This window comes from Corvus hawaiiensis, chromosome 19, assembly GCF_020740725.1.
Source record: "Corvus hawaiiensis isolate bCorHaw1 chromosome 19, bCorHaw1.pri.cur, whole genome shotgun sequence".
Classification (NCBI taxonomy): domain Eukaryota; kingdom Metazoa; phylum Chordata; class Aves; order Passeriformes; family Corvidae; genus Corvus; species Corvus hawaiiensis.
This window is the reverse complement of record NC_063231.1, coordinates 11,581,102-12,125,055: the sequence shown is the minus strand read 5'-3', so window position 1 is coordinate 12,125,055 and position 543,954 is coordinate 11,581,102. Positions and strand designations below refer to the sequence as shown.

General features: G+C 55.3%; 14 protein-coding genes across 36 annotated transcripts; 6 read left to right on the top strand and 8 right to left on the bottom strand.

Annotated features, from left to right (window-relative positions):
- The first annotated feature begins 11,725 nt into the window (after positions 1–11,725).
- ARHGAP44 (Rho GTPase activating protein 44) lies at positions 11,726–27,614 on the top strand. The gene is made up of 19 exons (XM_048323530.1): positions 11,726–13,313; positions 14,670–14,709; positions 15,272–15,376; positions 15,484–15,560; positions 16,473–16,584; positions 17,292–17,368; positions 18,051–18,168; positions 18,781–18,849; positions 18,921–19,002; positions 20,009–20,136; positions 20,276–20,387; positions 21,217–21,298; positions 21,630–21,710; positions 21,794–21,907; positions 22,311–22,402; positions 22,660–22,840; positions 23,412–23,429; positions 23,712–23,933; positions 27,503–27,614. Exons 1-19 carry the CDS (start codon positions 13,147–13,149, stop codon positions 27,516–27,518), a joined length of 1,893 nt encoding a protein of 630 aa, XP_048179487.1. The 5' UTR covers positions 11,726–13,146; the 3' UTR covers positions 27,519–27,614.
- Positions 27,615–29,985: 2,371 nt separating this feature from the next.
- Positions 29,986–40,989, bottom strand: USP43 (ubiquitin specific peptidase 43). Its single transcript, XM_048324164.1, has 15 exons — positions 40,952–40,989; positions 40,382–40,799; positions 39,128–39,268; positions 36,598–36,698; positions 35,238–35,330; positions 34,878–35,013; positions 34,680–34,803; positions 33,603–33,765; positions 33,406–33,517; positions 32,530–32,633; positions 32,071–32,148; positions 31,866–31,995; positions 31,354–31,702; positions 30,987–31,127; positions 29,986–30,626 (listed from the first exon to the last, which is right to left on the bottom strand). Exons 1-15 carry the CDS (start codon positions 40,987–40,989, stop codon positions 29,986–29,988), a joined length of 2,769 nt encoding a protein of 922 aa, XP_048180121.1.
- Positions 40,990–56,548: 15,559 nt separating this feature from the next.
- LOC125335998 (TBC1 domain family member 24-like) lies at positions 56,549–63,722 on the bottom strand. The gene is made up of 7 exons (XM_048324068.1): positions 63,511–63,722; positions 60,867–61,902; positions 60,429–60,587; positions 60,000–60,063; positions 58,936–59,031; positions 58,463–58,739; positions 56,549–57,657 (listed from the first exon to the last, which is right to left on the bottom strand). The coding sequence occupies exons 1-7, from the start codon at positions 63,611–63,613 to the stop codon at positions 57,512–57,514; spliced, it is 1,881 nt and encodes a 626-aa protein (XP_048180025.1). The 5' UTR covers positions 63,614–63,722; the 3' UTR covers positions 56,549–57,511.
- Positions 63,723–70,173: 6,451 nt separating this feature from the next.
- Positions 70,174–74,101, top strand: CCDC42 (coiled-coil domain containing 42). Its single transcript, XM_048324163.1, has 7 exons — positions 70,174–70,238; positions 70,542–70,647; positions 70,774–70,878; positions 71,510–71,707; positions 72,363–72,584; positions 73,102–73,260; positions 74,033–74,101. The coding sequence occupies exons 1-7, from the start codon at positions 70,174–70,176 to the stop codon at positions 74,099–74,101; spliced, it is 924 nt and encodes a 307-aa protein (XP_048180120.1).
- Positions 74,102–74,826: 725 nt separating this feature from the next.
- Positions 74,827–84,965, bottom strand: LOC125335993 (bMERB domain-containing protein 1-like). The gene is made up of 7 exons (XM_048324064.1): positions 84,557–84,965; positions 79,981–80,101; positions 78,436–78,509; positions 77,020–77,134; positions 76,816–76,889; positions 76,148–76,300; positions 74,827–75,400 (listed from the first exon to the last, which is right to left on the bottom strand). The coding sequence occupies exons 1-6, from the start codon at positions 84,948–84,950 to the stop codon at positions 76,182–76,184; spliced, it is 897 nt and encodes a 298-aa protein (XP_048180021.1). The 5' UTR covers positions 84,951–84,965; the 3' UTR covers positions 74,827–75,400; positions 76,148–76,181.
- Positions 84,966–88,273: 3,308 nt separating this feature from the next.
- Positions 88,274–90,906, bottom strand: MFSD6L (major facilitator superfamily domain containing 6 like). The gene has a single exon (XM_048324072.1). It carries the CDS (start codon positions 90,746–90,748, stop codon positions 88,760–88,762), a length of 1,989 nt encoding a protein of 662 aa, XP_048180029.1. The 5' UTR covers positions 90,749–90,906; the 3' UTR covers positions 88,274–88,759.
- Positions 90,907–91,667: 761 nt separating this feature from the next.
- Positions 91,668–121,630, bottom strand: PIK3R6 (phosphoinositide-3-kinase regulatory subunit 6). Of its 4 annotated transcripts, none has more exons than XM_048324006.1 (20): positions 121,199–121,630; positions 110,485–110,581; positions 109,797–109,880; positions 108,695–108,786; positions 106,552–106,620; positions 105,870–106,002; positions 104,445–104,514; positions 103,890–104,073; positions 103,064–103,211; positions 102,046–102,132; positions 101,010–101,463; positions 100,706–100,805; positions 99,829–99,945; positions 99,287–99,397; positions 97,678–97,768; positions 97,280–97,350; positions 96,958–97,048; positions 96,472–96,542; positions 95,370–95,482; positions 91,668–94,713 (listed from the first exon to the last, which is right to left on the bottom strand). In XM_048324006.1, exons 2-20 carry the CDS (start codon positions 110,495–110,497, stop codon positions 94,557–94,559), a joined length of 2,256 nt encoding a protein of 751 aa, XP_048179963.1. In that variant the 5' UTR covers positions 110,498–110,581; positions 121,199–121,630; the 3' UTR covers positions 91,668–94,556. The 4 variants fall into 4 exon arrangements, with proteins under 4 accessions (XP_048179963.1, XP_048179960.1, XP_048179962.1 ...); XM_048324003.1 differs by lacking the exon at positions 121,199–121,630 and adding an exon at positions 118,321–118,588; XM_048324005.1 differs by lacking the exon at positions 121,199–121,630 and adding an exon at positions 114,258–114,343.
- Positions 121,631–122,540: 910 nt separating this feature from the next.
- Positions 122,541–172,696, bottom strand: PIK3R5 (phosphoinositide-3-kinase regulatory subunit 5). Of its 9 annotated transcripts, XM_048323905.1 has the most exons (20): positions 172,615–172,678; positions 152,738–152,878; positions 149,196–149,305; positions 140,436–140,536; positions 139,043–139,111; positions 138,240–138,378; positions 135,489–135,558; positions 134,703–134,877; positions 134,047–134,200; positions 133,510–133,593; positions 132,165–132,933; positions 131,941–132,091; positions 131,704–131,829; positions 131,363–131,488; positions 130,486–130,579; positions 129,130–129,206; positions 128,629–128,722; positions 127,228–127,310; positions 126,920–127,032; positions 122,541–124,363 (listed from the first exon to the last, which is right to left on the bottom strand). In XM_048323905.1, exons 3-20 carry the CDS (start codon positions 149,290–149,292, stop codon positions 124,225–124,227), a joined length of 2,661 nt encoding a protein of 886 aa, XP_048179862.1. In that variant the 5' UTR covers positions 149,293–149,305; positions 152,738–152,878; positions 172,615–172,678; the 3' UTR covers positions 122,541–124,224. The 9 variants fall into 9 exon arrangements, with proteins under 9 accessions (XP_048179862.1, XP_048179861.1, XP_048179870.1 ...); XM_048323904.1 differs by lacking the exon at positions 152,738–152,878 and having other exon boundaries at positions 172,615–172,696; XM_048323913.1 differs by lacking the exon at positions 152,738–152,878 and having other exon boundaries at positions 126,920–127,029; positions 172,615–172,696.
- Positions 172,697–187,490: 14,794 nt separating this feature from the next.
- On the top strand, positions 187,491–275,399 carry NTN1 (netrin 1). The gene is made up of 6 exons (XM_048323956.1): positions 187,491–188,750; positions 238,406–238,594; positions 251,116–251,265; positions 253,664–253,717; positions 265,237–265,311; positions 271,665–275,399. Exons 1-6 carry the CDS (start codon positions 187,727–187,729, stop codon positions 271,991–271,993), a joined length of 1,821 nt encoding a protein of 606 aa, XP_048179913.1. The 5' UTR covers positions 187,491–187,726; the 3' UTR covers positions 271,994–275,399.
- A 2,581-nt stretch (positions 275,400–277,980) lies between these two features.
- On the bottom strand, positions 277,981–366,350 carry STX8 (syntaxin 8). Of its 3 annotated transcripts, XM_048323689.1 has the most exons (9): positions 366,279–366,350; positions 365,772–365,871; positions 362,284–362,378; positions 360,645–360,755; positions 354,626–354,750; positions 353,193–353,285; positions 311,362–311,463; positions 308,162–308,286; positions 278,997–279,042 (listed from the first exon to the last, which is right to left on the bottom strand). In XM_048323689.1, the coding sequence occupies exons 1-8, from the start codon at positions 366,293–366,295 to the stop codon at positions 308,198–308,200; spliced, it is 732 nt and encodes a 243-aa protein (XP_048179646.1). In that variant the 5' UTR covers positions 366,296–366,350; the 3' UTR covers positions 278,997–279,042; positions 308,162–308,197. The 3 variants fall into 3 exon arrangements, with proteins under 3 accessions (XP_048179647.1, XP_048179646.1, XP_048179645.1); XM_048323690.1 differs by lacking the exon at positions 308,162–308,286 and having other exon boundaries at positions 277,981–279,042; XM_048323688.1 differs by lacking the exons at positions 278,997–279,042; positions 308,162–308,286 and adding an exon at positions 305,477–305,894.
- Positions 366,351–369,455: 3,105 nt separating this feature from the next.
- LOC125335989 (TBC1 domain family member 24-like) lies at positions 369,456–376,813 on the top strand. Its single transcript, XM_048324060.1, has 7 exons — positions 369,456–369,613; positions 371,224–372,259; positions 372,539–372,697; positions 373,063–373,126; positions 374,100–374,195; positions 374,392–374,668; positions 375,395–376,813. Exons 1-7 carry the CDS (start codon positions 369,511–369,513, stop codon positions 375,538–375,540), a joined length of 1,881 nt encoding a protein of 626 aa, XP_048180017.1. The 5' UTR covers positions 369,456–369,510; the 3' UTR covers positions 375,541–376,813.
- Positions 376,814–410,295: 33,482 nt separating this feature from the next.
- Positions 410,296–502,004, top strand: MYH10 (myosin heavy chain 10). Of its 4 annotated transcripts, XM_048323836.1 has the most exons (43): positions 410,296–410,336; positions 412,778–413,155; positions 424,688–424,844; positions 443,246–443,273; positions 452,953–453,055; positions 458,362–458,391; positions 462,016–462,108; positions 465,516–465,579; positions 467,343–467,441; positions 468,328–468,471; positions 468,769–468,864; positions 472,319–472,437; positions 472,865–473,017; positions 473,394–473,567; positions 474,842–475,015; positions 475,790–475,904; positions 476,929–476,991; positions 479,328–479,521; positions 479,765–479,886; positions 480,218–480,287; positions 480,385–480,545; positions 481,111–481,219; positions 481,311–481,442; positions 482,262–482,468; positions 483,596–483,733; positions 484,196–484,319; positions 486,625–486,796; positions 487,579–487,791; positions 487,885–488,029; positions 489,126–489,332; positions 490,326–490,430; positions 491,459–491,611; positions 491,936–492,184; positions 492,736–492,948; positions 493,655–493,867; positions 495,078–495,239; positions 495,862–495,990; positions 497,136–497,224; positions 497,527–497,650; positions 497,735–497,943; positions 498,696–498,804; positions 499,097–499,269; positions 500,360–502,004. In XM_048323836.1, exons 2-43 carry the CDS (start codon positions 412,811–412,813, stop codon positions 500,502–500,504), a joined length of 6,024 nt encoding a protein of 2,007 aa, XP_048179793.1. In that variant the 5' UTR covers positions 410,296–410,336; positions 412,778–412,810; the 3' UTR covers positions 500,505–502,004. The 4 variants fall into 4 exon arrangements, with proteins under 4 accessions (XP_048179793.1, XP_048179794.1, XP_048179795.1 ...); XM_048323837.1 differs by lacking the exons at positions 410,296–410,336; positions 458,362–458,391; XM_048323838.1 differs by lacking the exons at positions 410,296–410,336; positions 476,929–476,991.
- A 1,246-nt stretch (positions 502,005–503,250) lies between these two features.
- On the bottom strand, positions 503,251–527,683 carry NDEL1 (nudE neurodevelopment protein 1 like 1). 7 transcript variants are annotated; one of them, XM_048323845.1, is made up of 11 exons: positions 522,674–523,168; positions 519,319–519,374; positions 519,078–519,175; positions 517,485–517,638; positions 516,155–516,303; positions 515,006–515,142; positions 512,833–513,006; positions 511,985–512,076; positions 509,757–509,908; positions 507,015–507,049; positions 504,949–505,875 (listed from the first exon to the last, which is right to left on the bottom strand). In XM_048323845.1, the coding sequence occupies exons 3-11, from the start codon at positions 519,161–519,163 to the stop codon at positions 505,808–505,810; spliced, it is 1,047 nt and encodes a 348-aa protein (XP_048179802.1). In that variant the 5' UTR covers positions 519,164–519,175; positions 519,319–519,374; positions 522,674–523,168; the 3' UTR covers positions 504,949–505,807. The 7 variants fall into 7 exon arrangements, with proteins under 7 accessions (XP_048179800.1, XP_048179798.1, XP_048179802.1 ...); XM_048323844.1 differs by lacking the exons at positions 519,319–519,374; positions 522,674–523,168 and adding an exon at positions 527,584–527,683; XM_048323847.1 differs by lacking the exons at positions 519,319–519,374; positions 522,674–523,168 and adding an exon at positions 526,351–527,139.
- Positions 527,684–536,715: 9,032 nt separating this feature from the next.
- Positions 536,716–540,053, top strand: RNF222 (ring finger protein 222). The gene is made up of 2 exons (XM_048324172.1): positions 536,716–536,892; positions 538,299–540,053. The coding sequence occupies exon 2, from the start codon at positions 538,330–538,332 to the stop codon at positions 538,975–538,977; it is 648 nt and encodes a 215-aa protein (XP_048180129.1). The 5' UTR covers positions 536,716–536,892; positions 538,299–538,329; the 3' UTR covers positions 538,978–540,053.
- The last annotated feature ends 3,901 nt before the right edge of the window (positions 540,054–543,954 follow it).

Sequence of the window (543,954 nt, the reverse complement as noted above, 5' to 3'; positions counted from 1 at the left end):
CAGTCTGTGGAACGGAGGACGTGTGAACACCTCTGCAGCACATTCCAGTCTGTCCCCTCTCCCCTCTGCCAGCCCAGGCCGAGGCAGCCCCGGCAGCCACTCACCGTGAGGCCCAGAGCAGTTAATGACTGAGCTGGGAGTATTTTTGGTTGCTCTCAATAATGCAACAGCACTGGCTGAGCGGAGCCTGGCTGTAATTACAAGGCCACTGTCATTTGTCATCACTGTCACCCCGCTCGCGGTGAGGGAGCGCCATGGCAGCACGATGCCAACGCCCCTGTCACAGCCCTGGTGTCGTTTCTGGGGTTTGCTCTGGGCTGCCTCCAGAAAATCCAGTTGTGTGCACTGTTAACCAACCCCTGGGGTGAGGGACAGGCACAGTGTGATTTGTCCCTGCAATAAAGTGTGGTTTGCGTGGTCCCAGGGCTTTCTCCTGGTGGGACACAGGGCATCCTCGGTGGCCAGTGAGGAGCCAGAAGCCAGCAGGGGATAAACAGTGGCCACCTCAGGGCGAACAGAGACCAGTGTGACATCAAGAGTGCCATGGTGGCAGAGTGCTGGAGCCGTGCTGGGTGCTGGCTGGAGATGGACCCCACAGGAGCGTTGTGGTCCCAGCCCTGGTGACAGCCCTGGCAGTGTGGGCACCGAGCAGGCTCCGGGCTCTGGTACCTGCAGGTCCAACACTGCACCCTCGGGGGGCTCAGCACAGCAGCACTGGTCCCTTCCTTCATCCATCTCCACGTCCCAGCTAAACCAAGCCGACAGCCTGGCCAGGCTTTCCAAAGCCTGCTCATCCCACGAGCAGCACGAGGCTTTCCCCAGTGCCAACATATTTCTCCTGGTTCATGAAACATCTCAAAGGTCTCTGGGAGCCCTGTGGGACACCAGGGGTGTGTCCTGCTGTGGGTGTGAGAGGCAGCCGGGTGGTTCTGTGTCTGCTCTGCCCAAGCAGGAAGACGTAATTCAAGAGGAAGGTGAAGCAATCCTCACTTTGCCTCAATAAATGTCATCAAACACCTGCTTTTGGTGTACTCTGGTTTTAATTGTAATGGAGCAGCAGCAGCAGGTGATCTGTACAGGGATGGCAGAGCAGAGCAGAGCACAATCCTGGCATTGGGAACAGCCGTGGGAAGGGCAATGGTTAATCGGGGACTGCCAGCCTTCATTTGGATCCTTCCGTGGCTGGAAAATGAGAGCCAGACGCTCTGCCCGTTAATCAGAGTCTGCACAGAAGGCAGAGGAAGGCCGGCTCTGGCTGCAGTGCCTGCGGGATCCATCCCGCTCCAGAGCCATGCACATCCAGGGCAGGATGCCCCGAGGTCGCTGGGCCCCGGTGTGAGGACAGCCGGATCCCAGAGATCCGATAACGCTTGGGAATGCGCCAGTGGAGCGGGTCCTGCTCTGCAGGCACAGCCCTGCTGCCTCTCTGTGCACCAGAGCAGGGAACCACAGCGATGGAAATCCAGCAGCAGCACAGGGAATCATCAGCGCCGCGTCTGGGGTGACAAATGACGATGAGCTGGTGAAACTTTCCAATGGCATTTTAATTTCCAATCCCCCTCTGCTTTCCCTGCTGCCCATCCGAGGGGTGTTGAGTGTGAGGAGTGAGGGGTGGCTCTGGGGGTTTGCAGCCGCACCAGGCACTGCCCATAGAGCCTGCAGTAATTAATTGCTTAATTACCCAGCATTCATTCATTTACCCGTCCTGTAATTCCCTGGAGAGCAAGGCTGGCTGCAGCAGGGGTTTTGTGGTGGGTCTGGATTATGGGTGCAATTCCATCGGTCCAGGAAAGGAGCCTGCAGCTCTCCCTCAACCCTCCCTCCTCACAGGACTTCTCCATAAATGTGGCTCTGTTCCCGAGCAATGTCTGGAGAGGGCGAATCTTGCACTGTGCTCATGGAGAGTGAGTGGAGCCTTGCCATGCTCCCTTTTCCCTGGTGCTGAGGTGGATCCCAGCAGGATGTCAGGGAGCTATGGGGAAAATCATCCAAAGGATGTGAAACACATGGGATTTCTGAGAACAGCTGCACTGCCCTGAAACCTTCCTGTCCTGCTGTTCCCCTTCCTGCAATAATTACGGAGAGGAGAAAAAATCCCTCCCTTCTCTGCTGCCTTGCAAACACCCCACGTCCTTACCCCGGACACGGCGCTCCTCTGCTCCCCGTTTGTGTATCTATCACATCAATAAACCTCATTGAAATGTGTTCATTCCAGTGAGAGGAGAAAGCAGCCCTCGACACAGTGGAGGGTGGTGCTCACACCCTCCCGAGCAGCTCCGGGACAGAGGCGCCCGGCCCGTGCCAGGCTGGTGACCTGGCACCGGCACCGTGTCCCTGCCCATGGGACACGTTCCCCGGGGATCGGGAGTTCCTCCGCTGGAGAACTTCCAGCTGGAAGTGCAACACCTTCCTCTGCATTTCTGTAATTGGTGCCAGCTCTGGGGTTTGGGCTTGGAGCCCCCGAAGAGCAGAGCGGGACTCGGTGCGCCTTGTGCGTCCCTACCACCGACCCTTAGGGCTTTGCGCCGGGGACGAGAGGCTCTGGCCGCCTCTGCCCCTCCTCCACATCGCCAGGTCCCCTCTCCCGGAGGATTTAACGCCTAGGCTCTGTGCGGCAGGGAGGGATCCCAGCGGAGAGGGAGCGGGAGGGAGCCGGACCCTCCGCGGGAGCCGCGGGCACAGCCCCGAGCAGCAGCGTCAGCGCTGTCCCGGCCAAAAGGGGCAGCTCCGGTGCCATATGTCACCCGCTGGCACGGGCACCGCCGGGCCAGGTGACAGATGGCAGGTGGAGCAGGGCTGCTCTTGCCGGCGGCACAGCCCCGTGGCAGGCACAGCGGCCAATTCCAGTCGGGAGAGGGGAGCAGAGGGGGCTGCAGGCCCCGGGCGGCGAGCCCTGCTTCCCGGGAATTCGCTCCTGGTCAATGCCCCAAGGGTTATTGACATTGCACAGGGACTGACGTACCGAGTGCAGAGCCTGGTGCCTCCTGGGGCTTGGGAATGGGGGATGGGATGGGATGGGATGGGATGGGATGGGATGGGATGGGATGGGATGGGATGGGATGGGATGGGATGGGATGGGATCCTGCAGAGGTTGAAGGCTCGTGCTCCAGCACAGCTCAGCCAGGACAGAGCAGGGCTTTGGTGGAGGTCACTTGACCCCACCAGCCCAGGGATAAGGGGTGGCACCAGCTCCCGGCTGCCCCCGCTGCTCCCTCCTCCCTTTCCCGCTGTTTTCCTGCTGCAGGGATTGCACAGACGCTGCTTCCAGCCCGCCCTTCATTATCTCTGCCTCCTGGAACAGCAAACAGGGAAATGTGATTAAAGGCCTCTCGCAGGGAACTTATCAGCCTGTGGGAAGGCCAGGAGCTCCCTTCTCCCGGGAGAGCACCTCCGGTGCTCCCGGGTTGTCAGCAGCACAGCAGGGCTGTGGCTCCTGCTGCCTTCACCCCACGGTGCCCATCACAGCCCGAGGAGAGGCAGGGTGGATGTGACATCGGCTGGTGGCGTGTCTGGGGAGCAGGCGGGGGCAGGAGGGCGGGATGTGGGTCAGGAGGAGCCTGCGCTGCACCTGCGGGTGGGGCCGGTGGGGCCAGCGCCGGGCTCCCTTCAGCGCCGCTCTGTCAGTGGTTTGCACTGAAATGGGCTGCTCTGACGGTAATTGGCTTTGACCCATCTGGGCCGACGCCATCAGATCTTGGAGGTTCAACGGCCCCGAGACCCTGGGGGTGGAGGGGAGGGACGGCCCTGTCACCGTGTGAAGCAGGCAGGATTAGAGCCAGCGGCAGCCGGCGCTCAGAGTGACCTTATTGGCACCACTGCGCTGGTGAAGGCGAAGAGAATCCACCCTGACAGGGTGTTTGGAGCTGCCTCTGGGCCAGGAGGAGCTGGGCACCGTTACTGTGTCCTACAGGGGTTTTCACGGTGTTGTCCATGAGTGTCACCCTTTCTGTGCCTATGGAAGGAGCCTTTTGCTGGCACCATCTCAAAGATCGCATGGTGGGAGCTCAGCTCTGCGCCGTGAAGCTCCCTGTCCCTCTTCAAAAGAGCCAAAATTCCCTATCTCCACCCCCAGACACCACATAAAATATCTGCTTTTTCCATCCTGCAGTAATGGTGCAATTTAGAATGGAAAAACGGGGAGAGGAAGTGCTGAGCCTGCACCAGCTGATGCCAGGGGAGATGCCAGGAGCTGCCTGGCTGTAAAACATCCCCAGATCCTGAGAGAGGCTGTGGGCTGTGGTGCAGCAGCAGCACCACAGGGAGGAAAAGGCCCCCTGGGCGCCATCCCGGGGAAAGACCCCAGACTGGGCATCAGCAGAGGCTTTGGGTTCCTGCAGCAGGAGCCCCGATCCCTCACCCCCATCCTGCTGGATTGAGCTGAGCGGAGCTGGAGCTGTTGCTGGGATTGCTCCTGGTGTGCCCCAGCCCAGCCAGGGAACTCAACCCCCTTCCCCTCCATCAGAGAGCCCGTGGTACCCGATCCCAGCCCCCTGAGGCAGCGGCTGAATTCAGTGGCAGAGGCTCTGGAGTCCCCTGGCTGATGATCCCAGCGTCCCCAGCCCAGACAGCGCCCAGCAGCCAAGGCCCCCCCACCAGCCCAACGTGAGCCCCAAAACAGGGATGTTCCCCCTCAGTCCTTGCCCTCTCACACCGGGGAGCATCATCCTGGAGCTGGCAGAGCAAGGCTCTTTCAGGGCTTGTTTGGACTGACTGGAATAGCAGCAGCAACATCCCATCGTCTTTTTCAGGAGGGATGATGGACAACCCATGGGAACTGCTGGCTTCTGGAAAATCCCCTTAGTCGCTCCTAAAAGAGGCTGTAAAATCCCGGGGCACCTTTCCAGTCCATTTTTCAGATGGAAAGACAGAACAAGGGCTGCGGGGCTGCGGAGGAGCAGAAGCTTTGCGGGATCCGACAGCGGCCGCGGCTCTCCTGACCCCGCTCTGGCGGGGTGAAACACGGACAGGTGGAGAAGGGCTGGGAGCCGCGGGATGTCCGGTCAGAACTCCCAGTCCAGGGCGGGGAACGCCCTGGTGCTTCTCCTGCCCGTGGCAAACAGTGGCCACCCACAGCCCTGCCTGTGTGGGACCGCGTCCCCGAGGGTCGGGTCCAGATCCAGGACAGGGAAACCGGGGTGGGGAAGACGCAGCTGCCCTCAGGGAGCGTCACGGCTGCGTTCCCTAAGCAGGTCTCACATCCTCAGGAGGATCAGTAGATTCTGTTTATTCCGCACCAAGGAGCTCCAGAGCAATTAAATCAATCGAGTGCCCTTCAAACCCGAGCGGGGAGAGCTGCCCTTTGGGGGCTCAGCGCCCTGGGCAGGGGAGCAACATCCCCCCAGCTCCTCCCCGGGCTCTGCAGAGCTTGGGGGGCACAGAGCAGCCGGGCAGAGGGGTCCTCCAGCCGGGACAGGCTCCTGCTGTGCTGCCCAGGGCTGCAGCACGGTCCTGGTCCGGCTCACCCCGGCTCCGCCCGAGCTGTTCAAAGTGCCCCGGTCCCGAGAGTCCCGAATCCCAGGCGCCGGGACGGCAGCGATGGGGGTGCCGGGGTGGGAGCCGGGGGCTGGCAGGGAGCGGGGCTGGGGCCGTGGGAGTTCTGGGGAGGTGCCAAAGGATGCCAGGAGATCCTGGGGGAGCTGGGGCCATGCCACGGGGCGCCGAGGTGATGTCGGGGGGATGCCAGGGATGCTGGAGCGATGCTGAGGCCGTGTCACGGGACCCGAGGGGATGCCAGGTGACGCCGGGCGTGCCAGAGGGATGCCGGGGGGACGCCAGGTGATGCCGAGGCCATGTCCAGGGACGCCGAGGGATGCCGGGGGGATGCCGGGGCCACGCCCAGGGATGCCGGGGGGAAGTCAGGGGATGCCGGGGGGGATGTCCGGCTCCAGGCTCCCTCCATGACCCCCCCCCGGCTCGGAGAGCCCGCCGGGGCGGGCGGCCCCGGACTACATTTCCCATGGCCGCCGCGGCCGGGGGCGGTGCGGGGCGGCGCGGGGGGCGCGGAGCGCAGGCGGAGGCGCGGAGAGGCGCAGGGGCGGCGGGGCCCGCTCGGCCCGGCTCGGCTCGGCTCGGCCCGGCCCGGCTCGGCGCCGGGCGGGGATGCGGGAGGGGCGGCCCGCGGCCCCCGGCCCCGCTGCCCGCCCGCACCGCCCGCACCGCCCGCGCCGCCGCCACCATGAAGAAGCAATTCAACCGCATGCGCCAGCTCGCCAACCAGACCGTGGGCAGGTAGGGACGGGATGGGATGGGATGCGATGGGATGCGATGGGATGTGATGGGAGGAGGGTGGGGACCCACCCTGCCCAACCCAGCTCTGCCCACAGCCCCCATCCCGCACCCTGCTTGCTCCCGCCCGCCCCGCTGCACCCCCACCTGCCCGTTCCCAGCTCTCTGCCCGTCCCCTGCCTGCCCCATCGCCCCAATCCCATGTGTCCTGCCTGCCCCACTGCCCTGGTTCTGCCCCTTCCCTGCCTGCCCCACTGCCCCGACTCCCTGCCTGCACTCTGGCAGCCTCGCTGCCCTCATCCCACAACCTGCCTGCATCCTGCCTGCTCCCTGTCCACTCCCTGCCTGCCCCTCCGCCCTTGCTCCTGCCTGCCCCACTGCCGCTCCTCAAGGCCACTCCCTGCCTGCCCCACTGCTCCTGCTCCGTGCCTGCTTCCTTGCCTGAGCCCTGCTTGCCCCACTGGCCCTAATCCCATTCCCTGCCTGCTCCCTGCCTACCCCAGGCTCTCAGGGAGATGCTCTTCCTGCTCCCTGTGTGCACCTTGCCCTGCTCCCTGCCGCACCCTGACACCCTCTGTCCTCACCGTGCTCTACTCCCTACCCCTCTCCCTGCCCCTCTCTCTGCCCCACTCCCTCCTCCCTGCCCGCTCCCCTGCCTGTTAACCCCTGTCTGTCCGCTGCCCCACTCCCTGCCCCCTTTACCCACTACTCCCTGCCTGCCCCTGCCCTCCCCTTGCCTGTCCCCCTCCCCTGCCCATCCCCTCTGTCCCAGGGCTGCAGGGACACTCCCCTGGCCCCCCAGCCCCGATGCTGTGGGGTGCCCCACTGCCCTGCCCCCCCGGCACCCCTGGCTGGCCCTGGCTGGCCATGGAGCCAGGGGCACTCTGGGGCTCTGGAGCAAGAGCCGTGCCCACGGGAATGCCCACGGGAATGCCCACGGGAATGCCGTGTGCACCGGTGCACGGCCAGGCCTGGGTTTGATGGTGGCTGTTGTGTAATTCCTGGAGATTTTGCATCGGGGGGGGGGCGGGAAGAGGATTTATTTATTTTCCCTTCCCATCGCGGCACTGGGGCACTGGCACAGCTGGAGCGGCGGCTCCGCATCCCCTCGGCATCCCCAGGGCTTCTGCTGGCACCCCCCGTGTGCCCCCCGTGTCCCCCATGGCACCGGGGGCACGTCCGGCTGGCCCGGGCTCCCTGGCCGGGCTGGAGCTGCCGCCCCACGGCCCGCAGCGGGCACGGGCTGGGGTGGCAGCGGCTGCGGTGTGGGGCTGTGGGAATGCTGGGCAGGGACGGGAGAGTGGGGGGAACGTGGCTTGGGAGCTCCAGGAGTCTGGTGTGGGAATCCCTCACAGGAGTGGTGTGGGAACGCTGTGCGGGAGCACAGCGTGGGAATGCGGTGTGGGAGCGTGGTCTGAGTGTGGTGCCAGAGCGTGGTGTGGGATCATGGCACAGGAACGTGGCACAGGGAATGTGCGGGAGCACGGTGCTGGAGCGTGCTGTGGGGTCGTGGCACAGGGACTGTGGTGCCAGGAGCGTGCTGTGGGGTCGTGGCACAGGGAATGTGGTGCCAGGAGCGTGCTGTGGGATCGTGCTGTGGGATTGTGGCACAGGGAATGTGGCACGCAGATCGTGCTGTGGGAATGCGGTGCGGGAGCGCTGGGAGCCCGGCAGTGCCTCCTGTGGGGGAGCGGCAAGGAGAGGCTGTTTTGGGGACATTTTCCCGTGGCATCTGCACCAGGCCAGGTTCCCTCTCCAGACCCTCCGAGGGGGCTGGACACATCCCCACCCTCTGGGAATGGGAGCTGCACGGGGGGGTGTCCCCAGGTCCCCCAGCTCGGCGTGGGAGACGTGAGCGGGGCACTGCTCCCATCCCTGGCTCCAAAATGGTGCCTCTGACAGGGCCAGGAGCATCCTCCTCCCACATCCCGCCGGAGCACCCTGTTGTGCCCTCCCGCAGCCCCGGGAATGGGGTCGGGGGCTCGGATAAACCCCTAATAATCCTCTTAGGGGATGTGCTGGGCAGCTGGGAGGCTCCGGAGGTACCCAGGGACAGAGGGGGGATGTGGCCCCTCTTTCCTGGGATGGGGCACCTGGAGCATCCTCAGGGCTTGGCTGGAGCTTGGGGAGCATCCCTGTCCTCATGCCAGCTCTGCTGGTCCCCACCTCATCCATGGGCTGATGTTTATCCCTCTTCCCACTGGAGTCCTGAGCGGTCCTCTCCAGACAGCCAGGAATCAGGAATAATAGATGGGATTAAGGAATAATAGATGAAAATAGGGAATAATAGATGAAAACAGGGAATCATAGATGGAAATAAGGAATAATAGATGAAAATAGGGAAAAATAAAAGGAAGTAGGAAATAATATGTGGAAATGTGGAATAATGCATGGAAATGAGGGAAGATTAATGGAACTGAGGAATAATTAATGGAAATAAGGAATAAGAGTACAACCCTGGTGTTTTGTCTCCCTGGAAGAGGCTCTCTGGGGGACAAGCCCCACAGCCTTTGGGGCTCTGAGGGCTGTCCCCTCCTCCTTGTCACCAAACCCCAGTGGGGTCCCCTTGCAGTGCCAGCGCCCCCAAGTCTGGGAATGGGGACCACCGGGATGGATCCTGTCCTGGGCTGAGCGCTGTGCTCACGTGGGGGTTGTCTCTCGGGGGCATTGCTGCATTCCAGGAAAACAGGGACAGCAGGGACAGCAGGGACAGCAGGGACAGCAGGGACATCTGCCCAGCCACCCTACAGGGTGTGCAGAGAGGTGTCCCAGCCCCTGGTGGCTTTTCCTGCTTTAGGTGGTGTGGTTTCCATTAAAAAAAGGAAGGAGAGAGGGGACTGAAGAGAAACCCGTCTCCGTGGGTCGGCAGGAGCCAGAGGGAGCAGCCACGAGGGACCGAGGGTGAGGAGGAGACTCAGGGCTTGGGTCAGGATTAGGGCCAGGGTCAAGGTCAGTGTTAGGGCCAGGGCTAAGGTCAGGGTCAGGGTTGTAGTTAGGGTTAAAGTGAGGCTTAGGGTCAGGATTAGGGTTAAGGTCAAGGTTAAGGCCAGGATCAGTGCAGGATAAGGATCAGAACTGGGGAATTACTGGGTCAGGGTAGGATCAAGATCAGGGTTAGGGTCAGGTCATGTGAGGAAGTGACTGTGTCCTTTCCAAATCCGGTCTGGAGCTCCGTGTCCCGGGTGCCCCCACGTTCCTTCCTGGCTCCACTTGGATGCTGGGAGCCAGCCCAGAGCTCCTGTTCCCACTGGGGAGAGCAGCAGCTCCCACAGGAGCTCGGGTGCCCAGTCTGGGAGTGAGAGGGACCAGTCAAAACCTCAGCTGGGTCCTGAGCATGGGGTTTATTTTATTTTAGTTTAATTTAGTTTTGTATTTAATTTTTTATTTTGAATTTATTTATTTTATTTACTTTGGCTTTTGGGGTTTTTTTGGTCATTTCACTTGACAGAAGGAACTGGGGATGCTCAGCCCAGCCCAGTCCGCACCTGGTACTCAACCCTGGAAAGAATTCCTGTGCCAGTCCGTGAGGAATATTAATCTCCGTGGTATGGAAAAGGGGAAGGGAAACCAATGAGTGGCTGTAGAACATTCTGAGGAGCTTTCCTGCAAAGCGCTTTTATCTTTGTTTGCGTTTGTCCGTCCCATCGGGAGGTCCCGCCCTGGCTCCAGGCAGTGGGACAATGCCACCAGGGTGTCACCTCAGCCGCTCCAGCGGCCCGAACAGCCCTGGGAGTTGCCCAGAATCGTCTCCATAGGGATTTTTTCCCATGGGGATTACACCGGGCACTTGCAGCCGCTGGCAGAGTGACACGGCTGGGTTCCCAAAGGGCACAGAGGGAATGGAGGACACGGGGAATGGTGGCGGAAGCTCGGAGGGGTTGGATTTTTCCCCCTCGACCTTTCTGAGCATCCCACGCTGTGTCCCCCATCCCGGGGGCAGTGGTGGCACTTGAGGCTGGATGTCACCTCGGTGGCTCTCAGGGAGATGCTTTTCCAAGCACCAGGACATCCACACAAAGCCTTTAAACACCGGGGTTATTCCTGGTGCAGCAGGAGCATCCGGTGAGGAATAAGGACATTTTCTTCTGCTTGCACTGAATAGAGACAGAGGGAAATAAAAGCATCACCCGGGATTTTTCCAACGGGATTTGCAGGCGGGAACAACATCCCGTAAATAGCTGGGTTCCCCATCTGCACTTCGGGGTGCCAGGGACTCGCTGTCAGCAGAACCCCCTGGGATTTCGGCTCTGGATCGGCAGATCCCGGCAGCCCCGGGGATATTTTTATCCTCCTCGCAAGGAGGCAGCGCTGACAACCTGGAACATTCATGGAGCAGGCTGAGGATTTTGTCTCTGCTCCAGCAGCCTCAGGGCTCTGCAGGGGCTTCTCCACGATTTCTAAATCGGGATGGAAGTGTGGTCGGGATGCGACCCCGGGGAGGGAAGCGCCAGGAGCAAAGGGCCCCGAGCATCCCGAGCCAAAGGGACGCCAGCACCGAGCTCGCCGCCGGGAAGGGGGCAGGAGATGAGGACAAGAGGCTTCTCTGCCTTTCAGCCTCTGTCCCCCATTTTGCTTTGCTTCATTCGCTTTTCCCAGCTGTGGGCAGGATGGAGGGAAGCTGCTCCGGCCCTCCCTGCCTGTTCCTCCCGCTGTTCCAGCCTGGCTCCGCTGCCGAGGGCTGAGCGCCGGCCCTGGGCCCGCGGGGTGGGCGCAGCTCCCCTCACCGCAGGTGCGGGACCGGGGCTGTCGCACCGTGTCACCGCGGGCAGGACGCGCCGGAGGAGGCGCCGGCGGGGCCGTGTCCCCGCGTCGCGCTGGATGTCGCAGTCGGAGCCGTTTCCCGGCAGAGCTGAGCAGCGATTTGAGGATATCAATATTTGATGTTTTGCTTCTTGCCTGCTAAAAAGGCGCCGGGAAAAATCCGCGGCTCCGCTGGAGCTCGGCGGGTGCAGGGTTGGAGCCGTCGGGATCTGTGTCCCCGGGGAGGCGGTGGCCAGGAGAGCTCAGGTGGCGGCAGGTGGGGACAGCGCGGTCGTGGATCAGAATCTGGCCTGGATCACGGAGCCCGGCGCTTCCAGGGGTGTGGATGGCACTCAGGGGCTTCCTCCTCCCTCTGGCAAACGCAGAGGGTGCCCGGTGCTTTAGCCAGGACTGGGGATGAACCTCACTCCCCAGCCTCCCTTCTGGGCTTTGGGGGCTCGAGCACCTGGGATTTTCCCGCAGGCATCGGAGGCAGATGCGGCAGGGCGGGGATGGAGCCGGGCACTGTCCCTGTGTCCATGTGGGATGTGGGACAGACCCTCCCCTGGGAATCAGCGCTGCCGGCACGGGACGGCCTTGGCTGGGTGTTTGTGCCTCCCTCTCCAGCAGTGCAGCTATTTTTAGGCTGGAGCAAGGAGAAATTAGGGAATCAGCATTGGTCATTAAATAGTGATTAAATATTTATGGACAGGCTGCAGCGAGGGCTGGCTGGGGCTGGGGTCAAAGGGGAGTTTGGGCAGGAGATGCAGGTGAGGGGCTTTTTGCAGCACCATGGACATGCTCTGCCTCTGGAGATGCATCCCTGCTCCTGCTGTCCCCACACCAGTGTGATGCTTTTCCCGTTCAGAGATAAATTACCATGAAATCCTTGCCATGCTCGGAGTTTTGCTGGCTCGGGGTCAGATGCAAGGCTCCCTGTCATGGGTGGCCAGAGCTCCAGAGGGGGACGGTGGCAGGGGACAGTGATGGATGGTCCAGCCAGGCACAGGTGGCTGGCACGAGGAGATGCTCCAGGGAAGCACCGGCTCTGCTGCACCTCCCCAGGTCAAGGCTGTGGACACTCATGTATTTATTTGGGAATCAACATAATTTGCTTGATTGGTGTTGATTTCTGCTGGCAGCAATTAACTCGTGCACAGCAAATGCCCGAGCATGCTGTGACTGCATCCCCACTTGTTGGCTTTGGCTCTCCATGGTCATTGTCCCTTTCCCCAGCTGCCTGCAGGGATGGAGTCCGGCTGCTGCCTGAGCAGGGCCCGGGTTTGTGCTGGGAAAAACAGCTCGGGATGGAAATCTGGAGGGGAGGGGGAGGAGCAGGATTTTATTTACCGGAAGGAAAGAGGAAAGAAAGCGTTGGGAGCTGGGAGTGCTGGCTGCCTCTCCAAGGGACGCTCCCACGGGATGCGTGTAACTCATGGAATGAAGTTTTGGGGGATTGGAGACCAGCCAGGGAAATTGGGTACCCCTCTCTTGGGAGGCACAGGAACCATCACCCGTCCCTACGTGGGATTGGTTGGAGCACACCATGGGAGGGAGAGGGGAGCCCAAAGCAGGGAGGTTTGGGGAGGGGCTGATGGAGATGTTCAGGGCTGAGCCCACTGGAAATGCTTTGCCAAAATCCCTGGCGAGATGCTGCCATCCTGCTGCTCCAGAAAAGGCAGTGGGATAATCTTTCATCCCCACTGGATGCCCCGGGGAAATTCCTGGGTACTGGGGAGACGCCGCTAGGGTCTCTTTGAGCACCTCAAAGCATCTCTTTGAACACCTTTGAGTGCCAACAAGGGCTCAGCACCCAAGAAATCCCAGGATGTGCAGGGCTGGCACAGGGGAATGCTCTCTGGTGAAAGCACTGGGTTTTAAATGCTGAGGATGTGCTTAAACACAGATCAGGGCCACATTTCTGTTATTCTCTTTGAAACGTTGTTTTCTGCTCCTCAAACACTCCTCAGAGCATAGCACGGCTTGGGATGTGGCTGCTGGGAGAGACACCTGCCCACGGGACCTGGGATGTGCAAATCCCACCCACCACCCGGCTGGGAGAGCAGAAAACACAGGAAAAAAATCCCTTTTGCTGTTCAAGTGAGGAAGTGACTCCTGGGGAGTGAGCAGCAGGGATGTGCCAGCGGTGCCTCACTCCCTACCACCTCCCACTCCTTCAGGATGCTAAAAATATCCCGAGCTGAGGACGGACGTTGTGTCTGTGCCCGTGGATATTTGCTGCTTTTTTCCCTGTTTGTGCTAATTCTGTGTCACTTCCAATCCTGTGTAAATGAGAGTGAAGGTGATTCCCAGAGCAGGAGGAGGAGCTGCTCAGCCCTTGCTCCCAGGTGGGCAGTGCTCCTTAGAGATGTTCTAATCTGTTCATTTCAATAACTTATCTTAAAAATTAAAATAAACAGGATTTATTTAATTTATTTTTTTAAAATTTATTTTTAAATCACCTTAAATCAGGTGCTGGGACATCTTTCATGTGCAAAGCAGATTTAATGCAGTTCATTTGGGGATGCCCTGGCACAGTTTTCCCACAGGGACATGGCTGACCCATCCCTGGAAGTGTCCAAGGCCAGGTTGGATGGGATTTGGAGCAGCCTGGGGTAGTGGAAGGTGTCCCTGCCATGGCAGGGGGCTGGAATGATGAGCTCTAAGGTCCCTTCCAGCCCAAACCTTTCCATGATTCTGTGATTTGCACTTTCTGCAAGGCTTTGGATGGGATGTGTTTGTGGGTGAGCCGCTCCCGTGCCACGCTCACTGTCTGAACCTTGCTCTGTGTTTGCTCCTTATTTCCACTATTCCAACACTTCCCTCCCTCTCTCCAAGCTGAGAATCCAGCTTGGATGGCAGGAAGGGACCAGACTCAGGAAATAAAGGTGTTTTTTTCAGGATGACAGCACCAATCTCTCGCTGTCCCTTGACGAACCTTTAGGGACTGATTGGCTGAATCACAGCTCTGCCCCAGCTCACATTGACAGAGCTCATCTCTGACAGAGCTTTTTCCAAGTGAAAGGATGCACTGAAGTCGTTGAAAACCCTGGGAAAAGGAATAAATGATCCGGATGTGATGGTTTAAATGAGCCTGAGCAGCTGTGGTGCAGGGCCCTGAGCTCGATGCTGCGGGTCCACGGGCCGAGGACAGCGGGTTTGTGTCTCCTCCTGCATCCCGGTGCTCCTCCCTCGGGAAGGCAGCGGCTGCCACGGGCTCTGGAGCGCTAAATCCGTCTCCAGTGAGCAGCAGGAAGGGCTCTGGCGAGGCCCCGGGCAGCAGCTGCCACCTCACATCCCGTGGCTGCCTCCGTGTGAGGAGGCCCAGCCATGCGGACGCGCTGTCCTTGGGATCCGGAGGGAGCCCAGCGAGCCGCGCTCCTGTGCAGACACAGCGCCCCTCTCCGCAGCACTGCCCGCTTCCTTCTGGGAATTTCGCATCCCTATTTTCCTGGGGATCATGGAAAAATAAGGGGGAGATCAGATGCAGGCCCTGGATTGGTGTGGAACCTGGCAGTGAGCCATGGAGATGCTCCATCCTTTCCTTCTTTAGGAGACAAGGCAAAGGCTGGTGGGAGCAGAGATCCTTAAATCCCCCCTGCATCCTGATGGAAAAGCACATCCTGGGGTCTGTGGTGTGCACAGGGCGCTGCTGCACGGCCCAGACCCTTCCCCGATGGGTTCTCTCCTCTTCTGTCTTGCAGAGCCGAGAAGACCGAGGTTTTGAGCGAAGATCTGCTGCAGGTGAGGTTCCCTCGGAGCCACCCCAGGGTGTCCCGTGGGGGCTGCAGCCATCAGCAGCTCCCTCTTGGTGCTGCAGCGTCCCAGGGCAGTGGAGGGGCTGGAGGGAGGAGGAGGAGGGACTGGGAGCATGGGAAGCGACACTGCCTCCCTCCCACGAGCCTCCCAGCCCTTTCCCAGCCCGGGCTCCAGGTCAGCAGGAATCGGATCCAGGGATGGCAGCCTGATCCAGCTGGCCGGACTGCAGCTCCATGTCCAGCCCCGGGCAAGGGACGTGTGACAGCAGGGGACAGTGCCCAGGGCTGCTGGGTTGGGGGATTTCAGCAGAACAGCCTGAGCCAAAAGCCACACGTGGGGCTTGGAGCATCCAGGGATCACACGGCTGTGATGCTCAGCTGGCGTCCCTCAGGGACATCTCATCCTGGTGCTCTTTGCCCCTAGAGCAGGGAATCCTGGTGATGGGATCCCGGGGTGGTGGGTGATGGGATCCCGGGGTGGTGGGTGATGAGATCCCGGGGTGGTGGGTGATGGGATACTCCGGTGATGGGCTCCATTGCTCCCACAGGTGGAGAAGCGGCTGGAGCTGGTGAAGCAGGTGTCCCACAGCACCCACAAGAAGCTGACAGCCTGTCTGCAGGGCCAGCAGGGCCTGGACGCCGACAAGCGCTCGGTGAGGGCGGCGGGGCCAGGGGGTCCGGGATCCAGGGGATTCGGGGATCCAGGGGGATCCAGGGGGATCCAGGGGTCCGGGTGGGAACGCAGCCCCTCTCTTTGCAGAAGAAGCTGCCGCTGACGACGCTGGCGCAGTGTCTGATGGAGGGATCGGCCGTGCTGGGGGACGACTCCCTGCTGGGGTAAGGGCGGCTGGGGTTGCCCCGGGGGGACACTGCCAGGGGGGCCGGGGGCTGGGACAGTGCCAGGAGTGCTGCTGGCAATGTGCTGGCAATGTGCTGGCAATGTGCTGGGAATGCTGCTCCTCCTTGGCTCTGATGCCAGGTAACAGGGATTCACTGCTGTGTTGGAGGGGCTGGGGGGATCTCGGTGGTTTATTCTTCTCCTCCTTGTATGGGCTGGGATCCTGTGATCGTCCAATGTAAACTGCATTTATAGACTTTTATATTCATATATTCATATCGATGTTTTTATGTATTATATATCGATATATGAGCTATTACTGTTTATATACTTATATATGATTTATCATTATCTATATATATATATTTGTACATTTTATATATTTCTCTATTTCTATATTACTTATTATTCATATATTTACAAATATTTTACAAATATTTAAATGTTTACATGTGATTTATTATTTATATATATTATATATATATTTTATATATAAACATATATTATATATATTTATATATATAAAAATATATATATATATTATTTTTATATATTATATATTTTTTTATTTATATAGATATTTGAAGTCCACACAGTTTTAGACTGGCCTAATAATAATATATAACATCATACTAATACATAATATAATAGTAATATATAACATAATTATATAGCTAATAATACATCATAATATAATAATCTAGTATTTTAATTATTATTATTATATCATTAGAAGTGCAATTCTTAAGGAATGAGCTTTCCTGGCATCCTGGCTGCCACCCTCCCTCCACCCTCTGCCAGGGAGGGGCTGCCCTGTGCCACTCCCGGAGCCCCGGGGCTGCTGGGTGTCCCCTGTCCCCGCAGTGGCTGCAGGACCGTGTCCCCAGCCCCAGCCGTGCCTGTCCCTGCAGGAAGATGCTGCGGCTCTGCGGGGAGGCCGAGGACAAACTGGCGCAGGAGCTCATCCACTTCGAGCTGCAGGTGGAGAGAGACGTCATCGAGCCGCTCTTCGTGCTGGCTGAGGTGAGCTGGGGGTGCCTGGGGGTCCCTGGGGTGTCACCGTGCCGGGGAAGGGAAGGGTCTCCCTGCTTCGGCCGCTTGTTTGATTCCTGGCCCCTGGAGCCGTGTCCTGCTGGCTCCTTCCTCTGCTCCCACTGCTCTTCCTCCTTTCCCAAACACAGGGGGTTCACACTCCTATTTCTGATCCATTTTTCCAAGCCCCAAACACTTCCCGTTGTTGTTGGGGTTTTTCCCTCTCCTTTTCCCCTCTGCTGCTGAATTTGTTTTTCAATTTTTCCCGATGCTTTTCCCCTCCTTTTGCACCCAGCAAAACTTCCTGGGCTGGGCTCGGATTTTGTCCCCCCCGCACAAACGGGAGCTTTGGGTGCTGCTGGTCCAGGGCTCCCAGCCGTTCCCAAATCGCTTTGGTGCCTGTGCATGGGGCCTTTGCACTGCCATCTCCAGGACCCTTTTCCTGCCCTCATCCAGCTCCCCAGGAAACTTTGACCCCCCAGGGCTGCTGCTCTCGGGTTCTGGAGCTGTCGAGGTGTGGCACATTCCGAGTGGGACGCGCAGGAGGGATCAGCTGGGCCGTCTCCCTGAGGATGTTAAATTACGGAGCTGCGTCCTGACCCACCCAGCTTGCCCCAGCCCAAACCCCCAGGCTGTGACCCACCCCTGGACGCCTCTCCAGGGGTGTTCATCTCCTCCCACTCCATGTGTTGCTGCAGGTGGAAATCCCAAATATCCAAAAGCAGAGGAAGCACTTGGCGAAGCTCGTGCTGGACATGGACTCCTCCAGGACGAGGTAGGAAATGCCTTCAGGTGCTTTTTAAGGAATAAAAATTCCCAAGCCCTGGGTAGGTCCAGGGAGAGCAGCTCCTGGGCCCCTGGCACTGCAGTTCCCTTGGGACAAGAGGTCCTGGCTGTGTCTCTGTGGGCCGTGAGTTCAGTTTTGCAATGAGCCATGATTACTGCTCCTGTCCACAGAATCCATGGACCCCTTTTCCTTGGCTGCCCTCTGCAGCAAAAGTGTATTTTTTTCTGGCAGAAAGGGTTATTTGTACTTTTTCCGTGTCCTGGTGAGTTCTGATGCAGAGCCAGGTGCTCCTGCCCCTGCAGAGGGGCACTGAGGGGAGCTGGGATGACTCGGGATTGTCCCATGCCACCGTTGAGTTGTCCAAGCCCCCACTCCAGCACATCCTGGGAGAAGTTTGAGAGATGTCCACAGTCCCCAGCATCATGTCCAGGCTCTCCCATCCCCTTCCTCTCTCCTCCCACCTGGATAAGGCTCCTTATCCTGCAGGAAAGAATTCCTTGGAGCGCAGTGTGTGCAGTGCTGCGGGGATGGGGACAGCTGGGGGTGGGAGTGGGTGCTGAATTCCAGCTGGACTGGGATCATCTCCTGCTGCTCAGCCCTGGGACCATGGTGGCCACCCAGGGCCGCTGGGGTGTGGTCACTGCTCCGCACCGGTCCCTGTCCCCCGCAGGTGGCAGCAGTCGGTGAAGTCCTCGGGCCTGGCCAGCAACCTGCAGCCGTCGGGAGCCAAAGCCGACGCTCTCAGGGAGGAGATGGAGGAGGCAGCCAACAGAGTGGAGATCTGCAGGGTACCAGGGCCACTCCTGGCCGAGGGGGGACTGGGGGCTCCCAGACTCTGGGGAGAGCTGCATCCTCTCCTCTCACCCTGCTCTGCATCTTCCCTTTCCCCTGCCTGTGCTGAACCCTCCTCTGGCTGCTCCCCAAACGCAGTGCGGTGGCATCGGGTGATGCTTCCCAGCCAAATGAGACATCCCCAGCTCCTCTGTCCCCATTCTCCACATCCCACTGGAGCTGGAGAGCCTCCCATTCCCTGGGAACCCATCCTGGCAGAGCTCAGCACTGGGTACATCCAGCCCTGGCCCTGTTAAAGACAATTCTCCACCTTCTCTGTGCTGGGTTTATTTCCCATCATTTTCAAGCACTAAGAGGGACTTCGACTCCCTTTCCATGGGATAAGAGGGACTCCAACCTCCCTTCTTTGTGCACTTTGAGGGGACCTGGACCCTGATCAGGCTGCAGTGGGGGGGGCTCCCGAACCTCCCTGACACCCTAACCCTAACCCTGTGCCACCCTGGCTCCTGCTGGGACCAAGCTGGTCCCTCCTGGTGGCTCCGGAAGGGCCGTGGTGGTGGCACTGGGGCAGCAGGGGAGGGACGGTGACGGATGCTCTGCCCCTGCAGGACCAGCTCTCGGCTGACATGTACAATTTTGTGGCCAAAGAAGTCGACTATGCAAATTATTTTCAAACTGTAAGTGCCACCCACCCCCTGGCTGTGCCTGTCCTCGGTGGCGCGGTGACCCCGGTGCCGCGTCCCCGCAGCTGATCGAGGTGCAGGCCGAGTACCACCGCAAATCCCTGGCGCTCCTGCAGAACTTCCTGCCCCAGATCAAAGCCCAGCAGGGTGAGTGCCCACAGCTCTGTCCCACTCCCACCTGTGGCACCGAGGGCCTGTGACAGGCTCTGTGTGACCCCGCAGGGACAGCTGAGCACCCTCCTGCTGCTTGTCCTGCCTGCATCCTGCCTGTCCCGGTGCTGGGAGGGGATCCCATCCCCATCCCCGTTGGCTGGGGGGGCAGGATCCGTCTGCACGGAGAGGGGGAAACCTGCCCCAGTGTGTTGAGGGTGGGCAGGCCCTGGCACAGGGTGCCCAGAGCAGCTGTGGCTGCCCCTGGATCCCTGGCAGTGCCCAAGGCCAGGCTGGACATTGGGGCTTGGAGCAGCCTGGGACAGTGGGAGGTGTCCCTGCCATGGCAGGGGTGGGAATGGATGGGCTTTGAGGTCCCTTCCAACCCAAACCATTCTGGGATTCTGTGGAAATCCCCATCGAGTGCAGCTGGAATCCCAGCACTGAGGGGGGGTTTGGGGGTCTCTCTGGGGGTGCAGCATCCAGAGGGTCTGGGCTGGGAGCCTGAGGTCAGGGTGAGCCCCAGGCAATGGCCCCAAAAGCAGCTCCTTCCCAGGTCAGGGCTCCTGGTGCTGCTGTCGCTGCAGTGGGGCAGGGAGGGATTTGTATTTCATTTTGTTCTCTATCCCACAAAATATTCCTTCCTTAAACTGTGATGGAAGAAGGGGAGAATATTGCAAAGGTTTGCCTGTTGTTACCCCTGTGGAAAATGCAATCCAGCTCCTTTGAAATCCTGGGATGACTGGAAAACATTTTGTTGTTGTTACCCCTGTGGAAAATGCAATCCAGCTCCTTTGAAATCCTGAGATGACTGGAAAACATTTTGTTGGATTTCACCTTTCAAAAGCACTTCACGAGCTGCCAGAGGTGCAGGGCCCTGTTCTTCTAACAACACCCAAACAGAGTATTTTACTGCCAAAACTGTGATCCAAGGGCCTTTTGGGGAGGGGATGCTGGATCTGGCACCATCCTCCCTCTCCTCTGCCCCCTCTGCCCGTCACAGAGGCGTGGATGGAGAAGCCCTCCTTCGGGAAGCCCCTGGAGGAGCACCTGGCCGTCAGCGGGCGGGAGATCGCCTTCCCTGTGGAGGCCTGCGTGACCATGCTGCTGGAATGTGGGATGCAGGAGGAGGTGGGTACTGGGTCCCACCCTCGCTGGGCATGATGGAAGGGGCCATGGGGGTCCCCAGGGCCAGGGCAAGGAACTGGAGGGGTCCAGGGACATCCCCAGCCCCAAGTCCTGTCCGACACTCCCCGTGTCCTCTGCCCAGGGTCTCTTCCGCGTGGCTCCCTCGGCCTCCAAGCTGAAGAAGCTCAAGGCTGCCCTGGACTGCTGCGTGGTGGACGTGCAGGAGTACTCAGCTGATCCCCACGCCATCGCAGGTGGGGCTCCTCGGGGCGGGGCACCCCCCAAGGGCACCCTGAGTGGGATAAGTGGCACCAAGTCCAGCTGGAGGCCAGGAACCAGTGCTGCAGTCCAGGGGTTGATGCTGGGTCTGATTCTGTTCAATGCCATCATTCATTAACGGCCTGGCAGATGGGGCAGGTGGCACAACCTGGGGACAGTGGCTGCCCCAAGAGGTGCTGCCATCCAGAGGGACCTGGACAGGCTGGAGGTGAAGAAAATAGGGATACAACCATCATCCAGTCACACTAATGAGGGTGGCCCTAACGAGGGTGACACTGATTAGGTGATCTCTGCAGGAGCAGGGAGTGGTTGGGAAGACTCACGTTAACATCAGACTTCCCATCTTCTGTCACCTCTTCTGGGGGAATTGCCTCCCCAAGCACAGATCCGAGCCCATGGGGCTGCTCTGGAGCATTGGCTGGGGTTCCATGGCATCCCTGCTCCCCTCTGGGAATGGGGGCTCCGGCAGGCACAGGATTGAACCCTGGCTTCCCAACGGGAGCCTGTTCCCAGCACAGGCAGCTGGGAATGTCCCAGGCAAAAACAAGTGATGGAGACCTGGGAAAACACCTGCAGGAGGGAACTGGGAAGGTGCCAAGAGGGACTGGGGGGTGGCAAGGTGGGTGCTGGGGGCTGGGGGTGCCACAGGCTGCTCCAAGTCAGGGAGACCAGCGGGTGCTCCGGGGTGCAGTGGGGGGGAGGTTGGGGGGGATGGGAGTCCAGTGCCCAGGAGCAAAACCGCTTTGGTGCCCGACAGCCGGTGCCACCCGCAGTGCCAATCCCTGTGTCCCCTGTGTGCCACAGGAGCCCTCAAGTCCTACCTGCGAGAGCTGCCCGAGCCCCTCATGACGTTCGAGCTGTACGAGGAGTGGATCCAGGCCTCCAAGTGAGTCTGGGACATCCCCCCGTTCCTCCTTGGCACGGGCGGGGACAGCCTGGGTCCCCGTGCATGGTTTGGGTTGTTTGTGGCACAGCTCACAGAGTTTGGGGTGTTTCCTCTGGGCTCTGAGAGCCAGGAGGTGGTGAGAAGTTCAACATCCAATGTCTGCCGAAGGGATTCCTTCTCCTTTTGACTGGGTTTTGGGGATTAATTTACTTATATAATGTTGGTGGCAGCCTGAGGGTCTTGCAGAGTCCCCGAGGGCAGGGCTGGTGGGGTCCACAGCCCCCGGGCAGGGTGGGAATGGGGGATAACGCCCTCTCCCCCCTCCCTGCAGCATCCCAGAGCAGGAGAAACGGCTGCAGGCTCTCTGGAATGCCTGCGAGAAGCTGCCCAAAGCCAACTACAACAACATCAGGTGAGCCTGGGGCCAGCAGGACATGGGGAGGGGACACACAGGGTGTGACCCGTGCACTGACCCGTTTGGGATCGGCTGTCCAGGTACGTGATTAAATTCCTGGCCAAGCTGACCGAGTACCAGGATATGAACAAAATGACCCCGAGCAACGTGGCCATCGTGCTGGGGCCCAACCTGCTGTGGCCGCAGGCCGAGGGGTGAGCGCTGGGGGAGGCGGGGATCCTGCTGGGAATCCTGCTGGGAATCCTGCTGGGAATCCTGCTGGGAGCCCCGCTGGGAATCCTGCTGGGAATCCTGCTGGGAATCCTGCTGGGAGCCCTGCTGGGAGCCCTGCTGGGAATCCTGCTGGGAATCCTGCTGGGAGCCCTGCTGGGAATCCTGCTGGGAATCCTGCTGGGAGCCCTGCTGGGAGCCCTGCTGGGAATCCTGCTGGGAATCCTGCTGGGAGCCCTGCTGGGAGCTCTGCTGGGAATCCTGCTGGGAATCCTGCTGGGAGCCCCGCTGGGAATCCTGCTGGGAGCCCTGCTGGGAATCCTGCTGGGAATCCTGCTGGGAGCCCCGCTGGCCTGCAGGGGTTGCTGAGCTGCCGCCCCCGTGCAGGAACATGACGGAGATGATGACGACGCTGTCGCTGCAGATCGTGGGCATCATCGAGCCGCTCATCCAGCACGCGGACTGGTTCTTCCCGGGAGGTAGGGTGTGTCCCATGGTCGTAGGGACAGCTGGGCTTCCTGGCACCTCCTGGGAGGGGGCTCAGAGCTCCCAGGTTTGTTTTTGCCAGCTGCCTTGGCTCGCTGGAGCTCAGGCAGGGCTCTGGCCAGGCTCAGCACAGCACTGAGCCCAACCCTGCTGCTCCAGCCCGCCCTGAGCGCCCCTGCAGTGCCAGCACCCCAATCCTTCCCCTCCCTGAGGACACTCCTCCCACCACCATCCTTCATCCCTCCCCCAGACATCGAATTCAACGTGACGGGGAACTACGGCAGCCCCCTGCACGTGAACCACAACGCCAACTACAGCTCCATGCCCTCGCCGGACATGGACCACGGCGAGCGCCGGCAGCACGACCAGGCCCGGCGGCCCCTCAGCGTGGCCACCGACAACATGATGCTGGAGTTCTACAAGAAGGATGGGTAGGGTCACTGCCAGGGTTTGGGCACAGGGAAGGGGTGGCTTTGCCACCACCTTGGGGTGGGTGGCACTGAGCTGGTGGAGGTTGGGTGGTCCCAGGGTGCAGGGACCCCCTGCTTTCCATGCCAGGGTCTTGGGGGTGTTCAGGTGAACTCACACCTGCCCACTGCAGATGGGAGTGGGGTGGCCCATGGGGTGACACCAAGGCTGTGCCACGCCAGATACAGGTGTCCTGGTGTCCTCAAGGTCTGCAGGATTTGCTCCAGGGGAAAGCTTCCCATTCCCACCCCATGCATGTCCCCTGTCCATGACATGTCACAGGGACCTCAAATGGTCGAGTTGGCTCCAGAACACACCCAGAATTCTCCCCATCCCAAAAATGCCCCCATTTCCAGAAGATATCCCAAGCTGTCCCACCACCGGCATAGCCCGGTCCCTCCTGAGCCCCCCCTGCCCCCACTCTCGAAGCCCCTCAGCCTCGCAGCTCCTTTCCCCAGCAGTGACCTCTCACCCTGTGCACTGTCCAGTTTAGGGGGTTTTCACACTAATAACCATTTGTTTCTGCCCATGCAGCCTTAGGAAAATCCAAAGGTACCGTATCCTCTGCAGTGGTGCTGGGAATCTGCAGGGAGGGTGCAGGGAGGGTGCTGGGAGGGTGCTGGTGCCTGCTGATTCTTGGGGGAAGGGAGAGGTGGCCGATGGGTGACACAAACCTGTCCCACGCTGCCACCCCTGCCCTATTGTCCTGTAGTTTCACTCCCAGCAGTTTCCCGGTGGAAGAGGCGTTTTTAGGGACCCCAAAGGAGTGGTGAGGGGGTGGCTGGAGGTGCCCTCCCACCGGGTGGGTGCTGACCCCCGTCTCTGTGTCCCCAGCATGGGCGTCAGGGTGATGGACACCTCGTGGGTGGCTCGCCGAGGCACCTCAGCGGGGCGCAAGGCGACCTCGGCCCCCCCGGCCGCGCAGCCCCCGGCCCCGCCCGCCGAGCTCCCCCCCACGCCCCACTCGCCCATTCCCGAGCAGTCGCCGGAGATTTCAGCAACGCCCTCCCCGCCTCCCACCAGCTTCGGCTTCCCCCCGGCAGCCGAGCGGACAAGGTAAGGCCACCGGCACCCCGTGTCCCCGAGCCGGGCATCGTCCCCGCGAGTGAGGCCAGCAGCGACACAACCTCTCGGTGCGGGAGAGGACGCTCAGCATCCTCGGGAGAGGAGCAGCATCTTTAGGGCAGAGGGAGGAGAGGATGCTCTGCATCCCTGCAGCCACTACCACACCCCCATCCTGCCATTCCCATGAGAACCGTGCTGCCTTCAGGGATTTTCCTGAGGGCCCCTTGCCCGGGTGTTCCTGGGCTGTAGCGGAATTTGGGCTGGAGGTGCCAGGAAGGTGCAGGGAAAACCCCTCGGGGAGCCCAGCGGCCCCTGAGACCTTCGTCTGCCCGGGGTCTGAGTCCGGCTTTAATTGCACAGCTCATGTGGGAGAAATCCCACTTTTCTGCCCCAAAAGGGAAGCAGAGCCGGGCCGGGTGCTCACACTAGGCAGGGGGCAGCCCCGGGAGGGTTCGGCACCACGGGGGCTCCCCCGCCGCTCCCCGCTCCCCGCCAGCGCTTCTGCTCTTTTACGAATTTCCCCTCCCTTTTGTGTGACTTCTGCCGGTTTTTACGGTGCTTCTGTACTTTTGCAGCAGGGCTGACCCGGCAGCCGCCCGGCGCAGCGGCGGCCCCAGCGCCCCCCGCCCCGGGGACCCCCCGAGCCCCCGCTCCCCGCCCTGGGCGCGGCCCCTGTGGCCCGCCCCGCTGCCCGCCCGCCCCCGCTCCCCGCGCTGGCCCCCGCTGGCCCCGTGGCACTGTCCCCGCCTGTCCCCCTGGCCCTGCCTCCCCGCCGCGGTTCCCCCCGCGCCCCCCCTGCCCCGGGGCGGCCGCCCGCCCGCCCTCGCCGCAGGACTCGGCCCCCCGAGGTAACCGCGGGACCGGGGCGGGCTGGGGGCGTCACCGCCGGCCGGAGGGACCCTGGGGCCCGGGGGAGGGTGGCCACGAGCGGCGGGGGCGGAGGAATCCCGGGGGGGGCGGCGGGAGGGGGCACCGGGTGCTGAGTGCTGGGTGCGGGAAGGAGCTCACGGCTCTCCCTCTTCTTCTTCTTCTGCTGTTTATTTCCAATTTTCTTTTTTATTGTTATGACTCATGTTTTACATTTTCCTTTTATTTTTGGCTTTCTTTTTGTTTTATTTTTTAATTATATTTTTCATGATTTTTTGAGTTTTCTTTGTTAATTTTTCATTTGCCTTTATTAATTAATTCTCTTGCATTTTCTGGTTTTAATTTTATTTCTAATTCTTTGAATGTTTAATTTCTGCGTTCTGTTACTTTATTTCTATTTTTCATTTATTTTCATTTTATTTCATTTTTAATTTTACTTTTATTTATTATTCTTTGCCTTTTTATGCTTGATACTTTTACTTTCCCTTTCGGGTTTTCTTTTCTACTTTCCTTCCCTTCCCTTCCCTTCCCTTCCCTTCCCTTCCCTTCCCTTCCCTTCCCTTCCCTTCCCTTCCCTTCCCTTCCCTTTCTTACTCCTTTTCTTTCCTTTCTCTTTCTTACTCCTTTTCTTTTTCCTTTTTCCTTTTCTATATTTTGCGTCTTTTTTCCTTTTTCTTCCATTTCTCTTTTCCCTTTTTTCCCCTTTCCCTGTTTCCTCTTTCCTTCCCTTGCCCGTTCTGTGCTCCGTGCCCGCCCCAGCACTTTCAAGCCCCCGGAGCTGTCCCCGGGGCCGCCCCCCGCGCCCGCCCCCGCGGCCGAGCAGAGCCCGCACTCGCTGCGCAAAGGTAGGAGCGGGTCGGGGCGGGCCGGGGCGGGGCCGCGGGGGGGTCCCCGCGGGGTGACCCGGCCCTGACCCGTCCCTGTCGCTGTGTCTGTCCCGCAGGGGCCAAGAAGCTGGCGCCCATCCCGCCCCGGGCGGCGGGGGAGGCGGGCGGCGGGCAGCCGTCCCCGGCCAGCTTGTCCCCGACCCCCCCCAGCACCCCGTCCCCGTACGGCCCCCTCGGAGCCCCCCCCGGAGCCCCCCCCGGAGCCTCCCCCGGGGCCGGGCCGCCCCCGCTGCTGCCGTCCCCCGCCGCCGCCGCCCCCCGGGCCCGGGCCGCCCCCAAAGCGCAGCCGCGCCCCGCGCTGCCCCCCCCCGCCGCAGCCGCCCCCGGCCGCCCCCGCACCCCCCCAGCCCCCGGAGCCGCCCCGCCTGGACACCGCGGGCCCCGGGGACGGCGCGCTCACAGGTAACCCCGGCGGGGGGGGCTCTCGGGGGGGTGGCAGAGTCCCCCAGGACGGGGACAATGGCCCTGGGAACACAGGACCGAGCCCTCGAAGGTGGTGATGTCCCCAGGAAGGTGGCACCCTCCCCGGAAAGGTGGAAGTGTCCCTTGGAAGGCAAAACGGTGCCCCGGAAGGTGGCAGCGTTCCCCAGGAAGGTGACAAGTGCTTGGAAAGGCAGAACTGTCCCTAGGAAGTTGGTGATGTCCCCAGGAAGGTGACAATGCATTCTAGGAAATGGCAATGTCCCTGGGAAGGTGGAGATGTCCCCAGGAAGGTGACAATAGCAGAGGCAAGGTAGAACTGGCCCCAGCGAGGTGGTGCTGGCCCAGGAGGGTGCCAACATCCCCCTGAGGGTGGCCAGGTACTCAGGAAGGTGGTGATGGCCCCGGAAAAGAGGAACTGTCCCCAGGACGGTGGTGATGAGCCCAGGGAGGTGCCAATGCAATCGGGAAGTTGGCTGTGTCCCTTGGGCAGTGGCAGTGTCACCAGGAATGCGATGTCCCGGGAAAGCCCCGGGAGCTGTGCTGCTGCCCCTGCCGCTCTGCCCTCCCTGGCCCTGGGCTGTGTTGGTGCCGTGCCTCCCCGGGGTCCCTGTGCTGCTGGAGGGGGACGGCCAGGGGGATGCTTTGGAAGTGCCAGGTGACACTGGGGACCCCAGGGGACACAGAGGCTGGGGGAGTGTCCCAGTGTCCCTCCCATGGGGTCCGGCAGGGCACAGGGATCTGTTCCCTGTGTGCCCGTCCTGCCTGTGAGGGCGTGAGCGGCAGAAAGTCCCGGGCACGCTCTGGGGCTGGTCAGTGTCCCCAGGGGCTGCCACCTGCCTTTGGGTGGCATTGGCATATGGCTGTGGCTCTGCCAAGGCATTGCTGTGGGCCTGGCATGGCACCCTGGCATGGACGCAGCCCTGACATCACACCCTGGCATCACTCCTGGCCTTAGCTGCAGCTTCACTGTCCCACTCTGGGACAACAAAGTCCCTGAGCCACATCCTGAGCAACGTCCCTGGGAATGTCCCTGGGCAGTGTCCCTGGGCCAGGCAGCTGTGGCAGAGGTGCTTTTTCTACCTGAGGGGGTTGCTCTGCTCTCAGCAAGGGACACGGTGACACTGCCTGCCTGTGCCTGTGCTCACCCTGTCACTTCACAGGTGCAGCCTCACCCTGCGGGTCCCCTGGGAGAGGGGACAGAGGTGTCACCCACGCTCAGGGGGACAGAGCTTCGTGGGACACGGGCAGTGTGTGGGGACAGCTGGTGTCACCGCCCTGGCTCGGGTGGGGTCCACAGAGCAGAGGGCGGCGGTGACAGCCCTGGGGGTGGCACTAACACGGTGCCAGCCCCGGTGGGTGCCCCATCACTGTGCCCTCCCGCAGGTCTGCTCCGTTTTGAGGTCCCCTCCCTCCACGTGTCCCCGGACGCCGCCCTGTGCCGGGACCCGCCGGAGGCAGCGCAGAGACTCTCGGGGCCGAGCCTGAGCCCGCGGCAGGAGGAGGAGGAGGAATCGGAGAGCACAGCCCTATGACAGTGTCCCTGTCCCCAAGCTCATCCGTGCGGCACCCAGGGGCCAGCACCGGCCACCGGCACCGAGGGCCACGGGCCAGTTTTGGGTGGCAAAGCGTCCGGTTTGGGGGCGGCCGCTGTTCTTTAGTTCATTTTTGTTCGCCTTATCCAGACTTTGCCTTTGAACCGGGTGCCTGCACCCCCTGCCCCGCAGCACCCACGACCCTGGGGTGATGCCTCCACGTCCTCCATACCCCGAGGCGGGTGCCACTGGGTGCTGGCCAGGTGACAAGGAGCTCGCCGGCGCTTTGCAGTGGGATTTCCTTTCTTCGGCTTCTTCCCCCTCCGCTTGTTTGGGAGCAGGATGGGACCTGACCAGCAATAACCTGGGGACGCAGGATGTGCCCCCCGGCTCTCGGGGTGCTAGCGGAGGAGGTGCACGTCCCTCGGCACCCGCTGTCCCTGGGGGTTGGTGGCTTTGGTCGTGCATGCACAGACAAATTAACCTTTTATCCTTTCCAGAGAGAGAAGATCTATATATATATATATATCAGCAGAGATATATATATATTCTATATTTGTATAGAGAGAGAGAAACTATAGAGAGATTTGTTTTATCTGGAGCCATTCCCGCCCGGCCGGTGCGAGAGGGAGGATGGAAATGGCAGCGCTTCGCCCCCACCCTGCTCGTGCCGTGCCCCCCGCCCCAGGTGGGCACCGGGGGGCACCAGCACCCCAAAGCAATCAATAAATCCAATAAATCCGTGTGCCACTCTCTGAGAACTGCCCGGCGGCACCGGCCTTTGCTTCCTGCCCCAGCCTTGGAGGGAGGACTTGGGAGTGCAGAGGGTTTGGGTGATAAAATGGTGGTTTGGGATTCTATAGGGGCTGTCATGGATCTGGTGCCATGGGATGGGGCAGTGTCAGGCATGGGAGTCACATTGGGGCTCCCACCCTCTCCAGCTGCAGCTGTGGCATGCAGAGCAGCGGAGGGGTCCTGTCCTTGTCACTGCCAGCACGCCTGGGCACCCCAGGGAAGCTGCCACAGCCAGGGCTGCCGAGTGCCTGGGTGACAACAAGTGACAAACCCACGTGTCCCCTGCTGCAAAGCAGGGCCACAGCCATGGCAGCAGCAGTGGCACCGCAGGGGCCTTGGCCTGGAGCAGCCTCCAGCAAGGGATGGTCTCCTCTACCTTCCTGCTCATGTACTTCCACCTAATCCTGTTTCCATCTCCACCTTTGCCCATCCCTTCCATCCCCTCCATCCCACCTCATCCACCCCGACCTCCTCCATTTCCACCCCAATCCCACCTCCTCCACATCCATCTCTGTCTCCACGCTGATCCCACCTCCATGTCTACCAGCCCTCCTTTCCTCCTCCACCCTTGTGTCCATCTCCTCCATCTCCTCCCTGATCCCACCATCTTCACCTCCATCCCTCGCTGTGGCTGCACCAAGTTTCCCCAGACATCCTGCTCATGCCTGGGTGGGCTCAGCTCCAGGATTCCGGCACTCCTGGTGCTGCCACCCTGCTCCCAGGCCTCACTCAGGCACAGCCACCCCACACAGCAGGATCCAGCCAGGACTGACCCCTGGCCCTGGGCTGATCCCCACTGCAGTACCAGGACCACTCCTAAGGAACACAGAGCCCTTTTCCCCTCAGACACGTCCCCTGGGATGGACACTGGGCTTGTTTCACGTGTCTTTAATAGAAACCGCCGGCGGTGGGGCAGAGCCCCGTACAAAAGCTGGCTGCAGGAATCGGGGATTGCATAGACCGAGGTGTGGGGGACTCCCCACCCCCAAATAGTCGCCTTTTAGAAAACAAAAAGCGTCTCTAAATAAAACTCTCCTGGTACAATAAATACTCTGGTGCTGCAGAGCTGGAGACCCTGCACCCACCTGCCCCGTTTGGGATAGCCCCGTGCTGGGAGACCCCTGGGTTCAGAGCCACCACTTTGGGATGAGCCGAGGTCTGAAACCCTCAGCTAGGGATGGTCCCAGTTTGGAATGCTCCTGGATCAGGATCTGGGAGCTTCTGGGTCAAGATACCCTGGTTTGGCTTTCCCCTGGGTCAGAAGTCCCTGGGTTGGGAGCCAATAGGTTGGGATGCCCTGATTTGTGAGCTCCTGATTTGGGATGGTCCCCAGTTTGTGATGGCCCTGGGCTGGGATGGCCCAGCTTCGGGGTACCTGACTGCCCCCAGCTGGATTGGGAGCCCCTAGATCGGGATGCCCCTGGTTTGGGATCCCTGTTTCAGGCACCCTTGGGCTGGGACACCCCAGCTGGGGAGCTCCCTGATCCGTTCAGGACCTGCTGTACAGCTGCTGGGGGGTGATGCCCCCGCACCCATGGCTCAGAAGCTGGACTCGGGCACGGCCGGGGGGCGCAGGGGCCCGGGGGGCTGCCGGCCCCGCTGCAGGGTGGCCCCGGGGGGACCCCGGGCGGCCAGGGGCGGCACCCCCGCGGCCCTGCCCAGCGAGGCGGATCTGCGCAGCCCCCCCTCGGGCCGGGGGGGGAGGCTGGCCGAGCTCCGCGACCGCCCCAGCGCCGAGGGGCCGGGGGGGCAGCGGCCCGGGGGGACACCCGCGTCCCCGTGCGGCACCGCGGCCCCGGGGCTGCCGGGGCCCGGGGGCGGCCGGCGCGGGGTCCCCTCGGCGCTGGCGGCCCGGCGGAGCCGGCGGGGGGCGCGGGGGGGGCCCGGCTCTCCCTGCCCCGGGGGTCCGGCGGGGGCGGTCCGGACGCTGAGGCTGCGACCCTGCAGCCCCTGCAGCCCCTGCAGCCCCCGCACCGCGGGCCGCGCCTCGAACCCGCCTGCGGGGGAAGCACGGTCAGGGCGGGCGGGGGGCGCGGGGGGCACCGGGGGCCGAGCATCCTGAGCCTCACCGTTCTCCGGGGCGGCGGCGGAGCCCGAGGGGTCGGGGTCGCTGCGGGGGTCGGCGCGGGGCTCGGAGGCGGCCAGGCGGAACAGCCAGTGCCCCGCGGCGGCGGCGGAGCCTGCGGGCAGCGGCGGCCGTGGGCCGGGGGCAGCGATCGGGGGGTCTCGCCGGGCCTCAGCGCGGGGAGCGGGGACGATGGGCCGGGGTTGCACACGGGCGGGTCGGGGGTGTGCACACGCACGTACATGTAAGGGGTGAGCACACCCGCAGGGATGGGGCGGCAGGTCTGTGTGCACATCCGTGCAGGGGTCACGGGCAGGCGTGCGCACAGGTGTGGGTCACACGTAGGGCTGTGTGCACAACTGCAGGGGGGTGTGACCACACGGCTGTGCCCCGCGAGCCAGGGGCAGTGTTGGGGTGCTGTGGGCAGGGATTTGGGGCTCACTCGAGTCAGGGTGTGCAGGGACTTGGGGCTCACCCGTGCCGGGGCCGGCGGCGTGGCGGCGCTGGTAGAACAGGATGTAGGCGCTGCGGGTGCTCACCTCGGCCTCACGCACCCCCTCCACCCGGCTGTCGTCGTAGCTGTACCAGCGCCCGTCCAGGGCGTTGCAGCAGAACGCTGGGGACGAGGGGTGGGGGTGAGGGGCGACGGGGGTCTGTCTCTTTCTCTGCCATTCCCCGCAGCACCCCAGCCACACCCCTAAACCCCACGCTGTGCCCCACAGCACAGCCCTTGAGATGCCCTCGCACGCCGCGCCTCGCCCCGTGGCACAGCGCAGTGTATGCCCCATGCCCCAGCCCCCGGCACCCCCACGGCACCCCCTGTCCCCAGTGTCCCCTCTCACCGGTGTAGTGGCCGCCCTGCATGCTGCCGTGGTGGTTGCAGACCGCGTACAGGTCGTACAGGTGGTCGCGGGGGCAGCCCGGGGGCAGGCGCAGGGGGGGCTGCCAGGGCGCCCAGCGCCCCAGGAGCTGCCCCCCGGGCTGGCCCCGCTGTGCCACGTGCGGGGCCATGTCCAGCCCCCGCAGCGGGAACCTCACCAGCGTGGTCAGCTTGTGCCGCTGCTCGGCCACCTGCCGGAAGCGCTTCAGGTGGATGATGAGGATGTCGGGCAGCGTCCACAGGCTGAGCTTCACCGTGCCCTGCTGGGGCACCTTGCAGTGCGGGCAGCGCCAGGCATCGTCCGGAGCCAGCTGGGGACACCATGTCATGGCCACCTTCGTCCCTGTCCGCCCCCTGCCACCTCCACAGCCACCCCCAGCACCGGAAGCACCAACAGCCGCTGTGCCAGGAGAGGGCTGGGTCCCCCATGGCGGGGGCTGTGCCAGGGTGGGCAGTGCCCGGGGGTGCCCGTACCTGCTCCTCCTTGGTGTAGAGCTGGAAGCATTCATCCAAAGTGCAGCTGTGCTGCTGCCCGTGCGCCTGCTGCTGCCGCCACACGCTCTCCGCATCCTGCACCACCTCCTCCTGGAGGCTGCCGAACAGCCTGGGGGGGACGCGTCACCAGGGAGGGTGACCCGAGTGCCGGGGTGTCCCCCCAGCCCGGGCACAGGGGACTCACCGCTCTTTGGTGCTCATGTCCCACTCCACTGTCAGCTTCACGTGGGGAGGGCCCCCGGGCCCGCTCAGCTGCAGGGCCCTGAGGGGAGCACAGGGTGAGACACCCCCAAAACCCCCTGTCCCCGTGGGGACACCTCCTTGCCAGCCCGTGGTGGCAGGCAGGGACAGCCACCACCTCCCCATACACCACCCACAGTGGGGACGCCGGGGGCAGTGCTGGGGCCCCAGTGCTGGGGGAGCAAGGAGACCACCACTGTGGCTATCCGTGGTGTCACCACTGGCCACCCATACTGACACTGGCCAGCCACAGGAACACCTTTGGCCACCCATGGTGACAGCCACACACAGGGACACCACGACCACCAACAGGGACACTGTGCTCACTCATGGTGATGCCACTGGCCACCCCTAGGGATTGAGGGGACGTCCTGGGGACAGTCCTGTCCCTGCAGCCCCTTACCTGTCGATGGCAGGGTGGCAGAGAGGACGGGGATCCTGAGGGGACAGGTAGGTGCAGGGGGCCGCGCCCCCGGCCAGGCGGATCCGGAAAAGGGCTCCTGTGCCCTGTGAGGGGAGAGGGGACTGTGGGGCCACTGGGGGACAGGGACCCCCTACCCTGCAGCAGCACCTGGGTGAGCCCAGCTTTGGGACACGGGGCAAAATAAGCCCCACAAATCTGATGGCTTTGGTCCCCATGGCTGGGCTGGCAGGGGACACCTGTGGGGACAGGTATGTGGGGCTGGGAGATGACCTGTCCCCATGGCTGTGCTGCAGCTGGAGGGCAAAGGGGCAGCACAGGGACACCAGCACCTGTAGGATGGTGGCACCTGGGGGCTGGGGAGGGCAGCTGGGCTGGGGTGGCCCTGCCATGGAGGCTGGGTGGCACTGCGGCCACCCATGGTGATGCTGTAGCCACACGTGGTGACACCACTGGCCACCTGTAGTGACCACAAAGACAACCCCCAGGGGACACCACAGCAACCCACAGGTACAGCAAGGCACCCACAGCGACCACCAGCCACCAGTGTCCACAGCACAACCACTCCTAGGGCCACCACAGCCACCCACGGTGACACCCCTGGTATCCCTGCAGCCAAGCACAGCTCTACCATGGTCACCCATAGTGTCACCACAGCCTGTGATGGTGCTGCCACAGGCACGCACAGCTGCAGCATGGCCACCCATGGAGACCCCACAGCCACCCAAATCTCCATCATGGCCACCCAAATCTCCATCATGGCCACCCACAGCTCCATCCCCACCATGACCATGGTCTCAGCAGATGCCAGCAGCTGCGTGTGCACTGGGAGAGGACAGGGTTGTTCCCTGAGCTCACCTGTGGCCGCACCTCTCCCCGCAGAACCCCCCTCATCTGGGCCAGAATGCTCTGCTGGAGCTGCTCCCAGGAGACGCCGCGCTCCTCCCGCAGCACCAGCGGTGGCCCAAACCTGGGGACAGGCAGCGGGGACACGTGGCTGGGTGTCACACGGGCGGTGAGTGGGCAGGGCAGGGTGACAAGCAGGTGACAGGTACCTGGCTAGCTGCGGCCCCGTGCCCGCCGTGTTGCAGAGCAGCAGCAGGATGCGGCCGCCGGGCGCGCGGTGCAGGCAGTCGGAGGAGCGCGCAGTGCTGGGCAGCAGGCGCGGCCCCTCTGGCCGCGGCACCGAGGGGGACGTGGGGAGGCTGCGGGGACACCCTGCGGGGCGGGAAAATGAGGGGCTCTCGTTAGCACTGGGTTAATTAGTGCCGTGGCTCTGCCCACCAGCACCCTTCCCACCAATCACAGGGCAGCACGCCTGCTCCCACCAATCCCAGTGAGGGATCCACTGCCTTCCACCAATCGCAGTGAGGGATCCACTGCCTCCCGCCAATCCCAGTGAGGGATTCACTGCCTCCCGCCAACCATCGTGAGGAATCCACTGCCTCCCACCAATCCCAGTGAGGGATCCACGGCCTTGCGCCAATCCCAGTGAGGGATCCACTGCCTTCCGCCAATCACAGCGAGGGATCTACTGCCTCCTGCCAATCCCAGTGAGGGATCCACTGCCTCCCGCCAACCATCGTGAGGAATCCACTGCCTCCCACCAATCCCAGTGAGGGATCCACGGCCTTGCGCCAATCCCAGTGAGGGATCCACTGCCTCCCGCCAATCCCAGTGAGGGATCCACTGCTCCCCGCCAATCCCAGTGAGGGATCCACTGCCTCCCGCCAACCATCGTGAGGAATCCACTGCCTTCCACCAATCACAGCGAGGGATCTACTGCCTCCCGCCAACCCCAGTGAGGGATCCACTGCCTTCCACCAATCACAGTGAAGGATCTACTGCCTCCCGCCAACCCCAGTGAGGGATCCACTGGCTTCCACCAATCACAGCGAGGGATCCACTGCTTCCCGCCAATCCCAGTGAGGGATCCACTGCCTTCCACCAATCACAGCGAGGGATCTACTGCCTCCCGCCAATCCCAGTGAGGGATCCACGGCCTTGCGCCAATCCCGGGGCCGTTCCCGCCCCCCCGCCCAGCACCAATCCCAGCGCAGCCCAGGCGCTCGCAGCCAATCAGCGCGGGCGGGCTGGCAGCCGCAGCCAATCAGCGCGGGCGGGGGCGGTACCTGCGCGGCGGGCGGGGGGCGGCTGGAAGGCGTAGACGGGCCCGGCTTCCCCGGCCGCCCCCAGCGCTTCGGGGTCGGAGAGCGAGCGCAGGAAGCCCCGCGGGGACACCTCGGCCAGGATCACCTGCGGAACATCCCCGGCACCCTCAGCATCCCGCGGGCGCCTCCCGCGTCCCCCGCCCGCCGTGCCGCCGTTACCTGCTCCGGGGGGATGCGGCCCTCCCGCGCCACCATCTCCCGCAGGTCGGCCACGGTGCCCAGCAGCGGCACGGCCAGGCCCACCCGCACGAAGCGCCAGCGCTCGCACTGCAGCACCAGCGTGACGTTCAGAGCCCTGGGGACAGCACGGGGACACCGCTCAGCCGCGGGAGGCACCGCCGGTGGATCCGTGTGCCGGCGCGGCAGCTCCGGGATGGCAAACACCTGATGGACACAGCTCCTGCGGCTGTCACCTGTCCCCAGTGCTGCCGCCACCTCCCGTGTTCATTATTTACCCCAAAATACGTAGATTGCTCTGGTTGGAGCTGCCGTCCCGCCGGGGGTGGATATGGGGCTCACCTGGTCTGGCGCAGCGGGATGGGCAGGGAGATGCACAGGAAGGGGTCGAAGGTGTTGCTCTGCTTCAGGCAGTGAGGACACGTCAGGGAGGACCTGGGAAATGGATGGGGAGCGTCATCGGAGCGGGCACGGCCCCCCGCGTGCCCATCCTGGGGCTGCAGCGCCTTGGCACTGGTGCAGCATCCCGGGTGCCACATCCTGGGTACCACTCCCTGGGTACTGCACCTCACAGCATCCCACGGGATCTGCACGACCTCCTGGCAGAGTGGGCCCCCCCCGGCTGTTCCTGCCTGCCCCTGCCTGCCCAGCCCAAGGGTCTGTTCACTCTGAGCCCAAACAGGGCCTCCCGCAGTGCCGGGGAAGCCGGAGTGAAATCTCAGGACTGGGAATCTCCCACTCTCATTCCTCAGGGTGGCCTCCAAACCCTCCCAAGTCCTGCTCCCCCTCCCAAGGGCTGGCAGAGCCTGAGGCAGCTCCTGGAGGTTTTGAGGTGACCCCAGCCCGCCTGGGTGGGGTTAAGCAGGGACAACGCCCCGGGGTGCTGGGGGGGAACAGGACCCCCCTGAGCAGCAGGGCCATGGCTGGGCTGCAGGAGGAGCAGAGAAGGACGGCAGGAGGACATCTGCCTGTGAGTGACCCCAGGGTGGCCCTGGGCAGGCACTGCTGGTCCCCTGCCCAACCTGGCACCAACAGCCACCTGCTGCTGATTCTTCTTAATTCTGGGGGGTTTTAAATTTCTTCCCCCCCCCCCCCCACCTTTTTGTTCAACAAAAAAATGGAAAACATAAATTAAAATCCAAGACAAAATCCTGAGTCCTTGTTATTTGTCACCTTGAAGAGCCACTGAGCTCCCTGGGAAGCAGTCACACAAATTAATAAATCCTTTAGCACAGAGACGGCTCTGGCACATGGAACAGGGATAATTAAAGTGCCTTTTTTCATATATAGGGCGAGGGATTGAGAGAGGAGGGAGGGCTTGTGATGCCAGATGCATCCTCTGCTGCCTGCAGTGCCATGGCTCGGGGACAGGGTGGCCTGAGCGTCCCATGAGTCCCAGCCAGATGAATATGTGGGGTGTCCCAAACAGGGGCACCCTCGTGCTGGACTGCTGGGACAGTCCCGCGCCCTGTGACAGAACCACAGGTGGTTTGGGTTGTGAGGGACCTTCAAAGACCACCCTGTCCAGCGCCCCTGCCATGGCAGGGACACTGCCACTGGACCAGACCACTCCAAGCCCTGTCCACCCTGGCCTTGGACACTCTGAAGTGCTTGTAGAGGAAGGAGTGAAGGCTCACAGTGCCCATGCAGGGCTCACAGAAGGGCAAAGCCTCTGCCGGGCAGGATCCATCCCCCCACTCACCTATACTGGGCCTGGAAGTGGCTCTGCACAAAGCTCTGCCCACGGGGGTGCTGGGTGCCTGGGGGGGACCTGCTGGCACCGCTGCTCCCGTCCTTGCCAGGCTGCAGGGGCAAGAGACAAGTGGTGAGTGAGGTGACCGGGTGAGGGACGTGTCCTTCAGTGGGCCAGGGACACGTCCTAGTGAGCCAAGCCCAGCTTTGGTGTCCCCATGGCACGAGCATGGGCTGAAGGTGATGCCAAAGAGCCCCTGGCACCTGCCTGCCTGGCACTGCTGTGCCTCCAGTCTGCCCACACACCTTCTCCAGGGGAACCTTTGGGGTACATCCCATCCCCCAGCCAGCCTGGGGCACGAAGGGTTAATGAAGGGTCTGCAGTGGTGAGACCCCCTCCAAGGCAGCCCCAGTGTCCAGAGCTCCGGGACACCAAGGAACAGGAGCTGGGAATGCATTCAAGCCTGGAGAAATGCTCCAGGAGGGGATCCTGGGTGAGGCGGCTCAGTGGCCATGGCAGCATCCCGGTGGGGGGAAGCTGGTCCCCCCCACGTCCCCCCGAGGAGCCCCAGTGCCCACGGGCACATCCTGGGTCAACAGCCCCGGCAGGCGGGTGCCCACCTCACCCTGGCTCCCACTGTGCCAAGCAAACATCCATCGGCACCGGAGCTGAGCGTGGGTGGGTGGGATGGTGGGACACTGCAGGGAGCAGGAGTCCGTGTGTCCATGTGTGTGTCTGTGTGTCCGTGTGTCTGGGATGAGCTCCTGGAGCGGACGTGCACATTCCTGTGCGTGTCCCCGCCCCAGGGAAACACGGCTGGGTGCGAATTCACCGCGCCCAGGAGGTGCGAACAGCCCCGGCTGGCGCGGTGCCCTCCTGGGCAGGTGGTGCCCAGACCCGGCCGTGTCCCTGCGTGTTCCCCCAGCATCTGCACCGGCAGCAGGCCCGGGCACAGCTCCCGCTGCCCCGAGCCCCAGCGCAGCTCCCAGCGCGGCACCTGCACATCGAACCCGGGCACAGCACCCGGCAAACCCGGGCACAGCACCCGGCAAACCCGGGCACAGCACCCGGCACAGTGAGCCCAGCCGAGGCACCCAGCCCCGCAGCCCGGCCCTGGCACGGTGCCTCGCTGACAGGTGAGATGTGCCCCAGGGACCCCAAGAGCAGCCAGGTCTCCTGCTCCAGTCCTTTGGGAACAGGGACACTGGGATGTGACTGTGTGACACAGCCAAACCTGCCCGGTTAGGGGACATCTCCCTGCCTGCCCGCTGCCCTGGGACCTGCCACGAGCCCCTGTGCCCATGCTGGGGACAGGAGCTTCACCCCTGGAGCCTGATGGCAGAAGAGATGCTGCAGAAAGGAGTGTCAGTGAGCTGTTTTGAGGTGAGACAGTGAGTTTCTGGTGTCTCGATGAGTAAGATTGAAAATCACTGAGGATTTTGGCCAGGAGGTGGATTTTCCTCAATGCCATCTGCTGGCACCAGGTCCTGCTGAGCCTGACGTGTCCTTACGGTCTGCCTGGCACTGGGGTCCATCTGGTGTGGCTGAGAGGGGACCTGGATGGTATCTGTGCCCTATAGGGCCCCCAAAATTCCCCAAAAATCCAAGGGGATGCTTCCTTCTCAAGCCCTCCTGGCAGCCAAGTCTCGGTCCCCACTTTGGTGGCCCCACAGCCCATTGGGTGCCACAGCAAGCACCTCGTGGGCACCCATCCTGCAGCCAGGAGGGAATTCCCACCCCTCCTGCCCAGCTCCAGCCTCCTCCTTTTCTGCTTCCCACACTTGAGCTGCCCAGTCCCTGAGCCTTGGCACGGGCTTGACCAGGAGCATCATCAGAGTGGGACAGCACACAGAACGGGGACAGCACAGTGGTGAGCCGGGTGTCACCACTAAAGAGGGGACAGCAAACAGCCGGGCTGAGCCCACGAGTCAAATGCCAACAGCTCAAATCCATCCCCTGCAACAGGCAGCGCCCGGCGGGCAGCAGCGGGCGGGGAGGGAGCGGGGAAGGAGAGGGGAGGGAGCGGGCAGGAGGAGGCAGGAGGAGGCAGGAGGAGGCAGGAGGAGGCAGGAGGAGGCAGGAGGAGGCAGGGAGGGCCGGGGCCAGGGCAATGCCTGAGAGCAGATGGCTTGAAGAAGACTTAATTACTCATTTTGCCAACAGCAAAGCCGCCGAGCTGTAATTACAGCGAGCTTAGCTGGAGGCAGGGAGGGACGGGGGGGCTGCGTCTCCTCCTCACCAAGGACCAGGATGCCCCCCAGAGCCGGGATGCTCGGCTGGATGGGCTCCTGCCGACACCTCTCACTCTCCCAGCACTCCACCCCCTGCCCAGCCCCGCAGCACTCGGCTCCCACCATCCTTTCACCCGCGCACCGACCAAACCACGGCATCCCCATCCCCACCGGGGCGGGGCCAACTCCATCCCACCGCCTCGCAGCGCATCCCGGTGTCCCTGCTCCCAGACCTGGCCCGAACGCCTCCCTGCGAGCCAGGGCGTGCGGCCACCCCGCGGGGCCACCCACCTGCGGGGGCCACCCACCTGCGCGGGGCCGCGGCTCTGCTGGGCGGGGGAGGCGGCGCCCAGGTCCTCGTGCATTCGGTCCAGCAGCCAGAGCAGGAACTCGAGCGCGTCGTGCTGAGCGTTGCCCCGGAACTGCGAGCTGTGCTTGGAGACGATGTTCTGCAAGACACGGGCGCGGCGGGCGCTGATGAACGGGTTCTTCCTCAGCACCCACCCCAAACCCATCCCTGCAACAGCCTCTGCTCTCGTCCTGCCTCTGCAGGGACATCGTGGCCACCCCAGGGCCAGCAGAGCAGTGGGGACACCAAGCACACGCAGCTGAGACAGAGGCTCTGTGGTGTCCCAGCTTCCAGCGGCCGGGATGAGGCCAAGAGGGAACACAGGGCACACCACAACCAAGTCCAGATGGGCAAGTTCAGCCACGGGGACCCACAGGTCCCACCTGCCCCGTGCACTCCGATGGCATCAACTCAATGTAACTCATCCCAGGGCAGGGCTCGGCTTCCCGGGAGCTGCCCCGGGCACTTTGCAAAGTTCAATGGCAGCAGCAGCAGTTTATTGGCCGCACCGGCTCCCCGAGGAAATGTCACTCGGACAGGGGACACGTGTCCCTGAGCGTGGGGAGCTACGATGCCAGGCTGGACATGCTGTGCTGCCCGTGACGCCCTGTCCTTGTCCCCAGCCAGGCTCAGGCCCCAGCACGCTGGTGTGTGCCTGGCAGAGGTGTGACACACGCTCAGTGACAGAGCCTGAGGCCACTGAATTGGGCTCCCGGGACAATATCCTGCCTTACCTACGGTCACAGCCAGCACTTGCTCACCCCTCAGGGCTCTGTGGTATGGCCAGCGCTGGGAACTCACCCACCCGCGGGAGCTCAGGTGACAGAAACCAGGCCAGAGGGAGGTGACAGCAGCAGGGCTGGGGATGTCTGGCAGGGCAGGGTCCATGGGGAGGATGAGGCAGGGGATTGGGTGATGTGAGCGGGGGCTGCTGGTGAGTGCTGGCACTAGGGCATGTGGGGAGTGGGGGGATGCTGGTGGGAGCTGGGAAGGGTGGTAAGAGTAGGGGGATGCTAGGAGCAGGAGATGCTGGTGGGTGCTGCGAGCTGGGAAGGGTGTCAGCGGGTTCCGGGGGAGCTGGAGGGAGCTGCGAGCCGGGTGTGCCGGGTGGTGGGTGCTGCGTGCCGGCTGTGCCGCTGCGAGCCGGGGATGCCGCTGGGGGCCGGGGTCAGCCGGGGCCGCGCGGGGGCCGCGGGGCGGGGCCGCTCGGTACCTTGAACTCCGCGGAGAGCTGCGGGGTGTAGTCGCGGGTCCAGAGCGCGCGGACCAGGGCCGCCAGCCGGTGCGTGACCTCGCCGCGGGCGCCGCGGGCGCGGTACCGGCCCAGCGCCAGGCGCTCGGCCAGCGGCGCCGTGTTGCTCAGGCACTGCACCACGGCGTTCATGAAGCAGGTGTTGCCGTGGTTCCGCAGCCCCTGCGCGCCCGGCGGCCGCTCCCCGCCGCCCGCTCCCGCATCGCCCCCCGCACCGCCCCCCGCCGCCGCCGCCGGGGCCGGGGTCGCCCCGCCGACCCGCCGCCGCGACTCCCCCCGGAACCCGCCCTCGTCATCCTCGGGGACGGCGCGGCGCCCCCCGTGCCCCCCGCGCCCCCCGGCCAGGCGCGCCCAGGTGCGGAGCAGCCGCCCGGCCAGGCTGCCCAGCGAGCGCAGCGCCCGCCGCCGCCGCCCGCCCCCCGCCCGCGGCCGCCCCGCAGGGCTCGCCCCGCCGCCCCCCGCCCGCCGCCGCCGCCCGGGGCCGCCGCCCGGCCCCGCCGCGCTCATGGCCGCGGGCGGCCGCCGCCCTGCCCCGGCCCCGCCGGCCCCGGCCCCGCCGCGGCGCGCATGGCCCCGGGCGGGCGCTGGGCGCCGCCGGTGCCGGTGCCGGTGCGGGGCCCGGAGGGGCCGGGCGGGAGGTTTTGTGCGCGGCCGGCTCCTCCCCCGGCCGGGCTGGCTCGGGAGAGGGAGACGGGAGGAGGAGGAAGAGGGAGCGGAGAGGAGGAGGGGGGGAGCGGGGAGGTGCCGCTGGCGGCTCGGGCGGCCGTGCCCCGCCTGCCCCGGTGTCCCCAGCGTCACCCCGGGTACCGCAGCCCTCCGCCCCCAGCTCCACACGGCTAACCCAGCCCTCCCCACCCCGTATCACCCGGGGTGATCCATCCCTCTATCCCAACACCAGCCCGGGGTGCCCCAGCCCACCCTCATCATCACCCGGGCTGAGCCATCCCTCTGTCCCCTCCACGGCGCCGCGGCTTTCCCGGCAGTCCCATCCCTGCTCCACGAGTGCTGCCCTGCTGCCCCCAGCAGCACCTCAGGGTGTCACGGCATCGCTGTGAGATGCCCCAATTCTGCCACCTCTGGGCGCTCGGAGCTGGAACAGTGGGACAATGGTCACCTCTGCACCCTCCACACTGAGGTTTGGGGGCATAATGACAGTTCCTTCGCACAGAGTCACAAACGGGACCCAGTGCTGGCAGAGTCCAGAGCCTTTGCCACCTCCTGCCCACCCCACACTGTTGGGCACCACACCCTGGTGCGTGTTTGGGGGCAGGCAGAGCCTGTCTGGGAGGGGATGGTGTCTCCTGAGCCCTCCCTGTGAGATGGGGAGGTTCAGGACGTCCGAGCCACCAGCTCAGCTCCCTGCTCTCCACCTGCAGCACCTTCAGCAGAGGAAGCCCACTGTGGGTTTTACAGGCGATTTTCAGGATTGGTGCCCTGGTCCAGCCGGATTTGTCCCACGGCACCACGCTGGCACAAGGATGGGGACAGCAGTGGCCTCCCCTCCACCCAGCCCCAGCGCAGTGGCAGCACCATTGTTCTTCCAGCAGCTGTGGGGGGCTCGAACCCCCCGGCCCAGTTCGGCCACACGGGGCTGGGAGCCGCGCTCCTGTGCCAGCAGCCCCGGGCGAGCTCTCACCCAGGAATGCTCTGACGGCTGCCACCAAGCCGCTGGAAGCACGGCCCGGAGCGGAGCTGGGAGGCGGCAGGGCTGCCCTGTGCCAAGGAACTGGCACATCCCGGCCGCTGCTGTCCCTGTCCAGGGAGGCACAGGCTGGGAAGGAGGCTCCTTTGCCAGGCAGGAGTGCCGCTGCGTCACCTTGCTGCAGGGCCGGGGGTGGCAGTGCCTGGGCCGGGTGCGAGCTCAGGGGGAGGTGACAGGATGGTGACTTCCCTGAGGGATGCCAGGCTGGCAGCCAGCGCTGTGGCGGGCACGGACAGGGCACAGGGCCGTGTGCTGCCCCTGGAGTGATGTCAGGCTAAATCCATCTCGCGCTGCCGCTGCTGAGCAGATGGAGGGGGATCAGCCGCCCGGGGATCCCCAGGGACGGTTCCACCGCGAGTGGCCCCGGGCTCAGGAGCTGCTTATCCAGAGAGGAGAGAGGATTGAGCCCAGCCCAAGTTTCCTCCCGCCCGCAGCCAGCCCTGATTGGCACGGGATGTCCCCTGAGAGCCTGGCTGGGGTCACTCCCTGCCCCCCAAAGGAGCAGCCGCCTTGCAGGGACTGTGCAGATCCCACCCTGGGCACTCAGCCTTTCCCCCTGGGGCGGTGGGAATGGCGATGCGGAGCAGCCCTGGCGGGGGGGAGGGCGGTCCCCACCCTGCTGTGCCCGGGGAGCAGCTCTGGGCTGGGGATGCAGTGCAGGGGCTCCGTGCAGCCCCTGGCCCTGCAGAGTCCCCCCAGCACCGCGGCGGCTCCCAGCGCCCAGCCTGCCCAAGGAAAGCTGCTGGCACTGTGAGGCTCTCGTTGGCCCAGGCACTCAGGGCAGTCAGCGCTGAGCTGAGACTCAGCTACAAACACCCCCAGGCTCAGAGGTTTGGCTCCTGACCTGGCTCTGCACCCACTGCTGAAGTTCATTTCTCAGCATCCTCCTGGCCAGAGCTGTGCAATCCATCATTACAAAGCCAACGGATAAAACGCTCCTTTGGGAAAGACATCCTTAGTACCAGGCTCCCTTCTCCTATCCAAAGGTCACAACCCATAACGCAGAGTCCTGAGTGTTCCCTGGGACCCCTGGCAGATTCCTGGCCCTGCTCCCAGCACCACCCACTGCAAACCCCGCTGCAGACCCCGAGGAGATGGAAACTGGGATCCACCGGAGCGTTTGTGTGAGGATATGGGGCTTTTCTCTCTGAACTCTCTAACAAGGGCAGGTTGTGCTTCATGCAGTGTGGGAAGAATGGGTTTATCTAGAGCAGCTCCCGGCTCACTGAAGAGAAAAGCCCTTGTTGTTTCTCACTGGCTGCTTTTGGCTGGACACCCGAGCCCGGAGCATCCCACGCGAGCCAGAGCTGCAGGGGAGGGAGGGAGAGAGGGAACCCGGGCAGGCCTCGTGCTGAGCTGAGTGGAACCAAAATTCCAAAGCAGCTCGCTAAGGGAAGTGAGGAAAAGCCTAAAGAAAAGCGAGAGGAATGGAGAGTCCAGAGGCAGGAGCTGAGCTGAGAGGTGGATCAGAACTGGTGTTCATTAGAGGGGGATGGATGGGAAGGGAGAGCTGACAAACACAGCCAAGGAAAATGGTCTGAAATGAGGCAGTGAAACTCAGTCATGTCAAAACCCCCAAACCTACCAGAATTAGGAAGTACTGGGTAGTGAAAGTGTTTTCCTGGGATCCTGTCCCCCTGCAATGCCAGTGCAGGAATTCTGAGAGCACACATCAGCCAACGACTGAAATCTGTATCAGTGCCTTTCCAAGCACAGGCGGAGGCATCCCACCCGGCCCAGAGCAGGCAGAGGAGCCTTTCCCACAGGTAGCTCCAGTTTATTCCAGTTTAAGGCAATCTGCACACCGGAGTGAGCTCCAGGAATGCTCCCTGTGTGGATCTGCCTTTCAGTGACACTGTATTTGTCATCTTCCCTCTTGTTCAGATCATTCTGAACGTGATGCCTTCCTATTCAGGCAAAATCAAATATTTATCAACGCTGCAGCATCCGGCACTGCTGGGTTGCGTCAGCACTTACTCCCTAAAATGCCTTTTTTGGGATCTCCTGGCTCTCTCCAGCTCCTGCCTCCCAAGCTGCCGTTTCCTGAGTACCAGGGTTGGGCTTTGGAGCAAAGGTGGGGTGGGCAAAATGTGAGTGTCAAATACAAGGAAAGGAGGGAAACGCTTGGTCACTACGATGGAAAATTCCTTGTTTTCATGGCATGAACTGCCCAGGACAGCAGACAGCCAGGATGGATATAAAAACACGGATGGTTTGGGTTGGATTAGGGAGCCACGGGGACAGGGCAGCACCAGAAATGTTCCCTGTGGCTGGGCGTGAGTCTCTGTGCCAGGGAGACACTTGGATTTTGGGGTGAAACCCTGAATAGATCTGAGCTGAACTGACTCAGGCCCGAGAGAAATCCATTTCCACTCTGCCAAATTGTCGTGATAATAATAACAACAAAAAAAGAGAAACCTTCCTCCCTGCTCGCTGCGCTCTGCCATGGGACAATGTTTGCTTTCTTTGAGCCTCTCCCGCTCTCTTGGCACGGGCTGGGAACATCTGTGCTGTGGAGTGGAAATGTGCTTTCAACAGCCCCATCCTGCTGCCGGCCTGGGGGCAGCTGGGGGAGCCCGGGTGGGGCTGGGAGATCCGGCCTGGGCTGGCACTGCCCCCTTCCTGCCCTTTCCCTGCCTGCAGCAGTTTTAGGGCCCCAGGCAGGCAGAGAAATCTCCCCCCTGGAAACCCCTCCCTCCTCAGCCTCTCCAGCTCGGATTAAATTATAGATAGCAGAGTGAGTTATTTAGTGCCCCATGAAAGATGCATGGGGCCTGCCTTTTTTTGGGAGTCTGTTTGAGGAGGGACAGCATCGGGGCAGGGAAATTCTGCTTTTCCAGGGCTCTGGGCTCGCCCTGATGAATAGAACTGGCCATGCTCCATCGGTTCGGAATGGGAAGGCAGCGGATAACCCCGAGCTGCAGGAACTCCTGCTCTTTGCAGCAATTTCACTCGGGTTTTAATGCATCTGCTCCATCCCTGGCTGCTTCACTGAGCAGGTGTCTCCAGGCTCTTTCCACCCATTATCCCTGCGAACTGAGACGATGTGATCCCCTCAGCAGGAGCTGAACCCGGCCATGGGGAGGGGGAGCTGAGCAGGGCTTGTGCCTGGAAACTGCCCCAGCCTTCCCCGGGGGCTCAGCCAGGCTGGGGGAGCTCAGAGGCCTCGGCTTGGCACCAGCCTCACACCTCGGGTGTCTCAGGGATGCTGGGCTTGTCCGGAGGGATCCATGCGGGTCAGAGCCCTTTGCACCGCCCCGGGGGCTCTCAGCGCTTGGGAGATGGGACCTGTGCCGGCAGGGACAAGGATGTGCTGGGGAACAGGTCCTGCCTCAGAGCTGAGCATGAGCCTGAAAGGTCTCAGAGCCACTCACAGCCACAGCCTGGGGGGTTATGGCCTCTGTTTCCTATAGGAACGTGGGAATGTGCCCCAAACCACCGGTCCCTGCAGCAGCAGGGGTGTGGGGCACGGCCTTGCACACGGACACTGGGCTGGGGGCTAAAGGGACACAGGGTGTGCTGTGCCATGGGACACAGGAGCTGCTGGGCTGCTGCTGCTGCTGCCAGCGCTGCTGTGACCTACATTGGCTCCTACAGGTGAATTCAGCCACTGTCTGTGCTTAAAATTGGGGCTGGTTTCAGCAAGCGATGCTGCTTCCCACTGAAGAGCAGGATGGGCACGACAGGGCTCCTCCAGGGAACCTGAGCTCTCACTTTTCCAATCTGGAGGGCAGCAGGCCCAGGGCAGAGCCAGCTGGCTGCTGTCACAGACAGAAGGTGAGGTTCAGCAGCCACAGCTCCCGCCCTCCGCAGAGCCAGGGGGGTGGCAGTGGCCAGGGGGTGGCAGTGGCCAGAGGGTGGCACTGGCCAGAGGGTGGCAGAGTCAGGAACATTTGTCTCACTTTGCTGCCTCCCGGGCATGAAGAACCAGCTGGGGCAGGAGGAGAGTGCAGGGCTCTGGTCTTTCCATCCTGGGAGCAGCCACACCACACAGGACTCTGGCTCTCCAGTGGGTCCTTGGATCCTCCCCCTCCTGCAGTGACAGGTTTGGGGTGACCCCTGGGGACAGAATGGCTCTGCTGAGGTGGGGCTGTGCCGGGCAGACTCCTGATCTCCAAACCCTGCCCCACGGGGACCTGGTGGTGCTCCTTGGGACCCCTGGGTGGCTCTCACAGGCCCCACTGCCCTCCTGATTCCCCTGCACAAGCACAGAGGTTTTGCTGGCCTGTCCCACATTCCAGCGGTTGGATCCTGCATCCCAAGCCCAGCGAGCCCAGCTGCAGAGCCTGTGGAACCTGCTGGAGCGTTTAGGCTCAGAGCTCCAGGGACTCCAAAGGGAGAGGGGATGGAATGACTGAATTCCTGTGCTAAAGGCTCCAGTAGTGAGAGCAGGGGATTTCCAGGCAGAGGGAAGATGATTTGTTCAGTGTTTGATGGACAAGAGAGGGGCACAGTCCGAAAGGATCCACCTTTGCTGTGCTGTGAGCAGGAAGCGTTTTTAGTGGCACACGAGGAAAAATAAGCAATGATACCTTTAAATGCCTGTCCCCCAGTGCCTACCAGAACTGTCAGTGCAGGTGTGAGAGATAAATCATCTCCATTAACTAAAACATCTGAGATCCCCAGCAATGAGGGCTGCAGCGTTCTGCTGCATTTTAATTGATGATGGAATTCTCCCAGGCCTCCAATGCCTGCAAGAGAAATTCTCCCTTCGCTTGCAACACTCCCAGGCTGCTGCCTGCTCTGATCTTTACACAAACAGTACTTGAGAGCTGTTTCTTTTAATCCTAGATGTGATACTGAGTTAGTAATAAGCACTTCTTCCATGGAAATTTGGAGCCTGTTTGAAGAATTAGGCCAGCGCCCGGGAATCTGAGTGTGTCTGGCTGGAAACACCCAGGCATTTTCAGCAGGGACTGCACTCTCACTCCCCAGAACCAGGTCCCTGAAGAGACCTTTAAATTGGACACTGCAAAAGAAGCAGCCCCAACATCCCTGAATTCCTTTGAGAACGTGGGGTTAAGAGCTTGGCTCAAAAGAGCTTCCCAGTAAATGCCAGGAGTTGGAGCTGAGGGCTTGGTCCTTAATCAGGACCAGACAAATTAAAATAAACACAGAAGACTGAATTTACACAACAAGTCATTCATTAAAGGGAGGGCAGAAGGGGGGAGGGAAGAGAGAGGAGCAAAAGCGAGAGAGCCTCCAAAACGGAGCAGATCGGAGCCAGGAGCCTCTCGGGAAAGGTGGCAGCAACAACATGGAAGTGTTATAGCAACAGCCAAGATGATTCTCAGAAGTGAGGAATCCTTCACGCCAATCTGGAAGGAGCAGCAGACTCCTGGTCCTCCTGAAAGAGTCAGACCCATTTCTTCAGTGCTGTGGAGGCCGTTGGGGGGATCTGGTAAATGCCTGACAGGAAATATAAAAATAGAGTCTCCTCTAATTGTAAAAATGCTTTAAAGTGACCTCAGCTGTAAGAAAAGGATCACCTGGACTGGCTGAGGAAGCAGCAGCCCCACAGCTCCTGCTCCAGCTGCGTGTGCAAGTCTGGGGAATTCCAGGCTGGCAACACCCAGAATCCCAGAATCCCAGAATGGTTTGGGTTGGAAGGGACCTCAAAGCCCATCCAGTTCCACCCCTGCCATGGGAAGGGACACCTCCCACTGTCCCAGGCTGCTCCAAGCTCTGTCCAGCCTGGCCTTGGACACTGCCAGGGATGGAGAGTCCACGCCTCTCTGTGCCAGGGCCTCATCAGCCCTGGAGTAAAGAATTTCTTCCAACATCCAATCTAAACCTTCCCTCTTCTGCTTAAGGCCCTTTCCCATGTCCCCTCACGGCAGGGGAATACTCAGATACCCCTTTGATTTCGGCAGGGTGGGATAATCACCGGGGGAATTGTGACAATTAGTCCTTTTCAGCTGAAGCAGAGTTGGTGCCCAGCAGAGTTCAGGGCCTGCACCAGCAGATCCCAGGGAGCTGTGGCAGAAGCTGGGCCAGTAACACAAAGGGCCTGCAAAAGGCTCTTACCCAGCATCCATTCCCCAGGTTAAGCTACAAGAACCGACAGCACATCCAGGGATTTAGCTACAGGCAATGCACACGGAGCCATGGCTCCCCTGTGCCTGGGGAGCTCCCAGAGGAGATGTCACAGAAGTGGGAACATGAGAGCCCGGGGCTGCCTGCAGCCTGCAGTCATTCCCACTTGTCCCTGGAGCCTGCCAGCATCCTGGAGGAGGGCACTGGAACACAGCTCTTGAGTGCAGGAGAGCACGGCGGGGCCAAACCAGGGAACAGCTCAACAAGTCACAAAATCCTGGAAAACAGGGCTAAACTCAGGAAATCACCTGCTCCACCCCTTGGCCAAGCAGGATCCAATAGAAAACAACTTGAGATAAATGTTTGTCAAACTTTTCTGAAACATTTCTAGCATTGGAGGTTCTTTATGGTAACTTCTCTTTCCAAATGCTCTTTTCCCCTCCTCCTCACTGTAAGTTGTCCCAAACAGGTCACAGTGACCCAACAGAGACTTTCCCAGCACTTTAAATCCTTTGGAATCCTCATCTGTCTCTCTCACGAGATCCCAGATGCTGCACATTCCACCAGGGCTGTTGTGGCACACTGGATTGTCCTTCCTCATCTGCACACAGGACACAGTGAAGGCTCCTGCAGAACTCTCTGCAGTTTGTGGCTCTTCCCACCAACCTGCCAGACCCTCAGCTGGAAATCAGCAACATTGCCCTGCCCTTGTCCCTCCTGGTCCTGGCTGAGCTCAGCCCAAGGCTGTTCTGAACTCTTCTTTCTCCCTAGAACACAAACAGCAGCTCAGTCTCCACGAGTGCCTTTGTTTTCCGGGGGTTGTTCACAAATCTGCCTCATTCCACTTCTCTGAGTCCTTGAGGCCACTCCACTTTGGCTCACAAATTCCTGGCCATTGACCCCAGCCCTTGTCGGCCGTGTTCCCACTCTGTCGTGCTTCACTTTACTCATTCCTCGATTAGGAAAGAGCCTCCAGTCCATGAGGCATTTCCAGTGGTGCTTTAAAGAGCAGAGAGCAGAGCTGCTGAAATGGAATATGAAGAGGCTGCTGCTGTTTGTGCTGCACACGATTCCAGTCAGTAAACACAAACCTGCCTTGAAATCTCTGATGTGAGATCCGGGCCCCAAAGCACCTCTTTTCCCAGGGGTGGTAACAGCAAAAATCCTTTTGCTCTGAGGACTTAATCTCTCACACCTTTCATTTGCTGTCCCACTAGTGCCAACTTCATTCATTTTTACGTTCCAGTGAGGTCAAATCCTAGGGGAAATGGAGAAATGCAGGCACTGCCAGCAGAAGCAGAGGGAGCTGATTGTCCCCATTTCCCAGCCCGATGCTTTGCTAACCCCAGGATCAGGATCCAGCTCCCCCTACAGAAATGATCAGAGCATCCAGGTCCTTTACAGGCCCCTGGAAGTGGCAGCTTTCAGGGACTGATTTGGACAGAACCACGGGTGTTTCAGAAGAGCTTTTTTGTGTTCCCAGTGAAGGCTGCAAGTGGTCCCCTGCAGTTCTCATTTCTATTTAACCAACCTTTCGGTGTAATTCGGTCTCAGCTGCCTTTGTCGATTCTGGGATGAAGTGAGCAGAGCCTGAGCCAGTCTCTGTGTGGGAAACAGGATCCAGGGCCTCATCCAGCGTTAATCAGCCGAGCACTTCACCATGCTGTTCCCAGGAAGGGCTGGAGTGGCTCATCCTCCTTCCTGCCTTTGCTCAGGGAGAGGAGGCACTGCAGTTACTGCTCGAACGAGGGGTGCAGAGTGACTCAGAACGATGCTCCAGTGGCTGGGACATCAGCCTGAGCTTTGGAAGCCACTTCCTCACTCCTCCAGCCTCCCCGTGCCCTCTCCAGCACAGCTCCGAGCCCTTCAGCTCAGGGCACACAGACAAAGCACAGGGAGATAAATTTCAGTTAAATCCATCACAATTCAGTGTCTGCCTCTCACCAGAAGCAGGGAGGAAGCCCAAAGCAAGGCAAGCATTTGAACAGGAGCCTTCCAAGCCCAATTATTTATTTTGAATATAAATAATCCCCTGTGTTAGAATTATTTAAACATTAGGAGAGGAGTGTCACTTCACTGGCTGAGAAGAGCCACTGCTCTGTGAAGCAGCCAAAGTACACAGGGTTTGTTTTGTATGGCTGGAGAAATGAGGCTGGATGCTGATGCCTACGAGATGGTTTTTATTTTTATTGTTATTTGGATTGGAATGTTTCCATATTGTATCGGAAATGGAGTTGTTATTGTTAGAGTCTCATCAACAGCCACCTCAACCAGGGAGTGCCATCCCACGGAATTGGGAACTCGCCCCACAGACAGTGCAGAGATATAAAACGAGCTCTGTGCTGTGAAATGAATGCAAACAGGTCACTGTGGACGGGACAAGGAGCTGTGCAGCTCTGACAGAGAGGAAGTCTCAGCTGGAGCACAGATGGAGCCTTGGAAGATGTGACTGAAGCAGGTGAGGCAAATCCAGGGGAGAGACAAATGGACAGTGACAATGAGGAGCAGATTCTGCACCTCGACGATTTCCTGAGGCTGAAGAAATCAGGGCATTGTTTCACATCCTGCCCTGAGGTTTGCAACTGCCAAAGCCAGGGGTTTGAGCTCAGACCTTGCTGAAGTGGAAAATAAGAACAGCTCACCCCGACTGAGCAGGCACTGATCATTCTGTGGTAAGAGCACAGAGCTGCCCCAGGGTTTAAGCAAGAATTTCCTGCCCTTCACCTGCTCCACTAATGATCCATTTCCAGGCACTGGTAGCAGCATCTCCTGCCACTCCCAAGCCATGGGCACTGTCAGTCACACTGGCTGTCCTTCAAGGCATGGAATTCCCTGCCATTCCAACCTAAAGGCCATAACGACACAGATTACCCAGGCCCACAGACTGTCCTCATATTACTGCCTCTTCTTCTTTTCCCAATGAACCCTTTTTTAATTAAGTTTTTTTAATTAAGCTTTTATAAGGCCGCACCTGGTAGGCCAGCAGTGTACACATGAAAACCTCTGTTCTGCAGAGGAGACCACAGAGTCCCAAATAAACCATTCCATTTAATTCCCTTTTTATTCTGGCCAGGGAGAAATGAATCCGGTGGGTTCCACTTTCTGGAAGCTGTGAATGCATTTCCCATATTCAATGCGTTTCCCACATTCAATGCATTTCCCACATTGAATGCATTTTTCCCCCACTGGATGCATTTCCCATATTGAATGCATTTCCCATATTGAATGCATTTTTCCCCCACTGGATGCCTTTCCCGTATCCAATCTCCAAGCCCCTCCCGTGCTGTTATGACGGACAATGACAGACGCAGTGGGTGTGGAGGTGCTGCCCGCCCAGCTTTAGCCCCGGCGATGCGCGGCAGCCCCGCATTGTGAAGGTGTCGTTTTGTTTCTCTGTCCCTGGCTGGTTCCTGTTCAGCATCGCTGAGGGCAGTGGGAGGATGGCAGGAGCCTGTTTGTGACACACTTGTTCTACTTGGTGGAACAAAGAGCGAACTGCCACGGGGCTGATGATTTCAGATCAGCTCCAAAGCACACAAATCCAGGGATATGACAGGAAGGGAAATGTAGAAAGAACCTCAGGCTTTTGTTCAACGTCCCCTAAATGCCGCAAAGATGAACCAGGGCAGGGAAAAGTGGCACAACAAAAGGGGGGCCCCTTTCAAGCCCAGCTCGTGAGGTGCTTTGTAAAGCAGGAGAACGGCAGCAATTCGAGTCTCCTGAAATGAGCCAGAACTGGGAAACTGAGGCTGCATTTCCCTGTCAGTGGTGTGCTCTGTTCAGGAGCAGCTAACAGGTTAAAAATGAACCCTCAGTGCAATGTGGTCCTTACAATTATCCCCAAACCCAGCCCCTGCAGGGAGCTCTGGGGCAAGGATGCACCAGTCAGGGATGCTGGCATCAGATTAACCCAAAGCTGCAAACGGTTCCCTCATTGCTTTGGAAAGACGTGGATTTTCAGGCTGTGCCAAGCGGGGAGAGCCTCCTGCACTGCCGGATCTTGGTGAGGTTTGAGCCTTTGTGCCACGCCAGGAAGGGATCAATAACAACAAATAATAAAATTAAAGCAATAAAAACTTTGGCTGGGGACAAACTCTTTTCCAAGGCTGGGTTGGACAGGGCTCTGAACAACCTGGTCCAGTGAAGGGGCCCTGCCCACGGCAGGGGGCTGGAATGGGATGATCCCTAAGGTCCCTTCCCACCCAAACCAGCTCCAGGGCTGTTTAACACAGGAATCGAATTAATGAGGATGGTAGAAACAAATATTGAAAGAAAGTAATTCCTGATTTGTGATTTCCTTGCACGGGATTTGTTCCTTGGTCTGTCTCCAGCACTTCCATGGTCTCCTGTAATGCCAAGATCAATCCCTGTGGAAAGCAGAACCCCCAGTAGGGTTTTCCTGCCTCACTGCCCCACCAGGAGCAGCCAGGGAGCAGCTTCAGGCAGATGCTCTGAGCAACAGCAGGAGATCAAAGGGATTCCTTTGATCAGGAACGTGATCCACCAACAAACCCTTCCTGAACAATGTCTTAAAAAATCTCCTATGAGGTGTTGGCAGCACTTTGGGAGTCCTCAGTTATCACAGCCCCATCAGCTGCTTTTGATCTGGAGCTTTGCAGTTTTCCCTGGAAAAGGCTTCCCCCTGCCATGACCTTTGGGTTTGGCCTTGGGGCAGGTGCTGGGATTAGAAATCAAACCCTTGGCTATGGAATGTCTCTGATGAAAGCTCCGTGCTCCTGCTGATACATCAGAGGGTTTGCAGCACTGCCAAGGCTGCTTTGATTTTTCCAAGGAATTCTCTTCAGTTCTTCATGTTGTGAGGGAATAGGGGATTAATAAGACAGAAAAAAACCACATTGAAGTGGACAGGATTCAATGCCAGGCTCATGAAATCATGGAATCCCAGAATGGGTTGGGTTGGAAGGGACCTCAAAGCCCATCCAGTTCCAAACTCCTTCTGTGGGCAGGGACACCTTCCCCTATCCCAGGCTGCTCCCAGCCCCAATGTCCAGCCTGGCCTTGGGCACTGCCAGGGATCCAGGGGCAGCCCCAGCTGCTCTGGGCACCCTGTGCCAGGGCCTGCCCACCCTCCCAGGGAACAATTCCTTCCCAATATCCCATCCAGCCCTGCCCTCTGGCAGTGGGAGCCATTCCCTGTGTCCTGTGTCTCCATTCTTTGTCCAAGGTCCCTCCTGGAGCCCCTTTAGGCCCTGGAAGGGGCTCTGAGCTCTCCCTGGAGCCTTGTCTTCCCCAGGTGAGCACCCCCAGCTCTCCCAGCCTGCCCCCACAGAGTTCACCAGGGTTTGATCTCCACATTAACTCTGTAATTGTTCTTCTCTCCTGCCCAGGCTGTGCTTTGGGTCCCCTGGAGTAAACAGAGATCTTTGAGTTGCTCTCGTTATCCCAGCAGCCAGGCAGCTCCATTAATGCTGCCAGACCTCTCGTGGATGAAACACGGAGTCTGTGTAGGAGGTTAAAAATATCCCCATTCATTATTTACTCCTTACAGCAAGAGCCCAATGCTTTGAAGTGTGATTATAAATAAAAACACCATCAGAAACCCTGCCTGCCCACCCCTTCCCCTGCAGGAATATTTGCTCTTTGTCCTGCTCTGATCTCCTGTGAACTCTTCCAGCTCACCTCCTTTAAATATATATATATATTTTTTTTTTTTAGAGTGCAAATGAACCCTTTCTGGAAATACATTTCCATGGTGCATCCCCCTTTGTCTCGGCAGCCTTGGAGCTGCTCAGCTGTGACAGGGATCAAAATGAATTTGGCTGTTTATCCCAGCATTTACAGACCTCCCAGAAATGCACGTACAGATAATTCCACGTAGGTGGAAAACAAGGAGCAGCAGCATCATCATCCCACTGAAGAGTTCTGCCACTCCTCCTCAAAACACAAACAAAGGAATCTTCAGATCACACCCAGGGAATAAACACGTTCTCCTCTATCTAAAGGCAGAATTCCTTTAAGGTTGACCCAACTTATTTTCATAAACATCTTCCCCTCCCCCAGCAGATCTAAACCCTTTCTTTAAAGACAAACTCCTCGTGGGGGGCTGTGGATTCCAGGTTTGGAGTTTCATGGGGTGCCAGGGGCTCCTAATTCCCAGTGTGAGCAAGGTTTCCAGGATAAAGGGTGATGGTTGTTCACTGAAACACATCTTTTGTATGCCCCTGGATCCCTGGCAGTGTCCAAGGCCAGGCTGGACATTGGGGCTTGGAGCAGCCTGGGACAGTGGGAGGTGTCCCTGCCCATGGCAGGGGTGGCACTGGATGGGCTTTAAGGTCCTTCCAACCCAAACCAGGCTGGGATTGTATTTTTCAGATAAATTGCAACAACGTGCTGAAAACAATCCCCCAGGGAGGGAGGGAGGGAGGGACAGCTCCACCAGGGGCGACTGCCTGGCCCAGCTCCCCTCCAGGGAGGGAAATTCCCTCTTGGGCCAGGCAGTGCCCATCCCCAAACTGCCTTCGGAGCAGCCCAGCTGCTGACAGCACAGCTCCCTGCTGAGCCCAGGGCAGCTCCTCTCCATCAAAGGGGGGAATTTTCCATAGAAGTGCCAATATCTGCTGCATTTCCAAGGAAAAGTACAAAGATGCCTGGTGAAATCACCCAGCTCTGCAGGGGGGAAATAAAATCAACCCTTCTCCCAGGGTTAGCAATTCCAGGGACTAAATTGTGCGGAAACAAGGATGGAAACACATTTGTTTTGATAAATGCTGTGGGTTTGACTGGAAAAAACATCTTCAAAGTCCCTCCTGTGGCACTGAAGGCTCTGCTGCAGCTGGAAATTTCTGCTGTGAGACGTTAAATGTGTGTTCCACGAGGAGCTGGTGACAGTGTGGTGACAAGGAATTGTTTGTGTGTGCAGCAGGTGGGTGGGAGGGGAATCACTGCACGGAGCTGGGAAAGGAAAATGGGAAGGATGAAAATGGATCTGACAGTGGTGGGAGATAAAAATGTACCAGGACCTTCTCCCTGACTGCAAGAACAAGCTGGGCCTGATGAATTTCCCATTTCAGGCCTTTGGAAGCTGCATTTGGTAGGAGTGGGGGAAGAGGGCAGGGAGGAAGGAAGGGAGAGGAGAAGGGGTGAAGGTGAGCCTGTGTCTGCTCCAAAATCCTTGCTTTGAACAGAAACGTCTGGTTTAGGCAGCAGGGAAGGAGGAGGTTGGAGGCTCTGCCTGTTCCTCCCACCCCATGTGTCTCTTCTCTCCCTTCACCCCAAATGATCAGTGAGTTCTTTTCTCAGAGACAGCCCCTGTGGGAATCAGTTCTGGAATGAGAAGGGAGTGCTTTGGGACACTTGGAAGCATTTCCTTACAAGGTAACTGCACCACAGCAGAACCTCCTGCGCTGCCCCCCTTGTTTAAAGCGCTAAAATTGCCGAGCCCAGCACTCGGAAGGACAAGGGCACCCTTGCCGCCCCAGCTCGCCAGGGAACTCAGGTCTGAATGTCACGAAACGTGCCTTTTGTAGCAATTTGTGTTACAGGACAGTGGCCAATTGTCCCTCGCTCCTCGTGGGGGCGGGGGATGATCCAGACCTGCAGGATGGGATTGTTCCTTCGTTAGTTCTCCGTTGTTCCGAGCCACCCCTGGGCTGCCCTCCTTGTGCCAACACCGGCAGCTCCGTGTTCCAGACGAGCCCCAAGTCCTGCTCAGGGAACAGGAGTGACCCAGGCGGGTCCCTTGTGCTGCTCTGAGAACACTTCTGTGTGGACAAGGAGCAGAAATGCCTTAAAAGGATGAGCTGAGGGATATTCCGGCTCCTGTTGGAGCACACAGGGGCTGAAGTTTCCTTGGATTTCAGTAAAGGCTCTGGGTCAAGGGAAATGGGTTAAGGGGTGGCAGGGCAGGGCTGCTGTGGGGCCACGGGGTGAGGGGCTGGGATGCTGTGAGGCTGTAGGGTGAGGGTTTGAGGTGCTGTGGGGCTGTAGGGTGAGGGGTTAGGATGCCCTGGGGACACAGGGTGAGGGGCTGAAGTGCTGTGGGGCCGTAGGGTGAGGGTTTGGGGTGCTGACCCTCTGCAGGGAAGTGAGAGCAGGACACAGATCTCTTTATACCCTATCACACATTCCCTCTGCCTCCCGGCCCCGCTGCTCCCCCACCGTGTCTTTGTGCTGGATTTTTTTTTTAATTCTCCAAGAGTTTTGAACTTTATTCAGCAATGGAATAAGGAGCAGGAAGAAAGAATCCCTTTCAGGGTCCCTTTCAGCACAGCAAAGGCTCAGCAGAGCTCGGGCAGGGACTGCTGTGAACACTGACAGCTCTGACCAGGGGCAGCACTGGGCACATGGAAATCATGGAATCACGGAATGGTTTGGGACACCTTCCACTGTCCCAGGCTGCTCCAAGCCCCAGTGTCCAGCCTGGCCTTGGACACTGCCAGGGATCCAGGGGCAGCCACAGCTCCTGCCCCGAGTGGCTGCAGAGCTGGGATGGGTGGGATGGGAGGTGACCCCACTGGGAAAGTGTGTTTGGGGTGGGAGAGGTTCTCCTGCTGCAGCCAGAGCGTTCCCCGTGGCCTCCACTCCTCCTGTGCCTCACAGAGCGACACCAAATGTTCCCATTCCTCGTTAGAATGGCCCATCCTGGTGATCCCATTGGGGAATCTCCTCCGTGGCCAGCCCTGCAGCCCCACGCCCGCCTGGGCTCAGCACAGAGCAAAGGGCTCAGCCCCAAACGTGGGGTCCCCCCGGGGCTGTCGCTGCCCTGCAAACTCCGGGCAGGGCTTTGCCATCCCCGGGCAGCACTTCCAGCCAGGGACAGGAAGAGTCTCTCCCGGTGCTGGTGGATCCCGGGCAGTCCTGGATACCCACGGAGGCTGCAGAGCTCCGTGGATGCTTGGAGGGTTGTGCTGGGCTTGGGGCCAGGGGGAAGCGGATCTGAGAGTGTTTCTGGTGAGCTTTGGAGCTCGGTGTTGGGTTTCGCCCGGGCTCAGAATTCCCACAGAATCTGCCCGTGCTGCCACTGGTTTGCTGAGCCTCACACTGCAGACAGGCCAGGAGGGTGTGAGAAACTCCAGACTGGCTGGCCTCCCCTCCAGCACCCCAAACTGGGACAGACTGGGTGCAGTGGGCCGGGTTTAAACTGCGGGAGGGGACCTCGAATGTCCCCAGGGGCAGCGCCCGCAGTCCCGGTCCTGGCACTGCCTCGCCCTCTCTCCACGGCACCGGGAGCGCTGATCTGATCTGATCTGATGTGATCTGATGTGATCGGAGCGCAGAGGGGACGATGGAGAGTGGAGCTGCCGCAGAGGTGGCCACAGCCCGGCCGGGAGTGGCCAGCGCGGGGAGGGGTCCCCGTGCCCGTGGGCGGCACACGAGGGGTGTCCCCACGGGAACTACGCGCTCTGGAAGCCCCACACTTCCAAGAGCTGCACCTGGAAGTTCTCCTGGCAGAGCGGGGGGTTGTCGAAGGTCTCGCAGTGCTCCGTGTGTCCCCGGAGCAGGCTGGCGTCCAGGGACAGGGCTTGGCCTCCCCCTCCACCTGCAAGGGCGAGCGCAGGGTCGGAAGGAGCTCCCTGGCTGCAGGAAGAGGGGGCTGTCCTCTCCTCCCCGACTTTAACCCGATATCCCGAACCGGGAGCTCTGTGCCTCTGGAGGCAGCTCGGGGTTTAACCCGGAGCGGGGCCTTTCCAGCGGGGCAGCGGCGGGCGGTGGGTGCCACCCTGGGGAGTCACCGATACCGATCCCTTTAACGATAAGGGCCCTGTTACTGATAGCGAGCCCCCTTACCGATAACGATCCTTTAACGATACCGATACCGATCCCTTTAACGATATCGATCCCCCCTTACCGATACCGATCCCCCTTACCGATAACGATCCCCCCTTACCGATACTGATTCCCCCTTACCGATACCGATCCCCCCTTACCGATATCGATCCCCCCTTACCGATAACGATTCCCCCTTACCGATACCGATTCCCCCTTACCGATAACGATCCCCCCTTACCGATACTGATCCCCCTTTACTGATACCGATCCCCCGTTACCGATACCGATCCCCCCTTACCGATATCGATTCCCCCTTACCGATAACGATCCCCCCTTACTGATACCGATCCCCCCTTACCGATACTGATTCCTCCTTACCGATATCGATTCCCCCTTACCGATATCGATCCCCCCTTACCGATAACGATCCTTTAACGATACCGATCCCCCCTTACCGATACCGATCCCCCCTTACCGATACCGATCCCCCCTTACCGATACCGATTCCCCCTTACCGATACCGATCCCCCCTTACCGATACCGATCCCCCCCTACCGATACCGATCCCCCCCTACCGATAACGATCCCGTCCCGGGAGCCGGACATGAACATGGAGGCAGTTTTGGAGGGCAGGAGGAAGTGCCTGATGGCCAGGAACGGGGACAGGCGGCCTCTCCTCTGCGGCGAGGGCACGGCGAGGTGGTTGGGGCTGGAGCTGCGGCTGTCCCGGGAGGAGCCGAGCCGGGATTCGGGAGCGGGGGAAGGCGAGCGCTGCCGGGAGCGCGGCACGGCCTTGGCCAGCTCCGGCTTCTTGATGAGCACCCACTCGTACCTCTCTGCCTCGGGGCGCACCTGGGCAGCGGGACACACCCGGTGAGCCCTGTCCCTGTCCCTGGGCACCTCGCCACCGCTGCGGGAAGGTGCTGCTGCTGCTCAGGGGGCTGGGGCCAAGTGCTGCGTCCGGGTCTGGGCCTGGGGCAGGGAAGGGACAGGGCGTCCTGGCAGGACAGTAGTGAAGGGACAGAGCCAGACATAAACCGTGACTTACAGTGAACACAAAGCACTCCCCTGTCCCAAAAAAGCCCGATGTGGCACCGCTCTTCTTCCTTTCGCTCCAGTCGGAGGAGAGAAACGCCCCACACACCTTGGGAGAGAGCACAGGGAGCCGTCAGGGGATGGGCCGGGGGCAGAGGCAGCCCCGGGAGCGCCGGGCATGGCCCCGGGCTCAGCAGGGCAGGGGCTCTGCCCCTTCCCCCGGGAATCAGAGCCAAGTCCTGCTGTGCCAGCTCCATCCTGCCCATCCCTGGTGCCCTGCACTGAGCCCACCCAGCCCAGTGCCCAAGGCTGACCCTGCTGCGGACACCCCTGACCTGACCATGGCTGGAGGGGCCCTGCCGAGGGCTGGGAACTCCTGCCTGTCCTTGGCACAGCCGAGGGATAACAGGAGCTAAAACCTGTAGCAAACAAGGTTTTCTAGGGACCTTCCCTTGCCTGCACGAGGCCCTGGGGGTGGCAGGTGTTTATCTCCACACCACTGAAGTGTCAGGCCTGGGACATCAGCACTGTTGGTCAGTAAATCTTTGGGAGGCCTGAACAATTCACAGAATTTTCCTCCACTGTGGGATGAAGAGTGGAGAGATAAATTAGGGGTTTATGAGGCACTCAGAGTCCCGGGGAAGAGCCCTGGCTCAGGGGCCTTTGCAGTTACCTCAGTAGGAACTGTCCTTATTTCTCCTCCATTTCCCTTGTGCGGCTGCTCGTGCAGTCAGGGAGAGAACCTTGCCTTTAGTGCTCTGAAAGCAAGTCCTGGCTCAGACAAAGCATCTGCTGACTTCAGGAGAGTCAGCTCAGCAAGGATTCATGAATCAGTCTGTATTTGCAATTAAAGTCTCACTCGGGGCCTCTCTCCCTCTCACCCACTCCTCCCGTTTGCCCCGGCACCCCGGCTGAGGTGTGTCCTGGGGGCCAGAGGTGCAGTTTGTTCTGTCCTGGGAGCTGGGACAGACCCGGGGCAGGGCAGGACAGGGACCACACAGCCCGTGGCTGCTCCAAGAGGGGCCAGTAGGGTCACCCACCCCGTCCCCTTCCCAGCCCTGCCTGGGACATGCTCACCTCCCCCTCGGTGGTTTTGATGAGCAGCACCGTGGGTTCGTAGCCTTCACAGCACGTGTAGAACCTGCAGAGATGGACACGGGGGTCAGGCTGGGGGCAGCTGGAGCCCTGGGCAGGGTGTGCTGGCTGTCCCTGGGCGCTCACAGCGTGCCTGGCACAGTGTGGCACACGGGGACATCCCTGCGTGGCACATCCACGGCCCCGTGTGCCCCGGGCGGTGCCCAGGTGTCGGTGGCCATCTGGCCCAGCCTCTGCCCTCTCCCCTAAGCCCCACTCAGGACCCTGAATCGAGCCCGGGAGGGTCCCCAGCAGCCCCTGGATGTGCCCTGGTCACTGTGTTTGCTGCTGTCTCCAGCACCAAGCCCTGCCCGGCTTTCCCCGCACGCCCGACCCGCCCGGCCCGGCCCCGTGGGGCAGCGGAGGCTTCACCTCTGCAGGCTGCAGCCGTGCTCGGAGGTGGAGAAGAGCAGCAGCGGGGGGAAGAGGGAGAAGCGCTCGGGGATCCAGGACCAGACGAGGCGCATCTCCTGCGCCGTGACAGTGCTGGAGCTGAAGTTCTGCATGTCCACGGCCAGGTGGAAGGACGGCCTGCGAGGGGAGGGACATCAGGCCGGGCTGGGGCCCCTCTGCTCTTCGGGGCACAGCCCCTGCAGCGGGGCTTGTCCTGCTCTTTGCACCGCGAGCTCTCTGCCGACATCCCCGGCTCCGGCTGTGCCGTGACCCCTGACAGGGTCCCCCGAGGGGCTGGGAGGGCCCAGCACAGCCACAGCTGCGGGAGGTGCCTGGAGCTCCCCCCGGGTGTTCTCCACGGGGGCTCACATTTTGTCAGCTCAGCCCCAGGGCCGGGGAACGCAGAGCTCTCCTCACCTGCTCTGCACCACGGTGATGCCCCTCTCCATCAGCGCCTTCCTGTTGGCCATCTGGAGAAGCCAGATCTCCTTGCGGGAGAACAGCCGGATGCCAAAGGCTCTCTCCAGGAGTTTGTCGACGGTCACGTGCTTGGCGATGTTCCTGACGAAAGCCTGCAGTTCTGCCTTGATGTCGGAGCCCTGCAGCCCGGCCGGGGTCACCGAGAGCCGGAACTGCTTCAGCAGGGCCAGGGCGATGCGGTACAGGACCTTCTGGCCCTCCAGCAGGAACACGTCCAGCACCCGCACGGCGTAGCCGAAGGGCAGCCCGGGAAAGAGCCACGACAGCCACTCCGAGTAGACCTCGAGGACGTTCTCGGCGGCGCCGGCTATGAGCTTGTGAGCTGCCGGGCAGTGCTTGTTGGCCAGGTCCCCGAAGGTCATGCAGGAGGCCTGGTGGGCCAGGAAGGACTGGTCGATGTAGCCGGCGTGGGGAGCGTTGCTGGCGATGAGGCGCGAGACGCTCTCGAAGCACTGGGCCTCGTCCTCGCTGTAGTGCAGCAGCAGCGCCGCCAGGGCCGGCAGGAGGGGGCTGTGGGTGATGTCGGGGAACAGGGCGCCCACACAGATGAGGATCTTCTTCAGGGCGGTGACCCCGTGCGGGCTGAGGCAGTAGGTGGGCATGGGGCAGCCCTCCAGGAACTCGGGCAGAGGGTGGGAGCTCACGCTGGGCTTCCCGAAGAGCCGGCCGGCCACGTCCCTGTACACGAGCGCGTCGGGGGTGACGAGGCGGCAGGAGACCTGCTGGATGAGCCGGGGGTAGAGCCGGGCCCGGCCCGCGTGGCTCCCGGCCCAGCAGCCTTCCCTCGCCAGCCTCTTCAGCTCCTTCGGGGGCCTGCTCAGGACGTCCCGCGGGATCTGCGCCGGCTGCTGCGGCTCCGGCATCTTGTCCCAATCCACGAACTGCCCACAGCCCAGGCAGGACGAGGTGTCGATGTCCCAGGTGTCAGCCTCGGACGTGACCACGATGGTGACTGGGCACGAGCCCGGCGCCTCTGTAGGACAAAGACCTTTTATTGAACACCTTTCACCGCCCCACCAACAGCGTTTCACCCTGGCTGAGGGCGCTCTGAAGTCTCACGGCCACGTCCTGGATTTCTTTATTCTCCCCTGCAAAGGGAAGGGTTCTGGGCTTTGCCCGCTCCCGTCAGCTCAGGGCCCTGGTGGAGTGTGGGGCCAGGTCCCAAACGGGTGTCAGGGTTTCTTCTCACACTGTGAGGGGCTTTTCACCCCTCCCAAAGCTACGGACTTCCCAGCCTGTGACCTGCCGAGAGGGAGGTGCAGAGGGCAGGGACACGGTCCCTGTGCCCCAGGGATGACCGTGGGACATTGTCACACCTCCGAGGAGGACGAGCAGCCCTGTCCCAGCCCAGCTCTGCAGGGATGAGGAGGGACCCCACGGGCAGGGGGGTCCCAAGCGATGCTGAGGCTGAGAGGGACCATTTCCATCGTGTCCCCTCCTAAGGACAGCACGGGGCAGGAGGGTCCTGTCCGCGTCTGGCAGCCCAGAGCAGGCTGCTCTGAGCCCAGCAGAGCGGGCAAAGCCGCCCTCGGGTGTTTGCCCTCCTCTTGTGCCTCCTGCCGAAGTCTCCCGGCCCCTCCGGCCCCTCGGGTGTCAGAGGAGGAGGGAGCAGAAGCTGCTGCAGCCGAGGGGCTCGCCGGGGGTGCGGGGCCGGTCTGTGGGGGCAGAGGGTCCCCGTTCCCCACGTGCCCCCGTGCACTGGAGGGACCCTGTCCGGGAACCGCAGCGGGGGCTGCTGAGCCCCTTAAAGCCCCCTGGGGACAGCAGGGGACCCTCGGGGGAGGCTCCCGCTCACAGCCCCGTGGCGGGGCTCGGGCAGCCGCCAGCCCGGCGCTCGGAAGAGCAGGGTCTGAGCTCCTCCTAGAGAGACGGGAGCGGCATTTCCCCGGGGCTGCCGGAGAGCTCCATCCAAACCCTGCAGGGACACGGGAGCCGTCCCCGCGTGGGGGAGCTCTGCTGGGCACAGATTATCGGGCAGGGATAAAGGCAATTAGCGCACTCATTAACTCTGGGATGTTTTTATCGTGGATGCGCTCAGTTGCCGGGGGAGCCAAGGATGGATTCGCACTGAGCCAAGGGGACACGGGGGGACAGCACGCGGTGCCGCATCGGGACGGTCCTGACGCCCGGGCTGGCTCCGGCTCCGGCTCTCGCTCTCCAGCTCACTTGGGCGCTTGCCCAAGGTCAGCAGGATCGGGCTCAGTCTGGCTCAGGGCAGGAGCTGTTGGATCCGGGGCTGCTCGGCCCCATTCCCTGCCCTGGGCACAGCCTGACCCGAGCACGGTCACGGGGGCTCCTGGCCACAGAACCAACACCGGGGGTGTCAGGGGCTGTTTGCACCCCACGATCCCCAAATTCACCTCGTCCCCTCCCCAGGGTGCTGCCCTGCCCGGGTACCGAGGAGCATCAGCCCGAGCCCGCCCGACCGCCGGCGCCCCGGCCCCGGGTGCTGAATGGAGGCTCCCGCTCTGCCCGCCCCGGGACGAGCCGGGGGGCTCGGGGCAGGAATTTGGGTCTGCCCCAGCCCCTCCGCTCTGCCGGCCGGGTCCCGGCACGGGCGGGTCCCGCTCGGCGCACTCACCTCGCCCGGTGCCCGCGTCCTCGCCCGCGGCCGGCTCGGCCATGGGGAAGGCGCCGGCCGCGCCCCCGGGGCAGCGGGGCAGGCTGAGCCCCACCTGCAGCATGTGCCAGCTCGGCCACCCCTGCCGGGCCCCCTCCGGCCCCGCCACCTGCCCGCGCTTTTAAGGTGAGGGCACTGGGCTTTGTTTGGGGTAAATACAGCGAGGGGTGGAGCAGCTCCGCGCCCGCATCGCCCCTTCCTGCCCCAATTCCGCTCCGAGCCCGGGCGGGGGGGGGGCTGTAAACACCCCGTGGGCTGCGATACCATCAAACAGCAGCACGAGCACTGAATGAATCCTTTCTTTTCCCGAGGATAACCTTCACGTTCCCGCCCCGGGGCTCGCTCCCTTCGCAGCGCCCGGGGCAGGAGCTGCTGCGGGGCTCCGGCCATGGCCCGTCCTTGAGCAGGGAACCCCCGGCACAGCGAGCGGGGCTGGCACCGCTTCCCGCTGGGGGGCCCGGGGAGCCGGGAGAGGAGCTGGGAGCGGCAGGGCCGGGAGCCGGGGCCAGGCGGACACCGGGGCCGCGGGGAGCAGCGACCCCCGGCTGCCCCCGCCGTGTGCGCCCTCGGGCGCTGCCCGGCGCCGGGGCCGCGGCTGCTCCAGCACAACCGCGGGGAAATTCGGGGCGATGCGGCCCCGCGGCCCCGGCTGCCGGCGGAGCTCAGGCTGCGGCTGCTGCGGGCACGGCCGTGGGGCTCCGGCGTTCCCAGCCTGCCCCAGGGAATGGTTGGTATCGACTGATTTTAGCCTCCAAACGCGCTGCAGAGCTGCAAACCGAGCGTTGTGTTCACGGGCAGAAGAGCCGAGCTGGAGGAAAAGCAGCCTCCAGCAGCCGGGAGAGGCTCCCAGGCCGGCGGCCCGGACCGACGCTGCTGCCGCAGAGCTCTCAGCTCAGGCTGCGCTCAGCGGGCATTTTTATAGGCACCGAAACGTGTGGAAGGATTTTTATTTGCCTTTGAAAGTCGGATTGTTTCTGTTGTGATAAGAGCAGCTGCAGGTTGTTCCTGACCGGCCTCCCTGCCCGCAGGCCCGTCTGCCCCGCAGCACATCCCTGAGCATCCGCTGGCACCGCGGGCCTGGGGCATCTCCCAGCAAGTCTCCCTGCGGACCCTTTCCTCTTCCTCACCTTCTCCGTGTGTGCCAGGATTCCTTGGGGGTAGCTCGGCTGTCCCGGCGCCCCTCCCTGCCTTTGGTCCTGGCAAGCTGGGAGCCCAGGGAGTGGGGGCGAGGGGCTGTGTCAGCAAAGACCCCCGGGGCTGTGCCGGGTGGGAGGGAGGCGAGGGGGTCTCCCACTGGGAATTATCCTTATCCTTATCTCCTTATCCGCCCCCGGAGCCCGCCGGGGCGCCTGATGGGCGGCTCTGCTCCACAGGCTGCTCCCGAAGGGGCAGTGATGGCCCCAGCCCCGCTCCTGGGGCCCGCGGGTCCCCGCTCCGCACCCCGCTCTGCTTCCCGGTGCCAAGGGGCCTCTCCTTCTCTCTCCAGCTCCCACCCTTTGCCCAGCTCTGCCAGCAGCGGCTCCCGCTGCCTTTCCCCGGCCCCTGGCAGCCGCCTTATCCTCGTTTGCCTTTTCCAGGACAGCGGACGCCTCTTCCTGCCCGTCCGACGCAGCTCTGAAACCTCCGGCAGCCGCTCCGGAGATGGGAGATGGGAGATGGAAGCGAATTAGGGACAGGGCGAAAGGAAATGTCGCTTCATGCGTTTTTGATGGCGTAAAAATGAAATATGTAGAGGCCGTGGGGCTCCGGCTGAGCAGCGCAGCCAAGGCCATGAATGTTTGATGGCCGCGGCTGCGGGAGCATCTCCGGGTGTGCGGAGAGCCGGGCCGGGGGGACAGAGCCCACCCCGGGGGGCTGCCGGGGCCGGGGGGCGGCTCCGAGCCCCTCAGGGCACTGCTGGCACTGGGTCCTCGTGGGCAGGAGCGGGACGTGTCCCTGCTGCCCACCCCAGCGTGTCCCCAGCCCTGCCCAGCCTGCGGGACAGCGGACGGGACCCGAGGGGTGCCTGGGGTGCTCAGCGCCTCCCCAGAGCCGCCCCAGCGTTGGCGACTGGATCGGGGCTGGTCCCCAGCGCTCGTGGGGCTCCTCTCGCTCCGCGCTCGGCAGCCCCGGGCCCGGGGCACCGCCGGGAGCACCGCGGGGATCGGTCCCCGGCAACGGGAACGTGCTGACGAGGATGCGCTCGTTGTCGTTATCATTATCGTTATCACTGTTGTTTTGATTGTCGTTATCAATATCGTTATCACTATTGTTATTATTGCCCTTATCAATATCGTTATCACTATTGTTTTGATTGTCGTTATCAATATCGTTATCACTATTGTTATTATTGCCCTTATCAATATCGTTATCACTATTGTTTTGATTGTCGTTATCAATATCGTTATCACTATGGTTATCATTGTGCCCCGGGCAGGGAGGGGGTTCAGCGGGCTTTTGGGCTGGGGTTTTGGGGGTCTCAGGAGACCCAAATCAGTGGGATTTGAGGGCAGTGTTTTCTCTGGCTTTGGGGTGTTTGGAGGTGCAGATTAAACTCCTGCTTTCAGGATGGTGAAGTATCCGAAATTGTACAGATACACCTGAACGACAGCAGACCAATAAAAAGATTGCTGCTCAATCTGTCGGTATTTATAGAGGGCAAAGTTCTCTGTTGGCATCAGTGCCACCTCTGACGAGTCCAAAGCCCCAATGAAACGCGGTGCTGGTGTTGTTGGGAACCTTTCTGGGGCTGGAGCTCTCCGGGGTTGTGTTTTATGGAAACATTGCACGGCTGACTGACTTCTCCATAAAATCATTTGTTCCATGCCCTGTGTTTTCCAGTTTCCTTTAATCCACTAACAGGTAAAGAGGAATATTTGGCAGTGTTTGATTCTACTCTAAACAAGTTTCCAACAACGAGAGAGGTGTTTTCATAACAGAAATGCCTGTTGAGAAATCCACGGCTGAGCAGTCGCGTGTCCTGTGCCTCCTGAGTGTTGTAATGCAGGAAAATGTCTTTGTCCAGTGTTGGCCTGTTGGGGAGAGTGTAAACAGGGTTTTATTTTTGTAGTATTTTGCCATTAGCATGGATGACAAACTTCTTGCTTGTTGCTGAGACAAAAATAGAGCATAAAATCTAAAATAGAACACCAAACCCTGTGAGGAAAGATTAGAATCCAGCACTTACCATCTGTGAACTCTGCTCTGCTGAGCTGGTCCTAAAGCTTCCCCTGGTTTCTTTTTTTTCTGTAATGGAAGTGAAATCTTTTGTTCTCCCCCTGCAGTGGGAGCCAGCAGTGGGGTCTGTGTCCAGTGACTTTCTTGGCTGTGTTCCCTTTGTGCCCTTCTGGGTCAGTTAAATGCAGCGTTCTCCACGTGGACATTTTTGGGAATGGTGGGAGCCACACAGGTGCTGTGTCCATAACAAACGACGTTGGGTATAGACTTGGAATGACTCTCTTTTTCCTTCCACGTGTTTAAAGTGCCCAAAGAATTAAGTCCTGGAGGAGAGAGAGGAGGAAAGGGGTAACAAAAACCCAGCCTCGTTCCTCAGCTGGTAGCCAGGCCATGGGCAGCAAAATGACTCTGCCATTTCCTCCTGAGGTGTGAACTCCCACCCCTTCCCTATTGTCCGTGTGGGTCTGGTTTTCAGGGGTGCAGGCAGAGACAGCTCAGGGCCTGAATCTTGTGCCAGTGAATCCAACTTCCCTCTCTTGCCTGAGCCTGGGCTCTGTGGGTCTGTAGGGAAAGGGGCTTGGAGGGAGCTTGGAGGGACCTTGGAGGGACCTTGGAGGGAGCTTGGAGGGATCTCGGCAGGAGCTTGGCAGGGGCTGGTCTCAGGCCCGGAGCCCCCAGGGTCTGTAGGGCTCAGCTGCCATTCCCAGCTCGGGGTCCCTCTGGAATCCTTGCAGAGTCCTGGCCCAGCTTTGGGATTCCGGAGGTGGCAGAGCCCACCCTGGAATGTGCCTGGAGCTGACACTCAGCTTTTCCTGCATTAGAAAAATCGGCGCCTGGAGTTTGATGAAGCTGAGCAGTGACACTTCCCTGGTTTGTGCTGCTTTTCCATATCTAATCCAGCCCTGATGTGACAGCCCACGTCGGCCAGGTCCTGTTCTTGCAGCAGCCCTTCCTTTCATTAACCTTCCTGCACCACTGATCACAGATTTATTGTCCCAGGGCCTGAGGCTGGGAGGGTTTCCCTGGAATTAATCTGGTTTACGTTTGGTCACCACTCAGTGAGTTTCACCTCCTTTGAAAGCTGCTCTGAAGCCGTTTCTGGGGCGCAGGGCTGTGGTTTAATGCTCTCAGGGTTGATCCCAAGTGACAACTGCGGGCAGGACGCTCCGTGGCTTGGGGACGGCATTCCTGCCCCTTCCGGCCCCTTCCGGCCTTAATTAAGATGCCGCTGGAATTTTCCAGGGAAAGGTTGTGCTGTTTGCGTGACTCCCCGTGAGCAGGGCCAGTCAAATTTCCTTTAATTGGGTTTTAATCACAATTTCAGCATCTTCTGCCCCCTTTTCTCCTTGGGAGAGATCTGTGCGGGTTGTGAGGGCCGTTAATGGGGCAGGATTCCCAGGGTTCCACTCCATTCCAAAGGCAGGGGTGGAAAAGCAGCCAGGAATGCTGACTTTCTGGATATCACTCACATTTGTGAGGAATCTTGCATAGAAACCAGGAGAGGTGTGGAAAGAAGACATCGCTATTTGATAGACGGATTAATCAGCTGGAAATGCTGATTGTGGTGTATATTTAGAGAGGTTGAATAGGAAGGTCAGACTTGTGAAATAAAATGTGGCCAGGAGCGCCAGGCAGGCTCTGCTTTGGTGTTCAGGGTGCTTAAGGGAGATGTTGTGATTTAAAACAAGTGGGTTTTAGTCACTTTCAGAAAAGACTCTTTTTTTTCTATTTTTCTTTCAGACGAGTGTGCTCCCTTGAGCTGGAATCCAGTGGCCGTGTCCCAGTGTCCGGGGAGAGGAGGAGCTGCAGAGCTCTCTGTGCGGGGATTTTCCGGCCGTGCTGCTCCATCCCACGGCCAGGAGATGTCCCCAGCTCCCCAGAATTCCTGCCGGAGCTCCGGCCCGAGCTCGGGGCTGTGCTTGGACACCCTTCAGCGTCAGCAGGGCCCTGACCCCTCCTGGCCCCGCTGTCCTTGTGCAGAGTGACCTCCTGCCCCGGGGCTTTGGCCACAGAGGGATGCCCAGCAGATGTGGGCACTGGGCAGCATCAGAGCATCTCCTGGAGAACAGCTCGATTGAAAACTCGATTAAAAACACCAAAACCACTGCAACATGCAAATTTGGGTCTTGGTGTAATTAAAAAACATCGAGAATTTAAGAGATTCTAGAGTCCTCTCAGTTCTTCTGTTTGGGGAAGTGCGTTGGGAAAGAGCAGGGAAAAGTTTTATAAATTCAGCAAATCTACCTCTTTAGACGTTTTTATACTATACATTGTATTTTATATTTTTTATGTGTTGTCTATAAAGCTGTATCATATATAATCTATTGTATATTATTATATATTCAAATAAATCGATATTTTTGTATATTTTAGCATTAGTGTTTGTTATATCAATATTACAATATTCCTGAAGGGGGAATATTGAAAATGCATTTTGGGAGGGTTTTTATATTTTCACTGTTTCAAGGCCTGTGTTGGTTGTTCTTTGAACAGAGACCGTGCACAGGAGGTGCTGTGAAGAATCCAGGAACTGACCCTGGTGGGAGGAGAAGCAGAAGGGACAGGGACAGTCACAAAAGTGGCTTTTGTGGCTTCGTACCCAAAAATGCTCTGTGCAGGTGCCGAGGGGCCTGGACCACCCTAATCCCTCTGTTGCAGCTGCTGATGTGGCCCCTGTGCCCTGTTCTGAGCTCACAGAGCTGCTCTGGGTTCAGCCAGGGGGAAGCCAGGACTGGCAGTGAGCAGGAGAGGAGCAATCCCCTGGGAAGCATCTGTGGGCTCCCCCAGCTGGCCCCTGAGCCCCACCCCTTTGCTTTGGGTGGTCCTGGGTCACGGGCCCTCTTTTGAGGGGGAAACGAAATCAGTTAAAAACCAATCAGCTGACTTTGGGAAATGGGAAAGCTCAGTCTGAGCAGAGCAGTGCTCAGCCATGCCTGAGGATGGGCCTGGGCTGCATTCCCAGCTGGGCTGTGGGAAAGGAGCCTGGGAGTGCTGGGACAGGGGGATGTGGCTGCCAGAGGCCCCGACAGAGCCCCCAGGGCAGCTGAGGGCACACGGCACAAGGGCCAGATCTGGGCAGAGGAGGAAGCAGAGAAGATGAATGAAGAAGAGAAGGGAATGAAAAAATTCCTGGTCCTGGACACAGTGGTCAGTCCCTGTGGTGCCAGGGAGTTCACAGGAGTTGTCACAGTGCTGGGAGTAGCCCCTGGCTCTGCCACAGTGCTTGGAGTAACTACAGGAGCTGTCACAATGGCTGGAGGAGCCACTGGAGCTCTCACAATGGCTGGAGGAGCCACTGGACCTGTCACAATGGTTGGAGGAGTCACAGGGCCTCTCTCTGGGAGTGAGAGTAGCCCCAGACCTTGTCCTGGTGGAGTGGAGTAGCCCCAGGGCTTGTTGCAGGTGTTGCAGTGCCCTCGGGCTGCCCAGGGGCCAGGGCAGGGCCAGCGGCTGGACGTGGCCGCAGCGATGGCACACGAGGACGTGCGCTATTACAGGGGGCAGTACAAGGAGAGACTCCTGCCCCTGCTCAGGTGAGGGGCTCCTCTGCCCTCATCTCTTGTTTCCCCATCCCTCCTTCCCCTGCCGTGGCAAACTCCCATCCCTTCTCTGTTCCTCCTGTGCCTCCCTTTCCCAGCCCCATCATTCCCTGGAGCCCCGCTGGCTGCGCTGGAGGGTCCCTGCAGGGGAGGGCTGGGGAGGCCACGCTGCCGGAGGGGTTCTGAACTGGGGTTGGGCTCCTGTCACCACACCTGGGACACAGTCCAGCTCCCAGAGCAATCCAGCATCCTGCCAGGAACGGGATCCAGAGTGTAACCTGAGGAAATCTGTGTCAGGGAATTCCGGGTGAGAGAGGAGGACTCCACAAACTCGTTTATCTGCCTCCTGAAGAAGATGAAAGAAGTGCGATTGATGGAGAAGGTTGTGGAAGAGAAAGAGGAGGTGAGGAAGGTGGGAGGGTGCTGGGACATGGCTGGGAGGGCTGGTGGGGCTTTGGAGGGTGGCAGGAGCAGGCAGGGAGTGGCTCTGGCTGTGGCAGCTGTGTCACCCTCGCCCTGGTGCTGCCAGGCCTTCATGGAGAGGATGGAGGCCCTTGCTGAGCAGTGGAGGCACCTGCACGCCAGGAGGGCCCAGCTGAAAGCCCACGTGGTGAGGTCTGGGAGCACTGTAAAGGTACGAGTGGCACACCTGGAACACCTGGCACGCCTGGCACGCCTGGCACTCCTCATACACCTGGCACACTTGGCACACTTCTCATACACCTGGCACTTCTCATACACCTGGCACTCCTCATACACCTGGCACACCTGGAACACCTGGCACACCTGGCACACCTGGAACACTGCCCCTGCTCAGCCACAGCACCAACTCCTCTCCCTTGGGAAGAACCTTGGGTCAGCACTCCCGGCCAAGCCTCCCCTGAGGCCAGAGCTGTGAGGAGCAGGGATTTGTACCCTGGGTAGGAGACAGCTTGTCCTGTGCCCTGTGACCTCCTGAGGACCCCAAATGTCCCCAGGGAAGGGTCTCAGCCTTGTCCCCACTGTGGACCCCCAGCAATGTTCCAGGGACAGGGACCAGGAGGTCTGAAGGGCACAGCCCCATCCCAGGTGCTGCCCCCAGGCCAAAGAGGCAGTGCAAGAGGGGTGGCCCTGGGCAACAGGGGGGGAAATGGTCCCAGGGTGCTGCAGTGCCAGGGGCTCCTCTCTGGAGGTGTCTCCTTCCAGTGCCCCTGAGTGACCCAGCTCCACCTTCCCTTGCCTTCCTTCCTCTCTGGCTGTGTGTGGTGGTGGGAAAACCTCACCAGGAGAACGAAAGGCTGCGGACCCAAGCTCTGAAGAAAGCCAGAGAAGAGAAAGAGCAGAACACAAAAAAGGAGAGTGAGCTCTTGGGGGCTAAGAGGGAACTGGAAGCCCTCACAAAACAGCACCAGAAACTCTCCAAAAAATTGGTGAAGTACTCCCTGTTCAAGCGGTACCTGGAGAATGTGGTGGAGAATTCACAGGTGAGCTTGGACGTGGCTCAGGGAGGGCCCTACCTGCGTGTTAAACTAGAGGAGAGGCCAGGGAAATCAACACTTGATCAGACCCAGAGACTTCGAGGGGATGGGAAGGGCTCCTTTGCAGCCAAGGTGAGCCACAGGGAGCAGGGTCAGGAGAGGAGAACCAGAACAGATGAAGGATTGAGAAAACTGAACAAAAACCATGGGAATGGGGGAAGCTTAGGGCTGAGGGGAACAGGGCCCCCTTGGTGTCACCTTTCCAGGTCACACTGATGGTTTGGGAGAGGTGAGAACTGCCCAGGAGTGGGACCCAGGCAGTGTCAGGAAAGCTGTGCCTTCCCCCCAGGGTGATGGGACACCTCTCCATGATCCCTGGCGCTCCTGCTGCCTCCCAGGGCCCGGGGACATGGAGTTGTTGTGCTTCATCCCAGCACTGCTCCCCTGGGGCAGAGCTGTGCCAGTGGCCCTGTGGCAGTGCCAGTTCCAGGCCTGGCACTGTGGATGTCATGGCCCAGGGAATGTGGCCATGCTCAGGGACCAGCAGGGACGATGGAAAAGGGAAGATCTGCCAGCTGGGGAGGCCTTGGCCCTGGCGAGGGCAGGGGATCCCAGTGAGAGGAGGGCAGGGGGGCACTGACGCCAGGGTCCTGTGCTGCAGTTTCGGGACATCGAGGACATCATTTCCTTCTACAAGGCGCTGGTGAGGACACGCAAGGATGTGGTGCAGTCCCAGTGGGGACACAGACAGCTGACGGAGCAGGCCACGGTGCTGCTGCAGCAGCTCAGGGCGGAAAGGGAAGCTGAGGCGCTGCAGGGCAGGAATGAGCTGGTGCAGCTCCAAGAATCTCTTGACCGTGCTCGGAGTGACATCCTGCAGTGGGTAAGGAGCTGTGGGGTGGGCAGGGGGCTCTCCCAGGCCTGGCTGGGGCAGGACCGGCTGCTGGCTCCTCCTGCTGCCGGGGGCTCGTGGCAGGGCCCAGCAGCAGAGTTTGTGGTGGGCGGAGATGCCTGATCCCATCCCTCCACGGGGCCGCAGGAGGAGGAGTGAGGGCCCAGGTGTGGGGCAGGTTTGTCATCAGAAGAGCTGGGAAGCAGCAGCTCTGGGAGGGCGACAGTGGCAGTGCTGCTGCAGGGGATCCATCCCTGCGGCAGGGAGGGGATGGGGACAGCAGGGAGGACGTGCCAGGGTGGCACTGCAGGGGCTGGCAAACAGCGGGGCTGGCAAACAGCGGGGCTGGTTCCTGGATCTGCTCCCACCACGTCAGGCTGAACGAGCTCCAGCCCAGCCCTGGGCACATCTGGCTTCTTCCCATCCTGGATGAGAGTGGAACTTGGGGTGTCCAAGCCGGGGTCCTGTGCTGAAGCAGCTTTTCTGGGACGTGTCTCGTGTCCCCCAGGAGGGTCGCTGGGCCGAGCTCCAGGACAGGGCTGCTCGGAAAGCCGTGGAGCTGAAGTCCCTCAGCATGGCCATCCACAGCCTCTTCCAGGCCGCCAGCACACAGCTCCAGCCAAAGGGCAAGGTGGCAGCTGGTGACAGCCACAGGCAGCTGGACATGGTAAAGGCAGAGCCCGCTCCCTGCCCAGGAAAAGCAGCAGGAATGGTTCTCCCTAAGAGAGGGGACAGCCCAACAGAGCCTCCCTTCTCCCCTGGGGTTCCTGGGCATGGGGAATGGTGGGGACACTAGGGAAATCTGTCCCTTCCCAGGAGGTGGGGCAGGGAGTGGGGCCTCGTGGGGGCGGAAGGGGTGGGAGCCGGGCAGGGACAGGGGGTGCAGGGACAGGGGGTGCAGGGACAAAGGGGTGCAGGGACAGGGGGTACAGGGACAGGGGTGCAGGGACAGGGGTGCAGGGACAAAGGGGTGCAGGGACAAAGGGGTGCAGGGACAGGGGGTGCAGGGACAAAGGGGTGCAGGGACAAAGGGGTGCAGGGACAGGGGGTACAGGGACAGGGGTGCAGGGACAAAGGGGTGCAGGGACAAAGGGGTGCAGGGACAGGGGGTGCAGGGACAGGGGGTGCAGGGACAAAGGGGTGCAGGGACAAAGGGGTGCAGGGACAGGGGGTGCAGGGACAGGGGGTGCAGGGACAAAGGGGTGCAGGGACAGGGGGTGCAGGGACAGGGGTGCAGGGATGTGGGGATGCAGATCCAGCCATGGCCAGGGTTTGGTTTCATTCCCCCACAGAGGCCCATTGTGGTGCTGCAGACCCAGCAAGGCCCTATTGTCCTGTCATTCAGCCTGGGGACATCTGCCCTCCAAGAGGGACAGGCTCCCCTCTGCCTCCTGTTCCCAGTCCTGCCCTGGCCCTGCCATCTCCCTTTCCCACCCTAGATCCAGCAGTTTATCCACGACCTCCATGACTTCACGGAGGACATGAAGAGCCGCAGCCAACCTCAGTGAGGCCCTGCCCCTGCCAGGGGAAGGAGAGGACAAGAGAACCCCGCAGATACTGCAGACTAAAAATATAGCAAATATTTTAAGGCATTCTTCATTTCCTGCAGACCTTCCCTGCTCTTCTGCGAGCCCAAATACTCAGCAGCAGAAGAGACAGAAAAGCAAGCAGGAGAGAGTGAGCCCTGCGTGGCCCTCAGGGGTCCCAGGGGCCTCACAGAGACACTGATGGTGCCACCAAGAGGTGCTGCCTGCTCTGGAGAAGTCAGCTCCTGACTCATCCCAGAGCACAGAGGATGCTGTGCCTTTGTGCCCTCACATCTCATCTCAGCTGTGACATTTCACACCCCTCCTGAGAGGTGACTCAGCTGTCCTCTCCCCGGCCACCCACGGCCACCCCATCACCCACTTGGATGCCTCTCAGTGGTGGCAGGTGGCAGGAGCTCATGGGACAGGAGCAGCTCTGCCCCTGCCCTGTGAGGGACGGCTGGGGACACGGCTGTCCCCAGGGGCTGGTGCAGGACACTGAGGGACCAAAAGTGCAGTGTGGGTCAGAACCAGAAATGGAAGGGTTGGGGACCTTGCTGCAGCAGCAGGTGCTGCTCTGGGCTTTCCAGGGAACTCCAAAGTCCAGCCTGACTCTTTAGGATCAGGTTTCTGTTCCTCTTTACCCGCCCCGCTGGGACGCAGCTGAGCCACCTCCTAAAAAGGTCTCAGGTGGGAACACAGCTACGGAGCTTCCAACAGACATTTATTGGTTTGGGTCGAGATCAATGCACATGAACCGGTGTCACGCCCATGGGCTGGGCACCTTTTCCAGCAGTTCCAGCAGTTCCATGTGCCCAGGGGAGCAGCCTGAGCCCTTCTCCAGGAGCAGCCACAGGGACACAGCTGGGACACACAGACATTCCCCACCAGGAGTCCTCAGGAACCGTCCCATGGGCACTCCCAGGGTGGGGCAAGGGTGAGGAGGAGATCATCAGCAGTGGCCGCAGCGTGTTCTGGGTGCTGGAGCAGGATGTTCTCCCAACAGCAGCTCCAGGTGCTTTTTATCCCTGGGTCTGGGTGTAGGATGCTCCAGTGCTGTGCCGTGGGCTCCCCGCTGCTGTCACAGCTCCCAGGCTGAGCCGGGGTGGGCCGTGGTGTCTGTGCTGCCATGGAGGACGTGGGGCCACCAGGACCTGTGCCAGCAGCCAGACCTGCCCAGCCAGCCTGGGAGCCTCGGTGGTGCTGCTGCGGGGAAATTGTGGACAATGATGGATGCTGGGTCTCTCGGAGGAGAGCAGGGAGTGGACTCTGGCTGCAGACCTGGGGAGCGAGGGCAGGAGGTGGGAAATCAGGAATTACAGCCATGGGATCGCCTTGTGCTCCTTTCTCCAGTGGCCATGGAGCCAGCCCTGCTTTACAGAGCACCCACTGCCCCTGGGGGAACTCCTGCTGCCACTGGCCCCAGTGAAATCTCCTCTGGGGTGAGATGAATCCTCCCACAGAGCCACAACCCCCTGGACCTCTGTCCCCATCACCCTCCCCTCACACAGAGCTTGTCCCACGTGGCGTCAGTCGGGTGCTGCAGCTCTGTTCCCGTCACCCTCTGGGGAAGGCCCACTCCAAGCTGTTTAGGCCTTGCTGGCCTTGTCTGCAGCCCCAAACCCCAATTTTGGCAGCAGTGCTGTGGGGCAGAGCCATCCACAGGGCGGGGAGGCAGCCGGAGCCAGGCACAGCCGCTCCAGTGGGGATCCCACCCCCATCTCTGTCAGGGCACTGCAGCTCCTCCTGGGATGAGCTGGGAAGCCCACTCCAGCACTGGCAAGCAGCACCTCTGTGGGTCTGCCATTCCCACAGAATTTGAGATGACTTCTGTCCTGACCCACTGGCAGGTGGATGGGAACTGCCTGGTTGGCTCAGCAGCCACAGGACTGTCCTGTGCCACTGACACAGCCCCCTGGGCAATCCCTGTTCCCAGAATCATGGCACATCCCTGTAGGGTTGCCCAGGAAGGCCCAGCTCCAAGGAAGCCCCTCCTGCCTGTCCCAGATTCCTGGGAATTGCCCCTACCACGGCGTGTCCTGTGCCAGGGGCTGGCAGTGCCCTACATGATGGAGCAGGTGAAGCCACAGCACTCCTTGAGCAGGGTCAGGCCTGTCTTGGTCACGTAGGGAGTGGAGGTTTGCTGTCCCCTCGACGTCATCTTCTTCTCTCGGACAGGAGCTGCGGGCAGAGGAATCGGGGTCTGCCCACAGCACAGGGCACAGCCCAGGGCTGGTGCTCAGAGCTCCTCTGGGGCTGCTGCTGACCCCCTCAGAGCCACAGCCCCTGCACCATGAGGACACTGCCGTGGCTGCTCTGGGGTGTCCCCAGGGCTGGGAATGCTTCCCATGGCCCTGGGGAGGTAACAGAGCACAGGGTGGCTCTCATCAGAGGATGTGGTGTCCATCCTGCACCCACCTGAGGTGTGAGGCAATATTAAAGGGTCAGAGGAAGTCTGTCAGCTCTAAAATAACCTATCCCATTCTCCTAGGCTGGGAAATGGATTCCTAACACCTCTTCCAATTCCAGATGTTCCCACAATGTGATCTTAAGAACCAGCATCCCCTAGTTCCACTTCCCCACCCTCCTCCAGGTAAGCCAGTCCCAGGCAGTCAAATCTTGGAGACAGAGTGCTTGGGAAAGGGGAGAAATGCCAGGGAGGTTCAGTGCCAGGAATGAACCCTGTCAGCACCTACCTGCTCTCTGGAGGTAGCTTTTGGAGAGCTTGCTCTGCAGGAACTCGGCCATTTCCTTGTCTTCTTCCCTTTCCCTGTGACAAAGAACTCGGTTTCTGCTCAGGAAAGGAGCAATGAGGCCCCCGGGAGCTCTGGCAAGGCAGGACACGGCTCAGGGGGTGGATTGCACTGTCCCCAGCGCAAGGAACGAGTGACAGCAGCTACCTGAGCCTCTCAAACTCCACGTCATCCACTAGGAAATCCCGCGTTTCCACCAGCTTGTGGATCTGCTGCACCAGCTCCTCTTCCCTCTGCTTCTCCTCGTTGGACTTCTGGTTCTCTGCAGCACAGGGAGCACAGTTCACCCCCACAGGGGCCAGCCCCTCCTGCCAGGCCAGCCCTGCTCTGTTCTGCCCAGCTCTGAGACTGGGGGCAAAGCCAACCCAAAGGAAGCAGCTGGATCCAGGCTCTGGCTGCTCAGTGAGCAGCAAGTGAAGGCTGGGAGGGCTCTCCCATCACTAAGAATGCCTGTCCTGTGTGAATTGGTATGGAATGGGATACAGTGGGATACACAGAGACGACAGCCAGGAGTGGGAAACATCAATGGGGAACCACCCGAGGTGGGAACTCTGGCTGTTTGTACTGCTTAACGCCACGTCTGAATTCTCCAGCCAGCTCCAAAACCAGCCCAGCCCAGACTGGATCAACCACGAGTCTTCCTTCAGCTAAATAAAAACACAGCAAAATTTGCAGGATGGAGCCAGCCAGGTCTCAGCAGCTCCCAAACCAAGGATTGATTTGTAGTTGGGAGATTGATCCAGGTGCTGCCTCAGACCCATCCTGTTGTAAAACGTCCCCAGCAAGTGAAGGGTTTTCTTGTGGTGTCGTGCAGAGAATGAATTCCCTGGCACGGGGAGCTGCTCTGGCCTGGGCTGGGCTCTCCCACCCCCTGAATTAAGGCAGAGTCACCTGGGCACTGTCTCTGAGCAGCCCCCACCTGCCTGCGGGGGACACGAGCACTTCAAGTGGCATTTGGCTGCCACACGTCAGGCTGTGCCCAAGCCCCGGCTATTTGGGGTTAATTAACAACGGCCACTTGCAGTTAATTAACAACCTGCAGTCATGAGGAAGAACCTGTCAGAGTTAAGGTCCCACGGGACAAACGCAGTCCCTCTCTCTCCCCTGGCTGATGTCAGAGCCCATCATGACCACGGTGATGATCTGAATCATTAAAGGCACCTTGACTGGGGACATTTCAAGCCCCAGCCCTGGCTGGGCTCTGAGTAAGCACTGACGTGTTCCAGTCTTTATCCAAACCCAAGGCTGCCGTGGCTGTCTCACAAGAACAGGGATGTGCAGGATTTTTCCAGATCAGACTGGTCTGAGTCAACTTACAAAGGAGACAAAGAGAGCAGAATTTCTGCTCTCAGCTGAGTCTGGGAGTGCTGAAAAGGCAAGAAATGAAAGCCCAAAGCAGGAAGGAAAGCCAGGCTCGTTTCTCCAGTAACAGAGAAGACCAGTTTATCTCTGCTCTGAGGCATGGTTTAGGGAAAGTCCTGGTTTATGGACTGGAAGGTGTTGGCATTAAAAGCCCCCACGAGGCAGCAGGATGGGGCTCTCCGAAGCTCCCCAAAGCCTTACCGGGCAGGGACAGGAGTTTCTGGAGTTCTGTTTTCAGCCAGCTGATTTCCTTACAAAGCTGGATGTCATCCATCCTGTGGAGACACAAACGGAACCTCTGAGGGGGAAAACTGGGAGAGCAGAGGTTCCAAACCCCCGGAGCAACACCCAGCCAGTGCCTGTGGTGGGGATCCCAGATTTCCCTTTGTTTTCCATGCGCAAGACAACGGAGAAGCCAAACAAGAGCTGTGAGCTTCGACGGCACCGGAGAGCATCGGGTACTGTTGCTATGGAAAGCCTTTAAGAAGTATACTTTTGATGATTTCCAAAAATCCTTTTCAACAACGAGTTCAGGGAGAACTGTGCCTCCGAGGGGCTCCAAATGCGAGCCTCTGAAGCAGCTCCCAGCTTCCACTCACGCTGGGTTTACCCAGGGATTCCCAGGCTGTGGGGTCCCTCAGTGCAGGGACCAGTGGGGACCCAGTCAAGTCCCAAAGGCAGCACAGGAAGTGCCACAGCCCAGAAAGTGTCACCTTTGCCAAAATCCCCGTTGGTGCTGGGCTGGCAGGGTGGGATCTGAGGACTGGGCTGACTACGGCCCTTTAGTGATATTGAAAAGCCTAATCAACCCAGACTCTGGATGTTGGTCAGGTCTTCTCCTCCAAACACATAAAATCTCCCAATAGACCAATGGAAAATGTCCTTTATCCCCCCAAGTGCTGGTGGGCACCACTGCAACCTGGGGGCTGTTTTATTGCCTTAGATCTGAAAACCCTGGAGAATTTTATTCCAAAACTTCTTTGATTATTGAGATGGACCCTGGAGAAAATCCTCCCCTCCTCACCAGGCTGCAAAGGCTGTGCTGGGAGTGGAGAGTGGGATGCAGGGAGGCGATGCAGGGATGGGATGCTCCATCCCAGCTAATCCAGCACTCCCGGGATGCGCTGGGGACAGGGAACTGCAGCAGAGCCAGGCTGTGGGAAAACATTCCAGGCACTGGTGCCAGGCCAATTCCAGCATGTCTTGGTGGCCCCAGGGCATGGAGGAGGAAAAGGGGAGGTGGGAGGATGAGCAATACTTCAAACCCGGGAGAGCAGACTGTGGTTGTGTGGCTGCTCAGCAGCTGCAGATCCTGGTGCTGGGACAAAGCCGGATCTTCCTGCTGGGGCAAATCTCCAGAGAGCAGCCCCAAAGCACCAAACCCCAGGTCCCTTCCCAAGCCCAGCCCAAGAGCCTCACACTGAGGAAGAGCATGGACCGGCTGGGAACACCTGGAGCCGGTGGGATGTGGGCACACTTGAGGGGTCAAACCTGTGTGATGAACTCTGCTTGCACAGAATTCAGCTGGCTCAGAGCTCCCCAGCCACAGTGGCGGCTTCGTAAGAGGGACCCATTCAGGAGAGCAAGGCCAGAGCGTGCGAGAGGCTGCACTTCCAGCTGGGAAACAAGGTGGGAAGCAGCCGCAGCCCTGCTCATCCCTGGGGCTGGGCTGTGCTTGGCTGGGCAGGAGGAGGTGCTGGGGTGTCCCTGGGAGGGAGCAGAGCAGGAGGGGGCACAGGGACTCACATGTAGCGCAGCTCCGACTCCCTGCGCACCAGGATCTCCCGGATCCGCTCGATCCTGAAGAGCTCTCCCTCGATGTCATCGATGGTGGTGGTGGAGTCGGCCATGGACACAACCTCATCCTCTGGAAAAGGAATGGGAGCCACCTTAGGCAGCAGGAGACCAGCAGGGACCTCAGGGCAGCCTTGGGCCCAGCAGCACTTCCCCTGCTCCCGGCCCCTGTGCCGGGCTCTGTGCTGGGACAAAACCCTGCATCCCCAGGGGTCTCCCCCTCTCCCAACAGCAGGAGGCCAAGGGAGCTGGAAACTGCAGGAGGGAAGAGTGGGAATGTCCCTTTCTTTTTCCAGAGCTAGGTCCAGCACAGAGAGCTGAGCCTGCCCAGCAGCCTCCTTCTGCATGGCCAGGAGCAAATCCTGGGCACACAAAGCTCAGAGCTGAGGGGTCACGGGGATGAAATTCCCTCTGCTGCTCCCCCTCCCTCACACGCTGGATGAACACCGCCCATCCTTCCCAGCTCTCTGGGGAGAAGCCCCCCTGAGACCCAGCAGGGCAGCTCAGCTCAGCTCCCGCACCCTCTGCAGTGCTGAGGATCACATCCATCCCCACCCGGGGAAACTGAGGCAGGGAAAGGGGGGTCACCTGCTCAGGGCAAGGGGCAGGGGCTTCCCAGCAAAATGTGGGATAAAGGGGCTGTAATTTGTATTTTGGAGGGACGGACAGGATGAAAGCCCGTCCACCCCTGTCCGTGGCTCTGACCAGCAGCTCTTCCTCGCCCTCCGTGACTCACACACACAGATCCCACTCCTTTGCCCCAGACCGTCCCGCGGATTTACTCGTGGGTGCTGTGTGGATCCCACAGTGGCTCCCAGCCAGTTTTATGGGAAGAGCTGAGGATTTGCTCCAAGCCAGCTCCCAGCCCAGTCTGGCTCTCTGCCACGACACTGAGCCTGTGACCAGTGCCAGGCAGCAGCACCTTCATCACATCCTGGCTAATCCCGGGATGTGCTGGGGACAGGGGGCTGCAGCAGAGCCAGGCTGTGGGAAAACATTCCAAACCCTTCCAAATACCACATCAGGGCAAAGTCTGCTTCCTTTGAGCCTTCACAGGGCACCTCTCTCCTCTGAGGTTTTGCCTTCCTGCAGCCCTGGGACTTTCCCCATGCAGGGAGAGGGGAAAGCACAGCCCTGTTACGGCTCCAGGAGCAGGATTTTCCAGGCAGGGATGATGGGAGATGTCAGGATATGGGGTCTGGGCATTCAAATGGGATCCAGGCCAGTGCTGAGGGTTACAGGCAGGAAGAGACAAACTCTAAGGCCCAAGACTGAACACTCTGCACTCCCTGTCCTCTCCCCATCACAGAACACTGCCCGGGAAATCATTCCCAGAGTGGGACATATTTCCAAGACTTCCAGCAGGGAAGCTTTATTGTGGAAATCTGATAGTTTGGATTCCTGTGAGTGGCTTGGAGAAGAAATTTCTGCTGTTTCTGGCTGAGAAGCTCATGAGGATTTCTCGGAGATTGTCTCCCTCTCCCCCAGGCACGAAGGCTCAGCTGATGCCAGGGTGTGACTCCTCACTCATTCCCGGCTCAGAGCCCTCGGGATACTGCCAGGAGCCAGTGCTTGATCAGGACAGACAAATCCCTGGGCTGGGCAGGGTGTGAGGCTGGATGAGCCCTCCAGCAGCTCCTGCCCCGGGCTCTGCACAGCCCCCTCCCTCTGCCTCGTTTCCTGACGGGGTTGCCAAGGGACCGGCCTGTGGCTGCTACAGCATCAGCATGCGGTTGCTAAGGGACCAGAGTGCGGTTGCTAGGGGACCGGGATGCTGAGGTCCCTCATCCTGAGCATCCTGGGGCTCTGCCACCCCGAAGCTCCTCTGGCCTGGGATATTTGGCTGCAGCTGCACCCAGCTGAGCAGCTGGGGATGGCCCAGGGACCCGTGGCAGATGCTGGCAGATGTGCAGGTGCCAGCACAGCTGGAGGCGCAGGTGGCACAGCTGGATGTGCCTGTGGGCAGCCGCTCCCTGGGGCTGTACCTCAGCTCAGCTCCAGAGCTGTCATGAAAAGCTGCATTGCTGTGTCCCCTCTGTGCCCAGGCAGAGGTGACAAGGCTGGTGGCTGCCCAGGTGTGCCAATGAACACGGAGACAGATAAACCCGGAGCTTCCTGCAGCCTCCATCCAAGGGCACACCGACCAGCCCCGGGAGCACAGGGGCGGGGCTGGGCAGGGGGACCGTCACTCCTGGCCTGCCCGGGTGGGGAATAACCCAGAATGTCACCTATCCCTGCTGGCAGAGTCATCTGGCTGAGGTTCCCAGCCAGGTATTTCCCGGGAGGAGCGCCAGGGTTTGGAACAGCTGTCAGCATCCCTTCTTCTCCCTCTCATCCCAGAATGTCGTCAGCACATCCATTCCAGGTGGGAGAGGTGAATCCTCGCCTGTGCAGGCAGAGGGATGAGGTGGCAGTGCTGGGAGGGGAGGCGGTGGAAGAGCTGAGTTGCTTTCCCCCACCTGCAGCAGGAGGCTGGGCTGTAATTCCAGCCTGAGGCTCAGCTCTGGGATGGTTCCCATCAGGTGTGGCTGGCACCACCCTGCCCTCACACATACCTTGAAGTCACCTTCCTGGACACTGCCCAGGTCAGGAGTGTGCTGGGACGTGGGGACAGTGAGAAGGTTGCAGCACAGCCCAGCCAGGGCCTCAGGGCTCAGCTGGAGGGTGCCAGCCCTTGGCTGTGCCTTCAGGTGCTGTGGTCAGGTCCTGACACTCTGCATCCCTCAGGAATCCCAGGGAACTGCTCCCCTAAGCAGCCAGTGCTGGACAAGAAGTTCTGGCAGGACCTTCGTGTCCCTGGAGCTGCTGAATTCAGGGCAGAAGCAGAGGGAGGGCAGTGCCAGGAGAAAACTCCTGGAAAATGAAGCCCATGAACCCTGGGAGGGAGCACCTGGAGAAGGAGACACCCTAGGCAGGGTGTTCATTAAAGCTGTGATCAAGCTCACAATCCAAATCTCCCTTTGGGGACAGACAGGGATGGCCCCAGGTGTGGCCACACTGTCCAGGGGTCCCTTTGCTCCCACAGCGCTCCCACAGCAGCACAGCCACACACAGAAACCTACAGACACAGAAACCCCCACACAGAAACCCCCAGTGCCCGAGCCAAAGGGATCCCACCCGGCACCACTTCAACGTGGCCAACCAAGGAGGGGGAGAAAGCTTTGACTGAAATTTGGAGATGCTCTGATAACACCCAGCCCAGGGTGTGTGTTACACACGAGGAGTGTAATGGCCAGAGACTTCCACTCCAGAAGGTTTGGGGAAAACATTTGGACAGTCAGCAGCGAGCCTGGGATGAGTCACGGCAGCCAACAGTGCAGGGTGAGTTTCAAGCAATTTTCTTCATGATTAAAGTTGGGAAATCGATTGACAGCCCCCTGTGGAGGGGTCAGAGCTCTTTATGGGGGCACCATCCCAAATGGCCTCTAACTCAGCCGTGTGCTTTCCTGTGCTCCAGAGAGCAGCAGGGACAGGGCACATTCAGCCTGAACAGCAGCAGGACAAGAGGCTCCAGGAGCTCAGGGCTCCACAGGCTTGGCCTGAGCTGTCCTGGCTGGGAGCAAGCAGCAGAGCAGCATCCAAACAGCAGGCAGGGCTTGTTGCAGTGTCCTCACCCATCCCAAGGTTCTCACCCATCCCAAGGTCCCCAGGAGCTGGGAGTTCACACAACTGCACCGAATCAACAAAATCGCAGCCACTACAGTCCTGCTTACAGACACCCACGGGGGATGTCCAGGCCATACCCAGCACCCTGAGTCCAGCCCCTGCGCCACCCCGATGTCACCCGGCTGCTGGAGCAGAGGACCCGGGTGATGAAGGTGCTCAGACCCCCACGGGGGTTGTAGGGGAGAATACACCCTGCCCTAACGGATCAAAACTTCCCACAGCTCACTCAGGAGCTGAGCAGCTTCGTGGGCACCACACACCCCCCAGGCAGCACCCAGCAGGGTGCTGGAGTTGGCTCCATCCCTCCTCCCCTGCCTCTCCAGCTGCCTGTCGCTGCCCCACTGTGCGCAAGGGGCGAAGGGGGAGCAGAGAGGGACGGGAAGGGGAGAGGTCGGAGGGGCAGCAGAGCAGAGGGATCGCAGGCGCCTCCCCTCCGCACAGCCCAGCACTGCGACCCTTCCTCCCAGCCCAAGGTCGAGGGCTCTGCTCAAGGCAATTCCCCTGCTTGGCATCCCCCGCTCCTCTCACCCCGGGTCCTGCTGGAGGAACTGGTCAGAGAGGGGCGAAGGCGGTGACGGACAGGGCGAGCCCTCCAGGCCCCCGTCACAGCCGTGCCCACGGCCGGGCATGGCAGCGCAGCGGCGCCGTGTCCAGCTGGGCAGCAGCGGCCAGATGTGACCCTGCTCCCCCGGTGTGTCCCTCCAGACATCCCCCCCTCCTCCCGCCCAGCCCCTTCTCCGCGTCCTTTTTCTCCCTCAGCCACTCCATCCATCCATCCATCCATCCATCCATCCATCCACCCATCCCCGGGGGAAGTTGGGTTCGGGCGGTGCCGGTCCCGTCCCGGTCCCGCCGCGCTCACCTGGCCCCGCGCCGGCCGGCGGCCACCGGGTGGATTCCATGGATCCGTACCGGGGAGAAGCGCGGCTGCCCTCCATCCGCAGCCCAGCGCGCTGTGCTCCGCCGGGGCGGGGGCTCCCGCCGCTCCCTCCGCGCTGCTCCCGCCGCTCCGCCGGGGCGGGGGCTCGCACTGATCCCACCGCTCCGACCCCACGGCTCCGCCGGGGCGGGGGCTCCCGCCGCTCCCTTTCCTCCTCTCCCACTACTCCCGTCGCTCCCACCGCTCCGATCCCGCCGCTCCGCCTGGGCGGGGGCTCGCACTGTTCCCACCGCTCCGCTGCCTCCGATCCCACCGCTCCCTGCGCTCCGAGTCCTCCGCCTGCAGGCCCCGGCCCCCGCAGTTTCCCCCGGGGCATTCCCCGGACCCTTTCTGGCCGTTTCACGCCCCCAAATCTCAGCAGCGGCACCGACAGCGAGGCCCGGGCACTGAAGGCACCCAGGCTCTGCGGGACACGGGGATGGGACACGGGGATGGGACACGGGGATGGGACACGGGGTGAGGCAGAGCACCCAAGAGCCCCCCCCAAAACTGCTGCAAGGTGCGGAGCCAGGGCAGCTGCGTTTTCCAGTAGAAGCAACTTTTCTCCATGGAAAAACCCAACAGCGAGAGTTTGACAATGCTCCAAGGGCTGAAATCCAGCATGGTGGTGGCACCCACCTCAGCAGGACCCGGACGGTTTCTCCTCTCTCTGGCCAGCACAGCACTGACCCCTGCCACTGTCCTGAAGGCTGGGCCCAGCAAAGCGACAAGGGAAGGTGGGGATGGGCAAACCCTGCTGCTCACAGGGCTTTGTGCTCCCAGAGCACCTGGCTGGGGATTCCCAGCTGTGGAAGGACACACCTCAACACCCCCTGCCCCAAAGCACACGGAGGGGTCCTCTGCTGGGACACTGCTCTGCTAGGAGGTGCCTGTAGGTGACACTGATGTCCCCACGCACAGGTCCAGGGGCTCAGGGACACCCAGCCTGGCAACGTGGCTCAGGGACATTTTGGGAAGTGCCACTGGGCTGGAGAGCAGGGACACAGCAACACAAGGGAGGGGTCTGGGGGTCAGCGCCTGCCCAGAACCAGCCCGTGGGCTCTGCTCGCAGCAGCCTCACCTCCAGCCAGTGAAACACAAACCTGAGCAAGATCTGGGAATTCCCATCTCCAGCAGCCAAAGAGGAGCTCTCGACTTTTGGTCCAGTCAAGTGATTTAAAGCAGAACACAGGCCAGAGGGATGGTGTTCCATTCTTTGAGGAGAACTGTGCAATATAAACACAATGAGGAGGCAAAAATTAAGAGTCTCTGTGTAAAAACGGGGGAAAGACAGGACATAGGAGCTGCTGCTCTGGGCTGGCAGTGCAGCAGCAGCACCTTGCTCCAGAACTCCTCTGAAAATGCTCCCAGGAGCAGCAGCACAAAGCCACGAGGCCGTGGGCTGTGAGCTGGAACGGTGATCCGTGACAAACAGGGAGCTCCAATATTCCAGTGAATTGCTCAGGAGTGCCCTGGGTTTGTAAGGAACTGCTGGGCTCCCAGCTGAGGGCCGCCCCGGATTGGTTTGGGCGTTTGGATGTGGGAGGAAGGAGAGCCATGAAGTGGCTGTTTCTCAGCTCATTAATGATGGACACCCACCAGCCCTGGAACCAGCGGGGCTGCAGTGACTCACCTTGTTTTGGTCACTCCACAGTGCAGAGAAAATGAACCTGTAAATATTTTAATTAGTTCTTCAGGCAAATACTCTCCAGGATGACTTTCACTGTGAGCAGCCAGATCTGCTGGGGGCTGAACTTGAGTTTAATGCATTTTATAGGCTCACTTAATCCCTAGTAAAAGCACGGGAGTAAATCAGACAGTCCAGAGGCACCCACGGGGTCAGGACACAATTCACACACCATTGGATCTGCTGGATTGGATGGAATCGTCCTGGGCAAATCCACTGTGCACAGGGAAGTGCAAATCAGGGACGGGAGCAGCGTGTGCCCTACACCTGACAGGACCCTGGGCTTCTTCCCTCACCCAGGTCCTGGAATCCTGGGGCTGAGGAGTTTCAATGGGATCTTTCCCTGCTCCTTCTTAGGGAGATGTGCTCGTGCTGTTGGCAGGCAGGATTTAAGGGAATGCCCAAAACGGGGTGTCAGTGTAATAACCTTGCACAATAAGGTGATTTTTTAAAGATCTATAATCCATTAAACACATTTGGTGCTGATTCGGGGGAGTTGCCCCTCCACAGCTCCAGGATGGACAGGCACCTGTCATTCCAAGGCTTCTCTCTGCCAAACTGGAATCCAGCAGCTGCCGTTGTGCTGAGGCAGATGAAAAGGGCACAGCTCACGCAGGTAATAGGCTTCTAACGAGGGCAGAGCTGGCAGCTGAAGCTGCAGCTGCATTTCAAACCATTCCAGCTCTTTCTGTGCCTCTCACAAAGGCTCTGGATGTGCTGCGTGTGGGGATGAGCCTGACTGCAGGCAGATCCCCCACTAACCAGCTTTGTTCCTCAGGTATTACATGATAATAAGGCCGGGAGAGATTCTTGACACTAAAATTGCTCTCCGCTCGTGTTTGAATTCCTGGGAGAAGGTAACATCTTAATAAAAAGTTCCAGCTATTCTTGGCACGGGGACAATTCTATCTATAGAGCCGTTGCAGCGGAGCGCTCTGCTGGCACAGAGCATCGGTGCCAGGAAGAGAGGGAGCTAATTACCCTGAAAGCATCTGATGTACAGATAATGCGGGATCGGTGCATATAGAGAAAGGAATTATCTCCAAGGAGTCCTTTCCTTGTCTCCAGCGCTTCCTGCCGAGCCCACAACACGGCAGGGTGACACATTTGCATATGCCACATTAAATATGCGTTTCCATAAATATTCTGCTTTTTGCAGCTGCCTGTCTCGGGGTTGTGAGCCACTCACACAGATGTTATTGAAATCCATCCCTCTGCTCAGCAATGATGCAATTCCTTGACCAAGGAATACCTGATAAACTGACAGCAGCCTTTGCTGTGGCTGAAGGGACTCCAAAGCTCATTTAAACCCCATTTAAGATCTTTTAATGAGACCAGACCACCGATTTCTCATTGAAAAGCAAAACTTACCTCCCAGAGAGGGGCTGAAATCTGTGCCTTGGAGGTGAAAGCAGGGCAGGTAAGGCAGGTTTAACCCAGGAATGGGTTAAAAAGGGAGGGCTGGATATCAGTGACCTCCAGCTGGGAGTAACCTGGGGTAACTCGGTGTGAAGGAGATCCTCTGGCACGGACTGAGTGCTGCTCTCCGCCTGTGTACCTGTGCCCAGGTGTTGCTTTGGGGGTCCCCTGGGTAGTGAGGGAACAGAAATAAATTCCCCTTTCTGTCTGTGGGGTTGTGGCTGTCCCTGCCCAGCTATCCCTGCCCGGCTGCCTCACACAGCAGCTGGAGGATCCCTGCTCAGGATCCAGGCAGCATCAGCAGCTTCCAGCAGTGCCAAGCTGGATGGATCCCATCCCGCCCTCCGGTAATTCCCAGCCCACAGAAGTGCCACCAGTCGGGAGGCCCGGCTGCTTCCTGTCACCTGCAATGCCGGGGACGCCTTAAGTCGCCACCAGGAAGTGCCCAGGAGGGCTGGGCCAGCCACGGGCACTGCCTCTGAGCACACCTGGAGATTTTTCCCAGCAGATTCCAAGCAGGGGCACCCTGAAATCACGAAACGCGACAAGGCAGATGGTCTGCAGCAAAACCTTCTTTTACAAATGAACCAGGTTTTTATTCACAGCCCTTACAGAGTGCAAAGAGTTTACAGCCGCCTTGGAAGGGTTCCGTGTGCTGTCAGCACGTCAGTCATTTCCATCTGATTGTGTCACAGCCCAGGTCACAGCTGTCACTCACAGCCTCGGCTGCAGCACTGGCAGCAACGATCCAAGTTTGTTTTTCGTCTAAAAACTCATCCACATTCATTTCAGCCAATGTACACCTGAAACATCCTTTTGGGATTTTGGCAGCAAAATCATCAAGTTAAAAAGGAAAAATTACAAAAAAAAAGGAAGAAGCCTATAAAGTAAGAAAATAAGATTTATAATTTTTTTTAAAAAATAAAAATCTCTCCCGTCAGACACAGCCTGTATATAGTTAGCACTTTAGAATTAACAGTGATTCCTGGATATTATCATTATACCAGGTTCCCATGCCACCCCGCAGATTTAGGTACAGATTAGTTGACCCCGTGCTGCTGTATCCAATTTCTGTTAAAGCTCTCATCCTTCATGGCCTTTACCAGCCAGTCCTTCTCGTTCTCCTCCTCAGAGTCGCTCATTTCACTGGAATCAGCAGCCAGGAGTCGGGAATAATTAATTTTCCTCTGCCGGGGCAGTCTGGATTGGACAATTATGAAGAAGAGGATCCAGAGCCCGAGCCCCACGCAGCTGGCCTGGAACAGCACTGCCAGCCCCAAGTGCTGCACCACAAACCCGCCCCCAAAGCTGCCCAGGCTGGCTCCTCCCGCCCAGAGCCCCCCGAGCAGGGCGTGCAGGGCGCGCTCCGTGCCCGGCCTGGCGATGTCCCCCACTGTCCCCTCCAGCTGCCAGCGCAGGGCCCCGCTGCTGAGGGCGGACAGCGCCTGCACGGGGAGCGCTGCCCACGGAGCCCGGAGCAGGGAGTAGCTGAGGAGCTGCGCTGCCAGCACGCCCAGGCTCAGCACCACCATCCTGGCGCCCGGCAGTGCCCGCAGCAGCTGCCCCTTGAGGGGGTGAAGGCCCAGCTCTGCCAGAGGCCCCAGGGCCACCCAGAGCCCCATGAGGAGCTCGCTGCTGCCCTGGTCCTGCAGCTGCCACAGGAGGAAGTTGTGCCCGGCAGAGCTGGCAGCACCCACGAGGAACATGGTGCCCGCGAACAGCAGCGCCCGGCCGTCCCCCCACAGCAGGGCCAGCGCTTTGGCCAGCCTGGGAGCACGGGCGCTCTTCCTGGGAATGTGGCCGGGAAAGAAGGCGCTGACAAGCAGTGAGAGCATTGCCAGGACAGCGTAGCTGTAGAAGTGCACGGCGAGGCGGGGGATGGAGCGGCCGAGGGAGCAATCCAGCTGATCCACCAGCACGGACACACCGCAGGCTCCGGCGGCCGCGCCCGCAGAACTCCACAGCCAGAGCCGCCCGAACCTGTCCGTGGCGTCCACAAAGTCCAGGTACTCGTAGACACTCTCATCCATGGTCCATTCCAGGGAAGTGGCCAACAGCTCCCAAAGCACCACAGCGCCCAGGACCATGAGAAAAACTTGATACTCTCTGTCCTGGAAGATGCTTTGCACTGCCTTGAACTTGACATCTCGAGACTCCAAAAGGTTTTCAGACACGTAGGCATTTCCAACAGCTGTTGGAAAAGCTGTTTTAAACAAAGCTGGCTCATTACTCTCAGTAGCATTTAGGCTTTCCTCAGCATCAACAGCAAGATCTGTTGCAGCAGAACCCGGAGTTTCCTCCTGGAGTCCGGGGGAGGGAGGTCCGGAGGAAGCCGGCCTTTCTGGCTCCTGTGTCCGCTGATCAATGGCTCTCACTGTCCAGCCAGAGAGACCGTCCAAGGAGCCATCTCCCTTCGGATCGCCTTCCCCAAGTCCTCTGCCGTTTTCCTGAAGTGCACCTGGTGTGCCCAACAACCCCTGGAAGGTTGAAATGCCCAGAGCGGGCTTCCTGCTCGCTGCCAACACGTCAGCAGCTGCTCTCCCCGTTCCCTTTGGCACAGCTCTCGTGTCCGTCACAGCACTCGAGCTTAACGCTGTGTAACTGCTTGTGCCGGGGCTGGGCACTGGGCTGGTCATCGGGCTGGGCACTGTGGTGGGCACCGGGACGAGCAGAGTGGAAGGGAGAGCGGAGGGCAGGGAGCCGGGCAGGCCGAGCTGCCCGCTGCGGTCGCAGCCCGTGTCCCCCGCGGGCGGGATGAGGGTGAGCGCCAGGCTGGCCCCGGCCGAGCCCAGCACCGACCCCGCCAGCAGCAGCCGCCGGCCGGCGCGGCCCCGCGGGCAGCACAGGGGCACGGCGAGCGCCGCCAGGTGCCGGGCCCCGGCCGCGGCCCCCACGAGCGGCGCGGGCAGCCCGAGCAGCCGCAGGTACAGCGGCACGAAGGGCGCGGCGCAGCCCCGGCCCGCGCCCTGCAGCAGCCGGAACAGCGCGGCCAGCGCCAGGGCCCGGCCCACGTCCCACCGCTCGCTCATGGCCCCCGCCGCATGTCCTCACCCGCTGCCGCCGCTCCCCGCCGGCCCCGCTCCGGGCCCAGTGACCGCTCCGGGCCCAGTGACCGCTCCGGCGGCTCCGGACCCAGTGACCGCTCCGGGCCCAGTGATCGCTCCGGCGGCTCCGGCCCGGCCGCACCTGCCCCGCCCCGGGGGGATGGCGGGGGCGCAGCGCCGTCTGCCGACCGGGACCGGGACGGGAACGGGGACGGGAACGGCCCGACACAGGAACGGGAACGGCACCAGCACGAGAATGGCCCGGCACGGGAATGGGAACGGCACCGGCACGGGAACGGCCCGGCACCGGCACGGGAACAGCCCGGTACCGGCACGGGAACGGCCCGGCACCGGCACGGGAACGGCCCGGTACCGGCACGGGAACGGCCCGGTACCGGCACGGGAACGGCCCGGCACTGGCAAGGGAACAGCCCGGTACCGGCACGGGAACGGCCCGGCACCGGCACGGGAACGGCCCGGTACCGGCAAGGGAACGGCCCGGCACCGGCACGGGAACGGCCCGGCACTGGCACGGGAATGGCCCGGCACTGGCAAGGGAACGGCCCGGTACCGGCACGGGAACGGCCCGGTACCGGCACGGGAACGGCCCGGCACCGGCACGGGAACAGCCCGGTACCGGCACGGGAATGGCCCGGCACTGGCACGGGAACAGCCCGGTACCGGCACGGGAACGGCCCGGCACCGGCACGGGAACGGCCCGGCACTGGCAAGGGAACAGCCCGGTACCGGCACGGGAACAGCCCGGTACCGGCACGGGAACGGCCCGGCACCGGCACGGGAACAGCCCGGTACCGGCACGGGAATGGCCCGGCACTGGCACGGGAACAGCCCGGCGCGTCCCCGTCCCGCAGGACCCCGGGATGGCTCGGGCTGGAAGGGGCCGCAGCGATCACCCAGCCCAGGTGCCCCGCGCAAGCCGGGGAGCGGCGGCTGCTGTTCCGTGGGCTCAGAGGGACCAGCCCGGGGCTCGCCCTCATCCCGGCCGGCCGGGGCGCGGGGGACGCGGACGGGAGCCACATGGCCCGGGATTGTGTCCAACTGGTTCTGGAATGTCCCCAGTGAGGGGAACTCCACACCCTCTCTGGACAGTCTGTTCAGGGCTCGGTCACTGCACAGGGAAGAAATCGTACCTCGTGTTCAGGTGGAACTGTGGGGCGTCCTTCCCCAGCCGCGTGCAAACACACAACAACAACCAACTGGCAGTTTCAGCTTGGGTTGGTCTTAATTCCTTTCAATCGGCATCAAAAGGATTGCACCCTGTGGTACAGATCATCCAGGACACCTATACAAATAATTTATCATCCATCTACATAATTTACAGCTGTACAGAACAAACTCTGGACACACAGCCCACACTCCAGCCCAGCCCAAAGCCTCTTGGCTTTTTGAGCATTTTCTTTTTGTGTACAAAACCCACAGTGAAGCCCTGAAGAGGCAGAGGGTGCAGAGCCACTGGTCACCCCTAAAGCCCCACATTACCCCAACAACAACAGCTGCTTGTGCAGGGCATTCCTGACTCGTCTGTGAGCCTCCTGCCTCCCCTCAGCTCCCTTCAGGGACAGAGTGTTTGCTGCCCCAGGCTGGCACAGGGGAGCACAATGTTTGGGTCGTGAGGTGAAAACTGGAGAACCGAATTCTGCTGCTGAGATATTGCAGAGTTGTGACTCCTGTGGGGGATTTTAAGGCTTGAGGGCTGTGCTTGGCTCTGCAGAGAGCGAGGGGCTGCATCCGCCAGCATTCCAATGGGGATTCCTTGGGAAATGGCCATGTTGTGCCCAGCGTGGTCTTCCAGGTGTTGGTGCAGCTTTGGGGTTAAACATTTCATGAGACCTGGAGGATTTCACACTGCTGAAGATCCTGCTGGCAGCTCTAGAGCTGCTGTGCCCCAGGAGTGGGTCAGGGGTTGTTTTGGGTGGCATTTGGAGTGGGAATGAATAAACCTTTGACTTGGGAACAGGAAGGGACAATTCCTGCTGTGCCAGGAGCAGGAATAGGGCTGCCCTGTGCTGGCTGACAAAGATTGAGACCAGGGAAGTCTGAGGGCTGAACCCCAAAGCCTTGGGCATGTGTTAGAAACAGAGGTGGCCCAAGCAGCCAAGAAAAGCCACAAGCTCAGGGCAGCTCTGCTGAGGGGAAACTGCTCCAGGACCCCAGACTGGGATAACTGGGGCGGGCTCTTTGTTCCAGGTGGACAAACAGAAGGGATTTTCCAGAGGTGCCGCTCCCCAGAGCTGGGCAGGCCTGGCACAGACACGGCAGAGGGAAGGGTTTGTCCTCAGCCATGGGGCTAAGGAAGGATTTGCCAGTGCCACTGCAGCACCTGTGGCACATCTCCAGGGATTCCCCAGTGTCAGCCAGAGGTGACTGGGAATAGCTGCTAAAGGACACTTCCTTTGGGCTGATGAGCCAACAATCACTCCTGAGTGAAGGCAGCCCAGGGAACGAGTTACCTGGGAGCCAGGACAGTACAGAAATCCTAGTGTCATAGAAGGGATGTCCCCGAAAGTGTCCCTGGAGACACTCCAGAAAACACAGATCACATTCTGGAGGTTCATAACACGCATCCTATTTCATCCATTATTCCAGTCAGCCACAAACTGGGATGAGGACAGAGTCCTCCTCATGCCTATCCTGAGCCCTGGGTCGCTCCGAGCTGGTGGAAGCAGGAGCTGTGTTGTCACTGTCACTGCCCAGCCTGGCCCCTCTGCAAACCAGGGTGAGGTTTCTACACCGTGGGAGCAGCAGAGGAAAGGAACAGGGAAGCCTTTGAGGCCTCCTGCCCGCCCATCAACCCCCACTCTGCTGCATCTCTCACCTGCACAGCCCGAACCAGGACTGTGGGGCAGGCTGGGACACAGGGGCACTGCTGGCTGAGCTCACAGGGGAGGCCCAGTCCTGCTGGGGCTGTAGGGGCTGTTCCTGGGATGTACAACCACAGCAATGCCACCAGTGCTCGTGAGGCTCCGGATGAGATGTCCAGAGGCTGTGCAGTGAAGCCACAGAGAAATCCCAGGTGGTCTCCAAGGCACAGCTCAGGTGTGGCAGAGCTGCTGTGCAGCCTCATTATCTGCTCCGTGGAGGGCTCTTCTTCCAGCAGAACCATCCACAGCCAAACACATCCCACAGTCTGGGCAGCCTGAGCAGTTCTCGCCCTGCCAAACACCGCACCACATTTCCCTGTTTCACACCATCCATCGTTATCCGCGTTCCCTTTGAACCAGCAGCAGGTTTTCACTGCCTTTTACGGAAGCTGCACTGAGCACCGGTGTTCTTCCTTGAGGGCAGGGATACCACGAGCTGTCCTAAACCAGGCTGGGGAATTCGGGCTGCTTTGCCCAGATGTGACACCCTGTGCCAGAATGAGTTTTCCGTGCAGAACCCGACGGTCAGGCCCTGATCCCTGCTGGGCTGTGAGACATCTCCAAAATAAATATTGCTGCTGCCAACTGCCCTGGGATCACCAGCACAGCCAGCACCACCTCACAGGGATTTCCTTGGTCTTCCTGAATGGAGGAGCTCAAAGCTTTTCCCTGATTTGTGCAAAAGGTTAAAGCTCAGTCCTGCAGCATGGCTGTGCCCTTGGCTGTCAGCCGTGGTCACACTGTCACCAGCAGGGCATGGCTGTCCCCTCGGAGGTTACCCACCTCTGCTGGGGCAGCTTTTCACACCACTGCCTTTTAAAGTCACCACTGGTGGCTTTTAGTGTGTTTTCTTTCCCCGCATCCTCTCATAACCCCGTGTCATAACTCACACCACCTTTTTCCCCTTTCCTTCACTGGATGACTCCCGCAAAAGTGTTGATGGGCAGCAGCAGAGACTTGGGCAGGTATTTCACAAGCCCCACATCTTCTGTTTCGTGAGGGCTGCATTTCATGGTCCTTGTCTTCTGCAGGCAGTAGCTGGGCTCGAGGCAGGGAGACACCTCCAGGCTGGAAGAGCACAAGAACACATTTACTGCGTGTTCAAACCTCAGCTCTCTGCACTGCCTGCTGAGGGAGGGCTCTCACACTGCCGGCTGCAGCTGCTCTCATGCTCCTTTCAGCTGGGTTTGGCTGCAGAGATGAGCTGCTGCGTGTTAGTGTTTGACACAAACCCAGTGTCCTGAGCCTGGCCCAGTGTGAAGCTCAGGAATTCACAGTTTGTGTTGGCTGGACCTCGAAGCATCAGCACATCCCATGTCACTGTTCCAGGCACACTAATCCCTGCCATCCCACAGGGCTGGATCCTCTCTCCCCTGCCTGCATGTGCTGGAGACCCCCAGGTGAGGGATGCAGCCCGTGAAGAGAGCAGCAGCATCGTGAGATAATTCATAATTCAGGAGAGCCAAGCCTTGTTTGTCCCTGGAGGTTTGTCCCTGGTTTTCTGCTGTCTCACTGAGAGCACCTTTTGTGTAAAGAACCATTTTGTTCCTCACACCGTCACCCAAAAACACAAATGTGGGAGAGCCCTGCTGTGCCCTGCTTTCCCTGCAGAAGGAACGGGTTTGCCTGTGGGGTTTTTATTATGTATGAGGGTCAGGACTCCCTGGAAAACAGGAGGAGATGCAGGGGAGGTGTGCAGAGCTAGGCACCCGGGGGGTTCTCACCCGATCACGTCCCTGTAGGTTCTCCTGCTGTCCTTGTCCAGCCGCACGGTGAAGGGTCTCTGCTCTGGGCTCCTGATCTTGATATTCCGTGTTTTGAACCTGTTTGCCACAGCCTGGATGGGGAGAGGAGGGAGAGCCTGCTGAGGGTGTCCCTCCCCTCCCTGGGCTGGTGTGAAAGGGACAGAAAATGACATTTCTCTGGTTTTATTCTTTAACCCCAGATGTGACACAAAGCAAATCCTTTCTCTGTATTCACACCCTGGCCATGTTTTGTAAGGACAAACATTCCAAACTGGCAGTCCCTGCACAGGCTGTGAGTTTGGGGTGTCTGCTGTGGGGCAAGGTCTGTGCTCCGTGGCCATGGAGGGTCTCTGTGGGCAGTGGGGCTGCAGCACCTCGGTGTTCCCAAAAGCCAGGCAAGAATGGGCAAAATGTGCTGGTTAAAAACACCAGCGGGGAGCCAGAGGGTCCAGGGCCCAAGTGACCAAGGCACAGCAATGTTTAGTGCCACCCAAACTGCAGTGACACATTACCATGGGCAGCATTTCCTCTGGGGTGTGCTGAAACTCTCAAGCGAAACAAAAAGGACAGAAGTCAAAATTTCAATCCCCTCTCTTATAAATCCATCTCTCCGAGCTGATAAACAGATTCAGTGAAGTTCCTGCTCCTCGTTTATGCTTTGTTGAATTATTTTTTGTGATCTCTTTTGGGGGGATTAACACAGGGGGGCACCGCAGCTGAAGGTGTGGAGCTGATGGAGCTGATGGCAGAACTGCAGACCCTGCCCTGGACCCAAGTGGGGCCAAGATTTATTCCTCCACTTTGTCCCTGTGGTCACGGAGTAACCCCAGCAGCAGCTCAGGCATTCAGGAGCTCCTGAGACAGGATTCAGTGTGGCACTGACCAGCAGGGAGGCCACTGACCAGCAGGGAGGGCATCTGGGCCTTTGGCTCAAACATCCAGATTTTTCCATGGAAAATAATTGCGAAACACCCTGTGAGGAGGGTGGCCCCAAAGCCTTCTCCTCTCCCCAGGGTTGCCCTTTCCCTGCTGTTGTAGGGGATTTGGCCCTGCAGGGCCTGGGGACCCCACGGGTACTCACTGAGAAGGACCGTCCTGCCAGGTTGTTGATCCTGACGATCTCGGTGATGGTCACGCTCAGACAGCCCCGCCCTGTGACAGAAGCAGAGGGTTGGTCTGGGGCCGTGGCACAACCTCGGCTCAGCTTTCTGGGGACCCCTGCCCCACGTTTGGGTGCACTGGCTGTGGGCACACGGGACAGCAGGAAAGGGCGCTCCAGCAGCTCCATGGGCAAAGGAACTGCGTGGGACCACGCTTGGGGCGGAAAGCTCAGAGGCTGTGCTGAGGGCAGGGTGAAAGAGGAAGGCTGGAGCAGAGGGAAGACGCTTAAATCGTGTGTGAGCCTCAGACATGGCATTCCTGAGAAAAACCCCAACCAGACCATGGGGACACCGATATTCCTGTCACTGCTTCCACCCCCACAGCCCAGACACAGCTGGCACCAAGGACCATGGCCAGATTTACCCCAGTGAGCACCAGGAACCTCAGCAAAGCGGGAAGAACCCACCTGCAGCCTCGTCAGCGGGGATGGCTTTCATCAGCAGGCCCGTGGAGCGCAGGGCCAGGGCCAGCTCCTTCTCCCGGTCACTGAGCACAACCTGCGGGCAGGACCGGACCCTGTCAGTGCCCCTGGCAGAGGGGCTGGGCGTGGGGAGGGCTGGGGACAGCTTTTCACAGAGGTGACCTGACAGGGTCACCACAACCTCTCTGTCCTTGCCTGGAGAGCAATTCCAGGGAAAGAGGGAGGGTCAGTCTCCTTTTAGGAGAGCCATGCCCTGCTGGGCATCCCTGGGAGCAGAGACGTTTGGGGTGCCGGGAGCCCCACTCACCTTCCTGTAGGTCACTGTGAGGTCGATGCCAGGGCCATCCAGGGTGGTTTTCCTCTTGGTTGTGCTCAGCTCTGCAAGGAGGGAATGAGGTGGGACTGAATTTCCCTCATCCCACCTGTCTGTGGTCAGCAGAGAGGGATCCTCCCGTGGGATGAGCCACCCTAGCGTCACACACTGTCCCTTCTGTCCCTGCCTCAGGAGCTGAGGCTCTGTGCCGGAGGGATGGACTCACTGCAGCGTCTGTGCCCAACCTCAGGGACAAATACCAGGCATTTCGGGAAGTCAGGAACAAGGAGTATTGCCCATGGCCTGGAGCTGTGCAGGCTGAGGGATGGGGTGGGTGGGCTCTGGGGATGGCAGGAGCCCTGTGCAGGCTGGGGCTGGTGGGACACACCCACCTCTGTGGGAAGGGCTGTCCTGCACCTGCGTCAGCAGCTCCGTGAGGAACACGTCCTCGGCCGGCTCCTGCGCCGGGTCCCGGAACAGGACCTGAAAGAGAGGAGCACCCCTGAGAGGAGCATCCCTGAGGATCCCTCTGTCACCCTGGGGTGTCACACGGGGCTTGTGGCACAGACTGCTCCTCCAGAGCACCCAAGGGGGAGCTGGGATCTCATCATGGCACTCAGGGTTCCTGTGGGATGGGGGAACTGCCCTGGCTCTGCTCCCCGAGCTCCAGGAGCGTGGCAGGCCTTGCCAGAAGCCCCGAGGACCTGGCCAGCAGAGCCACGGGCAGTGTCCCCTGCCACTGGATGTCACTGTGCCCTCAGAGCTGAGTCAGCTCCCAGCCACACACCCACATCACCGGGAGCACTGCCCCGGTGCTCAGCCAGGCTGAGGTGTTGCTGAGCTTCAAGAGACGCAATTTCTCTCTGATCCAACCCAAATCACCAGGTCACTCCAGCCCTATGGACTCTTTTCTTTTCGTGGGCTTGTATTGGGCAAGATGTGCAGAGCAGGTCCTGGAGAACCTCTCCCAGCCACTGCTGGTCCCACATCCAGCTCCTGTGGGGCTTGGCTCACACCTCTGGGCAGCTTCCTGCAGCCAGAGAGGAACAGTGGGGTCCTAACCCCAAAGGGAAACAGGGGCAGTGCTTGCCGCCGAGGCAGCCTCACGCCCTGGGTGCCAGGAGAGCAGCTCAGGGGCCTCTGTCTGGAAACCACATCTGGAGCCAGTTCCTCGTCCCCTGCTTGAATCTCCCACACTCTCACTGGCGGGTGTTATCTTGGAGGAGAAAAGAGCGGAAGAAAATTCCACCAGAAAATCAAAATGCCCAGCCACAAACCGAGGCCCAGGTGCTCCAAGGACTGGCAGGCCATGGGTTTTTAGGGAAGTCCTGGGGATGCTCCACCAGGAATTATCGAAGCTCTTTGCAAGCCTCGTGCCAGTTTGCCCAGGCTGGGGCTCCTCCTGTGCTGCAATAGGTGCCACAGTGCCTGTGAGCAGATAAATGGAGGTCTCTGCATCATCCTGAGCTTTGGGGGAGCTGCCAGAGGAGCAGGGAGGGGAGGGTTAATTTCATGTGCCCAAATTTAGCTCTTCTTTGCTCTCCTATCGAATGCCAGGCCTCGCTCTGACACCGTTTCACAGCAAAGCTGGCAGGAAATCAATCAAATGCGCTGCAGGAAACCCTGCAGAGCCCCTGCAAGGTGCAGGGAGGTTTTGGCAAAGCTGCTCAGCAAAGCCCCGCTTGCTCCCAGCATCTAAAGCAGCAGGAGGTACCAGGGCTCCCCCGAACCCAGCAGCGCAGGAAATCTGCATCCCTGTGGGTTGCTGAGCTGAGATCCTGAAATGGCCTTGCCAGGATCATTGGCTCCAGTGGAGCTGGGCTCCAGAGTCACTGGGAGCTGGCAGGGAGGGACAGGCTGGGGGGAACGGGGATCCAGGCTTGGATCTGCTGGAAGCCCCCAGCCCCTTCTGGCTCTGCTGGCTCTACACAGCTCTGCCAGCCCTTGCAGGGCCGCTGGAGGCCCAGGGGCTGTGCCAGCTGTGCCAGCTGTGCCACCCACCTTGACAGCGTGCACCTGGAAGCAGACGGGCTGGGTGCCCATGCGGGCGTAGTAGGCGATGACATCGGTGAGGAACAGGTCGGTCACCAGGGCCCTGCTCGGCGACGATGGCTGGGGGGGCAAATCACAGGCTGGGTCAGCCCCTGCCACTTCTCAAAAACCCTGCCACAAAATGTCACACCTTCCTGGGCACAGGCTGAGCAATGAGCTGTCCTCTGCCCTCGCCACTCACAGGGAACGGGAGCTGCACCCGCCTCTCAGCCCTGTTTCTGTCACTGGTGGCTCAAACTGCCGGGAAATGAGAGCTGGGGGGATTTCAGCAAAAGTTTTCTTTCTTGAAATCTGCCATTTCCTGTCCCTTGGTCAAAAAAACCCCTCACAGCAAATGGCTCTTGTGGGCTGGGGCAGTGGCAGCCACAGGCAGGGCCCTGGGGAGGGTTTGCAGGAGGAAATCTCTGCCTGGGCATGGAGAGCCCTGCAGGGCACAGGCCCCTCCTCAGGCGCTGCAGGTTGTTTGGGAAATGGGAAGGCTTTCCTCGTACCATGGTGGCCAGCTTGGGGATCATGTGGCACAGGGTGTTGATGTTGCTCTCGTACCAGGGGTCGGCTCTGCCCAGGTACCCGGCCACCTCACACAGCTCCTCGGGGCCAGCGTGGTCCTGGGGGAGAAACACAGCTCAGACTCACTCCAGCCTAGGGATTGTTTGCTTTTCCTGGGCTTGCATTGAGCAAAATGTGAGGAGAACTTGGAGAACCTCTCCCAGCCACTTCCAGCCCTAAATCCAGCTCCTGTGGGATTTGGCTCACGCTCCTGGGAAGCTTCCTGCAGCCAAAGAGGAACAGCAGGGTTCACCATATCAGGAGCCATAAGGAGATGGAGAGATTTGTGACATTTCCCCATCCCTCCCCTTTCCCTGCTCAGTCCAGAGAAGTTGGCAAACTCATTTAGCAGGTGCTCAAGAACAAAAATGCCATGAGGAATGAAAAGAAGAAATACTGATTTTTATATTGGCCTGTTGGTCAGGGGTCACAGCCAGCTGAGCTTAAAAGATCCTAAATGCAACTGTTTATTTCTCTCTGTCTCAGGCTGTCAGAGGGGAGGGGATGTGTCCAACATAAACTGCAAGTAGTGACTCACAGACCTAAACCGGGGCCATGGCCAAGGAGGTGAAGCCCTCAACAAGCAGCAACTGCTTCCCCTCAGCACTGGGGAGGTGGGAAAAGCAGCAATCCTTGGCTAAACCTCATGGATCCTCCTGCATCAGGGGCCTGGAAGCAGAACTGAAGCAGCTGTGACTCCAAACCGAGCCCAGCAGCTCCGTGTTGGCTCCCACCCTCCTTGCTTTGGGAAGGTGGGAATTCCTGGATCCCCCTGCTCTTCCCCCAGATGCCCATCCCCGGCCGCTGTCAGGCACTCACCGCAGCAGCCGAGGGGTGCGGCTGCCCCGGCACCACGGGGATGTGGTAGAACTGCAGGTTCAGCCTGGGCGTCAGGAACACTCGCCGGGTTTCCCGTTTCCTGAAACGAAAAATAGAATGTCCCGAGGGAAAGGGGCAGAACGCGGCTCCTGGCCAAGGCTGGACAGTGCCAGGACACTGCAGCTGCTCTGCCACCTGCCCCCGTCACTGCCCCCGTCCCCAGCCACCCCGGCTGCTCCAACAGCCTGAAGGGCAAAGCAGCCGCCCTGTCCTGCTGTCCCCCGAGCCCGGCTGGCCCCGGTACCTGAGGGAGTGGTAGGCTTGTGCCAGGCGCCCCAGGATGCGGTCGTCCCCCAGCAGCACCACGCGGGCGGTGTGCAGCCTCTGCAGCGGGGCCGCGGGCTCCGGGGGCATTCCCGACCTCCTGGGCAGCTTCCCGGGGGACTTCCCCCCGGGGCCACCGCTGCCAGCCTGCAGGAAGGCCACGCTGTCCAGCGGGGACAGCTTTTTCTTGATGCCCCCCTTCCTGTGGAGCCGGGAGTGCTCGGTGTCCGCGGCGCAGGGAGCGCACGGCTCCTCCTGGGCGGGCAGGTCCCGCTCGATGCCGCTGTCGGTGGACAGCACGGAGAAGCGGCTCTGCCCGCAGCAGGCACAGTCCGGGAGGATGTCCTGGATCTCGATGGGGTCCAGGTCCTGCCCGAGGCAGTCGGGCTCGCAGCTCTGCGACAGCGGGCGGAGGAACAGCACCAGCTCCTTCCCTGCGGGCACAGAGCGGCCTCAGCAAGGACAGCCGGCCACTGCCAGCCTCAGCCCCGTCCTGCCCCCGCTGCCCTCTCCCCAGGCCAGCTGCCGAGCAGAGATCTCCAGCAGCAGGCCCAAGGGCAGTCAGCCTTTCCGTCCCATTTCCCACTGAGAGAGCTCAGCACCGTTCCAATCCCAGAATCCCAGACTGGTTTGGGTTGGAAGGGACCTTGAAGATCATCTTGTTCCCACCCCCTGCCATGGGCAGGGACACCTTCCACCAGACCAGGGTGCTCAGAGCCCCATCCAGCCTGGCCTTGGACACTGCCAGGGACAACAACAAAAACAGGCCACAACAAAATCAGGTCCTCTGGGCACATCCTGCTGCAGCCCCAGCTCCTTCACCCCTTCGCTCCCCAAATCCCCTGACCTGATCCCAGGAAGGAAGGCTGGAGCAGTCAGCACGAATCTCCACAAGCCTGGCCTTGGGACAATGGTTCCAAAACTCCCTGCCCAAGGGTCAGGGCTAAGTGACCCCTTTGGGACAGGACCCCCAGGCTCAGGCCCCACCCAGCTCCCCCCAGCCCCGGGGCACTCACAGAGCTGCTCATCTTCTGTCCACAGGTGGAAGCTGATGTTGGGGTTGGGCAGAGGGGTCCCCTGCAGCCCTTCCTGGGGAGCATTCCCTGGGAAAACAAGGATGCTTGGAGCACGCGGGAGCATTTCCCCACACAGGAGCACGAACCCCCCGGTGCTGAGCACCGGCTGAGGCAGCCCCGGGGCTCTCTCAGCCAGATGTGAGGCTGTGAGGCCTCTGCTCTCACAAACGGAGCCATCACAAAGTGTCCACAACGTTGGTGGGAAGGAGAAATGAAAATGGGGAAACTGAGGCAGGGGTGAAGGACCTCGCCTTGCAGCCAGCAGAGGGACTGCAGAGTAAATGAACACTCCTCTGGCACTGGGCCTCCAGTGCTCGTGGTGATCTGAACCCTCTGATCCCACCAGCACCGACCCTTTAAATCCAGGAGAGCTCTGGGACAGCAGTGGGACACTTTAACACTCACTGCCCCCAAAAGGTGATGGTCCCACACCCCTCACTGCCCCCAAAAGGTGATGGTCCTGCTCCCCCCTGGCACCAACCGGCTGCTCCTCCCCATATCCTGCACTGGGACAGTCTCCAGCTCTTCTGGGGAGGGGTTGGGACACAGGGAGCAGCCAGGAGAGGAACCATGACCCCATTTCCCTCTGGCTACCCCAGATCTGTGTGAGGAGCTGTGGTGGATGGGGAATTTGTTACAGTCTGTGTGTCCTGAGTGGCACCGGGCTGGAACAGAGCATGGCAGGGATGGCAGGAGATGGCAGTGCCACCGTCCAGCACACCACAGAAAGGTTTGGGCAGGAAGGGGCCTTAAAGCCCATCCAGTCCCGCGCTGAAGCAGCAGCAGGAATTCCCATTGTCCCTCTCCTCAGTGACAAATCTGCTCGCCAGGGCCAGCTCTCCCTGCTGGCCACGGGGTCACTGCAAGGAGCCTGATCCTGCTGCTAAAGGGGATGGCGGGGACACAGCGGGGACACGAGGGCTCCGTGCCCCGGTGGGAATGTCTGGCTGGGGCTCACCTGCGGGCAGGGAGCCCAGGAGGCCGTGGTAGATCCTCTCCAGCCTGGCTGTGTGCTGGCCCCGCTCCGAGCCCCCCTCGCTCCCCGCACACTCCACGGCCGCCACCACCTGCTGGAACCAGTGCTCCACGTCCCCCGGGGGCAGGGCCTGTTGGGAGAGGGGCTGTGAACACCTGGGAACAGGGAGTGCTCCATGGCCAGGGCGGCGGGAGGGGCAGAAAGAGCAAACAAGTCCTGCAAAAATAATTTCCCAGCAGGACACAAACGTCCTCTTGTCCCCAGGAGGGACGCTGGCTGTGCTGGCTGCTCGAAGCTCCTTTTCTGGCAGCTTTGCAGCTGATGGGCACTGTGTCCCTTGGGGCATCTCAGCAGTGCTGGCACTTCAGGTGGCTCTCAGGAGATGGGGACAGCAGGCACACAAAGTGTCCTTGGGGTGGGAATCGCCGAGAGCTCCTGCAAAGTTTCGGAGCCGGACATCTGCGCTACTGCGGCCCCACAGCTCCTTCCAGGAGGTTTTGGAGAACACTGATGGAAACGTTTCCCCTGAGAGGTTCCTGCAGTGCCCAGGGGCTCTCAGAGGAGCTGTTTCAGTGGCAAAGCCAACACTCAGACTAAAGATTCCAGACTCTGGCTCTGCTGCAGCCGCTGCTTTCCATTTGAAGGGTGTTTGAGTTCAACCCCAGCCCAGCACTGGGGCTGCCAGGGCTGGAGACCAGCGCTGAGGAGCTGAGGGGGTTTCTCCACTTGCCAAAACACCTTTTGCCCCTCCAAGGTGTCCAGCCAGAGCAGGACCATTGGAAAAGCTCCGGAGGAGCTGCTGCACTACCTGGAGTCGAGCCCTGAGGCCGTGGATGTCGCAGGTGTCACCCAGGGCCGCCTGCAGGGCGTGGGTGACCACGCAGCTCATGCAGCCCCGGGGGCTCTGGGACACCCGGGCCGCCTCGGTGTCGGTGACCAGGGCGGTGCAGATGGCCTCGGGCAGCAGCTCTGGGTCAGCAAAGATGAAAATCCTGTGGGGACAGGAGGGTGGGGAAAGAGGGAGCTGCAGATCCACTGTCACTGACACCAGGGCTGGCAGGAGCAGCTCACATCTCTCTTTTTTGATTATTGCTGTCGATATTCCCCTTCTCCACCCTGTCTCCCCTCCAAGGGCAGCTCCCTGCCTCCCAAAATAATTGGGGACACAGGAGGAATGTGCCTCTCCCCGTGCAAAGTTTTAGCGAGGTACTGGACGTCACCCAGTCGTGTCCCCCAAAACCACGTGGTTTAGGCCCAGCTTGTCTGTTCCAGCGGAGATTAATTCAGAGTGCCGGGAAAGGACAGGTTTCCCTAAGAGGCCACAAAATAGAAGCCGCAGCCCCTGCAGAGAGGCAGCACCCACCTCTCCTGGTAGGGGTACGGGGCGCTGCGCAGGCTTTGCTCGGAGATGACCATCCTTTGGTACAAGGTTCCTGGGAAGGGGATAAACACTCGGGGTCAGAGCAGCAGGAGCAGCGCAGCTCCTGGAGCAGCCAGGGCTGCTCCCAGGTGTAGGGGCTGAGGTGGCTCTGCCAAGTCAGGGAACACCCACCGAGATGAGGCTAAACAGCCCAGAACTGGGCCAGAGCTAAAAATAGCCAAGGACAAAGATAGGCCAGGCTCCAGAAAAAGAAACCCCCTTCTATTCTGGGACAATTTCCTGTGTTTCCCTTCCTTTGTTTAGGGTATCATGAGCTTGGGAGCGGAGCTGGAAGCAGGAGGAAGAGCTCTACTGCTGGCCTGGTGTTTGGGGGCATCTGAGGAGCACCAGGGATCTCCGGATCAGGAGAGAGGCACTTCCCCCTCCCCCTGCTCAGGGGTGAGGATCCCTCCTCCTGCCCTGGCTCAGGGACAATGACCCTGTGAGCCCTGTGGTGCTCTGAGGGGGGAGATCCCCTCTCTCCACACTGAACCGTTCCTCTACCAAAAGTCAGGGGAGATAAAGGTGCCCCATGGAGCTCCAGCCAGAGCAGCGCTGGGGAGGAGTGGTTGGGGTGACGGGGGTGGGCTGAGCCTCCCCAAAATGGCACCAAAATTCCCCACCAGGTTTCTCCTGTTTCACCTCCCCCTCACAGGGTGTCTGCACCTTGCTCTGCTTTAAAGGATTGCTTTGGAAGGCTCCTGTTAAAGAGAACTTTAACGAGAAGGACTTTAATAAGAACAGAGGAAAAGAACACAGCCAAAAAGGAAACCAGGTGTTCTTGGGCTTGCTTCGCTCACGGGGCTGTTCCTGCAGCCACCGCTGACGTCTCAGTGGCCACAGCCTGGCGGAGAGCCCACGTGGGTCTGAGCCGCAATCCCAGATGGAAAATTCCCTTTGCAGGAAGGAGACACCTCAAAATGTACGGGGATGTCCAGGCTGGGAGCAGAACAGCTCGTTTCCCACAAAGAGGATGTCTGTGTATATAAACATCTATTGATATCTCTGGCATTAGGTGGGCTGGACTTGGCTCAGCTGTGCCTACACTGAGAGCAGGATGATCCCAAGTTTCTCTGATGGTAACAGAGGCTCAGCAGGCTGAGACCAGGAGAGGGGAACCCTCCCACCCAAACACATTCCCAAAACCCCAAATGTTTGTCCAGTCCCACAGGAATCCCAGCCATGGCTCAATGCATCAGGCAAAGCTCTTCAGGTGTGGAAATCCCCCAAAACTCCCCAAAATGAGCTGGGTTTGGCCAGGTTTTGATCTGGTTTGGGCTGGTTTAGAGCTGATTTTCTTCACACCACCCCTCGAGGGCCCAGCCCTCCCCTGTGCTGGGCAGGGATGGGGCAGGGGCACCCCCTTACCTGGGGCTGTCCTCTCCACCTTCAGCCTGCTGGCATAGGCCAGCCCAATGGTGCAGAAGGGCTTGGGCAGGGTCAGCAGCCTCTTGCAGAAGTCATAAACCCTGGCACAGAGCTCGTCAGGGATGCAGGGAGCCTGCAGAGGGACAGGGAGTGATCCCTAAATCTGCTCCCACACAGCCCTCGGGCTGGGAGGGCACCAAGTTCACTGCCCCAAACTCACCACGGGTTTAAATGCAAAGCATGGAGCAGGATCAGGCCCTGCAGTGGCTTGGGAACCTCCAGCAATACCCACTGGAGCTTGGGGACATTTTTTTTGGCCAGGTTGGGGCTTCCTGTGCCACCAGGCACTGAAAGGCCTCCAGAAAAGGGGTCAGGTGGAAGGACCTGGCACTGCCCGTGGCACAGGGACATGGGAAATGCACAGCTGAGCCCACCCGGGGCAGTACCAGAGCTTCGCTGGCTCTGAGTGGCTGTTCCAGGTTCTGAGTGGCTTCAGGTGGCCCCTGCTGTGACTCCTGATGTCCCTGGATGCTGCCCCAGTGAGGCCCAGGGTAGGTTCCTGTATCAATGTGTAGGTTCCCTTTACCAAGGGGTAGGTTCCCTGTATCCAGGTGTACACTCCCTTATCAAGGTGCAGGCTCCCTTATCAAGGCACGGGCTCCCTTATCAAGGCGCAGCTCACCTGTATCAAGGTGTACATCAGCGTGTGCAGCAGGGGGATGATGTAGTGCCGGAGGTCCCCTCGCTCTGCCTGTGGGAGCAGAGGGCACAGTCAGGTCCTGGCAGGGCGCTGGGTTGGGCAGAGCTGCCCCAGAGCCCCCAGCGCATGCCAGGCTCTGTCTCTGAGCCCGGGAATTCATCCTGGCTTAGGGGGGATCCCTGGGTCAGGGTGGGGTTTGGGATCCCTCCACAGGCTTTTAGGGTGGGCAGGATGTCCCTGGGGAGGTGCACAGGGGAGGATGGGAGAGGGCGAGCAAAGGTTTCCAACTGAGCTCATTGGGGAGCTCCTTTCCGCTCCTGCATGAACACAAAACCTCTGGGAAAAGCCTGGCCTGGGTTTGGTGGGGTGGGAGCAGAGGGAACAGGGAGGTGTTCCCGTCCTGGGTCCCCATCCCGGCCCATGGGAATCCAAGGGATGCTCCAGCCCCACCCTGCAGCCTGGTCTGGCTCTAACAACAGCTCCAGCATTGAGAATGCCCCTGGATAACCCTGGGAAAGAATTCCCACCCCTAAGATAACTCTGGCCCCTTTCCCCAGGGCCGCTGTGCTGGTGGAGCCGAGCTAACCAGAGCCGGTGGCAGCAGAGCCGGAGAAAACCTCAATAAACGAATAGCAGGGAACTGCTGAGTTGGGACCGGCCCTGGAGGAACTCAGGCATGAAATTGCTAAATTATCATCCCTGCCTGGTGCTGATGGCTCAGAGCTGCTGAGGAGTGAGAAAACCCACAAAAGCCCCAAGTGACAGGGATTTCCTGGAAGAGCTTCAGGGAGATGAAGGGAATTACAGAGCAAGAGGGCTGACACCCTCCTGGGCAAGGGAAGATAAGAGTGACAGAGTGATAACAGCTAGAGGGGAGGACTGGCCTGGCTTCTGCAGAGGAAAGCAGCCCTCAAATCCTCAGGGACAATCCCTGAATCCACAGCCAAGGCTGATGTGGATGTTCCTGTCTGGATTTGTGAAAGCCCCTGGATAAAATCCCTCTCCAGGGCACTGATGGAAGCTGAACTGCCTCAACACGAGACAGAGAGCCTGCAAACAACCCCAGAGCTGCTTCGGAGCAAGGAAACTGGGACTGGGGTTGGGATCAGGGCTGGGCTGGGAACTGGGATTGGGGTTGGGATCACTGCTGGATGTTCACAGTGCTGGGTGTGTGCACAGGGACCTGGGCTGGGCTGGCACCGGGGGGACACGGCAGTGCTGAGGGAGGTGACAGCTCCGCAGGGCTGCTCCAGCCTCCCAGGTCAAAGGAGAAGTAGCAGAGATGCAGAGAAAATGGCCCAGGGAGGTTTCTGGATGGGGGACAAGGAGCGGGGGCTCATCTGTGGGGTGAGGAGGAGGAGGAGGGGAACGAGGGCCCTGGGTAAACTGAGGCAGGCTCAGAAGATGACACGTCCCCAGACCACGGACGCGGTCACACCAGGATGCAGAGGCTGCTGAAGGTTCGAACAGACCAGAAGATGAGGTAAGAAATCGATGAAACCAAAAGCCCGCGCAGGTTTCCACCGGCGGCTCCAGGGCAGGGCACGGACTTGGGAGGGGTGGAAACGAGAGATGTGGGGGAGGAACTTCCGCTCTACCTGAGGGCACGGAGGGAGGGGTGGGGGAAGTTTGGGGTGGCTGGGAGGGTTTATCAGCGTAAGGGCTGCCTGCCTCGGGCTGCTGTGGCAGGGAGGAGCCTGAGGGGGCTCCTGGCTCTGCCGCGGCTCAGTGACACTGTAGGGACAAAGCATCAGCTGGGACAAGCCCTGGTGTCCCTCAGGGGTTTTCACTCTGTGCTGAGCCCCAGTGCCCAGCCAGGCCTCAAAGCCCTGAAACCCCTGTTTGAGGTGGAGCTGAGCCCCATCGCTCTGCCTCCCCCAGCGCACAACAACTGATGGCACAGCTCATGGCACAGCTCATGGCACAGCTCATGGCACAGCGGGGGCAGCCCTGCACTCAGGACACCTCTCCGAGGTGGCATTCCCCTCTCGGAGGTGGCACTCCCCTCTCCGAGGCGGCACTCCCCTCTCGGAGGTGGCATTCCCCTCTCTGATGTGGCATCCCCCTCTCCGAGGCGGCATCCCCCTCTCGGAGGTGGCATCCCCCTCTTGGAGGTGGCACTCACCCTTTCCAGCTCCTTCACCAGGATCCTGACCAGGACACAGCTGGTGCTGGGATTCTGGTCGATTTTCTTGTGCAGGGTCCATCGCAGCATTCCTGAGGAGTGAGAGCCAGGAAAGGTCGCCAATGGAGGGATCAGGGTGAGGTTTCACAGGGGAATCAGGGACCTGAGCACTGGAGCTGCAAAAATCCCCCCTGGGACGCTGCTCAGGCATCACTGAGAGCTAAACCAGGCTCCTCTTCCCTCTGCCTCCACCTCTGAGCCTCTGCAAGGGCCAGGCCAGCCCCTGCCCTGGGCCTGGGTGCAGCACTGATGTATTGGATCTAATTCTGGGAAACCCTTGGGAATGGCTCCTAGAGATCCTAGGGCTGGAGAAAAGCAGGGATGTGGAGTTTGCTTCCTGTTCCTCTGTTGCTCTGTTCGTGCCCAGCTGCTTTCCCCACCTGCCCCAAGGAATTTGGGATCCTACTGGTCCCAGCACAAGCCCCTGGCTGCCAACAGCTCACCCTCAGAGCGGGGACCACAAAACCTCTCAGCCCTGAGGATGCCAAGGCTCATTCCAGGCAAAATCGAATTTAATTAACTGTAAAATATTCTGTGTGCTCCAAGCAAACTCAATTTCTCAAACTTCGTTACGTTTCCCCAGGCTGTAACAGCTTCATCCTCCAAACCCATAACGCAGGGAAATAACCGAGTCCTCAGGGAGGCGCTGGGCAGGGCACGGCAAAGGAACATCCCCGAGGAGAGGGACAGCGGGACCGCAGCTCGGAGCTCGGAGAGCTGGACAGGGCTGTGGGAGGGGTCGGTGTCACAGCTGGGGGCTCTGCACTTATGTCGCAGCTTAATGCTGGCCCCGGGCGAGTGAGGGGCGTGCAGGGGGGGACAGAGGCTGCTGGGGCTGTGCAGGGGGGGACAGCCACACGGTGGTGACCGAGGCTGCTGGGGCACGGATGCAGCTCAGCAAGGATTTGGCACCTCCGGGAGAGGGTCAGGAAGGGCAAATGAGTGAAGCCACCGTATCCCCCTGCTGGCACTGAGAGGGGAATGGGGGGTGTTGGGGCCAGGCAGTGCCCAGCGGACCCCGGGCCGTGCCAGCCCCTCTCACCTCGGTCGCTCTGGCAGGACGGGTGGTGCCCGTCCAGCTCCCGCAGCAGCGCCCGCACCCGCCGCAGGATGTCCGACTCCACCTCTGCAAGGGACAACGGGGACGTGAGCCAGGCCAGCACCCCGGAGGGGACAGAACCCTCCCCACAGCCCTCAGAGCCCGGGTGAGCCGCGATGGAATCAACAGAGCTGTCCCCAAGGCCACTGGAGCGGCTCGGGAATGCCACCCCACGGACTGGTGGCCCTGGAGCCCAACTGGAGAGCGAGGTGCCCCTGCAGGGATGTGTGGCACAGAAGCTCTGCCGAGGACAGCTCACGCCTGAGCCGTGCAGAGCCCTCCTCTCCCCCCGGTCAATAAAACCCCTCACATCAGATATAGAAACCACCAAAACGAACCCAGAACGGGGCACTGGGGAGGAGCAGAAGCCCCTCAGCATTGGGCACTGCCCGGACTGAGCTGCTCTAAAACTCAAAAGTGTTTTGTCGGATCGGAGCGCTCCCCACTCAGCAAAGCTTTCGGCTGCCCCTGCAGTGCTTTGTGCCTCGTTTCCCATCTTCCAGCAGCACCTGCCAACGCCTTGGAAAGCACCCAGGTGCTTGAACAGAGGGAAATCGAGGTGTGAGAGGTCGGCAAGGGTTCATTCATCAGGACCCCCTCCCCAGCCCCCCGGGGGTTCAGCATCACCCACCTGGGCTCTCCATGGCCAGGCTGAGGCTGCAGCACGTGGGGGCACTGCACAGAGCTCCTCACTCCACACGGGCATGGCCTCACATCCGGGATCGTGCCTGCAGAAAATGAGGACACACTTGGCTTAGGTGGGGCTGGAGATCAGGGAGAGCACAAAGTCACCAGGACCCCGTGGGACCTCCCGTGGGGCAGAGGCAGAGCCCTAGGGGTGAGCACAGGCTGTGTTTGGGGCAGAAACCTCCAGCTCCAAGCTGATCCCAGTGGAATATTTGGCCCCCAAAGCATCTTGCAGCAAGGAGCTCCCCAGGGATGAGCAGCAGCATCCCTGAGAAGGGCAGGATCGGGATCCTCATCCTCCCAGGGTTTAAGAAATGTTCAATTTAAGCCAAACTGAGTCTGAAATGCAAGGTTCATCTAGGAATAAAAAGGAGGAGGGAAAGCCCGAATTCCCTTTATTTAAGATGTTTTTCTATTTAATTTGAAGAATTAGGGCCAAACTCCACCCAGGTAGTTCCTAAATCTGTAAATCTCCATCACCAAATCCAACAGTCTGCAGCTGCAGGAGGAGGACGGACACGTGTGGGAGTGTCCCTGCCATGCACCACTCGAGCCCCTGAGCATCCCGCTCACAGCAGCTCCCAGACACTCCTCAGAGGTTTCCTTTAACAGCCAGGACCGGGATGTGCCCGCTGGAATGTCAGTCTGGGGCACAGGAGAACATCAGTTAACCCTCCTCGTTTCCAAACCCACAGATCTCCCCTAGAATCCCAGGCTGCAGAAGGACAGGGAATGGTTCTCCCAATCCCTCCCGTGCACGAGGCACCAAACGCCAACAGCAGCGTGACACAGGGAGGAGCTGCTGGCACTGCCATTCCCAGGATTAAAGCTCTGCTGGAAAAGCACCGCGCTCCCGAAGCCGCGGGAGACCCCCGGGCTCTGCCCCCGAGGGCTGCGCCCCGGGCTCCTCTCGGCTCTGCTGCCGGAGGAAGCAGCAGCTGAATGTGGCTAAAGGTGTCGGTGGCTCCCCACATCCGCATCCTCCTGGCAGTGCGGGGGTGGGCGCTGCTGGCCACGGCCCGGCAGAGCTTCCAAATTTAGCAAAGACCAGCGCGAGCTCCTCCCGCCCGAGAAACTTTGGTTCTCGGTTCACCTGTCTGCTTCAAAAGGGCTCCTCTTCCTCCCTGGCAGCAAAGAGTGGCTGAGGCTGAGCCCGCGGTGCCTGTGCTTGCTCCCAGTGCTTGGGCCTCCCGCGAAAATTCAACATAAAGTGACAAAAACTGGTCCCCAGCACATTCAGAACCAGCCACGCTGTCCAGGGGAGGACAGGCAGGGGTCAGGGGAGAAGAGGATGAAAGCACACGCCCAGGAACAGGCTCTGAGGAAGGCTGGGGTCAGGCAGGGTCGTGCCAAGCTCTGGCCGCTGCTTCTCCCTCGGTTGTCAGCAGCACAGGAACCCACACGAGCGGAAAATCCCCCTTTTCCCTGGGAATGTTTTCTACCTGCTGTGCTCCCCGAGGGTGAGGGTGCCAGACCCTGAGCACTGACCGTGCCCCATCCCGACCCCCGCACGGCAGGCGGGGATGCTGCCGGCCCAGAGGGAGGGGAGCAGCGGCCTCCAGGCAGCCTCTCTGCCTGCCACAGCTCTCCTGAGAGGATCCCTGGCACGAGGAAGGGAAATCGTCCCCATTTCTGGGGATGGACCCTGCACTGGTCCCAGTGCCTGCTGGACTCAGCCCCTTTATCCGGGAACCCGTCGCTGCTCCCCAGAAGCCTGGGAAGGTTCCCTGATCCACACCGGGAGGGTTTCTCTGCTCTGTCCCCCTCCTCCCCCTGGGTCTCCTCCCTCCCCTGCGGCAGACACGAGGCACAGCTCATCCCAAAGCCGGGTGTTTTGCTGTCTGCCAGCTCAGCAAGACCAGAGCCTTCTCTGCATTCATCCCACTTCTTTGCAGAGCTGCAAATCTCCACTTCCTCTCCGCAATTCTTAAAATACCCGTGGCATCAGCTGGATTTTATGCCTTTTGCAGGAAAAAAATGAAACAGGAAGGGCAAGAAGAGAAGTGCCATTTCTCCCTTCAGGTTTCAATAATTCTGAGATTCGTAGTGCAAAAGCCCTTAGTGACCTAAAAGCCACCTTTCCCAAGAGTTTGGGGCAGTTGTGGGGAACATCTGGGTCTATTCTTAGAAGTGAAGGGCTTGGCAGTGAAAGTGCAGCTCACCCTGGACAGGGGCAGATAAACCCGTGGGTTAAGGGGAACTGCAGGCTTAAAGGGAATCCTCCTGTTCCAAGCTGCAGGTGCTGGAGACAGCAAGAGCAGGACCTGGCTGAGCACCCCGCAAGCGCCTCCTCAGCCCCTCCTCTGCAGGGCAGAGGGGGCCCAGGGTGGGGAGCAGTTTGTACGGCTGCTCTGTCTCAGCCCAGCTAATCCAAGGTGAAGTTCTGTCCCATTTTGGGATCCTCCAGCCTCTGCCTCCCTCCCACTTCTCCATCCTCCCCCTACTCATCCCTCTGAAGCTCCTTCCTCCCAAGCAGGGATCTCCGTTTGCTCAGGCCTGGGTGTGCACAAGGAAGCTGTCACCTCCCTCCAGGGTTGTCCCTTCCCTAATCCTTACAGGCAGGGAGGAACACTGGGGACAGCACCCCGAGTGCTGGGGACACCACCCCGAGTGCCGGGGGCACCGCCCCGAGTGCCCTCCCCCTTCTCTGAGGGCTGATCATGAGCAGGACAGGCACCAAGGCCATTGTCACCAGGTGGATTCCAGCAGATCAAACAACACTTCTGGGTGTGTCTGGAGGGTCCTGGGCACCAGCAGGTACAGCCAGCAGGTCACTGTCCCGGTAGGGTCATCGGTCCCCACACACAGCCCAGGCTGGGCTGCTCCTTGTCCTCCTTGAAGGAGGATCCACGTTCACTCACCCTTGTCAGGAACCACGGGAGGAACAGCTCATCCCTGGCCCCACAAAAAGGTATTTCCCTCTCAGCCCCGTGGCAGGGGTTGAAGCTCAGCCCTTTGTGAGGCCACTGGTATGAGATTGGAAATCCCACACAGAGGGACGGGGGTGTGTCCATCCAGGTGAGTCACTTCAGCCCCACCGTGAAGTGACTCAGGCTGTCCCCTGGAAATGTGGGGCTGCACAGCCCCCCAAAGCCCTCCTGCTCTGCCTCACAGGCTATCAGCACCGGCGGAAACACCAAACCCCAAACCCCCCGACCAGCTGAAGCACGAGAGGCACAGAAATAGCTGAAGCGAGGCAGAAATAGCTGAAGCCACGAAAGAAAACCCCAAACCCTGCGGTGGTGGGAGCCGGGCTGGCAGCAAACCAGGCTCCCCTGGGAAGCTCCAGCGTGTCCAGGGATCCTCTCTGCTCCCGGCACGCCCTGCCGTGGATCCCAAATGCCACCACCTGGAGCTGGGCTGGCACAGCAGCCTGGGGATGTCCCTGTCCCCCCTCCCCGTCTGCCCGAGGGCAGCGGTGCCACAGCGGCACACGGAGCACATCCCCTCGCGTTCTCCCGGTTATATTTATCCGCCCCAAAGCCATCTCCCCGCGCCTCTGCAGCCCGGGTTTAGCTACAAACTCACCGCCCGGGCACGGCTGAGCTTTCCCGGGGCTCTTTATCAGCTCCGCCACAGAGAGAGAGAAACGCGCGCCTCGCACCGGCACGGGAGAGCGGCTCTGCCTTCTCCCCATCCCACCGCAGTCACCGCCCCGATCCCAGCCCTTCCCACCCTGCCGCAGCCGCCCGGAGCAAGGAAGGATCTCACAAATACCATTGGCAGCGAGGGGCGAGGGCTCAGCGCCGGAGCGTCCCGCGGGAGCCGTGGGGAGCGCTCAGCCCGAGGGGACACACGAGCACACGGGCTCAGGGAGTGTCGTCATGGGATGACAAATGTCCTGGGGACAGCCCAAATTCGCCACCCCCTCGTGCCGCCCTCCCCCGTCTGCCCGCGGCTCCCCCGGGCGAGGCTGGTTCTGAAAGCGGCGCATCAGAGCCCGGCACGGCCCCGGGCACCCGCCCAGCGGGGCTGCCTCCTGCAGCTGGCACGGCTGGGGCACGGGGATGGGATGGGAGCGGAGGGGATGTGGGAGCTGAAGGGCCGCGTCCCCCAGGGCACGCTGGGGATCTGGCACTGCATCCTCTGGGCTGCTCTGAACTGCAGCTGGCAGCTCCCGAACACCGAGAAACAGCTCCAGCAGCATCCCTGACACCCCTTAACCCCTCACCTCCTCACCCCAGACCGGGCTGGAGCTGCAGGGGACCCCACCAGAGGCAGGTGGTGCATCCTGTTTGCTCTCTCCTCTTAGACCCTGTCCGTCTGCCAGTGCAGCATCCACTATTTCTGGCCTGGATCCCGACCGCCAGCACAGCTGCACAGGTAGGAAAGCAGGACAAAGGCAGCTTTCCAGCCTCCAGCCCTCCTGGCTGTGCAGGCAGCGGCAGCTCCAGGCTCCCTGAGGACCCTGGGCAAGGATAAACAGCGAGGGCAGGGTCTGCTCCTCGCCCTTCCATCAGCTGCCCCAGCACAAGGGGCCTCAGTTCAAATGAAAACCGGGCAAAACTTTGGGTATGAGGCTCAAACCCCACAGAAAGGACCCCTGCCTCATTTCTGGCCCCTTTGGACACGCTGCTGGAGAGGACAGACCCGCAGGAGAGCTGGGAGCCCCACGTGTGCTGGGGCCCAGCCTGAGCCCCCTCCTGCTCTGGTTTCCAGTTTGAACTCCAGCCCGGGCAGGGCTCTGGTTCCACACAGCTCTGAGATGAAAGCAGCTGCTCTCCCTTGGGCTCTTACAGCCAAGGAAGAGCATCTCGAGCCCCGACTCTGCTTTCCAGCACCTCTTTGAGGCTCCATTTGCCTGCTGGCTGCTCTGGGAAGGCATGGCCGTGCCAGGGGAGCCCTGCCCATGGAGGGGAGAGCAAGGGCGGCTCTTGGGGCCGTTTCAGTAACAAAACCCCTTCACGGGCCCTGCAGCGAGTGTTCCTCAGCCTCTCAGCTCTGCATGAGCCCCCAGGCATCTGCTGAAGCTGTGGAAGTCCAGCAGCTTCCTGGACACCACCGACTGTTTGGAGGCTTCCTTGCCAATGTCACATTTCATTCTTCCTAAGGAAAGGAATGAGTTTTCCGGAAACAGCAGCTTTTCAGATTTAGCATCTCTTTCCATCCCCAGAGCCGACTTTGGAAAAACAATCAGAGGGGAAAAATGCGTGTGATTTGAAATTCACTGCCAGGACTGTGCTCACAAACAGCCCAGGAGAGCACTGCCCACCTGAGGGGAGAGAAAAGCAGGGAGAGCTCAAACTCCCAAATGTGGCCAACCTGGGAGAGGCCAGGCTGCTTTCCTGGGGTGGGAGGGGCTGGGAGCTGGCACAGCTGTTCCCAGCCTCCCTCCAGACCCATTCCCTGGGCATTCCCTCCCTTGGACAGGACTGGCACCAGCACAGTCCCTGGGACAGCCCTGCACTGTCACAGACATCTCTGTCACCAGCTGGGAGAGAACAGCTCTGTGCTAGCAGCAAATCCTTACGGAATCACAGAATGGTTTGGGTTGGGAGGGACCCCAAAGCCCATCCAGTGCCACCCCTGCCATGGGCAGGGACACCTCCCACTGTCCCAGGCTGCTCCAAGTCCTGTCCAGCCCTCTCTTGGCACTGTGGGGACAGAGTGATGTGACAGGTGCTGGCAGGGAGGGCACACAGAAGCAGCCTAGAAAGGAAGGGACGAGGGTTTAGGGTTGCACCAGGACAACGAGGTCAATAAGAGGATTTGATTACAGGGCACAGGCACCAACAGCCCCCTCTGCTTTCAGCAGCACCCTGAAACTCCAGTCCGGCCTGGAGAATCACAGCAGGGACTCGCCCTCGATCAAACCCATCCAGCACAGATCTCTCAGACAGCAGCTCCCCTGTCCCAGTCACGCTTGGTGGCTGGTGCTGCCTTGAGGCGTGTCACACCTCAGAACGGAGGTGTGACTCAGCCTCCAGAGCAGCCAGGAACAGCAGCACCGCTCAGCAAAGCCAGAAGGTGGCAGGGAAAGGAACTCCTGAGAGCCCCAGGGGTGGGTGGGAGCTGCGCCAGCCTGAGGAAGGCTGGACATGACCAGAGCAAGGCCCCTCCGGGGTCAGCACTGTCCCAAGCACTCGGAGCAGAGGAGCCCAAGGGAAAATCAGAGTTTGGGTGCTGGGGAGGGGTCCTGCCCTCGTCCCACCACACCCAGTGGATGAAAGGTCACTGTGGCCCTGTCACAGCCGCAGCTGTGCCCACCCCAGCTGTCACAGGGTGGGGGGAGGTGGGAACCTGAATCCACCTGAGCTGGGGCACAGGGCCCTGCCAGGGGCCACGCACAGGCTGTACATGTCCCTGTCACCTGGGCAGTGACACCGCGTCCCAGCAGGGCTGCTCGGAGCTCACAGGAGCCCAGGGGGAGCCCTCTGAACACAACAGAGAACAGGGAAGTTGCTCCAGAGGGGATGTGCAGGTTGGGGCCTGGGCAGGAGCAGTCATGGCCCTCCCATGAGCAGAGATTCCCTCATTTCGAGGCAAAATAAGGAAGCAGAGTTTGTGTCACAGAACAACCTGGACACACAGTCCCACAAGGTCCAGGGAACTCCGATAAAACCCCTGCTGGCTGCCTGGGCCGTCTCACCAGGGCCGAGACACCCCTGTGTGATACTCAGAGATGATAACGCGGTCCTGGAAGCCCAGGGAAATTTGTTCCTGTGCTCAGGCTTAGCCAAGAGAAAGAATCCCAGAATCGTTTAGGTTGGAAAAGACCTCCAGGATCACCAAGCCAAAGCTTTAAGTGAAAGACAGAAAAGAAAAAGAGCTGCTGAGCTGCAAGGACGCTTGGAGAGCTCCCATGGGAGGGAACAGCATCCCGGGGAGGTGAATGGTCACGGTGAGATGGCTCTGACCAGCCAGAGGATGCCGAGGGAAGCGCTCAGGGCAGAAGGACGAAGCCCTGCTCGCTGCAGAGCTGGCTCATGTGCATTTGTTTGCAGCTTGGGCCCGAGCACGCAGCTTTTTGCTTCCTTTCTGGACGGGGCCCTGCTCTCTGCTCGTTATCGCCGCTGCCATTGCTCTTTATTGCCCTGTCACCGCTGCTCGGGGCCCCAGGGAGCAGCCGGGGCGCCGGGCCAAGGGCAGGGGAGCCGGGCAGCCATACGACCGCACAAACAGCGGGTGCCGGAACGTGCATCACCCCGGCCGTGCCAAAATCCCCGGCACAGCCCCCCGGGAACCGGGAGCCGGGACAGGGAGCCCCGGGGGTGGCCGGGGGTGGCCCGGGGCAGGTGACTGTCCCTTGCAGCTGGCAGTTGTTCCACACAGAACAAAGGGAGCCAGCACGGGCTGGTGCTGCAGCAGCCCCGGGATGGGGTGGAACAGCCCCAGCCGGGCTGTCCGTGGGGTGTGCGGGGGTGGCCGAGGGCCTGGGACGGGACCAAAGCCGCCCGTGTCCTCTCCGGGGCATGGGCAGCAAAGCCCCCACGCTCCTGCCTGGGCCAGGCTCCAGGGCAAAGCCATGGCCCAGCAGGATCCCGCTCGCTGCCAGCGGAGCTGGCACAAATATCCCTTTAGCAGCACATTCCTGATCTCCAGCACCATCGCTGCTCCCTCCCCCGATTCTTCCTGGGAAAAGGCATCGCTGCCCGCATCCACGGCTTTCCGGGCGCTTTCCCCCACGGCACTCAGCGCTCGTGCACACGGTGCCAGCCCCTAAACAAAGCCCTCCCCGGTGACAGAGCAGCCTGGGGAGCAGCGGCGGAGACGGGAGAGGCTGAGCCGCAGGATTCCCCACGCCCGGAGCCGGGAGCACCGCGCCCTCCGGGGCTCTTACCTTCCTCAGGGCGGGCACGGGGGGCCCAGGGAGTCACAGCCCCCTCCGAGGTCCCGGCCAGCGCGGGGGACACAGCAGGGTCCCGCAGGGGACATCGCGGGTCCGCCCTGCCCGGGGAGGGGTCGCGGGTGCCGGCGGAGCCCCCGCGGCTCCCGGGCTCTGCAGCCGCTTCAGAGCGTGCGGAGCAGAAAGGGAAGCGCGAGTTATTTCGAGACAACTTCCTCTTACACAGGGAGGTCCCGCAGTGACAGAGCTGTCCCCGTGTGGGTCTCCGGCGCCCGGCGCGCTCCGGACGGGCGGGAGCAGGGAAGGAGGCTCAGCACTGCCCTGGATCCAATCCCCTCAAACCAGCCCCGCCAGTCGGGCTGCTCTGGGACCGGCCTGTGAGCCCTGGCACCGCCCCTGGCACCGGCCCTGGCACTGCTGCCAACCATCCCAAACAGGGGCAATCCCTGCGCTGCTGCCGCCCAGCGAGGCAGAGCGAGCCCGGATCCTCGCACCTCCCAACAAACCGCGTTGCTCCGGGAGACCAGGAGTCCGTCCAAAGGCACTTCTGCAGCCGCCCGTTCCAGGCACGGTGTTTGTGCCTCTGCCAGCGCCTGCCGCCCGGAGCATCTCCCACGTCTGCTTTTGCTCAGAGCCCCTGCGGCTGCCCCGGCAGCTCCTGCCTGCTGCCAGCTCGGGATGCAGCCCGGGCAGGGATGCCCGGCCCCTCTGCAATGCGTTCACGGAGCAGTTTGACTCTGCCCTGACAGAGCCTGGAGCAGGTCTGGCCGTGCTCAGCAGGGTGTCATTGTCACCGCGTGTGACTCCGAGTCAGGAGAGCCGGGATGAGACCCACGGGCCCCAGGGGTGGCTGCTCGGGGCTGCCGGGCTCCGGCGGTGCCCTGACCCTCAGTCTGGATTGGGATCTGTTTGCAGGCTGGCACAATCTCGGGTGGCACAGGGCAGCGGTGAGGGGACGCAGCAGACCCAGCCCAAATGTGGAGATGAGCGCTGCTCCCTGTGGGGTGTGGGGCAGGGTGGGATGAGCCTGGGCAGCTGCTGGAGCCCTGCGTGCCCCTCGTGTGTGCCCCAGGCTCTGCTGGGCACAGAGCCCAGGACAGCCTCAGCCCAGGGCCCAACCTCTCCGGCCAGAACTGTCCCCACCCGTGGCCAGGGCCATGCTGGATCAGGCCCTCTCCCCAAATGGCACCTAGAGCAGGGTCTGAGGTGCCGAGCTTTGCTGGGGAAGTAGACGGGGGAAGAAAATCCCTCTGGAGGGAGCATGGGAGCTGCAGCTGACGCTGCATCACTTCCCATTTCTTTTGCATGAGGAAAAGCCTTAGGTACCGCTCCGTACCTGGGCCCCAGGTCAAAAATAACCTCCTTCCTTCCTGAGCGGGACAGAAAGGCAGCAGGAGGCAGCTCAGGCTGTCAGCGTCCCTCGCCGCCAATTCCCTCTCGCTGCGCTGGTGCCAAGTCCCGCATCCCCTTCCCCAGCCCCGCCCGAGCCGCCCCGCGGGCAGGAAGGCTCCGGGAAGCAGCAGCAGCAATGAAAACATCCTCGTTTCCCCCGGCCCGCGTTCATTCACGGGCGCTCCCATTCATCAGAGACACGGACACGCGGCCCGGCCCCGCGGGCACCCCCGGCCAACCCCGCGGGCAGGTGGGCACGGATCTCCCACTTGCTCCCGGATATTTTCACTCCTCCCCTCCCAGCTGGTCACTGCGGGCCCCGAGCCTTCACCATTCCCTAATTTTCCCTAGAACTGGACTCTGTCCCCCTGCACAGAGAAGGGAGAGGCCAGAGAGCTCCCTCGGACAGTGTCTAAATGTCCAAGTGTCCATAGCACACACCCAGCACCCGCTCACGGCCACCAAGGGATCCCAACCCAGAAATCCATTTCACTAAAGCGTCCTGCTGGGACCCTTTAGCCTCACCCTACCCCTTCCCCTCCTGCCTTTTCCATCTCTGCCACAGCAGCAGCATTAACCCTCTCCTGCCATGGGGCCACATTTCCTTGTGTCAGCCCCTGGAAGGGGGAGGAGAGGGTTGGTTCCCAGTGTTTTCTGATGTCATTGAACACCGAAACACAGCTGACAGAAACCCTCAGAACAGCCCAGGGAACTGCCAAATCCCCCCAGATGACATCAGCTCCTGGCCACAGAGAGAGGAAGAGCCAGGTATGACCCTGCTCACACAAAGCCTTCAGTCAGAAGACTGAAAAAAAAAAGGGAAGAACCAAACTGAAGCAGAGAAAGAACCTCTTGTGTGGCAGGCCAGGGACAAAGCAGCTCTTTGTCCCTGCAAATGCTGTGCTCTGGGATTTACAGGTATTTTAGAGCCCTGCCTGGTCACTTCTGTGCATGGATGGGGTGCAGAGAGGTCTTGAAGCAGTCAGGATTTTCCTCACATGGAAAAACTCTGTCTCCTGAAATGATCTCCTGATACTCCAGGGCTGGAGCCCCTCTGCTCTGAAGCCAGCCTGGGAGATCTGGGGGTGCTCACCTGGAGAGGAGAAGGCTCCAGGGAGAGCTCAGAGCCCCTCACAGGGCCTAAAGGAGCTCCAGGAGAGCTGGAGAGGGACTGGGGACAAGGGATGGAGGGACAGGACACAGGGAATGGTTTCCCAGTGTCAGAGGGCAGGGCTGCATGGGATACTGGGAAGGAATTGTTCTCTGGGAGGGTGGGCAGGCCCTGGCACAGGGTGCCCAGAGCAGCTGGGGCTGCCCCTGGATCCCTGGCAGTGCCCAAGGCCAGGCTGGACACTGGGGCTGGGAGCAGCCTGGGACAGTGGGAGGTGTCCCTGCCCATGGCAGGGGTGGCACTGGATGGGCTTTGGGATCCCTCCCAACCCAAACCATCCTGGGATTCAATGAAACAGAAAAAGCTCACCTGAAGCGCTAAATCCAGAGGGGGTTCCCAGCCTGGAGAGGACCTTGCTGCCCAGGCAGGGGCTGTCCTGCCATGGGAGCACCCACAGCTCTCTTTGCTCTGGAGATCCCGCTGCCACTTGAACCCGTGCCGGCACTGGCAGCTCCTCGCCGAGGTCACACCGCTGCGACACCAACACGGGGCTGGCTCCTCCTGGTGCTCACACTCCGGCCCGTCAGAGCCCCTCACAGCCCTTCGGTTGCCACTAGCCCCCCCAGGGCTGTCAGGGTGGTGGTGCCGGGGTGAAGGTGGCAGTGTCAGGGTAGCGGTGGCAGTGCTGGGGTGAAGGTGGCAGTGTCAGGGTAGCGGTGGCAGTGTCAGGGCGGCGGTGCCGGGGGAGCAGTGCCAGGGTAGCGGTGGCAGTGTCAGGGCGGCGGTGCCGGGGTGGCAGCGAGCGGAGCCGGCGCTGTTTCTCCTCCCCATCCTGCGCTGACGTTTGGTTCCTATTTCGGCCACTGCCCCGCACCCTCCCCGGCCAGGGGAGCTCGGACAGCTCCGTCCCGCCCTGGCTGCTATTCAGGGATGCTTTGCTTTCCCCCGCTTTAATTCCCGTCATTCTGTGGCTGCTGTAATGACGAAGCTCACAGGCAGCCGCGGGTCCGGAGGTGTTTGGCCAAAGCAAACGGAGCTGTCCGAGCTCCTCTCCCGTCCTGCAGGGAAAGCTCCCCTGGCAGGCGGCCAAGCCCAGCCCTAGGTGATTTCCTTACAGTTTGTGAGGGAACAGGTCACAAACCAAACACTGCTTTGATGCTGCAGCTCTATTTTCTACCCTGGCCTCCAGCCCAGATCTATTTTTACTCCAGCTCCAGCAAATATAGAAGATGAGGGGAGCTGGGCACAGGGAAAGCCAAGGTGACAGCCAGAACTGAAGTTGCCTTTTTCGTTTCTCTAAACTGAGTCACCTCCAACCCTTCTTTTTTTTCTTTTTTCTTTTCTTTTTTTTTTTTTTTTTTTGTATTGAAAAAATCAAAATAAGGAGATAAAAGATAATAAAAATAAACCATGGAGTGTTCAGGTCTGGGCAGCGTCTCAGGATGTCCTGTGAGGGTGGAAAATACCATTTATTTGATAAAGACCGTGCAGGTTCTACCTGCAGGTTAATCCCAGGTCACCCACCTGTGAACAGGAGACTTGGGAGCACCTGAAGGAAAAAATCCCAGTGCTGTGGTGGGCGCTGGAATTGTCTCATGCCAGTGACTTGCTGAGCCTTTTCTGCTCCCAGGTCAGCTCCTCTGCAGAGATTTGGAGCCTCCTCCCGTGCCTCCCACCCACCCAGGAACTCCTTGACCCAATACTGCTCCTGTACTGGAAATAAATCAACTTTTAATATTTTACAATTACTTTAAAAGTTCTCTGCACAGTATTTTACAGATCAGCACGGGCTTTACACAGATTTGCTGAGGCTACACAAATGTACACAACTGACCCCAAAGAACCCTGGAATTATTTCCAGAAAGCATCAGAGGTCAAAACCTTCGCCAGGATTATGAGTCCCTGCAGTTTGTGCTTGGTTTTCTCTATGGGACGGAAATTCTCTTGTCCAGGATTTCTGTAGGGCCAACTGAACCCAGAGGGATTGATGTCCTGGCAGGAATTTAGCCAAGGATATCAAATCCCAAAGAGCAACGTTTGACAGGATAAGGTGCTATTTCAAAGGCCTGAACAAAAATAACCACCTGCCAAATTCCAGCCCCACTGGGGACAGTGCTAAGAGCTCGCCAGGTCCTGTTTGCTGTTTTCTGGAAGATCAAGGGACTCCCTGGACTGACCCCACTGTGGCTGAGCCCTGCAGCCTCCGGACACATCCAGGGAACACAGAACCTTGGGATCAAGCTGCTTTGAGCCTGCAGCAGGCAATTAGCTCTTGTGCTGTCAGCACTGGTACCATCCCCAAAAAACCCAGAAACAGCCTGAGGCTTTTCCAGTCTTATTTCTTTGCTCATGGGGTCAGACTACCCCTAAATATCCTCAAATATTGCACCTTTCTGTACCTACAGCCTTGCAGGGAGAGGGAAGAGGTTGGAATGTTTGTGAGGAGGAGGATCTCAAATCCTGTTGTCACCTGCAGGTGTCACTCGGTGGGTTTGGCGCTGGGTCCTTCCCCAGCAGATGTGTCCCTGCAGGTGGGCTGGAGGCAACCCTAGTGCTTTCCCCAGTGCTTCCCTCCCTGCTGGGAGTCCAGCACGGCTCCTGATGGATTTCCAGCAGCTACTGAGGGTTCAGCCCTGGGCTGGCTCACAGTGCTGGGAGCAGGACGCAAGCCCAGGGGCTGGACAGGGAGGACAGCTCGGTGCTGGAATCCTGCAGGGATGAGGAATTCCTCTTCCGGATGTACAGGAAATACACGAATCCATCACCAGCTGTCCTTGCCCTGGGATGGCCTATTGCACTCCACGCTGCAGGGTCCCTGCTCTGCTCTGCTTCCCTGCAGGACACCCAACCTCCAGGATGGAAGGGAAGCCTTGAGAGACCTGTTCCCATCCCAAAAAAACTGTCCTGAGCACCCTTGACCGGTACAGGTGAAATACCACCAGGACACGGTGAAATACCATCAGGACATGGGTTGGGTGACCTGCAACTCCCATGTGCTGACAGATGCCTGACCCCACTGAGCCAAGGACATTCCTTTTCCCAAATATCCCCCCAGGAGCTCACCCTTCCCCCCTGGTCCCACCTGCGCCGTTTTCTGGCAGCGAATACCCCTGTCCTTGCCCTGCCCTCCCCACACAGGCACTGGCATCTGCTGATCCACAGGGGGATATCCAGGAACCACCTTCCCCCCTTGCTGAGGAACCCCGAGAGACACCAGAGCACAACGATCCCATTTCCCACTGAGCCTGGAGCAGGAGCAGCTCAGCCACCACACGGACACCGCAGTGACTCCCCAGCTGCAGGAGGTCTTGGACAAGCAGGGCTGGGCATCCTTTTCCTTCTCCTGAGCCTGGATTGGTGTGGGATGGAGTCTGGTCTGAAAGGACACGGCTCCCCTACGGCAGGGCCCCACTGAAGGTGGCAATGGGCAAACACAGCAGGGAGTGGAACTCGGAGTCCTGGGCAGGCCCAGGGGACCCTCGCAGGGCCAGGGGGTCGCTGTCCCTGGGCTTGTAGCACACGGAGATCTCACACCTGTAGGGGGACACAAGGAAACAACCCCTGAGGGAGCTGTGGGCTGAGAGCCCTCAGGGGCAGCGGGAATGGAGCTGCAAACGCAGCGGGGATGGGAATGGGGCTGCAGGCACAGCGGGGATGGGAATGGGGCTGCGAACCCAGAGGGGATGGGAATGGGGCTGCGAACCCAGAGGGGATGGGAATGGGGCTGCAGGCACAGCGGGGATGGGAATGGGGCTGCGAACGCAGCAGGGATGGGAATGGGGCTGCAGGCACAGCGGGGATGGGAATGGGGCTGCGAACGCAGCAGGGATGGGAATGGGGCTGCAGGCACAGCGGGGATGGGAATGGGGCTGCGAACGCAGCAGGGATGGGAATGGGGCTGCGAACCCAGCAGGGATGGGAATGGGGCTGCAAACCCAGCAGGGATGGGAATGGGGCTGCAAACCCAGCGGGAATCAGCCCAGTCTTTAACAGGAATGGAGGCTGAGCACTGAGTTCAGGACTTTCAGCTGGCTCAGACTGGGACCTCGAGCAGCATCACCCACCTGGGGCATTTGCAGAAATTCACCAGGGAAAATGAGAACTTCTGCATCCCCCAAGTTTCGGGAAGAGGGAAGGAGCTCCTTTAGCATTTCATGAACTCCACCAACCCCCTAAGTTTCACAACAAACAAGTTGACCACTTCTCTTTGGGGTTACTAAAGATATAAGACGCCAAATATTTTTCTGTTGGAGGCAGCATCACTTTGCAGAGTTCTGCTCAATCTGAGGGTGGAATTACAATGGTTGTACATTTTTTAAATCTGTGAGTTTGATCTCCTGTACTCATGGAAACTCTGTCACCTGGGGAGCCAGGTTGGTGCCCTGGGGACACCACAGATGGGTGAACAGTCCAATGAACAATTCCTGCTTTAGCCCAGACTCTCCCATCAGGATTGTGAGTTCCCTCTGCAATGGGGATACCAAAGGAGGGGACAGCCCAAAGGGGGTTTAGAAGGTGAAGGCTCTGCTCATGCACCCAGAGCTCTTCCAACACCTCCTTTATCTCCCACAACCTCTGGCTCACGACTGCTCCTGCTAGAAGAGGAGTCTTTGGGGATGAGGAGTTGTCATAGGTTAGCAAGCATAGTCCCGGAAGGGACGTCCTTGCTAAGGGGTGCTTACAGTTTCCTCTGGGAACTGATAGAGCCTATCAGCGGCCAGTTTGAATATGGACAATTCTCTAAGCCACTTAAAGTTGTGATCACCTCTGTGATCCACATTTAAGAATAGGCAAACTCCCCCTCCAAGCTCTCTCTCGTTTCCGGCGCTGGCACAGGTGGCTGCGGGCCCCGTGTGGGGCCCAGCAGGCCCGGCCAGGCCCTGCTTGGGCCAGGCTGGGCCGGGTCACGGCCATCCTGAAGCCATGGACCTGTTCCACCTGTGGAACCCCCCCCACTGCCTTGCCGTGGGCAGCCGGAGCGGCTCGGCTCTCCCCCCTCTCCACTGCGATAAGAAAAATTCAACATTCCAGCTGCAAAGCTGCAAGGCCGAGGTGAGATTAACCCTTTTTATTGCTGTGAAGAGCTGAAAACCTGAGGGAAGAGAGAGAGGAGATGCTTAAAGCTGAAATTCTGTTGTGAAGCTATGATATATCAGAGTATCCTGTGGTAATTTCATGAAGATACGGGGGGTGGAGTGTTCAACTCGTAAGCAAAAGCACCCGCGCTGAGATAGGCAGATGCTGACGCAGCTGTAATTTCATGAGAAGTTTGGACAGGGAGAGATAAACCAGATGAGGACTTTTGCTCCAAATGGGAAAGGAGAAAACCTCAGTTCCTAGAGATGCTCCCAGAGATAGTCCTGAAGATGAAGATGATGAAGACCCTTTGCTCCCAGGGAAGGAGAAGGGCCTCTGTTTTTGTTCCTGAACGGCTCAACCTTAAAATTGTACCCCAAAAAACTTCAAGAGTGGACCCTCGAAAGCAGTTGCGGGAAAAGCTGCAAGTCGGGGGAAAGGACTCACACGCAGGCAGAGAGACTCCTCTTCCTAAATGGACTGAACAATATTTGGAAGTGGGCGGCTGTCTCGTTGTGATAATGTTTTCATAGCATGAGCAAGAAGAGACTTCTCTTTCTAAATGGACTGAACAAGGTTATTATGGAAGTGGTAAACAGACTGAACATCTTAAGGGTTGTCTTTGAACATTGTCAGTGGGAGAAGGGAGGAAGGTGGGGGGAGGAGGAGAGTTCTGAAGGTGGTATAATATTTTTTTCTTCTTTTAGGTCTGTTAATAAACGTCTTTATATTCTTTCAAGTTTGGTGCCTGTTTTGCATTTCTCCTAATTCTTATCTCACAGCAGATAAACAGTAATGAGTATTTTGGACCAAACCACTACAGGAGTGGACAGGGGATCACCCTTCAGACTGTGGGACTTCCTGAAGGTAAACTCCTGCTGGGATCTGAGCAGGAGCACCCACCCCAGCTGAGCTCGGGGCACAGAGCCCCCCTGGGGCAGGACCCCATTCCCAGCCACGGCTCAGGGACAGGTCAGGATGCACCACTCCAGCAGCTCTGGCCGCAGTTCCCACCTGGTTACGCTCTGCAGGATCTTCTGCTCATCCTGGTCCAGGCACACGGCGAAGGACGACTGGACCCCGATGATCTGCGCCTTGTCCACTTTGATCTGGGACACGCTGATCTGCTGAGAGGAAAGGCTGGAGTGAGGGAGCTGCTGCCTCAGCGCATTCCCGGGGCTGGGCAGGGGAGCTGGGGGCAGGACTGGGGCCAGCAGCAAAGGGATGCCCCAAGGAGCTGCTCTGTCCAGCCCTGCTCCCCTCCCAGCTGGGCCAGGCCAACCTTGTCCCCCCAAATATAAAAGATCCAGGACTGGAGTTACCTGATTGAAACTTTTCTTGGATTTGGAGTTCTGCCTCTTGACCACCTCGGTCATGGTTAGGTTGAGACATTCTGTCTTCGAGGCTGCAGCAGAAGGAAACTGCCATGAGCTGGGGCTCTGCAGGGAACGCAAGGGGTCCCTGCGCCTCTCAGAGCATCCCAGAACTGGGGCTCCAGCAGGATCCCACTGCTGGGGGGATGCAGTGCAGTCCAAATTCCCTCCCCTCGTGCTCAATGCATGGAAAGCACTGGGGACACAGAGAAACGTCCTCTGGGATTCCAGCTGCTTTCCAAACACGGCAGGAGAGGAGATTTAACCACCTTGGGCTGCAAACAGGGGAAAACCATTGCCCATCATCGTGAGGAAAGCCTGGCTGTCCCAGCGTGGCCTCTCCTGAGCCCACCTGGAGACGCCTCCTCACGCCTGGAATTGCAGTGACATCCTGTGGTCAAACGGGAGAACCAACGGAGCCAAGCCCGGGGATCAGATTCCTCTTGGAAGGAAGGACATTCATGGCGAGGTTTCTCCCCAGAGAGGAGCTGATGCAAACCCTGAACCGGAGCAGGAACACCCAACTCAACATTTAGAGGGGGTGAGAAACCAATTCCTGATGCTTTTCTCTCAGGACCAGCTCCATGGACGGGCAGGGACAGGAGGGAGCTCCATGGAGCATGCAGGGACGCCTCCTGCGGGGTACACCACCATTCCCCTGATCATCCTGCTGACAAACACCTGCCAGGCACACGAGGAAAAAGGAACCAAACCCCCTCAGTCTCCTCAGAACCGGATGTGCCTGGTGGCCAAAGCAGCAGCTCTTACACGAGAACGAACCAAATACACACAGGGACCAAGAGCCTTGGAGCTTTTCAGAGGCTCAAAGCTTGATTAATTGGAAACCTGGTTAGGAAAAAGGCTCCTGAGGCCAAGGCAGGTGGCTGGAAGCTGTGTCTGAGCTGCAGGAAGGGAACCAAGCTGGAGCAGCAGCTCAGGAAGGGGCTGCTGCCATCCTGCTCGGCTGCAGGACAGGCACCTGGCCCTTGGTCCTGCTTCATTTAGCAACAGCTTCACCTGTTGCTCCTCCTTGCTAAATAAGGGTTGCTCTGGAAAGCATCCCTCTCCAGTGACCATCCCGGTGTTTGGGCCATCCCAGACCCATCCCTAGTGGATGTTTTTCCAGCTGGAAGCTTTAGGACAGTGGGACACGACACGTCCTTTGTCCCTGATGTGGTCCTAAGGACAGCCAAGGACTGCAGAACAGCCCAGGGGACATCAGGCACCTCCCACGTGCCTCCTGCACTCACACCTCCCTCACTTGCTCCAGCCAGAATTCCACACTGTTCCCATGCTCCACCAGTGCCTCCCCCCTTCCCCGGGCACAACCCCCAGGACCCCGGTACCCACCGAGCTCCTCGTGCTTCCTGCAGGCCTTGCTGAGGTTGACGGACGTGCAGACCTTCTCCACGTCATTCCAGTGGCTCCTGCCGCTGGCAGCCGTCTGCAGGGAGCAGCCAGAGCCCAGGGGAGAGAAGCACAGAACCATTCAAGCTTGGGAAAGACCTTTAAGGTCAAGTCTAACCCTAAATCTAACCCTGCCAAGTCCTTAAACACCGCATCTACATCTTTTAAGCACCCCCAGGAATGGTGACTCCACCACTGCCCTGGACAGCGGTGCCAGGGCTGGAAAACCCTTTTGGTGAATATTCTCTAATATCCAACCTAACCTTGCTGTGGTGCAGCTCGAGGCCGTTCCCTCTCCTCCTGTCCCTGTTCCCTGGGCTGCTCCTGGTGCTCCAGCCCCTTCTCCTTCCCTGGACACGCTCCAGCCCATCAGTGTCCTCCTTGCCATGAATGTCCCAGAGCTGTCCCCAGCACTGGAGGCGCCCCAGCAGTGCCAGCACACACCTTGCTGTACGCAATCTGTAGTGTCAGTGGGATTGCTTCCCTGTCTCCATCTATTCCCAGCCTTTTGCTGCCTGGACCTGCAGGGAACAAGGAGCAAATGTCACACAGGGCCTTTTTATCCCCAGCCTTCCCTGGCTGCTGGTACAGCAGTGCACCCAGGACCTGCAGAAAGGGGGGAAGGGGTTTGCTGAGCACAGCTGCGGCGAAAAAAGGAAAAAAAAAAAAAGATAAAAGGTGGCTTAAAAGCTGCAGAAAGCAAAGAATCCAGAGTGGAATTACAACACAAAACCAGTCTGCAGAACTGAGAGTGGCTCTGGCTGAGCCGGTGCAGAGGGGTCAGAGCTCCAGGAAAACACAGAGCAACCACGAGGCCACAGTGCTCTCCCTGCTCCTGTTTGTTCAGGCAGACTTCTGCCCACGTTAAATTAGCCCTGGAACACCGGGCCTGGCACTTCCTAACTGGTTTCTTCCCCCCCAGATAATTTTTTATTGTGAAATGGTGCCAGAGGAGCCAAGGGGAAAACATTGGAGTCAGCACTGGCAGCTTCATGAGCTGGAGGGAAGAGCTCTTTGCCCGAGCCTGATTTTGGGGGAGTGGGGTGGGGACACTTCACACGGGGGTGTTTTGTGGGCTCTGTTTAGAAGGACAAGGCGAGCTCACACCAAAGCTGAAGAACGTGCTCGGGTGCAGTAGTGGGGGTTGGCCATGAGGTGTCTGTGTGAGCCGCACTTCAGAGCATCCTGCCCCGGGTACCCACGAGGAACTGCAGCCAGATGTTCCTGCCACTGCTTCTGCTCTCTGAATATCACTAATGTTATAAATTTGTAATGTAAAAGTACATAAGCTGCACGCAGAGGGCTCCAAGAACACACACAAACCTGGCTTTGCCCAGCAGACTGAAGAAATGGAATGAGGGGTTTTATAAATGACACTTTTGGACAAAGCACAAAGAGAAAGCAGCAAAAAGGAAGGATAAAGAGCTGCATTTGGCAGGTGCTGATGAGAGGAAGGAAACAGGCTTGAAGGTGTTTCATTGTAAATCCATTCTAGAGTTAAGAGCAGTGCAATCAATCAGGCATTGCCATGGCTTTGCTCCGAAGGGAATACAGAACTGGGATGTTTCGCTCCCAAACCAGTGAGGAGCTGCCTGGATCCTCGCTCAGCCTGGCCCAGACCCCTCCTGCAGTCCAGGCTCTGCCAGCCCCTCCTTCCCTTCCCTTCCCTTCCCTTCCCTTCCCTTCCCTTCCCTTCCCTTCCCTTCCCTTCCCTGCCCTGCCCTGCCCTGCCCTCCCCTCCCCTCCCAGCTGCGGTTTCAGACCCTGAGCAGGTCAGGGGGTGCAGAAGCAGCTACAGACCTGAGGCCTTGATGGCCCTGGTGGCTGCTGAGTGCCCCAGCTCCAGGGAGTGGATGAAGACCTCGGTCCTCTTCTCTCCCCCAATGAAGGTGAGCTGCCAGGGGGACAAGAGGGGGGACATTTGGGGGTGAGGGGCCCAGCCATGCCAGGCAGCCTTCATCCCTCTCACTCCCTCCCACAGGACATGGGTCAGTTTGGGAAAATCCTTCCATGTTTTCAAAGCACCTTTCAGCAGCTGCTTGGGGTGGCACCTGCCAGATTGTTTGAACAGGCCCCCAAAACAACCCAAACCCCTCATGTTCACTTACAACTCCACAGCCCACCGGAAAAAACCCCACAGTAAGCCAACAGCAGGGTCTGGGAATTGCTTTGGGAGCACAAATCCCTGGAAGAGCAGCAGCTCTGCTCACCAAGTCCTGCTGCAGCTGTCCTGAGCCACAGCCCCAAAGGAGGGGTTGCAGCCCCAAACTCAACCTTCCCCACCACATCTGCTCCAGGCTCACAGCGGGGTGTGGAAATCTCGCCCCATGGAGGGGCTCAGTTTGGGAAGCAGAGCTCTGGAGCGATCCCAGCAACATGAACAACCTGGCAGCACTGACAGGCACTGCCTTGTGCCACGGGGAAGGCTACTGGGCTGGAAAACGGCTCGTGGCACTTCACGGTCTGGGCAGCACCTGGATGCCCTCAGTCCCTGAGCCAGGAGCATCAGCCAGGGCACCACGGACAGCCAGGGGACGAGAGGGGACCGAGCTCTGCCTCAGCAGCACGTGGTGGCTGTGCCACACCCCCCGGGCTTCACAGGCAGCTCCTAACAGGTGGCACAGGCAGAGTCATCCCCCTTGTCCCTCGCCAGGCTGGGGCTGAGCCCTGTGCCCACCTCGGTCTGGTAGAGCTGCAGCAGCACGGGGCGCGTGGCGAAGCGGCAGTAGTACAGGATCATGTCTGCCAGGATGGGCAGCTGCTCCTGGGAGTCCTCCTGGGGCTCAGCCTCGGGCTTGGCACACTGTGGTGGCAGAACGGGTCAGAAACGTGACGGGGCAGGTGGCACCTCCAGCCACAACTGCCCACCCCACCCCACTGGGGATGGAAACCTCCTGCTGACCACCAGGAGCCCCATCGCCATCCTGTGTCCATGTAGCATGGCAGAAGGTTCTCCAAAGAGCTCCCCGGTTCCCTGGGGATGGGGCACACCCCGCCCTGCCCCTGGCACACACGCACCTGGCACAGGACGTCCATGGGCAGGTTCATCAGCCCCAAGACGTTGCGCTCGTACCAGGGGTCCAGCAGGCCGATGTAGTGGGAGATGTCGTTGGTGCTGCTCTCCATCCCAGCCAGGGAAGGGTCCTGAAACCAGACACTGGGGTCACCTCGGGGTCCACCTCAGCCTGCCCCACCTCACACAGCACCCCCGGGCCAAGCTAAGCCCCGGTGACACCGCAGGGAGGGGACACCCACCTGTGCCCGGGGCGAGGGGTCCCCCAGGGACGGCGAGGGGTGATGATGCATCTGTGGGGTCGATGGAGCCACGCAGCTCCTCTTCACGGGGACGTAGAAAAACTGCAGCCTGAAGTACCGTGTCAGGGAGGGGCAGGAGCTCTCCTTGAGCCTGCGGAGGTGCAGAGGCTGAGCAGAGCATCCCGGCGGGGCGAGGCACCCGCGGCCAGCCCGCCCCGGCTCACCTGAGGTCGCTGTAGGCGCGGGCCACCTTGCCCGAGATGCGGTCGGAGCCGAACACCACGACGCGGAGCGTGGCCACCTTGGCCTCCTCGTCGTAGCTGAGGAAGGGGCGGCGGGGCAGCCCGAGGGGCCGGGGGGCGAGCGGGGCGGGCCCGCTCTGGCCCGGGCCGTGCTGCGGCAGCGAGAGCGCGCGGCGGGAGCGCGCGGGGACGCGCGGCTGCGCCGGGGACGCGCACAGGCTCTCGGCGCGCCGCAGCGGCAGCGGCAGCGACAGCGAGCACGGCCCCGGGCAGTGCCGCAGCTCCCGCCGCAGCACCAGCTGGCTCTTGCTCTTGAACAGTTTGTAGAGCCTGTTGGTCAGCGACTGCCGGCACCTGGGGGCCTTGTCCGCCTTCGGCTCCGTCCTGCCCGCCGTGTCCAGGGAGCTCTCATCGCTGTCCTCGGCGTAGCCGCTGTCCATGCAGTCCTTCAGGCTGGACACGAACGACTTCAGGGACTTCCTGGAGACCACGGTCAGCTCCGAGATGGAGTCCTTGGATGAAGTGAAGAGGGACACCCGCGAGGGCCTGGAGCCCTCCTCGGACAGCACCGAGTACACAGAGTCACTGGAGATGGCACAGAGCGGGGCCAGCAGCGAGTCCTGCTCGGGGGAGCCGCCGTCGGTCTCCACATCCTCCACATCCTCCTCCTCATCCTCATCCTCCTCCTCATTCTCCGAGGCCAGGGGCTCAGCAGTGCTGCACTCCTTGCTGAGGACATCGTTGAGGATGTCTAAAAGCAACCAGAGGGAGAAGGTGTCTCCAGCAGAGCCACTGCAAACGTGGTGACCCCAGACCCCACCACCACTCCTTGTGGCCAAAGCTCTCCTCCCTCCTGGTGTCAAACAAGGAGCTGGAAACCTCCTCCCCAATGTTTTTAGGTTTCCACAAAAGGCTCAGGTGCAGTGCAAAGCAAGGTGTGTTTCTCTCCCCGAGGTTCTGGTTGGGTTCTCCAAAGGCAAACTCCAGCTGGGCTTTTGCTTCCTTCCCCCCCAGCTTTCACCACACCCGCACGTCTGATCCAGGTTTAACTAGAGGGCAGGAGCAAAGCCAAGCCTATGGCTGATCAAACCCCAAACTGAGCCACCCTGGCTTCCTTTTAGGGCTGGAATTCACTGCAAAGCCTGAGCCAGAGCTCTGCTCCTGCTTGCTGGGGCCAGCAGGGAACGAACACAGAGCCCACCCAGGAGCAGACAAGGTTCTTCCAGGAATGGGGAAGAGGGAGACACCAGCTCAGCACAAGGGGAACCTTCTACTTCTCCAAAACTCCTGGGCCCAGCCGAGAGCTCAGCAGAGGCCCCCGACTCACCGAAGTTGTCCTGGTCCCAGCTGTAGGTGTAGCAGCGAGCGGGGGGGATGGGGATGGGGTGGAGCTTGCGGGGCTGGGCCTCGCCTGGGGAGAGAGGAGGGACAGGAGTTGGTTTGCAGTCCCCCTGTGCCACCCCTGCCAGCTCTCCTGGCCTGGGAGGTGCCACCCACCCCCTGCGTGTTTTGGGCAGCCCAGGCCATGCTGAGCTCCGATGGGGCTGTCCTTAGCCCCAAACACGTGCGGTTGGGCGGAGGGGACACTTCACACCTTTAGGAGCCACCAGATGCCACAGCTACCATCTGATCTAACGCTCTCATCTCACCCTAAGTTGTTCAAAGGCTGGACAATTCGCTTTGTTGCTGTTTTACTGAAACCCTTTGTAGCTCACGGTGTGGTTACTGACCAGGACCTGGGGCGGTGCTTTTTTATTGCAGCTGTTGCCCTTGGCTGAGACTGCAAAACCGCTCTCCACTGCTGCTGCTGCGGGGCTGAGCTGGCAGCAAACCCTGGGGAAGGGAAGGATGGGGGGATCCTCACCTGTGATGGCAGGAAAGGAGGCGGCCCCGGCGATGTCGCGCAGCACAGCCTGGAGCCGCTCCCGGGCCAGCGCGGGGTCACTGCTGGCGGCCGCCGCCTCCTGCGCATCGGCAGCGCTGGCGTAGAGCTCCAGGAGCTCCTCCAGGGGCTTGGACTGCGGAGCAGAGCCAGGGGGAGACATTCAGGGGGTCCCTCCGCTGAGGCAGCACACGGGCAGCATCACTAACGGGGTGACTCTCTCCCCTCCACTACCCCCATCCCCTTAAGCCCCCCCAGACTTTTCCAAAGAAAATCAAAATGTTGTTGAAAACACCCCAGGGGGTTCCTTCATTAGTTTTTGCCTCTGCCCCAAGTGTTTCTCTGGTCAAACAAACACTTTTGCTGATTTTCAAGTCTGGGGGCCCTTCCTCTCTCCTCTTCAGGATGGGAAAGGAGTGACGGGGTGAAAGGGGAGTGAGCCCCCTGCACACACTTCACCAAACACCTCAGATCTCAGATTTAACCTGAGAAGGGAAAGATGTTTATTTTTCCTCCCAGAAGCATTATCAAAACTCTTTTCCTTTGCCAAGCCAGCCCTGTTTTGGGTACAAAATCCAGCAACCAAGTACCCTGAACTGCTCCTGTGGCACCCCAGGGTGGGCACTGCCCCAGCCCACCTTGAGGAGGGGGTGCAGCCTGTCCAGGTCGCAGCGGGTGCCGAAGTTGGCCTGGTAGAGGTGCTCGAGGAGCAGCACCAGCGTGGAGTGCTGGGGGGGCTCGCTGGAGCTCAGCTTCTCGGCGATGGACAGGAACTCGCTCTGCACCTCCGAGCGGTTCAGCAGCAGCACCGTCCTGGGGACAGGGACACCAGTCAGGCCAGGACACCGAGCCCAGGCAGGGCTCCAGCCCAGCAGCCACTTGGCCTCACTGGACACGAGTGACACCGCAACATCTCCCTCCTGAGGGTGCAGCTCAGAGGAGGAGCTTTAAGGATGGCACAGGTCTGTTTCCCAGCCTCATTTCCCTATTTACAAATGAGGATGGCGGGGAAAGGTTCAGCCCTCGAGTGAGGTGCAAAGTCTGACTGCTCAGAGCTGCAAGACTTTCCCTCCTCGCTGCTCTGGGGCTGGGATGGACTCGCTCCTGGCTCCTGTCGGGGTGGTGGCTCCCAAATTCATGGATCACGGCATCTCCCAGCTGTTCTCCAACATGTGCTGAGATCAGCAGCTCCCTGGGGAGGAGACTTTGCCTTCCCCACATCTCAGCCCTGCAGGGTCACCGGCACAGGGAGCCCACAGACCCCATCCCAAGCCTCTGGAAATGCCCCAGCCGCTCTCCTCACCCTTCCCACAGCTCAGCCCGGCTTTCCAGCCCTCCTCCCCAGCCCCTGGGACATGCTGCAGCAGTGCCAGCCCGTGGGGATGCCACAGGGAGCCCCCAGCAATGCCCGTGGCCACACTTACACTGTGGAGCTCTGGTAGTTCTTCACAGGCAGCCCCTGCTCCGTCCTCACCAGCCTCTGGAAAGTGATCCCTGGGGAGAGAGCAGAGGAGTGAGGCTCAGAGTCCCCGAGGGCTGCTCGGCTCAGCAGCACTGAGCTGGCTCTGCCCCCAGGGCAGTCCTGAGCTGGCAGAGCCCTTGCCTGCAGTGGGAATGGCAGCACCAAGAGTCCTCCAAGAGTGGGGACAAGGCACAGCCACCCAGTGAGGGGGCCAGTCCAGGAGCGGGGGAGCTCGGGAGGGAAAGGGTAAAATCCCAGAGTGATGGGAAATCACGCACAGGATGGGACAGGAAAGCTGCTCCAGCCCCAGTTCCTCCTGCTCCACTGCTTGAGTGGGACGGGAATTCCATGGATGACATTTACCAGCTTCTCCCACTTGCTTTAGCCCCACACAGCCTGGATGTCACACAGGGCCGGCAGGGCACTGCCACCTCCCCTCCCGCAGGGCTGGGGCCCAGGCTGATCCAGCAGGAGGGAGGCTGCTGTGGGCAGCCATGCCCTGGATGCCTCGCTGGGACTGTCCCCAGGACACCAGCTGACATCAGATGGATCTGGGCTGGGTGGCAACAGCAGAGCCCTGTCACCCCAACCAGCAGGGCAGGGCCACAACTTGGGAAAACCTTACAGCATCAGCAGGATCCAGCCCCCTTATCCATGCAGGCAGCCACATCCCACCCAGCTCGGCACCCTCAGGGGGCCCAGCACCCATGGGGGCCCACCCCGACCCACAGAGTCAGGGCAGCAGTGACCCCTCCTGCAGAGGCACAGCCCCTGCGTGCAGATCAAAGCCTTGGCACTCCAGGCAAATATTGACAGCGGCTCATTCTCCCTCAACCTTTACCCTCATCCCAATAAAAAGCTTTGGCCTCAGCCCCCAGCAGGGCAGGGGGCTGTGCAGCAAGCCTAGAACAGCCTGGAAGGTCCTGGCAGCTGAGCAGCAGGGACACAGCCTCACTGGTTCTGGAGAGGGATTCCCAAACCCCGCAGCCAATGCCTCCCACACGGTGCCTTTGGCAGGAGGAGGAAATCCACTCTGCTGTGGGAGGGGAAAAGCTTTGGGACCAAAGCCCCCCCCTCACACAGCCTGGGGCACGGGGCATGGCACAAGAACGGGGTGCAGCAACCCCCAGCCAGCACTGGAGCTCTCCAGAGCGTGTGAAGCACAGCCCTGAGCAGGGGCACAACAACAAATGACCAGGAGGGAGCTGGGGAGCCCCACAAGTGTCCCCAAGTCTCCGTGGCCCTGCAGCTCTGAGCTGGACACAGCAGGAGCCCAGCCAGACGCTGTGTGGTGGCCGTGGCCATTTGTGCTGGGGGTGAAGCAGCCAGCCCAGAGCTCCCACTGCACAGGTGGGAGTGTTCCCATCTTTTTGTTCCTTTGAAAGCACCTTCCATCCCATCTCCAAGCTCTCATCTCCCAGGGATCGCTGCCCTGACAGAGACCCTGCATTTCACATCCTCCAGGGCTCCCCAAAGCAGCTTCCCAGCTTGAGGAGGTGGGGAACACCCCCAGCCTCAGCCACATCCCCCTCCCAGGCCTCCCAAGCCCTGCCCAGGATTAAACACGGGCTGCAATGTGCTCTGTGTGATAACAGCTCTTCAAAAGCCCCCAAAAGGCAGGGAGATTACGAAAAAGGGCTTTGAGAAATAATTGGAAGAGCTGCTCCATTGGGAACCACAGGACATCTGCAAGGAGTCCTTAATTAAGAGGAGCACTGGTGCTGCCCCTGGATGTGCCCAGAGCTGGGTCACAAGGAGCATCTGGGCTGGAAAGAACAACCCAGGGAGTCCCTCAGCCCCATGGAAATCTCCATGGAAGAGCAGGCTCAGAGGCTCCAGCCACCCTGATGCCCATGAATGGCCCCACTGTTGTCCCCCCACTGCACCACTGAGCACCTCAGACAAAGGCCAGGCTGGGGGAGCAGCCAGCACGTGCTCTGCTGGGGAAAAGACCCTCCAGGCTGAAAGCCAGCCAGGAAATCTTGACCCGGCTGGCTAATTGCCTCTGATCAGGCTGGGAGGGCCCGGGATGCTCCGTGCACTCAGGGCACCCACCAAACGCCATCCTGCCCTGCTCCTGCAGAGGAATCCGGTCTCACCCTGTGCTGGAGCACCCGGGAACACCATCCTGAGGGAGGATGGAGGGCAGGCTCCTGACCCCCTGGAAAAGCTGAGGTTTGGGATGGACACTGTACTCCCAGGATTCAGGAAGCAAGGGGAGAACAAGACTGGAGCAGCAGGGGGACAAACCCTGGGGCAGGGCTGGGTTTGGGGTTGGCAAACCCTGGGGCAGGGCTGGGTTTGGGTGCCTGCAGACCCCGGGGCAGGGCTGGGTTTGGGGTTGGCAAACCCTGGGGCAGGGCTGGGTTTGGGTGCCTGCAGACCCCAGGGCAGGGCTGGGTTTGGGGTTGGCAAACCCTGGGGCAGGGCTGGGTTTGGGTGCCTGCAGACCCCAGGGCAGGGCTGGGTTTGGGGTTGGCAAACCCTGGGGCAGGGCTGGGTTTGGGTGCCTGCAGACCCCGGGGCAGGGCCGGGTTTGGGTGCCTGCAGACCCCGGGGCAGGGCCGGGTTTGGGTGCCTGCAGACCCCAGGGCAGGGCTGGGTTTGGGTGCCTGCAGACCCCGGGGCAGGGCCGGGTTTGGGTGCCTGCAGACCCCAGGGCAGGGCCGGGTTTGGGTGCCTGCAGACCCCGGGGCAGGGCAGGGCCGCTCACCTGGTGCCTTCAGCTCGTTGCTGATGAAGGTGAGCAGCTCCCGGAAGGTGTCACAGTAGGGCACGGGCCAGGTCAGGAAGCTGTGGTAGACCCTGGCAGCTTTCAGGAGCAGCTCAGAGCCGGGTGGGAGGTGAGGAGCCTGCAGGGACAGGGACAGGAGGTCAGAGAGGAGCAAAGACCCCGAGTGCTGTGTGAGAACTGCAGGGCTTAGGCTGGAAGTGGCAGCAGGAGGAGCAAAGCAGAGGTCCCCCTGTGCCACCCCATCTCCTCCCACGGAAGGGCCACAGGATCCCCGCTGGGCACAGCTCCAAGGATCTCCTTCCCAACCTCGGCTCACGTGCCCAAGCCCAAGCAGAAATTCCTTTTTCAGCCCCACAAGCCGTCCGGATGAGTTGCACACAGCCTGCGCTTGTGCGGGATCTGGCAGCAATGATTTCCTCAGGATAACAACGCATTGTGCTGGTAATAATAATAATAATAAAAGTATTTCCTGGGAAGGCTCTGCTCCTTTCCATTCACGTTGCCCATGTATTTTGCCCAACTATAAAGGGCAATGAAAAAAATTCCCCTTCATTGTCCGTCTCCCTTTCTGATTAGCCCAGACTTAAAAAAATAGCTTCAAACCCCTGAAGTTCATTTTCTTTGTCTCTCAACTTGTGCAATGATCCTGATCCCTATGGGTTCCTACGGAATCTTTCTTTCTGGGATGAAGTGATGAAAGCAGACTGGGATGTTCCAGCCAAAGCCCCCCCGATTCTGGTTCTGCCCCAGGCTGGGATCGGTGCAGCAGCCTCAGCACTTACATAGAGCACGGCGGAGTAGAAAAGCAGGGCCAGGGGCGTCACCAGGTCGTAGTCACACCTCTCCTGCACCTGCGGGAACAGCCCGAGGGCACAGGGGTGAGCTGCCGGCCAGGAGCACCGCCCAAAATATCCCCGGAGGTGCCAGGAGACTCCAGCCCCCAGCCCCCCTCATCCCATCAACACGGCCGAGAGATTCCCTCATCTCCACGGGAAAGATTCCCTCACCTCCACGGGAAAACCGCCCCCAAAGCCCCCCTGACCCCCAGCGTGGGACAGGCAGAGCAGCACAACCTCCTGCTCTGTCTTCTCCCGGCTCTGGCCAAGCACCCAACCCTTTGATGCTCCTGATCCTTGAAATTCCATGGAAGTGGCTCAGAGCTGCAGGCAGCTGGGGAAGCTGGGCAGCACGGTGGAATCCAGGGGATGGAATCCCAGCCTTTATTCCAGGGAACAGCCAGCAGAACGCTCTCTCTGAGGGCTCAAGGAGACACTTGCAGATGATCTCCCCTTTGAGCTCAGCCCAAAGTGCAATAAAGCCTCACTTTACTAAACCCTCCTGTACCAAACCCCTCTCTGCACCCAGAGCAGTTCCAGCCAGTAAAAGAATATAAACATGAATAACCTCCACTGCTCTCAGCTCCACAGCCTCTTTCCCAAGAAATGGAAGCCAGAATTTGCCCTCTCGCATGAATCCCAGCACTGGGGATTTGGGAAACACACCCCCATTTCCTGCCACAGCAAGGGATTCCTCCAAGGCCCTCCTGGCTGCAGCCCAGGATGACCCTGCTTGACCAGTGATGCCTCGAGCTCCCCCGGCACACGATGGGACCGTGGCAGGTCCATCTGATTGTCCCTGCTCTGCTTTGTCCCCTCGCTGTGACCCCACTGCCACCTGCCAGGCTGCTGTGCAGTGCAGATCCTGCCCGTGGTCGCCAGCGTCCCAGCCCCGCAGGAAACCCGGCAGAGCCCCAGCGATGTTTCCACCAAAAACAACAGGAAATTTTCCATTTGCTCGGCTGTGGAGCCAGGAGAGGGCTGAGGAAGGCTGGAGGATCTGCACAGCCCCTGCACAGGGCCGAGCAGCGCTTTGGGGGATCAAAACCCATCCCTGGGGATCTGCAGGGCTGCCCAAACAATGGATACGGGCTTTTCATCACGGGACCTGCGCCCACCAGAGCTCTGGAGCTGCTGACCCAGCCCCACCCGACCCCAAGCACTGGGCCCAGCAATATCTGGAGCTGCTCACCCAGCCCCACCTGACCCCAAGCACTGGGCCCAGCAATATCTTATGACCCAAAATCCCCCACCCAGCGTTGCCAAAGCCCATCCTGAGCAAGCCCCGGAGCTGCCGATGCCTCAGGGGCTGCAGCTGCCCCCAACAGCCCCCACTGACCTCTTTGGTCTTGCTCAGGATCTTCTCCACCAGGATGAGGTAGTTACCGGCGTCCCGGCTCACCAGCTCCTGCAGGCTCCAGCAGTTCAGGCACAGCCCGGCTGTGGGGACAGAGCCGCGGTCACTCACAGAGCAGTGGTCACTCACAGAGCCGCGGGCACTCACAGAGCAGCGGGCACTCACAGAGCCGCGGGCACTCACAGAGCCGCGGGCACTCACAGAGCAGTGGTCACTCACAGAGCTGCGGTCACTCACAGAGCAGCGGGCACTCACAGAGCAGCGGGCACTCACAGAGCAGCGGGCACTCACAGAGCTGCGGGCACTCACAGAGCTGCGGTCACTCACAGAGCCGCGGGCACTCACAGAGCCGCGGGCACTCACAGAGCCGCGGGCACTCAAAGAGCTGCGGGCACTCACAGAGCAGTGGGCACTCACAGAGCCGCGGGCACTCACAGAGCCGCGGGCACTCACAGAGCCGCGGTCACTCACAGAGCAGTGGGCACTCACAGAGCAGCGGGCACTCACAGAGCCGCGGGCACTCACAGAGCAGTGGGCACTCACAGAGCAGTGGGCACTCACAGAGCTGCGGGCACTCACAGAGCAGCGGGCACTCACAGAGCCGCGGGCACTCACAGAGCAGTGGTCACTCACAGAGCAGCGGGCACTCACAGAGCAGTGGTCACTCACAGAGCCGCGGGCACTCACAGAGCAGTGGGCACTCACAGAGCAGTGGGCACTCACAGAGCCGCGGGCACTCACAGAGCAGTGGGCACTCACAGAGCAGTGGGCACTCACAGAGCAGCGGGCACTCACAGAGCCGCGGGCACTCAAAGAGCTGCGGGCACTCACAGAGCAGTGGGCACTCACAGAGCAGTGGGCACTCACAGAGCCGCGGGCACTCACAGAGCTGCGGTCACTCACAGAGCAGTGGGCACTCACAGAGCCGCGGTCACTCACAGAGCAGTGGGCACTCACAGAGCCGCGGGCACTCACAGAGCCGCGGGCACTCACAGAGCAGTGGGCACTCACAGAGCTGCAGTCACTCACAGAGCAGCGGGCACTCACAGAGCCGCGGGCACTCACAGAGCAGTGGTCACTCACAGAGCAGTGGTCACTCACAGAGCAGTGGGCACTCACAGAGCCGCGGGCACTCACAGAGCAGTGGGCACTCACAGAGCAGTGGGCACTCACAGAGCCGCGGGCACTCACAGAGCTGCGGTCACTCACAGAGCCGCGGGCACTCACAGAGCAGTGGGCACTCACAGAGCAGTGGGCACTCACAGAGCCGCGGGCACTCACAGAGCTGCAGTCACTCACAGAGCAGTGGGCACTCACAGAGCAGTGGGCACTCACAGAGCCGCGGGCACTCACAGAGCTGCGGTCACTCACAGAGCCGCGGGCACTCACAGAGCCGCGGGCACTCACAGAGCAGTTGTCACTCACAGAGCAGTGGTCACTCACAGAGCAGTGGGCACTCACAGAGCAGTGGGCACTCACAGAGCCGCGGGCACTCACAGAGCAGTGGGCACTCACAGAGCAGTGGGCACTCACAGAGCCGCGGGCACTCACAGAGCAGTGGGCACTCACAGAGCTGCGGTCACTCACAGAGCAGCGGGCACTCACAGAGCAGTGGGCACTCACAGAGCAGTGGGCACTCACAGAGCAGCGGGCACTCACAGAGCCGCGGGCACTCACAGAGCCGCGGGCACTCACAGAGCAGTGGGCACTCACAGAGCTGCGGTCACTCACAGAGCAGCGGGCACTCACAGAGCCGCGGGCACTCACAGAGCAGTGGGCACTCACAGAGCCGCGGGCACTCACAGAGCTGCGGTCACTCACAGAGCCGCGGGCACTCACAGAGCAGTGGGCACTCACAGAGCCGCGGGCACTCACAGAGCTGCGGTCACTCACAGAGCAGTGGGCACTCACAGAGCAGTGGGCACTCACAGAGCCGCGGGCACTCACAGAGCTGCGGTCACTCACAGAGCCGCGGGCACTCACAGAGCTGCGGTCACTCACAGAGCAGTGGGCACTCACAGAGCTGCGGTCACTCACAGAGCAGTGGGCACTCACAGAGCAGTGGGCACTCACAGAGCTGCGGTCACTCACAGAGCAGCGGGCACTCACAGAGCCGCGGGCACTCACAGAGCTGCGGTCACTCACAGAGCAGTGGGCACTCACAGAGCAGTGGGCACTCACAGAGCTGCGGTCACTCACAGAGCAGCGGGCACTCACAGAGCCGCGGGCACTCACTTCCCGCTCAGGAAGGTCAGAGGGGGTTGAACACCGGGAAGGGGTCACGGGGAGGTGGTGACTGCAGGTATCAGATCAGGGAGGAAGGACAAGCCCCACACCCTCCCTGGAGCCGGGTCTAACCCCGAACACCGCGGTTTATCCCAGTGGCACCACAGGGCACCTGAGCACCTTCCCCTTCTCAGCCCAACACACCCGGCTGGAGGCCTCTGCCCAGGTGCCAGGTGAGTGTCCAAGATGCCCGATGTCCAAGAGCCAGGTGTGGGCAGAGGCCAAAGGGGGGCACCTGGCCAGGGTGAGACCCCCCCCTTCCTCCTGCCCCAGCACAGAACCCACCCATGTGACCCCTACCCTAACCCCAGCTCAAATCCCAGATGTTATCCCAGCTCCAAACTCACTCAAATCCTGCCAAATCCAGCTCCCTGCCAGGCAGGAACCCACCCCCCTCTGGCTGCATCACACCCAGCTCCTCACAGTGGGAGATGCCCCAAGGCAGCAGCACCAGCATCGCTGCCAGGCCTGCCCAGCGCTCAGTCCATCTCTCAGCACCCTCACATTCTCATTAAATCTATCAAAACCCCACCAAACCATTACCCTGAGAGAGGGGCACTGCCATGCCAAGGGTCGGAGAGTGCCCCTGCCCCAAAGAGCTGCCTCTGGCTGCAGGGTCCCGGCCGGTGACAACAACCGAGGTGCTTCCGAGGCCGTGGCTCTCCTTGGCACTCGGGGCCAGCTCGCAGCTGGTGCTGGAGGAAACGCTCCGATGTGTGAAAGCTGCCAGGAGCCTCCTTCAGCCCAGCGCCGCATCCCAGGGGAGAGGCAGAGCTCGCGGCATCCGCAGCCCGAGGAGGGAGCAGCAGCTCCTCTCCCCTTCCACCTCCTCCTCCTCCTCCCCAGGGACCCGGGCACCGCCACAGCCCCTGGGGAAAATTACGGGGAAATTGCAAGCAAACAGCCCCACAAATATCCGGGAAAGGTCCACACTGGCAGCTCCCGGTCCTGCTCTGCCACGGATCATTTCAGCAGCAGAGGAGGCAGTGCAGACACCCAGGGCACAGCTCAGGAGGCACCGGGGCTCTGCCAGTCTCAGCCCGAAGGCAAAGCCAAGAGAAACAGAGCATTCCTCTCTGCAGAAATGAGGGGCTAAAGATCAGAGAGGAAAAATATAAATCCAGCTGGGTTTCACTCACCCTAAAAGCAGCACAGGACACAAACACCAGTGCAGGGGTGTTCGTTGGCAGGGGACATTCATCACAAACCCACAGGGCTCTCTGCCTCTCCCTCAAAGGTTCTTTCAGCTGCAGAGGCTACAGATCCATCAAACACCCAGAAATGCCACATAAACACCTTTACACCCCATCCAGGTGCTAAGGAAGGTGAATTTAAACTGCTGGAGAGATCTGCCGTGGCCCGGGGGGAAAGGCCAATGGCAAGACAAGCAAAACCGAGGCAGAGGTTGCAAAGCCACACTGGTCCCCCAGCAGGGACAAGCATTTGCTCAGTGGGACACTTGCCGTGGCTTTCTGCCAGGCTTGCAGCTGAATCAGCAGGGAAAGCCCCCTGCTGCCACACGACTTTTTACTTTCAATGAATCAACATTTTCCAGCGGAGAAAGATCCTCCTGGAGAGGTTCCAAGTGGCTCCGATGCACTCGCTGGTAATTACAGATGCAATTCTTAATTTGACTCTGCTCTGCTGCCATCCACCAAGATCCTGGGGTATTTGTCAGAGAGGAGCAGCCACGACCATGCAGGAATTCTGTGGAGCTCCAGTTTTCCTGTGAGCCACTTCCACATGACAGCGCGATGGCACAAAGCCACGGGAGGACTCCAGCAGACTGATCAAATTAATCGATATTGCCCCAGAGTGTGGCATCCTCCAGGGAAAGCCCCAGCTCCTGGGAGGTACTCAGGGAAGAAGTGGCCCAGCAGGAGCTGGTCAGAGCTGCTGGGAGCTTTGCTGACCCCATCAAGAAGCTGCTGGACCCACACGGTCCTTGAAAATCCCATCCTGCTCCAGCTGGGAGGAGGATTTATCTTCAAGCCCCTTCCAGTGGCTCCAGGGGCTCTGGGAGAGCTGGAGAGGGACTTGGGACAGGGAATGGAGTGACAGGACAAGGGGGAAGCTGAAGGAAGGTAGATTTAGATGAGATATTGAGAAAAAAATCCTCCCTGTGAGGGTGGGCAGGCCCTGGCACAGGGTGCCCAGAGCAGCTGTGGCTGCCCCTGGATCCCTGGCAGTGTCCAAGGCCAGGCTGGACATTGGGGCTTGGAGCAGCCTGGGACAGTGGGAGGTGTCCCTGCCACGGCAGGGGTGGGAATGGATGGGCTTTGAGGTCCCCTCCAACCCAAAACATTCCAGGATTCTCTCACCTCTGAGAGCCTGGCTGTGGGCAGCGGGATCCCCGGGAGCTGTGAGGAGCAGAGAGGAGAGCAGTCCATGGCTCTGCAGGGGCCAAGATCACCATTAGAGATGCACCTTGTACAGAACTTCCCTTTCTAGTTCCTAAATCCAAGGAATTTGCCCCAAGAGGCCCAGGAGACTCCCAGCAGGGCGGTGGAAGCCCCACACTGAGGAGCTGCTGCCCTCAGTGCTCATCCATCGGGCTGTGCTCCACCAAAGCAGCCACCCAGCGCCAGTTATTTTTCCTTAAGATAGAGAACGAGTCAGGTTTATCTGCCAGCAGCACAGGCAGCCCAGGGAACACCCTGTCCCCAGCTGGGGGACATGTGGGGCTGGGGCAAAGGCAGGACTACGCTGAGCTTATCCCAGCACCCCATAGAGAACGACTCGACTGAACCCAGCATGACAGTGACCCACAGAAACCCCTCCTTCGGGAGGGCAAAGCCCCAGCAAAGCCTCTGCCGAGCCAAAGGAAAACCCCCCTTTGGGAGCAGAACACAGCAAAGCCCTGAGCAGGCAGCGGGTGCCGGGCACAGGGAGCCTGGGCTCGGCTTCGATCGTTATCAGCACCAAAGATGCCAAGACCGGGCACAGCAGCCCCGTGGGCGGCCTCGGAAGGATGAGGCTTTGCCATTTCTTTTCTGAGAAGTGCCCCAAGATGCCTTCTTCCTCCTCCTCCTCCCACACCAGCTCCTTCCTGGCCTCAGGGGGTGGCATTTCCCCTCAGAGCGGGCAGCTGTCAAGTCGGAAATCCAGCAGCGCTGGAGCAGAAACGGCACCTCCTGAGCTGCCCTCGCCCACGGCGCTGAGCCGCGCACGGGCTCCTGGTGCCGTCAGAGTGACACAGCCCGGGGTGGGTGGAAAGCAGAAGGCTCCGCTTCCACCTCCCCCAGACCTGCTGCCACCACTTCCTCACAGAGGGAGGTGGTTCCTCCCAGGGACTGCCCAGAGGAAGGGCCAGCTCGGGGCAGTTGGCACAGAGGGGCCGGGGGTGCCCAAGGACAGGGACAGCCCAAGCCTGGCAGCCACAGCATCCCTTGGGAAGCACAGCAATCCATGAGACAGGGAAGGTGGGTAGGGATGTCCAGCACAGGGCACCTCCCGGCACTTCCACCCAGCCTGGGCAGAGATTTCAGCAGGAAAACCCAGCACAAGCCTGGAGAAAGCAGCAGAAAGGGTAAAATCTGCCAGATTTAGTAACCAGGAACCTTGTGCATGTTGTGCACCCAGAGCTGCAGGACCCTGAGCTCAGCTGGTCAGAGCCAAAACCATCCAGGCTGTGCTTCAATCCCTGTGGGAGCCATTCACTGAGGAGCTGGACTGGCTGGTCCTGGTGGGTCCCTTCCAACTCGGAATATGCTGGGATTCCGGGAAGAGTTTCAGACATTGCTCAGTGACTAAGCCAGAAGGGCCCCACACCAGATCCTGCTCCTTCCCTGGGAGGGTGTTTAGAGGACTGCCAGGACCTTGAGCTTCTCTTCACCAGAGCTGAGCAGAGTCAACCCCTGGGCCCCAGGTGGGACTGGCCATGGGCCGCTGCTCCTCCAGATCACCTGTGACCTTCACCACCCTCCCTCACCAGCATCCTCCATCCTCTCTGATCCCTGTGGGAGAGACACAGCGTCTCCTTCCACCCCTGGGACATTCCAGGCACTGGGTGCCCTCCACTCCACCCCTGGGACATTCCAGGCGCTGGGTGCCCTCCAGCCTCTCCAGCAGCTCCCATCCACCAGGATCCTCAGGCCCCTCTCCCACCTCTGACTCCACAGCATGGCATCCCCAGCACCACCAGAGCCAAGCCCAGGGCTCTCCTTCACCAAAAACTCCTCTTTTTGTTTTTCTGCTCCCCAGCAAGAAATAAAACATTTTTCTTGCTTTTCACACTCTAATTTGCCCACGGTCTCTCTCCTGCAGCTCAAAGCAAGGCCAGCCCTGAGGAGGTTCCTTCGCTTTTATTTGGTTCCTCCAATAAATTCTGCAGAAAGGTTTTCTATTTACCCCCCAGAGCTGGCCAGGGCCTCATCCAGGGTGTAATTCCGGGATGGCCAAACCCTCACAGCTCCTCCTTGCTGACTTCATAGCCCTCAGCTCCTCATCCCTTACGCAGGGGGGAGCAACACGTCAGAAATGATTACTCACCTTCTCTGGAGCAACCTCGTGTGAAGTCAGCACAGACAAATAAAGCTTTAAATAATTTAAGAATGAACAAAATTCAGCAAGGTCTCAGCCTAAAAAGCTGTGAGTGGTGTGTGTTATCTTGGTGCATGGAAAGGGTAAAAGAGGAGGGGAAAGCAAAGAAACTGGGAAATAGAAGTGAAAAACGAGGAAGGTGAAGGTTCCAGCCCAGCCAAGAGCACGATGAAAGGATTCACTGACTTGTGAGGATCAGCCCTGCCACAAACAACAGCCTGGGCCTGACACAGGACAGCAATAATGAAACTGTCACTTGTGGCTTGGGGGGGATGCAGCAACATCTCTGCTCTGGTTTTGAAAGGCAGGAGGGGGCAGCTCTGGGCTGTGGGCACTGTGCTCTGCTCTCCCTGCATCCCTCGTGTCACCACAGCCACCAAACACTCCCCACTCTGGCAGCACGGGGCACGATGGGGAGAGCAGCTCCTCAGAGCCAGCAGGGGAAAGGAGGGACAGCCCCTGGGGAGGGCACTGGGGGGGTCCCTGGGGGTCCCCAGCAGCAGCACCTGGGCTGGGGCACAGCAAAGCCACCAACACCCACCCAGGGCACGCTGGACATTCCTGGCGGCAGCACAAACCCTTTGGATGAAAGGGAGACTTTTGAGGTGCAAAACGCCCGAAATTCTCCCAGGAACGCCAGGTCCCTCTGCCAAAGCCCACGAGAGCCACAGGAAGGGGCCTGGGAGCCAGAGGGAATCACTGGGGATGGGATGGGACTCACTGGGACTCAGCACAGCTGCCCCCAGCAGAGCCCCCAGCCCCGACCCCTGCCCTGCACACCCCAATCTTTGCTAATGAGCCAGAAAAATGATGAAGTCGTTGTTTAAAGGCTTCCCCATCCCAAAGAGCAGCGCTGAGGGGCTGGGATTAGAGCTGTGAGTGACACGGGAACTGATTGCTGGTAATTGCAGGAGAGGTGAGCTCTGGGCACACAGTGACCTGCTTGGCCACAGGGGCTCCTCTGGCCACGCGCTGTCACCGTGCCAAGCACGAGGCCGCGCTTCCAGGAACCAGGAATGTGGGTCACACTTCAGGGCCCGCTTCCCAGAGCGGGCAAGAAGAAAAGGACACAGGAACCTTGGGCAGAACTGCCCGAACCAAGCCCTGAGGTGATGCTACAGCGTGGAGGTGGCATCGCTCCGGTGCGTGAGGGCATGGCAAAGGGACTCCTCTGGGATTTGGCAGCAGGTGGGACCCTGTCTGCCACTCTTTGTTGACTTGTAGGGAAAAAGAAAAGCAGGAAGGTTTGAAAGAACTGACAGACAAAAAAGGGATCAGAGTCTGACAGCCCCCAATTCCTTCATCCACAAGAGGGTTTGGCAGGGATTCAGTCACAGCTCACAGACACAGCTATGAGGCAGAAAGGTCAAAACGACATTCAAAAATTATTTCTGCTCGTTGCTGCTCTGCCCTCACCACGTCAGCCCCAATCCCTTCACAGCCCCCTGACCAAGGCTCAGCTCTTTATGGCCAGCACAGTATCTGAGCCAGGGTTAAACTGATAACAACATCTCTGTGCCGTGTGTGACAATGCAGCACAGAGCACACCCCTGGCCTGGGGGCCCGAGCATCGAGGCAGGGCTGGCTGATTGCACAAAGGAGCCTCTCCTCTGTTGAACAAAGCCTTCTCCGCTCCCAGCTCACTCAGGGACAGCTGGCAGCACACTCACGACTGCCCTGCTGAGTCCTTACACGGGTCAGACCTGACATGACCTGTTTGGGGTCTTGGGACATCTTCCTATTCCAGCAAAATGTCCGGGAAGACCGACCAGGTTGGAGGCTACCTGTGACTCTGTAAAGCCTCCAGCAGCACCAGCAGTTCCCTCTTACCCAGAGAGAGTCCTGGGTGGGACACCCTACCAGGGGCCCTGGTGGATCACAGAGAGAGAAGTCCGTGGTTAACAGGTCACCTACCAGCCCATCTGCTGGACACAGCGTCCCTGCTAAGCCCGTGGAGACACCTTTCCAGTGCGTGGTAGATCCTGTCCTCCGTGCACGTGGTGTGCTGCATTTTAATTCATCTCCTGAATCAAAGAGGAAAGAAGGAGGAGAGTCAATAAAGGATTGCCCTTGATGGCTCCAATGTCCACTGGTGATGGTCACAAACCCACCCCAAGTGGCCAGGGAAGGCTCCAGAACTGTCCCCTTGCTGCCACACAGCCGACACAAAGGAAAGGTCCACGTGCCCCTGTGGCAATGGTGGGAAACACCGAGGGGACGTGAGCCCAGCGAGGACATTGTGAAATTGTGATTGCAGCTCTGTCACATCCCACCTCTCCTACAGGGCCCAGGGTGCAACCTGAACCTTGGCTGGCAGAGCCCGGGCAGGGGAGGAAGGGTTTATCCCACCCAACCCGTATCCATCTGCCTGGGACAGCAGGAACATTAGAGCTGCTTCCCAGGGTCACTGCTCCGCTGTTCCTGATCTGAGCAATCAGAGGTGACCAGGTGGACATTCCCTCCTCCCCTGCAGTCCTGGGGCAGCTGTCCCCCTGTCCCAAAGCACAGGCGTGGGTCCATCCCACAGACTCTTTGCCTCTCATTTAGAAGCAACACAAATGCACAAAAACGATCCAGGAAGAAGCAATAAAAGCTGCCAATGGTACAAAACCACCTGCGAGGCAGCCTTTGCTTTCACCCTGCACAGCACCTCTGCCACACACCCACATAATTCCCAAAGCCACCCCAGAATGCTCAGTTCTCTGCTCACTTGGCCAACATTTGGCGCCAGCACCCAGCAGTGGCTGTGCCCATCACAGCCCCACCCACCCACAGCAGGAGCCGCTGTGACTCCGGCAGAGGCTCCACAGCCCTCCCTGCCATGGCACTCAGCACAGCCACCTCCACCCACCCTGCATTGCCAGCAACTCCCCCAGAAGGGCTCAGGAGTGCTGTGCCTGGCTGCTGGAGCTCCCTGAGAACACAGGGAGCCACCTCCAGCCCTGCCCCTGCACTGGATCCACCAGCAGCTCCCCGGAGGTGACAGCAAACACGCCCTGAGCACCACTGACCTGCTCGGTGCACGCGCTCCCCTTCACCCCAGAGAGGCTCATGGGCTCCTCCTCTCGTGGGCCCCTGCCAAAGCCTGGAATTGGGCTCTGCACCAGGACTTTCATCTGAGGAACGCGAGGAACGTTCTGGAGCCGCGCGAAGGAGCGGGGAAATCGCAGCCCAGCACCTCAGTCGTGCTTGTGGCAGGAGAAAGGGGTGAGCAAGAGCCCAGAGTGACTCACAGGCACCTTTGCAACACTCAGCTCAAAAAACAGCTCGGTTTCGGCACAGCTTGGTCCTCAGAGGGGAACGGGCTCCTCACCCCACACCAAGCCCACCATCCCTTCCCCCGTGTCTCAGCACACAACAGGCAGGGAGTTTAAAATAAAATACACCCAAGATATCACCATAACTTTCAGACCACAAAACGTGCTCTTTGGGTGGTTTTTTCCTGCTGTGCCATGGACCACACGTGAACCTAAACCTCCTCTCCCAGGGCAGTGCTTATGGAAGCATTTTCCGTGGGAAAGGCCTCTCTTTGTCCACCACAGCCGAGCAGAAACCCTGCAACCTTTCCTGCTGCGTCTTCCCCCAGCTGTCCCCTGTCCTTGCCACCCACGCTGAGCACGATGACAGGGCAGGGGACAGTTCTGGAGAACATAATCTGACCTTCAGGAGCCCTTGTTAAGCATCTCGAGAACACCAAGGAAAACAAGTGCTGAGGTCAAGGGTTTGGAAAATGCTGTGTTTTTTATGAGGGTGCTGAGCACCTTCACGTGACATCGCCCCAGTGGTGGCACAGCTCTCTCCACAGAGCAGGGACAACAGCTGGTTTTAAGAGCCCCATGTCCTGAGAGAAACCCAAAGCCTCAAGGTTTTGTCCCATTTTCAACAGATGCCCAACAATTCCCAATGTCAGGGCTCGGGGCAAGGTTGAACCCATCCCCTCTGAAGTTGTGAGTGCCCAAAAGGGCAATTTACAATAATTAATTTATAATCATTTTCCAAAAAAGCACTGATTAAAGTGAGCGAGAAAAGGCCCAGCACACCAAAGCTCAGCTTGGGAAGTATCCTAAGATCATTTGTGCAACTGTCCTTGCACGGGTGCCAGATCCCTGGGGAATTTCCATCCAAGATTGCTTAGTTAAACCTCATTCATCTCTGTGGGTCACAGTCACAAAGGTGATCAGACGAATTAAATATTTCTGTTAATTAACACCAAACTGGTAAACATTTACCCCTTGGTGGGAAGTGGGAACTTGCTGATCACTGGTTTTACATTTTCCCTTGTTGTGCTTGAGGCAAAAAGTTTGTGTAAAAAAAAAAAAAAGTTTTTAAATAGTATGAAAAAAAGTTACCAACAAAAACACGTCTTTTCCTGCTGAGCTGGGAAGGCACCGGAGGTCACGGGAAGCCCTTGGGGTACCACAGCTCCCTGACGGGGACTTTCCACTCCGCTGGGACCCACTGGGGTTCCCCCAGCTGCCCTCAGTGCCCTGGAACCCTTCCCTCCCAGGGCTTTTCTCCTGCTCAGGATCTGCTCCACGCCCAGGAGCAGAAGGTCCCTCAGCAGCCAAGGTGACATCAGCAGCTCTGACACGCCTGGGACAGGGCTCAGAGCTGCCTTTCCAGCAAGGAAAAACCCTGTGCTTGTATTGAGGTGCACCTGAGTCCCATCCTCAACACTCAAAGGACTTCTCGGAGCTCCTTCTGCAGTGCTGGAGCCCAGGACAGCCCCCGGGAGGTTGGAACAGAGGGAAGGGCTCCAAGATCAAGTCCAAAGTGGGTGTTCCGAAATCAAGGGGTGAAGAGGCTCAGACCCCCCTCCCAGGACACCTCCCACCCCCCCTGGAGCAAATCCCTGGAGCCTGGGGGGCTCCACCACGATGCCCTGGGGAGGCACCACCCCAGGCAGCAAACGCTCCAAAATCCACTCCTCCAGGTGAGCAAACCCAGGCAGACCTGAAACAAGCTGAGATTTCTCCTCCCAGGACAGCAAATCCCAGCAACATCTCCCTGAGATGCCGGGGGCAGGAAAGGACCTGGCAAAGACCTTTCCAGGGGGGATCCTGCAGCGGGGAAGCAGCCACCGCTCCACCGGCGCTGGGGGAAGCCCCCAGGTACCCTCGGGGATGGGACAACGCCCTTTCCTGCCCTGATTGTTCTGAGGCTGAGCATTCTGGGCAGGAAACAGCAGAGGAAAAACAAGGCCCTTGGCCCTCAGGAGCAGCTCTGAACGCACTGCCCAGGTTTGGGGACAGCGGCAGCGGGTGGAGGGACAGAGATGCCTCAACTGGGTTGGTGCCAGGACGCGGCTCAGCACCTGGATCGATGCTGCTGGAGGGCTTTGGGCACTGGGGGGATCAGAACGAGAGGCCTGATGAGGCTGAAGGAAACAGGAGCTTGGGCTGATGCTGCGCCAGAAGGAAAATCCCTAAATTTGGTTTAAAGCAAAAGGATCCTACCCAGAGCTCTTTTCAAGGCGAGATCCTCACACGAGCTCCCCAGCAGGGTCATCACCTCCTTCGAGCTCCACCTCAGCTTCCTGCCTCCTCCAGTTCATCCTCCAAAGGGGCAGCAGAGGAGCTTTGGGAGATGCGTCCTCGCTGCAGAGGAAGAGCTGGATTCGGAGCTGTGCCAGGCAGTGGAGCAGCACACGCCTGGTACCTGCTCCTCCAGTGAAACCACGTTTTTCTTAGACTACAGAGGAAAATCTTGGGTTTCAACTCTTTGCTTGCAAGATTTTACTGCCTCCCCTGCACCTCCACCTCATACAGGAACCAAAGATAGAAACCCGGAGCGAGGGAGGGAGCAGCTGGAGGAAGACTTTGTAGAACACGGGGCAGTGCGGGGAGAAAGCTGCGATTTTCAAGAAAATCTTCAGCCTCGGGGTGTTTATCAGCCGAGTGAGAGCTCTGCACAGAGCGGGAGATGAGGGCGATAAGGTGCTCGCTCAAACCACACCAAGGCAGGGTATCAGATGATCCAGGAGCAGCTGGTTTGACAAACATCCTCCCGGGGTGCCTGCAGAGGAGGCTGTGCCATGCCAACCCCCAGCACCGCACGGCTCCTTATAGGGCCGGGTTCCTGTCCCGCTGAGCGGGGGCAGAGGCTGCTGTGACGCTGCGGATAAGGACGCACCGAGCCATAGCAGGGACCGGGAGGGACAGCCTCTCCTTGGGTTGCAAACCCTCACCCCCAGGGAGTCCCCACGCCCTGAGCCAACAGGGAGGAGGCAGCAGAGAAGGAACGCAGAAAGTCACTCCCAAAACCCAGACCAAGCCCTGAATCCTGACCAGGGACAAACTGACTGAAAGCAGCCCCTGACGAGGCCACAGAGGGGAACACAAGGGAAATCCACGGATGTGTCACCGCTCCCACCTCTGCAGATCCACCTGCACCCACCTCACCTATCCAAGCAGCGTTGGCTTGCTGGGAGCATCACTCCTGCTCCCAGGTGGTGACAGACACCCAAGAGCAAGGACTAGGACAGAAAAAATTGTCCCAAGGTCTGATTTCTTCGGGAGTCAATCAGAGCAGTGCCTGGACACCCCATGGGACTTCCCCTTTGCTTGTCCATAAAGTGAGGAGCCAAATGACTTGGACAGCTCTGAAAGGAAGATTTTCACAGCAATTGGTCCCCAACTCTGGGACAGCTTGACATGCACATGTAGAAAGCTGTGATGGAATAGATGAGCAACAAGGCGAGATATGAACCTTATGAATCATATATATGATATAAATACATATATCAACCTTAAAACTGCTCTGAGATTGGCACATAATGCAGGATTCTGAGCAAACTGCCGTGCTTGGAAGGGAAATGGGAAAGAGAGGTTTAGGCACTGATTTCATCTCACAGCAGAAGCTAAAAGTCCTGGCACAAGAAGAAAATCTGCTTCTGGAAGAACAAGAGCACCTGTGCCTGTGGGATAACGGTGCTGAGGGGCAGGAATGACACAGGACATCCCACTGCTCACAGGAGGAACCTAAATCCTCATTTATGAGTGGGAAATGGCGTTTTGGGAAGAGGAGAGGTACCAGCCTGGCAGCTCCCAGAGAGAAAGAACAGGACCAAGCCCTGCCCCAGCAGCCCTTCTGAGCTGCAAAGCCTCATTTACACCAAAAATGCGAGAATTGAGAGATCTCAAAGAGCCACAAGTGCAGAGCTCCCTCAGAGCCAGAGATCCCTCCCTGTTCTCGCTGGCTCTGAGAACTGGGCTGGAGGAGAGGCTCCCAGCACGGGGCAGGGAAAGCACCCAACGTGCAAGAGCAGTTTCGGAGTCCTGTGAGTGTCAAACAGCTCTTCCAGAACGTGACTCAACAGGGGCCAAGCAGCACCCAGGTTTTACACCCAGAGTTGGATTCCTGCTCCCCCAGGTGCCAGCTGGGCACGCACAGTGCCCAACCCCTGGGGCTGGGGCTGTCCTTGGCAGCAGTGCAGGAAGGGGGGCAGAGCGCAGCCCGAGGAACTGAAAGGTGAGCTGTGATTCATCCAAACTGCCACCAGCTACAGTCACACAGCTCTGTGAGCCACGGACCTGGGGCTGCTCAGCCCCTGTGGGGGATACCCACCATGGGCACTGTGCCCTGCCTGTCCTTCTCCACCAAATGCAACATCCCCAACATCCCCCAGCTCGTGGCAGAGCTGCAGTGGAGGAGCCCAGCCACAGATCTAAGCCCTGAGATGCTGCTTTGCACAAAGAAGCCCAAATTAGCTCAGAGTTCCCATGCCCAGAAGCAGATGGCTCTGTGGGAAGGCACAACGGTGGCCACGGTCAGTCCACGGCCAGGGCACGGCCAGATCCCTGTCAGACAGCAGGGAAGTGAAGCCTGACCTAACAACTGCACGTCTGGGTGGTCAGTTCTGTGCTGCTCCGGCTGTCGAGCTGACCACGGCCACAGAGCACCAGGATGTGGCAGAAAGAAAGATCTGCAGTCAGACGGGGAAGGTCTCCAGCTTAGGAAGGAGCTTAAAAACACTCTGCAAGAGAAGGATGGAGCATCATCTAAGCAAAGGGGAAAATAACATCCAGGAGAGGCAGAAATAAGGGAAGTGCTCTGCCGTCTGCCTGAAATGAGCGGCCTCTGGTCATCAGCTGTGTCCAATCCTTTGTCTTCACCAGCAAACCCAGCCCTGAGGGATCAAACCCCAGCTAAAACCTGGAGGTGGGGACAGCTGTGTGCCCTGGGTGCCAGGCAGAGGCAAGATCCCAAATCCAGACACAGCCTCTCCCCAGACCAGGCAGGACTGGTTTTTCTTGCTCAGGGTCCCTCCGGTTCTTCGCTCGCAGGGGAGGGCGAGCCCAGCGAGATCTGAGGCAGCAAGACCCGGGGAGGGGACGGAGAGAGGGACAAAACAACCGCACGTGTGACACCGGCAGCGCTCAGCATCGCGTAACCCCGAGCAACGCCACCCAAAACCGCCCAAATCCCCCGCCCTGAGCACAGCCAGGGGAGGGGTGGCCCTGGTGTGGGACCGCCCTGAGCTGCGACCCCTCTGCGGAGCCGCAGCCGGGACAGGCTCCGGGGCTCAGCAGCGAACCCGCGGTGGGAGGGCAGCGGAGCCCGCGGCGGCAGCGCTCTGCTCGCCAACCACGAGTGGTTTTATCGCCCCAGCCCCTCCCGGCACAGCCTGGCCCCGCTCAGCCGGCTCCGAGCAGCGCCGGCTCCGGGATCAGAGCAGGAAACCCGCAGGAGGCTCAGAAAAGCCTAAGACAAGTCAGCCCCACTCTAAGCCTTCCATCCAAGCCCTGGTGTCGCTGCAAAGGGGAGTTATTTAATGGGATTTCCCAAGTCCCAGCCCCAAGATTACCTGCATTAGCAGCCGGAGCTTAAGGCTGGGCTCGGGAGGTGAAGGCTCTGTGAATGCCAAAAAAATAAACCCAAGACGGGCAAGCAAACATCAACAGCTCCAAAGTGTAACCGCCTTTGTTTGGGAGATTTGGAGATAAAGGCTCCACTGAAAGAAAAAAATGCAACATGTCAGGAGCAGGGTCCCAGCACTGCCCACCTCAGCTGTCCTTCGCTCAGGGATCTGCTGTCCCCGAGCTGATAAGTCACAGAGATGTTGCTGTAGCGTCAGCAGCAGCACTCGCAGCACTCCCAGGGTGAAACGAGCCCGTGGGGGCTCCCAGCATCACGGACCAGCTGCCAAGGGGCCACCTTTGCCACGTCCCTCCTGCAGGTCAGCACAGGAGGCAGCCTCAGGAGCAGCCTTGATGATAATGGAGATGCTTGACCTGAAATTTAGGATTAAGTTGTCCCCAGGGTTCAACCAAAGCAGCAAACTGAATCACAGGAGGAGCAAAACCAGGGCTGCAAGAGACTCAGCAAAAAGAACAAAATAACAGAAACTGCTCTGAGGTGAGGGAATTCCTCAGTGGATGGAGAGGATTCCAACAAGATGCATCTGCCCAGAGGGTGCACAAGGAGAGACCTGGAGAGAGGGGGTTTCAAGGACTCAGAACAAAACCTTGCAACTCATCATTTCAAAACAGCGTTTGCCGTCACCTGACTGTGATTCAAAAAGCAAAAATCAAGCCAGAAAAAAATGAAACTTCTCATTCCTGATCAAAGGAGACATTTTGCTCCTCACACTAGTTTGGATTCCCACGGCAAAGAGCAAGCCCCCAGCTGGCCAGCTCTCCCTGGGACCAGTGGTACCCGCGTGGGAAGCTGCCCCCAAGGATGCTCCTGTGCTGGTTTGCCCTCCTGCAGCATCCCTGAGACAGCCAAAGCCCCAGACTCTGACTGTGCTCCTGTGTCTCCAGGACTCCCCAGTCACTACCACTCATTTCTGCTCCCTATGGAAACACTGGGGGCTTCCTGGGATCGGGAACAAGGCTTTAACCCCATGTAAGGGCAGGTGAAACACCTGGGTCAGAGGGGGGACCTTCCCAGCAATTCCCCTGCACACGAGGCAGAACTTCTGCCCCAGGCAGTGCCCAGCCCTGAGCAGAGACCAGAGAGGGCTGGAGTGTCCTCCCGGGGGATATTCCAGAGCTGCCTGGACACCATCCTGTGCCCTGAGCTCTGGGATGGCCCTGCTGGAGCTGGGCCCCTGGGATCCCTTCCAGCCTGGCCCATCCTGGGATTCTGTGATCCCGAGGGCACCCTAAACGCTGAGCATTTCCCCCTCAGAGCTGCTGTAAAATCCAGTCACCACAATTATCCTGTGCTTTTCTCAGCTTCTCCACCTTTTCTATTTCAACCTGCAGCACTCACAGCTCAGGTCACACCTGGGTTCAGCTGCACACTCGGGGATATTTCTGTGCCTGGACTGTCTTTCTTTAATTTTCTAAAAGTAGAAACAGCACAGGTTGAGCCAGGTGAGATCACTCTGCCAGCACAGAGGGAGGCTCGGGACAGATCCCGACTTCCCACCTCAGCGCTCCCGGGCTGGCAGCAACTTATTCCCCTTCTCACTTACCTCCGGGGAGACCTCAAGTTATTTCCGTGCTTTTAAACTCCAAAATGTTCACTCCAAATAGCTGCGGGGTTATTTGCCGGAGTTCAGGCTGGCGGCTCCCAGCCGCAGCTCCCGGCTCGCCCCCGGCAGGGATCAAAAGACGCCGTGAGCTGATGGGGGGTCCCCTCCCGGGAAGCCCAGCTCCCTCCGGGAATATCCCGCACTCTCCAAATTAACAGAGGAGGTATAAAGACCCGGCTAATTAAGCGGCCTGGCCCCTGTGCCTTTCGGCGCAGCCAATTAGCGGCAGCTCGCCTGTGCCGGCGGTGGGTCCGCGGCGGAGGAGCAGCCGCTGCTGCTCGGGGAGGGCACCTCTCACGGGGGTGAAGTGCAAAGTGCTTCTGGTCACAGCTCTGTGACATCTCGCAGATACCTCAGCTCTCCTCCCCCAGCTCTGCGCCTGCAAAACTCCTTCCAGGAACTGCGGCAGCTCTGTCTCCGCACACCCTGACGGGCGGTGTTCGAGCTCCTCGTGTGCGAGGCACTTTGGTGGCATAAACGCCTAAAACCGAAATTAGGGACTTGCCCGCGGTTGGCTGGGCTCGTGCAGCAGCCTGGTGTTCTCCCAGCTTGGGGGGTATCCTAAAGCTCCCTGTTTCACAGAGTCTGTTGGGGATTTTCCCTTCCCCAGCTCGAGCTGGAACCCAGCAGCACCAGGAGCATCCCCAGGGTGTCCCAGGGGGTGACAAGGCCCCAACACTCGTCACCCTCCCAGACTGCTCAGCCCCCAGGCAAACCCAACACAAGCTGGTGGTGTCCAGTGCTTCCAGCCACGAGTCCACAATCAAAGCCCAGAGTTTGGTGAGACCTCTCCGTGCCTCAGTTTCCCCTCCAACAGGAGGGGCAGAGGCTCCTGCTCAGCACAGTCCCTCAGGTAAAGCTGAACCAGAATTTTCTTCCATCCTCTCACTTTTATCTCCTACTGTAACCTTCCCAATCCCATTTATAAACCTGGCATGCAAAGCTGGCAGAGCAGGACATGCTGAAAAGCATTTTTATAACAGATAAAAACATCCCAATACTTCACCGAGGTTATTTCTAACCCACAAGAACCACTTGCCTTAACCAAGACATCCTGCCACGGGCACCCAACACAGGACCCAGCCACCCGTCCTCAAACTTTCTGGGCAGCAAAACAATGACACACAGCCAGAAGTGCCCATGCAGCAGCAAATTGCAGAAATAAAGCTGCACACGAGAAAACCACGTGTTCCCAGCAGCAGTGCAAGCAGGGGAGCTGTGGATTTGGCCACTGGGACCAGAACTGCATTGGAAGTGCGTTTTTTTTTTAGACCCCAAATTTCTAAGAAACAAAATACAGAACTGCCTTGTCCAGACTCTTGCTGCTGCAGCGAGCACTCAGCTCAGTAAATCTAATTAATGAGCCAGGAAAAGTGTCACTCGTTTGCTAACTACTGCACCCAGGGCTGCCAAACAGACAGATAAAGGATTTAGCTGGGGCCTATTCCAGCCAAAGGAGCTGGGAACCTGGCAGGGAGAGCAGGAGATTAGAGGGGGCTGAAAAGAAAAAGAGAGGAGGGGGAAAGAAAAAAAAAATCCCACTAGATTAGCACTTTGCAAATGCAAGCATGTAAATCAGCTTAGGTCTGATATAATGCCACCCTTGTGAGCATCTGGGCACAGCAGCGCACAGGGCCCGGCTGAGCCCGGCTTTATTTGGGCTCGGGACTCTCACGCCAGCAGCTCCCTCACAAAACCAGCAGTTTTGTTTTTACCAGCTCTGGAAGTTTGCACAGGAAGCCAATTAGGGGAGACCTGGGAACAGAGGAAGATTCATAATTGCAATTAAGGCTTCAAAGTGCTTATCCCAAGCGCGGCGGTTACAGCTCGAGCTGGGGAAGGGAAAAAATCCCCAACAAACTCTTTGAAACACAGGGCTTTAGGATACCCCCCAAGCCGGAGGAGCTCCTCACCCCCAGAGCAAGGCATCACCTGGCAGAGAAGGACCCGGCTCTGAGGGGCCCACGTTGGACCAGTCCCACCAGTCCCCACTGGCACCCAGCCCACGGTGCCTTGGCAGGGCTGCTCGGGGCTGCAGGAGGCAGGGACAGCTCTGAGCGCATTCACCCCCTGCCTTTGGCTTGGGAAGGGGGTTCAGTCCTGTGTAGAAGGCCAGAATGGCTTTGCCTGCTGGGACCCAAGAGATCTGGGGTTAAGTCTGCATCAAAGGATCCAGCATTTGTCCCTGGGTGCTACAGACCATGAGCCCCCATCCCATCCCAATGAAGGCATCATCTTACAAGTTCAGCAGTTCCAGCAGCAACCTGGACACAAGAAGCGGTGTCCAGGCAGTGCAAGAACTGTGTGACACCATGGCAGAGCTGCTCTGCCTGTGTGGGACCAAACGTGCTCCAAGCAGCCCGACACAAACACTGGGGACACTGGGAGCTGGAGATGCGGCCCTGCAGCAGCACTGCCACGGCCTCCGCTGTCACACAGGATGGAGGGGGCACTTGTGGCTTTGCCTTGACTTCCAGACCCCTCAGTTCCAGGTGAGGCATCCCCAGAGAGGTGCTCTCCATGCTGAACCTCTCAGACACGAAGCTGCAGAATCTGAGAGCCTCAGAGGCTGAGCCACAGCTTCTCACACCAGAAACCCCAAAGCAAAGCCTGAAAATACTCCAAAATCCCCCAAATCAAACATGTCCATCCCCTGGGCTTGGCCACTTCAGCTGAGTGGAGCAGAGCAGCCGCTGATCTGAATCATGGCCCTCTGCATGCTGGGGGGTGTCAGTGACACCCACAGGACTGGCCAGAGGCTCCTGACCAGGGCCACCAACCCCTCACCTCTGGGGATTGTATGGGTGTGGATATTCCATGGTTTGGTATCCAGTCCTCCTGCAGGAAAGCTCAAGCAGGAAAAGCCCAATTCCCAGGAACACCAGCTCTGCACTGGGACACCTGGCAGCCCAGACTGTCATTTATGGATTGTCCCCCCTTCCTATCCCTCCTCGGCAGAATTGGGGTGGCAGCCTCTGCTCTGGACCCAGCCATGGGCCTGCTGCTCCACTGTGCCCTTGGCAGGAGAAAGGGATGGGAAAAGCTGAGAGGAGAAAAGGAAACTCACCCAAGGTGTCAGGGCCACCCCCTGAGATGTGGGGAGAGCACAAGAGGGGCTGCAGCAGCTCTTGTGCCACCCAGGACGGCTCCAGTCCGTCCGTCCCCACTGCCAACCTTCACAGACACTTCCCTGTGGTGGCACCTCCTCTCCTCACACACTCCCAGCTTTCCCTCCAGCCCCTCCCAGCATCTCCCTCTCTGAACAGCTGGAGAACAGCTGGAAGCAGAGCTGGGGGGTTTGGGCTGCTCCCCTCACTGGGGATGCTCCTTCTTCCTTCCCCCAGACCCCAAAGCCCCGGCAGCTGCAGCAGGAGCCCTGTGCCGTGCCCAGCCCAGCCCGGAGGGGAGGTGCTGCTGTGGGACCCCAGAGCCCACGGGGACGAGGTGACCCCCCCCTCATCCATCTCCATCCACAGCATGTCCCAAACTGCTCCTCCTCTCCCCCCTCAGCTGCCCTGGGAGTTGTTCCCAGGCTCGGGGTCTGTGGTGTGACCTTGGGAAGTCCTTTGTGTCTCTGGAAATGCACTGGCTCTGGGTGCTTTTGCATAAGCTGCTTTCCCTGGGATGTTTTGCCCTAGTGCTGAGCACGTAGGGCTCGGTAATCAAATGAGGTCAAAGAAAATTCCAGCCAAAACCCTGGAGGCCTCGGTCCCGCCCCGGCAGCTCCCAGGGACCAGCCAGGAGCATCCCCACGAGCACAGCTCGGGTTTGAGCGAGGGCTCTCCCTCTCTGGCAGCGCAGGAGAATCATCACAAAGCGGGAATAATCCTGTGGAAATCGGCAGCATTCCACAACACCTAAAACAACCCGTGGGCGAGCAAGGACATGGGATGGCGGTTCCCAAGGGTGGAAGGATGGGAGAAGGCACCTCCCCGGAGCGAGGCCTGCAGCCCCCCATCCATCCCCTGGCTCTCCTGGCATTCCAACACTTCCCGGCTGAGGAGGGAGCCCCAGGCCCGGAGCCGAATCCATCCCCACACAAATCCCCTCCCGAGGCCGTGGCTCTGCCCAGGGACAGGTTTCCAAGAGCAACCCACACTTCCGCAATTTCAGAGATCTTCTTACTCCACCTTCCGTGTGCTGTGCCAAAAGGAGAAGTGCTCGGAGCCGGGGGGAAGTTGTGGCACCCTTTCCTATTCTGAGGAGGATTTCAGGCTCCTGCCACATCCGAGGGACACGCACGGCGCCGGCCACGCTGCGCAACGGGGCTGGGGCTGCCCAGGGCCCTGCTTTGGGGTGAGCAGTTCCAGGAACCCCAACAGTCATGAGCAAGAAAATACAGAAATAAAGCCCACACGCAGATGATCTGGTCAGAAATAACCAGGCTGTCCCTGGTGCTCGCTGGGCTGTCAGACACCCCAGCAGGGCTGGGCGAGGAGAGACACCCGAGGGCAGCTCCAGGGCCAAGCAAGGACTCTGTGCCCCCTAAATGATGGCACACGTGGGTAAGCTGGGCTCAGGCAATCCTGGGGCCCCCTCTCTCCTTGTCTGAGGGGTCAGTTCCCCTTCAGGCAGCACCGTCTGGTGCTGAGGAACAGCAGAGCCAGAGGAGCCAAGAGATCCACTCCTCCCTGTGTGTTCATGGAGCTGGGTCTTCCCACCTGGATGCTGCAAGAACAGCTCCATCCTGACCAACTGCTGCCAAAAACTGAAGGGAAGGCTCTTCCCACCATCCATCGCCAGGGTTTGCTCCATCTGCTCAGCATGAGGGCTGTTTTCCAGTCTGGATGAGACCCAAGCATCACTCCTTTCCTTGCAGCCCTAAAAGCCTGGATTTCTGCTGCCACGATGGAAATCTCATCCCCATTTAGAGGGAAAGATCTCCTGCCTCCCTTCTCCAAGGGGGCTTGACAAGCCCCATCACCAGAAGCTTTCTCTAGCACAGCTCAAGAGTGGCTCAGGCCTTATCACATTCACTTCTTACAAGTCCTTCTGTAGCTCATCACCAGAGAGACACCTCAAGGTATTTTTAGAGGGAATATCCATGAGCACCGGAATTACAGGTGCATTAATTAGCAGGGAGAGCATCCCAACAGTCACAAGGTCAGAACACAACATCCAGAATTCACACCTCGCTGAGAGTCACTGAGGGAACAACACACAGGAGCTGCCATCTCTGAGGGCTTCCATCCCCCCAGCAAATGAGGAAAATTGATTTTCTCAGAGGGACCAAGTCCTCAAGGACAGCACAACTCACTGGGGGCTCTACAGGCAGGTGGAGAAGGAAACTCAAGGCCCTCGTCCACCCTGATGGTTTGGGGGGAAAAAGAAACAAGGGATGGTGAACATTTGCTCTTCTGGGATAAACCACAAAGAGAATTTGGCTGCATTTGGTGCCAGTGGCCACTGATTCTCCTCAACCGACAATGCAGCCTCAGCCTTTCAGATGGGGTAACTTGAATCGGAGGGCTGGAGCTGCCTGTGTGAAAGGCTTGGTAAGATCAGAGAGGTTTAAGCTGGTTGCTCACACAGATGGGCAGATTCACCTTCTGAGCCATTCCGGTCTTCCCTCAGGCAGCTCATACCCTGGCCCCACCCTGAGCAGCCTCTCCTCTCCCCCTGGGTACAAATCACTGCCAAGGAAGCGTCCAGCAGCTCGGGCTGGGACAGGCCTTCCCACACTTCCCACTGCACCCACGGCAACAGCGAGCTGCGAGCCCAGAGCAATGGCCCAAGAGAAGGCATCACTCGGGTTCCACCACTGCTGAGCAGGACAACCCCACCAGAGGAGTGGAATAAGCAGGAAAACGCAGTTCCCCTCCAAAAACTCCCCAAAGTGCAGCTGCTCAGAGAGGAGAAAACCACTGGGGGACTAAAGTCCACGCTCAACACCAGCTAAAGGAAACTGCCATTGCTGGCCTACGAGATACTGATCTTGACAAGGATTTGATTGAGTTAAATTGTCCAGAGCTGGCTGTGGAGGGCTGTGCTCCACAAGGAGCTTGTTCATAGAATCGTGGAATGGTTTGGGTTGGAAGGGACCTTGTCCAGCCCTGAAACCTTTGTGAGCTTCTGCCCAGCCAACACCACGCAAGGCAAAGCAGCCCACACTCCTGGTGTCTTGTTCCTTACCACTGTGCCAGTAAGGCCAGAAACTTCAGGATTATCATCCTGAGCCCCGAAAAACGATGGAGTCCAAGCCACAAAGTAAAATGAAAAAAAAAAAATCATGCAGTGCTTTGGAGCACCCCATGAGCTTTTTGCTCTGCTGTAGAGCTCCGTGGTCACTCTGGGTCTATCCAGGGACAGGAGTCATTGCCTCCAACTTTACCTATGCAAAACTGAGGTGATTAAACAAATTAACATCTCCAGACACAGAGCACCTGCTGTGGAGGGCAGCTCACCCCACCCAGCTGGAACCCCTCTTCAGGGCAGCCTAAGTTGAATTTTTTAGGCCTCTTTCAGGCCATCCTTAAGCAAGACAACTCCCATCCTTGTTCTCCTGAGCTGCTTCCCACGTGCACAACAGGAATAATCCCACTTCCTTCCTTCCCCAGCAGTTGCACAACCAAATGTTTCAAAGCCTGTAAGAAGCTCAGATAATGCAATAATGGGAACATGGAAATTGCAGGCAGAGCTTAGCTTTTAATTCTTTCATGCCCAAGTTCAATTCTTACCAAACAAAGCAGAACCCAACATTTTTACAGGTCATTTTGTCTGCTGAAGACCCCCGGGATTCCTTGCTAGAGTTCCACCTCTGGGAAGCCAGATGTAAAATCTGCGTGCCAGAGGCTGGAATGAGCAGCTCTCCATAAACCACCAGGCCAAGAAGGTCCAACGATCGCCACTTTAAAACCTCTGCTCCAAGTTATTCCCACCTTTGAAGGTGAAGTGGGCACTTTAAACCTTCTTAAGGTCAGTTTTGGGGGACTATTTCACTGATGAACTACATTAGAGCACTGATAATGCAGAAAACACAAATTAGAGAAAATAAAGGCATCGTTATTTAGTTATTGGAGCATGTGAAGGCTGGGAACAAACACCAGGGACACCAACAGCCTGGGACGTGTGGGACAGGGCAGCACAGGTCTCATTTCCACACCAAGGTTGCATTGGCTCTTCAGCCAGGAGCAAAATCCCCATCAACTCTTGCAGGACCAGGCACAAAACCTCACCCGAGGTTATTCTGGGATCAACTGCCCTGTGCCTCTGACCAAGCACCTCCCACCCTCCTGGAGGGAGATTCATCTCTCACCCACCCCACCAAGGCTCCTTCAGGAGCAGCTCCAGGACACTCAACAGTTGTGTTCAAGCAGGAGTTGGAGCGATGCAGAGGAACGGAGAGGCCACCCAGGACATCACCAACCCCACCCCACCCCTGCCCACTCACAAGGCTCTGTGAGTTTGGCAAAACTCAGCCAGAGTAAGAGCAGCCTGTCTTTTCCTCCTCAAAAACCCCAAGGCCAACAGAAATGACACCGATCTGGTGTGAGTAAGAGCAGCCCAGTTTTACGCGCTCGGTTTTCAGAGAGGAAATGCTCTTTCTGTTCCTGGCAGCAATTCTGAAAACCCCTGGCCACATGATGCAAGAGTTAATTTTAGCCTCTACCAGTCATTGTCACCACAGCAAGGCTGAAGTTCCACTCAACATCACAGGCAATTCCAGGCTCCACGTGAGATCCCAAGAGGGTTTAGGCTGGGGACAGCCGTGGTGTGGTCTCAGCCTGGGAGGAGCTGGGTGTCACCAGCGGGATGCGGTGGAAATGCCAGGGCTGCTCCTTAGGGAAGGTGGAAGCTCAGCACAGGAGTTCCTGTGTGTCACAGGAGAGACGGGGGAAAAAATAAAAAATTCAGCAAGTGCATAATTTAGAGAGGAAAAAAAGGTGTTTCCCAAAGTCCAGCAGCCACCCCAGCTGTTCCTGCTGAGAAGGAAGTGAAGGACACCACAGCGTCCAGGGATTCCTCCCAACACCCCCAGGAACAGGACGCAAGGGGACATCCCTGCTGTGTGGGTTCATGGCCGCTCACCTGGGGTGGAGGTGGTAAAACCCCAGGTGTTTCCATGCTCGGCAGGAAACCCTCCCAAAGCCTGTGGGACACCTAGGATCGGGGTCCATGCCCACACGGAGCAGGTGCTGAGCTCCCTCCCATGAACTCCTGGCAGCTGAAGATGCTCCAAGGAAGTGTCTGGATCAGGAGGGAGCTCAGCACGGACCTGGGTCCCGCATTTCCTACAGCAGCTGCTGGCACGTGGGGCTTCCTTGGCCGTGGTCCCTGGGGAAAATCCCTTTTCAGTGTGCCAGGTCACGTGTGGGTGGCACGGTCACATTCAGGACAGCATCAAACGCGAGGGAAACACCAACACTGCGATACCAGGAAAACTTCTCATCACCCATTCTGTGTTCCACTGAGCCAGCGCTTCTCTGTGCCTCCCCAAACCCTTCCCGAGACTTCCTGCCCCCAAATGTCATGTGGCTCCTTACTCTGCTACCCTGGCTCACAGGGAGGGTTGTTTGGGGTTTGGGTTTTGCTGGGGTATGGGTTTGTTGGGGTTTTTCTGTTGCAAAAACATCTCCCGGCCTGAACAGGGTCAGGGACCATCCCAGCAAGGTGGCACAGAGCACAAGGGTCCCTCCCAGAGGGGACCCCAATCCCTGCCCCACTGCCCTCCCCCTGCAGCTCCCTGGTGATGAGGGAGGGGAGAGCTGATCCTAATTCCTTCTGGCTATTTGGAAAAACAAGTTTACACGTGAGATTTCAATTGGCTCTGCCTCTGCTTAACTCCTCCAGCTGTGAAACAAAGTAAGTGAGAGACAAAGCCCTACAAACGAGCAGCGTGACCATTTCTGAGGACTTTTTGTGAGCTCCAATGCCAAACCCACTAAATAGATTAACTTCCCGCATAAACAAGCAAGTAAATCTTTCCCCCAAGGCCCTGTGTATCCAAAGGAAGCTTTAGAAGTTGCTTCCTGCCATTGTGGAGGCCCTGCTGGGAACCCAGGAGCCTTTTCAGTCCCTGGCTTGGTTGCCCAAACCCTTCAGTTTAGTCCCAGCACCGCTGGCTGCGACACCACAAAGGACAGATGATGGCAGGGACGTTTTTGGCTGGTCCCCATTGCCCTCAGGCCAAGGGCAATCGGGGCTGGGATTCCCAAATCTGACAGGAGGGTGTGAGCCCCACTCTGCGTGGTACAACCACAGAATCCCCATCACAGTGAGGGGAAGGAAGGAAGTCTCCAAATGGGGAGACAGCCCAAGGAGAGGGACTGTATCTGAAGGTGACACCAAGAGCAACCCAGCTCTGAAGAGCCTCTGGCCAGGCTGGCACAGCCCTGACCTCAGAGCAAGTCCCACATCCCCCAGGCAGGCACCCATCACAGGAGCAGGGAGTGCAGCACATGAACTTGCAGCCCCCAGGTCCTCCCAGGATGGGCTGGAGCATCCCAGCACAGGAGCCTTTATCCCAAAAGGAGCAGTCCTTCATCCCAGCCACACTCCTGGGAGCTGAGCTGACAGTGACTGTAAAAACTCAATTTCCAGAGGCTGTTCCCTTCATCCTAAAACATCCCCTCATGGTGATGCTCTGGTTGGAGCCCACATGGAGCAGGGGATGCTGTTTAACACTCGCTATCCTCCATCACTTCTAAACCCAGCACCGGGATCTGGCAGCTCAGGGCCACGGGGTTCCCAGGCTCTGGGTGTTCTCTGTGCCATAAAAGTGGATTTGCAACCGTTCCTCCTCACCCTGGAGCTCCCTAAGGGATTAGCACACCCTGGCATCGAGACCAGATCGACCTATGGACAATTTCCAGTTAATGAGCAGCCCTCTGGGAACACTGACCTCGCTGGCTTTGATTGCAACCCAGCTAATTGATCCAGGGAAGCCTCAGGCAGGATTCCCACAGCTGGATGAAGAGCAGCAGGGATCTCTCCCGGGCTGGAATTCCCTGAGTCCCACTGCAAAGCCTCCACACCTGAGAGATGCTGTGACTCCCCCGGGCAGCTGCACACTCGGTGTGTGCCCATTTACGAGCTCTATCAACACAAAGACACCGAGAATGAAGAACCATTTGTGGAGTTTCACATGTACAGACTGCCAGAAACAATGAGAAAAGGGAAATGCCACCTGAAAGGATGGGAGCTTGTTTGCCGAGAAGCCTCTGGGCTGGGGGTTTAAATAGCCACAGAGCGATGGGGGAAGCAGCTGAAAGGGGAAGCGTTTCATCCTAATTTGAGACAACAAAGAATGGGCCTTCGTGGAAGGGATGGAAAACACTTCTGCAGGCTCAGGGCAGCGGCGCCTCTCCCAAAGCGTGCACGCAGCAGCCGTGCCCCGTCCCCGCAGCGCTGCGCTGGAACGGGCACACACGGGAGCGAAAACCTCCCGAAGCGGCCCGCAAACCTTCCGACGCAGGATACAACCATGAAAAATTCCCTCCCCCGGCAGCTGCTTGGGGCAGTCACAAGATCGGGGCGAAGCCGAGCTCTTCCTGCTCAGACAAAGCAGCGTCGGGCAGCCGCGAGCGGCGTGACCGGGAACGGTGCCCCGTGTCCTCCGTGCCCATGACATGGGCTGCTCATGCCAGCCCTGCTCGCTTCTGCTTCAGCCCACCCCAAAATAAGCACCGGCAGCGTTTTGGGAGCACCCAAGCTGCTCTCAGCCCAAGCACTGGGGGGATTTTGAGCAATGAAAGAGAGCATTTGAGGGGAAGCCAAGGCCCAGCCGCGTCTCTTACAAATACAAACAGTGCCCCTGCGGCACCCAGAGTCATTGATAATTGTCAGTGATGATTGTCACTGGTGATTGTCACAGCGCCACGGCACCACCCCAGCCAGCCAGGGAGCGCTTTCCTACTCCCCTTTTAACTCAGCCAGCGGCTCACGCTCGCATCTGCTGGCTGAAAACACGCGCGGAGCTTTTCCCTGCCCGGCACAGGTGGGGAGGCAGCCCCGGAGCCGTGCCCGGGCACCCCGAGGGCTCCAGCCCCGTTCCGGGAAGGGGCAGCCCAGGTGGGAGCGCTGAGCCACAGCTGCCCCGGCAGGTCCGGCCTCCAGGCTCGGCTTTACCAGCCGGAGACTGAACCTGGGCGAGCTTTCAGCCCCTGCAGGTTCAACACAGTGAGGGGAACACGGCTGAGGTGGAACTCCAAACTCCAAACCCCCCGCGCTGCTCCCACCCAAACCACGCTCCCGGAGCATCGCTCTGCTCCGGCTCCACAACCCAGCTCCCTTCCAGCCGCACATCTGCCATCCCGGCCGAGCACTCCCGCTGCGCCAGCCGCCAGGGAGCCCATCAGCCGCAAGCTGAAGTTGCTTTATTTTATTTTTTTTTCCAGTGGCAGAGCTTGAAATCAGAGATGAACAAGTCTGAAGGAGCTCCTGCCTGGCCTCTCATGTATTCCAGATGCACATGCTCCAATCGCCGCTTGCCAAACAGGATACGAGGCGCAAGGAAATAAAGCATTTTATCTCCAAGCTTTTCCAAGAGGGTATTAGAAACAATGGGGAGGAAATACAAAATTAACACTAGAGAAGAGCAATTGGCAGTGCCCTTGCGAGGCTGTTCTTCATGACAAGGCTGCCTATTCAGTGGCTTTCATTAGGAAAATCACATCGCAGAGCCATTCCCAACAGTGTCCCTATTTCCTAATTAGGCTTCGCCAAAGAGCTGCATCTCTCAGTTCCCGCCCGGCGCACAATCACAACAATTAACATTTCATTGCACCCGGCCGCCGAAAACACCGCAATTAAAGCATCTGAGGAGTCACACGGGCGCGTCAGCAGGGAGACAAGTTCTCACGTCGTGCTAATTGGCGGCCAAAGACCGATCAGAAGGACGGGAACGGCGGGGTTTGGTCTCCGTGCTGGGAAAGGCGCTCGGGGGCTGCGGCCGCTCCCCGGGCTCCCACCCAGGAGGCCGCGGACGGGGCTCGGTGCCAGCAGGGAGCACTGGTGACAGGTCCTGTCCGCCCCTCCGGGCTGCGGCACAGGGAGCTGCTCTCTGGGTCCCCGGGAATATCACTGGATCACACCCCCGTCACCAAACAGCCCGGACCCAACACCAGGTGGGCGCAGAGGTCACCTGGAGCCCCCGGTGATGGCTTTCGATGGGTAGGACCCTGTCCTCACACCCGACATGAGAGACAGGGCAAGGATGGGGGGTCCTGAGGCTCTGAGGAAAGCGGAAGGAAGTCTTGGAGAGAGGAGGAAAAGAGCTGCAGCCGCGGAGCCCGGATTGCATCCTCCAAGGAAGGACATTTCCAGCCCGAACCAGCAGTGCAGAGAGCTGCAATGAGGGAGACCTGCCGGGCGGCAGTACAATGCCCACGGAGTTGGGGGACAGAGCTTGCATAACAACCTCATCCTCCCACCTGGAAGTTCAAACCGCTGCTGGGAGCAGAGCTCAGACACAAAAGGAGCTTCTCACTGCTCGAAACCACCTGGGGGACTCACCTGAGCACTTTCCCCTGACACCCTCAGGCACAACCTTCCACTTGCAGGATAATAATGCAAAAATGGGCAGCCCCGCCGTGCTCAGCGTGCACCCCGAAAAGAGAAGTTGAAACTCCTCCAGGGTGAGCTGCAACATGGCAAGGTCCCCATGCCACGCTGGGGTGTCCCTGGTCCCCAGCAGAGCCAGAGCGCTGAAGTTGGCATCCCTCAGCCCTGGGGCTGCTGCAGCACGGGCAGCTCGCCCTGCCAGCGCTCATCCCGCTGGAGCAGCCGCTGCTCCTCTCTGCCAGCACCTCCCACTGCACTCAGTTCTTCTTTCTTAGTGCAAAATCCACATCTTCATTTCCACATTCAGCAAAAAGGCACGCGGGGCCAGTTTTGTTTGGTTTCTGTCCCGGCTGGATGCCCTGATCTCCATGGGGAGGAGGGAAAAGGCAGCGGCACCATCCTACAGCCCCAGAGATGTGGGGCTGCCCCTCACCCAACCAACGCACACCAGAACTCCCCTTTCTCCCTCTGTATAAGCACCCCCAACACTTCTCATCCCCTTTCCTCTGCCCTGAGCAGGCTGCAGAACTGCCGGCAGCAGGACAGGGGTGGCCACACAGAGCCAGGGAGAGCAGAGCACTGAGCTCCCCCCACTTCAATTCAGCAGGACCACACCGCGAGGCTGCAGCTGCCCTCGGACCGCGCTCACATCCCCGCTGCGCAGCTGCTTCCTTCAGAAACCCGTGGAGCATCCCCAGCATCACCCGAGCCCTCCGGCCTCACGCAGTCACCGTGACTGAGGGATGGAACCGCTGCCACCACCACAGCCGGGCTCTGTTATCTTCTCACCTTTCTGCATTTGAGCTCTAATCTGAGCAGCACCCAGAGCTCCAAACCACTTTGCAACCAGGTTTCGGAAACACTTTGCAACTCCATCCGAGTTCGTGCTTTGAACAAGAGAAAAAAGCCCGAACACAAAACCAGACCTTTCTGACACCCAGGAAAATTAAAGCCTCGACATCCTGCATACCCCTGGATTTTACACCAAACCAAGATTTAGAAAATTGATCTAAATGGGAAAACGAAATAAATTGCAGCTGTTCAGCATCAGGGCAAGCAGCAGGAGCAGCACCAGCCTGCAGCTGCCCGAGCAGTTTCGCTGCAGCGGGAGCAGCACAGCCCCGAAACCAGCCCCTAGCAAAGCTAACGGCGCTGGGTGACAGCAACCAGATTGTCACAAACATGACAACAAAGGGCTGAAAGCTCTTTTCTCCCGCTTTCGTTAGCGATTTGAATCAGCAGAGCCTTTTCCTCCCTCAGGGCTCTCACCTCCAAAGCAGCTCAACATCCTCTGGGAGGCCGGTGCGGGAGGGAGCGTGGCCCGAGGCCAGGCTGGGCACTGACTGGGTGACGCTGGCGACACGGGGAGGCCACAGAAGCACCTGATGGAAGATGCTCCTTGGCAGGCCCGACGATCAGCACGGGCTGCTGCAAGAGGCAGCGCGGGGACAGCTCGGGGCTGGTGCGTGTCCAGCCCCCGGTGCTTGGAGGGGTGACGCTGCTGAGCTTGTCACATCCCAAACCACATCCTGTTGCCAAAGCAGAGCCTTCCCTGGGTCTGCACCTCAGCTCCCTCGGGCTGCGGAGACCCAGCTGAGGGAGCAACAGGCGACTTGTGACCTTTGGGTCCCTTCGGGGCAGGGCTGCTGCTGCAGTGACCCGCGTGAGTCACTGCCACGCTGCCGGCAGCCCTGCCAAAACTCCAGACGGGGACTGGAGAGCCCCCGGGACTTCCCGGGGACCCCGCCACGGCAGGGTGGTCCCCTGGGGCGGGCACAGCCCCACACCTGGCCCCGAGCAGCAGCTCCGTGGGGCCGCGCGGAGGAAAACAAACACAGAGTCCCGAAATGAGTCACAACAGCCGGGCCGTCCCCGCCCGCGGGGTGACACCGGCTCCTCCTGGCCAGGCACGGACCGCCCTGGGCTGCAAGGGCACCCCGAGGGAGACGCGGTGCGGGGGCCCCTTCCAAAGGTGCGAGGGAAACCCCCGCCCCCGGGTAGTGACACCCCGCTGGTGGGCTTAAGAGGAAGCCCCCAGCTACGTGGGACCCCCGCATTACACCGGTTTCTGTCCCCCTCCTTGTTACCCCATTTACAGCGAGCCCCCCGCGAAGGACACAGCCCCCTCCGGGCACGGCGGTGCCCTGGGCACCAACGCCCCAACCCACGGCTTACACGGACACCCCGGGAAGACAAGGAAACCCCCGCTCTACCTACACGTGCACGGGGTGCACGGAGCCCCCCGCCCCGGTTACCCCGGGCTCAGTGCCCGCACGGTCCCCCCCCGCCCCGGTCACAGTGTGTGCACGGCCCCCCTCCCCTGCCGCACGGTCCTCCCGGCTCTCCCACCTGCGGGGCGGCTGCCGCCGGGGCTCCGTGCCCATCCTCGGCCGGCCCCGCCGGGCTGTCGCCGGGCTGGGCTGCGCTCCGCGCCGGGCGGCACCGGCGGCACCGGGCGGGCGGGGCTGGCGGCGGGTCCGCCCCGCACATGTGCGCGGCCCGCCCCGCCCCGGCCTTGCCCCGGCACCTGCCCCCCGCTTCCTCCGCCCAGCCGGCCCTCAGGCCTTCCCTCCCTTCGTACAGCCATCCCTCTCTTACTCCCTCGCTGCTCCCACCCTGCCGGTCACCCAACTGGTTATCCCCTCGTCCATCCATCCATGGATCCATCCATCCTGACACCACCACCACTTTCTCTTCCGCCCTTCACTCTTCCATTCACCCACCCCTCCATCTATCCCTTGCTCCTGCCATTCTGCCCCCCACCCATCCATGCATTCGTCCACCATCCTGCTCTTCATCCATCTGCCCTTCCCTCCATCAATCTCTCCTTCTTTTCATCTATCCATGCACCTTTTCCACTTTTCCACCTTCACCTGCCATCCATCCTTCCATCCATCCATCCATCCATCCATCCACCCATCCATCCATCCATCCATCCATCCATCCATCCTTCCCTCCAGCCATCTACCTCTCCGTTCCTCCCTCCCTCTCTCTGTTCCTTCAGCCTGTGCATGATGTGAGTTTGTTTTCCTTCCCTCCCTGCACTGCCCTGTACCTCACCTTTGCTGGGCAAACCCTCAGTCCCTCCGTGACAGTGCCAAGCCCACACTGGTGGCACCAGGCTGGGGACGTGCTGCCGGTGACTGTTCTGGTGGCACCTGGGAGTGGCCTTTCCTGTTGCCTTCACGGCTGCTCCTGAGCAAAGGCCCGTCGCATCTCGATTTCTAGCCCACACCTGTCCCCGGGCCCGCCTGCTCACGGGGCTTGTGGCCGGATCCTGCCCAGCTGGTGCTGTGGGCAGGGGCAGGAATCTGAGCAGGTTTCTCTGCGGATTTTGGTTTGCTGAAGAGAGTGACCGCTGCCACTGCGGCTCCGAGACTCGAAACCTGCTCGGGGGCCAAAATAGCTGTGGGTTCTGCAGTGAAATTCCAGTGAATTTTAAAAAAAGCAAACCCAGTCAGAGCCGAAATCCCCTTTCATTGGCGACCCATAGAGACAAACGCCCGCTGTGCAAAGCGCGTGGGACGAGAGCCCCGGGTGCCTGTGTCACCTGTGCCAGGTGAAACCCCTGCAGGGGGACATGGGCTCGGCCTTCACCAGCTGAGCGGCCACCAGCAGTTCAGCAGAAATCCTGAGGCAGCAAAAATAGCCGGACAGGGAAGGTCTGGTGTCGATGTCACGGTGCCACCTGCCCCAAGGCGCTGCCCTGGGAAACAGCCGAGTGCTCGGGGCAGCTTTGTGTCCCAGCTCCTCTTGGCCGGAGCTCTTCGCCAGATGCCAACCTGGGATGCTAATCTGATCTTTCCCACCCCTTCTGCCCCATTCCCACCTCCTCATTTCAGACCCAGCTTTTCAGGCAGATCCCTGAACTGGAGGAACTGGGAGGTGTCTGAACGGCCAAAGCTGCGGAGGCCAAACTCCTCTGGCTGCTGGGGCTGCAGTGTGTCCCCTCCTGTCCCCCTCCCTCCCTGTCTGAGGCACTAGGAGCTCCTTGTTGTGCTCCTGGGGGCCTGGAGCAGCTGAGGAAGTTACCAAACATGGGCTGGGGGGGCTCGTGGTGGCGGAAGGAAGCGGAGGAGGGCAGGGAGGGGCCGTGCCAGGGCTGCAGCAGTGACAAACAGCAGCGTGGGGCCACCAGGCTGACACAGCCAGCTCGGGGAAAGGGCTCTGGAGCAGGGGCACCTCCAAGGGATGTCGACACCAGCATGTTCCTGGGAGCTCCTGGAGCAGGGAGCTGTGCTCCTCCTTATTGCTCAGCTGGTCTGAGTTCAGGGGATCCTGGGGATGCCGGTGCCACACCAAGGTGACAGCAGGCAGCGGGAGGTGGCTTTTAGGGGCCACAGGTGGCTTTTAGGGGTCACACAGAGAGCAGGAATGGCATCCCCGGTGGCTCCCACCCACGAGGAGGAGTTGCATCAAGTGTGGCTGTGGTGACACCAACAGCGATGCCGAAGCTGCTGGAGCTGCAGCTGGAGCAGGGCCACGGAGCACCGGCAGCTCCGGCACATCCCAGCTCAGTTCCTGCCCCTGGAGCTGCCGACCAGCCCCAGCAGGAGGAGAAAGCTGAGGGTGTGCTCTGATGAGCTCGTTTAGACCTTTGGGTTCTCTGTGAACACCCCAGGGCACAGGAGGTGAAACACTGACCTGGGGGCAGCTCCCTGTGCCAGGGGAGCAGCTGCACGCCAGGGATGCTGGGCTGGGAGCACTGCTCTTCCTCTGTGCTCACCTGAGCTGCTTTGTCCCTCACAGCTGATGGGGCAAGGGAAAAACACCCAAATATCAAAGTGTGAGTTCCAGCCCACTGCACAGAAACAGCCACATCGGTGCAAATTCAGAGATCCGGCCACATCCCTGCTTCCAGTGCCCAAGGGACACCACCTCTGCTCCAGGGATGCTCAACAGCCAGTGCAGGGATAGAGAGCAAGCCATTAACTATAAAAGTCATTTTTCCACAAGCAACTCCAAAGCAACTCATGGGAAGCCTTGGCTGGGAGCAGAGCAATCTGTGCACAAAGCCCCTGTGGTGCTGGAAAGGGATCTCCGTAGAGAGCATCTCCAAGCAAATCATATTTCCCACGTATGCAAAGGGGTGGCTGGGGGAGGCAGCTGTGAACGTGTCCTGTGACAGCAATCAAATCCTGCGTTCCCAGGAATGGCAACTCACAAACACAAATCTCCTTTCCTTGGCTTCTACTTTGACTCCTTTTCCTCCAAATCAGCACAAAGGCACCTCTTGGGTGGCTGCTGAAAAATGGGACTTACCCTGAATTCAAAGAGGTGCTCAGAAGTTCACAGCATTACGGATTTGTAGAGTCAAAAAATGGGTTGGGTTGGAAAGGACCTTAAAGATCACCTTGTCCCAAGCCCCTGCCCCCGTGGGGAAGGGACACCTTTAACTGAAAAGGTTGCTCCAAGTCCCTCCAACCTGGCCTTGGACACCGAAGTTCACCTTACAGTGAAGTTTAGTTCATCACGGTCTCATTCCCATTCCTGTCTGCTCCACACCCAGACACACTCCCTGACACAGCAACCCCAACCCAGCCCCACAGTGGGAATCGAGCAGCTCACCCCCCCAAAATGCCATGAAGTCAGCAGCTGTACACTCAGGCCAGGCTCTGCAGAGCGCAGCCGGCATGTCTCCCTGGGGTGCTGCTGCTCGTGCCCAGACTGAGGGTTTGCACAGCTTTGGGATGGCTGACCCTGGCCTCACGCAGCCCCCGAGGCTGCTGCTGCTGCTGGGGCTGCGCAGGCTCCAGGTGAGCCCATTCCCTCCCTCTCCCTGAGTTCCCACAGTATCGGAGCATCCCAGCCCCGCAGAGCAGCTCTGCAGCCTCTCCCCACCGCCTGTCCCTCGGAGGGAAGGGGAAGCAGCGTCACTGAAAAGGGAACCTTCTTCTCTCTGGTTTTCCCCACAAGTTGTGTTTTTCATTTCTCAGGGCAAGCTCAGAGGATCCTGACAGACTCTGCTGCAGCCCTTGAGAAATGAAACTGGGGCAGAGACCTCGCTGCGGGCAGACCTGACGCTGCCCTTCCACCTCCCATGGAGGAGGTGACAATGAAACTTTACATGACCCGATCTGTTGAGGTGTCAAAGGTTTTCCAGCCAGTTCTGGGCTGGGAGGGCTCCAGAGCTGCCGCACTTTCGGCAGACGCGTCTGATCTGCACTGGTCTGGGGCTGCGGCATTCCCAGCTCTTCGCTCTCCACCGGCTCCGGGCGGGATTCAGCCGAAGCTGGAACACCCTTTCCTCACTTTTCAGAGCTCCCTGCCCTGACAGCAGGGGATTCCTGTCCGGATCATCCTCCGGGACCACGAGGAGCGCAGGCGGCCCCGGGAAGGGGCAGAGCGCTGGGAAGAGCCGGGCTGGGAGCGGCTTTCCCGTGGGCTGAGGTTTCCACCCTGTGTCCTGCCGGAGAACTGCACTGATGGGGAGGGCTCAGCATCCGCCGGGGGTGCGGCTCAGCCGGCCCTGGGTACCAGCTGGGCAGTGAATCCCCGGAAAACACTTCCCAGGAACTGCTCTGCCTCTGGCAGCCTCCCTGGGTCATCCCGGGGGAGGGACGATGTGAGGGTGCTGAAATTCCGCGGGTTCCGTGGTATCTGTGACCGCCGTGACCCTCAGCCCTCTGTCCTGGCCACTGTGAGCCTCCAGAGCCAGCAGCACCTTCCACTCCCCAAAGCGCCACAGCTCCCGGTGAACCCTCAGAAACCAAACCTGGATTCGGGAGCTCGCTCTGGGCACTGCCAGGTAAAGATGTGTCCATAACCAGGGCTCATTCCAGGTCCTGATGGGACTGAATAAACCTGGGCAATCCCTGGAGCTGGCTGCGCCCTGAGCCTGTGCTTTGCTGGACAGCTGGACACATCCCTGGGCGGCCACACATCCAGGGGTGGAGGTGGCAGCGTTCCAAGGGTGCTGTGAGCCCAGAGCAGCTGCAGTTTGTGCTCCTTCCCCGGGTCACAGCCCTGTCAGCCGGCACGGCCACGAGGGCACCGAGGCAGCACCGCCCAGCCGAGTCCCACCCCTGTCATTGCCATTGCCCCTCCACTTTTGGATGCACATTTTATGATGGACAAGGTGTAAATCAGGCGTAATTCTGAAAATCTGAGTAGAAACCACAGGGTCCTGCAACCCCTCAGGAGCTGGGCTCTGCCTTCCCAAATCCAGGGGCTGAAATACTTCAGCAAAGAACAGCCCAGAGGAGCAAGGGACAGCCCAGATCCTCGGCTGGGACACTTGGGGCTGTTTGGCCTCTCCGGAGGTTTTGCTCCCAAATGAGGCTGCAGCAGGAGAGGGCCAAATCCAGAAAAACAAGGACGGGGATCCCCTCCCCTTCCAGCCCCCCGGAGGGGTCCCTCCCCCCGGACACTCCCCATCCCCATCCCCGTCCCCGTCCCCGTCCCGGGCTGGCGCAGCGGGCTCGGCGCAGGGACCCCAGCAGATGGCAGCAGGGCCTCAGGGTGAGCTCCCATGGATGGTTTCTTTCCGTGAATTTCCTTTTATTCCCTGCTTGTTTTAAATAAAAGTAATCACCCCGTGCAAATCCACTGCAGATGCACCTTGGGATAAGCTGAACTGCGGCAGGGACACTTGCCCTGCACCTTATCCAGGTGACAAACTCCATGACCTCTGCAGGCATCGGAATGATGTGCCCAGACCTGCCGGGAGGAGAAAATGGGGTTTGCGGGCAGGGTTTGTCTTACCCTCGAGTAAATGGGAAAAATGGGACAGAGATGTCACCCAACCCAACGAGAAGAGGCTGGAAGCAGGACAGAGCCGGGCTGGAGCAGCCCATCCTCAGTCCTCCTTTGGGGGCAGGAGAGCGGGCAGGGCAAGGGGAGGTGCCCAGGTGGGCACGGGGAGTTCTGAGTGAGGACCACAGCAAATCCAGGACTCCTCCGGGCAGGAGGCACCCCCAGGCCCTCTGCTGTCCATAATCCCTTAAACCTCAATCCATTTTGCCCCATTCCTAGTGGCCAGTTTCCTCCTGATGCTTTAATTCGCATTTGTAGTGAAGACACACCGTGCTCAGCAAAGTCTCTGGGTGCCACCAGCGGGTCCAGGTTTAAATCTGCAAATTGGGGTGTTTAAAGCAGATTATTATAACCCCAGCCCTCTGGTTTATCAGAGGCCAGCAGGGTGGATGTGTCACAGGTATCTCCAGGTCTCAGAGCTGTCTGTGCATTTTGGGTGCCCCAGGAACAGCTCACGCCCCGCATTAACCCTCACAGCAGTGACATTTTACTGCTTCTGTCACCACACACTTCACGATGCCACCAAATGACCAAGGCAGCTGTGTGAGGGGGCAGTGCTGTGGGCAGCGAGGTCCTGGAGCAGCGTTTGATGGATGGGAGGTGTTTGCAGCTGGAATTCCGATGGGCAGGGTCTGTGTGCATCCATCGGGGTGTCCGGGACAGGCGGGATGTGGAGATGAGGATCCAGCAGAATCCCAAGCAGGCGCTGTGCTAGGAGAACGATTCTGCTTTTCTCTAGCACAGGATGGACACTGAAAAACAGCAGGGGGTTACTGGAGCCACAGAGGGAAGGGACAGAAAAGAGAGTTTTACCCTCTCCTCCCCCTGGTGCCTGAGGCATCGGGAGCAGGGATGAGACCTGCAGCCACCCCTGGCTGAAGTTCACAGCTGCCTTTCCTACCACGGACACCAAAGAGCTTTGCCAAGGGTGCGAGCATCATTCTCGGCTCAGTATCTGGGGAAACTGAGGCTGGCCCGGAGTTGTCCATTCGCTTTCTCCCACCAGCGCCTCAAACCCCTCCCCTCCGTGCTTCCCATGCGCTCTCCTCCGGCATTCCCGGGGCTCGGGCACGCCGGGGCGCGCGCGGCGGGATCGGTTTCCAGGCAGGCGGCGGTGCCGCTGAGCAGCAGTCGACAGCGAGGAATTCGGCTCGGCAAACGAGCGCTCCGCAGCCGCTCCAGCGCCGCGGGGGCCGGGGCCGTGCCCGCCGGCGGCAGCGGGGCAGGCGGGCCCGGCTGGGTTGGGGATGGTGCGGCCCCCCCAGCACGCAGGGTGATGTGCAGGGAGGGCAGTGCCGGGGCTTTGGGCTCTGCCCGCTCAGATCCACCCGTGCCCTCTGGCCTGGCATGGGCACCACGCCGGTTAACGTCGCTGCTGAGGGCTGGAAGTGCGGACACAGCGCCGAGATAAAGCCCAGGAGCTCAGCCTGGCACCGGCAGAGGGGCTCTGCATGAACCCAGCCCTGGGATGGGGCGGGATGAGGGCTCTGTGCCCCGGGGGAGGCACGGGAAGGTCCGTCCTGTGGAGCTGTGGCCCATCCCCAAAGCCCCGTCCGGGCTCCCAGGGCGCCGCAGTGCCCGGCCGGAGCTGCTCCCGCTGCCTCTCCCCAAGCCCCCCATTAGCAGGTTCGAGCCACTCGAAGGCCACTTCATCCCGGCTTAATACATCCTTAATTATAATTAGGTTAGGATGGCTGCCAACAGGAGCCCGAGCGCTGTGCAGCGCCCTGGGTGAGGTCCTGGAAAACTCGTCCTGAGAGATGCCAGGGCTCTGCACGGGGCTGGGCCAGGGCTCGCTCCCAGCACCCTCTTGGCGGCCTCCCGTGATTTTGGGGGGCCAGGAAGGCCCCAGCACGCACCGTGCCCTGTCTGATATCCAGAGGACACTTCCCCTAAGGAAGACACAAGCCTGAAGCCCGGATGGGGCTGTTGCTTGACCCTCTGTGCCCTGCCCCAGCCTCGCTGGCTCAATCCCTACCAATCCCCCACTCCTTCCCTCAGGGAACAGGATGCTTTCTGGAATATATATATATTTTTTTTATTACTTCTAAACAAAGAAAGCAGCAAAACACCCCCTTCATCTGCAGCGCTGAAGCAGAGCCTGCCCCAGGACTGCCCCAGCTGCAATCAGAGCTCAGTCCCACGAGCCCACTTGTCACTGCAGAGGGAATGCTGGAGAAGAGTTAATTATCTGGCAAAGGGAGTTACTGAGAGCTGGGAATCCAGAGGCTCTCGGGATCCATGTTTCGATAATCCTGCTCCTAAGGTAGCTGAAATCCATCCAGCCCTGCCTGCCCTGGCCTGGCCTCTGCCACACTCCCTCCCTGTCCCCTGGAAGCCCAGCCCAGGTTCCATCTTTACCTTACACCAGATTAAGGAGATTGAATTGCTTTTCACAGCTGTGTTCTGATTCAGCGGGGAGGAACATTCCCACTAAGATCAGGGTTTCAGCTCCACGACCTTCCACAGGTCCCGTGGAAAACTGCGATCCTGGGTTCTCCCAAACAGTCTCTGTCGAGGCAGAAAATCTCTGCACGGGCCAGTTTCTTATGCCAGAGCCAGAGAAACTCCCACACTGGAGTGATACCTGTAGTGTTCACTGTGCCCAGAAACAATTCTGTCATGTAGATGAGGAATTGTCCCTGCTCAAATTAATTATTTTAAGGGAATATTTGTTATTTTGAAGGACCGTGGTGCACTGCTCACTGCACTGCTCCTGCCCTTAGCACAGCTGCGGTTCCATGTCCTGCCTGATCTCTCTTCACTCGGGACAAGTCTGGTCCTCTCCATTCACATTCCCTCAGCTCCAGAACTCTTGTGCTGGAATTGCTGCTCAGATTTTGCTAAAGCGGCTCAAGGCAGTGAATGAAGAGATCGATTTTCTCTGAGTAATACTGGGCTCAAATCAAAAGGAAAAGGCTTTGTTTGCTGTTATCCTCCCCCGGCAGGGCCCAGGTGTGGATGATTCTCAGTCAAGGCTGGTTTGCTGCCAAAGGAGCAGCTCACAGTGCCCAGGACTCCCTCGAGCTGCTGCCAGGCGGTACTGGGGGGGAGTGAAGGGGCAGCCGGAGTGGCGACACCAAACCCCTGTGCAAAATGCGGTGCGGGGTCAAAGCTGGGTGCTTTGGGGTGGGGATGCTCACTCCGAATCCCCAAAAGCCTTAATGGCTCTTAGGCCATGGGGGGTGGGGATTTGTGAATTGCTCCGGTGTCCCTCTGTCAGTCAGACCCAGAAAGACTCAATCTAAAGAGAATAGTCCTAAAAACAGTGGAGTAGGAAGCCGTTGTGATGGGTGGAGTTGCTTCAGGTCCCCTGAGATCCAGGTGGGTGCTTTGATCATCTAAAAATAAGATCTGCGGAGTGGCACCAAACACTCGGTGAAGTCTCTCTGAATTAAACATTTTAGTGAATAAACTGGATGTCCCACTCCCCTCCTCTCCACACAGATCCACAGCAATGTTTATAAAGGAATCTGCCTCCTCCAAACCCAAACCTGTTTCCTTCACCCCACATCTCCCACACCTCAGCCTGGCAGCAGAGTCCTCCAGATCCCTGAAATTGGGGTTACAGAAACACGGGATACAGAAACACAGGGATATTCCCCCCATCAGTGCGGGGGGTCCTGCCAGGCCTCCAACAATCCAGTGCAGGGAGCTCTCTCCAGCTGTGCCTGGGCATTCCCAGTGGCCCGAGCTCCCAGCTCGGGGAGTTTTTTCCTCTGGAGCTCAGAACGTTGTTGCGAGGTCACCAAGCCCCCTTGTCTCATCCCTGGAATGTATTGCTCAGAAAAGTCATTTTGACTTGGAAATAGCTTGAAAATGTAGGGTAGCCTTGCGTGGGGTGCAGGAGGAGCTGGGGTCTGGAGGGTCTGTGTGGGTTCCTGGACTGTGCCATACAAAACCCGCTTTTCCCTGGATGGTACCTCGGCAGCGTGTCCCGCACACGGCGGCGTTTCCCAGCCTGAGCTGCCTCATTTTTGTTGTGCTCCATCTGCACCCATCCAAACGAAGCCATCGTTTCTGCAGGGCGGCACACAAACAAATCAAAGGGTTTGACAACTTCAGCATCCAGGAGCGCCCCTGTTTTCCAGGGAATATCTGGGATCCGCAGTGCTGCAGCGGCTGAATCCACCTGCGAGTCCCTGGGAGTGCCTGAGCCCTTCTGGCTCCTGTTTGGGCCAGCCGGGAGCTCTCCTGGCTGCTGGGTGTCCTGCAGCTCTGCTGAAAATAAATCAAATATTACTCACTGAGCTTCCCAGCCTGCCTGCCCTTAAGAAAACATTTTGCAAGAGAAAATATAGTATTCCGGAGGCTTATCTCACTTGGTGGCAATTGTGGGTGTATAATTGAAAACCGAGCTGATCATTAGAGGTTCACAGAGATGCTGAATAGCCCAGTGTTCAGTGGTCTCTGCCAGCCATGGCCAATTTACATTAAAGGCTTGATTCCTTCTCCAGCCCACTTCTCAGCCCCTGGGAAATCTCCTCGTCGCTTATTCCTCGTTTGCAAGGACTGTCTAGTGCAAGGAAAAGTCTTGCCTGGCTCTGCTGTCGCTGCTGCCCAGGCTGAGCCGGGATGTCCCTCACTGACCGTGGGCATTTGCAGGGGATTCAGCACCAGCCTCATGTCCAGCTCTCCCCCATCCCAAACTGATAGTCGGCCTTGACCCGCCGGTCCCTAAACGGTTACTTTTTTATGTAAAATTCGTTCATTTTTTTTTTCTCCGTGAATAGAGGAGCCAGAGGTGTGGTCTCCTGGGAGCTGAGGGGAAAACTGGATTAGGGGCCACGGAGCTACAAAGCGATCGGGGAAACTACACTTGTTTGGGAGCAAAGCGTAAATATTAGAGCGACAATAATAACAATAACTGCCTGCCGGGGGCCACAGTGCCTGAGGGTGGAGGATTAAATGTCATGTGCAAATGTTGTGATCTCTGCTGGCAGAGAGACATCAGTCCGGGAAGAGCCAGCGGTGCCTTCTTCCCGAATTCCCTTGGGACCTGTCTTTCTCCCTTTTCCCCGCAGCGTTCCTACGACCCTCCAAGCCAGGCAACGCGAGCCAAGTTATGGATTAGCATCCCTGCACAACCCCTCGCCCTCCCCCTTCCCTCTCTCATCGCAAGGAAGCCACCGGCTGATCATTTTCGCATCCCCGAGCCGGCCCTTCAGAGCTGAGGGAGTTCGGGAATGCCCCGGGCTCGCTCCGCGGCGTCGCGGCTGCAAACGGGTCTGGGGGCAGCGGGGCTGCTCCTCCTCCCTGCGCTCCGGGACCCGCGCACAGGTGATGGAGAACCCCTGGGATGGGGAGCAGGGAGGTGACGGGGAGTGCCCGGAGGGGCCGACGGACCCGTGAGCGGCACAAGCGGCCTCGGCTGCGGCTGCGGCCCCGGTTCAGCCCCGCCCGGAGCCCCGCGGTGCCCGGCGGCCCCGCCGGAGGTGAGAGATGCGGCAGCAGCGGGGTCGTGCCGGAGTCGGGGCAGGGGAGCCGGAGCGGGACCCCGCGGGGTCTCCTCGCTCTCTCCGCCCGGCTCCGGCCGCCGCTGCCCCCGCGCTTGCGGAGCGAAGTTTGGGGGATTTGGGGGGAGCAGCCCGGGCCGCCCGCCGTGCCCGTGTTTAAAAGATCGCGGAGATATTTTCACACCTCAAACCGCCGCCCCCCTCTCCCCTCCAGCCCCCATCGCCTTGATTTAGCCCTTGGTAATTAATTTGGCATTTCAGAATAGCTACTGGGCTGGATAATGGCCTCATTCATCTCCCCAGCCTAATCTGAACAGAATCTGGAAGAAAAGCTTTCTGAAAGACAGAAACTGCCATTCGGCAACTGCTCAAAAGAACTGTCACTCCAGGGGAATAAATCGCTCCTGATTATTTCAACCCGGGTCTTCTCTGCTTTTCCAGTCGCTCCTGGTCCCGCCGGGGAACGGCCCCCCGAGAGCCGAGGAGGAGAAGAGCCGCTCGGGCTTTCCCCCTCCCTTCTCCAAGCCCGGGCGGTGCAGGGGGAGGTGGGCGAGGAGCAGCGCATTGTTCCCGGGGAGGAGGACGAGCTCCGGCACCCGAAGCCATTTGACTTTTAAAACAGCTCCGAGCTCCGGGGCCGCCTTTCCCGCTGCCCCCGGTGCGGCTGAAATAAAGCCCTTCTCGGCTCTCCGTCCCCGGGGCTTCTCCCGGGCCAAACGCGAGGGAACGGGGACGCTCCGCGCTGCCCCGGCCCAGCCGTGCCCCGCCGCCGCTCAGCCCCTGGGCCCGCACGTGGGCCGGCCGCGCTCCCGGGCAGGGACCGGGGGGACCGGAGATGCTCCGGGGTGGTCCCAGCCGTGCTCCGTTCCCGGTGTAGGTACCGGAGATGCTCCGGGGTGATCCCAGCGGTGCTCCGTTCCCGGTGTAGGTACCGGAGATGCTCCGGGGTGGTCTCAGCCGTGCTCCGTTCCCGGTGTAGGTACCGGAGATGCTCCGTTCCCAGTGCGCTATTGGAGATCCCGCAGATGCTCCGTTCCCGGTGTAGGCACCGGAGATGCTCCGCTGCTGGTACCAGCGATGCTCCGGCCCCCGTGCAGGTACCGGAGATGCTTCGGCGTCTCAGCGGGGCTGACTTCGGCAAGGATCCGTCCCCTCCCGAGCCAGAACAGGGCCGGGGCTGGCTGGTGCTTCATGATAGGAAAATCAAATCCGAAGTGAGGGGCCATCCGTGGCGGGCACGGCTTGCTGCCCCGAGCATCGCCCCGTTTCATCCTCCCGGCACGGCCCCGGGCCCCTTCCCCGGAAGGGCCCGGCAGACTCGGGCCCGGGCCCGCCGAGCTGCGCCTCGGTCCCCGCGGAGCTGCTTACATGCATGTAATAGCTCGAGGGCGAGGTAATTAGAGGAGAAAGCCTCCGTAAATCACGTTAATGACCGCAAGAGCCATTACAAACCCCGGGGGTTGTGAAATACCGAATAAACGCAGCGAGAAGGGCAGGAGAGAGGCGAGAGCCGCAGCCCGGGAACGCCGGCAGGCAGCGCGGAGCTCCGCGCTCGGCAGCGCCGGGAGGTTGTTAAATTAACACCCTGCTAATGGGATTAGGCAGTACCTCGGCTTTGCGGGGGAGTTCAGAGGGGCCAGGTTTCCTTAGATTCACCCCAATTTTTGCTGTGAGGCGGTGAAGGACCGTGCGGGCTTTGAGGTGCCGAGGGCGACCTTTAAAAACCCTCACGGGTTTTAAAGAAACGCTGAAATTTCAGCCTTGCCCGGCGCACCGGAGGCACTCGCGGGTCGGCGAGAGGGTCCAGGGGCGTCCGGAGCAACCGGAGTCAAACCCTCATCTTTCCCGGAGGAACGAGGGTCCTCACAGCGGCACCTGCTGCGCCCCGAGCCGGCTCCGCGTGTCCCCCCCGGGCAGAGGAGCCGTCCCCCAGTCCCTCCGCAGCCCCGGCACGGCCCGGACACGGGCGGACAGGGAGCCCGCGGCGAGAGCTGGTCCCGGACACGCGTGGCCGAAGGAAAAGCGCCGGGCGAGTGAAGCGGGGGATCACAAACGACGAGCGGAGATGCTCGTAGCAGGCATCTGGAGGGGCCTGGGGGCCCGAACTTGGGGCTCCCGGCTGGGGATTCCCATTTCCATCGTCTGCAGAGCCGCTCCTTGGCCCGGGCTCCCGCAGCCTCTGTCCCGGCCTGGCCCCCACGGTCCAGAACAGTTTAGTCTAAGTTGTCCCGCTCCCTCCTTGAGGTACCCTCCCGGAGCTGGATGGGAGCACACACCCCCACCCCAATTCTGCAAATAGGGCCGCAATTCAGGAGTGGGGATAAAACCTTCTCCGGGGCTGGGGTAACCCGGGACTGTCCGTGAGTGTCCCGGGTGTGCCGGGCTGCGGCCGACTCCCTGTGTGGCTCGGGTGGGACCAGCGGGACCGGATCCCCCAATCCCGGGCCGGCTTCATCCCCATCCACACCCCCCGTTGCCCCGGCAATGGAGGGCGCCGGGAGCGGGACGGAGGGGCTGTTTCCCGGGGAAGAGTTAACAAATCCCGGGAGCGGCGGGGCTGGGGGGGCGGCTGGGGGGGTCCGGGGGGAGCGTTGGGGGCAGGGAGGCTGCGGAGCCCCGCTGCCCTGCAGGGAAGGCGGTTGCATTGCCAAAGACGCCCCGCTGGGCTAGCAGGCCCGGGAGCAGATTAATCAGGCACTAATTCAATTTACAACAACCACTTTTATTCAGCTCGGTGGCAAGGAATTCAAAGCCGGGAGAGGGGCGGGCGGAGGGGAGGGGGCGGAGGCCGGCCTGGGGCTCGCCGCTGCCCGGGCAGCCCCCGTCCCCTCGGGCCGCCTCGCCGAGGCTCTCCGGGGAGGGGACCGCGCCGCCGTGCCAGGGCCCGGCCGCTTGAGTGACACGGCGTGGGCAGCGCTCCGAGAGAGGGCACCTCCGTTGGAAAAATAAAAGTGCCCTTTTAATCAAAGAGGGAGGGAAGGGGGGCGAGCAGGGCGGCCGGGAGCCGAGGGAGGGAAACTCTCCGCTCACTACCGGGACCGTCTCTCCGGGATGTCGGTACCGTTCCCCCGGGCTGAGTCCCCGGCCGGGATCACAGCGGGAAGAGCGGAGCCGGAGCGGATCCGAGGGGAAGCGGCCATCGGGGGCGGCCCCTCGGCACTGGGGGTCTGCTGGGCGGGTGGGAAGGGGAGAGCGGGGCTGGGCCACGGCCCGGTGCGGGACAAGTGCCGCCCTTTAACCCCTTCCTCCCCTTAACGGGAGAGCCGACAAACTGCACAGCGAGGTGGGGGGAGGCAAGAGGCGCCGCGGAGCCCCTTGTGCCTGGTCTGTCCCGGGGCTGTGGTAGGCACACCGCCCCTCTTCACCGAGAACAGCCCCCTAAAACAACCTGCCGAGGGTCTCCGGGCCCGGGAGTTCCCGTGTCGTGATTCCCCCCAATGAAACTTCCCCGGCACCGGGTTTTCTGTCCCAGGGGCGAAGGCTGTGGGAGCCCGCTCGGGCCGGTGCCCCTTCCGATCCAGCTGAGGGGGCCAGTCCCTGTCGGGCCCGGTGGCCCGGTAGGCCAGCAGTGACCAGGTGGGAGACGTCCCCATCCTGATCCCCCCCGGCGTCCCCACAGGTGGGCGTGGGGCTCTTCCCGGCCGCTTCTCCCCCCTTCCCGCTCCACGCCCACGGAGCATCCCCAGCTGCTGGGCGCAGGAGGCCCGGGCTCCCGCAGCCCCGTCGGGGGCACGGAGGGGCGGGCGGCAGGAGAAGGGCCCTTTCCCGGCTCCTCGGGGCGGCTCGGGAGCCCCGCGGCGGAGCTGGCGCCCATCACCGCGGTGTCGAGGCGGGCTCCGTCCCACTCCCATCCCCCCCCCCCCGCCCTCCCCGAGGCCTGTGCGCGTCTCTGGCTGAGCCGCCAGTGGATGTCGTTGTTCTGTTCCTTGAGCGCGATGTCACTCCTTTAGCATGACCTCAAACGCGGCGGGGGCTGGGACCGCCAGTCATTCTCCGTGCGAGGGCCGGGGCGGGAGGCAGGCGGGACCCAGCCCCGCCGCCAGCCCCACTTTTGTGGTGCCGCCGCCGTCGCGGTCTCCCCTTTCTCCGCGGGGCTGGCCGCGGGGCAGGCGATGCTCCGGGCTCCCTGAGCCGCCGCACCGCGTCCCCGGCCGAGGTGCCCCGCGGAGCGGCGCGGTCGAGCGGCGGCTCCCCGGTCTGCCCCGTGTCCCCCTCCCCGCTGTCCCCACGCCGCGCGGAGGTCGCGCAGGATGCCGCGGAGGGGAGCGGAGGCGCCGCTGGCCCTGCTGCTGGCGGCGGCGTGGCTGGCGCAGCCCCTGCGCGGCGGCTACCACGGCGTGAGCATGTTCGCCGTGCAGACCGCCCAGCCCGACCCCTGCTACGACGAGCACGGGCTGCCCCGCCGCTGCATCCCCGACTTCGTCAACTCGGCCTTCGGGAAGGAGGTGAAGGTGTCCAGCACCTGCGGGAAGCCGCCGTCGCGGTACTGCGTGGTGACGGAGAAGGGCGAGGAGCAGGTCCGCACCTGCCACCTCTGCAACGCCTCCGACCCCAAGCGCGCCCACCCGCCCTCCTTCCTCACCGACCTCAACAACCCGCACAACCTGACCTGCTGGCAGTCCGACAGCTACGTCCAGTATCCCCACAACGTCACGCTCACCCTCTCCCTCGGCAAGAAATTCGAGGTGACCTACGTCAGCCTGCAGTTCTGCTCGCCGCGCCCCGAGTCCATGGCCATCCACAAGTCCATGGACTACGGCAAGACCTGGGTGCCTTTCCAGTTCTACTCCACGCAGTGCCGCAAGATGTACAACAAGCCGAGCCGCGCCGCCATCACGAAGCAGAACGAGCAGGAGGCGGTGTGCACCGACTCGCACACCGACGTGCGGCCCCTCTCCGGCGGCCTCATCGCCTTCAGCACCCTGGACGGCCGCCCCACCGCCCACGACTTCGACAACTCGCCCGTGCTGCAGGACTGGGTGACGGCCACCGACATCAGGGTGACCTTCAGCCGCCTGCACACCTTCGGCGACGAGAGCGAGGACGACTCCGAGCTGGCCCGCGACTCCTACTTCTACGCCGTGTCCGACTTGCAGGTCGGCGGGCGCTGCAAGTGCAACGGGCACGCGTCCCGCTGCGTCCGGGACCGCGACGACAGCTTGGTGTGCGACTGCAAGCACAACACGGCCGGCCCCGAGTGCGACCGCTGCAAGCCCTTCCACTACGACCGGCCCTGGCAGCGAGCGACGGCCCGGGAGGCCAACGAGTGTGTGGGTGAGTCCCGGCCGCGGGCGCGGACACGCCGGTACGGGCGGGGAGAGGGACGGGGACAGGGCGCGGAGGTCCCCGGAGGGGCAGACAGAGGGAGGGCAGAGCGAAGGAGCCGCGGGGAACGGCAGCGAAAGGCACGGGGACATCCAGAGACACGGGGAGCCGTTCAGGGACACCCAGGGAGATGGAGAACGGGACAGGAGGAGGACACTGAGGTACCGGAGAGCGTGGGGCAGAGGAAGGCACACCGAGGGGCCCCCGGAGCGCGGAGCAGGGATGTGAAGGCACTCGGGAGCGCACGGGATGGGACACCGAGGCGCCCGGCAGCTCAAGGCAGGGGACGCTGAGGTACCCGGGAACGCGGTGGTGACAACACCGAGGCACCTCCAGCGGGCACGGGGAACCTGGGAGCACCGGGCAGGGCACAGGAATTTGGGCAGGGTATGCCGAGAGCAGCGGAGGCGTGGGACGGGGGACACCGGAGGCACCGGGGCAACACAGGGGACCGAGGCACCCGGCGGAGCAGGATGGGGTTACCGGGGGACTCCGACGGGCAGAGCAAGGGGAAGCTCGGAAACGCGAGGCAGGAAAAAACGAGGAGCTGAGGAGAAGGGATAAGGGACACTCGCGATTCCGGGAAAACGCCGTTCGTGTCCGGAGGAGCGCGGAGGGGCCCTGGCTGGTCTGGCAGTGTCTCCGTCCCGGGCAGGTCCCGGCCGGGGGCCCCGCCGCGCACGGCCCGTCTCCGGTCCGGGGAGCCCGGAGCTCGCCGGCAGCCCCGCTCCCTTCCCCGGCTCAGAGACCCCGCAAAGCTCGAGAGGCTCCGCGCCCCGGCGGGACGGGGACGGGCTCCGGCCCTTTCCGGAGGGGGAAAGCGGCCGGGAGCAGGGGAGGGAAGCCCGGCAAAGCCTGCGGCTCCCGTCCGTGCATCCTCAGGGGGTGCGGGCAGAGGCGGCGGCGGGGACTTGAACGAGCCCCAGGGCCAAACGAGAACAGGGCAGCAGCCGGTTCGTTCCACCTCGAGAGAGAAACGCGCCGTCCTGGCTGTCCCCCGGCGCAGACGGAGTGTCCCTCGCCTCTGACCGGTGTGGATAAGGGTTAAGGGTCTGGGGAGTTCTTCCCCGTGAGTCCCCACACATCCCGCCGAATGTTCCCTCCGATCTTCCACCCCCGCTTCCCGGCGGGATCCCCGCGCTCTGCCGCTCCTCTCCTCGCGGTTTAGGGGGCCGGTGCTCAGCCGTGTGCCCGTGGGGACCCGGCCCCGGGGCTGGGATGCCCCGGACTGGGCTCGGCTCCCCGCGCCGGGAGCCCCCGGCCCCTCCACCCGCCGCCGCCGCCGCCGCCGCCACCGCCGCCGCCACCGCCGCCGCCTTGTTTACACGGAAAACACGGCCCCGTCTTCCAAAATATTTGCAGCTCCGACGATAGGAAAAAACCCTCGCCGAGCGGCCGGGGTTGGCCGCCTTTTTTTTTTTTTCTTTCCCTCCTTTTTCTTTTTATTTTTTTTCCCCCAAATCACAATCAGATGTGTCCCTTGAAGAGAGCACAATTTCTTCTCCGGCGTCTTCACCAGGGAGGCACGGCCAAGCCTGGTTATCTGGCGCGGAGAGGGGGCCGGTGGCACCGGGGCACACGCGGTGGCGGCTCCAGGGCACACGCGGTGGCGCGGAGTCCCGGTAGCCACGGGGCGATGCTCGGCAGAGCTGCGGAGCCCCCGCTCCCCCGGGCTGCGGATCTCGTCGGGCCGGGGGGGAGCGGCGGGGAGGTCCCGAGGGAGAGCGGCGGGTGCCACTCGGCTGCCGGGGTCACTTCGGGGTTGCTTTTCCGCCGTCCCGCGGGTTCCGCTGCCCGGCAGCGCTCGGGAACGGGGCTCCGCGTCTCGCGTATTTCCCAGCGCTGTCTCTTGCCCAGCAGCGAGGCCGGGGGGGCAGGAGGGATCCGGCTTTCCCGGCCTCAGCCCCGCTCCCTGCCTGAAGCGTTACCGCTGTAAACGATGCCATAAATTTTGGTGCGGTCTCGAGGTGCTCTCGGACCCCCGGGTCTTCTCTGCAGGGTCCCCAAATGCTCCTGAAAACACTTCTATTCAGTTGCTGTGCTGGCGCCGTGCTCCTACCATCCTTCTCCCTTCCAATTTATTTCCAATAAAAGGGAAGCAAGTTCCCAGTTTCCAGTAAAATATGTCACTTTTATGCCAGGCTTTGCATTTCAGACCATGTGCAGTTCTAGCCGCGTCAGACTTCTGCAAACGAAAATCGCTCTGTTTTTTCCTTTTCCACCGGCTTTGCTGGGAAGTGAATGTTTTGCAAGGATGAAGCTACCGTAAAACAATTTTCCGCAGCCCGATCATGCTGCGCCTTCCCTGCGGCCGCACCTATCAGTCTGTAGAACCAGCCACGGCCAAAAACCCTGCCAAGCCCACACCGCCTGGAATAATCCCCCCAGATAAAGATCACAATAACCCCATTCAACTCCCACCCACTCGCTCATGACCGTCGGCCCACCCTGGTTTCCCTCCCAAATCCCGAGAGAAAGTCAGGCCCCGGGTCAGCGGGGGCTGCGGAGCCGCCTGCGCCGGGCCGGGGCCGGGGACGGGCGGGGAGTCGCTGCCGATGCGGCCGCCGCACGCTGGAGGCTCCTTCCAGCACTGCAGGGGGAATCAGAGCGGCCAGAGAGTCCTGAGCCGCCGTGCTGAGGAAAAGGTGAATTAGCCAAATCAGCTGAATTTGCATCAAGTAGCGGTGGGAGAACTGGTTGCTTTTTTTTTCACTGAATTTACTTTTCTCCTTTCTGGGAAATCGTTGGGGGTTTTCTTTTTCTTTTCATCCAAGGGGAAAAATTATAGAATGTGTCTGCTTTGCTTAAAAATTTGGGTGTTTGCTTTGGTAAGCCCATTCCCCCTGCCAAAACTGAATCTTTGTTCCTATTCATGCTTATTTGGGGCTGAAAAATAAATACTCTGGAGTTTCTGACAGAAAGTCAAAATTTCCCACGGGAACGGTTTTTGCCAGCCAGATCGAATTTTTCTTTATTGCTCCTTGTGAGATCCCAGCACCGCACATGGAGAGGACAGGGCTTGTCCCAAGGAGATGATCTCCAGGGATCTGCTCCTGCAGAGCTTTTCACAGCTTCAGGTTCCCATCAGCTTTACCTGGCAAATAACTCATCCACGTAGAGCTTGGCCTTGCGGTCCAGCTTTGGCCGGGAGCCTGGGAGCTGGAGGGCTCCAGGGAGGACTCAGCTTGGAGCAGAGCTCAGAGGTCTGTTCTCCATCCTGCCTCTCCCCAGCGCCGCTGGGCTGGCTCTTTGCTCAGCGCTGGTCCAGCCCAAGCCCCCTTCTCCAGCCCAGTTCGTCCTGATGCAGCTTCCAGCTCCCCTGGGAGAGGAGATTGCAGCTGGAAAAGGTCTGAACTGAAACGCTGTCAGAGCTCAGCTGCTGGTGAGCTTGTGCGGACACGGGAAAATGCAGGCAGGGTCTTCAACCAGATTTAACAACGTCACTAAAATGCAATGGGCAGCATTCCACAATTTCTCAGGAGCCAGGACGGTGTTATTTAGAGTGCTGGGAATGAACCCGGACCAGCACCATCCCTTTAGCTTGCATAGAACACCTTTGCCTTTGCCCTGGATAAAGCACTACTGGACAAGCCCAGGTTGCATCCCACTGACAGGCACTTGGAGAGCTCCAGACTCCATTCCCAGTGCCGGCTCTGGATCTCCACAGCCTTTCCCCCCACGGACCCAGGAGATGCTCCCGGTACCTGCACGTGTGCCTGACGTCAGCGGTGGCTGCAGGTGCTGGGCGCCGCTCGGATTTTGGCCCTCTGTGATGCCTCGAGAGCGTTTAACAAACCCGGGAGCCAGTGCAGGGAGAGAAAGGAAACACATTGTGTTCCCAGATTGGGGATTTGGCACAGGCAGCACGGGGAGCCTGGTGTTGGACAGGCTCTGCTCCGCTGCCGAAGGGTTCCCAGGCTGGGATGTGTCTCATGTCAGAGCAATTTCTGAGCAAGTTTCTTGTTCAGTGGAAAGGAAACTTCACCTCAGACAAGGAGTTGACCAGGAACTCTGAGAGAAGCGCCTGCCAAACACTCCCAATGAAAAACTTCCTTCCAGAAAAACCTGGGGCTTTATCACCTCCGTGGTGGTCCAGGGAGGCATTTGCAGGGCAGCGCTTGCTGAAATAGCAACCGGGCCCCCTCCACCCTTATCACAGCCAGGGAAATCAAATCTTCCCACACAGCCAGCTCCTCTCCCACAGAGGGATGTGAGGGATTTCATGCCAGGGAGTTCCTGGTGTCCCTCATTAAATTCAGGTGATCCCCTTTCTTCACCCTGCGTTAATCACGTCCACCTCAAAAGCCTCCCCAGTTCCCATCCTGTCTGTAACCGTTTTCCCGAGGTCAGCACAGTGGGATGTTGGGGAGCCCCATGAGATGATTCCTTCCCATTCCCCTTGGCCTCCAAATGGGAGAAGGAGTCAAGCTGGTGGTGACTTGGGCTCTGTCCCACTGGAGAGTGCCTGCAGGAATTGCTTGGCTGGGAATTGGCAGGAATTGCTTGTGAGCCGGTGCCTGTCTGCAGGGTCCAGGCACCCCCGGAGCCGGGCAGAGCAGGGAGCCAGGACGAGGCCTGGGCCACCAGGGGCTGACAATGGCTCACAGTGGCTGAGATGCATCCGACCAGGAAGGACTGGGCTGGTGGGAGATGTTCTTTCTGTCTTCTCCTCTCCCGTGCTGGTTCAGGGCTTTGCAGATGGTTTATCCTGAGGGAGACAGAGGGACAGAGGCTCTGGCTGCAGCAGTGGGGAGTGGAGTGTGGGTGGGACTGGCAGAGCTGGCAGGGACCTGGTCACCAAAGCACCCTGGGCCCCTTCGGTTCCGTGGTGGGACAGGAGTCAGACAGAGGAACTGAGTGGCTTTGCAAATCCCTCTGTGAGGAGATGAGGACTCTGAAGGTCCCCATGTTCACCCTGCTTATGGCCACTTCTGTTCCAGAGGGATGGGGAAGGATGGAAGCCAAGCATCCCTCCCTCCTTGCCTGGAAAAACAGCCACATCCCCAGCCTGAGCAGAGAGGCTCTGAGCAGGATCCCCAGGCTGCTCTGCAGGATCCCCAGGGTCCCATAGAGGATCCCCAGGGGGCCAGAGCAGGATGCCCACAGTGTAACATCCGTTGCCCACCTGAGGCTGGCGTTGCTGCCTGGATCTGGCAGCACAGCACGACTCTGCCTCTGGCTGGATCCAGGCAAGGCTCTCAGGTGGGTTTTGGAGCTGCTCTGTGGTGGTACTGCCCGTTACCTCCCGATGATAACAAGAATGCTCAAAATTTCTGATATCCAAGCTAATCTTTGGCCTCAATTTCCCCTTTTATAGGAAGCAAAGGAGGGCTGTGTAAAATCCTTTGGACTTGGGTTGAGAAAGGCATGAAGCTTTATTGCAGCATCCTTGTACCCAGGGAAACTGCAACGGGGGCAGCTTCACCAGCAACTGGACCAGACCCTGCGAGGGCTGGACTTCTCGTGGCTCCATGTGCCATCCATGGAGCCACAGGTCCTTTCCAGCCCCTCCTGGTGCAGCTCCCAGCGGATCGTGCTGCATGGGGACGTGCATGAGCAGGGGTAGCTGTATTGCTGAGCAGATGGGTGCTGTAGCCATAGAAATTTGGGCCCACGAGCTGCTGAGGCTCCCATTGTAGCCTCCCAAGGGAGCCTCGCATGGGCAGAGCTTTCTCACAGGCTTTTATTCTCAGGAAGCTTAAAGTTAAACTGATTTCCAACAGAAAGGTTTTTACACCAACAAACAAACAAACAAAAAAGCGCAGTTAAGGCTGAAACAAAACCAGGCTTGGCACTCCGGGTTGGACACTTGCCTTCCCTTGAGCTTGTCCACGGCTAATCTCTGCCCTCCTCTTTCTGGGCCAAATCATGTCATCCTTATTCAGCCTCCTCTGTCCTTGCCTCTCAAACTCCCTGTGCCTGCTGGGGGGGACGTGCTGCCTCCCCAGGGATGGATCAAAAAGCACCCGAGGGCTCTGGAATCCCCACTGCCTGTAAAAGCACTGCCAGGATCCTGGGGTTCCTACCTGGCCTGTGAAGTGGGAGCAGCTGGGGCACACAAATTTGTCCCTGTATTCTTAATGTATCCCCCCTTCATCCTCAGGGATGAGATGGATTTTTGTGACCATGGAGGATTGATGCCTTTTTGGCTCTTGATCTCTCCTGCCTCCCTTTTGTGACACCCAGCTTTTTGGTACAGTGGTTTCGGAGGCTCTTGTGATTATTATGGGACTGCAGGATTTCATTCCGGGGAGTTCCTGGTGTCTCTTATTAAATTTGGGTGATTCCTTTTCTTTACCCTAATTAATCACCTCTGCCTCAAAAGCCTTCCCAGCTCCCATCCTGTCTGTAACCGTTCTGTGGTTGGGCTGTGCAAGCAGAATTTTATTGAGGACTTTCTGGAGGATTTCAGGGCGCTGTGTTGAGTTTTTTCCTCCACCAGTTTTGTCCTGGGGGACATCCAGGGCAAAGGAGATTGCGGGTCAGGATGACTGGAGCAGTCTGGTGACCTGCCTGGCATTGAGAGGTTGTAGATCATTTTGCCCCTTTTTGCTGTCAAACAGCAGAAAAAACCCCAAAGCAGCCCCAGGACCCATCAAATCCGACATCCAGCTTTTCCTGGAGAGCGCTGGCACAGCTGCCTGGGGCACAGGACACACCGACCCCATGGCAGGGCTGAGTCCCCAGCGCACGGGTGTTCACTGACTCAGCCTCACCAGGATGGTTTATTTGCACCACGTTCCTGACTGCGCCTAACAGATGCCCCCGTGTTTCAGGAGGGACGGGAGAGGATTTGCTGCCAGGACCAGCCCCTGCAGAGAGCTCAGAGCCGGGACAGGGCTCGGCGGTGGCAGAGCCACATCTGCTCCGTCCCCAGGGTGTCTCTGGAGCAGCGGCTGCCGTTTGGCCTCTGCCGCTGCGATCAGCAGGAAAAGTTTGCTTTGCATAAGCCGAGCTCCCGTCACGAGCATCCCTGCCAGATCCCCGCTGCTTCCCGCACGGAGCGGGCACGGCCGGGGCTGGCACGGCCTGGGGCTCAGCCTGGCTCTGCCGCCCGGCGGGACGGGGACCCGCTCCGTGTCTGAGCAGGGATCAAAGCACGGCACAGCGACAGGGACAGGCCGGATCCTCACCCGGGCCAATCCCGGCTCTGCCCGCGGCAGAGGCTCATCCCCGCTGACCGCGCTCCGGAGTCCGGAGAGCGGGGATGGGGCTGGCTGGAGTGACAGGCGGGCTTTTAAAAAGATATCTGCATAATAGCTTTCGTTTATAGGGGATTAGGATGCCCTGGGGACTGATAAGGAGACAGGGAGGCTTTTCCTGCTCTCAGCCAGGGCAGCCGCGGAGGCTCTCGGAGGGAGCGGAACGGGGACTCGGCTGCTCCCGATCCACCCCAGGCAGAGGCAGAGGGAGCAGTGGCACGGAGGGGCTCAACCCCACCCGGAATGGGAGCTCGCTTTAGGCTCAGCAGAAAACGGGGAATTAACGGCGGGGAGGGAAAAGTCCTGTCTTCTTTTGGGAGATACTAAAGAAACGGGTTCTGACCCGGGAGAGCACGGGAATGGAGCAGCCACTCCGCTCTGCTGGGAGCTGGATTTCTGGAAGCATTTTGTACAGCACTGGTTTTACTGGAGACTGGAGCTTAAAAACTGATGGAGTGATGTGGGCAGAGATTGTTCCGTTCCGGGGCTCAGCGGTGTCTCGATTTGAGACAAGTTTAGGGGGAAACGCCCTGGAAGGGACATCTCCTCCACAGAAGATAGGGTTCAGCACTCCCTCCCCCACCGATACGACAGGAATTTCTTGGATGAAAGCGAAAAAAATTACTTATTTAACAAGCAGGCTCAGAAGAAAAATGAGTAATGTTAGATAATAAATCTCCTCGCTGCAGAGAAAGCTGGTGGATTTTAGAGTTCCCTCTGTAGCTGGCTCGGCCCCTCCCGAGCTCCGAGGCCGGGATGCGGCGTCCCCGCAGCCTCCGTGCCGATCCACGGGGCCGAACAGTTCCAGAAGAACAAGAAGAAATTACCGGAGGATTTTGGTGTGCAGTCCTGGGAACAATTCTTGCCTGAGCCGAGCAGCACAGGGGAGAGTGTGTGAGCCCTTGAACGCAAACCGGGCTGAGGAATTTTCCCGGCTCCCCCCCACTCTTCCCTCGGACCCAGCTTAAAGCTGCGGGACCCATTTCTGGGGAATAAACAGACAATAGGGGAATGCAGCATTATCATAAAATCACCCCAAGACAAGCAGGGATGGTGCTGGGCATCCTGAGGTCTCAGCTGGCACGGGGGGCACTGACAGCACAAACTGGGCACAGAACTGCTGCCCACAGCAGGCACCTTCTGCATCGCCGGGGTTACAGAGGGCAGAGGAAGGAACAGGCAGGGAAAGAGCCTGGATTCGTGTCCCGCACACAGCTGTGGGACCATGGAAAAAACTTTCCTGGGCAGAAATTTCTGTGGGCAGAAATTTTCCTTTGCAACCTTTTCAAAAAAATCTCATTAGTGACAGGAGGGTTGAAAATTTTGTCTGCACCCCCCACCTGGACAGAGGGTTGGAGAGCAGGGAAGGAGCAAACCTTTATTGCACTCTCTCCTGGAAGTACAGGGTTTTTTTAATTATTTCACAGAAGAGCTGGAAGGAGCCTCTGGCTTTGCCCGATGCCTGTTGTCACCCAGGTTGAGGTTTCTCATGGAAAGGGATCCCCTCTTGGGCTGAGACAGGATGCCCTGAAACACTGCACTGGGAATCACAGCCCTCAGCCCAATTCCTGCTCCCCTTGGGGATGGAGGGGCTGGTAATGGATGAGCCCAGGAGACCTCGGCCATCTTCTGCCAAAAATGAGCAGTGAAAAGAGATTGTGTGGGCAGGCGAGTGGAAATTCCAGTACAGGTAGGGGGGAGCAGCCTTGGGAATCTCCGCTTGAGGATCGAAGCTGCTGCATCTCCTGTTTGGGGAGAGGATGGAGAGCCCAGGGCCTGCACCCAGCACCCCTAATTTCCCCTGGGAAAGGGCAAAAATGCCATGAGGGGCAGGACCAGGCAGTGCAATGGCATCGGCTGGGAGCAGCCCGGCTCTGTGGGGTTGTTTTAAAGCACATTTATCCTTTTTGATACACTGGGGTGGGAAACCCTCTCTGCCAGTGAGAAGTAGGCACAGATTTGTTGATGGTGCCTCATGGAGTGGGAAGAGCACTCCCCTCTTTCTCAGGGCACGAGGGAGGGAGGTGAGATGTCCTCCCCCCTGTCCCAGGTGGGAATTGGAGGAGGAGCACGGGAGGAATGCTGCTGGCTCAGCAGGCCCCGCTCCGGGCTCGGTGCCATTTCCGTGCTGGGTCTGTGAGCTCCCAGCCTGCGAGGAGCAGCCCAGCTGTTCCCTCCCTGATCCCATCCTTACACAGCCTGCGTGCTCCAAGTTCAGAGCCCGGGATGGAAAGATGGATGAAGTGTCCACGTCATCTTCCCTGTGGTATTTCAGAGCCATCCATCACCCAGATCCCTGCCAGGCTGCATTGAGTGGATCACTGGGATCTGTGCTTTGTTTTGACCAAGTGCGACAATTTTGATTCGAATTATCATTAATTATTCTGCGGGAATAATTATTGTCCCTTAATGACAGCTCTGTGGGTATTTAGTGTGCAGGCTCAGGCAGTCAGACCAGAGTGGATGAGGAGAGAAAGAAAAGCACATCTGATTGGAAAAGGGAATTTTTACACTCACTGGGGACTGCCCCAGCACTTGCTTAGCTCTCACAGCCCCAAAAGGACTTTCCTTCAGGGTCTAGAGTGTCATCTCTGCCTGGTCAGGAGATGCTCTGGGGAGAATTGAGCCCTGCGTGCAGGGAGGGGAGGAGAGGGGAGGGAGGCACAGTGCAGGCAGGTGAGACCTAAATCTCCCTAGCTGCAGACTCCTCTTCATGCAAGCCCTTCCTCTAAAGGTGCCCCTGGCTCTTCCTGGCCCAGCGGCTACCCCGGCAGGTAGCGATGCAGAAGGAGCCTGTTCCAGCAGCAAAGCGAGCCCTGGGGAACGTGGCAGAGGCACCGGGACACTGTAAGTGGAACAGGGAAGAAGGAAGGTAAACGATGGGAAAAGCTGCAGACAGGATGAAAATGTCTGGGTTTAAAAATCAGCGTTTGTGGTGCACGAGAGCAGCCTGAGGAGCATCCTCGGGACGGGCAAAGCCGCTCCCTCCCGGTGCTGCCCAGAGCCTGTTGTTTTCCAGCCCCATCTGATAAGAGGCGCAGAACCAGCCCCGCGTTTCGCCCTCCTCTGTCAGTGCCGCCCGTCCCGAGCCGGGGCTGTTTACTGGCTCATCCTCCCCCTTTTGCAAGAGGGAGTCAGTTCTGGTTAATGTTGGAGATCGGAACGTGATTACTGAAAGCCTCATGAAATTAAATCGCTGCGCTTCAAAGCGGCCGGGGAGGGAGGGAGCGTCCCTCTGGCAGCGGCGGTGGCCGGGCGGATATTGAGAGCAGCCCGGTGGCCAGCGCTGCCCCGCGCACAATCGGGCTCTGACAGTGGGAAGGCAAATACAAACAGCAGCTTGTGTTTGCACACAAAGGCTCTGTGCACCGCCGTCCCCGGCCCCGGGCTTTACACCCTCGGCTCTTGGGCAAAAAGTCCTGGGAGGGTTGGAGGGAGGGAAACTGGGCTGAATATTTAGGGATGAATTGAACTGTGCAAACACGCCTTTGGGAAGCTCGCGGTGCAGCGCCTTGGATCAGCTGCCCGCCGGGGCTGGAACGCAACCGCTGCGCTTGAAAGGGCGACTTTCACGCTGAAGCAAAACGGGACAAAGGAAGATAAATGAAACGGGCTCCCGGCAGGGTTTGGTTTGTTTGTTTTTGTAACTCGGCTAATATTCCCGCATTGTTCAGCCCAGCGGCCCAGTGCCTGTCCTTCACACGCTGCTCGTAAATCGGGGCTGGGCGGGCGGCGCAGGCAGCGGGCGGTGCGGGAGGGACGGGACCAGCGGGACGGGGACGGGACCAGAGGGGCGGGGACGGGACCAGCGGGACAGGGATGTGGCCAGCGGGACACGGACAGGACCAGCGGGACAGGGGTGGGACCATCGGGACAGGGACAGGACCAGCGGGACAGGGATGGGACCAGCGGGACAGGGACAGGACCAGCGGGGCGGGGATGGGACCAGCGGGACAGGGACAGGATGAGCGGGACAGGGACGGGACGAGCAGGTCAGAGACGGGACGGGACGAGCGGCTCCGGCCCTGGGGACCAGGGATTGTCCTCTGCGGCTCTTGCGGTGCCGGGAGTTGGGAGCTCGGTGACTGCGGGGTGGCAATCGCACGGCGCTGAGCTGGGCAGGTCCGAGCCGGGGCGGGGGTGCTCAGCCCTGGTAATTCCCAGCTGTTCCTGGGTTTAGCCAGAGGCGGCTTTGGGCGCAGTTCAACATCTAACCTAGCAGAGATGTATCGAGGGGGTCTGTGGACCAGCAGAGCTCTGCTGTCAGTTCATTCCTCAGCTCAGCGCGGCATGTCCTGATGATTTCTCACGGAGCTGGCCGCAAATCCGCCGGGATTTGTCCAAGTGGGGACATCCCAGCCAAACCGTGCGTACCAGCGCTGATGTGTCAGCCCTCTCCATCCCATCCCAAGGCAAGGGCCAACGCTCATCCTCACCATGCCACGTGCGTGCTCGGGGATGGATCCCCGCGGAGCTCAGAGCCTGCCCAGGGCTGGAGGGTGCTGATCCTGTGGGGTGGACGTGAATTCGGGATCAGGGATCGCAGGGTGGACACAGCGAGGTTGATACAGGCGCTCATTTCATTGTAAGGAGCAGAAGATCCCCAATGCAACCCTCTTGAAAATTCCCTTTCCCTCCGGATTTTGGGCAAAGGAGGTTTAACACTGCAGCATTTCTCTAGTGTGAGCTGAGTGAGCAAAATTTAATAATCAGCTGCATAATAGTTCAGATCAAATCAAAGAGCAAGAGCAGCGTCACCTTTAAAACATTTAAATAACATTTAATATCCTCTGTAGAATTTACTTTCCACAAGCCTCTGCAAAATCACCAAATGTTCACAGAAATTTGGCAAACTGACTTCTGCACAAATCCAGCCCCCCAGATGAGCTGTTTGTTAGTCTCCACTTCACAAAGTTTCACCCGATCAACAACAACAACACAAAATCCCAACAAAACCCCAGACAGCGCCTCACGTGCTGGGGGCGACCAAAGAAATCCCTGATTTGGGTGACCAATGAATGTCTCCAGCAATGAAAAGCGAACAATTTGTCGGCAGCCCCTGCACTGGAAAACGAATGATCCAAATTATTCAGCGAGTCTCCCTGGATAGTGAATCCATTGAAAGGGGATCGAGACAGAGTCATAAATTATTCATTACCCAGAAGAGAATGAAATGCATATAATCATAACAATAATAATAACAACAACAATCGTTACACTAATAATAGCAACCAGAGCCCGGCCAGCTCTGCCCGAGAACCAGGGAGCCATGAAGCCCCCCAGATTTTATTTTCCATTTATCCCAGCCCCTCTTTAGAGCAGCTGTGTTAAATAAAGGAATGTAAAGTGGGTCGACATTTGGAGTAAATTTATTTATTGCCAATAATTTGACTCGCTTGCCTTGGCTGGGGGCGGTGTACTTTGTGCTCGGGTCCTTGGCAGGGAGAAGCTCCATGGACTCCCACTCATCCCTGGTAATTGCTCCATAGAATGGATTTCTGTGTGTCCTGGGCTGCTTTTAAGGAGCCTTTGGAAGTGGCTGCAGCGGAGGCATGTCCTGTCCCACTGTCCCTGGAAAATTTATAGGTGTCCACGGGCTGAAAGAGAAGTGGAAAGTGCTGGCCTGACACACATCCCCGGGATCTGACTCTTCCTGGCTTGAATGGGACCTTGATTGCGGAGTCACCCGGGAGCCATTGAGCCCTGAGAGCTGAGGAGAGGCCGCAGCACTTGTCACCCAGCCCGCGCGTTTCCTGTTGTCGCTGGCACGCCTGGCTTTGGCTGCGAAAGCCCCGCCGCGGATCCGCCTCGAGCCTCAGCCCGGTGCCTTTCAGCTCCCCGGCAATTCTGCTGCCCTTGGGACCCGAGGTTTCCTTTGGGCATCTTTGACTTGGGAGCTCCTTCCAGCAGCCCCCCGGGGGGATTTTCTCCACGGGGAGCTCTCTGCTGGGCGATATTGAACATTCAAATACATTTCTATGCCTGCACCGTGTTGGAAAGAGCCCGGCTACCACTTCGGCATGCAAATGAACCCCCGTCCGCAGCGCAGGGGCTCAGCCGTGGCACTCGGCCATCTCCCAGCCATTTCCCACAGGTCGCCCCGTGTTTGCAAGGAGGGGTTGGAGGGGGCCGCGGGTCCTTTCTGAAGCTCCCTCGGAGCTTTCTCCACCTGCTGCTCTCCGGGAGGAGAGGGGAGGGCTCCTGCTGTTTCCTGCATGTGGGGAAAATGACATTTTTAAAGCCAAGGAGCAGCCGGTTGGGCTGGGAAGGAGCAAAGCCCTCACTTCATCTGGCTTCATCAGCATTGGGTGCTGCAGAGGGGACTCAGCACCCGCAGGTTGGGGTTGGGTGGGTCAGTGCTGCAGCAGAACCAGCTCGTGGGGGTAGTTTGGAAAGCAGTGCTGAAATAATGTCACAGAGATGGTTTTTGTTTGGTGATTTCATCTGCAGTTCAGGCTGAGCCTGCTCAGGTGGGGAAGGTGTGGGAGGATGGGGGAGATGAGGCAGAGCAGGGTCCGTGGCTGGTGGGTGCCCGGTGCCGAGCCTGCTGCCATCAGCTGGGTCTGGGGACATGTGGGACGCGTGGGGCCTCTCCCTGTGGCACAGCAGGAGGGCTGAGCTCGCAGATCCTCTGCTGCCGGGCAGCTCTAAGGCAAGGAGCAGAAGAAAGAGTTCCTGCTGGCATTTTTGTTGGAAGTCGCCTGAGTATTAAGTGGAACACGGTTTTCATTACCAGCTCCATTTTGGTGCAATAAATCACGAACTAGAAACACACTTCTGGCCTGGATTCTGCCCTCAGTTCTGAGTGGCAGTAACCAGAGGCAAAATCCAGCCTGGGCTTCAGCGTTACAGCCCATATGGTCACCTTTTGGAATTGATTTCTTCTGGTAATTTCTGTGTAATTGCACAGCACTGAAGGCTGCTTCCTCTCCTGGGCAATTAATGGTGCTGATCTCGTGCCAAAGGTCCTCTTTGCACTGCACAAATCTGTGAGGAGAGACGAGCTCAGCCTCCAGGTGACAATCTGCACCCCCAGCAAGGGGACCCTGGACACCCCCAGAGTCCTGGGAGGAGATGGGGCCACCAAGCAGCATTCAGCACGGAGCAAGCCCTTGCTGTTGGGCTGTAAAGGGAACACGGAGTGTTTGTGCAAGCTCCAGCTGCTGCTGGAATATTTGGGAGGTCATTCCCGCCGAGCAGGCTGCAGGAACCTGTAATTGCAACAGATGCTCGCCGACAGCGGTGGCCCCGTGGGGGAGCAGAGCTGCTCGTCCCCCCAGGGCAGGAATCTAATTTATATCTCATAAGACAGTTTTATTTTTCAGGATTACCGATGGATTCCGTGCCAGAGAGCCCCGCGGGCTCCGGCCACTGCCTCGCTCCTGCCTCAGACAGGGGGAGTGCAGGGTCGTAAAAGAGACTCCTCGTGCTGGGTTATGGGGCCTATAAAATTATCCCAGTTAGGAGCCGGCTGCCCGTTTAAAGGAGCAATTGAAATGGATAACAAAGGCAGCCCCTCACCCGCCTCGCAGCTTCTGTACAAAACCTGAGGTGGATGGGAAGGAGAACCGCAGAGGGTTTGTTTGAGCCAGGCTGCCGCGCGCTCAGATGCTGCTGCCGGGGATCCTTTCTGTGTGCAAACGGCTCCAGTTCCAATGGGACAGAGGGAAAGCGAGGGGGGGAGGAGGAGGAGGAGGAGGAGTCGTCATTTCTCGTCTCACCACTGGTTTCCGTGGGCTTTGGATGGAGCCCTGCTCTCCCTCTGTGCAATTTGCTCGGGGTTTGGATGGAAGGCCGGCCCTGGCGTGTGTGGGCTGATGGATTTGCTCCTGTTCCGCCAGAGGCAACAGCGCAGCCCCGAGCGGGAGAACCTGGGACCAAAGGGGAAGGTGCTGCCTCCAGGAGTTTGGCTGCCCTGAGTGCCGGGGGTGGAGAGCTCCTGCAGCCCCTCCTTTGCTCTGGGGGCTCCCCAAAGCCAGCCCCGGCGTTTTGCAGCTCAGCGGGGCACAGACCACGCAGTCTCCAGCTTCCCCCAGCTCCAGCTGCTCTCTTCAGCTCCTCGAATTGGAGGAGCAGTGATTTCACCTCCCTGGCTGCTTCCTGGGACCAGGGAGACAAAATGGGCTCTGTGAGTGGTGCCCGTTCTGCTCATGTCCAGGTGAAATCCCTCTGCTCTGAGATTCTGTAGAAAAAAGGGGAATTTTTCTGCATCTCCTGTGCATCCAGCTCTGAAAATCAGACTCATTTGGTCAGGGGAGTGCAGCCGTGTTGTGTGAACATTCCCATCCATGGGAAGCACTCTGCAGGTCAGTCCATCACATCTGTGCTCGGGAGCTTAAAATCACCTCCTCACACTCAGTCCCAGTTTGAGATCCCAGGCAGAGAAATGCTCCTCAAGCCTCAGGTTGTCACTGGTTTCAGAGTGAGCACGCCCTGGCAGTGGTGAGAGCAGCTTGTCCTTGCCTCGTTAGCTGGGACAGCACCATCCCTTCCCAGACAGCTTCCCCCCTTCCCAAACCTCATCTCCCAAGTTCACGGGCTCACATTTTCCCTCACTGCTTCCTCTCACGGCAGCAGAGAGAAAGTGGGAAAGCAGGAGCTGAAACCCACGATGGCAAACAGAAAAAAATGACCAAACCCTCTCAGAGGAGACAAAACCCCTCTGGTTTTACCCCCCACCTGCACCGTGCACTTGGGATCTGGGGCTGTGTGTGGATCTGAGCACTTTTGGGGGACACCAAGGGACAGTCCCAGGGTGGATGCTGGGGAAGCAGCCGCAGCCTCTAAACAACTCTCCAGGCTCCCAGCCTCCTGAGAGTTTAATTTTTGGGAAGCTTTAACATCCCCAGCTTACCAAGCTCTGAAAGAAAGGTCAGCTAATCCTTCACAGCGTCTGAATGAATTCAGGCCCAGAAGTGAGATTACTAAACAGGGGAGCGGGAGGCCGGGAGAGCTGCATGGATACAGGGACCCTTCCCATAGTCAGGCCTGGCTTTCTAAAGAAATGGACCTTTTATTCCAGTTCTCATCCCCCGGGAGGAGGGAGGGGTGGGCAGACATGGTCAAGGCATCCAGCTCTCCTCCCCCAGCAGCAGGGCTTGGTGGGGGGAGCCCTGAAAGAGAGCTGAGGGTCCCCATCCGTGGAGGGACAGGGGGGAAAGCCGGGGTGTCCTGTGGGCACTGAGCAGCACCCATGGCCTTTGGATACCCTGCTCTGGGTGTCAGCTCAAGCATTTAGGAAAAAAACCCCAAAACCAGAGTCCTTATGTCCCTCTTTGGCTGCTCGGGTGGCTCCAGATCCAGTCTGAAGGCACTGAGGTCCCAGCACCCCAGGCACCAGGCACAGGGTGACACTGAGAGAACGCAGGAGTTGAGGGCAATGTGGCCATTGCTGTGTCCCCACCACTTGCCCCCATGGTTGAGGTGGCCTTTGTGGGACACCTGAGCTGTGTCTGGGCTGAGCAGGGCGAGGTGGGTGCCCGGGGGCTGCGGGGCGTCCCCTCCCTGTGCTGCACCCACACTCCTTTGTGAACCCCGGGGTGATGACATGACAGCACCGCTGAGGATGAGCTTTTCTCCTGCAAATCCCGTGTCCCGCTCAATGCTGGAGGAGCAGAGCCCATTGAAAGCCCGCAGCCAGCAGCCCCGGGGCGGGGATGCCCCGCGGATGAGCCATGGTAACCTGGCTACAAGTGTGACAACGCAGACACCCAGACCCTGAGCCTCCCTGCCAGGCTCCCCAGCTCCCCAGACTGGGTATTCAGGCCACAGGGGTTTCTCTGTTGACCTCGAGACACTGTTCTGCATGGGAGAATTCTCTTTCTTTCTCTCCTGGTAACTGCAGAACCGAGAGTTTGCAGTTGGAAGGTTTCACTCCCACCACTGCAAGCTGGTGACTCAGCCAGGAGCTGCTGGCCCAGTGGTGGCTCTTCATTCTCAGTGTCCAGGGGCCAGCTGGGAGGAAATGAGAGGATGCTCTTTTCAGTCACTCTGTGATGACCCCAGCAGGGTGGGGATGCTCCGTGACCACGAGCAGAGCCCCCAGTGCCATCACACACACAGCTGCCAGCTCCTGCCCCAGTCCTCTGCCTCCCCACAAAGCACTGGGGGCCCTTCCCCACCTCCCTGGGGGTGTCTGATGGGACAAGCCCGAGGTCAGACCTTCTCCAAGGCTTGGTTTCCCCCGCAGAGCCCTGGGAGAGGCCGCAGTTGCGCTGGGCGCTGCCTGGCTATGTGACCCCCTCAGCACTGGGTGCTGCCTGCAGATCCTGCAGCCCTGCAGGTCCCACGGGAAGCTCAGCACCTCCCAGCTATCCCAGGAAAAGCAGGGAGAGGGATCACTCAGCCCCCTCAGCACCCGGGAGGTTCCAGGTGCTCCCTCTGTCCTGGCAGATCCTTCCTGCAGGGAATAAACTCCTGGTGCTGGGGGAGGGATCTGTGTGAAGAGAGGTTTTAATGACAGCCATGGGCACAGCCTTGCAGGTCTGTTCCAGAGGCATCTGTGCTGCTGTGAAATCCAAAGTTTAATTACATGGGAGCCTGGATTCCGAGCAGTAAATGCCCAAATTACAGCTAGGAAATGCTTAAAACCCGTCCCCAAAGTGGCTTTCAGTGGCAGGATCAGGGCAGGGGCACGAAGGTGCCCAGCAGAGCTCTGGGATGTGCTGGAGCCGCCAGCCAGGAGCAGCCTTCCTTCAGTGTGACAGCTGTGACAGCAGCAGGGACAGCCTGGTGCCACCAGGCGCAGTTTGAGAGCAGCCTGTGGGGATCAGTGCGGAGGAAGAGGACGGGGCTCACGCAGAGGGAGAGAGGTGCAGGACAGTCATGAGCTGTAGGGTTCAAACCAGCCCCATGTGCCTTTTGGGGTGATGCTTTTCCCTCAGCTTGTGGGGAGTTTCCAACTGCAGCCCTGGCTAGAAACCAAACTGATGTCGGAGTGTCTGAGTGTGACATCTGGTGTGACATCCTGTCCCTGTCCTGGGGAAACCGAGGCAATGAGCAAGGCAGTGGCAACCAGAGAGGCTCCCTGATCCTGATTCTCTTCCCCAGTCCTGCACTGGTTTCACTCCAACTCTTGCTTTACTGGGAGGAAGGAGAGGAAACTGATCCTTGCTGTGCTGGTGAGCATTAACCTGGTGCCTGGGGGCTTTGGGGGGATTCTCCTTTAGCTCAGCCTGATTTCAGACTGGGCTGGTTTCGGGTGCACCTGAACGTTTCCATCTCATTCTGCTGTCCCTAAACAGCGACAAACATTAACCACAGGCAGATCCTGGAGACACACAGGGAGACACACAGCGAGTCCCCCGTCCTCACAGGAGGTGGAGAGGGCTGTGCCAGCAATGAGGAGAGGACAGCGCTGCCTTTGGCAGGAGAGGAGGGTCCATCCCGTGTCCCTGCCTGTCACCTCCTGTCCCAGCCCCGTGTGAGCCCATCTGAGCCTCCCCGTCCGTCCCCTCCACAGCCCTGCTCCTCCAGACGCTGCCCCCAGCTATTCAACCTCTCTCCGGATCATTAAACATATTGAGCAACACCAGTCATGTGACTGGTTAATTAGTAAAGACCTGACTAATTAGTTAATCATGTTTACCGCGTGCTTTGAGAGTGCTCAGTGTTATTATTTTTAATTATGACTGGCCCCGGGCGCTGCTCCTCCCCCCATGCCAAGCCGTGCAGGGCTCACACCATTTGTCTCTGCCACCCCAGGCTGGGTTTGGGGTGGGAATTTGCCTCTTCGCCTCTGGTCACCAGGTGTCCTCAACAGCCCCTTGGGGGATGTTAGAAAAGCCCCCACAAAGTCTCCCTGTACCCCGGCACACTGAACTGGCTCTTCCAAAGCCATCCCATCCCTGGAGGAGTCGGGGTGGGTCCTCGGGAGGCCCTACAGAGCAGAGCCTTTGTGGTCTCCTCACCCCACATCCCTCTCCTGACCTTATGGGGAGGTCAGCCAACACCCAGCCTTGTTCTCCCTCCCCAGCTCCAGCCCTCAGTGCCACGGACACCTCGGACTTGAGAGCCTCCCGTTCTATGTGAGAGAAATCAGATTCCCAGCAGAAGGAAAGTCAGGTTATTCCCAAATCTGAGTGGGGCTGGTCAGAGGGAGAGGACAGGCAAAGATTTCATCTGCCCAGAGGAATGTGAATGGGGTTTGTTAGTCAGGGGAGGGTCTTGGCATCTCTGAAGAATCACCAAGTCTGATCTCCTTGGGACTGTCTTCATTCGTAAAAATGTCATCAGCTCGTTAAGCACCGTCATAAAGAGCTCCAGTCACCCCTTATCACTGTGGGATCTGCAGGGGAGGCTGCCAGCACCAGCTGCAGAATCAGACCCACCTCCACAGAGCACTGAGAGGGGAAATCTGCCTCTGAGCAGACAACGAGCTGTGAAAGTCACCCAGGGCTGCCACAGGAGCAGGGCTTGGGAATGTTTCTGTCTCCGGGAGTTGGTCGGGGTGCACATGGCCAGTGACAGTGACTCTGCTGCTGCTGCCTTCACCCCAACCCTGCTGTCCCCAGGCTGCAGCTGGGAGCTCTTTGCTTCTGCTCTTCTAAAAGCCCCCAGAGGGGCGGTCAGGGGCTGCCATCTCCAGGTGACGCTGGCCTGAGTGGCTGATGCCAGCCTTGGCCTGCGCTGGGGGGATGGCTCTGCGGGATCATGGAGATGCTGGCTGCGAAGTGCAGAGGTGTTTCCCTTTGCACTCTGCATTTCCTCCTGGAAATCCTCCCTCCCTTCGTGGCTGCCAGTGAAGGGCAGAGCAGCCTAGAATGGGCACCAGCCAAAATGTCAGCGATAATGGGGATGGAGCCCAGCCTCAGGCTCCGGAACTGGTCCTTGGACTGGCCATACTGGTCCAAAGAAAGCACCTGGTGGTTTTGGATCCTGCTTCTAATCTGAGCAGCACCAGATTCCCTGGGAGGTGCTTGAGAATGGAGCAGCCATGTGGCAGCTGGGGTTTCTCCGTAGTTTAGGGGTTTCTCCGTAATTTAGGGGGTTCTGAAGCACAGATGGGATCCTTGCAGCTCATTTTAGTGGCATATCTGTAGTAAGAGTGGTTTAATGGCTTCCACTTCTATGGATCACCCATCCAGGACATTTTCAAGCTGTTTATATGGATTAACCGGTACAGGATAGGGGCTTCGAAGTGCTTGGGACCATTTGGAGTCTGGAAATTTGATTCTCAGCTGTGCTGCATTTGTCTCCCCATGTGTAAAGGTCAGGAGGCTGTAAGGGCCCCTGGACTCCGAGTGGGCTGTGGCCCCAGCCCGTTGTCACCCCTAGGAGGGGCCCAGTGGGTTACTGGGTGCCTGCAAGAAGGGCAGCAGTACCAGAGCTCAGTTTTGTTTCTTCCCCAAGACCACTTTTCCTCCTTGTCCACCTCCTCCCCACCGTCCTCCTCTCAGAACCCATTGCTTCGCTCCATGAAGCTCCTCCTGCAGCCAGGGAACACCAGGAGCCCTTCCCCAGCCTCCCAGTGCCTCGGTGCTGGGCTGGGGGAAGCTCCTTTCCTCCAAAGTCCTCCAGGGCCAGGCAAGACCCCGAGCCCTGCTCCTCAGCCTGCGTGGCTGCCTCGTCTCTCGGGCGTCAGAGCTGCCTCTCTGCCCCAGCCCAGCCACGGCCTCAGCGTTTCCATGCAGGAGGAGAGGCTGCTCAATCTCTGCCTCTGCAGAGAGAAACCAAGGCAGGGAGGGAGGGAGACAAACCCAGCTGCACCTGGGAGATGTCATGGTTGGTTTTCCAGCTCCAAATGGGCAGTGACAGCAGCTCCGTGGGGGCGTGAGCAGGGGGAGCAGGGCAGATTTATGGCCCTGGGTCAGGCTCAGGCTGAGCCAAGCCTCCTGCCTAGCATCAGCTTTATGGACAAGACGAAGTGCAGAACCTCCAGTGCGGGCGCCCTGTGAGAGGAGAGACCCTGGAGAGCAGGAGCAGGGAGTTCTGTGAGAGGCCATCCTGCCCCTCTCCCTGCTCTGCTCAGGGCTCTCCTTTCCAGGCTGGATTTGGGATTGCAGGGACCAGGCAGGAGCAGCCCCCAGTAGATGCTGGGTCTGGTCCCACGGTCCCACAGAACTCGTGGGCTGTGAGCCATGAGCAGAGCAGCTGGGGGCAGAAGGAAGCAGGAGGCAAGAGCTCCCCTCTTTCAAAACGAAGTAAAACTCACAGCAATTCCCAGCCCTGCAGGAGGGAGCAGCGCCAGACAGAGAGCTGAAACCTCGGAGAAAATTCCAAATTCAACACCCTGTTGGGCATCGGGGTTGCCAGGCCGGGGAGATGCTGTGGAGATTGTCACAGCACCACAGGACACGAGGGCCCAGGCCATGCCAGGGTTTCCCTTTCTGGCCAGACACCCAGACTGAAAGTCTTGTAAACTCAGAACCTCATACAAAAGATTAAGCAAAATTCCTGGAGGCTCCCAGCTCGCCCTGAGATCAGCGTGGGACAGACCTTTCTCCCAGATGTGGTGAGATTGTCACTTCATCACCATCTGGTACTGAAAGCTGGGTTTCAGCTGGGCTTTGACGAGTAATTGATGGATGATGCAATGGTTTTTGTGACTGCGGTGTCCCCAGATTGTCCTCTTTGGCAATGCCTTTTGATGTCCCTCTTCAAAGGACAGGCAGATCCTGCCCTTTCCCTGGGAAGGGATGACCAGGAAAGCCTTGGCAAACACGAATGAAGTGCCTGTGGTGTCGGGATTCATCCCAAGCCCTTCACCTGAGGCAGGTGAGGTGTTTTTCTGATGCTTTTGCTCCATTAGACCTCGTGGGGTTGCTGTAGGTGTTGAGGTGTGGACTCTGACTTTTGATTCAGCCCCAGAGCCCCCTTTGGTGCTCACAGTCTGCGGATCTGTGCAAAAGCCTCCACAGACAAAACGGATGAGGCTCAGCAGGGTCAGGCCAGCGTGGCACAGCCTCTGCTCCTGGATTTCGGCAGCTGGTTCGGGAGGTTCTGCAGGAATAGCAGCACCTTTGTGCTACAGACAGGGCTGGAGCTCAAACGCACCCGGAGACAGCTACGGGAGGAGCAAATAGCTCTGAAATAAGAACAGTTCTGCATTCTGAGTACTGTACAAAGCAGGGGGTATGTGGGGTTCCACTGAAAGCTGAAAGCCAAAACTCCCAACAGCCAAAGCAGGGACACTCTGTGCCCCAGCACGGTGTGGCCAGGGAGCTCCAGCTGTGTCTGACCCATCCCAGGGACTTCTGCTTCCTCCAGCATTCCAGAGCCGCCTCAGGGGGAATCTCTCTATAGGTGCCCCACCCCTTGTGCCTGGGCAGGGACAGAACCTCGCTGCAAAGGGTGGCTGCTCTCGGAAGGGACAAATCTGGGCTCCCCTCTGAGCGGTCTCACCGTAGGGGTCACCCCAAAGGAGAGGTGGCATCTCCCCAGGTAAGCGGGGGGGGATCAGTGCAGTGGGTCGCCATGCAGTGCTGGGTACCCACACAACACCCTGGGCAAGCAGAGGGCACAGCTCAGTGGCCCTTAATGAGTTCCAAAGCCTCAGATTGGATCCACAATCGGATGAAAATGCCGTTATTTATTTATGGGATTCGAAGGGCTCGTTTCATGTTGGATAAAGCCGATGGAAGAGCTGGTGGCAGCTGCTTCTCTGGAGTTAAGGGAAGCCTCCCACTGATCCCAGTGGGAGCAGGGCAGAGCTCTGAGGGGAAACGCCAGTGCTGGGATACCTGAGCTGCTCCCTCCACGCCGAGGATAAAGGGACTGCCAGTCCAGGCAGCTCCTGCTGCACAAAGGGCACAGCTGTCCAGGGGCCCGGGAGGCTTCCAAGGCAGCTGAAAGCCTCACCAGAGTGGATTTATCTTCCAGGGAAGCCACAATCAGAGCTCAACTCCCTCCAGCTTCACTCCCAGCTGTGCTCTCAGTACTGCTGTGGTACCTGGTGAGCACCAAAGACCTGGCTCAGCGAGGTTGCCCAGGAGCTTCACTCAGAGCCTGCCAAGGTGCTCTGGGACCACCCAAGGAGGGCAGGAATGCTTCTGCAGCCCAGCCAGGGAGGGTGGTGGCTCCTCCTGCCCAGCCAGGCAGGCCAGTGATGCTCCTCCAGCCAGACCAGGGTGGGTTAGGATGCTCCTCCAGCCTGGCCAGTGCAGGTGGTGATGCTCCTCTGGTGGCTGTGGTGAAGGCTTGGGAGCAGCTGCTTGTCCTGCAGCTGGATTTGAGCCTGGCTGTGGCTGGGAGGGCTTCACAGCCCCTGAACCCGCTCAGCAAAGCCCGACCTGTGCAGGGAATGGAGCAGGAGGAGTCTCTGTCCAGGGAGAGCTCTTCTCTGAGCCTTGGAGCCGCATCCCCTACAGCACTCGGAGAGGGACACAGGGCTGGGGGATGCTGGTGGGGCAGGAGGCTCTGTGGGGACATGGGGGACTTCGTGCAGGAGGGGATGAATGAAGCTGGTGGGATCTTGATCCAAGTAAATTCCTCCAGCACCGTGGGCAAGCGATGGAGCTCCTCACACTCGGAGGCAGAGGATGACAGGGGATTTTGTGGCCTCAAGGAGTGACTGTGGGGGAAAAGGGGGGGCTCAGATGCTCTATTGACATGTAAGGGGAGCCTGACTCCCTCTTTGTGTTTGTGCTGGTAGGAGAAAATTGAGCATTGTCCGCACACCTTGGGATTGGGGAGGGATCGGGAAGGGGCTCAGCCCTGTTGGTCGGGAGAAAGCCCGGAGAGGGCCGTTGAGCAGAGGAAAGCCATGTCAAAGGAGGGATATAATGGCAGATTACAGGGAGTTCCTGGGGTGGCATTGAGCTGCCCAGCCCTGCTCAGCCCAGGCATTAACATTCATTGTGCTGCCGCTCCCCCAAGCTCTGCCTCGCAGGAAAACCTGAGCTGTCCCTGCCCCACAGCCCCGGCGTTTGTGCTGCCGTGGAGTCGCTGACAGGCTGCCCTTTTATGCACATGATCGGCTCCCCAGGAATCTTTCCCGAGGCGTTTTGATCCCACAGTTTGTCAATGGTGGCCCGGAAAGGGCTGGGCTGTGCCGCAGGGTGCCCGGGCTCTGGGAGAGCTGAAGGTCCATTCAGCACAAGAATACCCCAAGCCAGCAGGTGGGACACGGGAACCCGTAATCCCAAATCATTTTTCTTGCTGGCATCCTTTTTTTTGTTGGGAATGATGATGGTTGTGGGCAGCAGCGAGGCGTGGGCTCGCCCCTGGGAGAGCGATATTATTCCCCTCCTTTTGTGCCCGGGCCCATGTTTGAATTGGGAAACAAAGCTGAGCAGCTTGTGCCTCCTGTTGGAAGCCTTCCTATCCCGCTGGGGATCCGGGACCTTTTCATCTCAGCCCAGGCACTCCAGAGGCTTCTGCCTCTGGCCGTCTTTAAGTCTTTAGTAAATATCAGAAAAGAGAAAATAAAGGCGATCCCCAGGGCCCAGGAGTGTTACCTTCCCTACATCAAACAGAGCAGGGGGGAAGGAAAACAGATATTTATCCTCATTTTAGCATTTTTCATGCGGAGCTTGCAGACAGTAAATAATATTTAGCCCCATTTTGCAGTCTGGGGACACTGTGGAGCAGGGTGGGTTTTACTCTTTGTGTGCGTACCCAGATTTTGGGGGGATCCAGACCCTGAGCCGGGGGAAGGGGAACAAAGCACTGCCAGGCAAACGCCAGCTTGGATGCTCCCATGCCAGCGATTCCGGAGCCATGGGCAGGGCAGGCAGGGAAAGGGAGAGCTCAGCCCCCCTTGGAACCTTCTGGACACAACTCAGCTGCAAAGCAGGAGCCCTAAAAGCAACCCAGGAGTCAGGAGGGAGAGCAGGCAGAGCAGGGAGGTTGTGCCCTGTAGGGAAGGAAGTTGCATTGCTGCTGAGAAAGGAACAGTTTAAAAACATCCAACTCCTTTTCATTTACTGTCTCAGACTGGATGTGAATGTTTGGAGGAAACTCTTCCCTTTCCATGAAGTTTTTGATTATCTGATGGAAGGCAATTCAAAACAGGACAGGAATATTTCCCTTTTTTTGTTTGAAACCCAAACTTTTGGCTCGGCTTTCAAAACCCCAAATGAAATCATTTAAATCTGAAATCCACACAAAAATGTTTCTACTACGTTTAGATGTTTTTCCTCGGAAAAATGAAAATTCTTCCTCCCGCAGCCTCCAACCACCCTGTGATTTCTGTCTGAGGCTCACACTGTGCGACCAGCTCTAGGTTTGACACCCGGGCAGGCTGGCAAAAGCCACAGCTCAGCTCCCCAGCTCGGGCTCTGTGCTCTGACATCAACGGCAGTTGCACAATTCCCTGTTATTCCTTCTGCAGAGGAACATCGCAGGAAGAGGTTTCCTGGCACAGGTTTGGGGATGGCACTTCTTCCTCTGACTGATGATGTTCACGTGTGGTTGTTGTTCATCCTTTGCTCTTTAATACTTCCTTTTCCTCCAAAGCCATTTCCCGGCCAGGTTTGCAGTTGGGTCCATCTGATGTCCCCAGGGCAGCTGTGACCCTGGTTCTGCTGTCCCTGGAGGGGGAAGGAGGGGCTGGGTGGCTCCAGGGGGGCTCAGGGGACATTGGGAGTGTCCCTTGCCCACCATGCCATGTCCCCTCTCTGCAGAGAGCTGCCACCTCAGGAACATTCCTCCCAGCAATGTCAGCGAGCTGGGGACTGGTCCCCAGTGCCAGGACAGGCTTCTGCAGGAGATGTGAGGCAGGTCAGGACTGGGGGTCACAGAGAGCACCAAAATCTGCTCCTACCAGCCTTGGAGCAGTGGGGAGATGCAGGAGGTGACACAGGTCACGAACCCACACCTCCCCAGTGTCCCAGCCCTGCAGCAGGCACCAGGGCACAAGCCAGAAGCCCAAACTGATCCATACAAACAGCTGATAATTGGGAGCTCACGGGAAAACAGCCCCTTCCCAAAACACCGCTGAGGAGCTGAAGGGCCGGACTCCCCACAGCTCTGATTTTCAGCCCCTCGGTCAGTGGGGCTGAGCCAGGTCCCCCCTGGTGCAAATACAAGTGCAGAAGGAATGAGTTTGCTGTCCTGGTTGCTTAGAAGAGTTCCTGGAAACACCCCCCTGATCTGGGACAGCTCGGGAGGCATCTGGGGCTCCCTCTCTCCATCACCTGTCCCAGGGCTGGGAGTGACAAACACCACCAGCAGCACTTCCCGAGGGGGACCTGCCACCCGTGGCACTGCCAGTGGCACAGGAATGCTTTAAAGCTGGGCCTGGTGCGGTGGGGTTGATTCCAAGCTTTTCTCGGAGGCGTGTGAGCGAGGGCTGTGTGCGTGTGCCCCGCTCCAGTGAGGAGTGCAGCCGGAGTGACTGCGCTGGACGTTCGGATCCAGCTCCCTGCAGCTCTCCCGGTTCCCCCAGGACTCCCATAATTGCTACATTCGCTTTGCTGGGCCTCATTATTTCCAAGTTTTCCAGCCCTAACGCCAAAGGAGGCTGCATTGGATGTAATTATTACTCAAAACTTTGAAAACTTAAAGCAGGAAAAATAGGCCATTAAACAACTAAGGAGCAAAGTAACAAGTGTGAATTACGGCCCTGCCCTGTGGTTTGCCTGTGATGGGTTTGTTCCACCCACGGAGAGATGCTGGAGAAAGGAAGGTTGAGTGGCTTGTTTTGCTTAATCTCTGTGCTGCCAGAGTTGCAGTCCCCGGAGAATGCAGATCTATAGAGAAATGTGCCTCCCCTTTGAAAGGCAGCGCACATGCCCAGCTCCCAGCAAAGGACTTTTGTTCTGCTCTGATTTATACAATTCTCTGGGGCCAGGAGAAGTGGCTGTCATGGTTGCAAGGATTACTCACGACTGGAGGCAAGGGTGGACTGTGCAAGAATAATTTGTTCTCTTGGCTGGGCATGGAAATCCTGCTCCCCCTTCCACAGGCTCCTTCCCCCAGCCCTCACCCATGAGGGGATGCTGACTCCCAAGGTCCTGCTCTGCCCTGAGGCTGCCCTGTCACAGGCTGACCCCTGTCCCCTCACAGAGTGAGTGACAACCTGGGGACACTCCTGCCCCTGGCCCAGGGCTGGAAGGGGGACACTGAGTATCTCACCCAGAGCAGGGGATGCTGCCAGCAGCTCACTGCACCCCTCAGAACGTGCCCAGGGGTGAGGTGCAGCACCCCAGAGGTGGCAGCTTCTTGCCTGTGCCTCTGGAAGGGAATTGGGATGTCTGGCTCAAGGACAGCCCACGTGGCTACTGAAGCACAGGCTGAGGCCCGTGGGCTCCCCCACAGCCTCAGTTTGCTCATCCTCTGAGTGCACCTTGTGCAAGCTCTCCGTGAGGAGCATCCCCTGCACACCCTTGGCCTTGGCGCAGCTTGGGATGAGGCTTCCAAATTCCACTTCAAGGCGAGTAAAGCCTCTGAGTCTCATTCTGGTGTCCAGGGATGTCCCCAGGGCTCCTGGAGGAGCTGAGCACATGGTGGCGGCTGTGGGCCTGTCCTGTAGAGCCCAGCAGCCTCAGAGGGCTCCGTTTGTCCATCCACCCACCACCTCCAACAGCACCTCAGTCATTCCAGTGAAGGACGTGACTTCACTTATCTGCTCCCGGAATTTCTCTGCTTGCTTGTTTTGTTTTCATCCCTGGAGGAGGAGGAGGAGGAGGGTGGTGCCTCCACACGCACAGGGCCGGCCACCTCTGAACCCCAGCGCCAGAAGCCCTTTCCATGCTCTATAAATTTTATTGGAAAATCTGTTTCTCTTGGGGGAGGGGTGGTGGTGGTGGTGCATTTCTTTGCTCCCCTGGTAATGCACCATGAAAGGGCTCGTTAAACACCAGCTCCTGATGGATCCTTCCAGGCAGGCAGAGGTGACACAGACTGATGACATTTCCAGCCGGGCTGTCCCCTGGGACAGCGGCTGCTCTCACGGCCGGAGCAGACGCGTTGGACGGTGCCGAGGTTGCTCTTGGCTCCGACGCTCATTTGTGGTGGGGAAACGCCTGCAGGAGCCAGGCAGAGGCTGTGTCCCAGCAGGACCGGCAGGATTTGTTCTCCGTGTCCATCTCGTGGACAGTCCCAGGGACGTGAGCTGTTCCCGGCCTCGGGAAGGGCTGGGGAAGGTGAGGGAGAGAGCGACATCCCTGGTGCTCCCACAGATCCCGTGGTGCAGAGCAGTGCTGGCTGAGGACTCCTCCGAGAGCACCAGGCTGTTTTGTTAACCTCAGGCTGCAGCCTGGCCCTGCCAAGGCTCTGATGTTCTTGGAAAACCCTGGGCTAACGAGACACCTTCCCAAACAACAGCTGATGAAGGGACTGCCCGGCCGTTGGCTCGGCAGGCACTGCTGCCAGCAGACAGCACCCAGCTGGATCTCCCTGGATCTGTCCTTCCCTCTCCGCAGCACTGCCTGCGTTTGGCAATGGAAACTCCACCTTTACCCAGACCCTTCTCCACCTCTTTCCTGACAAGCCAAACCTGACTTCTGACGGAGCTCCTGGGATGCAGGACCAGTTCAAGAGTTATGAGAACCCAAAGTAGAAATCTTATCCTGCCCCATCCTGTTGGAAACCCCTGTCCAGCTGGAGGAAGGAAGAACCAGGGGTGTTCCCAGGCTGGGTCAAGGATGTGTCTGGGGCCACCCAAGGTGTGCTGGATGGAAGGCAGACCCCACACAGGAGGTGCCAAGGTGCCTGAGCAGTGCTGATATTTCTGTGCTCGGATCCAGCTCTGCGGTGACACAAGGCAGAGATCCGTCAGGAGAAATTCCCTCACCCTGCCAGCTCCCCCAGCCCTCAGCAAACATCCAGCCCTTCCCTCACGGAGGGTTTCACCTCAGCCTGGCCAGGGACCAGCGAGGAGCACCCGGCGCTGACCCCACCTTTGCTCTGAGGGTCTCAGCCATGGTGGCCAAGAAACATAAGGGCTTGTAATGCTTTGTTGGGCCAGGAATAAAGGGAGTTTGTGGCAAGAAGGTTCCCATGTTATATAAGTAAGGCAAGGGGAGCTGTATTTGAACTGGCAGAGGGCAGTTGTTTTCACTCAAGCAGAGCCCAGCTCATGGCTGCTTCCTCGCTGAGCTCTTGTTCATCTTGGCCTGAGCAGCTCCGGGTCAGGGAGGCAAAGCTGTGGCTCCTGGTGGGGGAGGCAGGGAAGGGAGAGGTGCAAAGGGCAGCGCAGGGCAGTCCGTGTGGCTGGAGCCAGGAACTGGGCTGGCGTCAGGCACAGCCCCTGCCAGCCCCTGAGCTCCAGCACAGGGTCCAGCACAGGGCAGTCCCAGCCAGGGTTGGGTCCAGCAGCTGGTCTGATCTCCCTCCCAGTCCCAGTCACTCCCAGCTTGGGAGCTCTCAGGATCCCAGTGGGAGCATTCCCAGCACTGCCCTGACTGGTGTTTGAACAGAATTTGAGCTCCAGCATGGAGCCGATTTTACTGAATCAGGGCTTTCAGCACTTGCAGCTGCTGGGAATGAGTAGGAGCTGGACACGGAGGTGTGGAGCATCCCTGGCTCGGCTGTGCGGCAGCGGGAGCAAGGTGGGATGAGCTGGGGTGGGTGAGTGCTGCTGCCATGGGCAGCAGGGAGGGATCGCCCAAGGAGGGGGCACAGAGCTCTCTTTTGGCCGCCACCCTGAGGAGTTTCTGTAGGAGAGAAGCAGGGGCTGGGTTCAGTGCGTGGCCACCTCCTTTCCATGAAATGCAGCTCTGGGGCTGGGGCTCAGCTCTGCCTTTGCCTCTGCATCCTCAGCCCGCTCTGAGCAGCGTCAGTGCAGCCTCTGGGCAGCAATCCCATCGCTCCGGTCATGTCAGGGGTCAAGAACAGGCAGAGCAGAAGATCCACAAACTGAACCCACCAGCCAAGGATTATTGAGAGTTTCCTGTCTACAATCTTTGTAGAAGACCTGAAGCTGACCTGAAGAAAGAGACATAAATGTGATGCTTGGCACAGAGAAGGTTTTGCAGTCCCTGCTGAGTGAACTCTTTCAAAAGGTTCCTCATTGACCTTGGGATTGCAGAGATGTCTCAGGGGTCGGCTGAGCCCACGGCCATGGGCTGATGTCTTTCTGCTGAAGCCTAAAAGGTGTTTCCCATTTTTAGCCATGATGCCCTAAAAGGAGCTTTTCTGGTTAAATGGGGAACCTCACTAAGGCTACAGAAAAAATCAGATTAACTTTGCCAGAAATGTGCTGAAAGGCACCAGTTGTGGCAGGAGATGGGCCAGGAGAATTTTTTCTTCAGTGTAGTAAAAAAAGGATGGCAAGAGCAGCAGCAGCTCTGCCGACAAACCACGGCAGGGCCGGTGAACCTTTCCTACCCCTTCCTTTGGGATGCTGGCACAGGGAGCTGGGAGATCCTTGCCTGCTTTATCTTGGGTGGCTGCAGCAGCCCGTGTTAAAAGGGGATGAACACAACACAAAGGAGCCTGACTTTGTTTCTGCGCTCTGGGATTCATTCAGGGGGATTACAGGCGCTTTTCAGCCCGTTACCACCTGGAGAGGCAAATACAAGGCAGCGCTGCTCGGAATCGGCTTCCCACCGAGCAGCCTTAGTTCTGCCACAGCCGAAGCCGGGGAAGGTTAAAAACGATCCGGGCAGGAGCTGGGCTGAACAATCGGCCGGAGCACGGCGATGTGTTGGGCTCACGGGGATGGCAGCGCTGCCCGGGCTCCTTAAAAGGGTTTGGTGTGGGCTGCACAGGCAAGGGGCGGCTCGGAGCGGGCTGCAGGCTTGAAACCGAGCCTAAGACCCCTCCGAAGGGAGCTGTACCCCGCATTTCCAAAGGGAAAGAGAATTGCACGAGGAGTGAGGTTGGAGGTGCATGGGGCTGAGTTAAAGACCTCTACGGTCAGGGGGAAAACCCGCCCATGCCCGTTTCCCGGGGTGGGAATTGTTATGGACGAAGGGATAAATGACATCGGGGTGGAGGGCCTGGCGTTACGGGCTGTGTCTCTTCTCCGTGCCGATGTGCCCCGGGTGAAATGGAGTCACCCCGAGCACCCCGGGATGGAGAACGCAGCCATTTCCCCATTCCCTGCACTGCAGGAGCCCGTGGAGAGCATCCCAAAGTGTCACCACAGGGTGGGAACTTAAAGTCACTTCTCTCTGAGAGCAGCTGAGCATCCCATGCCCATGGCCGTCCTCTTCATCTCCAGCCATCGTGAAAGCAACAGTTCTTGCAGCCAGGCAGAGTCCCTGAGCTTCAGTTTGTAGGGTGTTTATTTGGGGCTGTTATGCCTGAAAGAGCAGGCTTTTGGGATTATGAAAGCTGCGAGCTGAGTGTCAGCAGCTCCAAAGGTTGTTTTCAAGAGGTTATTGCTGGTGAAGCCTGCAGCCCGTGTCCTCAGGGACATGTGCAAAGTCCCTGCAGCTCTGAGCCAGGAGGGTGGGCACACAACACCACACACCCTGGGGCTGGTGCTCCTCAGTCCTCCATCCCTTCCAAGGGCTCTCAAAGAAAATGGCATGTTTGGAGTGATGCTCGACCCAGGGAATCTCCTGCTCCCCTCCTCAGCCAGCGCTGCACAGGCTCGGGTTCCACCATCCCTGGGGTTCCACCATCCTTGGGGTTCCTGGGCATTCCTTCTGTCCATGCAATGCTGGCCACAGCCACTCAGGGAATGGATCCAGAACTGGAACTGGAGATAAATGAGCCAGCAAAATTTTAAAGCAAAAAATGAGACCAAAGTCTTGTTCCTCAGCCAGGACGCTCCCCATGCTGTCCAAACAGAGGGGAAAGGACCTGCCCAAGGCCGTGCTGCTGCTGAGGAAATTCCCTCCCTCACTCAGGAAGGCACCAGGGATATGGGCAGGACTTCTGTGGTGCCATGGGGATACCCCCTCCCCAGGACACTCAGGGTACTCCAGCCCCTCTGGCAGCAGTCCCAGCTCCCAAACAGCACCCACAGCGGTCTGGCCCTCTGCCGGAGGAGCTCCTGGGATGAGCTGCGTAGCTGGAGAGGTTTGCTGTGTGCCACCCACTGAAATGCAGGGAAAGCTGTGCCCCAGGGCGCAGCAGTCTGGCTGCCTGCCCCAGCAGCAGCCAGCAGTGAGGAGTTGCAGCTCTCCAGCCACCCACCGCTGCTCCCTGGGCACAAACACCCCCGGCCCATCCTGAGGAAGGCTCTGAAGTGCCATTTGAAGCACCCTGCGAATGATGGGTCCCCTCCCCTGGCACACACAGCCCGAAGGCCCTGCGTGCCCGTTGGAGGGAGCAGGGCAGCATCCCGGGAAGGGCAGGACGTGTGATGTGACAGAGCTGTGCCCAGAGCCCAGCTGGTGGCACCAGCTCAGCTCTCAGGCACAGCCCCTCAGTGCCAGGCTGCAGCAGATCCCCTGATTTCACATCCCAAGTGTCAGTTTGGTTAACTTGTCAGCAAGGGCAGTAAAGAAATCCCTCTCACTTGCAGCCCTTAAATGGTGCTGCTGGAAGGGATCTGCCGTGCAGTTCCAAGGCAGAAGAAGGGTTTGCTCCCTGGGAGGGAGCATGCTTGCCCTTAGGTGAAGGGGACTCGAGCTTCCCTGAGGGAAGGGACAGCAGAGACAATGTCAGGCTGATAGGCCAAGCCTGGTTTCAAAAGAAGCAATATTTTTCCTGGTGAGGATTCATTTGTTTCTCTGCTTGTGATGGGAAATTCCCAGGTCTTCCAGGTGAAAACACCTTCATTTTCCAAGTGAAGCCAGCAGCCATCCCCCTGCTGAGTGCCAGGACCTCAATCCAACACCCCCATGGCAGCCAGGAAACGCTGAGGGCCAAATACAAGAACCTGGAAGATCCTCAGCCACCAAGGCAGGGCTGAGGCTGTGTCCCCTCTGCCTCTCGGTCTCTCTTTGGACCACCCTTGCCAGGCTGGGCTTTGCTCCTGTGCTCTGGGTGTGACAGCAAGGTGACACTTTGGTGGCTGTCACAGGTTTGTTTGCCTGGTCTCAGCCCTGGAGCCCCTGGTGCTGTGGCTTTTGAAGGCGTTGTTTCCCGATGTAGGAATATCCCTGCGGGCCCTGCGCATTCCCCGGCACCAGCGGGAGCAGCCCGTGGGGTCACACACATCTGCGTTCCTGGGAAATGCCGCGTGTTCCTGCCGGGATCGCTGCCTGCTAACGCTCAGAAAATGATGTGGATTTCCTGCTGTGGGGAGCAGGCTCCAGCTCAGGGTTATTGCCAGGGCTGCAGCGAGCTCGGGGCCACAGACACAAACCATGGCAAACACGGATTAAATGCCTGGTGTTCAGCACCGGGCAGAGCACAGACACTTCACAGCTGGGCTTGGGAAAGGGTCACCCCGAGGAGGGCAGGGAAGGGAGCTGGTGGGGATGGTTGTCCCACTGGGCTCATGAGGGACAGAGGCACCCACCAGCCCCGGGGGCACAGCTGGGCCTCCCCATGGAGCTGCTGGTGTTGTGCAGAGCAGCGGGGCTGCAAAACCAGCCAGGAAAGCTCCTGTGGGAGAGGCTCTGCACATCAGCCCCTGCTGCAGTCAGGGGTGCTGGAGTTCACAGTCTGGGTCTCTGCCAGGGCTGCAGGTTTGTTTGGGGCCAGCAAAGGCAGAGGCAGGGCTGTGCTTCAGGCAGCTCTGGGGTGGGAAGGTGGGTGTGGGGTGGTCCCCTCCTGTCTGGAGGGGTCTCCCATCCCAGGGTACAGCTCGGTGGCCCCAGAGGGAGCTGGGAGTGGGCGAGTGCCGGCAGCTTGGGCCAGGCTGGGAGCTGCAAAAGCTTTTCTGTCTGGAGGTGGGCTCGAGCTCAAGCCGGCTTCCTTTTCCCTGCCAAAGCATCTGCTGTCCTGCACACGTCCCTTCCCCCTTCCCTGCAGCATGGAAATGTTTGATGTGATCCCCCCGCCACAGCTCCCTTTGGTTGGATTCTCTGTGGTTTGATATCCCTGCTCTGGCTGCCTTGAGGTGACCTTGGCTTTGCAGTGCCCTTTCACACCAGAAAACCAAAATATTGCATTTCAAAATTGCCCAGACGGGTATTTCCAGTGACCTAACGGGAAAAAGAGCATTTCTTCGCAGCTCCATCACCCCGACTTTGTGAGCAGCTCCAGCTGGCCCCAAGCTGCTTAAATAACCAATAACTTATTTGGCTGGAAATGCCCCAGCCAGGTTGGGATCCCGCAGTCCTGAGGCCAGTGGGTCTGGGTCCTGTGGTGATCCCGGTGCTCCAGCTGCGATCCCTGAGGTCCAGCTGCGATCCCTGAGGTCCAGCTGGAATCCCTGCAGTCCAGCTGCGATCCCTGAGGTCCAGCTGCGATCCCTGAGGTCCAGCTGTGCAGCACCACGAAGGTGAAAATGGGGTGTAGCAGCTGTGAATGTGCAGGGCCCAGAGAGGAGCCTCTGAACCAGAAGCACTCCTGAGGCTGCTCCAGGGGCACAGCAAATCTTCTGCCCTGGCCAGGGGCAGGACCTGATGTGCCACCAAGGGAGGTGGCTGTGAGAGAATCATCTGTGCTGGCCACATCACCATGGCATGGTGATTCCAGTGGAAGTTGGGGATGGAGCTGGAAGATGATCCCATTTCCCGGGTCAGACCTGGGTTTAAACGCTGGTCTGTGTCTGTGCTATCCCGTTAAACCTCTGTCATGGTGGCACAGCCTGCAGCAGGCTGGGGCACACATCCCACCTCGAAGGCACTGGGGGGCTGCAGACTCCCCTTCCCCTTGACCCGCCCCCAAACCCCTCCTTGACCTGCACGGGGCATCAGCGAGTCCTGGGAGGTGTCTCCTGCTGCTCCCACCATGCACAGCTGGCTCAGGCACGAGGAGCCCACAGCAGAAACTCTTCTGGGCTTTCAGGACAAAGGACAGGCAGGGATGTCCTCCTGGCTGGAGAGCTGGGGGACGAGGGGGCAGCTGAAATTAAGAACAGCAGGGAAACCACTGGCACAGCAGCATCAGGGCTCGGGGTGTGCTGCTGAGCTGCTCAGCACCCTCATCCCAGCACAGCCAAGGCAGCTCCCGTCTGCTGGGATCAGGCCCTTCTCTGAGCGGGCATTGTGATGGAAAAGTTCCTGAAGGGCCTGTGAAGTCACCGAGCCTCGGTCTGTGGCCAGGCTGGAATGCACTAACCAGGAGTTGTTTTGAGGTCAGAAAGGAATAAGTTGTTTGCAGACAATTGATGTTGTTATTAAAAACATCCACGGCACAGAGCAGGGGGAGGGAGGTCCTCTTTCCTGTTTGGGAAATAGTTTCTCACTGCATCCATCAAACGAAAGAATTCTGTATGAAAAATTAATTTAGAAAAAAAAAAGTTTCTGGGGCACACGCGCCTGAAAATGAACCACAGCAGGATCAGAGGTTTGGCTCAGAGCAACACCCAAGATTCAAAGGCAGAGGCCAGATTAAAATCCAGGACTGCTCCCAGCCTGTTGCTGGAACAGGAGGAAATGCAGTTTCCTTCAGAGAAATGCAATCTCCTCTCTGTAACTTTTGGGCAAAATTCAGGGACTGCAGCTGAAGCCCGGAGCAGTCTCCCACCGAGACAGACTCCATGGGAGTCTGGAGCAGCAGCTGGACTGCAGGAAAGGCGGGATCATGTCCAAAAGGGAAGAAAAACCCCTCAGATGAAGGGACCAGGTTGTCACCCTGCTCCACATCGTTCCTCTCCCAGCCCAGGGCGAGCAGCTTTCCCAACCCTGTCCCACGGCACGGAGGTGTCACCTGAGGTGTGACCTGAGGAGCAGCCACATCACACGGCCACGCTGTGGTCACCCTGTCCCACGAGAGCCAGGTCACCCTCTCGGCACCGTCAGCACCACGTGGGCCCTGGCACAGGGCTGGCCTGGCCCAGCTTTCCCTGTTCCCAGCCCCTCTGCGGGGTCACTCATCCAGAGACCCTTCCCATGGGATGGACAGGAGGGAGGACGCTCTGGGCATGAGCCAGTCCCTGCAGTGTCCCTGGCAGGTCAGGTTTAAGCTTTGGGTGTAACTGCAGGGTATTTTGGGATGGGAATCTCTTCGTGGCTGGCTCCAGGATTTGTGGGCACATGGCTCGGTTCCTTCCCGTGCCAGGCTGTCCCGTGTCCATGCACCAGCCATGATCCTTCCTGTAGGGGTGGTCAGGGACCACCACCGTGGGTCCAGGACAGAACGAAGCCTCCCCCTCATGGTGGAGGGTCGGGCAATTTTAGGGACAAACTGGCACAACCCAGGGCTTGACTGGCACAAGCCCATCTCTGAGCATCCTCTTCCCCACGGCCAGAGCTGCCACTCCGACCGGGATTCCCGGGAATGTCTGCACCTCTGCAGCCCTCCTTTGAAACCAGCCAGGTCTGCAGCCTGTGCCGGGGGCAGTCCGAGCTAATTGCCCGTGATCAGCTAATTAAAAGGTCCCGATAAAATCTGCCTGGCAGGCACAGGAGCGTGTGGTGGCCCCGGTGTCCCCCAGGGCGACAGAGAAGGCGGCTGCTGGGACACCCAGGGCTCCATCACATCCCCTCTTCCTCCTCCCCTGCTCTCAAGGGGTTGTCAGCACCCTTGCTTGGGTTGTCTTGGTGTCACCACTCTGCTCCAGGTGGGTCCTGGCAGTGACCCTGGGGTTACAGATGTGCCCTGGGTGCAGTGGCTGCATGGCCACAGCCCCGTGGAGAACAGGGGGCTCAGAAAGCGTGGGTGATGTGGTGCTAGGAAAGGGGGGACCACAGGATCCTTCTCTCCTCCCCAGGGAACCCACTCCCAGGCACTCCCACTCCTCAAGTTTTGGCCAAAATGAAGAGTAAAGGCTTCCCACAGTCCAAGCCACCTTTGCTGCCCTGTAGGACGTGCAGCTTTGTGTGTCTGGGTGTTCATGGCAAGCTCCTCTCCAAAGACCTGCCCGGTTTCCAGGAATGCTGTCCCATCCAGGGATTACCCATCCTCTTCAAACAGTCCTGCTCTTCCCTGGCCTCCCTGCCTGGGAGAAAGAAGCAGTGAGGGCCAGGCTGGCCAAGGCAGTGTCCCAGGGCCATGGCGTGCATGGGAGGCTGACCCCGGCAGAAAAGCTGGGAAATCCCTGTGTTTGACTGCTTTGATCTGGATTAAATCCCTCAGAGACAAACAGGAATGGCCTTCCTGTGTGTTTTGACTTGAAGCCATCAAAGTTTGCCCTAAGCGACCCTGAAAAGTGAGCAGGCAGCTGCAGGCTCAGGGCTGGACAGGGAGGAGCTGCTGCATTTCCAGGTGTGCTGTCCTTGCCCGAGGGAGGCTGCAGGGTCAGGTTTGGATTCGGGATTGAGCAGATATCTGCCTGCTTCATCCTTGGTGCTGCTGGGTCAGTGGGATCACTCCAGCCCCGCACCACCTCAGGACAGAGACAGGAGCTGTGTCCTTCATAGGGTGTCCTCTGCTGCTGGCAGTGTGTCCATACCCACCCATTCCCCTGGTCCTGCACCACCAGGCATTTTCACCAGGCATTTTTCCATCCAAACACGGATTTAAGGTAGAGGAGATTTGGCTTGAAGTCCCTGCCCTACAACAGGTCCTATGACCCCAAAGAGATTTGTGTTTCCAGCTCACGAATTCTTTCCGTAGGAGCCTCACACCTCTGCTATCCCACAGCCTTGGGGTGGCGGAGCAAGGAGGGATGGCCCAGAGCAAGGGAGGAGGGGAAATGCTGTGATCCAGGTGGGTGTGGCACCCCCGGGCTGGCAGCTGCTCCCTTCCAGGGAGGGGGATACAGCCTCAGAATGTTCTGGTTTTGGGGTCTGGATGCTAAACATGGGCAGTGCAGGACGGTCCCATCCCTGCACGGGATCGTGGTGCTGCGTTCCATGGAGACCCCGCAGAGGATGCCGAGCCCAGCCAGGGCCGCCCAGCCTCCCTGAGCTACCCGAGCCCAGCACAATCCACATTTCTGCCCTGTTACAGAAAACCATTCACAGTAGCACAGCTGCCCTGATAAGGCAGGATAAGCCTGTCAGCTTTCGATAAAACCCCAATCTCCAGGAAAACAAAACGCACCAGTGCCTTGTCGGGAGTCCCGGGACCGCCCAGCCCGGCCGGGAGCAGAAAGCCGCGGTGTGCGGGGAGTAGGGCAGAGAGCTCGTCCCAACACCCCTCTGAAATGCTGTCATGTCCTTGCAGGGTAACAGCTGGGAGGTCAGGCTCATCAGCCGGAGTTTTCCTCCCCTCGCAGATGCCCCGATAGTGTCCCGGAGATAAGATAGCTCTGTTTACCCAGGGCATGCAGGAGAGCTTTGTCCACAGCCCTGAAGGTGCGAATATCCCTGAGCAAACACAGCTCTTCACACCTGTAGGGCTTTTCCAAAGCCAGCCCGGAACGATGCCGGGTCCCGATGACTGCGGGATGGGAGCTGGATGCTCACTCCACTGATCACTGTGATTCGTGATTCCTGCTTGGACTGGGTTGTGGGATCAGCTCAGGTTTAGGAAGACTTGAAAGCAGAACTACAATCCATCTCTGCTGAGGTTTCCCATCTAGAGCTGAATTTTTATGTCATCTTACATCCTTCTGCAGGTCCACAGACAGTTCTGGCTCCTGTCACCCAGAGCTCTCAGCCTTTGCCACAACAAAACCCTCCCAGGATCCCTCTCCCTACTTCCAGAAAGGGAAACTGAGGCACAGCGGAGTTAGGCCAAGCCTTAGCAGGACCTTTCCTGCATCTGGGGAGCATCTCCTCTCCAAGGACAGAGCAGCTGAGCAGCAGTGGCTGGCTCACGGGACAGCCCAGGGCCAAGCTCTCCACCCCAGCCCCGATGCTCGGTCCCGCTCTGCCGGGTGGGAACCAACGCGCTGAGCTGCCAACAGCTCCCCTGAGCCAGCTCAGCTCGGAGAGAAACCAAAGCCCTTCCCGAGAGCTGTCATCTGTCAAGCTTGGGTTACTGTCTGGCACCTCGAGTGGCCTGGCTGAGGTTTGTCACTCATGGGAACGGGAGCGCTCCCAAAGCCACCCTGAGCTCCATCTCCCGGGGTGAGGCATGGCTGGAGCAGCACCCACAGGCACAGGCAGGTCCAGTCCCAGAAATGTGGGACAAAACAGAGGGGAACCGCTGTTTCTGGAGAGTCCCCCTCCCTGGGGCTTTTGTCCATGCTGTGGGATTTCTGGGATCTGCCTGCAGGATACTGTGCTTCCCCAGCTCCAAGGAGGACGCTTTCTCCGAGGAGGGTGTTATCCCTCCCCTGCGTAGGCGTCCCCTTTTCCTTGCTGCCACGGGGATATGGGGTCAGGGGGGTGAATACACAGCTGCAGCCACTGGCAGTGCCTGGGAGGATGAGGCCGTGGGGTCCTGGCAGAGAGGAGGGAAGGCAGCACCAAGCCTGTGGTGGGGAAAGGACAAAAGGAGAGAGTGATGCAGACTCCAGAGGGAAATCCTGCAGGGGTGGTCTTCAGAGAGGTGTTTTTGGTACAGTGGCACTGCAGTGGGGCTGCTGCTGGGTTTGGGGAGGGATGATCGGCCCTGGGTTGTGCCCAGCTCCGTGCCGGGCTCCGGCTGCAGCCACAGGGTCCCTTCGAAAGTGAGGCTGGCTGGGGCTGGTTTAACAATTCCCCTGGCCCTGCTCCAGAGGAGATTGGGAAATGATCTGGGGTTAAAACAACACAACACGTTCCTGAACGCTGTTTATGAAGAGGAGGCCGGCGCAGCCCGACCTCACAGGAGGCTGGATTAGCAGGGACCGGGCACGGGAGCGGCATCACTTGAAGCCGGGTCTGCCCTGGGGGAAGCACAGCCTGAGCTGGTTTAAAACCGCCTCGCTTTGCTTTCACCCCTGGCTGTGGGGAAGCACGGCCAAGTTTCCTGGCTCCCTGGGGCACTGATGGAAGCCGAGCTGAGGCTGTTTGCATCCCTGGTCCTTCTGAGCTGTGCAGTTCTAATCCAGATTTGAAAAGCCTTCGACTCTTCGCTGGGCTGGTTGCGTTATCAGCCCTGTGCATTTTGGGTAACCTTTGCTCTGAATGAGCAAATGTTTTCAGGATCTGTGCTGTGGCTTTAACACTGAAGTGGCTGATCCCTCCTGGGTCAGAAATGCAGGAAAGCTCATAGGCAAATGTCCAGGAGGATCACCTGGAGCTTTGGGGTGCTCAGCCCCACCACTTGCCCTCCTTTTGAGCTGCAGGGTTCTGGTTTTAGAGAAACACAAACGATTTGATGAGACCAAGCCGTTGGGGACTGGGATGAGGTTTTTGGCAACTTGAAAAGCATTCCCTCAACCTGCAGCAGTTCAGAGCTGCCCTGAGGTGATCGGGCTGGACAAGGAACACCAAGGTGTGGGGTAGAGAGAGGAGAAAGGTCTTGGAAAGCACCACAGCCCCGGAGCAGCGAGGGAAGTGCTGCTGAGATCGGTACCAGATAAGAGGGAAACCACAAGGGCAGGGTCTAAGTGGGCAAACCGTTCCCAAGAGGATTCCCCTCGACTCTAAATAAACACTGCTGACACTTCAGGAGCACCTTGGAGCTGGGCTGGGGGAGCAGAGCGGGGGCTGGGGGCTCTGTGCTATCCCCGATAACCCGGAGGTTGTAGGGTGAACTCTCCCATCAGCTCCTGCCTTTGGATGGCATCTGGATGAATTACGGGATGCAAACAATTCATTTCAAAGGATTGACAATCTCAGGAGACTGGGTTTGGATGGTGCAATTAAACAAAGCAAGCTGATGACAGGCTGGCAGCATCTCCCAGAGTGAAATAGAGAGTTCACTTCTTGACTTTTCCCTTCTCAAAAAAATATTTAAAAAAACCAAAAAAGCCCCACAACTCTTTCCAATCTGAATCTTATCTGCAAACTTTCTGCACCTGATTATCAGAGAAAATCTCATGGTAAAACCCAAATCAAATCCTGGTCAGTCAAAGCTTTTGCTGGATGCCTTGAGCTGCACCAGGGAAAGTTTAGGCAAGACATTAGAAAAACTTCATTACAAAAAGAGGGTTGGGCATTGGAATGAGATGCGCGGGGAAGCGCTGGAGGTCAAGAAAAGGCTGGATGTGGCACTGAGTGCCATGGTTTAGTTGACAAGGTGGTGGTAGATCACAGGCTGGACTTGATGATCTCCAAGGTCTTTCCCAAGCTCGTTGGTTCTGTCACTCCGGGACCTGGATGTGGGTGCAGAATGCCGGCGGTCAGTGCAGGACAGAGCAGGGGACGTGCTCTGCCCACGCCACAGAGCAGCCCTCGGGTGAGATCCCCCTGGAGCTCCCATCCCAGCGCTCAGAGCTGGCTCCTGAGGCAGACTCCTGGTGAGGCTGAAGGCTGATCCAGCTCCCGGAGGTGCTCCGCGTGGCACAAGACTCCGCTCCAGTCTCAGGGCAGTGCTGTCCCCTCTCTGCACTCCGGAGGAAGCGAAGGCAATTTACAGCCCATTTCCAGGCGCTTTGAGTCCAACCATGTGTGCTGCACCAGGGCACGGCCGGCTTTGTGCTCCCCATCCTGTATTGAGTAAGACTGCTTTTGTCTTGGGAGAAAATGCCTTGCGTGAGAGGCTGCCACAAATCCCAACATTTCAATGCAGCTCAACGGGCCCGTAGGTTCCTCCTCCACCCCCACCGCCTGCTGATGGACCCTCAGCTGCCTGGTGGCTTTGAAGGGGCCATTGCTGGTCACTGGACATGTCCCCGAGGATTCCAGGAAGGAACACACAGCTCCACTGGACCTCGAGGGCTGCCAGCAGCTGTTTGCCACGTGTGCTGCCTGGCAGTGGGGAGAGCTTCACTGCCCGGAGATTGTTCGAATCTGGCTCAAAATCCAAATATCTGGGAGCTGTAAATCTCCCAGGAAAAAGTCTTGCTGTTGCTCCTCTGATGCTTCCTGTGGGGCCAGAAACACCACGTGTACAGCCAGGAAATACCTCGGGAGGTTCTGGTGCTCCAGTCCAGGCTGGAACCAATAAATGTGGAAAGAGTTATGGAAATCTCTCCCTCCATGAAATTAATCCAAACCTAGGTCAGACCCCAGTCCGACAGGTTCACGTGGCAGGTTAAATTCCAAGGTGTCCATGTCTGTCGGGATCAGCTCCCGTGGCTTGTGGGGCTGGGAGATGGACGGGCAGCCACAGGGCCTGGCTGGCAGCAGCTGCTGGGTGCTCTCCAAAGAGATCTGCTGCTGCTGGGAAGAGTTTTGGTCTCACCACGCTGGAGAAATTTGATAATTCTGAGTGTTGACAATTAACCCTCAGCAGCTGATCTGACAGGACTTGTTCTTTCCTCTTTGGGGTTTGATCTGTGAACAACTCTGGACTTTCTCCCTGGATCCGCTCTCAAAACCAGACACTGCATTTTGGGATTTGGCCATGCCGAGCTGTCCATCTGCTGCCCACTTTGGATGGGCACTATTTCATCTGGCTCTGGGTGCTGATGGACAGCTGGTTCACCACGGACATGCCAGGTTTGCCCCTATTGTTTGCTGGGGTGAGGGCAATCCCCAAAACATTCATGGGTTCAATCTGCCAAGCTCTACTGTTTAGCATTTCTTTTCCTCCCCACTGCCCAGCATCTGCTGGAAGTTCTCGCTTCCTGCCTGACGATGACCATGGCAGGGCAGGGCTCCCTTGGAGCCTGATGGATGGAGGTGGATCTCAGGCAGGGATCAGGGTGACGCTGCCACACTCAGCACCTGAGAATCCACCATCAGGACAGGAATCCCCTGCCCTCTCTCTACAGGCCTGGTTTTGGGCTTCGTTTGTGCAATGAAAATCAGATTTTCAGGGAATTCAGCTGCAAAACTCCATCAGCTTTAACCAAATGTCCCCTTTTTCAGTGACTGAGAAACGCAGCCAAGGTTGACCTTCTTAGAAACAGCAACAGACACATGCCTAGCAGGAGCAGTGTTCTTCTTTTTAAGCCTTGGCTTCAAACATAAGGACAATAGATTTTGTCTAAGGAAATAAATCCCCAAATTTGTTGGGGTTGGCACAGCCCAGGATTTTTCACTCGCCTTGTTTCTCATTTCCAGCTGAATCATTTTAGCAGGGACTTTTCTAGAAGGGCTCAGCCTGACTCAGACACCCAGCCTCAAACATTTCAGCCCAAACACTGAGTCTGTCTTTTCTTATGGAAAAGAGAATGAGGGTCTTATCTTGGAAATCCCAGGTGGGTGTCACTGCTCTGTTACCAACTTCAGTGTCACAGAGAGTTGTTACTTTGCAGAACCAACACTGACAGGGACATCTCCAGGGCCTCTCTGTCCCTGAGGCGTGCGGGGATTTGGGAACTGGCAAAGTGGGAAGTGAAGGGCACTTGGGTTGTGCAGCCTCCCCAGGGAGGTCCTGAGTCACTCTGATGACATCTCATCCAGAGCTTTTCCCCAGAATTGTCATTCCTGAGGATTTTCAGGCATGGAAAAGCGTTCTGATCCTCAAGGCCTTTTTTGTGCTGAGGAGGAGGTGTCCGCAGTGTGTTCCTCCTCAGGATCCTGCTCTCCTGCTTCTCCTGCATTGGCAGTTTGGCCATTCCTCGCCCTCACGGGTGGAGCAGGCTCAGAGGCATTTGCCCTCATGAGGAGTAATCAGAGTGTGAGGGGCTCCCCAAAAAGCTCTCACCCCAACAGGGGCGTCCCCGCCGGGCTGGGGCTCTGCCTTTCCTTCCCTCTCCCCCCATCCCCACTGGCTGTTGCTGCAGGCCAGGTCTGTGGCTCCGGCCCCGTGGGCGATGCCAGCCACAGCTGCATTTTTTGTGGTGTGTCCACACACTTCCCTCCATCCTTTAGCTCTGACTGGCAGGAAAACCTGGGCCTGGCGCAGACCTCGTGTCTGCCCCTCGCAGCCACAACACCCCCGTGGATTTCCCCTTGCCTGAGCCAACCCAACCAACTTCCGAGCCTCCTCCTTACTCACACTCAACAGCTCACGCACATGAATTTCCCCCAGCAAAACATCTTTGTTTGGTGGTGGCCAGCTGGGGCTGTGGTGGGTGACACTGGGGCTGTGGTGGGTGGCGCTGAGGCTGTGGTGGGTGGCACTGGGGCTGCGGCGGGTGGTACTGGGGCTGCGGCGGGTGGCACTGGGGCTGCGGTGGGTGGCACTGGGGCTGCGGCGGGTGGCACTGGGGCTGCAGCGGGTGGCACTGGGGCTGTGGTGGGTGACACTGGGGCTGTGGTGGGTGACACCGGGGCTGTGGTGGGTGACACTGGGGCTGCGGTGGGTGGCACTGGGGCTGTGGCGGGTGGCACTGGGCCACATGGGAGGGCACAGGGATGCCTGCCCCACGAGGAGGTCTGGATCTGACCCCTAAATCCTGATGGATCCAAGCTCTTGGGGCCACATGTGGTGACCCTGCTCTGCAGGAGTTTGCCACTGGTGTTCATCCTTGCTTGGCCATTCTGCTGCTGCAAGCATGGACAGAAAGCCTTTCCTAGCCTGGGAGCATCCAACCCCCAGGAGAGATCCCTGCAAGGCCACACCTGGAATCACTCACCGGGCACAGCCCTGGCAGCCTGTGCTGGACTGGTGTGGCCCAGTGACCTGGAGCAGTGTGAGAGCTCATCCACCAGATCCGAGCTCATGCCCAGCTGCTCCAAAACCTCAAACCAGTCAGCAGCGGCTTGAAGGGACACTGTGGGGGACCAGGGACACCCTCCTGCTGTGTCCATGGGGGATTTCTCTCCACCTCCCAGTCCAGACAGGTCTCCACTGGCTCTGGCTGTCACCTCTGTTGTCCCTGTGGGTGTTTCCTTGACCATTATGGTCCTCAAAAATAACATCCCTGAAGATATCTCCAGGGATTCCCTGGGAGCAAAGCCCCCCCAAGATGGGCATGGGCAGGGTGTCCCTCTTAGGGACCAGGACCCTGCACGTCAGGATTTCTCCTGCAGAAAAGAAATAATAGCTCAGGCTGAGCTAGCACTTTTCTGGGAAAAAAAACTTGTTTGGGAAAAGGAAAATTTTAAGGAGGCTGAGACTCTTCATAAATTCAAGTCAAATTCAGAGATTACTTTCAGCCTCTGGATTCTTCCATCCTCCCCTTTTCCTTCCCCCCTCCCCCGAATTATTGTTTGCAAAAATTAAAACAAAATGTTTTGGGGTTTTCGTTTGTTTAAAAAGCAATTTGCATTTTGAAAATTGCCAAAATATAAGCTTTGGGAGGGTGGGGTCTTTTGAAAGGGCAGCATTGTCATTGCTGAATGAAAACCACGGAGAGGAATTCATCCTGGGAGATGCAGGGCGCTGGGATGCGGGGCCCGGGGGACACGGTGGCAGCACAAAGACCGCAACCACAGCTGCCAGCACACAGCCCCAGCCTGCTCCTCCATCCATGTCCCTCCCTTCCTTCTCCCACATGGAAAATCCTGCCCACCTTGACCTCTTTGAGGAATTCATTTGACCAAGTCGCTGGTTTTAACGTGGAGAGGATTCCGCAGTGCTTTCCCGGCCCGGCTCCAAACTGCAGCTTTCCTCTTTCCCTCTCCAACCTTTTCCAGGTTTCGGAACATCTGTGTTTAAATGGTCTGGTTATCCAGACCTGAGCCTGGCAGCTCAGGTAGGGATGCTCTGATGAAGCTCTGCACATCTGTGCGCAATAAAGTCAGGGAACAAAAGGCTTGTGAGGTCCTTGGCAGAGTAAGAGAAAGAAGAGAGCGAGAGACAGCAGGACTGGGCTTAGTGGAGCAACCGGAGCCAAAACCTTTCATCGCAGAGCCCTCAGCACCTGGCTTGTGTTTTGCTCAGAGCTGGGTCTGCAGGGGTGCAGGGCTGTCTTCTCCACCAGGTGCAGAGCAAAGCTTGAGGAATGGACATGATGCCAGTCCTGGGAGGTGATTTTTATTACAGCCCTCAAAGGCGTTCATAGAAAGAAAAAATGGGTTGCTAAAGAGCCACTTGAATTCAGGGAAATTCAAACCAAGAAGCAGTGGCTGAAAATTAAAGCCAGGCCAAGTCATGTCAGGAACAAGGCAAAAGGCTTCAGCGCAGCAGGGGATGAACCTCGGGCCGAGGCAGAGCGAGGGTGGGAGCCGCGTTTCCTGAGTGCCTCCATCCAGGGAAAACGTGGCCAGGGAGCCACACGCCCTGGGGACATGCAGGGATCCGGAGCTGGCATCCAAAACCACCCGACTTGCTGCTGGGGCCAGCCATGTGCCCAGGCACTGCCCGCGCTCTGCACCTCCAGAGTGATCCCATCACGGCGTGTGCCAGCCTTGTGCCCACAAGGACTTTGTGACGCCTGGCTGGGACATTTCCTGCACTGCCCCGATTCCTGCATCGCTGTGTGCTATTGTCAGGAGCAACAGGATGGGTATTTTCCTTCAGTCCCTCCATCCCTGTGTGCTATTGTCATGTGTGCTACTGTCAGGAGCAACAGGATGGGTATTTTCCTTCAGCCACACCAAGCCTCTCCCACAAACACACCAGGCTACAGACAGAGCTGCCAGCTTGCCCTGCCTGGTGGCCAGTGGTGCACAGCACTGGCCACTCCAGCCAGGCACTCAGGGTGGACACAGGACACAGTAATTGCAATTAAAGCCACACTCTCTGAGTTTGGCCCCTTCTGTCTGCAGAAACAGGTGGATCAGGAGGGGTGGATGATGGAAAAGTGGCCAAGTGTGTGGGGTTGGGAGGGAATTGGTGCCCAGCTGTTTCCTTGGTGCCCTGGGAGTGGAAGGAAGAGACAGAGCCAAGGCTGAGTGGATCGAGCCAAAAGCAGCTGCGAGGTCACTGTGGAGGGGTGGCTGTCACTCCCTGGATGCCTGTGGCGAGCTCGAGGGAGGCCATGCTGGTCATGGAGTGGGGCTGGGCCAGACCACGCCTTCTCCCAGCTCATTCCCTGCCTCCCTGGAGGCTTTATCCCCAAGGCATCCGCAATATTTCTGTCACTGACTCTGGATGAGGACAGGGATGGCTGTTTTGGGGAGCTCCTTGCAGCTTCTTGTGTGGTTCAGCTTCTTCCCTCCTTCAGGATTTTACCGTCCCTGGAACACCAAGGAAAATTGATTGTGGGAGTAGAGCTGGGAGTTCCTCTGCACACTCCACTTATTCCTCCACATTCCTGTGCAGCTCTGCTCTGGTGGCACCAGTGGAAATGTTAGCAAAGAACTCGAGAAAATCCCCGGAGTTCTGTTTTCCTGGCTTTGCAAAAACAGTTCTGCTTATCAAGCAACCCAAAGAAATGCGAAGATTTTCACTCACTCTTCGTGTGGGCTCAGCTTTGAATTTTAAAAAGGGATTTGCCAATGCAGTCTTGCAAAATACTCCAGTGCCAAGTCCAGCTCTCCTAAAATACAAGTTTTAGGAGGAGGTGAGCTTTCATTCTCCTGGGAAAACATGCATTTCTGACAGATTTGAGGGAGAACTAAGGCTTCTGTGAGGCCATGCCACTCCCTGGAGAAATGTCCCCTCGTGTTGATCAACAGGGACTAAATCCTGTGGTTTGTGGCACCAAAAGCAGAGCTGCTCGTCAGGCTTTGAATGATGGAGATGAGCCCACGTGCTCACAACCTACAACAGCCCTCAGACTGAGGGATTTAAATCTTTTTTCCTCTGCTTGAGCCAAGTCCTGAGGCTGTGCCATGGATACAGGTGCTGTCTTGGGGGTTTGGTGTGGCCAGGAGAATATTCCCTGTGCCCCAGCCCTGGTCTGTGCCCGGGAGAAGGCTCTGCCCTGAGGGTAGGAACCAGCCCTGAGTCCTGCAGCCCCAGGAAGAGCGTTTCACCTCTGTAAAACAAGAGGAATTTAAAACCCCCACCTGCTTTGAAAAAGCTTTGCTCGTGCGTTCTGCAGGGCAGGAATCACCTCCAAAAGCCTTTCTGTGGTGGAGCCGTGATGGGGGCTGGGGCTGCTCAGCACGTGTGGAACGAGGAGAAAGCAGAGCTGAGCGGCTGCTCCAGCAGGACACAGCAGGCTGCTCTTCCTGAGCTTTCCACGGAAGGGGAAAACCCACAAGGGGGGCACACAAGTGCCCGGTGCGTGCTCCAGTGATGCTTTTGCTGCTAAAAGTGCAGCTTCAGCACATGTGGGACCGGGCCAGATCTGAAGCACAGCCTTTCTCTCTGGAGGCAGGAGCAGTGTCTCCAGGCTCCCTCATGCCTGTGTCCTGTTGGGGAGATGACAGAAGCTCCTGCAGGCTGCTGGGCTCATCCCAGGAGGGCCAAACCGCGGCTCAAAGCCATGGCCCAGCTCTGTGGCAGGAATCTCACTCCATCATGCCTGGCAAAGCAGTCCCGGGCCGCTCTTGTCACCATCAGCACGTCGGTGCCTGCTGCTCCTGCTCTGCCAGCCTTGGTGGGGACGTGAGGTTTGGCCCGTCTGCGTCAGCCAGAGGAATTCTGACGGCAGAGCACGGAGAGAGCGGCTCCGTCCCGCTGGGCGCGTGGGGACGGGTGGGTTCCGCTCTCCCCTGTGCTGGCACGGCGTGTGTCAGCTGGGGATTGTTCCTGAGAAATACTGCGGAGCTGCACTGTCATTTTCTGGGCTGAAACCTGATAATTGAGCAAATACAGCATGGCTTTGTGCTGGGAGAGCACCATAAGGTAAACAGGAAGGAATGAGGGATTAAGATGTCTCTGCTCTGAGGCAAGGTGACAAGCCCGGAGCGGTGACACCTCCGTGCCGAGGCGAGGGGCCCAGCTGTGGGCTGGCATGGCACAGCTGCATTGTTCAGGGGTGAAGAGCAAATAAAAGCCACGGGAAAAGAAAACAAGCTATAAAATTCTCAGCAAAGCACAGAGCCCCAGCAACTGCCTCCTGATGGCCCCGTGACAGCTCTGGGGAGAGGCAGGCGAGGGGTCGAGCTTTTGAAGTCCCAAAGTTGTCCTTTGCGAAGGCCCCCTGTTAAAATAGGCCCGGTGTTGACTTTAGGCTGCATATGGTGGAGGAATTGGACATCTCAGCCACAGCAATCAAAGCAGGGAGGCACTTTTTTGGAGTTATGGCTAACTGTCCCAGGCAGGATGGGGGATGCAGGGGCAGAAATGAGGATTATCAGCATGGTCAGGGCTGCAGATGAGTGACAGAGCCCATGGCATGGAAAGCTGAGGGAGAAACCAGCAAGGAAGGTCTTGGAATGGTGTTCGGAGCTCAAACACGTGTGTTAGAACTGGTCAGAGTGGGAACACTGGGAAGGTCGGGCAGGTGGTGATGGAAACCCCTTCCCACAGGGCAGAGGGGGTTCCTGAGGTGCTGGGAAGTGGGGGTTTCGCAGCACTGAGCAGTAACAACACAAAGTGAGGGTGGATGAGAAGGGAGATGAGCGGTGCTCCCATAGGGGAAGTGTTTGTGACAAAGCTGAAGGTGCCACAGGGGTTTGTGTGCTGTTCTTCAGCCAGGGACGGGCGCCTGTCCCCACAGCCCACCTGGAACCCACACTGCGAGCAGGCAGAGGCAAAGCCATACTTACTGCAAGGCAGGACAGTGAAATGTGGTCTTGGCAACCTCATTTTCCCCTGCACAAAGCTGCGCTCACCTCCCAGCACAGGCCAGGAAGGGATGTGGGTGAGCAGTTGGCTTCCCACAGCCAGAGGTGCCACCAGGGCCTTCGCATCCTGTGACCCCCCCGTCTGACACACAGGGCACACACAGAGGGGTTGGCAGCAGCTCCCCGGGGTTGGCACCTCTCTGCTTGGGCACAGATGGTGACAATGTCCCCTCTTTGCCTCTCGCAGCCTGCAACTGCAACCTGCACGCGCGGCGCTGCCGCTTCAACATGGAGCTGTTCAAGCTGTCGGGGCGCAAGAGCGGCGGCGTCTGCCTCAACTGCCGGCACAACACGGCGGGCAGGCACTGCCACTACTGCAAGGAGGGCTTCTACCGCGACCTCAGCAAGCCCATCTCGCACCGCAAGGCCTGCAAAGGTACGGGATCAGGGACGGGGGTGGGAATGCACCGCTCCTCCTTCCCCAGCCCCTCCCTGCAGCTCCGCTTCCGCAGCTCTTCCTCCCGCCAAACCCCTCCCGCTCCTCCCGCTCCCAAACCGGTTTGGAATTGCTTTTTTTGCCGTTTGGAAAGATTTCTCATGCCCCCACATTCCCTGTTGTCACCTCTGCAGCCTCCTGGTGAGGACAAGGCCACCCACATCCCCTGCCATCACCTCTCCTTGGTCTCCCCAGCCTCCTGCTGCGGACGAGGCCATGGAAAGAGAAGTCCTCACTGCTGAGGATGACTTCAAATTATTTCAGGGTTTATCACTTGTAAATTGTGCTTCATCTTCTCCTACCTGGCCATCACTCTGTAAGGGCAGAGGGGCACAAAATCCCAGCTCTGGGTGAGATGTAGAATTTAAATCAGCCTCCTCCAAGCACCGTCTCCAGCTCCCACCCTTCAGGCAGAGCTGAGCCCACGCACAGAACTTGTCACTCCTCCGGACGAGGAGAGAACAGAAAAAGGGGAAACGAGTTTATTTTGAGCTTGGAGTATTTTGAGGTTTCCTCGTGTGGCCGTGGAGGCGAGCGGGGCTTCAGCTGGGGCAGGAGCAGCAAGAACAGCAAATGCTGCAAATGAACCTTTTTAACTCTCAGCTGCTGCTGAAGAGATGGAAATCCTGAACCTGAGGTGCAGCAAAGGAATCAAACAAACGTTCAAAAGCCAGGTCAGAAAATGCTGGGGTTTCCCACACAAATCCTCAGCTCTTTTCTCTCTAAAGATTCATTTCAACAAGAAATGGAAAGCTTTTTGGATTCAAATCGGTATTTTTGGCTGGGAAGTTTTGTGTCTCCAGCATTTTAAATTTTTTGGTTTGTTTTTTTTCCCCTACTGAAAACAGACACTTTTTGCCATAGCAGAAAAGAAATCCCTTTTTCAGACAGTCCTATTCCCCTTTTTCTACCTTGAAAAAACTATTCCAATGAGAGCTCACAGCAAAGGCTCCATGAAAGAGCTGCCAGAGGCATTTTTTTATTAATTCAACTCCATTAATTCAGCCTAACAGACACATCCAGCTAAGCTGCCTCTCCTCTCCCTTGCATTCCTCATCTCCCACTCCATCCCATGCACGAGGTGCCTCAGCTCACAGCACATCAAACATCAGCAAATTAAAGAGGCTGGAGTTGCATTGTTTGGGATGGTTGGTTTGGGTAATTATGCAGAAATATAACATTGCAGAAACGCTTGCACAATGTCTCCTTCTTTTTAACTTGGAGAAAAAGAGAGCTCCACAAGCTTCCACACGTGCTGCAGGGCACGGGTGAGGCTCAGGCAGCAAAAGATGAGCTGAAAGCAGAGCTAGGCAACACCCCCTGGCCAGCTCAGGGCTGCTGCTGTTTCCAACAGCCAAACCTTTAATAATTGTTAGAGAAAAGATTTTTCTAATGATCTGAAGTTCAGATCAGCAGTGCAGGTAAAAGCATGAGAAGCTGGGGTTTAAGGATGGTTTTCCCTGATGGATAACAGTGATCCAGCCGTGCCAGATGCTGTGCTCTGTGTTTGCTTCCAGTGGTTTCCTTGCAAAATTGATAAAAGCCTGGCAGTTGTCAGTGGCCAGAGACGCCCTGGGACAGAGGCTCGCCAGGCAGGCCGTGGCACGGAGGCTGCAAACCACAGGCAAAGCAGTTGGTGACAGATGGAGCAGGGATATTGCACAGAGTGGCAATGCTGGATGTGTGCCAGAGCCTGCCAGGCTGCAGCTGGGCATGGAGCTGGGCATGGAGGATGTGGCTGCTGCGGGTGGGTGGTCAGGCAAGCCCAGGGACACCAAGCCAGGGCTCCCCTGGCATTCCAAGGTCCAGCTGCAGCTGATCCCTGCCCCAGCCACGGATCCTGGGCTGGAGGAGTCCTGCTGCTCCTCCTCCAGGGGGATGGAGGGGTTCATCCCTGCGGGCAGGGGAGCGGGATGCCCTTTGTCCTGGGGCACAGGGACATCCAGCCCCTGTTCCTGGGCACAGCCCTGGTGTGGCAGCTGTCCCGAGAAAAACAAAACTCGGGGTATGAGAAATTTTCACGTTCATTTTTCCAGACTCAGACAAGGATGAATTGTCCCTCTTTTCTCCCTGGCTTTTGAGAAATCACCAAGAGCTCCCAGCACGCCGAAGCCCTGCTTCCAGTTCCTTCTGCTTTCCCTCTGCTCCAAATGATGTTGCAAGTGAAATTCCACATCTGGGTCCTGCAAACCCTCGTCCACGCTGCTCTGTCACGGGCCGCTGTAAATCAGGGCCCTGGTGTTGGTTCTTTTGATTAAATTCCCTCCTGATATTTGCCAGATTATTGGCACTAATGTAATTCCACTGGAGTAGGGTCTGCAGGGTTTTATAGCCTGGCTGTAAAACAGCTCTGCACTTCAGGAGAGGCTTTGCACACTTCTTGATGAAAAGATGACAAACGAGACGTGCTCTGAATGCACTTGTGCTGAGGCTGCCAGCGCAAACCCCTCGTGCAGGGGCAGGATTTGGCACCTGGAGAGGTCACATCCATCAGGGCTCAGCGTTTGGGGAGGAAATGGGATTGATTGTCTGTGCGCCTGGTGCTGCTGCAGCCTGGGGAGTTTTCCAGCTGTGCTGGAGGATTTCATGCCTTGTGCAAACCCCAAAAAGCACTCCCAGCCTCCCCGCCCGGCCCGGCCTGCACCCACCGGGGGTCAAGACTTGACATTTTCATTTTGGAGGCAATTTGGGTTGGAGCAGAGGGAGGTGAGACCTGTCCCCCCGGGCTCAGCCTCCTGTCTTTGATTCCAGGAGTGCAGATAAAGCGTTTTTTTCCCACCCAGCTGCGGGCACTGAGTGGGGGCTCCCGGACCCCTTTGGCTCAGGATGCTGCCGGGAGAGTGGAGCAGAGCCCCCGGTGACAGGGCCAGTGGCACCAGTCCCCGTCTCTCTCCACTGACTATAGAGGGAGCTGCGTGACCAGCTTAGAGCCGAGAGCTCGTTCCCTGGAGGCTGGGCCGGGGGAGATGGAACCTCTCTCTTCCCGCTGCTGGATCCCGCTGGGAAGTTGGGGTGCAGGAGGTGGCGGGCGGGACACCCACGACAGACAGCAGAGCCTGAGGATGGTGCCACTGCCCCCAGAGGTGTCCCGCTGCTGGTGTCCCAGTGTAGGACAGGGACAGCAGTCTGTCCGTGGTTCCAGTCATGGTCAGCATCCCTCCAGCCTTGGGGATGTCCCCTGTCACCACGGTCCCCAACCCACACCTGGGTGGGGCAGACAAGCTCACAGCTGAAGCATCCCAAAGACATTGGGATGGCCTGGCTGGATCCCTACACCCGGGCTCCAGGGCCAGCAGGGCCCTCAGGGGTGGCTCCTGCAGGGCTCTGCTGGGACCAGCGCAGCTCTGCCCTTGGGGTCACCTCAGGAGTGGCTGAGGTGCAGCCTGAGGGAGATGTTCCCCTCTCCAGAGCGGCCTCATTTGGATGCCCATCTCTCGTCCAGATCAGCTGTGGTTGTAAGGAGAAGTCTAAGGCAGTACTTTCCAGGAATTCACCCCAGGGAGTTTGTCCTTGATGGCCAATCTTCCTTCCCTTCCTTTCCTCCTTTTCCTCCTCTTTGGGTTCCAGCTGGAGCCACTGTTGAGATGAGAGAGGAGCCAGCTCGTGGTGCTGGCAGGGCTTGGGTTGGGCTCTTGTGTGAGGGCTTGGTCACGCCGGAGAAATCACATCCCTGGAGAAATTCCAAACTTCCCAGGCATCGGTCTGCCAAGCACAGACTTTAATTTCTCCCCAGGACTGTGGAGATTCTCTTCCACTGCCTCAGGAATGATTTTCTAGTTGCATTTCCATCCTGCATTTGTCAGTGGCTGTGCCTGAGCCACCCCTTCCCCACGGCCCCATAATTCCTTATATCGATATTATTGCAAGCCCTGAGAGCTGATTTATGGCTCCTGCATCCAAAACTTGTCATCACAGCCCCCAGACACACACAGACCATCGGAGAAGGTTTCTAGAAAGGCAGCTGTATGCTGTCCATGCTCACGGGTCACTGTGGGGGTGTCCTGGCGCAGCACAGGAGGCTCGAGTGCCACCAAGTGCCACCTCCTCCGTGGCACCCCCAGGACCCAGGGCAGAGCTGCACCATTCACCCACCTGGGCTGGGAGGCTCCCAGAGAAAAGAAGGGACATGAGCATTGCTGAAACTCTTAAGCTGTTCTGAGTTCGCAGAATGAAACCATGGAAAAACAGGGATTTTTTGTTCAGATGAAGACTTGAGCTCAACGCAAGGCATCTCCCTGGCCATGCCAGCCTTTTAAAAATCCATTAAAATCCACATTTTAATGATGGATGAGCAGACACATCAAATTAGGCAGCTGCCTCTGTGTGAGGCAGAATGGGCAGAGTTTGCTGAGTTGTGGAATTCAGGGCAGGACGCTGCTGAATCCAGGGAGCCATGGGGAGGACGGAGGAGGCTGCTCCAGAGCCTCTCAGAAGGACCTGGAGGCTCCATTGCCATCTGGAAACCACCTCAGCACCTTCAGAGGAGAGACACAGCTCACAGCTGAGTCCCAAATCCATGGCAGACACGTGGGTGATCCGGCTGAATAGGAAAATGTAGACAGCATTGATTCCCTGACAAGAGCCGGCTCTGCATTCCTGAAAAATCACATCCTGGCAATGCTGGCGCCCAGGAGGAGTTTACTGGATGAACGGGGGGCTGACCACCTTCCAAACTGGGGTTTGGGTTTGGGTTTCCAGCAGAGAAACATCCAGGAGCAATCCCGGAGGGCAGGTTGGGACTGTGGTTTGTCAGAAGTGGCGACACAATAGAGGGGAATTTGCACCCCGTTAAGAAAATAAAACCAGACTAAAGCCCAGCTCTCCACCGCTGGTCTCAGACTAAGGACAAAAGTTGCTAAATTCACTTGCACAGCCAGACCTTTGCATATCTGCAAGACAGAGGAAAGAAAAGGAAGAATTTGGCTTGCCCAGAAATGTTTTCCAATAATTGGGATAATTTCCTGCTTCAGACCAGTTCTCAGGAGTGGAAAGTCCTTCAGGCTCTCAGATCCTGAGAATGAAACCCCAGCTCAGTCCTGTTCATCCCCACACTCCAGTTTTCAGTGTACTAAAATGAAAAGGGGTTTTTTTCTGGTAGGAAAGGATTTCTTTTCCAGTTAAACAGATGCTTCTCAGAGCATCACAAGCCAGGGGCTGGGGTTTGTGCCCCAGGAGCTCTCACTGGGATTTCTCCCTGCTCTTGGGGCGCTGGGGACTCTCCCCACTGTGGATCCTTGTGTCCCACAAGGGCTGTGCACACCAAAAGGATCCTTTTCTGCAGGGCTTTTCCAGCTTCTCCCTCACCTTCCCCACTGCCTCCCTTCCTGAGGCTTGTGGCAACCTCATTATCTCTGAGACTTCTGCTCCGCTGCCAGATTTGGTTTTTATTGTTAGTGGGAGAGTGCACTTGTAGGAACCTCGTTTCCTCCAGAGCCAGGCTAAAAACGCATCAGGAAGAGAAAAACTTTGCCTCTATGTTTTTCCTTCAGTAACAGCATTCCCAACCCACTCCTCCTCGTGCGACATCTCCCACGAGAGCAGGGGGAGTTGGGTTTTGCTTTAGATCCATGAGGACACCGTGCCCCCCTGACCTGCTGCTCTTGCACCTGCAGCTCTTGGACCACACTTGACATTTCTGATGGCAAAATAGAAGGGATCACATCCTCCATGATAAAACCCAAGTCTTACCAGCAAAGTGGGGTGAAGGAAGCCCCGATGCTTCATCTCAGCATCGCTGGCAGCTTCTGCAGCCCTGCTGGGATCAGTGGGAGGTGCTGCTCTCAGCGGACAGGGGAAGTTTGAACCATCTTGGAACAAGGGAATTTCCAAGCATTTTGGGAAGTGCTGCCATAATTGCCCCATTGTGTGTGTCACTGATGCCTGCCCACAGAGCTCCTGCCCAAAAAGTGGATTTATGGCCGGGGTTCCAAGGCCCCTCCGGATTAGCGCCGACTCCGGCTCAGTGGAGGCTTTGTGGCCCTGCCTGTTCCTTGTTACGGAGGAGACAAAGCCAAGGTCTAATCTGCGAAATTTGGCCCAAACTGCAGGGCACCAAAGCCCTTGGCTCCCCCGAGTGCCAGTTCAGGAGGGGAAACGGGAGAGCCCTGAGAAGTGGCGCAGGAGGAGGGACAGCAGGAGACACCCAGAGATTGTTTGGCTCTGCCTGATAAAAGGAGGAATTCATGTTCTGCTGGCAAGAAACCTTTAAATCTCCAGGAGAATGTGCTGAGGGACATTGAGCGTGAACCTGATCCTTTGGAGGGCTAAATCCAGCTCCCAGTGCCGCAGACAGGCTGCCGAGCTCGCAGTTAATGGTTAATATTTGAGGTCATTATCGGTATGCAGAGTTAGCACAAAGACATTTCAACCCCTTTGCAAACCAGCTGGGGCCAGGCTGGGTGGGTGCACACCAGATTCCAGTTTCTCTTCCCCATAAATCCATGGGATTTGCAGGACATGCTGCCCATGCTGGAGATGCTCTGGTGGTGCTTGTGGGCTCTCCCATCCCCACAGGATGTCCCCAGAGCCCGCACAAACCTCTCCTCAGCACTCAAGTGCACAGGTTCAGCTCAGACTTCCCTCACCCACAGACAACCGGGATAGGGATCCAAAGGAAGGAGCCCTGCTTGTTTTGAATTGATTTCCCAAAGACAGGAGCCGAAGAGAAGCTGTAAGAACATCCTGTCCTCCTTGGGACCACTTCAAGGTCACCTCTGGGATGGATTTCAGCTTTTCAGCTATGGAGGACAACAGGACTCACCCCAGGAATTCTCCCACCTTGAGTTCCCTGCTTAGATGTGTTCAGAGGGAGTAGGATTTAAAGTACCTGAGTTCCTAAAGACAGTGGAGAAGGAAAAAAACAACTCAACAACAACAAAAAACCCTCACTTAAGTAATAATGTCAGAACCACCCCCATAAACACTAAACCATAAGGTTAAGTGAGATATGTTTGCTGCATCAGGATGTTTTATTGAGGCAACGGGAGAGTTTAAGCTGAATTTGTTTTGACATTTTGACAACAAACCTGGGTTTGTTGCGTTGTTTTCCAGCAGAAGTTTTCTGTAGCCACATTTTTTCACTCCCGTTGAAGTCTTTGGAGGAAAGAAGGGAAGCAACCAAAGGGAAGCAATTTTTGGCCACGATTCTGGAAAAGCATTTTAAAGCCTGGTTAAATATAAACGTGCACCTAAGGCATGTTGGCTACCTGGGACTTGAATTTGTACTTAAAACTGAGTGTGATTCCCGAATACAGGAGCCTTCATCAATGATTATTGCAAATTAAGGGTTTTTTTCCAGTTTAATGCATTGTTGGGTTCCTGCTCCGTCCAGAGGCTGGATCTGGAGCCCTGTGAGGTTTGTGATCCTGGCACATCCAGGGTGACAAGGGGGCATCTGCACACCCTGGGAAATCCAGCCTTTTGCTCTTGTCTGGGCAAAAGGATTTTTCATCACTCTGAAAACCTCCCAAGGAAGCAACTTCCCCAAAAGCAGGAAGATGCTAATTCTCCAAAAATGCAGATCTTTTCAGGTACCTTCTCCATAAAGGTCACACTTGAGGAGAGCTGAGCCTGGAGATTTATCCCTCTGTTTACCCTTCACCACACGTGTGTGGGGCAGGATTAGCAGCTGGGAATACCTCTGCCCAAACACCAGGGGTGCAAAAATATTTGCATTTCTGTCGTGCTATTTGTCAGCCTTCAGTGAGGCAGAACCATCTCAGCAAGTCCGACCACTTGAACTGAACTGAAAAACTGTGGGGTTTTTTTAGCCCAAGCACAGCCTCAAGATGTTTCCAGGTGTTTGTTAGCCCCAAACCTGAGCTGAAGCACAGAAAGGTGGCGCTGGCTGGGCTGGGGTGGGCGATGCGCTGCCTCAGCAGGTTTGTACAGAAAATAGGGGCTCATTTGGAAGCTCCAGACAGAGCTATAAAAGCCCACGGCAGCCAGTTCTGCAGAGCCTGGCCCCGGGGGGAAATCTCCTGGCTGCAGGCGCTGAGGAGCTGCCTGGCAGTGCTTATATCCATATATATATTAATCCCAGCTAATGTAACTACAGATGTTCTCATTCAGAGCCCTATCTAATCCTGTTGGGCCCTTGCCATGGTGTCTCGTAGCAGGAGTTCTACGAGTTAATTACATGCGGTGCAAGGCAGCGTTTCCTTTTATCACTGAAAAGGTTGCCTTTTCAAGGCCCTCAATGTCCCTTTGTCGCTGGGCTTTGAGGACCAGTGAAGAGGAGCACCTGTCTGACCTTCCCGGCGCTGTGCATTGCTTGGCAGCCCTCCACCGTCTCTTGGCAAGGCCTCCCGAATCTTTGCCGTGGGTGCTCTCCGTGCCTTTCACTCTGGCTCCCAGCTGAGGACGTGCTATTGATTTCTATAGTGCCCTGATATGAATTCAGAGTTTCTCTCTCCCCCTTTCACAGCACAGCCTCCCATCTTGTGGCTCTTCTGAGCTCCGTTGCAATCAGCCAGATGTTTCATTGACTCCTAGATCTTTTCCTGGAGTGGATGCAGTTAATTGGGACCCTTCAGCATGGATGAGCCATCCTGTTCCCTCCTTCCAATTATGCATCCTTCTGCACTCCGGATTTTGGCTGCTCTCCCCTCATCCATTCGGCCACTTTGGGTCTGTCTCGCAGAGAGCGACGTGGTCTCCTCACATCTGGAGCAGCCACGCTCAAGATGCTCACCTGGGAGTGCTCTCAGCTCCCTGCTTTCCAGGCCATGGTTGTTTTACAGGAAAAATCAGCTTCTGGGAGCAGAGGCACCCCCACTGCTGCCCTCCCCACACATTCCTACTCCTTGTTTTCTCCTCCACAGCCATGTTTTCAACAAAAAAATAACTCCATTTTTCACTAGGAATTCCTGGTCATTTCTGCCACAGACACTCAGCATAAGTTTTTCTCAAAGATTTCCTGAAAAAACGAAATTCTGAGAGTTATTTCCCTTCCTCCTGATGCTCTGTGGGCTGACAGACTGCAGACGCCCCTTTTTCTTGCTCCAGCAGCATCCCTGCTTGCTTCTCTCCCATCCCACTGTACCCTCTATGGTGGGATCCCTTCGAGCAAGGCATGAGGAAAAACCACGTGTTATCCCCCTGATCATCTCCAGGGATGTCCCGGACGCCCTCCCTTCCTGATCAGAGAGGTTCCCTCAGCTCTGGTGCCTCGAGGGCTCTGCTCAGCGCAGGGCACTGCTGAATTTCCGCGCCTCGGTGGGTGATAAACCAAATCCACAAATCCTTGCACCCAGGGAAGTTCAGGAATGAAAGCCAGGGAAGTTCAGGAATGCAAACCTGTTCTGTGAGTCCCAAGGCGCCCATCGGAAGGCAGCGAAGCCAAAGGGGCGTTTGCACCAATCACCCCCTCGCTGAGATGCTGGTGCACGCTTCCCTCCATTTGGGGTTGCAACCCAAAGGAATTTGAACTGGATTGGAAAAATCAGCATCAAGCACCAGCAGCCCGGCCCTCCATGGCTGGGGAAGGAGAAGAGCCCGTAATTGCTGGCTGCAAGTGTTTGCACTGGCCGGGGAGCTGTAAATTACCTTTAATTGCTCCTAATTGCTGGCGCTGGTTCAGTTTCTCGAGGACAGGGACAGCAAATCCACATCTGCAGACACTGCCGAGAGCACCTCCTGCCTCCCTGCGCCGGGAGCGCTGAGCCGCTGCTGATTCCCGGAGTTTTGGGAAGACAGACACGGCACAACGGGCTCGGGCACGGAAGGAGCCCGAGCTGCGCTGCCCGCGGGGCCCCGGAGGGACGCTGGGGACCGGTGACACAGAGCCCGTCCCTGCACCCCGAGGGGATTTTCCCCACGGAGCGGCAGAGCGAGCTGGCAGAGATCGGCCCGGAGCTCATCCTGGTGAAATGCTGGCCCACGGGCGGCTGAGTCCCAGACCCTCTGTCACTCGTGCCCTCTGCGACCTCGGGAACATCACACATGGGGACATGAGAGCCTCACAGGAGCCGGCTTCGTGACAGAGGAGACAACCTCAGACAAATACGGCTGTAAAAATAACCCCGGCAGCTCTGGCCGAGCCGTTACCTCATGGGGGAAGGAAGCGGCAGCATCGCGATTTATTTATTTCTGTGCTGTCCAAAGAGCGCTCTGTGCTCTCAGCCCGGCCTCCAGGAGCCTGACTCTGGCAATCTTACTCATCACCAAGGCTTTTTTTCCCCCTCTTTTCCCTCTCTCGCCGGAGCGGTCCCACTGAAATGGGGGAGGATTCCTCCCAGGATGGGCTCTGCAGGCGATGCCTGGGAGCAGCCCCGGAGGGGACGCCTGAAACATGAGGCGTGTTCGTCCCCATCCTCCTGCCCTTTGCCTCTTCTTGGGTAACCTTTCCCTGATTTGCTTATTTTTCTATTAACTCCTGCCTCTCTGCTCTTCTTTAACTCGTTTCTCTCCTGTTCCTCCTTCAGGCTTTCGTTTAATGTGGTTTTATTTTCTCTCCCCCGGCACTACCTGAGCCATCCCTTGGGGCTGCAGTGTGAAGGTTTTCCCACCTAAACACCCCTCTGCTCATCACCAGCCACGCTGATTTCACATTAAAACCTTTCCGGTCTAAATTAGCTTCAGAAAAGCAGATTTCTGCTGTGGGCAGGTTTGCAAGCAGCCATTTCCCAGGGGCAGCTCGGGGCAGGGGGGAGAGCAGGACTTTTAATTGAAAACCCCGAATCAGAAGTGTTAGGAAAAGAGGAGAAAAAGAGCAAAAGCTTTCTTGGTTTCTTGAGGGTCTTTTTCCCCCTCATGTGAAAAATCTTTGGGTTTTGGCAAGGCTCATTCTCTTCCCACCCAGCTCTGGTGGGGTCAGGGCTGGTGGCAGTTTGCTGGAGCTCTGGGGTGTCCCGTGCAGGGAGAAGTTGGACAATCCCAGAGCAGGGGTGCTCCAGGCACCATCCCAACCCTGCTGGGAAGGGATCAGCCTGGGAGCTGCTGCCCAGTAAGGGTCAGACTGGGGGCTGCTGGTGCAGGGAGCAGGATCGTGCTGGGGTGGCTTGGAGGGAACCCCCAGCCAAACACCAAAACTTGGAAACGCAAAACCAATGTGGGATGTGATCTGCTGTCCCCAAATGAGGCAGATTTAAGGTGTCTCAGAGCCAGGGGGGTGAAGAACAAACAAAGCAGCATTGCAGAGTCCAGGAAAAGTCCTCATGGGAGTGACGTGCCCAGTTTGGGGGGCTTGGGGGGATTGAAGCCACTGGTGCCCACGGGGACACCCACCCTGGCCCTGACCCCCAGCCCAGCCCCCTCCAGGCAGTGGGACAGGTTTCCCCCAGCCCCTCTTCCTGGCAGGCAGCTCCCCTGAGGGGCAGGAGGAGAGGGGATCAGAGCTCCCCAGGGAGGGATTTGCCTGGCTCCGTCCCGAGGATGCTGCAGAAGAAAAGGAAAGCTTTCCTGCTTGCCTGCCTCTCGCTGCCACCGCTCAGCAGGGGCAGACCACAGTCTGGCACGGCGCTTGCAGCTCTTAGAAATCAGGGCTGTTAACAAATGTGTGAGGCCGTAATCCTTTTGGAGCAGTGATGATAACAAGCCCTGATGCTTTTTTTCTTTTTTCTCTCTTCTTTTTTTTTTTTTTTTTTTTTTTTTGGGCTTTTCTTCTTTTTTTGCCTTTTTTAAAATTTTTTTTTCCCCTAAACAGCTGCGCCGGTGAAGTCGCACTGTGGGAAATGAGATGGTGAATGTTTTCAAGTGCAGTATTTACATCCCCTGCCAAACCCTTCACATCTGCCCGGCTCTGCCGTCAAGGCTCCATCCATCTGGCCGGGAACAGCAGGTCCTCCAGCCTGCCTGCATCCCACAAGGGCATTTCCTTCCTGTGCCCGCAGTGCCAGCTGCCAGGGATGCTGCTCAGCGGGAAGGGCTCGAGCGAGAGCTCTGAAAGGACTGGTTTGATTTTTCTCCGAGTGCACGTGAAATGAATTCCCAAGCTCCCGCAAGTGACTGCTGCCTGCCTGAGCTCGGTGTGCTGAGGGGTGATGGAGCCCTGCCGGGTTTGTACCTCTGTACCAGCCCTGCCGCTGCTCCCGGGAGCCCCGGGCAGTTTGGGGCTGCTGGGCGGGGGCAGCGGGTGCTGCTCCCCTCCCTTTAAACCCTGCAGACTCCTGATCTCAGCACCCATGGGGTGAGGAGTGTCCGTGGGATCCATCCCCACGCTGCCTCCCGGGCTCGGACATCCTGGCTGCACTTCCATCTCCGCGGCGGGGCTGTGACAGGGCCACCCCCTCTCCAGGGCTGCCCCTGTGCCCAAGAACTGCCCCCACGCCCTGTGCCAAATGCCAGCTCTGTTTCAGCTCAGTCGCGGAGGTTTGCCGGAGCTGCCGGCGGCAGAGAAGTGGAGCCGTGCCGGGGGAGATCCCGCAGCTCCCGGTCCTTGCCCCACTCCCCGCCGATGCCACATCGCCTCCTGCCCCCGCTGTGCCCTCCCCTGACCCTGCTGTCGTGTGTTCCCCCCGCAGAGTGCGATTGTCACCCCGTGGGTGCCGCCGGCCAGACCTGCAACCAAACCACGGGCCAGTGTCCCTGCAAGGACGGCGTCACCGGCATCACCTGCAACCGCTGCGCCAAGGGCTACCAGCAGAGCCGCTCGCCCATCGCCCCCTGCATAAGTAGGTGGATCTTCTTTCCGTGGCTGTAGAGTAGAGATTTTAACCCTTGAAAACCTGCCGGAGCCGCTGCCCAGGCTGGGGGGCTGCTGAACCCCACCGGCGCTCGGGGTCAGAGCTGCCTGGGGACCCCTGCCCTCCACACTGCCCAAACATGGTCCCAAATCCAGCAGCGGCTTCCAGCAGCTCACCTGCCTTCTTGGGCGGGTTCTGTGAGTGCATCTACAGCCCAGTTCACCGGGAATTTTGTTTTGCTCCATGGAACAGAGGTGCCCCAAGAGCGCGTTTATTTAGGGGTGCCAAGTCAGGTCTGGGTGTTAAGGCAGATCATTCCAACAGGCTTTTCTCTCCAAAATCAGGCTGTGCTGCACTGGCACAGAGCTCAGCTCAGAGGAGCTGCTCATTTGATGGAGCTGCCATCACCCCTGGATTGCTGAAGGGGCTCTTGCACCCACACAACCCTCCCAGAGACAGGGATGGTTTTACCACCGGCTTCCTTGGGTTTGCTTTTCCATTTGCCTTCCCAAGGCTCCTCTCACCCTCTGCTCTTGAAACAACAGCAGAAGCACCAGTACAGCTCCCACTGCAGCACCTGCTCTGCAAACACCAGGAGCACCCCCAGCCCCTGCTGAGCTCTCACTGCCTGGGAAGTTGGGTTTTAGCCCTGTGCCCCTCTCTGCTGGCTCCTTCCCAAGGATGCTGCAGAAGAAAAGGAAAGCTTTCCTGCTGCCTGCTGGATTTGCTGCTGTTGGATGTTTCAGTGGCTCATGCACCTTGTGGGACATCTCCACCTGCCCTAACAAAACAAAGCATCAACATTAGTGGGGATGGGATGGGATGGGATGGGATGGGATGGGATGGGATGGGATGGGATGGGATGGGATGGGATGGAGGAACTGCTCCCCTAGAGGGTGATCCCCTGCTGCTAAAAGGAGAAAAAGGCCCAAGAAAAGTGAAGGTTGGAAGAATAAGGCTTTTGTTGGGGACCCACATTCTGTTCCCACACCATTCTCCCTCTCAGCATGGCCATTGCCAAATTCTGGGGCAGAGACCCTTTCTCCACCTTCTCCTGCTGAAAGAAACACATTCCAGGGTGGTTTGGGGTCACTTGAGATTCATTCTTCCCCGTGTCGCAATGGGACAGCAAGAGCCCAAAGAAGATGCTTGTTGTCCCCAAGATGTCCAGCCGTGGCTCCAGTCTGCTCTGCAGCAAGTGTGCACAAAGGTTTATCATTATTCATTCCCCAGGGCCCGGGGAAATCAGAAAGCAAAGCGTTCCTTGCATCAGCTCCCTCGGGATTGCTGGCACTAAATAAAGACAGACCCAGGATTTCAACATGGCCCATCCAGGCTTTGGGGCTGGGCACAGCCGCTCTCTGATTTACCACGGCTTGTAATTCCCTGTTCCCAGAGACTTGTAGGCATGGAAAGAACACCTTGGGGGAAGGAGCAAGACCCCCGTGGGGTCTGTGTCAGGCCAGGCACGAGCACCCCCAGCCCTGGCTTTGGGATGGCTGGGCTGGCTCTCGGTGCTGCCTGGCCATGCACCGTGTCTTGTGCTGGGTTTACCTGCATGAAGGTGAGTGACCCAAAAATCACCCGATGCTGACTGGGCTGCACCCTTAGGAGTGCAAACCCTGCCTCTGTGGCCATGCATTTTCCCAAGAACACAAGCAGAAAGAGGCAGATGCCCACTCCCAGCTCATGCCTAAATTCCACTTCCAAACTGGACTGTGGGGTGTTCCCCCACCAGGATTCCCAGGAGTGCACAGAAATGGCAGCACCATGCCCTAAATGCAGGAAGGACGTCCATGGTGAGAGCTGGGGAAGGAGAGCATCCTGCAAGGCTGGGACTGTACAACTGCCCCCGTCCGCAGTCCATCCTTTCAATAAACACACCCAGGCTTGGGAATGAACATCCAGAGCATGATGTGGTTTCAGCTCTGCAAAGCTGGCCCCAAATCAGAGCCAGGAACCAGGGAATTGGCACCAGATGTGTTTGTGTTTCCTTTAAATGTGGGAGGCAGCCCTGGCACCCCAGCAGAGCTGCAGTGTGGTACCTGCACCCTGCCTCACACCAGGGGAGTGCCAGCACTGCCTCACACGTGGGGGGAGACAGCAGCTGGAGGGGACACCCCAGGGACAGGGAGGGACAGCAGCCCGCAGGGGCTGGGCACAGTGCAGCGTGCAGCCACGAGCCAAAGATTTTTGTTAAAAACCCCCTTTGCAATACCCTCGGGGGATGCCTGGTTGCCCAGTTCCCGGTGCACTGGTTTCGGGGCTGTTGCTGGGGGACATGGTGGGGAAGGGAACCTGCAGGGACCAGGCTCTTTGGGGTTTGGAATAACTCCTCCTGCTTTTCTCTCCTCTCTGTTCCCGTACGCCCCTGGCTGCCCTGCAGAGATCCCGGCTGCTCCGCCCACCACGGCCGCCAGCAGCGCCGAGGAGCCCGCAGGTACGTTCTGCTCTTTTGGAGCATCTCGGTGCTAAACGTCTCTTCAGCAATCATTTCCCTCGAGACAAATTGCATTAAATGCATAAATCCTGTCGTTTGTACCGGGACAAGCGGTTTCCTTTTATGGCCAAATGTGTTGGAAACACGTGTGCAGCATCCTGAGAGTTTGGTGTTCCTCGGAGCACCTGGGAGAGCAGGGAAGGTGCAGGAGGTTTTCCTGCTGGATCTGGGAGCACAGGGGGGTTACCCAGTGTTGTATCCAAGTGGAACCACACCTGCACCCCATGTCACCGAGGGACTTCTCTGTTCCCAGTTCCCTCGTGTCGGATGGCTCTGACCAGGAGATGACAGCAGGAGCCAAAGGGTCCCAGGAAAGGCTGACTGTCCTGTCCTGCTGCCTGGAGGTTCCTGGGGTGTTTGAGCCCCATCTGTGAAGGATACAAGGTGTAAAAGCTGTTTACTTTTTTCTCAGCAGTGCAGGAGGGTTCATAAATTAAGGAGTTTGTACTAAAAGTGACGGATGTCACCTTGAACCCTGAGCCATGTCCTGTGATTGTGGCCACGTGGGACAGAAAGCAGCCAAGAGCTGAGGGAGCATCACCCCAACCTGAGCCACTGCAGAGGAGCAGGGGCCAAAGCTGGCCTTGGAAGGACAACGTCAGCTCTGGCGTGGGGGGTCCTGCCTGGCTCTGCTGAACTCTCAGGGGTCCCAATCAGTTTGGGAAAACAGTCCAAAAATGGATTGTTTAGATGAAATGCATCCATGCTCTCCCATGCTGGGAGATTGGAGGATGAGGAGGGGCTGCTGCTCCTTTTTGCTGCCAGGCACGAGGAGCTTTTCTGGTCCTTTTTTGGTCCCTCTCAGACAGAAGAGACCACAGTGAAAGGGCAAACAAAAATAGCAGTGGGGGGTGAAGGTTTACAAACCTGCCAGTCAGTCCTTGTCTTATCTGAATCAAATCCAGATTTTCTCGGGAATGATTATTGGAGGTGGATGATTTCAGCCAGTGGGCTTAAATAAAACCAGGTGATTGGATTGATGCAGCTCCCCATGGTTTTCCCCTGGAAATCAACCTCTGCAGTTTCAAAACCAGATCTGGCCCTTCCAAACGTCATTTTGGGCCCTTTTGTTCCTGGCTGGTGAGGAAGAGGCTGGATGTAAATGCAGGAAAGGGAAAAGCCAGCTCTGAGGGACCCCAGGGTGCACAGACCCAGAGCAGCCTTGGCTGCTGGTTGCAGCTTTCCCAGGGGGCAGAAGACCCAGTGCAGAGACGGCCGTACATGGAATCCAAATTTTAGCCCGAATCCCGCCCCAAGAACCAGGAATGAGGAACACTGACCCTGACGAGCTGGAACTGCTATTTCAGCATCATTTGCAGGTAGCTAGAGTATTCCTGCCCTATAAAAGGGTTGGTTTTCCTTTGTGTGAATGTCAACAGCTTCGATTTTTGCCTGCCCATGCCTGTATTGAGGTCAGGCAGAGCCACCCTCTGCTCCCAGGTAAATTCTGTCTCTCCTGGGACAATCCCGGGGTGAGCAGCAGGAACGGGCTCCTCTGCCCTCAGCAGAAGGGCAAAATGCAGATTGCAGGGGGCGGCTCCCAGGCCATTCCCATGGATAGACAAGGAGGGAATAGAGGTCCCTCGGGTGTGCTGCCCCCAGCACCTGCACCAGCCCAGGGAAACCTCGCCGGGCACAGGGGGAACATGGAAATCCCCTCTCCCACTGCAGGTCCAGGGCTTGGACAGCTGAGAGACACCTCATTCCCAGCCTCCCAGCCCTCCTGTACCTGGGCATCCCCATGGCAACGGGGCCTTTTTGGCTGAGCAGCTCCACTGTCCCCAGCTCCAGCCACACAAACACTGTGACCATCACTGCAGCAACAGCTCCAAGGGAAAAGTGACAGTAGGAAAGGATTAAATATCCCACAGCTCCTTCTCATGAGCTGCAGCAGCTGGAAACAAGGAGTCACCCCTGTGAGCCGCAGCTGCCTCCACAACATGTGGGTGCCAGGCTTGCTTGGAAATGACAGCGTGGGGACAGGGGCACAGGAGGCAGCCCGAGCTTTCCTTCGGATCTGAAGCAGGGACCGGTCCGAGCCATCTCCCAGCACTGATATTCCCTGAACACGAGTGTGTGCATGGGATCAGCAGTGCTGGAGCTGGGAACAGGGCTCAGCCTCCTCCCCGAAGGGCTCCTGCCTGGGGGAGCTGCCAGGCTGGGGCACAGCCGGCTCTTCTTGGTGAGGATGCTCCCAAATCCAGGGATGGGGAGACTTTGCACTGGTAGGGAGAAAAGACAGAGCTCCTGGCTCTGAGGAAGTGTCAGCCCTGTGGAGAGCCAGGAGCATCCCAGAGCCTGGGAACAAAGCACTGCCCAGCTCCCTGCAGTGCAGCTGGGAGGGGAAATTGTCATTTCATTCACCGTGGGGTACGTCTGGGCTCGGCCTGGGGGTCTCCAGCTTTGTACCCATCCAAAGGAGGAATTCATTCAGCCCTGCCTGGGCATTCTCTGGCTTGTCTCAGCTGTAAGTGAGGTGATGGATTGACTGCATGATTGATTGACTGATTGATCAGCAGCATCCAGCTCCCTCTGAAAGGTTTCTCATGGTGATCTCCAGTGAATGGCTGGGAGCACAATAGGGGAAAGGGGCTTCCAGTGAGGGAGCTCCTGGTCCCTTCAAAATATCTCAGAAAGTCTGGGGAAAAAACCTAAAACAACCCCCCCAAAACTGCTGAGATGCAGATAAGCTTCATGCACAACTGCACCGTGCTCTTATCATCCCAGTGCAGGGCTTCCTGCAGCCCCACATCCATTCATTCCTTCATCCCTGCCTGCCTCTGCCCCCAAATCCCTGCATTCCTCCAACCCCACATCCCTGCACCTGATTCCCTCCATTCTTCCATCCCCTTATTCTTTCATCCCCGTATCTCTCCATTCCTGCAGCCCTTCATCCCCACATCCCACCATAGCCAACCCTCGAGCTTCAGAGCCAGGACTGACGAGCTCCCTCTCCCCATCCTGGGACATTTCCAGAGGCTGATTCCCCTTGGTGACACCAAGCTCTTGTCCCCAGCATCAGCTCCCTATTTCTGCATTTCCCCCTGAACAGAAAACTGTGATTTTCCCGCTCGGCTGGGAGCTGCTGTCAGGCAGGAATTTATGGGGTGCTCAGCTCCCGAGGACAGATGTTTTCCTAGGAATGTGTTTCATGGTGTTGGCAGTGGCTCTTGGCAGGGCACTCCTGGATCTGCACCCCATGTCCCCAGCGTGTCCTGGGGCTCATCACTGCGATAAATCCTGTGGGAAGGGGTAGGAAACGTGCAGCCAGCCCTGGCTGCTCCCGGGAGGGGACTGAGGAGGGGGCAGAGGTGGGGTGGACGAGCCGTAAAACTCCGTGTTGGTGTGGAGTTTTCCAGTGCAGGGTTTCCAGTGCAGTGAGATGTTTTCCAGTGCAGGGTTTGTTTTCCAGTGCAGGGTTTATTTTCCAGTGCAGGGTTTCCAGTGGGTGTCCAGCACAGCTGGACTGTCCCCACTGTGTCACCAGCAGCCACAGCCGCTGCCTCCTGCTCCCTTTAGATTCGGGAAAATTGGGATGCTGCTGTGAGGCCACAGCTGCTCTGGGCACCCCTGTCCCAAAACACCAAAAATCCCTCAGGCCGTTCATCCCCATCCCCAAACTGGCCCCCGGCAGCTCCAAGGCAGGGAGCGAACTCCCCCCGAGCTGCAGCGGGGCTGGGGTGGTGTTTGGGATGGGTCCCCTCTGACCATGACCAGAGCTCCCAGGGATGCACCAAAGGCACCCAAGCCGTGCCGGACCCAGCTGCCGGGATGCTGCTGGGCCACAGCCGGGACCGGAGTGGCCGAGCACGAGGGGCCTGCCAGGGACACTCCCGTGATGAGGTGGGGACAGCCTGGGCACATCCTGGAGGTGCCGGGGTCCTGCTGCAGCACTGGGGCCGGTGGCCCCCAGGCCCCGCTGGGGCTGCGGAGGTGAGAAGGGGCTGCGAGCTCCCGGGAATCGCTCGCTGCCGCTTTCCAGCCGCTCCAGGCGAGAGGCTTTAATCTAATTACATGCTTTATTTGCGCCAATTTGTTTTTCAATCAATCTTGCTCAGCCAGAAGAAAGGAGGCTGCTGTGGGCTCATTTGCACCTTCTTGTTCCAAGGGAGAGGTTAATGGCCGTTATCCGCTGGGATCCGCGCTCCCGGCTCTCCCTCGGCCGCCTGGCCGGGAGCTCCGGGAATCTTCTCCCGCAGACGGGCAGCGAGTTCCCGGGGTGGCACGGAGCAGCCGGGCATCTTTGGGACACGCCGGCTGTGAGGATCCGCTGCAGGCAGGGCTCGGGATGCTCCCGCCCGGTGCTCCCAAGGAGCCGAGGCGTCCTGCAGGAAGATTTTGTGTGTCCGTTGCCAGTGGGGTCCCGGGGGAAGGTTTGGGTCTGCAGAGCACCAAAGCAAACAAACCAAAAAGAGTGGAAATAACTCCTCCCGCTTTTCCTGCCCCACCGAGGAGTGGCACAGCTCAGTGCCGTGGTGGCTGTGCTCGGCAGAGGGCAGGGCTGGCCTCGGTGCCCCCCGCACCCCTGTGCTGGTGCCAAGGGCTCCTCAGCCCGCTTTGGGGACCAGAAGATGCTCTGGGGCCCAGTAGGTGCCTCTGCCTTGACAGACTGGTCACAGACCCACCTCAGCTCATGGGACAAATCCCTGCCAGCTCCTGGGGACTGCTGCTCCCAGCTGTGGTGACAGACCACAGTCACTTGGTTAAATACAACCCGGTGCCAGAGGCTTGCTGTGCACCAGGGCTTGGCACAGACTCTCAGGGGGCAGATCCAGGCCCCTGGAATCTCTGTCCACAGGCTGAGACTGCTTCAGACCTGGGGACCATCCTGGAGGTAACACAACAAGCATGGCTGGACCAGCCCAGCCCCAGCTCATCCCAAGGCCTGGAAGGGATATGCCTCCCTATTCCAGCTCCTGGCCATGCTGGAGGGACGGCCAAGGCCATCCTGCTGGGGACACCGTCTGTCCTGCAGCTGGCCAGGGATGCAGGGCACTAATTTGCACATGATAATTGCAAAGGGCATCGTTCAGGACAGCTGGGTCACAGCCAGGTGAGGGGAGAAGAGCCAATTAGTGATAACAGACCCAATCAGTGATAACAGACCCTGTTTTGTGATAACAGACCCCTGCTCCATTCAGTGGCTGGACAAGGGTGCAGCAAAGCACAGCAGAAGAGATCCCACCGCTCAAGTGAATAACCTGGGAAGGATTCTCTGCCTTAGCTTTGCTGTTTTATTAAAGCTTCTTTACGTTAAAGCAGCCAGCTCCGAGACAAAGAGTCCCAGTGGAGTCCAGCCCAAATTAAATTACAGCAGTGAACCCTCACAGTCAGCGCCTGCTCTGTGAGCCAGACACTGCTGTCCTTGCTCTTGTCCCACGGGGATGATCCCATCCATGCTCCCTGGGAAAGGACAGGGCTACTCCAGAGCATCCCCTCCCTCAGGACGTGTGGTCAGCACAGGCCCAGAGCCAGAAGCTCGGAGCAAGCAGAGCTGGAGCTCTCCAAATGACTCCACCAGTCCTTCCCTGGGACTGATGGAGGAGATGGTAAAATAATTCTTTGGGATGGAAGCAAGGGGCAGCTTCAGTGCTGTGGGAAGTGAACCAGGAGTTCATGGTCATCAGGGAAATCTCCAGAGGTCTGAAAGCCAAAGGCATCCCTGCCATAAGTGCTCCAGGCCAACCCTGGCACGGGGTGATCCTGTCCAGTCCCAGGGCTGGGCAGTGCTGGATTTCATTTGTCCCGTGTCACCTGGGAACGTGGCTCCCACCTGCCTTTGGGATGCTCTGGGACAGCTCACAGAGATGTTTTCAGAAATGTTTGGATCCATGTGCTTTTCCTCCAGGCCCCAGCCACAAGCTGAGGATGTGGGGTTGCTGCCTGGGAAAGGGGCTGGAAATTTCTTTCTGAGCAGCCTGGAGGAGCTCTCGGTGCCGTGGGCAGCAGGAAGATCTGCAGAGCCGTGGAGCAGGACACGATGTCCTGCGCATCTCACAGGACTGCAGTAGCTCTTAGGAGCACCTGGAAGAGTTTTGTGGTTGTTGGATGGGCTCAGGGAGGCAGCCCAGGGCTGTGGTTGATGGCAGGGGGGTCTGGGCACAGACACAGCCGAGAGCTGGGATTCCCCAACTCCTGGTGAAGGGAGGGATCACTCAGACCCAGCTTCAATAAATACACAAAAATGCACCTTCCTCCCCCTGGGCACTCGTGGGGGACACTGAAATACAAACCCCATCCCTTGGGTGGGGACAGACCCTCCCACTGCAGGGGCTGTTGGAAAGCCAGGAGTTGCAGCAATGTGCAGGTTTAGGGATGCCTGTGGAGAAGTTTAGCTGAGATTTATCCAGAGCCAGTGGGGACCTGGAAGCTGCCGTGTCCCCCACGGTCACTGCTGCTTGCTCCCATCAGGAGGGGCAGCTCATGCATGGAGGATTTGTGACCAGTAACACTGGGGAGGGAGAGAAAGGGGCAGGAATCTGAAAGCTGTTCACCACCAGCCTCCCCTTGCATTAGAGCAAATCAAACCAGCCCCACTGATCTGCACTGACCCACTCTGGGCGTGTCTGGGACTCCAGGTAGACCCCAGTCCCGTTTTCTCTGTCCTGCTCTCTCTGGTGAAGGAATCACAGATTTAGGCTTTGATATTTGGAGCTGCACCTTCATTCAGTGGCTCAGGCTGGTTGCACATCCCCCCCCAGTGACAACAGGAGATGGGGGCACCCAGACCCCCACCTGCAGAGAGCACAGCCCTTGGGAGGGAAGGCAGGAAAATGCCCTCCACCCCCAAGTGCTGAGGTCAGACTGTCAGAGCTGGGGCTCCCCTCCTAAGCCGCAACACCTCCGCCTTGGATCGCAGCCCACAAAGGCATTTAGGGCCCTACCTGGGGGAAATCAATAGGAATTTAGCTGCATAAATTGGGATTAGAAATCTGAATCCCCTTGGGGATCTAAGCCTTATATCTGCATTTCCAGTTAGGTACCCAGGCCAAGAAATGTGGCTTTAATCGCTCTATCATGTCAGAATCAAGGGGCCTTTAATTTCCGTTCCCGACATGTGGCTTTCGCAGCGGCCCAAAGCTGATTTTGGAACTGCAAGCACAGCAAGAGGCGCCTGGTGCAGGGTCTTCCCTGCAACAACACTCAGCACCCCCAGCCCTGCTGCCAGCACCTCCTTCCTGCCCAGCCCTGGGAGCATCAGCACTCCGGGAAGAGCGGGATCATTAACAAATCATGGGATGGCACTCAGCACCCCGCAGCTCTCAGCCTCATCACAGCAACCCCAGACAACCCCCAAACCGAAGATGTTTAAACAGAAAAAACTCAACATTCTGAAAAAAAAAAAAAAGAAGAAGAAATTAAGCAAAACAAAGAAGGTGTTTAGCTGTGAAAAGTCTCTGCCCAGCCAGAGAATTACTTCTATCAAGGGGACGGGCCGAGCTGCAAAGCTGCTGAAGGCTGTGCTGACACGTTTTACTGAGCTGCGAGCGACACGAACCAGCCGCCCGCCACCTGCTCCCTCTGTGAACAAGCAGCTCCAGCGGCCTCTTCCCGATCCGCTCTGTTTATCCGGGAGACGCGGGCAGGTTGTGCTTTCCCCAGCCCGGGGGCTGCCGGCCCCAGGCAGGAGCAGGGAGGAGCAGGATGTCCCCGCTCGGGATGCAGAACTGACAGGAAAAAAGCACCGAGGGCTGGGTGGCTTTGGGCTTGTGGCTCTGAAACAGGGATTTGCACTGGAATATTTGTGCAGCTGAGCAAAGGCAGGGAGGACAGAGCCGGGGGCTTGGATGTTACCCCGGGATTGTCCTGCACCGTGGGGCTGCAGCCAGGGGGGTTTGGGTGCTTCAGGAGGGTGGCTGGGTTGGACATGGGCTGAGAGGGGCTCAGGGAGGTCCCAGGTCTGTTGAGGGCAGCTGAGCCCTGCCAGGGCCAGGAGGGCAGGGCTGGACAGCAGCAGGGTGAGACCAAGGCTTGCTCTGCACGCCGTGGGCAGGGGACACTGGGGCAGCACAGTGGGACAGGGAGCTGGGGCTGAACCCGTCCTGGTGCCCCCTCATCGCTCCTGCAGGAGCTGCTGGACACTGACCCCCCACGCTGCAGGTACCAGGCTGCTCCCCGCGCCAAAGGGTGTCCTTCAGGCAGCTCTGTTCCTTCTCAGCCTGGTTTTTGGCTGGGCTCTGGCATCACCTTCCATGGGCAGGTCATCCCAGGGTGATCCTCTGCAGCCTCATGGAGAGGGGTGAGAGGGACCTGCAGGACAAGGAGCCTCTGGCACAGCCAGGCAGCACAAGTCTTGGGACTCCAGAGGTTTGTCACATAAACATTTGGGGACAAATCCTGCAAGAGTCTCACATCATTTGTGCCTCCTGTGCATGCCCGCGAGTCACTGAGCTCCACACCCATCCTCTCCTCCCCTTTCCGCTGGCTGATCCTTCCTCCCATCCCTTCCCCAGCTCCACCATTGCTTTCCAGCTGGGAGCAGCAGCTCAGCAACGCTTCCCCAGAGCCCAGACTGCTGAAGGGTCCCTTGGTGAGGACAGCAGGGTCTGTCCCTGGCAGCACTGACACAACATCCCACAGCATCTCCTCTGTGCACTGTCCCTAAGGCAGAGGGACCCCACAGCACCACCCCACACACAGAGCTCAATGCTTGGCTCAGGGGAACCCTATTTGCCCTCCCAAAGAGGCCCCAGAGGATCTCCAAGTCACCCAGGAGGCAGAAGAGCTCTCCACGAGGGAGACAAAGGAAATGAACTGGAGAAAATCCCCCACCCACAGAAACCAGTGCTGGTGATTCCCAGTGATTTACACGAGCTGGCTCTGGCCAGGCCAGCTCAATTCAAACCAGCTGAGGCTCTGGCACAGCCCGTGGGGCTGGGGAACGAGGAAGAGAAGGACAGGGCAGGACAGGGCTGTGTTCAGGAAAAGCAGGGTCAGCCCTGGCTGGAGCTGGGTGTCTTGATCCCCTGGTTGTCACCCTGGCCGAAGCAGAGGCCGTGGGTGCTGTGGGCATGGAGTGCTGTCCTGTAGGGTGTGGGGGGCAGCTGAGTGCTGTCCTCTCACCCCACAGCCTCCCTGGCTGGCAGAGAGCCCCGGGATGGATTCCTGTCATCTCAGGCAGAGTGGAATTGTCATGGTGCAGGGATGGGGAGCTTGGCTGTGCTCAGGGATGTTTCTGTGGGGAGAGGTTGCTGAGGTGACTTGGGGTTGCTCTTGTGAGGGTTCTGGACTGCACTCCAGAGCAATGGTGTCTCTGATTGCTGTTTCTTGGCCTGGATCCCAGAGCAGTGGGGCTGCGGGAGGATCTGCTCCAGGTGGGCTCTGCCAGCCTGGCTGCTGGAGATCCTTTGTGGGACTGAGCCATGAATGCACAGGTGGGAGCTGCTGCCCACCCCAGTGCTCGGGGCCAGCTGCTGGCCAGTGTGTCCTGGATTTGGCCAGGGCAGGAGGGATATGCAGCCAGAGCTTCCAAGCTTGTCCCCGCTCCACTGTTCACTGCCCACCTGTCCTTGTGTCACCTCTTGTGCTGCCCAGGACAGCAGCAGTGGATACCCACAGAGCTCCAGGATTTCTGTGCCAGGGACAACCATCACCAGGTTTATCACAACCACACTGGTGTCCTGAGGACATCAGCAGCCTGGACTGAGCAGAGCAGTGCCAGCAGCCTGGCAGAGCAGCCGATGGCCTGTCTGTCCCTTGGCATTCCCTGCTTCCCCCAAAAAGCTCAGGAGAAGCTTCCCTGGGCTCTTAGGTCACTCCACAGACATTCAGTTCCCTTAGAGACTTTTCCTTCAATGTTTATGGCCAGGAACATCTTACAGTGCACTGGATCAGGAATGTTTCTGCTCCCTGAGCTCAGTGACACCAGGCAGCCACGTCCCACTGCGTGGTGGCATCCTGCCACGTGGGCATGGCTGGGGCTTTGCCAGCGAATCTCCATCCACTGAGCTACAGTTTTTATGGAATATCCACTCCTTTCCCAGTGCATTTCAAGTTTTACTTGATGTTCAGAATGTTAGATGAGAAAAACAAATGGGAGGCATCCGTGGCTGGAAGCCCCGAGTCTTCAGGGTTTGGAGGGGCCTTGGCTGGGCCGTAGCTGGGCAGAGATCTCAGCTGGGGCTCTTGCAGGAGGAAATCACAGCGTTTGGGTTTGGCCCTGGCTGGGTCATGCTGGAAGAGCATGAAGCCTTGTATTCCTGAGGGTCTTTCCTGAGGAGTGGGAGCAGCAGGGAGCCATGGGGCAGGAGGATGGGGCTCAGATGGGGACTCTGCATGGCCACGTTGAGAGGGGCTGGGGCACACGTGGCTAACAGGGGTTGCTGCTGAGGGGGTTCCTCATGGTCTTGGCACCCGGTGTGTGCTGGCCATGGGATGCCAGCAGCATTCCCAGCTTCCCAGCAACCCCCCTGGGGCTCCTCTGGGGCACTTCAGCAGGTCCCTCACCTGTGCTCCAGCAGCGGCTGGGGAAGGATGGTGCTGGGAGGGATGGAGGCCTCCAAGGCCTCCTGCTGCAGACAGATGTGTCCTTTTCCCCTGAGTTAGGGCATTCTGTGCTGCTGGGGGCCTCTCTCTGGCACCCGCGGGTGCTGAGGAGCCGTGGATGTTCATGGACAGCACATCCACGAGCCCAGCCCGATCCTGGCAGCTGGCATGGGGATGGCACTTCTCCAGCCACACTGGCCTGGCCGCGGTGCCACGGGGACGTTCCTGAAGTGGCCGGAGGGCACTGCCCACCCACTGGAGGGGCAGCAGCTCCCGGGGCAGGGCTCAGCGTCCCCGCGGGCTGCAGGCCACGGCAGTGCCAGGGGGCCGTGCCAGGCTCCTGCCGGGCCCTGCTCCACCCGGGCCGGGCCAGCGTGTCCCAGCAGTGCGGGCCCATTAGAAACGAGATGTTCCTACTGGGGTATTTTATTTGCACACTTCAGTAGAGTGGACACCAAAAGGCTTTGCTAATGCTTCATGGGCTGCTAATTTCCTCTCTGACCCGCATTGTGGGGGGCTGACCCCAGCCCGAATCTGCCGGCAATGAATGCCAAAGGCTGACACCGGCCCGGGTTAGGGGTGACAATGGGGCCTCTGTGGGCTCCGGGCGGGCTCCAGTTGGGAGCTGGAGAACAGGGGGAATTTGTGTGGCTCTCAAAAGCTCTGGGTGGCACAATAAGGGAGGCCCCCGGGGTCTCCCAGGAAGACAGAGCGGCCCGGGGAAGCCGGGCCGGGGGAGGCGGGCGGGAGGGAGGATGGGCTCCTTTGTGAGCAGCTTTCTTTAGAAAGGAAGGGCTTTCTCAATGCCCCCTCCGACGACCCAATCGGGCTCTGGCAGATGGATATCACAGGCACGCTGCTTATTCATGGCAGGCTGCAGCTTTGAGCCGTCCCCCCTTCCCCCAGCCCTTTCTTCATTTTAAGGCTAATTTGTTTTGTTAATGTTTTCTTGCCCTCCCCCTCTCTGCGTGCAGATTGTGACTCATACTGCAAAGCCTCCAAGGGGAAGCTGAAGATCAACATGAAGAAGTACTGTAAGAAAGACTACGGTGAGTGTCCCCCGTCCGAGGGAGGAGCGGTGCCAAAGGGATGCGGGGCAGGAGCATCCATCCCCTCGGGGTGTCCCAAAGCCCACCCAGCCCAGCCTGGGTCCCAGCCACAGCCAGTGGGTCCCAGCCTGGGTCCCAGCCACAGCAGTGCTGGGATGTGAGCAATTTTGGGAATGGTTTCTGCCAGGTTTGGAGAGGCAGCCCGGGGCGGCGATGCTTGGTGGAGCAGTGTGTCACTCGGGGAATTGGGATGAGCACGCTGTGGACCCTGATTTGGGGGTTTTCTCAGCATCTGCAGGAGACTCATCTTTTCCAAGTGTTTCCCAGTGTCTTCTGGGTTAGGATGACACCACGTCCCCTCTCCTCTCACCGTGCTGTTCTGTGCCACAGCTTTTAAAGGTTGCCCTTTGCTGTGGGGATGAGCAGCAAGCAGTTCCCTGTCACCTGGATCCAATCCCCTGACATTCCCAGGCGACTTCAGAGGCTGGTGCAGCCCTGGGACAAGCCAGGAGACTCTGGAATCCTTACTGGTACTCAAGGCCCTGGGAATCCTTCTACAGCTCTGCCTCAGAGCAGCGGCTCGGAGCAGGCACATCCCGAACTCCCTCAGCTCCTTTCTGCTCCTGGGGTTGTTTCTAACGTGGGTCCATGAGGGACAAAGGCAGGGTGACCCCAGGGGGAGCCGGCCAAGGGATGCTCCACATTGGTTTTGTGCTCTGGCACCTCCCTGGGAGCCCAGGGGAAGGAGGAAGGCTTGGAGGCAAAGGTTTTATTTGCATTCCCATTTATTATCCATGGGGCAAAATGGATAGTGAGTATCCTTGGCAAGGGTGAGCTGGGGCGTGATCGTGGTCCCTGTCCAGCAAGGCCATGCCTGTAGCAGCTGCTGGAGGTTCATCAGGTGCTGGGAAGGCCCAAGGAATAAACTTGGATAAATAACTTGGATAAAAGAGTTTAATGGCACATGAGAAGCTGCTGGGGGTTGTTCAGGTTGTAGATGGGGTTATTCAGGACAGGAGTGAGGCTGAGCCCAGGTGATAAAGCCGTGGGGTTTTCCTGTGGCCGGATTCTCTGCTGGCTGATACGATGCACTTTTCCCGCACGTGGATGTGCATCCCTTCATTTCCCACCTGGCTTCTCCAGAATCTCCCGAGGGCTGAGCTCTCCAAAGGGCAGTGTGGGTGGCTCAAGGAGGTGTCTCAGGCACGAGATACCCCCGGAGCAATGAATAGGGAAGAGATGCCGCTGGAGCAGTGAGTAGGGGAGCTGAAGGAGCTTTTTCCCTTCTCTTTTCTCACTCAGCATCACCCCTGCGGCTTCACGAGCGAGCCAGAGCCGCTTGCTGGGGCTGGCTCAGGTGAGGGGTTCAGACTGTCCCAGTGCTGGAACTGGGGCGCTCCCACCCGACCCTCCTGGCCATGAAGGGTCCCCCACAGCCCCAACCAGCCCCACAGCCACGGCAAATTTGCTTTTTGGAGGACAAACCATGGTGGTGAGGCAGCAGGGTGAGCGGTGCCGGGGCAGCCCAGGCTTTCACCAGGGCCAGGGAGGGAAGAAAGGGTTGAAAAGGTGCAGGGAGGGATAATAAAGACTTTGGGACTGACACCCCAGCAGGAAGCCAATTAGGAGGCTCTTTTCCTCACCGTTCTGCTGGCATCGCTGGGCTGAATGTCCTAAAAGGCCCTAATTAGCTTGAACAGAGTTCCTTCTCCCGCAGGCTCAATCGGGAGCTATCATCCGCCCCGCGCTCCTCAATGGGGCTTTTTAGCTCCCCGTTTCATTCAGCCTTTCAAAGGGGATATTTTCCCTTATTTATTTTTCGTATCTGTTTGTTTTTGTCGGGTTTGTGTTTTTTTTTTTTTCTTTTTATTTTAATTTGGGCTTTTTCCCGCGAGATGGGTTTGGGTGCAAATATTTGGAGTGAAACAGGACGCGGGGAGGGCAGGCTGGGAGATTCAGGGAGGGGGGAGGCAGGAACAGAGGCAGAAAAGCTTTTTCTGGGTTTATTTTGGCTGCGTGGGGGAGCGCAGGGTCACTCAGCTCCCAGAAAAGCAGGGAGAGAGGAGGGGTTTGCTGGGGTGGGGGCAGTGAAATCCCGGGGAAGCAGAAGGGATCTCTGCTGAACCCACGGAGGGCAGAGATTCCCAAAAGGAAAGGGGATTATTTGATGAGAGCAGATGATGCTGATCCAGGTGATGCGGGAAAATCCATTACTCCCTCAGGTGCCACGTTTTCAGCCCGATTTTGGGGCTTTTTCCATTCTCTGTGGGGTGCGACTGTGGTAAAGGAAATCTGGAGCTTTTACATCTCCCTTTTGCCCCGATTCTGAGCTCCCTGTGCTGCAGCAGGGCCCGATCCTGCCCAGATGATGCTGGGACGATTTTGTACCAGCACTGTGGTCCCAGGCATCGCCCCCATGCCGGCCCTGGTTCCCCATCCCAGCACTGGGGAGGGAATGGGGGTGAGGAACAGAATCCTCATCCGAAAGGTGAGATCATCTGCTCACTTTGCCCTTTCTTGGAAAAAAAAAGTAAAAAAATCCTTCCTTCAGTGGAGCCTTCTCTTAGTCACCCCCTTTGTCGAGAGGAGCTTGGCAGGGGCTGCTGGAAAAAAGCAAAACGTATTTTCAAAAGGCAGCTTGAAAAGAGGGAGGGAGGGGGGAGGAAAAACCTGAATCCCCCCAAAAACGCCAAGGCAGGGGGGAAGCACCAAGCCCGGTGCTCACAGCCCCTTCAGTGCCCGGGAAGGTGGAGAAATGCCATTCCCGGAGCAGGGCAATCCCGGCTGCAGCCACGTGCTGAGGGAGGGCCGGGACAGTGAGGGGTCCCCCAGCACCAGGGCACACCCAGGCCGGCCGGGATTAGGGCTCATAAATCTCCAGTATTGAACCGGTAGGAAATTGGCAACCGGAGCGAGGCAAAGCTGCCGCCAAATAAATTAAAAACTGAAAAAAAGGGGGAAAAAAATCCCATTTTAAGTCTTTGCTCCAGCGAGGAGCCAGCCCTTTACATTCCCAAACCCAGATGGTGTCGGGGTCACCTTTTGCTGCTGGTTGGAATAAAATCCACATGGACTCCACTCCACTTGTGCAGTGAGAGGGGAGCCAAGCCTTTGGAAAACCCTGCCTTGGACCGGGACATCTGTGCCTGCCCCCGCTGTCCCCAGCACCCCCTGCCACCTGGCCGTATTGAACACCCTCAAACCGCTCTGTTCCCACTGCCGCTCCTCGGGATCTTTCCCAGGGGCCAGCACAAGGATGTCCCCCAAATTTCCAGCTCCCACAGACAGGTCTGTGTATGGGATACGTGTGATGTTCCGGGATTCCACAGCAGCATGCACAGATTTGGCCCTGCAGCCCAGCCCTGAGTCAGCCTTAGCAGGGGAAGCCTTGAACTCAGGAGATTTATCAAAAACCCCAAATGTAAATTAAAAAAAGAATGAAATAATTAGGTTTTCCCCAGCCTCCCTCTTTTCATGGCAGCCTCAGGAGTTTTGGGGCCCTGACTCACGATCCCTGAATGCTGCAAGGCGCTGCTTTGCTTTCAGCCTTCAGCAGCTGCCCTCAAACCTTGTTCTGAGGCTTTGGGCTGGGTTTTGTTTTCATTAACATCAAACCATCCCTCCCTGGGCTTTCATGTCCAGCTCCCAGCCTTTGGGGCTTTCTTGTGGCTGGAGGCTCCCAGCCAGGCCTCGAGGAGCCAGGAGCATCCCTGAGCTCTGGGGATGCAGGAGGGGACCGGGGCCCCTCTGTCCCCTCCCACAGCCCAGGGACCACTCGACCACCCTCTTCTTGCAAAGAACCATAAGGTGCTGAGGCGGAGAAGGCACCAGCCAGGTGAGATTTGTGGCTCAGGTGTCGGTGTCAGGCGGGATGTGGTTCTTGGGGCAGCCGCTGCCCTCACGGGGACCCAGCTGTCCCCCACCTCCCCGGGCCCGTTTGCTGCCAGAGCAGGGTGCAGGGAAGTGAACCTGGAGGAAAATCCCTGGATCTCTGGGAGTGCCTGGAGTGCAGCAGCCCCAGATTCCCCCCAGGGCTCAGCTGCCCAAAGTTTGCAAAGCTCAGGGAGGAGCAGGCAGGAGGCACAGGCAGCCCTGAGGCACCAGCGGTGTCTGGAGCTGGACTGGATCCTCTCCTTGCTGAAACCAATGTCACCAGTCTGGACCAGAGCCCATTCTCAGTGAAACCAGTGTCACCAGCCTCAGCTGGAGCTGTGGAAGCTGCAGCCCCTTTGATTTTGTTCTCCTGCTCCAGGACACCAGCTGCTCCCAGGGGACCCCAGCGAGGGGAGCACCATCCCCATGAGTAACCATCACCCCCCATCACATCCTCCCATCTGCTGCCCCAGGGGTTTCTCCGGGGATGTTTTTCCAGGGGTGTTTTCCCAGGGATGTTTTCCCAGGGATGCAGAGACAGGGACAGTCCTGAGCACAGGGGTTTAATGGGAACATCAGCCAAGTGAGAGCAGCTCACCACATAGCCAAGCTTTGTCCCAGGAGATGGCAAGTGAAGGACAACCAAGCCCCAAAGCCAGCTTTGGACTGCAGGGGCACAGCAGAGGCAGCCAAGTCCCTTACCCCAAACCAGGAAGGGACTGAAACCTCCTTCGTGGGAAGGGAGCCTTTAAATCCCTGGGGATTTCCCCAGGGGAGCCAGTTTAGGTGCTTCCAAAAATTCATCCTGGCCCATTTCTGCCTCTCTGCACACCCTGTGCTCCCTGGGAGATGCTGGAGGCGCTGATCCCATCCCACCTCTGAAATACCCAGGCAAACACCACCAAAGCTGGGCTCCAAAACCCGGCTCAGGAGGAACTGAGCGTCCTGGATGGGAAGCTATGGGCAGAAATCTGGCTGTCAGGGCAGGCAGCTGTGGCTGCGCCAGCCAAGCCTTCCTCAAAGCTTTCACTCCTTCCACTTCATTAATAAAAAGGGAAAAAATAAGAGACAGGGGCCTTGACATAAAAAAAAATACAGACTGTGTGTTTTAGAGCAGAGTTTCCTGTAACCACCTCTCTCCGGTTCCTTTTCATTCATTTTCTCCATTTTGTCAGTGCGGACCCAGGCAGGTCAAAGGTTTAAGCTTTTTTGGAAAGATTTGTTTCCAAAAAATAAAAATTGGCTACTCCTCACATTTTGTTACCTTCACACCAGACAGGGAAATACACGGTCAGAGCTGAGGGTTGTTTTTTTTCCCTTTTTTCCCTTTTTTTTTTTAATGAAAGCATCTGGCCTCCATGACATGCTCTGAAAAAAAATACCCCATATATTTTGCAACGTGTTAAAAAGCTGTGCTGGGCTGCAGAGCTCTGCTTCCTCCCAGAGCCTGGAATCACTTGGGTTTAGAGACAGAGGGATGCTCCTCCACCACCAGCCCGGGGGGGAAAACTGTTACAAGGCAAATGGGAGAGTTTTCCCCGAGGTTTGGGGGAGTTTATTCTGCCTCTGTTAATTTATACAAACAGGATTGGCCCCACTGGAGCTGAGCCAGGCAGGTGAATGGGCAGGGGTTTACAGCTCCCAGGGCATGGAGGGAAGAGTGGGGAAAAAGGGAGTGATTTGGCTCAATGATTGGCTCAATGATTTGGCTAAAAAAGCCCTTTGTGGTTGTGCTGCAGCAGCCTGTGCAGAGCTCAGGCTCTCCGTGCCTGCTCTCCCAGCCAGGCCATCCTCACCTGGGATTTCCCTCTGTCTCTGCTGCTGGGGATTCCTCGTCCCACAGTCAGCAAACAAACCCAGCAGGGTGGGCAGGCCCTGCCTGGGGAAGGTGTTTTCCTGGAAGCTGATTTTTAGCCCTATTCCAGGAAAGACCAAGGGCTGCAGTGGTGGAGGGCTGAGGTTTCCTCAGTCCATGGCTACAGAGGAGGTTACACAGCATCAGCCACGGGCTTGGAGAACATCATCACCAGCAGCAGCAGCAGCAGCAGCAGCATCACCACCCTGTGTAGGGATCACGGTTGTCCTCCCACCCCAGTCCTGCTGTGGGAGCTGGTGGTCTCCCAGTCCTCTGCCAGGACACCAGGAGATCTCCTTGGAGCCCAGCGCTGCCATTCAGCACTTGCAGAGGTGCTCCAGTGACTCTGCCAAGCTCAGAGCTGGAGAGCATCTCCCAAGCCTGTGGTGGTCTTGGAAGCTTTGCTGAGACCCTCAGATGCAGCACCAGCTGCTCCTGCTCCTGGGGGTGGCCTGGGGACAGAGTTTTGGGGCACCAAAACCCTTGGCTGCTGTGCCCCAGCCTGGGCTCTGGAGACAAACTCCCTCCCACAGCGCATTAGGTAAGGCTTGGAGTTCATTTTCTCCTCACCAGCTCAAAGAGTAACACCTTTTCCTCTCTTGCCTCGTGTGTTGTTTTTTTCCAGCTGTCCAGATCCACATCCTGAAGGCGGAAAAAAACGCGGACTGGTGGAAGTTCACGGTGAACATCATCTCTGTCTACAAACAAGGCAGCAACCGGATCCGGCGCGGAGACCAGACCCTGTGGATCCACTCCAAGGACATAGCCTGCAAGTGCCCCAAAATCAAGCCCATGAAGAAGTATTTGCTGCTGGGCAACAACGAGGACTCTCCCGACCAGAGCGGCATCATTGCGGACAAAACCAGCCTGGTGATCCAGTGGCGGGACACGTGGGCCCGGCGGCTCCGGAAGTTCCAGCAGCGGGAGAAGAAGGGGAAGTGTAAGAAAGCCTAAAGGAGGAGGAGAGGGAGAGACTGACTGTGCATGCTGCTTTGTGTAGAGCTGGGGCGGGCAGGGACCGGCTGCCAGGGCGGGCTGGGGGGACAGGGGGACAGTGAGCACGGCTGGAGGGTGCTGGGCTTGCACCTCGTATTCCAGGGAAGACAAAACCCAACAGGATCCAACAGGATCCAACAGGACCCAACAGAACCCAACAGGACCCAACAGAACCCAACAAAACAGATCACACACACACGGACAGAACCCAGCGTGGGATGCGGGTGTGCGGCACCCGGGGCCCCCCAGCTCCCTCCTGCCCCGCTGCTGAAGAGCTCAGAGCCACCAAACTGCCTTCCAGCCACCAACATCTGCTGCCTCCAAAGCACGGCATGGGCACGTCCACCCTGTAAGAAACTAATCAACAGCACCGCTGGAAATTAACTCCCCATCCCCAAAATACGTATTTGCAACTTAGGCTGACCGAGACAGTTCTTGTAGAGGAAACTAAACCGAGACTTTTGCTGAGGACAGACCCGAGGATCGACGGGCGGGGTCTTGGAGGGCTTTGGTATCGACAGCCGTGGCCACCACCCACTGATGGTGCCTGGGGCGGCCGAGGTCTCCAGCTGTGCTGATGCTCTGGGTCCACTTTAGGCACAGCCAAGAGGGGACAACGTTGGTGGGTGACTTCCTGCTGTGCCTAACTCTGGGAATGGCTCCGTGCTCAGCCCCTGGCGCTGAGGAGGCTGCCCCCACCACACTGAAGGAGTGTGAGCCCACTGGTGCCCTGTCGCCTGCCAGCCACCCATTCACAGGCAAAGAATCATAACCAGGATCCCCAAGGAAACACCCAGACCTGACAAAAAATGAGTTGGCATCCAGATCCCGTAAGTGCCCTGGAAGATCCTGCCAATGTCAGTCCCTGAGTCTCCACTGCGGCTCAGTCCCCTCTGCTGCTGTCAGCACACCAGATGCCCTCCGATGGTAGAAGATCCCTGCAGGTGACACCAAGGTGCTGGCTGGCCACTGGTTTCACTCCCAGACTCGGGCAGCTCTCCCAAGCCCACACCAGCTCTGCCCTCACTCCCTCTGGAGCTGCAGCTCCCCAGCATCCCTGCAAAAAGTCTTGGAGACAAAGAGGGGAGCAGGGGGTGCCCTCATGGGCAGCGGGGCCAGTGCAGAGCTCTGAGGCTTGGCTGGGGTAGAGCCCGCACAGGGCAGTGCCCAGGGAAGGGGTCTCAGCCAGGAGCAAGGTGTGACCCACCTGGAGCTCCTCCTGCTGGGGGGGAAACAGCCGATCCAAAATTCCCAATTTCCAGTCACTGATGCACTGAGCATAGTGGAGGCCGCCTCACCTCAGACTGGAGCATCCTCCCCTGGGCACCCTGCGGGCAGGACGGGCTCTGGAGTTGTCACCCCCATGCCACACCAGCCCATGGGGAATGGGGATGTCCAGTTCCAGCCCATCCATGCAGACCGGGAACAGCTGGGGCAGGAAGGCAGGGAGGGCAGGACGGGTACCTGGAGGAGAAGCAAACATTAGTCGCTATGAAAAGCAAAACCTCCCCGGTATTTTTCCTTTTAGGAAACTTGGAAACATCTCTTTTATGACATTTTCCAGTGGTTTTGCCTTGTTTTATAGCAATTGACAATATTTATATAATGACATAAACCACCATAAAGCAGAGCAGCCATGTAAATAGGTGCAAAGAGGAGGCTCCCAGGGCTGCTGGAGACACCACCCGGAGGGACCCAGCTCTGCTGAGCCTCCCCTGCCACCACAAGGCCCCCAAAATTAATCTGGGTATTAGGAGAAAAATCCCACCCTGGGCATCAAGCAACTCCCCCTCCCTGCTCCAAGTCTGTGTTTTCTCCCCTTTCCCAAAATGGACTTGGTTGTCCTTATCTCAGAGCTCAAGGAGAGCCAATGGTTTTGCAGCCAAGGGAAGCGAAGCCACCAAGTTTTGAAGGATAAAATCTGACCTCAAGTGTCTAAATGGAGGCTTAAAGCCCCAAACCAGGACTTGGATGCTCTCCTGCAGCCAATGCCAGCTGCTGCCAGGGACCCAGCAGAGCTGGAGACAGCACATCCCCATGGAGCTGGGATGTCCCCACCCTCTGGAGACCTTCAAATGGTGCCTAAAAGTAACAGGATCCAACCCAAAGCCAGTTCTCCACCTGGAGAGCAGCAAGGAAAGGCCGGGGGAACTGCCCACAGCACACCTGGGCACCCAGGGCTCACTCCCAGTGTCCACCCTTGGCAAGCACAGCCGCCCTCCCCAGCACAGCCTGGACACCCCAACCCCCCCAGGGGCACCCTCCAGCCCCTTCCCTGCTCCCACTGGTCTCGGAGGCTGCAGAAGACCCCCCACCCGCTCATCCCACGGCCAGACCCCTCCAGGCACTGGCACAGCCCCGGGACTCCGAAGGAAATGAGTTGGCACAACAGCCCAGATCCTGCCACGGAGGGAAGTCCCCAGCCCTGTCCCACCAGGACCTGTCCCTTCATCCCTGCTGGAGTTTTGTGCTTTCCAGTCAGACCAGGAAAAACCCCTCACTCCATCCCAGTGCCCTTCATGCGCTCCCAGTAACCCTGACCTGCAGGAGCTGCTGCTGGAACTGGTGGAACTGGAACAGCCTCTGCTGGGAGGGCAGAGCAGCCCCATTTTGGGGTCCAGAGGTGCAGCTCTTCCCTGCAGCCACCCCTGCTCCAGGACAGCTCCAGGACAGCTCCAGGACACCTCTGCCAGGTCACCCAGAGGGACAAGGTGCCCCCCTAAACACCTGCACGGCCGGGGGGCAGCTCTGGGGGACCAACCCCGTTCTGGCCAGCGAAGAACCCGGCGCCCACCCATCGCCCTGGGGACAGGAGTGGGGACCCCGAGGACAGTGGGGTGGCTGGGAAGGGGCTGTGGTGCCTTCAGAGAGGCTTCGGAGAGCAGCTGAAATGCCAAAACAATCATCACTGACCGTAGCACCCGACAGAAGTCGCTTGGTCTCGTTTCTGTTCGTCGTGTCCGTGCCCCCTCCCCGCCCCCGCCTCATCCCCTCACAAACCTGTGTTCGTTTTGGGGTTGTTTTTTTTGTTGATTTTTTTTTTTATTATTTCTGTTAATATCTTGAACTGTAAATGTTGTTTAGTTATGACCATGGCAGACTGCTTTGGGCGATGTTTCTTTACAATGCATACTAATATATTATGGTTATTATATATGAATATATTTAATGACACGTGAAAAAGTTGTGGATTTTCTTATTGTTTTTCTGAGTTGTTTCTTTTTTTTTCCTTTTTTCCCCCCCTTTGTTTGTTTGTTCGTTAGATTGGCTGTAATTGACCCGAAGGAGCTTGTAACTGTTCAGCACCCCCTCGGTAGGACTAAAGTCAGAAACCAGTGGAATAAACTCTTGTAAACTGTAAAAACCACCAGGAATTTCTGCTTCTTCCCACCCCGTTGGTCGGTGAACCTGTGGGACAAGGACCTGGGCGAAGAAGTGATGGTGTCCCCTCCAGGCCCTGGCTCTGCCGCTGTCCCCCTGGCAGGGTTGAGGTGGCACAGCTACTTCTGGCTGCCAGTCCCAGCCCTGTCCCTGCCCAGCACCCCCAGGCAGCGCCACGTGGCCTTGGGGCCAGCGGGGCCCCCATGGGTGGGAGGGATGGGGGGTCCCCAGCAGCTCCTGACGGCTCAGCTGTGCCCTGCAGCGGGACAGAGCCAAAACCTGTGGGACCCTGCCCAGAGCTGGGGGACAGGTGTGGGGACAGGGGACAGCCGAAGTTTGGAGTCAGGAAAGCTCCAACCCCACTCCGAACCCGTTTCTGTCCCACCCAGAGGCTGCTCAGCAGCGCTGGCCCTTCCTGCCCCCCATCCAGTGCAGGGCTCAGGGCTCCATCAGCTCCACCCCAGGATCTGCGGGGCCAGGCAAGGGCTGGTGGCACCGACAGCATGGAGAGCTGGAGGTGGGGGGGAACTGAGGCAGCAAAACATTTCCAGGGACAAAAGTGCAGGCAAAAGGTGCTGCCAAGTGCCGGGGGGTCAGCCCGGCTGACCTGAGTCTTCAGCATCGCTGGGAATTTATGAATCCAAAAACATCCTTGGGGTCAGAAATGTCAGATCTTTATTGCAGAGACAAATGGGTCACAAGTGCCAACCCTCTGCTCCGAGGGGCAAATGGGCTTCCCAGATTGCAGGTGGCCACTTGTCCAAAGGTGACGTGGTGGCTCTGGAAAGAGGGGGATGAGGCTTTTCCCACAGAGGGCTGGACCTGGAGTGGTTTTCCCACCAGGCAGTGTGGGAGAGGAGCCATCCACACACCGAGCTCACACCAGGAATCAGGGAACGTGAAAATGCCCAGCAGCCTTCCAGGATGATCCCTATTCTCGTGTAGGAGGGGGGGATTTTTCCCAGGGCACTGGGACATCCGAGTGCCTGGAGCATGCACCAGACCTGCTCCAGCACCCCGAGTTCTGCTGGAACTACAGCTGGAAGCAGCTGAACTCCTGAGCACATCCTCCAGGAGAGAAACGGAGGAGGTGGCAGGGAAGGAGAAGCCTGGGATGTCTCTGGGCACATTCCTGGAAGATCTTTGCTTGGAGAAGCCACTCCAGGTTGGCTTCTCCAACGCCGCTGCTCAGAGCCAAACCCCAGCGTCTCTCGTATTTTAACCTTCTTTTTCTTTAGGGAGACAGAAAAGCTTCCCTGCACACAGCAGAGTGCTGCCAAATCCACTGCTTTTTAATAAAACTCCTCACCCACACGACACATTAAATGTTACCTAAAGGGCAAGGCTCAGAACCTCTTTGTTCGCCAGCACAACGAGCAAACCCTGGTGTTTCCACCCTTCCCAGGCGCTCACAGGAAAAATGTGTTGGAGGGCCCAGTGGGTCAGAAAGTGCCTTTGAAAGCCTCGGCCAGGACAAAGTCCCTGTGGAACGCTGATCAGGATGAGTTCCACGTCCACCCTGCGTGTCCTGGGAATCCAAACAAAGCCGTAATTCCCTCCACAATTGACAGCTTTAATTAGAAGCCCAGGCCCGTGGTCTCATCTGAACAAACCCTGCTGCTCCCCCGCTGTCACTGAAGAGCAACGGGGCTGCTCCAGAACTGGGAGTGAAATCCCGCTCCGGGCTCAGGGGCTGCTGCTGAGGAACAGCTCCAGGAGCATTCCCAGTGTGGCTCCCTCCGCAGAGCTGCAGGAATGCACAGTTTGGAACCCCTCCCCAAAGCCTTTTCTTGGTTCCAGCTGGAGCAGCCCTGCTTAAAGCTCCGGTTCTAATCTGACATCAACAATGAACTCATCAAAGCCCTGCCGTGTCCTCTTGAAAACCAGAGAACATCAAAGCACCTCTGTTTGCCCCTCCCCTCCTGACAGCCACAAGGTGAAGCCTCTCTCCAAGAAAACCGACCAGGCACAACCTGGGCTGGACTTGTAAAGGCTTCAAGGATTTTCTCCATGGAAAGATATGGAAGACTCCAGAGGAGCTCCAACCTCCAGTTTCCTCCAGCTCTGAGTGCTGAGGATGGGCTGGGCACGGGCACAGAGCCCTGTCTGAAGCTGGCAGGGGCACAGCTCTGGGCCTTTCTCTCCACCAAGCTCCTCTCTCCACTCCGCTCTGCCCTTCCCAGGAGCACAAAGACAGGAAAATGCTCTCTGGATCCAAGGAAGGGCTCCCACAGCTGCAGGACACGGCACCACCAATGACAGGTGAAGAAGAGAAGCCGTGGATCCCTGGGAATGTTCAAGGTTAGGCTGGACGGGGCTTGGAACAACCTGGGGCAGGGGAAGGTGTCCCTGCCCATGGCAGGGGTGGCACTGGATGGGCTTTAAGGTTCTTCCCATCCAAACTATTCTGGGATTCTGTGTAGTCCATGTATCATAACACACACAAAGTCTGACAGAAATTGCTTATTTCCTCCTCCAAACCAGCTCTTAGGATATGGCAGCGTTGGATAAATCATTCACAGACAACACAAGAGAGTAGGAAACAATAAAACCCCAGGCAGAGAAACTGTATATAAATGGATTTAATCAGTATTTATTGCTTGCTCTATTAATCCTGAAATCAAACTGGCATGTGTAACAAAATAATTATTCTCTTGGCCAGAAGCAAACATTTAATACTTCTTTTCCATTTGTTTTGAAATAGGTAATCCTTCCCCTCAGCTGCAGAAGTGTGTGAGAAGTTGTCAAAGGAAGAGGCAGAGCTCAGTTAGGACGTTAATTCTGGGGCATCTCCCGAGGCCAGGCTGGCAGAGCCCCTGGGCAGCACACGAGGGCAAAGCTCGGCACCCTCACAGGCTGGGCTGAGCCCTGCTGCTGTGTAACTCCCATCCCTGGAGATCAGAAACTCAGCAGTAACTCCATCCCTGGAGATCAATAACTCAGCAGTAACTCCATCCCTGGAGATCAATAACTCACCAATACCTCCCCCCAAGGGCTGAGCTCTGACCCAGTCACCAGCGATTCTGTGCAGCCCATGGGGGTCCTGCAGGGCTGTCGCTTCCCATCCTGTGAGAATCCAGATGCAGTCATTCCCCAAGACTGTTCCTTGAAAACCCTGGAGCATTTTCTCTCTGAAGGAGGGATGCTGAAGCAGGGGAATGTTGCTGTTCTCCAAAGCACTCCTGGATTTCGGTGTTTGAGGCCCCTGGGAGGTCTGAGCTCAGCAAAGCGGGCAGGGCAGCAGCACCAGCGTGTCCTCAGATGCAGATGCAGGAGAGATGAGTCCATCCTACAGCTGCAGCTGCCTGAGTGCCAGAGGAAGGTGGGAAGGGTGGGATGAAATCCCCTTTTCCCGCTGAAATCCTCCAGATCCCACAGAGCTCCTCAGCTGCACTCCAAGGAGAGCGGATGTCTGGCGGATGCTGCTTCAGTCTGCTGCTGTGGAGTTGATTCCCAGCTGTGGAGTTGATTCCCAGCACAGAAGGTCCCTGCAGGCAGGGGGGCCCTCCCTGGAGCCCTGGTGCTCCCCACGGAGCAGCTGCTCTGGCGGGATCCGGGTTAATGCGTCGGCCAGAGCGCAACCACGGCGATGGCGATGAGCAGCAGCACGATCACCACCAGCATCCCTGGGGAGACAGAACAAGGCTTAGGCTGCTGCCTTCATCATTTACAAATGGTTTTCTGGGGTTAAATTCCTCCTCCCTGATTCCCCCTGCTCACCCCTGACAGGCCCTGCACTCTGGTGACCTGAGCAGAGACCTGGACTCAAACCCCACGTTGGCAGAGCGGTTCCTTCCTTCCCGACCCTTCAAATCAAGATTTTCCAGCAGTGGGATACGTCCCTGCCTGAACATCTGCCATGGAAACATTAAGGGATATGTTGAACTCCCAGCCAGGCCAGTTCAGCTTTGTTAGAATCCCTCTGTACCATCCCACTGGGGCAAAGGATTATTCAGGAGGAAATCTGAATTGCACCAGGAAATTGTTTCCAACACAAAGTACTCCCGCTTTCAGACAGAACTCTGTGCAGAGCTGGGCTCTCAGGCATGTACCTGACTTGGGAAAACAGGGATCATCCAGCTCTGGAGAGAACCCCACAGTGCTCTGCCCCACCTCTGTGTGCCCCAAAACCCACTGGATCCCTGCAGAACTCAATGACAAACGAGATCCTACAAAACGAGATCCCCTCCCTTCTCCCCAACTCCCCATTTCTCTGGGGGAACTCTCCCCTTTCTCTCCCATTTTTTAGAGGAAAGAAAGAAATGTTTTAGTGAGAATATCCCAGATCCAGCTCCCAAACCACCCCCAAGAAACAACCTCCTCACCCAGCTGGATCACCGTGCTGGGCACTGGCATCACACCCATGGGCATCCCCTGGGTTTAAAAGATCTTTTAATTAAGAGGCTTTAATCTGTGTTCAGTATCTGCTCCGTGCTGTCTCCCTGCCCGAGCTGAGGGAACACAGAGGGTTCCAGGAGCGGAAAACCTGTCCCTTCCTCTGCTCTGCTCACAGAGGACGATTACTCAACCACTTACAGTATTTACAAGGCCAGCTCATGGCAATTAAAAAAGGATGTATTAAAATAAACTCCTCTTTCCAAGCTGGAAAAGGATATTAGACACTGCTTTTTGTAAATAGTGTCATGTTTTCTGTGCAGAAACTGCTTCTCTGCCAGGGGGCCAGGATTTTTTTCCAGGGAAATAAGAGTTGCCACCACCAGCATTTTTTTCTCCTATGCTCAGCTGAAACCATTTGTTATCCCATCCAGCCCTGCCCTCTGGCAGTGGGAAGCCATTCCCTGTGTCTGTCCCTTCATCCCTTGTCCCCAGTCCTTCTCCTGCAAGGGGCTCTGAGCTCTCCCTGGAGCCCTCTCTTCTCCAGGCTGAACAGCCACAACTTTCTCACCCTTTTGGTCTCATATTTTTTACACCTTCATGTACATTTTGGAGTTTTCAACAGAGCCAGAAGCAAATAATTTGCCTAAATAGGGAAGAAGTCAGATCTGATAAAGCTGCCACATTCCAATTCTCTGTTATGTTTTGCACTGGAGGGAGAAGTTTTAGAGGGTGCAAATCCTTCGCACAGTTTCAGCCTAACAGAGTTTATGGACTCCAGCAATTAAGAGACAACCGAGATCAGCTGCTTGGAAAATCCTCCATAGGTGTGAATTAGTAATGATACGGAGGGGAGTTAATGGGGTGTAATTATTCTTTGACGAGTCCCAAGAAAAACTGCACATAAACCCCAAATGATTCCCCAGCAGGAAGAGGGGAAGGTGGGGGACTAATAAAGGATTACTAATGGGCAGTGCTGAGTGAGGGAACTGCAGGGCACGGTCAGGGCAGGGAGAGAGGGACAGCAGAATGAAATCAACTTCATTTTATTCCTGGAACAAGGCTGGCATTAAAAACCTGAAGCCAAAGGGCAGTGGTCAGGTGCTGCCCTCGTCAGAGGCAATCCCAGGGACACCAAACCAGGAGCACGTGGACTGCCCTCAGCACACACATCTCAGAGCAGACAGAGACCAGATGTTGCACACACTGCTCCCCCCTGCACCTCAGAACAGCGGATCAGAAGGATCTGAAGGTTTAAAACCTGGCTGATTCACGTGATTCCCCACAAAAGCCGTGGATAGGATCTGACAGGAATTCTGCATTCTGGGGTCTCTGCCTGCTTTGACTTTTTTTTGCTCAAATGCTATGAAATATAAATATTCCCTCTTACAAGAAACCCCAAGGAGAAGTTTAGGAATCAAAGCCATTCTTAAAGTCAACAGGAGTCGGAAGAGAACAAAGAAAAGATTCTCGTGCAAAGGAAAACAGTGACAGGAATACAAATCCAAACTGCATCTCCCAGGGAAAGGTGGGAAGCAGGAATCCATGTGCAATTACAGAGCAAGTAATTAAGGCAGGCTGGAGTAAATGCCATGCTCCTGAAGCTCCCTCTGCCAAAGGCTCTGGCACGGAGCTCCAGCTGCTGATCCAGCCCCGAGGAACGCAGGGAGCGCATTCCCAGCTCGCACCGAGGGCCAGGGCATGTCCCATGGCAGGATGGGGATGTCCCCAACATTCCTGGGAACGATGGCACTCCCATGGCTCTGATGCCACTGCTGAGCTCAGCTACTCCTCTGCTCATCCCCCGGTCCCTGGCTCAGGGGGTTCAATACTGCAGATCTCACCAAACCTTTTCCAAATGAAGTCAGGATCACATTTTCAGGTGTAAGATGGAAAGAAAAGGTTGAAATACATGTAATTTAGGTTAATATTGCTCTTTGGTCTGTGTCACCTGCTCTGGCCAACCCTGAGAGCTGGGGTTCACACCACAGCCCCCCTTCCCGGGGCTCCTGGGGCAGCCCAAGTCCCCAGTCCATTCCCACTGCCCAGGATGTGTCAGCTCCGAGGGTTTGGGGTTCCTCATGGACACCCTCCCCACCGTGCCTGATTTACTCCCACACCGCCAACTTTCCAGCTTGGGTTCACACAGAAACACAAATAATTCCTAGAGGTCCAAACCCACCTTGAGGGCATCCAGGAGAGGAACCCCACCGGCACCTCGGTGTCCAGGGCCAGTGACCGGGGCAGATGCTGAGGGGGGATGTCCCCTCTCCATGGGGTGCCCAGCCCTGGATTCTCTTCCAGCCTGGAAGCAGATTGCCAGGGCAGCCCCTCCCCACAGCGAGCAGGAACTCTCCTTTGGACAGGTTTGACCAATGTGATGCCATCTGCCAACCCCAAATCCACCTCAGCTGGAGCCCTGGAGCCTTGGGAAGTGGCTGTCCTTGGGTGGGCTGGGTGGCTCTGTGGGCTCAGCACGGAGGCTATTCAGAGAGCAAACACAGCCTCGTGGTGCTTGGGTCCTGGGGACTGAAGTAAATTCTGATCTGAGCCCATTAAAAAATAATTCTAAGGCATGTGCACGTGTGTGTGTGGCCAAGCCCTCTGCCCTGGCTTCAGAAGCTGCAAGGGTGCACCCAAGTCCCTTCCAACAATGTCCAACTTGCACCTGGCAAATCCCACCCCAGAAATGGGATGTGCCCATGGCAGTGCCCTGGCTCTGTGTCTGCAGAGAGGAGCTGCAGGGAAAGCAGCCCTGAAACAAGCCCTGAGCATCCCCCAGCACCCTGCTGGTGAGTGTTTCTGGGAACAGCAGCTGTCCTTGGGGTTTTCCCTATCTTTCCTGCTGATTTGAGTGTAGTGTCATTCCCAGGTTCAACACTGGTGTCTTTTATAGATAATAAAATAGCAATAAATAGCATGCTCTAACTTTACAGAGCCTGTAGAGTGTTACATTATCTGGAAAAAAGTTTGGTTTAGGCCAAGGAAGTTATATTCCCACAGAACTGTCTATCCAGAAGTTTATGAATAACTCTTCTTTTATAAGGGACACGGAGCAGTAACTTACAACCACATAATTGTTGTTTTATAGGGCAGCAGAGAGGCAGGGCAAGGATGGGAGCTTCAACCAGGGGCTGCAGAGGCCTGGCTGCTTTCCTCGAGACTTCTATTTAATATCACAGTTTTAAAGAGCCCAAATTTTATCTGCTGTTTCAGTAAGTTAATTTTAAGCCCGTGTTGCCAGATACATGGCAGAAACCCTGCCCAAATCCCTTCAAAGCCCTGCTTTTCGAGGCAGCAGAGAACCAGCTCGGAGGCTGGCTCTGAACCCTTTGCACATACCTAAAGCACTACTTTCACATGGGAAGCACCCCAAGAAATCCATCTTGCTGTCCTTTATGTTCCCTAAAAAAGAGCCAAACACTTTCTCCCCCAAAAGCCATAAAAAAACCTTTCCCTCCAACATTTTCCCCGTGCCGAGCGAGCCGGGTATTCAATTTGTGCTGCATTAAGAAGCACTTGAGCAGAAATCCCACGCTATTAAGCTGGCTTGTGTGTAAATACAGCCCTGGTTCCTACACCTGCATCATTGAATGCACCTCTCTGGAGGTTTTTCTTTATTAGTTTTGTGACAGCCAAACGTCTTCTTGGGCGAGAGGGCCGGGGAAACGCTGCCTTACCCCACGCCCCCGCCCGCCCAGAGGAACCTGGCCCTTATTGCTTTTGACCTTCCTTTTCAACTGCTCTGCCTCGAGAAATTTAACACTCCAGTTGTACCTCTCAGCCCTGACATCAAAATCATTGGCAGTTCTCAGAGAAATCAAGACCAGGCTCCGCGAGCGGTTATTAAAGGCTCCAAATGCTCACGTGTTTCACTGGGTCCAGAGGAGGGGAAAAAAGACACTTCTCAAAAAAGCTGAGCTCGTTGGAAACAACAACTGTTGCATTATTAATTCCTTATTTGGAAGAAAGAAAAGCCCAGGTCATTCCTATGTAAGATGAAAACACTCTTGGTCTATGAGTTATTCCACATTTGGAGCTGTTCACGCGATGCCAGATTAACACGAAGAAACGATTTATCTGAGGGAAAGGTGCAGACTTTGTTTATGCACATTAACTCCTCAGTCAACATGATTTCACACACTAGAAATTGCATTTTTGTGGGGTTTGGTCATCCCAGGTTGGAGATAGGGTTCCCTCTGGGGCACAGAGATGAGTTTGTTGCTAAGACAAGCTTTGATCAGGGCATGGAGACACCTCACTTCACTGACAGAAGGGCCTGGGGGCAAACAAAGTGGCTAAAAACCAGCAGGATGAAAACCATCACCATAGAAAACAATGTCAGATCAGCCCCAGAAGCAGCGTGGAGTGAGTTTAGATCCAAACCTTTACGACTTCAGCAATCCAGTAATCCCAAACTTTGTATCCCAAACCCCATGTGCAGCCTGGCTGAGGGAAAGGAAGTGAGATAAGTGTTTCTCTTAATCCATTATTGTTATACTTCAATTTGCTTCTTTTTTAATCTATTTTTCAAATTACAGACGCGTGCCAGGTAATGCCTTGAACTGCTTCCAAGCACAACTGCACCGAAATCCCAAATTCCTTCAAGAAGAGGCACAAACCCAACCTCACCAGCAGCTCAGGGCTTTGCTCACAGCCTCCAACTGCTGCTCACGTTTCAGCACCTCCGATGCTCAGCTGCTCTGTGGGAAGGTCACCTCCTGCCTTTGGGAGGCTCCCATCCCATGGTCTGAGGGGGCACATTTGACTCTGTGTCTATGAAACAATTCCTGAGCCTCCTGCGCTGCCCTGAGAACCACAAGTCAGGAAGGGCAGCTCGAAGGCAGGAAAGTTTCCCATAGAAATTAGGAAATAGAAATTATTTTACCTTCTGAGCCACCAGAAGTGAAGCTCAGAGACAGGCAAGACATTTGTTTGGAGCTGAAGACAAGGCAAGAGCACAGCAAGAACCAAACTGTCACAAGTTTTAACTTTCAGAGGAGTCTGTGGGAAAGGGAACACTTTGAGCTAAATTTGTATCTCCTTTAATTAGCAGCAGGTAGTTGGGAGAGGACAATGGTGGAGAAATGGTTCATGTACCTCTGAGACAGAATGACTGAACCAGAGAGCTTTAAGGCAATCCACACACAGACCCGAACACCTTCTGCAAAAATACCGGATAATAAAATCCTTTCCTGGACTCACCATCGCATGAAGAGCAGGTGTGAGAGGCCAACAGCTTCTCCAAGGGACTCCCCACCCCAAAAACCCCAAATCAACCCAAAACTGGTAACCTCAACCCATCTCTGCCTGTTCTGAGGGGTGGGCTGGGGCAGAGCTGTGCAGATCACCCAGCTCCCGACGAGCCCCAAACTGGAAACATCCTCATGGTTTTTCCTTTTGTTCTTTTGGAGTGACTTCACAGACTTTCCTTGCTTGGCCCCACACTATCATCAAACCCTTTCCAGCCCCAAAGGTCATCGGCAGATGTGGTTACTGGAGTTCTTTGCATGTGGCTTATTTTTCTTCCCCTTTTTTTTTAATTAAACAAGCACGCACAGTTTCCAATTGTCCCTCCTCCAAACTCTCGGGCATCCTTTCCCTTACGTCAGGGACACCAGGGAACAGGAGCAGGCAAGGAATACTCTGCATTTCTGAGCAACAGAGCTACAGCTTGGAATGGGACCTGTGAAAGTTCCACAAACCTCAGTGTGAAGCTTTCCCAGAAGGAAGGAAGCAAAACAGCTCAAACAAGAGCACAAAGGTTCTAAAAATCCCTTAATTCAGATGAGGGTCACTCAATTCACTCAAGTGAGCCTGACCAAGCCAGAGGTGTCACCCGAACCCTTCTGCTCTGGATTAAGAAAAACCAGCAGGAAGGGTGAGAAAGCAGAGGTTTAACTGGGACAGCCCCATCTCCACCAGAAGATATCCCCCCATGGCACAAGCATGGGGGAACAGAAAGGTTTGGCACAAACAGTGCCATGAACCGTGGTGGGGAGAGCGCTGGGATCAGGCTGTGGAGGACAGCCAGGGGAGAACAACATCACCTCCGAAAATCCAGTGGCTTCCAATGCAAAATCCAACCAGGTGGGACCTTCAGCAGCACAAGTCACAGGTCACTGAAGAGACTTCTCACTGCACTGCAAATGTGGGGGATTTGCCAGCCCTGGCTGCAAGGAGCCACCAGCCTGGGCCAAGTGAAATCCCAGGGATGGGGCAGTGCCCTGAGGGCTGGGGTTCCTCCCAAATCTGTGCCTCCATGGACCTTCTCCAGCTCAGCTTCCCTCTCCAGCCCCGACTCCAGCAGGGGATGCAGGAGCCCAGCCCAGCTGGCAAACTCCAAAGGGTTTTCCTGAAAGGAAGGGTCACACCCCAGCTCTGGTACCTGCAGCAAGCTGGGAACGGGCAGAAGCTGTGACAGATGATCTCAGCAGGGAACTGGTGTTCCTGCACTACTTTCTCCAGCAAAAACAAATGGGGAAAGAAAAATAATCAAAGGAAAGGCCAGCTCTGCTGGCCTGGAGCAGAAGGGGACATCTGCACACGTCCATCTGCCACCAGCCCCAGAGCCCGGCTTTGTTTTTGGTGGGGTCACTTTTGTGCCATTGTAGCTCCCTGAACTGCCTCACCAGGACACCAGGGCCAGACAGGGAAAAAGGTGGGAATGTGGGGAGAAGGAGCAGGCAACCACCAGCTCTGCTTAGATGCATCACTAAATTGTCCCATTAGGCTCTTGAATCACTTGGGAAAAGATTATCCTTTGCCTCTGCCTTTGTTTTTCACTCTGGCAACTGCTGGGATTGCTCCCTCCCTACTTAGATGGATGCATTACAGCACCAAAATGCTTCCAAAATGTTTCAAGCATCACATGAAAAAAATAAACAAGAAATAGAAATAAGCACAGCTCAGTCAAACGAGTGGAACAACAACAGCAACAACCTCCCAGTTTTACTGATCCATCCAAAGCTCGTGCAAGGACAACTTCCCCAGCAAGGCACTGATCGAGGAGAAGAGGCTGCAGCACAAAAAAGATCACATTGTGTTCATATCAGTCATTTAAGGTCAGATTAAGTGTTCTTGAAGGCTGGTCCATGTGTCTCCCATTTTCCAAAGTGCCCTCCTTGCCCAGGAATTGTAGGAAGTTTTGCAAATGGGCTGCTGGCTCCCAAGCCCCTGGGATGCTTGACCGAGTGGTCAGGAGGGCTGAGATTTCCATACAAATTGCAAAGCTCCTAAATGGCTTCCTCAGCACAGGGCCGGGGGTGGAAACGGGAGAATATTTAATGATTAGTTCCTTATGGCTCCCACATTCTTGAAGCATATTTCTTGCAGTCCCTGGAACACTCCTGCATTCTTGATTGCAAAATGGCAATAAGTGATTTCCTTTAAAAGCCTTGTCTTTTATTGGAATACTAAAAATACCCCACTAGCCCCACTGCACTGCACTCTCTCTCTTTCCTGGACAGGCCCCATCAACCCTGATGTATTCTATTTTGAAGACAGCAATAAACATTTCAGCATGGGCCATTCAATCCACTTCATAATAGATCTTGCATTTCCAGTGGAGCCCTTCTAGCACCATAAATCATCTTTGCACAGACTTAAGTATGAGAAATTTCAGCTCAAAAGCAGCGTGGATATTTTTTTTCTTTTTAGAAATTAAGAATGGGCACAAAACAGTCAAGAATTAAATGTGTGACAACTTTAAACATGAAACCACTGGGCCGACCCTGTAAGCCCGGGCTGCTGCAATGGTCAGAGCCACGCAGTGCTGCTCCAGTCAATCCACTTGACACAAACCTACCTTGGTGGGGTGAAGTTCAGAAAAATTCCCTGCACATCCACTCCATCTGAACAAACACAGCTTTCAGATCTGGGAGACTCTGGCTGCTGCCGATTTTAAAAGCCACCGATGAAGATTAATGACACTGCACATCTGAGCTGCTTCCACACACCCAAAACTCCTTTTGTTTTTCCAGTCCATACGGACTGGAAGCCCAAAGTGTTCTCCCCTCTGCTCGTGATGTCTGTCTCCATCTGCTACAGACCTTGGAGAACAGCTCGGAGGTAATTCCAGGTATGCAGCAAGGAGGCCCCTGCCTGAGCCTGGATTGATGTCCTGCCTGAGCCTGGATTGATGTCCTGCCTGAGTCAGGACTGATGTCCTGCCTGAGCCGAGCAGCTTCTCCAGGAACAGCGGTTGAGCAACCGCGACCAGCAACGGCGACAGGAGCAGCCAGCCCTGCTCAGCCTCCAGTGTCAGAGCCTTTGTGTCTCCAGGAGCCAGCAGGGATGGAATTCCGAGCCCCAGCAGTGCAGGGTGCCCAGCCCAGCAGGGGATGGGGTCCCCAGAAAGGGGAGGTTTGGCTGCACGAGGTGCCCGAGCGGCTCTGAGGCATTTTCCTGGCACGGTCACTTCTCTCCACACGAAGGGGCTCTCCTGGGAACCTGACCTCCAATCTGCTGCTCACACCTTCACTCTGCTCCGGCAGTTTTCCTGAAGTCCCTCCACACCCTCAGCCACAGGCTGATCCCCACGTGCTGGATGGAACACAAGCTGCAGCCTTCAGCTGAGCACAGCCCAGCACAGGTAGGACGTGGTTACTCCTCGACAGCCCCAGAGGAAAGTGAACCTGACTTTGGTGTTGTGGCTGGACAATCCCATCCCTGCTGCCACACAGATGGCAAACTCCCTGTTCCATGGGATCCAGCCAGCAACAGGCTTTGCTGGGCATCAGCTTCCCTTTCTTGGGTGAATCCCACCTCACTGAGTCCTTCCCCACCTGCAGCCAGGCTCCAACTGCAGGGTCTACAAAATAACAGCAGCATCTGTGTCAGGAATTTTCCAGGCAGGCTGACAGACCTCAGCAGAAACTGGGGTGAAACCATTTGTGCAGAGTGGTATTGGTGTTAAAATCAATGAAGTTTCACCTCAACGTTTATCTTGGGAAGATACCAAGGGTTTTCTTCAAGCTCTTATTTTCAGCTGATTCATTCCATGAACTTCATCTGGGTGAATCTCCTGCTCCAACAGCAGGGTCTGGTGACCACAGCAAGGACATGCTCTGGAGAAAGACACCTGGAGTCATCACTCATAAAAACATCCAGAGGAAATGGATCATGGAAGGTTCCAGCACAACTTAGTGCTCCAAGCAGGGTCAAGTTAGGGAGCTGGCCTCAATGATCCTTGTGGATCCCTTCCAACCTGAGATATTCCATGATTCCACAATTCCAAGACCAGGCTCAGGCTGCTCAGGGCTTTGTCAGCCTGAGCCTTGGAAACCCTTAAGGACATGGAGCTGTTGCGGGATCCCACGCCCTGGATTGCCCTGGATGAAACCCAGCCAAAGATGTGCCCACTGTCCCCACCAGCCCGTGCTGCTCTGAGGAGGGCACTTCCCAACCCACCAAAGCCCAGCACAGCAGGGAAATGCTGCAGTGGGAAAGTGCTTTTCACCTCAGACACAACCCTGAGGAAAGGGAAAAAACCTTGGCATCTTCTTGGCTGGATCTTTAAACATTCAGGTGAAACTTCACTGATGTTAACACCAATACCACTTTGGATGAAGTGTTTCACCCCAGTTTCTGCAGGGGTGCAGCAGCCTGCCTGTAGGATTCCTGACACAGATCCAGCTGTTATTTTGTTGAGAATTGTGTTTTCACAACTCAAAGAACAATCCTGCTTTTAGAAACTTGCTCAACCTTTGGCAACGCAGCCTAATCAGCAGAGAGAACTGCAGAAACCAGCAACCAAATACTCCTTATTAATGCCATTTACAGCTGCTAACAACTACAAGAACCTTCTGAAAATGCCAAGGGAAACAGGGTGGGTGAAACAATCCCTTGCAAACAACTGAGCCAATATACACAAGAACTGTGATAAGAAATTAGGTCTGACTTGCATAATCACTTGAAAAGTTTTTGGAAAATGGAGTCTAAAGAGCAGGAGGCTGATAAAATAACCGAGTTCAGTAGCAATGAGAAAATTTCATGCCAATGAAGCAGGGAACTCAATCCTTGCTGAATTCTTGACATCATTTAGATGTTAACAGAAGTTTCTTCTCCAAAAAAAGAAGGCAAGGCATCTCTTAAAGCCCACACACAGATCCCTGACTCCTATATGCAGAGTACTACACAGAACTATTTTGGTTTTGGACGACTGCATTGTCTCATGTGTCAGGATGACTATTTGACTTTATTTTATTTTTTAATTTCAGCCTCGAGCAGAGCCAAACCTGTACAATTTATGCACGTGCAGTACAAGAGGTCCCCTCTCATTTTGTATTTAAAAAAAAAAAAAAAAAAAGAAGAGAAAGGAGGAGGGAAAAACCACGGTATCATTTCATCTCTGTACCTTCCTAAAAGCTGAGAAGTTTATAAGCTCTTAACTCCAGTTCCCTGCTTTTGCCTCCCCACATGACAGCTCCAAGCTGCCGCAGCAGCTGCACAATAAAAGTCTTCAAAGGAAATAAGGAAATAACTGCTCTGAGAGCAAAGTGCTGGGGAACCCCTGGCCTGGGTGACACGAGCAGGGCTGAGCCGGTGACGCTGCTCTGTCACTGCGCCACTGCCAGGGCACAGCTCCGCACCTCCACTGCCAGCAGGGACTTCTGTTCAGCAAACCCAGGAGAGCACTGGGACAACCTGCACAGGCAGGAGGCCTTGGAAAACCTCCTCTGTTGCCCAGTGAAGTTGTTGATGCCCCTGGATCCCTGGCAGTGCCCAAGGCCAGGCTGGACACTGGGGCTCGGAGCAGCCTGGGACAGTGGGAGGTGTCCCCGCCCATGGCAGGGGTGGGAATGGATGGGCTTTAAGGTCCTTCCCAGCCCAAACCACTCTGTGATTCTGTGTTTTGTGTCATGTTTTCCTTTTGGAGAACATTTCCCTTTTCCAGCTCCTTGAGGTTATTCCTAGAATACGTGTGGGGGTTGACAGAGAAAAACGATAAATATTTAAGTTAAGGAAAAAAGATCAGTGTAAGGATTGGAGCCTGTTATCAACCAACCAACCAGCATAAAAATACTTGGGAGCCAAAGAAGTTGCCTGATTTACTAATTTCTTCTTTTTTTCCTGAAGTCTAATCCTATGGTTAAATCTACAGAGCTTTTCCCCTCACACTTCCAGAGGGAGAAGAAACTCTCCCAGCAAAGAGGCACATAAATCTCCCTGGATCATTTGCCTCAATCCTGCTCCTGCCCAAACACGGGATGCTCCATATGCTTTTGCAATCGCTCTGTTTTGATAGAATTACCAGGACTGTCCCTTATTAATCATGTTGCCACTACAAGTCCCTCTGGAGTGTTTGCTTATTCTAAACTTTTCCAAACTCTTCCAGTTTCCTCTTCATCTATTAAAAGCTCACTGAAGATGACCACAGTTAAAGCAAACCTCTGCTACTACAGAACAGAAGGGGAAAAAAAAGAGGGGAGAGGGGGAAAATCACCTTTAACCACAACTTTTCCTCTATTCCCAGAAGAACCTCCCTCAAACACTGGTTCAGTCTTTGTTTCCCTGACTGTGGAGCCGGAGCTGTGGCTATTTAAGGTAGCATTAACATTCAAGGGACACTTTCCTGGATGTTACTATTTGAGCTGGGATCATTGGAAGAAATTTGGTATTGGCTCAATCCTTCAGTGCCCCGAAATCAATGAGCTTATTCCAGCCTGTAAAGTGTTCTTAGAGCCAGGCTGAAGTGCTTTGCTGGCCGGGGAACAAAGCCCTTGGCACCCCGCAGGACTGAACCCTGCTGAGGTGCAAGGCGTTTCCAAACACTCCCAATTAACGAAAAGAATCCACAATTAAGAAAGTCGCAGTCCCTGGGCTGGCAGAAGAAAGGGAATGTTTAGCACAGCACGCAGCCCTCCACAATCCCGGCACGGGAACAGCGAGCCCGGCCAAGAGTAGGTGGGGGATAAAGAGCAGAAGTGTTCCTGGGTGTCCCTTGGGAACTGCTGGAACCCTGGGCTTCCCCACGTCCCTGCTCCAAGGCTGGGAGCAGCACGGACGTGGAATTGGCCTGAGCTGACCTCCAGCCCCTGCCCTGCTCCCGGGAGGCTCCGTGGATGCCACGGATCAGCCCCTGCTGCGGGAAGGTTCTGCTCCCTCCCAGCACTGCCAGTCCCCATTTCTGAGCCCAGCTCTGAGGAAGGGGATCAGTCTGCAGTGCAGAGGCAATGCTGCCTATGAAAGCCTTCCACTGACTCCACGGGGGCTCTGATGGGGAAGATCCCCATTTATCCCCCAGATTTCACGTTGTTTTGAGGACTCTGCTGTCTCCAAAACATTAACTCAAACCAAGTGATACAATTCTGCTAAAATTACACTCTTAAGCCAACTACGTCTTTCTGAGTCACAAACAAATATGCCTTTCCATGCACTTTTGGAATTGCAACATGGATTTCATTCTGATTTTCCCCCAGCTTATACAGAGTTTACATAAATGATTTTTCATGTTTATCTTTCCTCATGAAAACCACGGATCACGTTGGTGCTGTGCTAACAAGAGCTGGGCTCATGCAGGCGTGGGGCAGCAGGGAGAGGCCCCTTGGCTCTCCAGGCTCTCCCTGGTCCTGCAGCCAGGCAGGGCTGACCCTGCAGCCCAAGCAGCCTCCAGCTGGGCTCAGATGGACTCCACTTGGATGCAGTCATTCCCGCTGGGAACTGGAGGCAAAGCCCTGCGGAATCTGTGCAGAGGACTGGAGAACTCAGCGTGGGCTTTCCACCTCTGGTCCAAGGCTGCTTCCCATGAATCTGAGGACAGTGGCCAGGAATGGGACTACTCCAAGGGGGGCCTGAGCTCACCTGGGGGGGCTGTGATCTGTCCAGCACAGGGGCAGAAGCAACAGACACCCCTGGATCCCTGGAAGTCCAAGGGCCAGGCTGGACATTGGGGCTTGGAGCAGCCTGGGATAGTGGAAGGTCCCAGCCCATGGCAGGGGTGGGATGGGAAGATCTTCAAGGTCCCTTCCAACCCAAACCATTCTGTGATTTGTGAAACCAAAACCAGGTTGGAAACCAGAAAAATCAAACCAGCTCAATATTAAGAAGATGGAGCTGAACCCCAGCATCTGCACCCACCTTGGTGGCAGCTGGAGACCAGAACAGGGGGTTGAGACAGACTCACAAAAGATTCCCTGCCCTGCCAGCACGAGAAGATCTCCAAGACAATCCCACCTCTGAGCCACCCAGGGGAAAAGTGACACCAGGACTCCTGCCTGGCGTCACCCTGCCAGGGCTGTGCGTGAATGACTCTCAAGTCATGCTAAAAGAATTTTTTTTAAGGTTTCATCAACTCCTGCCTCGATCACTTCAAAAGCTCCGCACTGCACACACAGCACTACAGCAGGAACAAAGTCATCTGCAAATGGTTAATGAAATGCATATTAGGTGCAAACCACTGGGACTGCAGTGAGATGCCTGGCAGGGTTTGATTTCAAGCAAGCCACAGAATATGACAATAATTTAAATAAAACCTGTACAGTTTATCCAGTGCTTCAGCCTCTCTTTCTGTCTCTGCTCCCATCCAAGCCAACACAGGCTGACCACGTATCCCAGAGCCCATCTCCAAGCAGGAATTCTACTCACAGTGTTTGGCTTTAAGAGCAGGCAAATTAAAAACAGAGATGAAGGGATGTTTATCCTTTTATTTTTAGCAGAATCGAGGTTTGCTGGAGGGAATCCTAATAAAATTGAAAAGACAACACTTCTAATGGAGCATCCTTAATTTTAAAATGAAGAGGTGGATACAGTGATTAGTTTTTTGCTTGCTAGCAGCTTTTTTTTTTTTTTGTTATTTCAATATTGTTCACTGTGGTTTTCATGGCTTTGAGAGGAGGTTTTTAGCAGGACCAGCTGCCAAGAACATCTCCCAGTTAGCTGCTTTGGTCATCAGTCAGTAGCTGCCATTAGCACAGCAGTTCCTATCTGCAAATCCAATAATTCTAGAGCTACCAAACATCATTTTCCTTTGAGATTAGTTTTGGTGGAGAAAAATATCCTTTGGAAGGCAAACCTTTTTTTTTTCCTTAGTATTTTAGCTATCAAAACACATGGTGCAGCCTGGAATAGAGCTGCCCATAAAAGCTCTGCTCCTCAGCCAGTGAACATGGGAAACCACCAACTCCAGCTGCTCCAATTAACTCCCAGCATCTTCCTCAAAGCGCCAGACAATCCCGGGCTACTTGTCATGCAAACAACCTGGGAGCTTCATTCTCCTGGCAAGGCAAGAGGAGGGGTAAATGACTGAGTTAAGTAGATTACTGGGGAAGGAGTCACACTCAGCAGCCTTATGAGATGATTAGACCCTGGGAAATTCACACCCCAAATCCCCCGGCCCCGACAGTGCACATTCATTACCAGCTCCAGGATCCACTGCAATCAGGAACCTTCCCTGGCAGCATTAAATATTCATTTCCCAATGAACTTCCATTTCGCTGTTCTCCCCCGCCAAAAAGGAAGATGATGTTAAAATTTTACAGGGGAAGAAGCTGCAGCAGCGTTTAGCAAGCCAGCAGTTCGTGCTGAAACAACTCAGAAAATCAGCAGCGTTTTTGGAGCGAGGTTGGGACCAGCAGGGTCACCCAGACCGCTGATAAGAGCCTCCACAGGCACCTGGGAGTGCACAGGAGAGCAGCAATTATCTGCCCTGAGCACTGAACAAATCCAACACAGCACAGCAGCTCCTGCAGTCCAAAAAGGGGGGAAATAATCCCATTTGTGGCAGGAGAGCCAGCGGCTGCTGCAGCGCTGGGGCCGGGCTCTGCTTGTGTGGGAGAGAGACTCTGAAGTCCCAGTTAGGGTCTGGCTGCCCCCATGGGAGATGGGTGATGCCCCTCTCTGCACTCACCATGACCTGACAGAGCACGGGGACTGAGGCTGGGGATTAATTGCCGGGAATACTGGGAGTACTGGCAGCAATCCTGACTTTTTGCCAACTCATGACACGAGGAGCGGGTGTTCCACAGAGGCTTCAGACACGGCTTTATAACACTTCATGTCACTAAAGGCTCCAAGTTTAACAGAAGTCTATACAGCATTATTCAGCAACCCTCCATTATCCTATGAATTACAAATCCCCCATTTTCTGGATCTATATAAAGCAAAGGGCGTAACCCCATCACACTGGAGAAGGTGAGTGTGCCGAGAGTTCTCCCTCCCACCTGTGGTATTTTTATCAGAGATGTCTTTAAAAATATCTCTCAAAGAAAGTCTCTTATGCAAGAAGTTAGACAGCTGAGGACTCCTGAAGTGCAGTCTAGTTCCATCAAAGGAAACTCCAGCACCAGGGATGGTTTCACCCCTGGTACCTAAAAGGATAAACTGCACAACCCAGTGACCAACCTGCTGAGAAGGGCTCATCTTCCTGGAAGCTGCGTGGTGGGATAGCTCCGAAGAAGGAAAGTATCGGGCTAGGTACTCCTGCTGAGAGACTTGAGGTTGTTCAGCCTGGAGAAGGCTCCAGGGAGACCTTAGAGCTCCTTCTAGTGCCTAAAAGGGCTCCAAGAGAGCTGGAGAGGGAGTTCAGACAAAGGCATGGAGTGACAGGGTGGGGGAACGGCCTTAAGATGAAGGAGAGTAGGGTTAGATGGGATATTGGGCAGGAATTCCTCCCTGTGAGGGTGCCAGGCCCTGGCACAGGGTGCCCAGAGCAGCTGTGGCTGCCCCTGGATCCCTGGCAGTGCCCAAGGCCAGGCTGGACACTGGGGCTGGGAGCAGCCTGGGACAGTGGGAGGTGTCCCTGCCATGGCAGGGGTGGCACTGGATGGGCTTTAAGGTCCTTCCAACACAGACCACTCTGTGATTCTCTAAGGACCCAAGAGCAGAAATAACACATTTCCTGCCCCCCCCCCCCCCCCCCCGCCCCGATCCCTATTTCTTTCTTGACTAATGCTGAATGCAGGCTTGAAAAGGAGATGGGGATCCCCCCAATCTCCGAGTCATAGAGCCAGGCCACGCCACAGGCAGGCACTGAGCAGAGCCCAGGCAAACCCACCCTTACCTCACGCTGGGCTCTCCGTGTCCTGAGCCAAATCAAGCAGGAAGCAGACGACTGGAACTTGTCTGCTGTAGAACTTGTTCAGTCATATCCCATAAAAATACCTGAGTGCCCACCTACGGACACCATTCCCTTCTGGGAGCTGCCACCTCAACTTCCAGGCTGTTTAACACCTAAATACTCCCCAATTCCAGGCCCTCTGATGACTTAACCATGTCCTTATTGCCAGAATTAGCAGGACAAAAGATGGCCACCAAAAAGCCACCCGCACCGCTTTGATCTTCATTCACACAGCAGCAAAGGAGAATCAGTTCTACTCTTCCTTCCCGGGAAGATGATCTCCAGTGCCCCTCTGGCAGCCAAAATACAGCATGGATTTTGTAAGGGGAGCAAGCCTGGGCATCCTGGAATCATGGAGTCACAGGATGGTTTGGGTTGGAAGGGACCTTAAAGCCCACCCAGTGCCACCCCTGCCATGGCAGGGACACCTCCCACTGTCCCAGGCTGCTCCAAGGCCTCCCCACCCAGGATTTTGGGCAGTTGCTGAGTACCTGAACTCAGCTTTCCCTGTCTCCTCAGGGCTGGTAGAGCACAGAAAACAGCGAGCCCCTACATTCACCAGCTCCTTATTTCAAGGAGAATCTGAAGCTGTAAAGCCTGACTCTGCTGCAGGGACACCAGCACAGCAGCTCCTTGGATACACTCCGGGCTGGAGCAAATCCAGTGGCAGAGAGGTCTCAGCAGAGGATCCCAGCACAGGAACAGCTTTTCATCACTGGGCAGGGCTGCCTGATCCAAACTCAAGATATTCCTGTCCAAGACAGTTTCTCTGTAACCACCAACATTCACACACAAATATGCTGTGACTGCTCCAACAAGGGCAGAGGAACACAGGGGAGGACTGAGCTTATCCTGCATTCATGGGCAGAGCTGCATCCAGAGCCAGAGCAAACAGCATCTCCCAGGTACCAAAGGTGATGGCAAACAATTAAAGCATTGAACGATGGAAGAGGCTCAGAGGACATGGCAAAGGAACCAAGGGAATGTCAATAATGCTGTCATTACCACTATAACCAGTAAAGCAGAAGCAGTGAACTGGGAAAGGTGCAGAAATGAAGGAATTCTAATTGCAGCCAAGGGCTGAGGTGCAGTGAGAAGGCTGAAGAGCCACTTCTCCCCCACATCCCCCATCCAAACCGGCAGGTCTGACAGCAAACACAGATCAGCTTTAAACCTCTCCCCAAAGTCAGATCCCAAGGGATCCGAGTCTTGTCCAAACACACCATGCCAAATGGAGTGTTCCTAAGTCTGGAAACACAGAATGCACAACTCACAGGAAGAAATCCAATCATCTCATCTCAGGAAACTGGGAATGTTCCTGTTTATGGCACTGCCTTGCCCCATGTTGTAAAATACCCAGCATGAATCATTTGGCACTGCTGCTGTTTCTCTAGAAGACCTAAGCACGGGGCTTTTTCCCCTCACTTTTGAGTCTTTAATTCAATATCAAGGTGGGAAATGAATATTTTTGCATTTTACTTAAATGCCAGAAAAACATTTGTGGCTTTTCTAGCAGGAATGAGTCACTTTGGCTCCAATAAGGTGCTTTTCCAAAGCTTTTTAGCAGCACTGTCACCTTGCTAATGCTCTAGAGCTAAACACCAAACATTGTCTGCTGGGATCCCCCAGACTTTATAAACACTGCTGCAGAACCAACCCACCCAGCCCTGCAGGAGCTGGAAACCTCGGAGCTAAATAAAATCTCCAAGCTCAGGAGAAGCATTAAAGCCAGGAATATCTTCACTTCTGGACAGGTTATACTTTCCCAACACCTGGAATTTGGTAGATTTGGGACAGTTTTGCAAATATGCCCACAATGCTCCAAACCTACCCCTCATGACACACGCTGGGCTGTGTAAACCACTTGTCTTTTCTCACAGGCACCCAGAAACAAGGAGCCAAGGGGCAAATGCCAGTGAAACCACAAGGTCTGGAGTCTCCCACTGGAGTGGGAGAAACACTTTCACTAGACACAAAATACAGAATCATGGAATGATGCAACGGTTTGGGCTGGAAGGGGCCTTAAAGATCGTCTCATTCCACCCCGTGCCGTGGGCAGGGACAGCTTCCACCAGGCCAGGCTGCTCCGAGCTCCATCCAGCCTGGCTCTGAACTCCTCCCGGGATGGGGAACCCCAAACTGCTCCCCACATAAACGCACACCCAGGAACCAGCTACGTACAAGCCACTGTTGGCCCTTTACTGGGACAACCTCTGCCCCTCCATCGGGACAGATGAAGGATCCTGCATGGACAAAACCCTTCCTACCCTCAGGAATTATTTCTGTTTCCCCACAGGCAGTGGGGTTGGGGCGGGGGCTGACTGTGGTTGAGGCAGCTCAGCACCACACCAGGGCTGACCTGTGCTTGTGCCAGCTCCCACACCAGTGCTGACCTGGGCGGTGCCAGCTCCCACACCAGGGCTGACCTGTGGCAGTGCCAGCTCCCACACCAGGGCTGACCTGTGCTTGTGCCAGCTCCCACACCAGTGCTGACCTGTGGCGGTGCCAGCTCCCACACCAGGGCTGACCTGTGGCAGTGCCAGCTCCCACACCAGGGCTGACCTGTGGCGGTGCCAGCTCCCACACCAGGGCTGACCTGTGCTTGTGCCAGCTCCCACACCAGTGCTGACCTGTGGCGGTGCCAGCTCCCACACCAGGGCTGACCTGTGCTTGTGCCAGCTCCCACACCAGGGCTGACCTGTGGCGGTGCCAGCTCCCACACCAGGGCTGACCTGGGTGGTGCCAGCCCCCACACCAGGGCTGACCTGTGGCAGTGCCAGCTCCCACACCAGGGCTGACCTCTGCTCGTGCCAGCTCCCACACCAGGGCTGACCTGTGGCAGTGCCAGCCCCCACACCAGGGCTGACCTGTGGTGGTGCCAGCCCCCACACCAGGGCTGACCTGTGGCAGTGCCAGCTCCCACACCAGGGCTGACCTCTGCTCGTGCCAGCTCCCACACCAGGGCTGACCTGTGGCAGTGCCAGTTCCCACACCAGGGCTGACCTCTGCTCGTGCCAGCTCCCACACCAGGGCTGACCTGTGGCAGTGCCAGCCTCCACACCAGGGCTGACCTGTGCTAGTGCCAGTTCCCACACCAGGGCTGACCTCTGCTCGTGCCAGCTCCCACACCAGGGCTGACCTGGGTGGTGCCAGCCCCCACACCAGGGCTGACCTGTGGCGGTGCCAGCTCCCACACCAGGGCTGACCTCTGCTCGTGCCAGCTCCCACACCAGGGCTGACCTGTGGCAGTGCCAGCTCCCACACCAGGGCTGACCTCTGCTCGTGCCAGCTCCCACACCAGGGCTGACCTGTGGCAGTGCCAGCCCCCACACCAGGGCTGACCTGTGGTGGTGCCAGCTCCCACACCAGGGCTGACCTCTGCTCGTGCCAGCTCCCACACCAGGGCTGACCTGTGGTGGTGCCAGCCCCCACTCACTGCTCTGCAGTTTGGCACCACGGCACAGGAGCCGTGTCCGTGTGCGCGTCCCCTCCAGCCCAGCCCCTCTGCATGGGGGGCCCGAGCTTCACACATTAACAGCCCCCTCGGGACAAAGCCTGGGAGTTTCTTAATTAAGCCCAAGTGAAAGGCAGCCCACAAGCATCCCACTTACGTCCTGGGAGTAGCTCTGTCTGGACTTCAAACGCCCGGAGCACTGCCCGGCAGCCCGGCCTCAATAGCTGCTCCGGGATTTTCCTCCTGTGAATGGGAATGCCCGGCCTCCTCCCGGCCTCTTCAGCCTCCTCTCATTTCCCTCCCATTTTAGACGTGTCTCTGGGATAGAGAAGAGGGAACAAAGGGGCTGCTTGTGTGTCAGGAGCCCTCGGAGGGGCTGTGTTTCAGTCCACCCTTCTCCAAAGCAGGGCAGTGTCTGGAGAGCTCTTTAGGAGTTTTCGTCTCATTAATATTGCCATGAGGGATCAAAGAATGTATTAAAAAAATATCCAAGTACAATTCCTGCAACGGAATGGGAATATATAAAAAACCTGCTCGGGTGCCTTTCCCTGATCCCCGGCATTACTGTGGGATTAATTGTCTCCTCATGGACCCAGCTTTTATTCCCACTGAACCCCGCGAAAGTCTCGGCACATCCATCCCACCAAGCCCCTGCTCCCCTGCACTTATTCCATCATCAGGGCCGAGTTGCCCCGTGTTCCTCCCAAAGAGATCCCACTTTTGCCCTGGCAGTAAGTCACCGGGAGCAGGAATTGCTTCAGTGCTGCCCCTCGGAGCAGCTGCCGGGGGTGGGCTGGGAGCTGGAATGAATACTAAGGAAGCACTGAGGCATCGCGGGGGCACGGGGCAGGATTTTCTCCTGGGAGGAAGCAAATCAGGGCGCTCTGCGTGTCCCAGATGAGCCTTTTCCTTCCTCCTCCTCGGGGATCCCCTCACACGAGCCCGGCCCGTGTGGGAGCTGCCACACCTGGAGCCGTGTCCGGCCCCACCACAGGGCCCACAGCCGGCCCCATCCCCGATTCCTGCCCGGCTCATTAGGGATGCCCAGCAACACCCCGCAGACAAAGCCACGGCAAACAAAGTGTGGGGAGAAGGGGGAAGGGGGGAGAAGGGGATTTTTTCCCCCTTTTTTTCAAAAGAAAGGAGTGCGGAGGAATTCCTCATTCACTGATCTGTAGAATACATTAATATCCCAAGTGTTGGCACAGCCTCCCATGCTCGGGGGACCAACAATGCGAGCAATGACTCCGAGTCTGGGATCTTCAAATAAACCACCCCTGCTGTCATGGCCACCAGGAAAGAGAATAACAGCAATATTAGCTGACCTTCATTTTGTTGTTTCCCCAGACCTGACTGCTAGACCTCTGTTTGCCTGTTACTAGGATTTCTTGGCTGAAAAATGTGAGGATTTCCTAGACGATAAAGAGGCAGTTTATTAGGTAAATAAACCAGGCCCTAAGCAGCCTCTGCTGCTTGACAATGAGGAGGGAAGGAAAGGCCCAGACCTCCCTGCACCACCTAAAATAACCCCAATCAAGGCTCTCCAAATACCACCACACGCATATTTTTCAACAGACAGTTAATGAACAAGAGAAGGTCATTCCAGCCGAGCCAACTTGTGCTCAAAACCATTTGCTGAGAAAACTATAGGCCATAAAAATCCCAGTAGGCACTGTGTCTGTATCCTATAAAACTGTCCTTCTGTGGAGGCAGAAAGAAGTTTAAAATAAGTGTATTCTTTCGGGCTTCTGACAAAAGACAGCATCGAGGGGAAGATGCTTACAGAGCAGGGGTGGGAAGGAGAGAGCGGGGACACCCTGCACCATTCCCTGCTTCCCTCAGCCCCAGGAGCCACAGTGATAAATATAATTAATTATCAGGCCCACAATGACCCAAGGGTGAGGTGCAAGCCTGCAGCACCTCCGTCAAAAGGCTACTGCAAATTAGAGGCAAGTTTTCCAAGCCTTCCCAATGCATCTCACAGATAAATGTAATAACCAGATGGATTCAGAGAGGACGGCTTGGGAAATGAAGTTTCCACTGAAACAGAGCTAGTGGTACTGCTCTCCTTGCCAACAGAGCAATGTTCTGGTGCAGGTTTTTTGAATATTTAGGAGATAAGTATTACACAGGAGCTACTGTGTGCTACGATCCCTCTGGGGACACAACCACAGTGCAACCACTGCCCCATGAGCCACAGCCTCACACCTGCAGAGCCCAGAACGCACCACAGTGTCACACCAAAGTCCCACGGTGATCATCCTGCAGCAGACACAAACCCCTGCCCTCCCTGCCCCGCACTTCTGAAGCAGACAGGCTGCATATTCCAGCAGCCAACCCCACTGTGCTGCTGCAGATATGTGGCAGGAGAGCATTCCCACCACCAGCATCCAGCTGGGTTTGCAAACAAGTGTGACATTCCAGTGTCCCTCCTCTGCTTTCCCCAGGAAGGTGTGGGAGTCGCTGCAAACAGCAGCTCCAGGGATGGCACAGCAGCTCCAGCGTGAGCTCCCGATCCATCCCCACCCAGCCTGTTTTGGGATCGCTCTGACCCAGTGCAGGACCCTGCACTTGGCATTGCCCAACCTCCTGAGGGTCACAGGGACCCACCATTCCCAGTGGGGCCGTTGCCACCTGAGCCCCACATCCCAGCCATGCCAGAGCGCTGCCAGCACCCCGAGCACAGCCCTGGGACAGGGACACTGCAGCCGCGGCTCACGGGGCTGGCCGGACACACAGATCCCTCATCCTCTCCCAAAACAGAACCACCTGCTCCAGATGTGGGATGAAGGTGGCTTCGTTACCCCTCTGCTGCAAGCAGGACTCCTGGGTTTGAATGCCACGAGGTGAACGCTGCACAAATAGCTTGATTTTCACTTGGAGTCAATACATTTTCTAAAGCAACACCAGAAACACCCCCCCATCCCCAGACCTGACAAACCCCCCACAAGGGCAGGCCTTTCTTACTGCTCCTCCCATGTGCCTGAGGACACTTTCCTCCAGTCCACTGGCAGGAATCCGACTGCACTTTTGCAAAACAAGAAATATCTGAGCTCGCAGCCCCTGCTGATTTATATCCCCAGATTCTGGTGGGATCAGCATCCTCCATGCATCTCACAAAGCCCTGAAGAGACAACATAACCACTTGTCCCTAGCAGACTAATTTCTCCATTGACCACATCCTCCGTGCATTGTTGTGTCCCTGCCGTGCCTGGGGCTTGGGAAGCAGAATTCCAGATGCTGGACCCTTGCCCTGCCCAGGCCCTGTGTGCTCAGCACAGCCCTGGCCCGGGGTGCATTCAGGGTGACACGACCAAGAGAGGCTGCAGAAGGCCCAGCATTCGGGAGCCAAAGACTAAGGCAGAACTTCAGTCTGCAGGAATTACTGCAAACATTTAACCCAGATGATTTCCCCCCTAATTTAGGTTTTAATGTGGTACGAAATCCCCGAGCCTGAACACCGTTGTATTTCAGCTCCAGATCGGGGAGAGCAATTATTTTGTCATTGAGCATATTAGGAAAGAAAAGGCAGAAGGAGGCAACTTTGAGCCTCTTTGGTCATGTACAAATTAACACATTTCATCACCATTTTCAGAAATATAAATTAATGATTTAATTCTGCAACATGCATCCTTGGAAACCAAGCTGTAAGCAGTTGCCCATGGATGTTTCACACAATTCCATTTTTTTCAATATTGAAATACAATTAATTGCTTGGCCTTTTGCAGTCATGGACAGCTTGGGTGAGCAGGGTGCCCAGGGGCTTGTTTTACCACCAGATTTGTAGGGTCTCACTACGTGGGCTGACAACAGCTGCTCTAAATCTCCTGATAGGTATGAACAGGCACTGGTGAAGTTCAGTCTGTTTGAACAGCTGCATATGCAAATGTAATTAAGAAGATGTCTATTGCCTTTTGCTCCCCCTCTCCCCTCACCCTGTCTCCTGATGCGGAGGGATGGCATTTCACAGCTCCAGGCTTCAACCTCTGCCTGATTTACATCTCACAGCCCAGTCCCAGAAATGCCACTCTCAGGGTGTCCTTAAAATCAGGGCTGTCTGACCAACCTGAGCAGGATGGAAGCTCCAGAGCAAACCAAGACTGATTAGAACATAAAAAAAAAATGCTAAAAGGGGTAGAAAACACTGGGAGTGCACTGAGGGGAAATCAGATCACGCAGAGCTAACCAGGTTAGCTGGTCAGATAATGAATTTTCTAGACAAAGGAAGTGAGATAGATCCTACCCACACAGACTTCAGCAAAGTGATACAGTACCACATGGGAAATCCTGAAATGAAAAACTGGGGATTAGCAGAACTGGAAGGGCAGGAAACTGGTGAAAGGGGAAGTGGCGTTGAAAGAAGGATCAGAATGGATGGAGGTCACCGGCAGAGCTCCTCCAGGAATGGTCAGCAGGCTGATCTTATTAAATATTTTTATTAATGACCTTGGCACAAGAAGTAAGTGTGCTAATGAAATCTGCTGCTGACACAAAGCTGGAAAGCAGCACCAACACACAGGAAAGCTGGGACTGAACGGGGGAAAAAAAGGGGGAACTGTGAAGATGAATGGAGGAAGGCTGAAATTCCACGGGATGGGAGAGGAAGCCATGCACTGGGGATAAACAATAGTTTTTGCTGTGAGTTGGAAAGAAAATGAACTTGAGTGGAAAATGTTCAAGAGTGAGAAAGGCCCAAGCAAACAGCTCCAAACCAAAATGACTGGGACACCAACACGCTGGAATTGCAGTATTTCCAACAGCCAGAGAAGTGCTGGAGCTGCTGGACAAGCCAGGTTATAGGGTTTACAGAAACCCAGAATCCTGAGAAGGCTCCGGGGATGCTGCACTTGGTTCCTGTAGTTAAAAATCCAAAAAGTTTAAGTAGGAAGAAGTGTAAAAAAAAGAGTTGGCAGAAAACAGATTAATTTAGGAGATTAAAGTGTAAAGACACTTGTTCAGCCCTGCAAAACAAAAGCGGGGAGGGCACACTGAGTGATCTCTTGGACACACATATTGGAGGGAAAAAAAAATAAAAAAGGGGAAAGAACTATTCAGGACAGCAGAACAAGGGCTGCACGTGGGCATCATGAAGTATCCCTGACAAGTCCAGGCTGGAAATAAGTTTATGACCATTCCAGCCTTCCAATAGGAGTAATGGGGGGGAAAAAACAAGCTTGTTCTCAGAAATTTATCTTGAAGGGATCCTCTGACCCAGAAGGCTCTTCCCATCCTTTCCTGCTCAACACACACAGAGCTGCCAGCACCAGGACATGCTGTGCTTCCCACCTGGAAGGGGAGTCATAAAGCAAGCCCAAACCACCTTTTTTTTTTACAAAAAAAGCCTGTTTATGACTGCTTAGGTCCATTCTCTTTTATCAGTTGAATCCATTCCAACACCTCAGCATGAGCAATTTTAAGGCAAATATTCGAGAAGTGAATACAGTGAGTGTGAGGAGGAGGAGGAGGAAAAGGAGGAAGAGGAGGCGGAGCAAGGCCATGAGCTGGCTGGAGGGCACAAAGGCACTGCAGGAGTGAGCACCAGGCTGTGGGACACTGCCACCAGCACAGGCCTCATCTCAGCACCATGACTGACCTTGTCCCAGTGTCCCTGCTGAGCTGGGAACACCCTCTGGGACATTCCCTCTCACCATCAGTCACCTGGGGGCTCCTCACCTGCTCCTTGGGGGCTCTGAGGTAACAAAACCAAGGAAAAATGTTGCATATTATGGGAAAGCAAGGTGGCAAAGCAACAACTTGTTCCCTGGGAGGGTGGGCAGGCCCTGGCACAGGGTGCCCAGAGCAGCTGGGGCTGCCCCTGGATCCCTGGCAGTGCCCAAGGCCAGGCTGGACATTGGGGCTTGGAGCAGCCTGGGACAGTGGGAGGTGTCCCTGCCATGTCCCTTCCAACCCAAGCCAGTCTGGGATTGTGTGGTTAAAGACAACAGCGATCAGTGAAGACAGAGAATCACAGAATGTTCTGAGTTGGAAGGGACCCACAAGGATCATCAAGTCCATCTCTTCAGTGAATGGCCCATACAGGGATCAAATCCACCACCTTGGTGTTATTAGTTAATTAGTGAGACACCAGAAATGAGCCCAATTTAACCAACAGATTCATCATTCTTCTGCTGAAGTTTCTTTTCAACTCTTCCTGCAGGGGTAACAACTCAGAACAAACTTTTTGACATGTGACAGTGGAAGAAGCTTTAAGTTGTCCCTGAGGGCCGGAACACTGAACTCCCTCTTGCCCCTCCTCCTCCTCATCCCTGAGGAAGGCTCCATGGTGGCAGTGCTGCTGCAGGAATTTGTATTTGCCCTTTCCTGCCCTGTTGGTGGTGCCTTTGCCGCTGGCCCGGTGCTCCTGCTCCGTCGGGTTCCGCTCCATCCCTGCCTCCTCCTCCTCCATGACGCCTCAGCTCCCGGACCTTCCAGGCCTCGTACTCCTCCCCATCCTTCTCATCATCTCTACGAGTGCATCCAGTGCTGCCAGTGGCTGCTTGCCCTCCTCCAGCTCCTTCTTAGCTTCCTCTTCTCCAATCTGAAGCGTGTACTTGAGCCTCTCCTCTGCCATCCTCTTTGCCTCCTGCCCCAGGGCTTCTGCTCCTCTCTCCTGAACTGTGATCTGCTCCTTCCTGTGGATAAAGACCGGTTTGAGACGCGGCTCCATTTCACCTTCGTTGTCTGTGTACTCCTCGTACCTGGACTCTGACTCGGCCTCTTCTCCAGACCGACCCTCATCTTCCACCTCCATCACCTCCATCTCCTCAGTTCTCCTCTCCTGTGCTCGCTGATGCATCACCCACGTTCAACCTCCTCATCATCGATCTCTTCCTCTTCCCTGGTGTCCTCTACTCCAGGCACCAGGCTTCCCCCCTCTCCACCTCTGAATCACTTTCTCCAACCTCTCCGTGTTCCAGGAGGTCTCGATGTCTCAGCTTTATCCAGCCGGTATCAGCCGCCCCAGCCAGGGCCATTTCAGTGCAATGTTCCAACACCCAGCCCCATCTTTTGTTTCCTGATTGCCCCATTTGGCCCTCAGGCAAAGCCCTCCCCCCCCCACCAGCACTGTCCTTCTTCCAGGTAGCAGATGGGACAAAAATTCGCTAAAAAAAACCAACAAACCCAGAACAAAATTGAAGGAAGGAAAAATTATAATTAAAAAAAAAAAAAAGAAAGAAACTCAGGAAAATACACAAGTTGCCAGGCCAAGAAATCTCATCCCATCAGAGGCTGGACAGGTGACTCAGAGCCAGTGCAGTTGTCAGGGCAGCACTGGGGAGGAATATCAGAGTAACTTCTCCAAGAGTCAGATTGCAGGAAAGGCTGATTTCATGGCAACTGAACCAGCTCCTCCTCTCCACTGAGAAAAAAACAAATGGATGGGGACTTGCTCATCTAAACACACAGGATACGTCAGAGGAACAGACCTGAGCAACTGCCATCATAATTTATAAAACAAATTAAATCCATGGCAAAAATAAGCAAAACTTAGAACAGAGAGATCACAGAACCTGGCAGAAAAAGGCCCCAGCCTGCATGAATCATTATTTTCTACAGGAAACCTTATATAATCCAAGCTACCCTGTTTTAAAACAAACCAAACCTTCCAAAAACTCCAATTAATGGGTTTAGCAAAGCTCTGTTTTTAATTCAGGTGATTTGGTAAGATTAAAAAAAAAAAAAAACAAAACAAACCCCACCTGGTACAGATTAATTTGCTGTAGTTTACAGCCTGCTTTTGGCATCCCCAGCCCCTCCCTGGGAGGAAGGCAAAGGCGAGCTGAGAGCATCTACCTGGCGCTGAGGGAGGCGATTAGATTGCATTGCCATCTTGTGGAACAGGAGAAAACCAGGGACAGGGAAAAACCGCTCAGGCCCCTCTCTGCAGCGGGGTGGTGCTCTCCAGGACACAGGCCCTGGCCCAGAAGGGGATTTGCTGTGGCTGGTCCTCATTCTCCTCATTTATCTGAAAGGGCAGAGGGATGCACACGGGGAGAACACGGTCTGCTGCCCTCAGGCTGTTGGCATGGGGAGGGACACAGACTCAGCTATCAGAAATAAAAGCTTCCTCTTTTTTTGCTTGTTTTTACTGTGACAAAGTCATGGTTTTCTGGGTTGCTTCCCCGGGAAACAAAAGCAGCTTTTCTCCTTGGCTACAGGAGAACCACCAGAGAGTGACTGGGGCAGGAGCAGGAGTAGAACCAGCAATGCCCAGGTCCCCATCCCAGTTCGTGGTCTGGTTCAGCAGGACCTGAAGAACATTTCTGACTTCACACATGGCACAGCTCAGATTCAACCACCTCTGCACAGGTCACAACTGCCAACAGGGCTCCCAGCTGTGGCCTGAGTAACTAAAATCCCCTTGGCTCCTCCAGACACAAACACTTGAGGATGTTCTTATCACAGCCAAAGCCTGGCTTAACCATCCTCTCTGCAGGGAGCTGCCTACTTGTGACTCTACGGAAAATAACCAAACAAAAAATCCCACTACAAAACTCAAGGATGGGGGGAAAGTTACCCAAAAGCACCAAACCCCTGTTGCCAGCCAGGCTGGGAGCAAGGGAGGAGTTCACTGCACTGGTTCTTGTCTCAAGGAATGCCTGGATGTGGCACTCAGTGCTCTGGGCTGGTGACAAGGTGGGGATTGGGCACAGGCTGGACTCGATGGTCTGGGAGGGCTTTTCCAGCCTCAGTGATTCTGTGCTGTGAAGCCTGGAACACCAACCCAGCCAGCTGGACACTGTGATGGATGTGACCCACGATTTGGGTTGCACCTTACTGGACTCACTGGGGCAGGATCCACCTGGCCCAGTGTGGAGAGGCCCTACAAGCAGCAGTGCAAGTGCAGCGCTGACCTGAGCTGGCTCTGGTGCCCAGCAACCACAGAACACCAGCTCACCTGTCCTGAGTGACCACCAGCGTCCAGAGCCGTGGACTAAATGAACTCAGGGAACATCTTCTGGACTTTTATGGGCTTTTCACAGACATTTCCCAGGGGTGGCCCACAGACTGCAGGGATGCTTCCTGTGGGGACAGGGAGAGGGTGGCTCTGGGGGGCTGGGGTTAAACCACAACATCCCCCAGCATCTCAGCATTAATTATACTTTAGTTTATTTGCAAATTTTGAAATGCAGTTCTTAAGAGGGCATTCTGAGGGTTAAAGTTTCTAATAAAAAAGCTACTGAGAAATGGTTAGTTGAGTGTTACTCTGCAGAAACCCCTGAAGGTGCCCAGACTGGAAAAGAGAGCACAAACCAACCCAAGAGCGCCAGTGGTGAGGCTGAAAAGTCAGGATTGTGCACGCAGCCATTCCTGCAGCAAAGCTGGTACAGGCAGCCTAGCACTTGATTGATGATTTGTGTGAACACTCTGGTGAAAGCTCAATGCAAATTTCTGAAATCTCAGAAACTTATATGTCCCCCCACCCCTCCTAATGCCCAGCACTCACTGGGAAGGAGGAAAACAATGCCAGGCAGCGTGCAAACATTTGCCTGCGGATGACTAATGATTTTCAACAATAATTTCATACATGCAGCAGGCTGGAGTCTATCCCGTGGTTACTCTTCTGCTGCAACCCTTGGGAGTTCCCAGTGACACCAGTGTGGGGCTGCCCGAGGCCACCAAGGGAGACAGGACAGCCTTCCCTGGGCACGGCGAGGGCGGGCGCTGTCAACAGCGCTCGGGCCAGCGAGAAAAATGGCACTGGAAATAAGCTGTGAATGAAACAACCCACCCAGGACAACCTGGGGGTTTGTGCCAGGCCTGAGCAGGGCAGAGGGGCAGAGGCTGCCCCTGGGCCAGGCAGGTAACGCCGAGGGCACAGCCCAAACCACAGCGGGCACTGGGAGCAGCCCCCACAGCTGGAAACGAGGTTTGCCTGAGAGGGAGATGTTGAAATATTGATTAAAGTTGGGTTTCATCAGCAATACTTTGATTTTATGATTATACTGGCTGCTAACAAAGACACACCCATTAATGCATTACATTCCTGCTTGTAAAACAGGGATTATTCCATTATTGCAGCCAGTGTGCTCCGCTTGTATCCACAGCCCGTGGCTCCAGCACAGGCACTCATCAGGAAAATAAAAAGACACCATGATTTCAAAAAGGAGGGAAAAACACATCAACAGTCACATGCTGGAGCAGAGTGGAGACTGGGTCTGAGTAAGGAAGGGGTGGGCAAGGGGGAAGGCTGAGCACTTCACCCTGCTTTAAATCCACAGTGAGACACCAAACCCAAAGAGTTACTGAGGATTTTATCAATTTAAAGGATAAAAAAAGCACTCTGACATAGTCCCCGAGCAGGTGCCAGTTTTCCTGTGCCTTGGCCTCATTCCGGGGATAATCATACATCCAGGGAGGGTATTTCTCATCCCAGTACACCAGTTCATCCCAGTGCCAGGGATAACGATGGCAGAGGGATGGGAGGAACGCCATTAAAGCCTGTGTTCTCGACATTATTGTTCCTGGGCAGCAGGAAGCAGCCATCTGAGGCAATATGGTGTTTACTTATGCCCAAATTGTTATGCAAACACAGGAAGACCTATGGGAGCAGAGGGAACAGGCACCGGAGGCAGCACTTCTCACCAAAGCAAAATGTTTTTCAATGTGCAAAGGGTGAGAGAGGTCACCCCCAAGGAATCCAGCCCAGGATCCTCCCAGCCTTCGATTCTCCCATCCTCCCTCCTCCTCCTCCTCCTCTGAAATTCCCCAAGCAGCCAGGATGGGCTTCCCGAGTTAAAGAGACAGGCTCATCATGCAGCAACATGTCTGGGGCTGCACTTGCATGAGGAACCTAAAAATGGGGAGAAATCCCTCCTGGAAGCCACGGGAGTGACCCCCTGCCTGCCCCCCACATCACGCTGAGCTGCCCTGGACTCGTGCGGAAAACGAAGCCACAGGAATTAAAGGGAGACTCCAAAGGCACACGGGGTGCTCAGCATCATTCAAGTGCACTTAGTTTTAAATTAAATCCATCTTGCATCAACATTCAAGATCTAAAATAAAAGAGTCAGTCGTGAACTCTGCAGTCACGCTTTTAATTCCATCTGCCGTTGGTACGAGAAAGCTCGGAGACAAATGACTCTGACAAGTCAACTTTAACCTCCAGAAGAAGCCACAGGTTTTCATCAACCTACATCAACCAAGCTTTCGAAAAGTTATCACTGATGGAGAGCCAAATAAATCCCTGGAATTGTCAGAGCTGGAAAGATGCCTCATTGCCAGTCTAAGCTCGGGAGCTTCTGCAGCCAGAGCCTCACTCCACAGGATGCAATCTCCCACCAGCCACAAACAGGTATGTGACCACATCAGCCCTTGGCTTTCTCTTCACTAAACTACATAAACCAAATTTTAACAAATTCCATTTCTGACCGTAAGTCAAATTTCTGTAGAGCATTGTGAGTCTTCTAGCACGATAAAAACGAAGCACGGACAGCAGAACCAGACATGCTGCTTCCAGAACTGAACTGCCACCACCTCCCCGGGGACTTCATCCCTCAGCCAGTCACCCTCCCCACATAAAGACAATTTCTGCCATCACCCACAGCATCCTCTCCTGGTCACTGCTACCAACCCTCAGCTCTTCATCAAACCTGCCTGTGATTACCACCTCTGCCTGGCTCTATGGAGAGGGAAGCCAGTTTAGCTTTAGCAGCTCGCACATCACTTCAGGAGTCACCAGGAAGGGTTTCATGCCTGGCAGGCTCTGAATGCTGCTGGGTTAAGAGCTCATCCCTGCAGGACATCCCCAGAAACGCCCCTGCGGCCTCGCTCCCCGCTGTGCCAGCTTTGTGAGAGCTGGTAGCAAGTTTGTGTAAAGCTAATTAACATGCACCGCTCTAATTTCAGACCATTTCAGACATGCAGGATATTGTGCAATGCCGGAGTGAAATGGCTCAAGGAAATCAACGGCACCAGCACTTCAGCACAGCGAGTCAGAGCTGCTGGAGATGTTTGGAGTGCTGGGGTTTGTGCCTTTGAAAGAAGCTGTCCTCGGGGGGGAGCGCATTGCACAGCAATTAGGGACAGTTAATAACTGCACATCATCAGTTACCAATGCCCTGGCATCGCATGATTTGTGCCGAAGCCATTTCCTACCGCAGGACGTTGATTTCTTGTCCACCATCTTCACGTGCCGTGTCTGGGTACGCAGCCGGTCGTCCGTGTTCTCCACCAGGTTCGTGAGGTCGTCGATGATCTCTGGGGAAAGAGGAACAGGAGCATTAAATCTGAGCCCACAGCATCCCTGCTCAACCACCCTCCTGCTGAAAGCCCCGGAATGGGAACCAGCTGCATCCTTCTGTCCCCCACTGGGACAGAGCAGTGCTCACACGGCACTGAAAGGTCCAAATCCTGGGAAATACTGCACCACAGACTTCAGATTCAGTACACTGCTCCACTGCAAGAGTGGAGGAGAAAGTACAGCCTAAAGTGGAGGAAGAAGCACAGCCTGAAACAGCAGCATCAGTCTGGGAGGTCAGGGGTACAGGAGGGCAGCCACAAAGCTGAGGTGAATTCCCTCACTGAGCCAAAGTGAGGGAATTAGTGCCTATGCTATAGGAATTCTGGAATTTCAGTCCCTGGAACAGCATCTCAACACTTGGCCACGACATCATCACTAAACCACATCCAGAAGCACCATCTCCATAAAGGCCTCTGAGAGCACTCAGTGCAGTCCTGACCATGCAACCACTGAGGTCACAAAGCCCTGCCTTGGTTCCCTCCTGGAGCTGTGGGTCTGGCAGCTCTTCCTGCAGCCCAGAAGGTCCTCTGGGAAAAGGGAAGTGGGCAAAGTTTCCCCTACATTGAGTTTTAAAGAGAGGAGAAAGGAAAACTTCAAGCCAACCCACCCTCAACCCCCTGTAACTGATGGCTTTAATTTTGTCCTGGAAATCAGAGCTGGGACAAGGCTTACACTGAGAGTGGTTGATGGGATGGCTGAAAATTAAAAGCCACATTCAGGCACTAAATTTCCCTCTCAGCGCCTGTTACGCTCTGATTTCCTTGGAACACACAGCCAGTGCTTCTGGTGTGTGCACACACCACGTCTGGCTGCCCTCGGCGCCGCAGGTAGGAGAGGCTTCCTTCGTGCATGATAAACCAGGAGAGGACAGCAGCCAAGCCCTCAGTGCTGCTGCACAGCCTCTTGCACTGCTTACACTTCCAGCACTCTCCCCACTGTTGATCCCTGTGAGTCCTGCCTGCCTTTGAGGCAGGGCTGGGGACAGTGGCCATGCCCTCAGCTCCTCTGTACCCCAGCAGGTCCTGGCACTGCAGCTCTGCCCCGAGGAAACCCTGGGTTCAACAGCCCTTAAGCAACAAAAGCAGAAGTCAGAGCACACAGCATCCAGTTAGCAAGATAAAGTGATATCCTGCCCAAATTTATGGATCATAACCCTGTAGGGATGATGGCAGAGGGTTAAAGAACATTTAAAGAATGCAACTCCCGTCAACAGGACAGGGCCCTTATTCTTAAGCCTTTTTAGTTTTGACTGTATTCCTTCAAACAAAAGATTTTCCAAATGTCTCTGCAAGGAAAAAGGGGAGGACAGTGACAAGGGCATTCCTTGTACTTCCCAAACTTCCCTGTGAGACAGCAAGGAACCCTCATCCTTCCAAGAGTAGTGCCAGTGCGTGACATTAGCTCTTGCAGCTTCCCTGCTGTCATCCCTCTGACACCAGGAAGTGAATGGGAACGGTTTTCTCCATCATTCACCTTCCCTCAGCAGAAGATCACAGAAATTCCTGAGCTGGAAGGGACCCACCAGGATCATGAGTCCAGCTCCTGGCCCTGCACAGACCCCCCAACAACCCCACCCTGGGCATCCCTGGCAGCGCTGTCCCAACGCTCCTGGAGCGCTGGCAGCCTCGGGGCCGTGCCCATTCCCTGGGGAGCCTGGGCAGTGCCCAGCACCCTCTGGGGAAGAACCTTTCCCTTATATCCAACCTAAATCTCTCCTGACACAGCTCCAGCTGTTCCCTCAGGCCCCAGATGTTCGTTATGGAGGGTGTTTATGTTCTCAGTCTTATCAGGGAACAAGCACTGTATCACATACAGATAAAACCCTTCTGATCGTACAGAGAGATAACAAAAACCACGTAAAATTATCAAAGTTCTGCAGGCACAAAGGAAATGTCCAAGGCACACGGAGCACGGAGGTTTTACTCTCCCGGAGAGCTGAGACATTGAAGCATCATCCCTCCAGTGCATGTTTCCATCTGCTCCACAAACACTCTGTCATCCCCAGCAAATCCCCATGTAAAATGATAGCAGCAGCTAAAAAATCCTGTACTTTGAAAATATACAGCTTTCCTAAAACATGAGCTCCTGATTCATGTCCTGCAGCCCAAACCACCCCTGTATCCCCACGAAGGGAGGGCAGAGGGCAAACATCAACCACTTCCCTGTGTTTTACCCTCGGGATCCGTCCCATCCACCCCACCAATACTGTTCTATTCCAGACACAAACCCTCCATGTTTCTAAAGCTGTTTGCAATACTTTAAATTATTGTTCATCAATATTATTATATTCAGTATTGTCCACCCTACACAAAACAGATTTTCCCAAGGGATGGGAGGCATTTTGTTTGAGCTACAAGGTTTGTTCAGTTTGCAGTTCAGATATTCACTCTCCTCCCCCTTCCACCCAACTTTCCCAGGTCTGACATCTGCAAAGCCAACAATATTTTGGGGAAACTTTATCTGTCCTGCGTGATTCAGCACACAGGAAGAGCAGGACAATGCTGCCTGCAAGGGCAGGACTGCTCATGTTTGCCTCTCCATGAAAAAAAAGTGCTGCAAGTTCCCATCGTTGTCAAGGACAAAGTGATAAGCATGCTTGGGAAACTGGAGACTTTCCTCTGCCAACACTGACCAGACCCTCCTTGAAAAACATCCTGGTGAACAAGCTGTAGCTAAATGAGAACAAATGTGAGCAGGAAAATTTTCTGTCATCATTTCAAAGCCCAAGGCACTGCAAATTGGATTCTCTGTAGAGCCTCTCCTTTCCCATCCCCCTGCCAGGACTCATTTCTGAACCAAAGGGCTGCCCTGGACATCCTGGAAGAAGCATTTCTCCATATATAGATACATAAACATGTTCTGTGACACAGTCAGGTTCCAGGGGAGCAGGGCACTTCACCCAACACACAGCCCAAAGCTCAACAAGCACCCACCCCTTTGATGTCACAGTTGAGACCTAGAGAATTCTGGAGTGCTCACGGCAGGACCTGGAGCTCTGAGCAGCTGGAATGGGGAGGAAGGGTCTGACCCTACTCCCAGTTGAACCAGAAGTCCAGCCCAGCAGGTTCCCCAGGCCAGGGTGTCCTTGTAACCAAAAACACCCAGCACAGAAACATCCACCCACCCACCCATCCATCGTCTGCACCCACCAACCCCCTGTTGTGGTGACAGCCAAGCACAGGGCAGTGCTCAACCTCCCTGGAAATGAAAACATTTCCCCCCACTCCAAAGCAAAGGAAATCAATGTTGGATATGGCAGAGTTGAGAATTAGTATTGAATTTCTAAGGTGGGCACCAAGTAACCCATGGCCAAGGAAGTCCTCAGAGCACGGACACTCCACAGGTTCCCACCTCTCCTGACCCACCTGCAACCCCCTCTGCCCTTCAGTCTGGCAATTCCATGTTCTATCACCGCCCATTTAGCTGGCTATGCAAGGAACAGGCTAAAAAGAGATGGAGAGAGACCTGAAAAGAGGGAAGGAGCCAGGTGCCCCCGTGAGGAGGGAGCAGACGGGCAAGGCAGGCTGGCTGCTGGCGACCTTCCAAAGGACACTCCTGTAACACAGCACTGCAAACCACAACCCAGCCAGGAACACAAATTTAGCCAAGGTCTCCTTTCAGGGAAGCAGGATCTTGAAGCAGAGGATAAAAACCCAGTGCCCAACCCCAGCACTAAACTCAGAGTCACTCGGAGCTGAAGTGGGAGCAGTCTGAAGGTCAGTGCCGGAGGTGAGCTCGGCCAGGAGCTGCTCCATCAGCAGGGGCTGCTCAAACACCAGTGTCACAGCTGTCCCCACCCCTGCACACGTGTCCCCGTGCTGCAGTGCCAGCCACCAGCCAGGCAGGAGCTGAGCAGGAGCTGAGGCAGCCCAACCTTCCCCATGGCAAGTGTCTGGTCCCCTTAGGAAGGCAGAGGCACTTCCAGGTCTCCTCACCTCATTCCTGCCAGGAATGGCAGGGAAGCACCACCTGTCCCTACAAATCTGGGTGCTCTTCCCAGTGAGCCAAACTCCAAAATCTGGGATGGAGCCCTCAGCAAGGGCAGGATTTCCTCAGGTATGTGTCAGACAGCAAAATAATGGTGGGATCTGAGGTCAACACAGACATACCTGAAAGCAGGACAAAAGTCATGGCAGGTCTTCGTTCTGGGGACACAAGTGTGGCTGCAGTGCTGTCCTGGCTCCTGCAGCCATGGGGAGGGCAGGGCAGGGCAGGGCAGCCCTCGGGACACCGGCACCAATTCCACACATGGGATTTACAAAGAAAACATGCAAGGAGGGAGCAGCGAAGCCAGCACATGACAGGAAAAATGTAGGTTGATACATGCTGAAATACTTGACTTTTTTTTTGGTTCAAAATCACACAGCAGCAGTTTTTGATCTTAGGCAATGTGTTTTGGACAGTGCAGAGCAGGCTGAGCGTGGGTCCAGGTCAGAAGAAGCATCCCTGAGGAAGAGGTGGGAGAGGCTGGAAGTGCAGCCCTCTCCCCTTCCAAGGTAACCCTGCCTCCCAGGAAGCAGAGAGGTGTTTACTGGAAAAAGCCTGAGCACAGTGAGGAAATCCTCCTTTTTTTTTTTTTTTTTTTAAAACCAAACACCAAATAAATTTTAGTTTTGTTTAATAATTTGCATTAAACAAATTTTTGCCCATACAGATGAATACAAAAATCACTTGACCAGGTTGGATGGGGCTTGGAGCACCCTGGGACAGTGCAAGGTGTCCCTGCCCATGGTAGATGGGTGGGAATGAGCTGAAATTTACGGTCCCTCCCAACCCAAACCATTCTGGGATTCTGTGAAAGGCTAAGAAAGATGATTTTTAATATCTATGAATTAAACAGCTGCATTACAAGCCACACAGGTACCACATCTTGCTGTTCCCAGTTTCTGGGGTCCATCCATGTGCGTGTTTGTGTGTGTGGTTTCACAAGGACTGTGCTAAAAGTTACTCCCAGGGTGTAAAATCCTTCCCTGGAATTGCAGGGAACAACCACCTGGCAGCAGCAGTAAGGGTGGATTTACACACATCCCTGAAACCACATGTGCTAAGAGCTAAAAAAATAAAGATTTATGCAAAGGACACCAAGGGAAGACAGATGATAAAAAATTGAGCAGAAGAAATTGTATGGGATCCTAGGAATTTCTCAGGAAAAAAAAAAAGCTCATTCCTCATTTCCCTTTTTCTTCAGAGACTTCACCGCTGCCATGAAAATCAGAAATGTTCTGTTTTAACTCCTGAAATCACCGATACCTCCTGTAAAAAGCTGGTTCTGCTTCTCTCCAGCCACGGCATGGATAATTTCAGTGCCTCCCATGGGACAGGAGCCCCCCAGGCTGGAGCTGTAACTCATCCCTGCAGGAAGGGAGGGCAAACCTCAGCTGAGCCGAGCCAGGGGCCGCAGCAGCCTGCGCTGTCCAAACAGATCCTTTTGCTTTTCTCCTCTGCTTCCCCTCAGAAGGCCACGAGCTCCGGCCCTGGGTTTGCCCACAGCCCCGGGAAGCAGCCCAGTCCAGCCACAGCTCCTCCAGCAGCACTCCCAGCTGCCTTTCCCACATCCCCAACCTCTCTGCTGACATTCCTGACAACCCTTCCCATCCGTTTGGGACTCCTCTGGCAGCCCCATCTTCTGTGTCAACTCAGCCATCAAGTCTTTCTACAGCTGGCCAGAAGTTTTCCAAGGGCAACAGCTTCCCCTGGAAAGCCATGACCAAGCCAGCCCATCCCAGAGCGCTCCGCAGGCCGGGCCCGCCAGCGTCTCACCTCCTCGAGGGTGCCCTTTGTGCTGGAACTCCTCCCTGGCCAGCCTGAAGTGAATAACCAAATGAAATTCTGTTTTGCCAACAAAACGAGGAGCCCAAACTTCTCCAGAGAGCAGGAGCCCCTATTCCAGCTCTTCCAGCCACTCCGTCTTTCCTCCCTTTCCAGCCCGAGGGCAGAGGAGCAAATCGACTGTGAGGCCATGAGATCCCACCACAAATTAATGTTCCACCGTCCTCTGCACGGCCCCAACAGCAGCGAGGACGCCGAGTGACAGCACAGGGATCAAGGTGCACATTCCAGCCAAAAAGGTGTCACTTTAGAGAGGACAAGCCCCAGCGGGAGGGGTGGCACAGGGACACGGAGCACGGAGCTGATCCCGGCCCTCTCAGTGCCACGGGCCCCCCCGAGACGTTTCTCCTGTTAAGGAGCTCCTTCCTGAGCAATTAAACACCTCATTCTGGAGAAAGGAGCAGCTCCTTACGGGAGTGAAAGCCAGGCAGAGGCAGAGAGCATGAGGAACTCTATGCTTCATTTTGCAGGAAACCATGTGGGGTTTCCCTACTCCTTCCTCACTCAAGGGCAGGAAAATAACCTGGCTCCTTTCCATCCTGTGACTCCCTGTCTCTCCCCATGTCCCACATAGCTGCACCACCCTTCTGAGGGCTTTTTTTTTTTTTAATCCCTCTCCTTAACTCATGGAATTCCTTGGGAAGGATGATCATCTCTTCCCATGAAGTGAAACAGGTTTTAGAGTTCTGCTTGCATACATGACTAGACACTAATTGATTTTGTTTGTTTGGTTGGTTTCTTTAAAATGCATAAAAAGCCACATTTGGTTTTGGCAGTTCCATCTTTGACCTCACCCGTTCTGTCTGTGGAGTGAGAAACCCAAAAGCCAAGAGAAAGTGGCCACGTGAAATTCAGCACTGGAAGAGAGAAACAGACCTGGGGTTTGATCAGTTTAGCAGAGCGGTGCTGCTGACCAAACGTCTCCTTAGAATTGTTTGGATTTTCCGTGGATTGAAATTTATGGATCACTCAATAGCATTTATCGATGAGTAATGCACCTCCATGGCCTACCCCACTGAGTCATGGAAGACTCCAGTCAGCCTTAAGAAAACACACAGAGAACTAAAATCCCGACACAAACCCAATTACAGTGAGGCTGGAATTTAGTGGAAAAGCCAAGCAGGCTTTCCCTCCCTCCTTCAGGTCTCTGGTGCCTCAGGAGAAGAGCTGGATACCAAAGAAATGAATCACATAGGAAATGCCAACCTCTATATGTCCAAACCCCATAATTACATGTTAATAAGAAAGCAAAGCATTGTTCCAAGTGCCAGGGCTATGAAATGAAGACTACAAATAATGTGAGTGCATCAGAAACCTGAAGAATCTCGGCACGATGTGCCAGCTGTAACGTCAAGGCAGAGTGAAAAGAGAAAAAACACAGTAAAAAACACAAGCCAGGAATCCTAATTTCTCTCCCTGGCTGCAGCCGTGCCTGGATTTTGCAGCCCCTCCGAGGTGTGCAGCTCCCTGTGCCAAAGGCAACACAGGAGTACACTCCTGGGCTTCTCCTCCCTCAGCTCCACCTTGAATCCCAGTGGTGCTCAGTGCTCCACGCTCGGTGCTGCTCAGGACACCGGGACACCGACACTCCTTGCTGGGATGAGCTCTGCATTTCAAGCAAAGACCAGGATTCCTCCCTCCACCATCCCAAATTTAACTGAGGACATTTAATCTCTTCTTTGGCAGAACTTCCTGTAAGCATTAAAAACCCAAAAAATACAAACTTGTCCAAGGGGTCAAACCAACTTGTTCCTCCGTGTTCCAGCTGTCTCACTCTTTAGCTCTTTTAATTAACAGGGATCCTGATGGTCCTTGGGGACAGGCGGGTTCAGAAGTTCTCTCTGGGCTCCTGCTGGGAATGTGTCAGGATGTGCACTGGATCTGTAATTCCTACATGAACATTTCTGTTACGAAGGCGAACACAGCGGTGCCAGAGCTGCAGGGAGGCCAGAGGGGATCTCACCCCCAGTGCCTCTCCTGCAGCTCCATAGGGTCCAGGTGGCACAAAGACATTTCTCACCCTTCCCCGTCCCTGCCCTGCTGGCAGAGGAGCGGGGCAGGAGCTGTGTGCAGTGTCCAGGAGAGCTGGCAGGGAAGGACAGCTCTTCTGCCCTCACAGCTGGTGACAGCTCCAGCCCTTGCTCCATGCCCAGGTCACATCCCGAGGCACTGGATGCTTTCCTGGCAGAAGGTCCTGCTCCTCCCAACAGAGGCTCCAGGCCATGCCAGCTTCTGCCTCAGGAATTCTTCCAGAGGAACGGCAACTCCTTCAGGACAGGGACTGCTCTTGCTCCCCCAAGTTCTTGACAGCAGTGACAAAGGCACAGACTGGAAAACGAGCTGCTCCAGAGCCCTGTGCCCTCTGCCTGCCTGTGGCAAGTGAGAAGCAGCCCCAGCACCCAGCTCAGAATGCCCAGCACCAGCCCACACCTTCCCCCCAACCAAGCCCTCACCACTCTCAGGGCTAACACGTGCCAGAACAAGAGGAACCTGCTTGTTCTGCCACAGAAAACCTCACCACCTGCTCCAAGGACATGTCCAGGACCACTGCTTCCACCACACACCACCTTCCATGCTGCATTCATCCATCCTAAAATATCTGACTGTATCTGGGTCAAACTCTGATACCCCCAAGCAACACAGAACACCTCATCCTCTCCAAAGCAGGTCCAGGAGCAGCAGATGGTGATTGGAGACTGCATGGAGGTGACACAGAACCATCCAAGGATATCAGCCCTGGAAGCCCTCCCCAGCTCATCCACAGCCACAGAGCAACGCTGGGAAAACAAACACTGCTATCAATTCCAGCTCACACAGTTATTAGTTAAGAGTTGTTATTTTAAAAGCACACACTGAGAAGTTTTCCCTTCTCCAGCTGCTTATTTTGTTTGATTCGAACAAAACCCATGGACATTAATTTTAGCTGTACTTAATTGAATAATTTCTCCGGGGAATGGTTCAGGGACAGTTTCAAGGCAGGCTGTTTCCAAGAGCCATTACTAATTGGCATCTACCACAGCCCCAGTGTGCCAACCAAAATAGTACTTTTGAATGTTACTGGAACTGCTCTCAGCCCAGATGTGTTGAGAACTCTCAGTGATACAAGGCAGGCAAGAACTATACTCACATGATATGGCATTTGGAGTTTCCTCTCCCAGCTATCTGCGAGGAGATAAAAGTCTCCTTCCCTGGAAGTATTTGAGTGTAAAGTCATTTGTTCCTCCCCTTTGCTCCCAACAAGTGACCCTTCCTTTTACTCACCGTGCTTAAGGCACAGCAGCACAGTCACCTGAGATCAAACAGCCCTTTAGAACAAAAATACTCCTGTAGGAATTATAAAAAGCTGCCTCCAGTTTACAGCAGTGGCTCAAGTCCCCAGTGCCACGCACCCAGGGCACTGTTCTGGGCACTGCAAGCTCACAGCACCCACTGGGCTCTCTGCACTTGTAATTAATATTCATTTTTATTCAAATCCCAAACCCAAGTGCCCCAACAACACAAACAGAGCTTTTGGGGCCAGACTATCAAAACTTCCAGCAAAATTTTCAAGTTATAGGGACAATGTCATCAAATTATTTTCCTACAGACGTGACTCTGGGAAAAAGCAAGGAAATCCTGCTAATAGATAAAATACCCATAAAATCTGCATGTCTAGGAAAGCCTGGAGCACTGGGAGGCTGGAAGGCCACTTTCATGGCTATAACAAATCCCTGCCAAGCAAAACACTTTTCCTGCTACAATGTGTTTGTGCTCTGCAAACTTACAGCAGAAAATGAAAGGACAGAAGCTACTTCAGACTCCCCATTTGTTTGTTTTCCCTTTATCCAAAATCTAAGCAGCATTTTTTAAAATACTGCCTTCAGAAATTGTTGGTAACACTCACCCCTGCTTTCTTTTAGCAACTCTCATGTTTCCCAAGTTTTTACACCATTGCAACCCTTTTCCATAGATATCAACAGCTTTCCTTACAAATACACATCAGTTGCCACAATTTCCTAAGATGGTTTAGCAAATCCCCATGAAACATTGTTTGGCTACTGAACACCCTAAGCTGAGGTTTCGAGTCCATTTCGCAAAGCAAAGAAAACCAAAAACCCCACAAAAATACCAAAACCAAAACAACCAACACCAAAACAAAAACATTTAAAAAAAAAATTTAAAACCCTGTGTTATACTCTCCGTGCAGCTGTTGTCACTTTTAAGATCTCCTTGGCAATTCCTGTTCCTACACTTCCTAAAAGGTGGAGCCACCCCAGGAATGTAACCCAATCCTTGTGGACATGAAATGGAACAGTGAGGAGAGCATCTCATCCACTCTGGTTGCAGCCACCTCAACCCAGATCTACATCTTCCTGCCATGAGACAAAAAACAATTCTCATCTATTTTTGCAAGAGCAACCACAGTTGATGCCTCAATGAGAGGATGCCCTCGACAGCCTGCTCAGGGTTTACTCACAAGGAGTTCTGCCAAAAACCCCCTTGCAGGAATCCCATCCATCCATCCATCCATCCATCCATTGTGCCTAAACCCTGGCCAGGCACTGGGACGGGGTCCTGAGCACCCCTGTGATGCCCTGGAGCACGTGGGATCCACCACTGATGGATCACTGCTCCCTCCAGGACAAGGGAGCCCTGGTAGGAGTTTCCCAAGCACCTCTGAATGAAATAAACCTCATTTCTCAAAACGTGCCCACGAGACAGCCCCAGCCCCAGAGTGATTAAAGGGATGGTTATAAATGACTGACGTCATTTTGTCCTCAGGAGAAAAATCACCGGATTGTTCGGCTTGCCTGGGAAGAACTGCCCGGCTCCATGGCCAACACCTTCAAAGAAAGGAATACTGAAATTCCTGGGATGTCTAGCAGGCTGAGCAGGATGTATAAACTCATTCCTACTCCGGTGAAAGAAAACTCAATCCAAAAAGCAGGACCACACCGTCCCCCAAGCGTTAACTTCAAGGCCATTTCCAAGCCATGAGAACGCCCCCATTTCTCACATTAAGGAGCTCCAAACCAGTGAAACACTTCACTGCTGCCACGGCCCCACAATGGAGAACTATTCAGCAACTGCAGACTGAGTGCTCTTGGTTTTGACACAGATTAAAGAAGATTGGAAAAAATGACCAGCAGTGCTCCTGCACAACTGGAGACCAAAGCGTGGACTGCAGCCTGAGGAGCAGAACAGGGATGGGTGCTGACTCCAGGGACTCTGGCTGAAGGGTGCCTTCCTGTCCCTCCAGTTTCACTCATTTTCAGAGCAGCCAGTGCCCCTCTGCCGTGGCACAGACACAAGGACCAGCAGCCACCACATTCGGGAGGGTTTCATGAGGTGGCCAATGCAGGACAGAGCTCATGGCCTAGCACCCTCACCCTTTAAAGGAAGGTGGGGCTTGGTGTTTATTTTTCATTTTTTTTAAATGAAAATGCACTTTAGAAACCCAACGAGCACCTTCCTGCAGCCAGAGCAGCCTGACCCTACATGCTGTGTCTGAAAGAGTGACTCAAACATGGTGAGTTCCCCATCAATACTCTCTGCAGAACCCCAACACCAGGCAGGAGCAGATGCAAAATTTAGGGTAAAAAAATTCCACTGGTCAAGTCCTGGCTCTTAATCATGGGAAGGCTGCCATGAGCCTCAGAATTCCCACAGCTTCTTGAATACTGGGAGTCCACACAACCTTCTGAACCCTAATGTACAGAGCCTGGGGAGATGCCACCCTGCAGCCCATTCCCACACGCTGACAGCCAGTGACAAACACAGCAGAAGAGGTCACGAGGCCAGCAGGACAGATCTTCCTCACCAGCCCACCCCTTACACCCACAGGAGCTGAGAACTCCAGGAAAGTTCCCCAAAACCCCACTCAAATCTACCAAACACCTCTGCCAAGTGCTAGAAGCTGATTGCCACAGGTTCTGCTGGTCTGTCCGTCCACTCTGCACATCCACAGGTAAACCTCTCCTAAAATACCTCAGCCCCACCTCAGCATTAAGGGACTCGTTTCACTCTGCTCAAGATATTTAGAGTAGAGGAAAAGGCAGAACCGTGTACCAGTGGGATGTCAGGCCTGCAGAACACAACTGCCGTGTTAATAAACATTCGGGTTGGGAGGGAGCCAGCAGAGCATCAGAGTGCTCACCACAAGAGCACCATGCTGTGGACAGCTGCAGGGCATTATCCTCTTGGATCACAAAGGAGGAGGAAAGCCACTCCAGAACTGGGCTATCAATCATGGGAGGAACCAGAGAACTTGCAAGTGCTTCATGGTTACAGTATTGAAAGCAGCTGATAAAGCTAAGGTCAACCCAGGCATCTGGGACTAATCTCCAGCTGACATCCTTCATCAAGCTCTACTGGAATCAGTGATAAATTGAGTAAATTAGCAAGAGGAATACATTGCCTAACAACATGTTCAGAGCTGGGCAAATGGCAGGAATTAGATGCCCTGCAGTGATGGCACTCCTTGGATCTCGCTGGCATCGCAGTGTCCTGCCTGCCCGGCCACCTGCCCAGGAGTCTGACAGGCCAAAGGCAGAGAAACCTGTCTCCAGAGCTGATGGCTCAAAAATATTCCATTCCCAGTCTGCAGGCATGGAAAAAGTTCTGATTACTCACAGAAGTGATTAAAACAACAGAAAGGGTGGAAGAAGAACTTCCACAGATAAGACAACCTCGAGTCTATGCATCCCCGTTAGCCTTAGCTAATGATTTTCTTTCTTCCCACTTCCTCCCACCAAGAGCTGTGCCAACTTTCCACATGCCCTCCCGTGGATTTTCTGCACATGTGGCTGAACACTTGGTGTTTGGGGTGGCTCTGTGCCCACGGATTTCTGCAGAGCAAGGGGAGGCTGTTACCCAGAGGGAACCCTTCCACAGCTGCTCCGCTCCTCTGTCATTTTCTCCTCTCCACAGCCCATTTGCTGGAAGGGCCCAGAGAGATTCACTGGCACGAGCTGCCCGGAGCTCAGGGGTCAGTGCCACCAGGCTGGGGACCCTTGAGTGCCTGAACCCTGCTCTGATCTCCACACACGAGTCCTGAACTCCAGCGTGACAAAGCCCAGCGCAGGAAGGAAACCTCGAGCCTCTGCTTTATCAAGCTGCACAAACAGAGGCTTTATCAACCTGCAGAGATTACTGGGGCTCGTTGTGCTTTGCCTGCAACTGTGTGCAGGACTGCTCTGGTGGCCCTCAGTGCATGGGAACAAGGGAGCACAGGACCTGACTGCAGCAGCCAGAGTTGAACACCAAACAACATCTTATTAGCCAAAATGCATTGTTTCCAAAGAGATTGTAATTTTTTTTTTTTTTTAATGAGTATATATATGGCAAAAAATTAACTCCTAGTTCTATGTGTGTAATCTCAAAGTTGTTTTTTCCTAATTGCTCCGTTTAGGACATCCCACTTTAAAAAAAGATACTCTGAGACTACAAAAGGCAGGCTTAGCCCAGGGTTTTTAATTTTTTCCTGATTTTTACCTAGGAAAAACATAAGCCATTTCTATCACTTGTTGAACCTGTTTTTTAGCATACTTGTACTCATCTGTTGTTCCACAACCTGGAATAAAGGCAGAGACCTTTCTGAACAAAACAAATATCAAATACCAGAGAGTACAGAACATGCCTTTTCTACAGCAAAGTCGCTGTTCTGCAGAGGCTTCCTGAGCCTGACCACAAGAGAACACCCACAGGATTATTAGTCCCAAAAAAAGAGCCACAAGCTTGTTACTTTACAACTCCAGTTTTAATAAATCCCAATAAACTCCATTATATTTCCCAAGGCAACTTGAGCATGACCTGCCCTGCAAGGTCTGCCCTTTCTACCTTTGAAGCTACAAGCTCAATTTTAAGACATCTGCTAGTACAGACTCCTCATGTTTGCTCTTCCCATACGGGCTAGGAGAAAGTTCTGGATGTTTTCATCATTTTTCTGAAGGGACAATGAACTCTTGCTGCATTGTTTCCAACCCAAATAATTCTGAAACCCAAGCGGGCATTCATGGGTAGATGCATTGTACAAATCTTCACGAGCACAAAGGATCCCATTCAATGGCTTGGCTGAGGCCATTGTGTTTCCCTCTTAAAAAAGATGTTTTGGACATTAAACACCACTATTAAACCCTTTCCCAGTTCAGTCATGACCCTGCACCCTGGTCAGACCTTTCCCCCTGCAATGGGGATGCTGGTGAACAAACCTGCACCACCTGGGCCTTCCTCCGCACCCCCTGGAAACAGGGATAATTCAGGAATAATAACAGGAGCAGGACAATTGTCAGTTTGTCAAATCAGAAGACATGAGCTACTATCTTTAGCTGTGAAAATCAGGGAAACGTGGTGGTTTCCAAGTGAGCACCCACAGCTGTCCCCACACTGCACAGCTTTTAGCAGGGGCAAAACACAAACCACTCTTTAACCTGCACTGATTGCATGAAGGTGCACAATTTGATTACTTGACATTTTGTAAAACCTTGGGAAGCCCCAGGATAGGCAGCGTCAGGTGCTCCAAAAGCCTCAGGGAACTCACAGCCTGGCCACACTTCCAAGTGTCCGGATTTTGAAGTTTCACATCCCCAGCAGTATTTCAAGGCTTCAGATGTTGGGTTCGGGGCCTCAGCCTTAAATTATTTTTTGCAGACCCTCTTAAAACGCATTTAATCCTTTGTTTTCTTTCCGAGGAGAAAGGTTTCACATCTGGACTGTCAACCTGCATTCCACAGCATTAGCCTGGCAAACCAAAGCAGCTGAGCTGTAAATCTCTGAGAGGAGAACTTGTCATGGAAATCGAAACTCAGCATTAACTGCGGGCGCAGTTCAGCAAGAAAGGCAGCATAAAGAGCCAAAACAATGCAGGCAGCCCCAAGACAACTTTGGAAGTGAATCCTGCTGCCTCAGAGAGCAAACCAACCTCATCTAACACCTCAGACTGAAGCAGAATCACTTACCTGGGTTTGATCCCAAAGACACCTAAGAGCCCACTGAGAGCAACTTAAAGAGTTGAATTTTGCACCATTTTCTACAGCCAGCACCCTGATTTCGTAAGCAAACTGCGGTTTCCAAACATGCCTTGTGAGAGCTGAATGCTCAGTCCCTGGGAGCCCCAGCTCCCTGTTCCCTTGTGCTCCCACTCTGCTGCTCGTGAGCGTGGGGACACAAGCAAGGAGATAGAAAGGGACAAGTTAATCTCCAAAGATCTAAATTCCTCCAGCCAGATTTCAAGAGAAATCCAAATGCCAGCACTGCAATATGCAAAACTGATCCAGCGACAAAAGGGTGTAGAAGAGTAAAAATAATAAAAATAGAAGTATCAAAACTGCCCCAGGACAACAGCATGTTACCAAGTGTCTCAGCTGAGGTCATAAAGAAGTGTTAATGTAACATTTTTTGATCATTGCAGCATATATTGGTTAGGTTTTTAGATTTAAAAGTTAGCTGCTAAAAAGAAATCCATTTCTGCCAATAATTTGTTTCCTTTAGAGGGAAAGCAGTTTTGGACAAAGACAAACTTGAGATTAATTCAGCTCTGGAACAACCTGGAAGAAAGGCCTGGCTGATGCACAGAAGATACTGAGCACCAGTGCTGTGCTTGGTTCACTCCTCTGTCAGCACTCACTTCCCAAATATCCAACAGCCCAATTCCATTATTTCTTATACTTTATACCAAAGCACTTTATTAAATCTCTCTCCCTCCCAAACACAATGCAGAGCTTTGTGTGCTGGGCTCTGAGGATTATTTTATCCCTTCAGTTCTGGTTCCCTGTGTCTCCACTGCTCTGAGCCCACCAGGAGCGAGTCCATCACTGCTGAACGCCGTGGCTGAGTCCTCTTTTTCCAAAAACTGGACAAACACTCCTCACAACCAGCTCCATCCAGTTCTGCTGAATTAACAGCATCACCACAGCGCTCTGCTGCTGCAGGCAGGCTGCCAGGAAATCCCCTCACCCTGTAAGAAGCATACCTGTGACCCAGCCAGCCTGCTGACACACACAGCTACTAAATCCACACTCAGTCTCTCCTGGCTGCTTCCTCAACGAGCACGAAAACACAGCAAGCTTTTCTCCAATGACTCAAGTGCTGTGGTGTCTGTACCTGGATACCCAAAACACTGTGTGGGAGCACCTTGTTACCCCCCACACTCTGCTATCAGCTCCCTGAGCCACCTCAGCATCTTCCTCTGCTATTTCTGTGCTGTCACCCACCAGCTTTTCAAGCTTCCTGCTCCAAGTCTCCTTCATTCCCTTGGCCACAGGAGGATGATGCTGCACCTGTGGATGCTGAGAGCAGACCACAGCCCGAGTCAGCAGCCCAGGTAGCCACCAGAGCAACCATCTCCAGGCATCTCCTCCTGGACTGACAGCACTGTCATAATTCTGGAGCAAACGAGCCCCCACCAAAACAGGCGCTCGTTTTCTGCTGGTTATTGGCTGAGGTAATGGCTCTGAGCTTTCACAGGGCACAGCACACTGGGTATAATGCAACCTTTTGAAGTCCAGCAAGGGAGAAAAAAAAAATAAAGAGGGTTTTGTTGGGTTTGTGTGGCGTTTTTTACCCCCTTTCTTTTTTTCCTGAACGATGTGATACAAACCAGCTTGATACACAAATTAGAGGTGATCTCATCAGTCCATTAGGACTAAAGCAAGACCATCACTTGGGAGGGGATGTGCTGGCCAGATACCACTGATTGGCCTGTGAGCAGCATTACTGTGGGGGTACAAATGCAGCCTTCATTACACAGGCAAGGCATGGCTCCCAGCTTTCAATCCACCCCTGCAAACTGTTTGGCTGCATTGAAAAGTGGGATTTGGGAGCAGCATCCCACACTCACCGCTCCCGTCGTTAGGCACGGACCGTGGCCAGCCCGGCCACCTTTGTGGATAGAAGGAAATGACCTGCAGACATCCCATGCCTCACTGATTCACACCAAACACATGCCTGGGACACAGCGTCAGGGCCTGAAAGCAGCGCAGGAAAGGCACTTGAAAATTCCCCAAGAATAGTAAAATGTGGTTTACAGGCTTTCGCCTTTCATTTCTCATAAACTGGAACCCCATCACATCTTTCCACCAAGCTTCTTTGGATTTCTTTGTTGTCAAGCTAACAGTGCTTGAAAGCGAAGAAAGTCTCATTTCTGAGATGTTTCTGTTTTCAATCGAGCAGCAGAACTATTTCTTTTCCTCGCAGTGATGGAATTAAACAATTTGTCTTTGAAAACTCTATAAGCCTTCACCGTGACATCTCCCCATCTGCTTTCGAGATTAAGGTACTTTGATTTTTACCAGCTAAAGGTTTATGAACTGCTGTATAAACCCAATTACTCTCATAGTAAATTATGTAAAGCTTACATGTTATTTTTTAAATTTTCCCCCATGGAGTACTCTGGAGATTCGGAACAGGAAAGGCTCGCGGAGGCATTTTGAATTAAAAACGTGTAACAGGGAAAACCACGGAGCTTCCAGAAACTTGGAATAAAAAAGAAAAACACCTCAACATCATTAAGTGAGGATGAGAGACACCCCAGGAGAGGCTTTTCAGGGGAGGACTGTTAAAAAACAAGGCAAAAAATCCCTCTATTTCAGTGGGAGGGAGTTCTTTAAAAACAGATTAAGTTTCATCTGAGGTAGTATTTATTCCTCAGCCGCTCTCTGCCTCGCTTCCTGACTGAAACCAGGGATGGGAGAGATCCTGGTGTGCTCACTTTGGATGTCAGCAGCAGAAAACACAGGGTGGACAGTTTGATTTGAAGGAGATTTAAAGGAGAGCTGCCCTTTGTGCTCCCTGTGTCTGAGCTGGCCCACCAAGGGATGGAGCATGCCCAGGGCAGGCTGAGCCCCGATAATGTGTGGGGCCGTGGGGAGCACGGGACAAGGACTGAGCCCACCACTGCTCCTCCAGACTGGGACTGATCTGGGAGGTAAAAACCACGAGCCCCAGGCAATAATCCCAACCTAAAGCTGGCAGGAGCTGAGTGACCTTCTGGGCACCAGTTCTGGGACACCTTGCACTGCCCACACAGAGGGGCAGGGCAGGTGGCAACTCCAGAGCACAAATCCTTCACTCCCTGGAGCAACTCTGGGGCACCGAAATTAGCCCAAAATCCCTCTGCAGTCACGGGGCTCTGGTGAGATACTGCAGGGACGGTGTTTGTTGGCTGTGCTGTGATACTGCATTATTTGGGGAACACCAGCAATGCACCTTCATCTTCTGCTGCACATCAGAAGCTGAGGAAACGGGCAATTATTCCATTCTTAGTTTTAGGACAGTGAGTAAATTCCCTCAAATTAATATCTGTGCAAGCTGTTACAGAAAACACAGCCCCAGGCAAGCTCCCCAGAGCAGCCAGGAGCTGGCAGAGGTGCCAGGGACACAAAGGGCAGGCAGGGGAACACCCCACGTGTGAGGAGCCGCATTCACAGCGATTTGTTCTGCACAGACCCCTCCCTGCCACGTTTTGTCAGTTCTGCACTCAACACACAAAAAAAGGGTGTTCAAACAGCATCACAGCACCACGGAGTGATTCACTCCACATGTCTGGTCTCCCTGTGCCTGTGGTGCCAATGAGTGCCTGGCATGACCAGTGTCCCCCATTGCAGTGTCCCAGTCACCCTCCCTCCTGCCACCAGGAGCAGCCAGGTGAAATGAGGCAGTGATTGAGTTCATTACCATAGAATTGTAGAATGGTTTGGGTTGGAAGGGACCTTAAAGGTCATCCAGTGCCACCCCTGCCATGGCAGGGACACCTCCCACTGTCCCAGGCTGCTCCAAGCCCCAATGTCCAGCCTGGCCTTGGGCACTGCCAGGGATCCAGGGGCAGCCCCAGCTGCTCTGGGCACCCTGTGCCAGGGCCTGCCCACCCTCACAGGGAACAATTCCTTCCCAATATCCCATCCAAGCCTCCCCTCTGGCAGTGGGAGCCATTCCCCCTTGTCCTGTCCCTCCAGCCCTCAGAAATCATCACTCCTCATCTTTCCTGTTGGCTCCCTTCAGGTACCAGAAAACTGCAACCAGCTCACCCCAAAGCTTCTCTCCTGCAAGGGGAACAATTAACTGGGGAAGAGCCCCAGGAGCACCGACTCCCACAGGCAGAACACAGCCCATCAGACTGCTGCTTTCCTTCAGGGCTGGCCATTTCCCTGGAGCTCAGCAGCCTCCCGAGGATCACACACAGAGGGTGCTGCCCTTGGCTGCCTGTGCCCAGCTACAGCTTCTTCCCCCTCTGGGTCCCTCCTGTTCCCTGCAGACACACCAAACCCCAGCTCAGCTCCCGTGAGGACACAGCAACACCCACTCTTACAAACTACACCCTGACGCATCTTTTTTCCCTCTCTTCACAAGCCTTTTTATTTTTAAAAAATGGGAGTATTTTGGTTTACTTGGAGCACTTCTCCTTCCACTCACCTTCGCCTACCTCAGGGGTATGGGAGTATTTTGGTTTACTTGGAGCACTTCTCCTTCCACTCACCTTCGCCTACCTCAGGGGTATGGGAGTATTTTGGTTTACTTGGAGCACTTCTCTTTCCACTCACCTTCGCCTATCTCAGGCCCCATGAATTTAGGACACTAAGAGAATTTAGCACTTTCCAGGCCAGGAAAGGAGCTGATGGCACTTGATCCTCTGACCCCAGCACAGATCCACTCTGTATTAAATCAGTTTTCCTGCCTGGGTGCCTTCTAACCCCGAGTCTCCCTGCAGCCAAGGACACTGGTGCTGGTCTGTGACAGTGGGTCACGTACTTGTAGGACTGATGCATCTGTGTCAGAAAATCTTCAAAACTCGTGCAGAACGCTGTGCATGCTTATCACACTTTTAATTCAAACCCTGATGTCGTGTTTCCCAGAGCAGTTCCCTCATGCCAGAGCTCTGCCTGTGCTCGTGCCATTAATGTCGTATTTGCAGCCACTCACAGCTCACAAGAGATCAGATCCCAGCTCTGACTCCCAGCGAGTCCTCGTCACCCTGAGCAAAGAGCAGCCAGGCTCTGCAGGGCAGGGAGCTGTGCCAGCAGCACTCAGAGCTCCCCAGGCTGGGCACAGCCATCTCTTGCCCTCCTGCACCCACCAGTGCCCAGGACTGCTCTACTCTCAACACTTCAGAGCTCTGTTTCCACTTCAGGAGCCCCTGCTAAAGCTCCCACCTTTATTAAGGCTCCTCCCGGCCTACACTGCCGGTATTCTCTCCCCTCTCCCATTAAGATTTCTCTCTCCTCCTGTAGTTTGCTACAGGATAAACCAAGTGCTCAGAAGTATGTTTTGCAACACTACATTTAGATGAATCAAGCCTCTCTGTTGCACAAGCATCGTGACCCTGGTGCCAAGCGCCTCTCTTGGCTCCAGCATCCGCAGTGATCTCTCAACCCAGCCTCCTCTCAAATCCCAATTCGTTCCGGGAGGTCCTGCCCATGCCTCCCTTTTGTCTGCTCTGCTCACAGGGGTGTTTGAGGAAGCTTTAACAAATCACTGCCATGGCAGTGTCAAGCTGTCAACATGACCACAAGCCCACTCTGCTTGTGAAAGGGCTGTGCTGTACAACAGGCTCTGCACCCAGGCACCGCCCAGGAGCTTGTCAGGAGCCCTAAAGCCCAGCAATTCCTGGTCATAAAACCATTGATCAGCACTAAGTACTCGAAAAACCTGATACAGACTGTAAGGAAGAAAGAACACCCCAAAGATTTCTGAGAAAGGAAATAAAAAGCTTCTGAGCTCGAACCACAGAGAGATTTGAGAACTGGAATGTCTACAAAGTTCGGCTTAGCTACTTAAACTTAACAAAACATCTGAGATAAGCTCTGTTTTACCTGGGAAGGGAATCCCACCTCAGGGAACACTCAGCTGTTGGGGCTGAAGGAGTTTTACACAGAACTCAGCTCTGGTGTGATGCTGCTCGGAGCAGCCAGGCAGTGACAGCACCTCCAGAGCTCCTGCAGGGACACGGAGCAGGACACACGGACACACTGCCCCAGCACCACACACACCTGAAAAAATCACAGTACTGCAACTGAAGCAAGAGGAAACAGGAACTAGAAGTATTAGAGATGGCAAACTAAGAGAGGATTCTCCATCTTTGTTAATTTTCAGGGGTTTTTCCCTTTTGGAGAAGAGCAGGAAAGTCATTCCCTTATGCAAGATGTTTTAATTCACATTTTCCTCCTGACATCTCCTTCACAGGCCCACCAAAACAACCCGGGGAGAAGGTCAGACACAGCTATACATTAAGCAGCAAGGAAAAACAAGGCACATCCCACGCTGAGGACACGCTAATGGCTCTTTGCAGTCAACACTTACCTAATTCACTTTTTAAGACTTTCGGTTGCAAATTTTTTATTCAGCTTTCACAGCACAAATAGCCACAAGAAAGCTACCCAAAGCCCCAACTCGCCACGTCAGGATTATTTGATAAGAAGGTCACTTCCTCCAGCCCCAAGCAAACTCCTTCAAACCCTTCAAGAGACACAAGGAAATAGGACAAGGAATACTTGTATCGATTTTAGGATGGGAGAGCCAGGTGAAACACTGAGTGCACAAAAATAATTCCTGCTTCTAGAGGAATATAAAAGCACTAAATACTCCGAAATGCCCTGTGCTGGCATCTGTGGGCTGCAACAGTTAATTTATTAAGACAGATTAATGTACCCACAAACCCTCCAGCGTTGAAGCAATTCTGACCTCTCCAGATTGGCTGCCAATGTGATATAGGTCCAAAAGAAATTACCCCGTTCTGCTGCGACAGAACAATAAATCGGCTTCCTCGAATACAGTGGTTAAAGAATCCAAGTTCCTGACCTTGAATGTTTCCCTAGTAGGATGCTGTGCTGGAGGGAACAATCAGGATGACATCTGCTGAAATGTGTGGGATTTATGATATAATAGGCTGCACATATGTGCCAAAAGAGAAAAAAAACCTCTTAAATCCAAGCAAATCAAGATTAATTAGCTATTAAAACAGCTAAGAGAACACAGTGCAGTACAGGTGGTACAACAAACCAGCTCCCTCTCCGTGCACAGCGGCTCCGGGTGTTTTTGGGGTCACACCGTCCGTGTATCTGCGAGCGCACTCTCACTGGGAAAAGCAGAAATTGCCGCTCCTTTGTCAACTCCTGCTCCCTGCAATTCTCCAGGTTTGCACTTTCATAAACAAACCTCACGCAGTCCTTTTATAGGAAGTCCCCCAAAGTGCACAGGAAAATCCCATTTTGTCTGGCTTTGATCACCAGGACAGACTGAAAACGAACTCGGGTGTTTTAACAACGCTCCCCGTGCTGAGGAGAGGCCACGCCGCTCACATCCACCTCCCCACTCCATCACGTCCCCTCCAACTCTCCCCCCCTTCCTCCAGCCCCGTGACTTTTTGTTTGCTTGCTGCTAATTGCAATTACAGGTGTCCCAAAGCCTGACAGATGCCTCATGCCTCAAATGCTGTGCTGGGACCGTGCCTGTCCAGCAGCACCACAAAGCAAACATTCCTCACCAGGAATCGCAGCAGCCCGACTTCTGCGTCCCTTCCCGCCACCCCAGGAATGCGAACAAGTTGTTAATACCCTGCAATCTGCTCGGTTTCCCTCTTAATCCTGGTTCTAAGCAAGGCTGTGCTCGCAGGAGATCCCATCAATACATCCACAAGGCGGGACAGAGCCAATGTTATTGTGAGCCTGAGGTGGAACGACTCCGCTCCCAGCAGGAGCTCCATTTGTACAAGGAACCAGCCAGTGCTGCTCTAGCAGGGGTAACCACTGCAAATGAGTCGGGCTCCCTGCAACAACAAAACTCCTGCCTGGGCTCTGGTCAGGCACGAGCAGCTCCCGCGCTGAGCCTGCCCTTCCCTCTCCGCAGGGAGGGGACTCAGGCACACACCCCCCTCTTCTCCTGCACAGGTCCTCACCCCACACCCCTTTATCCAGCTCCCACATCCACGGAGACTGGGAACACGATGTGGGAAAAGACTTCTTGCAGCCATGGTCTTTGTCCCCACTAACCCTGAAAAGCTGGGCCACATCCCTCCTTCCACGCGAGGGATTCGCTCCTTCTTCCCTCCAAAATCCTTGTACTGCAACTACCCATGGAGCTTATTTTCTCACCATTTTCAGCAGTTCTCAGGTGCCCACCACCCACACGTTAAACTCAAACACATTTCCAGCACTGCCAGCAGCGTTGGGCATCCCTCGGTTTGTTGTGCACAGCCCAACTGCAGCAGCCCAGAAAACTGAGGCTGATTGACCACTGCTCCACACCGACACTTGGCATGGAACCCCCTTGTTACATTACCCCCAGCCTGGGAAAGCTTTGGTTATTGACAGACAAAATAATGAACGTGAAAATAATTACTGAGCACATTGACGGGGTGGAGAGGCAAGGACCAGCTCCACAGGGCCACGTGGGCACCAAAACACTGGAACTTGGGCAAGAGGAAATCCCTCCTCCCCAGGCTTTTGGAGGCCTCCTTTAGTACTTAACTCCTTTCACTCAGCTGTTTCCAGGACATTTGAGCTGTTTGTCAAAGACTCAACATCCTCTGCCACTTATCTGGAGAGGGGAAAAGCTCCTTGTTCCACTCCTGTAGTACCAGAGTCCCCTGAGCAAACTATGACTTGCCTTGCACAGAAAAAGGGGCTGCTCAGCAGAAGCCTCCCACGTGAACGCCCTGATCCCAGCTCAGAACACTGACAGACAGAATCAGCTGGGAAAGGCTTTGAACCCTCCCCAAAAGTCACTTCTGTAAAGGCTTCGCTGTTTAGGGAAAGATGAAAGGGATGCAGTCAAATCAAACACCACTCCACCACACGAGTACTGGCAAAACACGCTCTCAGTGCTTTGCACTTTCCAAAAATACAACCCTAAAGTGAGGGAAGATTCCTCCTGCCTCAGAGTGGCTGCTGCAGAGGCCAGGGGAGAGCAGAGATGTGGCAGTACCTTACCCTGGGATTACGACGTCGTTACTCCCAGCATTGACGGACGGATTAATTGGAGGCAGCTGCAAGGAGAACTCTCCTAACGACATGATTCATTAGTTTTCATAGATAATTACATCTGCTCATGGCCTCACACTGAATCACTCATTTAGGGAATTTTTGGGGCATTAAATTTAAATGCAGTAATCAGATTTGTTAATCCGTGGGACAAGGCAAACCAAACACAATTTTATTCAGGGGATTGTTTATACTTTCAACATTGACATGAATTCAGCAGCAGGAAAAAATTAGCAGCATAATGTACGCCCATGAAGGTCAGAAATTACTAATGGTAATCTCCCTTACTCCCCCAGTGCTGCTGACCAGACTGGGCAGATTTTTTTTTGGGCTGCAGGTTCCTTCCCTGGATGCATCTTTGTGCCTTACACAACCCAGTGGCCTTCTCAGAATACACAGAGATTTTCTGGTAATTTTTTGATAATCAGATCTTTCAATAGAATGAAAGAATGAAAATAATTGATACTTGGGTTTGCCACGCTCTGGATTCAAAATACAGCTGGTTTTTCATTGTTGGTGTATTATACATTAAATAATCAGTTTCAAACACAGTTTAGCTGGTTTCATTACTCTGAAATAGCAGCACATATTCACAGATAGAAACCCCAGAAATATCTGCAGATCCAGGCCAGTTCCCTCCATATCAAGCCACAAACTTTTTACTAAACTGAACTCCACCTCAAAAACTGATAATTTTTGCCCATTTTTTCTGGAAGCTCCTTTGGAATTTCTCATCTCTCAGTTAAAAAAGAAAAGTAATTTTCTCATCTGTACTATTTATGGCCAATTCATTCCCATTTTTTCTTGAACCAATATCCTCCTTAGCTTCACTAGTTTTTTCCCTCCCCAATATTTTACTGCCAAAACACGAACAGAAAGCAAACCATTATCTCCAATCCATCCCCAGCTGGCCAGACTGCACAGCCCAGACACCAGAGTCCTCTCTGTGCTTTCCCACTGACCTCCACAGCCCTCACTTCTTCTCCAGACCTTCTTCCCCTCCAATTTATTCTCCTGAAACAAGAACCAGAAAGTTCAGAGTATTTTTCACAAAGCTGTGTCCAGCTGCAGTGACTTGTCTCAGCCTCAGGCACGACTGTCACCTGCTCCACCTCAGCTCGTCTCCCCATCAAACCCACAAAGATCAGGTCAGGGTTGGGACGAGCTCAGGACGTGGTCAGTCCATTGCTGCAGCTCAGTGGATCAAAAGCAAACTCAGGGCTTCATCCTCCCAACATTGCAGGAACTCCACCCTCATCACACCAGGACCTGAACCACGCTGAAGAAAAGATGAAGGATCTGGCAAGAGGAATCTCGTGGCACATCAAAGATGCCATGGCTTTCAGCAAATCAGCTTTCAGAGAAGAGCAGCTCAGGTTCACCAGCACCACCACAGGGGAAATACCTTTTTGGGGGGCCTGGAAACAGAGGGTAAGGTAGAGAACCCTGCCCAGAACCACACAGTGAGTCCTTGGGCAAGCCAGGAATGCGACCACCGGACCACAACTACTCGATGGCAGCCACAACAGAGCTGCTCCTGGGTGTACAGGAGAGAGCACCTTTGATACCACAGCTTGGATTCCTCTAAATTCACATGCTACTGCTGAGAAGCTGACATTAATGTGCAACTTGAGATCTCCTCCTCTGGTGAAGCTGCACCTACGCAGTCGTATTTATTCTTGTTGAGGTTTGGGGGACGGGAGATTGCTGCATGGAAGCTGGAACAAATTAATATTGCCCTGAGACTTATTATTTTAAGAGAAGGAACCAGCAGAAGCACAAAGGTAAGCCAACAGCTTCTATTTTCTTTTAGTGAAGTGTCTGACAACACACAGTATATTTTCTCAGGATCCATCCCAAACGCCACACAGTGATAAGCTCCTCGTGAGGCTGTTACTGGAAAGCATCCCAGGCCCTGCAGTCACATCCCCATTTCTGCAGCAGCTCCCAGCCCAACGCCCCTGCCACAGCCGTGACTCCCAGAGAGACCCTTCCCGAGGAACGGCAGCCGAGCTCTGCCTCGGCTCTCCCGCCACGCGCTGTTCATCTCTGCTGAGCCCAGCACCGCTTGTTTGTGTAACTGGAGGAGTGTCAAGCCCTCTCTTGCCGTGATTTAAGCTCTGCCAGTGTTAGAAGGAAAACAAAGAACAAAGATGCTGAGATATCCATCATCCCACCAGCGCCCATGGGGAGTAGCTGGAGGAATGCAGCGCGCCGGGATCCGCCGGCCGCGCTTCCAGGGCAGCCTCCCCTTCCTGTGCACACCGAGAGCACTCGGCAAGGAATTCACCTCTTGCAGCCCATCCAGGGCTCAGCACGCCGGGAGGAGCTGCCTGGCCTGCAGGCACCAGGGGCTGCTCGGCGCTGGTGCCACGCTCGGTGCCGTGAGCACGGCAGGCTCCTGGAGCCCACACGGGCAGAGCCCTGCCCGTCTTATTCCTGCAAGGAATTCAACAGCTGAAAACAGCAAACCCAAGAGCCAGAGCTGTTTGCTAAGAGGGGTTTTGGTTACTGAATGCAGAAACCCACAGAAGGCTTTTTTCTCTTGTTCTCCAGGAGAAATGGAGAGGACGCACACGTGTTTTATTAATGCCATCGACTACACGAGTGCCATGAAAGGAACTCATTTCCAGGGAAAATTAAAATACCAGCTTCCTACTCACTGTGACAAGTGAGCACAAGTGGGGAGACAACTAAAATAAATCAGCGAAATGCAAGAGAAATGGGGCAGCAAGCACAATGAGGAGCCAAACGGGTCCAACACCGTCCTTGGGAACCTCAGCACAAAGGGACCACACTCAGCACAGGAACAGCTTCAGGACAGCTTCTCCAAGGAAACTCAGGCACAACCCCCAGGAGCTCGGTGTTCCTGCCCAAAAGGGGCAGGAATAACTGTGAACTGCACGGTCAATGTCTCTTCCTCCCCATCAGCAGAAGCACCTTGAGCCGAGAGAATCTCAAGAGAGATGTGGATGCAGAACTTTAGTCCTTCCCTTATTTCCTTTACTGCATTCTCACACTGGAGAAGAGTCCACCAGTGAGTGTCAGAACTTAAGGAGAAACTCAAACACTCAGGGCTGTTTGCAGGAGCAGGAGAACCAAATGAGCAGAGCCACCCTTTTGGAGGAGCCGAGTCTCAGCAGCAGGGACAGACACGGATGCTACAGCAGCACCAAAACCTGGGCTCAGCACCCTGCAAAACACACCCGAGGGGCACCAGTGCATCTCCCTGCTGGGATGGAGAAACAGCCCCAGGAACCTGGTACCCTCTCCCAGGACAAGGCCAGAGGGGAGAGACTTCATCAGGAGGAGCTGGATGTGCTCCACCTGCCGAGGCTTCCCTGGTGCGCAGCGCCGCGGTTGGGCAGGAACACTTCCACCTCCTCCTCCTCCCCTCAGGCAGCACTACCTTTTTTCAAACAGTTGGGCAATTGTCTGAAGGAGAAGTCTAAGAGGGGAAAAACACATTCCTCTGAAACAGCATCACTGCCAGGCACAGGACTGCGGCATCATCCAGCCTTACTGCTGACCCCATGCTCAAAAAGCACCTTGAAAATAAAACACAGCCATTATTTCAGGCAATACTAAAAGCAAGCAGAAAAGCAGTGCCTTCTTTTCACAAAGGACAAAATGTACCTTTGGATTTCTAACTCTCCTTTTCCAACGTTTTGTTTTTCCTGTGCTTCTCTCCCACGTGGAGGGGATGAAGAAATGCTGGGGAGGGTGGTGGTTCAGGACAGTTTAAGTGTGCATGAACCGGCTGTTCACTCTCAGCACAGCACTTGTGCTCCAGAGAGATCACCCCAAGCCCATGACACTGCTCCTTCCTCCAGCAGACCTTCCTGAATTCCAGCTGGAGACTCCTTTCTCTTCCCCCAGGGCCAAAGGGAAACTCACTGATATTTTTCATGTTTAGGATGTGGGGAAGGACACGCAGGAACACTGAAGCACATTAAATTGCTGCATTTCTCTTCCCCCACTCCTCCCCCTTTTTTTCCAGAAGGAGGGAGTCTTCCAACCCCCAAAGCAGACCAGGAGAGCAGAGTGCATGGGGATAGCACCAGGGAGCACCAAATCCAGGGACCCCTCTGAGCCCCTGCGCACCACACAGGAGTCACCACACGCTCACAGCAGCCACCACCAGCTCGACTCCCAACTCCCTCAGCCGGTGCTAAAACCCTTTTTTACTGGTGGGAACAAGAGGAAGAGCATCCTCTGCAGGAGGGAACACAAACCCAGTGGCCGCTGCAGCACTGGGGACAGCTTTGGCTGTGTCAGCAGCTCATCAGTTTGCAGCTTTGGGCAGAAAGAGCTGCTGCCAGCAATGACACATTTTACCCAAGATCTCCTGAACAAAGCTAGATTTGGAGAATTCAGTGTTTCTCACCATCCCTTTGATCCAGAAACACCAGAGGATGTGATGGGAGCTTCAGCGGAGCAGCCACGGACAGCCCAAGTTACCAAGGACAACTGGGCAGGACCAGAACTGTGCAGTGTCTGTGGTTGATTTTCACACAGTAACTGTTAGTGAGAGCTTTTGGAGAGCTTCCCCCTTTCAAAAACCAAACCTCTCACTGAAGCCAGCAGTGCCAGTCAGTTTATGACATGTTTTTATCCCAAACTGAAGGATGGGGGTTTGGCTGTGTTTGTGTTTGGCAATGTCTGTACATTTGGATGATTTAGGCAGACAAGATCTGCTGCCTTTAATGCCCAGCTGCTCTATTTAATCCCTGTTAAAACTGGTTTTCCCCTTCCAATTTCTTCAAACACTACTGGGAGGCTTGTTTAAAATACATCCCTTATAAAGGCTCTTGGCAACTCTGAAATGAGAGTTTTCCTTAATCTTCCTGCTAACTTCAGGGGATAAACTGTTCAGCTGTCACCATGTCACCGTGTGGGTGATGTTAAGGAGCTGGAGGAGAAGCCAGGCCACAGAAATGCCGAGGTCCCACTCCCCTTCCCTCTGCTCTCACTCCAACAAGGTCTCTTGATGAGCTCTCACAGACCAGGAGTCCCCAAGTCCTGCAGAAGAGCTGAGCACCTTCCAGCAAACATTGATTGACATCTAATTAAGGTCCTCTTAGCCAGGAGGGTGATGGTACCAAGCGTCCACCAGGACTTGGACAGCAGGAAAAAGTTCCTGGGCATTTTGTGCATGGGACTGGATTTGCCTTCCCAGACAGGTGATCCCTGGAGGTGTCTGACAGGGCCAGGCCCACATCTGCACTTGCAGCCAGGAATGTTCCTCCTCCTTCAACTCTGCTGCACATCAAATACACACAGATTATGATAAAAAGCCAAATATGACCAGCTTTAATAAATACCAACCAGGGAAAACTCCACACACACCAGAAAATACATTCATTTGGCTTGGTATCCTGCACCAGTGGAAAGCCTGAAGCAGAGCAAACCTGGCACGTGCTCTGTTTAAAAGGCTCCCCAGCCCCTGTATCAATGGGTTTTTCCTCCATTATTCACAGAAATCTGAAAGTTTCTGTTGCTGCCTGTTTCCCCTTTCAGCAGGGACTGAAGAACAATTTTTACCTTCAGAATAAAACCACGTAGAGACAGAGCTGTTCAGGGTACTTTGCCATCACACTTGCACTGTGAATACCCAGCAGAAAGCAGAGTGAGAAATCTGCCTTATGCTTACAACAAAGCTCTAAGATTTCTTTGAAATCAGATGTGATTGTTGTATTTTTGCTTTGTTTGCTTCTGAGGGATGCAGCCTCCCCTCACTCAATAAAACCTCCTGCCATTCCCTTCCAACAGGAATTCCAGCTGGACACAGAGCTGGGGAGGAAGCACAGGGCAGATGTGGGGGTTATTCCCATTTCAGAGCGTTCCCTCATGCCAGCAAGTGAAACAGAAACCTCTCCAACATCTCCCTGCACGTGGGGCACAGCTCAGAGGTGTTCTGCCCTGCACACTGACACGGGCCAGTGCAGAACTGGGTTCAACCCCTGCTGTCCTTTCCCCAGCACACGCCCAGAGACACAACCTGGTCCGAGTGCTCAGGGAGGTTTAGCAGCACAGCCCAGCCACGGAGGGCGAAGGCTGGCCTGGAACACAAGGGAGGAATACACTGATTTTACACTCAAACCCTCAGCCCTTCCCTCACAAAAGTCCTGGGGTCTCCAGCTATGAAAGTCACTTTCCTTTCACTGAAAACACACCACCCACATTAGCCAGGAGCAGAACTATTGCAGCTCCTGTTGTAACAAAGCATCAAATGGGGGTTTTCTGTACGAAGGGAAGTCACAGCAGCTGAACCAGAGGGAAGAACCACATGCAGCTCAACAGGCTCCAGTTCAAGTCTGAGCACCACTACAGTGACCTGTGATCAGTGACATGGAACAGCTGGAAAACCCAGCACTGACCCCAGCTGCCACCCAGATGCACCAGCACCAGAAAATCATAATCCAACCCCAAAACCCAGAACTGTGCTAATTAGCACACGAATGTGTGCCATGCTGGAATCTTCCCCAGGCTGGTGCTCTGACACAGCTTGGTCCTAATAATAATTTCCAAGTGAAAATACCTTTTTACAATGAGTACATATAAAGCAGCCCATGTCCTAAGCTCGAGCAGAAGGAAGCTTTCCTCCCAGCTTATCTGATTTTCTATTCATTTCAAATATCACGTTTCGGAAGGCCACTTCAGAGTTCAATTCACACTGCTAATTTTCCTTGGCAAGACCCCACGTTATCTGCAAACACTGGCTGAGAACCCAACTGCAGCAATGTGATACCCACACCCTGTTGCACAGCAACTGGGTAACACAGGGATGTGGGAAACGTTCATATTCCAAAATAAGGGCAGGTGACAGGGTTATTAACGCCAGATCCCATGGGGATGCAGGAGTCTGAGAGGCAAGGAACACCAAAATTAGGAGATGCCCTCCGAGTCCCCAGCCTGCCTGGGGCACTGTCCCTGCCTGGAATGATCCCTCCCTGTCCCACTGAACGCCCCAGAGCCAGCAGGCACCTCCTGCTCTCCCTCTCCCTGCTCCACACTGTCCCAGCCTCCAGAGCCAGGAGCAAGGAAAGGTCCTGCTCACCCCTGCAGGCCCAAGCACAGCTTGCTCAGGGAAATGTCATCTGGAGAAAACGAAGCAGACAAACGGACAGGTCTCTGCCGGAGCATCCCCCAGGAGATTCCTGAGCTCAGCCAAGTCCTGATGGATTTTTCCTCAAGCCAAGGACCCTCCCACATCAGTCCCCTCCACCACTACCTGTCGATGCTACAGCAGAGATAACACACCTCTGCAACACAAAAGAAATTTAAAACGGTTTCAACACAGTGAAATAAATAATTTCTAGGTTTCCTGCCAAATCACCATGTTTCCCACTCTGATTCCCTCACACAAAGTGACAAACACAGCAAAGCCCATGGCAACCAACCAGTGAGAACCAAGAATCTTCCCTCCACCCCCAAAAGTTCTTCTTTGCCCCACAAAGGAGGAGGAGCTGGATCCTGACCCCTCTTCCCAGTGCTGCTGCAGGGCACCACAACCCCAGTGCTGACACAGATCTGGGGCTTTGTCACCGGGACAGGGCTGTCTCGTGGTGCTGCTCTCCTGCTCCAACTACGAACACAAAGCTCAGGGTTATACAGAACACACATTTGGGCAGTTTATACCAAATACTACCTTATTTTTCGGTATGATTTGCCCAAACCAGACCAAACCCAACCTTCTGAAATCCTGGCAGGACTGGAAGCCAATATTCCCTTCAGCATTTGTGCTCACACCTGGAGGAACAGGTTCAGCTCAGCACCCCGGGGTCCCTGGTCCCCAGCCCAGCCCAGGGGATCCTGCTCCAAACTGGGAACTGTGGCCTCGCTATCTCAGAGCCAAATCCATCACTTTTTATCACAAAGGTATCGCTTGAATTCCTACCCCGAGCCTGGAAAAAGCTGCCAGGCCCAGATGTTTCAGACTAAAGACTGGCCCCAAACCAGAATTTTTCAGCAAACTTGGTCCTGTAAGAGAATTTCCAACAAAATGCTGAGATCAAACACCCCTGGAGCTGTTTCAGGACAATGTGATCCACGCAGCCAAAAGCCAGATTTGATTGTGCCCCTGCACACTGGTGCCAGACACTTCACATTATGGGACCTTGTGTGATTTATTCCCTTCATGCTGAAGCGTTTCTTGTAAAACTGGTGGGAGAAAGCAAAGTGGAATTTTGTCTGCTTCCACATCCAAGACTTGCACTACTGTTGTGCTGGAGGATTATTCCAGTTATTGATGTCTGGAAGCTGCAGCTCACTGGGAACAACGAGCACATCCCACTTGCTCCCAGAGCTTACTGGGATCATAGGAAAGGACAGGAGTCAGGCAGCAAGGCAGAATATTTTTCACAATGCGTGGCATCAACAGGGTAATGCCCACATCAGCTCAGCTGGTTTGGGATGCAGAGGGACGAAACACATTTAATACATCAGCAATTCAAACAAAAAGGTTTCACTCAAGCTTGCAAGGAAGTTACTTTAATTTATAATAATAGTTACAGCATAATGATTTGATCAGTTTTTAAGTGATGCTCCAAGATATCACCTTGACCACTTTAAAAGAATGCCATGTTTATGTCACATTAATTACATTTCTGACTGAAACACAGCTTTGAGGAAGCAACTGCTCCCAGCTTTCCCTCTGCCTCATCAAGCTGCCATGACCCTGGCATTAAACAAAAAGGTCTGACACAGCACAGGCCAAAACCCCCCCCACGAAAAATCAGCTCCCACAAACACTGTGGGCACAACCTGGCATTTGAACCTTCTTTAAACTGAACACTTTAAAATTACGTGACAAATCCACCCCAGTGCTGCACCTAGGAATTGGTTCTGCTGCCTCACCACAAGTCCAACTTCTTGGGATCAACAAATTGGAACTGTGAGTTGCACTGGACACCAGCCTGATGGGGAACAATTCCACACCAGGCATTTTGGGCACGGTAAGCCATCATCTCCAGAGGACTGGCCATAAGAGTCAGAGCAGCAACACATTGTGCTCAGTGTCCAGGAGAACAGGAGAGATGGGAGAAGAGATGGGAGGAGAGATGAGCTGGACACGCACTTGGAGGTAATGGGAAAACCAGGAGAATGTGCTGGAGAGCCCTGAGCTGCCGGCTCGGGCTGAGTAAGCCCAGTTCAAAGCACTCCTCAGATTCCAGCAATACCTCATGAGCACAACGTGCCCAGAAACGTGGTTTTCTTATTCTCCCCTGCGTTGTAACCGTGCAGCTTCCAGCCCTACAGGTTTTCTGGGAAATCTATTAAAAGGCCATTAAGTGCCCACCAGCCCTGACCGAAATCACCATGACGCAGGAGCATCTGGTTCCCACCAAGCATGACTCCCTTTAAAGCCTGGACATCACCTCCTCTCCAGTAATGTCTGGGCAAGCAGCTTCTCCAGGGATGTGGGACTGAGCAGCCACCTCCTCCTTCCCCCCATAAAACCTGAAAAAACCCTCCAAGAAGGGGAAGGCACAGAGGAAGCACTGAAGTCAGAGTCTTTAATGCATACACTGAAGTAGAAACCCTCAAGCTGTATTTCACTGCCACAAATAGCAAATATTTTAAAATAAAACATTATTTTTAGCCTAAGTGGTGCTTAAGGATTCGAGAATAAAACACTGCCCAGAGACAGGGAAATGTCACCATGTGAAAATGCTGAAGCAGCTGTGTCCTGCTCAGTGAACACCAGATCAGGGCAGAGAGGAAGCATTTGAGATCCTGTCTCAAACCTTAAAACCTTCCTTGATTCAGCCAAAAACCAGAGGAGAATGAGTAAGGTAGAACACCTTGGTGTATCTATGAGGGTAAAATAAATAAAACTATACAGAAACTCACATAACATTTTCCTAGATCCTCTAGCAAAGGCTGTTCTGCACAGGGCCATTTATCCCCTGCCTTTCTTTTCCACAAGCAGCGACTGTAAGGTCAGGATATAGAATTCCAGTTGCTCCCAGACAGGTAGGGATCTACCAAAAAGGGGCTGTAAAGGAGAACAGGCTGGGTTTGTCCCTTCCTGCTCCTTTATGACACACGACAGACATCCTAAGAAAGCAGGAAAGCAGGCTGGGAAAATAAATCCCCTCTCCCTGGTCTCGAGATTTTCTTGAACGGAGGAAAAGCTAAATTAACATGGAAAAAAATCATCAGCGTTTTGAAATATCTACAATTACAGTTAGGATTTGTTTTCTTTTTAAACAGTTTAAATCAAACGCCTGAAGAAGCAGATGGGAAACTCTCATGTGCTAAAGGTTGAGGCTTCTACCAGAGCTCTCCGTTAGGAAACTAAAGACAAGGCTTAACAAAGAAGATGTTTAAGATCGTAACTCTTATCAAAAAATCCTGAAAGGCTTAAAGAAGTTGGAAACTCATTTCTCCAGCAGCTCTGGTCCCCCCCAGACAGATGCAGGGAGACGGCTTCCCCCTCCCCAGCGCGGGGTGGGTGAGGTAGGGACTGACTAACTGTGGAAAAATCCACATAATTGAGAAGACAAATGTTGAACAGTTATTTTACTGCTTGAACCATTCAAGGAAAAAGGCTGCCCGTGCCAAGGGGCCAGCCAGGCTCATTGTGTGCGAGCAGCCCTGGGCAGCAGCGGCGCTTTCATCCCCCGCCAGGTGCGGCCTCGTGCTTCACACGGGGCTGGGAGCGCTGCAAACACCACCGGGAGCAGCAGCAGCAGCATCTCCAGGGCCACAGAGAGCAGCAAAACCCACACAGGGGCTCAGAGCACGGCCCCCTGTCGAGGCCATTTGCTGCTTCCCAGGAGAAGCCCCATCTTCAACGAGGAAAAGCTGTAACAACTCAGGCTCGAGAGTCCCAGCTTGGAACCTGCTGCCAGATGAATTTTCAAAAATAAAGTAAAATTAGAGTTTCAGCCAAAATATCCGAGCCATGTCAGAACAACGCTGCTTCTTCCACGTTAAGAGTCTGCAGCGGCCTCGGGAGCTGCAGTAGCCCAATGTTTTTGGTGACACACACAGAAGAGAGAGGGGGATGGAAAAGGACCCAGGAGAGGAACTGGTTGAGCAAGAATGCTGGAATATGGATGGGTGGTTCCAAAAGTGAGGATTAGACACATTCAGAAGGGGAGATTAAAGATCAAATCAATAAAAGCAGCAGAATGAGAAGTCTGAAGGAAACCAAGCTGTAGAAGAGAGAGGAAAGAGCGAGCTAGGGAAGGTCACAACAGAAAATAAGAACTCGTCTGCTCCACCTCCTGCTCTAACTCAGCTGAAGCCACCTGGAATGATACATGCTCCTAAAGGTGTCCCACAACAAGGACTTCCCAACCTCCTGACACAGGCTGTGTCACTCCTGGGAGAAGGATTTCCTGCTCCTCTTGACCTCAACTCCAGACAGAGCCAGGCACCCCAGTTCAAGCCGTGTTTAATTCCAACCACGAACAGCCAGTCCCTAAGAACATTTATCCAATCCATGACACACCCAGGGAAGGGAAATCATTTGTGCCCATGCTGCCACAGACTTACAAGGACGTCTCATGCAACAGCACCAAAGCTGTCCTGAAGTTCAAATGACACCTAATTCTTTTCATAAGGCTCTTCCAGAAAAAAATCCAAATTCATTTGACTCCTACAAGGACAGAGCTGTTGTCTTCCCAGTGCTTACAAGGAGCTCGTTCTGCTGTCCCAGTCTGACTGCTGGAAACCCATCCCAGCAGAGGCTGACAGGCAGCACAGGGGTGCAAACCCATCCCAGCAGAGGCTGACAGGCAGCACAGGGGTGCAAACCCATCCCAGCAGAGGCTGACAGGCAGCACAGGGGTGATTGCTCCTTGTTCTTCCCCGTGCTGTCAGCAGCCCTCCGTGAGGCCACGGGCAGGACACCTCACACCTCCCTCATGCTGCTCCAATCATCCAACACTGCTGAAATTACCCTGAGCCTGAGCTCCAGAGCTCCCTGTGCAGGTTCCCATCTGGCTGCTGACCCAGGCTTGGAGACAGATCCATTCTGCAGTGGCTTCCCTGCTTTTCCACGTTCCTTTTAAGAATACCAGGAAATTTCACAGATAAATAAACACTGAAGCAGCAAAGTCTTGTGCTTAAAAGGTTAGGAAACACTATAAATACTATTTTGTGTAGACACCTTTCTCAAAGCAATGCAAATTCAGTGTAACCTTGGTTTCCATCACCCAGCAGGCAGCATAGGCAGGGTTACTTCCTTGACAGATACCAAATAATTTGTTTTATCCTCATCACCCAGCACAAGGCTGCATTCCTCATGGATTGCACACGACTCCAGCTCTGCTCTGAAGAGTTAAAGCTCCCTCACAGAGCTTCCCACGATGGCCCTCCTGCCAGCAGGTCTGAGTGTATTTTGATTTTGACAGCTTCCTTGGGAGATGAAACGCTATTATTCCAACTCAGACGGAAAATAGGAAAACTAATAGTTAAGGTTTATTTTGGATGTTCTGTAAAAGAGAGCTTGAACCTCTCTCTTTTTTAAAACCACATGCAAACCAAACCTTATCTACCTTTCCAAGCAATATTTAATTTATTTTGATGGATTTCAGGGACGTGGTTTCGTGGTGGACTTGGCAGCGTCAGGTTTACAGTTGGACCCAGCGATGTTAAAGGTCTTTCAGAAGGAAATGATTCTGCATACCCCAATCCTTCCCGGGGGATGGACCAGATGATCCCCAGAGGTCCCTTCCAAGCCCAGCCATTCCGTGATTCATGGCACCCAGAGCTCAGCCTGCACCAGCTCCTGCCAAGTGCCAGCGCTCCAGACCTCGGCAAACCAGAGCCTGGGATGCCAAGGCAGGCATGCAGAGGGAATCACTCCTGGAAAAGCTCAGCTGGGATGGCTTAACCACCCTCACACCGAGCTCCTGGGCAGCAGCACAGACAGTTTTATGCTCTAAGGCAACATTTATCTGCTGCTGCTGCCACAAACTCCTCTTACAACCCTCGCCTCACTCTCTAAATGTTTTCCCACACCTGGAAGGAATGAGGCAGGGACCTTACAAATGGTTTTTGTCACTACATACACACAGTTCAACCCCAGAAGAGATCCAGTCCTATGCACAAAATGCGGCAAGACCTGCAGAAAACAGCGTGCAAATGGTTTAGGACCAGAAATACACGCAAGAAGTGCTGTGTAACCTCAGGTTTGCCATTTCCCAGCTTCTCAGCGTTCATATCCAGCCTAAGTACTGCACTATTTAGACCACTCAAGACAAAAAGCAAAGTCAATTTTTCCCCCAGGAAGGGTTAAATCCACTTAAACAGTGTGCAATGAAGACAGAGCAGTGCCTCAGTAACACTGAAGTTGTTTCTATTCCATACAATAAGCTCAGGAAGCAAAATTAAAATCTGTCTGCATGGTCTGAGGTCACTCGGGCTAGGAATGGTTATTTTAAATCTGAATATTAGAAACATATGCTTCTCTATGGAGGTTTCTAGCAAACCTGAACCTGCTGGTGCTCAGCCTTTCCCAGGGAATGCTGAACACCTCCAGAGCCCTCCAAGCAGGACTGGAGCCATCTCCAAGGGGGTCACAGCGGGCAGGGCTGTAACTCCATAGGATGAAAACAGATATTGTTTAGACAGGATGATGAACATCTCTAAAAATTTAATCTTCAATCATTTCTGATTTACAAACTAATCCTAACAATGATGCAATGCACCCACAGCCCCATTGGTCTGAGGCTCATAACTCCAGCACAGCCCATACACAGTGCTAATTAGTTTGTATTACAGCAAAAATGCTCCTAATAAACAGAAATGTGAAACGACGTTTGGACTGTGCAATAGCCATGTAAATAATCTTTAGGAGGAGCCCTTTACTGTCCTTATCCTGACTGCACCAGGAGCTTGGGGCTGGGCATTGCCCTGGGAGAGGGGCATCACATTCCTGGTGCTGTTTCCAGTAAGTCTCTGCACCACCAGGAATATTTTCACTCCCTTCATTGATGACACTAGAGCAATTCTCTAGGTGTGTGCAGAACAGCAGCCAGAACAGGGCTGCAGTCTCAAGCATTTTGATGGCAGAGCGTCAGGGTAACAAAAATCTCACACCAGGCTGAGCTGAATCACCCTGGAGGATTTTGTGCCACCCATTGTGACCAGAGGTGACACTGCAACCTTGACTTGCAAAGCTACTGTAAACAAAAACATAATGCTACAAGTTCTGGTCGGTTTTAGAAACTTGATTTTGACAAGAAATTGAAAATGTTACGTAACCATGTAATTAAAGGATTATTATGAGAGACAGTTTACTTAAAATGATCCATTCTGGTTAAAAGCAGCCTGACTGGGTACAGCATTCTCCCAACCAGGAAAAGGACACAAACAGTGTCTGATTTTGCAGCTTATCTGTTTATGAACTTATTTGCACTCTGCTATGAACTTTAGAGGAGCCAGAAGCAAAAGAACCCATCCTCAACGGAGCAAAGCAAACGGACACTGACAGGGTGCAAATGCCAAGCAGGGCAAGTTTTGCAAGCTCCCAATATTTACCATCCATCCCAGAGTACTCCATTCTCATGCAAGCATGTCCCAATGAGAAAACAACTTCTCTATAAGGGTAAAACAAACAGCATTCACAATTTCTGAAAGCATTCTTCCACAATTATTGCACTAGATTAGATTGCCTCATCACCAGGGCCAGAGGCCATTTACACTATTTTCTTTCTTTTTTTTTTTTTATGGAACAGATGAAAGGATTACAGAAAGTTTTCTGGGGCCAAATTTGGAGCTAATGATGGGAAAATTCTTTTGCTAATCCCCACTGCTAGCAGACTCCTGAGGCTGGAAAAAAACAATGCCTCCTGGTACCCTGCTTCTATTTTGCTCATCAGTGCGAAATGCCCCGCTCAGGAGGTTTGCAAAGGCACATCAGCTTTAAGCAGAGCCATAAAATCTGCAGGACAGGGCTATAGTGAAAACCTGAGTGGAGAACCACGCGAGACACCCATTAAAACTTGGATGCTGCACAACGAAAGCCAAGGATGGGACTCAGGCACACAGCAGCCACCTCCATCCGAGCTGCAGCCCGGGGGGAACGGGCTTTTCCAGGATATTCTGTGCCAGGCAGGCTGGAAGGATCCCACCTGAGCAGTCCCTGCTGGCTCCTGAAGATTCTTGGAGAGATGGGTGGAAAGACCTCGTGTCACCGCCTGTCCTCGGACAGGGACCGACCCTTCCCTGGGCACAGCTCCCACCAAAGCCCGGGGATGCCCTGGGACAAAGCTCCAGCGCTGCTCCTCCGAGCAGCGACACCGCCGAGGCACCTCCCTCCCGAAGGCAAAGTTTAATCATTTTGCAGTCATTTAACAAACACAAAGGATTCACGTGTACCAGCTCCGGGCAGGAGTAAACTTTGCATAATTAATCCCTCGGTCCTGGCGCATCTGCAAATGCACAGCTACACCAACCGGCACTCAGGGGAAAATGCCTCTGGCCACCTCGGAGGGCTGGGAAGTGCAAACATCTCCAGAGAGCCGGAGCTGCCTCGGAATGGAGAAAGCAGAGCCGAGGAACAAGCCTGGAAAATCAGTCCCCAACTCCCCAAAGGCTGATTCGTTAATGCACATTATCAGCTGCTTCTGAACGAAGCCACATTTTATTTTAACACCGGGACAAGCTACAGGCACCTCCTGAGCTGCAGAAGGTGGGAACATCCCCAGCAGGTCAGGGAAGTGGAAGTCAAGCTTCCCACAGAAAGGGGCGGTTTGGTGGAAAGTCTGACTCGAGGAAAAAGAAACGTTGAAGCAGCACTTAATGAAGATGAACTTCCCCTGCCTCCCCACAATACAGACGATGCCATTATCACTCAGCACTAGGAAGGAAAGGGATTCCAGGCAAGGGGAAATTGCAGGGCAGTTATCCTCATCAACCTGAGCGTGCAGCAGTGACAGGAGCTTGGCAGAGCGCCTGAGCAAAGTCTGCTCATGGTTAAGCACAGGGCATGAAGTAAGATGTGCACAGGAAAACAGCCCCTGGAAAATATTGCTCAGGAGTTCAGCTTTTCCAGGGTGCCAGTGGCAACAAAATGTCTGACCTTATCCCCCCATATCCGCCAAAAAAACCCAAAAAAAAGGGATTGCATAAAGTCAGCGGAAACATGGGAGTTCCACTTGCCTGGCAGGGATGAAGCCAAGTGCTGAGTGATCTGCCCCCACATCTGTAAAGTCAGGCTATTTCCCAACTCTCTGGACAGCTTAAACATCTCCTGATGACACTTCCTACACGGCTGGCAGGTTTGCTGCTCGTGGCTGTGGGACACGACGAGCAGAGCTCGGGCTCTGAGCAGTTTCCTCAGGATCTCAGGATCAGCACAGACAGTCCTCACCACTTCCTACTCCAAGCACTTGGGAAAGTTTCCCTCTTTTGAGAAAGAGCTGCCTGTAGCTCAAAGAAGAGCTCCCATGAAAACACAGGAATTTTGCTCAAGGGTTTTGTAACTGTCTGTAAGACAAACACCACCAGAATTATTTGCATTATTTGTAAAAAGGAGGGTTAAACACATTCCATCTCACAGATGTTTCGAGGCCTCATTGCTAGAGAAAGGCTGGCAGAAATGCAATGGCACAAAACACAGAACCTTCAGGGTCCCAAGAACATAAGGATTTGGGGAAACCATCCCCAACCCCCAACAGAGAAATGGGACACAGATCGTGTATTTTCCTGAGGAGAAACCAAAGTTTCACAGAGAATCCATAAACATGCTCATGCTTCCCACCTGTTTCCTATTTAGAGCAAAAAAAAAAGCAATTAATGTGACTTTTTAAGCAACGATTAATAAAGAAACCTATGAGATGAGACCCCTAATTGAAAATGTCTTTCCTCACATGAGGCAGAGGATCAGAACATGACAGGAGCACTGAGCAGTCTCTCCCAGCTGCACAAACCGTTCCTTAACAACCTTAAAATTAATAAACAAAGACATATTCTAGGCATTTCTGATCCCTCCTGGATTTAGCCATGGCAAACAGGAGAAATCCATCCTCTTGCTTCACTCTGCTTCAGAACAGAGCTCCCAGGCAGCACCTCACAGCAGTGATTGTGAATTTGGAAACTCCTGACTCTGAGCAGACTCACAGGGAGATACAAAGGGGAAATGCCATCCCAGGAAGAAGCAGATTTCAGGGTTAGCATTTATTAGCAAGGAACAGGGAGGGCACTGCCCTCCTCAGCGGGGAAGCACAAGCCAAGGATAAAGCACAGGGGTGCAGCCTTTGTGAGAGGGAGAAGCTGGCAGGGCCCTCACTGAACTGTCAGCAGTTGGAAGGAATGGAAAAGTCAGGAGCACGGGAGGATCTGCTCTCCCAGGGCCAGCTCATGTGCACAGCTCAGCGGGCAACAAAGAGGATTTACCCGGAGAGCAATCCCACCACTCGGACACTGGCTCCTCTGAAAGGAAACAGGTACTCCTGCTTCAGTGCTGCACTTAATCTGATCTACATTCACTGCCACGAACCCTCCCAAACCCAATCATTTGGAGCAAACAATGCAGTGCTTCCTCTTTAATCGCTGGCTCAAGACTTTCACTCAGTTCATCAGGAAAGACACAGAATGAGAATGCTCAAGTGAAGCCCTGCACCGCATAAAAACTGTCACAAAACAGAAAAACGCAGAAGATCGAGTACAAAATTAATTTTGTGCTTTGGACCAGCAATCACCAATCTCTTTGCTCAAAAGTCAGGCTTGGGGAAGCACCCCAAGGGTTACACATTGTACCCAGCCCACAGGGAACAGAGAGAGGCACAGCAAAATCAGGAGATGAATGGGCACAATCTGCAGTGGTTGCTTGAACATAAACCTTTCCTGTCAGCTGCTTGCTCTGTGGGCAGGAAGAGCAGTTGTGTGAGGAGAGAAAAAAATCAATCCCAGCCTTACATAAAAGTGAGGCAAAATCTTGTCCTTACCGTTCTGCTCATCCAGCTCATTCCCAATTTCCTGCCCCATTTGTTTTTGCCGGGATATGATTGAAGAAAGAGCATCGAGTCCAGCATCTTGTTCTGCACCAGGAAAATATATTAAATTACTTTGAGAAGTTGCTGCTATGCCAGGCTACATAAAATAGGTAGAAGTGAAGAACAAAAATCTACTCTGTGCTTAAAGGGCTAAAATGTATTAAGAAAAACACATGAACACAACATGAAAATTAATCCTTATGGCAACAGTACTCTTGAAATAATGTGAATGATGGGTAAATAATTTCTCTGCTCTGGCTGGGACATTTTGCTGAGGATCCAAAAAAAACCAAAATCCAAGAATTTAACATTCAGCTGTTACTCAATCATAAATGCAGGGGATTTTCTGGCATACACAGTGAGCTCCTGATTAGCCTTTTTAAATTTTCCAAGCAACTTTGAACATGAATAAAAGAAAACAGGTGATGCAAACACCAAAGAATTCAGAGAGACTTTTAAAGCTGCAAGAGGATGCAGAGCTTGGGGGAGAGCTGAGGGAGAGGGGACAGGGGCAGTGGAAGTGTGATGTGCTCCCACACTCTGCAGAGCTCCTGTGTGAAGAACCACATCCCCCGTGCCCTGCAGGCACCAGGGAGCCCCTCAGCCAAAATGTGCAGCTCTCCCTGCCCAAAGCTGCCAGGGAGTGGCAAGAGAGGAGCTGCAGGAGGGTCAGTGCCCAGGGCACAGCAGTGATGCTGCCCAAACAGGGTGGCCAGGACCCCCTTCCCCTCAATGGCCCTCCAGCATCTCTTTCACCTCAGTTTAATTACCTATAATGTAATTAAAAACGCAGCTGAGGTTCCTCCTGGACCATCCAGACAGAGCTCAGGCTGCTCTCCTGAGCTGTACACAAGTTGCTGTACACTCATGCAGAGTGAAGCAGGTCTTATCTGGAGACTGATTTCATTCCACCACTTCCAATATTTTAATTGCCTGGAAATGACCTCATTAACCACCTGACATCCTCAGGCTGAGGTTTCCCAACACTTCCAAAGTCAGAGATTCCTTATGGGTGCTGAGGGCCAAAATGTAAAGACCCTTTTTGGATGAGTTAATTCTTACCTCGTTCCAATTCATTTAATGCACCCAGCACCACCCCTGCACCCAGTGCAGTTATGGGATCACACAGCACACCAAAACCATTAATATGGGCAAAATCAGGACTTCCAAAATTCAATTTAAGAAGTTGCATCCAGTTCAGAGCATTGCAAGCACAGTGCTGCTCCTGCAAAAACAGAAAGCAGAAAGCTCCAGCTGCCTGGAGCTGTTGTGTTTGACATCTGTAAATAAAAAAACTTCAGCACAGGTTGGTGTATTGAGGTTCAAATAAAGGCTCCTCTCAGGTCCCAGCAATGCTCCAAACAACCAGAAAGGCTCCTGTATACCTTCGATGATCCTTCTCTGCTGCTGCCTGAGGTCATCAAAGCCGAGTCCTCTGGTCTCCTCCGATTCCTCCAAGAGCCAGGGGTTGGTGACGCCTCGTTTGACCCCTCCTGCCATGAGGCTGGATCTGAAAACAGCTTCAGTGAGTGATGCCCAACACCAAGCCCCTGGCAGACAGCAGCACCCAGGGCTGAGCACTCCGTGGGGCTCTGTGCAACCCCAGGAGAAACCAGCCAAGAACAACCCCCAGTAACAAATCCATCTCACGGGCTGGCCGTGGTAAGGGAGGAGAGAACTCATTTCACAGAGAACAGTTAGGCTACAGAGTGAAATACACCCCACAGATTGTGTAACATATCCATATAAAATGTTTGTGTGCAGAACACACAACATTCCTGGGAATGCACATTATGCCTGTATTTGCTACACGATCAGAACACAAGCTTATAAAAACACTGCTACAGCCTCAAACAGTGAAAGGATCCCCTTGTTAACAGAGATGCAAATCAGATGAGACCTTTAATTCCCTGCAATCCTGACCAAACCTAACCAGGAACATTTCTGAATTTCAAAAGCTGTAGGTGGACACAGCTCCCCCCCTGCATTTCCTAGTCTGGCATCAACCTGAACGAGAAGCCAGGAACACACACTTTCAAATGAAAGAGTAATTAAATAATGGGTTTTCTTTTCAAAGAGTTATGACTTGAGATTGTTCACGTTACAGACACTTCCCTGGTGACCACAAAAAACAAGTTTTCCATGTCCAGGGCACATAAATCCAACCAGTAAAATGAAACCCCACTTAAATATTTCCTCAATACCAGATTTCTGGTTTCTGCCTTTCAGCTCTTCACTGGTTTTTCCTACAAGACAAACCTCATGTCTGACTGAGAGTCCTCTGAACCCAGAATTGCAGCTCAGGTTCAGGGGGAGTCATGGTAAGGTTGGTTCCCCCACAGATGTTCCCAAGCTGGAGCTTTTGCTTTCTGCTTTGCTTTTTCTAAACTCTGTATTTCTTTCCTATTTCACCTTTTCCCTGCTCTTTCCCAAAGCACTTCCCCAAACAGAAGAACTGAGAGGACTCTAGAATCTCTTAAATTCTCGATGTTTTTTAATTACACCAAGACCCAAATTTGCATGTTGCAGTGGTTTTGGTGTTTTTAATCGAGTTTTCAATCGAGCTGTTCTCCAGGAGATGCTCTGATGCTGCCCAGTGCCCACATCTGCTGGGCATCCCTCTGTGGCCAAAGCCCCGGGGCAGGAGGTCACTCTGCACAAGGACAGCGGGGCCAGGAGGGGTCAGGGCCCTGCTGACGCTGAAGGGTGTCCAAGCACAGCCCCGAGCTCGGGCCGGAGCTCCGGCAGGAATTCTGGGGAGCTGGGGACATCTCCTGGCCGTGGGACGGAGCAGCACGGCCGGAAAATCCCCGCACAGAGAGCTCTGCAGCTCTTCTTCTCCCCGGACACTGGGACACGGCCACTGGACTCCAGCTCAAGAATGAAAAATAGAAAAAAAAACCCACTTTTTTTTGCTAAAAGTGGCTAAAAAGCACTTTTTATACATCTCAACGTGTCCCTTAACCACGCCAGTGATGCTGAACACCAGAGCAGAGCCAGCCCTGCTGTGCCACGACCAGCTGGGTGCCAAGGGCAACACCAGAGAGGAGCTGGGATTCTGCTGCATTCCAACCCTGCACCTCCATTAAATTTCCATGTATTTATCGAGGCTGGCAATTGGGCTTGATTGGACAAACTGACACACACCTGGAATGAAGTTTTACACATTACCCAGCCTTCCTCCCTGCTCTGGGGCATTAAACATGCTCTTTTATCTCCCAGTCTCACAACTGGCACCAGGTTTGTGAACACGACAGAAGCACTACACTGCTCAAGATGGAAAAACCCTTGCAGTTCACCCAATTCAGTTCAATTAGAAGGACACAAAATCCAGGGTAACAACACCTGACAAAGTTGTTTAACTAAAGCAAAGGGAACATAAAGCTCTCTGCTTGCTAAAAAGAGCACAGCTATTTCTGCCTGTTAAAAAACAGCCAAGGCAAGCAAATTTGAAATAATCTGCGGCTCTGTCTCTCTCCCTCCCCCCAGTGCTCTGCCCTGCTCTTGTAGGCTGGGTCCTGACAAGTGGTCTGCTCGTTACAATAATCTTTGTGACATGTTTGGTAACTACCTTCCCACACAAGGCAGCACAACTTCCTCCTTCCTCTGATCCTGCCCTGCCTCGCCTCGGTGGTGTGAAGATTAAAGCTTATCCAATTAGCCACCCACTGCCTCCGCCAGGTTAATCAGGCAAATCTTGGAAGCCGTCACAGAGCACTGGAGTGTGGGGATAGCTTTTGATTATAGGAGCAGATTTAACTAATTACAAGGCTCAGCAATGCGCCCAAGTATAAAAGGTGATGGGGTTTAAAATCAGGGAGCTATGTCACTGCCTAACAAGGGAGGGCTTATCTTATTGTTTCACTGATAATTCTTATAACACCTCCCAAGTAACTTAGATTACTCAAGCAGCACTTACTTTAGGCCAAGGCCACACATCGAGGCTTAGGGCTTTAGAAGACTGATCAGCAAGACTGAGTCTTAAACAAACCTGGGTCATATGACAGCTGGGTGGATGATCACTTGAACATTCCCTTAACTACAGTGGGGCTCTTTGAAGCCCCAGCCTGGCTTCACAGGTCACTCTCCACAGGGGTGAGGAAGGATTGGGGCATTCTCTCACTTACAGTGCTCACACTGTATTTTTAGGAAGCTCCAAGCTAATAAATAAAACAAATATAATTTTACCATACAAAATAAAAGCGCTCTCTATCCCTCCAAAAACCCATGAGAGGCCATAAGAGCACAGGCACTTCCCAATCCCCTCCAGGTACCATCCCAGGTGGAGATTTCCCCACGAGAAGTGCTCCTGATGGGAAGCCTCCAGCACTCCCTGCAGCTGGCAGAGGACTTGCAGCCCCACCAGCACAAGAACTGCTGTTCCCACATTCCAGGAAATTCCATGTTGCTCTGGACACCATTTCCCTGTGGCTGGGTTCACTGGTCCCACTGCTTCAAGGACTGGAAGCTGCACGTGCTGCCTGAGGAGAGTGTTGGACAATCCTGACCACGCTGGTTCATGACCACACAGCCAAAGGCACATTAATCCTGGAAAACCCCAGCCCATCCCTAGATCTGATCCTGGGACTCAGCTCTCAGGTGTTCTCCTGGATGGACAATTCCCTCTTCTCCCACCCTTCCCATCGCCTCCCAGAGCTGAGGCCAATCCCATCCCAGCTCAGGATGCTGCAGCTGCAGCCAGGAGGCTCCAGCAGGAACTGGGAGGGAGGAAGGACACCAGGAAGGAGGTTTACAGGCACCTAAACAACCACTGTTGATCTTATTTCCTAAAGAGAATTTGCCCCCCACAAACAACAGCCAGATTCTCAAAAGCATTTGACACCTGATGGCTCATGGATTGAAGGGGGCACTCGTGGATTGAAGCCTGGTTGGCACTGGGCAAAATTCCTGTTTGGATCAAGGCTGAAATACTTTACATCTGACAGAAAAGTGTTCAACCACAAAAAATGGTGACCCACACTGAAGAGAAAAAAGAATATGGACTCTTAAATGTACCTGGGGTAGCTCTCACTGAAGGTGCTTTGTGTCTCACAGATACCAGAAGCTGTTTTTATTTTTGAGGAATTCCAAGAGAAATCAAGGAAGGCCAGTTAATTTACTGATTCTCTGGTGACGGATACGGACCTCTCCAGCCTGAGACCTGGTCAGACAGGAGCAGGAACGTTCCCATTCCTCTGCCTCCATGAATGTTTAAATACTCTAAAAGTTTGACATGTGATATCCAGAAAGTCAGCATTCCTGGCTGCTTTTCCACCCCTGCCTTTGGAATGGAGTGGAACCCTGGGAATCCTGCCCCATTAACGGCCCTCACAACCCGCACAGATCTCTCCCAAGGAGAAAAGGGGGCAGAAGATGCTGAAATTGTGATTAAAACCCAATTAAAGGAAATTTGACTGGCCCTGCTCACGGGGAGTCACGCAAACAGCACAACCTTTCCCTGGAAAATTCCAGCGGCATCTTAATTAAGGCCGGAAGGGGCCGGAAGGGGCAGGAATGCCGTCCCCAAGCCACGGAGCGTCCTGCCCGCAGTTGTCACTTGGGATCAACCCTGAGAGCATTAAACCACAGCCCTGCGCCCCAGAAACGGCTTCAGAGCAGCTTTCAAAGGAGGTGAAACTCACTGAGTGGTGACCAAACGTAAACCAGATTAATTCCAGGGAAACCCTCCCAGCCCCAGGCCCTGGGACAATAAATTTGTGATCAGTGGTGCAGGAAGGTTAATGAAAGGAAGGGCTGCTGCAAGAACAGGACCTGGCCGACGTGGGCTGTCACATCAGGGCTGGATTAGATATGGAAAAGCAGCACAAACCAGGGAAGTGTCACTGCTCAGCTTCATCAAACTCCAGGCGCCGATTTTTCTAATGCAGGAAAAGCTGAGTGTCAGCTCCAGGCACATTCCAGGGTGGGCTCTGCCACCTCCGGAATCCCAAAGCTGGGCCAGGACTCTGCAAGGATTCCAGAGGGACCCCGAGCTGGGAATGGCAGCTGAGCCCTACAGACCCTGGGGGCTCCGGGCCTGAGACCAGCCCCTGCCAAGCTCCTGCCGAGATCCCTCCAAGCTCCCTCCAAGCTCCCTCCAAGGTCCCTCCAAGCTCCCTCCAAGCTCCCTCCAAGCCCCTTTCCCTACAGACCCACAGAGCCCAGGCTCAGGCAAGAGAGGGAAGTTGGATTCACTGGCACAAGATTCAGGCCCTGAGCTGTCTCTGCCTGCACCCCTGAAAACCAGACCCACACGGACAATAGGGAAGGGGTGGGAGTTCACCAGACAGAATATTTGGCATAGTTTTATCCGTTTTTAATAACAGAGGTTAAAAGAGAACTACAAAACACCAAGCCTTGCAACACTAGCAAATAAATACTCTCTGATGTTATCTTCTGCTGGAAAATGCTGGATTCCCTGATCATTTCTAATGGGGCTTGAAATTATCAGGGGATTTTGATATTTTCCTCCTGTTTGCCTCGACACCTTCTGGCTGGGGCAGCCCAAAGCTGAATCCCTGAAGCAGCACCTTGCCAGCACTGCCCTGCCACAGCAGGGATGGCCACAGAGGCCACAGCAGGGATGGCCACAGAGGCCACAGCAGGGATGGCCACAGAGGCCACGCCAGCTCAGGGACTGCTCAGAGCAGGCGACACACAAGAGTCCCATGTCACAGTCCCATAGACATTTCACCCACTCACTGTTTTACACATTTTGGGTGACTCAGGGATAGATTTAAGAGCCAACACAACAACTGGATGCGCACCGAGCTCTGGAGAATCCAAACCTAGAGCAACTGTTTGGGTTCGACCACAGTCTGGAGGTTTATCACCTGCAGCAGGTGCTGCCCTGATGTCTGGTTATGTAAAGGTGACTGAAAAAATCACAACCACATGTCACAGACTGGGCTGGGTTGGAAGGGACCTTAAAGATCATTTCACTCCACCCCTGCCATGGCAGGGACACCTCCCACTGTCCCAGGCTGCTCCAAGCCCCAATGTCCAGCCTGGCCTTGGGCACTGCCAGGGATCCAGGGGCAGCCCCAGCTGCTCTGGGCAACAAGGGCAGCAGAGGCTTTGGGTGTAACAAACACCACCCCAGAGAACAGAAGCACTGAACCCAACCCCTGCACCTCCTCCCTGGAGAGACCCTCACCAAGCACAACCACACAGGGAAGGCAGGGAACTGCACCAGCTGAACTCTGAGTACCCCCGAACCAGTGCCTGTGCCCAACAGGCACCACCCACAGAGAACTGCCAGGAATGACTGTCCCTGACAGAAACACAGCATTTCTAGGCAAATGAAACTCCCTTTGCCACCTGCAGGGGCAAATGAGCTCAGGTATTACCTCAGACACACCCAAAGCTCAGATCCCGTTGGGCTTTGAGGGGACAGTGCCATACCTGGTCATGTCTGGCTCCGGGCCTTCGCTCCTGTAGGATGCCTCGAGCTGTTTGTGCCGTGTGAGGAGGTCGTCCACCAAATTCTGCCTCCTGTCTCCCTCCAGCTGCGTGCTGATGGCTCTGGGTTAAGGACCAAACTCAAAAAGCTTTCATTTCATTACATAAAATAAGACCTGTTATACATTCTTAAAATAAATCAGACTTCCTGATCACCAAAATGAACAATTTTAACTCCAAAAAAAGGCTCTAGGAGGATTGGTCACATTTTTCTGGATGAAATCTGCTGTTATTTTAACTGTGTTTCTGCTCTTTACATATTTCAAACAAAAGGTTTCATACAGTGGCCACAGAATGATCTTTATGTCATCACCTCAAAGTAATGAGAGAACTGGAAGGACATTTACTGCCAAATTAGCACTAAGAAAAGCATTTCCCCCTGCAAAATCCAACCAAAGTCATTCTTTGTTTATTTGCTGGCCTCCAACACTGACAGTGTAACAGTACTGCACAGGTTAAGCTCAGGAAAGGATGAGATTTCTTACAAGGGCTCCAAATTACACCAACAGGGCAGGGCCAAACAGAACAGAGCCTTTAAAATCAGCGGGGTATTTCTCATCTCCCTTCACTGGAGGCTCCTCGCACAGACCAGGGGAGCAGCTCCCAGCCAGTGGTCAGACAAAAACCAGAATTTTCCTTTGAGCATCTGTTTCCACTTGCAGTTCATGAGCAGAGCACCCCAACAGCCACTGGTGAGCAGAGGAACAAGAGCTGTGGCTTCCACAGGAGACCTGGGAGTGCTTTTTTACATTAACCTTAGTGACATCCTGAAGGGCCTCTAACTCTGCCCCAAGTACTGCTGAGTGGGTTCAGCAGTGCCTGAGCCGGTCTGTGCGTGCTTTCTGCCCCAGCAGCAGCACTGGCCTGCTCAAGCACCCACTGGGCAGGGAGTTCCAGCCCTGGCCATCAACACAGAACGCAAGGCCAGAGCTCAGGAGGGATTTCTGCTGTGCTAGGCTGAAATTAAACATTCCTCCCTCAAACCAGATTGCTCCTGGATACCCTCAGGGAGATGGACATACCTGTGACTCCTTAACCAGCCTCTCCCAGCATATCCAAGCCAAGCCATGGGGTAACACTCCTAGCAGAGAATCTGTGATTTTCTTCCCAAGGTGTATTTTGCAGCACTTTGACATCAATCTGAAGCTGCAGCCCTGTTGTTTTCAAGTCAGTCAAAGTCAGGATACCCCAGCCCTGCCCACAACCTGAACAAAGCTTCCTCCTTCCTTTTAGCAAGAGAAACTGTCACCTGGCCAGCTCAGCGCTGGAAGTGACCTTGCTCACACCCCAGCAGCTCAGGCAGCTCAGAGGTGGCTCGGCCATTTCGTTAAGCTCCTCTCAGACCAGGCTGCTAAGGACGGTGACCCAGAGGTGACCAGAGCCAGGCTCCCTCCCACCGCCCCAGGGGTGCCCAGCCCTTCCTGCGCTGCAGCTGCCGTGAAAACAACAACAGAGAAAGTTCAGGTGACAACGTCTGCAAAGGGCATCAGGGGAAAGCCCAGAGTGCGTGGCAGAGGAATGAGGGCACGTTTTGCACCGTGCCCGGAGCGCAGAGGGGCAGGGGTGCTGCTCACACGGATACATCTGGCGCACCGCCACCGCCCGCAGCAGCAGCTCCCGCAGCTCCTCGATCTTCTCCCTGAGACTCTGCAGCGAGGATCTGATGGCCACATTGACCTGGGGGGACACAGAGATGGTCGCTGTCCTGGCCTGTTGTGTTTGCATGACATTTCATCCCACTTCATGGCAATGTATTTAACTCTTACTGCACAGGTGTGAAGGGCTCCACTGCAGCCCCGGAGCTGCTCAGAGCCAGAAGTCGCTTCAGGCTGCTTACAAAACAATGGAAGAGTTTCACAAGCACAGTTCTGAGGCATTAAAGCTGTTGAATATGGAAAGCTGTCTTTCAAGTCTTTATAAACACACTTCTTTATATGGGCAAAACATTTCAGCACATTTTAATATTTTCCAGATAATTTTCCAGCTCTCTCCTCTGATGTTTAATACAAATACAGGCACCAGCTTCTTTGGCCACCGGGTTGCTTTCCCAGCTCCCAGGATCAGAGGGAAGGTTGCTACAGGTTCACACATTCCCTGCACTAAACTCCTCCAGACTTGAAACTTAAGACCCCAAAGAAATTCAGATTGTTCCACTTCCTTTCTCAGCAGCACCCAGGACTCCCAATCCTTTCTCACCACTGACCTGCCCAAGATCCAGATGTGTCTGTTCTCACTAAAAATGTAATTCATTCTTCCCTGCTGCAAGCAAACCCCAGGCTTGCAGGAACCCTCCTGCTTTCTCCCACCCCTTCCCATGTTAAACTCACATTATCCTCCGAGTTTCTCCTCCTCAAATGTTATTTCTTTTCATTCCAGTCATGTAGAAAAAACACTCTAACTGCAATCAACAATGCAAGTCATCCTAATTAAGACTTGCTGTGCCTCTTGTTTACAAGCTCCCAGCCCTGCTGTGGCTTACAATGGGCAGCAACCCCAGCTGCTCCGTGGGGAACTGGGAACACAGCAGAGTATCTGCTTCCACCCTCAGTCCTGCTTTCCTGGAGACACAGAGGCAGCAGCAGCTCTCTGCAGGGTCCCCGTGCTGCCAGACCCTGCACGGCCACACCGCCCTGGGTGTCTGCTCAGGGATGGAGCAGCAGAGCCTCCAAAGATGAAATCTCTCTGGCTCAGTGAGGTTTGCTCTCAAACACCACCAAATACAACAGAGAGCAGGTGCACCCAGGCTGAGGCAGCCAAAATCCACCTCTGGACCCAAAGCAGCCCAAGATCACCACGGCAACACATCCAAACCAGGATGGGGGATCAGTGCTTCTAGGAATGCTGAAGCCTCTGCGTGGCCACCAGCTCTGCAATCAGGTAATTAAAGGTCTTTTCATTTGTTCTCAGGTCCAGGTGGAGAATGCTGCATTAGACTGACCCAGAACAGCAACAGAGCACAAAGGTGACACGGCCAAAAAAGTCACCAGACACAGACACCTGGCCAGAAACTGCAGTGAGAGAACAAAAGATTTCACCTCCTCTACAGAAAATAAAGAAAGAAGAAAAGTAGAAAGAAAAGAAACCAGTGGAAGTTTTATGATCAGCTTAATAGAGCAGAGTTCACAGATGGTAAGTGCTGGATTCTAATCTTTCCTCACAGTTTATTTTTCCATTTTAGATTTTATGCTCTATTTTTGGCTCAGCAACAAGCAAGAAGTTTGTCATCCATGCTAATGGCAAAATACTACAAAAATAAAACCCTGTTTACATTCTCCCCAACAGGCCAACACTGGACAAAGACATTTTCCTGCATTACAACACTCAGGAGGCACAGGACACGCGACTGCTCAGCCGTGGATTTCTCAACAGGCATTTCTGTTATGAAAACACCTCTCTCGTTGTTGGAAACTTGTTTAGAGTAGAATCAAACACTGCCAAATATTCCTCTTTACCTGTTAGTGGATTAAAGGAAACTGGAAAACACAGGGCATGGAACAAATGATTTTATGGAGAAGTCAGTCAGCCGTGCAATGTTTCCATAAAACACAACCCCGGAGAGCTCCAGCCCCAGAAAGGCTCCCAACAACACCAGCACCACGTTTCATTGGGGCTTTGGACTCGTCAGAGGTGGCACTGATGCCAACAGAGAACTTTGCCCTCTATAAATACCGACAGATTGAGCAGCCATCTTTTTATTGGTCTGCTGTCATTCAGGTGTATCTGTACAATTTCGGATACTTCACCATCCTGAAAGCAGGAGTTTAATCTGCACCTCCAAACACCCCAAAGCCAGAGAAAACACTGCCCTCAAATCCCACTGATTTGGGCCTCCTGAGACCCCTTCTCAATTCCTGCTGAACTGAGTCACCCACTCAGCAGCACTGATTATTGTGCACAGCCTGCACACTTTTCCTCAGCATTTCTTCCGAGGAAACATTTCAAAAATGACATTTGATTTGAACAGCTCTCAGCAAAGTGAGTGGCCCTGCAGATCCAGTGATCAGGCATTGCATCACACCCCTGATATAGAAAGGGGGGAAATCAACCAGTGGGGCTTTAATTATGCCAATTATTATAAAAGACCAGCTCAAGGGCTTGCAGCAATTTTCATCTGAACACAGCCAAGGGAGCAGTTAATGGCTCCAACCTACTCATGAAGGAAAGGACGAGGCTTTTAGCCCCAGGGAAAGCAGCATCATGAAAACCTTTATTTTATTTCTTAAATAGGAAGTGTGAAAAACGTGGGGAACACGACATTCCTGGGTAAGCTCCAGCTGCTGCTTCTCATTCCTATTTAACTCTGGGCTTGCATTTTGTTAGAAATGCAGCTAAAACAAGGCTGCAAAACTCCTATTCCCTCTGATCTGCAGCAACTGAAGAAGGCAGGAGCCAGCCCTGGGGGAGGAACATCTGCTCCCTGCTCACAGAGAGGGCACAGAGCAGCTGCGGAGCATCCCAACATCCCTGAGCCTCCGGGACAGCTCCATCCCAGCATCCCTGAGCCTCTGGGACAGCTCCATCCCAACATCCCTGAGCCTCCAGGACAGCTCCATCCCAGCATCCCTGAGCCTCTGGGACAGCTCCATCTGAACATCCCTGAGCCTCTGGGACAGCTCCATCCCAGCATCCCTGAGCCTCTGGGACAGCCTCTGTCCACTCCGGCAGGGACAGCTCGCAGCAGGCAGCAGGGTGTGCCCAGCACTGCCACAGCTCCTGCCTTAAACCAGCCTTGCTGCACGCAGAGATTCACGGCTGCTAAGCCCAGACGAGGTCTGTGACACTGAAAAGCCACTGTTCATTCGGAAACTGCGTTCTCGCTCCCTTTACAGACACCTTAAGGGACAGACATCGGCGCTGGGTTCCTGCCACGGAACCCAACCTTCCCGAGCGGGTCCCGGCAGCGACAACGACACAGCCCCGGCCCTGACCCGCCCCTTCCGCAGCTCCTGCCTCCCTCTGCCCCATATCCCGGGAATTCCGGGCCCGTCTGACCCCGGCACATTTAAACTCAGCCCGTGTCCGGCACAGCTCAGCCTCAAACCCCGCCGAACCCGCTCCCTGCCGGGGCACCTTGGCCGAGCTCTCCCCGCTCCGCTGGCAGCGGTTCCGCTCCTGGATCTTCTCGGCGATGTCCTGGGCGAGCTGGCGAGCGGCGGCGAGCAGCGGCAGCCTGGGGGACGGCAGCGGCTGAGCCCGGGCCCGCGGGACGGAGCCGGGACCCGCCGGGGCCGCGGGACGGAGCCGGGACCCTGCGATCGGCCGGGAGGGACCCGCCGGACCGGCCTCGGGAAAGGGCCCGGGAGGGGAAAGCACAACACCCCGAAAACACAGACACAGAGCCTGGGATGGCCTTTGGGAAAGGGCCCCGGGAAGGGAAGGCACAGCCCCGGGATGGGTTTTGGGGAAAGCCCCGGCAGGGGAAGGCACCACCCCGGGACGGGCACAACCCCCCCACCGCGGCCCTGCCCGGCCCCGCTCCCGCCCCGCCCGTGCCGGGCCCCGGAGGCTCTGCAGCCCCGGCAGGGTCGGTCCCGGCCCGGTCCCGGCCCGCAGCCCCCGGCCCGGCCCGGCGCTCACCAGGGGTCCGGAGCCATCGCGGCCCCGGAACCTTCCCGGAGCTTCCGCCGGATCCGCCCGGACGCGGCGCGCGCAGGCGCCGGGAGGGGACGGAGGCGAGAGGGAAGTGAGAGAAGGAAGTGGGAGAGAGGGGAGAGATGGAGAGGGGAGAGAGGAGAGAGAGGGGAGAGATGGAGAGGGGAGAGATGGAGAGGGGAGAGAGGGGAGAGAGGTGCCGGGGAACGGGGCCGGGAGAGGGGCGCCGGACGCAGCGCTGCAGCAGTGCAGGGAGCGGGGTGCCCGGTGCTGCGGGGAGCGGGGGCGGTGCTGCAGCGGTTCTGGTGTGCGGTACCGGGGGCAGAGGGGCAGGGGCAGATGTTCAGGGGCCGGAGGTGCGGATGCGTGCAGGGGTGCAGGTACAGAGATGCAGATGTTGGGGGTGTGCGGGTGTTCAGGGTGCAGGTGCCGAGGGGCAGTGGTTCAGTGCATAGAGGGGCGGGTACGGAGGTTTGCAGTACAAGGTGCAGAGATGCAGATGTTCAGGGTGTGGAGGTGCACGGTACGAGGTGCAGATCTGTGCAGATGTGCACAGCACAGAGCCAGAGCTGACCCCGCCCCTCCCTGATGCCAGATGAACCCAACACTGAGCAGTGGCACCGCTTCCTTCTCCAAATCCCCAGCCCTGTGCCCTGTCTCTGCCCGTCTCCAGTGACAGTCACTGCCCTCCCTGCCCACGCCGGTGTTCCGTCCCCCCGCTCCCGGGTGACACTGGCGCTGCTGGCGCTGTCGCTGTTTCGGCTGCAGTCACCGGCGGGTGGGCGCAGCCCCTCGCTCCCGCAGCAGCTCCGTCCAAGCCCTTCCTCCCCCTGATCCGCCAGGATTTGACCTCTCCTTTTGTTTTTGGGTGCGATCGGTGACGCAAATCGGGCACAACCCGAGTGCCTGAGGAGCAGCCTCGGGGCGCTGCCAGCGAGGCTTTATCGCCCTCGTGACGCGGGGCTGCTGCGGCACCGCTGGGGCGTGTTGATATCGATAGTGATAAGGACAGTGATAGCGGCAATCATTACAATAGGAATAAGGACAATGATAACAGTAGTGATAACGGTATTGATAACGATAATGATAACGACAACGAGCGCATCCTCGTCAGCACGTTCCCGTTGCCGGGGACCGATCCCCGCGGTGCTCCCGGCGGTGCCCCGGGCCCGGGGCTGCCGAGCGCGGAGCGAGAGGAGCCCCACGAGCGCTGGGGACCAGCCCCGATCCAGTCGCCAACGCCGGGGCGGCTCTGGGAAGGCGCTGAGCACCCCAGGCACCCCTCGGGTCCCGTCCGCTGTCCCGCAGGCTGGGCAGGGCTGGGGACACGCTGGGGTGGGCAGCAGGGACACGTCCCGCTCCTGCCCACGAGGACCCAGTGCCAGCAGTGCCCTGAGGGGCTCGGAGCCGCCCCCCGGCCCCGGCAGCCCCCCGGGGTGGGCTCTGTCCCCCCGGCCCGGCTCTCCGCACACCCGGAGATGCTCCCGCAGCCGCGGCCATCAAACATTCATGGCCTTGGCTGCGCTGCTCAGCCGGAGCCCCACGGCCTCTACATATTTCATTTTTACGCCATTAAAACGCATGAAGCGACATTTCCTTTCGCCCTGTCCCTAATTCGCTTCCATCTCCCATCTCCCATCTCCGGAGCGGCTGCCGGAGGTTTCAGAGCTGCGTCGGACGGGCAGGAAGAGGCGTCCGCTGTCCTGGAAAAGGCAAACGAGGATAAGGCGGCTGCCAGGGGCCGGGGAAAGGCAGCGGGAGCCGCTGCTGGCAGAGCTGGGCAAAGGGTGGGAGCTGGAGAGAGAAGGAGAGGCCCCTTGGCACCGGGAAGCAGAGCGGGGTGCGGAGCGGGGACCCGCGGGCCCCAGGAGCGGGGCTGGGGCCATCACTGCCCCTTCGGGAGCAGCCTGTGGAGCAGAGCCGCCCATCAGGCGCCCCGGAGGGCTCCGGGGGCGGATAAGGAGATAAGGATAAGGATAATTCCCAGTGGGAGACCCCCTCGCCTCCCTCCCACCCGGCACAGCCCCGGGGGTCTTTGCTGACACAGCCCCTCGCCCCCACTCCCTGGGCTCCCAGCTTGCCAGGACCAAAGGCAGGGAGGGGCGCCGGGACAGCCGAGCTACCCCCAAGGAATCCTGGCACACACGGAGAAGGTGAGGAAGAGGAAAGGGTCCGCAGGGAGACTTGCTGGGAGATGCCCCAGGCCCGCGGTGCCAGCGGATGCTCAGGGATGTGCTGCGGGGCAGACGGGCCTGCGGGCAGGGAGGCCGGTCAGGAACAACCTGCAGCTGCTCTTATCACAACAGAAACAATCCGACTTTCAAAGGCAAATAAAAATCCTTCCACACGTTTCGGTGCCTATAAAAATGCCCGCTGAGCGCAGCCTGAGCTGAGAGCTCTGCGGCAGCAGCGTCGGCCCGGGCCGCCGGCCTGGGAGCCTCTCCCGGCTGCTGGAGGCTGCTTTTCCTCCAGCTCGGCTCTTCTGCCCGTGAACACAACGCTCGGTTTGCAGCTCTGCAGCGCGTTTGGAGGCTAAAATCAGTCGATACCAACCATTCCCTGGGGCAGGCTGGGAACGCCGGAGCCCCACGGCCGTGCCCGCAGCAGCCGCAGCCTGAGCTCCGCCGGCAGCCGGGGCCGCGGGGCCGCATCGCCCCGAATTTCCCCGCGGTTGTGCTGGAGCAGCCGCGGCCCCGGCGCCGGGCAGCGCCCGAGGGCGCATACGGCGGGGGCAGCCGGGGGTCGCTGCTCCCCGCGGCCCCGGTGTCCGCCTGGCCCCGGCTCCCGGCCCTGCCGCTCCCAGCTCCTCTCCCGGCTCCCCGGGCCCCCCAGCGGGAAGCGGTGCCAGCCCCGCTCGCTGTGCCGGGGGTTCCCTGCTCAAGGACGGGCCATGGCCGGAGCCCCGCAGCAGCTCCTGCCCCGGGCGCTGCGAAGGGAGCGAGCCCCGGGGCGGGAACGTGAAGGTTATCCTCGGGAAAAGAAAGGATTCATTCAGTGCTCGTGCTGCTGTTTGATGGTATCGCAGCCCACGGGGTGTTTACAGCCCCCCCCCCCGCCCGGGCTCGGAGCGGAATTGGGGCAGGAAGGGGCGATGCGGGCGCGGAGCTGCTCCACCCCTCGCTGTATTTACCCCAAACAAAGCCCAGTGCCCTCACCTTAAAAGCGCGGGCAGGTGGCGGGGCCGGAGGGGGCCCGGCAGGGGTGGCCGAGCTGGCACATGCTGCAGGTGGGGCTCAGCCTGCCCCGCTGCCCCGGGGGCGCGGCCGGCGCCTTCCCCATGGCCGAGCCGGCCGCGGGCGAGGACGCGGGCACCGGGCGAGGTGAGTGCGCCGAGCGGGACCCGCCCGTGCCGGGACCCGGCCGGCAGAGCGGAGGGGCTGGGGCAGACCCAAATTCCTGCCCCGAGCCCCCCGGCTCGTCCCGGGGCGGGCAGAGCGGGAGCCTCCATTCAGCACCCGGGGCCGGGGCGCCGGCGGTCGGGCGGGCTCGGGCTGATGCTCCTCGGTACCCGGGCAGGGCAGCACCCTGGGGAGGGGACGAGGTGAATTTGGGGATCGTGGGGTGCAAACAGCCCCTGACTCACCCCCGGTGTTGGTTCTGTGGCCAGGAGCCCCCGTGACCGTGCTCGGGTCAGGCTGTGCCCAGGGCAGGGAGTGGGGCCGAGCAGCCCCGGATCCAACAGCTCCTGCCCTGAGCCAGACTGAGCCCGATCCTGCTGACCTTGGGCAAGCGCCCAAGTGAGCTGGAGAGCGAGAGCCGGAGCCGGAGCCAGCCCGGGCGTCAGGACCGTCCCGATGCGGCACCGCGTGCTGTCCCCCCGTGTCCCCTTGGCTCAGTGCGAATCCATCCTTGGCTCCCCCGGCAACTGAGCGCATCCACGATAAAAACATCCCAGAGTTAATGAGTGCGCTAATTGCCTTTATCCCTGCCCGATAATCTGTGCCCAGCAGAGCTCCCCCACGCGGGGACGGCTCCCGTGTCCCTGCAGGGTTTGGATGGAGCTCTCCGGCAGCCCCGGGGAAATGCCGCTCCCGTCTCTCTAGGAGGAGCTCAGACCCTGCTCTTCCGAGCGCCGGGCTGGCGGCTGCCCGAGCCCCGCCACGGGGCTGTGAGCGGGAGCCTCCCCCGAGGGTCCCCTGCTGTCCCCAGGGGGCTTTAAGGGGCTCAGCAGCCCCCGCTGCGGTTCCCGGACAGGGTCCCTCCAGTGCACGGGGGCACGTGGGGAACGGGGACCCTCTGCCCCCACAGACCGGCCCCGCACCCCCGGCGAGCCCCTCGGCTGCAGCAGCTTCTGCTCCCTCCTCCTCTGACACCCGAGGGGCCGGAGGGGCCGGGAGACTTCGGCAGGAGGCACAAGAGGAGGGCAAACACCCGAGGGCGGCTTTGCCCGCTCTGCTGGGCTCAGAGCAGCCTGCTCTGGGCTGCCAGACGCGGACAGGACCCTCCTGCCCCGTGCTGTCCTTAGGAGGGGACACGATGGAAATGGTCCCTCTCAGCCTCAGCATCGCTTGGGACCCCCCTGCCCGTGGGGTCCCTCCTCATCCCTGCAGAGCTGGGCTGGGACAGGGCTGCTCGTCCTCCTCGGCGGTGTGACAATGTCCCACGGTCATCCCCGGGGCACAGGGACCGTGTCCCTGCCCTCTGCACCTCCCTCTCGGCAGGTCACAGGCTGGGAAGTCCGTAGCTTTGGGAGGGGTGAAAAGCCCCTCACAGTGTGAGAAGAAACCCTGACACCCGTTTGGGACCTGGCCCCACACTCCACCAGGGCCCTGAGCCGACGGGAGCGGGCAAAGCCCAGAACCCTTCCCTTTGCAGGGGAGAATAAAGAAATCCAGGACGTGGCCGTGAGACTTCAGAGCGCCCTCAGCCAGGGTGAAACGCTGTTGGTGGGGCGGTGAAAGGTGTTCAATAAAAGGTCTTTGTCCTACAGAGGCGCCGGGCTCGTGCCCAGTCACCATCGTGGTCACGTCCGAGGCTGACACCTGGGACATCGACACCTCGTCCTGCCTGGGCTGTGGGCAGTTCGTGGATTGGGACAAGATGCCGGAGCCGCAGCAGCCGGCGCAGATCCCGCGGGACGTCCTGAGCAGGCCCCCGAAGGAGCTGAAGAGGCTGGCGAGGGAAGGCTGCTGGGCCGGGAGCCACGCGGGCCGGGCCCGGCTCTACCCCCGGCTCATCCAGCAGGTCTCCTGCCGCCTCGTCACCCCCGACGCGCTCGTGTACAGGGACGTGGCCGGCCGGCTCTTCGGGAAGCCCAGCGTGAGCTCCTACCCTCTGCCCGAGTTCCTGGAGGGCTGCCCCATGCCCACCTACTGCCTCAGCCCGCACGGGGTCACCGCCCTGAAGAAGATCCTCATCTGTGTGGGCGCCCTGTTCCCCGACATCACCCACAGCCCCCTCCTGCCGGCCCTGGCGGCGCTGCTGCTGCACTACAGCGAGGACGAGGCCCAGTGCTTCGAGAGCGTCTCGCGCCTCATCGCCAGCAACGCTCCCCACGCCGGCTACATCGACCAGTCCTTCCTGGCCCACCAGGCCTCCTGCATGACCTTCGGGGACCTGGCCAACAAGCACTGCCCGGCAGCTCACAAGCTCATAGCCGGCGCCGCCGAGAACGTCCTCGAGGTCTACTCGGAGTGGCTGTCGTGGCTCTTTCCCGGGCTGCCCTTCGGCTACGCCGTGCGGGTGCTGGACGTGTTCCTGCTGGAGGGCCAGAAGGTCCTGTACCGCATCGCCCTGGCCCTGCTGAAGCAGTTCCGGCTCTCGGTGACCCCGGCCGGGCTGCAGGGCTCCGACATCAAGGCAGAACTGCAGGCTTTCGTCAGGAACATCGCCGAGCACGTGACCGTCGACAAACTCCTGGAGAGAGCCTTTGGCATCCGGCTGTTCTCCCGCAAGGAGATCTGGCTTCTCCAGATGGCCAACAGGAAGGCGCTGATGGAGAGGGGCATCACCGTGGTGCAGAGCAGGTGAGGAGAGCTCTGCGTTCCCCGGCCCTGGGGCTGAGCTGACAAAATGTGAGCCCCCGTGGAGAACACCCGGGGGGAGCTCCAGGCACCTCCCGCAGCTGTGGCTGTGCTGGGCCCTCCCAGCCCCTCGGGGGACCCTGTCAGGGGTCACGGCACAGCCGGAGCCGGGGATGTCGGCAGAGAGCTCGCGGTGCAAAGAGCAGGACAAGCCCCGCTGCAGGGGCTGTGCCCCGAAGAGCAGAGGGGCCCCAGCCCGGCCTGATGTCCCTCCCCTCGCAGGCCGTCCTTCCACCTGGCCGTGGACATGCAGAACTTCAGCTCCAGCACTGTCACGGCGCAGGAGATGCGCCTCGTCTGGTCCTGGATCCCCGAGCGCTTCTCCCTCTTCCCCCCGCTGCTGCTCTTCTCCACCTCCGAGCACGGCTGCAGCCTGCAGAGGTGAAGCCTCCGCTGCCCCACGGGGCCGGGCCGGGCGGGTCGGGCGTGCGGGGAAAGCCGGGCAGGGCTTGGTGCTGGAGACAGCAGCAAACACAGTGACCAGGGCACATCCAGGGGCTGCTGGGGACCCTCCCGGGCTCGATTCAGGGTCCTGAGTGGGGCTTAGGGGAGAGGGCAGAGGCTGGGCCAGATGGCCACCGACACCTGGGCACCGCCCGGGGCACACGGGGCCGTGGATGTGCCACGCAGGGATGTCCCCGTGTGCCACACTGTGCCAGGCACGCTGTGAGCGCCCAGGGACAGCCAGCACACCCTGCCCAGGGCTCCAGCTGCCCCCAGCCTGACCCCCGTGTCCATCTCTGCAGGTTCTACACGTGCTGTGAAGGCTACGAACCCACGGTGCTGCTCATCAAAACCACCGAGGGGGAGGTGAGCGTGTCCCAGGCAGGGCTGGGAAGGGGACGGGGTGGGTGACCCTACTGGCCCCTCTTGGAGCAGCCACGGGCTGTGTGGTCCCTGCCCTGCCCTGCCCCGGGTCTGTCCCAGCTCCCAGGACAGAACAAACTGCACCTCTGGCCCCCAGGACACACCTCAGCCGGGGTGCCGGGGCAAACGGGAGGAGTGGGTGAGAGGGAGAGAGGCCCCGAGTGAGACTTTAATTGCAAATACAGACTGATTCATGAATCCTTGCTGAGCTGACTCTCCTGAAGTCAGCAGATGCTTTGTCTGAGCCAGGACTTGCTTTCAGAGCACTAAAGGCAAGGTTCTCTCCCTGACTGCACGAGCAGCCGCACAAGGGAAATGGAGGAGAAATAAGGACAGTTCCTACTGAGGTAACTGCAAAGGCCCCTGAGCCAGGGCTCTTCCCCGGGACTCTGAGTGCCTCATAAACCCCTAATTTATCTCTCCACTCTTCATCCCACAGTGGAGGAAAATTCTGTGAATTGTTCAGGCCTCCCAAAGATTTACTGACCAACAGTGCTGATGTCCCAGGCTTGACACTTCAGTGGTGTGGAGATAAACACCTGCCACCCCCAGGGCCTCGTGCAGGCAAGGGAAGGTCCCTAGAAAACCTTGTTTACTACAGGTTTTAGCTCCTGTTATCCCTCGGCTGTGCCAAGGACAGGCAGGAGTTCCCAGCCCTCGGCAGGGCCCCTCCAGCCATGGTCAGGTCAGGGGTGTCCGCAGCAGGGTCAGCCTTGGGCACTGGGCTGGGTGGGCTCAGTGCAGGGCACCAGGGATGGGCAGTGCAGGATGGAGCTGGCACAGCAGGACTTGGCTCTGATTCCCGGGGGAAGGGGCAGAGCCCCTGCCCTGCTGAGCCCGGGGCCATGCCCGGCGCTCCCGGGGCTGCCTCTGCCCCCGGCCCATCCCCTGACGGCTCCCTGTGCTCTCTCCCAAGGTGTGTGGGGCGTTTCTCTCCTCCGACTGGAGCGAAAGGAAGAAGAGCGGTGCCACATCGGGCTTTTTTGGGACAGGGGAGTGCTTTGTGTTCACTGTAAGTCACGGTTTATGTCTGGCTCTGTCCCTTCACTACTGTCCTGCCAGGACGCCCTGTCCCTTCCCTGCCCCAGGCCCAGACCCGGACGCAGCACTTGGCCCCAGCCCCCTGAGCAGCAGCAGCACCTTCCCGCAGCGGTGGCGAGGTGCCCAGGGACAGGGACAGGGCTCACCGGGTGTGTCCCGCTGCCCAGGTGCGCCCCGAGGCAGAGAGGTACGAGTGGGTGCTCATCAAGAAGCCGGAGCTGGCCAAGGCCGTGCCGCGCTCCCGGCAGCGCTCGCCTTCCCCCGCTCCCGAATCCCGGCTCGGCTCCTCCCGGGACAGCCGCAGCTCCAGCCCCAACCACCTCGCCGTGCCCTCGCCGCAGAGGAGAGGCCGCCTGTCCCCGTTCCTGGCCATCAGGCACTTCCTCCTGCCCTCCAAAACTGCCTCCATGTTCATGTCCGGCTCCCGGGACGGGATCGTTATCGGTAAGGGGGGATCGTTATCGGTAAGGGGGGATCGGTATCGGTAAGGGGGGATCGGTATCGTTAAAGGATCGTTATCGGTAAGGGGGGATCGATATCGGTAAGGGGGAATCGATATCGGTAAGGGGGAATCAGTATCGGTAAGGGGGGATCGGTATCAGTAAGGGGGGATCGTTATCGGTAAGGGGGAATCGATATCGGTAAGGGGGGATCGTTATCGGTAACGGGGGATCGGTATCAGTAAAGGGGGATCAGTATCGGTAAGGGGGGATCGTTATCGGTAAGGGGGAATCGGTATCGGTAAGGGGGAATCGGTATCGGTAAGGGGGGATCGATATCGGTAAGGGGGGATCGGTATCGGTAAGGGGGAATCAGTATCGGTAAGGGGGGATCGGTATCGGTAAGGGGGGATCGGTATCGGTAAGGGGGGATCGATATCGTTAAAGGGATCGGTATCGGTATCGTTAAAGGATCGTTATCGGTAAGGGGGCTCGCTATCAGTAACAGGGCCCTTATCGTTAAAGGGATCGGTATCGGTGACTCCCCAGGGTGGCACCCACCGCCCGCCGCTGCCCCGCTGGAAAGGCCCCGCTCCGGGTTAAACCCCGAGCTGCCTCCAGAGGCACAGAGCTCCCGGTTCGGGATATCGGGTTAAAGTCGGGGAGGAGAGGACAGCCCCCTCTTCCTGCAGCCAGGGAGCTCCTTCCGACCCTGCGCTCGCCCTTGCAGGTGGAGGGGGAGGCCAAGCCCTGTCCCTGGACGCCAGCCTGCTCCGGGGACACACGGAGCACTGCGAGACCTTCGACAACCCCCCGCTCTGCCAGGAGAACTTCCAGGTGCAGCTCTTGGAAGTGTGGGGCTTCCAGAGCGCGTAGTTCCCGTGGGGACACCCCTCGTGTGCCGCCCACGGGCACGGGGACCCCTCCCCGCGCTGGCCACCCCCGGCCGGGCTGTGGCCACCTCTGCGGCAGCTCCACTCTCCATCGTCCCCTCTGCGCTCCGATCACATCAGATCACATCAGATCAGATCAGATCAGCGCTCCCGGTGCCGTGGAGAGAGGGCGAGGCAGTGCCAGGACCGGGACTGCGGGCGCTGCCCCTGGGGACATTCGAGGTCCCCTCCCGCAGTTTAAACCCGGCCCACTGCACCCAGTCTGTCCCAGTTTGGGGTGCTGGAGGGGAGGCCAGCCAGTCTGGAGTTTCTCACACCCTCCTGGCCTGTCTGCAGTGTGGGGCTCAGCAAACCAGTGGCAGCACGGGCAGATTCTGTGGGAATTCTGAGCCCGGGCGAAACCCAACACCGAGCTCCAAAGCTCACCAGAAACACTCTCAGATCCGCTTCCCCCTGGCCCCAAGCCCAGCACAACCCTCCAAGCATCCACGGAGCTCTGCAGCCTCCGTGGGTATCCAGGACTGCCCGGGATCCACCAGCACCGGGAGAGACTCTTCCCGTCCCTGGCTGGAAGTGCTGCCCGGGGATGGCAAAGCCCTGCCCGGAGTTTGCAGGGCAGCGACAGCCCCGGGGGGACCCCACGTTTGGGGCTGAGCCCTTTGCTCTGTGCTGAGCCCAGGCGGGCGTGGGGCTGCAGGGCTGGCCACGGAGGAGATTCCCCAATGGGATCACCAGGATGGGCCATTCTAACGAGGAATGGGAACATTTGGTGTCGCTCTGTGAGGCACAGGAGGGGTGGAGGCCACGGGGAACGCTCTGGCTGCAGCAGGAGAACCTCTCCCACCCCAAACACACTTTCCCAGTGGGGTCACCTCCCATCCCACCTATCCCAGCTCTGCAGCCACTCGGGGCAGGAGCTGTGGCTGCCTCAGGGCTGTGCCAGCGCTGGCACGAGGGCCCGGCGTGAGCCGCGATGGCAGAGGTCACACAGGGCTGGACACAGGCACACTGGGAATGGCTCAGAGCCTCCACAGGGTGTCCAGGAGACAGTCCCAAGAGGAATGGGATGTCTGGGCCGGAGCCACCAGGAGGGGAACCAGCGGGAATGAGCAGTACCTGGGGGAAGGGAATTCTGGCAGTGGGAGGCTGCGGCCACCGAGTCAGTGACTCAAACGGGCTGCGGCTCCAAAGGAGGGAAGAGACTGATCCGGATACACCCAGCGAGCAGGGCTTGGATGTACATTGTAATTAATAAAATGTAAAAACTAATGAAGTTATGTGATCAGCAATCAGTGAAGGCTGATGCCCTTGTTTGTTAAAAAGTATAAATAGTGCCAAGTTAGGAGGAGGAGCAGGGAGCCTTTTGTGGGAACCCCCAGCTCGTGCTTTGGCCAGGCGGAATAAAGAATAAAGAAATAACTGCAGGAATCGCTGGGCTCGGGGTGGGAGCTGCCGCTGCACACCGGGAACGAGCCCTGCCCGTGTCCCCAGCGGCAGCCGAGCGGCATCAGCAGGTCCCCGACCCGGCAGCTCCGGGGACTTGAGGCTGGAAATGCGCGAAGAGCTCGCGTTTTAGTGCGGCGTCTCTGTTTTCCACCCGAACAAGCCTCACCCATGCTCTGCAGGGTGCAGGGGATGGGGAAAGCTGGAGGCTCCTCACCGCATATCCCGAACAATGAGGAGGTGATGCCATCCCCAGGCGCCAGGAGAAATAAACAGCAGAGGGTTTTCCCGGAGAGAGGGACGGGGCAGCCGGGCACTGCGGGGCAGCGGTGCGGCATCCGCAGCAGGTGAAACGGGGGGAGCACGGCAGACCCTTCCCCAGGGCCTCCCATCCCCATCCTCGCGGGAATTCCCTGCCACCCACCGATTCCCCCGCTGATTTACATACAGCTGCTGCTCTCACATGGCTTTCCTGGGATGGAAACCTCCGGCAGCAGCTCGGAGTGGAAAAGCGTGTGCAGACCTGCCGGGATGGGCAGGCAAACGCTTCCCAAGGCTCACCACCCACATCACCCGGAGCTGTGGGAGCCTGGGCTGGATGCTGACTCCCTCTCTCTCCCTGTGCAGCAAAGCTGTTCTCAGGGCTCCTGCAGAGTCCAGGGCACATCTGCAGCCTGACTCCATGAACATCGGGGTGGCTCCTGGTGGAGCAGGAGCACAGCTCCTGGCTCACATCCACGGCTCAGCTGTGCCCACTGAGTCCCCTCGGTGGGATGAAGGCTCTCATGAGGAGTGAGAGGTAGTGCAAGGAGCTTGGCAGAGCCCTATTCCCAAGCTGAATTGGGCACTAGGGCTCAGCAATCCAGCACAAGATCCCCCAAACCCACTGAAGCTCTCAAGCAAAGTTGCAAAGCTGGCCAGGGAAGAAAAGAAAAGACTCAGGGAGCCATCACTTCTTAGAAACTCTGCTCCCTTCTTTCCTCATCTGCCAGAACTCCTGCAGTAAATCAGGATTTTCCCAGCACAGCACCCCGGCTGCCAGACCTAAGCGCTCCGCTTGTGCTTTTGTCTCTTGTTCCTCCTCTCCTCTTTGCTTTGCCGTGGCCTTTGCTGGGAAGTTCACCCCGGTTTTGTCAGGAGTGCGTCAGCAGTGCTCTCCCAGAGCCCCGTTCCCCACAGCTCCCGTCCCTGCGTGTGGGACTGCACGGCCGAGGCTGGGAAATGCAGGTGGGTGCTGAGTGCTCTGGCTCTGACGTGGCATTTCCAGGAACAGCGACGGAATTGTCCAGTTTTGGCTTCAATTCCCGCGAGTTTTTCAGCTCCTCTGGTTTTGAGGCATTTGGGAATCCTCCACTCCCACCCCGGTTCCTGCAGCCCTGCGGCAGGGCGAGGGGCTCTGCTCCCCGTGTCAGGAGTGCTGCTCCGGGCAGAGCAGACGGCAGGCAGGGAGGGAGGGCTGGAGGTCACCGAGGCCGTCCCGCAGCTTGGTAGGAAAAGGAATGATTTGGGAAACGATTCCTGCCTCCTCCGTGCAGCATCCAAGCCTAGTTTACAGCTCTGCAGCTGCAGATGCAGAGCACAGGCCCACAGCTGTCCTGGAGCCAGTGGTCCCCGCTCAGCGGGAAGGATCCCAAGGGGTTGTGTGACCGCAGGACAGCAAGGGACAGAGCAGCCTGTGCTTCAGCACCCCGTCCCGCATCCCTGTCCAGGGTCCTGGGTGCCCTGCGAGGACAAGGACAGGCTTCCCTGAGCTCAACCACAGCTTGGAACTGCCCCCAAGGACTGCTGGAGGGGATCCGCCCTGCTCTGAATCCCGAGTCCTCCCGGGGTCTGCAGAAACCAGGCAAGGAGAAGTGGAGGGGCTGTCTGAGGTGACACCAGTGACAATCCAGCTGTCCCTGTGCCCCAGACAGCCTGGCCTGCTGGCGAGCTGTTCCCGACAGGGAGCATTCCTGCTCCACGCAGAGACAATCGCTCGCAGTCTGACGAGAGCGAATTTGCCTCCACATTTCCATGCTGGGAGTTCATCGGGAACAGTGCAGGTAGGAATCCTCACTGAGGGTGGCATCCTTACCCACGGCCTGCTCCAGCTCTGCCGTGCGTGACACATCACAGGAAATATTTGCTCCTGGCTCACTGCAGCAGGGAAAGTGCTCAGGTCAGCTCGGGTGAGGCCGTGGTCATGCCCAGGCACTCCCTGCTCCACAGGTTTGTCACTGGGGAGGGAAAGCAAAGAGCCAGGATGGGGCTCGCTGCAGCTCAGGGGGCATCAGAGGAAAACTCGGAGTGAAACCCCTCCCTCAGCTCAGCCCTTGCCATGGAGCCCCAAAAGCCGTGCAGGGAGGAGAGCGAGGCTGGCTCCAGCAGTCCCTCCGGAGCACAGCAGCTTTGGAAAGCAAAAGTTACCTGTGAGGGCTCCACCAGCTGCGCCCTGCCCCGGCTGAAGAGGGGTTGAACCTGGCTTTCATCTGTCTCCCAAATGCAGTCTCGGCTCCAGGGGTCCAGACAAGGAAAAGACAGAGACTCAACAAGGGAGGACAGTCAATACAGTCACATCCTCCCATCCTGCTCACACGTGGGATCTTCCTGCCTACCTGCAGATCCCCACGTCCTGTCAGGGCTGCTCACACTCTCTGCAAGGGCTGGCATCACTCCACGGGGCAGCCAAGCCTGCACTGGCCTCGGAGCTGGGCTTTCCTCCCTGGAGCTGCCTCCCAGCCTGGCCACAGGCAGGACTGACCCGGGGAGGGTGCGATGGTCACTCATCCCAGGCACGTCCCGCTGCCTGAGGTCAGGGGCTGCCTGTGATCCCAGAGACATAGCCCACATGCAGGAACTGTTTCCAGCTGGGAAAAGGCTCTCTGCAGATCCAGGGAGACAGGAAACATCTGCATTGTCACAGCTGGAGAGTGCTCTGCAAGTCCAGGATGCATCCATTAAACAGCCGATTTCCCCCCAGGCCAGCGCCAAGGCGGGCTGTGCTCAGGTGGGACACGTGCAGCTCCACCAGCTCTGCTCCAGCTCCACCAGCTTCTCTCCAGCTCCACCAGCTCTGGAGCAAGCTCTGGGCAAGTTTGGGCTCTGCAGCTGATTCCTTCCATGTGGGACATTGTTCATGATGCACAGGATGAGAGTGGAGAGATGGATAGAGGTCTCCACTGCTCCTACATGGGCAGAGACCCCATTGTTGCTGTCCCACAGCACTGAGACCCCTGCCCTTTGTGCCACAATGAGACAGCAAAGGCTGGCACAGCCCCCCTGGACCTGAAATGATGCATCACAAAAGGCTTTGCACTTGCTTCTTCCTTGGACTTGCTTTTAGTCTGCAAGGAGCAGAAAATGATTCCACCAGCAGGCACCACCCCAGCTGCAGCAAATGTCCCTTTTCCCCCACAGACTGTCCCTGCTGTCTTTAAGGCCATCTGGGCGTCCATCAGACAGGGAGGGTTGCTTGTGGAAACTCCATGGCAAAGAGGAAATGGGATAAGGGAGGTGAACCCCAAAGCTTTACTGAACACATCTCATTTCAGACTCTGCGTCCCCCAGTATCCCTGCAAGCTCCAGTAAACGGTTAAAAGAACTTTTGAAGGGATTGCTCATCCCCCGACAAAGCAAAGCTGGTGTCTGCATCAAGCACAAGCCAAGCTGGCCTGCTGCTCACCCTGCCACGGTGAGAACAGCACTTTGCCTCCTCTGGGCTTCCCCGTCACAGCTCAGGGCGCTCCCTCACAGCCATCCCTGAGGATGCCCCAAATTTGAGCTCCCCGTCCTGGGTGCTCTGTCCACAGAGGAGGGAGGGAGGGAGGCAGGGAGGGCTGTGCAGTTCACCCTCTCCAGAGCTAAATGGAGGCCTCTCAGTGCTAAACTAAATTAACCTTGAAATACTCATTTCACAAATGACTGCAGCAATTAGCTGCTTTTAATGAGCTGCTTCACTCAGGCTGATGTCTGAAGGTCCTGGAGGAAATCGGTATCTGCTGCACATGCCCCTGACAGCCGATGGCTGACAGGAACTGGCAGCCCCTTCCCACCTGCTTCCCGGGGAGGAATTCCCACATTTGTGGCTGCGGCTTTCTGCACACAGCTTTCTAAGCCAAACTGCTCCAGTGAAGGCTCCCGAGCCCAAAGCTGTGCTGCTGCACCACTGATTGTCAAGGAAGAGGAAAGACACTGATTTCCGATCATGGAAAGGAAATGATGGGGAAGGACAAAGCATAACAGCATTTTTGTGTGAAATCCCCAGGGAAAGAGCAAAGGAGTCGTGCTGGAGCTGCAGACGGGTGCAGGGATGTGCAGCAGCTCCCTGATCACGTTTGAGGGGGGGACAGCATCAAACCCTGCCCCAGCCCTGCAGGAGCCGGTGCTGTGACATCCCAGGGAGCTGCCCATGGAAGGGCAGTGCAGCCAGGGCTGGGATGGGATGGGCTGGCTCGGAGCAGGATCCCTGCCCACCCTGGCTGCTCTCAGCCCTCAGCTCCTGCTGAGCTGGATCAGCTTCCCTGGGACACCCCACGCTGTCCTGTTGTTCAGGTGCCAGCCCCTGACCTGTGGCTGCAAGATTTGCTGTCACAAAAGCCCTACACGAGCCCAAACCTGGCTTTTCACTGTCTGCAGGCCCAGGCTGGACCAAAGGGAATTCTCGAGATGCCTCTGATCCTTCCCCTGGGTCTCCCTTCTTGCTGTGGCCTAAAGCAAACAGTACTAAAGCTAATGTGGATTTTTTCAAGTGTAACCTCCTCTTGTGAATGAGCTGGACTCAGCACAAAGGCTCTCAATGTTCTGTTTTAAAAGCTATAACCCCGTAAAAAGTCTCCTGTAACAAAACCTCAAAACAGCTTAATATTTACTCATTAACCACTGGAAGAACACCAATGTTTTATTCTCTTTCCTTTCCCCAGTGCAGTTTGCTCAGCTCTGAGAAGTCCCTGCTCTGAGCTCACAGCTGAGATGGTCCCTATGGGACACTGGGCACCCAGCAGTTCCTACCTGGCATTCCCTGAGCTGTGGCACTGCATGTCGCTGTCGTATTTAGACAAATCTCTTCCCACTGCAGCGTCCCTGGCAGTGTCCATCCACAGGCATCACTGCAGGGGGAGCCCCTTTCCAAAATCCCCCAGCAGTTGTCCCCATAAACTTGAAAGAGTCATCCAAACCAGATCCCTCCAGCACGGGGCAAACCTGGATGGAACTGAGCCTTGGGATCTGCTGCAGTGCCCAATTTTTGTGCCAGAAGTGTCAGGGAAACGAGGAAGGAAAGCTGTGGCAGGATGTTGTAGGGTTTTGCTGAGCTGCCTGAAAAAAGTGTGTGCAACAATTTGAAGTGTCCCAAGCCAGAATCCAATCCGGTTGTTTTCCCAAAGCTTTGTCATTTCCTGGGCAGTATCATTAAAGAGGGATTAAAGTGTTCCAAACTCCAAACAGGGTAGATTTTGCAATCCACCCCAGAGCTCTTTCTAAGTATTGCACGTGCCTGGCAGGCAAGGTGCTCTGGAAGAGCACAAATCCTTCCAAGTCTGGCATTTTCTGCTCAGATCTACTTGTCAGGAGCTGCTTGCCCACGGCACCTCTTCCCAGCACATTCCCCTTCGGAAATGTGGCCTCAGGTGTTAGGGTGGCTGAACCCACAGGGACAGGAAAGCCATGGAAGCTGGAGAACCCCACTGGAAAGCAGCTGCATTTCAGGATCCGGCTCCCACCTCAAATAACCTCTGAGACTTGATTTTTTTTCCTTTGTGCATTTTTCCAATGTCTGGCAGTGGGGCTGAGCTCACACCGATGACTTTCTCCTGATGGCAGCCTAAGTGTGGGTCTGGTCTCTCCTTTCCCAGATTTTCTTGCAGGAATAAACAATTTTTGACGTTTTAATGTCTCTGTTGAGGCTGGGGGGAAGTGGTCAGCATATTCCAGCTGAGTAGAGGCAGCAGACAGGCAGGCAGGGAAACAGAACAAACAGTTTGAGCCTCTGCAATAAAAGTGTTTTTGCAAATATTTACAAAGCCATTGTCCTTTGCTTTTTTTCTGGATTTTGTATTTTCCTGTCATAAAAGAAAATGAATTTGTGCCCTTTGGGACAATAAATATGGATCTACTGCTGATTTAGGCTCTGAGCTGATTTCTGGTAGGGGAGATCCCTCGCTCAGGCACCCTGCTCTAGTCTGGATGCTCCAGATTTAACTACAAGGGAATTTGTCCCAGGATTATCCAAATACACCCACCCCAAGCCTGCAGGAGACCTGATGTTCCCCCAGTGCTCCCAGCACTCCAGGATGCACCTCTCCCTCTTCACTGCAGGTCCCAGGCTGCCTTTCCAGAGGTCACCCCTGGCTGGTGGCACCTGGCAGTGTGTGACAGCTCCAAGAGCCACCAATGGCAACAGGAATGTCACTCCAGGAGAGCAGAGACCCACGGATCCATCCCTGGGAGACCTTCAGGCGGCACAGCTGGAGGAAGGGAAGGCTCAGGAATGAGCTGCTGTGACCTCTGACACCACAGAGGCCCCAAGCAAAGTGGCTGGGGTGGGATGGGATGGGATGGGATGGGATGGCTCTTTCTGGACACAGGAACAAGCCAAGAGCTCTCTGGCCGTGCCTGGGTTACACAGAGTGCAGATAAATCCTCCTGCTTATTCCAGCCCCCCACACCATGTGTGGGCCCCAGCCTTGGTCCTGCAGGGCTCCCAGCACATTCTTCAGGATTTAATCATCCTGGGGGTGAGGGGAGGTTCCCAGGGCAGTGAGGGAGCTGGGAAGAGAGGAGAGGAGGGGAGAGGAGAGGAACAAATTGTTTTGGGTGCCTGCACGGCCCCGGTTGGGTTATTTATAAGGACTGAGGTCAGGATCAAACACCCTCATTTCTGCTGCGTGAGCAAACGGACCCAGGGCTCCAGGGCTCTGAGATCAACCTCCAAATACAGCCTGGTCCCTGGGGCACCGAGCCACCCCCAGGCCGGGGTCACCTCCTCCTGCTCCTGCACAAAGGGGCCTTGGAGACAGCGCTGGATTAGAGCAGCTCCCGGGCAGCGGGACAGGAGCCTCGGCTCCAGCCGCCAGCACCCACAGCACAATCCTGCCCAGAGCCATGGAAATTCCATTCCCCAGATGATTTTCTCCTTGCTTCCCTTCCTGGAGGAGGGCATAGGAGATCCACATCCCTTCAGTCCAGCTGGACCTTGGCTATTTGTCCATCTCCTTCCTGTGGGAAGGGGCTCGCTGCCCTCCTCCAGGCGTGGGGGCTTCAGGGCTGCGGGCTGACCCAGCTTCTCCAGCACCACCACAGCTCCAGGCAGATCCCTTAGTGAATTCCAAGCACACTGGGCCACGGAACTCCCACTTCCCACCCTCCCTGCCATTTGCTGTGCCCAGGAAAAGGCAGGTGTGGGTGAGATGAAGCAGAACCAAAGCATTGCATTAATGCTGCTGACGCTTATCAAGGGCTTGCACAGCCCGGCCAGCAAACATCACCAGGGATCTGTGGGAAAGATGGGATCCACATGGCAATTCACACTCCAACTGCTGCCTTATCTCCTGCAAGCGTTATCTCATGCAAGCTGGAGCTGGAGCTATTTTCCTTTCAACCGGGTAAAAATGTGTCAGTTTTATATTTATGTAGTAGGCCACAATCCCATGGGAAATTAATTTGCCCAACAGCAGAAATTCTGTCATCGCAGGCATCAGTCAGTCTGGGAATGGGGATCTCCAGACCAGGCCCTGAAATCAGGGAAATGGCTTAAAATAATAACCACGGGAGGATGTGGGAGACTGAGCAAATTACAGCAGCTCCTTCCTGATTGCAGATGTGTTTTGGGGCATTTGGTGGAGGACACATAAATGCAGAGCCAGTGTTCGATGTGACCCCATCTCCGGGGGTTCCCCATGTGGGGAAGGGTCTCAGCCCACACAAGCCACGGGATGGGGAGGGATGGTCCCCATCCTGCCCCTGTCCCTGTCCGTGGACGGGCTGGGGGCTGAACCTCCCGGATCTCCCTGCAGACACCGGGATCCCCCCCACCCGTGCCACAGCAGCTCTGCGTGCCCGCAGTGCCCCAGGGAGCCTCATCCCACCCCTCGCTGGGGCTCCCACCGCAGTGCAGCTGGCTCTGGGAGCCAGAGGGATCAGCTGGCCCCACTGGGACCAGTTGGTGCAGGGGGACAGAGACCCCCTTCCCTTTGGGGGCGGCTCTCCCGTGGCACTGTCACTGCCTATCGCTGCTCCCCAGCTTTGCAGGTAAATTGCACTTCTTCCTTCAAATCCACAGGCTTCCTTTAAGCCTCAAAATATTCCTGGGAGCTCTTATCCTCCCCTCCCTGCTAGGGCCATGCGGAGCACACGGGCTGGGCTCCGGCTCTATTATCTCTCCACTTAATAACACACCCGAGCCCTGCAGGTCCCATGAATAAATCCTGTTTTCTCATGGAGACACTCCCACCATTGAAAGCACTCAGGCTGGGCTGGCGGAATCCTGATTTACAGCCAAAAACGCCAAGGCCACGCCATCCTCTTCTTCTCCCCCCCCCCCCCCCCCTTTTTTTTTTTTTTTTTTTGTTGTTTTTTTTTTTTTTGTTGTTTGTTTTTTTTGTTTTTTTAAAAGAGCAAACCCATTCCGGGCAGTGAAGGGATTGATGCAGAGGGAGCCGGGGTGGGCTGAAGAGGGATTGATGCAGAGGGAGCCGGGGTGGGCTGATGTTCCTGCAGATAACGGGGCTCTGTGGGACCCCTGAGCTGCAGTTTCACACGGTAAAGGGGGCCTGGCAAGAGCACGAGGCTGGAGCAATGTTGGGAAGCACAATCCCGAGGCTCCAAGGCTGACGTCAGGGCAGCCCTGGCTCTGGCTCCCTCACCACATACCTAATTTTCCCATATAAGGCCAAGGAGAGCAATAAGTCTCCTGGCAAGCAGATCAATAAAAACAGATGGTGGGCTCACAATTAGAGATTAAGCACATACCAATCCAGAACAAACAGGCCATAAATCATACGTGAAGGAGGGTATTTATAGTTTAGATCACATTCCTTAATTAATTCAAAATGGCCCAGAAAAGAAAATAATACAAAACTGCTCTTTTTCTGCTTTGCTCCTGCTTTGCTTTTGCAAAGCTGCATTCTTTCCTTGGGGGGTGCAGGGGCAGCCACAGGACAGAGTGAGGGACACTCCAGCTGCAGGGGAAGGGAAGAGAGGGCTGGAATCTGGGAACAGCCATGGAGCAGAAGCGGGGTGAGCACCCAGGGTCTGAGGGGGTGCAGGGAGAGGGCTGGAGCACAGCTGAGCCTGGATTTGTCTGCACACTCCTGGGGTGCTGGTTTGCAGCCCCCACTAGCACATCATCTGTCCCCAGGGCGGGTGAGATGGGACCAGGGAGCCCTGAGACAAAGGTGAGGGGTTCCCACGTGTGACAATCAGCACAAGTTTTGCCAGCAGGGCACTGGACCCGTAGAGCCACGGCCAAACACGTTCCTCATGCAGCAATTACTGCGCTAAATTGACCTTCTCTCTGAAATGATGAGGAGCTCCTCGCTCTTGGGGCGCAGCCAGGCTGGAGGTGAACACAACATGGCAGAGAGAAAACAGCCACCAAAACTGATTAATTCTGAAAATGTACCTGGGCCAAACTGGGCATGAAGGGCTCCCCTTGTCCTGTCGCTGGTTGCCTGGGTGAAGAGCCCGGCCCTCACCTTGCCACTTTTTAGGGAGCTGAAGGAGTCCCTCAGTGGCCCGGGCTGGTCGGAAATTCCATTTTCCCCTGCCTGCCCTCTTTCCCCGTGCCAGGGCTGCAGGTGGGGCAGTGCCCATCTCGGAGTGCCCGATTGCTCTGCAGGTTGCACCGGCACAGCTCTCTTTGTTCCCTTGCCACAGCTCTGCAGGTTGTGGGTTTTGGGGGGGGGGTTGCAGACTCCAAAGCACGAGAAGCAGTCCCAGCCGTGAGTCACCTCTCAGGACAGCCATCCCCAGGGAATGGCAGCATTCCCTGCCAGCATTCCCGGCCGGGCAGGGCTCATCAGCCCCGGGAGCAGCTCGGTCCCTGCCCTTATCTCAGCGATCTGTTGACAAGAAGGGCTTGAGCAATAAATGAGGACTGCGGATCATGGGGCTGTGTCCCCCTGCTCTCCGGGGCGTTCCAGCCACAGAGCCGTGACGTTCCGGACATTCCGGACCCGCGGGCTGTGCCGGTGCCACCCGGGGCATCGAGCTGGCCCGGCCACCTTTCACTCCGAGCCGTGTCCCAGGGGCCGCACAGCCAGCACAGCCCGGGAGCAGCTGCAGGACCCCAGAGCAGCCGCCAGGATCTTCCCCAGAACTGTTTAATTCGCCAGCAAGGCTGTAGCCCCTGCACCCCCATGTGCTGAGGGCACCTTCTGGGGCTTTCTTCCAGCAGAGAAAAAGCCCAAAATTGCCCCCAAAGTCCTCATGCAGACACTGTGGGCTGCTTTCAGGACAGCCAACCCCTGAGTGCCCCCAGCTCCCCCATCAGCTCCCCACCACTGCACTCAAGTCTCTCACACATTCCTCCAGCGATAAAACACATAGAAAATGCACCAAAAGATGCCTCCGTGGTTTTGTTGGATTGAGATGGAAGCAAATTTCCCCTTAAGAAAACTCTTTGGGAAAAATGGTTTATCTTCTCTTTTTGGGGGTCTTAACAAAGGTTTTATGTTTTTGCCCCGACACCTTTTCATGCCCTGAACCATATTTTCATCATTTCCATTCTTCTCTTCAGATCAAGAGGCACAGGGAGATCTTTCCTGCAAAGCATTCACAAATGTTTGAACTACAGAGGAGACTCGAAGTCCCTGTGGCCTCGGAGCCAAAGCTGTCCCTGGCCGTGCTGGGCGCTGGGCTCTGCCCCAGGGAGCCCCTGCCCGAGGAAATGAAGATGAGCTTGGTGTATTTTGTAACAGGAAAGTGGGGCCCCAGAAGGTGTCCGTGGTTCTGTAGGAGCCCCTGGATGTTCCCTGGGTGCGGTGGGATGGCAGCGGGATGGCCCGAGGTGGCTGCGGGGGGGGGGGGGGAAGGATGCGCAGCGAGCGAGGAGCCGCGGAATCCCCCGCGGGCGCTCTTTGGCAACCCCCGGGGCTGGGGATGCAGACGAGGTGTGAAGCTTTGCAGTTCTGTCTCCGTCCACACCCCTGGACTGATCCAGGCCCCGGTGATGCCTCAGCTCTGGATCTGTTCCCTGTTCCCAGCCTCCTCCACAGAGTCCCCTGCCATGGCTTTCACCGAGGCCAATCTGCTGAGGGAAATGCCACCCATCCCATCTTCATTAGTCACGGTCTTCCTCCGGCCCTTTGGGCACCTGCTGTCCCCTCCGCCGGAGTTCCCTGGGGAATTCTGGCAGGGAGAGGCCGTGCTGTGCTCTGGCCGTGGGGCAGCGGAGCCGCCCTGCCCAGCCCATCACCCCCGCCCCAGCCCAGCTCAGGGTATGCCCAGGCTGTGCCAGTTCCAGGGACACCCTGGCAGCAGCACACAGGGATTAAACCGGGCCCTTCAAACGGACCGTGAGAGCTGCTGGAGGAGGCAGCCAGGGCCGGGAGCTGCCGGGGGCTGGACACGCTCCTTGTGCTGCCCCGTGCTCCTGTGTCAGCTCCGAGCAGACACAGGAATGTCACACGTGTCCCAGTCACCAGGAACTGCGAGTCCTCCATGCTCAGCACTTGCTGGGGGTGGCTGTCCCCTTGCTCCGGGGAGCAGCAGCTCCTATCTGGCTGCTTTCATCTGCTGTGAAATCACTGCAGGAATTCTCCTCTAGCAGTTACTCATCCTCCTCCTCCCTCCCGGAAAAAAAAAAAAAAAAAAAAAAAAAAAAAGCTGTTTTGTCAGTAAATGCGATAAAAATCTCCCCTTCATGTAGATTCAAGGTGAAGTTAATCAAAATATTTACACAATCCTCACGATACTGCACTCACCAGGGTTTTTGTTCCTGATTGCAGCAGGTGCCCCTCGAGCATCGCCCCAGCCCAGGGGAGCAAATCCTGAGCTGGTCTCTCCAGCCCTGGTGCCCACGGGCACCTCACACTGTCCCTGTGGTGCTTCCCCATGCCCACGGTCCCTGTCCCACCCTGCCCTGCTGCCTGCAAGGAGCTGTTTCTGTCAGCAGCTGGAAGCCTTGTACCTCCATGGAAGCTTTGAATTGGGGCTGGGAGGGAGAGCTCTCACTCGCTGGGCTGGGCTGGAGCAGTTAAAGGCAAAGCAGGTTCAAACCTGCAGCCCTGCACAGCACTGGACAGGACAGAGCCTGATGGACCCTGGGCTGTCCAGCTCAGCGTGCTCAGCACGGGGCTGTGGATCTGCTCCTGCACATCCCAGAGCCAGAGGCTCCCTTGCCCACCTTGCCCAGGAGTGTGGGTGGCCTGCAGTGGCACTGGCTGGGGCTGTGGGACTGGGCAGTGCCCTCTGGGCAGGTGCCCGTGTGTTCCTCCCCCTCTGCTCACACAGACAGATGGGAGCGATGGCAAAGCCACATCCTGCTGGCAGGGAGCACTCCCTGTCCTGTCACAGGCTGTGAACCGCAGCCACATCCACCCTGGGCTGCCAGGGAGTGCCCAAAGGAGCTGCTCCTCCCCTCCAGGCCACCAGCCCTCCTGTGATCCAGCAGCTCCATCCATCCCACCTCTTCCCACCGCACCCAGCAGCTCCCTGTGCATCCCAGCTCATCCCACCGGACCCACTGCTGTCCAGCCCACCTCGTCCTACCCAAACATCCCTCAGGTTGTGTTCATTCCTTCCCGGATGAATGCCTGACCTGGTGCTCCTGTCCTCTCAGGTTTGCAGAGGGGTTGGTGATTTTCTAGGCCCCCCCACCCAGAGAAGGGAGCAAGGGGTGCCTCCTGCAGCACCCTCCCGATGGACAGCACAGCCTGCAGGGAGACCTGCAGAGATTTTTCAGGAAGCTGTGGCAGATCCCAACTGAGATTGGGCCAGGACCTTGCTTTGCCTTTGCTGACAGCTCACACACCTCACCCTGCCCATGGCATCGGCTCTGGCACCTCCTCAGCAGCCGGGAGCTGCCTGCACTGGCACCAGGGGTGATCTCACCACGGCGCTCCTCAGGTTGCTCCCGTTTATGGAGCTGCGGCAGTGAAGATTAAATTCTGAATTTCCACTTTTCACTACTGAGCCACATCAGCACTGACGTGTGGCCAGCCCTGCTTGGCCAGGTGAGCCACCTCCACCCTCAGTGCTTTGCATCCTCAGTAGCTCTGGTGGATCTGGGAGAGCTGTTTTAGGAAGCTGAGAATCAGGATCTAGCACAAGGTCATCGTTTTGTTTTGTTGGGGTTTTTTCAGGCACTATAGAGAAACCTGTGCTCCTTTGCTCCTGGAGATAAGCTTTTCCTGCACCATTGTTCCAGGCTATTTTCCTTGATGTACTCTATTTTTGGCACATGCAACAAGCCCTAACGTCCTTCCCTATCTCTGTGCTCGCTGGAGTTCAGTTTAAAATATTTCTGGCCTTTATCTTAGATTTTCCAGTGCTGAAGCAACACCATATATCCTCTAGACCATATTTTTGTCTTATGAATCACCAAGCTTTAGACAAGCCCCTACTGGGTATAAAGAGCCCCTGCTAAAGAGCCAGCAGTGCTGGGGCAGTGACCCAGCAGCTCCCCGAGCCTCCCCAGCAGTAGCTCTGGCACTGTTTGCATCCTGCCAGAGTCTAGACGAGTGTTTCTGATCCAGCAGAGAGGTATTAGCTCAGGCTCTGGACTTTGCTCCCACACACTTTTATCAAATGCTCCGGGAGTGCATTTGGAGCCACTAAATCTTCTCCTATTAACAGCCCATTTGCAGAAATGGAAAAGGTATTTCTGCCGTCTTGAGGGGGCAGTTTGTCAGGCAGGTTTCACTGATACTGGCTCTCTGTGAATAAAGACATGAAATATTCACGCTGGTTTCTCCTTCCCTGGGGCTTTTGATGCTCCAGCCCAGGTTGTGTTCTGGGCTCAGCCGTGCCATGGGTATCATGTCCTGGGGTCCCACTGACCAACAGCTCCTGGGGGCATTTGCAGCCCTTTGCAGGAGAACAACAGGGAATTGTCCATGGAGGAATTCCCACTGGAAAGTTAAAGGGGGTCCCAGCTACCACAGGCTGTCCCACAGGGGGTCTTTGTGGCCCCTTTAGGGTGCCCCCTCCCCTATTCCTCGGCAGCTCTGATGTTGCCTCATCTCTCCTGGGGAGATGCCCAGTGCCCTTTGTGGGCAGGCTGAGCTCACCCCTGTGGGACTGAGCTGCCACACTGGGGACACCCAGCCCTGCTGGCATCGCAGGGGCTGCTGCCAGACCCTCACCCCCACATTCCACACCCTCCTGCACCAACTGCCCACTCAGGCACATTATTTCCATCATGGGCGATTTACTGTGTTCCCTTTGGTTTTGAGACTGAGCCTCAGCCCCACAGCTCTGGGGGTCAAAGGGTGGCTCAGACTCATGAAGCCACTTCCTTTACTCTTTGCAACATGGCTGGTGTAAAACGAAATGCCCAACACGCCCTTAAAAACCATAGAACCCCAGCCTGGTTTGGGTTGGAAGGGGCCTTAAAAATCATCCAGTGCCAGCCCTGCCACGGCAGGGACACCTCCCACTGTGCCAGGCTGCTCCCAGCCCCAATGTCCAGCCTGGCCTTGGACACTGCCAGGGATCCAGGGGCAGCCACAGCTGCTCTGGGCACCCTGTGCCAGGGCCTGGCACCCTCACAGAGAGGAATTTCTTCCTAACACCTAATCTAAATCTACCCACACATTCCCTGTGTCCTGTCCCTCCCTCCCTGCCTTGGAAATCCTCTCTCCCCATCTTTCCTGCAGCTCCTTCAGGCCCTGCAAGGCCACACTGAGGTCACCCCAGAGCTTCTCGTCTCCAGGTGAACACCCCCAGCTCTCGCAGCCTTTCCTCCCAGCAGAGCTGCTCCATCCCTCTGCTCATCCTGGTGCCTCCTCTGGACTGGCTCCAGCAGCTCCATGGTTTTATTTTTCTGTGCCACCCCCGGTGCTGCTCACCACCCAGCGGGAGTGAGGTCAGAGTATCCTGCAGGAGCTGCACCAGACTGCTCCTGTTTTTCCAAGCCTACCTGCCAGACCCTGCTAATGCACACAGCGTCAAATTATTTGGCATGAGTCACCTCGCCCAGAATGTTCCCCCTTGGAAGCAGTGGAAATATTCCTCCTCCATGTGCAGAATGCTGGGGCAGGGTGTGAGTGCAGGCTTGTGTCAGCTCTGCACACCTCCACTCTTGTGTGGGTGTCTGGGGCAATGTCCTGCCTGCCTCTGCTCTTGGCCCCTCCCGTGGCGATGCACTGGGGCACCTCAGGGCTCTTCTGCCTCTCTGCAGGGAGCTGGGTGATTCCCTGGCCAAGGGAAGGGTTCTGGAAAACTTTTTACAGCTCACCCATCCAAGGGCACCCAGTGGTGCTCCCACTGTCAGCCAGGGGAGTGCCATGGGCTGCAGGGGAAGGAGCAGGGGAAATAAACACGTGCTCCTGCACTGTCCCCATGGCCCCGGCTTTGAGCAGGGCCACCTCCACTCCTGGGCCATCACATCAGGACATGGCCCTGGTCACCAGGTACCACAGGCATCTCCCCACAAGGGACTTCGAGGGCCCCAGGCAGAACCTCCTTTGCCTAATTTTGGACACACCTGAAACAGGACGTTATCAAGGGATGGGGAGGGGCAGGATGGGGAGGGAGAGAAGAATTCCTGGTAAATCACAGATGAGGGTGGCTGGAAAATCACAAACCACAGAAAGATGACTGAGAGAAAGAGAGAATGAGGACAAGGGATTTGGTGCACAGCTCCATGGACATCCCCTCCTGGCAAGGCCCAGGGTGAGCTAACGCCTGCCTTGGTGCTGCTCCAACACCAGGGACCCCCCCAGCCCTGCTGGGGCCACTGCACCCTGAGCCACTGTCACAGCAGCATCACAGGATGCTGGGCTGGAACAGCAAAGGCTCCACCCCTGTGTCCCTCTGCAGGGCTGACTCGAGCAGGATGCTCCCACCAGGATGCTGGGGAGGTGAGAGGGGGCTGAGAGCAGAGGGACAAAGACAGCACTGTGCAAACCCCAGAAATAAAAACACTTGCAGGAACTCACTTTCCCCACCCAAGGGTTGCTAATCTCATCCTGGCACAGCCTTCAGCTCCCAGCTCTGCACAAAGGCCACCCACTGCCCAGGAAGGCCCATCACATCCCACAATGTCTCTTTGTTCAGGAAGAGTTTCGGCTCCTGGGAGAAAGGAGTCGGCTCCCTCTGAACACATTAAACCCAACAAGCTTGGACAGAGCAGCTCTGAGTTTGCCCGTGGGGGGATTCAGCAGGAGCTGGGATTTATCCTGTTCCTCCTGTCCCGTGTTGGGTGCTGGTCCCCAGCAATGCTCCAAGTGCTCCCCAGCTTTGTGAGGCTGCCCTGAAGCAGGGGCAGAACCTGAGCCCTGCACAGGGATTTTATCCCCTCAGCCTTTCCCCCAAAGCTCTGTGCAAACACCCTTCACCCTCCAAGGCACAGAAACCCTGCTGCTGTTCTAGAGAAGACAATGAGCCCCAGGATGCTGAAGTGACCTGTCCATGCTCACACTGGAATGGGTCCAGCCAGGCCTGCGATATGAGAATTATGGGGTTCCTCACTCTGTAGGCTGGAGATGAAATGTCAGGGTTTTTCCCCAATTCCCAAAGGCTTTCCAGTAACGGAGCAGTTCTAATGAGGCATGCAGCAGCAATCCAATCAGTGTTCAAGCCAGAGAGTTCTCTGAAATCCCTGCCATTGCTTCCAGATATTTTTCTTGCTGATCCTGTATTTGTTTCAGAGCTCCCAGGGTGCACCTGCAATAAAGTGCACTAATTACTAACCTGAAACTGGTTGTGTTTAGGATCCCGAATTTATGCTGCAGGGCCCTTTCAGGTTAACTGTAACAGCCTCAATTAATCCTTTATTTGTGGAGACTCAACCTGGTGAAAACAAACAGAGGTGAGGAGGAGCTGGGGCACTTGGGTTTGGTTCCTTGCTCTCACCTCTGTCACTGACCCTTGGCACGACTTGGCAGAAGAAGCCAGGCCTGGTGGAGGAGATTCAAAGGAGATTTAGGAGATCTGCATCCAACTCCTGGCTCTGTTGCACATTCCCTGGGTCAAGTAAGGAGCCTCCTTAAACCCAAACCCTCCAGCAGCTTTTCCAGGAGTGGGGTGATCACAGAATCAATTTGGTTGGAAAGGACCTCTGTGATCATCGAGTCCAACCTGTGACCCATCACCACCCTGTCACCAGACCAAGGCACTGAGTGCCACGTCCTGAACACCTCCAGGGGTGACAGATCTCTCTTCTCAGGGATGGGGCCAATTCTCAGCCTCCCTGGCATTAGGACAAACATGTTTTGGCCATCCAACACTGAGAGCCCGTGGCGGAGCCCTGCTGCCCTTTGGATGCACATCCCATGTCCAGCCACGGGAAGCAGAGCAGTGCTGAGCCACCGAGGCCTTCCAGGGCTACCACACAGGGGACAGCGTGGATTGGGACTGGGACACTCCCAGTGGATGTCACCGGTGAGAAGGCCTTGGCCCTGCCTGGTGGCCCCACCATAGATCTGTGTGTGCACAGGAGCTCCCCCAGTCCCAGGCTGGGTCTCTGAGGAGCAGAGCAGCTCATCCCACATGAAAGCTGCTGCACGCAAAACCAGAAAATACAGTTGTCTCGCCAGCAGCCAGCGAGGCAACGGCCAAACCAGCCGAGCTAGATAGAAACCAGTCGGGCAGCCCTGCTCAGCCCAGTTAGGCTGGGCTGGGAGCGAGGCAGCGGGCAGGTTTAGGAAGCACTCATCAAGCTCCTTCTTGTGCCTCTGTTGGCACAGCCACAGGCGCTGCTGCAGGCAGGGCCGGTGTGTGACCCCCGGTCCCAGCCCGGCTCCTGCACACATGGAAGGTGCAGGTTTCTCCTGGGAGCTGCCTCTGCTCCAGGTGCTGGTGGCTGCAGGGGCTCAGGGGTCAGGGCAGAGCGGGTTTGGCTGTGGGGCTGCAGGGTGAGGAGCAGCAGGAACCCTCTGTGTGAGGATGGGGACTGAGGGACACCTGCACAGCCTGTCTGGGTGGGGATGGGGGGAGCAGAGCCCATCGCTCACTGGGTCTGCTCAGGCAGCACTGGGCTGGGAGACCTCTGTCCATTTGTTCCTCATCCAGTGATGACCAGAACTGGACATGACCCATTTTGGATGGTGAATTGGCTCTGGTCATTTGCTCCCTCAGCTCCTCTGAGCTGAATTCTGCGATAGCAGCAATGCCCCTGGAGCTGCTCAGCCTGGACTGGAGATGGCCCAAGGGTTTGGAGAACAGAGTTACCCCCTGCAAATGGAGATGAGCTCATCATCCCCTCCACTGCAAAGCTGAGGGTCCCAGGATGAAAGCAGGAGAAGCCAAACCTAGCCCAAAGGAAGGTGTGGCTCATCCCAGGAAGGGGGTGGGTCAGGGAGCTCCCTGCCAGAGTTGTGTCTGCAGAAGGTTTAGGTGGATTCCAGGAGGCACTGAGAAAGTGCTTGAAAAGGCGATCTGTGGAGATTTGCTAAACCAACAAACCACACCAGGCTCAGAAAATCTTGCACAACAGAAGAAGTTGGAGGCTGGGAATGTATCCAGGGGACAACCTGTACCTGCTGATACCAATCTTACTCTCCCCATGTCATTTTTGCCCACTGTGCCCATTGGATTTCCCCTGACCCGCTCCATCAGTCATGGAATCTTCCTCTCCTCCCCAAGCTGGTCTTCAGAAAGAGAAAATGATGTGACTATGGGGGGTGACAAAGGAAGGGAGAAGTCAAAAGATCAAAGCACTTCAACTGGGAGACAACTGAAGCCCCCCCTCTGCGGGGACAGTCATGGGTTGTGGTTTCTCCTGGATGAGCTGGGGGGGTTTGGCCAGCAGGGCATGGGATTGTCACAGCCCCAGGGTCTGTGGGAGCCCTGGAGTCATGGCAATGTGGGGGCTGCCCGCCTGGGAGCCAAGTAATCAGGAGGACCACGTCCCTGGGAAGGCTTTTGGGGGTGGGAGAAGGGACTGTGGACAGTGGGAGGCACCAAACACTTGGTCCTGGGCAAGAGCATCAGCTGGGCTGCTGTGGAGGCTGGGCTGAGGGGACCTGGGCTGGGCTGAGGGGGACCCTGCTCTGAGCTGTCTTCCAGGGTCTCTCCAAAGGCCACTGCAGGGCTGCCCACAGGTGACAGTGGCAAGGGTGAGGTGTGAGGCAGCAGCTCCACACCCCCTCCGCTCCCAGGATGGGTCCTGGATCATCGCCTCCTCCTCCTCCTCCTCTCCAGCACATCCCCGGCCAGGATCATCCCCGGCTGAGCAGGTCAGGGGAGGCTGAGCTGCAGGCAGGGCGTGGGGGCTGCTCAGGCTTGCTGAGTGCCATTCCCCGGCAGCAGCTCCTCCGAGGAAGCGATTCCCGGCCATGGGAAGCGATTGCAGGCGATAGGAAGCCGCTGAGTGAGCAGGGGCAGGGCGTGGGGTGGGTCGTGCTGCCGTGACTCAGCCCTGGCCCCGATCCTGCTGGTTTTCCACCCAGGCAGCCCAGCAGGGCAATTCCTCCTGGTGCGGAGGAAGGGCAGGACCGCGCAGTCCCATCCCAGCGATGAAAGCCGGTTTGGCTCCCGTGCCAGCCTCTCCACCCCACCACTGCCTGGACCACTCTGCATCCTCCATCCCCGCGGGCACCGAGCCTGCCAGAGCCACCAGACCTTCTCCTGCCCGGATCAGGATGGGAGGTGATGCACAGTGTAAAACACACGGGATCACAGGATCGCTGAGGTTGGAAAAGACCTCCAGGATCATCGAGTCCAAGCTGTGTCCGATCTCCACTTTGTCCCCAGCCCAGAGCACTGAGTGCCATGCCCAGGCCTTCCCTGGACACCTCCAGGGACCCCACCACCTCCCTGGGCAGCCCCTTCCCCTGCCTGGCCACCCTTTCTGTGACAAAATTCTCCCTGAGAATGATTTCACACATTTCCACGGTAGGTATTTGCCTTCAAGGGCTTTCAGGTTTCCACCCTTTACCCACCTGCCCTGCAGTTACTCCCAGGAAACACAACTTCTGCAAGCAGCAGAGGCCACATTTTCATGTGGCATAAAGCAACGAGACCCTGAGCAGCCCCTGGAGCTGCCTCACACCCGCTCACCGTGTGGCTCCTTGCGAGCAGAAGAGCTCTGCACCACAGCTCAGCAGCTGGGGAACATCGAAGAGATTCCTCAGTGCTGAGAAAGAGCGAGCTGCTGGCTGGGAGTCAGCCAGAGCTCCCTGGAGGTGTGAGCTGTCCCCGTGAGACTGCTCGTGGCTGTGGGATGAGAGGTCGGAGTGCTGGGTGGGAGCTGGAGGAAGCTCGGGTGTGCTCCAGGTCTGCATCCCACCAAGCTGCACAACACGTGGGTGTGAGAGAGGGAGAGATTTCTGACTGAAGCCACTCCTTTCAACACCAGATCTGGGATATCAGATGGGTTTGAACAGAAGGACAGAGCTGACACTCTGGAGGCTGATTTGGCATCAAACAAATTTATAAATTACATTCAAAAATGGTATCGAGCTGGAGTTATGGAGGGGCTCAAAAGGCCGTGGTTTGGGGTGAATAATTGTACAAGGTCATTGCCACTCACTTAAACCCAAATGTTACAAATCCAGGAAATTCGGATCTGAGGTTAAGCATCAGGGAATTTCAGGCATGTCAGGAATGCAGAGATCAGGCACAAAACACCTGTAGTGGAACCAGGGAGGGGAGAAATGAAACAGGTCTTTGAAAGTGGGTTACATCTAGTCCAGCCACGGTGGGTGGATCATTCCTTGGTGTCACTATGGAGCAGGGACAGCACCTCCAGGAAAGCCCAGGAAAAGGGGGGGATGGAATTGTGAATTAACAACTCCATTTGCTCCCAGCTCCTGGGCTGGGTTGTGTGGTCGAGCCTGCCTGCACACATTCCTGCCCCTACACATCCAGCTTTTGGTTATTCCTGAGCAGCAATGAGGATGTTTCAGAGAACCAGAGACTCGAGGGACTGAAAAAGAGAAAAAAATTAATTTTTGTGCCTGCGAAGGGAAGGCTGAAAATGTGAACACCCAGTCTGAGTTGGCAGAGAGCTGGGGATGGGGGCTTTGGGCCCTGGAGTGCTGTGGGACCAGGCCTGGCTCCAGGCTGGCTGCATCCATGCCCTTCCCCATGCAGTTTGCAGCCGGGGATGCTGCCCAGCTGGGGGACAAATGTCTCTGTTGCAGGGACCAGCAGCACTGTCACAGTGGGGACTGGGGCCCAGCAGCCCATGTTGGGGACACTGGAGAAGCTCACGCTGGGAACAGGAGCTGGCAGCCGCAGCCCTGGTGCTGAGGGGGCACAGGGGACGTGCAGCCAGGCTCCTGCCAGCTCCGGGGACACGGGACAAGCCCCACGGGTGGGGTGAGGGCATGGAAAGTGAGGTACTGCGATGGACCTGAGATAAGGGCCAGGAGAGATCACTCAGCAAATACCGGGCAAAACAGGCTCCAATTAGAGATACTAATGGAATTTATTGCTACCAAAATCAGAGCAGGATAATGAGAAGTAAAAGAAAGCCTTAAAAAGACTTCCCTAGAGCACACCCGCCCCAGCTGGCACAGCCAGCAGGACTCTGTCCTGCCCCTTGGCACAGCAGCTCCCAGCACCCCGGGCTGTGGCAGGCAAGGGGCTCAGCACGGACCCCTCCCCGCCTCCAGCTGTCCCCGCTGTTTGCACCCAGCCCTGTTTGCATCCAGCCCTGTTTGCACCCAGCCCTGTTTGCATCCAGCCCTGCTGCCAGCGGAGCACCGCGTGCAGCCCTGGGATTTGCAATTAATCCCCGGTGACAGTCTGCTCGCTGCTGGAGGAGCGTTAACCCCTGCGGAGCTGGGTGGGCGCCGGACGGTGAGGTCGGCACAGTCGGGGTTAATCACGCTGGAGTCCGCTTTAATTGCGGGTTGCCTGTGATCCTCGATGCCTCTTACAAAGTGATGGAAAATGACAAATATTCATCCCCTCTCTGGCAGCGGCCCTTTATCTTCCCACACTGCCACCAGGCTTTCCCAGCCCCGCTTCCAGGAGGGAAGAGTGTGAGCAGACGCTCTGTAAGGGTAAAAGCTGGTCTGGGCAGCTGTCAGCTTCTGCATTCGCAGCATTCCTGCGAGGAGAGGCTGGGGGAGGAGGCGTGAGACACCGAGGTGGCTCATGGACACCCAGGTGCTGCCACTGAGGTCCCCAGAGCCTGAGAGGAGCAGGTCCAGGGAACACGGCAGAGGGGACACCTTCGGTGGGGCACAGAAAAGGCCACAAGTGTGGGGTTAAAGGAGCCCCAGGGACCCGCAGGGCACGCTGTGGCTGCGGGGACAGGCTGCAAAAGCATCCCTTCACAGCTCCGCAGCTCCTCCGGGGGAAATCCCGGGTTATCTGGGGGGGCCGGGGGGATGTAGGTTCTTCCCCGCTCGTGTGCGATCCCTAAGTCAGGTGTGGGATAGCCTGCAGTGATCCTTGAGCTGGGAAAGCTTTCCTGGCTGTCACGCAGAGATGTGCAGCGGTGACTTGTGCTGCTGTGCCAGCCCCGGCCCCGCAGGGACACGCTGGGAGCACATGGGCAGGCAGAGAAAAGCCTTTGGAAGGAAAAAGCGAGGCAGGGAAGCAAGTGCAGGACCGCAGGAGCGTGTGCTGCCTCAGGCACGGTGACACTGTGACCGCGGCGCTGGCCTGGGCCGCGGCGATGGAGGCTCAGCCCTCCCCGAGTATCCCGGGATTTCCCCCGGAGGAGCTGCGGGGCTGTGAAGGGATGCTTTTGCAGCCTGTCCCCGCAGCCACAGCGTGTCCTGGGGGTCCCTGGGGCTCCTTTAACCCCATCTCCATGAGCCCCGTGATTCCCAGCACATCCCAGCCCCGGATGCTGAGTCTGGAGTGCTGATTTCGAGGCAGGGGTCGAGTGGGATCTCAGGCTGCTGCCTCTCCTCATCTCTTCTGAAAATCTACCCAGTTTCTCCCCAGCTCCCAGAACTCAGGGGCCGTGCCCTGACCCCTCTGCAGGGCAGCCACTCTCCCCCTCCTCCTGGCACCTCTTGCTGGGGACACGGGTGGGTGCAGGGACAGCTTGTGGGGCATTTGGTCGGGCTTGGCCACAGCAATCCCACATCTGCACTCCAGGCAGAGCCCTCGGCGGATCCAGCCTGTGGGAGGCTGCTAGAAAGCCCCTCTTCTGCAGCACTTTCAGCTGCCTCCTCTGGAAAACCTGGGCTGGGAACACAGGGTGTGAAACCATCCTCTGCTGAACAGGGCCTGCCCAGTTTGTGGCTACACCAAACTCCAGAAAAGGGCTGTTTCCCCCTCAAAAAAACCCCAACAAAACCAAACAAACAACAAAACACCACAGGAGGATTTCAAATCTTGACCCCCAACAAGATGCCTCCAACTAAGTACGTTTTTGAATACGAGAAGCAAATAAATTGCATTCTGCCTCCCAGGCTTTGAAGGGACTTTAGGCTCCGAGAGAGCCCATCAGCCTTTCCCTGTTTATGGATCTGCTGCCGAGGTTGTGATTTGACCCGGAGTGGGACTGTCTCCCAGACATCCTGCAATATCTTCACTCCTGTCAAGCTCTGCCTTTCTCTCCTCCAGCGCTCGGCTCTGGCCAGGAGCCAGGGCCTCTCTAAACGTTACCAGAAGGGCTGGAAGGAGTTCAGCCCTAACTCATTACAGGTCCTGCAGACGTTCGGCTGGGGGTGAAGATTGGCCTCTTTTGGGACCCTGACAGGGAATTTAAATTGAAACGGGAGGATGGAGGGGAAGGAGCCCTATGGAAAAACGGAATTCCTGACAGAGATGTGTCCATGAAACCCCCCACTGGCTGCATGTCCCGCTGTGAATGGCGAGCTCTGCTCCCTGCAGCATGGGCTCGGGAATTGCCTGGATGTGGTGCTGGCACACTTACCCTGAGCCTGCTCAAGGTGGCGGTTTTACACACCCTAAAATAGTGACTTTGCTCCCCCCTGGGTATTTCCCTGCCCCCAGAGCTGAGAGTGGCCCCTGGGTGCAGTGGCCCAGTGGTTTTTGTCAGTGATTCCTCATTGCTCTGCTGCAGGGCTGGAATTAGGGGATTCCTTCACCTCGAAGCTCTGCTGGTTCCTTCTGTGCTGCTTCATCTCCTTTGGTGTTTTTTGCACCATGCAAACCCATCGTTGCTCAGCACTATCCAAACACAGTCCCTGTATGAACACTCCCCCTCTATGCTGATTTCCACATGATTTAACATTGAAAAATCCCTTGACTCTCTGCCCTGCAGGCACAGCAGCACCTGCAGAGGCTGTTCCAGTAGAAAACAACACTGAAAAAGGGCATTTTATTCTTTCCAGAATCAGGTTTAGCTTCCACCCTGCTGGTGATTGAATAACAGCACACATATAAAATGACAAGTAAAAAATAATAAATAAATAAATAAACCATGCCAAAAAGCCGAGCTACCAAAGAGCCATTCATTTCAGCCCCTTTAAACCCCAGGGTGTCAATGCACGCAGAGGAGGGGAGTCTCTGTTAAATATGTAGCACCAGGATCCTGCAGCAGAGGTGGGGGACGTCACGGTGGTTTCATCTGCAGAGGACCTTAAATTCCTGTGCCAGATAGGCTCATTAAACTGGTGCCACTGGGGCTGTGGATGGGTTACATGGGGGTGGTTGCAGCCGCTCCTGTGCTGATACACAAATCCCTGCACCAGGAGCAGCACCTGGTTACCTGAACCCAAAAGGGATCATCCCTGAGGAGCAGCAGACCTTCCTCCAGTGCCTTCCAGCCAAGGTTAACATCCAGGATAATTAATAGCCTGTTTGTTTGTTTTACAAACAGCCTGTTCAGAGGCTCAGACCAATCTCATCCATCTTAAACAGGTGAGGAAAGGCACGAGTCCAATTAAAAACAAAATCATTGAATCATTTGCAAATCACCTTTGTCTTCTTCATCCTAAAGCTCTCCCAAGCACGGCCTCTGTGGTGCTCAGCCCTCCTCTGTCTGGGGGCTGGGAGCAATCACTGAGGAGCATGTGAGCTTCTCCATCCCGCTGGCACGGGCTGTGCCAATGCCAAGGTGGGATTTGGGAATGCTGCCTGCGTGGGAGCAGGGCAGGGGTCATGGGAATGGGGAGATGCTCACAGGAGCAGGGACAGGACCACAGAAATGGGCTGATTTTCAGAGGAACTGGGAGATGACCATGGGGATCAGGTTATGCTGATGAGAGGAGTGGGATGCCCATGTTGGCTGCACCCTGATTCCAGGTGCTCTGCCCTTTCAGCCCCGATGTCACCCTGTCAGAACTGTGCTCTGCATTTCTGGCACCCATTTCTGTGGTACCCAAGAGCTCCAAGCTCTGTGCTGTGGTTTTCTCCCACTCCTCCCGTGGCAGCACCTGCATTTCCCACCCACAGCGCACAATCCGGTGCCGTTTGCAGAGTGTGAACAAGCACTGGAGGTATTTTAGAAGTCGCCCCATGGCTGAGCTGTCCCTGCTGGGATTGGTGAGGGAGTGCTCTGCTCCAGCCCTTTGCCAGTGCTGGATTGCTCGTGGTGAGAAGGGGAGGCTGAAGCTTTCCCCACCCAGCCCAGGCAGCTGCTGCAGGTCCCCTCTGCCGGCTGGGGACACCTCACCACATCACCACCCTTCCCATCAACAAAGGCATTCAAAACCCACCTGGATGGGTTCCTGTGTCACCTGCTCGGGGTAACCCTGCCTTGGCAGAGGGGTTGGACTGGATGATCTCCAAAGGTCCCTTCTAACCCTGACGATGCTGTGATCCTTTGAGGGCTGTGGCTTGAGGACAAGGTAGACCCTCAGAGCACATTCACAGGGTCTGGAGGGGACCAGATACTGCCAGCAGGATCCCAGTGCTCAGACCACAAAGGGGGACACTCCCTGACCCTAGCAGGGACATGCAAGCTCCTTTTCCCTTCAGCCTAGGGAAGCCCATGTGAGGCTGGGGCTGGGCTCTGCAGCGCTGATGGGCTGTGTGGGCTGTGCCAGGGGCTAACTGCTCCTCACCCTACTCATCCTCACTGCCCCAGGGCGTTTGTCCGCTGGGATTGCTGGGATCGATCCCCCCCTTCCCTCCCCAGCCCAGGGAAGGCGTTGGCATATGAGTTACAAACTCACGGACCAGCTGATAGCTGAGTATTGGCTGGTTAATTAAACCAGCAGGGTTCAGTCAATCATTAAATTGGATTGAGTGAGATTGAATGAGACGGTGTCTGTGGGCTGCCATCCCAGGGCGAGCCCGGCTGCCAAGGGAACTCCCCGTTCCCCCCGCAGAGCTGTGCTAGGGATGGGAGCAGGGACACTGACTGAGGGACATTCCCCAGCGAGAATTCATCTTCCAGCTCACAGGCACTGCACTCAGCTGCTGCGTTTTTACGGCTGAGGCTTTCTCCAGCTCGCATTAACCAGTGTCTGGAGCTGGTGTCCAGCAGGCCTCACCCTCCTGCTCTCAAGCCATGAGGAGGATTGTGAAGAGCAATGGGCTCCTTTAGAACATGGTAAAACAAACTGTGTGTAATCAATTGATAACAGGAGACCACCCTGCTCCCTCTCAGGCACACTTCATCACACCTCTGCACAGAGGTGAACTGGACCAGGACAGAGATCCTTCACGCCTGTGAGACCAAGAAATGCAGTGATACCACAGGTGGGAAGGCTGAGCTGCAGCAAAAGACACATCCTACAGCCACTGTGCCTGTCACAGTCTCTGCTGGACACAGGAGGGTGACAGCAGCTGGCACATGCTCCTCTGCGTCCTCGGAGCTGTCCTGAGTGGGGAGTGACTGGGACCTCAAGGTCCAGCCTGGACCGTGTCTCCTGTTCCACAGCAGAAGCTGAGTTTTGCAGCCTGAGAGGGTGAAAATCTCCAGGTAAGAACCTCAAGGCCAACCTTCCAGGCCACTGAAGCCATGATGAGCCCCAGAGCCGGGGCTGAACCGTGGCCGTGGTGCTGGAGCTGCTGAGCAGGGCTGGCTCCCTGAGCTGCTCACACAGACTCCTGCCTGGTGCTCGGGTCCGCTGCTGGTCAGCTGGCCGTGCTCCCGCCGGCCCTGAGGGGCCCAGTGAGCTCTCCAAAGCCTAGGGAGGAGCTGTGATGCCAGGCTGCAGCTATAAAAAGCCCTGCAATTGCCTTCCGAGCTAGTGATTCAATAACAAAATGCAAAAGTAATATTAAAGCTGCCTGCTGTGCCAACTGCTGGCTGTCTGCAGCAATAAAAATGCCGTAAATCAGCCCCAATTAAAGACTGCAGAGTCTAACAGGAGGCTCCAACTGGAGCTGGGAAAACCCCCAGTACACTGGAATTGCCTGGGCAAACCCTGCACGCCATCACTTGCCGCTTGCAGGCCACTGGAGCTGGTCAGAGGCGCAGGGCTGAAGCCTGGCCCTGCAAGCACACACCTTTGAAGTGTGAGAGGGTTGGACAAGGTTAGGGGAGCTGGCTGTGCCTGTGCCCATGTCCAAACACGAGGCAGGGCTTGGGAATGCTTCTCTGTGGTTTTTTAGGCAGACACAAGCTCTTGTGGTCAGGTCTGAAGGAGCTGAAGTTGCTGCTGGCCCTGGACACTGCTGCCGGTGTGGTGGGACTGCTGGTGCGCTGGACAACATTCATGCCTTCCTCAGGTGACCCCTGAGGAGCTCACACCTTCTCACAGGCAGGGAGACATCCCAAATGTGTTATTTGTCTTTACAAATGGGGCCCAGGCTCCCAAGGTGCCCCAGCAGCCATCAGATCTCCACTCCTGGCAGGAGGTTCTCCTCTGGGGTCTGTTGGACACTGTCCTCACCCAGTTCTTGGGTGTTTGCTCCTCAGAGGGGGCCCTGAAGGGTTTTTCTCCTTGGCACGTGTGGGCACTGGCAGAGCCCCCGAGGGCAGGTGGGAGGTGGAGCTGGGATGTGCAGGGAGAGGCTTGGTTGGCAGTGTGGCCCCATCCTGTTCTACCAGTGCAGCTCAAGGGCTGGGGGACACCTGGGGCAGCCCTGGCCCGAGTGTCCCCTCATGGCTCAGCATCCCACCCCCCTGGCACGGCCTGGCCCCCAGTCCTGCAGAGAATGCCCTGCTCTGCCAGGCCTGTTCTCCTCGTCCACAGGCCATGGCTAGGGCTTCCCTCAGGGGCACCAATGGGAACTTTTCTGCACTGTTTCTTCTCTTCTGATCCTTTAATTGGGTAAAGAATGGATGGGTTTAGTTAAGTCTTCTCCACAAAGTAGTGATTGGTGTCAAATGCAGGTTCTGGTTCAAGAGGAAGGATTTGGTCCCTTCAGCGCAGCCAAGGGCCGCTGCAGGGTGGTGAGAAGCCCTGGGCCACACAGGGGGCTCGTGTGCCTTGGCATCACTTCTGTATTTGTCAAGAGATGTCAGACAATCCTGCCCAGGGACTGCCCAGGTACAAATGGGGCATTTCTCTCCCCATTTTATGGGGCATTTAGTCCCCCCAGCAGTGTGGGCAGAGGGACAGGGGATAAATAGATTTTCCAGCCAGGGTGCTGGGTGCTGGACCAGGACTGAGCCCTGTCTGTGGGGCACGAGAAACCAGGCTACAAAGAAACCCCACAGCCAAAATGTAAGGAGGGGAATCTTTCTCATCAGGAGAGCTCTGCATGGCAGGCTCATCCTGCTGGCATCCACACACCTAATCCTGCAGTTGTGCTGAGTAAAGGCCGGTTCTGGACAAGGCAGAGATCGCTGGGGAAATGTGCCCTTTGCAAGTGGCTCCGTGGGAAACCTCCACCATTCTCTTCATTTAAGTCTGAAAAATCCCAGCTAGGTTGAACTAGATGATCCTGTGATGTTCATTTGAGCTTGATTTACCCTCTGATCCTGAGGTGCCCAATAAAACTTTCTTCTGGCCTTGATGATGGCTAAATAATTTCCCTTAAAACAATATTGCAAGTGGTAAGTGCCTCAGCAGTGCAAGCTGGTGTAACTGGGATGATTATTGGAAGCTCTCAGTCAGACACAAGTACCAGGGCAGCTTCCCAAACCTGCTGCACACGGTTTTCCCAGGACATTTCCGATCCCAGGGCGTGGTGAGCAGGGCAGGGAAGGGCAGATCTGGCAAACAAATTCCTGCTTCGAGGGGAGAAGGGAGGTTCAGATTTCTGGATGGTTTAAAGCCGAGATTTGAGGATGAGCCCTCCTTTTCCTTGAGGGAAGAGCCCTGCATGCCAAACCCTTGTGCAGAGAGTGGAAGGCACAGTTGTGAAAATCCTGCTCTACCTTCCCAGTTTCCACTTCTTCCCAGCGCGATGGGTGGAGGGAGGGGAAGGAAGGGACAAAGCAAGGAGCAGCTGAGCACAGGTGCCCCCTGCACACCCAGGTCGTGCTCCAGCACGCCTGCAGCATGATCCAGGACGGATCCCACCCCTGTCCTCTGCTCCAGCCCTTCCTGCTCGAGGAGGCTCGAGATGCTCCGTGGAATGCCTTGGCTACCAGCACAGCCAGGAAACGTCTGCAGGGCTGGCGAGGTGTGCTCAGAGCGAAGCAAACCCGTCCCTCTGCAGCTCAGGCCTTGACTCGCCCTGCAGAGGTGGCTATTTCTGCTGATGTGACATCAGGTTCACAGCAGCCTGGCCAAGCAACCCTTGTGCAATCCCCTTTTGAGAGGAAGGAGCAGACTTTCCATTCCTGATTTAGCGAACTTTTAAAACTCTCCAGGACTGAAATGTATGCTGGGTGAGACAATGGAACTCGTGTTTGGTGCTGATCCCTGTGTGAACACCTCCTGTTTGGGAACGTTTCCTATTGACACACGAGATAAAATAACTGGTGTGGCCCTGGAGGACAGTCTGCTGCAAGAAATAAATGTAACCTCATCTTACTGCCATTTAGCACAGCTCGGAAAGCTCAAGCATCAAGCATGAGGCTTGAATTTCCCATTCCTTTCAAGCTTCTCACATAGAAATGTTTATTATAAAGCAATTTTCTTGTGGAATAATTTATCTTTTATTCCTACACCTCTCTGTTTTGATCCCACACAACAAAGCAGCCGGTTTGTACATGAGCAATTCTTCCTTTTCCTCCACCTTCCTCTGAAGGAGTCACAGCACCTTGTGCATCAAATGTGACCTCACCTCTGACATGGCAAATGGGCACAGTGACACCTCTTCCCTTTGGCAGGGGAGGTGCTGTGGCCACCCAAAGTCACGGCAGGTCAGGATTCAAACTGGGAACTGAATCCACATGGATTTCATTTAGGCATCCCCTTGTCACCACTAAGCACAAACCTTGTTCTGTGCATGGGCAACACCTGCATTTAAATATTGAATCTAAACCCTGGCTCAAAATCATTCAGGGCTTGAAGTTATTTGACCCAGAAAGAGGCCAAGATGTTCTGCTCTGTAGGGGCTCCTGGGCGGGGCCAGACCCGGGTCTGTAACTCTTGGAGATGCATCCAAAAGCTTCCATAGACAGAAAGGGAGGACACCAGCCTGTGCAGGAAGCAAAAGTGCCAAATAATCAAGGAACGAGGGGGTTTTGGCTCATTTGTGGATGCTGCAAGGACACGGGACAGAACAAGCAGCTGTGGGATGCCAGGGGTGTTCTCCCTTGCAGAAGTGTGTCCTGCCCAGTTTGTCCCAAGCAGCCTGGGGATGGAGGGGAACATCACCCAGTATGGAAAGCAGCTTTCCAGGACATGCCACCAGTAGCAAAACCTCTAAATTAGAAACAATGGAGCATTTTTTGCCTAAAATCCTCCATGTTGTTTAAAAAATCTCAGATTCTTATTTACCTGCCTGGTTCCAGCTCTGGAAACACCCATGGGACAGGCTTTGCCTTAAGCACGCCCTGGTAGCCACGGTATCAAGAGGCTTCTGTGTAAAGGTACAGGGGCAATTTTAGGGTTAGTGACCAGCTGAGTTTCTACTTCAAATAAAAATCCTATATGGAAAATGTTTCTTTGTGTTTTCTCCAGTCTCTGCTCTTTCCAGTCTCCTGGGTTAGACAGAAATATTATCTTTCCCTCCATGGGTTAAAGACATTGAGTGGATTTGGAGAATTCCTTCCTAACATGAGCTTGGATAAAAATAATAGTGTGATAAAATAATAACCCAATGCCATACCCTGTCACGCTCCACATGGCATCTACAGGATCCTTGAAGATTTTCCATGGAAATAATTTCCTAGAAGAAACTAAACTCCTCAAACAGCTTGTGCCTAGATTAACGCTTCCTGGGTGGTGTTTCTATTTCTCTTTTAAACGATGCTGAATGTCTAAAAATGGAAGTTTTCTGGAAGCAGTGAGATGTGGAGGTGCTGCCCTAGGGCGTGAGGGCATCGAGGTTTGGATGCTGCACCATCCCGAGGCCTTGGCTGCCCCGAGGGGTGACCACAACTGGTGATGATGCTGCTCCTGATGCTGCTCCTTGTGCCTGTGGTCCTTCCAAAGGGAGCAAAATACTCACCAGGCTCCTCCGTTGGAAAGTTGTGGCACTGCCAGGGAGCTGGTACTGCTCTGTGAGCTCTGGCTGAGTGTCTTGTCTCATGGAGACCTGCCGGCTGAGCAAGGAAAAAGGGTAAATCCTGGGACATGGCTGTATTTAGGCAACCCAAAATCCACGTGGGGTTGCCTCACTCAGCTGCCTCGGGCTGCTCGGGGCAGTGGCCACTGAGCTGGGCTGCCCGGGAGTGGCACAGTCCTTGCACAGCGAAACACAGGGGAGGAACCAGTTGAGCCTTTTGGCTTTCATCTGCCTGCGAGTCAACACCCTGATTTTTCGGAGAAACAGGATGTGCAAGACCTCCCACTGCAATGGTAATTACGAGGGAGACTTTCAGAGAAAGGCGAGGAGCGCCAGGAGCTGTGCAGGAACTGATTCGTGTGCAGCCACGGGCTGGGGTGACCCAGTGATTGCCAGCTCCGTGCCAGGAGCCTGGCTCCCCACGGTTTGTCTGATTGCCTCCTTTTGAACCCAGCAACCCGTCCAAAAATGCTAAGTCGGATGGTAATGGCAGGTGTGATTTGAAACACTTCCGCTTGGGCAGGGAGATCACAGAAAGTCCTGCTTCCAAAGCACGGGAAAACGGGAGACATCCTTTCTCCTGTCCCCAGCCCTTCCCAGGATCCCAGATTCCAGCTCTGCCCCCGGACAGGTTTGATGCTCCCTCCTGCCACTTCTCCCCGCCGGCAGTCAGAAGGATCTAACACAAATTCCTTCCCCCGAAATGGCTTTAATTCAATTCCTGAGCTCCTCGTGTGCACTCGGGCCGGGTGGGGAAGGCAGGAGCTGCTCCCCGGGCACAGGGCCGGAGGCAGCCGTGGTTTGGGGAGAGGCTGTGCCCATTCCCGGGGGAATGCAGGCACCACGTGAGATTCCCGGGAAGCTCAGGCAGGGAGGAAACACGGGAAAGGCTCTGGAAAGGCCAGGGGAGGCCAGGGAGCCGGGAAGCTCTCCGCGATGAACCCCGGCCGCAGCCCGAGCGCGGGGTCCAGCAGCCCCCCGGGCATCCCCAAACCCACCCGGCAGCGGTTCCAGAGCGCAGCGGGCCCACGGGGCGCTCAGCGGCTCCGCAAACGCTGCTTCTCCCCGGCTGCAGCTCCCGCCTCCCCAGCCACAGAGCCACAAAAGGCGCTGCCCCGCGGGCGAGGGCTCCGAACCCTCGGGGTGATGGTTAAGGACGGGAGAAGCAGGAGCTGGCCCGGGCGGGCTGCGGCAGCAGCGCCGAGGGGCTGCAGAGGCGGCCGGAGACACTCGGCGGGGACACCGCGCGTCTGCGACCGGCCGGGGAGTGACCCGGGGCGGTCACCGAGGGCTGCGGCCGGGTCCGCGGGACGGGCCGTGTGGGAACCGGGCCGGGGCTCTGCACAGCCTGGCTCCGGTGCCGGTCGCATCCCCGGTGGCGGTCCCGGGGACGGGGACGGGGACGGGCCGCGGGGGCGCGCGGGCGAGTGCGGGGGAGGCGCGCGCCCGCCGCTCGCTGCAGCACCGGGGACGCGCCCCCGCCGGCCGTGCTGCAGCGGGGGGCGGGGCCCACCGTGACGGGCGCGGCGACTGTCCAATCAGAGCGGCGCTGCGGGGTGACGAGAGCCAATGGGCGCCGAGGGGGCGCGGCGCGGCGCGGGGGCGGGCCGGCCCACGGCGTGCGGAGGTTGCTATGGCTGTGGCCGGAGAGCGGCCGCGGCGCGGGCCAATGGGAGCGGGCGGAGCCACTGACGGACGCGGGCGCGGGCCAATGGGCGCGCGGCGCGCAGCGCCGGGGGCGGGCGGTGCGGCGGGGGGCGGCGGGGCCGGCGCGGCGCTAAAGGAGCGCGGCGGGCGCGGGGCGGAGCGGGCGCGGCGGAGCCGGCGGGCGGCGGGCGGGCGGCGGCCGGCGCTGCACAGGTGAGACCGCGGGGCCGGCGGCGGGCCCGGGGCACCGGCGGAGGGCGGCTCGGCGGGGCCCGCCCGCGGCGGGGGTGTGGCGGGGGCGGCGGGCCCGGCACACAAAGACCCCCTTGTTGGGCCGGCCGCCCGCGCCGCCCTCCCCCGCCCCCCCCCCGCTGCCGGTCCCGGCCCCGGGAGGAGGGGGCCGTTTTCGGCCATTTTCTGCCTTCCCCGCGGGCTCCGGGCGGGGGGCGCGGGGCTGCGGCCGCTCCGGGCGCCGCCGGGCCGAGCCCGCGGCCGCCTCTTTGTCCTTCGGGCCCGGCGAGGGGCAGCGCGGCGGCGGCCCCGGGGCGCTGCTCGGGCCGCCCTGCCCCGGGGGATGCCCCGGCCCCGCCGCGCCCCCCGTCCCCCTTTTGTTCAGAACGTGTGGGGGGGATTTTTGGGATTTTTTTTGCCTTTATTCGCACGTCGTCTGTTGGGAGTGCTGGATTCCTGCATGATAAATGTGCTCATTTGTGTGTTTCATTTGAATGCCATTGTTAGCGGAGGAGCCCTGGGTAGGGTGAGCTGCAGCTTGCTTTGCTTCTGCAGAGGGTCTTTTGTGATGGGCTTTGTGGGATTGAAAGCCCGAGTGGAAGAATGACCCTGAAACTGCTTGTGGTCCCCTGATGTTTAGATTTATCCTCAGGAACTGCTGTAAACTCAGTTATACCATTCGTATATGACTTGTGTGTGCAGTCATATAGGAATGCATTCATTTCAGTCTTCACCCTTTAATTCCGCTGGGGAACAATAATGGTTAATTTTGTCGTATGAGCTTTATTTGACCTTCAGGTTTCTCTGCCTCTTGGTGTGTAAAAACGGAGTCCTGGCTGCCTTGGGCTGTGTCACACCTGCCCGGGGAGCGCTCAGGACCCGACACCGAGGGGCATTGGCATGCGAGGGTGGCACTGGCGTTCCAGGGCTTTGTTGGAACTTGGGCTGGAGTCTGGCTCAGTGGGGTCAGTCACCTTTCTCACTTGGGGTTCAAAGCTCGGTTATTTAATCTGTGGGCTTCTCGAGCCAAATGTGGCATTCATTGACTAAACCTTCGTTTTCCTGGCGGCGGAGTCCAGCTATCACTTAAGGTGTCCCCTGAACGATTCCATCTTTGTTCATGGAAATTTTCTGTCAGAGGCTCTTCTAAAATACTTTAAATGTTGAGTCATCATATCTTGATTTGAATTAAGCCATCTGTGCTAAGGGATCTGCTCCTCGCACCTCTGAAGAGTTCAGGGACTTCAGGCTTGCTTCACGCTAAAGTTGGACAACGTAACAAATCTCTCTGCCTTAGATGGAGACACAATTATCCTATTTAATTATATGCCCTTCTCGGGAGGGTTGGGTTGCAGAACTTCCATCAGGGCACGCGCCAGAGTAGAAAAGGTGACAAATGCAGTTTGGGAACCTGCCTGGCTTTGTTCCCAAGCTGCCCTTTGGGTTACCTACTGGAAAAGGCTCCCATAGCCAGTGTGACGTTCTTCAGCAGAAAGATGATGTGTGTTACAAACCAAGACGTTTAAAGTCCTGAGTATGAGGGGTCAGGCTTTACCTCGGTGCTCCCAGATGGATCTGCCAGCCCCAGGAATCCTGGCTGTGATGGCAGTGCCTATGGAAGGGGCAGGAGCCTCTCTTGGCTAGAGCCAGACAGGTAAAATGAATGTGCAGGGGCTCTTGTCAGTCAGTGGTTTTTCTTTCTGCTTCAAATTACCCATGGAGCTGTTGGAAAATCCAGCATCATTCCTTGCAGTGTTTTGAGCCTTGAGGTAAACTTGAGATCTGGAGACATTTTCTGGAATCTGGTGATGTCAGCACTCAGGACCGAGAACAGGAACAGGCTGTAGAAATGCAAAGTTTTTCAGGAAGAATATGAGCAATGTTTAGCTGCCTTGATGGCTTGCAGAAGCCCCAAGCGTCCCAAGTTCTTGTCTGTAGTTGAAAATCCACGTTTTTAAAACACATCCTTTCCGCCTTCTGGTTTCTGCAGCAGAATCCACTGAGCAGATTTATGGGTTTGTATCTCTCTCTGTATTTTTGTTTTTCACTGTTCCATCGCAGCTGAGTTTACTGCCAAGCTCCTGCTCCGTTTGCTCTTGTTCCATATCTAAGCCCAGCACACAGGTGTGTGTTTTCCTGCTTGCAGCTCTTGCTGGGATGTCTCTCCCTTGCTGCTTCACAGTTGGAGCCAGTCCCTGCTGGCTGTGCTGTGCTGGATTTGGGTGACACTTGACAGGTCACCGACCTTGTGTGTGAGCAGGGGCTCGGTTGTGCAGCAGCTTCTCCATGCTGGGAGAAATGCCTGATGCTGCTTCTCCCAGAGACGATGTTGGTGGTGGATCGTGTAATTGCTGTGCCACAGCTGCACGGATCAGAGCGTGGTTGGTGTGTAACGTGCTTCTTGTTTTTCCCTCTCCTGACAGGGTGACTGGGAGTGGACACCTTCTCTTGCCAGGATGGCACAGCGGTCGGGGCAGGAGGATCCGGAGCGGTACCTCTTCGTGGACAGGGCTGTCATCTACAACCCTGCCACCCAGGCTGACTGGACTGCTAAAAAGTTGGTGTGGATCCCTTCGGAGCGCCATGGCTTCGAGGCAGCCAGCATCAAGGAGGAGAAAGGGGATGAGGTGTTGGTTGAACTGGCAGAGAATGGGAAGAAAGCGCTCGTCAATAAAGATGATGTTCAGAAGATGAATCCTCCCAAGTTCTCTAAAGTGGAAGACATGGCAGAATTAACCTGTTTAAATGAAGCCTCTGTATTGCATAATTTAAAGGATCGCTATTACTCTGGGCTCATCTATGTAAGTACTAATTTTGGGATCCATTCTGGGTGCTAATTCAGCTGACCTTACCTGATTCCCAACCCTACTGTTTGGGTAGGTCTTGTCTTTGATTTTGGCAGCCTAAATGCTTTATATCCTCAGCATTTTCATTAGTCCAAAGTCTTTTTCTGTGCTGTGTACCGGTCAAGAACTCTGTCATGAAACAAATAATACAATTCTGTGAGCATCTTTTAGCCACAGAATGTGAAATGACAGCTTGGGGGGCTCTGCTCGTGCTGCTCCTTGGAGCACTTGCCTCCTGCTGAACCAATCCAGGGAGCAGTGGCAAGTGGCTTCCTTGAGCTGAGGGAGGTGACAAACCCTCACTTTGCTGAATTGCTGTGTTTAATTGCTCATGGGAATGAGCACATCTCTTGTTTTAACTTGCTGCATGTTAAAAATGGCAATAAGAGGCTCTGCTGGTATTTAAAAGATGAAGTTTGAGAGTACTGGGAGTGCAAAATGTCTTTTTGGAACTGAGTATCAGCCTAGTGGCCAGGAAGGGATGTGTTCAAGCGCTTAAAATAAACCAAGAAGATAAAGCTTTTTTTTCCCAGTGGTTTTGAAGAACTAATTGAACATCTGGCTTATCACCATCTTGCTCTGGAGCTGGGAATCACAGCACCCTTGGTGCTGTGTCTGACCCTGCTCCTCCCTTGGGCTCTGCCCTAGGTCTGTGCCTTCAGTTGGGAGCAGCTCCTGCTCTCTTGGCAGGCTGATTGCGCAGTGACTTGTAGGGTCAGGGAGTCAGGAACAGCTACAAGGAGACTTTCTGTCTCAAAAGACACTGGAACATCTGCTTAAATGTGTGGTTCACTTTATAAACACTTAAAGCTTAGTCCATTTTATTTAGGCCTGGTAGTTGGCTCATTTTCCCCTCATTTTCTGGGGATTAGGGGTTACATTTTTAGCTTGACCCTTGGTAATATTTGGACTTATTAAAAATTATATACAAGTACAAAGTGGTTTTTTATATTTGTGTGTCCTTGTCCGTTTCCTCTTCCAAGGCCTTGCACCAAGGCGCTCACAGCAGAGCTGGGTGAAAAATACTTCTGGAATGATTCCTGCATAAGGAAGCTAATTTGGTAATTAATACGGACTGGATTGAAAACTAAAACACGTTGATAGGTCAAAAGTTTTCAGCCTGTGTATCAATCCTGATGATGGCTGTTATGAAATTCGTTACAGCTATCATAGCCCTATTTCATTATGAAGGTTAAAAACCTGCAGGCCTCAAATGTCACAGCAAGCTCTAGTGCAAGGACTGCAGCCAGCACACACAGCCCCGGATGCTTCTGGGGGATGGTGTCAGAACCTGTCCCTCGTGTACACACAGAGGCTACAGGGCTGTGTCCTGCGTGGCTGACAAACCCTCCCTCTGTGAGAGACTGGCTGCTCGTGTGTGTGCAGTTTGTGAGATCCTGCAGGTGCCTTAGCTCTGTTCCCTTCCCTGAAGGATTCGTTCTTTCTCTGTTCCTTGGCTGTGTGACGCTGCTGCCGCGCAGGGCGATCGGTGCGTGTGGATATTGTGACAGACCTCCCTGCCCCCAGCTGGGAGAAGTTGGTTGGGGTTAAGAAGCTCCTGGATTTGTCTTTACTGGAGGCCTGAGTTACAGGGACATTGCTGGAGGATGCTGCTCTTGCCAAGAACAGTGGTTCAGTGCAGCTGTAATAATTGGCTTCTCGGCTGAAATTCAAACCTGGCTTACTTTGTGAAGGTATGGAGAAGAGCAGTGGTGAGAAGTGTCAAGGACTGAATGCTGCAAAGATTCGCAGGCCAGAGAGGAACTGCAAGAACTCGAGCTGGTGGGGGTTTTAGGGTTGGGGTCTCTCCTGGGGATCCCCACACTTTCATGAATGTTGCTGCTGCTGGCACAGCCCAGAACCACTGCCCCCAATTCCTGGGTAAGGAAAAGAGCCAAAGTTACCTGAGCTGAAGTGAGTTCTGGTGGTTTGGCCATAATGACAGGAGCTGGTAAAATGTTTGATTTCCAGGTTATTTCCCCATTATAACCAAACAAATCTTCAATGTTGGTGTTGGTCTCAAGCAGTTGAGGTGCAGGTGGTGAATCCGATTTGGTGTCTTGGCATTTCCCAACAGGCAGCATGCAGTGTTGCCTTTCTAGGAAGTGGAAGATGCAAGAATGTCAACTGAAGCAGACACATGTTTCCTTTCAATCCCTAGAAAGGAAACAAATGAGTTGAGGGATTTGGCCAGTGGGTCCAGTCATCTGCCTGTAATCTCCATGTCCAGATGACGCTGCTGCAGGAACTGGGAGGCTGACTAAAGCCCAAAGTGACCTGGGCACTGATGCTCACTTCCAAGAGTTTCATTTAACATCCAAGTAGGGATGGCCAGGAGTTTCTGGAACTTGCAGCATCTCTAATGCCTGCCAAGTGACATGATCTCAGGCTCTGAGCATCACTGCTGAGCTGTGGGAGATGAACACAGGTGGAGAGTATGGAAGATCAGTGGCTTGTAAAGGCATGATGTCAGTGCTTGGTCTGTCTTTTGGGGGTCTGTTCATGGCAGCACAGAACCCAAAAGGGATCCGGAATTGTACAAGAACTGCTGGGGAGGGTGGTTGGAGTGTAAATTATGGTGATCCCAGTTTTGCTTTGGAGATGAAATAACATTAATTTCTTGTTCCACTTTTGACATCACCTATTCCATTTCTGGCCACAAGGTTTATTTGGAGTGTAAGTGCTGGTTCTGTGAAGGTGCAGCCACCACAGCAGGTGGTTTATTTATTGTTTTCTCATTACTTCTGCCTTTGCTTGGAGTTTTTACTCTCCCTTGTGTTTCACAGCTAAACTTCCCTAAATCCTGTGCTTTTCTAGGGATATCAGTGTTTTTTATGTATCATTTGAGCCATCTAAATTGATCCTTCATATCCTGCTGGAGTGGGTTTTGGTTCCTGTAAATGCTTGTGAATGTTGATTCTTCAGCTTCAAAATGGAACTATTCTGCCTGCCCTGCTTTGGAGTGGCCAGCTTTAATCCTGGCTTCAGCCTGCATTAGTGACATCCTTCAGCTGCAGATCAGGAACTGGAGGTGGTTCACTGGGAGGGCACCCAGGAGGAATACCCACAGGCTTAGGAGGTCCTTTGAAGATTTGGAATAAACATGATTTTGCTCAGACGGGTTTTGTGGTGGTTCTTGAATATCCTTATCCCATGAACTGAGTTCCAGGTGACTTTCTGGGGGTGTTGATTTAAGAAAGGAGTAGTTCTAGTCAAAGGTTTGGGTCACTGAGGTCTGTACCCTGAGTGAGGAAACATCTTTATTCGTATAAAACCTGCATGTAAAATGCCACTGTGGAGGCTTCTAGGTATCAGCCCTAGAGTTTGGTTTGTGCCTGCAAAATATGATTTCATAGGGGGAAGAAGTCTTTAAATCAGATAATGAGATGGAGAAATGAAATCCACTGGTAAGAGTCCCTCAGCCCTGGATGCTGCTTTTTCAAGACCACACTTAATTCTTAGTCACAAGCTGTTACAGACAAGATTACTGCTCTGGTAATTTTCCCTTCACGAGGTTTGGGGTTTTTCAGGAGCCACCTTCCAAACTTGTCATGTTAGTCCTTCTTTTCACTTTAAGGGCAAGATGATCTTTTTTTCTTTTTGAGCTCAATACTAATTTTAACACGAACTATGCCACTTCTAGAGCTGCAAAAAGCGAAGTGGTTCCTAATCACTCCAAATAATGTTTTAGTGCTTTGTTAAGCAGCATTCTGGATGTAAGTTTTGTAGTATTGGGAATTTTGAAGTCATAAAACATCCGAGTGGATTGGGTTGGAAGGGACCTTAAAGCACATCTTGTTCCTGCCTCTGCCATGGAAGGGACATCTTCCACCACCCCAGGTGGCTCAGAGGCCTCATCCAGCCAGACTGCTCAAAAATGTATGAAAGGCACTTCTGTTGATGAAAATGCAGGTAATTGCATGGATCAGGAATGTAAATACCTCATTCCTACTTCCATGGAAAGCAGCTTGTTCTTGATATTGCAAACCCTGGCATTGGAATGAATAAGCTACTAACTGTTAATACTTCTAAGTCAGGGCTAGGTGACACTTTCCCCAGCAATATAAAGCTCTTTTGATGGCAAGCAAGACTCTTCAATCCCACTTTTAAAGCGTATTTTAAATTTACAAACATCACCTTATGCATCTCTTGTGAACAGGAATTGTTTTGTCAGACCCAGCGGGTCTCTCATGGTTGTACAGGTTGGACACAAGGTACTGATTTTCCAGGGAAGCCCAACTTCGGAGCAGCACATGGCTGTGTTTTAATGGTCTGACTGGTGAGTGCAGGTGAACACCTGAGGAGTTCTGGGATAAATGGCACGTTTCCCGCTCAGTGGGTCTAGAAACATTCGAGTCTGAGTAGCTGTTCTAAGATGGGCTGGCAGGACCAGAAGTGTGGGTGGTGCAGTCAGGAGTTCCCACTCCTGTACCCACTGCAGTAGGATGGGATGAAGGAATTGCTCGCTCAAACATAGGGTGTAATTCAGCTGCAGTAAAAACCAAGGTATTCCAAATTCAATGGGCTTTATAGTAATTTATTTTAAAAAATGTTGCTGTTGCCACATCTGCTGTAGGCCCAGCTTTCCTGGAGGAAGGCCCTTGCCCACAGCTGGCTGTGTGGCTTTCTGATACCCCCATAAATCATTGCAGCTTCTCCTTAACTGCTTCCTGACCTCATTCAGTCAGAAGGATTAAAATGAACAGAATTTCTCAAATGCTTGACTTCGATTAACACGTGCCAGTATCCAGATGGCCTCTTGTGGCTGGTGGGGGATGTGGAGGAGCCCCTGGGCTACATTTGAGGGCTCAGGTACCCAGGATGTGTGTGCTGTGGGGAAAGTCAGGTTAGAGCTCACTGGTTTTGCTGTTCCTTGAGGAAGGACAAAAAGCTGGTGAAGCTTGAGGAAAGGTTTAGATTCAGCTTCAGAGTCCCCCAAACTCCAGTGAGCTGTGCATTATCTTCCTCGCCCACTCCCCCGTGTTTTTTTAAGCCAAGACTTCTGAGAAAGCATTGGAAGCTGTTTGTGTGAGGCTGAGAGTTCCTGGAAGCCTCCTGCTGGTTCTGCTCTCCTGGCACAGGGCTGCTGGGTTTTCTTTCCACCAGTGAAGTAGAAAACGTGCTCACTATTGTGCAAGTAAAACACTGCAGCAGGTATTTGTTGCTAATTGCAAGTGTTACCTCTCTAATGGGTCTGCAGCCCTGTTATTTCATTTTTAAATGTGCTTTCCACTGTATTGGAACAGAAGAGGGAAAGAATGTGAACTATGCCGTAGTCCCCAGTTCCAGAGCCTGCTGTGGGTGGCAGCTCTTAGAGCACTGCACTGGAGGAGCCGTCTTTAAGCTGTTCCTTCTGTTAAGCTGCTGCCTCCTGTGAGGCCTGAGTGTAACCTAGAACAATCTGTGGTATTATATAAGCATCTGTGTTCTAATTGCTTTAATTTTCCTGCTGGTCCAGTTGGGAATGTTTTGCGTTACTGAGTGTCAAAGATTGGTGTTAAAAGAAACCGGCAAGAAATGGAGTTGGTTACTTAATTCCATCTTTTTTCCTAACACAAACCAGTCACTGGATCTAATACTCAGTGTGTGGCAGAAGAAACTCTGGGGTTCACGTTGGTGGAACTGCTTTGGCACAAGAACTTTTTTTTGTATTAACTCTGATTTTTGGAAGACTCCTAAATGTGATCAAGTTGAGGGAACTCAGTGCAGGACTTAAGAGAAGTGAATCAATGCCAATCAGGCAAACAGAGGTACACAAAAGTGCTTGTTCTTGTCAAACTCAGTGCTTCTATAAAAAAGGGTGGATTAAAAGTGTAAAAAGGAGCAGCTTTGTGTTGTGGACTCCTGTCCAAGCGCTCAGGTCAGTGCACTGTGCTGCAGGACAGCCCTCCAGCCCCGTGCCTGTGGCAGAACTGTTGTAAAGCTGTCTGTGGAGCAGTGGGGCTCTGACATGCAGCTCTCCAGGAGCCTTGGGAAAGGATATTAATACTCCTCTGGCCCTGGTGCAAGCTCAGCTCATGTTTTAGCTGTGAGCAGTTGCTGCAGCTGAGGCAGTTCTGAGCCCAGGCTGTGACCCTGAGTGTGTCTGTGTGAGAGGAGGAGCTGGCAGAGCAGGGCATGGCCTGCACTGCTGGGCTAAGGGGGGTTTTTCTCTCTAAACACATCACCTGAAGGCTGTGAATGTGAAAATTCAGCACTGCTGAGCCTCTGCTCAGCTCCTGCTGTAGAGAACATTCACAGACAGGTCATCTACAGTGTGGGCTGAGCTTTTTCTTTAATAGCTGATGTATGTGTTGTGCTGCTTCCCTTTCTCATTCTCCTCCTCAGCTGCCCTGAGTAAATCCATGGCTCTCATCCCCCAGCCTCTCTGACCTGAGCTGCCCAGGCTGTTCCTTACCCATGTTGGACACTCTTTGATTCCAATGTTGTGCCCACCCCAGGGCACAGCCTCACCTTCATCCCCTCTGAGGCTGAAAGGCTGCCTGCCCTTCTTTAAAGCTTGAATTGGATAACTTCAGGGAGAAAAGGTGCTCTGTGAGAAAAACCATGTCTAGTTCAGGGAACTCAGTAGGGCTTGGAGTGTGAAAGGTGGGTCTGTAACCTCAGGAAGTGAAACCAAGCAAGAAAATGCTCTGTTGAGGCAATTTATCAACCTGGAGAGTGTGCTCCACTCAGTTAGTTATAGGATACTGCTTAAAATGTGTGTTGCTTGCTGGGCTGGGAATGGCTGGTTTCTGTTTCAGGTAATAATGAGAGCTGTCTAGATGCTTACTTCAGCTTAATTATTTATACAGTAATAGAGTGAATCCGTCACTTTTTGTATTTGAAGACTTAGAGAGAAGCGTTGAGCCTGTGTACTTGAGTGATGCAAGCTGATTGTAACAAATGCCCAAACTGTACCTGCATCTTGCTACTGTGCTCTCAAGTGGTGCTTTAAAGAGGCCTTTGGATGTCATGGCAGAAGAGACCAACCTAAGAGCCATAACAGCTTGTTCTTGGCTACAGGAACTGGTGGTCCAAGGGATAGCACCAGGCTTTTTGCCCTTCACTCCTCCTTTTTTTTGCCCTTAACTTCCCTGTGTATGCACAGGGAAGGGGTGATGTGGTTTTAAGGGAAGACAGGCCACGAAAGCCCCCACTGCAGGTTAGGAGCCTGGACTCCCATGTGTTTTCACCTGGGAATAACACCCTCTGTTTGCCAGTTGTTCCCTTCCACCCACCTCCCTCCCAGGATGTGGGGATGGAACAGAGTTTGAAACAGGCCAGTTCCAGGATCCTGAACTCTGCAGGCTGGGACAACTTAGCAGAACCCAGATTACCACATGATAAACTACTGGATACAGGCTGTAAGCATCTGGAAACCTTCAAACTGCACATTTAGTGTCCTGGAGGGGAGCTTGTATAACAAACCTCTGTCAGAGCTCTCCTTTACTTGTCTGGAGCCCTGCCTGGAGAGTGCATTCCAGGGTGTCCTATGGCTGTGGGTTGATCCTGTCTGTTCCTGGGTAAAGCAGGAGTGTGTTCGAACAACCAGCAGCAAACAGCTGATCCATGAGCTCAAGGTGAATCAGCATCTTTGCTTGCCTTTCAATTCTTAATGTACACATCCACCTCTGTCAGCTGAAAAATGAACCAAGGCTGGTTCTCCATCCAGACTGGGCTGTTACTGGAGCTCACCAGTGCTGATCCCAGCCTTTATTCCCATCTGACAATTCCATCAGTCCACATGCTGCAGGATTGTATTCTTTAAATGGGGTGTCCATTTGTTAAGCAGATGTGTGTTCCTGATAATTCCTCCTGTGGCTGCTCACCAAGAAGCTTTTTGAGGGGTTTTAAGCAATCTCTACTTCTTGTGTGTTTGGTTTCCGTGCAAAAAGCCCTTTCCTGCTTTTTTAGGCACAGTGATGTACTGTGAGACTTGCAGTTATAAAACAGCTCTGAAAGATTTTGGTACCATTTGCCTCCCTCCCAGTTACATTTGGCTCATTAAAAGCATCCTTTCTGTGTTTCTCTGCCTACCAAGCCACAAAGACAGCCCACCAATATGTTCATATGTTGCTTCCTGCAATAGATGACAGTCAGGAAATTGGGAAAATTCAGTTCCATCTTCCTATGAATAAATTAAGGCTGTGCAGGGTGGTGCTGGTTTGAAAATGGTCTCATTTTGAAATTCTACAGGGAAACAGCAGGAGAGTGAGCTGGGTAACAAACATGCAGGAAATCAAGGTGTTGGAGTTCAAGGTGCTGCATGCAAAGAGCTGTCATGGCACAGAGGGAATGGTCTGTAATAAAAGCCTATCCTCTATATTTTGTTTCAAATAAATGAATGCCAGCACTGGCAAAATGGAGAATTTTGTGCTTCTTAACTTCTAATTTGGCCCTGTTCAATACAGAACTTCTTCAGTTGACCCTGTGCAGTTGTCCAGGACATTTGTTGGCTTTTCCTGGATTGGCCAAGTTTTGTTGGCATCATTGGGCTTTGCTTATTCTTCCTTCCAGGTTGACAGGTTCATCCAATTACTGGCTTCAGGAGATAGCCAGGAAAGGCTTCCAGGTTAGGTGTTATCAACAGAGGTCTGAAGGATTGTTAAGTTTGTTTTTCTAGGTTATTAATTCTTTATGTAGCTAAATAGTAACATTTACTCCATATCTGTGCTGGGGAAATAAACTAAAGATGCCAAAGCAACTGAGGGGAGGAGAGAAGGATAATCTTCAAAGAGCTGTTCTACCCCAGCACTTACGATTTCTTTTTTCTTTTAAATTATTTAGCAGATCGATTTATTCATGTCTAGGGAATGGCAGTGATTCTGGAGAAAAAACAACACCTTTCCTTTGGGAACATAAAATGCCAAAACAACTGGTCCAAGTTTTGGATGAACTTGCAGAGAAATCGAGGTGTTGCTGTTGAAAGAAGGTCACCAGTGTGGCTGGGTTTTGCAGTAGTTCCCTTACAGCTTAACCAGTCTCTGGTTTGGGAGTTCTGTCCTTGCTCAGGTGAACAACAGCAGCCCAGGGAGGTAAATTGCAAATCTCTGAGGCTGAGTGGGTGAAAAGCAGAGCAGGGCTCAGAGTGCTGCTGGGTGAGAGTCCAGAGCCCTCCCGGAGGGCAGAGCTCTGCTGGCCTCAGCACGTTTTGGTGCCAGGGCACTGGTCAGAGCTGTGCTGGGACAGGTCTGGAGTGGACTCTGGCTCTGGGAATTCCTTTCCCAGGCCCAGCTCTCCCCTGCAGTCAGCAAAAACCAGCTGGCTCTCCTGAGCTGTGGCTGCACTGGAGGAGCACAGGGGAAGCGCTGCTCCGTGGTTCTGAGCTGTGATTCTGTGGTGGGCTTAGTAAACATGTTCTTTCTTCTGGTTACCCTCATTTGAAGCCTAGACCAGAAACCAGGCTTGTGGCAGTTCTCAGAGCCTCCTGTCGCTGGTGGTGGTGACAGATGGATGTGGGTGACCTCAGTTGAGCACAGGGAAGGTGGCTGGGAATGGGTGTCCATTGTTCAGCAGTTAATTGGCTCCTTGGATGGTTGTACCAAGCTGTTGAAATAACTGTCCTGCCTTCCCTCCCTTCCAGTATCACCAGTGACCATGAATGAATTTGGGCAGGGAACTGCTTCTATTTCCAACCAATTCTGTTTGACATTTGTCTGCAGGAGTATCCGGGTCAGTAAGTGAGGGCAAGAGCACTGATCCTGGCAAGAGGGACAGTGGTAGAAAAGGAGGCTGGGGAGGGACTGCCCACTTGCCAACAGACCCATGTTATGTTGAGTTAATGACTGATAAGTTGTTCTTTACCCTTGGGTCAGTTGCCCTGATAAGATCTGTTTCCTTTCTCTTGAGAAAGAAATACCTTGTTTAGGTGGTAAGGCCCTGCAGTTATCATCCAGCAGATCTGACCAAAGCAGAGGGAGTATTTTCCTACAAGGACATAAGATGTCCCTATGTCAGGATATCTGGCTTGAAACCAAGTTCTTTTGCTTTGCTGATGGTGCTTCTGGACTCAGTTCAGAGAACACCTTCTGCCTGTCTTTCCAGAAGCTGGTGGAGGTGTAGAAAGGACAGGGGGCACCTTTTCCTCCAGATAAAATCTTTTATACTTAGAAAAGAAAAAAAAGGCAGAGTGGGACTTTCAGCTACTGTGTTCATACCAGTGTAGCAGAAATACTTTTTAAAATGGACAAATATTTTAAGGATGCTGAGTGACCTGCTCGGTACTCTGGGCTCTCAATAGCTGTCAATGCTGTCTGCTTATTCTCCCCATTCTTTTACCCCTCTCAACCTGAAAGGTAAAAAATGTGGTTTTCCTGACCTTCAGAAAGATACCTCCCATTTCTACCAAACCTGGTCTTTATTGCTCACATTCCTGAGCTGGTAAACTGGGAATTTCAGTAATGACCAAAAAGAACACACTGTCCAAGCATGTGAGGAGATAACAGTGAATGCAGAGATTCTGCTTTCTTAGAAGCAGTCAGTTCTGGTTGCTGCTGAAAGGGCCAGAGCCAACCAGATTCCTTGGATCAAGGAACACCCCGGGAGAGCTCTGGTGTGTGCAGGGAGCAGTGTCTGTCTGAGCTCAGCCTCTGATCCCGAGCCAGACCAGGCTCGTCTGTGCCTCCCACGCAGCCGAGTGTCCGTGGCTGCCTGTGCTCCTTCCTCTGCCAGGGATGGATGTTCCTGTGCTAACTTCCTTAGGAATAGCTGCTGTAGAGCAGAGGTGGAGCTGTCTGTCAGTGGAGGAGTCTGTGGTGCTTGGATCACAGGGAAATGCAGCCCTGTGGGCATTGCTTCAGTGTGGGCTCAATTCTGTGACACTTGAGGCATTTTGGCTGTGCAGAAATGTCTCAGTAAGAGTCAGTGAAATCAGCAATGTACAATTTGTGCTGGTTCCTTGATATTCTTGGTGTCACTTCTGTGATGGGTCAGTTCTGAAAGCAGAGTGTGAAACACCTGCAGGGCCAGGTGCCAGGGAGGGAATGACCCCTCTCTGGGATTGAGAAGGGCTGATGAGCAGGAAAGATGGACAGATATGAGAAAATAACAGGATAGCAGAAATAATGGGGGTTTGAAATAGGCGTTTCCCTCACCCAGATTATTTACTTGAGCAATGGATATTATCAGTTCCTTTAAAATGAAAATATCTTGGAATGCACATTTTACTGAAGGAGTTGAACATCAAAAGGTGTCCATAAAGCTGGAACTTGGCAAACGGAAGAGAGATTTAAATGTCTGTGGGAAAGAGATCAGATACTCCTCTTCAAATTTACTTACGCTTATTATCTTTAAATTACTTTTTATGCAGGTAATTAAAGAGCCTTTTAAGAGAACTAGAAACCAATAATTTGAATATAGCATGTACTTTGAGTTGCTCTACAAAAAGCACCTCAATTTTGTTTTAAGATAAATATTACAGAACCTGTGAAAAGGCTTTCTGTTCTTTACGACTCTATTTCAATACTGTTTACTAACAGAAATGTTTGTTATTTTTTCTTTTTCCAGACCTATTCAGGGCTGTTCTGTGTAGTCATAAATCCTTACAAGAACCTCCCAATTTATTCAGAGAACATCATTGAGATGTACAGAGGGAAGAAGCGCCACGAGATGCCACCGCACATCTACGCGATATCCGAGTCTGCCTACAGGTGCATGCTGCAAGGTAAGGACCAGTCCCTGGGGATTTAACTGGCCACTCCTTAATGTACCTGCAGCTTGGAGTTTCCCTATTCAGCTGCATGGAATCAGAATTTTAAAGAGGGGGGAGAGAACAGTGTTTGTGACTCGCTGAGGCGCAGCAGCAAAGTGACACCGGCGCAGCTGTGCTGGGCCTTTGGTGCGCTGAAGTTGTGACAGAAATACTTCGTTCCTAAAGAAAGAAGAGCTAAGTTTCCTGTCAAAAGATGTTGTGCACTGGCTCTGGATGAAGGCAGTGAAAAAGAGTGTGATTGAAAAGGCAGTGCTATAAAAATGGTGTTTTGGCAGCTGACAAATAATCCGAGGTGACAATGGAACAATGGTGTGTTTCAGTTCAAAAAGAGGTCAGGGAAATACTTAACCTGGAGGAATTTCTTTTTTTTTTTTCTCCTAGCTGATGTATGTGTGTAGTAGAATAGAGTGAGTTTATGGAGGGCTCATGGTTTGAATTTTGGCTTTAAGGCTGTGCTGGACCAACACGAAAACTGAATCTGATGTGATCTGACTTGGTTGAAATGAGCGCATGCTGTTGAACTTGCACAGCTGCATTTCTGACACAGTAGTCTGGAAACGCAGCTCATTCTATCTGATACTGATTGGTATTTAGGGGGCTGTTAAAGATGTGGGGACACCAGCATGTTGCATCCAGACAAGTGGTGTGCACACCTTGCTGTGTGTTGTGCTGTAGCTGTGGATGGACTGGAAGGAGGGGAAAAGCTGTTTGACCTAATTCACACAAACTGAGGAAAAGCTGTTCCTGCTACCAGGTTAACCAACCATTTAAATGTTAACTTTGTTTTAGACATTTGATATCTTTAAATACATCACACAAGTCTTTGTTTCTACAGTTGTGACTTTGTCTTTAGGGCTGCTTAATAATCAACTGCAGGTTGCTGAGTGTCCTTTCACCTCAGGAGAACTGTGCCAGCAGAGTGGGGTGATGCAGGGACAGGTGGGGGAAGAGCAGCAAATTGGGGCCACCAAGAGTTGTTCTGCTTCCCAATGGATATTTGGGGCTCTGTTTTCATGTGTATTTGTGAAAGAAACTCTGACTGCTTGACCAGAACAGCAGCCTCTGACAGTTCAGATCAGAGGACCCCTAATAAATCCATGTGGAGTAATAGCAGAGCAAACCTTAAGATTTATTTTAAGGAGTTTATTGTAGCAGTCTCAAGTGGTTTGTGATTAAGGGCTTCCCAATCTGAAAGCACCTCTTGAAATGGTCTCAAGAATACATTGAAAAGTTCTTGAGACAAATGTCCTCTAATAAAGTAAGTCAATGTCAGTAGTTGCCACACTCCGGGTGCTCCATATATTTGCTCACATACCCTGCTGGTACTGATTTGTATCTCTGGAGATCTTGCTACATGGACAAATGTTACTGGTTTTGTAAGGTGGAATAAAAAAAAAATGCACGTGGTGGTGTGTGTTTGGTTACAGTCCTCTTTTCTTTCCTTCTGATGCATGGGGGTTTATATTTTGTATCAGATCTCTCTGTGCTTGCTTTCTTTTTGATTTTGATTGTCTGAGTTCTTTCTCATTTGAACAAACGAAGGCATAGCTTGGAATAAGAAAAATTAAACCCATGCAGTGGGATCCATTATTTAGGGAATAACTTGTGTAAAGTTAACTAAATCTGTGTTTCTAGTGCCCTTCACCTGTATGGGAGTTGTTTATTTTAGGAAGCATTTGCAGGAGTTAATGAATTTCCCATTGATGGTTTGTCTGCACAACTGCATTGCAGGGATAAATGAAAACTCCAGGATGGGCATTAGTGCTGGTCAGGGTGAGGGTGAGCAGTGAGTGTTTGTGCCAGGTGGAGTGGGGAGCTCTGGCACTGACCCTGCTCCTTCTGTGCTTCCAGGGCCTCGGGGTGGGCCCTGATGCAGAGAGACCCTGCAGGGAACTGAGTTTGTCTCCCTGAAAATAAAACTTGCAATTACAGCAACCAAGCTTTTGTAGTCCTTAGAGCACCAAATGCTATTTGTCTTAACAGTAGCAGATTATTACATTATTCCATTTGTTTTCTGGTTATCAGTGGTGACACAAGGTCAGCTACTGAGTGTGCCCAGGATTTGGTGAGGATGAGTTTTCCCTATCAAGTATTTAACACATTGTGCAAAATGTCTTTAATCTTCTACCTCTGCCTTGTGTTTTAGCAGGCACTCAGCTTTTAACGAAACAGAAAATATGTGTCAGAAAGTTTTGGCTGGTAGAAATATGTCTCTAACCAAGAACTAGCTGGGTTAATCAAAATGCTTCAGATTAATCATCAGAGGTCTCTGCAAGCACTTATTTGCAGCAGAATCCTTGGCCAGGATGCTTTTGCTGATAAGTTACTGACACGTACTTACAAAAGTGTTGTTCTGCAGTTCCTGTCTGTGTCTGTGCACGTAGCTGCTCTGAGATAGAGCTGGGATGGCAAAGAGAGGGCTGGGGAGAGGAGTTTTTCCAGTATTATTGCAAGTCATGCTACTGCTGTTACAGCATATCCATAGGTTTCTTTTGATATGAATGACTGCTGTGTGTCCAGTATTTGACGTCTGAAGTTTAATTATTAGGATTCAAACCTGAAACTGAAACCATAGGAATGCAATTCCTTTGGAGAATATGACCTTACCCTAATAGAAATATCCTGGCCACTAATTTAGATTAATGAAAGTGGTTGGCTGGATTTTCCTGGCCTGTTCAGTGGTATTTTGTGCAGTATAATCATGTTTATTTTCCTTGCAGCTAATCACAAACTACTCATTTCCAGGTGTTTGTGAGCTGTGTTTACAGTGATTAACAGGATACCTGGACCTGAGCTGGGACTCTGAGCAACCTGATTCCTTAAACCACAATTTTTCTGTGCTGAGAATGGGACACAGTGAGTAAAGTGTTACTCACTCTCTTAATGCTTTCATGCCTCTAATTCAGAGCATGGACAGTCACAGCTCAGCTTCCAGTTTCTGCTGTTCTGAGGTTTTGTATGTTTAAATTAATATTTGTGCTTAAATAAGAAAATGGAGATTTCTATTTAGATTATGAAAGCAGAAGATTTTCTGGTCAGCAGAACTGGTGCATGTGCATCTCCATAGTTATTCCTTGTCTTAAACATTGCTGGAACATTTTCCTAAGCTGGGGATACAAACAGATCCCTGCAGTTGTCCGTGTGTGCTGTGGTAGGAAAAGTCTGTGTGGAAGCATTGCCTGCCAGCCATCAAACCCTGCTCTGTTCTTGGCCCCCTGAAGAATTTCCTGTTTGGGGGGACCTCCTGCCTCTCTGGCTGCCCAGGTCAGCCCTCACCCTGCCCTTTGGGGAGGGAAGAATGGGCTGGAGTTGTGGGTCAGTGCCTGCCAAACACAGAGGGCAGAGGGGTGGGGAAGAGCTCTGACGCACAGAATAGATCCAAGAACCCAGTTTGGAGAGGGAGTGGTATTGGAATGAGTTCTGGAAGCTGCCACAGGAGAGGGAGCTGCAGAATTGTTCTCCATGGCTGAGTGTTGCAGATGAAGGGGGTCAGTGGTGGGGCAGCTGGGAGGCAACAGGGATTTGGGGCCAGTTCTGCAAGGAAAGCAAAACTCAGGCAGTGCTGGATCTCCTGGGTGCTGCCTTTGCTGCAATGGTTGCATCAAAGATTGAGCTGAAGGTAGTCTTGTTTAAGGCAAGCAAGGCTTGGGCTGCATTCTAGTTATGCCAGTCAGGATTTCTCTTCAGGAAAAGACTCATTACCCAGTGCCTGACCGCAGAAGATAATAACCTGCAATTCAGCTTTCCAGACTGGATTTCCCCTCTCTTTCCCCCAGTAATTATTTTTCAAAGTGCTGTGGTAGTAGGGTGTTACTTCACAGGTGGTTTAGTGGATTTCTCCTGCACTTTCCCTTCATTTCCCTGAGGAGAAGGTGAAGCAGGGAGTACCCATATCCCAGGGCTGATGGACTGAAATAAAGCCCAGCAGTGGGGTAGGGCTGCTGTTGGCCCCACAGAGCACTGCTGGACACTTGACACGATCATAAGGAACTGGTGTCCTAATCCCTGTGACAGTGTTGACCTTAATTCCGTTTGGTTATACAGTTTGCAAGCCTTGCTAGAGTTTTTCAGTCCTGCTTAAAGTTATGGGCCATAAACATTTGCCACAGACTAGGATTTTCTTTAAGAAAATGAATTTTCAAGGGCTAATAGGTCTGTGGCAATATTTTACCAGCAAGGGAGACTTGATTGTGCAAAAGAAGCACTCATAAATTTTTCACTAGTGTTTTTTCCACAGCTGACTTTCTCTTTTCCCTCTTCCCTTCCAATTTTCCCACTGGATTTCTAGAGGAAGTATGGCTTTGTCTTATTGTGCCTCTTTATTCAGTGACATACAAGTGCTTTGGAAGAAATATTAAGGAAAACTTGTTGACTTTTTGTGGCTAAAGCCCAGCTTGCCTATTAATATTACTCTTGTATAATTATGCTTAGTCTCTTCTTTTTATCCTGCTTCCCTGAGGACATCTTGATGAGCACCAAATTAGCACTGATATTTTAGGCCTGCCTTTAATCCTGTTGCAGAGAAGGTTTATCGGAAACAGCGTAAGACGGGAACACTTGGTGTTGGAGAAGCCAGAACTGCCTACAGGTGCAATACTTCTCTCTTAAAAACACCTTATTGATCTATATTTGTAGTTAATCTTGATTTAAGTCCTCCCTTGGGGGCATATCCACCCCCAGATACGGAAGAAAAGAATTGAAACTAAAGTAAGGCAACTCTTTTCTTTTAAAGGTTTATTAAATCTTCAAATGGAAGAGGGAAAAATTGCTCTGAGACTGAAAAACTTGGGAGTGACGGCTGGTGTTCTCTGTTGTGAGGAGCAGATGGAACCTGATAAATGTGCCATGAATGTTCTTGGGATTTTCATTACATCTTGGCTTCCCAAAAGGGTCCCCGAGGCCTTTTAACGAGTTACAAAGTGCAGGATGATGATCTCAGCAGAACTGGCTGCTTGGTAAATGTCATGTGAAGGATTTGTAGGTCCCTTTATTGTTACACTGGGAATTCTGGGGTTTCACTTGGTCCACTTGGGCAGGTGTGGAATAGAAATACTAAGGTGACAATACCATTAACAGCCAGCTTGCTTGTACACTTCCAGGAGTGTCACATGCAGTGTCTTCACGGCTGAGTGCGGGGAAAGAGGTTCTTGAAGCAAGAAATTAAGTAGAAAAAACTGAAATCCATCATGCTGAAACAGTCTCCTGCCTCATTATTTTTGAATTTGAAGTAAAATGATAAATACTTCTGTCAGCTGAACTTGTTTTGCAATATTTCATCTCCTTCCCCTCACTTTTGTGTTCTGTCTCTTGATATTAAACCTGTGGGATTCAGGGGCTGGGAGTTGTCATGATTTGAATTACTGCACCTTGCTTGGCCAGCTGTGGATGGCATCAGTAGCAAGCACTTACTGAACAAGCTCAGTTGAATTTACACAATCTAGTTCTAAAACTGCATTTTTGACATTTTTGTTATTGCTGGGAAAGTTTTGGTTCTTTACTGACCTTTGTCCTTCTCTGTGTCAAGATGTCCATTGTTCAGCCTCAAGGTTGGGCGCTTAATTAGGAATGATGATATTGAAAGTGAACGAATCTCTCTTAAGGCTTAATTGCTTAGAAGTTGACATCTTTTTTTTATGTAATTTCAGTAACTTTCTTGTATTTACAAATGAGACAGGAGTGACAGTTGTTACATAAGGAATTCTTACTTTCTTCAGTGCCTTGGTTTTCTTCCCACTGCTGAAGTGAAATGCTGCAGTAGATGAGCTACTTCCATGGGCTTTTTTGGTTGATATTCTGAGCAACCAGAGATGACTTTAATTTTAAAACTTGCTATGCAAGCTGGCCTCATAATTGAATTGTGACTGTGCCTACAGACAGGAATTCAAGACTTAAGTGCATCCAACTTGGGAAATCATTCATGAGGTGAATCATTTTGTGCGACTACTCAGTCAGCACCTGCTCCTGCACTGAAGCTTTAGTTTAAATTAAACTCTTTTTATTTCTAGGTGGTTGTGAAATGGATAATTTGCTTCTGCTTGGCTCAAGCCTCGAGATGACAGGCACAGGCAGTAATGCCTTGATGTAACAAAACCTTCAATGTGTTCTAATCTTGAGAGCAGCGTGAGAGCCCTGCCGGGTGCTGCGTGCTGTGCACAAAGCTGGGTTTTGTCAGCCGTGCCTGGATTCCTCCGGGCTGCTGAACTAAGAGTGCAGCTATGCCATAACTGCTCCTGCCAGCACTTGCAGCAGCTCCTTTTCCCTCCCCCTTCCTCTCGACTTAAATTTCTTTGTTATCCTCTGGCAAGGAAGCAACAAGCAGCGGAGTGGTGCTTGTCCCTTAGCGAGAGGGGAGAAGTGAGGGCTGCTGGTGTCCTGCTCTCCTTGGCTCTGACCCCAGGGTCACATCAATTTATATCTTGGTGTATCTCCAGCCTCCTTTCACTTGTCCAGACCTGCTGCTCTCAGGTGCTTGGCTGCTCAGGAATTCCTGGCAGACTTTGTGAGCCTTCCTCAAGGATTCAGAGTTGCAAGGTGGTGTGCATCTGTTTCACAGAACAAGGTGAATAAAAGCTCATGGCTTTCTGATCACCCTGGGGCATTCAAATTCATCCTGTTCTAAGGCTTTCTCAGTGTGGTGGTAGAGCCATCAGATGGTGTGGAGAAGGAAAATGCAGAAGAGAAAGTAGGAAAAAATAGGTGTCTACCTCTTTATATATGTCTACTCTGAAGTTGCTCAGGGATTTTCTTGTGGAAAATTTGAGGAAAATACCAGGAAATCACTCTGAAGGGTTTGTAAGTAGAAAAATGTTGAAAATAGAAAAACTGCAAGAATCTCAGAGATGGAATAGCTGATGGACTGTGCTGCACAAAAACATTTGGCATAAAACATTTGGCAGCAGAGCAGCCAGATGTGAGCTACTGGTGCCATCTCTGAGGGTCCTGCTCAGATCTGGGAATCTGGAGACCACGATACTCATGATCAGCTTTCCAGAAGGAGTTTGGTAACAGTCCTAACCAGAGGCTTGTAAGTGACTGCAGTGTGAGGAAAGGCCTTCATATAGGCAAAGAACTGGTTAAAGATTGGTCAATCTTGTCCATTGTTTTGTGCTTTTTATGGTTTGGGAGTTACTGCTGCAAACCCTGGAGCCTGCATTCCTCTGTTTGTGCTTGTTGTGCATAAACATCTTGGGAAAGATGAATTCTCTCGGTAATGTAGGAGCTGAAGGGATGAAGGGTCTGTGGAAATCTAAATGCATCTAAATGCAAATCAGGTAGAGAACGTGAGGAGTAAGTGGAAAAGGGATCAATCTAGGAAACGTTTTTACCACAGACTTGACACATTTTCTTTCTGTTTTCATAATACATATAATCAATCTATAATAATATAATATTTTTATAGTATATAGACTTACAGTACACCCCAAGCACAAACACAGGTGAGACCCCACTTGCAGAGCTACCTCCAGCTCAGGGGTCCAGCACAGGGAGGATGTGGAGCTGCTAGAGCCAGTCCAGAGGAGGCACCAGGATGATGCTCTGAGTACTGGAGTTATTCAGCCTGGAGAAGAGAAGGCTCTGGGGAGACCTTAGAGCCCCTTGCAGGGCCTGAAAGGGCTCCAAGAGAGCTGGAGAGGGACTTGGGACAAGGAATAGGGTGACAGGGCATGGGGGAATGGATTTAAATGGAAAAAGCAGAAGTTTAAATTGGAGATTAGGAAGAAACTGTTCTCTGTGAGGGTGGTTCTCTGGCACAGGGTGCCCAGAGCAGCTGTGGCTGCCCCTGGATCCCTGGCAGTGTCCAAGGCCAGGCTGGACATTGGGGCTTGGAGCAGCCTGGGACAGTGGGAGGTGTCCCTGCCATGGCAGGGGTGGCACTGGAGGATCTCTAAAGTTCCTTCCAACCCAAACCATTCTGTGATTTAATCTGCACTTTATACAGCCCTGGCCTGCCCTGCTTTGGGCAAAGAGGAAATGGAGCAGGAGACATTGAAAAAACAACCCGAATGAACAAAACTGTTCGGTAAGGAAATGACAATTCAGGTCAGATGTAATAGAAGTCTGAGTCTGAAGTGGCAGAGGGAATGGTGAGCCTCCTCCACCCATCTCTTCCTATGCAGGAACAAAGAGTCACTACTTGAAATCTGCAGGTGACATGTTGAAAACAGCAAAAAGAAGCAATTTTTTTTAACAGCAGAGCTAAACTGTGATAGTCTGTGCCTCAGGATATAGTGGGTGCCTAAAGCCTGGGTGAGGAGTACATGGATCAGGAAATTGCAGGAGAATTTGCTGTGAAAGTCTCATGGGGAATCATCCTTACCTCCTATTTTCAATCCTTACAGTGCCTGCTGTCAGACCAACATCCTGATTCCAGGTCTGCCTTGCCCTGTCAGTGAGTTTAGTTTGGAGCCTGCACGTGGAAGGACAGGGGGGTTAAGTGGCCGTGGGTGTTCCTCGTGCTGGAGGGTTGGGATTGGGATGGGTTCCTGTTTGCCTCACTGGCCATGGACAGGAGAGGTGGGAGTGCAGGAATCTGCTGCAGCTGGCTCTGCAGAGCCTGATGGCACCGCTGGAAACTGCAGCACAGTTGTGAGTTTATGATGAGTGCGTGGAGCTTAATTAGTCTGTATTGGGTGCTTTCCATCTACTGCTCTGGAGTGTTCAACAGGCCAACAAGAGGTAAATGGCATTGTATCTCTTTTTAAAGCAGAAGTTGTTCGTGGTGACATTCAGCATTTCAAAAGAAAGGGATTTAAAAGATGAAATTAAATTTTTCTTCACAAAACCACAAGGAAATATTACTGCCTTTAGTACAGGAATGAGTTCATAATACTGGGTCAAAAATTTTTGCAATGATTATCTTCTTTCCTGTACCTTGTTTTTCACATACTTTTCTAAAGAAGGACTAAGTCTGGAGGAAAGGTGATATTAGGTGCTGAAAATGGATGAGGAGAAGTTGTTGGTAGGGAGGTGCTCCTCCTGTTCCCCTCCTGCTTCAACGGGCAGATATTACCCCCCTTTTTAGTGTCATGTACACTTGGTTATTAGATGGAAACAGTGTTAAAACAGCAGTCACAGCCATTTGATAACCAGTGACTCCTAATGAGGGAAGGAGCCCTTCAGTTACCAGCGTATCTGCTGTGAAACTGCTGGATGGGTGTTAGTGCCTTGTACTTCCAGGAAATAATGTCTGTGTCAGGCCTGTGTGCTCAAGGGGGAGAGAGAAGGAGATTTTAAGGATTTCCCCCTGTAAATAGCAGAAGGATTATATGATGCTCATGTTTAGAGGAAGATTCTTGTGTGTGTGCACAAGTTCATGTGAGTAAAAGCTCTTCTGACCTTACAGAAATGAAGGTCGACACTTTTCCTCCAAAGGAGAAGAGATCTGTGACTTTGTCTTAAAAGCTGATGGATGGATTTATATTGTGCAATTGCACACTGTTGTGCTGAACTGGAATTTATTGTGAACTCAGTGGTGATTCAGGCACAAGAGGGTGGGAGTGTGGTGTTTGTCCTCTGACTTGTTGAACTTCTTTAAAACCTATGCAGAATCAAATTGAAAGCAAATTTGTGTTTAAAATGAACGTACCACTGACTTGGGTCTTTTGATGAAAGGATTTTAGTGTTTGAACTGTCTCACTTGATTTGAGGTACCCACCCTGCCCTCCCCAAATCTTAATTGCAGACAAATGTTCAGCTTGAACACACACAGCACATGAAGTGGGTTGTGCTGTACCTTTCCACACTCACATGGTGGGCTCGGCTGTAAAGGGATGAAAACTCCAGAGCTTTTGTCTCCTGAAATGTCTCATGAGAATGTAGCAGTGGTTTTTGCATGTTCTCTTGCAAAAGTGTTTTGGAATTTCTTGTGTTGGGAAAAATAGTAACTCCAGTGCTGAAGAGCAGAGGTGTAAGGAGTCTGTGGAGCAAATCTGTGACCAAAAATATTTCCACATAACCATGTTTGTCACAAGACTGGCTGTGGGACTGAGGATATATCCTTCAGAAAAATCCTTACAACTCACTGCCCAGCAGCAGCCAGGCCGAGGTGTTGGAATGGGTCCCTGCACGTGGCTGGCCTTGCTGTGGTGGGGTGATGTGTGAGGTGATCTCTGTCCTGTGTGTGACTGAACACAACACCAAACCATGCCCCTGCTGTGTCACTGTTGTCACACTTGCTCTCTCCCCAAACTCGTGGAGTTCAGGCATAATCAAACAGCTTGGGAAAGAGGTCACTGGAGTGAAAGTTGCCAGCCCGTTTTGTTAAGTGGTTTGTGCTAGATTGTTTGTTTGGAAAGGAGAAGAGCAAAAGTTAAATGAGTGAGCTTTCATGGCAGATCTTAAAGGGCCTCCTTGAATCATTGTCTCAGTTGACAGTGTAATCTTTGTCTAAACAAAATTGTCCTACATGGGAAGTAGAACAACTTAAGCAGGATTGATGGAGAATGGAAACCACTGCTATGCTGAGTGCTCTGCAGTCCAAATAAACCTTGTCCAGCCTGTGGCTTGCCAGCTACTACTAATCTTAGGTTACTGCTAAGCAGAATGCAAATAAGAGCTGAAATGTAAGCGTAGGGATGGCCTGTGTGGATTTTCAGTTCTCCTGGGAGGGCTCCTTGGGAGGCACAAGTCAGGAGGGCAGAGACCTGCTCCTGTGTCTCAGCAGCTCCACGGGCATCAGTCCTGGCAGCTGTGGCCGGGGCAGTCGGGGGAGTCTTTCCCTCTGGACTGTCACTGCCCTTCAGCTGAGCTGCAGGAAACCCTCCTGTGTGACCCAGCCCTTGGCCTGGGCAGCGAGCTGGGCCCAGCAGCTGTGCCTGGCCCCGAGCTTGGCACTGTGGGGATCAGGAGCCCAGGGAGTTTTCCCTGATTTTCTCCGAACTGAAGCTGCCTTGTGTGCTCTGCTCATCTCCTAAATTACAGCAGTCCCCTCTTTGAAGAGGCTGGATAAATAAACCCATACCTGTTTGAATTTGGTACGGGGGCAGCACGTTACCTATAAACTGCTGTTCACAAACTTAGCAGCTCTGTTGTAAATTCTAAATTAGATCTACTAGAGCTTCTCTTAATGATATTTAATAAAGGGAGTGAAAGACTGATAGTGAAAACTAAACCATAGTTAAGGTTCTTCAAACTTAATTAGGGCTAAAAAGTGAAATAAAATTCCAGTTCTCCCTGGTACGTGGCAGGGAAGCTACCCCCAGCTGCATGTGGTGGGCAGGACATAGTCCTGTTTGTTTTGTCCTCTTGTGCTGACTCAGCCCTGGCTGGCAGGGCTGAGCACGTCACAGTTTTCTCCTCAGGAATTTGGGGAATTTCAAGCTAATGTTGCAAATGCCTCGCTCGTGATTTCTAAAATAGTCTCAATTCACAGCTTGGCTGAGTCCTCCCAGGCTGGGGCTGTGCTGGGTGAGGGAATAATGAGCGTGGTCACCTCGTGTGCTGCAGACATGCAAAAACTCCCTGTATCCAGTGCTGTGGGTCACTGTAACAAGTGGCAGGGTAAGCCATGACTGGGCTTCGAGTGACCTCTGCTATGTATCACTGCTAATTATTAACGTAATGGACTCAGCCAGCAGCAAACCTGGAGCGTGGCTGTTGTGATTTATCTCAGATGTTCCAGAGGAAAGGATAGAACCACATGTTTTTTCCCCCTTTTTAATAAAATCTTTTGTTACTTTAACTCAACAAATAGCAGGAACACCTAGTGTTTACACCAATGCCCCACCCCACAGTGGAGAGGTGTTTCAGTGACCCTTCACTGCAGAGTTGGGGATCTCCTGCAGCAAGAGGCAGGAGTGAAATGCTGCTTTGTTAAAAGGGTTTGTGGCAGCTCGAGCTGACAGTTCTCAGCCAGGCAGAGGAAATGCAGGAGACGCTGGCTGTGTCTGTCGTGTATCAGGCTGCGTGGGAAATGCCAGGTGAACACCCAGAGCTGCCGACTGCTGATTGATTTAAAGCAGCTCTGTTGGATTTGCCTTTGAAGCTGGGCTGCAGGAAGAGGGTTGATGTAATTCTCCATGGACTGATGTCTGAGCGGTACTGGGGGCTTTCAGTGTTCTGAGACAAAAGTGTCTGAGCACTGATGAAGCAAAGCTGATAAATATTCTAAGACTTTAAACCACTGGATACCCACAAGGAGTGGACTGCACCTGAATTTAATCTTTCCTCTGGTATAAATTAATGTTACACCTTTTGGGACAAAGAATGAGAATTTCTGCAAGTTCATTGCTTGGCAGTTTGAAAGAAATAAGAGTTGGATGTAAAACCTGACCAACATATGAATGAGTTGATGATGACAAGGCAAGAAGACAAAAACAAATGCAGTTTGAAGGTGCACCATGAGAGGTGGCTTCCCCTGAAGTGTCCTTGAGAATTTCTGACTTCCAGAGGTTCCTTTCAGCTTTTGGAAGGATAGTGCAATGATCCTACTCACCTTTCTTGGAGATACCTGTGATGTTTCCATCCTGTAGTCACCTGAAACCTCCTGAGTGGGTAACCTGACAGTGATACTGTCCAGCTCCCGTAGCACTGCTGGATGTGTCACATCAGACACTTCGGGCATGTGTAGGTTCAGCTTCTTTAAAACTTTAAACAGTTTTAACTTGGTGAAATTTAGGTGTTAAAACTTGAAATGTCAACTTTGTATCGTTAGCAAATGTCCTGCTTCCTGCCAAGTTCCCTGGAGCGTTTGATGGGTCACAGTGGGCACAATGCTGATTTATTCCTGCAAGCTGCCCTGGCTGTGGGAGGCTGCAGAGCAGCGCTGAGAGCAGTGAGCTGCACATGGAGATGATTGCACAGCTGCAGATGGAGGTGAAATGTAGGATAGCCAGCAATCTCGTGGTGCCCACAAGTGTGGCGGGGCGCATTTGGCCTGGTAGGTGCCCAGCAAGCAAACTTGTGCCTGTCACTCTTCCTGCTGGCTCTGGGTAGAGGTGTTTGTTGCAAGTCACTTTGCAGTGCTAAGTGTTTGATGATAGTTTAGGGAGTAACCAGGCAACATTTGAAAGACAAACACAAATTAAAAAGGCATGCTTCATCTCTGTAAGCAGATCTCTTCCCATGCTTGTCAGCCCAGCGGGAAAATAGGAAAAAGAAAATAATTGGAAGCTTGGAATCAAAGAGTGGCAGGTTGTGGGACCACCTGCGTGCTTTTCTTGCCGTGAAGCGTTCATGGCCTGGTCCTGTGAGTGCTCTGGCAGCAGCAAAATCTGTGCTGCTGGGAAGGTCCCTCTCCCCCAGGCACTGACCCGTTTTCACAGAACTTGTCAGGAATGCAATTTTTAAATGACCTTGGGTAGATTGATATCTGAGCCTGTTCACTTACAGCAGAGGGCACACATACAACAGATCCTTGGAGCCTGCATCCACAACAAACAAGGCCATCCACCAGGGAGCTTTTCCTGGGCTTTGGTCTGTGGCACCTGGGGATGAAATACCACCTACAAATAAACAAGCACCCTCCGTTCCCCTCCGTGGGGTCTCTTTTTAGAAAGCCAATGATGTCTCCTGTTTGAGAATATCAAAGAATTTGCCTCCTCCACCCCCCCAAAAAAGCTGGGATTTTTTTTGATGTCTGTTGCAGAAATGGGGCTGGCATTTGATCACTGCTCTGGAGAGGGAAAAGGAAAGGCTATGCCAGAATGAATGATCCACAAGAGTTTTGTGCTTGGCTTTGGGGGAGGACAACCCTTGCTGTACCTGCAAATAAGAACCATTTTCCTCTCCATGGTTTTCTGCTGGCTGGATGTGTGGTAGCCCTTTGCTTTCTCCCCAGCCTGAGTTGGGAAAGCAGGTTAAAACTCACATCCATTTTCACTGCTTTGCTGGATTGAACCTTTTTCACCTTGGCACACTTATTTCATGTTCTTACCTTAAATAAGGGGATTGAGAGACAGGGTCTGTATGGAAGTTCCTGTTTGATAAGAATTGTAATCAGAGAGAGGTTAAAGCTGAAAGCAGGCAAGGCACACGTGGAATTGTTTTCATAGATTTATCAATGAGTGCTAATTCAAAAAATGCCTTTCTGGTTGGGCAGGTCACTCAGGGACAGCTCCAAATGGCTCCTTCCATTCATTCCCAGTCAAATCGTGAGAGAGATCTGGACATTTGCAATACTCAAAATATCAATATAGTAAAGGGTAATTGGAGCAAAGCCAGTTGTAGAGGCTGGGTATCTGTGTGCTTGTAAACTCTGCTCTGTGAGAAAGCTCCTGTGCTTGAAATGTTGCTGCCTTTGAGTTTGAGTGGGAAACTTGAAGATAGATTTTTGCTTTTCTGTTTGATTGTCTTATATCAGTTTATAAATGACTACAGTGTGACCAGAGCAGAACAAAGTTATGCCTTTAAGAAAAGCTGCTTTTAAAATACTGTAATTCTTTTCTAGACAGAGTCTATAGGTTGGAACTACAACTTTTCAGAACGTGCTGCCTGAACCAATTACCCAACAAATGTTTAATGTACATCTGGAGCCTTCCCCTGGAGTTAACAGGGGTTTGTTAGGGCTAGGCTGTTTTGGGAGGATATAGCTTGGTGAATGAAGGGCTGTAGCCTCAAATGATTTTGTATTCTGACAGCCAACACTTCCTGAATTTTATTATAACATCAGGATCTATTCTGACTGGATTTTTAAAAGCCCTTCTGCTGCTGAGCACCACGTTTGTTTGAGCAGCTGCCAGCTGCTGTCCCCAGAGCTAATTCCTCTGGGGAGGGGAGAGCAGAGTAGGTAAAAATGACTTTTAGAGCTGTAATTCTTCCTGTGTTGTGTTCTGGTAATTCTCCTTGGCCTCTCTTCCAAGGGTTTCTCCCTGTAGTACGAGGGGTTTTGTGGGGCTGCTGCTGCTCCTCACCTGGGGCTCAGATCCTGCCCGTGGGTGGAGGTGAGAGGAGCAGGAGTGAAAGACATTCTCTGGGAAGAGTCTGCAGCTCACCTGGGCTGGGCAATGTGCTTTTCACAGTGGCTTTAGGGTGACCAGAGCCTCAGAAGCTGGCACAAGAGGTGGTTCTCATTTTCCATATGCTAGTTCCAGTGTTTGTCTGGCTCTGTTACAAACTCCACCAGGGAGCTGATCTGGTTGAAAACTAAATTTTGCTGTTCCATCAGCTACTGTGCATGTGCCCAGTCAGCTGCTGGTTCCAAGGGGGGAATGGGATGGGACACTGGGCAGAGGAAAGGAGACATCAACAGCTGCTCAAGTTGAATTACAGCAGGGGGGGAGCTCCAGCCTAAAGCTGGAAGTTTTTGGAGTATCAGGTTGTATTGCCTTCGTGCTTCCAGATTCTTCCATTCAAAAGGATATCCTAGTCTACAGAAAGTGTTACTTCATCAGCAGAAAATAATTTTTTTTTATTCTTAGACTCTGCATGACTTTAACTCTGATTTTCAAATTAGGGATATTGGATAAAATCTTTTCTGTGCAACTTGAATGTTGTGGTCTTCAGTGTAGCTTGAAGACCTTGGATGATATTTAAATCCAAGCTGCATAAGTGGTAGATTCCAATGGGACTTGCCTGTTTTGGTTTGTGATTAAAACCAAAGGGTTGTCTTGTGATGTTACTTAAATTAAGAGCTTGGTGTTATTTCATTGCCTCTTAAATGTCCTCATCCTCGTGCTAATATTCACCTGATTGAGCTGAACTGACTTACTGAGCATCTTTGATGAGTGAGCTGAGTTGCTTTAACCCCTGATCAGCCAAGCCCTGGAGCCTGCTCAGAGGAGTTCAGAGCTTCTGCCTCACCCCAGAGAACAAATCTGGCAAGAGCCACACATGGGCTCAGCCCTTCCAGGCAGGCTGAGTGGAATGTAGGTACAGTCCTGAGGAGGGGAACCACCTGCTCGGAAATCAAGGCTGCAGACACATCGTGTTTTCTGGGGGAGGAGAAGAGCTGAAGAAACCAGCCACAAATAACCCTTCCACGTTAGTCATTTTGTCAGAGGCTTTTTCAGAGTGAGTCTGGGGAGATCAGCTCTTCCTTGGGCCAGAAGGTACCTGGCATTGGACACTGTGTGAAGCATCACCCCGAGCTTTCATGTGTAGGTTTGGGTACTGTCAGGTCAGTGTTGGGTGCTGGAACTGGCCATCAGCATAAGGGAAGGATCACAAGGCAAAACCTGGAGCTTGCTGTTGTCTTACTTCCACTTTCACGGTCTGTGAGGTTCAGAGTCCAGATGGACACAGAGAAATGGATTTGGAGTTGATCTGCACTTGAGTGCAGATAATTTACTTTGTAGGGTCTGTGTCCATTCAGGCTCCTGGACAGAGAAAATTAAAAAGCTTGGCTGCACTTGCTGGAGCTTCTGGCAATGACAAATAAATACAACTTTCTGGACTTGTAGATTGTCTCTAGGACTAATTGGGTGAGAAAATTCATTTATGCAGTGTGCCTTGTGTGTTGTTGCACAGTAGCATTGCCTGGTAAATGCACAGGTAACAAATGTCATGATCCAAAGCATTGACAAACACACACTGTCTTTAAATAAATTAAACTTCAAGGCAAATGCTAGCTGTGTTAAGTTTTTTTGAAGTTCCAAACTGAAGAGCTCTAGTTTAGAGGAGACTGTGTTTTTTGAGGTAATGGCCTAGCTACAGTGACAAAATTAGAGTGAAGTGATTCCCGGGAAGTAAGAAAGGGAAAAATCAACTTGTCACTTTAAAAAAACGCCTCAGTAAATACTAAAGCTAAGAAATACTGACTTTCAACCCTACTCATGGTACCGACTTGGCTTTCATTCCGCTGTTTCTTCTGAAAGAACAGATGATTTGTCCTGTCCTGCGTCACCTTGAGTTTTTGCTGGCGTACGGAGCTCAGTGCATGAGTCACTGCTGGCTGCCCCTAAGCAGGTCAGGGTCACAGAGCTGCACTGCTCAGTCTGTGCAGGACACCCAGCTGCGGCTGCAGCCCTGCCCTGCAGCTGCTCCTGGCACCAAAAACTTATTTTTGGTAGGTCTTGCAAGACCAGCTCCCAGATATCAAACCCAGAAGAACATAAACAAGTGTTTTCTTAATGTTTCTCTTGTCATACTCCCACTGCTTTTGCCCACTCTCACCTTTCATTTCTTGCAGTCCCAGGCTTCTCCTTTCTTTTTTTGGTGTGTCTGTGCAGGAGTTGCTACACCTCATGCAGCTGTAGGGAATGATCCGGGAGCATCCCTGCAGGATTGTCAGGAGGGTCACCAACTCTTGGAATTTTTCTTTCCCACTTTTTAATAATCTAAACTAATATTTCAGTTTTCCTGCACTCATTCTGCTGTTTGTTACCCTTCAGGAGGGATTTTTGGAGCTCACATCTGCTTGCAAGACACAGTCACAGGCTGCAGGATTCATGTTCTGCCCCTGGTAAAGCGCAGCCCAGTGCAGCTGCTCTGCACAGCACGCGAGGGGATCACTCCTAGTTCTTAGTATTTTTGAACAACGGCTTCAAAGTACAACTGACTGCATGTTTTTAACATTTCTCAGCCAGAAAGCACCTCCATTTTTTGTCATAGTTGGTGTTAATGCAGTCTAAAACTTGCCAGGGGTGGCATCTGTGCCTCAGCCTGTGGTGGTAGCGTGCACGAGGAGCATCTGCCTGCTCTGAGAGACTTGAACTGAAATGTTTTACTTGCTGCAGGTATATTTGGATGTTTTGATGATATAATTTTTAATATGGTGCTGAAATATATTCTGTGGAGCTCTTGCCATGATGAAATAGCCCTTGCAGGCTGTGTCTGACCTTCAGGAGTTCTTCTCAAAGATCGTGAGCACAGCTCTGTGTGGCACAGAAGTGCTGAGCCACAGTGCTGCAGCATTTGGGTTTCCCTGGATGTCCTTTGGACAAGGCTTGCATGAATAAGCTGAATTGTGGGAGCTCTTCAGGCCTGTGTGTTCATTTAAAAAAGGAAACAAAAAGCTGTGGAGGAAAGCACTTGTTTGCAGGAGATGGCAGTGCTCTTTCCAAGTGTGTGGTTGTCAGGGTTGTGTGCTTGAAACTAAAACGTTTTCTCCTCACATAAGGTTTTAAATTCTTTATGCGAACAGAATAAGAAGTGTAAGTCCACTTTAGCTGAAAATATATTCAAAAACCTTACTGTGGATGATTAATAAATTGAACCAGAATTTTGACTTCATTATCTGAAATGGCAAAACTTTTAGGAACTTCTAAGCTGTTGTTTGAGGGGTGTGTGCATGTGAACTGGGGATATTATTAAAGGGATATTATTAAAGGGATATTATTAAAATTACTTCAGAGTGTCCTTAGAATTCTTAAACTGAAAAAATGAATATTAAAAATTTTAAATTAAAAGAAACAGTATTGCAAATCACAGAACAGTGTAAACAAACCCCTGTAACCATGTTTGTTCTTGTTTTGCAGACCGTGAGGACCAATCAATTCTCTGCACGTGAGTGACTGCTTTTCATTTGGGCACTTTTGGGGATCTGTATTGTGAGAGGGGGCTTTGGTACAGCTGTGGGAGTCAAATCTTGGTCTTTAATCCTGACAGGCAGCGGGAAAAGATGTAGCATGAAGTGATATTTAATATGGGGATATGGTCTTTTAATACTGTAATTCACATTACTGCGTTTTCTGGGCATGTGCTGCTTAAGAAATGTAATTTAAAAATGGCAGTGAAGAGTTGTGCATCTGATCCAAAAGCTTTAAGAAGTTCCCATCTCGGCAGTGCTGTGCTGTAACTGCTCAGTGGGAAATGCCTGGGGGAGACAAGAGCCAAAAGTGGCTCTGGAGACCCTGAGCAGCAGCTCAGCTTTGGGTGTGCCTCAAGGGGGGATCTCTGAGGAAGGTGACACGAAGGTTCCCTTTTACCTGAACTCCCTTTTCCCCGCAAGAGCAAACTTCTTCTTAGCTGAGTTTTCCTGGGATCTGGAACTGCAGTGCTTGGGAAGCCAGAACACAAGCAGGATTTCAGCTTGTGAGCCTCCTGAGCTGCTCTGTGCTTGGACTGCAGCTGGAAGGGGTGATCCAGCTTCCTTCCCTCTCCCCCACGGACTGTGTGTTCCTGCAGCTTCCTGTGCTGGCGCTGGGAGTTGCAGCCGGTGGGATAAGGATTCCCTGCGTGCTCAGGGAGCGAGGCTGGCTCAAACCCAGCCCTGCACAGAATGGTGCTTTTCACGTTCAGTCCCCTGGGCCAGCCCTCCGTGTGCCAGCCTGAAGGTGCGAGGTGCAGGAGGGAAACTGTCCCTGCTGGGAGCCGCCTGGGGCTCAGGATGGTTCATCTGTGTTGGGAACCACACCTTGGCTCTGTCCTGGAGCTGCCTGCAGGGACCAGGCCTGGGTGGAACACAGCGTGCTCAGGTGTCTGAGGGAGAGGGGCAGGTACAGTGCTTGGGTGCCCCTCTGCTGTGTGCCACTGTGTTGGGAGGATCCTGCTGCCTGGAATAGCTCAGTGGGGAGACCAACTGCTGGAAGGAGTCCTGGGTTTAGTGTCCTTCTTGACATGAAGGGATTCAGTTCTCCATCTTCTGCTTCCTGCAGAAGTGTCTTAACTCTCAGAGTCTCTACAGGACTAAGGGTGGATCCTTTCAAGCCATGCTTTTTCCAGCTATGGATACCATGAATACAAGGTTCTCAGGGCCTAAGGACACAGAAGCAAAGAGAGTTCTGTACTTAAGATAAAAGTTGATCCAGTTAATTCAGGCTTGGCTAGGTCTGTGGTTCCTGCTCCTAGCAGGACTTCTGTTTTCATGTGATCGCTATTTCATGTGCCGTGCACAAAGCAGCCCTCAAAGCAGGGATGGGATCCCAGAGTGAGAAGAAACGCTTTGTTCTCGTGTGTTTGTGGATGCTTTGGCAGCGTGTGCTTGCCCCAGGTGAATGTTTTGAAGTAGCTTCATGTTTTGTGTCTGTGCATGAACTTCACTCTCCTTTGCATGGTCAGCTGAGCCGCAAGGTTGGAGTGGCAGTGCTGCAGGATTTGGTGAATGTCCAATCTGCCCGTTTCCAAGTTGGAAAGCCTCTAAGCTCTCCTGCCTTCAACTTTGTCATCACCTCGCCTCTAAGGTTCCTGTGAGCTTTTGATCCTTCTGTACTGAGTGGACAATTGATCCCTGTTTGGTATCTGGTACAGAGCATGGAATTTGTGCATCTTGGCCTGGGTTCTGGGTGGCTGGGCTTGGCTCTGCCTTGCATTGCTGCTTCTGGTGAAGAGGTAAATTGTGTGTCCCCCTTCATGCCCCTGGTTTTGCAGGTCCTAGACTAAGGCAGGAATAAATGAAATGCAAGGAGAGTGTCTTAACCACACTGGAAGGGGTTTCAGAAACTCCTGTGGCACTTCATAAGGCTCATCTTCTCATCCCAAACTTGCTGTCTCAGGACCTGGATTACCTGATTGACCCTGATGTTTACTAAAGCTGGCAGCCCTCAGAATACTTTTTCATTTCTCCAGTAGGAGTGGTTCAGGGTAGCTAATGGGGAAAAAAACACCCTTTGAGTGGACAGTTGTGGTGTGCCTGTCATTTCCCTGTCTCTGACTGCCTGGACCGGAATTGTCTGCAGACAAAGCTCTCCCACTTCTTGCTGAAGGTCTGTCTGCTTTGCATCTTCACCTGTCTTCCCTTGCCTCTATTGATGAAGTTTCCTGGTTTTTTTACCTCTCATGGCCTTTAGAGGAGGAGCAGTCACTTCTCCAGTAATGGTATTTGAAGGACACCAGGGCTCTGCATCCAGCCCCCTTTTCCTCTTGGCAGACAGCAGTGCTGCTTTTGGGGCAATTCCTAAGTATGGGATCGGTGCTATGACAAGCCTTTGGGTTCTTGGTCTTCAGAGATTGTCTCTGCAGTTTTCCAGGTGCCTTCCTTTGGTTCTTAGTGAATGTCCAATCCATTTGTACTTACCTTGGAAAGCTTCAAACACTCTGGTCTCCAATTTTGTTGTTGCCTCGCCTGCAAGATGAACGTAAGCTTTTGATCTTCTGAACTCAATAGAGAACTGAATGCTGATTTGAATGTGGCACACATGGCATTTTTATCCTTGGCATGAGAGTGTGTAATTAAATCTGGGGTTGAGGCAGTTCCATTGTCTTCCCCCATGCAGATCTTTAGGAAACACCAGTTTGTTTCCTCAAAAAGGCCTGCACTCCTGCAATCATTATTCTAGTAAATAACAAGCTCTGTGAGGAAGGTGAGTGCAGGTCGATCTTCTTGAGGAGTCCACTTTGCTGAGAGTTCTCTTAATTTTTTTCTCTCTGCAAGCTGTGCTGAAGGATGAGCTGTGTTTCACTGAGATGCTGCAGGAACAGGCTTTTACCTCCATAGCTGCACAGATGGTTCTCCAAGCATGTCTCTCATAACATCTCATTGTTTTGAAGGCAGTGGGGTTACCTGGAGGTTTCCTGTCTCAGCTTCATCACCTGCTAATGTTCCATCAGGAGTTCTGCATAAACTGGTGTTTTTAAAGTCAGTAATATTTTCCCAAAGTCAAATGTACCAAGGAGGTAAAAAAAAGCCTCCACCAAACTGTGCTGCTGCATTCTCTGGCTGCAAAACACCTTGTCCTGACATGGAATCTGGTTCTTAGGAGGGGATTGCTGGGACTGGCAGCTGCTCTGGCTGTCCTGCGCTTCTCCAATCCAGACTTGATGACAGATGCCTTCCTGCTCTTGCTGTAGACAGGAGGTGTCTCTGAGCATGAAGTGCTGTGCTGTCTTGCTCTCTTTGTTACCTTCTTTTCTCTCCCCTTTCCACTCCCCACCTTTTAAGCACCCAAATTTAGACAATTGTGTTGTTGCAGGGACTGTCTCCAGGGCGTGACTGGGAGTTAGTGGTGTGTAACATGCACTGACTCCCTTGCTTCTGGTTTTTATCTTGGTTCATAGTGGCACCTCCCCTTCCCCATCTGTTTGTGTGAGTTGGGGAGTACTGAGCCCAGGAAGAAACTTGGAGAATAAACTTATTATGGATAGGCTTTTCTCAGAGTGAACCAAAAGTCCTTTTCCCGTATCTGGAGGCCTCTGCTGTTCCATGGCATCCCCCTGATTTCCTCAGGAGCAGTGATGGGATTTCTGATGTGCCCTTTGGCCTTTCACCAGCTGAAAAACCCAAATATGGCCAGAGACAGGAACATTTACAGCTCCCAAATCCCTTGGACGATCCATGGGTGAGAGCCAGATTATTGCTTGGCTAAAGATGAGATGGGAGGAGCTGAACAAACAGTAATGGTGAGAATTTCTTCTTAGCTTTGAAGTTGGATGGTTTAATCTTGGGCTGCTAACCACTAACAGATGGTGAGAAAGGCTGCTGGAGCTCTCCTCTGCTTGGGAGTTTGGTTCATCCAGCTTTTCAACGAAAAGCAAACGAGCACCCCTCAAAACCAGCACTTTTCTGGGAAGCTGGGCTTAACCAACGTGCATCTCATCACTCCCCCTTGACTGGAGTGCAAATGAAAGTTTATTTTGGACTTTGCCTGTAAATTCTTAGTTTGCTGAAAAGAAAGGAAAATACGTGGAGTTCCAGAAACGTCATGTTCCTCCTAGCTTATAAGTAATATATATATATATAACATAAGTTCTATATATATATATAAAAGCAGTAGCTTTCAGCTTGTGTTGACTCAGCATCCATCAGTGATTTGTACAGAGATGTGATGCCAACACTGCAACATTCCCAGATCTTCCCGCACATTTTCCCATTTCTGTGGGATGTGAAGTTGTGCTGAAGAGCTTTTCAGGGCGGGTTTTGGTTGGTTTTTTCTCTTGGAGAAGCTCCAGCTGCTATTTTGTGAAGCTTTGGTGTTTCTCTGCTTGCTGAGCATGCCAGGCTGATGACCAAGATGAAGAAATTTGTGTTGTGGTAATTAGGAATTTGGGAAATACTCAAGAAAGTCAACTCTGAAAATGTGCTGCACTGCACTTTCAGAGCCAGTGCGTTCTGAAGTGGAGACTCTTACCACAGCCTTCTGGTATTCCCCAAACTGGGCCTGGGCCTGATAAAGAGGTGTTTAGCAGATGCTTGCAGCCCTACAAGGATATCTAATCTGAACTGGCTTCCGTAGGAGTGATGGGGTGTGGAGAGAATAGAGGCTGCTTATTAAAGGCCAACACCAGCAAATACCAAACATTTTTGTATACAACCCCTGGCTGGAGTCCAGCTGGTAACATTCCCTAGGCAAGTGGTGTGGAGATGATGTGAAGCATCAGGAGGCAAAGGAAGCAACTCTAAAGCAGCCACGTAAATAGTAAAGCCAATTAATGACTCTTTTCCAAACTATCAGTTATACCTCTTGCAGAAAATAAGCCAGGTGATTAAGACACCCTTTAATTACAGGTCTTGTCTGTAAATATCTGTTAATTTGTAACTGGCAGATGATCTGCTCAGTTGTGCCTGAGAATAAGTGTCTCCTCTGTTCTTTGCAACTGCTGTTGTGACAAGGACAAAAGGCCATTGTTGGGGCTCTTACATAGGCAGTTACTTTCTCCTCCAAACAATTTAAGTGCATATTTCCATATTTCCATGGTTTGGGGCCTTTTCTAAGTGGCTGCTTCCATGGAAGGAGGCCCTGCTGGCCAGGGAAGCTGTGAGCAGCAGGTTGGGTTCTGTGTGCTGGGAACTTGCCCAGGTGCCAAGGGAGTGGTGCCACTTCTTCACAGGAGGACCCTCTGCTGCCACATGAACTTCTCATCCCAGAGCTTGTTCCTGATCAGGAAGGATAGAACCAGCCTGAAATTCCTGGGGCAGAGGAAAGGCTTGAGTGATCCAGGCATCCAAAATGCAAAATCCTGACTTGTTTGGGTTAGCTTTTCAGGAATTTAAATCACAGAGATGATCTCCAACTGCATCTGACCATCCTAACGCATTCCACATCTTCAGGAATATTGTTAGTCTGCAGACTGTGCCCAGGCAGCAAGACAAAGAAAAGCTGTCTTTGAACTGCAGAGCTTCCTTTGGACGTGGGGGTTTGTGTCCCTCCGCCCTGTGCTGCTCGGGCACTTTGTACCTTCTGGGAAGCCTCTGCTCATGGAGTTCATGGCTCTCTGGGGAAGTGGGCTGGAAGGGGGCCAGTCTGTGCAGTGGGCCTTCAGTAAACAACTTTAAACTCATCTGACTTCCCTAAAGTCCATAAAGCATTTCCCAGGTCAGGGAGAGGTGGTGGCCCTGCCACACCGGGTGCTGTCACTGTCACAAGATGTGAGAATGCCTCAAAGCTGCTGGACAGCAAGGAAAGCAACTGTTCCCTCTGGGAATAGGTCCCTTGGGAGGGGCACTTGACCTGTTCCTGGAATAACACCTGCTGCTGGAAGTGGTGCTGTGGGGAGAGGCTCCCACCCCTGCTTGCTGCCTCTTTGCTTTGTCACCTGCGAGTCCTCTCCCTCTCTGTTCTGCCTGTTCTCCAGAGGAGAATCCATTCAGCAGTGGAAGTGCCTTTTGTGCAAGATTTGGGCTCGAGTTGCTCAGGGAAGGAGCTGCAGCTGGTTGAGTCAGTGCCTGGTTTTTGCTAACCAAATTGGAGCTGGGATAAATTTGCCTGGAGAGTTCTCGGCTTTGCTGAAAATGGCACTCCAGCTTTACATTCAAAACCATGTTAAACTTTAAAGTGCTCATGCTGGCTAAACTTTTCCTATTTTAAATGTGCATGAAGCTGCTTCAAAGCAGCAGCTTTGCTGCTCCAGGGAAGAGCACTTGGACATGGGATCCTGCATAAATTCACCAGTCAGTGTCTGACTTTGTTTGACCTGTCCCTGGAAGGTGGCTTCCAAGGGAGAGATCCCTCAGTTAAGTGATGGAATAACCTTGTAATTCCAACTATAGCTAAGGAGGGTTTGCTTCCTTGGGAGCACTGTTTGGCACAGCCCAAGGCTGGAGCTGAGTGTTTCCATTCAGCCCCATAAGGTTTGGATTCTACCAGTGGAGCTGAGCCTGAAATGAAGGAGGTGAAGTAAAGAGCCTCATGCAGTTTTAGCAGAGCTGCCACTGACTGAGGTAAGGCTGGTTCTCAGCCCAGGGCTTTAGTTGTTTAGTTTATGGTAACAGATTGAGTTGTATTAAAACAAGGGGTTGAAAAAGTTGAGCTTTAGCTTCGTGATTCCATCCCCATTCCGTAACTATTGTATGTGGTGTTACTCAGAGTTTACCTTTTTTGGGCAGGTTGATAGAGGTAGAAGATTTTAATTTATTTTTATAATCCCCGTGTTTGCACTCCTGGGAAAGAACCAAAGTATGCAGATGTCATTATTCCTATAAATGCAAAGGACTTTATCCTAAATCTTCGAATTCTTTCATAGTATGTGGCAGCAGAGCTATTTGACACGATGCTGCAGGAAATATTTGGCATTCTTGTAAGCTCCAGGGAGAGCAGGACTGGGATGATAACATCCGTTAGTGTTGCTTTTGAATGAGGTCTTGCATAAAGACTCTCTAAAATACCCCTCTGTTAGACTTAGAGGGTTTTTAACACAAGGAATGTGTTTCAAGCTGCTGCTTTTCCTGTGCTTGTGCAGCTTTGCTGGTGTGCCTGCAGCTGACTCTTCCAACCCCGTGCTGCCCTTTTACAAAGCTGCCCTCTGAGCTGTGTTTATTGTACCAGCTTCTCTGCACTGTGTGTGTTAGAGGAGATTTCCCTCTTTTAAAATGGAATAAACTTTCTTCTTGTGATTTGACAGAAATGTTTCTCTAGCTTTACAGGCACAGCTAATAGTGCATTCCCAAGCTCTGCTGACAATAAGAACAAATTGTATTGTTTTAAAATGTAAATGTATATTTTGCTGTGCTTCTTACTTCTCTTACCTGCTGGAATAGTTTTAGCGTTAGCATATTTTAATATACATCTAGAAACAGGCAAAGCTGCTTTTATTATTGCTCATGGTCATGAATTATGTTAATGTAAACACTGCAGTGAAAGGGAAATGAGAAATAAAGACTTGAGAAGCAAGAATTGGCACCTGATGGTTTGGAGATTTTTTCCTGCTTATCAGCATTCACATTTGTCATGTTTGTGGGGACTCTGGGCTGGGTGGAAATGGGATTTTTCATTAGGTCAGAGGGTGTTGTTCCACTTGTAGCGGTCCCAAAGTACACCCAGTTTCTGGGTTTCATACTGATGGTATCTTGGCAAAAAGGAAACCCAGTTATCCATTAGCCGATTCTCAGAGTAATCTCCTTTGCAACCAGCTTTTCAGGTAGGACCTTCCAGGTTTTTCCATGCACTGAGCAAAGCCAGCCCAGTCAACAAGTTTGCAGGGAACTCCCCTCTGTCTCTGGAAAGCTCGGAGTAACTGAATGCAGTGCTTTCTAATCTTTCATATTCTGTGGTATTTCCCAATGATTGTGAGGAGAAATGGACCAAAGTGGTTTTAGACAGACTGATGGAGCTGCTTCCAAGAAGCAGATGCCACCAGTAGAACAGGGGCCCTTGGTTAACCCTCTGGAATTGCAGCCACAGCTGGGTCAGTGAGGCTGTGGAATATCCCACAGCTCAGCTGCAGGACCATTTTGTCCAGGGTTTTCCAGCCAAACTTGGGGCTTGCTGCTGTTCTGTCAGGACAAACAGCAGCTGTTTCACCTGAAGCTCTTGTGAGGAGTCCCACGAGCTGCTGTGAATAAAGCTTCTTGCTCCTGGGTGCAGAAATGCCCATCCTGCCATCCCTTAGCAGAGGCTCCCCTCTCTTAGGGCCATTCCCCGTGGGCTTGCTGTGATTTTGCTGTTGGAAGGTGAGGAGCAATGAGAATGTTTGAGTCTGTTCTCTCAAAAATCTGGGCTGGTATCAGTATGCTTCCTGTATGTGCAGAATTAAAATTCCAAGAGCTCTCTCGCCTCCTTTCTGCAGCTGCTGAGTGCAGTGTGAGGATAGGGATGCTCCTCAGCTCTTATCTGATCTAGAAGTGCAGGTCTGGAGGTACTGAATCCCTAAGGAAATGCAGATTAGCTACCAAACTGGGGTGTACAGCACAGTGGAAAAGGCTGCAAAAGAAGGTGCCTAAATTCCCCTGGTAAATGAACATTTCCATTATAAGTAGCTTAGAGGAGAAATAAGCAGGCAGAGAAAATGTGTGTTTGTTATTCTCACAAAGGAGTTGGCCTCCAAACTGTTAATTTTTGAACAACTGTTGAATGACAGGAGTGCTTCCACTCTTTCCATGCAAATCCCCATAATAAAATCCCTTTCAGCTTCCCACACGTCAGAGCTGCTCGTGGCAGTCGCTGTCTCCCTGGAAATCTTCCTCCAGTGGTTTGCAGCCATTGAGTCCTGCCTAGGGCACACCTCCATCCCTCTGCGGGGTGGATGTGTCTGAAGATCAGACCTAGGTTAGAAAAAAAACCCCAAACTGGCATTTTTAGAGCCATACTAACATCAATTGTGATTGCAGGGACGTGAACTTGGTCACATTTCCTGCCCCGAGTATCTCCTGTAAACCTCTCCGTCAATTCTGTCTAAACATATTCTGCTTTAAATCCACCTCTGGCTTAAAAATGAAATGTGCATGTGCTATCTGTATTGATCTGTGAACTCTGCCACTCTGCACTGATAAATTCATTTCTCAATGGTTTCATGTAGCCCCGTGGCATTAAATATATTTTTAACCTAGAAAAGAGTCAGAGACGAGCAGTGGAAAGAATCTCTTGTTTAAAGTGTGTTTTACTACACTGTATTTCTGCCTCCTAAAGGTACTGTTTCCCTTAACTTGGAAATTCCCATATCCAAATCCTGGTATATAAAGTATATTCAAATCATGCTAAGTGTAAAAGTGTGTATATATATATATCTCATGATTTAAAAATAAAAGTGTATCTGCACCCTGAAAAATTCTGTCTGCAGTGATCAGGGCAGGGGACAAGTGTTTCATGTTACCTTGGGTAGCAAGGAGTTCAGGCATGAAGCCAAAAGCTCTTAATCAAACTGATGTTACACCTTGTATCAACACCTTAATGCTCAGGGGATCTTTAGGATGAAGGAAGGATTTTCAACAAATACCTTGTGGTTCCCTGCAACATCCCTGCTGTTGGGTTTAGGGGGTCAGTGAAGATCTGCTGCACGGGCAGGGCCATAAATGGGATGAAGTGAGGGGCTGGAAACAAAGATTGCTGAGTTGTTGAAGATGAATTTTGAGGAAAATGTCTGCCCTGTTTTGCAGAGGTGAATCTGGTGCCGGGAAGACTGAGAACACTAAGAAGGTTATTCAGTACCTTGCTCATGTTGCTTCCTCCCATAAAGGAAGAAAGGACCATAATATTCCTGTAAGTTGGGATATTTTCTCATTTGTTTATTGCTCTTTTTGCAAACAACCATCTTTGCATTTGAAAAAAAGACTTTTTTTTTATTAAAGATAAACTGTAATATAATCTGTGTAATTTTGTCTCAACCATTATTTTCTCTTTAGCAGTGGCTGAAATGAGCAGTTACACCGAAACTTCTAATCCATGTCAGCTGCTTAATTTCTGTTGTGAAATTAAAGGCTTTATACAAATAAAAGCAAAGCTTTCTGATGCAATAAACCCCATTTTCCAAAAAAAATCGATAAACCCAGGCAATTCTAACTGAATTTAGTTCCCACTGGATGCAGTTTTTAGTACTATATTTGTGAAGAAGCTTTCTGTGCCTTCAAAAATTAACTTGTGAATGGGAAAAATCATCCATCTTAAAAACTGCTGTAGACTTGCTATATCTAGAAGCCGGCATCTAATTAAAAGCTCAGATTTTGTTACACTGTAAACAAGTGAGTATATACTTTTATATCTGAGAATATTGGTTTTTTTGGTAGCTTGAAACTTATTTATATAGAAGTTTCTGATTTCTATAGAAGTTTCTTTAGATTTCCTGCCAGGCTTCAACATTTGCACTGAATTTTTAGTGATTGTTTGCTTTTAAAAAAACAGGAATGGGTTTGAATATTTGTTATTATGGGCACTTGGATCTCTTTGCAGTGAAATATTAATTCAGCTTTGCTACAAACAGTGTCTGACTGTAATCAAACTGGCACGTGCCTGGTTTTCCAGTGGTAATCCAGGTGCCTGTGGTGGCTGGAGCCTTCAAGCTACATTATCTTATGGAATTCTAGAATTAGAGATGTACAGAATTACAGCAAAGACCTCTAAGATCAAGTCCAGCCTTTGCCCAATACCCCATTGCCACCAAACCATCCCATGAAGTGTCACTTCCACTCATTTTTCTGAACCCCTCTGGGGATGCTGGTTCCATCACCTCCCTGGCAGCCTGTTCCAATGTTTAACCACTCTGTCAGTGAAGAAATTGCTCCTCATACCCAACCCGAACCTCCTCTGGCACAACTTGAGGCCATTTCCCCCCTGTAGCAGCTACAACTTCTGTAAATTTAGTGCAGCTTACATGAATTCATATTAAGACATTCCTGAATGTGCCAAGGCTCAAACATGTAGGAACACGAGATGACTTTTGACCAGTCTGTGAAGGGAAAAAAAGTCAAGGATTTGAAGTGGGAGAGAAGGAAAGGTTGCAGGTAGATTTGGAGAAATCTAGTGAAGTGTATGGGGAAACTTCAATTTTTGCTTTAATCAAGAGCAAATAATGTGAGTCTGTGCGTTGATACTCAGACTGGTGCTGGTTTATCACACAGAACAGATGAAAATTTGTCTCTGTGAGTGTTTCCTGAGCAGCCTGAGAGTGCTGCACTTGTGGGCTGCAGGTGGCAGGAGGAGGTTTCTCAGGACTGGAGGCTCAGGGCTGTGTTCATGGCTCTGCCCCGTGTGTTGGGAGGTGGTGGCTCTGGGGGCACTGTTTGGGACATCATCCATCAGAACTGGTTTTCTGTGGAGGTTTTGATTTATGAATATTCTTGGCTTTATCACTAGGCAGCCTTCAACAAACCCAGTATTTTTTAAATTTCTACAGAAGCAAAATTGCCCACAGGTTTTTGGAGAGGAGGGAATTGTGCAGGGTTTGCACCAAGTATTTCTAAATGTACTGTTGATAACTTGGAATACCTCGGGCTGAGAGATGCTTCTGGAAGCCTCTTGTCCAGACACCTTTCAAAATGTACCTTCTTTCAAAGGGAGATTGCATTGCCCAAGCCCTTGTAAAGCTGAGTTTTGAAAATCTTGAGGGATGGAGATGATGCAACTCCTCAGGGAGCCTGTGAAGGCACAGGACAGAAAGGGGAAAGCTGAGATGTGGAGCACAATAGGGGTAGGGGAGTCCCCTGAATAATCTTGGATCGTGCCTTTCATTCAGAGCAGTACCACAGTGAGCACTGAATTTGCCATATATCCATGAAAAATGCAGAAAGTTTGCCTCACCAAACCAATTTTGAAAATATAAATGAGTCTCCCTTGTTCTGCAGCAATTAGTTTTAGTTATGTATTGGAAACAAAGAATGTCTAAGCCTCATAGGTGCCACTGGAAAGCTGGGAAGTGTCAGAATGGGGGTTACAGAAGCAGCCCTAATTTGGTCCTGTTTGCATATTCATCAGAAAGCTGTAGAGGGCTGGTGGTGATCCATAGTCTGTAGAGCCTGTGCATTACCCTGTGCACAAGAAGATGCTAATTAGGCTTGTTAAATTAATCCATGACTTGTACCCATCCTGTTACAGATAATTATCAGTGACATGCATATTTCTGAGACTGTTGAATGTCTCATGGATTATTTTTTTTTAAATGAAGCAATTTGTATGCTAAGCCTAGGGTTGACTTTGATTTGCCTGACAGAGTGCTGTAAAAATAGAACAAACCAAAGGAGCAGCCCCAGTCTGACACCTCAGAGCAGCACTGATGTCACTGGGGCTCACCAGGTCCCTTCTCCAGCTGGGAAGGTGGGGAAATGCTCAGCCTCTGTGAGGAGCATCTCTGCCCATCCCCTGCACAGCCTGGCGTGGTTGGCATCCAGCTGCTGATCCATGAGGCTTTTCTGTCCCCAAATCCCTCTTTCCTTAGAGCTGCCAAAGTCCTGCCCAGCCCTTAGCACATCGTGCCTGGAAATCGAGTCAATAACGCAGGGTAGCCACAGGGGCTGGAATTTCAGCCTTAATAGCAATGTTTCCTGATTTTTGAGTGTGGAATCTGTAGCCCCAGTGTCTCATTTCCTGAGTAATCCCAAGATGTTGTCTTGGGCGCTGCGCTCGGATGTGTGGGGAGGAGGAGGTGGTGGTAGAAATGTGCAAGAGAAACTTCAGTAATTGTGGGATTTGGCAGAGCCAGGGGAGACCGCAGCAGCCCCTGAAATTGGGGATAGAGGCAGAGCAGGGGAGGGCAGGGCGAGGTGCTTGGCAGTGGGTTATAAACGAGAGCTCCTCTAAAGGCTGAAGGTGGGGTAGAAGTAAACCTGAATTTCTGGCTGCAGTGAGCTTGGTTGGGAGGCAGAGCTGGCACAGGGATGGTCCTGGTTGGTGTGAAGGAAGGGACAGAAGATGGAAGATATCTGTAAAAAACTGAAAGCTTTTGCTTCACCTTGAGCTCTAAAGAATTTGAGGGCTTGGGATGGTACTGTTAAGAACTTTAAAGCTGAGTATTTTGCCTGCTCCAAGCATATTGTGCTTTATTCAGGACCAGCTTTATAAAGACCAGCACTGTGCTTTGGCTCGGGCGCCTCGGGCCAGAGCTGACCCACGCTGGTGTGTGCTGGGCTGGGCAGCTGTGCCAGGCTCCTCAGCCACACAGGAGCCCCTCTCCCCTCCACTCCCAGGAGTTCTGTAGGCTCACGGCTGTGCAGGGAGGGTGTGTGGAGCTGCAGGGGAGGAAGAGAGCAAGGACAGGGAATAGGTGAGCATGGGGAGCAGGGTGATGTGTCTGCAGAGGGTTTGGACAGGTTGAGCACAGGGAGAAGGGAGGGAAGGAGGCTTCTGAACGGCTCCGTTTTGTGGCTCATCACTCCCCTGTGCAGCAGGAGAGGCAGGCTGAGAGAAAAGAATGAAAGAGTGTTTCACTGCCTGTGTTAGTGTCACTTTATTATGGCCAATCTTGTTGCAACCCCTGGGACACCTCCCACTGTCCCAGGCTGCTCCAAGCCCCAATGTCCAGCCTGGCCTTGGGCACTGCCAGGGATCCAGGGGCAGCCCCAGCTGCTCTGGGCACCCTGTGCCAGGGCCTGGCACCCTCAGAGCCAAGAATTCTTTCCCAATATCCCATCTAACCGTGCCCTTTTTCAGCTTAAGGCCACTCCATCGTTGCTGTCCCCCCATCCCTTGTCCCCAGTCCCTCTCCAGCTCTCCTGAGCCCCTTTAGGTACTGGAAAGGGCTCTAAGGTTTCCCCAAAGCTTTCTCACCCCAAACCGCCTCTGTTTTCACTCAAGCCCAGCTTTCATGTTGGTGCTATTTTAAACTTTAGAACTCATTATGGTACTTTCAGGTTAGTGATTGCTTTCAGTGGCTGCATAGCTGAAATGCTCAATTGCTTAATTTGTTTTATTAATTTCTAAAGAAGCACAATTAGTTTTTGAAGGACAGGATCTCAGGTAGGCTCACTCCGGCTGAAGCTGCCCTGGGTTTCCCAAGTGGGATTTAACTGCCCTAATTTAACCACAGGGAAGTTAAATCTGTGTCTGATTGTGCTCAGTTCTGTTTCTAGTAGGACAAGAGTGGACACCCAAGAGTGCAGTTCATCTTTTCTAAATATAAACAAATGAAATTCCTCTGAATTCCGAGCTGTTCCTGTCCTCCTCCATGATTCCAAGAGGGAATCTTTTCCTGGCAGAGTGCAGCTTTGAAAATTCACATTACTTACCTGAACAAGCCAAACCTCTGCCAGCTGCTTTGCAGAGCTCTGCCAGAATCTGTCATTCTGCACTAATAAAGTAAGAGTCACAGAAAGAGGGAGTGCATTTGGCTTGGTATAAAAATTTCTTGTTGTGTGTGTTTCTCCACAATATTTTGCCCCAGGGTCTCGGATATGAAGCTTAAGATTATTAAACTCACAGACTGAGCCAAGGAAGAAAGAAAGGAATTGAAAATTTCTGCAGAAGCTGTGCAGATTTGAATTTTGAAGGGTTTTTATTTCACTTTATTACCTTCACGTTCCTTTTGTCCTTCTTGCTGGCACAATTTCCAGTTTAAGGTTGTGCTTCTGCTTGTGGTGGTGCTTGTAAGAAAGAAACTAAGGTCTTGTCTCAAATGTGGGTTTGCATTTCTTAAGTGTTTGTAGCACAGAGCAAAACCAACCCCCCAGACTCCTTTGTGTGGCCTCCCTCGTGTTGTTCCATAACCTCTGTGAGTGTTGAAGGACAGTGATCATCTCCTCCATCCAAACGTCCTCACGGTGCCCAAGGCTGGTGAGAAAGGGACTTGGTGTTGGGGTTAATTTTGAAAGCAGTGCCCAAATAATGCAACTCCTGCCCTTTTCCTCGCTGCCCCAGGGCCGTCTGTCATCTTGGGTGTAATTAGTCCTTTGCCTAAACACAGGTTGCAGTATTTTGCACATGCCAATAACTTCTGTTCTAAAATGAATTTGGGCAGTTTCTATGAAACTTTCTGTGAAGTGAGTGTGTAGTTAAACGTGCTGACAGTGCTAATTTGGGATGTGACATGCAGCTGGAATGCCTGCTTGCTAACTTATCATTTGTTTGTTTGCAATGAACAGCCTGAATCACCCAAACCCGTGAAACACCAGGCAAGTGGTTTTTTTTAATGCTTTTAAAATCAAATAGGTGAACTGATGTATATTCTTCTCTTTGTGCTGATAATGTGGGAAACCTCGAAGAAATAGTCAGCTAATAGGAAATTTTGGAAATATTTAACTGGCTTTGAGAGAGGGAAGAGTGAGCAGCTCATGAGTTTCTCAGCATTTGCAAAGGACTTTTAACCACTTTTAAGGCCTGAAGTGAGAGGTTTGCCCTCTCTGCAGCCACCCTCCTCCAAAATACTGTGTGTGTATTGGGTAATGTGCTGCTGAGAGAGCGCAGAACACTTTTAAAATACTAAACAAAGCACTAAATAAAAGATTGGGTTAATGGAAGCTACAGAATTCTTTTGATTAACTGTTTTGTCTGAATATTTTTATAGCTTTGCAAATCACGAATGAAGACTTTGATCTCAAGTGTAAAAGGCTTGGCATAAGCAAAAGTCTTCTGAAATCAGAAGTTTCCCCTGACTTTCTAGGACAAGTGGTGTGAGCAGAGTGGGATCTGCTGTCTGAATTAGTGTTTGCTCATTTGAGCTCCAGCTGCTCTCACTGCTCAGCTTGGCTGGAGCTGCTGAGCAGGTAACGCTGCCCATCCCGTGCTCCCGATCCCCCTGTCCCTGGGGACAGCAGCAGTTGCTGTCTGATCCCACTTTTCTGGATGAGAGGAGGGATTGCAGTGCTCCAGTGCTGTGGGCTTTGCCTGCAGGAGGCTTAGGTGGAAGTTGAGGGCAGGGCTGTGGAAAGGGATAAATAATTGCTGCCACGAGATAAATGCTCCACTCCAACCCGAGCTGGTAAGTGATGCCTTTGTCTTGGGCACCAGCTTTTAAATAAAGAAAAAGCTTTGCAGCAGCTCCTCGGGGTGTAACCAACCTTGGAAAGTGAAGCAGCTCCCTTGGGTTAGTTCAGCTGGGTGAGTTCCCCCCCTTGCATTTCTCTGAAGCTGGTTAGTGCACTGTGACTGTGGTGCAAAGGGAAATAGTAAAGGAAGCTTCAGGTGTGGTATATTGGATGCAAAAAGCAATCCCTGGACAGCTGTGATGCCTCTGGCAGTGTGTGGTACCCTGTTAAAGCTCTGCAGCCCAGCTGTGTGTCTGAGCCCGTGGTCTCATTTTCAGAAGCTGCAGAGGTTCTTAGTATTTAACTTTACCCTCCCTCCTTGCACACATCAGTCAGTTCTAAGGGTTTTTATGGAACTATTTGTCAAGTCCAAAAGCAGACGGAGTGGTGTTTGCTTTAACCCTCCTTTTGCTTAGAGCTGGCGTGTCAGGGCTGACACAAAACGTTTGGTGGTGAACATTTTAACTGTGTCCGTGGAAAATGCTAATCCCGAGTTGCTGATACTGCGTAAGCCATGGAATCATTAACATCTCTGTTTCAATGTCGTGTGGAACTCCAGAGTGGATCCCTGTTGTATGTGAGTAGCATGGAGCTTCCCCTGCCTCCCCCAGGCCGCCCCCAAACCCAGTCACTGGGCTGCTGGTTTTTCTGGAACTGAGACAATAACCTGGCCTTGTCTTCGTGGTGCCCTGCATGAACTATTGCATGACCTCACTCTTCCCACAGTTCCCATACTGCTTTTTCCAAGTTCTGGGGAGATGCCTACGCAGGAGCTGTGCCCAGAGGCCAAACTGACACTCTGGAGTTCAGTGTCTTTGCAGAACACTGAGCTCTTCAAAAAGAGAATTGGTTTTGGCCGAAAGCAGTCCATGGAGAGAGGAAAACTCCTAAATCAGGAGCCTTTTTCCACAGCGAGGGGTTTGCTTTCCTTGGTGACAGCTGTGACGAGTCTGTGTGTGCAGCACCGAGCACTGCTCGTTCCCATGGTTTTCACCCACAGCTGAGGATCCAACTGCTTCCTTCAGCTCCTCAGGGATGATTGCAAAAGCGAGCTGCTGAGCCCTTCCTGCCTCCAGTCAGAGAATTTGGGTAAATGTGTTTAGTGCTGCCCTGCAGAGCCCCAGCCCAGGCGGTGCCTCCCAGGACAGACACAGCCGTGCCCATGGAGCAGCCGCTCTGCAGCCAGTGGATTTCTTCTCCAGAATATTTCAGAGTTGGATGTGCCAGCTGTGCCCCACTGGCTGCCTTCGCTGGACGTGCTGGGCTTTATCCCAAGATCAGTGATGGAGGAATGCTCCCTTGGATCTTGGTGTGCCCGCAGGAGCTGGCAGCGCGCTGGGAGGGGAGGTGGGAGCATTCCCAGCATCTGAGGCTTTTACATGAGAAACTTGGAGAATATCAATTGCAGGCATCTAGATTTTCTCCAGTTGCAGGTTTTTTGTCAGTTTAAACGTGCTTTTAACCTGTCACCGTGGCAGCCCTGCCGTGGCACCGCTGCGTGTGCTCTGGGCTAGCACATTTATTCCTTCTGCATTTATTCCTTCTTCACTTACTCCAGAATTCAGGGAATATGTAGTCCCAAAGGGAATACATTTGGAAGTAAGCAACTTCTGAGCATATAACTTGAGGTCACATGGAAGAAGGAGCAGCCATTTATTTCCAGGAGAGCTTGAAATATATTTCAATATACAAATAAAACTCTTTTAGGTGTTAAGTGGTGAATTTTTAGAGTTCCTGTCTAAGAATTGACCTCGTGTGGAAGCCTTAGGAGACTTAATGTTTCCTGTTCTTTGATGCTCAGTCTGGGGCCTTTATTCATCAAGACTATAAATAATTGGAAAAAGCAGGTTCATGAACACAAACGTCAGATTTGGAGACTACATTCCAGACAGCTTCACTTTCTTTTTTTTTTTTCCAAACCATCCTTCAGAGCAGGAAGACAATATATTTTCCTGTGTACATTTGTGCCTCCTGGGCTCTTGGAAGCAGCACAGACTTTTTTTGTTAGCAGACCTCCTCATGGACAGCACTTATAAAAGCTGTTGTGCAATTTCCTTGAGATAAGTACTTCAAATTCTAAATTCATTGGCCAGAACTTACAGAAACATTTAACAAATGCATTAAACATCCTGAGCAATGCTGGCTGGATTGAGCAACTTGAAAGTGATGTTTGTAATTGGCGTTGCTGAGTTCTGCTGTGCTGTTCTGGCCTTCTCAGGTGTGGGCAGGTCAGAGGTGTTGCAATGAGATGAGTTTCAGTCTGGCTGACTGAAGGGGAGTTTCACTGACCTGAAAGGAAGTTTGAAACTAGGTATTTGTAAGTGTGAAAATAGGTGTCCCAGCTGTATTATCAACATGAAGTTTAAGAATAACCCTGCACTAAAATCTTAAAGCAGTTAAATTGGTTTCTCCCCTTAAGCACTCAAGGTCTGTGCCTGATTTCATTAGCCCTAAATGTGAATTTTCTTTTCCATCTTCAGTGACTTTCAACATCCATCAAGTCCTATCTGGTCCCTGCTCTGTGTGTGTGTGTCTGTGTGTGTGTTTTAATAAACAAACCCCAGCCAGAAAAACACCACCAAAAATCCAGCCACGTTCATCCCTGGATGGAGGAGACTCGGCAGCTTTGGGAGTGAGGGGAAGGATGAGAATCCCCTTCTGGAGGTGGTGGCACTGCCACAGCCAGGGGAAGTGACTGTCAGGAGAGGCAGAATGCTTGACCCCTCTTGCTCTGTGATAAATGTGTTTATTTCTCTGTCTGTGTGGTTTTAGGGGGAGCTGGAGCGGCAGCTGCTTCAGGCCAATCCCATTCTGGAATCCTTTGGGAATGCAAAGACAGTGAAAAACGACAACTCCTCCCGCTTTGTGAGTACCTCCTTGTCCCTTCAGAGTCTGTAAACCTGATTGCTGCTTATGGAGAAACTGCCTTTTTTTAGGTACTTCTCTCATTAGTGTCAGAAGCTTTCTCTGTTCTCTTCCTCCGTGAATCCAGGTTCTTTCACAGTGCCTTCTGCATTTTTGGGGTCACTGGACACCTCCTCACTGGCTCTTGGCAAAACATTATTTTATTCTAACTCCAGCCATCCCTGAGCTGACAGCAGTGCTCATAATCTAACAAACATCACTGTGCTGGGGAGCTGAGCTGGGGCTTGTGTGCACAAATCCTGCTGGATTCCTGTAACGTGGGAAGGACTGTGGCATCTCCATGGAACTGGGGGAGCCTGCAGCCTTCTTGTCCATAGCTGTGACTTTATCAGTTGATTGGATTGGAGAAAACATCCTGAATTTCTACAGAAACGCAGAACTTGCATATAAAACCCATCTAAATTTACTGATTTACTGCAGGAAAGTCAAAAAGCCACTGTGTGACTTACTCCAGGTGTCAGGCACTGCTGTAGCTGCTCCATGTTTTTGTTGGGTCCCTGCCTCCTCTTCACAGAGTGTTTTGGTGGCTGATAACCACTTCTGATGGGTTCCATTGTTTTAAAAACTGTGGTGGAACTCAGGGTGAATAAATAGCTTTTTACCACTTCTTAGAACTTCTTTTCCTTTGGAAAAAAAAATAAAAAAGCCATCTCTTATTTCAGGGGGAAGATGTTTTTAGTACAACTTCAGAAGTGTACAGGAGGTATTAAATCTTTTTTTCTTGCGAGAACAGCACTAAAATCTCAGAACAAATGAAAGATTTCTTGTCTGCCTTTGACATTTCAACAGTTGCTTGGATTTATAATGCATGAACTCAACTCCAGTGATAAGAACTCTGGAAAACTGGATGACTAAATCCATCAGCCCTTTCAGCTGGGAAGGGAGAGCAGAGTTTTACGGAAATTCAGCTTTTTTAATTTTATAGCCCTGTTATTTATAATATTGCCTGGTGCTTGTAGAAGCTGGGTACAGGATTTATGATATCAACAGGTTTCACTGCACAATGATTCTACTTTGTTACCTGTCTTGCATCCATCAGAGGCTGTACTAATTTAATGAGAATACTTTTTCCCCTAAAAGATGTTAGCATCTGGTTTGTGTTATTTTGAGCTCTGCATTGCCATCATGAACATAATCACTCCGAGGGCTCCAGCTCTGTTTTCATAAAGGAGCAAGTATAATTCATTCCAGATGGTCTCATCTCATGCAGAAAAAAATAAGCTTTAACAGCCATTTTAAGACCTGACTTAAAAAATCTCTCTCCTCCCACCAAGTGAGAGGTGGTGTTGTTCAGCTGTGCAGGCTTGACAGCCTTGCCCTGCTCCTGATAACACCAGGGAGGACCCAAATAAGGCCAGTGGCCAATGGATTTTATTTTGTCCCCTTTTTTCTTCTACCAAGGGCAGTTCTCTTGTGTTGTAGGGAATAAATCTCTGTTTTGCATTGGATAGGAGGGTGAGCTTGCTGGATTTATGTGGCACCACTAAATGCTTCCCTCTGATGTGGTTTTTCCAAAGCCCTGGACTCAGTGCTGTGATGGTGTCAACAGAATTCAGCCCTTAGATGAGCATCACTGCAGCCTCTGAATGCTAAATTAAAGATTCCACAGCCAGATTTGCCAGTGCCAGCTGAAAGGCTGTAGTAAAATTGTGCTTTTAAGAAGATGGAACTGGACAAGGGACCTCTCCAGTGATGCCTGAACTTGGAAGCAGGGAGTGTGGGTCCCTCTTCCGATGTGTCACCTTGTTCAGTGACTGCATCTCCTCTCAGTTACTTCTGCTGGTGGAGCTGCTAACTTGGCAGCAGGAAATGAGTTAACTTCTAAGGGTGAAATGGAGCAAAATGGTTGCAAATTCTATCAGAAAAAGCCACTGCCTAGAGCTGATGTAATGCTTCATGTTTGTTTTTACCTGTGCCATGGCAAGTCCCAGGCTTTCTGTGCCCATTCTGGGTGAGGTGTCTGTTGCCATTGTTGCCCTGCTGGGGCTGACGTGCCTCAGGTATCTGTTCTGCTGCCTGAGTTTCAGTAAAATGTCAGTTCATTCCTCGTGCCAGGTGTAAATACAGCTTTTGGGGATTGTTGCTGAGCAGAAGGGAGAAATGCTGTAGGAACAGGCTGGGCTGAGGGTGCTGTGTGTCTTGGTAGCCAGAAATCTGAGTTCAGGAGCTGCTCCCTGCAGGCCAAGCCCTGTTGTGGTCCCCCAAAATAATACTGCTTATCTTGGGCTGTTCCTGTCAGACAGGTACCCTGCAAGTTGTGGAGTAGAATATTTAAGAAGAAAATCAGTAGTACAGTCCTGAGCTGAATGGATCTGCCAGGAAAGCATTGACTTTAACAAACTGATAACACCAGTCAGACTGGAGATAAGGCAGGGTTTGGATCCAGACTGCAAGAGCAGTTTCCAAAGGGCTCTGTATAAGATTTTAGTAGGTGGCTGGGTTCAGATACCATCTGGAGAAGTGCTTGGACAGGTGATAGCAAACTTTGTCTGTTCCCTGATCTCCAACCTGTCCCAAAATGATGTGTGTGGATAGAGGGGTGTGGAAGGTGGATGCAGTGAGGATGGAGAGCCCAGTGTAGGACTGGATATTCCCACTGGTTGTTCACATTTTTGCAGCCAGGGCAATACCAAACAATTTCATGAGCACAAAGTGGAAATATGGGGATGATGTTAAAAGTGGTCCAGCCCCAAACCAGAGCCTGTTGTCCTGTTGGGAATGTTTGTAGGCAAGTGACAAATCAGATGGGGGAACTGAGGTGACATAAAACTGGAATAAAAATCCGCTGGCAACTGCTTTATTTCCAAGAGCTGCCCTTCATGGAGAGCACCTGTGGGAAATGTGCTGTTTATTTGAGCTGTGTGTGTGAGAAATGGGTCTGTTGTTTAATCTGCTCCTTTCTTCACCAGCTGCTGGAGAAGGGAGACCATGGAGGCCTTTTGGAAAAGGAAGGAGAAATCTTTTGGGCCAGGCAGTACCTGAGGTTCGGGAGTTGAAGCCCCTTCAGGCACCAAAAAGTGCCACAGAAATGTGCACACTTGGAATCTCAGCTTCCCACCTCAGCCAGAGTGTTTGCTCAGGGAAAATTGAGCCTCTTGTTCCGAGGAGTTTTTCCTAAGCCTGGATTCCAAATATATCTGGACTAGGAGTTCCTTAGTCTTTGGAGTGTGTTTGTGTGCAGCGTGCTCCATTGGAATGATGGCTGAGCACAGGGAAGGTGAAGGGTTTCATCTGAACTTGGGAAATCCTTGATCCATGAATGCATTTGGATTATGTTTGATACAGACAGCATTGTCTTAGTTAAAAAACAAAAATCAATTATGAAAAAAATCTTCTTTTCTTTGCAGGGCAAATTCATCAGGATTAACTTCGATGTCACTGGGTACATTGTTGGGGCCAACATTGAGACCTGTATCCTTTTCCTGCCACATCCTTGCAAAATGCAAGTTCCCTGCTTTGTTTTGCTTTTAACCCTAGAATTCTTTGGAATGCAGAGGAAGGTTGCCACACTTGGACATTCCTTTGACAGCATCCATCCCTTCCTTGGTTTCAAAGCAGCCGATCAAATATCTCAGATTCAGCGGCTTCCTCCTGCTTGGAAATCCTAAACTCCCAAATTCCACACTCTCAAACCTGCTGGATTTTCAGCCTGGCCTTAAACCCAGGGTGTGTTGAAAAGGGAAACCATGTAAAATGTGCTTGCTCTGGGAACATTTTTGAGAATCCCCCAACGCCTTCCTAAGGAGAAGCTGAGCCTCGAGTCGTGCCAGGAGCTTGGCTGGGAGCAGCTCCTGCCTGGAGAGGGATGCTCCTGATCCAGTGACAGAGCTGGGCCACCTCCTGATTGCTCAGCCCTTCTAGATACCCATGAAGGTTCAATAACACAAGATCTTCTATTACACTTAATTAATTATAATTAATACCAAAGCCAGTTCAGTTTTAGCTCGAAGATTCGTTTCTATTTATGAGTGTAAAACCAAGTAAAAATACTGGCACTGAAAGCCCTTCCCTGAAGTTGTTTTCTCTGTGCTAAAAATGTATTGTGTGATTTTGTGTTCAGCCTGTTCTCTGGGAGAACAGCAGTGGAGTGGTGATAAAATGGTGAAATTGGAAGTCTTGGTAAGCAACACAAAGTGAACACTGATGATAAACAATGCTGTAGTTAAGCTTCCATTTAGTTCCTGTGTTTTTAAACAGCTTGACCTGAAGTGCATTAAATGTTTGGAATTGTCAGAAAATGTGATTTCCCAATAAGGCTGGGAAAAGATCTATAGTTATTCAAAATATGCTGCAATGATAAGTGGTGTTTTTTCGTTCACCACAGCACAGGAATGAAGGCAGCTTTTAGGAAGGTCCAGATGAATTGTTTTGCCCAGAGCTTTGTGAAAACAGGAGGATTTAACTCTTGGAGAATTTTTTCTTCATCACAGGGACTCATCCTTGCCAGTGTCATTTCAAATCCCTGTCCTGCATTCGCTTTACAGTATGGAATATCAAGAAATAAAAAAATTAAATAAGATTACAGCTCATGGCACTACCTGCTGCAGAAATTGAATTTGGGAGCTGTTTAAAGGCAGTGTGGATTGTTTTGGAAAAATGCAATGCTTGGAAGAAATGACAAATGCACTTTGGATGATAAAGGACCTCTGAGTTCAGCTATGACCTCAGTAGAAGTGATGGAGAAGGATGGGAGCTCGCCCTCACTGGAACTGCAGCTGATCCAGGGCAGACAGTGGTGGCTGCACAGAGCAGGGAAATGCAGGGAAATGCAGGCAACAGCCAAGGGATGGCAGTGCTGAAGTGTCAGGAGTTTGCTGAGATGAAAAGTGCATTTCTGCCAGTCTCAGCTGGAAACCTCTTACTTACTAAAAGTTCATCTTGGACCTAGTCCAGTCATAGAATCCCAGACTGGTTTGGAGTGGAAGGGGCCTTAAAGCTCACCCAGTCCCGTGGGCAGGGACACCTCCCACTGTCCCAGGCTGCTCCCAGCCCCAGTGTCCAGCCTGGCCTTGGGCGCTGCCAGGGATCCAGGGGCAGCCCCAGCTGCTCTGAACATTACTCCTAAAATTCTCTTTGGTCTCAGACTAATTCCATATCCTGCTCTGGAGCTCTTGTTTGCTCTGTAAGTTTTGAAGCAAAGATTGCAGGTGATCCTTGACTCCAGGTGTTCCCAGACTTGCTGGAGAAGTCTCGTGCTGTCCGTCAGGCCAAGGATGAGCGGACGTTCCACATCTTCTATCAGCTCCTGGCTGGAGCAGGAGAGCACCTCAAGTGTAAGCTGGAATCTCAGCTGGCAGACCTGTTGGGTGCTGCTTTTGTTATTTCAGTGGGGCAGGACGGGTTTGAATTATTCTTTGGTCATGAATGGTGAGTTTTAAAAGAGGGAGAGGCCAGGTAGCTCTGCTCTGAAATAACTCCTGTGTGGCATCAATGTGCTGGGGAGCCACTCTGGTGTTTCAAGCAAATATCTCCCCCATGCCAAAGCCCAGTTTGGGCAGGCTCTGGCTGGGAATCCCTGGATTGAGTCTGCAAAGTTCCCAGCTGAAAACAGCCAGCCCTGGTCAGCAGTGGCAGCCTGATCTCCTCCAGCCTACAGAGAAATTTAACCCAAACTTAATGAAACCGTGGCGCTTTCTTCAGGCCATTGCAGTGCTGGGGTGGTTATCTCAACTCTGTTTGGGTATTTTTTCACCTCCTTGGGAATTTCTGGTAGGTTGTGATAAGTGAAACTGATAGAGATACAGACTTCAGAGAATTGATCCACTCCTCCTGTATGAGATAAGCTGGTGTTCAGCATCCTTGATGTGCTGATCATCAATCCCTAAGTCCATCTCTGAGTCTGTTACCTTTCGGTAGAGATCCTCCTTTTAGGATATTCCAGATGGGGATTTGAGATCTGGGTAATGTTCTGTGGGCAGGCTTAATGCATTAAAGAGCTCATGGAGGTTGCTGCAGAGAGAGAGTCTGAGTCTGGCCTCAGCTTGGGAGGTGCACTTGTGTTTTTAGGGTTTCAGAAGCTGCTGTCCTGGCTGGTAGCCATATCTGAGGAACTGATTTCCTAAAGCAGAGCTGGGGAATGGAGTGAGAACAGAGCACGGGTGGGTGTGAACAGCATTTCTGAGCTTGTTTTTCTGTCTCTTCCCCTTCCCCCCAATACAGCTGACCTGCTGCTCGAAGGATTTAACAACTACAGATTTTTATCTAATGGTTACATCCCCATCCCTGGGCAACAAGACAAGGATAACTTTCAGGAGACAATGGAAGCCATGCATATCATGGGCTTTTCACACGATGAGATCTTGTGTAAGTTTTGGAGCCTCTGGAATTTTCAGAGTGTCCTTTTCTCTCTTACACACACACACTCTGCTAATTTAATGTCACCAAATTTAATGTTGCTTCAGTGTCTTTGACAGCCTGAAGAAAATGTTTTCTTAACTCCAACTGGAGTTGAATTCAAGCCATTTGCCCAAAAAGCTCAGTACAAACTGTATTTCCTCCCTGAGTTTCTCCTTGGAATTTGGAAGGAAAGAGACACAAGAGAAATTAGTTAAGCTGAGCCCTCTGCCATTAAACTGATGCACATGTCTTTTGTTATCACAGCCATGCTGAAAGTGGTGTCCTCAGTGCTGCAGTTTGGAAACATTTCCTTTAAGAAGGAGAGGAACACAGATCAGGCCTCTATGCCAGAGAACACTGGTGAGTTGCTCACGTCTGGACCGTGTCCTTTGACTTGTGCTGGAGTTCTCTTCCTGCCCTTTGTCCAGTGCACATCTCGACAAGCTCAGAGCAGTGCTGAGCATCCTTGGCAGTGCTCTGGGCCAAAATGAGGCCAGGCCTGGGCTGATGGCACCAACAGGCAATTACTGAACCTCTCCCCTCCCATCTCCTCCTGCAGACAAATGGACGTGTCCATCAGGGGAATTTATGCTGTTTGCACTGCTGCTAAGCTTTGAACAAGTATTTTGGTTGTAATCTTGTTTATTGCTCTCTCCAAAGACTTAAGCCCTAGGAAGAAGTTCATGCTTAAATCAGTTTGTTTTCTTTGGTTCCTGGGAGCAGTTTTGTTGCCAATGATAAGAGCCCTGGAGCCAAGCACAACTTCCATGGTGCAATGGCTGAAGACAGGAATGCTGGATTTAGCACAGGCTGGTTTCTGGAGTGTCCCAGCAGTGTGGCTGAGACTGAATTTATCAGTGCCTGCAATGCAATCAGCATTTTGAAGGATATATTTCTTCCCCCACCCAAAAAAAAAAAGCTGCTGAGGCATACTTGAGGTTTTTATTTAGTACTTTCCAGTGCTTTCAGGGAAAGGCAGTTTGGAGAACTGACATCAGTTGGGAGAGCAGTGGGAACCACCATTCCCAGGACCTGCTGCATGGACATGGACAGCTCAGATTCTTGTCTGGGTCTCATTCTGTAACTGTCCCAAATTGCTGAGCACATGGGTCACTTGCAATGCCCCAAATTGTCCTTTCTGAGGGCAGTGGCTGCTGCCCAGGTGGGGGTTGAAGGTCAGTAGTTACTGACTTGGCATTTGGCACTTTTTGTGTTGCAGTGAGGAGAAAAGATGGGTGAGGGATTAATTTTCTGGGCTTTTACTGCTGGTTTAGAGAACCCACCTGGGTCCTTGTCCATGTGGAAGGTGGGATGTGGAAAGATAGAGATGCTTCTTGGCTATCTTCATTTTAGTTGCATTACCATTGGTTTTTAGACATAAATTCTGAACTACAACCCTGGCTATAAATAGATTGATACTCCTGGGTATTTACAGTACTGGATACAAATTCTGGCTCATAAAGCCAAAAGGATGGACAGCTCAGATCACATTTAAAGCGTATTTTTGTCCTCTTGTATTTAAAAATTTGAGTATATGGTCTATGTTACTGCATCTTTCTGAAGAGGTTGAGTGAACTGATCTCTCTTTCCTTGTCGCCTGCATTGTCACGTGTCATTGTGAGGGGTTTCCTTGCATCCTCTGGAGAAATCAGTGTGTCCTGATAGTGCCTCCTCTTGTTTGGAGGCTGGGTGTGATACAGGCCAGGTATTGTCTCCATGGATGGGAAGGAGCTGCTGTGGGCAGTGGAGATGGGAACCAATTCAAAGAACTTGGGAAGCAAATTCTCCCCCATAGATGGTGAATGTAGATAAACAAATCCTGGTCTCAAGTACAGATACCAGAGATGCAGGGAAGCCACAGAGCCTTCGTGGGTTAGGAGGATGAGAAGCTGTTCTTGGAGAATCATTTCATGCTCACCAGATTGGGCAGGAGCCTTTCTGCTGAGAGGGCAGAAGTTCAAAGCAATCTCATGAAGTTCATGTTCACCTCTGATAGGAGCTTTTCAGTATCTTGGCTTTATAATTAATTCGGAATTTTCTATCCAAACTCCAGCAGTAATAAAACATGAGTCAGGACAGTCAGGGTTTTCTCCAGTCACATCTTTTTAATGGTCCTTTCTCACTATAAACAAACAAGGAGCTGCCCCTGCCCGTGGCAGGGGTTGGAACTGGGTGATATTTAAGGTCCCTTCCACCACAAACCATCCTGTGAGCCTCAGATGAATTACACTTATTTTAGAGTGCAAGATGAATCAGGCTGAGACAGTGTGACCCACTCCTACCCTTAGATGTGACAGAACAGTGGAAGTGGGATCAGTTTCTCAGAGGAAGCTCAGAAGTGCTTGGCTGCAGCCTCCTCCAGGGGCTCAGTAGATGGGATGCTTAGGATTACACCTGCTGTGGTTTATTGGTATTATTCTCCCCTAAACTACAGTTTATTACTGACTGGAAAGGTTGGGACAATAAATTCCATGTTCCTGGTTTATGAAAGGAGCTGAGCGTGGTGTTTGGAGTACTCTGGGAGAGGGGACCCTCCTTCCTTTATGGTATCCAGTGTGTCACTGCACCCAGCTCATGGCTACTTAATATTTTCAAGTTCTTGTTTTGTTTTGTTTGTTTGTTTTAAGGACCCTCATAGCACTTTCTCCTTGGCCCCAGAGGCTGTGAGTTTTGTCTGATGTGCTGCTGCTCACTGGTTTTATACTCAAAGCACAGAAATGCTCCTGTTTGTAGCTCAAGCAGAAGGAGTGCTCAGTTTGTGACACTCCCCTAATTTCACTGCTTGTGTGTCAGGTCATGAACCCTTCTAGCAAATACACGGCCAGACAGAGAATCTCAACATTAAAGGGCAATAATGGTGGTTTTAACACTAAAGAAAACCATAATGCAGCAGAAACTCTCATGTATTGGTTTGAAAATCTGTTTTATAATGCTGATTTGAAAAAACAGCTTTTTCTTTTCATTTTGACAGTAGAAGAAGCTGTCAGATGACAAAGATAAGGGGCCAAGTACTTACTGGGTGGTATGGAGAGCTTCCTGCTAAAGGGCAGCACTTCCCTGGACCTAAAAATACCTTTGGCGTCACTCTCATTTTTAGAAGTGTGGAATCATAACCACCCAACCTCCTGGGCCACGTGTTCAGGGAAAGGGATTGATGCAACAGGAATCTGTAGGGCTGGCGTGGGTAATGCACTATTTAAATAATGGAATGGCATCAGGAGGGTTCTTGCTGTTAAAGTGCACTGATGCCTGTGGTGTTATTCTGTATAAAATACTTGGAATCCCGGCATGGTTTGTGTTGGGAGGGACCTTAAAGATCATCCCATCCCACCCCTGCCATGGCAGGGACACCTCCCACTGTCCCAGGCTGCTCCAAGCCCCAATGTCCAGCCTGGCCTTGGGCACTGCCGGGATGGGGAGTCCTCAGCTCCCTGGACACGGTGACAGATCCCTGTTTTGTGCTGGCACAGCCGCCCGGATTGAAGCAGCTTTTAAGCCGACTTTAGGATGATGGATTGGATGTGTGACGTCCTTTCTTCCTGGGGATGAGAAAGGAGATGTGTTCCCTTTTAAAGTAACAAACAAAGCACTTGTACCTGAGCTGGGGGCCGTTGATGAGCTGCACTCCCGTGGAATCCAGTGGTCCCCAAGGACATCCAGCTGTGTCCCTCTGGAGAGTCTGCCAGCCTCGGGGACAGAGCCCCTGAGGGCTGGGGACCGTCCCAGGGCGCTTGTGCAGCTCCTGAGGTGCCAACTGCTCCCGAGGTGCCCGGGCAGGGTCTCAGTGCTCCCTCCCTGCCTTTGTCCCTTGCAGTCGCACAGAAGCTCTGCCACCTGCTGGGAATGAACGTCATGGAGTTCACCCGGGCCATCCTCACCCCTCGCATCAAAGTGGGCCGGGACTACGTCCAGAAAGCCCAGACCAAAGAACAGGTAAGGTTTAAAAGGTGCTTTAAAGACCAAGTGAAGCTGGTCCTCATTAGCTCCTAACAAAGAAAATTGGCATTGAGTGCTGCTTTGTTTAAGCTTTACTGTCTTTATGAAATGTTCTTATATGGTAAAAATCATTTGTAGAACAGAAGAAACCTTTCCCTTTCCTTGACTTCCTCCTGGTTTCATCCTTTCATGTTGTGACATTATCAAATACTTGGAGACCTTTTGCTTTTATGGAACAGTTTAGAAAGAAATTCTTCTTAACATTGATCAAGCTCCAAACTGTTCCTACTGCTTGTTTTCATTCCTCGCTGGTATTAACTCCATCCAGCTTCTTCTTTTACTGAGTTATTTGTGATAACAGCCGTGTCTGTGTCCTTTTGATGGCTTTTCCAGGGTAAATAAATTTTCCTGTTTGGATTTGCAGGCGGACTTTGCAGTGGAAGCTTTGGCAAAGGCCACCTACGAGCGCCTCTTCCGCTGGCTCGTGCACCGCATCAACAAAGCCTTGGACAGGACCAAACGTCAGGGAGCATCTTTCATTGGAATCCTGGATATTGCTGGATTTGAAATCTTCGAGGTACTTGGAAATACCACTGCTCAGATTTCCCTTTTCCCTGTTTTTGTGGGATCAGGACACGCTGCAGAGGCACGGGAAGCAGCGTGTTCCGAGGTTACACGAGGGGTTTGTTTGGGGTGTACAAAAGCTTTGACAGCCCAAAATCACAGTGCCAAAAAGTCATTATTTAGTCTTTAATCCTTCTTCTACGTGTGGTGGTTGTTCCTACTATAATTTCTGTAATGGAGATTTGTATAATTGTTTCCCACTTTTCTTTAAGTTATATTTGAACTTTGCAGAGTTTTGGAGAATTTCCTTATAAAGTCAGATTTTTGACTCCCAGATCTGTGGTATCTTGTCACTGACTCATTCTTGAATACTGATGCTATTCTTGTAGCTGAACTCCTTTGAGCAGCTCTGCATTAACTACACCAATGAGAAGCTGCAGCAATTATTCAACCACACCATGTTTATCCTGGAGCAAGAGGAATACCAGCGAGAGGGGATCGAGTGGAACTTCATTGATTTTGGCCTGGATCTGCAGCCTTGCATTGACTTAATTGAAAGACCTGTAAGTTTGAACATGAATAATGCTCTGAGGAGGAGGGCTTGGACTGCTGAGTGTGTCTTTTGCTGCCTGCAAATGAGACATTTCTTGTGGAGCTGTCATTAAAAGGGAATTAACTGTAATGCTGGAGTTCAAATCTAAAATACTGTGTATTGTTAATAAATTTATCCAGAGGGGATTTTGCCCTTATGTCAGTGTAAAACACTGAGCTCGAGATGTGAAGCTGCTATTTTTAGACGTTTTTCCCTGGTACTAATGAAGTCATTAATCCTGTCCCTGTCACTGAACTGCGCCATTGTGGTGTCAGAGCTTTGGGACTCAGGTAGAAAGTCTTTCCAAGACTTGTGGTAAACTTCCTTCATTTGAAATCAATAGCAAAATTCCTGAAACTTCCTGTAGAGTAGAGTTTTCCCTCAGAAAACTGCCTTGCAAATAGGAAAGCAGGATCTTAAAAGTGGTTTTAGTCACTGTGGTTTTAACATCCTCCTCTGGCTGCTCAATTTATGGAAGCTGAAGAGGCTTTAAAGAGCAGGAGGAGCAGATGGGGAGAACAGAGACTGTTGAAAGTTCGTTCTTTCCATCTCAGAACCTGTGACCTTTAAAATTAAACCTGGGCTGTTGCAGTTACTCCTCCCTGCCTTTGTCTGTGTGTGTGTCCTGGGCTGCGGGTGAGCTCCCAGTGCTGCTCTGCATCCTGACCAGCAGAAAAGCTGCATTCCTGTTTTTCTTGAGAAAAGGGAAATCTTGTTTCAGCTATCAAAGGTCTGCACTTTGTGTGTGGAACTTAGAAAGTTCTGCCTCCAAGGAAGGTAAAATCTCCTCCCAAAAGCCTCAGGGGACAAGTGTGGCTCCTCAACGTGCACGTTTAGGCGAACAGCCAAAAATATCTCAAGTTATTTATTAATATAAAAGCAAACCTCAGTACCCCCACAATTGTTCTGTAAATGGGATGCCAGGCACATTGAAACATCTCTCTCCAGATGTGTGAACTTTGCATTCCCTCAGAACCTTTTGGGTATAAACCCTTACAAAGCAAGGCTCTGGTCAGCACCACCAGCTCAGTGGTGTCTCCACAGACATTGGAATGAGTTTGTTTGAACCAGCCATAACATCCCTCTCGACCTGGACTCCCCCACAGCTGGTTTTAACTGAAATGAGGTTTGAATCAGTTTGGATGATTGTTGTGATCTTCAGTGGTGTGTTGGAAATACTAAACTTTAAAATATATATGTATGTATATAAGCCACGAACACAGATTAAATCCAGCTGCATTTCAGGCAAATCCTCCTGGTGTGTTGGCATTGCTGGATGAAGAATGCTGGTTCCCTAAAGCTACTGACAAGACATTTGTGGAAAAACTGGTCCAAGAGCAAGGAACTCATTCCAAGTTCCAAAAGCCAAGACAGCTAAAGGACAAAGCAGACTTCTGCATTATTCACTATGCAGGGAAGGTAAGGGTTAAACATTAAATTCTTGTGTGGAAAGGTTGGTTTGGGGCAAGTCCTCTGCTTTCCTTCCAAAGCCTGGGTGCAAAAAGACACGACTTTTGCCTTGGTTGAAGCAGAGCCATGCAAATCTACACAGAGATTTAGCTGGACTTGGGGAATTTTAGGGCTCCCTGGGTTGGGATGAAACCCAGGTTGGTATCAGTGAGTTTTTAGCTGCTGGGCTGGGGTTTATTTGGAAACCACTGGGTTGGCTCTTTGCAGATAAGAGCTTTGTTTTCTTTATAGAACCAACTGTTTAAATGTAAATACTGTAGAGAAATTTAAAAAAAAAAATCATGCTGCAGCACATCCTTAATTTACTCTCCAGTAATTTAGATCAAGTAATTGGTATCTGTCCTAGAGCTGGTTTTACATCTTCCCAGTGAAGCCTTATTTTGGCAATAAACTGGGCAGCAAGTGAACACCCAGCTGTCAGTAAGCAAGAAGTCAGGTTGCTGAATGTTAAAGAAAACTCCCATTTACTCTTTCAAAAGCATAACAAACTTCTGTGGTAACTTTGAAGTGTTCTAAGGAGGCTCAGCAAGCAAACTCTGAACACCCAGGCTTGGTAAGGACAGGCAGGGTTGGACTCTGGGCTTGGAGGTCTTCTCCAACCTTTGTGATTTTGTGATTGTGAGCATTGACAGAAAGAGGAAAGCACCACTGTAGTTTGATGCTGGTAAATAAAGACCTAAAGCTGGTTCTCCTCTGAGCCTGTGCCCCTTGGCTGCTCTGCAGGTGGACTACAAGGCAGATGAGTGGCTGATGAAGAACATGGACCCTCTGAATGACAACGTGGCCACACTCCTGCACCAGTCCTCGGACAAATTCGTGGCTGAGCTTTGGAAGGATGGTAAGAGATCTCTGAGCACAGACTGTTGGGGATTTCACCTTGCTGGATGAGTTGTTTGGGGTTCTTTTTATGCCGGTTCCCTCCTCACCCTCCAGTTCTCCACTGTAAACACCGACAGCGTTCTCTCTCTTTATTTAGTGCCCAAAGTCCACCAGGGAAGCCGAGTTGCACCTCTGGTCCCTTGCACATGTACCATTTCTGAGTAGCTGCTTCTCATGTTCATTACTGGCACTGATCTTCACTTACTACTTGCTACTCTGTGTCCAGTTTAATGTAGAATCTTGTCCAAAACTCTGGGTTGGGACTTGCTGCAGTGGAGTCCTGAGTGTGACCAGCTGTAGTGGTTCTTGCTGTTGGTAAAACATTGTCTCCTGTGAGCACCAGCACAGTTCTTTCCTGTGCAGTGGTGGGTGGTACCCTGGAAATCCACATCTCCTAAAATTAATTTCATTAATAGCACTGCTGGGATATTGCATATTAAAATCCAGTCCTGTTTGAACTGTACCCTGCTGCTCAGCCAGCTTACCTGCACATCACCTGCATGTATTTATCAGCACTTTTACCAACTGACTCCAAGAAGCAGAAACAGCCACATAAATACTTAGCAGGGACTTTTCTATCCTGGTTTAACATCACAGTGTATTGATTAGAGTGTATTTACGTGTCACAGGATATAAACCCTGTGGTTTGTTACTTGAGGAGCAAATGAAGCTTGTGATGTAGATGGTTAATGCTGAGTTTCCCTCTTGGAGCAGCCACAAAGAGCAGCTTTAATGAGTCTGTACAGAACTTTTTGGTTGGGGATCTGCTCCTTTCCCTTGGAGGACACACACAGAGAATTGTGTTTTGGTCCAAACCCTGCTCCCACAGACAATTGAAATGTGCATGGAATATGTTGTGGCCTGACTGCTTTTGTAGCACAGTGAAGTGTGTTTGCAATTGATGAACCTGTTGTTTTTACTAACTCAAGTGTCTTGTGTATCTGCTCTTCTGTCTTTCTGTTTCTGCTGTTTCTCTGCCTTAGAGATTCAGAATATTCAGAGAGCCTGTTTCTATGACAATATTTCTGGTCTTCATGAGCCACCAGGTGAATGGATATAAAACAGTAGGCCTACTAAAGGCAGGGCTGTTGTACCTCCAGGAGAACCATTTTTGCTCGTAGGCTTGCATGAACTTCTCATTTCATGCTGAATTTAGGTAAAACCCCCCAGCCCCCGTGGGGCCCCCAGTGCCTTCCTGTCCAGCTGCTGCTGCACACACACAAAGCATCTCCAGTTATGCATTGCAGATGAAAAGGTTTGTTGCTTCCTAGTTCCATGAGGAGATGTAGAATTGCCTCTAAGTGACAATTCTGGTAGCTCCAAGCATTTGAGAGAATGCAAAAGCTTTGTAACACTATCAAGCTTCTTTCTGCAGTCCAACATTGACAAAACTCTGGGATGTTTTAGGACGTGGCTGTGTCCTTTTGGGAGGAGAGCTCAAGAATGTTTTGAAGTATCAGGATGAGTGCTGCAGTTTTAGTAGGGGTAGAAAGTGAAATAAACTCCTTCCAGCCTTGTTGGAATTGTTCTTTTATTTAAAAACATCTTAATTTTAATATTCCCCTTTGTATATAAGCTGCAGATGTTTTTTGAGGTATTGAGAAATCAAGAAATGCACTTGGAATGTCTTTGAGGACATTTTAGATATTTAATTCAACCTCCTCAGCCTTTTTGGATTCCTCTTCCCAAGTTTAGAAACACATGGATGTGAAGGTTGTGCCTTCAGATTTTGGGTTTATCTTTCACTGCTCCTGATACATCCCATCCCTGAGGAAACCAGTGGTGTTCCTAAAGGAATCCCTGGAGAGCTTTGTTCCAGGGGCTTCAGCAGGGGGTGGTGGTCCAGTCATGCAGTTCCACATTTGCTTTAAACCTAGAGGCAGAGCTTACATTTAACTCCAATAATCCTGTTTGAAGTATAAATCACCCTCTTAGAGCTGGAGCACAGAGGGGAGCAAAACAAAACTGGGCCAGATCAGATCTGTTTGCCAAATTGTAGAAAGTACACGGTGGAAAAAAACCTGAGTGGTTGCAGCCCTTAGTGAGGCCTGGTGGCTGCAGGTTTCTGATATTCACAATCATTTCATCCTCTATAAACTGATTCCCTGTAATCTCTATCCCATGTCTGATTTGGGACAGAATTCTGCTTCAAAAGAAATATTTGGGATATGATCTTATAAACACCTTGCCACCGACTTATTTCTCCAATAAGTTTAATTCTTGTGTTCAAAACCCTGTGGAGGATCTGGGCTCTGCTCTACATTCAAGACTTACAACTGATTATTCAAACTTGCTGCCCTGTGTTTTTCTGCTTTTAATTTTCCTTTTCTTTATTTTTAATAGCCCTTTGGCCAGTTGAATATTAGGAAGAAGTTAAATAGTGTCACTTACTTGTTCTGATAGCAAAGCATAATTCCCTCTGCTTTGGTTTAAATGAATTTGAAGATAATATGACAATCAAAGCTGTAGCCTACAAATAGCTGCTTGTTTCTGGCTGGCCAGCTTGGATTTCATGGGGAACCCACAAATGCTGGGATTTGCTCAGTCCTAAGAAGCACCAGCTGTAATTATTGAGGTGTTAAGCCACCTGTGTATTTTTTAGTGAACTGTTTGCATAATTCTTGACGTGCACATGGAATCACCTTCAAGGTTTTAATGACGGCAGTCACATTTCTAATTGTGCTTCTGAAAAACAAACCCTTGAGGTCCTTACCCAAAATGCTCAATAAAATCAAAGAAAAAGCTCTCTTGTGGTGCTTTATGGCAGCTTTGAAGTGCTTTAGTGTGGAGTTTTCCTGGTTTGAAATTTGTCTTTTGGGTAGGGAGGTGTTTGCAGGTGTATTTAAAAATGGGAAGAACTCTTCCGAATAGCAGCTGAGCAGAAGTCTGGCAGACACTTCTTCCCCTCTTGTCACTGAAATAACCCTATTTCCAACTATTCTGTAAATTTCTATTAAAACATGAATTAAACTCAGGTTTAATCTATCTCATTGTCATAAGTGACCCTTCATTTTAAGCACATATGCACAGATGTGTAACTGCAAATGTTCAGCCCAGATATTGTGCATTGTAAGAACTCAGGTAGAAAAGCTGCCTGGAAGCTGGGAATTCTCTCTCCATATAAAGTTGACTTAAATACAGAAAGCAGCTTTCCTGGTCATGTAGAACTGCAAGTAAAGAGCTGGATATTTCAGTCTGTACCTCCTGAAGCTACACTCTCGTGCTGGATAAGTTTGTGGCTTTTGGTCCCCAAGCTTGTGCACAGTGTCCCCGGTCCTGCTGCGGCTGCCTTGTCCCGCCAAGCTTCCGCTGCTGCTCCTCCTGCAAAGCCAGCCCAGCCAAGCCCGGGGGCCACTCAGCCCTTCCCTCTTGTCCTTGCCAGTGGATCGCATCGTGGGGCTGGACCAGGTCACCGGCATCACGGAGACGGCCTTTGGCTCTGCCTACAAGACCAAGAAGGGGATGTTCCGCACCGTGGGGCAGCTCTACAAGGAGTCCCTCACCAAGCTGATGGCCACGCTCCGCAACACCAACCCCAACTTCGTGCGCTGCATCATCCCCAACCACGAGAAGAGGGTATGGGCTGCAGGCCACTCCTCATTCTTGCTTTTTATTACTTTTCACCTGCACTAAGTCCTGCATCCTGTCTGGGCCTTCCTTTTCCGATCACGGTTTGGTTGTCACGCTGAGCAGCATCCTCTCAGAATTCCCTGCACGTCCCCTGATTCACACAGTTGGCTTAGGAGAGTAGCCTGAAAAGCTGAAAGTACAGTTTTCCACGAATACAAATTAAAACCATCCTTGTTTTGTTTTGTCCAGGCTGGAAAACTGGACCCACATCTGGTTCTAGATCAGCTCCGGTGCAACGGGGTTTTGGAAGGAATCAGGATCTGTCGGCAAGGATTCCCAAACAGGATAGTGTTCCAGGAATTCAGGCAGAGGTAACAGCAGGAACAGGCTTTGAAGTTCTTAGGAGCTAGAGTTCCTTGTTAAGTAATTGAAGACCCCACACTCCTCCCTTCTCCTCCAACCCAACTTGAAGCAAATCAAAACCTCTGTGTGAGGCCTTGAACTTCAAGTGTTTAACTACTGCAGTTTATTCTAAAGACAGTAGGGAAGGGGAAACAATCCCAAATTGGCTGCTGGAAAAACTTGCTGGAGAAATTCCCTAACTGTGCACTTGGTCACTACAGTTTATGCTATAAATTTATGCTATAAATCACATTGCTTGTTGTTGAATGTAATCTTTTGTTTTTTTCATTTGCCTTAAAGGTATGAGATCCTCACTCCCAATGCAATTCCCAAAGGTTTCATGGATGGTAAGCAGGCCTGTGAGCGTATGGTAAGTGTTCATAGCTAAATATTGTCAAAACATTGAAGAATTCCCCAAAATGGTCCTTTTCTTGGTGTAACAACAACATCCTTGCCTGTCTGTTTAGATCAGAGCCTTAGAGCTGGACCCCAACTTGTACAGAATTGGACAGAGCAAAATCTTCTTCCGAGCTGGAGTCCTGGCTCACTTGGAAGAAGAGCGGGATCTGAAGATCACGGACATCATCATCTTCTTCCAGGCAGTGTGCAGGGGATACCTGGCCAGGAAGTGAGTGTGCTCCTGGGACTGGATCTCCCTTTGGGTCTCTAAAACCTCCCTGATAGGGAGCTGTGCATTAAAACTTCCATTTCAGGAGAGGTTTTCTGAGTATGTTGCCTGAGGAGCTGTAGTTGTATCCTCGGTATTAAGTGGATTTTTGCCTGGGAAGAATTTGTACCTTCATTCCTTAACGATATCTGCTTTTCTCACTCTTGGCTTTGTGGCACACACAGCCCTTTCCAGTGCCTGCACATTCCTTTGTGTCCCACTGGAGGTTCCTGGAAGTACTCTGGAAAGCTGCTTTCTAAAAATTAAAGTAGCTAATTCATTCTGATTTTGTCTTTTTAAGAAAAAAACCTGTTGAGAGTAAGAACAAACAGCATTTTTAATTATTGGAAATGGTGAATCCAGCTCTTGCTCTGACTGTAGGAGCAAGAGCTCATAAATTCAGTGTGGTTACTGAAACTTATAAATAAGCCTATTTATGGTCTGCAAGTGTTGTAGGGTTGGGTAACCTAAAAATTAAATGATGGTCAGCTGTATTTAACACAAACTTTTTTTACTCTGTGTTCAGGGCCTTTGCAAAGAAGCAGCAGCAGCTGAGTGCACTGAAAATCCTGCAGAGGAATTGTGCTGCGTATCTGAAGCTGAGGCACTGGCAGTGGTGGAGAGTCTTCACCAAGGTTCCTCCTGTTCTGTTCTGTTCTGTTCTGTTTTATTCACCTATAAATAGATGAGTGCAGGGTCTCAGTCTTTCATTTCAAACCTTTGCAGGTGAAGCCTCTTCTTCAGGTCACTCGTCAGGAAGAAGAACTTCAAGCCAAGGATGAGGAGCTGATGAAGGTGAAAGAAAAACAAACAAAAGTGGAAGCAGAACTTGAGGAAATGGAAAGGAAGCATCAACAGGTTTGTGTGCAGGATCAGCTTTTGATATGGGGGACATGAACTGTGCTCTGTCCTGTGTGAGGGAGCCAAGCTGGGGAGCAAAAGAGAATCAGGTGAGCTGGTTCCCACTCTGCTGGAGCATGGAATAGGAAGCTACAGCACGAGCTGTTCCTCCAGGGATGCAGAAACATGTTAACAAAACTGAACCTTCTTTGGTGGCCTTTCCTGGTTTCCAGGAGAAATTCAGTGGCAGTGTCATCTGTGCCTGGGCTGGGCAAGCTGTGGGCAAACACCTGGAGCAGCTCTACAGATTTGGTGGCTTTCTGTGATGGCAGAAATTTAGTGGATAAGGGAAGAGCAATTTTGGTGTCATCTACCTGGACTTGTGCATTTGGCACTGTCCCACAGGACATCCTGGTCTCTAAACCAGAGAGACATGGAGTTCATGGATGGACCCCTCAGTGGAGAAGGAACGGGCTGGATGGGGGCACTCCAGGAGTGGCAGTCAGTGGCTCCACGCCCAGGGACAAGTGGCATCCTCAGAGCTGGGGATTGGGACTGGCCAGAAGTTCTGGTGTCTCCAAGTGCCAGGATCAGCCCATGGCATTGCTCTGCCACTCTGCAGGGATCAGTGCAGGGAGCAGTCCAGGAAATGGTGCTGGAGCCAAAGCTGCTGCTAAAGCCTCTTCTGAAAGTCTTTGGGTTGGGATGTTGACCAGGGAGTCAGGAATTGGAGCAGAACTTGGCCTTTAAGTACCTCTGTAGCTGCCACAGGTGTGATCTCTCACGAGAGACTCTGGAGTGTCATTTTTCAAGCTTTGCTGCCTTTTGTATTTGCAGGTACTGGAGGAGAAGAACATCCTTGCAGAGCAGCTCCAGGCTGAGACAGAGCTCTTTGCAGAGGCTGAGGAGATGAGGGCTCGCTTGGCTGCCAAAAAGCAAGAGCTGGAAGAAATTCTCCATGATTTGGAGTCCAGGGTCGAGGAGGAGGAGGAAAGAAACCAAATATTGCAGAATGAGAAGAAGAAAATGCAGGGCCATATCCAGGTATGGTTCTCAGTGACTGGAGATGGAAAAGGGGGATGGGGAAGCTCCCTCAGCATCTCTGCAGGACAGAGGAATTTGGCTCCTGAGTGGAATAAGATGAATTTTTTTCTCTTCTCTCCCTGTGTTCAGTGTGATGAGCTTTGTGTGGTCTCCAGGCAGGTGAGGGTGAGGACAGAAAGTCAGGATGCCCTGTCAGTGTGTGCTGAGAGATAATTAAAGGCAGCAAAGTGCTGCTGAGAGGGCAGGAGCCAGGAATGACTGCATGGGGCTTGCAGGCTGATGGGATGGTGTCACTTGTGGCAGAAATGTTGGTTTTTGACTGAGTTCCAGTGAACATCATGAAGAATATTCCTCATTTCACTTTACTAAGACAGTGTCATTTCCTCCAAGTTACTTGGTTGAGGTTTTTTTGAAAATCAGATTATTTAGATGCTTCCTTTTAAAAAATGGTGTCCCTGAAAAAGGGAGTAGCTGAGAACTTAGCTGTCTTTCAAAATATTAAAAGTAGTTGAAGAGGAAATAAACTCCACTTCCCACAGCTCTTGATGCCTTTTCATAGATGTCCATTAATCATATTTAAATGAATGATATTTAAACCCACAAATGACCCTCAGAAGCACAGTGCATTATTGCTTTTTACCTCTTTGTGCCAATAACTGAACTGTCTCAGCTGTGACTTTGAAACAAGAAGAGCAGTTTCCTTTGGAATCTCTTCCCACATCCTGGCATTTTCCCACCAGGTGCCCTGTTCAGGTGCAGTGTGCTGGGAAGTCTCTGACATAAAAAGCCTGATCTGATTTGGTTGTCATTGATGACAGATTTTTTATTTTATAGTTGGAATTAGGAAGGTGAAAGACTGTGGAAGTGAGTGGGTGTTTCCTAGACAGCACATTTCACCCAAAGCTGGAATTCAGAGCATCAAAAATTCCATGTGTATCCCATGGCCCTTAATTTTCTTACCAGATCATTGATCCTGTAAATGGATCCAACAAGGAAATGTGGGTTTAGTGTGTGTTAGGGTAAGAGGCTTTTCACAATAACACATCTCTGTCACTAAATTAAAAAAAATAAATGTTACCACATGGATAACCTGGAAGATGCACAGATGCAGTTGTGTCTCTTCCCAGGACCTGGAGGAGCAGCTTGATGAGGAGGAGGGAGCTCGGCAGAAGCTGCAGCTTGAGAAAGTGACAGCTGAAGCAAAGATCAAGAAGATGGAGGAGGAGATCCTACTGCTGGAGGACCAAAATTCCAAATTTCTGAAGGTGAGAGCAGTGTGGAGGTGCCAAGGGACAGCTCTCAAAGCTGCTGGCACAGGATCTGTGACCTTTGCACCTGGACACTTGAGGGCTGTGAACAGGGCAAGGCTGAGACGCTGCAGAGGAGTTTGGCCTGACTTCCCAGAGGGAGTTTGTCATGCACTTTCCCTTCATGACTCTCCCAAATCTTAGACCTGGAGGAACTCTTTGTAGCTGCCATTGTTCTTTGCAAACAGTTTTCTAATGCTGCCCTAAAGCCAGGCCTCCTGTGTGCTGACTTCCAGGTCTCTCTTGGAAAATAAATGTTCATGTTTCCCCACAATTCCAGTTGATCCTTAATACTGACAGTCACTTGAAATGTGCTCTGTGCTACCCCCAGTGGGTTTTGTACATTCCTTTATTTGCATTGCTTTGGGACTCTTCAGGTTGAGTTTAAGAAACTATTTTTTGTTTCTTCCTCCTCCCCAGGAAAAGAAGCTGATGGAGGATCGGATTGCTGAATGCTCTTCTCAGCTGGCTGAAGAAGAAGAAAAAGCCAAGAACTTGGCCAAACTGAAGAACAAGCAGGAAATGATGATCACTGATTTGGAAGGTTTGTTCTGCCTGGAATGGCCTGGGAACAGCTTGGACATGGTGCCAGGAGGGAATGGATCACTTGGGACAGGGAATGCAGTGTCTGCTCAGCCTGTGAAGTGTAACCTGAGCTGCAGATACTCAATAGCTGCTATTTCAGCCAATTCCTGAAGGAAATTTGTGTCTCTTGCAAGACTTGTTGCATCTGGCTGCTCAGTCTCTCTCCTGCTGAACTTAACAGATTCTCAAAAATGAAAACCTGACTCCTTTACAGACACACTCAGAAATTCCTGCTGTTGCCTGTATCCATTAGCATCAGGGGAAAGCATCCTGGCTCCTGGGAAGTTGCTCCCACTCTTCTCTTACACCAGAGCAATGCATTCCTGTAGGAATGGCAGCAGGCACTCTTCAGGCTTCCGGGATTGTTTTTTAACAAGCAAATCTCAATTATTTTGCTTTTCTTAATGTTTTATCTGCCTTATATTTATAGACATACTTTATTTTACAGTGCTTTATTTTTAATGAGCAGCCTGGTATGGTGGGAGGTGTCCCTGCCCAAGGCAGGGGGTTGGAATGAGATGAGCTTTAAGGTCCCTTCCAACCCAAACCATTCTGTGATTCCATCTCAAATGGTTCCATTTATTTCTGATTGTTCTGCCAGTGTTGTCACTAGCTGAACCTGCCCCATATGCAACCTCTCTTGGTTTTATGTTGGTTTTTTTTAATTACTGTAGATACTGTGCAACATTAATGAGCTGCCAAGTCAAAGTTGCAAAAGAATAAGACAAAGTTGCTCTCTGTGCCCTAATTTGGGAATAGTTCTTGCACTTGGTGTGTTGTAGCCTGTCTTGCTACATACTTTAAGGCTGATGTGCTTCTGGAAAAATATCAAAGTTTTACCTTATCTGTATAGGAAGGTGTTGAACTAACAGGGGTAGCAGTGATTGATGAACCTTGTCTTTAACAGTTGCATTCAGAGGCCTTAAGATGGGTCTAAGTAAGCTTTACTCACTGGAAAATAATGCTGGAGCTGCTCTGTGCTTAAATCAGGACTAGGAACTTGACAGATGTGTTTGGTTACAGAGCCATTCCGAGACTGATGACCTTAGAAGTGGAAATTAAAGCTTATATTTAAGGCATGCAATTTCTGGGCTAGGAAAGCAGAGTAAAATGATATTTGCTCTTGGAGATGATTCAAGAAGCCATTAAGGTCTCTCTGCTAGAGTCTTGGCACTGCTAGGCACTGATATTTGGGGAAAAAAAATTAATTCAGTTTGCTGTGAACTTTCTCAGTTACAAAACTGGGTCTTGTGACACTGCTCTAACTGTCACTCACCAGGAACTTAATGTAAAAACAGAGGGAAGAGTACAGTTCTTTGGGAATGTGAAACTGTTGAGAGAAAAGCTGTGTTGCTTTGAGTTGTCTGGAAAATCCCAGATAGCCCAGGGTGGCTCTGAGGTGATTCTTGACCATGGCTCCCTTTCCATGTTGAAGATCCTGGTCCAGGAGGAGGCTTAGGAAGGGTGAGAGGGAAATCTCTGCACTGAGGGCCCACAAAGTATTGAACAAGGGTAATAACTCCTGTTATCACATGGAATCCTAAATATATGCCAGTGCCTTTAAAATTGTTCTGCTCAGCAAAACCTTCTGTGGCTGAGCTCTGTTCCACCCCTGCTCAGCAGTGGATGTGGGCAGCACAGCCAGGGTCTGTCTGACTGTGCCACCAGAGTCAAGGACATGTTTGATTGCTGTGGCAGTGCAATGGGATGGTTGTCCCAAAGAATTCCTTAGGGCAGGAGTATCCTGGCTACACAGGTCAGTCACTGGGAGGAAGCTCTCAGGGTTGCAGAGTTTTGCTCAGTATTGGTGGGATGTGATTAAACAGCACAGATACTTGCAAAAATGGTTTGTTCAAGTTCTCTTTAAGCTGTGCTGTTTTCCAGTAGACCTTTTTGAGTCTGGCCTAGCCCTTCCAAAGCCAGGCAAGCCAGCATTTGTTCCAGTCCATAGTTTATCTTCTTTTTGAGTGTTGATTTCTGGGATTGTCTGGCCTAACAGCTCAAGCTGGTCTGTTAGATCCCACTCCTTATTTTCCACCAAGATGTTTCTGTTGCCTCATCTCAAACAATTCACAGTTGTCACAGACTTTCCCCTGACTTTCTGACTAAATCATGCAGTTCTCCCTTGCTATTTCATTTTTCTTCAGACTGGAGAAAGAATTGAGGCAGCATAAATTAAACTTCCCACCCTCCTGCCACCCCAAACCCCCTGAGGGTGACAAGAGAAACAATTCCACATGAATTCAATTCTTTGCTTCCTTTAGAACGCCTAAAAAAGGAGGAGAAGACCCGTCAAGAGTTAGAAAAAGCTAAAAGAAAACTGGATGGGGAGACAACAGACCTGCAGGACCAAATAGCTGAGCTGCAAGCCCAGATTGAGGAGCTGAAGATCCAGCTGGCCAAGAAAGAGGAGGAGCTGCAGGCTGCCCTGGCCAGGTCAGTGTGGGACAAACCTGCTCCCCCAAACTGAATCTCACCTGGCTGCAATCAGAGCTGGGAACGCTGGAATAGCAGAGCTCTGGAGCAGCTCTGGACCCCTGTGCTGTGCACAGACATGGCAAATTTAAAGGAATTCAGTGATCCTTCAGCATCCTTGCAAACCTGCAAAAAGAAGTTTCACGTGGTGTCATAGCGTTTGGGCTCTGGAAGCTTTTTTAATCTCCCAAAATTCAGCCTCAGGAGGGAAGAATGTGTATTTCTCAGTGGGTTTTAACAAAGTGCTGGGCAGGACAGACTTTATCTGGGTCTGTGTGATACTCCTGCAGTCCCATGTTATGCTGAAATCATCTGTATTTTTTAAGTATAATTTTGCAGGAAGAGGAAATTCTACAGATGGAACATTTCTGGGCACTGTTGAGATCTACAAAATCAGAATACTTGACTGTAAACTAAAGCTTGATCATTCTGATAGTGAGCCTTGGTGGGGTCTTGAGAGTAACTGTGGGCTTTTATCTGTAGTATCTGTTATCTATCCCTGGCAGTGTCCAAGGCCAGGCTGGATGGGGCTTGGAGTAACCTGGGATAGTGGAAGATGTCCCTGCCCATGGCACAGGGTGGGAATTTGATGATGTTTAAGGTCCCTTCCAACCCAACCATTCTATAATTTTTTAGGTTTATTTTATTCTAGTGGAAAAGTTAAGATATTTTTGTAGGTAATTGAGGCAGATAGTTATGAGAGGAGGTGAAATCCCATTAACTGTGGTGCCTCTGTTTGACAGAGGGGATGAAGAAGCAGTTCAGAAGAACAATGCACTGAAGGTGATCAGGGAGCTGCAGGCTCAGATTGCAGAGCTCCAGGAGGACCTGGAGTCTGAGAAGGCGTCACGGAACAAGGCAGAAAAGCAGAAAAGGGATTTGAGTGAAGAGTTGGAGGCTTTAAAAACTGAACTGGAAGATACTTTGGATACCACTGCAGCCCAGCAAGAGCTGAGGTAGGATCATGGTCTGTGTAAGAAAGCACCATTGAAATTCATCTTTGATTTACAAAGGCTGAAATGTTGATTTTTTGATGACCCTTCCTCCAGGACAAAGCGAGAGCAGGAGGTGGCTGAACTGAAGAAAGCAATTGAAGAGGAGACAAAAAACCATGAAGCCCAGATCCAGGAGATCAGGCAGAGGCATGCTACTGCCCTGGAGGAGCTCTCTGAACAGCTTGAACAGGCCAAAAGGGTGAGGAGAAAATGAACTTTCTGCTTCAGGAGTTTTTATAAGTACCATAGGTGGCCTGGTTCCTTCCATGGCAGCTGAGCTAAGGTTTTCCATGGTCACAGAGCTAAGCTGTCCTCTAAAAGTGCATCACAATTGCAGCTGAGATTTATCCTGCTGGTCTGACGATACTGCAGCTATTCAGCAGCACATCTGAGCTGTGTGCTCTGGCCACCAGCACCAGAGCAGGCAGCAGGAGGCACAGGTGCATCATGTGGCTCCTGTTCTTGTTCTGAAGGAGGATTATTCCAACACTGCCAAAAGAAGAAGTCTCTAGGTCTTGAAATTAGAGTTGGGGTCATGACAAATGTGTGTGTGGACTACTCATATCCTGTAGGGATGTTTTTATGTAGGGAATGCTTCACAAGATTTCTTAGTATTTTTAATTAAGTGAGAAATATAGTTAGACTGTTTTTTACTGGCTTTATTCCCCTAAAAATCTTCTGCATGTCTTGTGCTCCTTGTTCAATAAATATTCTCAATAAGAGCATGAAAAGATGGAAAAATACCCTGCAATCTGAAACAAAGCTCCTGTGACAAGACGGTGTCAGCCCTGGTGATACAGCAAGATGACACTGAAACATCCCTTATGCCAATTACTGCTTTTTAAAAAGGCTTTTGACAAATGTCACTGCAGTGCTGAGAATTGCTTTGTTCTGCACTTCCAGGCTGCTCTGCCTACTCAAATCAGGGCAGCTTTGGTTCATACCTTCCCTTTTATTTCTGTGAGATGAGCCATGCTGATCTGTTAATGGGCACATTCCTTCCTCCTTGCAGTGCTACCAAAACAGTCATTTCCAGTGCTGCCATCCCAGATCCTGCCTGTCCTGGTCCTCACTGTTACCTGTTCTGGCTGGGAGAGGAGCCCCCTGAATTCACTCAGTCTTCACCTGACACACACACAACGTCACTCAGCAGCACTTCCAACACTCCCTGCTCACGTCTTGCTGAGCACTTGGCTTCAGTCTGAACATGGAAACCTGATCTGCAGAACCACTTGGAGCAGGAAATATTCACCTTTTAACAAAGTGTTGAATTTCTTCCCCTTTGTCTTTCCTAGTTCAAGGCAAACCTTGAAAAGAACAAGCAAGGCTTAGAGTCTGACAACAAGGAGCTGGCGTGCGAGGTGAAGGTGCTGCAACAGGTCAAGGCAGAGTCTGAGCACAAGAGGAAGAAACTCGATGCTCAGGTGCAGGAGCTGACTGCAAAGGTGTCAGAAGGGGAGAGGCTGAGGGTGGAGCTGGCGGAGAAGGCGAACAAGCTGCAGGTAAGGCTCTGGAAGTCCTAAAATCCTGGAAAACAGGCAAGGAACTCGAAGTTGTAACCAAGTGCAGAAATGGCCTGTGGAGGATGTGGGAGGTGACCTCAGTCAAGGGCTCTCATGGACTTGGGAGGCCCTAAAGTGGTGATGTGCTTCAGATGGAGAAACTGGACAGCTGTGACATCAATCCTGAATGTTCTGGGCTGTGCAAGAGTTACAGTGGCTTTGAAGGATGCGGCTTCCATCCTGGAGAGCAAATCCTACAGGGAGCTCTGCACAGTCCAGCTGGAATACAGGATTTTGGCTTGGCTGTGGAATTGAGTAGATTAAGCTGAGCTTTTCCATAGGTGTGAGCAAAAATTCATGGTGGCCACAGGTTTGCTTTTGTGCTCAAAGCTGGGAGCCTGGCAGGGAGGGATTGCAAGCACAGGCCCATTTTTCTGGGAAATGGAGCAAACAGGCAAAATGCAGCCATGGCTGACCTCTGAAGCACAGCCATGAGGACTTCAGGTAGATCCAGCTGAAGCACTTCAAAAAGGGAACGGCCCAGTTCTCTGTGGAGGAAGCTTTCAAGCTGTCCTCACTGTATATAAAAGTAGTGTAGCCCAAAATAATACAGTGGCACCTGGCAGTAACCTCTTCTCTTGCAGCGATGCTTTAAACCCAGCTGCCACCCTGATAATCCCTGAATTAATGCTTCCATGAAATATATGGTCCTAGAATTAAAATAGCATTAAAGTGTGAATGCAGGGATCAGAACAAAGTGCTGTGCCAAGTACCAGAGCTTAATAGCATAACTCTTGCTTTGTTACTGCACTTCAGGACTGACATTCAGCTTCAGTTCTGTAGCCACACCTCAGTATTTTTAGCTGGTCTCTCTCTGTTGGGCTCTGTTGCTGCCTTGCCATACCTGGAATTTGTTGAGGTTTTGTGTTGTGCAGTTCCAGCTCCCAGTGGGGTTTGGGCTGTGCTGTTACCTTTGGGCTGCTTGCTTTGCAGAATGAGCTGGATAATGTCTCCAGTCTCCTGGAGGAGGCAGAGAAGAAAGGCATCAAGTTTGCCAAGGATGCAGCCAGTTTGGAATCTCAGCTTCAGGATACACAGGTGTGTGTGCAGCAAAGCTGAGCTTGGCACTGGAGCTTTGCTCCTCAGGGAAATGCTGACTGCTAACAGAAAATACATTTTCATTCATGCTTTGGGAAGTCCCCTGGGTAGAAGCTGAATTTCCTGTTGAGTCCAGTGGATTGGGGTGGACTGGGTTGGATTGGGATGGCTCAGCTACATGTGGAACCAAGTTTTCATTATCTGAGCTTCACTACCTGATAGCTGGTAGTTCTCTTTTATATCTTTGTGGGAGATAAGAATCAAATAAAAAACCCCTTTCCAGGTAGAATTTAATGTCAATATCCGTGGGGTATATGAGGAACAAAACCCTGTCTTCTACTGACAGCTTCAAATTCTTACAGCTGAAGTTCAAACTGTCAGGCTTTGGTTCTTAATTAAGAAAATGCAGCTTTCTGCAGATACTCATGACTTCAATGCATTTTGTCTTCCCTGTATAAAAGTTCTAATGGTGACCACTTAATTGCAGAACTCCTTGAATAATGTTAATCACAACTGGAGGGGTTTGTAGGGAGCAGGATGGGGGAGAGGGGATGGGATGGGGGTTATGTTACACCTTTCATTACTTTGTTAGGACAGAAGTTTCCACCTTTAAAGTGACCTTTATCTTTACGCAATGCAGAAAAACCTAGAAGCATTGTGCCATTGCAGGATTTGCTGCCCCATGTTCTTCCCAGGTGATTTAAAATAGGTGCTCTGTGCTTGTCTGAAGAAAGGAAAATGCATTTTGAAGGTGACTTCTGTGCTAGTCCCTTGAAAGGTGGAAAAGCACCACCCATTAACTTCTAGAACAGACTCTGGCATGAATTCCCTGATCAGAAGTAAGCTTTATGAAGGTTTAAAAGTGCCCAAAATGAATGGTCAGTGGCTTTTTGAAAACCCAAATAACAGATGTCTTCATAAAGCATGTCCTTGTCCCAAAATCTGAGACAAAAATAAACCTGAAACTCCACAGGTGGAGTTGTGGGGGTTTCAGAGCACACTCAGCTCTGCCCATGCCTGTGTTCCAGGAGCTGCTCCAGGAGGAAACCCGCCAGAAGCTCAACCTCAGCAGCAGGATAAGGCAGCTGGAAGAGGAGAAAAACAACCTGCAAGAGCAGCAGGAGGAGGAAGAGGAGGCCAGGAAGAACCTGGAGAAACAGATGCTGGCCTTGCAGGCCCAGGTAAACTGCTGTGAGTGGAGGCTTGTGTGAGGTGTCCCAAACCGCTGTCCCAGAGCTTTGGGGAACACATCAGGGAACCTCCACAGGTGCTGGAGCAGATTGTGGAATGAAGTTTCCTGTGGCCTTTCTCCATTGCAGTGATGATGTGTGCAGTGATCTGTGATGGGCAGGGCTTTGCCCTGCTTAGCACCCTGGAAACTCCCAGTTTTTGTGTTCCCTGAGCTTGCAGCACCATCTCTTCCTGCTTTTGCACTTTGCCCCTGGGTGCCTTTCCTCCCTCTCGTGATGCACTGAGGGACTTCACTTGTTTTTATTGAATTTCAGTTGGCTGAGGCCAAGAAGAAGGTAGATGATGACTTGGGAACCATTGAAGGCCTGGAGGAGACTAAGAAGAAGCTGTTGAAGGACATGGAGTCCCTAAGCCAGCGCCTGGAGGAGAAGGCTCTGGCTTATGACAAACTGGAAAAGACCAAGAACCGCTTGCAGCAGGAGCTGGATGACCTGATGGTGGATCTGGATCACCAGCGCCAGATTGTCTCCAACTTGGAGAAAAAGCAGAAGAAGTTTGATCAGGTACTCCAGTCTCCTGTCATCTTCCTGGCTTTTTAGGATTTTTAAGCAGCATCTTGTTTTTAGTGTTGCTGCAGAAATGAGCCTTGTATAAAGAAGGGTCTGACAGGAGTGCTGTGGTTATTGATAATCCTGTGAGCAGCTGGCCTTTGTTAAGAGGAACTTGCCGCTCCCAATTTTGTGAGCCAAATGCCATCTCTGAGGCTTGTTAGATCAAGTAATCAGCTCTTCATATACAAAAAGAGACTTATGCTGAAACGAAAACTTAAGAGTTTTATTGTAATCCCTCAAGGTAGACTAAAAAAACGATCTGAAGAGTGAAAGATGGAAATCATATGAAACTTGAGTCTTGATGAGTAGCTTGCTTTCCTCCTCTCCTCCCAGAGGAGCTGTAGCTGTTCTCTTACTGGTACTTTGATCACGACTGATGGACCAGACAGCTCCTGAAGGCCAGTTAAACTTAGAGCATGAACCACTTCCTGAATAAAACACCTGAGGCAGGAAGGACCTGATTGTGGAGCTTAAGAGATAGATTAATTGTTTCTTCTGTTCAGATGCTGGCAGAAGAAAAGAACATTTCTGCCAGATATGCAGAGGAGCGAGATCGTGCTGAGGCAGAGGCGAGGGAGAAGGAAACCAAAGCCCTGTCCCTGGCTCGGGCCCTGGAGGAGGCCCTGGAAGCCAAGGAGGAATTTGAAAGGCAGAACAAGCAGCTGCGTGCAGATATGGAAGATTTGATGAGCTCCAAAGATGATGTGGGCAAAAATGTAAGTATGGTTCCACACTGGGACTAAGAGGGAAAGCTCCCTGGCGGGAGAAGGGTCTGTGACACAAGAACAGAACTTTCTGAAGCTGACCCAAAATGCTGGAGGAATTAATGCCCAGAATAAGGGGCTGGTCCTTGTTAACATGAGGCCTCTTCAAAAGCTGTGTTCTCCCCCTCTGCATGGAGGATTCCAAATGTCAGTTTTATACTTTTGGATCACTGGAGGTGGGACTGTGGTCAATCAGAACTGGTTATGTGTTGCTGCTCTGATAGATGGGGACAGCCACTTCCTCATTTTTGTGTTGCTGGGTGTATTTTTGTGTGTAAATGAGGGATAATGAGGACTTCTGTTACCTTTGGTCAAGCTGGGTTGCAGGACGTGGTTGAAGCGAAGGCAGAGCAGAACTGTGACCCTTCAGTGTCCTCCCTCCTGCACCCAGCTGAGGCAGCAGCAAAGGCCCCCTGTCACAGCCCCCACATGATTATCCAAGAAGCAGATCCGCCCTTCTGCCAGGCCTGGGTGAGGGGTGTGGGTCTGCACTGACCCTGTGGGGCCTCTGCTTCAGCCCCCCACTGCTGCTCTGCCTGTTCTGATTCATTGTCCAGCTCAGAGGGCCACAAAATGCAGTCCCTGACCTGTCCTGCTGCTCGAAGCTGCTGGTGTGAGGTCCCTGAAGGACAGGCTGTGATCAGGGTTTGTGCCTTAGGTCCACGAGCTGGAGAAGTCCAAGAGAACCCTGGAGCAGCAGGTGGAGGAGATGAGGACTCAGCTGGAGGAGCTGGAAGATGAACTGCAGGCCACAGAAGATGCCAAACTCCGTCTGGAGGTGAACATGCAGGCTATGAAAGCCCAGTTTGACAGAGATCTGCAAGCCAGAGATGAACAGAATGAGGAGAAGAAGAGGATGCTGGTGAAACAAGTATGTCTGGTTTACTCTGTGTTGTAGTCAGAAGGGGGGGAGGGTCTTTTGCCAGAATTCTGGGCCTCTGTGCTACCAGAAGAATAAAACTTTGCTTAAAGATTCCATCCTATGGAAATCCCAAACCACAGAATTTTTACAAACCATACAATAGTTCTGGCTGAGGACTGGCCACTGCCACCAGGCAGTGCCAGGCAGCTGCTCGTGGCATCCAAAACCACTCACGAGGTTTGGCTGTTGCTGCCTGGGTGTATTCCCGGGACAGGGATATCTCAGTTGCATTTTCAAGCCCATCCTGTTTGATATCCAGGAACAAATCCATGGATGCCGAGATAGACTCGAAAATTAACTGAACAGATTCCCAAATGAAAATCATGGCAGAGCTTCCAGGTTCACTGGGCTTGAGAGTTCTGGGAACACAGAGATCAGAAGAGCCTCAAGAAATGCCTTTAGAGTTCCATGTTTGTAAGAGAAGATGGTTCTAAATTAACATTAAGTGTTGAGGAATAAGCCAGCCAGTATTTCAAGATTTATCACAGGAAAACAAAATCTGAGAATCACCAGTGTAGAGATATCTTAGGAATAAACCTGGCCTGGAGGGTTTGGAAGGTCACTGCAGTACACAGTTGCTGTTATCTCAACTGGACAAGAGCTCCTGACCTTGCACTGGGAGGGAGATTTGCTTCCAAACAAAACATTCTTTCCTGTTGGTAACGTGTGGCATTTCTGGCTCAGTTTATTTTTGCATAGGTTTGGCTCAGTCCATGTGGCCTGGCTGTTCACACACTCCTGTTTTGTTTTGGGAAAAGAAGTTGTTGGTGTATAAATGCCAGTAACAGGCATTCAAAGGGAATGGTTTCATTGTTTCCTTGACACAACGAGGTGATTCTAGTTCTTATTTTCCATCAGAGTTAGTGACATCTGCCCTGGAGCCATCCCCTGTGGTGGGTGGGAGTGGTGGGCAGGAGGCTGAAATGGAGATGCTCCAGATGCTGAGTTCTTTCCTCGGGTTTCCCTTTTGCTCAGTGCAGAGGTCTCTGCTTCCATTTGGGATTTGGCCTTGCCATCCACAGTGCCTTCCCCCTAGCTGCCATTCCGTGGCCTTTTCCCATGGAGAGGTGTCCCTGTGCTCTGGGCAGGCCTTTTGGGGTCCCTGCCCTGCTGAGGGCTGTGTGGCCCTGCAGGGGCTGATCCTGCCTGTGGTCCCCAGGTGCGGGAGCTGGAGGCCGAGCTGGAGGACGAGCGCAAGCAGCGGGCGCTGGCCGTGGCAGCCAAGAAGAAACTGGAGATGGACCTGAAGGACCTGGAGGGGCAGATAGAGGCTGCAAACAAGGCCCGGGATGAGGCCATCAAACAGCTCAGGAAGCTCCAGGTAGGCACAGCTGATCAGGGAGCTGGTTCTGTCCTGGGAGCTGCCCAGGGACTGCTTCCATTCAGTGCAGCTGAAGGCAGAGGGAGAATCAGACTCCACTCATGGGTCTGAGAGTATCTGACCTGGATTTATGCTCTACTCAAAACTTACCCTTTTACAGACTCTCAGAATGGTTTGGGTTGGAAGGAACCTTTAGGCTCATCTCATTCCAAACCCCCCTGCCACAAAAAACACTTTCCACATCCCTAGAGGTGTCCAAGGCCAGGTTGGATGGAGCTTGGAGCAACCTGGGATAGTGGAAGGTGTCCCTGCCATGGCAGGGGTGTGACTGGATGATAATTAAGGTCCCTTCCAGCTCAGGCCATTCTAAAATTCCACTCTATAATTCTGTGGAATGCTTGGAGTCTTGGAATGTGATATTTCTGACCAGGCATTGAAGGGTGGAAGGATGAGAAGATGAACTTCTACAATACAGAAGAACTGGAAATGCCTTTAAGTGGAATGAAGCCACTTAGGGAGAAAAGCTTTATCTCTTAGGGGCTGGAATGCATCAGAGCTAGAATGGATCTTGTGATTGTCCTAATGCAGCCTGGCTGTTCCTTACCCTGCTTTCCACCTGCAGGCTCAGATGAAGGACTACCAGCGGGAGCTGGAAGAGGCCCGAGCATCCAGGGATGAGATCTTTGCCCAGTCCAAAGAGAGTGAGAAGAAGCTCAAAAGTCTCGAAGCAGAAATACTCCAGCTCCAAGAGGTGAGTTGGAAATCCAACAGATTTGTTTTTCTTCCCAGAGTAAGGCAGAGAGTGAAAATACTAAAAAACAAGGTAGTGAGTTGACCAGAGAAATGGGAGCCAGGAGAACTCTGGTTCCCCTGCTCCAGGTCATCACTGAGGTCTTTACAGCTTCATAGGAATCATTCCAGGAGTCTGGGCTTCCTGGATAGCAGGGAAGCTTTACTGCTGCTTAAACACACTCGAGCCTTCCCTAACGGTGTGCTGGGTGGTTCAGGAGTCTCTGAGAGGTGCAGTGCTCAGTGTCAGCACTGAAATGGGTTCTTAGGGTTTATATATTTACAATTCCCTCTCTGGCCTCAGTGAACCATTTGTGTGTGTGGAGGTTTATCCCTCTGCCCTCTCAGCCCTTTCTCTTATGGGCATCAATGTTGGCACTTTATGTAAGAGCTCCAAGTCTTGCTGCCTCTCTCTCATCTTCCACTCTCGCCCTGTGCTGCCACAAGGTCAGACTGCAGAGTGTCCCTGTGCCTCTCTTGTCTGCTTTAGCTGCAGAACAAGGCCTGCAGCAGTTGTCCAGACTCACCACACTTCCCTTGGAGCCTTCACAGATAACGTGGCACTGCCTGGAGCTTCTCCAGGCGGACTTTGGTGGCCTTCAGGCATCGGTGTGGCACTCGTAGAGCATTTAATTGTCCTTAGCAAATGCTTGAGTGTTTCTGCCACTTAAGGGATTTATAATCTGGGGTTCAGTGCTGTGTGTGCTGTTGTGCTAAAGCTTTTCAGTTTTTATTCTCTTCTTGCCTTCATGCTGAGAGCTCTGTGAGAACCTAAAACATTTGCTTAATTTAGCACCTGCTGTACACTGACTGTGTCGGTCAGAGCATGTGGCACAGTGGTTGCTCCTGCTGCTGAGGGCTTGGGTGTTACTGATCTTCCTGGATTTTCTTCGCCTTGCTTTGTGTGGGGAACAGGGAGAAATAACCCCATTGCAGTCCCCGGGCAGTGCGGGAATATCCGGCTGATGTGTCCTGCTGGCTTATCCATTAAAAGCCCCCAGGGATATCCCAGTTCACAGCATCTCCCAGAAGCTGTTAGGAGGCCGAGCTGTTTGCAGAAGCTGTAGGGTTCCCGAGGCTGCACTGACTCTTTCCCACCCTCGGCAGGAGTTCGCGGCGTCGGAGCGCGCCCGGCGGCACGCGGAGCAGGAGCGGGACGAGCTGGCGGACGAGATCGCCAACAGCGCCTCTGGAAAGTGAGTCTGGGCTGGGACAGGGAGGCTCAGGCTGGATCCCAGGGAAAGGTTCTTTCCCAGAGGGTTTTGGGCCCTGCCCAGGCTCCCCAGGGAATGGGCACGGCCCCGAGGCTGCCAGCGCTCCAGGAGCGTTGGGACAGCGCTGCCAGGGATGCCCAGGGTGGGAGTGTTGGGGTGTCTGTGCAGGGCCAGGGGCTGGATCTTTCTGGATCCCTTCTAGCTCAGGAGACTCTCTGATCCTAAGTGACCTCCCCAGGAGCTCTGTGGGCTCTGGACACGCCCTGACCCCTTCCCCTGTGCAGGTCAGCGCTGCTGGACGAGAAGCGCCGGCTGGAGGCTCGGATTGCCCAGCTGGAGGAGGAGCTGGAGGAGGAGCAGAGCAACATGGAGCTGCTCAACGAGCGCTTCCGAAAGACCACGCTGCAGGTGAGCCCAGGGGCAGCCGCTGCTGGGGGTGACATCCACGGAGGCTCTGGTGGCACTGAGTGACCCCTGTCCCCTCCCTGCCAGGTGGACACGCTTAACTCGGAGCTGGCCGGCGAGCGCAGCGCGGCCCAGAAGAGTGAGAACGCGCGGCAGCAGCTCGAGAGGCAGAACAAGGAGCTCAAGGCCAAGCTGCAGGAACTGGAGGGCTCTGTCAAGTCCAAATTCAAGGCAACAATTTCTACTCTAGAAGCCAAGATTGCACAGCTCGAAGAACAGCTCGAGCAGGAAGCCAAGTAAGGGGAAAAACCTGGTTGCCTGTATGGGTTAAAAAGCTGAAAGTTCCATGCTGGAAGTTTCTGAAAGGCCTTGGGTTTATTGTCTGGAGACTCCTGTTTAGGGGATAAACTTTACCAAGGCAGCTGTAGAGTAACTGGGGTTGGGAGTTTCAGAATCGATTTGCTTCCTGCCAGCTGGATGAACCCTGCAAGGTGTTGATGTCCCAGAGCCACAAGGTGCTGCAGGAGTTTCCTGGGACAAGGTGAAATGTCCCCTTGAGACCCCTGGTTGCTTGGTTAGAGGAACAGCTTAGGTGGGACAGTTTGAGACTAATCCTGTGCTCTCCAGAAGTCTTTCTGCAGTGAATTATCCATCTGTCCTTTCAATCCTATTCTCAAAATTCACTTTTTTAGCTGGTTCCTCCCCCCATCTGCAGCTGGGGGTGTCCTACCGCCACCTCTGTCCTTTCTGTGCCCTGGGCTCTGCAGCAGGCCCGTGTTACTGGTTAAGCAGCATCTTTAAAGCTGCTCTGTCCAATCTCGTTGTGAGGGCACCCTCTGAGCCCTCTTTCCATGCTCACATGGCCCCAGGGCAAAGGCTTTGTGCTCTGAGAGCTGCATCCCTGCATCCCAGGCAGCCCCTGGCACGAGTCAGTTCCATTGCTGGTGTCTGGCATGTGCAGAGAGCTCAGTTACACCTTCAGGAGGGACAGATCCCGTGTTCCCAGCCCTCAAGTACTGGGACAAAGGATGGCTTTGGATTGTTCCAGGGAAAGAGCAGCTGCCAACAAGCTGGTGCGCCGCACGGAGAAGAAGCTGAAGGAGGTTTTCATGCAGGTGGAGGACGAGCGGCGCCACGCGGACCAGTACAAGGAGCAGGTGTGTGGGGGTCAGGAAAACCTCCCTGGGGTGGGAAGGGCTTGCGAAGAGGAATTGGAATGGAAATACCTAAGGGAATCTACAGTGATGGTTAAACCAGCAGAGAAAGCCCAGCAGGGATTCTCCCTGTGTGTGTGAGCTCTGCTGGGCTGGGCTGTTCCCAGCCTGCTCTCCCAGAGCCAGGAGCTCCGTGGTGTTCCCGGGCACTGAGGCTGTGCTGCGTCCCCAGCCGGGGGGAGCAGGGTTGGGGTGCAGCTGTTGGGGTGACCCCGAGTGCTGGCTTTGGCTGCAGATGGAGAAGGCCAATGCCAGGATGAAGCAGCTGAAGCGGCAGCTGGAGGAGGCGGAGGAGGAGGCCACGCGCGCCAACGCGTCCCGGCGCAAGCTGCAGCGGGAGCTGGACGATGCCACGGAGGCCAACGAGGGGCTGAGCCGGGAGGTCAGCACCCTCAAAAACAGGCTAAGGTCAGTGCCACTGGAACACTGGGACTGGGATCTACCCGAGCCCTTCCGAGCCCCCAGACCCTCCATCGTCCCTGGGGAACATCCAGCTGGGAACTGCTGAGATGAGGGAATGGGTCAAACTGGAGCCTGGTGATGGGAACAAGGAAGCTGCCTGATATTCCACAGGGATATTCCTGACAGCTCCTGAGCTCAGACTCCTCAGAGTTTCCATTGGCAGGTTCCCTGGGTAGCCAGTTCAACCCAGCCACAGGTAAATGTGACAGAGGAGGTGGTTCAGTTGTGCCTTTCCAGTGGCTGGTGCTGGCCCCGTTTTTCCTGGCCCTCACTTTTGGGGATGTTGCAGCAGTTTCCTCGAGAGCAGGTCTGTGGGACCCAGGTCTGTGCCAGGGATAGGGGGGAGTCAGCAGGGATGAGGCTCCTGCAGCCCGTCAGCCACGCTGAGGGGCACAGAGGGGCTGGGCCTGGCTGGAGCTGCTGAGCTGAGCTGAGCTTCCCTGGCAGCCTTGGAATTTTGTACAGAACCTGCTCTTGTCTCTGCTGGGTGCTCCTACAGAGGCAGCAGTTTAGGTTACTGGAGACTTGCAAACCTAAGGTGAGGTATAAACTGAGCAGGAATGCCAGAGAGGTGTTGGAGCTCAGGGTTCTGGCTCCCTGGGCAGGGAGGGGGCTCTGAGACTCCCTGTGGGACTGAGCTGCCCCATTCCCACATGGCTGAGCAGGGAGGGCTGCCAGGGTGACCTTTCAGTTCCTGAAGGGACTTTGGACAAGGGCCTGGAGGGACAGGACACAGGGAATGGTTCCCACTGCCCGAGGGCAGCGTTAGATGGGAGAAATTCCTCCCTGTGAGGGTGCCAGGCCCTGGCACAGGGTGCCCAGAGCAGCTGGGGCTGCCCCTGGATCCCTGGCAGTGCCCAAGGCCAGGCTGGACATTGGGGCTGGGAGCAGCCTGGGACAGTGGGAGGTGTGGGATGAGCTGTGGCAGGGGTGGGATGAGCTGAGCTTTAGGATCCCCCCAGCCCAAGCCCTGCGGTGCTCTGGGCTGGCCCGGGCTGTGCAGGACCCTCACCCCGCTCTGTTCCCCGGCTCGCAGGAGGGGAGGGCCCATCACCTTCTCCTCGAGCCGCTCGGGGCGGCGGCAGCTGCACATCGAGGGCGCTTCGCTGGAGCTGTCGGACGACGACGCCGAGAGCAAAGGCAGCGACGTGAACGAGGCCCCGCCCGCCCCCGCCGAGTAGCGCCCGGCCCCGTCTGCATGCAGAGACCTTTCCAGCCCCGGGCAGGAGCACTCGGAGCGCCCTGCCCTGCCCTCGGAACTGCCTTGTGGCCGGAAAGCTGCCTTACGACCCTCGGCATGTGCTACAAGGTTCCTTATCATAGGTCAACCATGTCTTAAGGCTCTCCAGCCTCACCACACTGTACCCTGCTTCAGATATAGGTACAACTGCTTTTTTATATATAGTAAACAACCGGGATCGTCTCTGTTCAGTGCATCTCTTTTCCAGATACTCATTGTAAAGCCATTTTATAAAGCATCATGTGAAGGATGAAACTTTTTTTTATCAATCCAGAAGCGTCATTCCCAGCGGGTGGGTGGCCAGGACAGACCCCTTGCCGTGGCTGTGCATGCCTTGTGTCCAGCAGCATCCTTCAGGCTCCGGGCTCGCCGGCCCCGGGCTGGGCGCAGTCTCTCAGATCAGTGAAGACCAAACCGCACCTGTTTCTTTCTTTTCTCCCAATTGTCGTGATCCGCACACAACCCCTGAGTGAACTGTGAAAAACGGCCTTGGGAAGTGTTAGAGGGAAGTGTAGGGATGAGTGAGTAGTGTCCATTTTTATCCTGCAATCCCATTTGAAGTGTTCTCAGCACCTGCTCCATCCGTTCGTGTCCATGCAGTCCAGGCACACCAAGGTGGGTCCCCGTCCCCTGTACAGCCCTGCGTGCTCAGAGCCCCCGGGGCCCTGCAGACACCCAGGCTGGGATAATGTGAACACCAGTGGGAAATAAACACACAGCACAGGCAAAACTAATTTATTAATGTGAGGCCGAGTCAGGGCGTGGGAGGCTCCGGGACCCCCTGCAGCCCCGGGGTCCTGCGGGGCCGAGGCTCGGGGCTCCCGCCCTGGATGGATGGATGTTGCCTGCCTACAGTTAACATGCCAGTGGATGTGAATCCTTTTTTTTTTTGTTGTTGTTTTGTTGTTGTTTTTTTATTTTGAGCAGTATTACAGTGAGTAGTTAGCATTCTTTTTGTTTAAATAGCTGAAAACTGACATTACAGAAAGTGCCTTAGACACTACAGTACTAAGACAACGTTACATATATAATTTGCCTATATAACAATGATTTAATGTATTAATTTTGACTGTGCTTCATATCATGTACCTCTCTAGTCCAAGTGGTATTATTGATATTAGTGACAATGAATCAGTGTTAACTAGGAAACTTCCTCTGCCACATGCTCAAAACCCGTGGATTTCCCTTTTTGGTTAAAAGCTTTAACATCTGTCGCAAAGGTTTTGTTGTGTGTGTTTGGATATTTTTAATCAAACTGGCTGTTGACCACCAGGCGTCTGACTGCAAATATCTTGTTTTCTTGTATACCCATATTTCTAGACAATGATTTTTGTAAGACAATAAATTTATTCATTATAGATGCGGCCGCCTGCTCTGTTTACTTACTGGAAGAGCTCTCCCGAGGCTGGCATAGACCTTAATAAACGAGATATGACTGGAAGCTGCCTTTTCCCTTTTTCCTGTTTTGTTTGCTTTTTTTTTCCTTTTATTTTGACCTAAATACAGCATCAATGGCTTGGTCCGAGCTGAGCCCTTGCCTTTGAATGCCACTGGCAGGGCCCAGCTGGAGCACAAAGGGAGCTCTGAGCTCTCCTGCTGCCCCTCAGGGCCATGGCACAGGCACAGCCCCACTTGTGCCTTCAGCAGGCTCTGGGCTCCTGCCTGAGCAGTTGCATCCCATATTTTGGGGTCCTGGGGTGCAGAACCTGCCCTAGAGCTGGGGGAGGAAAGGCCCAGGAGCTGCAGGAGTCTGGGCTGGGAGCTTTTGGCTCCCCCCAGAGAGGTGGGAAAGGGGGGAGGGAGGTGAGTGGGTTAAAAACGTGAGGGAATGAGGACACAGAGCAGGCAGAGGGGCTGGGTGGGTGCTGCTCCCACCCTTTCCAGGGGACCTGTGGCTCCCGGGGCCTGGCTTGGGGCTGGAGCCTCCAGCACCGAGGGGCTGCTGGAGCCCAGGGGTGGGCCCAGGCTCCTGGATGGAACTTGGTCAGTCCTGGGCAACCTTTTCCTCCTTCACTGCTGTGGAAAAGAAGGGATGAGGAAGGGCTTTTCCCTGCTGCTGGCACGGCTGGGAGCGGGGCAGGGCCTGTCCCTGTCCCTGGCAGCCGGCCCGGGCTCAGCTGTGAGCTGGGACTGGAACGGGGCAGGAGGGCGGGCGGGCGCAGGGAGGGTGACCCCGCTGGGCTCAGGGCGTCTGAGGGTCTGCCAGGAGCTGGCAGCGAGTGCGTCCCCAGAGGAACGGGGGGTGCTGGGGTGTCCGTGCGGGGTGTCCGTGCGGGGTGTCCGTCCAGGGTGTCCGTGCGGGGCCGGACACGAGCACAGCCTCGGGCTGGGCAGCGGAGCCGAGCCCGGCCGGACAGCGGCAGCAGCGGCAGCCCCGGCTCGGGCCCCAGCCCGGCTCTTGTGCACAGGAAACTCCTTCCAGCTGCTCCACGGAGGCAGAAATCCCCCGGAAGGCAGCTGGAGGCTTCCAGCATGTCGCCAGCTGAAATATTGTGTCCCCCCTGAGGGCCAGCAGCAGAGGCTGGGCCGGTGTGTGCTCAGCCCCAGCAGTGCCCGTCCCCCTGGCCCAAACCGAGCTGCTCTCCCAAGGGCAGGGGTGTGGGATGATGTGGCACTGCCTGAACACCGGCCCTCCCTGGGCCATGGCAGAAACCCCTACGGGACAAAGTAAGAGCCACGGCCACTGGTTCTGCAAAATCCACTGATTCCACATTAAAAGAACTTTATTTTTGGAAGATTAGTCTCATTTGTTTTCATTCTTTTGAAACCACATCATGTCAGTGGCACCAGGGTGGAACGGTACATCCTATGGAAACATGCCAGAGAGAGGCTGAATAAATAAAGCTACAAAGCCCAAGTTATGTACAAAGACCTCAGGCAAAGGTATTATGTTTACAAATCTATGTACAATAAAACAAATGTAAACAGTCAAATGCAGCAGAGGATGCACAGGAAGGAAGGACCATACAAACCCTAATGGCAAAGGGACAATCCCACCTCCACTGCTGGGCCAGTGGGGTTTTTTTCTCAGCATTTGTAACTCAACCACCTGGGAGCTGCAGAGCCCCTGAACGACGATTGCTGAACCCTCAGCTCCAACCCTGGCTCCATTTGCTGGTTCTGTCTAAAAATCCACCGACTCTGAGGCACATGGACAGAGAAACCACACAAATGTGTTGCCTGAAAGACCCACAGGGCTCAGTCGCCCCAAACTGTCACAGGTGATGCTGGACAGTCCAGTCCTACAGCACAGGGGTGATGGGCAGGGCAGGGCGGGCCTTGGGGCCAGGTGGAGCAGCAGCTTCCTAAAGCTCCCACGGGGTCGCTGTGTGGAGGGTGAGGGATGGAGGCCGAGTCCAGCAGGGCCACGGAGCTGTGGGGCAGCCCTGGGGGCACCTGAGGGCACAGGCCCTGGGCACAGCACTGCCACCCCTGCACCAGGGCAGGAGCCCCAGGGGGAACAGCTCAGCCGTGCTTGGCCCTGCCAAGGCATCTGGGGGGGCTGGGATGGTCGCCCCAGTGCGCTGCCACGCCCCCTCTCCCTCCCTGCCCCGGCCCTCTGTGTGTGTCCAGCTGTCCAGTGGGGATGGGCCGGGCTGGAGCCGCTCATCCAGCCCTGCTGTGACTGCCACTGACACAGCTGGAACTGAGACAGGACCTGGGGCCAGCTCCAGGTGCAAATAGCGCCAGGGCCGCTGCCAGCCCCCCAGGGCACTGCCACGAGGCCTGAGGGCAGCAGCTGCAGGGCCTGGGAGGGGACAGGGACAGGAGAACGAACCTGTGAGAGGAGCGGCCAAAGCTCTGTCAGACCTCAGTGAGAGGAGAGGGAAAGCCAAGGGGCCGAGGCCGGGCGTGTCCCCAAGCACAGCAGGACCCCTGTGCCCCCCAGACAGAGCAGGGCTCGGTGTCCCCAAGCACAGCAGGACCCCTGTGCCCCCCAGACAGAGCAGGGCTCGGTGTCCCCAAGCACAGCAGGACCCCTGTGCCCCCCAGACAGAGCAGGGCTCGGTGTCCCCAAGCACAGCAGGACCCCTGTGCCCCCCAGACAGAGCAGGGCTCGGCGTCCCCAAGCACAGCAGAGGGTGGCAGCTCGTGGGGCCAGGGCAGAGAACGTCCACTAGAGCAACAGCAGAAAACAAACTGTATTGACAGGACATGGAGGGCCGTGGGCTCGGGGTCTCCTCTCAGGGCCATGTTCCAGCAGGGTGGGAATGGGGAGGAATCAGGAGCAGTTCTTCTCGTGGTGGGCTGAGAAAAGCATCCAAGTCCAAACTCCTGTGGGCTCATACACTCAGGGGGAGCATTCCCGGCGCCGAGGACGGTCGGGAGCCCCCCAGGCCGGGGGGCCCTTGGTCAAAGCCGTTCACTGCCCTGGGAAGGAGAGAGAGCCCGTCAGGGAGGAGCAGCCGGGGGCAGGGCACTGCTGCCTCTCCCCAGCACCCGGAACCCTCCCTGGCCCCGCTCCTCCTCCTCACGGCGTCCCCGGGGACAGGGCCAGGACAGCACCGGGACAGGGCCCCAGCTCCGGCTGCCAGGTCAGGGCCCACGCCAGGGCCGGAGCTGGCACGTCCTGGCTGAGGCGACTGTCCCAGGAGGACGAGTGGCCCCAGAGCCTGAGCCCGCTGGGTCTGTGCACGATGGGTCTGTGCACGATGGGTCCGTGCAGGGTCAGGCCCAGCCTCCCTCAGCGTCGGCTGCACCCGTCCTTTCCCTGGCACTGGGTGCCCGTGTGCCCGGAGCGAGGGCACAGCCCCCGGGGCGGTGCCTGCCCTGTGCCCGTGTCCCTCAGGAGGGGGGACACACACACACACACACACACACACACACACACACACACACACACACGCTCTGAGGGCAGCCAGTGCCACGGCAGAGCTGTCTCTGTGCCCCAGCAATCCCCCCTGGGATGGGTGGGAGAGGAGCCTGTGGGTCCAGCAGCTTTTCCATCTGACACGGCTCCATCCCAGCCCAGGAGCAATGACATCCCTGATCTGCACTTCCCCCCACACCAGCCCTGCCCTCAGGGGGCTCTGCAATGCTCAGGGTGGGGGAGAGCCCCACAGCTCTGGAGGCTCAGCAGGTCCTGCTTCCATGTCCAGCTCTGCAGCACTTCTCCAGCTCTGCCTTTCTTCATCCAAGGTGAAGCAGCAGCCTGGATTTGCTGGGCCACAGCAAAAGGCACCAAACAGCAGCAGCAGCTGGGGGATACTGAGAGCTGGCACTAAGGCTGAGCTTAGGGAGGGCTTACCCAGCCTTGGGTTTCTGATGGGAACATGAAAAGGCACCAGAAAAAGGGAAAGACATCAGCATTACTGCAGTGGGAGACAGAATTAAAGGAAAATGAAATAACTTAAACACAGCAAGTGTAAAAATAACCAATAAAAGGTCCTGCTTTAACTTCCAGGAGTGAGCTGGGAAAAGCTCTTGTGCTCCAGCTCCGACTCGGGCAGTTCTGGGAGGTCTCTGGAGCCTCCTGCCCATAGTGATTAACCCCAGCCAGGTCCCCCTCCTGCTCCTGCCCCCTTTCCCTGGCCCTCAGACCACTCCAGCAAACTCTGCGGTGCCTGTGCCATGTCCTTGCTCTGGGATTCCCAAGAAATCAGGCTCCAAACAGAGCCAGGAGCAGCATTCCCTGCTGGAAAGGTCCCTGCAGTGGTTGCTGAGGGATGTTTCTGACCTCCTGTCCCTGCAGTGCCATGGGCTTTGTGTCTGTGTCCAACCACTCTGCCCTGACTGCTAATTTAGACTCATTAACCTGCATTTCGAGCTGGACTTTGTACTTAGCACCTCATGCCCAAGATACCCTCAGCTCTTAAGTTTCCAACACATCCTCAGTGGAAGAGTCTTCTGAAGCTGAACAGTCCAGCTTGAAGGGAAAACAGAGCTGGCAAAGCACACTTGGAGACCTGGAACTGCCCCAGCTGCTCCCAGCTGCCACGGCTGTGCTGGGCATGGACAGTGACACCGAGCAGGGACACTGCTGTCCCTGCCCACACTGTCCCCTCCCTGCTCTACCCCGGCCATCTCCCAGCCACCTGTGCCCTTGTCTGCTTTCCTGTCTGCCACAACCACATCACTGCACACCAAGAGCCACAAAATGCTGCAGGAAAATCACAACCGAAGGGCAAACCTTCCGAATGAACTCCATCAATGAAGCCACACCTCCCCTGAATCCCTGCTGGGACCAGTTCAATCAGAAACATGCACTTATTTGAAGTATTACACAGATCAAGAAAGCAAGCAGCACTCAGGCTTATGTTTGCAACAGGTCACAGCACCAGAGAGGTTTATTTCAAGTAAGGAGAAAGAGCAATTGCAGCCTCAGGCTCTATCAGGGCCCATTAGTGTGTGACACTACCAACTACCTCGTGCAGTTACCAGAGCCCCCAAATCTGCCCCAAGCCCCAGGTTACACCACATGCAGCCAATCAGTGCAAATGAATTCATTTACCCATGACCAAGGTGGGGAATATGACCTTCTCACGCCTAGTGGAGAGAAAGGGAAAGTTTATGCACACAAAAATGACATTCCTGAGCACAACCCTTGAAGCAACAACTGGGGCCAAGCAAAGGTGTTAAACCAGACCTCAGCAAACCTCTCCTGTCTGACCTCTGCACAGTGAGACTGCTCTGCACGGGCAACCCAGCACAGGACAGGCACAGGATTCCTGCACCTGAGTCACCCACAGCTCCCTCTGTCCCAGGAAAACCTTTAAATAAGGTGGATCTGGGACTGAAAAGTGACCCAGATTTCACAGCCTGGTGTATTCTGATCAGGGCTGTGGGGGACAGCATAGAGACACCTCCGACTGCTGTGTGTGAGCACAGGCACTTCTCACATTCAAACTTCAGCTCGTTTCATTAAAACAAAGCCCAAGAGATTCACAAAAATAACCAAGAATAAACATCAGCTATGAGGCCTTTGGCATTCAGGACTGCAGGAAGGGGAACAGGCACCTCAGGCTGGCTGTCCCAGTGCCAGGGCCCTGCAGAGCCCAGAGCAGTTTTGTTCCCTGGACAAAACTGGACTGACATTAACAACCAATTAACAATAATTACAACAGCAAAAAGCAAGTATCCATCCCGAGGACCATCCTCAAGTGCTGTTCTGCCATTCCCTGGCATCTGGACAGAACCTGCATGTTCCTGAAGGGACCAATCTGCAGGAAACTGATCTTCCACCAGACACTGCTGAGTTTTTAACAAGTAGGAAAGCCCTGACTGCCCCAATCCTGCAGCCAAGCTTTGGTGCAAGCCCTGCTGTGCTCCAGGCCTCCCCTGAAGCAGGGCTGCCCTGTTCCCCACCGAGGGCAAAGAGCAGGGGCTTGGCAAGAGCTGGAGATGCCTCAAATATTTCAACCAACTAAATGGCAGAAGGAGGAAGGTAAACAGAGCTGTAATGGTGTGGCTGAGTTATCTCTGAGCCAACCCCACCACTCAGCCACCAGCTGTTCCTTAGGCAGCAGCTGCAGATTGGATCAGGGCTGCACCCACACCTGGATCAGGGACACACCCACACCTGGATCAGGGCTGCACCCACACCTGGATCAGGGCTGCACCCACACCTGGACCAGGCTCCAGCAACACCCGGGGCAGGGAGGAGAGTTGATGGCTGGAGAGGAAGGAAGGAAGGGACAAGAAGGGCAGGCGTGGCTCAGGCCCTCGTGCCCACCCCGCACAGCCACTCTGGGCCAGCATGGCCAGGGCTCAGCCGTGACCCTGGCTGGGGACAGCTCCCAGTCCAGCTCCCAGGGCTGAGCCAGGCTTTCCACAGCAGCCCTGGAGCCTGCACCCAGCGCAGGCACTGCCAGCACCTCCTGGCACAGAGCAGGGGAGCAGGAGTGGGTGAAGGGACAGCCTGGGAACAGCACACAGGGGTACAGGGGACCAGGACAGGACAGTGGGGCTGTGCAGCATCTCTGGCAACTTGCAGATAAGCACAGCAACCACTTCCAGCCCTTTATCCTGTCCACTAACACCCCCAGCTCTGCTGCAGCATTTCCTTCCTGGGTTTCTAAGCCTTCCTCAGCCCCAGCCTGCTCCTCCCTCCAGGCAGCCAGCCCAGGTAAGGAGTGTGATGACAATCTGCATAATTAAAAGTGACCCCCACCCCACAGAGCAATCAGCTTATTTGTCACACCACACCTCAATATAGCTGCGCTGCCTGCTAAGAGCTGCCATAATCCCTCCCCAGCACTTCCAGCTCCCTGGGGGATGCACAGCCCCCTCAGCCCTGCAGCACACACAGCCCAAAAGCTGATTTGCACATGACTTTAAGGCTCTGAACTCTGCCTTTCCCAAAGCAGCAAACACCAATGGCTCTAGGAGCTCTGAGTGCCAGTTTTTAAGATGCAGCTCACCCTGCTCCCCACATGGCTCTGCTGAGGATGAATGTGGGAAGCTCAGCTGGCTGCTCTGGCACTTTCAGGTTGGAAACAGCTCATTTCATTCTCTAAAATAAAGACAGGATTGAGGAAGTGCTGAATATCAGCATTAAATGGCACTGAGGTTTAACGTGAGGACACACAGGGAGCATGGAGGCTGTTCTGCCCCCAGTACCTCTGTGCTTTCCACCTTTGTACACCCACTGGGCCTTGTGCTGTGAGGCACTGGGGAAAACCCTCCTGCAGAAGCATTTCCCAGTGTCCCAGAGGGAGCTCTGAGCACGGCAGACACACACACACACGAGGGCTCATTGTTCCCGGGAAAGCAATCCCCGGCTCCGAGGCTGACTCACAGCAGGGAGGAGCCACCCCTCAGCAGCCAGAATTCCTCCACCGATAGTTCATCCCTCACAGAGGGGGTGTGAGCACCCAGGATCCCTCCCAGGGAACATCCCTGCCTGCCCCAGCTGCTCCAAGGCAGTCTCCACGTCTGGGGCTCTGCATGCACTTGCCCAGAGCACACCTGGCAACCCCTCCTCTGCTCCTGAGATGCCCTCAGAGGGCCCATTCCTCACTGCCTGGGGTTGGTGTTGCAGCCCCCAAGAGCTCAGGCAGGACAGGCACTGCCAGCTGAGGCACAGCCACACTGCTTTCCTCTCTGCTTTACAGAAATCCCCTGCAGACTTTGCACCCACAAGTTATTTCTCCTACGGGATGAAAACGGTGGTGGGCTAAAGACGAGCCGTGAAAACTGCTCCAAGGAGCTGCTGCAATGCCCCCCCCGAGGGCAGAGCTGTGCCCTGGCTCACCCCTTGTCGAAGAAGGACGTGTGCCCTGGGTGTGGGTACTTTGTGCCGTTGCTGCTCATCACGGCGCTGTTGACATTCCCTGAAATGTAGGATTTCCGTGACGCCTGGTCCTTTGCAAAATTCCTGCAAGCAGCTAATTTGGATTCTAAGGCCTGCGAAAGGGGAGAGAAAGAAATAGTATTAAAAAAGTAATAATTAAAAGGAAGTACTTTGCTGCTTATGAGCCCAAGACTGCCATGATCAGGACTTCAGTGTGATCACCCTTGGCAAAAAAATGGGAACAAAGCTGTCATTTCTTCTGTCACCCAACCACAAAGGAAACACACAGATGCTGATGCAGACTGCCAGGCATTACTCAGCTCCACGAGGGCTCAGATTCTAGAACAGATGAACTTTGAAATAATTACCCAAGATAAGGAAGCCAAATCCTAGCAGAAGTTACCAAAATTTCTTGCTTCAGCAGCTGCTGCGAGCTGATCAGAAGACCGGGAGCCTAAAGCAGAATCCTCAAGTTTTAAGAGGGGCTGTGCATTTGGAAAGTTGGTTTTTTCACCAGGACAACACCTGCTGGAATTTCTTTCTTAATCTTGGCTTGCAAAATAGTCAATTTCTAAAGCTCCACTGCCACCCTTCCCAACAGGCCTGGTGAGGTCTTTCTCCTCTATGTAAAGTGACAGTGACTCCTGGAAGGAGGAGCAACATCCAGATTCTCTCCTTTACTCCAGAACATCACCTGCCCATTCTGCCACCATCAGAGGCTGAATATCCCTCTTATCCTGAATATCCACGGCGTGTAGCAGGAAGTCCGTACCCATTACACCCCTGTGTGTGGGGGCACTCAGAACATGGCAGATGCCTGCACTGGAAACTGAAATTCATCTCCCCAGATGTGAGGTTTGGTGCTGTTCTGCACAGAATATTCCATTACCAGGGCACTGACATGCTGCCACAGGTAAGTGAACCCTGTGCAGACTCCTAGGAATCCATGGAAGTTTATTTAGGGATTATGGACTATACAGGCAGCTGTAGATAACTCTGGGTGTCACAGATTGTCCCCTGGCCACAGCCAGTGTGGTCTGAGCCAAGGACTCCCTGTCTCAGCTGCAGGCAGGAAAGCAAAGTGGAAACTTCCTGCAGAGACAGGGAGTGTAAGGTTTGGGATGAGGCACAGCCAAACCCCAAAGAGCTTGACCACCCTGTAATTGTTCCTAGAGCAGTGCATGAGCTGGAACCCTGTCCCAGTGGCCGAGCTGTGGCTCAGGGCAGCCTGGGAGAGAAGCTTGCTTATTTGGCATTTCCTGTCCTTGCAGAGTAATCACACGGGATTGTCACTAAGCTCCCTAAATCCCCTGCAGACTCTTACTCACAATGATCCCCTTTTAAACATGTCACTGCTAACCCCGAGCTGTCCTGCTGCCCTTTCAACCAAGGCTGAGCTCGCTGCCTCCAAATGGGAGCAGCCAGGCAATTTTTCACGTCCAACTTTGCTAAAACAACTGTCTGTACTGCAGCTCCTGCCGGGCTCAGCATGGTTACACAGGCACAGGGCACAGCCAGAGCCAGTTCCCTGAGCTTCACTCACACACAAACAAACCACCACGGCTCACCAAGAAGCTCCTGGGAGCTCAGGAGTCATTTCTTGTTCCAAGTGGAAAGCCTGGGTCCTGAACAACACTGCAGCAGATGTTTAAAGCACTTCTTCCCTGCTCACAGTGTAATCCCTTTAAAGGCTCACGCATTTCACTTCCCCACCAACCACAGATGGGAGCACTTGGCTTTCTCCTGATTTATTTTCTCACTTTCTTACCAAAGGTTTCCAGGCTGGTTTTTCTTTGAGTATCTGTGGCAGAACTCCCTGGGAGAGGAGCTCTCCCACCAGCAGACCCTGGCAGGGTGATCCCAGCTCCTCCCTCAGCCAGAGCCTGAGCTCCAGCTCTGCAGCCCAGAGGAAGCTGCAGGCCCAGTTCAGGTAAGAACAAGTTAACGGTGTCCAATCCAGTACTTGAAAAACTTTTACTCCAAATAGGAATTTTGTCACCCCAAATCGGATCAGAACCACGGGATCATGCTTTAAAAATCAAAATATTTTAAAAAAAAAAAAGCATTATCAAATACTAAGCAGTGAATGTGGATGATTTGGCAGCTGCAGAATGTACCCAGCATGGGCCAAGGCCGTGTTGAGATTAAGCACAAGGACAGAAGCCCCAGGGAGAGCCCAGAGTACTCACCCCCACTTTCCGTAGCAGATCTCCCACAATGTTGAGTGCAGATATTCGAGCTGAAGGAGTCAGTGGGCTGGTACCAAACCCATTTGGTATAGCTGCAAACACAGACACTTCTTATTACTTCACTCCTCCACAGTTCAGGTTTGAAAAAAATTTAAATTCATCAGATTCTACATAAAAAAAAAAAACCCCAAACATATCTACGATCTTGCTGCAGACATTTCATACCATTACCCACAGTAACTGCAGGATCACTAGCCAGAGAAAAATGATAAAGCTTGACTCCTGCCCACTGCCCCCGGTCCCATTAGCCCCCCAGGCAGAGTTCATGCACTCTCCATCTGCAAGGCTACTGAGTGCAATCCATCTAATCCAGCCAGAGCTCCCTCTGGAATCGACTCCTTCTCATTTGAAAAATAAAGTATTAATCCCTGTGACTGTCCAGAGCCTTCCAGATGGGAAAAGGGGCTGGACTAACATCCCACTGCCTCACGGAGGAAACAGGACCCCTGAAAAGGCAGAGTGGTAGCAGAGACTCCAAATTCCTGCCCATGTTCACCCAGCACTGCTGCTGCCTATTTGAGCAGAAATATCAGTCCCTGCACTTCCCTGAATTTCCAGATATCATCAGTGCTCTACAGCAGGCACCCACTGCAGAGTGCAAACCCCTCCTGCCCCCAAAGGCAGTGTCTGAGCTTCACTGTCCTTCTCCATGCTGTTTACTCCTGAAATGCACCCGATGCTGCCTCAGGATTCAAACACAACTCATGGAAGTGTGTGGGATCCACACCCCCACATCCACCTCGGGTTCCCTAAGGAGCACAGCCAGACCCCATTCCTGTGGGTGATACCTTTTGGGGAAGGAAAACTATTTTCTGATCCTTTTCCAACGGGTGTAGCTGGCAAGGAGAGAGAGGCCTGGACAGCTGAATCCATCTTCTCACAGTCCAGAGTGGGCGAGCTGGGTGCTGATTTTCGGGTTACCTCCTGCTGCCTTTCCCTCACAGCCAGCTCTTGCCGTAGGTCTGAGGATTGAGAGAAGGAAAAACCCCACAAAATCCCATATTAGTGACTGATTCTCTCACAAACACTCTCTCTGTTCATTTGGGAGGGGCAGCAGGAGACAATTCCCAACAATCCAGGATTAGTGCCTGCTGCTGCTTCCTCCAGCAGTGAGGACAGCCCTCAGAGCAGCCCCAGCCCCATCCCACCCCTTCCCATTCCAGCTGGGACAGGGAGGGAGCAGATGCCCCTGCCTGCCCCAGAGAGCTCCCTGTCCCTGGGATGGGGGCAGCCAATTTGCCTCAGGATTTTTCCCCATTTGCAGCGTGAGCTCCATGTTACAAAAACTGCAGCTGGACACAAAGGGCTGCTGCTGCTGAGCCCAGCTCCTGCTCAAACACAGCTTGGAAAAACAGGAATGACCAATATATTCCAGTGTTTCCCATTCTCTACATTCTCCTTCCAGTTAATCCACACAAGCCAAAGGCAGTCCAAGGGTTGCATCCAGTTTCTTGATGCCTTGGCAAGTAAAGGAGCAGAATGGAGGGCAATCCAAAGGAAAGGGACTCCAAGGGAAAAGATGGAGCATTAGGAAAGCCTGGTTTTATTCTCACCTCCTCCCAGACTGCAGCTTATCCCCTACCCTGTCCCCTTCCCTTTCCACAGCTTTCTGCTACAAAGAGAATCCAGCCCAGCCCAGCAATGGATCTCTCAAATCCTCACAAAGATACAAACAAACATTACAAGTGAGTTGCTCCTTTTTGGGCAGAGCAACTTCATTTTCACAGACCTCCCATTCCTTGCCTCAATCTGGCACAAGAGCAAAATTAACTGCACATTACAGCTTTTAAGTTGTCACAAATATTTAGAACTGATTTTAGGTAAAACAGCAGAGCCGAAGTGACAATCTGTCTGGGCTTCCAGAAGAGGACCTGAGGCTGTTCAATCAGAAATGTCATGTTTGAGTTTGACAGTACCAGTTCTTTTAGAGGCTACTGTTCCTGCTTGCTGCCTGGGGGAATAACTCACGAATGCTAAAAATTTCCAAATGACTCATCTAAGAAACAAGATGTCTGTTTTGCTGATTGTTCCAGTGTTCTAGAAAACAGTCCCCTGGGTTTTGCTGGTTTTTCCAGTTTTATTGCCCTAATCTCAAATTACAATACATATATTTCCTCAGAAAATCTTCCTCTTCATATTTAGTACTAAATCCCCGTGCTTCCAATAAAGCTCCCAATTTCTGGGGCACAAACTTGCTTCAAAAAGGGTCACAAAGGAGAATAACAACAAAAAATCCCAACCTGCTGTCAGATTGTGTCACACTTAGGTCCAGGCCTCAAATGAGGAAGTCTTTTAGGAAGCTTCATTTAGGGAACAAAACTGCAAAGCACCAACCTCTAAACTACATAATTGGCTGGCACAGGCCTGTGAGCAGATCACCTCCACTGTCAGAGAAATCCATTTATACCAACCATTAAAAATGCTTCCCCAGCATCCTCAACGTGAAATCCACTGGGGAATTCCCAACTCCCAGTCACATCCCAGAACACCATCCCAAACATCTCTCACTCACTGGTCTAAACACAACCTTTACTGGAATATCTTAAATAAAATATTTAAGGCAATTTCCAAGGGGCTTAGAAGGAACACAGGAGAGATTTTTTTAGGAATTAATTAACCATTTCTCCTGTATTTCCCTGTTGTTTCCTGTGCTTTCCCTTCCTATAAACCCACAGCAAGAGGAACTTTTGAAGCACATTTCCTCAATTATCTTATATCCGTGGAACAGAGTATTTTTGTGCTAAAAATCCTGAATTAATCTGATATTAGCTCTGCCCAAATGAGGAAATTATTTTTTGGCTATACTGGACATACAAAGAACACACTGTTAGTAACACCTACAGCATCCAGTTCAAGTCTCATCATGTGAGGCTTTCCAGAAACATGAGCTTTGCTTGCTGCACATCTCTTTTAGCAAAGCAACCCTGCACCAGGACACAGAACCAACCAGACCAGCCATACCTCTTGCTTCATCCTTTAATCTCTGTACAGAGACCAGCAATGACTCCTTGTCATCCAATTCACTTTCTAAAAATGCATTTCTCTCAATAGCTTGGTTCAGCCTTTGTTCAAAGTCTTCCAATGAAACTATTGTTGCCCTAGAAACAAAATCCAGAATATTAGGTTCTCCAGCTCAGCCAGCATAAAAGCTTATTCAAAACCGTAACAGAAGAAAAATGTTAGCAGGGCTCCATTCAAGGTAAGCATGTGAAAGCCATGGAAATGCTTCTTAAAAGGGAGTAATCAACTCCAAAGAAACAGGAGAAAAAGATGAAAAGAACATGATAGCATCTGGCTCTCAGGGATGCACCAAAGATGTGGGAAAGAGCCAGTGCAGAGCAGCCAGCTCCATTTTTCCCAAGCCATGCTCCAAAGCTGTGCATTAACCAGAGCACCAGCTCAGCTGGGGCTGTGCTCTCAGGGCTCTGCACGGGCACAGCCCAGCCAAGGTGGGAAGCAGAGCACTGGGATACTGCCTAAGACCCAATTCCTCCCAAAGTCAGCGTCAAAAGTTAGTCAAGAGCTTAAGAGCCTTGTGGAAACAGGGCCTCAGCTCTCAGATCTTTTTTCCAGATAGCCAGAGGTTCACTCCTGCTCTCCTGAATCAACGGCAGAGTTCCCATTCAGCAGAAGGGAAGCATGACCTCCTCCCAAACTGGGTGTTCCCAGCAGCAGCCTGCAAAGGGCAGGATTGTTCCCTGCAGCTGTTCTGCCAGGGACAGGAGACTCCTCTGGCCTGTTTGATTTAACAGGGACTATGGAAAGCAGGAGCTCCTGACTTCAAAGGGGCTCTGAGCCAGCAGGACCACAAATAAAGTCATCTAGTTGAGAGTACCAAAGGCAGTGCAGTGGCCTGGCTGGATCTGGGCTTGTTCCTCACAGGAGCACAAACCACACTGTCCCACTGCCCTTCCTGCTGCAACAGGAACCAGCTGAGGCAGGTGAGGGGCAACTGCACTGGTCAAACAATCCGGTGCCTTGGGGGTGTTTGGGTTTTTCTGATTGTGTGTTATCCTCCCTTTAAGGAACAATAAAATGCTCGAGCTGAGTAGCAAAGAAAAGATCTTTGTAGTGCAAACTTGAAAGGGAGAGGAGGTTTGCAGCCTTCACCTCTTTGCACGTTCCAGGTCATCGTTGGCCTGCTCCAGCTCCCTCACATATTTGTGCAGCTGATCTTTGATGGCCCTTGTCTGGCTCAGGTCATCCTCCAACAACGACACCTGCTTGTAACTCTGGGCGTACTGGTGCTCCAGTTTCTCCTGAAACAAAGAACAGGGAGATAAATATCAGCTGCTGGCACTGTCCAAGTCATCAGCAGGAAAAGGGTACAAAAAGTATCAATGTCTTTGCAGAATGCTGATTTGGGACTGCTGGTAATTCAGAGCAGAAACTGGAGAGGGAGAAGGAACACGCTGTGAACATCAGGGCTGGCTGCAGTACAAAACCCCAGACATTTCACCACAGCACAGCTGCCTCTCAGGGATGTGTCCCTGCACCTGCTCCCCACAGCCTGCACTGACAGCTGCCCCAGAAGGCAGAGAGAAATCCGACTGCAGAGCCTCCCCTACAGTGCTTCTCCCTTGACAGCACCCACCCTGACACCAGAAATTGTCTGACGTGCCCATGAGCAAAAACGAGCCACTGAAATCTTCACAAAACCTCCGGGCCCACGAATTCATCCTCAGAAGAATTCACTGCCCAACGCCCTCTGAGGGCACTGAGAGGCCTGTGGAGAAACTACTGACCTCATAAAACACATCCTAACCCTACAAGTACAGCTGGCACTGGAGACACAAAGTAATCCCATAAGCCCTCCTTCCACTGAGTGAACTTCTAACCTCTGTCTTCACTAAATAAGCCAACACTGCCCAAAATGCTGCTTTTTCAAGATTTCAAGAGAGGCGAGAACTTGTTAACACAGAAGCATCAATTCAGAGCTGCCTTCTGCACATGCAGATCCTTAAGCAATTCCTGGCTCCACAGATGCGGCTGTGAATGGATGTGGAGACTCCCTGAAAGATGAGCACAAATCACCCATTTTCTGTCTTCTTTGGGGTCTCATAAAACCAAGGAGACCCTGAGGGCCAAAAGACTGGTTTAAAAGAAAGGTGACCAGGCAGTGGCCTGACAAACCCCTTGTGCTGTCCCTGTTGCTATGCCGGTGCTCCCTGAGGAACAAACAAAGCTCCTCCTTGGCACAGCCTCGGGAATTCAAACCAGCACCAACTCCAGGACAACGTTTCATGACGTGAACAAGAAAAATTCTGCCAGAAATGTCCCTGGCCTTATTTGGGGTACATGCCATGCTTCAGTGTGGATCTTAACCAGACAACTCCTTTTTTATTTGGATATTCAGTGCCCAAGAGCAGCCCAGACGATCCAAAAGGAGATCCAAGATGCAGCTGAAAGGAAAAGCAACACTATCACAGAGAAAACCTACCTTTAATGTTTCCACTTCATATTTCAGTCTTTGGTTATCTGCTTGCAAATCTCTGTTCCTCTGCTCAGCTTGCACTAGCTGTGCCTCCAACTCAGCTTCTAATTCCCTGCTTCCCTCCTGGAACTCAGCCAGCTCCTCACGGGCCTCCTGGAAGCTGCAAGGAGAGGATTTCATCAGTGGAAAAGCCAGCATCTCCCAAGTTAAAACAAAATCTGCAGCTCTTCTAAAATAAAAAGCTGAAAAACGGGAGTTTTAAAGCACTTAAGTGTCATCCATGGGCCTCTAAGGGGAAACAGAAAAATGGGGAAACAGAGAAATTACATTAAGCTGAACTATTGAAGGAAATTAATTCTCTTACATCAAACCCAACAGCTACCTTAAATGGCTGTGTGGAATCAAAGCTATTTACAGGATTCATGGGAGCCTGAGAAGCACTTTGTGCTCCATTAGCTTTCACTGCTAGCAGACTTTATGGTACAGACAATGAATTAAGCAAACATTTAACCAGATTTTGGTTAAAAACTGAAGACAGAACAACAGTTTCTGCATCTCTGCACTAGCTGGAAAATTAAAGTTCTTAAAAATCATGCAGAGTCAGGAAGCCAGGACATGCCTACCTCCTACCACTGCAAGTTATTAAATACTAGAAGTAGCCACCCCACATACTTTACTTATTAAATTTGCATCTTTACCACAGGTAATAGCTCGGCCCTGAGCAGGCAGCAGAGAAAACCACCAAGGCTTTAGGCAACAACACATCCACTGGTGTCTCAGATGGAATTTCTGACACACAAGAACAGCTTTGGGTTCTCCACATGGACAGGCCGCTCCACATTCCCAACACCTCCCTCCTAAAATACCCCAAACCAAACAAAAAAAGCCACTTGCACCTTGGGTTCTTTGGGCTTGAGGGAGGTTTAACTTCAGCTCAACTGCACATGAGTTACACTGAATGCAAAGAAAGCTTTCAAAAAAAAACCCAAACTGGGATCCTCCTCCAGTGCCCCCCACTCCAAAAAAACCTCAGCCCACCTCCCAGTCCCTCCAGAAGTACAGCACTGCTCCAGAGAGCAGCTTCTCTTGGCACTTTTGGTAACAAAAAAGCCCTATGCCCCCTAAGAGATGCAAACCACTGGTACAGGCAGGGCCAGGAGCTACAGAACACTTGAATCAAATGCAGCAGACACCAAATCAGCCACTTTTCATACCAGTAATTCCACTACAAGAAGCTTGAGGGAACAGCAGTGATACAAGGCAAGCCCAAAGGCGCCTTCTTATCATAAAACATCAAGATACCACTTAAGGCAGCACTTTTAATTACACAAAGGTGCACATGATCATAAAAAGGCTCTGCTCTTGCTCAGACATGCTCAAAACATAGCCTGCAGTTCCTGGCATGGTGACACTGTGCAGGAAACACTCAGCTCCCACAGAGATGGAAATTTTAAAGCTGGAAATCCTTTACAGAGAATTCTCTTCTCACAGGTTCTTTCTAAACCATCTAATAACCACCTTGGTGTGGCCTTGCAGAGGAATAGATTAAACAGTGTTCTGGTCATTAAGAACCAAATTCAGCTTGCAAATCCACAATACCTTTGTTTGTACTTCAAGGAAAGCTCTTTCCAATATGCAGTTTCCTCCTTTGGACTCGAAAAAGTAGGAATTTCTTCACTGTCCATGATCAACACGACCTGCAGGACACAAACACAGGAATACACTCAGGGCAAACACAGGCAATCACCCCCAAAACCTCTGCTGAATCCTGGGCTTCAGGACTTGGCACCCATGTCCAGGATGCCAACAATCCCTCCCAGGGCTCATCCAGCACACAGACCTGCCCCAACGAGCCACAGGATTTTCCCCAGCCTCTGGAAGTGCTTGTGGAGCAGCCTGAAATGAGACCAGAAGGTTTGGCTGTATTTTGTACCTGCCACCGAAGCTCCAGTTGGTGCCACAAGCCCACTCAGGCCCCCAGCCGGTTTTACAGCTATCAGTTTCCACTTCAGTTCATTAAATGTTCTTAAAGAGATTTTGCCTCCTGCCACCACACAGCGACTTCGCCACAGCTGCTTTTAGAGCTGCAGCGGTGAGTAATGAAGGAGGATGAACACTCCAAGTGAGCAACTACAAACAGCTCTGGGTGGAGATCAAAATTCAACTTACTCTTCCTGCAGCAAGTCCTGGCTAATTCCTGCTTGCAGGTAACAGGAATTATCCACATAGTTCTGCTGCCTCAAACAGACACGAGGAAGGTCAGCCTCTCCCATAAATGACATGGTCACGTCACACGGGAGTGTTCCAGCCTGGAGCTATTCAGAGGAGAAGTTTCCCATACCAAGGCAGTGGAGATCCCCTCGCCATGAGGATCCTCCTTTCTTGGACCTCCACAGGCTCTCAGCCAGCACAAGAAACACAATCAAACATAATTTTTATACTGTTTTATATGGTCCAGGGGACATGAGACAGTGGAGGCCTCAGCACACACCAGGTCTCAGAGCTGATGAAGGTGATCAAATGCACAGCGGGACCAGGAGAACGCTCAGATCCCAGCCCAGGAGATGCACCATTGCTCCACCTCTCCAAGCAATCCTACAGCTCTCCAAGGCATCTTTTTTTTCCTCCTCAAAAAGCCAACCCTCAAATTCTGTCCTTACCACCCAGAAGAAGAACGGGGTGAACCCAACCTCCTCTGTGCTCCAAGCAGAGGCTGTGAACGCCTGCACCAAGCCCATTGATCAGAAGAGCTGACCTAGAAGTCCTGACTTTCACACTCTGGCAGGCATCACTTCTCAGCCAACTCTGGCCCTTCAGGCTAAAATTGTCACACTAATGTGTTCTGTATCTCAGTGACCCACATTTTTGACACCGAAAAGTGGGCCAGAACAATCCCATGCTTCTGTCAGAGGGCAGCCAGGCCAAACACAGCGAGGCAGAACTGGCACATTGGTTCTCCAGCTGAGACTGCAGCTGCCACAAGCCAAGAGCAAATTTATCCAGAGGGTGCCAAGCACCTCAAAACACCTCAAATCTCGCACTGTGTTTATTTAACTTCACAGCTTTATTGCAGAAGCACACGTGTCATGGCTCAGGTCATCACACTGCCCAGGAGAAATGACGGTGCTTCCTTTCCTGCACTGAGAAGGAAAAGTACCTGTGGAGCTACTCCCATGATGAATTTCAGATAGGGATTTCTTCGTGTCAGCTGTTACCAAGGCAGCTCAGTCACTCCACAGGGACAAAGCCCAAGTCCTGGGCAGAAGCCTGTGGATGTGGAGCCCAGTATTCCTGCCTGAACTGCTGCAGTTCCACGGTGGGAGCAGACACCTGACAAAGCTCAGGTGCGTCCAGCTGCTCCTGGACAGTAATTCCCACTGCCAGGACAAGGCACTGCTGGGTGCTGTCCACAGCACTTGTCCAGCACTGATCCAACCCTTCCATAAATCCCTTCAACCTTTCCCTGTACGGCTCTAAACCAGCACACTCGGAGAGGCTCAGAGCAGCAGGGAGCACATTCATCCCCAAACAAATGAGACAAAGCACAACATAGGCCCAGCTCCCACAACTCCAGAGGAGCTGAGCTCAAAAGGTGAGCAGCCAAGCCAGCTGTCAGCAAAATTCAGGATGTGGTTAGAAAAAAGCTTGTGCAAGAAAGCATCTTACATCATTTCCTAGAAGTAGCTGAGATAAGGCATAAGACTCCTTCCTGTCTGCTCACATGGGGCACACCCTGAGAAATAAACATCCACGGGATCCCTGCAAGCACAGCGGCCTGTGCAGGAACAGGAACAGCTGGAAGGGACTCACAAGGACAGGAGGTGAGTTTGCCCCCCACTCCTTGTCCAAAGATTTTTCCTTTCAGACACTGGAGGGAAGAGATTCAGCCCAGTGCTGGCTCAGGCCCTGGGCAGGAACTCTTCTTTCCAAACCCACCCAGACCTTTTCCAACTCTCTCATCCTGCCTTGGTGAAGCCACCTGCACAAGGTGGTAGCTCATGACTGCCCCTGCTCTATGTCTCCCACCATCCCTAATGCTATCAGCAGGGATTTGGGATCTGCTGACTGCGCTGCATAAAGCCCTGCTGCAGATGCCAGCGCGCACTGCTGAGCTCCAGCACCCATACCCCGCTTTTTGTCACTTGTATTCCCTTGTGGGCATGAGGGGCAGGAGAAGGAGAGAAGAGCACACAGACACGGTGGTTCGTGGCCAAAATACCAGCCTGGGAGCTGGGAGATACTGACAGCTTCCAAACCTGCTCCCAGCACACACATGGCCACAGGAAAATCCTTCACTCTGCCAACCTTTGTCCATTCCCTCAGAATGATGGCACAAAAACACGGACTGTGCAAGCAGAGAGGAAATCCCAGGAGTTAGCAGAACATAACCAGACAATTTAACAGAACCACACAATTCCACGCATCTCATGTGTGGGAGAGGGGATGCCCACGGAATACCAAGAGTTGAACAAAAACTGCTTTGCCTCAGCCTGCTGCCTGTTGTCCCGGCCCCGGGAATTCTGTCAGGAGCTGAGAACCAGCACGGCCAGTCCTTCCTATTCAGGGCTCCTTTGCATACGTGGCACTCGCAGAATCCAGCCTTTGACAAACAACACTGAGGCTTTCAGGGAGCAGACAAGACAATGCAGCAGCGTCTTCCAGGGAAAATGAGAGCAGGCTTATGCTGCTGCCCACTCAAATTCATTCCAACACAGCTTAGCATTCACACAGTGCCCTGGGAAAACACAGCTCCAGGGGCACAGCTCCAGCTCCAAAGCTGCTCCCAGACAAGAACTACGTTCAAAACACCGGGGCTCCTTTCAAGCCCCCCTGGACCAAGTCAGCAGGACAGAGCAACTCTCTACTGTGAAAAGGAAAGAACTTTTCCACGCTGCAATGACTCTAAAAACCACAGTGTGTAGGTTAAGAACTTGTCTAAATCCAGAGGGTTTTGTACAGGACAAATCTGTTTTCCCACCTCAAAAGCATCCTTAAAACAAGAGGAGCAGTATCCTCTGGACATCACAAGAGCGAAAGGCTCAAGAATGTACCAGAAGTAACCAATCTAACACGCAGACAGTATTTTTCAAGTAATTTAAGGAATCTTGCATTCAAGGCCAACCCCAAATCCCTCTGGAGCCACCTTCCAGCTAAGCCATGAAAACACAAACACAGCTTGAAGTGTAACATGGTACCTTAAAAAAGCTTCCCGGGCTCTCCATGTGACGGGAGACTGCAGCGAAGGCTGGGATGAAATCTAAGACCAAAACACTGAGCCTGAAATCTAACACGATGTCTCAGCTGGGATCCACCCCTTCCCACAGTCGGGAATCCACCCCTGCCTGCTCTCAAAGTCACTCAGCCGCTCACACGTCACGGCAGGGATGACTTTGAGCACCGCTCACACGCTGCAATTCACCCTGGATGTACCTGCAGCATCTCAAGTGGCTGCATAAAGCATTCCTCCTGATTGCCATTGCCTCACACTCTCCCACTGAACACCAGCTCAGAAATACTGCCATATAAAGAGAATGAGTATTATTTGATCTCCATGAACAGGTCGTTTTTCTTCACAGTTTTCTGCTTTCTTCCTCACAACCCCATTTGCCCAGTATTTTCAGACACCAAACATGAAAAATAAAGCAGAAGCAAAGCAAGGCCACTCAATCAGGACCAACCACAGGGCTGAACTCCCCCAGCTACGCTTGGCTGTTCCCCCCTCCCCTCAAGGCACCGCAAATGTCCACTGACCTTTGGAATTAAACAAGCAACCACCTCAAATAGGACTTGATCGAGAAGTTCTGCCAAGCTCACATGTGGCCTTCAGTTCTCGAGATAACAACCCACTCTGGCTATCACAAAATGTCCAAGTGCCTGTTGGCTGCCGCAGTGCCCCCTTCTCGGAGGCAATGACGCTGTCACCGAGTGCTGGCACCGTCCAGAGCTGCCACGCAGAGCAGGAAGGACTGTCCCCAACCAGCTCTTCTTCCTCTTCCCCTTTTTTGCTGATTCACAGGCAGAAAAGCAGAAGAAATCTTCTGTCCACCATTCTTCACCTTCTCAAACCAAGATGACCAACAGGTAACCCCAAACTCCTGAAGCTCTTGATTTTTTTCCCTGCAAACCCAATCAAGACTCAAAGCAAGGTAAGCCGAGCACTTCAGCCAAAACTCAAAGCAAATGTGCATTGTCTTATTAGAAGATGGAAAACAAACAAGCAAAAGCCATGGATTAGATTCCACCAATCAATTTGGGCTTGTTTTGCTCATCCTGAAATAGGAGCCGGCGGATTTCCATACGCGTTTGGATGTGTGCCTGCATCCATCACCAGGGTGAAACTGAACCTCTGGGAAGTGAACCTTCTCCTGCAGTTCTATTTTTGAACTGAATGTTCCCGAGTGAACCACAACAAATGCCTCCTTCTCCCTTACAACAGCAGCACAGGAGCTTTCAGGAAGAGAAGAAAGTCACCGAGCACAGCGTCAGCACAACGCTCCTTGCTCTGCTGCAACAATAAATCCTGCATTTCCAATTTGGGCAGCACTGGAGGCAGGAGATAACCAATTCCTACCTGCAGGAACTTGGTGCCAAATTCAGAAAAGCCTTTAAGATAAACTAAGCAGCACACAGCGAAGCCTTGTTATCTCAACAGCCTCATTAATCAAATATACCGTGTCTGCTCTACACCACATGGCCAAGAACTCATCTGTCTGGTGAATATTTGATATCCAGTCACAGAAAAACCCTTGAAGAGTGAGCCAGCACTGGGCTGGAAGCCTTGAAACCAGAAGAAATGCACTGATGCAAGAAGCCTCTTCTCAGAAATCAAGCTACAACTACCAAAACTATCAGAATTTTGTATTAAAAAACATTGATGGCTTTCACAAACATGGAAAGTTTCAGATATTTGACCCCTATTCCTTCCCAATCAACGTCACCAAAGTGACTAGAAAAGGAAAGCTGAAGAGGTTGGCGCTCCTGATGCAGGTCCAGGACTGCCAGAGGTGAAGGAAGGGCCCCTGGAGATGAGTGTGTCCCAGAACAACCTGGCCTGAGCACGGGGACAATTTGCTCCCAGCTCTGTACCCAGGAACTCCAGAGGGATGAATCCACACAGAGCAGAGTAAACAGCAAACTGAGGAGGAAATTCAGGCTGTGGAAAGGATACACTCGTCCCTGACTGAGCCTCTGCTCCCTCCTAGGCAGGCTGGTGAGGTGTGACAGGCACCGCGAGCTCTGATCCTGACCCACACCAGGCTGGCAGCTGGCACAGGCTGCCACGGAGCTGAACCCCTCTGGAGATCACCCACCCAACTCCACCTTCTCCAGCTCAAAGCTGCCTGCTTGCTCCTTAAACCTTGAGGAATCCCAGGGCATCCCACCCAGCAGCAGCAGCAGCGATTTACCTGAGAGGTTGTGGCACACACAGCACAGAGCCTGCAGCAGTGACAGCTCCAGGTCCCCTGGGCCTCCCTGTCACTCCAGCAATTCAAACCATCCCGATGACAACATCTCCTGGGAAGGCGGCGGCCAGAGGGTGAGATGCTTCTGGACACCACAGAATGACCAAGGAATTCCAAGGGAAAAGCACTCAGCACGGATTTCTGCCAAAAGGACTGAATTCTGTTGCTTTTACATCTCTGAAGTTCTACCAGTGTCGGGGGGAGGGGTAAAATGGATTTGAAAAATACCCCCTGAAATGGCATCACAGACCAGCCCCCAGCAGGGAGGGGCTCTGCAGCGAGCACTTAACAACAGGAATGTTAAAAATAACCCCCCAAACTCTGTTAATCAGGAGAAGGAACCAGCACAACCTTCCACTGAGCTGTGGGGACAGAAGAGCCCTCCAGGGACACAACCACATCATGAAAAATCTGCTCTGATGGGTCTGGCTGGCTTTGCCCGGGGTCAGGGCAGCACAGCAGTGCAGGCAGTTTGCTGAACACACTCCCCACCTTATCTTGATGATGTTTGTGGTGTCACAAACATCAAGGGCTGCAAAAATACCATATCCTTTCTGCAGTCTCACTTTCCTGGCTCAAAAAACCAACTGTAATGGAGTGAGGGCATAAACTGTACTTTGTTGCTGTACTTCTTGGCAGTCTACTGCCAGCAGTGTCTTCAGAGACAAGATTCCTTGTGACACCAAGGTCACAGACATCATCAGTCCCGTGCTTTCTCTCCACTTTCGTACTTTCCTTTCTCTTCTCTGCCCTTCTTCACCAAATGAGGAATTATCTTACGTATCTGCAACCTCTAAAGAGTCAGGGACAAAAAAAAAAGAAGGTTTTCCCCTGAAGAGGAAGGAAGGCGGCTCAAACAGTGACTCAAACACTGCCTCTGAACGCTTCCTCCACTTCTGGGACTCCCAGTGACATGTGGGATTAAATCTTGTCACCTGGGCTCTGCTTCCACATACGCAACAATACAGAAATGCACAGCCCAGGCAGAAAACAGGGCAGGGGATCTCTTCCAGGGCAGGCCTGACACTGTCAATCCCAGACCCACACTATTTACCCACCCCTGCCACATCCTGTGCAGCCACAGTTAACTGGCACCATCAACCAGCCTGTCTGTGCAGCCCCACTGCAAGCATCAAACTGACATTTAAATAAATAAATAATGAAGCACAGAATCATTCAGGTTGGAAAAGACCGCTGAGATCATCAAGTCCAACCTCTGACTAATCACCACCTTGTCAAGCAGACCAGAGCACTCAATGCCATGTCCAAGAGTTTCCTGAACACCTCCAGGGATGGGGACTCCACCACTTCCCTGGGCAGCCCCTTCCAAAATATCTAAAAGGTTTCTTTTCTGCCTTGGGACAGCTTCTTCCCCTTACAGTTACTGATACCTCTAACAAAACACTGACCTTGGAAAGGCCACCAGCTCTCCGCAGTGTCCAGGAATTGTTTCTTGGGGGATTGGGAAGAAAAATAAAGGAAGAAAAAAAATTTTCTGAAGTATCCAAGGAACTCTTCTACAGCAGTGTCTTGTATTTAACCACCTCTCAGGCAACAAATGCCACAGGCATCCGAAAGTGCCCTCCACCCACTGCACTTGTGAGCAAGTCAGGAGAGTGGCAGAGGGACCAGAGAAGCCCTGAGTCACTCCCAGTGCAGATTGGGCTGTGGGTGGGAGAGCACAGCTCTCCTCCTCCCGGGAGGGAGAGGGATGTGCTGGTGGGAGTCACTCGGCGGAGGCCTGGCTCGGGGAATGTCTCTGCCCTCCTGTCAGCGCATCGTTTCCAGCACGTCTGCTGCAATTCGGGTCACGCTCATCACCCGAGCACGGGGCACGGGCTGCTCGGGGCCGGGCACGTTCAGATGAACACAACAGGGCTCTCTGGGCTGACAGGGAGGATAACAGCCTCAGAGAAAAACCCGCGCTGAGTTATTGACAAACATCCAACAGAGATCACAGAATCACAGGAGACCTCTGAGATCATCGAGCCCAACCTGAGACCAAACACCCCCTTGTCGCCACAGCAGGGCACTGAGCTCCACCGGCCTTTCCCTAAACACCTCCAGGGATGCCAACTGCACCACCACCTCCCTGCCCACTCCAGCATCCAATCATCATTTCCGGGAGGAATTTCTTCCTAAAAAAGACGCTGCGCCCCGGGCATAGGATCGATCAGGGATTTTACGAGAACAGAGGCAAACCACGCGTCCGGCTTCCTGTCAGTGACGGGAAAACGCCCACGCTCGGGGCCAAGGCCGGCAGAGCGGCGGGCAGGGCCCGGGGCAGCTCCGAGCCCCCGGTGCGGCCGGGCCGGCCCCGCACCCGGCGCGGTCCCTGCGGTGGGGGCCCGGCAGGGCGGCGGCCGAGCGGGGCCGCGCCGTGACTGACAGCGCCCTCCGCCAATGGGAAGCGGCGGCGCCGCGCCCGCAGCCAATGGCGCGGCTCGGGGGCGGGCCCTGCCCCGTTGTCAATTCGCAGCCAATCGCGGCGCGGAGCGGGGCCCGCAGCACCCCCGGCCCCCTCCCCGCCCGCCCCGCGCCCCCCGCCCGCCGCGCCCGGCCCGGCCCGCTGGGGCCTCCGCTGGGGCCTCCGCGGGGACCTCCGCGGGGACCCCCGGGCCGGCCCCGGCCCCGCCGCTCACCGGAGCGCATCCCCTGTCACAGCCGCCGCAGCGCGCGCCGCCGCCGGGGCCGCCTCATCCGGGGACTGGAGGGCGGGGCCGCCGCGTGATGCAAGAGCCGGGGGGGGGGGGGGGCGCTGTCGTCACGCGGGGGCGTGGTCCGGGCGGTGCCGGTCCCGGTCCCGGTGCCGGTCCTGGTCCTGGTCCTGGTCCCGGTCCCGGTCCCGGTCCCGGTGCCGGTGCCGGTCCTGGTCCTGGTCCTGGTCCTGGTCCCGGTCCCGGTCCCGGTGCCGCCGCTGGTTCGCGTCCCGTTCGCCCCGGCCCCCGCCCCGCACGGCATGGGACACCCCCCCCGCCCGCCCCCATCCCACCGGCCGCTCCCGGCGTGAGGTGGTCCCGCCCTTCTCCCTTTGCGGCCTTCGGAAGCTGCCCCCTGCCCGTCCTCCGCCGCTCTGTCCCCGGTGACCCGGGGAGGGCACACCCAGGCGCGGGCACCGCAGGCCCGGGCCCATGGACACTGTCCCTGCGGGTGCCTGGACATCCATCGCCCGGGGCCCAGGACACCACTCCCTTGGGGCCACTGGACATCCATCCCTTGGGGTCACTGGTCATCCCTCCCTCCGGGCGAGCGCTGGAGCGGGCAGAGGCAGCTCCGCCTCCTTCCTCCGCATCCTGCGCCCGCTGCCCCGCTGCCCGCACGGCTCCTCTGCCCACGGAGCAGGGAACTCTCTGCGAACTGAGGTTTTTGGAGTTCCGCAGGGACCCCCGGTGGCCCCGAGCCGAGCTCAGGAGAGCTGACAGTCTCCACGCTGGTTTTCTCATCCCCCGTTTTCCCGGCACAGCGGCTCCCGCTGCCCCCGTGCCCGACGTGTCCCGCGGTCCCCGGGCCGTTCCTCTGCCGGGCTTCCTGGGCGGGCCCTGCCCCGCAGCCGGCCCGCGGCTCCCCGGCACTGCCCCGATACTTGAGCTGGCTTTGCGCGTTCCATTTCCTGCCCTGTAATTAGCTGCCCGGGCTGTCATCGGCGGCGGGCGGTGCGGCCGGGATGCCCCCGTGCTTCCCTTGCCGCGGGCCGGTGCTGCCGGCAGTGGCCGTGTCCCAAACCGCAGCTGGGACAGCCGGGACAGCCAGTGTCCTCCGTGGGCACGGTGCCACCATGGCACCACCTCTGTCCCCACAGCCTTTGCCGTGTCCCATCCACTTGCACATGGGATTGTCCATGGTTGATGCTCCGATGCTCTTCCTGCCTTTCCCATGGATTAGTGCAGACAAGCTGAGGATGAAGAGCACAGACCTTTCCCCAGCCGGGTGTCCAGCCAGCCGTGGCTGTCCCCTGACGCCTTCACGGGCCTTTCTGGGTCACCCTGTGTGACCTGGGTGAGGCACAAGGCCACAAATGCTGCTGAGCTGTGTCAGAGCGCCGGGCCCAGGACGTGCAGCACAGCACGGCCCCGAGACACCTGAATTAGAGGCTGTGACAGGAGGGGAAGCCACAGCGTCCTGGGAGCAGTCATCCTTTGGTGACAAACTGCCCTTGGAGCTGCCTCATCCCTCCTGGGAACAGAGCCTTGTTCCCAGTCTGCCTTCATGCACCTTCTGCTGTGTCTCTGTTCCCAGAGGCTGCTGCTGGTGCTGCCACAGCCTGGACCACCCCGCCCACCTCCCACCTTCTCCCTTCCACTGACCCTCCCCCTGGCTCACTGACACCCTCTCTGGAGGGCAGGGAGGGACACTGAGGCGGCTGTGGAGAATCTGGAGGCCTGTCTGGGAGAGTATCTCCTTTCCTGGGATCCAGCCCTGAGCTGCTCCGAGTTGGGAGGAGCCAGAGCTGGTGGTGCTGAGCTCTGGGGCAGGCTGGGCACCCATTCTTGTGCTCTGAGGCAGGCTGGGTGCCCAGCCCTGTGATCTGGAGCAATCTGTGTGCCCACCACTGCGATCTGGAGCAGGCTGGGTGCCCGGTTTTCCCACTGCACTTCAGAAACCATAAAGAAATGTCGTACTCTGTTTGCATCGTGCATCCCACATGTCTTGGGGCAGCTTTTTCCTCACCCTTCAATGACAGAGCAGCTCCTCTGAGGGGACAGAGGTGTGGTACAGCCACTTGTCCCTGGGGACCCACGGGGGTGAGAGGGCTCTGTGCACCCCTGGCTATTTGTCCGTGGGAGGCAGGGGGTCAGTGCTGCTCCACACCGGGAGGTTTGGGGGTACCTCACTCTCCTGGATAATGCTCCACGTTGGATGTGCATGGATCTGCAACCATCCTATAATCCAAACACAGAGATCCTGACGTGGGAGGCAGCTGGGAGTGAGCTCTGTGGACAAAGAGGATTCCTTTCTAGAAAAGCCAAGGCTGTATCTATTCAATCCTAAATTAATTCCTCAAGGGGCACCCACGGAGCAGCACACCCCTGGTTTCTTTTCTCTCCAGCGGCATCCTTTAAACCCCAACCTGTGCTCCTCGTGCCTCTTTTCCCAGGACCAGGCACGGATGCCAACAGCTCCATCAAAGCCACCTTTCCGAGCCGGCTCTGCCCCTGGTGACAAACGCGCGGCGCTGGCGGGGGCTGGGTTTCCCAGGGGTGCGGGGTGCCTGCCTGGTTAACAGCGGGTTTAAGTCAATGTTTGCTCTGAGGTCACCCCCGGCTGCCCCGCATTGTGTGCGGGGCTGTTCCCATGCGGCCGCCGCGGGCCGGGCGCTGCGGGCGGCACAAAGGAGCAGTCACTCAGCATTAGCGGCCGCACAATGCGGCTCCCGCTGCCCCCGCCGCGCCCGGCTCACCACCAAAAACCCCTCCCTGAAAGGCCAGGGACAGACACGGATTCCAGCAAAAGGGGGTCTCTCCCAGGGGTGGGGGAAGCCGCTGTGGGAATTAGCTGGGGGAGTCCCGCAGTCGTGTGTGGGTGGGAGGACGGAGAACATCGGGGGGAAGGATGGCTTTGTGCTGGTGCGGAGAGACCCAAGCGGGGGACAGACGAGGCACAGGGGGGGTGTGGGGGTTCGTAATGGGCTGGGAATTATGGCTCCAGACGTGGGGCCCCACAAGGTGCAGGTACACCTGGGAATTTTCCTGGAGAGACACCGGTGGAAGTTCGGGATGGAGAAATGACCTCTGGGACTGGTGTTTGGAGAAGACCAGGGATTTCCTCACTGATCCCTGTCTTGGAGGGTTGTCCAGGACCATCGAATCCAAGCTGTGCCCAAGCCCCACCTTGTCACCAGCCCAGAGCACTGAGTGCCACATCCAGGTGTTCCTTGGACACCTCCAGGGATGGTGATTCCACTGCTTCCCTGAGCATCCCATTCCAATGCCTGACCACCCTTTCAGTGTAGCAATTCTTCCTGATGCCCAGCGGGTTATCGTCCCCTTATTTTGACTACAGGCAGCCGAAATGCAGAGCAGACCCCACAGGACAGACCCCTCCTGCCTTCTGCCACTGGAGCTGGGCAGCTGCACTTCGTGCTGAGCATCCTCCTCTCGAGAACCCACTTGGGGTTCTGGTTGGCAACTGAGTGCTCCAGGGGATGGTGGAGCAGCTCCTCCTGCAGACCCTCCACTCACAGCACTGTGTGGTCAAATGATTGGAAAAATCATTAAATCAACCCAAACGGAGTGTTTAGGGTTCCTTTTACTGAGCCTTTTCTTTCTGTGCTGCTCCAGAGCTGCTGCACGGTGAGAAGCACGTCCTGCACATGTCCCAGTTAAAGGCAGCATCACCTCTGCAATCCCAGCCCTGCAGGAGCCAGGCTGGGAGGAAAAAACCAAACCGTGACACCACTGGGCAGCCTAAACCACGGGGAGCATCCCATTTGGGTAAAAGGCTCCAAAACCCAGTTCCAGTAGGTTTTCTCCTGGAATTGTAGGGTTTCTGTGCCTTCCCCCCTGGAATGAGGCTCGAGGGAGCTGCCTGGAGGGGATGGTGGAAGGAGTCAGGCAATCCCCGCTGTGCGGGGGACGCTGGGGTTACAGCATCCCTGCGGTGACCTGGCTCATGGCACGGCACAGACGGCCACCGGGACAGTGCCAGGTCTACATCGGGCTGGTGTGATCCCCCAAAGGGGCTGGGCGGGCACCGGGGCAGGGCGACAAGCCAGGGGACAATCTGGCCGTGTTTGATGGCAGGGTTTGTTGCTGGGTCCCCCCCCGGGTCGGATTTGTTGCTCCCCATCCTGGCCCCGGTGCCGGGGAGGGACTGCAGGGTTTGGGGCTGGGCAGAACCCCCAGCCTGAGCCCCGGGGGAGCTCAGCCCGGCCGGGCAGGGCTCTGTGCAGGGCGGGGGGAGCTGCCAGCCCCAGCTGCCGCTGCTCAATAGTCCCTTCTTGTCCCCGAGCATCTGCCCGCGGCCCTCAAAGCCGCATTGTTTCCCCATTAGGCACACGGGATTCCTACTGCGGCAACTCCATCCCGCTGGGAAGCGGCATCCCGGAGGGGGCGGGCTGGGATGGGAGGTGGAGACCAGGGGGGATGGACGTGGGGGGCAGCCCAAGGCCAGGGGAGGGGGATAGGGGCCAGATCGTGCCACTGCCACATCCAGGGGGCTCCTGCAGCCCCTCAGCCTCTCAGGGTGACCTTGTTTGGTGAGGGAAAACCCCTTTGGTGGGGAATAACCGATGAAGGAGCCCCTGGAGACTGGAGCTGCCCTCCCAGGCGTGGGAAAGCCCAGGGAGCGTGGGGCTGTGTGGCTCCGCACGGACGGGATGGGACAAATCCGCGATATTTGGTGTCAGAATAAGACTCCAAGGGAGTCCAGTAAGGCTCCCGGCAGGCCCAGGGACATCCCCGGCGGTGCTGGCAGCAGCAGGGAGGCAGGGGCAGGTCAGGGCTGTGGCACCGCACAGCCCCTTCTGCAGCCTGTGACCGGGGAGCGGAGATCGGGCAGGGTTTGAGGCACACCCAGCTGCTCCTCGGTGTGGGATAAGCACGGACCCCGTGGGACGGAGGAGGAAGAGCAGATCCCATCGATCCTCGTGATCCATGATCGATCCCAGCACCCCAGCCGGTGGGGACCGTCACCTCCTCTCCTCGGCTGGCGCTCCTCGACTTGCCTTCAGTGCTCCCTGCACTGTGTTTTTCTGGTGCCAAAGCACATCCGTGAGCACCATCTCCTGGGCACCGCGGAAATCATCGAGGAGAAGCTGAGGGAGGAGCTTTCGTTGTGTATTTTGGGCTGTCTTGGCTAAACTGGCATCCAGGTGGTGGGGCTCCATCCTGCCAGGTGCCTGAGGAGCAGAATGGACACCCTCAGAAGGAAAAAACACTGATTTTCACACTCTAATTCAAGCAAGGCAAGCGTGGGGGAAGACGGATAAGCTTGTGTTCCCTTTAAAGAGCTTGGATTCCCCTGAAGTTTCCAGTTTTTCCAGCTATTTGAGTTTATTTTGACAGCATAGAACTGGATATAACCCAGGGCCCAGGACTCCTGGACTCTCCACCAGCACAGTGCGGCCCTGGAAAATTAATTTTGCTTCGCTGAACTTCTCCCCCAGCTTGGAACATCTCCCTGGGCTGGGATCAAACATGCATTTACTCTTTTCCTGCCTTCACCTCATTCCCACCGATGCCAAGGACTCGCTGTGTTTGAGCTGGGGCTGGGAAGGGTGGGAGGAGAACGAGTTGAGCAGAAACTCCTATAAAACCTCAGGTTTGGCCAGGGGAAAACCTGAGGGGGTTTGGGAGGACTGGCCATGAGCTGGAGGGATGGGCAGGCACCAGGCACCCCTGGGGGATGGGGAAAGGGTGCAAGAGGAGTGATGGATGCAGTGTGGGAAGGATGGAGGAGAGAGGAGGCGCAGCCCCCCCTCTGCACTGCAGCCAGCCCTGCCCTGCCCTGCGCTGGGGACGCGCTGGGGCCACTGGGCAGGGACACCAGCCCACCACAGCCACCCTTTCATGGGCCATTCATGGCTCTGGGAGAGGAGAACACGGACACGGGCATGGTGACCCCTCAGTGGCTTCTGGCAATCACTCAAGCACAGAATTCCCAAGCCAGAGGCTCTGCCCAGGGGGTTGTGCCTGCGTGGCAGAGCTCCCCATGTACATCTGCCACCAAAATTCCACCCGGCATTTCTCCCCAGGATCCTGGCCCCAGCTGAGTGCAGGGATGTGGGACACAGAAACATCCCTGTCTCATCATTCAGCATCTGGGGAATTGCAGCACGGATTTGCTATGGAATCATTGAGACCTGCAGTGATTTTTTGCCTGGCAGCAGGCTCAGATATGGAGCAATCTTGTGGCTTTAAATGTGCTTTGAAAATAAACACTTCCACATAACTCATCGTGCCTTCTCCACACCTGGCCTGGGGAAAGTTTGGGTGCTGCTGTGGAGCTCCAGGGCTGTCTCTGCATCCTCCTGTCCTTGCCAAAGGCTGCAAAGCTCTTCCCAGATGTTGCTGGGGTTGCAGGGAAGGGACCTTGGCCACCCCAAACCCTTCAGCGAGGGCTGTGTCCTCCTCTGGGTCAGAAATGTCCTCTGGTCACTGGCAGCCAATGACCTCAGCACAGAGAAGGTCTCACCTGTGGTCCCTGGAGAGGAGCTGAGCCTGGAGCCACTTTCCTGCTTGGATCAAAGGATCCTGGAGCCTTTGAGGGGGCTGAACCACTGGCCAAGAGCTGGACTTGTTAAAACCTAGGGAAAGAAAATGCAGGCAGTGTTTAGGGACTTGCTTTGCCCCTGAAGTTGGTTTCTTGTCCTTCAGGCACCGTCAGACTCAGCCTTGTGCCTCAGGAAAGGTCCTGCTGCACGTGGAAGTGGGGCAAAGGCACCGAGGAGAGCCAGGGAAAGAGCGAAACTGCTGACAGAGCTGGGGCTCTGATATGCCCAAATCCCTTTGTTTTTGGCGTGGTCCAAGCAGCAAAGGGAGGCAGACTCGTTTTTCCAGTGCCTATGTATAGAGCCATGAGCTCATCGTTTCCAGCTGCGGAGAGCATTCAAAGTATGGGAAACAGGAATTTCCACCCCACCTCGGCCCCAGCGGGAGCAAAACTGGGGCTGGGGAGATGCCTGGCTGCCCCAAATCTGCTCTCACTGGCCCAGATCACTCACTGGAGATCCGGGTGGGTGCAAGCAGCCCTGGCACCTCCAGCAGCTTCCAGAGGGACCAGGGGAGGGGGATGTCTGTCCAGGAGGGAGCAGGGAGGGGGATGTCTGTCCAGGAGGGAGCAGGGAAGGGGATGTCTGTCCCAGGAGGGAAGGTGCAACCCCAGCCCCGGCACAACCTCCCTGGAGAGGTTTCACCTTTGTTTTCTGATCCTCTCAATAAAACCAGGATAACAAGCGGAGCAGCTCGACCCCTGAGCCTGAGAGCTGTGGAAGGTGTTGATGTGCTCAGGGTGTCCTTGCAGGGAGGGATGGGGATTCAGGGTTCCAGAGGGCGCCCCTGGGGACACCAGGGTGCCCTGATGGGGCTGCACCCACCCTTCTCTTTCCAGAAACCAGCCCTGAGCTGTAAGCAGGGCACCCACGGGTGACAGATACTGCTGCCCACGCCCCAGCCCTGCCCCAGCCCTGCACGGCGCACGGAGGCACTGCAGGGCCTGCCTCGCTGGGGTTTGGGTACCAGGGGTCATCTCCTCTTCCACAGAGCCCCGAGGACCTTCCTGAAGCTGGGAATGTTCCTGCAGAGCAGCTCCCTGCCCCAAGGCAAGAGCTCCCTGTGTCATGGAATGGTTTGGGTTGGAAGGGACATTAGAGATCAACTCCTTCCATCCCCTGCCATGGCAGGGACACCTCCCACTGTCCCAGGCTGCTCCAAGCCCCAATGTCCAGCCTGGCCTTGGACACTGCCAGGGATCCAGGGGCAGCCTGCTCTGGGCAACCTCTCACCACCCTCACAGGGAAGGATTTCTTCCCAATATCCCACCTAAATTTCCCCTATGTCAGTCTGAAGCTATTCCCTGTGTCCTGTCCCTCCAGCCCTTGTTAACAGCCTCTCCCCATCTTTCCTGGAGCTCCTTCAGGCCCTGCAAGGCCACACTGAGGTCACCCCAGAGCTTCTCCTCTCCAGGTGAACACCCCCAGCTCTCGCAGCCTTTCCTCCCAGCAGAGCTGCTCCATCCCTCTGCTCATCCTGGAGCCTCCTCTGGGCTCTCTCCAGCAGCTCCAGGTGCTCCCTGTGCTGGGCCCTGGGGCTGGGGCAGCTCTGCAGGTGGGGTCTCACATGTCCAGGTTTCTCCTGAAGCTTTTCCCTGATGAGGACCTCAGGACTTCTGGGGCATTCAGGCAAATCCCAGTCCCGTGGGTGCATGGCCACAGTGAGGGAGGGCTTGTAGGCAGCGCCCTGGGGCCACTGAGCCCACCCCAGCACCTCCTCTGGGTGTAGCAAACAGCATCCAGATCCCTGTGGAGCTGCCTGCAAGATGAGGTGTGGGCTGAAAGTTCAGGCTGAGGGGTGACAGGGGGGCTTGGAAAGAGTTGGGATTGAGGCAGGAGCGATCCAACCTTCTGGAAGTTTTTACAGGTTTTTCAGGGAAGAGGCCTCTTGGCTCCTTGCCCGAGGGTCAGCTGAGGGACAGGCGGCTCCCTGGGACAGGGGTGAGGTGTCAGGGAACCTTCTCTGAGGAGGTTTCCACCTGCACGTGGCCAGTGGTGGCCAATGAGCCACCTGAAGCTGCTGAGACGGCCAAGCATGGGGCTCCTGCCTGCCCTGAGCCCACGGAGCTCCTGCTGCACCTGGACCACGGTTCAGGGAGATGCTGGGAGACCTCAGGGCAGGGACACAACAGCAGAGCCCCCCTGGGTGCTCGAGGGTCTTTGCTGGGTCACTCACTGTCACCCGGGGCTCCAGTCCCGTCTGAGCACACGGGACAGGGACTGCAGGGCTGGGGGGAGTGTTTGGGGTGTGGAAGGGGAGGGGGCTTGGGGACAAGGATGAGGGCAGCGGGGGTGAGGAGCCCAGGCCAGGTGCAGGACCCGGTGCAGGATGCGCAGCTCGCCCAGCCCTGCAGCCCCGGAGGGGTCCCGGCACCCCTTCACTGCCGGATTCCTTGCGATTGACCCCACAGGGACGAGCCCGGGGACACCGGGGAAGGCAGGACCGTGCCTCCCGTCCCTGCCCCCGACGCCTGACGCCAGCTCCTCGCCCACTCCCTGGCCAAGCGGGCCAATGCGAGCCCTTTAAAGCCCGAACGGGTTCCTCCGCATTCACGCGGCGGAGCTGGCCCTGCCCTGTCCCCGCTCCAGCCCTTGCACAACGCGCTCTCCCCAGACGCAGCCGGCACCGGGTGTCCCGAAGGTGTCCCGCTGTCCCAAAGGTGTCCCGGTGCTCTCCCGGGCCAGCCCCGTGTCTGGGGACAGCCGCGCATGGAGGGGCCGCTGCCCGGGGGCCCTACAGCAGGTAAGGGGACTTTGGGGCGCGGGGGAGCAGGGGCTGAGGGCTCCTTGGGGAGCAGCAATCGCTGATCCCTCCTGAACCAGAGCAGGAGCCTGGATCTGTTCTCGTGCCTGAGGAGGGGGCGGCTCGTGGTGCTCCTGTGGCCGTGCCGGGGCAGGGTGACTCCCCCGCAGGAGGAGGGCAGGGGATGGCAGAACCTCCAGATCGGCTGGGAGGGTGTCCGTGGCACTGTCACGCGTGAGAAAAGGGCTGCGGGCTGGGCTGGGTCTGAAAACGCCGCCAGGTTCTGGAAAAACCTGCAGCTGTGATGAAGGTCTGGTTCCCGAGCTGGTCTGAGAGAAGGGAGCTGAGCTGAGCATCTCCCCTTTCCCTTCTCCGCTCTGCGCCGCCCCTTCCCTGCCCGGGGAGATGCAGGGCAGAGCTTCAGCCCCAGCCCAGGCACAGATCTGGGGCTCAGAGCACCCCACAGTGCCCCGTACCGGGGCTCAGAGCAACCCACAGTGCCCCGTACCGGGGCTCAGAGCACCCCACAGTGCCCCAAACCCGGGGCTCAGAGCACCCCACAGTGCCCCGTACCGGGGCTCAGAGCACCCCACAGTGCCCCAAACCCGGGGCTCAGAGCACCCCACAGTGCCCCGTACCGGGGCTCAGAGCACCCCACAGTGCCCCACACCGCGGCCAGGGCGGGGCAGCTGAGCTCTGCGCTCCTCTCTGACTAACCCTGACACAGCTCCAGCCTCTCTGGCTGCACCCAGCTCCGGCCTGAGCTTGGACACGGCCTGGAGATGCCATGGCCTGGCCACCAGCCCGGGCCAGCCCCCAGCAGCCTGGAAGCAGCCCGGTGTGGGGTTTGCTGCCTGCCCTGGCTGTGTCACCTCCCCCTCTGTCCCCTGTGGCTCCCGCCTGCTCCACCAACCTGGCTGCTCCACGCTCCCCCCGTCCCCCCTGAGCTCTCCGGGGTGGGAGCATCTCCCTGTCCTTGGCAGGTTCCATGGTGGGGTGGGAATTCCCAGCTCCCAGCAGCAGCAGCTGAGCACAGAGGCACTCGTGACACAGCCTGTGCCTGGAATTACACGGTCGGCCCCGGGAATTCCGCACGCACGGCTCTGGCCAGGGGCTCAGCCCTCGGCCCCTGTGGTTTTGCAGCCAGGGATTATTGCCCTGGAGGGCTCTGGAGCTGAGATCCTCCCATCATCTGTCCCTTGCCCCCAGGGCCGCACTGGGAGGTTTAATGCTGCTGAGAGTGCCCTGCCCTGTGCAGGCCATGCCAGGCGGCCGTCCCCTCCTTCTGTGAGGGTGAAGGGCAGTGGCAAGAGAGCAGGGAGGAGGAGGAGGAGGGATGAAGAGATGGACTGTGTTAATCCCTGTCACCCAGCCCCTGATTAACCCCTCGTGCCTGTCCCTGGCAGCCGAGCAGCTCCCGCGGCCACCACAGCAGGGATGTCGGAGACCTCCTCCAGCAAGGACGGAGCCCCGGCCGAGTGCCCCGTGTGCTACGAGAAGTTCCAGCCCCTGGAGGCCACGCACCGGCGGCTCAGCTGCGGCCACACCTTCTGCCACGACTGCCTGGTGAAGTGCCTGCTCTCGGCCAAGCTGGACGGGCACATCCAGAGCAGCATCATCTGCCCCGTGTGCCGCTACGTCACCTTTCTCAGCAAGAAGAAGGCTCTGTGGCCGCCCAGGGCGGGCACCAACCCCCGCGCGCTGGAGATGCCTCTGTCGCCGTCCTCCTTGTCCCAGCTGGCCAAAAGTGAGGCCAGCAACACGCTGGTGGTGCCCAGTCACTTTGTGATGCCGGTGCAGAGCCTGGAGCGGTGCTCGGCGGGCCCGCAGGGGCTCCCGGGGGTGCTGGCACGGGAAGCTCACATCTTCGTCATCAGCGACCACGGGATGCCGCTGGTGGCCGCGGACTGCGGCTCCCTGGGCGGGAGGAGCAGGGCGGACACGGCCAGCTCGGTGTCGTCCAGCCCGGCCCTGGGGCTGAAGTGCTGCCAGTCGCCCATGGCCCTGGCCGTGATGCTCGTCCTGACCGTGGCCATGCTGGCGGCCGTGCTGCCGTGGCTGCTGCTGGTCAAGAGGGACTTGTAGCAGGGATGGGATCAGCTGGGACACCAAGGTGGTGTCACTGGTGCTAGGATGGAGCTGGGGCTGGAGCCTCTCTCTAAAGGCTCCTGGAGAAAGCCCAGAAGCAGCTTCAGGTGAAGCTCTCTCATCTGAACGGACTTTCAGACCTTCCTGCAGCTCTCCGGGTGCTCACGGTGTCACTGGTGGCATTTTCTGTCCCTTTTTGTTGAAATATGGCAGGACACACCCTGCTCGTGGCTTCCTGCAGGGTCTCGGTGGAGAGGATCCTCCTGCACCCTGTGACAGCCCCTGCAGGGCCCGAGGGGGCCGGGCTGGTCCTGCCCAGCTCCTCCCCAGCTCCGGGCAGGCTGCGACTGGCATCAAGCACAGCCAAGGGCTCTGTGCACCAGAGGGTGAGGGCTGCCAGGCTGTGGGGCTGCTGGAGGCCCCCAGGCTCCCAGGATGTTTGGATCATTGTGATGCAGCCAGCCTGGAGCAGAAACTCACGGCTTCCATCCCAGGGATGGATGAAGCAGAGCCTGCAGCTGCCGGGCACGAGGGCAGTGAAACCGGAGGACGGAGAGAGTGATGCTGGCCCTGCTGAGCTCACCCTCCCCTGTGCCAGCCTCCCTGCAGTGCCATGGCACGGGAAGGGAGGCCAGCTCATCCCGCAGGCAGTCCCAGCCGTGCCCTCCCTCACCTCTCTCTGAGCTCCCCAGGGTCGTGGCCGTCCTCCTATTGTCACAGCGTCCCTCCTGCCCTGGTGAGCCGGGGACAGGGGGTGGGGTGGAGGGTAGGGAGTAAACCCAAGTTCTGACCACCATAAGGAGGCAGATTTGGGATCCCACCCTGCTGTCCTTGCCAGAGCCCCGTGGCAGAGTGACATTTCCTTGTCCCTGTATCCCACTCCTGAGGTCTCACACCCAAGGACCCATTTTCACCTGTGCCAAACAGGCTGGGCACTGCTCAGCCCCCCAAACCTCCTGGCTTTGCCCTCTTGGGACTGGTCCCACCTGAGGGGACCCCAGGGTCAGCCCCCAGCCCAGGGCCCCCCTTTGGGAGGGCAGTGGGCAGCAGGGAGGCACAGCTGGGATTTGGGAATCTCTGTGCCTGCCCTCAGGGGAGGGGGAAGGGGGCTGCTGGACACCCCTGCTGGTGCTGGGGCCACTCGTGGCATCTGTCCCCAGCCCAGTCTGCACCTTCCTCACCTTTGTCCTCCTGACCCAGTCCCTGGTCCCGTGGGTGCTGCTCTCACTCTGTCACCCGGGAATGTGTCACTTCACGGGCACTCAGAGTGAGCAGGACATCCCTCAGTGTCACCCCAATGCAAGCAGGGCATCCCTCAGTGTCACCCCAATGTGAGCAGGGCATCCCTCACTGTCCCCCAATGTGAGCAGGGCATCCCTCACTGTCCCCCAGTGTGAGCAGGGCATCCTTCAGTGTCACCCCAATGCAAACAGGGAATCCCTCACTGTCCCCCAATGTGAGCAGGGCATCCCTCACTGTCCCCCAGTGTGAGCAGGGCATCCCTCACTGTCCCCCAGTGTGAGCAGGGCATCCTTCAGTGTCACCCCAATGCAAACAGGAAATCCCTCACTGTCCCCCAATGTGAGCAGGGCATCCCTCACTGTCCCCCAGTGTGAGCAGGGCATCCTTCAGTGTCACCCCAATGCAAACAGGGGATCCCTCAGTGTCCCCCGATGTGAGCAGGACGTCCCTCACCATCACCCCAACGTGAGCAGGGTGTGATCACCCCACAGGAGGTGACAGTGGGGCACAGGGCTGGCACAGGCTTCCCATGCTCCCAGGGGAGGGACAAACATGTCCAGCAGTGCCACCGAGGTGGCTTTGGGACCAGCCAGAACTTTTCAGGGCAGCAAATAAGAACCACATGGGGCTGGGAAGGGGCAGCAGTGTGCGGCAGAGGAGCTGATGATGTCCCCTGCCACCCCTGGGGTCACAGCTGGGGACACTGCCCTGCTGGGTTGCTGCTCCCTGTGATGGTCCTGCACTCTCCCAGCCCCGCCTCAGTGTCCCCACCCAAACCTGGCGTGCCATGACCCCGACCCCTGCGTGAAGCACTGGGGAAAAGTGCCTGAGACACCGCCCTGGAACGGAGACCCTGTTTCATAAGAAATGATGACCTGATCGTGACGTGTCCATGCCTCATTATTAATAATGAACCCTGTTATTAGTCTGTCTGGGCAATTAATGCAGAGTGCCAGGGCACCAGCCCCTTGGCACAGGGCTGCTGGGAGGTGGCCCAGGGTGGTTGCAGCCCTCTGGAGATATTTGGGAAGGCAGTGGGAACCGGGAAGAGCTCCAGTGGCAGCACCGGGAGGGGATGGGAGTGGCTTGTGCTGTGTCAGGGGCAGGCACAGGACCGGGGGAGGGGCGACCGAGGCTGGGGGCTCATCCATGGGGAGGTTTTGGGGGCATCACCCCTGCGGAGGAGAGGAGGGTGTTTCCCACAGGGTGGCACTGCTCGGCCAGGGATGGCAGGGCCAGGCAGCTGGAACTGGAGATATCCCGGGAAACGCCGTGCCGAGCACCCCGTGCCCACCTCGCACCGCCTTCCTCGTGCCTGATCTGTCCCTGCTCCCGTGCCACACCTGGCCCCGGTACCCTCGGGCTCCTGGCACACAGCTCTGCTTGGGGTTCCATCTGGGAGCTGCTGGCTTCTCCTGGCCCCATCCTGTGTGCCCTGGGTGCCTTGGCTCCATCGTGCCTGTGTGTCACTAATGTCACACCCCAAATGTCCCCTTGAATCACAGCCCACCCTGCGGCTCCCATCAGGCCCAGCCCTGCTGCCCCTCTCCCCTTCCCATCCCTGGAAAGGGCAGGATTCTCCCATCCCCTGTCTCACGGGTGACACTGCAGCCCTGTCCCCTGCCCAGTGTCCAGGCTCTGGTCAGCAGCAGCCAGAGGTCACCCAAGGCCAGTGGAGTGCATGGGCCAGGTGACCCCGAGAGCCCATTAGGGCAATTATGGCCTGATGGGAGTGTGGGGAGGGAGCCAGGGGCTCTCCTGCGGCTGGGGAAGGCCGGGGCTGCGCACACAGAGCTCAGCTAATGGTGCTGGCGTGGCTGCAGGGCTGGAGACAGGATGAGGGGCTGGGAGGTGCACGGACAGGCACATGGATGTGCTCAGCTCTCCATGAGGGATGGGCAGCAAAGTGGGCGTGGGGATGATCCACAGGATTATCCGAGGGAACCTAAGCCTTACCACCACACTGTGACCCTCATGAGCCCCTCCGTGGTGATGTGGCACCTCGAGCTGTGCAAACCCCAGGTCATGGTCCCAGTTCTAGGGATTCAGTCCTGGGATGTCCTCACGGACAGGAGAGGGTCCCGGGGAGGCGCGGCCAGTGCTGCAAAGGGACAGAGCCTGACCGGCTGAGGGGCTGGCCGGGCTTCCTGAGGCAGATTTAACATTCCTCCTGCAGAACATCCACCAGAAACTCTGCCAGTCCTGAGTCATCCTCCAGCACTGCCTCACCCACCAGCCGTGGATCCTCCTCTGCAAGAGCGGTCCTGCAGGCAGGGAGCACGCCCTGCTCGCTGGGCTGGGGCTCCAGCTGCTGCTGGGACATCCCCAGGTGTCCTCTGCCACCTCCTTCCCTTCCTCTGCCTAAATCTGGGCTCTGTGCAGGCCCTGCCATGCCCCAGCTGTGCCCGTGGGTGTCCCTGAGCTCGGCTGGGCTGTGGCCGCTCCGTCAGGGTCCTGGCAGATCCTGGCTTGTGCCATTTCGCTGGCTGCAGAGCACACCTGCCCGCCCACACTCCAGCTCCGGTCTCTGCAGGATGGCAGCAGGCTCTGAGCCCCAGCAATGGCCGAGTAATGCATCATTAGCAGCAGAAGGTGGCACTTTTATGGCACGGGGATGGGAGGAGTGGGAATTGTGCAGGCCCAGGAGTGCTCGCTGGGCAGGCACGGCTGCAGCTCCATTAGGAAGCGGCCTCAGGGAGCCCCGGCTCCATCAGCCAGATCTGGCCATGAATAATAGAGGAGGAGGCTCCTCCAAGCTCCCTGTCCTGCCCTGCCCTGCCCTGCCTGGAGAGCCACGGGCAGCTGGGGGCTGGAGTGGGGCTGGGCCGGTGTGGGACACGGACAGGAGGTGACACTGACCGGGCTGTCCCTGCCCCTGGGGCTCTCCAAGATCCCGTTGGCTCCATCTCCAGCACGTGGCCCATTCCCTTTTCCACTGTCCACCCTTTTCCACCGTCCATCCCGCGGCCCTGGGTGGCTCTGCAGGACAGGGGGGTTTCCTGAGCCTACATCGAGCCTGGAGGTTTGGCAGTGCCCGAGGGGCTCATCCCCACTGTGACACCAGTGCCCACGGCAGGGGTGGCTCACCGCGACGAGGTCCCCGAGCCCTCACTGAGGGATCACGGGGACAGGAGCGGGGCTGGAGCTGTCCCTTGGTGAGGGGCTGATTTCTGTCCCTGTGGCTGTTGGCAGAGGGGCAAAGCTGAGGGGCAGAGGAGGATGGGCCCAGCCCTGCCCTTCTCGGCATTGCCGGTGTCACATCAGCACCCTGGCGTACATCAGCACCCTGGGACTCCTCCTGCTCAGCTGCCTGGGCTGGCTTTACACTTCCCTGTGTCATCCTTACAGATCCTTTTTGTCAAAAACTCGGGGATCTACCATGGAAAACCCCTGGAATACCATCAGAGGTGTCTGCACTCTCCTTCCAGTAACGGCTGGCAAAGACCAGCAAATGCATTTTCTGGGAAGAGCTGCTTTTGAATGGGTTTTGCCTTAACTCATGCCCCTTTTTGCAGCAGGAAATTGAGCTGGAAAAGCCATTTTCCTTGTCTCTGGAGTGATTTATCTGCTGGCTGATGGCAAATCTCCCCTGTGGCAGAGCTGTGCCTGGCCAGCCCCGGGGTGCTGCAGGGCACCAATGCCCTGGGCACGCCCAGATCCTGGGACAGGAGCCCTTCCTGCAGCCAGCAGGGTTTGGAATCCCCCATGGGATGCCTGAGGGAGGGATTCAGG

Bases quoted from the DNA above. Each gene is read 5' to 3' on its own strand.
- ARHGAP44 (XM_048323530.1), top strand. From the start codon at position 13,147: ATGCTAAAAATATCCCGAGCTGAGGACGGACGTTGTGTCTGTGCCCGT. The intron at 15,377-15,483 runs GTGAGGGCGGCG...CTCTCTTTGCAG, and splicing joins TGGACGCCGACAAGCGCTCG to AAGAAGCTGCCGCTGACGAC. The intron at 21,711-21,793 runs GTGAGCCTGGGG...TCGGCTGTCCAG, and splicing joins GCCAACTACAACAACATCAG to GTACGTGATTAAATTCCTGG.
- USP43 (XM_048324164.1), bottom strand. From the start codon at position 40,989: ATGCGCGCCGCGGCGGGGCCGGGGCCGGCGGGGCCGGG. The intron at 32,149-32,529 runs GTAAGGGGCTGC...TGCTCCCCTCAG, and splicing joins TGCCACCCTGCCATCGACAG to GGCCCTGCAGCTGAGCGGGC. The intron at 31,996-32,070 runs GTGAGTCCCCTG...CGTCCCCCCCAG, and splicing joins GACATGAGCACCAAAGAGCG to GCTGTTCGGCAGCCTCCAGG.
- LOC125335998 (XM_048324068.1), bottom strand. From the start codon at position 63,613: ATGCTGCAGGTGGGGCTCAGCCTGCCCCGCTGCCCCGGGGGCGCGGCC. The intron at 61,903-63,510 runs GTGAGTGCGCCG...TTTGTCCTACAG, and splicing joins GGACGCGGGCACCGGGCGAG to AGGCGCCGGGCTCGTGCCCA. The intron at 60,064-60,428 runs GTGAAGCCTCCG...CCATCTCTGCAG, and splicing joins CACGGCTGCAGCCTGCAGAG to GTTCTACACGTGCTGTGAAG.
- CCDC42 (XM_048324163.1), top strand. From the start codon at position 70,174: ATGGCACACGAGGACGTGCGCTATTACAGGGGGCAGTACAAGGAGAGA. The intron at 70,239-70,541 runs GTGAGGGGCTCC...AATCTGTGTCAG, and splicing joins AGACTCCTGCCCCTGCTCAG to GGAATTCCGGGTGAGAGAGG. The intron at 72,585-73,101 runs GTAAGGAGCTGT...CGTGTCCCCCAG, and splicing joins GGAGTGACATCCTGCAGTGG to GAGGGTCGCTGGGCCGAGCT.
- LOC125335993 (XM_048324064.1), bottom strand. From the start codon at position 84,950: ATGCCCCGGGGGAAACTGCGGGGGCCGGGGCCTGCAGGCGGAGGACTC. The intron at 78,510-79,980 runs GTGAGTCCCTGT...GTGTCTCCACAG, and splicing joins GAGTCGGAGCTGCGCTACAT to GATGGATGACATCCAGCTTT. The intron at 77,135-78,435 runs GTAAGGCTTTGG...CCTGTGCTGCAG, and splicing joins GAAACTCCTGTCCCTGCCCG to AGAACCAGAAGTCCAACGAG.
- MFSD6L (XM_048324072.1), bottom strand. From the start codon at position 90,748: ATGAGCGAGCGGTGGGACGTGGGCCGGGCCCTGGCGCTGGCCGCGCTG.
- PIK3R6 (XM_048324006.1), bottom strand. The intron at 106,621-108,694 runs GTGAGTGCCACC...CTGCTCCCACAG, and splicing joins TGGTGAAGGAGCTGGAAAGG to GCAGAGCGAGGGGACCTCCG. The intron at 103,212-103,889 runs GTAGTGCAGCAG...CTCTCCCAACAG, and splicing joins GCCTCAGGGCTCGACTCCAG to GCCCTGCCCCCGGGGGACGT.
- PIK3R5 (XM_048323904.1), bottom strand. From the start codon at position 149,292: ATGCAGCACACCACGTGCACGGAGGACAGGATCTACCACGCACTGGAA. The intron at 132,092-132,164 runs GTGAGCCGGGGC...GCACCTCCGCAG, and splicing joins CGCGCCTACAGCGACCTCAG to GCTCAAGGAGAGCTCCTGCC. The intron at 131,830-131,940 runs GTGGGTGTCCCC...GTCTGGTTTCAG, and splicing joins ACCCCTCGCCCCGGGCACAG to GACCCTTCCCTGGCTGGGAT.
- NTN1 (XM_048323956.1), top strand. From the start codon at position 187,727: ATGCCGCGGAGGGGAGCGGAGGCGCCGCTGGCCCTGCTGCTGGCGGCG. The intron at 238,595-251,115 runs GTACGGGATCAG...TTCCCCCCGCAG, and splicing joins GCACCGCAAGGCCTGCAAAG to AGTGCGATTGTCACCCCGTG. The intron at 253,718-265,236 runs GTACGTTCTGCT...CTCTGCGTGCAG, and splicing joins CAGCGCCGAGGAGCCCGCAG to ATTGTGACTCATACTGCAAA.
- STX8 (XM_048323688.1), bottom strand. The intron at 353,286-354,625 runs GTATACAGGAGC...TTCCTGGTGCAG, and splicing joins GCAGAGAAGGATCATCGAAG to AACAAGATGCTGGACTCGAT. The intron at 311,464-353,192 runs GTAAGGACAAGA...CTCTTTCCCCAG, and splicing joins TGAGCTGGATGAGCAGAACG to AGATCATCGACGACCTCACG.
- LOC125335989 (XM_048324060.1), top strand. From the start codon at position 369,511: ATGCTGCAGGTGGGGCTCAGCCTGCCCCGCTGCCCCGGGGGCGCGGCC. The intron at 372,260-372,538 runs GTGAGGAGAGCT...CTCCCCTCGCAG, and splicing joins ATCACCGTGGTGCAGAGCAG to GCCGTCCTTCCACCTGGCCG. The intron at 372,698-373,062 runs GTGAAGCCTCCG...CCATCTCTGCAG, and splicing joins CACGGCTGCAGCCTGCAGAG to GTTCTACACGTGCTGTGAAG.
- MYH10 (XM_048323836.1), top strand. From the start codon at position 412,811: ATGGCACAGCGGTCGGGGCAGGAGGATCCGGAGCGGTACCTCTTCGTG. The intron at 413,156-424,687 runs GTAAGTACTAAT...TTCTTTTTCCAG, and splicing joins ATTACTCTGGGCTCATCTAT to ACCTATTCAGGGCTGTTCTG. The intron at 479,887-480,217 runs GTAACAGCAGGA...TTTGCCTTAAAG, and splicing joins TTCCAGGAATTCAGGCAGAG to GTATGAGATCCTCACTCCCA.
- NDEL1 (XM_048323842.1), bottom strand. From the start codon at position 522,700: ATGGAGAGCCCGGGAAGCTTTTTTAAG. The intron at 519,176-522,673 runs GTACCATGTTAC...TGTGTCCTGCAG, and splicing joins GCCCGGGAAGCTTTTTTAAG to GTCGTGTTGATCATGGACAG. The intron at 512,077-512,832 runs GTATCACCCACA...CTGTGTTTGCAG, and splicing joins TAGTTTTCCTTCCCCAAAAG to CTATACCAAATGGGTTTGGT.
- RNF222 (XM_048324172.1), top strand. From the start codon at position 538,330: ATGTCGGAGACCTCCTCCAGCAAGGACGGAGCCCCGGCCGAGTGCCCC.